This window comes from Homo sapiens, chromosome 4 (assembly GCF_000001405.40).
Source record: "Homo sapiens chromosome 4, GRCh38.p14 Primary Assembly".
NCBI classification, from domain to species: Eukaryota; Metazoa; Chordata; class Mammalia; order Primates; family Hominidae; genus Homo; species Homo sapiens.
The window spans coordinates 152,119,551-152,613,111 of record NC_000004.12 but is presented as its reverse complement, the minus strand read 5'-3'; the positions used below and the strand labels follow the sequence as shown (position 1 = coordinate 152,613,111).

General features: G+C 39.1%; 1 protein-coding gene, 6 long non-coding RNA genes, 2 other non-coding genes and 2 pseudogenes across 25 annotated transcripts, besides 14 other annotated features; 7 read left to right on the top strand and 4 right to left on the bottom strand.

The window, feature by feature from the left end:
* Positions 5,682-6,182: an enhancer, noted in NCBI's record as "H3K27ac hESC enhancer chr4:153528082-153528582 (GRCh37/hg19 assembly coordinates)". NCBI's record gives its function as "activates a minimal SCP1, AML or CMV promoter by ChIP-STARR-seq in primed H9 embryonic stem cells {active_cell/tissue: H9 hESC(primed)}" and the evidence as "EXISTENCE:reporter gene assay evidence [ECO:0000049][PMID:30033119]".
* Positions 58,318-58,467: an enhancer, noted in NCBI's record as "active region_22035". NCBI's record gives its function as "activates an Ori minimal core promoter by ATAC-STARR-seq in GM12878 lymphoblastoid cells {active_cell/tissue: GM12878}" and the evidence as "EXISTENCE:reporter gene assay evidence [ECO:0000049][PMID:35858748]".
* Positions 60,702-60,911: an enhancer, noted in NCBI's record as "active region_22034". NCBI's record gives its function as "activates an Ori minimal core promoter by ATAC-STARR-seq in GM12878 lymphoblastoid cells {active_cell/tissue: GM12878}" and the evidence as "EXISTENCE:reporter gene assay evidence [ECO:0000049][PMID:35858748]".
* RPS3AP18 (RPS3A pseudogene 18) lies at positions 60,729-61,878 on the top strand (annotated as a pseudogene).
* On the bottom strand, positions 73,849-76,848 carry MIR4453HG (MIR4453 host gene). Its single transcript, NR_033797.2, has one exon. It is a non-coding gene; the product is annotated as an MIR4453 host gene (long non-coding RNA).
* MIR4453 (microRNA 4453) lies at positions 76,596-76,684 on the bottom strand. Its single transcript, NR_039658.1, has one exon. It is a non-coding gene; the product is annotated as a microRNA 4453 (primary transcript).
* Positions 76,725-77,084: an enhancer, noted in NCBI's record as "active region_22033". NCBI's record gives its function as "activates an Ori minimal core promoter by ATAC-STARR-seq in GM12878 lymphoblastoid cells {active_cell/tissue: GM12878}" and the evidence as "EXISTENCE:reporter gene assay evidence [ECO:0000049][PMID:35858748]".
* Positions 76,725-77,984: a biological region, named in NCBI's record as "H3K27ac hESC enhancer GRCh37_chr4:153456939-153457474".
* Positions 76,790-77,325: an enhancer, noted in NCBI's record as "H3K27ac hESC enhancer chr4:153456939-153457474 (GRCh37/hg19 assembly coordinates)". NCBI's record gives its function as "activates a minimal SCP1, AML or CMV promoter by ChIP-STARR-seq in primed H9 embryonic stem cells {active_cell/tissue: H9 hESC(primed)}" and the evidence as "EXISTENCE:reporter gene assay evidence [ECO:0000049][PMID:30033119]".
* On the top strand, positions 77,020-292,568 carry FBXW7 (F-box and WD repeat domain containing 7). 17 transcript variants are annotated; one of them, XM_047415897.1, is made up of 17 exons: positions 77,020-77,985; positions 78,079-78,171; positions 82,262-123,283; positions 130,439-130,742; positions 143,124-143,171; positions 200,583-200,632; positions 201,240-201,809; positions 262,988-263,070; positions 266,041-266,182; positions 275,176-275,310; positions 280,393-280,516; positions 282,244-282,380; positions 283,327-283,440; positions 284,723-284,904; positions 286,881-287,106; positions 288,718-288,928; positions 289,963-292,568. In XM_047415897.1, the coding sequence occupies exons 7-17, from the start codon at positions 201,309-201,311 to the stop codon at positions 290,229-290,231; spliced, it is 2,124 nt and encodes a 707-aa protein (XP_047271853.1). In that variant the 5' UTR covers positions 77,020-77,985; positions 78,079-78,171; positions 82,262-123,283; positions 130,439-130,742; positions 143,124-143,171; positions 200,583-200,632; positions 201,240-201,308; the 3' UTR covers positions 290,232-292,568. The 17 variants fall into 17 exon arrangements, with proteins under 17 accessions (XP_047271853.1, XP_011530388.1, XP_024309891.1 ...); XM_011532086.3 differs by lacking the exons at positions 82,262-123,283; positions 130,439-130,742; positions 143,124-143,171 and adding an exon at positions 230,746-230,923; XM_024454123.2 differs by lacking the exons at positions 82,262-123,283; positions 130,439-130,742.
* Positions 77,195-77,984: a silencer, noted in NCBI's record as "silent region_15751". NCBI's record gives its function as "represses an Ori minimal core promoter by ATAC-STARR-seq in GM12878 lymphoblastoid cells {active_cell/tissue: GM12878}" and the evidence as "EXISTENCE:reporter gene assay evidence [ECO:0000049][PMID:35858748]".
* Positions 78,575-78,674: an enhancer, noted in NCBI's record as "active region_22032". NCBI's record gives its function as "activates an Ori minimal core promoter by ATAC-STARR-seq in GM12878 lymphoblastoid cells {active_cell/tissue: GM12878}" and the evidence as "EXISTENCE:reporter gene assay evidence [ECO:0000049][PMID:35858748]".
* Positions 96,957-97,175: a silencer, noted in NCBI's record as "fragment chr4:153437089-153437307 (GRCh37/hg19 assembly coordinates)". NCBI's record gives its function as "represses an EF-1alpha promoter that drives an FKBP-Casp9 reporter gene in an ReSE screen in HepG2 liver carcinoma cells {active_cell/tissue: HepG2}" and the evidence as "EXISTENCE:reporter gene assay evidence [ECO:0000049][PMID:32094911]".
* Positions 123,696-123,785, top strand: MIR3140 (microRNA 3140). The gene has a single exon (NR_036092.1). It is a non-coding gene; the product is annotated as a microRNA 3140 (primary transcript).
* Positions 126,867-127,136: an enhancer, noted in NCBI's record as "active region_22031". NCBI's record gives its function as "activates an Ori minimal core promoter by ATAC-STARR-seq in GM12878 lymphoblastoid cells {active_cell/tissue: GM12878}" and the evidence as "EXISTENCE:reporter gene assay evidence [ECO:0000049][PMID:35858748]".
* Positions 150,770-150,819: an enhancer, noted in NCBI's record as "active region_22030". NCBI's record gives its function as "activates an Ori minimal core promoter by ATAC-STARR-seq in GM12878 lymphoblastoid cells {active_cell/tissue: GM12878}" and the evidence as "EXISTENCE:reporter gene assay evidence [ECO:0000049][PMID:35858748]".
* Positions 243,747-246,609: an enhancer, noted in NCBI's record as "VISTA enhancer hs1361". NCBI's record gives its function as "enhancer in: neural tube[8/9] | hindbrain (rhombencephalon)[8/9] | midbrain (mesencephalon)[8/9] | forebrain[8/9]" and the evidence as "EXISTENCE:transgenic organism evidence [ECO:0001131][PMID:17130149]".
* On the bottom strand, positions 275,016-275,438 carry FBXW7-AS1 (FBXW7 antisense RNA 1). The gene is made up of 2 exons (NR_104273.2): positions 275,375-275,438; positions 275,016-275,302 (listed from the first exon to the last, which is right to left on the bottom strand). It is a non-coding gene; the product is annotated as an FBXW7 antisense RNA 1 (long non-coding RNA).
* On the top strand, positions 302,347-329,545 carry LOC105377492 (uncharacterized). The gene is made up of 4 exons (XR_939354.3): positions 302,347-303,241; positions 315,288-315,416; positions 317,850-318,064; positions 327,560-329,545. It is a non-coding gene; the product is annotated as an uncharacterized LOC105377492 (long non-coding RNA).
* Positions 308,905-308,974: an enhancer, noted in NCBI's record as "active region_22029". NCBI's record gives its function as "activates an Ori minimal core promoter by ATAC-STARR-seq in GM12878 lymphoblastoid cells {active_cell/tissue: GM12878}" and the evidence as "EXISTENCE:reporter gene assay evidence [ECO:0000049][PMID:35858748]".
* Positions 348,667-348,962, top strand: RN7SL446P (RNA, 7SL, cytoplasmic 446, pseudogene; annotated as a pseudogene).
* Positions 369,063-369,249: a silencer, noted in NCBI's record as "fragment chr4:153165015-153165201 (GRCh37/hg19 assembly coordinates)". NCBI's record gives its function as "represses an EF-1alpha promoter that drives an FKBP-Casp9 reporter gene in an ReSE screen in phorbol 12-myristate 13-acetate-treated (for megakaryocytic differentiation) K562 erythroleukemia cells {active_cell/tissue: K562(+PMA)}" and the evidence as "EXISTENCE:reporter gene assay evidence [ECO:0000049][PMID:32094911]".
* On the top strand, positions 387,240-406,125 carry LOC105377490 (uncharacterized). Its single transcript, NR_188450.1, has 3 exons — positions 387,240-387,281; positions 387,662-387,868; positions 405,444-406,125. It is a non-coding gene; the product is annotated as an uncharacterized LOC105377490 (long non-coding RNA).
* Positions 406,126-430,751: 24,626 nt separating this feature from the next.
* Positions 430,752-433,622, top strand: LOC105377489 (uncharacterized). Its single transcript, XR_939351.1, has 2 exons — positions 430,752-430,793; positions 432,778-433,622. It is a non-coding gene; the product is annotated as an uncharacterized LOC105377489 (long non-coding RNA).
* Positions 433,623-460,676: 27,054 nt separating this feature from the next.
* Positions 460,677-463,080, bottom strand: LOC124900800 (uncharacterized). Its single transcript, XR_007058333.1, has 2 exons — positions 462,748-463,080; positions 460,677-461,077 (listed from the first exon to the last, which is right to left on the bottom strand). It is a non-coding gene; the product is annotated as an uncharacterized LOC124900800 (long non-coding RNA).
* Positions 463,081-493,561: the final 30,481 nt, after the last annotated feature.

Genomic DNA, 493,561 nt, shown 5'->3' with positions numbered 1-493,561 from the left:
ACAGGTAAAGTGGCGTTGCCATTTACAGCAACAGGGAACACAGGGGAAACAGTTTCCCAGGGGTGATTATGAATCCGGCACTGTACATATTCACTTGGAGGTGCCAGCAGGTTATCAATTTGTCCAGCAGGCCATAACAAATTTACCACCACAGTTTAAGGGAAATATTACAGCCAGAAAAATAAAGAATGAAGAGTTTGAAGATGTATCCATAAGAATTAGTTTGCCTTCATGTAGAAAAAAAAATCCAAAAGGATAAAGACCTAATATCTAAGGGTTTATTTTTCTCCCACATGAAAGCAGTTTGGGGCTGAGCTCAGCGGCTCATGCCTGTAATCTCAACACCCTGGGAGGCTGACGAGTGAGGATCACTTGATCCCAGGAGTTCAAGACTACCCTGGGCAACATAGTAAAATCCTCACCCCCACTCCTCCTCTCTATAGTTTTTTTTTTTAATTAGCTGGGCATGGTCACATGTGCCTGTAGTCCCAGCTACTCTGGAGGCTGAGGTGGGAGGATTGCTTGAGCTCAAGAAGCAAGTCTGCAGTGAGCCCTGATTATGCCACTAAACTCCAGCCTGGGCAACACAGTGAGACCCTATCTCAGAAACAAAACAAAAGAAAACCAGCAGTTCAAAGACAGAAAGTCCAGGGCGGGTAGGCCACCTCCGCGGTCATCTGAGAATCATGCTCCCTCTCTCTGTGCCGCCGTTGTTAGCATGTGGGTTCCATCTTCAAATTCTCCTTTGGTAGTCATCAAAACTTCCTTCCTGGCAGCAGGAAGGAAGAAGGGGGAAGGTGAAATGAACTCTCCGAAAACTCTGATCCACTTACAACTCACTGGCCAAAATTTAGAAAAGGGTGCATTTACTTCCAGGAAAGCTGGAAAATGTGGCCTTTTAGGAGGTACATTGCTACCTTAAAGTCAGGGATTCTGTTACTAAAGAATAATGGACCGGGCGCCGTGGCTCTCCCCTATAATCCCAGCACTTTGGGAGGCCGAGATGGGCAGATCACTTGAGGCCAGGAGTTTGAGACCAGCCTGGCTAACATGGTGAAACCCCATTTCTACTAACAAATGCAAAAACTAGCTGGGCATGGTGGCGCGGGTCTGTAGTCCCAGCTACCTGGGAGGCTGAGGCAGGAGAAAATGCTTGAACCTGGGAGGCGGAGGTTGCAGTGAGCTGAGATCACGCCATTGCACTCTGGCCTGGCTGATAGAGCAAGACTCCGTCTCAAAAAAAAAAAAAAAATAGAGAGAGAGAAGGAGAACTACTGGGTGGGCAATGGCTTATTTTACTACTACAGGAGACAGCCAAGGTCTAGAGAGAATGTGCTCCTGACTGAGAGGAATGACAGTAGCCAGTAATAGACATACAGAATTTTAGAGGAGCAAGGAATCTCAGCAATCGCCTAGTCCAGTCCCCGCCTTGGCCAAGACCACACAGCACATGTGTGGCAGAGCTGGGGCCAGAATTAGCTCCCCCTGAGGAAGTAAGTGATGGAAGAGACCATGGGGGAGTTTGCAGAAGCTCCACCTGAGCGTGCCTGAGTTAAGGGCTGACTTTAGGCGACACTACAGCAACTCAGAGGAGAGTCTGGGATGGAGGAGAGTCTGGGATGGAGCAGGCTTGGGGTTGAATCGCAGCTCTGTAACTTTGGGTGAGTTACCCAGCTTCCCTGAGCCTCGGTCCTCATCTGTGTAATGGGGTAATGGCATAAAATAGGCACGCTATAAATGACAGTCATTCTTATCACTATTTTTAGAAAGCAACAAATATTTTTGGAATAATTGAATCTGAACAAATGAAACACTAATGAATGAAATTAGAACAGAAAGCTATTTATCTTAGATGGTTTGGTGATTTGCTCAATGACAGATATAAAGCTGGATAGGTGGTTTCTTATATACCCCAGCTTTAAATTTCATTACTCTAGCTTCCTGTATTTGCCCTACAAGCATTGATGTTTCCTTGGACTTCCTGTGGCCTTCCTGCCAAACCATGCCACTCTCCTCTGTGACACTTGATCCCCTTCTAAATACACCAGTCCCATAAAGGAGAGTTAGACACAGGCTTCCTCCACTTCTTGATTTAATTTTCCTTTTCTCACCCTCACATATCCTCATATACCCCCTTTCTCACTATTCCATCTTTATCAGCTTCTTCTCCTGTTCATGCAACACATTTTGAGTGTTTACAGAAGACCGAACTTAGTGTTGAGGGACAGCCTAAAGAAGACAGAAGCCATAGAATCTGGCCTCGAGCTACTTGCAATATGAAGAAAAATGCATGGCCTCAGTGCCTCTTTATCAGACATCATGAGTTTGGGGTCAGATATACAGATATCCGCTCTGTAGCTGTACGTTTCCCATCTTCCCCCTTTACCTCTGCCATTTTCCCATCTCTCTATCATTTGCTGCTTTACCTAGTTTTGTGTTATAATTAGTAACTATTTTGAAGTTTAAAAGGCTAGGAAACAGTTATATTTATGGTCTTTTCTTTATTGTCTTAAAAGCCACTTCATCAACTTAATATCAACACTCAAGGTAAAATAGTATTAAATTACCAAATGAAACATGCAAAAATCTGTAAACACTATAAGTGAGATTCTCATTAAAATTAATTTATTTTCATTGGGCATAAACTAGGTTCTAATTTTATTTGGAAATGCAGGATTTATGTCTGTTGTAAAATATGGCAATAAGTCCCACATTGCTGTAGCCAGGACTATATGCCAGCTGGAGAGGAAATGGAACTCAATATTTGCTTGTCTGTGAAGGTTTCACATCCAGAAAGCCTTAAGCCCTCTCTGCAATAAGAACATTCCTGCATTTCCTCTCCTATGGGCTTTTGCATTTCCTCTCCTATGGGCTTTTGCTTCTGCCACTAACTAGCTGGGTGGCTTTGGGAAAGCAGTTTCATTTCTCTGGGCCTCAGTTTCCCCATTGGCAAAATAAGCTAAATTACTTCCACATCAACAGTTCTCATGCTAAAGTGTGCATAAAAAGCATCTATGAAACTTCTTAAAAATGCGGAGTCCCAGTGCACCCCCTGCCCCAGAGTCTAATTCAGTAGCCCAGGGTTTGGCCCAGGAATCAGCAGTTTTAATGAACACTCCAGATAATTCTCAAGCAGGGAGTCTGACGACCACACTTCGAGAAAAGTCACTTTAAGCTCTTATCCAGCCTCAATATTCTGAGTTTTTCTCTGAAACATATGGCAAATAAATTCTAGAAGAAAGAGGAGGAGGAGAAGAAAATAAGAGAAAACCTTATTATCCCTGAGAAAGAGGTCTGAAGGGCAAATGTTGAGATTAGCGGGGCTGAGCTGTTTGCACTGACCTCTCTCTCTCCTGAGCACCTGAGCACCCCGCTCTCAACCACACATTGGGGAAGCTTGATCAGAGGCTGCCTTCTGTATTATCTGACTGCTCCCTATGAATGAATGTCTTATCTCCTTTAAAGTGTGAGTCTTCCAGCCGCAGGACCTGCTTTGACCTATCGGGCATTTTTAGCAGTCCCTCAACAGTGCCAGCTGAGCCCCCAAAGGCCTGATGAGATAACAACACAAGTGGGGTGATGGCCAACTTTGAGTCCTGGAAGAGGAGCACTTTTCAATTTCCCACCAGAGGGAAAACATCCCTCAAGCATTTCTCCCCTAGTATCCAAGGACAATTACTTTATTTATTTACTTATTTTTAATTTTTAATTTTAATTTAATTTAACTTTTTTTTTTTTGAGATAGAGTCTCGTTCTGTTGCCCAGGCTGGAGTGCAGTGGCACGATCTCGGCTCACTGCAACCTCCACTTCCCGAGTTCAAGAGATTCTCCTGTCTCAGTCTCCTGAGCAGCTGGGACTACAGGCACGCACCATCATGCCCAGCTAATTTTTGTTTTTGTTTTTGTTTTTGTTTTTTTGAGACGAAGTCTCACTCTATCGCCCAGGCTGGAGTGCAGTGGCACCATCTCGGTTCACTGCAACCTCCACCTCCTGGGTTCAAGCAATTCTCTGCCTCAGTCTCCTGAGTAGCTGGGATTACAGGCACCCACCACCATGCTGGGCTAATTTTTTTGTATTTTTAGTAGAGACGGGGTTTCACCATCTTGGCCAGGCTGGTCTTGAACTCCTGACCTCAGGTGATTCGCCCACCTCTGCATCCCAAAGTGGTGGGATTACAGGCACAAGCCTGGCCAAGGACAATTACTTTAAAAGTCCAGCTCTCTTCATTATGGATCTGAGAGGGTGAGACAGGGATGCTTAATTTTCCGTGATGGGGGTCTTCTTACTGCTGGTGAAGTTTAGGGTGATAAGTACAAGTGGGCATTTCTTGGTGTTTAAATCAGGAACTGCCTGATAGGGGAAGCTGAGATAATAACAGTAGGTAAAACTTTGTGCCATTTGTCTTAGTCAGCCTGGGCTGCTATAACAAAATACCATAGACCAGGTGGCTTGTAAATGACAGAAATTTATTTCTCACAGTTCTGGTGGCTGGGAAGTCCAAGATCAAAGTGCCTGCAGATTTCGTATTTGGTGAGGGCCTGTTTCCTTGGCCACAGATGATACCTTCTTGCTGTGTCCTTATATGGTGGAAGGGGCTAGCTAGCCCTCTGGAGTCTTTTTATTTTTATTTTTAGAGATAGGGTCTTGCTGTGTTGCCCAGGGTAGTGTAGAGGTGCAATTATGGCTCACTGCAACCTGAACCTCCCAGCTTCAAGCATTCTTCCCACCTCAGCCTCTGGAGTAGCTGGAACTACAGGCATATGCCACCACACCCAGCTAACTTTTTTTTTTTTTTTGAGACAGAGTGTCACTCTGTTGCCCAGGCTGGAGTACAGTGGCACCATCTCAGCTTACTGCAATCTCCACCTCCAGGGTTCAAGCAATTCTCCTGCCTCAGCCTCCTGTGTAGCTGGGATTACAGGCATGCACCACCATGTCTGGCTAATTTTTGCATTTTTAATAGAGATGGGATTTCACCATGTTGGCCAGGCTGGTCTAGGACTCCTGACCTCAAGTGATCCACCCACCTCAGCCTCCCAAAGCGCAGGGATTACAGGCATGAACCACCTCGCCTGGCCTAACTTTTTTATTTTTTGTAGAGACTGGGTCTCACTATGTTACCTAGGCTAGGCAAACTCCTGGACTCAAGCAATCCTCTGGCCTCAGCCTCTCAAAGTACTGGGATTACAGGCGTGAGTCACTGTGCCCAGCCTGGGGTCTTCTTTCAAAGGGCACTAATCCCATTCATGATGGCCCTGTCCTTATGACCTAATCACCTCCCAAAGATCCCAGCTTCAAATACCATCATCTTGGTGATTAGATTTCAACATATGAATTTTGGGGAAACACAAACATTCAGACCATAACACCAGGTAACGTTCTAAGTAATTTACCTGCATTAACTCATTTAAACCTCACAACAAGCCTATGAGAGAAATACTATTATTATATTCATCTCCCAGAAACCGGGGCACAAAGAGGTTAAGCAACTTGCTGAGGGTCACACATCTAGTCAGCAGAGACCCAGGATTCCAGGCAAGGCAGTTTGCCTCCGCAGCTGAAGTTCTTAACCACTTTGCTCGACTGCCTCTCATCTGTTTGAGGAGTCTCAGCTCTCCTGCAGCTGTGGCCTGTGAGCCCAAAGAGCTCCTTAACCATCCCTTTTCCGGTGTTCCCATTGGCATCTGTGTTCCACAGGACGACTATGCGGAGGGAGAGCCAAGCAGAGAGGAAGGAATGTTCTGGGGGATAACCAGGGGCAGACCCAGTGCCCTCCTGCTGAAGTGCTGGTAAACACTGACACTCTGGGAAAGCGAATAGCCTGGTGGGCAGACAAAACACAGAAACTGCTTAACAGTGTCGATCAGACCCTTCAGGGCTCTGCTGTAAACATAGGGGCAGCTGCAAGAAAAGCTGGAGCAATTGACAGCCTCTCTCCATCCTGCCCCAGTGACTTTGAAGACAAAGGTCTGATGCATTTTTCTTTGAGGGTTGTACCTCAAATGAGAGTATGCTCCTCTCGTTCTTCAGTTGATTAGATGAAAGAGATAAAACGCCTTGTGCATATTAAGTTCCCCTGCAGGAGGTGAGCAGGCAGATCTTCACTGTAACCATGCGTCACTGCCTGGATTTGAAACAAACACACCTACGAAGACACACTGGGCGTAGACTCAGTAAATAACCAGCTGACTGGCACCCAATTTCTGCCACTGAGTTGTTTTCCTCATCTTTTTTTCTCCTCATTTTTCACTGCTTTGGAGCTGTCCTGGGTGGCAGCCTCCTCCCCATTAGCATGCAGCGCCATCGTTCCTCTTCCACCTTCAGAGTCCTGGGACCCAGACTTAGTACGGAGGGGAGAAATGAGGGCAGGGCTAAAGAGGAATGCATAAAAAATAAATGAGCCATTCATAAAACTGAATATTATTACCAAAAGGAACCGTCTGCCAGCATCTCCATGTATATATTAACTCAGCTGCTATCTCTGTAACAACAAGGAATTAAGCCAATGCCTCATCTTTATAGTGGCTGCTCAGTTGATTTAGTATTAACTTTAAACAACCAATTGTGAAATGAGCACTTCACTTTGCCATAATGATGATGAGGTTTCGCCTGTACCATTTTTTATAACGTAAGCCTGAAAATTGGTAAAATAAATTCAGCTGTGCTTAGAACGTTCTTCCAGCTCTCCCAAGGAGCCAGAAATTCAGGTGGGGGGGAATTGCTTAATTTAACCAGCTTCATGAAGTCATTTCCACAAATTCTAAAAACTGGCTTTATTTTTCTTTAACTTGGCATATCTTTCCCTGAAAATCTGAAATGCCAAGATGTTGGACTTTTTGCTGTCTACATGAGTAACCACAGATTGCTTCTTTTTTTTTTATCCCTTCACACTGAAAGGCACACATCTTGGATGCCTCTCTTTTCCTCTGAGGCCTGCAAGTCTGTCTATGAAAAAAGCCTGCAAAGAGCCCTCATGTTGACAGCCCTGTCCCAGAGACCGTCTGAGCACCTGTTTCTGATTTCTTGCCTGGCGTTCTGCTGGGTCGCATGCATCTTTTCATTCTTTGCCTCTCCCAGTTGATGTTGTGTTCTGCCCCCTCATGAAAACTGTGACTATACAGAAAAGGCGACTGACTTCCACATGTGGCTCATGGAGTCAGTGTCATCACTTTGCAGTCACCCCTTGTAAATCTCTACAGGCTATAAGCCTGTGTCTGTCCCCTGCGGTTCCGAGAACAATCCGCAGCAAACACTGACAGGAAGGGCCATTATGGTCACTGATGTTCTCACCATCTGGAATGGTTACAGTTGTCAGGCTCTGAGATGACTCACTGTGCTGAGGAATCATTTCTCTAATGGCAGCACTAATCAGGAGGGATGAAGCCGTTGCTAAGTGCTGCTGCGTGAAGAAAATACCCTGCCAGATGAAAAGGAAGGGCCGTTGCTTTGCTTTTGCCCATTTGAAAATGGAGTGGCTCCGAATGTCATCTTTGCATCCATCTAGTGATGGGCCATCCTTCATGTTGGAAGCTGGCACCTATGTTTTCATGGACAGAGGACCTGCGCCGGGCTCTCTGTCCTTCCTCTCTGTGGCCAGCTAGGTAATTCTCTTATAGAGGCTTAAAGTTTGGCGTGGAAAGGGCAGCAGAAACAGATGGGGATGCAGTTTTTTATGCAATCCCCTCCCTCAAGCGTCTGCCCCAGAGCTGGTCTGTGCAAACCCTAATCTCACCACAGGAGCCCTCCACCCTACTGTTGGAGTTGGCTCCTGTGGAAATTCTCATTGGCACCTGGAGAAAAGGGCTCCACAGGTGCGCCCTGAACCTGAACTGTGTGCTGGGTGCCTGGAGAGCCCTGGAGACAGGGCAGAGCATAGGGCAGGGTTCCTGCCATCAAGGTGCTTACCAAACTGCATTGCAGGGGCCCTCCCCTCAGGAATGCAGGCTTCCCAGCCTTCTCTGACTACAGGAGAAACCATTTCATAGGTGTTTCTAGGAAGCCCACTGAAAGGCAGTTTGGGGGAGAGATGGGTGTTTGCTTAGAGCAGAAATAATGACTGCAGCCCAGATCTAGAAGGGCAAGCTGCTCCCTTTCCTTGATAGGAAACCTGTCGTGTTAAGAGGCCTATCTGCGCCGGAACTTTCCATTAGTAGAGTCTTCTGCAAATAGTAGGGAGCAGCCAGAAACAAGCCAGAATCGCTAGGCAGCAGCTTCTCCCATGGGCTGTTTGCCTGGCAGGAGTTAGAAAGGAATGTCTATATCCCGAGCGCTTTCCCACTCAGGATTCCCGGAGTGTAACAGGAGTGGATTCAAATAAACCAACCCTCCCCGTGGAATGAAAACTTTCTGTATTTCACAATAGAGTGACCTTAAACCCAGACTCTAAAGCAGCAGTCCATGGCCTTTTTGGTATCAGGGACTGGTTTCATGGAAGGCAATTTTTCCACGAGGCAGAGGGGCACGGATAGTTTTGGGATGAAATTGTTCCACTTCAGATCATCAGGCATTAGATTCTCATAAGGAGTGCTCAACCTAGATCTCTTGCATGTGCAATTCACAGTAGGGGTCATGCTCTTATGAGACTCTATTGCAGCTCTGATCTGGCAGGAGGCAGAGCTCAGGTGGTAATGCTCACTCCCCCACCGCTCCTACTGTGAGGCCCAGTTCCCTGCAGGCCACAGACTGGTACCTGGCGAGGGTTTGGGACCCCTGCTCTAAAGGATATCTGGTGTGGCAACTCCCAAAGGAACTGATGAAAACCCTTAGTTATCAGGGGAGTCTGGTTCTCATCTGTGCTTTTCATGTGACATACAAGGTCTGCTGGGCCCCTACTCTGTCAGTTTCCTAGGGCTGCCATCACAAATTACCCACCAACTGGGCACCATTAAAAAAATACATATATCCTCTCACAGTTCTGGAGGCTGAAGTCCAAAATCCACACATCGGTAGGGGTTCCCTCTCTGTTCCAGGCCTCCCTCCCAGCCTCTAGCAGCTGCAGGCAATCTTGGCATTCCTTGGCTTGTGCCTGCATCACTCCAGTCTCCACATCCATCTCCACAGGGTCTTCTCTCTGTATCTCTGTGTCTTCTCCTCTTCTTACAAAGACATTTGCCTTTGGATTTAGGGTCCACCTGGTTAATGAGGTAAGAATAATCTCACCTCAAGATCCTTAATTGAATTATATCTGCAAAGACCATTTTTCCAAATAAGGTCATATGTACAGGTACCACGGCTGAGCACTTGGACGTATTTGTAGGGGGCCATAGTTCAACCCACTACACTTATTATCTGGGTGTTCTTTTTCCAAGCCAGGCTTTGCTGGGATGCCTCATGGACCTTGAAATTATGTAAACTGTATTACTTGAAAGAGATGCTTCCTGTGACATGTTGGGGAAATTGCCTGCTGCTAGTTGTTCTCACTCTAGGAACAGAGTCTCCATTTCTACAGGCTTGACCCTCCAACCTTGGCACTCTTGCTCAACCCCTCTGGGCTTCTTTTTGTGGCAAAGGAGAAGAGTTATCCTCTGCTCTGTTTAGTGGGAATACTGCAGTCCAAGCTGAAAGCCCATCCTGCCCTTTTCCCCACTGGGCAGAAACAAGGATGCCATGACATTTCCCCCAGAGGTGGCCCCTTAGGGTGTCCTTTTTATTTATGTTTGTTTGTTTGTTTGTTTGTTTGTTTGTTTATTTTTGAGACAGAGTCTCACTCTGTTGCCAGGCTGGAGTACAGTGGTGCAATCTTGGCTCACCGCAACCTCTGCCTCCCAGGTTCAAGCGTGATTCTCCTGCCTTAGCCTCCCAAGTAGCTGGGACTACAGTCACGCGCCACCATGCCCAGCTAATTTTTTTGTATTTTTAGTAGAGATGGGGTTTCACCATGTTGGCCAGGATGGTCTTGATCTTCTGACCTCATGATCCACCTGCCTCGGCTTCCCAAAGTGCTGGGATTACAGGCGTGAGCCACCGTGCCCTGCCAGTGTGTCCTTTTTAACCTTTTCCCACCCATTGCCATGGGCAGCCACATCTTCCTTTTCTCTGATCTTCTTCCCACCCTTCCTCTTCTTTGGCTTTGCTTTCACAGCTGCTCACCCTTCACCAGTGTTCCTGCGAATCCTATTGTAAGGAAATCACCAGCATTCTTCATCTTAAAATACAAGCCAACACTACACAGCAGTATAGGTTACCAAATAAACTCCTTTAATTCTCACAATCGACCTGTTACTTATTATGCCACTTTCACAGACAATAAAATGGAGGCCCAGAGAGGCTGTGTGACCTGCCCAAGGTCAGCAAGTAGTAGGTAAGGGGAAAGAGACATAAATCTACACAGTCTGGCTCAAGTGTCCCATGCCCACCTGCTCTGCAAACTGTCTCAAGGTTATCAACAGAGGGAAAAGCCAGATGCCTCCCCTCTGCTCCCTGACGTTCACCATCCCTTGAGACGGTCCCACTTGAGACTGAAGCTCACCCTCGTAACACACTGAACCTGGTGAAGACACACAACTCTACCTTTCATTCTTCACAGCACAACCGTAACTGAGCTGAAATCCTTAAAGCAAGACTGAATAGAAACTCAGAGTAACAACAGGTCACCACCTCCTCTGGCTCTCAGAGAGAGGTTCCCTGACATCTTGCTCCTGGGCTACCTCTGCAATGGAGTCTGTCTTATTCCCTTCCCCAGAGGGATGGGGTCAAAAAAATTACTTCTAAATCCTGGCCTGAAGAGTAAGGGAAGGGTATGAGAAGAAGGGCTGCTGGTGCTGTTCGCCTGCCTGCCCTCGAATTTCTGGTCCTCTACTGAAGGCCAGCCTTTTCCCTGGGATGATCCCCCCAATACACAAACACACACACACACACACACACACACACACCCCATTGAGAAAATTCCTCTCTCTGACCTCAAGAGTGTAGTCTCACCACATGCTCTCAACAGGAGCCCACATCGTGATCCAACACAATAAACCTGGCATCACCCCTGAGACCCTCAGGCCCATCCTTCCTATCTACCATGGAGGAAGCAGTCTCTTACCATCTCATCAGCAAGGTGGTGCTCATCACCTTTCATCCTGTTTTTTGTTTGTTTGTTTGTTTTTTGAGACAGAGTCTTGCTCTGTCACCCAGGCTGGAATGCAGTGGCATGATCTCGGCTCACTATAACCTCCACCTCCTGGGTTCAAGCCATTCTCCTGCCTCAGCCTCCTGAGTAGCTGGGATTACAGGCATGCTAATTACGCGCCTGGCTAATTTTTGTATTTTTAGTAGAGACAAGGTTTCAACATGTTGTCCAGGCTGGTCTCAAACTCCTGACCTCTAGTGATCTGCCAACCTCAGCTTCCCAAAGTGCTGGGATTTACCAGGTTCAGTGTGTTAAGAGGCACGAGCCGCTGTGCCTGGCCCCATTCATCCTCTTGTAGGGATTTGTCAGCGTAGGTTTGTTCATATCTCAATGAGCCATTTCCTCACTGCTATAATGAAAAAGATGTTTCTTTAAAAAGGTGACTAGAGAACAAAAGGAACTAAAATTATTGAGGAGTATTAGGAATGTCCAATTCTTTTTTCATGTATTCATTGCGGTGTGAAGACATAAGGCGTCAGTGGGCTCACGGTGCTATCCAATTAGCCCAAAACACTCAGAAAGTGAACTTGACAATGACACTGGCAGGAAAAAGCTAACACCTGGCTTCCAGGAAGCTGTCCTGAGCATACATGCTTTATTTTATCTTGTCTTCACAGCCAAAAATGTTAGGGCTTGGCGGCACTGCCTTCTAGTTCCTGCCAGTGCCAGTGGCTCCAACAGTTAATGCTAGGGTGTGGCGTGTCAAAATTATTTCAAATTTAGTTACATATCAGTGCTGGTCAAAGGCTGCACAAGCTGCAGAAGTGAAAGTATGTTTTTGTATTTGGGACAACCTGCAATTCACCTTCTTAAACCAGTGCCTATGAGCAACAGAAGTTTTCTGGGGTTTTTTATCCCCCCAGTAGAAACGTATTTCTAATTTTTATTTTCTTTATTTTTAATTTTAATTTTTATTTTTTTGGGGGGTCAGTCTTGCTCTGTTGCCCAGGCTGGAGCACAGTGATGCAATCTCAGCTGACTGCAGCCTCTGCCCCCAGGGTTCAAGTGATTCTCTTGCCTCAGCCTCCCAAGTTGCTGGGGCTACAGGCACACGCCACCACACCTGGCTAATTTTTAAATTTTTAGTAGAGATGGAGTTTCACTATCTTGGCCAGGCTGTTCTCCAACTCCTGACTTCAAGTAATCCACCTGACTTAGCCTCCCAAAGTGCTGGGATTACAGGTGTGAGCCACCTTGCTGGCCCTATTTCTGATTTTTAAAGTAAACACAAGTTATGTGCTGAAAATAATTTTTTTTTTTTTTGAGACAGGGTCTTGTTCTGTCACTCAGGCTGGAGTGCGGTGGCACAAAAATGGCTCACTGCAGCCTCCACCTCCTGGGCTCAAGTGATCCTCCTGCCTCAGCCTCTCCAGTAGCTGGGACCACAGGAATACACCACCATATCTGGCTAATTTTTAAAACAATTTTTTGTAGAGATGTGGTCTCACCATGCTGTCCAGGCTGGCCTCAAACTCCTGGGCTCAAGCCATCCTCCCACCTTGGCCTCCAAAAAGTGCTGGGATTACAGATGTGAGCCACTGCACCTGGCACATTTATCTCTCTTAACCACTTCTGGTTAAAAACAGCAACTTGCTATAGTGATTATGATAGTGTTTTAGGAGCGAGTTCTTCAAATGATAAATATGATATTCCCAAATATGATTACATTTAAATATTACATTAAAAACTCAATTTACCAACAGTTCATGGTCTGAGTTTTTATGAGAGCAATTTTGTTAACTGTAAGGCAGCCTCTTGCAGACTCAAAAAAGATGCTTAGAAAATGAAAGTTATTGATCTTTTAAGTTAAGAAGCAGCAAGGAAACTTAGTGATTCTGGGCCATGCACTGGTGGCTCACACCTGTAATCCCAGCACTTTGGGAAACTGAGACAGGAGAAGCACTTGAGCCCAGGAGTTTGAGACCAGCCTGGGCAACATAATGAGACCCCCCCCCACCACCACAACTCCATCTCATTTAAAAAAAAAAAAGGGAAAAGAAACTTAGTAATTCAACTTCTTATATTATAAATGAGAGGACAAAAGAGGTTTGTTAAGTTTGGAACGATTCATCAAGCTGCAGAAGGGACACTTTTTAGCCCTGTGAATAATTCACATCTGGCCTTGGAGCAACTCAGATTGCATCTAGAGCCATGGCTTATTTCTAGTGGCTGTCCTGAACTGAATGAATGCCACAGTGAATCAGACAAGGGCCTCTTGGCCATTTTTAACACCTCCCATCCAGTTCACTTAAGGTTAGAGATATTTAACATTTTTTGCTTTTTCTTTTTTTTTTTTTTCTTTTGGAGGCAGGGTCTCTTACCCTGTCACCCTGTCCAGGATGCAGTGGCATGATCTCAGCTCAGTGCAACCTCTGCCTCCCGGGTTCAAGTGATTCTCGTGCCTCAGCCTCCCTAGTAGCTGGGACTACAGGCATGTACCACCATGCCCGGTTAATTTTTGTATTTTTTGTGGAGACAGAGTTTTGTCATGTTGCCCAGGCTGGTCTTGAACTCCTGAACTCAGGCAATCTGTCCACCTCGGTCTCCCAAAGTGCTGGGATTACAGGCATGAGCCACTGCACCTGATCTGCAATATTTTTTAAAAACCTCAGGACTCAGTGGTTGCATTAACCATGGCAACCACACTCCTGCTCTGTCTAGCCAGTGATGCGGCAAGGCCAGTATTTACAGCATCAGTTCTTGTTTACTTGCTTCCTCTCCCTTTTTGCTGTTGATGTATTTTATTGCCAATTAAATTCCCCTTAACCTTCTGACTGGCTTTGTTTTGGCCTACGTACTATGCTAGGAACCAGGAGGCTTCGATTTGAGCTTAATCCTGCTGTAATATCACTTTTTGAACTTGGAGTCGGCATTTAAACGCCTTTGCACCTCATTTCCTCATTTGCAATATAGAAATCATGAACCAAGAATTTTTAATTTGATAAGATCTTGGATGCTTTTTTGTACAGCAAAATATTTTCTGTCTGTCTCTCTTTTTTGAAGATGAAGAAATTGAAGATCAGTGAAGTTAAATGAATTACTCAAATCTACCACCTCCCAGGGTTGATAATGAAAATGAAGTAATAAGCAAACAATTATGTAATACTCTGAATTAAGTTGCCTTTGGCAAAATATTGAGGTAAAGTCTGTTTTTTTATATCGCCTTTCAGCTCCCCACTCATCTCTGAATACTATTCAAATTTGCAGCCAGTTTGCCAGAAAGGAATGGAAATGCTATCTAGTGTGGCTTTTGACATTCTACTTCAGGACAGCTGTATTTGTACACCTTGGGAGATATGCACAAGAAGTATTGTTAGTTAAGCAACCTTTAGAAGTATGTAGGTTGCATGCTGGTATCTCCTCAGACTTAGCACTTTACTGCTACCATAGAATCATAATCATAAAAAATCTGGTACACAGTAAGACGGTGCCTAGAGAACAATGGACAAGATTTTGGCAGCTTAGAAGACAATCTCCAGGTATGAAAGTAATTCTTTGTTCTTCCTAACAGCTTGATCATTTTGAAGACAACCCCATATGAAACAAAGTGAATTTAGAATGTGCATGTGAATAAAGTGTGATTAATTTTCAAATACTTTCACCTTGACTATTTTAGTTCAGAAATGCTGGCCTAAATTCTTCTTTTATATTTTAATTAATTAATTAATTAATTTTGTATTTTTAGTAGAGATGAAGTTCCACCATGTTGGCCATCTTGAACTCCTGACCTCAAGTGATCTGCTTGCCTCGGCCTCCCAAAGTGCTGGGATTACAGGCGTGAGCCACTGCAGCCGGGCATTTTCATTTTTTAATTTTAGATTCAGGAGGCACATGTGCAGGTTTGTTACATGGGGATGCTGAAGTTTGGGCTTCTAATGATCCCATTGCTCAAGCAGTGAACGTGGTAACCGATAGGTGGTTTTTTAACTCTTATCCCTCTCACTCCCTCCTGGCTTTTGGAATCTCCAGTGTTTATTGTTTCCATCTTCGTGTCCATGTTTAGCTCCCACTTATAAGCAAAAACATGGGGTATTCGGTTTTCTGTTTCTGCATTAATTCACTTAGGATAATTGGCCTAAGTTCTTAAAATAGACCTAGAACTACGTCTCAGGTCAGGGCTGCAACAAGAGTTGAAATGGCAGGGACTCATGTTAGAACTTCCCAGCATTAGAATCGCTGAGAAACATCTTTATAATGAAAATTTTCCAGGTCGTAGCACTAGATATTTTGAATCAATGGCAGTGGAAAGAGGCCTGAGCATTGGTATTATTTTGAAGTTCCAGATGTTTGTCAGGATCTACTGATGGGATGCATTGGCCATATACTCAGGTACATCTTGAGAGGTCTAAAGTGAAGACAGTTTACAGCAAAATTTCTGTGAAAGTCAGAATCCTGGCAGAGAATAGATGGCATACTCAAACTGGGTAATTTGAAGAAATTAATAGAGAAGACGTACAAAGTCATGGATAGGGTGTAGAGAAACCCACAAGGGATGATGCCATCTTCCAGGATAAGAAACAGTAGGGGGCCACCACCGCTTTAGGCCCAAAGGGCCAAGGAAAAGGAGCAGTTATTGGAACAAACACAGGGTAGCTGAATGGACAGGGCCACCTGGCAGGATTTCTGGCCTCGTAAAAGGATGCAGGCATTGTACATCAACATTTATAGCAGCATCATTCACAATAGCCAAAAGGTGGAAACAACCCAAATCCATCAATAGATGAATGGAGAAACAAAATGTGGCATATATACATACAATAATATATTATTCGGCCTTAAAAAGGAAGGAAATCCTCCTGTATATGACAACATGGTTAAACCTTGAAAACATTATGCTAAATGAAATAAGCCAGACGTAAAAGGACAAATGTTATATGATTCCCCACTTATATGAGGTACGCAGAAAAGTCAAATTCATAGACACAGAAAATAGAATAAAGGTTACCGGGAGCTGGGAGGAGGGTGGATAATGGGCAGTTATTGTTTAGTGGGTATGGATTTCTATTGGGGATGATGAAAGGTTTGGGAAATGGGTAGTAGTGATGGTTGCTTGACATTGTGATTTGTACATCTAAAAACGGTTAAGATGTTAAATATTATGTATATTTCATGACACCAAAAAAATGCAGATAAGAAAAGAAAAAGATGCAGACAACCCACAACAATTCTTCAGGGAGCACCTGAGGAATAAAGTCCCTTTTTCTTCATCCTCCCACCCTCCAATCCACAGCCAGAGTCTCCCGTTGGTTGAAACTGACTGAGCTGCATCAGCAAAGGGAGCCCGTTAATGTATTTCACAAAGATCAGCATCCAGGGCACAGAACAGGGTAGAGATGTGAGGAAGAAGATCAGAAGGAACAAGAGGAAGCTGGACAGCATGGGTCCCTTCATCCCATCGTCTCCCCACTAGAGAAAGCATCAAACCAGCTACCTTAGTGTTAAGAAGAGTTGGTATGAGGAAAGCTGATGGCAGTGTTTTTTCTTACCCAGAAACAGCGGTATACAACCAGTAAGCCCAGCAGTGTGTTTTCCAATGAACCCAGAAAATCTTTGTTTAAATGCTACACTGTTTATTTATTTATTTACGTCTTTTGATCTAGAAATCCTACCTCCTGAAATCTGCCTTAAAGAAATAATCAGAGATATAGACTAAACATTGCATAGAAGAATATTCACTGGAACATTATTTATAATCACAAAAAGGAGCAACTAAATGTCCAGCATGTACAAGATAATTTTACATAAGAAAGCAGAAGGGCAAACTGATTTCATGTTATAATGCCAATAGTGTAAAAAAAAATGGTACAAAGTACACTACAATGTTAGAATGGTTATCTGAATGACTGAATTAAGAATGATTTTTTTCAAGATTTCTTATTTTTCAACATTTCTTTCTTGAACATGATTTACTTCAATAATCAAGAAAAACCAACACATATGTTTTAAAACCTTATGGCTGCCTCACATGATAAATATTCCTAACATAGAGATCTCCAGAATCTACTCTGCCATCCTGTGTAAAATGCATTGATTTACCTGCTGGCTGCCTATTAATTAGAAGGGAAGCAGCCAGGGGAAGGGCAGCCAACTCCCCTGAAATAGACAGCGTGTGTGGCTGAGGGTGCAGCTTCCTTTGATGGAATATTGCTAAACGACGAAATTCTATCTCCCACAAGAAATTATTTCTGCTGGCTGTGCAAACGTCAGGCTGCAGCCTGCCCTTGGAGAGGCGGCTGCATTACTATGTATTTGTAAAATCAGCAAAGCCTATGCATGAACGGTCACGGTGGCTGACTTTACAAGCTACTCACGACAGGCATCTGCACATAGAAAACCACAGCTCAGAGTATATTCAACCTATTGTGATTCCTTCTTATTTCATGTTTTTCCATTTTGAAAGGGTGTTGATTTACATAAGGGAGAATGATCTTTTTGTGTAAAATGGCTTTGTGGACATATGAAAATATCTGTTAACCTAAGCTTGGTACAGTCTTGCGTAGCTTTTGTGCCTTGTTTAACCATTTCTCACCCTTGCACAGCTCACACTCTAGGACAGTAACCTATCTCATCAGCAATGCTGGGTGTGTATGGAAATGTGCCTCCAGAAGGAATTGAGCACTGGTTGGGAATGACAGCTCTGGAAGGCCCTCTCCACTGATACTCAGTCCAATTCTTCCCAAGGCTTGGAGGTCCCACCCAGGAAAGGGAACATCTGCATGGCTCAGAGGCCATGCTGGGTCTCAGTGCTGGGCCACTATGCTTAAAACTGCCTGTTAATGACAATGGCCAAGTCAATACATGGTGGCACAGAGGCACCTGTCTGCTGCTGGCTTGACACCAAGTCATTTCATCAAGTCAGCAGATGGTAAGAGGTTTTAACCGCACACACTGTACTTCTTTCAAATTGAAACTTGGCGAAGTCCCCAAACTTTCTATCTTTTTCCCCAAGGATCATTTGCTGTCAATTTTACCCTTCAAATTATCTTCTGGAGTTATTATTATTATTATTTTTTGAGACAGAGTCTCGATTTTTTGCCCAGGCTGGAGTGCAATGGCGGGATCTCGGCTCACTGCAACCTCTGCCTCCCAGGTTCAAGCGATTCTCCCACCTCAGCCTCCCAAGTAGCTAGGACTACAGGCGCACACCACCATGCCCAGCTAATTTTTGTATTTTTAGTACAGACAGGGTTTCACCATGTTGGCCAGGATGGTCTTGATCTCTTGATGTCGTTATCCACCCGCCTTGGCTTCCCAAAGTGCTGGGATTACAGGCATGAGCCACCGTGCCTAGCCTGAAGTTGTGATGTTTTAACCAGGAAAATTAATTTTGGCATCAGTGGAATCAAGAAAACATTACAAAAAGTTACAAAAATGCTTTAGGGTTTTTTTTTTTTTTTAAACTAGGATATCAAAGAATGAACCATTGAGAGCAGTTGTTCTTAGCCAATTAGGCTAGGCACAGCAGAAATCCTTTACACACACTGCTTGGTACACATCCCAATAGATTCTGACCTAGGTGGTCTTGGGTGGAGACTGAACATCTGTGTATTGAAAGTATTCCATTTATGGCAATTATATTAGAAAACTGCTGGAAGAAATGAGGCAATTCTAATAGCATTTATGGTCCATAGACTAAATTTTAAGGGACAGTATATATTTTCTTTTATACTTGGCTGCATCTACTTAAGAAGGCGTTTACTTGCTGCTCATTCCTGCCCCAGACTATGACATCAAGATTTGAGTGAGATCCAAGAAAATAGCCATCTGAACATAAAGCAGAATTCTCTTCCTTTGTTAATAATGTCTTTCATAAATGAGCAGCTCACTTTCCCCACAATAATGCCATACCTGTGAATTCTCTCTCGAGAATTCCTATTTCTTAATGACTGGAATGGCATTATTTCTAGAGAGAAATTAAGTGTGAGCATAAATAACTTGGCCAAGTTTACAAAAGACAAAGGCAGACATATCTGATGATGGCCAGAGATGTGAACATAATACTGTGGTTGCCATTTGACTGTCAATATAATGCATCTATTCACGCAGAGGAAGGGAGGATTTTTAAAAAATCAGTAATGGGCAAAAAATGTGATTATTTCCTTTTTTTCCTTCTATCCTGCATAAATGTATCACACTATCAAAGTTATCAAAACACCATCAGACAAGGTCAGAAAGGGAGGCAAGTCTATGTCAATTTTCTCTTCTTTTTTTTTTTTTTTTTTTTTTGACGTGGAGTCTCACTCTGTCGCCCAGGCTGGAGTTCAGTGGCACAATCTCAGCTCACTGCAAGCTCCGCCTCCCGAGTTCTCGCCATTATCCTGCCTCAGCCTCCGGAGTAGCTGGGACTACAGGCGCCCACCACCACACTCAGCTAATTTTTTGTATTTTTAGTAGAGACGGGGTTTCACCGTGTTAGCCAGGATGGCCTCCATCTCCTGACCTCGTGATCCGCCCGCCTCGGCCTCTCAAAGTGCTGGGATTACAGGCGTGAGCCACCGCAACCGGCCAATGTCGATTTGTTTATGCATGTGACTGAAGTTATAAAAAAGTTATTAAATGAGTAATATCTTCCTAGGATATTAGGAGATATTACTCCTAATATCACAGTGGGTGTACACCTTGTAATATTATTCATAATATCCTAGGGAGATATTACCCCTACTATCACAGTGGGTGTACACTCTGTGTTATTATTCATAGTATCCCAGGGAGATGATATTACTCCTAATATCACAGTGAATGTACACCCTGTGATATTATTCGTAATATCCTAGGGAGATGATATTACTACTACTATCACAGTGGGTATATACCATATGATATTATTCATAGTATCCTAGGGAGATATTACTCCTCATATCACAGTGGGTGTATACCCTGTGATATTATACGTAATATCCTAGGGAGATATTATTCATAATATCCTAGGAAGATACTACTCCTAATAGCACAGTGGGTGTATACCTTGTGATATCATTCGTAATATACTAGGAATATATTACTCCTAATATCACAGTGGGTGTACACTCTGTGTTATTATTCATAATATTCTAGGGAGATATTCCTCCTAATATCACAGTGGCTGTACACCCCGTGACACAAGGAGTAATATCCTAGGGAGATATTACTCGTAATATCATAGAGAGTGTACATCCTGTGATATTATTTATACTGTCCTAGGGAGGTATTACTCCTAATATCACAGTGGGTGTACACCCTGTGATATTATTCTTACTATCCTAGGGAGATATTACTGCTAATATCACAGTTGGTGTACACCTCATGATATTATTTGTAATATCCTAGGGAGATATTACTTCTAATATCACAGTGGGTGTACACCATGTGTGTGTCACAGGTGTACACCCACTGTGATATTATCTATAATATTGTAGGGAGATATTATTCCTAATATCACAGTGGGTGTACACCATGTGTGTACACCCTGTGATATAATTCATAAAACTTTAGGAAGATATAACTCCTAATATCACAGTGGCTGTACACCCTGTGATACTATTTGTAATATCCTAGGGAGGTAGTACCCCTAATATCACAGTGGGTGTACACCCTGTGATATTATTTGTAATATCCTAAGGAGATATTACTTCTAATATCACAGTGAGTGTATGATATCATAATATACTAGGGAGATATTACTCCTAATATTACAGTGGATGTACAGCCTGTGGTATTATTCATAATATCTTAGGGAGATATTACTCCTAATATCACCGTGGGTGTACGCCATGTGTAAGAGTTCAGTTAACACAAAGGAAAGTGTTGCAGTTGAAGAATTATTTATTTATTAACTTAAAAATACAGAGCAGTAATTGTAAGTTAGTATTACTTCATGGCCGCTTACTCCATCTGTCTGGTTTGAGCCCTCAGAAAAGGTCTTGGTAGCGCCTGCTGCGAGGGAAAGGACACAGATTTATTTTCAAGAGGCAATGCTTTCAAAAACAATGACGCTTTGTGGGCTCTCTGCAAATACAAAGTGATCCATACAGAAGAAGTTGGAGATTTATACTCCAGAAAAAAAGAGATATTACCAACTTGCATGAGCCCTTCCAAATTTCTCAGGTGGTATAAGTGTCCTATCCCCTGTCTTACTAGGCATTGATTAGAAGGACAGGCTTCCAAACAATATCCAGGGATGAAATAATAGTGATAGCGAAAACTCCCTTGAAGATGAGACTAACTGAGATTAATCGGAACTGCTGCAGCTCTGATTTTGAGGGCTTCCCAGTAAACCCACCTCTGCTCTCTGGAAGTCGATGTTTAAAGCTCTGCGGTGTCTGCCCTAGATCTTTCCAGAGAAGGGATTGCTAAGCAGGAGCAGAAAGATCACATCATTCGCACTTGAACTCAATGCGATGAGCACATTTGTTTGTCCTCATTAAGTGCGGTGTTGCAGGCGCTAACTGACGTGCAGAGGCAGCACGCTGGGGCGGGGCCAGGGAGCCAGAATCTGGTGGAGCGTCAGGGGAGCTGGGCTTTGCCGGCAGCTCTGCCCCTGCTGAGCTCTGCAGCCTTGGGAACTCCTCGGGTAACTCATCAATAAGAAGAGACATTCAGGTGGAGGTTTCCCAGTTGTGATTTCCAGAAGCCTCTGGTGTCCGAGGAAATGCCCAAGGCCACCGCAGGGGTTCAGCAGGAAGGCCATACAGGCGCAATGCCTGCAGGTCCTTACCCCCATTTCAAACAAGACATCTCTGATCGGATCCTTTATATATACTGAGTTCCAAGTAAGACTGATTAAAGATGTGAACGCCACAGGACCATCTAACTTTCACATCTTCACTTAGTAAAAGGCAAAGTAAAATGTCTGACCATCTTTCTTCATTGTGGAGCACGTAGAGTGGTTACAAGCATGGACTCTGGAGCCAGATTGCCTGGGTTCAACCCTCATCTCGTCTTCCTGGAGCTGTGTGACCCTGGGCAAGTTTCTTAACTTCTCTGTGCCTCAGTTTCCTTATCTGTAACGTGGGATAATAACAGTACTGATCTCAAAGGATTGTCATGAGGATGAAATGAGTTAATATATATGAAACCCTTAGAACAGTACCTGGCACATAAACAAGTGTTTCTTATTATTATTGGCCCAAGCTAGCAGTGAGCTTCTGGGCCAGCAGGGTTTAATAAAGCCACAAAAGGCAAGGCAGAAGAGCTCACTCATTCTGTGTAAAGGTGCTTGGGGGCATAATTGGATTTGCTGAAAGTGCCTTTTTAAACAGTGCTGTTGGTTTCTGATTCACATTTGGGAAGAAAAGCAGAACAGAAGGTGATAAATTCCTTTATGGGAGAGCTTGGCAGGAAAGGCAGATGCAACTGTAAAGTTAATTGGTGAATGGGAGGTGGAACTCCTGGGCAAAGGCAGACTGACGGCATGAGCATGTTCTCCTGCTCCCGAGCTGGTTTATGATGATTAATTCATTAGGGATTCTTTAAGGCCATTCCTGGGTGGCTGCTGGTCCTGTCTATACCCAGACAGGGATGATGTCAGAATATGGTTTATGGAGTTCTGCAGTCCTCTGGAGGATTCCAGGAGCTTATAGAGCTGTTTCCAGGCTGTTTGCCAGCACTCTGAAAACTGAATCCCACTTGAATCTTGTGTAACCCAACTTGTTTTTCTCTGGCATGATTTTTTTGTTGTTGTCTTCTGTACAAGCACCAGGGCATGAGAAGTAACCTCAAAAGTTTCTAAAGCAAAGCTCCCTTTTTCAGCTCCCCTTACTTGAGTCAGAATTCTGCTTCATTTCACAACGCTTCTCTGATGCATGAAGAGCATAGACTGAGATAACACACCAGGGATATACTGAGTTTAAGATACAGAATGAAAGATCGTAAAATATATCATTATTTTTTGTATCACTAAGAAAGGGAACAGATACCTGCTAATTAAACTCTAACATAAGCTTTTTTTCTTTATAATCAGTTTGAAAATGCTCCTTCAGACTTTAAACAGATTATTTTTAGATTGCATATCACTCTTGTGCATATGTTAACAGGAAAATATAAGGCCAGGGTATTCCTGAAATTCCTACACTTTGACATTGTGTAGAAAGTCAATGTCAAATCGTAGTATACACTTTCTGAAGACATTGCCAGCGGCCTAGGAGCTCACATGGGTGGTAACAACCAGGCACACATCTCAATTAAAATGCCCTATGAAGAGCTACAATAGGCTCGTGCTCCTGTGAGCAATGGCAGCTCCTTGACTATCACCAGGCCAGCAGCAACTGCAAGATGCATCCCAATTTGAGGAACATTTATGTGTGAAAAACTGTGCATCTTAGAATGCATGAAATTGGTGATAAAGATTTATAGTTGTTTCTTAAAGAGGATGGGTTTACCTCTCAGGAAACTTTTCAAGAGTTATTTTTTTAAAAAACTCACCCTCATCCTATTAGCGAGAAGGTACATAGTGAACTTTGGCCTTTTCCAAGAGCTTGACAATTTCTCCAAGCAGGTTATGCTGGAGGATTGGGAGGAGCAGAAGATGCCAGAAGCAAGAGTCAGCCTTAGGAGGGAACAACTGGTCCCATGATGTATTTCACATTTGCCCAAAGTGTCTTCCTATTAAATAAGAATCATTTATTTGTGCGATGTTGTAGTTATTCTCTGATAAATACAAATATCCTTTAAAAGGTCATTCAGTGTTCCTCCTGCCTGATTAATGATTTCTCCCTTCTGGGAAGGATTTTGCCAGAGGTTTATTTAAAGGAGCCAACCTTTCAAAAAGAAAAATTTCTGAATGTTTCAATAGCTTAAAACTTAGACCATAAATGACCACATCTTGTATGATTCTATTTATATGTCCAGTATAGGCAAGTCTATAGAGACAGAAAGTAGATGAGTGGTTGTCAGGAGCTGGGTGATAGGTGGAAATGGAGAGTGACTACTAATGGGTACGGGGTTTCTTTTTGGAGAGACAAAGAGATTCTAAAATTGGATTGTGGTAATGGTTGCGCAACCCTGTGAATATACTGAAAACATTGAATTGTACACTTTACGTAGTGAATTCTTTGGTACGTAAATTATATCTCAGTAAAGGCATTTAAAAAACACTTAGAATATGTCATGTGTGTATTCAATAACCTAACAGAAATTTTCTACACATATCCCAATGATATTTATTTAATAAAAACTTAGTGAGAATTATTTTGTTCAAAGCAATTATTTTGTCCAACAGATTCAACAAAGCAAAATGCTAGGGGCTGTGGCAAAGGAGATTTGACCCCTCCTTTGAGGAATCCATAATCAAGCAGGAGCAGGAGAAAGAGACATTGACATAAATCACCCTGGAGGACAGAGGAAAGATTCTGAGAGACTCTGGGGATGTTTCTTGGGGAAATCAGGATTTGACTTGGCCTGGAAGGCATTGGAATGATAGATAAGTAAGGGGGATTGGGAGAAGGGATGGAAGTAGAGAAATGTCTTAGATCCTTTGCAAGCTGACAGAGGCTTTCTTGGAAAGAGGCCCCAGCCCAGGTGAGCTTATGGGTCCCGCCCATGGAGAGCTTCTCCAGGCAGAGTTAAATAGAGTGGGAGTAGGCAGAGCCAAGCTAGAGAGGGCCCTGGGACTGATGAGGGGAGAATGCTGTCAGCAGAACTAGACTATGAAATGACATGGAAAAAAATCAGAAGACTTGAATAGGGTCATTCCAGCTAGTTGCTAGTACAGATCATGAACTCATATCTGTTTTTCTAAATCTCAGCTCACTCATCACTGCCTTGGAGTGAAGGTGATAACGCATTGCACACCATCCCCAGCAAGGGCTGCCAGTGGTCTTGGTAGATCGCAGCCTGGCTTTTAGGGACACATACAGGTGTTCCTTGATTTATGTACAATGGGGTTATATCCTGATAAACCCATCCTAAATTGAAAATATCTTGTCTGTTGACAGGATATGCATTGTTATGCATGTAATACACCTAACCTACTGAACAACATAGCTTAGTCTAACCTACCTTAAATGCACTCAGAACACTTACATTAGTCTGCAGTTGGGCAAAATAATCTAACAAAAAGTCTGTATCTTTCTTACCAGTGTAAACTAAAAAAAAAAAAAAAAGTACGGTTTCTACTAAACACAGTTCCCTTTCACACCATCATAAAGCCAGAATATCGTACATCAAACCACTGTAAATTGAGGACCATCTATACTTTGAAAAGGTGAAAGACAAAAGTCAAAAAGATGATGTGTTAGTGCATTTTGCATTGCCATAAAGGAATACCTGAGGCTGGGCAATTGATAAAGAAAAAAGTATTTGGCTTACAGTTCTGCAGGCTGTAAAAGCATGGAGCCAGTATTGCTTGTGGCAAGAGCCTCATGGCAGAAGGCAAAGGGGGAGCAGGTGCATCACATGGCAAAAAGGAGCAACAGGAAGTAGAGTCTCTCTGGGAGGCTCTGCCCCTATGGCAGGCTTCTGCTTGGGCACTCAGGCTTTCCCATATATGCTCTGAAATCTAGGTAGAAACTGCCGAGCCTCCTTCACTGTTACATTCTGTGCACCTGCTGGCTTAACACTGCATGGAAGTTGCCAAGTCTTACAGTGACTTGCACTCTTCAAAGTAACAGCCCAAGCTGTGCCTGGGATCGTTTGAGCCCCAGTGGGGATGGGGGGAGCAGTGTCCCAAGGTTGCACAGGGCAAGGGACCATGGACCTGGCCCCTGGAGCCATTCTTTCCTCCTAGGCCTCCAGGTCTGTGATGGGAGGGACTACCTCAGAGATTTCCGAAATGCCTTCTAGGCCTCTTGGCTATAAGCACTTGACTCCCTTTTAATCATGCAAATCTCTCTAGCAAGTGGTTGCTCCTTACCCTACTTGTATTTCTGTCCTGAAATGCTTTTTCCTTCTCCACTATATGGCCAGGTTGTGATTTTTCCAAACATTATGCTCTGCTTCCCTTTTAAACATAAATTCCAACTTTAAGTCATTTCTTTGCTCCCATATCTGATGGTAGGTTGTTAGAAGCAGCCACTCAGCATGTTCAATGTTTTGCTGCTGAGAAATTTCCTGCACCAGATACCCTAGGTCATCACTCTCAAGTTCAACCTTCCACAGAGCCCTAGAACATAGGCACAATGCAGCCAAGTTCTTTGCTAGGGTGTAACAAGGGTGACCTTTGCTCCGTTTCCCAATAACTTCCTCATTTCCATCTGAGACCTGCTCAGCCTGGCTTTCATTGTCCGTGTTTCTATCAGTATTTTGGTCACAATCATTTAACTAGTCTCTAAGAAGTTCCAAACTTTCCTGTCTTCTTCTGAGCCCTCAGAAGTTTTCCAGCCTCTGCCCATTACCCAGTTTCAAAGCTGCTTCCACATCTTCATATGTCTTTACAGCAACACCCCATTCCTCAGTACGAATGTTCTGTTAGTCCATTTTGCATTGCTGTAAACGTATACCTGAGGCTGGGTAATTTGTAAAGAAAAGAGTTTTATTTGGCTCTGGTTCAGCAGTCTGTACAAGCATGGTACCAGCATTGCTTCTGGTGAGGGCCTCAGGAAGCTTCCACTCATGGTGGAAGGTGAAGGGGGAGCAGGTGTGTCACATGGCAAAAGAAGGTAAGAAGTAGGAGGGACCCCAGACTCTTTAACAACATCACATGGCAAAAGGAGGCAAAAAGTAGGAGGGACCCTAGACTCTTTAACAATATCACATGGCAAAAGGAGGCAATAAGTAGGAGGGACCCTAGACTCTTTAACAATCAGATCTTGCAGGAACTCACTTATTACTGTGAGGAGGACACCAAGACATTCATGAGGGATCCTCCCCCATGCTCCAAAAACTTCCCTCTAGGCCCACCTTCAGCACTGGGGATCACATTTCAACTTGAGATCCAGAGCGGACAAACATCCAAACTATGGCAGATGGTAAAGTAAGAACCTTCTATTAGTCCTTTTCCTTATTTCTTCAACCTCTCACTGTACAATCAGAAGCTGTCACGTTCATTAACCTCAATTCTTATAAGCATGAAGTAAAACAAGTATGAGCAGGCAGGAATAAACCTCCTCACATCCCTGTTCCTGAAGAGGTGCTGCTTACCTGGTTTTACCACTCTCTAGGGTGGTCTGTCCACTCTGGAGTCTGGATTGCAGTTGGCAGTGGGGTTCATGAAGGACAGCTTTCTTTCTTTAACAAAGCCTCCAAATTTTTTTTAACTCAGAGCTTTATATACAGCTCAAAAATAAGTTCAGACTGATTGAATCCATACTCTGACAACTAACAATATAGAGTTAACCAAATAGTTAACCCAATCAAAATGTATATCTACTAAAAATATAAAAAATGTATAGAGCAGTTCCGGTGTTAACCTTTAATCTCTCCTCACTGAGGATTTAATTTGATTCTTAGCCAGATTTCACAGGGGTCACTGTGTCTGTGCTGGGCTCTCAGGGTCTACTTTCCCTAGACATTTTTCATTCAGAATCCTCTTCTAGGCTCCATGCTGTTCTTCATCCATGCCTGTCACCACCAAAATGGTCATTTCCTTGCATGAAGGCTCTTCGTTAATTTTCTTTCCCCATCTGCAGTTGCCCAAAGCACTCCCTTTAAGAACAGAAACTTTGTCAACTGTGTTTCTGTCGTAAGCCAGATATGTATGAGTGTGGAGCAGAAGGCAAGTGTTCCCTCTGTCAATACACACGCAGCAAGTGCCTGCAGCGGCCGCCTGTTACCCAGGAAATTCTTTCTTTCTCTCTCAGTTGATCCTTTGCTCTGTGTTGAGCTGTCCCCACAAGCTCTCATAGAAGTAGAGAGGATGTTTATAACATCTAGTTTTAGTACAATCTTAAAAAAAATCTCCTATCTTGCCCGGAAGTCATGGCTGATATAAACACCCTGGTTTTGCTATTCAACCCTTCTCAGTGTCGGCTCTCCTCAGTTTCTGTTTCTAATACGGGCATATTTGCTCCCTTGGGTTGGTAACTTTGCATCTTAACAAGTCCCTGTCTCCCCACCACCCCACACACTCAGGCAAAAATGCCACTTCTGATGTGGGGATTATTCCATTTAAAAGAAAAACTGAGGGCCTCTGGGAGGGCCTGCCTGGTCACTCAGCCCAGATCTCCTTAGACCTGATTATATATTTGAGCTATTTCCTTTTTGATCAATTGAAACATGCTGATACAATGTGTGATGGTTAATACTAAGTGTCACCTTGATCGGATTGAGGATGCAAAGTATTGTTCCTGGTTATGTCTGTGAGGATGTTGCCAAAGGAGATTAACATTTGAGTCAGTAGACTGGGAGAGGCAGACCCACCCTCAATGTGGGTGGGCACCATCCAATTAGCTGCCAGCACTGCTAGAATAAAGCAGGCAGAAGAAGGTGGGAGAGGTTGACTTACTGAGTCTTCCGGCTTTCATCTTTCTTCTGTACTGGGTGCTTCCTGCCCTTGAACATCAGACTCCAAGTTCTTCAGCTTTTGGACTCTTGGACTTAGACCAGTGGTTTGCCGGGGCTCTCGGGCCTTCGGCCACAGACTGAAGGTTGCACTGTTGGTATCCCTACAGTGAGGTTTTGGGATTCAGACTGGCTTCCTTACTCCTCAGCTTGCAGATGGTCTATTGTGGGACTTCACCTTGTGATCGTGTGAGTCAATACTCCTTAATAAACTCCCCTTCATATATACATCTATTCTATTAATTCTGTCCCTCTAGAGAACCCTTATACATAATGCTGCAGCCAAAGATACACATGTAATTACTTAAATCAATACATACTTCTAGGCCAGGCACAGTGGCTCACGCCTGTAATCCCAGCACTTTGGGAGGCCCAGGTGGGTGGATCACCTGAGGCCAGGAGTTCAAGACCAGCCTGGCCAACATGGTGGAATCCCATCTCTACTACAAATACAAAAATTAGCTGGGCATGGTGGCACACACCTGTAATCCCAGCTACTCAGGAGGCTGAGGCAGGAGAATTGCTGGAACCTGAGAGGTGGAAGTTGCAGTGAGCTGAGATTGTGCCACTGAACTTAAGCCTGGGCGACAGAGTGAGATTTTGGCTCAAAAAAAAAAAAAATGTCTGTTCATCTTTGCCATTATGGTAGATAATAAAGAATTTGCATACGTTTTGTATAGTTAAATAAAGTAATAAACATCTAAAGGAATATTATAAAATTATCTTGCTTTCTAGTTCTATAATGTCACTTACTGCACACTCCTTCCCTTCTGAAACATTTGAATAGACTGGCTAATTCACACTATTTGATATTTTGAACTGCCTACCAAATTAACAAAATGGAAGGAATTCAAGCCAGGTATTTTCTAAAAATGCATTTTTCATAAACCAGGAAGGGATATCCAACTCTGAGAGAATCCCAGATGTTTGAACATTTTATCAGAACCCGTTTCATGATGATATACCCCTTTTGTCACTCATTTTGTCAGATCAAATGACTTCTTTATTTTTGCTGATAATTCAACAAGAGCAGCCTTGTTTAACAGTTATTGACATTATCTCTTCCCATAAACACTGGCAGAGGAAAGTTCTGAATTCTTAAAGATGGCCTTTCTCTATGATGCTTCTGTGATTATTTCCACCAGCATCTTCCACCTTCAGTAAAACAAGGGAAATGGCAGGTAGGCAGTTTGATAAGTAGGGGTAGTGTGAATATGTGGGGTATATGAGCCTAGAGAGGAGGGTGGGGAAGTAATTAAAATGAGGAGAATAGATGAACTGCCCTAGGGAGAGGATATTGTGAGAGAATAAATGAGGGCCCTGGATTGGAGCCTGGAAAATCCCAACATTTAAAGACCATGTTGTGGAGGAGAAGCCGGAAAAGAGCCTGAGAAGGAATGGCTGAAGAAGCAGGAAGGGCGCCAGGGGAACGTGAGGTCGGGAAAGCAGGCAGGAGAGTGTCTGGAGAAGGTGGAGAGGGATCGTCTCTCATCGCAAGAGGAGAAACTGTAATGGAGTGGTCAAAGCTGATGCCATATGAAAGCCAGGGAGAAAGTGAAAGGCACTGTGGTTTTATTTATTATGTTTGTTTGTTCTTTCCAACTTTTGTTTACATTCGGGGTACATATACAGGTTTGTTATATAGGTAACTTTGGTGTCACAGGGGTTTGGTGTACAGATTTTTTCATCTCCCAAGTCATAAGCATAGCACCCAACAGGTAGTTGTTCGATCCTCACCCTCCTCTCACCCTCCATCCTCAAGTAGATTCCAGTGTCTATTGTTCCTTTCTTTGTGTCCATGTGCACTCAGTGTTTAACTTCCACTGGCAGGTGAGAACATGTAGTATTTGGTTTTCTCTTCCTGCATTGATTCACTTAGGTTAATGATCTCCAGCTCCATCCATGTTGCTGCAAAGGATATGATCTTGTTCTCTTTTCTGGCTGCGTAGTATTCCATGGTGTATATGTACCAAATTTTCTTTATCTACTCCACCCTTGATGGGCATTTAGCTTGATTCCATATCTTTGCTATTGTGAATTCACTGTGGTTGTAAATGCTCTGTTTGGTTCAATTGTGTATAAAGTTTAGTTTACAAGTAAAATCTCCCTGACAGCACAAGTCTGAAAGTTAAGCAAAATGTCTAATATCCTGTAGGAGCCTTCATTCCTGGAAAGAATAAGAATAAATGAACTTATGGAGAATTTGTAAATTAAAGGATCTGGCAATGTATATAGTAAATTTTAATAAACAGAAGTACAGATTTTTGTTCAAGTGGGTGGATTTATTTACTGTTAAATATTTCTGCACAAAATGTATGTACACTACAAATAAAACTATATTTGAACCATGCATGTGGGAGGTAACAAGCAAAAATGAAGAAATTTTGTTAGTTACACTATTTACATGTTTTTTTTAAAAAATCATGATGTTTATATTGCCACTGTATTATCTTTTTTGAAAAAGAATGCAAAGAAAAATTTATTTTACATGACATGGAAAAAAAGGAACTCGGGTTTTTGTAGTTTCTGCTTAACATATGTATATATCTTTTTTTGCCTATGTGAAATCACCAGACCAGATAGATAAGAAATGACCCCGGGTCAGAGTGAGTCAGTGTGGGAAGACCAGTAACAGGTCTCCCTCATTATGTTGTATAATCCTTTTCCCACCATTCCTTAGCATTGCAAAATAATAAATTCCAGTAGCCCTAAAATCTATTTCTCACCCCGTTTCCTAACTGCTTCTTCATAGAAGATCAGAGTTGGCCACCAAAGGATCAATCACTATCTGCATAATTTCCCTCTTTGACTTTTACACCTAAACATGATTCCATGGGTTTGCTCCTCCTGGTGGCTGGACCACCATGGCATCCTCAAAAGCTGTCCAAGCCCTAGTTGTGCTAGCTGGGAGAGGAAATTAAGGGGACCATTGCTTTAATGCTATCAGCTAATTCTTCATTAGTTATTGGCACCTTTCCATTGTGAACAAGCAGATAGAATGTCAGTGTAGTTCCTAAGGTCAGAGGTGGGGTTGGACAAGGGAAGAGAAGGAGTGGAAGGAAAGTGGGAGAACCAACAGCCGACCTTCACTGATATCTAGGTATTGGCAAAGGCAGCTTTAGCCTGGTCCTTAAAGGTCTGTCTCAATATCCGATCTTTTTTTTTTTTTTTTTTAGATGGAGCCTCACTCTGTCACCCAGGCTGGAGTGCAGTGGTATGATCTCAGCTCACTGCAGCCTCAACCTCCCAGGTACCAGTGATTCTCCTGCCTCAGCCTCACGAGTGCTGGGACTACAGGCATGCGTCACCACACCTGGCTAATTTTTGCATTTTTAGTAGAGACAGGGTTTCACCATGTTGGCCAGGCTGGTCTCAAACTCCTGACCTCAAGTGATCCACCCGCCTTGGCCTCCCAAAGTGCTGGGATTAGAGGCGTGAGCCACTGCGCCCGGCCAGAATAACTTGATTTTGAAGTCATTCCTCTCCATGCCATTTCTTAATGCTCCCTTTGCACAAAAGATTCTCAGAAGAATAGGGAGAAATTTTTTTTTTTTTTTTTTTTTTTTAGGGATAACAAGATATTTCAAAAAGGGCAGTATAAAGTCAAAATGGCATTGCCTTAAGAGATAGAGATTAAACCTTTCTGGGCCTCAATTTCCTCTTCTGCGAAATGGAGGATAATAATAGGACCCACTTCCTGGAGTTATTGTGAGGTTTGCAATAGATGGCAGCTATCATAATTAGAAAGTGACAATTGAAGCTTGGGTCCAATTGGGATTCTAAAGATAACCCAAACTTGCAGGCCCTTACGTGCATTTTTAGATACAATGTCAAATCCACATTCATTATTCTAGCTTATGAGGCATGAAAGTTTAAAGCCTTTGTGGGGAAAAAAAATAGCTTACAGATGTCTTCTTAAAGGGAATTCTTTATTCATTCCACAAATAATTATTGAAAACTACTGTGTACCAAGCAGTGTGCTAGTTGATGGGGAGTGAATGAAATAATCTCTGTTCTCATTGAACTCCTCTAGCAGAGGACACTGTGACTAATCAAATACCACAAGTAAATAACACAATCTATAATAAAAGCTATGAAGACAAATTCTGACTTGGTTTTAATCTCAGATAATAGAATAGACATTGAAAAATATTATACTAGGGAAGTGTAATTTTGCCATTTCTCAATCTCAATCTTTTTCATAATTGATATGGTGTTAGTACTTGGGTCCCCTTGTTGTGTGTGGTGTTATTGGTTAAGATAAACTGTGCCAAATACATCTTGAATGTTCAAAATTGGATTAAAACATGGACTCATTAAAATGGCAAACTGTTGAGTCTCTGAAGCTACAATTTCATATCACAGCACACATACATTTCCACAGGGCAAGAAAGCCTGGGGTAAAGCCGGGGAGCAGAGGCCTAAGGACGGCAAGGATAAGGTCGGAAAGCCACCATCCAGCCCCCTCTGTCACAGAACGCTTTGTCAAGTCATGGTCCTGACAAAAGGAGTGAGATAAGACCAGAGGACCAGGTCATGGCATGCAGGAAAGCGAGCTCACTTTAATAAAGCAGCTCACTTTAATAAGTTTTCATTTGTACAAATAATTTATCCCGTTCTTCTACATTTTCCCCATGGAGCAGTAATTTTCAAGCTGTAGGTCATGGCCCATCCACAGATCATGACATAAATTTAGTGAGTACCCACATGCATTTAAAAAGTAAAATAAAATAGAAAAAAAATAAACTAGAAAATGTCAGTGTGGCCAGGCACGGTGGCTCACACCTGTAATCCCGGCACTTTGGGAGGCTCAGGCAGGCAGATCACCTGAGATCAGGAGTCTGAGACCAGCCTGGCCAACATGGTGAAAATTCGTCTCTACTAAAAATATAAAAATTAGCCTGGTGTGGTGGCACATGCCTGTAATCTCAGCTACTTACGAGGCTGAGGAAGGAAAATCGTTTGAGCCTGGGAGGCAGAGGTTGCAGTGACAGATTGCACCACCACACTCCAGCCTGGGCGACAGAGACAGACTCTGTCTCCAAAAAGAAAAGAAAAGAAAATGTCAGTGTGCAGTATGTAATAGGGGTGAGGGCATCTGCGCTTTGGCGTGTATATGTATACTAAGTGACCCTCTGGGCCCTGTTCAGTGCTGGGAATTCCCTAAAGAACATCCTGTCCCTACTTTTATCTGGATAGGATCCTTCTAAAGTTAAAACTCTCTCCCAAGCAGATTGCACAAGGACAGGGGCCAAAGAGCGGAGTATCTGCACAGGCTGAAGCTCAGGGGTCAATCTGAGCTAAGATGATGTCTGGATGTGGGGGTTGGCACTGCAAACGGACAATCCACATGCAGACATGCAGTGTGCAGTGTGAATGAGGCAAAGCGACGGAGGCGGAGACCTAGTAAAATACAAAAGTGCACATCCCACCTCCTATCATGGGGAGGAAAGGTACAGATTGGTGTTCCTGATATTCGGCTGTTTTTGAGCTATAAAAATGTCAATCCATATATTGGGTTGGGGGGGGGCCTTGAAGAGGCTGGATGCAGCCTCCTTCAGGGCTTCACCTATGAGTGAGAAAGGAGCTGATAAGAGATAATTGATAGTGAGATTAAGCCAAGGGTTTGCATCCATATTTTCTTTGCTGGGCTCTTTGCCCTTGAGCAACTGCTCTCAGCACCTGTCAGCTGTCTGTAACTGAAACCATTGTGTTTTAAAGAAGGTATGCTTACAGGTAGCTTCTTTCTCACCTTAGCATCCTGATGATTACGACTGCTTTCCAAATACCAGAGATGTTTTCACTTTTATTTCCTCACTTGATAAGATACTTCTTTTGGTCTAGCTATTTAAACAAACAAACAAACAGACAGACAACAACAACAACAAACACTTAGTGTATGTAAAAACTTCTTTTCTTGCAAGGATCGGAGGGTCAGTCATTTTATTTTCAGAAATAATTTCTAACTTCAGATCTCCCACATTGTTTTGGGATGACACAGAGAGTTATCAAAGAAAAGGAAGGAATAGCTGGTTTTCCTCTGAGTTCTTAAGAGCATCCTAAAGGGGACTCCTTGATGATAAAAGGGGAGGGAAGATTGGGTGTGATGTTTTACCTTGACAAATAGCGTGGTCACTATCTGTTGAAAGTTAACAGTTGGTGGAGAGGGCAGTGAGAGGGCAGGCTCCTAGCTAGGTATACGAACAGATAAGTTGTCGGGGAGGAAAAAGCCACTGCAGGAAGGAAAGAAGCCAGCTTTTGCCCTGGCAGGAGTGGTGATCTGCAGAGGCGAGGAAGAGCCTCAATCCAGAGACCCTGGGAGCTGGCATCAGCTGTTAAGATGAGATGACAGATATCTAGGGCAGCCACTTATTTCTTTGAAATGACCCGCCCTGTAGTTACTTCTCCAGCCTAAGTCTCTGACTGACTCTTCAAGAATTTGAGTTCCTCCAAAAGCTTTTCTTGGTCAAGTCCAAAGGGCTCTTTATTTCCTATGTAGAGAGAGAGAGGGATGTTTCTTTAAAACTCTTATTTAAAACTTTTATGTTGTAGAAAAAGCATGTGCTTAGAAAAGAGACAGACCTCCGTAGCGTTTTTTTAAATGCTCACCACAGTCTAGCTGTGAGCCCTTCAGTAATAGCAAGTTAGGAAACTCAAAGAACTGCAGTTTCTTAACCTGCAAATAGGGGAACTAATACATCTGTAGGGTTGTTGTGAGGATTACATAAGGTAAAGTTTATGAAGTGCAAGGCTATTGCTGGGCACTCAAGAAACAAAATTAGTATGTGTATTATTACCTTTCCTATAAGTGCCACCATTCCAATAAGCAGCTAAAGGGCAACCACAATGGACTTTACAACTCTTTTAGAACACCAGTGATGATCATAATATAAACATTTGGGACATATTTACAGAATTTATAATTCAAGATGGGGATTTTTTAAAGGCTTTTATGAAAGTGTTCCATGAAGTTGCTTAGACAATTGCGTGAAAATCCTATGTAAGGAAAAAGGTATTCAGTTTTAATTCTTTTTTCTTTTTTTTTTTTTTTTGAGATGGAATATTGCTCTGTCGCCCAGTCCAGAGTGCAGTGGTGCGATCTTGGCTCACTGGAACCTCCGCCTCCCGGGCTCAAGCGATTCTCCCACCTCAGCCTCCTGAGTAGCTGGGACTACAGGCACACGCCACCATGCCTGGCTAATTTTTGTATTTTTAGTAGAGACCGTATTTCACTATGTTGCCCAGGTTGGGCTCAAACTCCTGACCTCAGGTGACCTGCCCAACTCGGCCTCCCAAAGTGCTGGGATTACAGGTGTGAGCTGCCATGCCTGGCCCAGTTTTAATTCTTGAGTGATTTTCAAGTCTAAGAATTTTCCAAGCACTTGGCTTTTCTTTCTTTCTACTTCTACTGTTTAACATTCATCTGTTTTATTTAATTATGGCTTCTCTAGTGAGATTAATTGAGTAAAGTTTGGAAGAAAGGCGTTAAAAATTATAGACACTTTAGACTTAAAGCTAAAATATGCTTTAGGGATTAGCTTGTCTAATGTCTCCCAAATATCACTCATTAGAAAATAATGTGTCACTTTTTGTCACCCTTATATCACTTATTTAAAATTTTCCCTTAAAAACTAAATATCCACTTTACTACTAAACAATAATATTCAGAAATGTCGGGCCGGGCACAGTGGTGCATGCCTGTAATCCCAGCACTTTGGGAGGCCGAGACAGGTGGGTCACCTGAGGTTGGGAGTTCGATACCAGCCTGGCCAACATGGTGAAACCCCGTGTCTACTAAAAATACAAAATTAGCTGGGCATGGTGACGTATGCCTGTAATCCCAGCTACTCAGGAGGCTGAGGCAGGAGAATTGCTTGAACCTGGGAGGAGGAGGTTGTGGTGAGTAGAGATCACGCCATTTCATTCCAGCCTGGGCAACAAGAGCAAAACTCCGTCTCAAAAAAAAAAAAAAAAAAAAAAAAAAAAAATATATATATATATATATATATATATGTATACACAAAAATTAGCCGGTGGGCTCCTGTAATCCTAGCTACTTGGGAGGCTGAGGCTGGAGAATCACTCGGAAGGTGGAGGTTGCAGTGAGCTGAGATTGGGCCACTGCACTCCAGTCTGGGAGACAGAGCAAGATTCTGGCTCAAAAAACCAAACAAAACAAACTGGAAATGTCACAGGTTTAATAGTAGTAAAATAAATACATAACTTAAAGCAATTGTCCATTATCACCTACAGTCACCTTCTATACTACCAGTGGCATGGGTGACAGACTGGGATAGCACTGATCATATATACCCCTCATCGTGTAAGTGAGGACACTGAGACCCAGGCAAGTGAAGTAATTAGCCCTGGTGGAGTCTATGTTTGCAACTCCAGTAAAAGGCTTGATGTATTGAAGAATTTGATAATTAAAAACCATCTAGGTATTTCAGTTGTACTAATCCTTCCTTTTCATATTAGCCATATACTCCCTAAGATCCAAGGGAGTAATCAAAATAAGGACTGGCCTTAGAGAAAGAGAAGAAAGCACTGCTTATTATATACATAGGCCCCTAAAAAAAAAACAAAAAAATAAATAAAAAAACAAAAAAGCATTGAGATGGGTCAAAGGACAAAGAACTAGATTTGATAATTTGTTCTCTCTTAAAATAATTTTTATAATCATATGAACACATCTAAAAGCTAAAGCACATTTACTTGTTTGCTTATCCAGTTTCTTGAGTTTGTTCATGCTGACCTGACTAAGGTCAGCAGTATTGGCCGTCTCCTGACCCTGAGTGCCTTGTGCATTGAAACCTGAGTGTTAGTTCCTGTTTGCACCATTGTACCTTGTTAGAGAAGGTATTTCTATTCTCCAGAGAGTGAACAATAAGCTACTGTATGTTTGGTCTCTAGAGTTCATTTCTTCATGTTTTCATTAGTTTTATTCATAAGATTCTATTAGAGTCAATTGTTAAATTGCTGGAAATGTCCCCAACAAAGGACAAAAAGGTTCTTCTATAAAACAACAGCCCATCCCCTGCCCAGACTTGAAGGACCATAAATTAGTGTAATAAATTGCAGAATATAAGTGAGTAATTTTTCTTCCTACTCTCCTAGGGACCTGGAGTTTGCAAGTCCATGTCTGAAAGTAGGTCAGAAACATAGTAAAAAAAAAAATCCTACTAAATACAAGTTGGAGTTCACTGCTTTGAAAAATTATAGTCTCATCTAGTTAATTCAGAGCCCAATTCATTCCTTTTAATAGATTCAAGTTACCATGCATAACCCGGGATAATTGAAATAATTGTTAAAATTGCTAATAACATCTCATTTGAGATATTCCTCTTTTAAAAGAATTCTTCCAATTCTGGAGTTTATGGTAAGAAGAACATTCCTCAGTTGGTCCTGGAGATTTCATTAGACACAATTCCATTACAGAGTCACATTTCCCTAGTGCTTTCAAGATCCTGGAATTCCTTTCTCTCTACTTTGAATTGAAGAAAGCATTTGACAATAAATCTATTTTGCTTCATTATTACAAAAAGTGCATTAGCCATAATGTTACAAAATTTCAGAGTATGGCCAGTCATGCAGTTTCTAGCCAAGGACATGAAAGCAAATACATAACTTAGTATTTATTAAGAGCTAAGTACCCAGAGGGGGCTAGTCACTAACAAAGACAGAAGCACAGACAATTCTGCATCAAATGAGAAATTTGACCATATTTATTAGAGTAATTCCTAATCTGTTATGAACTGTACAATTTTAAATAGAGCAACATGGAGGGACTTGCAATACAGTGAAGAAAAAAGCAATTTTTTAGAATTATAATGCATTGAAAACACATGCCAAATACTTCCCTCAATACTAACAAATGGGATAAAACCATAATCTATCTGAGTTTCACATCGTTTTTCAATACTACACTCTAATAAATTCTGAAAACACCAATGTAAGGAGGTCGGAATGAAAATGCTGCAAAAAATGTTTGTTTGTTTGTTTGTTTACAGCACAATGAATGTTTATCTTATTTTAAATTAAATGTTCCTTAACAGACAGCTGCTTAATAGCCCTCATACATTTCTCCTCCCCCTCTTCTCTAATGTTCGCCCACAGCTATTCCCCTGAAACTGCTAGGGTGGCTTTTGCTCTTCTTTTAATTCTTTAAAATAAATGGCCAACCATCTCTAACACACTGGAATAGTGTTCCCAGAACAGTCATAAACCTCTCTATTACACAGTAATGCCTCGTTCATTCCATAAATGTCAAGACAATTTCCCGACTACTTATTTGCTCTTAGTACTTTTTCCTGCAAACTCAGAAACCAGCTGCCATTCCTTCTGTACCCTTAAAATTAGGTTGGGGTGTGTAAAACAATGAATGATATAAGGAAGGACTTCTTCATTGCCCATTATAACTGTGGAAATACTCAAATTTTAAGGGCCGTGTGACCCTCCAGAGGACATTGCAGTCCCAGACAATGGTACATGACGAGTTCTGTCTTGCTGTGGACAAAAACATGCCTGCCAGACTATGTCAGCCCTCTTCATTTGCATTTAAAAACAAGACAGAGGGATGAGACTTTGAACCAAGAGTCAGGCTCTTGGTGAATTGTCAATTACACAATTTTAATAAAGCAACATGGAGACATTACAATAGAGTGAAGAAAAAGGTCAATTTTTTGGCACTGTAATGTATTGAAAACACTGTCAATTACTTCCCACAATATATGGGATCAAATCTTTTTGGCTATCTGTCTGGTCCATTGGCTGGACCAGGTTTATTTACCCTTTTGACCCCCCATTTGGACACCTGGACTCCATGCCTACTTTTGCCTCCTTGCCCAGTCAGGACCCTTAGTTTCAGTAGCTAGTTATCCTGCTCAGAGGCCATACTTTGTCATTTCCTCTAGGTTAGTTGGATGCCTCCCATCTTTTCAACTGGCTGTCATCTCACTTCCTATCTGCCTTCACGTGGCCTCTTTCAGGGTCTCCAACCCATGTCATCCTGGACAGCGTTGACCTGGGAAATCCTTGGACTTGCTTCTCTCTACTCTTCCTCCCACTTCCTGTGATCTTGTACTGTCTCCTGTCCAATTCCCAAATTCATGAGCTAGGGAATCCCAGGGTAGATTAAAATTCTGGACCTGACTGAAAAAGAGCCATGTACTTTTGTGAAAAAAACGTAAAGTACTTAGGTGATCAATATTCTTGAAAGTTATCATTTACTCAGAGAAATTAATAGCTCATGCTGATGAGTATTTCTTAGTATTGTACTCTGAAGGGGACGTTTTCAGATCCTCAGTCTGAGGGGAGAAATTAGAAAGAGGATGGCAAAGACCAGAAAAGTGCTTACAAGGATTGAAAAATGGGACCAATAAGAAAATGAGAGGGTGTGGGTTATTTATTTGTGAGAAGAAATTAATCTGTGACTTATAATTCCCTTAAAGTGTGATGCTACTACATGAGCATTGGATTGGATTGCCCTCTCATTTCCTCTGTTCAACAAACATTACTGAGGGAACCAAAAAAAAAAAAAAAATTGAAGAACGCATATTCATTCTAGTACTTACTGAGACTGGAAGAGGCAGTGATTTAAAAGGTGAATCATGGAGATAAGGAAGAGTTTTCTGAGTTGCCAGACCAGTATTTCCTAACTTCCTTATTTCCTCTCATGTCATCAACACAGCCCGGCTGGCAAAGGGAGTAAGTCATGAAACTGTTCCAATTCTGAGACCCTGTAATTCCACCTCGATGAATGTACTCCAAGGACAAAGAAAAAAAGTAGCTTTTGCAAATTCGTTTATAGTAACATAATTCAAAATATAGAGACATCTTTTAGGGGTCAGCCCAGCCCATTAGCCATCCTGTCTTCCCTAGAACTCCTCCCACTCCCATTCGAGAGGGTGAATCCGTAGCAGCCATGTTTGTCTTGGGTAATCCCATCTCCTGATCTACAATTCAACCAGAAATCAGTCTAACACGAGCTGGAATGTGGAACTAGAACAGAGAATTGCAGGTTAGTCTTTGCATGTGGTCAGAGTGGTAAAATAATCTCAGGCTATGAGGTAACCCTACTGCCCTACAACGAGGTAATTAGGGTAAAGGAAAGAAGAACAAAACAGATTTACCAAGAGAAACAAGTAAGAAACAAAGAAAAGGCCGACACCTTTCTGTCTCCTTCCAGATGCCCAACTGCTTTCCTATTCTTTGACCCCATGGCATACCCTTCTACCTTTACAATAAATCACCTTTTTCAAGTTAAAATAACTTAAATCACATGTTGTTGCTTATAACTGAGTCTTAACTAAGATATAATAATTAAAAATTGGAAGCAACTCAAATACCCCCAAATAATTAAATTATTGTATGTTGAATATTTTTACTGTATATTGAGTACTCTTTAAAGCAATATTTTAAATTGTCTACATGGAAAAATGCAGACCATTAGACTGCGTGAACATATTGCTTGCAACTGCTAAATTGCAGATTTAGTTAACAAAGACTGCAAGAGTAGACAAAGTAATATAAACAGTTACAAAGTATGTGGGATTTTTGGAAACAGTATTTGTACAATATATTTACAATAAAATTAAGCCACCAGGATTTTGAAATAGGGATTTAATATTCCACTTCACATCTATCCCAGAAGAGTCATTATTCTGATAATGATATGCTCCATCTGTCTTCCCCCAAAAACTTGAAAGTTGTCCTCAAGTTTTTCTATTCTTTCATTTCCCCACATCTAACCCAATAGCAAGTTCATTGGCCATGACATGAATACATATTTCAAATCAGCCCATTTCACTCTAATTCCTTTGACAATAACTCAGTCCAGATTGCCATTGTCTCTCACTGGGGGTAACACACATTGCCTCCTAACCAGTTTCTCCAATTCCACTCAGCTCTCTTTTATCCCATTCTTCACATAAAAGCAAGGATTATTTTAAAATAACATCCGGAATTGTGACTTCTAAATACAATTTTCCAATAAAAGAAATTAGGGCAACTTGGAGAATAAGCTGACTACAGGTCTGGGGCAAGAAATGTGAAAGACTAGCCTGGAATATCTTGTCATACCAGTTAGCAGTGAAGCAATTCAAGGCTACTGAGGTCATGTCAAAAGGACTCAGGAGGCCACTTAAAGAGAATCTCACTGGCCCAAGAAAGGGTAATTTAAGTATTGATAAAAACAATAATTATAAGAGATTGAACCAGATCAAAATGTTCAAATTCATGAGTTAATAATGATGTACTAAAAAAAAACTTTGAAGGATATTAAATGACTGTCTGTGTAGAAAACCCCAAAGAATCATTAAAAAAGAAACTCATTAGTGATTACTGCAAAGTTGGACTTTGTTAGTGATTATAGCAAGGTTGCACGATAAGCAAAACTAAAAAACTCTGATAACAGATATCAAGGATACAACTAAATGGTGAGATAGAGATATTCAATATTCATAGATAGGAATATGCAATATTGTCAAGATGTCAGCTTTTCCCAACTTGATCTATAGATTCTGTAAAATTCCAATCAAAATCCCACCCAGTTATTTTATGGATATTGACAAACTCATTATAAAGTTTATATGGAAATGATCCTTAGGAACCCATTCATTTATTTTGAGAACTGATAAGTAAAGGAAAAGAGTAAAACAAAACTAAAAGTAAATTATATATATTGTTTTTCAGTTTAAAGCTTTTCCATTGCTTCAAATTGCACTTTAAATAAAAGCCAACCTCCTTACCAGGACCTATAAGGCCATGCTTGATCTGGCATCTTCCAACTACACTCATCTTTTTTCATGCCACTTAGCTCCTTGCTTATGATACTCCAGCTATATGAGCCTTCAAATAAGCTGTGGTTTTTCCTGCCCCAGGCTGTCCCTCCTCATGCTTCAGATCTCAGCTTACCTTTTCAGAGGACCTTCCCTAATCATCCTCACAGGCAATCCTATTTGTTTCCTTCCTACAACTTGCCAAAATTTGTATTTATTTTGTTTGTTCACTTGGTTTTGCTTCATTCTTCTAGTAAACTACAGGCTCTAAGAAAAGAGGCATCCCTTGTTAATGGCTAGAACCTATGATACATAGGCACTCAGTAACTGTTTATAGAAAAAGTAAATGATGTTATCCATCAAGGTGAGACTAGGTAGTTGAAAAACATGTGAAACTCAAATAAACCAGAGAGGGTGATTTTGGGATCTCTGAGAGGCTCAAGGTCCATGTGTATGACAGGGTTAGAAGAGGGCCTGGAAAGAGAGAAATGTGATTTCCAGGAAGTAGAAGATAACTATGGAGTTGAAGAAACAGATGTGAGCACCTTAGGCTGGGAAAACTTTTATGGAGTGTCTTAGTTCATTCTTGATGCTATAACAAAGTAGCACAGACTGGGTAATGTATAAATAGTAGAAATTTATTTCTCACAGTTCTGGAGGCTAAGTCCCAGAACAAGGCGCTGACAGATTCAGTGTCTGGTAAGCACTTGCTTTCCACCTCCAAGATGGCGCCTTGTTGCTGTGTCCTCAGGAGCAGATGAATGCTGTGTCTTCACATGGCAGAAGAATGAGTAGAGATGAATTTACTCCCACAAGACCTTTTATATGGGCATGAATTCCATCCATGATGGTAGAGCCCTCATGGCCTAATCACTTTTCAAAGAACTCACCGCTTAATACTGCTACATTGGGGATTCAGATTCAACATAAATTTTTGAGACACACAAACCTTCAAACCATAGCATGGAGTGTTAAATTTAAAAAGTGAATACCACTGAAATTATAAAAATTGCAAAACATATAGACCCTAGGCCTTTTATGCTCAATTAACTACTGGGCTGCAGACTCTGTTCATCATGCACTTGGCTGTGGCATTGGGCCAGATAATTCTTTTTTTTTTTTTTTTTTTTTTTTTTTTTTAAGACAGAGTCTCGCTCTATCGCTCAGGCTGGAGTGCAGCGGCCTGATCTCGGCTCACTGTAAACTCCGCCTCCCGGGTTCACGCCATTCTCCTGCCTCAGCCTCCCGAGTAGCTGGGACTACAGGCCCCCGCCACCACGCCTGGCTAATTTTTTTTTCTGTGTTTTTAGTAGAGACGGGGTTTCACCGTGTTAGCCAGGATGGTTTCGATCTCCTGACCTCAAGATCCGCCCGCCTCGGCCTCCCAAAGTGCTGGGATTACAGGCGTGAGCCACCGCGCCCGGCCTGGGCCAGATAATTCTAAGAACTTTTATTGTTGTAGCTGATCTTTGATAGGTCTTGATGTGCGCTGATGTTTATGTATAGAAGCCCACCACAGTTACATTTTGTGCTTCGGGAGCTTTAACAAATGATCCAATGCAAATGTTATCCTTAGTGATTAGGAGCACTCTAATGAACCACCATACCAATGTTCCTTTTCAGTTCTTTTTTGCTTTATTCTGTTTTTCCCCCCTTCTTTTTTAACCAAGAGATTTTTGTGAGGGGGTTGTTGGCAAAACCTGTTGCTACAGTTTCTGAAAATTAAGACTGAAATTCTTTACTAAAATGCCAGGAAGTTTAGTGGATTCTGAAAAGCATATGATTTTTTTCTATCTGTGTTTTAATTAATCACCAAGCAGTATAAACACATCACAGGAAATTTGGATAATAAAAAAAAGATGAAGGGAATTAAGACACAATCCATCTGCATCACCCCAATGTTATAAATATATGTATTTTCTTTTAATCTTTTCTCAAATGCTTATTGTTCCCTTGCTATATTCTTCGTGTACATAGGAGTTTTTATCCTAAATGTTTCCTTCATTCTAAAACAGAAGGCAGATAATAAACAAGCAAATAAGTAAGATAATTTATGATAGAAATAAGTAAGGGGAAATAAATAAAGGAGGGTAATGTGGAGTGAGTAGTCAGGGAAGGCCTCACAGAAAGGTCATTTGAGATGAGACCTGCTGGACAAGAAAGAATCTGTTGCGTGCAGTGGCTCACACCTGTAATCCCAGCACTTCGGGAGGCTGAGGCAGGAGGATCACCTGAGGTCAGGAGTTCAAGACCAGCCTGGCCCCAAATGGCAAAACCCCATCTCTATAAAAATATAAAAATTAGCTGGGTGTAGTGGCGGGCGCCTGTAGTCCCAGCTACTCAGGAGGCTGAGGCACAAGAATCGCTTGAACCTGGGAGGTGGAGGTTGCAGTGAGCCAAGGTCACGTCACTGCACTCCAGCCTGGGTGAAAGAGTGATACTTCATCTAAAAAAAAAAGTAAGCCAGGTGTGGTGGCACACACCTGTAGTCCCAGCTACTCAGGAGGCTGAGGCAGGAGAATTACTGTACTCTAGCCTAGGCGACAGAGCAAGACTCCATTTCCACAAAAAAAAAAAAGAAAGAATCAGACTTATGAAGGTTTGGGCCAGCATTTTTCACACTTGGGACAGCAAGTGCAGAGACCCAGGATAGGAATAAACTTTGTTTGAGGAACAGAAAGCTGGCCAATATAGACAGAGCAAATGAGCCAGAGGAGCGTGGAAGGAAAAGAGGGAGGGAGAGGGCTGTGTATGTGGGGGTGTGTGTGTGTGTGTGCATGTGAGAGAGAGACAGTGAGAGAGAGAGAGAGGGGGACATCACTGGACACATTAAGGAGATTATCTCTTGGTCTAAGAGCAATGTGAAGCTATTGTAAGATTTTTAAACATGGCAATGACATGTCTGATCTAAATTTTTACGTGTACTCTGGTCTCCAAAAATAGTGTACAGAAATTGTTTCTGCATGATTGTGTACACAAATATTAAAGACTGAATTCTAACTCATATCTGCTTAAACATGTCAAACCATGTGTCAGAAATGCTCATGTAAGTGGGAAATATACAGGCTTTAGGTAGGGCTATATCCAGAAGTCCAGAGAATGTCCTCAGATCTGTCTTTTTTCTTCATTAATTCTGCCTCTTTTTCTATGTTGCCTCCATCCTCTCCTCCAGCACTTCTGAACCTAACAAGCAGGGGGTACAGCCACCAATAGCCCGAGGTCATCCAAAAGGAAAAGAGAGCTTCTGTCTACCTTAGTTTGGAGAATTCTGGGAAAAGACTCAAATTGGTCAGTCACAGACAATGTATCCCTCCTTTGGCCAATTACCATGTACAGGGCAGCACTGTATTGTCACTAGTCAACCTGGGCCATAAGCTCACCTGTTGGGAGAGATGAGGGTAGGCCACAGTGACCTACATCCCCACCAGGATTACACAAAATTGGAAATAAATTCTCCAACACAAGGGATGCTGTTATCAGAAGGAGATTGGTAAGCATGCTGTGCAGTGGAGGAACTCCCCGACTTACCAAACAATAGCTACACTGTTTGGTCATTCAACGTACATACTAAATTCTTTTTCATGGAATAATATTCTATGATATGTCGGTTTCAATCATTCATTCTTTTGTCGTTGTTGTTCCAAATGACCATTTGTCTAGTTCTATGCTTTACTGAATTAATTCTCAATTGTTACGTAATTTTTTTTTCTTTTTAGAAGGAGTCTCACTCTATTGCCCAGACTGGAGTGCAGTGACACAATCTCGGTTCACTGCAACCTCTGCCTCCTGGGTTCAAGTGATTCTCCTTCCTCAGCCTCCCAAGTGGCTAGGATTACGCACGAACCACCACACCCAGCTCATAATTTGATTGTTTCATAGTCATAAATAATATTCAATGACCGTCTTAGAGCATGTGGCTTTTTACATACCTTTTATTTTCTTCATTTCCAGAAAAAGAACCCCTGGATTGAAGGTATACCATTTATTTTTCTTTACTGACATATTTTGTCAAATTTATTGCTTTCTAAAATGTTGTTTACCTGTGAAATGCCACTAGAAACGCATAATATATCAATTTCTCCATACCTGCTATATTATTATCATCACTTTTTAATTCTGTCAATTTAATAGGTAAAAATGATGCATCTTTGTTTTATTTGTTGCTTTTTAAAATCACAGCTTCAGGTAATTTTTTTTTAAACTAGGGCACACGCCCTTTGCTCACTCATCTGTTAGAGTCTTAATCATTTTTTATCTATTTATCTGATTCATTTAGATTTCTTAGTCCCTTCCCATAAGTGACTGTATTTTCTAGTTTACTGTTTGCCTTTTAATTTTATTTATTTTTGTTGTTGTTGTTATTTATTTATTTATTTTTAAAATTTTTTTAGAGGCAGGGTTTCGCTTTGTTGCCCAGGCTGGTCTCAAACTCCTGGCCTTAAGCGATCCTCCTGCCTGGGCTTCCCAAAGGGCTGGGATCACAGGCGTTGCCTTTTCACTTTACCTTTGAAAATTATGTTGCTCTTACGTTGTCAAGTTTTTATATCTTCTATTGTTTCCAAACTTGGAAATTCATACTTTTCCAGAGGCTTGAAAAATATTTAATTATATTTTCTTTCAGTTCATCTAAAGCTTTTTTTTTCTTTTTCGTCTCTTTAAATATTCTAAAATTTAGTTTCTATTTATGGTGTGAAGTGAAGATATGAGTTGATTTTTTTTCCAATTGTTGGCTATTCAGCTCATTACAATTTATGGGATGATCTTTTCTTTCCAATTGATTTGTGATACAACTTTTAACTGTATTTTATACATACTAGAATTCATGTATAGGTTATTATGTTTCATTGAGAGCTTTGTCAACTCAATTCATATACCAGTGCCACCAAGTTTTAATTAGTATTGCTTTATATACAGGGGTGTCCAATCTTTTGACTTCCCTGGGCCACATTGGAAGAAGAATTGTCTTGGGCCACACATAAAATATACTAACAATAGCTGATGAGCTAAAAGAAAAAAATGGCAAGAAAAACCTCATAATGTTTTAAGAAAGTTTACAAATTTGTGCTGGGCTGCATTCAAAGCCATCCTGAGCCACATGCGGCCCGCAGGCCATGGGTTAGACAAGCTTGCTTTATAATATGTTTTAGTGCCTGGTAGAGCTAGCTCCCTACTTTATTTCGCTCTTGAATGTTCGTGTTATTTTAATGTGTTTACTCTTCCAGATAAAGATTGGGTTAACTTTCAAGTTAAAAAAAAAATCTCTTTGAGTTGTTGATTGGAACTGCATGTACTTTAGGAGCGAAAACTTCTGGAAAATGTCCAAATTTGTCTAGGCTCAAAGTTGCCCGCCCTCAAGTAGATGAGGCTCTGGTATCACAGTCTCCTCTTTTTGAGGGCAAAATTCATTTGCATGAGGAAGAAACTTTGTGTTATTTTCTTAGAACATTATTTAAAAATTGCATTTTAGGAGACACTTTCTGTTGTGGCTGATATCAGAATTGGAGGTAGGACTTAATATATTTTTAGCACTTTCTTTGTAGTAAAATAAGATTGGATACCTTTCCAAATAAGTGGGATTTTTTTTTAGCTAAAATTCCTCCACTTTTTGTTGTCTTTTTAGTTTTAGTATTTGTATATATCTTTTATCACTTTAAAAAAAGGCTCAGTTGGCTGGGTGCGGTGGCTCATGCCTGTAATCCCAGCACTTTGGGAGACCGAGGCGGGTGGATCACCTGAGGTCAGGAGTTTGAAACCAGCCTGACCAACATGGTGAAACCTTGTCTCCACTAAAAATACAAAAATTAGCTGGGCATGGTGGTGGGCGCCTGTAATCCTAGCTACTCGGGAGGCTGAGGCACAAGAATTGCTTGAACCCGGGAGGCAGGGGTTGCAGTGAGCTGAGATGGCACCACTGCACTCTAGCCTGGGTGACAGAGTGAGATTTTGTCTCAAATAAATAAATAAATAAATAAATAATAATAAGGGCTTAGTTTAATCTCCAGAATAGAGATCCTTTTTGTTCACTGAATTTTCTATACGTCTCAAGTTTATTTGAAAATATGAGGGCCATGTGCCAATTGTTTGGATAGCTAGCTATCTGGTTTGCTTAACCACTTATGCGTTTATTACAGAAAGCGGGATCTGAAATCTTCACCTACTAAACCTTAGTTTTCAGCTATGGGTCCTGAATTACATGAATGGTGTCCCCTGGAGCTGTGCAGTGCATAACCAGCATGTCGAAATGCTGCAGCTTTGGTGATAACAATCTGCTGAAATTGAAAGCAAACCTACATATTTCCAGTTTTTCAAGGTTTCACCAAGGGTTGAATTATACCCTAAAAATATGTAGGCACTTTCCTGGGTATCTCTTGGGGAATGTATTTTTCCAGGGAGAGAAGGAATAATGATCACAGTGATGATGATGATGATGATAGATACTTTTGCTTTATTTATCTCATTTTATCTTTGTTATAACTGTCTGTTGTAAAGCATAAGTGTTATTAAAACCCTTATATTAGAGATGACGACAATGAGATTCAGACACTCTGTGTGACTTTCCTGGCTGGTAAGTAGCAGAACTGAGCCTTCAACTATAAAGCATTAACTCTATATTACTTCCTCATTAGGGATATTCAAAAAATGCCCCGAATCTATTATAATTCAACTCTTTAAGAAGGTTTTCCCAATGCTTGGAATCTTGGGGATTGTGTGTGGGTTGTTGGTTTTTGTGGGTTTTTTGTTATTGTTGTTGTTGTTTTGTTTTGTTTTAATCTATCTTGAGGGCTGGGTGTGTTGGTTCACACCTATAGTACCAGCACTTTGGGAGGTCAAGGTAGGAGGATCACCTGAGACCAGGTGTTTGGGACCAGCCTGGCCAACACAGCAAGACCTCTTTTCTAAAAAAAAAAAAATTTTTTTAATTGGCTGGGCATGGTGGCTCGCACCTGTAATCCCAACACTTTGGGAGGCTGAGGCAGGTGGATCACTTGAGGCCAGGAGTTCGAGACTAGCCTGGCCAACATGGCTAAACCCTATCTCTACTAAAAATACAAAAAATTAGCCAGGCATGGTGGTGCACATCTGTAGTCTCAGCTACTCAGAGGCTGAGGTGGGAGGATTGCTTGAACCCGGGAGGTGGAGATCGCAGTGAGCCGAGATCACGCCACTGGACTCCAGCCTGCGTGACAGAGCGAGACGCTGTCAAAAACAAAAACAAAAACAAAACACCTCAGTTCAAGTTTGGCCTGTCCTTGTGTGGGGTGGGATTTAGGGAAATTGTATTGTTTTCATTTTGTCACCTTCTTTACCACTTGATGTATTGCAATTGGTGTAGAGATAAAACCAGCTTACGTTATACACCCAGCCAGATTTGAAGAATAAAGGAAGTTACAAAAGGTCAGCCAAAGGAGTGGGTGTGGAACTAGGAAGAAGCAGAACTACCTGTGCCTTTTACATGATGAGAAAGATGTCTTAATTGTATACACCTGTGTTTTGCTTTGTTTCATTTTAAACACCAGATGGGACATCTCCTTTTCCCATGCCAGTTTCCTCTGGTGGCTGCGTTGAACTGTCTATAACTTAGAGATCCTTAAAAACAATACAGTTTGTGTGTGTTTGTGTGTGCACACGTGTATGCATGCATGTATGTGTGCATGTGTATGTTGGAGGTGGGCCCAAGGCAAGCAGGCAAAGGGGTTGATTTTGTTCCATCCTTTGTCCAATTCCAGGTGATTATAGTGTGTCACAGATGACTTACAAAATCATACATACATAAACTTTCTGACTGTTTTAAGAGATCCTAATTCTGATATTCATTTATATGCACCTTCAGTTTTATTGAGATGCTTTCCCTGTCTTCTTACATTTAATCTTGAGCCTTTGTTTTTGACCCAATCACTTTTACTTAAATTCATACTAGTCATACTCCCTAAAGTGTTTATTTCTTCTTTGGCAGTAAATATTTTCCATCTTGAAGAATCTTGTGGTCAAGAGAATAAAACAGCTCTTTTATTTGTTTGAGAAAACAAATAAATAAATCTGAGAACAATTAGAAGTTCTCAGATAAGGAGCAGTTTATTTTCTTTCTATACCACACATTGACTAGCAGTCCTGTAGTTGGCACTCAATAGTTACTTACTCAAAAGAAAATAGATGCTAACGAGGGCCAGGCGTGGTGGCTCACGCCTGTAATCCCAGCACTTTGGGAAGCCGAGGCGGGCAGATCACGAGGTCAGGAGATCGAGACCATCCTGGATAATATGGTGAAATCCCGTTTCTACTAAAAACACAAAAAATTAGCTGGCGTGGCACGCGCCTGTAATCCCAGCTACTCGGGAGGCTGAGGCAGGAGAATCGCTTGAACCCAAGAGGCGGAGGTTGCAGTGAGCCAAGATCACAAGACTGCACTCCAGCCTGGGTGACAGAGCGAGATTCCATCTCAAAACAAAACACAACAAAAAACAAAATAGATGCTAATGAATATTACCTTGGATATTACATTCATTTGTTCACCCAGTTTCTGATAGCTCCTTTTATATCATCCTAGAATGAAAGTCAGGGGCACAAGGCCAGGCGCGGTGGCTCACGCCTGTAATCCCAGCACTTTGGGAGGCCAAGGTGGGCAGATCTTGAGGTCAGGAGCTCGAGACCATCCTGGCTAACATGGTGAAACCCCGTCTCTATTAAAAATACAAAAAAAAAATTAGCCAGGCGTGGTTATTTGCTAGGAAGGAAGATCTCATTATTCTTTAGGTTAAAAAACAAAAACAAAACACAACATAACTAGAGACCACCTTTTTGGGGGCAGTTGGCTGTAGTCCCAGCTACTCGGGAGGCTGAGGCAGGAGAATGGCGTGAACCCAGGAGGCGGAGCTTGCAGTGAGCCGAAATCACACCACTGCACTCCAGCCTGGACGACAGAGCGAGACTACATCTCAGAAAAAAAATAAAAAAAGTCAGGGACACAATAAAGCTTCATAGACTTTTTAAAAAAAATTAATAGACTTTACTTTTTAGAACAGTTTTAGGTTTACAGAAAAATGAACAGGAAAGTACGGGGAGTTCCCATATACCTTCTTCCCCTACCACAGCTGCCCTCATTATTAATATCTTGCATTCGTGCGGTACATATGTTATTTATAACTGATGAGCCAATATTGATACATTATTATTAACTAAAGTCCATAGTTTAGGACTCAAATTTGAACCTCATTAGGGTTCAATTTTGGTATTGTACATTTTATGGATTTTGACATATATATAATGACATGTATCTAATATTACAGATTATACAGAATTGTTTCATTGCCCTAAAAATCCCCTGCCCTGCTCTCCATCGATTTATCCTTCTTTCCCTCCCTGTGAGCCCCTGGCAATCATTGATCTCTGTAGTTTTGCCTTTTCCAGAATGTATGTAGTTAGAATCATATGTATCTATTGCAAACTGGCTTCTTTCACTCAGTTATATGCTGTTGTTTCCTCCACATATCTTCATGATTATAGACTTTAAACACTTCGTCATCTCTATTAAACACCTACTATGTGCCATACATGGTGATGGGTGCTGAGTAGACAAGACAAACAAGATTACTGTTCTTGATCTAAGCTTTGAAATTGTTCAATATTCAGTGTCCAGCAACAATGAATTTTCCAAGGCAACAAGCACTGTTCCCGGTATGCTGAAGCTCTTCTCTTCATTCCCTGAGGAAATCACTTGCTTACATCATCATCTATGAGGAGATCAATGTTACCCATAATCCCATAACTGATTTACCATTTTCCAGACTAACCAGTACCAGCTCCTTCATGTAACAGGAATGAGCCCTCCTGATTTAGTTTACAATGCAGATCCTCTTCTAATTTTTTTTTTTTTTTAAGAGACAGTGCCTTGCTCTGTCACCCAGGCTGGACTATAGTGGTATAATCATGACTCCCTGCAGCCTTGAACTCCTGGGCTCAAACCATCCTCCCACCTCAGCCTCCCAAGTAGCTGGGAGCACAGCTGCATGCCACCATGCCCAGCTAATTTTATTTATTTATTTATTTATTCTTTTGTGGAGACAGGGCCTTGCTATGTTGCCCAGGCTGGTCTTGAACTCCTGGCCTCAAGTGACCCTCCTGCCTCAGACTCCCAAAGCGTTGGGATTCGACACTGAGTCACGGCACCTGGCCCTATTCTAATTCTTGACTACAAAACTTGATGAAGGAAGAGAAAGGCAACTGCCCCCAAAAAGGTGGTCTCTAGCTGTGTTGTTGTTTTGTTTTTGTTCTTTAACCTAAAGAATAATTAGATCTTCCTTCCTAGCAAATAACTAACATACATCAATTCATTTCTGCCTATTGTCAGCAATAAAATCTAAAATTATAATTAAACTTTCAAAAGACAATTTATGAATCACCAATAATCTTGATGAAAAAATACATAAGGCATCCTCCAAGTCTTTGGCTGGTTTTTCCCCCCAAGATAGGCAAGATACTCTTATATATGGTAGGTTTCATTGGATTAACAAATGGAGGAATCTAGTCCTAGGTTCTAATCAGTTTTGTTTCATTTAAAAACATTTCATGTTTCATGCTTCTTATCCTTGTTCATTATTGTTCACTCTTAAGATGGAACTAAATTGATGGATCTCCATGATAGTTAATGGCAGTTTTAAGTTTTCAGTGAATGTGGGGCATAGTTTACCGTAATTTAAGGAGCAAGAATTTATCCTTTTACACAGAGAGTACTTAAGCCATTTGAATTCTGCTGTGTTTATCTCCTGATAAGACTAGATAATGTTAAAAATTGAATATATTACCAAACAAAGCAGTCTAATTGTACATATAATATTAGAAACAATAGTTCTAAGAACATGAAAATATACAGCAGACCAGTAAGTTATTTTAGTTTTGTTTCCCCTTTAAGCACTGAGGTTTTCTGTACTACCCGTGTATTACAGAGTCATGAGAACCAAACCGGTTTTAGCCAGATTAGAAAATAGACTACATAGGATGATATCATGATGCTCGAAGAGATGAATTAAATAATTAAATCTCTGATTAATACAGGAACACAATGGTGATACTGAGATACCCTATTTGTCATTGAATCTTTTCCTAGATTTTATTTTAAAGTCTTAGGCCTACAAAAGAGGACTGTCAAAATGGTTATTAAATCACAAAGAATGTGAACGCCCACAAACAGACAATTCTTTTCATCCCTGCTGCAAGAAAGAAATCTATAACTGAAAGATAAGAAAATCTGGAAATGGGGCTATATGTAATATATTAAATTTTATATCAAGAATTGTGCATCTGTTTATGACCAAAAAAAAATTTCTATACCAAAGATAAGAAGGGGATGTGATGATTTCAGTTATTCAGGATGATTACTATTGGTAATAAAAAAGAGCATTTTAAAATGAAAAATATTTAGAATAATAGCTTTTTTCCCCTTGTGGTCTATCTTCACTTGTAGGATGTAGCTGAAATTCTTTGCCTTAGAGATAATTCTTATTTTCTTTGAATACAAGCCTGTTACATATTTTTTCCTTCATGAATCTGTCCTTAGATGACTTAATCACTGCTGCTGTTTTATTTGCTTCTTTTAATGAGGGAAGTAATACATGGAAGGAGCAGAAAATTGTTGTCAGACGAATGGGTGCCTGTGACTTGCCAGGCCCTAGGACAGGTGTGGCAGGGCATACAAGATGAGTGAGTCCTTGTATCCCTGCAGTTTGTAAAGGAGCCAGTGCTGGCTGGAGCCATGTTGGAGCCCAAGGCTCAGGAAGAATCAGTAATACTGATCCTGTCTTTATTTTAAATTCTGATATTTTGTTCAACATCAATTTCTTGCATTATTTTGATTTGCTAAAACATTTATTTAAAATACTATATTATACACAATTAGAAAATGGAGTTATTCAATATGTACTGAATATGGTACATTCTGCAAGATACATTTTATAACGGTGGGGGAATGTTCTAGATGAAAAGGGTCTAAAGAGACATAACTAAATGTAATGAGTGAAACTTGATTAGATACTGATTTGAAAATACTGGGTTACTGAGTTATTTGGCATCCCCTTAAAATTTGCAACTCAAGTAACTGCCTCACTTTGCCTCCCCCTGGTCCCAGCCCTGGAAAGAACACCAGGGGCAGGATGAACCGTGGGTGGAGGTGCCTGTGGGAATGAACACACATCTGGTTAGGGTGAGAGTAATCAGCAAAGCTTCCAGAAGAAGCTTTACAGGATGAGTAGGATTTCTGCCTGTCAGAGATAGCTGAAGGGAGAAGGAGGCCCATGTGGAAAGAGGGCCTCTCAAGCAGAAAGAACATGGACAAAGGCATCAGCAGCACAGGCTTCAGTCAATCTGGGATGGGATGTACATAAGGTAGTGATGGGATGTACATAAGGTAGTGATGGGAGAAAAGGCAGAAAAGAAAGTTTAGACCCTTCTGTGAGCTCCCTCTTTAATTCACTGGGCAATTAATGAGCAGCCACTGAATTTTTTTTCTTTTGATTTTAAATGAAAGTGCATTTTAAAATGTTTTCTGAAATTGTTTTCAGGCACTTTCATAAAATGTAGTTTAAAACTTAAAGTGTATTGTTGCTATTGTTTAAGATAGATGCCTCTTCAAATCCCTTGTAAAGTGCTGTAAGTGGAAGTAGGATATCAGAAATTTAGAAGCAAGTACATTCTGTCCCCTCCAGCTTTTTAGAGTATTGAATTATAATTGATATACAGTAAATTGCACGTATTAAAAATGTACAACTTAGTAGTTTTGATGTATGTACAGAACTGTGGACCATCATCACAATCAAATAACGTACGTATCACCCCAAAAATTTCCTCAGAGCAATCCACTTTTCCTTCCTTTCCCCACTCTACCTCTTCCCCAGATAACCATTGATCTGCTTTCTGTCACTATAGATTAATTTGCATTTTCCAAAGTGTTATATATATGGAATTATGCAATATGTACTGTCTATGCTACAGTCTAGAAGATGCTTATTTTTTCAAAAGGTGGAGGAATGTTCCAGATTAAAAGACTAAAGAAATAAAAGAAAAAAAATGCAGTGAGTGCAACTTGATTGAATGCTGGTTTGAAAACACTGTAGATACCACTAGGGAAAATTTGAATAGGATTGAATACAAAATGACAATAAAGAATCACTGTTAATTTCCTTGGGTGTAAAAATTGTATTACTTTTTATGTAGAAGCCTAGCCTAATGTTGCATTTTGAAGCATTTAGGGGTAAAGTGTCACAGTTGCTATAATTTATGTTTAAATGGTTCTGGAAAATATCTAAATAAAGCAATATGGAAACACTTTAACAACTGTTGAATCTATATAGTAGGAATATGGGTTTCCTACATAGTAGGACTATTTCAACTTCTCTGTATGTTTGAACTATTTAATAATAAAAGTTGGGAGGAAAATAGGACAGAAAATTAAAAATTGGGACTGTCCTGGAAAATGTAGGCTGTAATCAATCACCAAGTCCTTTTCCTATCAGTGTCTAACTTCTCACTGGTATCTTCTCTATATTCAATCTCAGCACTTCACACCTGATTTAGAGTAAGCATATACCCTAAACAAAAGTAATAAACTTTGACTTTCACCTCACATCATATGCAAAAAGTAACTTAAATTTGATCATAGGGCCTACATGCAAAAGCTAAAAATACAAAAAATTAGCTGGGCCTGGTGGCTCATGCCTGTAATCCCAGCTACTCATGAGGCTGAGCCAGGAGAATCCCTTGAACTTCAGAGGCAGAGGTTGCAGTGAGCTGACATCGTACCACTGCACTCCAGCGTGGGCGACAGAGCAAGACTGTGTCTCAAAACAAACACACAAACAAAAAAACCTATAAAATTTCTAGAAGAAAACAGAGGGAAAAATCTCAGTGACTGGGGGTTTGACAAAGATTTCTTAAATATAACACAAAAAGCTTGGACTATAAAAGAAAGAAAATCAATCAATTGGGCTTCATAAAATTAAAATACAAATTAAAACCACAGGGAGATACCATCACACGCCTGATAGAATGGATAATAGTAAAAAGACTGACCAAACTAAGCATTGATGAGAATGTGGAATTCTCATGTACTGCTGGTGGGCATGTAAAATGACACTCTGAAGAATGGTTGAACCATTTCTTTACAAATTACATACATACCTGCCAAATGTAAATGTATATGAATACTTATGCAGCCATTCAACCCTTAGGTTTTTCTCTCAAGAAAAACGAAAGCGAAAGTCGAAACAAACATGAGTCCACAAATGTTCCTAGTAGCTTTATTTGTAATAGCCCCAAACTGGAAACAACTCAAATATCCATCAACAGGTGAACAGAAAAACAAATTGTGATAGACCCACACAATGGAACTCAGCAATTAAAAAAAAAACAATCGTTGATACAGGAGGGAAAGAAACCAACTCAAAATAATTACGCTAAGTGAAAAAATCCAGACCAAAAAGATTTGTCTAATTATTTCCTTGTGATGGTGTTTAACTTACACCTCTATGTTTTGGAAGTTAGGCCTAAAGGCTTGATTTATTTTTGGCAAGAATACTTCCTAGATCATGCTGGGTCCTTCGTATTGTATCACATGAGGAGGTAAATAGGCTGTTTCACTGGGTGATGCTAAATTTGACTGTGTGTTTAAGGTGGTGATTGCTAGATCTCTTTCCTATGAAGGTATATTTTTTCCTTAGCAATTAGCAAGCAATCTGTGTGCTGTGCTTTAACCACAAGTGAATATCTTGTTTGGCATTTACTTTTTCCTAACAGTTTTAGTGTCCATTGGTAATCCTTGCCTAAATTGATTATTCCATTGTTTGTTTGTTTGTTTGTTTGTTTTAAAAAAGGATTGATTTTAAACATTCTGTTATTTCTTCTCGATGCATTAGCTGTTTTCTTCTTAGGCAATTGAAACCGAAAAGTTTTTGAATGGAACAACTTTTTCATGTTTGATTCCCTTGACAAATTCATATTTGCTTCTTATGGCTCCACTCAATTAACCTCTCTTCTCAAATTCTAATAATTTCCTTCTCCTTCCTAACTTCCTAGTCACAGAGGCTGTTTTCAAACTATATTGCAAATATCACTTTTTTTCATTCACTCATTCGTTCTAAATTTTTTTTGTGTCCATACTATGTCTTAGGCACTGTTCTGGGTATAAGGATGTATTATAGTGGCAAATAAATCAGATGAAGTCCCTGGCCTATATTCTAGTGGAAGTGGAGAGACAGATAAGAAAATAAATATAAATATTGGCTAGGCGCGGTGGCTCACGCCTATAATCCCAGCTCTTTGGGAGGCCAAGGCAAGTGGATTACTTGAGGTCAGGAGTTTGAGACCAGCCTGGGCAACATGGTGAAACCTTGTCTCTACCACAAATACAAAAAATTAGCCAGGCATGGTGGTGCGCACCTGTGGTTCCAGCTACTCAGGAGGCTGAGGTGGGAGGATTGCTTGAGCTCAGGAAGCAGATGTTGCAGTGAGCCAAGATCACACCACTGCACTGCGCTCCAGCCTGGGCAACAGCGCCAGACCCTGTCTCAGAAAAAAAAAAAAAAAAAAAGAGAGAAAGAAAGACAAAGAAAAGAAATAGAAATATAATAGAATGACAGGTAGAAGTAAAAGAAAGCAGCTGAAGAGGACGGGCAATGATGAGGAAAGGTGATGAAGCTATTTTAGACAGGAAGTCATTGGAACATGTATAGCTGACAGCCATCAGTGCCCTGCCCACATCCCCCAGGTCCTTTGGGATGATCTAGTATAAGCCAGTGTTACTGGAAGCATCTGTGACTCTCTGCCTGTGGCCCAAGGGCTTCTTTCTGTCTCTGTGGCAGGTCCATGCTGGGGGAACAGCTCTTACCCAAGGGCAAATGGGAGTTGAAAGACAAACACCCCAGCTTTCCTGCCCCCCGCTGGGTGGGAAAATTTTGATGTGTATTCCACATCTCCCAGAGGTTTTTGGTGGGACTGAGCCCCAATTGTTCTCAGTGGGTAACTTGGCGATTAAATATTCTGCTGGCCTCTTTCCTTTGCTGGCTCAAGTCTTCACTACTCTACTAGTTCTTCCTGGTACATTTTACACTTCAAACATACCACTTGTACTCAAATCCTTAGTTTTGGAGGAACCTAGCCTAAGTCAGGAAGTCTTAGGAATGGCCCAAGGCAGAAGACCCTCAGAATGAGATTCTAGCATTGGGTCACTTGCTGGCCAACAAAGAGCAGGTCAACAAAAACCCCATCACTGTTAGTAAGTGGGGCAGTGATGATCTCTGGAGTGCTATAGCATCACTATTACTAAGAGTCTTGCCTGTGATTAACTGCGGTAGTGTGTAGGTGGCGGGGAAATGCACTGGCTGATAGAGTAGCTCTTGAACTGAAAGATACAGGGACAATGATAATTATGAGAACTGTGGAGCTGGTTGCTTGTTGTTAACTGCTAGAGAAGCCACAAAGGAAGGAAATAGCAGGCTCAGGTGAGGTAATCATTGACTTAGAGCATGGGTTAAAAGCCAGAAATCTTTCATGGCATCATTTAAAGGGAGTCTCATCTGTAGACAGAGGGTAGAATGAGCTGAAGAATAAGACCCCAAGTTTGATCTTAAATACAACAGAGCTAAAAAGGAGACTGAGTTCACAGCCCACCAGCTTTCTTTCTTTCTCTTTCTTTTCTTCTTTCTTTCCTTCTTTCTTTCTTTTTCTTTCTTTCTCTTTCTTTCTTTCTTTCTCTCTCTCTCTCTCGCTCTCTTTCTTTCTCTTTCTTTCTTTCTTTCTTTCTTTCTTTCTTTCTTTCTTTCTTTCTTTCTTTTTTTTCAGGGTCTCACTTTGCCACCTAGGCTGGAGAGCAGTGGTGCGAACATGCCTCACTGCAGCCTCAACCTCCTGGGCTCAAGTGATCTATCTACTCTCACCTCAGGCCTCCAAGTAGCTGGGACTATAGGCATGCACCACCATGCTCAGCTGATTTTTTTTTTTTTTCATAGAGACGAGGTTTCACCATGTTTCCCAAGCTAGTCTCCAACTCCTGGCTCAAGCAGTCCACCCACCTCAGCCTCCTAAAGTGTTTGGATTACAGGTATGAGCCACTGTGCCCAGCCCCCAAATTTCTAATGCTAAAGCAAGGGACCTGAAAAAGGAGAGGGGCCCTGAGAGTTCCGATGGAGATATTTGGGTAGATGGGCTCAAGGACCTTAAAACCCCAGATTCCTCTTAAAACTGAGAGTGAGAATACTCTGGAGCCTTTCTCCTTGCTAGGAGAAATCAGACTTCTGGTGCTCGGAGACTATGCCAAGGCCTCACGTAGCAAGGGCAAATGCCTTGCAGGATGATGCTTGTCTCTAAGATCCATCCCTACCTCTCTTCATTTCTTCTAGACCAATAATGAGAAATCTTATTATGAGCCAAGCGAGGAAATACTGTTATGTGAAGAAAGGGGTTATTCACCAAAAGCACTGCAAAACCTGGCAAATAGGTACTAGCAGGAAGTGGGAGAACTCTCCTGGAAATGAATCTTAAAGGTGCCAAATCAGGGAGGGCAGAATATAAGACTGAATAGTGGACAGTTTGTTAATACAGGTGTATTATTCAGTGACACGGGACTCACTATCCTGGTAGAATGCCCAGAACTGTACCTAATACATTGCAGAAACAGCTCCTTGAAACTTGAAAATAATGATCAGATGGAGATGCTGGAACTTCTTAGAAGAGAGATGAAGAAGAGGTCAGCAAGTTCAAAGAGATTAGAAGTAAGAATGCATTTTTTTTTTTTGAGACACGGTTTCACTCTGTCACCCAGGCTGGAGTGCAGTGGCACAATCTCAGCTCACTGCAGTCTTGACTTGCTGGGCTCAAGCGATCCTCCCACCTCAGCCCTCTGAGCAGTTGGGACTACAGGCATGCACTACCGTGCCCAGCTAAGTTTTGTATTTTTTGTAGAAATGGGGTTTTGCCATGTTGCTCAGACTGGTCTTGAACTTCTGGGCTCAAGCAATCTACCCACCTCAGCCTCCCAAATCCCAATCCCTCAGCTGGGATTACTGGTGTGAACCACGGCACCTGGCCAAGAATGCATTTACTATGTAACACCAGAGAACCCACCAGCCAACAATGTTCCCTGGGAGGTCCTAGAGGACACTCCCTTATTAAAGTGATAAGCAATATGCTAGTATATTCTGAGAAGCTCAGAACTGCTTGTCCTCTAGATCAAGATTGATGGTAAGAAATGCCCCAGAGTAAATGGGAATAACAGAATTCTAGCGGCCAGGTTGGTGGTACTAGACCATCAGAGGCCCTGGCAATATAATTATGGTTACGTGTATCAGCCTGAATAAGTTAGGAACCTAATATTGAGTAGGAAACAAGTGAATCCCAGCAGAACACATGAGTCATTCAGATTTTGAAAATATGCAAAATGCCTTTTGGCTCTCTGAGCAGCAAGAACAAGTGCCTCACGAAAGGCAGCAAAAGGGGAACCAAGAAGAAAGTGGTTGATCTATTTTCTTTTTTTTTATTTTTGAGACGCAGTCTTGCTCTGTCACCAGGCTGGAGTACAGTGGCGTGATCTTGGCACACTGCAACCTCTGCCCTCCGGGTTCAAGCGATTCTCCTGCCTCAGCCTCCCGAGTAGCTGAGACTACAGGTGAGCGCCACCATGCCCAGCTAATTTTTGTATTTTTAGTAGAGACGGGGTTTCACCACGTTGGCCTAGATGGTCTCGATCTCTTGACCTCGTGATCCACCCACCTTGGCCTCCCAAAGTGCTGGGATTACAGGCATGAGCCACCATGCCCGGCCTAGTTGATCTAGTTTCTAAGAAAGACTGGTATGATGTGAAAGCACCTGCTATGTTCAACATAAGAAATATTGGAAAGACACTAGTCACCAGCACTGAAGGAACCAAAATTGCATCAGATGGCCTCAAGGGTCGTGTGTTTGAAATGAGTCTTGCTGATCTGCAAAATTATGAAGTTGCATTTAGAAAATTCAAGCTGATTACTTAAGGTGTCCAGGAAAAACTGCCTAACTTCCATAGCATGGATCTTACCTGTGGCAGAATGTGTTCCATGGTCAAAAAATGGCAGACATGATTGAAGCTCATGTTGATGTCAAGACTACTGACGGTTACTTGCTTTGTCTATTCTGTACTGCTTTTACTAAAAAACATAACAATCAGATATGGAAGACCTCTTATGCTCAGCACAAACAGGTCTGCCAAATCTGGAAGAAGATGATGGAAATCATGACCCGAGAGGTACAGAGAAATGACTTGAAAGAAGTGGTCAATAAATTGATTCCAGACAGCATTGGAAAAGACATAGATAAGGCTTACCAATCTATTTATTCTCTCAATGATGTCTTCATTAGAAAAGTAAAAATGCTGAAGAAGACCAAGTTTGAATTGGGAAATCTCATGGAGCTTCATGGCGAAGGTAGCAGTTCTGGAAAAGCTACTGGAGAAGAGACAGGTTCTAAAGTTGAATGAGCTGATGGATATGAACCACCAGTCCAAGAGTGTGTTTAACACTCAGACATTTAAAATGGCAAATAAAAAGTCCTATTTGTGAAAAAAAACATGGAAAATGAAAATTTGTGTGTGTGTGTGTGTGTGTGTGTGTATCACAGGTGGGTGAGCACAAAACTAGAATAATGGTTACTTCTGGGAAAAAAGGGAAGAAAATGGGGCTAGAGAGATGTATGCAGGGACTGCTAAGGTACTGGCAATATTCTCTTTCTCAAGCCAGCTGGTGAGTACACAGGTGTTCAGTTTATTATTATTCTCCATACACATGAATAATGGTTTTTTGAACATACTTAATATTTAACAAAAAATAATGTAAGAAGTAGAGCCTAACCATAGTTCTCTATGTTTTTGACTCACAGTAGAGAGTAGTAAAAGGAACATGAGTTCCTTTGGCATTAAGTAGATCCAAATTCAAGCCACAAAGCTGTATAACTTCCGGGATGTTACAGTCTCTTAGTAATAGGTTTCTCACCAGTAAAATGGTTTTGGTAATAGTTACCCAGCAGGGTCATAGTAAGGATTAAATGAGACAATTTACATAAGTTTTATAGTCAGTGCCTGGCACCTATCAGGCGCTTAAAAATAATAGTTGCTATTCTATAACTTTGTCCATGCTTCCCATTTTTTCCCCCTTTTAGAAAGCTTTCATTTTCGTCATTTAACTTCATTCAATTTAATGATTTCCTGCAAGCAAAGCATTATGTGGGTGGGCTATACTTTAATGTGTGGGTTTTTTTTTTTTTTTTGGTATTTTAAGTCAGTTTTCAAAATGTCATTATCTCATCTGATTCTCAATTTCAATCCTCAGTGCCTAGCACAGGTTGGAACATGGAAGGAGACCAATAAATCTAAGCGAATTAGTGAATGTAATAGGTAGGTGTTAGGGGCTGAATTGAATTCTCCTAAAATTAATATGTTGAAGTGCTAACCCCCAGTTGTTCAAAATGTAACTGTATATAGTGATAAGGTCTGTAAAGAGGTGATTAAGTTAAAATGAGGCCGTGGGGTGGGGCTAATCCAAGATGACTGATATCTTTATAAAGGGAAGAAACAGGAATGCACACACATATACACTAAGGGCCATTTCAAGACAGGGAGAAGGTGGACATCTGCAAGCCAAGGAGAGAGACCTCAGAGAAACCAAACCTTCCAGCACCTTGATCTTGGACTTCCAGCCTCCAGAACTGTAAGACAATAAATTTCTGTTGTTTTAAACCACTTAGCCCATGGTATTTTGTTACAACAGCCCTGGGAAGCTAATACAGTAGGGCAAGTATAATTATCCCCAATTTACAAATGTCTAAACTGAATCTCAAGGGTTGTTGTACAGTTACATGAACAGTAAATGGGCAGAATTGGTATTTGAATCTAGGTGCCAAATTCTCGTTGTTTCCACTACAGTCTCCTTCTTGTCAAACTGTGCTATATCAAGATGCATCAATCTGTATGAACTTGATTTTTTAAATTAAATTATTTTAATCAAAGTAATACAGGGGAAAATAAGACTTTCTTACAGTAAAGAAAACCAAGTATCACCTGTCTTTCCCTTCATTTGCCATGGCTTCCTTAGAGCAACCATTTTCCACTCTTTTAGGTGTTTTTTCCTTTAGTATTTGCATCTAACTAACATGCATATACATATGTGTCATAATTTTTGAAATCAAGACATCACCTATTAATTTCCTAAAATTAAAGATGAGTCTTTAATGATCTTAAAACTCATGCATACCCCCATTGTCCCCCTCCCTTCATTTTAATATACTTTTATCACAATATTGATAACTTTTACTTCCATTTTGTCTTAGTTTTCTCCAGGTTAATTTTCTTTTTAACTTTTACGTTAGACTTTCCTCAAACATGTGGTGATCCTTAGTTGCTCATTCATGCTTAAGAGAAAGCCTGCTTTCTGCTTTACCCTGTGTCTTGAGAGGCAATTAGTGACTTCAATTTCTGTCATTTTTCTGGGGTTCTGCATCAAGGATCAGCCTGTTAGTGCTGGACACTGGTGCAGGAACATAGGTTTTAGCTTTTTTTTCTCTAAGTCAGTCATTCCTTGTTCAAGTACTTTCTATCTTCTAGAATTTCCTGACAATTCTTTTCTGCTGCCATCATGTCTTCTGTTCTCTTTGTATTTTTTTGTACCATTTTCATTCCTTTACTGTTATCTTAGGGGGTTTTAGGAAGAAGTGGAAATACAGGTTTATAGCCAAGAGTTTACATTTAAAATTTTGACTTCTCTTTTTATTATTAGTCAATAAATATTGGTTAGTATCAACTCAATTTAAATGAATAAAAATATCATTGGATAACTATTTTTCCAGTTGCCTCTGCCAAACTTTCTTTTACACTGAAAACCTCAGTTTGTATTGTTAGTAATGAGTAATATAATAGTTCAAACTTAAGTGTGACTTAAATAAAATTTTTGTGCTTAAAGCGAGGTAAGGAGGGTGTCCATGGCATCACTTTAGTGATGTTCCTGCTAAATACAAACACACTGATATTGAGGGATATCCCACTGGGGAAGGATCTGGGTGGTGTGAGTTCCATAGCAGGACAAGGAGGGCTTATGAGTGGAGGACAGACTGCTATATGGTGGCAGAGCCTGAGCAGGGGAGTAGAGATCCATGCAGTAGGGTGACCTGACCCAGGGTACCAGATCTCAAGCAAGGTAAAGAGGGCATCCACACTGTGGGGTGTCCTGGGTGAGCTACCAGAGCACAAGTCGAGTGAAGGGAGTGTCTACATGTGGGGATGGCCTGGCACAAGGGTCAGGGCACAGACTGAGGAGGACAGCGACACTGGGGAGGGAGCAGTGGCAGTAATGCGAGTTTGGTTAATGTACCAGGGGATGGATCAAACAAATAAATATATTAAGGCTCATGGGAGTCCAGTTTCTCACTTTGAAAGGAGTCATAAATATGGAAAGGGAGAAAGTTGGAATAATCCCTGAGGTATTGAATTAGAATTAGAATATCGGTGTGAACTCATAGAATGCAATGTTTCTGTATCCATATTACATCAACGTCAATGTTGTCATGTATAGAGGTAAATGTGTATGTGAGTGTGTGTGTGTTCCCTAGTGCTGTCCACTGAGAGAGCCTGAGAGCTGTCCACTGAGAGAGCCTGAGAGTCCACTGAGAGAGCCTGAGAAACAAAAGTGGAATCAACAGACCTGCTCTGGTTGTGGTTTTTTTTTTTTTTTTTTTTTTTTTTTTTTTTTTGAGATAGAGTCTCACTCCCATCACCTAGGCTGGAGTGCAGTGGCACAATCATGGCTCACTGCAGCCTCCATCTTCCGGGCTTAGGTGTTCTACCAACCTCAGCCTTCTGAGTAGCTGGGAATACAGGCACATGCCACCATGCCCAGCTGATCGCTGTATTTTTTTGTAGAGATGGGGGTTTTGCCATGTTGTTCAGGCTGGTCTTGAACTCCTGGGCTCAAGCAATCCATCTGCCTTGGCCTCCCAAAGTGTTGGGATTACAGGCATGAGCCATCACTCCTGGCCAGATTGTGGCATCCAAATACCATTTACCACTTAAAGGAATCAGGGCTCCTTGGTAGGGTGCCAGATTTGGCAAATGAAAATACAGTAAATATTTAGCAAAGAAGATATTATTGCATGGGACATACATGCAATATATATTTGCCTGAAATTCAAATTTAACTGACTACGCTGTATTTTATTTAGCAACTTTACCCCTTGGAGAAATAACTGATTCCAATACTGGGTCAGGAAAGGTATAAGATGAGCCAGAACACTTTTTTGTGCAAGAAAAAAAGTAAATAATCAAGGAATGATGGGACAAAATGACACAGACACCAATTTAAAGGGACTCCCATTAGCCAAATATGGGAACAATTTAAGCATCAAAATAAATAAATAATAATAGTAACAGGTTATAATCCATTTAACAAAATAGGAAGCCATGAGCCTAATAGAAATAAAACAATAAAATGGAAGTTTGATGAGGAATTGAATATTTATCTAGATCTTATCTCCACACAAAATATTTATTAATTCTATATGGACAAAATAGTAACTTCATTGTGGAGAAGCCTGGCAGATACCATTTTAATCAAGTGATTAAAGTGAATGTCATGAGTAACAGAAGGAATTAAAATTGAGCGTCATCTGATGAGACGCAGTAAGAACATAAAGTGATGAATATCATCAATTTAGTGATGCTCCTGCTAAAAGCAAACATGTTGAAACTGAGTGATATTCCACAATAATTAGCTGTAATCTTCAAAAGTACTGAGGTCATGGAAATAAAAGAAAAGCTGAGGAAACGTTTCAGAGAAAGGACACCAAAGACATGTGACAATTAAATGCAACACATATTCTAAACTGGATCCATTATTTTTGCTATAAGGAATGTTACCGGGATAATTGATCAAATGATGGGATTTCAGGATTAGACATTATTAATTATCAAGGTCAACTGATAATTAAAAATGGATTAAAATTTAAATCAATTTAAATGGATTACAAAATCAATTTTTACTTTTTTTTTTTTTTTTTTGAGACAGACTGTAGCTCTGTCTCCCAGGCTACAGTGCAGTGGCGTGATCTCAGCTCACTGCAACCTCTGCCTCCCAGGCTACAGTGCAGTGGCATGATCTCAGCTCACTGCAACCTCTGCCTCCCAGGTTCAAGCGATTCTCCTGCCTCAGCCTCCTGAGTAGCTGGGATTATAGGCGTTTACCACCATGCCTGGCTAATTTTTGTATTTTTAGTAGGGATGGGGTTTTGCATATTGGCAAGGCTGGTCTTGAACTCCTCGCATCAAATGGTCCTCCACCTTTGTCTCCCAAAGTGCTGGGATTGCAGGCTTGAGCCACCATTCCCGGCCTAAAAAATCAATTTTAATTGTTGTACTGTGTTTCTGTTGGAGAATGTCCCACATATAGGGCATCAGGTTAGCAACTGACGCCCAAATGGCTCAATATAAAAGAGTGATTTGTAGTGGACTTGCAACTTTTCTGTAGGTTTCAGATTGTTTTAAAATAAATAAACATAATGTTTAGTTTTGGTTTTAAAAGGAAATGATAATCATTCTTAAATATGGGCCTAAAAAAAAGAGTTGAAAATACCACTAATAAAATGTGTTTTGGCCAGGCGCAGTGGCTCATGCCTGTAATCCCAGCACTTTGGGAGGCCGAGGCAGGCGGATCACCCATCAGGAATTCGACGCTAGCCTGGCCAACATGGTGAAACCCCATCTTTACTAAAAATACAAAAATTAGACAGGCGTGGTGGCACGTGCCTGTAGTCCCAGCTACTTGGGAGGCTGAGGCAGGAGAATCGCTTGAACTCGGGAGGTGAAGGTTGCAGTGAGCTGAGGTCGCGCCACTGTACTCCAGCCTGGGTGACAGAGTGAGACTCCATCACACACACACACACACACACACACACACACACACACACACACGCACGCACAACAAAATGTGTTTTGCAATTATGATGTACAGGACACAAAGCCAACTATCTGGAGACCACAAACTCATACATTAAAGAATGCTCCTGAAATTAAATTGCTAGAATTTTTAAACTATAAGAAGCCAAAAAGGAGACTCAACATATTGCTGATACTTGTATGCAAAGCATTGGGGGGGAAATTGCCATTTAAAAGAAAAACCAATGGCAGTTACCTCTGGGGTTTAGAAAGTGGCATTTCATCTCTGGGATAGATGGTCCCTTTGTTTAATAAAAACATCTTTAAGAGTGTGTCAGACACTGGTAATTTTCTACCCTATAACTATTCTTTCTGCTTTCCTTATTAACAGACCTTAAACCTCACTTTGGGCAACAATGCTCGGGGCCTTCTCAGCCTTCTTTAGAGCTGGGTATGGCCTTAAGACACCACTCTATCAAGGAGAGCTAAACAGAATTGTGCTGGGAATATTGGGAAAATAATCAGTGTGGATGTGATTCCGGAGGATCTGCAGCTTATTTGTGAGTCATCAGGGAATGGGTTTTATGATAAAAGTCAACATGACATAGATGGCAATAAAGATGGCAAAGGAAGAGAAATAGCCTGGGCATATGATGGTATTATGAGCATTATGTTGTATTATATATTGTAATGTTCAATGTTTCTGTATTTTTTTTTTTTTTTGAGACAGGATCTCATTCTGTTGCCCAGGCTGGAGTGCAGTGGCATGATCACAGCTCACTGCAGCCTCAACCTCCCTGGGTCAGGTAATCCTCCTACCTCAGCCTCTTGAGTGGCTGGGACTACAGGTGTATGCCACCACACCCAGCTAATTTTTGTATTTTTTGTAGAGATGGGGTTTCACCAATTTGCCCAGGCTGGTCTCGAATTCCTGGGCTCAATCAATCCACCTGCCTTGGCCTCCCAAAGTGCTGGGATTACAGGCGTGAGTCGCCATGCCAGGCCATGTTTCTGTATTTTTAAAAACGGCCATAATGAAAATTTGAAAAATGACAAATAGGATTGAAGGTTTCTAGAATACCATTTGTTTATCCTGAGAATGCAAGCAGTGACTCATTTATTTGTAGACCACATCCTCAGGAAATATAGATCAAATAATTTTATTTTAATTTTTTTGAGATGGAGTTTCGCTCTTGTTGCCCAGGCTAGAGTGCAATGGCGTGATCTTGGCTCATTGCAACTTCCGCCTTCTGGGTTCAAGTGATTCTCCTCCATCAGCCTCCCGAGTAGCTGGGATTACAGGCATGCGCCACCACACCCAGCTAATTTTTGTATTTTTAGTAGAGAGGGGGTTTCGCTATGTTGGCCAGGCTGGTCTCGAACTCCTGAGGTCAAGTGATCCACCTGCCTTGCCTCCCAAAGTGCTGGGATTACAGGCGTGAGTCACCGTGGCCAGCCTAGATAAAATAATTTTAGATGGTAGTGGCTGGGGTCAAGCACTGAGTCTGGCACATTCTAGGTATCAGACTGTATGCTCCATGAAGGGAGGGACAAGGTCTTTTTTTTCCTCTTCTCATCACTGTATGTTCAGCACGTTGCTCTAGTGCTAGAAAATAGTAAGTGACAGTAAAATTTTATTGACTCAATACTGCCTTTTGGAAGTTAAAACAAAAAATATACTAATAATATTTATAAAGCTGGTCCCTTTGGGAACTCCCTAGTGTTAATTCAATAATTTAACTTTGAATTTCAAGCCAGAACATTTTAAAGGCTTTGCTCTACAAGTTTAGTTACATTTAAGCCTACCTTAATATTTTTATAAAGTTATTTTTAATCCTGTTTTACTCAATTTTTAATTTTAAAAATAGCTGGATTTTATTGATAAAATATTTCATGACTATTTATGACAAAACCAACTGGCTTGTATCCTGAAGGATTCCTCTAAAGCTAAAGGTTACATTTTCAATGATTATAAATGATTCATAGTTATTTTATTTTCTATTAAAACCAGTAGTCATCTATCATTAATCTTCAGAATTAATCTTTTTGTAAACCCAGATGATCAGAAAGGTAACGCAGGGGAAATCTCATCATTAGTCTGTAAGTTTTCCAGGTTGATTTGTATTTTAATTATTTTATTTTATTTATTTTATTATTTTATGACAAAGTCTCACTCTGTCGCCCAGGCTGGAGTGCCCTGGCACCATCTTGGCTCACTGCAAACTCTGCCTCCTGGGTTCAAGCAATTCTCATACCTTAGCCTCCCGAGTAGCTGGGATTACAGGCGCAAGCCACCACACCCACCTAATTTTTGTATTTTTAGTAGAGACAGGGTTTCACAATTTTGGCCAGGCTAGTTTCAAACTCCTGACCTCAAGTGATCTGCCTGCCTCGGCCTCCCAAAGTGCTGGGATTACAGGCATAAGCCACTGTGCCTGGCCTGTTCTTGTATTTTAAAATATCATTAAATTCTGAGCGCCTCCAACATTTTTACAGTACTATGAAATTATTAAGAAACTCATTACCAAATCCAATGGCATTCCTGCAACATTTGACACTTTTATTTGGTAAAACTCTTTTCTCAGTTATTAAGGAAGTATGGCGATTCTTTGAAGAAGCAATAGGGACCAGTGACAGATTGGCCATAAGGGATGAAGGGGAGAGTGGAGAAACTTTATTTTTTTTAAAGCAAGTTTTCTTCCATTTAATCCATTTTTAGTGCTACTATTTATATTAATCTTTATTTTACTTATTTATTTTTTTTGAGACAGAGTTTCACTCTTGTTGCCCAGGCTGCAGTACAATGGCACGATCTCGGCTCACCGTAACCTCTGCCTTCCGGGTTCAAGCGATTCTCTTGCCTCAGCCTCTCGAGTAGCTAGGATTACAGGCATGCGCCACCATGCCCGGCAAATTTTGTACTTTTAGTAGAGAGATGGTTTCTCCATTTTGGTCAGGCTGGTCTCGAACTCCTGACCTCAGGTGATCTACCTGCTTCGGCCTCCCAAAGTGCTGGGATTACAGACTTGAGCCACTGCGTCCAGCCTAATCTTTAATTTTTTAAAAAATTATTTCTATTAGTATCAATATTAATCTGATCCTAAAGCTGTTAGGCTTAAAATAAACCTTATTCAATTGTAGAATAAGAGGTCTGCCATGTGGAAATGAACAATATTCTACAGACCTTGGGAATTAATTTACCTTATTGTTCCAGAAGACAGAGTCAGTGTGATATAATGGCAAGCATACTGTTATTTGAAGACTTGGGGTGGAGTCCGGGCTTCACATTTACTTGCCCTCCTGACTCTGGCTAAGTCAATTTCTCTGGGTCTCACCTTCCTCCAGTTTTAAAATATCACTGATTCTAAACAAAGAACTGAGAGATAAGAAATTAATGAAAATAATAAAATGTAGTATGTTGGGAAAATATGCCAGGCAGTGACACCAATGTTGTGTATTTGATGTAAATGAGTGAAATTAAAAAAAAAATCCATAAATTGTAGCAGGAATGTTAGGAGGAAAGAAAAAGCCACTGTGACTTTTAAAAAATCAATGAACCTGGGAAATGAAAAAAATATGTGCAGGGAAAACAACTTTTTACACGATTGTCTTGAGAAAAATACAAAGCAACAAAAACCAAGTTTAGTTACACAGATTCAAGAGAATTAAAATTGCCTTTATATTCTCAGAGGAAACTAAAATACAACAAAAATAAAAACCACCATGAGGGATTGCTGGCAATAGCCCAATAGTTGAAAAATTGCATGATTTTGGATAGTAAAGAAAAAAAAAGCCCTATAGGCCTACTTTTAAGAAGTTTATTAGCTGGGTGTGGTGGTGCATCCCTGTGGCCTCAGGAAGCTGAGGCAGGAGAATCCATTGAGCCCAGGTTGAGGCTGCAGTGGGCTGTGTTCACATCAATGCACTCCACCCTGGGTGATAGAGTGAGACTTTGTCTCAAAAAAAAAAAAAAAAAAAGAAAAAGAAAAAAGTAAAGAAAAAAAAGTTTATAGGGTGGGCATGGTGGCTCACACCTGAGGCTGAGGCTGGAGGATTGCTTGAGTCCTGGCGTTTGAGACCAGCCTGGGCAACACAGTGAGACCCCGTCTCTATAAACAATAAAAAAATTCGCTGGGTGGTGGCAAGTGCCTATAGTCCTAGCTGCTTGAGAAGCGGAGGCAGGAGGAACGCTTGAGTCCAGGAGTTCACGACTTCAATGAGCTATGATTTAACCGCTGTACTCCAGCCTTTGTGACACAGTGAAACCCTGTCTAAAAAAAAAGTTTATAATCAAATTAATAAAAAAAAAACTAGGTAACCTATAATTATTCTTATTTTGGAAGGAACTTGTCCCAAATATAACTCAAGTGGTGGCATTACTGATGGCAGTGGCAGGCTGTCCGGAGCAGCCACTGCCATCATGCTGGCTGCAGCGTGGATGTGTGAGCGGTGGTGGCAGGAGTGGCTGTGGGAGTGGCAGTGGCAGTTGTGGGACCTTTGTGCCCCGCGTTCCCGAGGTGGACAACTGTGCTGCCCCCCGTACCCATCCTCATATGGCCAGGCAGGACCCGTTCCCAGTACTGGAGCCTCCACTGCTCCAGACCTTGACCCTGAATCACTGCGATCACCCACTGCCACTGTGGGGAGCACGTGGGGAGGAGGCGGACAGTCCCCAGAGCCCACTGCCCTGGGGGCTGCTGTGATGGGGCAGCGCTGAGCTGCTTGCCAGCAGGGGAGCAGCATGGTCGGGCACGGAGAGGTGGGCAGAGGAGGGCCCAGCAAGGACCTGGAGTCCCCGCGCTGGGTTGCAAACAGGCGCAGCTGGGGCTGCCTGCACACTCCATGCAGCAGGCGGCAGCCCTACCCTCCCAGGTGCAGGACCAGGGCATCTCCGCACTCTGCACCCTCTGGGGGACGGGAAGGCCCCCTTGCCCTTGCAGGCCCTGGGTGTCTGTTCCCACTGCTTGGCCTCTCCCTGCTCCTAGCACCTGCTCTGATCTCAGAATGGGGTTGGGGTCAAGCCTGGGCACTGTCACAGCCCGGCTGGGTATGTGCAGGCTTGCGGCAGTACTGACATGCTAGCCCACTGCTGCTTCCGCCCCCTCTAGATGTTGGGCGCTGACAAGCATGGGAGGGAGGCAAGGGTTGGCAGGGCTGAGGGTAGCCCTGTGCTGGCCCCACAGGCGCCCCTCTGCAGAAATAGCCTGGGTGCCATGAAAAGTGGTAGGAGGCAGACAGGCTCCAGTGTGGAAAGGAGCGGGTTCCCAGTGAAGTCCCACCTTTAGGCTGGGGAAGGCCTGAAGCCTGGGGATTGGACTGCCCATCCTGCACACTAGAGGGGGAACTTATGGTGCTTTTTCCTAGGCCTGCCCAAGGACCAATCAGCATGCACTTCCTCCCCTGAGGCCCGGGGCTCAGTCAGAACTGAGCAGGCGATGGATGACCAGCTGCAGAGAGGAGCTACCTTCTTTGCCGCTAGCTGAATACTTGTTAGGATGACCAGGTGCAGAGAGTAGCTATCCTCCCTGCTGAGAACTGAACACTTGTTGGGACAACCTTCCTGCATAGAGGAGCTCTCCTCTCTGCTGAGAGCTGAAAACTCATCAGGACAACCTGCCTAGCAGAAAGGAGCTGCCCTCCCTGCTAGCAGCTGAACACTCACTGGGACACCCTGGCTGCAGAAAGGAGCTATCCACTGTGGGTCTCCTCTCAGCTGTTCCATTACTCAATAACATCTTGCTCACCCTCCACTTGTCTGTGTACCTCATTCTTCCTGGTCACGGGACAAGAACTTGGGACCTGCCAGATGGCGAGGCTAAACGAGATATAACACAAATGGGGCTGAGACATCCCCATTGCTTGCCACGTTGCGGGTGAAGAGGAGGGAAGGGCTGTGGCCTTTTGGGGAGCCCAGACCTGGGAGCTCCCCAAGCCAACACTGTGACTCCCTCTTTGGGTCCCTGCAGTTCCTGGCGTCTCCAAGCTTCCGGGTGCCAATGTGTTCCCTGGTGCCAGCTGTGGAAGCTGCTTGCAGTATGCCTGGTCCAGCCACAGCCTTGCAGAGAGCTGGTGCATCTGGAGCTGCCCGCCCCACTGCAGCAGCTGGTGTGTCTGACTGCGCAGTAGCCAGACCTCACGCTCGCTCACACATGCCTTGCCACTCCACGCCGTACTTGCCCTTGGCAGGTGTGGGATCCAGGCCGGTAGCATAAGCTGAGCACAGCCTGCCAGGCCAAGTAGGTGGAATGAGCCCAGTGGGCCTGAGCAAGACTTGTGCAAAGGCGCCACAGGCTACAGAGGTTTCTGGCCAGAAAAGCGACACCCTAAACATCCCATAACATTACTTTACCTGTTCAAATGTGGACTATGAAAGGATATTGAAAAGTTGGGCATCTCAGAGACTTAGACATTGAAAAGATACTAACGCGCCACAAAAATGTAAATCCAAATAGCTAGTTGTATACAAGAAGGTCCTCAACAGCATCAGTAATCAGAGAAATGACAGTTAAAACCACAATGATATATTACCATACACCCACCAGACTGGCAAAACCAAAAAGACCAATAATGTCAAGTGTTGTGAAGGTGTGGAGCAATGGGACTCATATATACCTAGTGTGACTGTGTAACCCTCTAGAAAAGAACTTGGCATTATTTATTCAAGTTTATGATACATATTACACTCCCAGGTATATGTTATACAGAAACTGACGTAGATGTGATGGAATACATATATGAAGAATGTTCACATTAGCATTTATAACAATCCTAAACTGGAAACAACCCAGATGTCCATCAGCAATAGAATGGCTAAACATATTGTCACATATTGTTATAATGGGACACTGTAATATGCAGCAATGAAAATGCACAAATTACAGCTATAGGAACAACCTGAACAACATATGAATTAAAAACAATGTTGAGCAAAAGCAGCAAGAACAACAGATTACATATTATATTGTTCCAGTTACATAAAGTTCAAAAGAAAGAGTGAGACTAAACAATATATTGTTTAGGGATGCATGCTTGCGACAAAGCGACAAAGAAAAGCAGGGAAATGATTATCACAAATGTTAGAATAATGACTACACTTAGGAGGGAGGGAAAGAGTTGTGTTCGGGAAGGTCATGGCAGGGAGGGGAACTTCTGAGTTGCTGGAAATATTCCATTTCTTGACCTGGTTGATTGGTTACATGGTGGTTTCCTTTATAATCACTTATACTATATAATTGCTTTATGTATTTAAACTATATTTCACAATAAAAATGTTAAAATTAATATAGATAGTATTTCTGGAAAGCAAAATTTTGCCAGATAATTTAGCTTACACAATCTTTGACAGTAAAAGCCACTGATATGGAATAACGAAACACTGATTAGTTTCTTGTAAGAGCTCACTTTCAAGTGTAGAGGTCAAAAACCTTATAAGAGTCTCCGTTTTTCTATATTTTAACACAGTATTTAGATCCTTATCTTAAATTGATGAACCAGGGAAGTAACTATTAGCTAAAACTTCAGATTTTTTGGAATTTTTAATTAACTAGCTGTTTTCTCCTCTGGATTAATAAGCAATACAAGGAACTAAAGAGATGCAGACCAAGTTGGAAATGTATGAACTTCCTTCTCTCCAGTCTCCAGTTCCAGCTGTTTCCTCCTGTTATCAAGCTGGGTGCTGAGGTGGGTATCTAGCCCAGTAAGCTTAGTGTGCTGTTATTAAATACTTTCTAAGTAAGTGGCTCAGGCTCTCCTGAGTGCCCTTCTGTTCCTCAGCACTGAGGTTGTAAGGTGGAGCCACTGACAATGAAAACAGAAGATCACGCTGCTGAAAAACCCTATGTGGTACACACTTAACTGGAGGTGTTCTCTGCTGGGCTGCAGAACTCTGATGTTTGCACTCTTTTCCTTCAAAGCCTACAAAGGTTAAACTCTCTGAGGTGTTTAGCTTCACAAAATCCCCTAAATCTGTGTGTTTTACTCCTTTAATTTCCACCATTCCCCTGTTGTAAGATAGGAAGAGGGGGAAAAACAAAAAATATTTATTTTGTAGCCATGTGAGACCATCACTTGTTGGTCTGATTACCTGTGAGTCTTATTTGGAAGGCTGTAGCAGGGGATTGGTCACGTAAAGACAGAAAAATCCAGGGTAATTTAAGCAGGATATTTAACCTGGCTCTTGGAACTTCAGGTCAAGGGCAGTAGGGTCAGGTGCTAGTCTGTGAGTCTCTCCTTGGTTTTGCCACATCCTCCTTTGCCCCTCTCACCACCTTTCCCGCAGCATTTTAATGAACACGAGCCCTTGGATTTACCCAGTTAAAAGTTTCCTTAGTTTACTGTTTGCAGATGGTAGTGGCAGTAGTGGGAGAAACCCAGAGCTTCCCACATTTGTCTATAATACACTTGCTCCTACCTTACCCCCTCCTCCAGGTGGAAAGACTTGTAAAATCCATTACTACTGCTTCCCAAGGAGGTAGAGTGTACTAGGGTCCAGGGACAGAATTGTGGAATCTGCTTTCATCATTGCTGCTGCTTTAATCTTTTTCTCATACTATTCACTGAAGACAGATTTCTGAGGATTCTGGTCCTTTTATCTTAAATTTGTTTTCCTAGAGAACTACACTTTAAACTTCATGAGTTTCTACTTAACTTTCCTTTCCAGGATAACATCTGTAGGAAAAGCTGCATAATAGTAATAACACTTATTTTAGAAAGAAAATAACCTTTGAGTCAGACCTGAAACAGGCCAACATTTCTTGATGACAACGTACACTGATGAACCAAGACCAGAAGCTCTCGAAAGCTCCAAACCGTAAGAAAGAACCATTCGTAAAAGTGAGGGACTATTAAATTCTTCCCCTGACAGTCAAAAATCCTTCAGCAATCTCCCAGAGGATGGCTCCCTTCCAATCCTCCCTTCCCGCCGCCCTAACAATCTGCGCGAGGATGGGTCCCTTCCCTTGCTCGGCATTTCGTCTCCTTTTCCACTAAAGACTCAGGTTGTGACTCTGTACTCAAGCCGCACCCCTGTTTCCTTTCATGGCTAGGGGGAGGGGAGGAATGTATTACAACTCATTTTTACAATGCACTGCAGTTTACAAAGCGCTTGCACTTCCACCATATCCTCTGAGCTTCACGAGTGCCACGTGAGAGAGGCATTCATTCATTCATTCATTCATCAAACATTTGCTCGGCCCGACCACACGTTATCCAACGCTGGGTCTCACCCCACGCCACGGGAAGGGTGGGGCGCTCTCTCCCTGGAGCAGGTGCAGATCAGGCTGTAGGGTAACTCCTCGATCAGTCCGGCTTTTCGAGGGTCTGTTTGGGGCCAAATGCCTCACCTTCGGGTGGTGCGCGCAGCTGCCTGAAGACGCGGCCTGGGCCTCCTCCTTCCTCCCAAAGGAGCAGTCCCCACCTGCCCCGAAGGAAACCGCTACAGACCAAGCTCTCCAGGCCGCCCTCGGGTCAGGGGTAAGATCGGGCGGCAGCTTAGGCTCGACTCGGCTCCTCCCCTTCCTCTCTTCAGTTCTGACGCGGCCGTAGAGGCGGCAGCGGCGGTGGCGGCTGCGAGTCCCGCGGCCCGAGGCGCACCCACCCGCTCGCCGATCCCCACTTCCTCTTCCCTTGGAGCGTCATCAGAGCGCGCCAGAGGCGCCCAGGGCGGGGTGGCTGGAAGGGGGAAAAAGGCCAGCGGAGGAAGCCTCAGAGCGGAAAGAAGAGGGAGGGGGAAGAGAGCGGTTGCTAGGTGACTTGCGTCATCGGCAGGCGCCGCTCTCCTCCCGCCCCTCTCTCTGGAGTGAGGCGAGAGCCCCGCACAGAGCGAGGGAGACAGCGAGCTGAGCTCCGGGCGCTGCCGCTGCCGCTGCCGCCGCCGCCGCCGCTGAGACTGAGAGCGAAGGAGCATCCGAGAGATCCAGTCCCCCTGCACTGGCCGCCGCCGAGACCTTCGCTCTCACCTGGGCCAGCGGGAGCCGCGGCCGCACTCCTTTCCCCCCCTCACCTTCCCGGCCGGCAGCGGCGGCTGCACACGCCGGAGCCGGAGCCAGAGCCGGAGCCCGAGCCTGAGCCGGAGCCGGCGGCTTGGGGGGCAGGGAGGCGGCTACCACGGGCCGGGAGTGGGTAGCTGCTCCGCGGTGAGAGAACGCTGAGGAGGCGCCAGAGCTTCTGCCTCGTCCCGTGGGGCGTGGGGCGAGACCCCCAAGGTGTAGGGAGGGGGGTCCCAGCCGCAGCGACACATGCGGGAGCCGGGAGCGGGGGCGGCGCCGAGCGGAGCCGGCCGGGTCCCTCGCCTTGCCGCCGACTCGGCCACCCGCCCGGGGCCGTAGCATCTTGCCCCGGAGTGTATGAACCGGGGCCCCAACCAAGCTCGGCAACCACCCCCCGGCCGGGGGGGCGGGGACCCCGATGTGAAGCGGCGGCTGGGGCGGCGGAGAGAACAGGACCGACGCCGCCGTCCTTTCCTCACCTTCCCCCTCCCCTCAGCCCCCTCCGGGGGTCTTCTCCCTTGGCCAGTCGCCGGCCCCCCGGCTCCTTGGCTGGACTCCGGGAGGAGTTCCTAGAGCCCCCCTCCCCCGCCCCAGTCCCGAGGGCGGCGGGGCCGGGGGGGACCCGGGGGGCCGGCCGCAGCCTCCACCCAGAGGAAACTTTACAAAAACAAAATCCGGAGTCTCCCAAACCTGACTGTCCCGGGAGAAGTGGCCCTGGACGGGCAGAAGCCGCAGCCTGAAAAGACCCAGGAAGAGGAAAAGAGGAGGTAAGCGGGGCCGCCGCCTCCCCTCCCCTGGCAGCGCGGAAGAGACCCGGGTTGCCGCCTGGTTTAGCGACACGAGCACCGCTTCTTCCTCAGTACCGCGCCGGAGCCTTCCGCAGCTGCCGCTTCAGTCCGAAGGAGGAAGGGAACCAACCCACTTTCTCGGCGCCGCGGCTCTTTTCTAAAAGTGTGAGTGGCCCCGGGAGAGGGAATTGAGGGGGAGAAAGTGGGAGGATGCCGGCGCTTCCTCCTGGAGTTTTGCTGATGTTCTCCAGTAGTGTTGGGAGTCTATCAATGAGGGAGTCTAGCTTTATTCACGGAGGGGGGAAGGTGTTAGGGAGGCCTGTATTTTGTAACTTTTTAGCTCTTTGTACGAGTAATGCAAGTATGCAGGTTTCTGTCGGAGGAGTCTTTTCTCCAAAGTGAATACTCGCACCTTTCTGGCCAGCAGTTGGCAAAGGGAAATTGAGGAAGCCAGAGCATATGTGCGCACAGAGGCCATCTGTATCTGTAACCTTTTCCTGGTACTGTGGGTGTGTGCGGTGTACTTTTTGTTTCGGGGGTACTCTCATATAGGTTCCCGAATGAGAACTACTTAACCTGTGGACCCCTGAAAGTAAAATTCCTTTTTTAAAAAACAACAACAAACCTGTTTTGAGAGAGGTTCATTTCAGTACCTATTGGTACAGGAGTTAACCTTCTCAGTTACTGGGTCCAATTTCATGTGTGTCAGGAGGACACTGTAACAGATGTCAGTTACTCAGGAACTTGAGTTGTTAGGAATCACAACTTACTTGGGGAAGAGCATTTATCACATTAATCATTTTATAAAAGTTGTGATTTTTTCCCTTTCACCCCCCCCTTTTTTTTTTTAGAGTAACAAATTACAGCACTTTTTTATTTGGTTTGAGGCTTTGCTTTTTTGAATTATCTTTATTTCTGTATCAATTTAGGATACATCTTTGATATTTAAGTCAGGAATGATTTTTTCCTTCCATTATTTTAAAGCTGAAGTTTATAAAACCTTTGACTTGTATTTTAGGTATCTTGTCAGAGTACCAAATTAAAGGTTTATGAAAGTAATTAATATTTCATATACAGACCTTAAGGGTTAAACATAGAGCAGAATTTTATGTAAGAAGACATAGACAGTAGTATACTGAGAATTGTGGTCCGTCTAGACAACTGTGGGCTCGTTCTGTCTGAAGCCACTGCTGAGAGATACTTTGTGGGAATGAATGTAAGCCTGGGGTTATCTCTCTTTTCGAAGTTCTCCATTCAGGATCTTGATTAGATTAATTTAAAACTTTCTCAAACTTAACAATGTTTGGTCCTTTTTTTTAAAGTAATGAGTTCTGCAAGTTTATTAGCCTGTGTATTATGTGACAGTTCATTTACATATTCCATACCTGTGTCCCTAAACTTTCAGGACACAGTCAGAGTTTGTGTTTCAAGAATTATCAGGACAAGCCTCAGTTCATCTTTTCTTAATTTTATGGACTTTCATTATTTCTACCATCAGTTTCTCCAACTGTTGTCTTAGAATAATGTCTTTCATTTGACCACTTTTCCCTCCTCTGGAACTTCTCCCACTGAATTGTTTTTCTTTAGTTGCCTTGTTATGCTTTGGTAAGGAACTTTAAATTCTGTCCTTTAAATGTGTACTGACATGAAAATACTGAATAGTGGATGTAATGTTAGAATCAGAGTCACGTATTCTGTTTTTCACTAAGATATTGCAAAGAGAAATGTAGTCATTTTCTAAAATACTGTACCCAAAATACAGTAGAAGCTGTATTTTGGGAAGGAGGGGAGGACAAACTAAGAAACAAACTATAGTTTGAATGTAGGTTGCACTCTGTCAAAGTTGCTTACTAACTTTAGGACCTACTTTTATTGCTTATGGATTGGTTAAAAATTACGGTATTTTTTTTTTTTTTGAGACAGAGTCTTGCTCTGTCACCCAGGCTGGAGTGCAATGGAGCGATCTTGGCTCACTGCAACCTCCGCCTCCCAGGTTCAAGCGATTCTCATGCCTCAGCCTCCCAAATAGCTGGGACTACAGGCATGTGCTACCACGCCTGGCTAATTTTTTTTGTATTTTTAGTAGAGATGGGGTTTCACCATGTGGGTCAGGCTGGTCTAGAACTCCTGACCTCAAATGATCTGCCCACCTCGGCCTCCCAAAGTGCTGGGATTACAGGCGTTGAGACACCGCGTCCTGCCAAAAAATTATGGTAATGTTTTATTGCACGTTTGGGTAGAAATGACAAAGTTTTTGGGGTCCCTGCCTTTGAGATGCTTTTACTTGTAGGTGGTGGAGACAATCAAACACAAATTGCACAAAGCTATAGGAGAGGGGGGATAGACCAATATTTATCTAAGACCGCACTGGATGTTAGATATTGTCAACTTATAGATGTGAATATATTTTTACATTTTTCACTAGGGAAATGTTGCTTTTGGACGTGTACATATAGAACTAATTGAAGTATTGAAGCCAAATCTGGGAAGGTTTCTTTTAGGAAGAAAAGAGCAAGTGGAGACACAATATTTAAGACTTTTGGAATTGAAAGGCATAAGGGACAGATAAAATTACGAAGCTGGTTTGAAGGGAATACAGATAGAGGTTGTTGAGTAGTGTTAGGGTCAGTTGTGTTTGTGTAGACACATGATTACAGTTCAAAGAAGCAACTGAGAAGAGTGTTCCTGAGAGTAATTTCAGATGACTGGGGAGAAATTACATTTTAGGTAAAAGCTGTATGCCTGGATTAGGATTTTGTTTTTCTAGGGAACCAACATTTTTATTATATCGTGGCTATCCAGGGCTATACAGAAGGAGGAGTGAAAAAGAAGATGCTTAGTGTGTTGAAAGTGGCTTCTTACAAAAAAGAGTTTAGAAATGGGACAGTAGACTTTGCTTTGGATGTGAAATTTTAGGGCAACAATTGGATACTGGTGCAGTTTCAAAACAGCAAAATAGTTTAGCAGGTAATATACTGAAAATGTAAAGTTGGAATTATTTTCAAAGTATTTAGGTTTCCCAGAGTACTGATGGAAAGTGAAGAGCTGAAAAGTGGGTATTTTTAGTTAGGGGGAAAATCTGAATGAATGAGACACTACCTAAAATAGATGTTTTAGAAGTGGATAAGAGTTGAAGTTAAAAAGGAATGAGCAGGCTTTAAACATGGCCACCAGTTTAGTCCCAGGGTATATTATTCTGTATTTTTGAAACAAGCTAAAATTTTTTTTTTTTTTTAAATAGGGTATATAGGTCCCTTGAGATTAAGTTCAGAAGAGTATACTTAATAATAATTTCATTGTTAAGGAATTTATAAATAGAAGGACAGATTTGTTTCCTCAAATTCATGTTTTAAAGTTCACTGTGCATTATTATCCTACGTTTGGTCTTGATATGACGAAGTGAGGCCAAAAATAGCTGACAGAGAAGGCTGCTTCCCTTGTTCACAGTTGGTGTGTGTCTTTGTGTCCCATACAATGGAGGGGATATCCCTGTGTAGGCACAGTAGTGCTGAACATGCTTTTTTTTTTTTTTTCCTTTTAAACTTTTTATTAAAAAAAAGCAACTTGGCATTTAAAAAAATGTAGACATTTTTGCGGCTTGCATTTAGTATTGACTTTAACAGGATTAAGGATTGTGAGGAAGGAAATATATATTCACACTTTTTTGTGTTCCTTAGTTGGAATTCTGCACCTTCCTAGTAGCTTCTCTGACTTCTTAACAGTGATTATTCAAATGGCAGAAACTCTGGGGAAGAGATGTTTCAACAAGGAGATAGGTCTAAGGTGATTCTAGGGTGAAAATATAGGGATTGGATTATATGCCATATGGAGGCCTTCTCTTGTCATCCTCCACTTTCCACAACATTTTTTGTGCAGTCGAAGCCATGTTCAGATGAATTTTAGAAGGCAGCCACTTATAGTTAATGTTATTTACTAGTGAGGACAGTGGGAAGAGTGGTAACTTCATGTACTTTGCCTTGGCAACTTTTGGATTGATAGGGAATTAGAGAGCCTTGAGGGTATATGTTTGTGTGTGTGTGTGTGTTTTAGCACCCACCAGATGACCCCAAAGGCCATGCATAGGCTCATTTCATTGTACTTTGGAGATGGTTCTTGGAGAAGTCTTCTGGTGCTTCTGACATCTCATTGTGTAGAGAAAGAGTTGGCAAACTATTTTTGTAAAGGGCCAGTTAGTAAATATTTTAGGTTTTACAGGCCACATGATCTGTCACAACTTTCAATTCTGTTCTTATAGTGTGAAAGCAGCTGTAGACAACAAGGAAGTGAATGAATGTTGCCGTGCTCCAATTGGCCCATAGGCCGAAGTTTTTGGACTCCTGGTATAGACAACTGCCAAATCCACCAACAAACAGTATGAGCTTTATTACACTACAAAGCCAGGACTGGCTATTTTTGGTGGTCTTTGTTTTCTAGATGAGATGTTTTTCTCTGAGTTCATTTAAAATGATTCTGCATAAAGCACATACTCTACTGTACAAAATACTTTTGCCTTCATGGTGATGAAAACTATGGATTGAGGGTCGGGGTGATACCATCTTTAAAGGGATGCAGCTAAAAAGTAGGGACTACCTGCATTTCTTATCTAAAGATAACCACAGTTGGCATTTAGTGATATACTGGCTTTGTATCATGGCCAAAAGTATCTGTAAAGAAGCTTGTGGGCATACTTTTGAAACCTTCTGAAAATAAATGTAAAGCATTTACTTCGTGTGTAAAATTAGAAGTGTCTATGGTTGGTTTGAATAATATGAGTCAAATTATAAGAGCATTAAAGTTTGATACTGCTATCTATTAAAGTCTTAATCTCTTGCAGTGGCTAATTCAGTGTGTAGAATTACACATCGCAATTTTTGTTTTGTTAATTTCAAGTACTAGTGTATATTAACAAATCACTTAAATCATTTAAATGTGTACTTTAAAAAGCTTTGATGTATATACATATATATACGTATATATATATATGTACACGTATATATATACACGTGTGTGTGTGTGTGTGTGTGTGTGTGTGTGTATTTTTTTTTTTTTTGTGACGGGGTCTCATTCTGTCACCCAGGCTGGAGTGCTGTGGTGTGATCTCAGCTCACTGCAACCTCCACCTCCTGGGCTCAAGTCATCCTCCTACCTCAGCCTCTCGAGTGGCTGGGATCACAGGCATGCGCCACCATGCCCGACTAATTTTTTTGTATTTTTGATAGAGATGGGTAACAACTTTTGGATTGATAGGGAATTAGAGAGCCTCGAGGGTATATGTGTGTGTGTTTTAGCACCCACCAGGTAACCCCAAAGGCCATGCATCATGTTGCCCAGGCTGGTCTCTTAACTCCTGAGCTCAGGTAATCCATCTACCTCGACCTCCCTCAGTGCTGGGATTGCAGGCGTGAGCCACCACACCTGGCCAGCATTGCTATATTTTTAAGAGTGAATCTTTCTCACATGTGTTGTTCAGAAAGTGTAATTCACTTTGTGCAATTTTACATTACAGTTAATATTAAAATATTTGTTTCATATGTCAGCAGATACCAACATTGGATGATGGTATATTTAGTTTCATAAATCCTATTTATTTTAGGATTCCCTTGTTTATGGCAGGGGTGGAGATTACTCTTGCAATAATGATCACTTTTTAGTTAGTTTGAAACCTGCTTTTAGTTTATATGTAGTATTTCTACATATTGTTACTTAAATTGAACTAACAATTTACTTTTTAATTTTTCTTCTTCCTTTTAAAAAAAGAGTATATAATCTGACAATGTTAGTACATCTTTTAGAAGGTCACTATAAAGTTGCTTTCCCTATTTATTTGGAAAGGATTATTTCCTTATTATTTTAAAAAATCTTTTAATTTTTGTCTTTTCAAGTAATTTTATCATTGTCCCAAGCCTAAGGATGAGTGGCAATTTAAAAGACACAAGGTGTGCATCTTCTATCTGCAAATACTCCAAACAGAAATTATTCCAGTTTGTTGATACTTTGAGTGGACCAGGGAAAAATGTGTATGTTTTTAGTGTAACTGAATTGTCATTACAAAAAGATGAGTAAAGTTGCTGTTAAATAATGAATTCTTGCTGTTAATTTGTCCTGTTCTTAGACTTTCCCCCATTAAGTATAATGGGGGAAAATGTACACACACACACACACACACAAAGTATGTATGTGTAGATATACCTAGCGTATTGTGCTAGATGTTCATTTCTGCATGACTGCTCTGGAATTTAGGCAATATTAAAAGACCTTACAAAATATTTTTAATATCACTTAATATCCTGTTTTATGTCTTAATGTACTTTTATGTTTTTGCTGCTTTCTGATGATACCTCCTTGGTACTTCCTCATGATACCTTTCACAGTATGTTTAAATGGAATGTATTTTCTCAAAGTACGTGACATTTTCTGAACACTATGGGATATATATCTTCTAGTAATTATATTTTTACATGCAAGTATCTTTAAAAATTTCTTCCTATTACAACTTAAGAATTGTGAAACATTTGAGGGAGCATCTGCAGTTTGAGCACTTGATCTGGATATTGGAATGACAAACTTAACATTTAACTAAATTTTTCTGAGGTGTTCTTTTACAATTTTTGAGTTAACACTTGATTTCTGTAAAGCAGAAGGCTTATAAGAAGAAAATATGAGAGCCAGTGTTCGTCTTGTATTATCCTGCCATGCACGTAGTTGAAAATCAGAAACAAACAGAAATGCACAAGAGACCTTATTGCTTGAGTATCTTCTGCTCTTCCCCCATCAGACCTAAGGGACAGCTAGTGGATCAGTCAGATACTGTGCAGTTTCTGTTGCTATGCTGTGTCACCTTTGCCCTTTCTTTCTATCTGGAAGATAGCTACTGGAAATCTGGCTGTAAGAAAGAGATAGCATGTTTTTTTCCTCTCTCTCTCTGTGTGTTTCTGTCTGTCTGTGTACCTGTACCTAGTGTATTGTGTTAGATGTTCATTTCTGCATGACTGCTCTGGAATTTAGGAAATATTAAAAGACTACAAAATATTTTTAATATTATTTAGCCTTTTCTCTGAGAGGATCACATCCTCTGGCTTTGGCGTTTTCATCTCACAGCATCTTAAACGAACCCGTCAATGTTTATTATCAGTTCCAAATGTGAAGTCTCAAGGCAAATTGTTGGTTTGTTTTTGGAAGAATGTATGTGTGTGTGTATATATATGTGTGTGTGTGTGTGTGTGTGTGTGTGTGTGTGTGTATATAATTTTTAAATTTTTAACAAAAATTCCTGATCTAGTCAATGCTTATGAGAGTGTGTGTGGTTTGTATAAAATTATTTTTTTTAGAGACAGGGTTGCTTGTTGTCACCAGGCTGGAGGGCAGTGGTGTGATCCTTGCTCACTGCAGCCGTGACCCCCTGGGCTCAAGTGATCTTCCCACCTTAGCCTCCTGAGTAGCTGAGTAGCTGGGACTATAGGTGTGTACTGCCACACCCTGCAAATTTAAAAAAAAAATTCTGTAAAGACAGGGTCTCACTATATTGCCCAGGCTGGTTCTCAAACTCCAGGACTCAAGCAGTCCTCCTGAAATGGCCTCCCAAAGTGTTGAGATTACAGGCTGGGGCCACAGTGCCCGGTCAGAGTGTGTGTATTTTTTAACAGCCTTTTAGGATTGCATGCTTTTTAGGGGGGTGAATGAGGGGTAATATACCTTTGCATGACATTCTCTAGGTCTGAGAAGGAGTTGCTTCACTAAAAGTGTAATTTATAATTACCAAATGGTTGAAAACAGGTCTACCTGGAGTCAGCAACAGGCAGCTAGTTTACTTCTCATTTACGTAATAAAATACATTCATAATATGCATTCAGTAATTCATAATTCAATAATTTCTTGGCTTCATGGCCTTGGACAAGCTATTTATTATCCTTTTAATTTTGGTGGCATCACCTGTTGATGGAGGAAAACGTGTCCTTTACATGGTGGTTGTTAGGATTAAATGAGATAATATAAAGCATGCAAAGCTCTTAATCCAGTGCCTGGCATATAGCATTTGACCCATCAGTGTTAATTTATTAAGTTAAAGTTGTTTTAAAGTGTGTTGTAGATAGAAGATTTAAATCAGGCCTTATATTAAGCCCAACATTTAAATTCAACACTTGAGTTTGACAAATAATACTGAAGTAATTCTGTGTTTTCAGAAACATCTAAAACTTCATTAACATTTTATTAAAAACTGAAGAAATGACAGAACTGTTGGGCTTTTTTTTAATAGAAAAGAAAGACTGATTTGAACATAACTGGAATTTGAATTTAGTTTCAAAGATCTCAGTAGTGCATGGACCAGAAAAGAATCCGTTTTTGAATAGTTAGTGATTATGATAGTGACTGTGGTTTAAATTGCCCATTTAGAAATAGCAGGATCTAATTCAGTTATCAGCCTTTTTAGTTGCCCATCTCTTTAACCCCTGGAAATAAAAAGCTTTAAAAAATCATTAAGAAGTTGAACGGAAATTTTATCTGTGTCATTTACATCTCAAATTAAGATCGAAATAATTTTGTTTACATGATTCTATTTTAACTACTTAATTTTAGTTTTTGTTTTTTCCTGAAATTATTAGTATGTGGGTTTTAAAAATTCCTTTTTTTGTGTGCTTAATATTTGTTAAATACAAGATTGGTTTTCAGAAATACCTTTTCTTCGAGTAGGGCATAATCAGTGTTTTATTGGCCAATACAATAAATAAATGCTTCTTGATTGTTTTTGTATTTGGAAAGAAATTCTATGTTGAGAACAGTTTTGGTATGCTTTCCTTCATTGGCTGTTTATTGAATAGAACTGTATATTTAAGGTATATGAAAAAAATCTAAGCTAGAAAAAAAGACTGAGATACATTCTTGGAAGAAAATACTTGCAAACTATGCATCTGACAAAGGTCTATTGTCCAACGTCTATAAGAACTTAAATTTACAAGAGAAAAACGACCCCATTAAAAAGTGGACAAAGGACGTGAATAGACACTTCTCAGAAGAAGACTTACATGTGGCCAACAAGCAAAGAAAGCTCAATATTACTCATTAGAGAAACGCAAATCAAAACCACAATGAGATACCATCTCAGACTATTCAGAGTGGCTACTATAAAAAGTCAAAAAATAACAGATGCTAGTGAAGTTGTGGAGAAAAGGGAACACTTATATACTGTTGGTGGGAGTGTAAATTAGTTCAACCATTGTGGAAATCAGTATCGCGATTCCTTAAAGAGCTAACAGCAGAACTACCATTCCACCCAGCAATCCCATTACTAATGGGTATATACCCAGAAGAATATAATTCATTCTACCATAAAGACACATGCACACGCGTGTTCCTTACAGCACTAATCACAATAGCAAAGATGTGGAATCAATCTAAATGCCCATCAGTGACAGATTGGATAAAGAAAATGTGGTACATACACACCATGGGATACTGTGCAGCCATAAAAAAGAAGGAGATCATGTCTTTTGTGGGAGTATGGATGAAGCTGGAGGCTATTATCCGTAGCACACTAATGCAGGAACAGAAAACCAAGTACCGCGTGTTCTCACTTATAAGTGGGAGCTAAATGGTAAGAACTTATGAACAAAATGAATAGACACTGGGGTCTACTTGAGGGGGAGGGTTGGAGGAGGGAGAAGAGCAGAAAAGATAACTATTGGGTACTGGGTTTAATACCTGGTTGTTGAAATAATAAGTACAGCACACCCTCGTGACATGTGTTTACCTATGAAACCTTTACATGTACCCCGAAACCTAAAATAAAAGTTTAAAAAATATATTCTTTAGCACTGATTATCTTGCTAGCTGTGACTTCTCCTTTTAAGGAAAGTTTGCTTTAGATTTTGGTGTAAATGTAGAAATTAGATGGGTTTATCTGCTAGTGGCTCTCTAGTTAGATGATTAATGAATATTCTAGTTTAAAAAATTTCAGCATTTTAAATACTTTTCTTTATTGGTAACGATTTGGATTATGCTTCTAGGGATCTTTACATTTCATAGTTTTTCAAAAAAGACTTTATAATGAGTTCCTGGATGGGAAGAAGAGCATGTTCTCTCTAGTTTATTTGATTTCTTCCTGATTATTATGTATGTAATACTGGAAGGTTGTGTAAATAAATATTTGGGTTGTAAGTTTTCTTTTGCATGATTGGTGGTCTCTTAATTGACTGCTGTGTGAATTTGATAGTATAAACTAGAATGCTTATACAGTGAGTGGGGAAGCCTTTTTCTACTGAGTGTTATGCAGGTGGATTTTTCCCCCCTGCGGATAAATACTAAACTTTTATATTACCAGATTTAGACATTTAGACAGGAAACAAAATTTCCTTTTTTTTAAAATAAATGAGCGGGAGAAGAGAGTGGGGTTGTACAGAGGTGGGGAGAGAGGCAGTAAAGGAGGGAGGAAAGAAGAGGCAGATATCAGGGAGAGTGGCTCCGGAAGTTTTGAGTTCAGTCTTAGTCAGAGGTCACACCCTGTTATTTCTTTGGGTTGTGGACATGAGGTGTTACCACTTGTTATCTGTCACCCTTTGAAATGATGATTAGATTATTGGTTTTTATTCATAGCTTTTCAACATTTGGGTTCTTTAAACCATTGAAGGTTTAGTTTGTATGGGATAATCAGTGTTATTTTAGGGTGGGAAAATTTCCACCATACCTGCTAGGAGAAGGGGATGGCCAAAGAGTTTTTGACTTACAGAGGAGTTTTTTTGTTCTGTTGTTTTTTCCTCATTGACTCTATTTCGCTAGCTTTGTCTGAGAGGGGTGCTTATAATTCTATATGTGACATAGTAGCTGAGAGGCAAGCTTTGGAGTTGATAGACCCAGGTTCCAGCTCTGCTGCTTTGTGATTTCAGGCAAGTTATTTATTCCATGTGTGTTTCTTTTAAAACTGGGATGATAATAATAGTACCTGTTTCCCTTATAGAGTAATTAAGAGGATTGAGTGAGATAATGCATGTAAGCCTTTAGCACAGTGTCTGCCTAAGTTAGCATCCAGTAAATGTTAGCTGCTGCAATAATAAGAAATATTATAGTATTAAGTTATTGTTATTTCTGTGAGGGTGCTGGTTTTCTGAATGCTGAGACATTGGTGATCTTTGCTCCTGAACGTGTTACTATTTGGAATACTGCCTTTATTCAGCAGCAGATTCAGTTCAGATTTACTGAACACCTACTATGCCAGGAATTGATCTAAATAAGCAAAACAAAAATCCTGCTCTCTTGAAACTTACTTTCTGGTTAGGAGAGACAAAATACACAAAACAAAATAGATGATGTGTCACTCAGGAAATTTGGTTGTTGGACTTTGTCTAAGCTTTCATTAACCAACCCTAGCAGTCTTAACCTTTACATACTTTTTGATTGTTCCTGTTGCTGTGCTTGAGAGTGTTTGGAGGTAGGGGCACCCTAAAAGCGTATCATAGACTAGCTTTATTGTCTCCAGCTTCAGCTTGATCCTAATTTTAAGGCAGCCTTAAATGATAGTTTTCATCATTTCCTTGACTTACTACTTAAATTGGCTATCTCAAAACTTTCAGTCCCCAAAACTTGTATTTCACATCATTCAGAGAGATGTTGCTCCTCCCCAGCTGCTCCTCTTTTGCTCTTCTATGCCATTTTCTTAAGAGGAGGGGATACTAGAAGCATCTTTTTAGATTTATTTTCTGACTAGTCTAACTGTATACTTTTCTTTCTCATATTTTGTGTTTTCTACCCTTTATTTATTGTTAACTGATACATTTAATTTGCTTATTTTCTTTAAAATATGTGTTTTTTTTGGTCTCTCCAATTAAATTGTGAAAGTTTTTAGGTCAGGGACCACTTTTCTATTTTGACCTTGAGCTTACTCTCTTGAAAAAAAGATAATACCACCCAGGGATGTTGTGAGACCTCAAAGAGATAATGTGTGAAAGGGGTCCTGGAGCCAGATCCTTAATAAATGTTAGTTTCTTCTTTGAACCACTCTAGTTGCTGAAACTGCTGTGCATATAATCAGTGCTTAAAAAATGCTTGTTAATTTATCTTGAATTGAGTTTGTGAACTTTCAATTGTCACTTGGTGGTAGTTTTAGTTTTTAGTGCTAGATAAGATTCAAAATACTACTTTTCAAGTGTCAGATGATAAATGCTGGGTCATTAGTGGTAGAGCTCAACAGTGATTAGGAGCAGGAACTTGAGCCATCATTGTTTGGGTTCAAGTACAGGCTACCACACTTACTGGTTGTATGACCTTTGGCAAGTTGTTTAACCTCCCTCGGTTTCTTTATCTGTAAGGAGGGGAAAATGATATCTACCCACCTCATGGTTACTTCTTTGTTAGTATTAAACGAAGTAAATGAGAAGCTCGAAACAGTGCTTAGTATATAACAATCTATAACAGGGTCCCCAGGGGACATTTGGCACTATTTGGTGATGTTTCTGATGGTCATTTGGGGGAGTGGGGAGAGGGAAGGGTGCTACTGGTATCTCGTGGGTAGAGGTTAGGTATAAACAAGGTATAGGACAGCATCCACAACAAAAAAATTACCTGGTCCAGAATGCCAGCCCTGCCAAGCAACATTGGGAAACCCAGCTTAGTTCCTTTGTATAAGGTACTTTGCCAGTTAGATTCTGTATACATGCTGATTATTGATAAAGATGAGTCACAGACATGGATAGGCTTCATTTAACATTCATTTTAAAAGACAGACATGTAAGAAGGTTAGTAGGTTTCATTTCTTTTTAAGGTTACAGGGAAAGTACTCCAAAATTAATCTAAAAGTCCTTACACTTTTTTCAGAAACTGAGAAAAGGTTCCAGATGAATTTTACTAATTTAATTTTTTTATGACGAGCTATTCATGTAAAAGTGTATTATGAATAGAGGGCTTATGAGATATGAGTGCCGTAGTGTGTATTCATAAAGTCAAACGTACACTTAAAAAACAAGTATCAAGGTAAATGGAATGATCTATTGGGGGAAACCTTGGAGCTCTCTCTCTTTCCATATGTTTTATTACTCACCAAGTCAAGGGCTCTTTAACTTAGGATCTTGTTTTTCTGTGTACACTTTTCCTGTTTACTGTTTAAAATTGGACCCTTACTAAAAATACAGAAAATTAGCTGGGCATGGTGGCGTGCACCTGTAATTTCAGCTACTGGGGAGGCTGAGGTAGGGAGAATCGCTTGAACCAGGGAGACGGAGGTTGCAGTGAGCTGAGATCGCGCCATTGCACTCCAGCCTGGGTGACAGGGCGAGACTCAGTCTCAAAAAAAAAAAAAAAAAAAAAAAAAAATTGGACCCTTACCATTCCTTGTCCATTTCAGGAGCCTCTTAATTGCCTTGCTTCTGTTCTTTCTCTGTATTCCCACTTGAATTGACTCTTCTTTGCTGGGATCCCTTTGGGATCCCTTCTAGTCCAGATCCAATCTACCCTTCAGAGCTCCTTCCACCGTCCCCTTATTTCTGGGAGAGAATTCAGCCTTAATACCCTAAGGATGGAATTTGAATGTACTGACTTTTCTGCTATTTACAGGGTTGTGTATTATCTTTGGAAGAATTGGGAAGTCATATCATTTTCTGTATGTTGTGGTTCAGGTGACTTGTTTCACTTGTATCCAAACACTGGTTGTGTGTCCATGTATATACAGCATGTATGTACTTTAATGTCTATTTGTATGTGTGTGTACATGTATATTCTTTCATGTATATTTGTCTCTACACCTTGCTGTTTCCTCTGCTTGGAATATTCTTTTCTTTTCATCTGGGAAACATTTGTCTCTTCAGACCCTACTTAAATATTGATCTCCTAGGAAGTGTGTCCTGATTAATATAACTAGAATTAGTTATTTTTTTCCACTGGTTACCCACAGTATCTCTGTGGCTTTTATAGCACTTAACATCCTTATTTGTATTTTTCTTTTCTACTGATCTCTCAGTTCTTTGAGGGCAAGAGTCTTGTCTTAGTCAACACCTGCTCCCCCAAGTACCTAACATTCCTGCCACATTGTAGACATATAGTATGTTAACAAATGAATGGGAGAGACAAAAAACTGGAAAGCTTTTAAATAAGTTCTATGGGGGTTGGCAGGAGGGGAGACCACACATTATCTTGTCACCTTTGTTTCCAAGTGCTTAGTGTTGTGCTTGCCCATAGGTGTTCAGCAAATATTTGTTGAATGAATTAGAAGCAAATCCCAGGAGCTGATAAAATTTTCATGTGAACTTTTTTCTTCTGCATTTCTAGAAAGCATATCCTAGAAGTAAAGTAGCTTAGATATTTTGGAACATCTTATTCTTAAAGTCGACCTTCCTATTTTTGACTCAGTAGTGAAACTTTGATCCAATGGATACTTCCTGAATAGTGCTTTTGGCTGATTCCTTTTTCACAACATAGGTCCGTTCTGGTGTTGAGTTTGTTGGAAAGATGAATATGTAGTATCATTTTTACATCATGGAGGAGCCATCATTAAGTAACAGTGTTAAATAAGGACTGGTCCCCTTTGCACATTTGGGCCCAAATTAAGTGAGTATGTACTCTTAAGTATGGGTAATGATTGAGGCTATTGAGGTGTAGGAAAGAAAGAGGACAACTGGAGGTGAAGAAGTGACCTACTAGATCTCTTTTGCTTTTGGTAATGATTGATTTTTTTTTTTTTTTTTTTTGAGACGGAGTCTCGCTCTGTCGCCCAGGCCGGACTGCGGACTGCAGTGGCGCAATCTCGGCTCACTGCAAGCTCCGCTTCCCGGGTTCACGCCATTCTCCTGCCTCAGCCTCCCCAGTAGCTGGGACTACAGGCGCCCGCCACCGCGCCCGGCTAATTTTTTGTATTTTTAGTAGAGACGGGGTTTCACCTTGTTAGCCAGGATGGTCTCGATCTCCTGACCTCATGATCCACCCGCCTCGGCCTCCCAAAGTGCTGGGATTACAGGCGTGAGCCACCGCGCCCGGCCGGTAATGATTGATTTTTTACCCCCAGTTATTTTTAAAGAATTGGCAAGGAAGGAGAGGGGTATGAATCTAGAAGATAAGAATGTAGATTTTGTAATTCATGATCATTATTATTACCATGTATTGAATGTTTACTGTATGTCAGGAACTGTCCTAAGGATTTTTACAACCGTTATTTAACTTAGTCCTCACAGCAGTTCATATGAAATAGCTACTGATGTTTTATGGCAAAGGAAACAAATTCAGAGAAATTTCCAAGAACACATCGGAATTTTGACTTGCAGAACTGGGATTCAAATCTAGATCTGTCATACTCCATGGTCTATGCTTTTAATCATGCATGCTGTCTCTTAAGTTTTTATTGAAAATGGAAAGTTGTACTGACATAGGAGGGGAAAATGATAGAAAATCATCCTATTGGAAGGCAGATTAACAGACTCGTGAAGAAGCAATTCCCAGTTTTATGTCATTATACAAAATAATTGTGAAATTGAAGTCCGTCATTTGAATTGATTTGCATTAACCCTCATTTTTTAGTCTTGCTCTTGGAATCATCATCAGGACAGGTGTCCCAGATATGTTAGCAGTAGAATAAATTTATCTAGGCAAAATCTGTCTAAGATTATGGAGAAAACTGATTTTATATGTGAAATGTGTTGTTGAGTGAGAGTTAAATCTTTTGAAGGAGATTATTTCAGGATGAGCCTCAAATACATTATTTAGGATTTGAAAACCTATGGTTTAGCAGAAAATCTGAGAATCAACATTTGTTAGTCTCTTGGGTATAAATTGCTTAAGTCAGTGGGTATCTGATTATTCTTTCTTTCTTTCTTTATTTATTTATTTATTTATTTTTGAGACAGAGTCTCACTCTGTAGCCCAGGCTGGAGTGCAGTGGTGTGATCTTGGCTCACTGCAAGCTCTGCCTCCCGGATTCACGCCATTCTCCTCCCTCAGCCTCCTGAGTAGCTGGGACTACAGGCGCCCACCGCTACGCCCTGCTAATTTTTTGTATTTTTAGTAGAGACGGGGTTTCACCGTGTTAGCCAGGATGGTCTCGATCTCCTGACCTCGTGATCCACCCACCTTCACCTCTCAAAATGCTGGGATTACAGGCATGAGCCACCACGCCTGGCTTCCCTTATGTAATTTCTTAAACTATTTTTGTTTGCTGATTTGGTGTTTGTAATTTAAAAAAAATTTATTTTTTCTTCTTTTACATACTTTGTAGAACTATTCCCTACCCAGTGAGTTTATTTATAGATATTTCATATTTAATTAATACTGTGAGAACATAGTTTTTATATCTGTATTTTTGTTTTTTCATTAGGATATTTAAAATAATTTTTGTAATTCTGTTACCTTAAAAAGAGCTAAACTTAGATGTTGGCCTTTAAAAATGTTTTGTGAAAGATTTTCTCTTGGTTCCATTTAAAATACTGTATTTGTAACTATAGTTAAATACATTTGAACTTTGCCCTTTTCAGAAATTTTAATTATATGCCTTTATAAAATTTTATCAAAAGTTACATGCAAATACTAAGTATAGAGTGCTGAAGCTGAGCGTGATGGCTTATGCCTATAATCCCAGTTACTCGAGAGGCTGAGGCAAAAGGATTGCTTTAGGCCGGGAGTTGGAGACCAGCCTGGGCATCATGGCAAAACCTTGTCTCTACAAAAATAAAATAAATTAGCTGGGTGTGGTGGTGTGCACCTGTAGTCCTAGTTACTTGGGAGGCTGAGGTGGGAGGATGGTTTTGAGCGTAGTAGTTCAAGACTGTAGTGAGCCAAGATCCTGCCACTATACTTTAGCCTGGGTGAGAGAGCAAGACCCTGTTTCAAATATATAAATAAATAAAATAGTAGGCTGGGTGCAGTGGCTCATGGCTGTAATCCCAGCACATTGGGAGTCCAAGGCGGGTGGATCACTTGAGGCCAGGAGTTCCAGACCAGCCTGGCTGGCATGGTGAAACCCTGTCTCTACTAAAAATAGAAAAATTAGCTGGGTGTGGTGGTGCGTGCCTGTAATCCCAGCTACTCTGGAGGCTGAGGCAGGAGAATTGCTTGAACCCGGGTGGTGGAGGTTGCATTGAGCTGAGATTGCACCATTGCACTCCAGCCTGGGCGACACAGCGAGACTTTGTCTTGAAGAAAAAAAGAAAAAAATAAGTATTGAGTGCTGAATGATGTTCTATAAAAGATTAAAAATGCCTAAGTGGAACTAAATTCTGGTAAATAGAATTTAGGGGTTGGGGTAGAAAGAATCAGATAAGTACTTCAAGATTTTCAGACTTTAAGTCTAAGGCTCATTAGTATCCTCTGACATAATCTACTACAGGTTTCCTTTCTTAGAAGTGAATGTTAATATGGCACCACTATACAAATAATATCGATATCGGTATTTGAGTGTTTATTATGTGACAGGCACTGTTCTGTGTCCTTCATGTGTATTACCTCATCCAGTCCTCACGATAGCTCTATGAGGTAAGTGTTGTTAATATCCCTATTTTATAGCTGAAAATTTGGCATAGAGAAGTTAAACATGGTCAAGGTCCCACCTTTAGTTAATAGTGGAGCTGGGATTGTTTCCAGGCAGTCTGGCTCTAGAGCCTGGGACCTTAATCTTTATTCTATACTGTCTGTGTCATCTGTAAATTTATTTCTTATATATTATTTATAGAACAGTGCCTGGCACACAATAAGAGCCATAGAAGTACTGGCTATTTTCATTGGCATTTAATTATATATGAGGTTGGCAGAGCATGCATTATTATTCCATTTGTTTATTTATACTATTAATTAGATAGTAGACTTTATTCAGATTTCTGTGTTTCCTTTTTTTAAATAGTCGAGTTTACCGAAGTTCTTAGAAACTGGATGATTGCCTCCAATAATGTGGCCATGCTAGATCTCAAAATTAACTTTTTTAAAAAAACCACCCCTCCAACTTTATTTACACTTCCTTAGAAATGGATAAAGACCAAGATTGGGCTTCTGTTTTGATATGTCATTGGTTTAGAAAGGCAGAAACAGCCTGGCACGGTAGCTCATGCGTATAATCCTAGCACTTTGGGAGGCTGAGGCGAGTGGATCGCTTGAGCTCAGGAGTTCGAGACCAGCTGGACAACATGGCGAAACCATCTCTACTGAACATACAAAAATTAGCTGGGTGTAGTGGCACTTGCCTGTAGTCCCAGCTACTTGGGAGGCTGAGGCAGGAGGATTGCTTGAACCCAGGAGGTCGAGGCTGCAGTGAGCCAAGATGGTGCTACTGCAGTCCAGCCTGGGTGACAAAATAAGACCCTGTCTCAAAAACAAACAAAAAAAGCGGAAACAACCATACTAAGTTTACAGTATTGTTTGTGTGCCTACTTGGTGGAAGAAATAAATTCTTAGAAGTTACACTTTCTTTAAAAAATTAAAAATTAAAAACTGTGCAGTGTTGAGATTAGTATTACCGCTTATCTTGCTGACTTGTGAAATTGAATTACATCACTTATAATAATGTGAAGTTTTAGAAATTGTTTTGATGATAAAGAGTAGCAGCCTTTAAGAGAAATAATATAAACCATGTTTCCTCAAATCTAAATGGTCATCTGTATGGTATTAGTTTTCCATCGCTCTACAGAAGCAGTCCCCAGCCTTTTTGGCACCAGGGACCATTTTTGTGGAAGACAGTTTTTCCGTGGATGCGGGGAAGGAGAGGCAGTGGGGAATGGTTTGGGATGAATCATCAGGCATTAGGTTCTCTTAAGGAGCACCTAACCTAGATGCCTTGCATGCACAGTTCACAATAGTGTTTGTGCTCCTATGAGACTCTAATGCCACAGCTGATCTGACAGGAGGCGGAGCTCAGGCGATAATACTCCACCTGCAGCTCACCTCCTGCTGTGCGGCCGGGTTTCTAACAGGCCACGGACCAGTACCAGTTGTGGACCCCTGCTCTACAGCAAATTAACACAAATTTAGCAGCTTATCTTACAGTTTCTATTGGTCAGGAATTTGGGTATGGTTTAGCTGGGTCTTTCCTCAGGTTCTCACTAGGCTGAAATTAAGGAATCAGCCGGGGCTCCTATCTCTTCTGAGGCTCTGGGTTCTCCTCCAGGCTCACCGGTTGTGGGAAGAGTTCAATTCCTTGTTCTTGTAGATCTGATGTCCCTGTTTGCTTGCTGGCTGTCAGCCAGGGACCACTTTGAGCTCCTTAGAGGCCCACCCCCGCCACCATGTTCTTGCCATGTGGCCAAGTTATTATGTTGTGTATGACTAAGGAAGAAAAATGCTGGATTAAAATATAAGACAAATTCTTACTTTATGTATGACTAAGGAAGAAAAAATGTTGAATTAAAACATGATACAACACATTATTGCTTGGACAGTGCCTTGCAAAAAAAAAAAAAAAAGAGAGTTGTGGTTATTCTTCCAGCCACAATATCTGCTTCAGAAATGTCAAATTTATTTTCTACTGTTGTGTTTGTGTTCTTTTTTGTAAACAACTTTTTTGTTTCAATGCTGAATCATAGTATTTTACAGGACATTTAAAATTAAGAAGTAAGCGTGACTTCTTATTGTACTACTAAATGTACAGAATTTAGTAATAATTATGGTGATATAAACTGCCATTACCCAATTTGCAAGTGTACAGGGAATGACAGCTATGTTGTGACTGCCATGGGCAAATGGTGATTTGTAAAGCATTGTTGCTTTTTTCCCCCCATTTTAAGTTGATTTTATTGAGATATAATTTATATACAGTAAACTACAAGACATTTCTGTCACCCTCAAAAGATTCCTCATGCCCCTTCACAGTTAAATCCTTCCCTGCACCCTCGCTTCAGGCAATCAATGATCTGCTTTTTTATTACTACAAATTAGTTTGCATTTTTTAGTATTTTAAACAGTGAGGAAAAAAGAGGAGATGGAGACAGGCTATTTTTAATTTTTATATTTTCTTCTTTGTTCTTAGAGAAATCCTAGTTTCTTTATTAGGCATTAGGTTTATTCCTTCAGTGTGGGGGTAAAGTGATTCTTCTTGAAGCTTTCTAAGTATGTTTCCTAGATGTTCTTGACCTCTGTTTTGCCTAAGATAACTTTTCTCCAGCATACCCAGAGTTGGCTCTCTTAAACCATACGTGCTTGTGTAGCTCCCTCATCCATATTTCTACTTATTGTCTTTTCAGGACCGTAAACAGAGGTATTTTTGACTTGACATTCTCAGCTCCTAAATAATCTTATAGTGTTACTGAGGCTTTTCACCTGTCACATACCCCCGTCCTAGTCTCTTTTTGTGTTGCTGTAAATACCCGAGGCTGGGTAATTTATGAAGAGAAGAGGTTTATTTGGTTCATGGTTCCTGCAGGTTGTATAAGAAGCATGATGTCAGAACATCTGCTTTCTGGTGAGGGCTTCAGGAAGCTTCCACTCATGGCAGAGAGTGAAGGGGAGCAGGTATCACATGGTGAGGCAGGAAAGGAGAGAAAGAGGAGAGGGGGTGCCAAGCTCTTTTTATCAGTTCTCATGAGAACTTACAGAGGGGAAACTCATTCATTACCTTGAGGATAGCACAAGCTGTTTATGTGGAATCTGCTCCTATGACCCAGGCACCTCCCACTGTGCCCCACCCTCAACATTGGGGATCAGATTTCAACCTGAGATTTGGAGGTGTCAAATATTCAAATTATATCATCCCCTAGAGAACATACCTCCCCACCCCTGAGAATCTCAGAATTTCTTGTTGAGAATTCATATTACAGTATGAGTTGTAGGAAACATGAAGGAAAGATTTCCCTTCTAGTCAGTTCTTATATTTATCACTTGTTTCATGCTCCTTGGTGTGTATAGTGTTTTCAGGTGCAGGAAATGCTCTGGGAAGAATGTTGCTTCTTAGAACGTAAGAGAAAGGGAACCCCAAGGGAAGACTCAAATGAAGTCCTTAAAAAGCCCACTTAGCTTCTTCTGAGACAGCATTGTCCAATGGAATGCAAGCGAGATAGTTAAATTTAAATTTTCTGGTAGCTATGTTAATAAAGCAAAAAAAGAACCAGCCAACATTAATTTTAATAATATATTTTATTTAACACAATATATCCCAAATGTTATTTTAACATGTAATCAATATGAAAACCATGAAGACTTTGATATTTAAAATTCTTATTTTAATACTAAATCTTTGAAATCAGTGTATATTTTATACTTACAAGACATCTGAATTTGGACTTAGTCACATTTCAAGTAAGTGCTCATTAGTTAGTGACTACCTTAGTGGACAGTGTAGATGTAGATTATGAACTTTTTAGGAAAAGACAATAGCATGTGGACTCCACAAGAAATTGTCTTTAACAACTGTTTGACTCTCATAGGTTAGGGCTTTAGTGTTTCAGAATGGTTTCTATGGTTGAGATGTAAAGTTTTTTATTTTTATAAAGGTAAGTACATTTTTATACATTTTCATTATACAAGTAATGTCATTGTTGAAGAGTTGGAAAAGTCTGGGTAAAAGACAACAAATTGTCCTCACTTCCTCAGTCCAGAGATAACCAATGGTAAACTTTATTGAATTTCCTCTTTGGGAATGTTGCTTTTTAAAATCAAAGAGAAAATAGATTTCTTTTTTGTCATAATTCCTTCCTGTTCACATTCAGACATACATTATTATTGACAATTCTTTTACCTCTTTGTTTAAATTTATGTATTCTTTTTCTCGGGCTGTATCCTCCAATAGGGTCTCTGTGAGTGGAGTACTCTGGAGCACAGTAACCTGAATGGTGCTTCCCTGGATTAGGGTTAACAATAGAAACTTCAATGGCTTTTATGTACTCATTGCTAAACCAGTGTAGTTGCTTTCTATTTTAACTATCTGCGATCTCTTTGCATATCCTGCAGCTTTTTTAGTTATTGAGGTATAATTTGCATACCAGAAAATTCACTCTATTAAATACTCAATTCAGGCCGGCATAATTTGCATACCAGAAAATTCACGCTATTAAATACTCAGTTCAGGCCAGGCGCAATGGCTCATGCCTGTAATCCCAGTTTGGGAGGCTGAGGTGAGCGGATCACCTGAGGTCAAGGGTTCGAGACCAGCCTGGCCAATATGGTGAAACCCCGTCTCTACTAAAAATACAAAAATTAGCCGAGCATGGTGGTGTGCGCCTGTAGTCCCAGCTATTTGGGAGGCCGAGGCAGGAGAATCGCTGGAACCTGGGAGGTGGAGGTTGCGGTGAGCCGAGATGGTGCCATTTGCACTCCAGCCTGGGCAACAGGAGCAAAACTCCGTCTCAAATAAATAAATAAATAAATATTCGGTCGTTTTCATTGTATTCACACAGTTGTGCAGTAATTATCACTATTAATCCAGAACATTTTCATTACCTCAAAAGAACCCTGATGCTCATTAAGGAGTCACTTCCCATTTCCTCTTTGCGCAGTCTCCTGGCAACCACTAATCTACTTCCTATCTCTATGGATTTGCCTATTTTAGACATTTCTTATAAATGGAGTCATACAGTACATGGCCTTTTGTGTTTGGCTTCTTTCACGTAACACGATGTTTTCAGTGTTCTTCTGTGTTGTAGCATGCATGAGAACTTCATTCTTTTTAGGACTGAATAGTATTCAGTTGTATGGAGGGTACCACATTTTATTCATCAGTTGATGGACTTTGGGGTTGTTTCTGCTTTTTGAGATCACATTCATTCTTCAAGAACATTAATTTCTTAATATCGTCCTCCATTCTTATCAAAGCTTTCAGTGGTTTCCTGTTGTCTATAAACATAATAGAAAAATATTTAGTTTGCATTCAGTCTTACAAAGTGTAACTTCAAGTTACTTTCTTTTCCACTCTTATTTTCCATCTTGTTGTTGTTTACTGTGTCTAAAATATGTGCTATATATGAATTATAAAATTATGTAGACAATATAGATAACCTTGTCATCTGATCTAATTTTTAAAAAGTGAATTTGAATACTGCCAAACTAAGGAGTATGTGTAGTATGGAGAATTTGAGAAAGACAAGTATCAGTAAAGAAGAAACAGTATAGTAAAACAAAATTTTTTTCTGCCTTGGTCCATTGAAAGAAATATTTAGTTTCATATAATGTGAACAAAAACCTTAATTTTGAATGAACATTTGATACATAGGAACTCATTCAAATCATTGATTTTCTGGTTAACTTTGTTAGTAGTTTGTTTTTTTCTGAGTCTTTTGTTTTAATCCAGATAGTCAGTCTTTTTCTCCTTTTTACATGCTTGAAATGGTAAAAATGAAATATTTTTACTTATTCTTAAAAATATTTCCAGAATGTCTTACACACACATACACTTAGAAACAAATACAAATATATAGTGATATTCTCTCACATTTTACAGAGAAAAGCGTAGTATACATACTTTGTTTTTTAATTTCACAGTAGATCTTAGAGGTCTTTTAATATTAGCATACTGAGAACTTTCTCATTTTTTTCATAATAGTATTGTTTATTCCATTGTGATGAATATGCTATTGTTTTTGAAACTAGTCCCATATTGGTGGACATTTAGGTTGTTTCCAGGTCCACTATTACAGATAATACTACAGTGAATAAGTTTGTACATGTATCATTTCATATGTATGCCAATATTTCTGCAGGATAATTTCCCAAAAGTGAAATTGCTGAATCAAAAGATATATCCACCTGAAATTTGATTACCCATATTTTTAAGCATAAAGGAAGAGATAAAGGGAAATAAATAGAAAAAAAAGAAACTATAGATTTTCAAAAACTTTGTTTATAGATGAAAAAATGGAGGATTAGAACTTTTAAGTAATTGTCCATGGTCATGCACTCCACAGAGGACTGGGCATGGTGGGATTCGGTGGGGGGGGCGGGGGGCTGTGTCAGGATGCTAACCCAGGTGTTCCTGATTTTAAATAAGCTGCTATCCTTCCTGTTATATTCATACTGCATGTTATGAGCAAAAGGGGAGAGAAGTCGCCAACTTTTTGGAGAAAAAGAATAAAATCCCAGACTTTATTTTTGGGATCATCTGAGGTGGGAAGATGGCTTGGGCCCAGGAGTTTGAGACCAGCCTGGGCAACATGAAGAGACCCCCTGTCTCTACAAAAAAAAAAAAAAAAAATTAACCGTGGTGTTTGAGGCTTCAGTGAGCTGTGATCACTGCACTCTAGCCTGGGTGACAGAATGAGATCCTAGTATATGTAGGTATTTAATGTATATCGAAGGCAGCATTTCAGATTGGTGGGGGAGAAGATGGATTATTTGGTAATTTATATTGCAGCAACTTTCTATTCATTTGGGGAAAAAGCCCTGTCCCTTGCTCTTACTCTTTACATAAAAAATAATTTAAAAATGAAAGCAAAAGGTAATATCGAAGGATGTCGTGAGGTTAGCCTTATTCAATAGACTGACCTCAGTGAGTACTGAACTCATGAAAGTTTCATTTTTTTCCCAGTCACTGTCTTTTGCATTTTCCTTAATTGATTTTTAACATCACCTTGGATTAATCTCATAGCTTTCCCAATATGTTTTTAGTTATGAAAAGTCTATTTCTCCTCTTGCCCCGTATTAGGCTTGACCTGTGGCTGGAGAGATCTGTGGTACTGTTTCATATGTACCGCCCTCCTCTTTCTCTCCTCCCTTTTTTACTTGTTCTGAAAACAATGAGTAAGGTTAAAAAATTATTTTTCACAAACATGAAAAAGGTTGATAATACGTAAGTTTTGAATATGGGGGAAAGTTACTCTCATACTGTTGTTGGGAGTATACATTTTTGTGGCCTTTTTGGAGAGCAGTTTGACAGTATTTATCAAAATAAAGTACACAGGCATCTTGAATCAGCAGTTGTTCTTCCAAAATTTAGTAGTACAGATATACTGACATAACTTTACTTGAAAGAAGAATCCTTTTTATAACTTAGTGTTTATTGACAAGAGAATTAGCATTTAGAGTCATTTATTATTCTAACTCTTCTACCAAAATGGTGAGATGTGTTGTAATTTACTGGACGTTTAGGTTGTTCCCAATTTTTTTGTAAGTATGAAAAATGCTGCAGTGAACATCTTTGTCTGTGTGCTACCCAGTCATCACTGTTGAGAATGTTTCTTAATGGCTATATTTAGGTAAGTGTTATTTCCCTTTATTTCCCCTCTTATACTTTAAGGAGCACAGGAGATCTCAGTTTTAATCGCAGCTCAATTGCCTAAATGGATGTGTGACTTAAAACAAGCTCTTTAACCTTACTGAGCAGGAGGTTCTGCAGATATGGGCCTCTCAGACTATTTTATAGCAGTAATAAATGGACTACCTATTGTCACATTCTTCATGATCCTGTAGGGAGTATGTGTCAGTAGGACAACCCATTGAGTGACAGTCCTAACTTTCTTGGTTCCTCTCCCTCATTGTGAGGTCATTGTTTCACAATTGTATATACTTACTGATTCAAAAAACAACTCCAACACTTATTGAGGGGTAGTACTGTTCCCAGTTGAGAATTACTGTTGTAAAAATTTTGGCAGGAATTATATAAGATTATTCATGATTGTTATCGACTTATCTTTATTCCTTCATTTTTTTTTAAAGCAGGAAGCAATAATAGTTTACGTTCGTTAACCTCAATATCTACTCTAAAACATGTTGTTTTTCTTGTTATTACCATGAAAGTCTGGGTTAACAGGAGACGAGACTAGCTTCTTCACAGATACATACATTAATTTGACATTATAGAAAAATGAGACTGTATCCTGACTTGCCAGTTTGGTTTTGATTGGTGGTTTCACCTTTTTTTTTAGACTCAGGAAAACGGTGGCAAAAATAGTATAAAGGGTAAATTCTCATATGCCCTTCATTCAAGTTCCCAAAATTTAACATCTTATGCAGTGACAGAAAAATTATCAAAATCAGGAGATTAACATTCATGTAATACTGATAGTCTACAGACTTTATTCAGATTTCACCCATTTTCTCACCAATGGCCTTTCTCTGGTCCAGGATCACAATATGAAATTATTCACGTGTTGTATTTTAGTTATCATGTTTTCTTAGTTTTCTTTAACCTGAAACAATTCCAGTCTTTCTTTGCCTTTTGTGACTGTTATACTTTGGAAGAGTACTGGTCAGTAATTTTGTGGAATATTGCACAATTTGTGTTTGTATGTTTTCCTATGATTCAATTAATTTTAAGCATTTTTGATTAAGAATACTGCAAAAATGATTTTATGAATCTTATTTAGAGGCACATGATGCTGATTTGTCCAGTTATCAGTGATACTAATTTTCAGTTCCTTTCGTTAAGGTGGTATCAGGTTTGTCCACTCTAGTTGCTTTTTTTCCTTTGTGATTCATAAGTAGTGTTGATTCAGATTCTAGGTTAAGAAAAGGAAAAAAAAAAGTATCCTATGGGAAGGTACTTAAAAATAAGTACTTTGGGACCAGGTAATTAACATTTCTCACCATACTCTACCAATTTTTAACTTCCTTGCTGTTTTTTTTTTCTTTTTTTTTTTTGCAGTGGCACGATCATGAGTCACTGCAAGCCTCAATCTCCTGGGCTCAGGTGATCCTCCTACCTCAGCCTGTTAAGTAGCTGGGACTGCAGGTGCACACCACCATGCCTGGCTAATTTTTCATATTGTTTGTAGAGGCGAGGTTTCATCATGTTGTCCAGGCTAGTCTCGAACTCCTGGACTCAAGCCATCCTGTGTTGGCCTCCCAAGGTGTTGGGATTACAAGCGTGAGCCACTGCCTGGCCCCAGACTTTAACTTTTATTGATGATTTTGTCATGGTGATTTTCTGTTTCCATCATTTCTTCTGTATTTACATTAGTGGTTTTTGGTAAGGAAGAACTTTCCCTTGTTATGTATTTATTTAATGTTTTATGTATATCAGAATGGACTCGCGGATTTTTTTTCCCCTCTTATATCAGATGGACTTACAGATTCTTCTATGGATTTCATCTATTATCATCATTATTTATTTTGGTGCTCTAATTATCCCAGGTTTGGCCCCATGAAGCCTCTTCAAGGAGGTTCCTGGTCCTTTTGACATGTCTCCATCATTTTGTGAGGGCTTAACTTTTTTTTTTTCTTTTTGAGTCAGGGTCCTGCTGTGTCACTCAGGCTGGAGTGCGCAGTGGTATGATCATAGCTCACTGCAACCTGGATTTCCTGGGCTCAAGTGATCCCCCTGCCTTAGCCTCCGGAGTAGCTAGGACTACAGGCCAGGTATGTGCCACCACACCCAGCTAGTTTTCGCCTTTTTTTTTTTTCTCCAATAGAGACAGAGTCTTGCTGTGTTGCCCAAGCTAGTCTTAAACTCCTGGCCTCAAGCAGTCCTCCCACCTTGGTCTCCCAAAGTGCTGGGATTATAGGCATGGACCACCACACCTGGTCAGAAGGCTTAACTTTCTAGTAGCGCAAAATGTTCTAGTCTCTTCTTGTGCTTTTCTCTGCCCCAGCCATGAAATCAGCCATTTCACCAAGGAATATTGATTCCTTTTACTGGAAATCGGAATTCTTCCATTCCCCCTGCCCCCAGTACTTGTATCTTACCATCTTTTTAAAAGTCTTTGTGTCTTAGAACCGTGTTAGATGATCTGGACACATTACCCTGATGTACAGAAATTAGTTTATACACGGTAATTCTTTTTGTAGCAGACTGTTTAATTTGTAGCAGATTCATTTTGCACTGATTAATCCTGGAGGATTTCTTCACAAGTTACATTGTGTCAAATATGTTATTTCATGGGAACACAATTGAATTTTTTCCTTAATTTTGTTCGGTATTTGATAATAACAATTTAAAAAACTTTTCTAAGAGCTTCCTTCTAATATTATATGATATAGGAATGTTTACATTTCTCATTTATTTATTTGGTGTAGTGATCTCAGAAGTTTTTTTAAAAGAAAAATCTTGACTTTGTCTCAGGTACTCTCAGTTCACTTCCATGTGGGAGGGTCATTTGCCATCCATCCAGATTACCTTTTTGATTAGGCTTTTCAGTGTCTATAAATATTTCGGTCTTTTCTGATCATTTAATTTCTAATACATGCATATGCTCCTATGTATAATAAATAGACAACTTCAAATTTGCAGTTTCTAGATGGTTGGAAAAGGGAAACATTGTGGTGTGTAATTTATCAGCCATCAGATCCTAGATATTTGAGATTTTAACTAAGCAAGGTATTAGATAGACCATGTTGTTTTGGCTTCACAGAATTCATTCATATTGTGCATTACACAATCAGTGTGCATATTGCACATTGATTTTATCTGTAAGTTGTCTTTATCAGTGGTTCTCAAAGTGTGGTCCCCTGCTAGTATAGTATCAGCCTCACATTGGAACTGGTTAGAAATGCAGACTTCTCAGGATCCACCTAATTGCAGTAGTTAATTTTAACAAGCCCTTCGGTGATCCTGAAACATGTTACAGTTTGAGAAACACTGCTATAATACGTTTCATTTAAATTGTTTCAGGTTGTGGGGGTAGGGAATAAGACTACCAATTTATTCATCTTCTGTGCAATATTACCTGTTTACCTAACTCTTAGAGATATTAAGATATTTTGAAGAATGTGTCCCATGAGATTATAATGGAACTGACAAATTCCTATTGCTTAGTGATATCATAGCTGTCATGAAGTCTTAGTGCTGTACCTTACTCATGTGTTTGTGGTGGTGATGGTGTACACAAATCTTCTGCACTGCCAGTCGTCTGAAAGTATAGCACATGGCCGGGCGCGGTGGCTCACGCCTATAATCCCAACACTTTGGGAGGCTGAGGCGGGCAGATCACAAGGTCAGGAGATTGAGACCATCCTGGCTAACACGGTGAAACCCCGTCTCTACTAAAAATACAAAAAATTAGCTGGGTGTGGTGGCGGGCACCTGTAGTCCCAGCTACTCAGGAGGCTGAGGCAGGAGAATGACGGGAACCTGGGAGGCAGAGCTTGCAGTGAGCTGAGATCGTGCCACCGCACTCCCGCCTGGGTGACAGAGCAAGACTCCGTCTCAAAAAAAAAGTATAGCACATACAATTATGTACAGTACCTAATACTTGATAATAAAGGACTGTGTTACTGGTTGATATATTTACAATACTGCACTTTCTGTTGTTACTTTAGAATGCACTGTTTGAACTTTAAAAAAATAAATTCACTTTGGGAGGCCGAGGCGGACGAATTGCTTGAGGCCAGGAATTCGAGACTAGCCTGGCCAACATCGCAAAACCCTGTCTCTACTAAAAATACAAAAATTAGCTGGGTGTGGTGGTGCACGTCTGTAATCCTGGCTACTTGGAGGCTGAGGCACGAGAATTGCTTGAACCTGGGAGGCAGAGGTAGCAGTGAGCCAGTATAGCGCCACCACACTCCAGTCTTGGTGACAGAGTGAGACTCTACCTCAAAAAAAAAAAAAAAATTGCAAAACAGCCTCAAGAAGGCCCTTCAGGAGGTGTTCCAGAAGGCAGCACTGTTGTTGTAGGAGATTACAGTTCCATGTGTGTGATTGCCTCTGAAGACCTTCCAGTGGGACATTATGTGGAGATGGAAGACAGTGATATTGATGATCCTAATCCTGTGTAGGCTTGGGTTATTGTGTATATTTGTGTCTTAAAACAGTTTTGAAAGTTAAAAAAATTTTTTTTAAAACAGGAAAAAGGCTTATAAAATAAGGATATAAGGAAAGAAAATATTTTTATATAGCTTTACTATGTGTTTTAAGCTAAGTGTTATTACAAAACAGGCAAAAAATTAAAACGTTCATAAAGTAAAAACGTTATAGTAAGCTGAGGTTATTACGGAAGAAAGAAAAAATTTTAAAATAAACTTAGTACAGCCTAAGTGCACACTGTTTATAAAGTGTATGGTAGTATACAATAATGTCCTAGGCCTTCATATGCATCCACCCCAACTGACTCATCTAGAGCACCTTCCAGTCCTGCTAGCTTAATTTATGATACAGATGCACCGTTTTACATTTTATATACCTTATTTTTAATATACCTTTTATATATTTAGATGTGTTAATATCATTGTGCTACAGTTGCATACAGTATTCAGTACAGTAACATGCTGTACAGGTTTGTAACCTGGGAGCAATAGTTTATACCATGGAGATTTGTGTAAAAGCACTGTGTAATATTCACACAAAGAAGAAATTGCCTGACACATTTCTCTGAATGTATCTTTGTCATGAGGCGATGCGTGACTGTATAATTTGAGCCACACATGTTATTTTAAAAATTGCAATACCCTTATTAATGTAAAAAGCAGTTGAATTAATTTTAAGATATTTAGCCTGATGGAGCCATGATATTACCATTTCAACATAATTTATAAAAAAAATTGTTATTTTAGATTCTCTTTGTACCAAGTTTTTGAAATCTGGTAGATATTTTATATCTCAATTTCAACACTAACTTTTTACCGGAAGTAATTGATCTTCCTTTAGATTTCATAAAGTTTATGGTTGGAAAAGTAGATTCACATATCTAAATCGTTTCAGACACACTTAAGTATTTCGCTACCTGAATTAAGTACCAAAAAATAATTTTTCTGTAATATTTGCATCTAAATTGGTAAAACTGGTTCATGTTTTTTAGTAGAATGTAGTAGACTTTGAAGCAAAACTGTATCCATTTCAAAATTGAGCTACTGAAGTTAAGCAAATTCATGAACTCTTGTGTCAACTCCGTATTACTGACATTATATTCAAAAGGAGATTGGATGTTAGGCAAATCTATATTAAATAAAGTGTTTTTCAATGATTTTTTTGTAATTTTTGCAGCCACTTTGCAAAACACTGTCAATTAAAATTTATATATGTTGATTTATGTTAGAACAAAGTGTAAAATCTTTTTTATTGGTTTGTGTTATGAAAACTTTAAATTTCAATGTAAATTTATAAGAAAGTTCTTATAAAATTTCTGGCATACCTTCTTCCAGTTTCTTTTTATTTTACTTTTTCTTGTGTTAGCCTGGTCATAAATAAACTCTACCTTTCTTTGGTGCTTCAAGTTAAGCTTGTTCATAGGCATTGAGATGTAAGTGAGGAAACAAAAGAATACTGCCATTTTTGTCTTTTATTACTTAATAGTGAAAAGCATCTCTTTCTAAAATCAGAGTTGACATTAGAGTAGATCTTTGTGAAGTTATTCCACTATACCCAGTGAGCAAAGAACACAGATGTTTTAAATGTATTGTTTTTTATTTTTTTAACATTTCCATGAACTGGCTAGGATTCATATTTTTGGCATGTACATACTGAACAATTCAACTCTTTACATAGGGCTTTTCATAGTCTGTTTCAGAAAGCTGAACACAGATATTTTCAATGTGTATCATACAGTGGAATAAAGGAATAGGAGAAACATCAATTTTTGCTTTTAAAATTCCTAACATAGCTGGAGCTGTCTGTTGTGATAGAAACTAATTGTTTAATACCTAGCTGAAATTCTTTGACAGAGGTAAAGGATTAAAAAATATCTATGCCACTCTTGATTTTTTTTTTTTTTTTACAGCTACATAGTGACAACTTTTTCTTAAGTTTAGAAGTTCTTTCAAATAAATTTCACCTAAAAGATTTAATTGGGGCCGGGCACGGTGGCTCATGCCTGTAATTCCAGCACTTTGGGAGGCCAAGGCAAGTGGATCTCTTGAGGCCAGGAGATCGAGACCAGCCTGGCCAACATGACAAAACCCCATCTCTACTAAAAAATGCAAAAAATTAGCCGGGCGTGGTGGTGTGCATCTGTAATGCCAGCTACTTGGAGGCTGAGGCAGGAGAATCACTTGAACCTGGGAGGTGGAGGTTGCAGTGAGCCGAGATTGCGCCACTGCACTCCAGCCAGGGCAACAGAGCGAGACTGTCTCAAAAAAAAAAATTTAATAAGGTAGTGTCTCTTATATCACATGGCTCATCTAAAGCTAAAGGGAAATAGTAATTTTTCACATTTTGAATCTGTTGATTTTTCGTATTATTAGAAAGGTCTTCCATATGATGGATGGTGTCTTAATTGAATATCTTCCACGTGTTGTAAAGTATCTATTTTAGTATTCCTCATAATTTTCTAACAAAATTTCTATAATTGAAATAATTTCTTTACCATCTCTTTATGTAAATGTGATTTTCTTTCTTTTGGCGCAAGAATTTAAGCCAGTTTATAGCTGACCAGAGTTACAAGCCCAGATTTGTTAAAAAGCTTTTAAACACGTTTGTTGTACATTTACTTCTGACATTGTTTGGCTAATTTTGTTGCTTTTCTTCTGATTGTAGAGCAGAAAGTTCTTATAAAATTCACTGTGTATTTGTTGAAAATGTCTCCTAATATTGTCTACTTTACTTGTAAAACTTTAAAACCCAAGAAATAGCTTTTAATTTTGCTCTGTCACAGCTAATTGTAATTGTCATTCATTAGAAAATTTCTAGCATACCTTCTTCCAGTTTCTTTTTACTTTACTGTTCTGGTGGTAGCATTAGCTTCTGTATCTCTACTTGATTGTGTATTGCTGTAATGCCTTCTTTTTACTTTTAAAAATGTGTCCTCCTCTTGTCCATTCATTTTTAAAGTAAGAAAATTAATTATATTCAAAATATTAAAATTAAAAAAAATAAAAAGTATTGCGATTGAGTTACCAGTTGTGATTTACATAGGCATCACTGCAACTTGTGTTATTTGTGAAAAACGTATTTAAGTAAACGCAGTACGGTGTTAGATTGATGAGTAGAAAAATACTCATTCTAACTGTAAATTAGTTAATTTTTACTGACTAGATCAGTATTTTTATGTGTAATACTAGAAATGACTCACTGTATCCTGAGATGTGGAGTATAATATGCAGTACAGTGGTCACAGTGAAATGTAGTACTGCCAAAAGAATAAAACTTTCTTTAGTAGAAGGACATTTTACACAGCTTCAGCTTTTAAATTTAAATTAAGTACAACTAAATAAAGCTAAAAACTCAATTCCCTGGTAACACTAGCCACATTTCAAGTGCTTAGTAGTCACATGTGGCTAATAGCTAATATATTAGAAATTAAACCTTTTGAGAGTTGGTTATGTATGTGATTAAAGTATTTTGGTTACTTGGGACTAGAGATTACAGTCATTTTTGATCAGGCTGATGTCATAGGAACAGTACCAAGGGGACTTCTGAATCAAGCACCCTAGAAAGAGCTACTTAGAACTACTTGCATTTTCTTTGTGGCATCTCTTATAGGCATGAAAAAATTTCAAACATTTTTCATGGATAAAAGGATTTAATCAGAAAAGCATTTGGATATACATATTTGAAATCATAGCTTGCCTGTATGTTACTAGAGTAGTTGGAGAGTGGAAAAGTATCTATATTCTAAAGACTGTTTCATCATTTGGGTGAAAAACCAAAAAAAGAGAGTAATTTTGTTTAATAGCTCTTTCACAAATAAAAAAAAGAATGTTCATCTGTAGAGACCTATCGAGATCTCATCAGGTTTACAACAAACTTTAGATTAGCAAGCTCAATTTCAGTTGACATGGATTGTGGAAAGATTTTCAGTGGAGCTCAGATATTTAATATCCTGAATTTGGATGAATATACAATTTCTAAAATTAAGTACTTCAACTCCTCTGTGGTTTTAAAACCAGTAGTGGCCATATCTTGACTAGTTATTAAAGCACCAACCTTTTTTTCTTTATTACTTTGCTTTTATCCTTTGAGCAAGTTAGGCAATAAGTTCTCCATGTTTTTGATTTCTACAGAAGTAAATGAATGTTATTGCTGATGTTTATTTCATTCTGTCTTGATCTCATGATATGAGAATATAAGGAGATGTCTGAAAACTTGTTTTAAAAATCCTATGAAGCATAAGTTCATGAATAAAGAAGGAAGTGGAACTTGTCTTGAGAGAATTTGCCTATTTAGATGGTTTCCAAAGTGCATTCTGCTAGTCACTAGAGATGGTCCTTGAAAGAGTTCTGTAATTAAGTTTGAAGAAACACTGTGTACCATAATAATGGCCTATTGAATATTTTACCATGCACATTAATATATCAAAGGCTTTGAGATATCTTACAAGAAAGAAACTTGCTAAAGCTTGTCTTCCTGCATGTCTTAAGCTTCTTCCACAGTGACTTTAAGTCGGACTTGTCTATCCTGTGAGAAATGCTGCCCTCTAGAGGCACAAATTCAATTGCTCTTAAATTTGAGTACCATAATGCTGCCTGATCTTAGTGTGAAGTTGTGATAATTAATATTAATCAAATGCATGGTAACAAAACCAAATAGAAGAAATCTTATGTTGCTTAATTTTAAGAAAATATGAGGAAACAGAATTGCAATTTATAAATACCCACTTTTTAAATTGTACATGTGATATTTTTGGCTGCTAATAATCTTTTGAATACATTTCTGTATATGGGGAATTGCGGACACATAGTACTTCAAGTCTCCAAACTCTGAGTCTCTCCTGCTAGCAGAAGCCATCCTTCCCTGTGTTAACAACCTTGCTTAAGACAGTTACCATCCATGGGGAAGCTAGTTTCCTCATACCCCTTCCCACGATACTCATGTTTCCATACCTGTAACTGGAGTCAGACTATATCATGCTGCACCTTTGCAGTCACAATGGGAAGAAAAGGATTATATGTAATTTTTTTAAAGTTTTTTTTTTTTTTTTTTTTTTTTGCTGACAAAGCAGCAAAACCTTCAGGAATATGTACAGAAATGGGTGATGATGATGATGTGAGAGAGAAAGAAACATGCTTTTGCATTTGGCTGAATGTATTGGTATGGTGCAGTTATCAGAGATTCTGAATTCATTGTTCTCGTTCAAGTAGCCAGGAGTGGTTCTAATTGTTTGCTCCTTTGGTCTCAGCATTGACTTATACTAAATGAAGTTGAATGCCTAAAAACTCATAGCATAATATAGAGGAAGAAGTCAAAAGATTAAAGGAAATAGAACTGATGGAGTGGATTTATCACTGTGACCATTCACTTACCTCCCCTATTCCCTCTCCAGTATTCTCTACTAAGAGGTCTGGAAGACACTTCATTCACCAACCTAATGAGAAATACTTTGAGGGCAGTGCCAGCATATATGAAAAGTAATTCAATTGCTTTTGTCTGTAGGCTGGAGGAGATACTTTCATTGAAATTGTCTTTTTTACTTCAGGGGGTGTGGCCAGATTCTAGGTAAGGTCCAGGCATCATTTTCATAAGGTAGCTTGACAGGCATGATGATCAGAGATGCACTGACTTGAATTCTTTTTGGCTGTGACTAAATGATCATGGATCCCTACGTCTAAAATAGAGAGGAAGCCTATTAAGATCCTACTTTATCTGTATGAGCAAAAAATTTTAGGTCTCATAGGAGAAGGCCTTACTTGAACTACCATAAGAGTGAGTTGGCCAGCCTGGGCAACATGGTGAAACCCTGTCTCTACAAAAAACACAAAAGTTAACTTTTGTGTTTTGGGCATGGCTGCGTGAGCCTGTGGTCCTGGCTGCTCAGGAGGCTGCCCCCTTTTTGCAGTTTACTTCATGGGTTATATGAGAAAACAGGAAGGAGGGGGATATCACCGAGAGATTCTGATATTGGAGCTGTGTGCAATAACTGATAAGTCTCTGGTTCTTACCTCCATATGAGGAACAGAGAGAGTCTTGTTTGTACAAGGCTTAGTTATAATCTGTCAGGTTTGAGGATCTTGATTGGAAGCATAGACTTGATCTGTATTTGTGGTTTCTCATTTCAAATAGCCTCTCAATGTTGGATAAATTTGCATGTTCATGTTTTATAGAGTCAGAACTCAATTTCCTAGTATTCCTTGCAGCTAGGGCACAAGCATATGACCTAGGCTTTATTGATCAGATGCATCTGTGTAAGACATGAATTCAGGGTCAGAGAAATGCAGGGTAACAGCTCTTGCCTGGAATTGCTTTCTAATGTGCATGTTGAGTGACAAGATATTGAGCTGTTTAGAGGTAGCAGTGACAGAGATACTAGTGAGCCTTGTTGTCCTAGGCTCAGCTTTCATGGTACTAGGGCTGAAGGATGGGAACAATTTGGTGGGGAGACTTAGGTATTTTTCCTGGCATCATATCTCCAAGTGGATTCTTCAGTTCTCTGATAATTCTTGGAATCCCCTAATATATTAATAAATTTATTTTCTCTTGAAACCACCTCAAATAGATTCTGTTTATAGCTTAGAGCCCTGATTGATCGTCTAACTTTAAAGATTTTATTTATCGTCAAAATATTTTATTTTTCTAATTGAGATCTAAAAATTGTCAAGCACTTATACTCTATTTTTTCCCTTCCTAGAGCTCTGCAATCCTTTGCTGTCATTTTTTCTTACCAGGAATGCCAATTTTTGTACCTTTTGAATTGCTTTTTCTTCTTTGCTACTTGGCTTGAGCTCCACTATTGTTATGAAACCTTTCTTATACCATCCCAGCAGCCTGATGGATTTTTTTCTTCCTCTGAATTCCAGTAGCACTTGTTTAGACATTAAGTGCAAGGTGTTTTTTTGTTTTGTTTTGTTTTTCTGTATGCATCTTAGCTTCCGCACTAAATGATAAGCTCCCTGAAAACTAGTACTATGCCTCTTTATATCGCTTGCATTGTCCAACAGAATGTCTTGCACCTATTAGATTCAAGGTTCAGCACAGTCACCCTCATAATATATAGTGATGAGAGTTGCTGAGAATCACAGTGATGCCAGGCTGAATGAGCTGAGATAATAAACTAGTTAGATGCATAGTCTGGCCATGAGGCCCAATTTCCATCTTCCTCAAGGAGTCTGAGACTTGCCTCTCAGTAGTTTTCGTTAGTAGGTGATCATATCTTCTGAATTACTGTCTTCTTAATGTTTTATGAGTTTTTTTTTGCCTTGACAAAAGCCTTCTATTTCTCTCATGCTTCCTAGTTCCTTCCATTGTGCCCTCTGCAATTTCTTTTCACTAAGCTTACTATTTGCAGTCTCTTAAAATTTGTGTAAATTATGAAATCAAAGATACAAAGAAAGGACAGAAAGTAGTATAACAAACACCTGTGTATCTAACCTCAGGGTCAAGCAGATATTAACCTTTTGCCTCGTTTGATTTCCTTTTAAAGTTCTTCCCTCCCCATACTTTTCTCCCTTCTTTGGAGGTACTCATTATCCTAAAGTCCTTACGATTATTTCCCTGCTGTTTTTGTACACATAAAACATTTACACAAAAGATGACCTGTGTTTTTTTCTAGATGTGTTCATATTGACATGTGTAGATTTAGTTCATTCATTGTAACTACTGTTTAGTTTTCCAGGTTGAATAATGCTAAGTTTTATAGAGATAATGCAGTTCTACCTTTTGGCAAATAATATTGTAATGCTCGTACATAGGTACTTACTGTAATTTTATCTAGGATAGATACCTGAAAGTAGAATTGCTGAATCACAGGGTTCAGGTGCCACTTTATCAAGTATTGCCGAGTCCAGTCCAAAGTGGAGCTACCATTTTATACCCATTAACATGTTTCCACACTTTTTTTTATCAACATTTAATTTTATCTAGCTATGATTTTTTTGCCTATTTGAAAGATGAGAAATGGAGTTTGATGATTTTCATTTTCATTACTTTGATTTATAGTAAAGTTGAATGTCTTTGCATAGTTTTTGATCATTCTAGTTTCCTATTCTGTGAATCTTTTATGTTCTTTGCTGATTTTTTTCCTATTGGGTATTGAACCTTAAATTGATTTGTGGTGATTCTTTTTATAATCTGGATATTAATGGTTTTGGTAATATGCATTGCAAGTATCTCATAGTGTGTGTGTGTGTGTGTGTGTGTGTGTGTGTGGTTTTTTTTTTTTTTTTTTTTTGAGATGGAGTCTCACTCTGTCTCCCAGGCTGGAGTGCAGTGGTGCGATCTTGGCTCACACAAATTCTGCCTCCCGGGTTCAAGTGATTCTCCTGTCTCAGCCTCCTGAGTAGCTGGGATTATAGGTGCCCGCCACCACACCTGGCTAATTTTTGTATTTTTAGTAGAGATGGGATTTCACTGTGTTGTCCAGGCTGGTCTCCAACTCCTGACCTCGGGTGATCTGCCCGCCTTGGCCTCCCAGAGTGTTGGGATGACAGGCGTGAGCCATTGTGCCCGGCCTTCGTGTCGGTTTTTAACATTGTTTAAAAGTTTCAGATTTACTACATGAGTTCATTTGTAGAATCTCTCTTCTGTATCATAGCTTCTTTGGTCTGCTTTCATGTCTTTACAATATTGTGTTAATTTTAATAGTTTTGATATAAATCTTGTTATCTGATAAGGTGAATCTTCTCTCAATGAAAATTTTGGGTCAGCTAATCATATTTCACCCTGACCCTAATGAAAATTTAACAGAAAACAAACCCTGTTGGAAATGTGATTGGAATCTCATTGAATTTACAGGTTACAGTGGGGATAGTTGTCACCTTTACATTGGTTGACTGTCATTGATATTTCTGTTCAATACAGTTCTATTTTTTTCTTTTTTCTTTTTCTTTTTTTTTTGAGATGGAGTCTTGCTTTTGTTGTGATCTCGGCTCACTGCAACCTCCGCCTCCCTGTTTCGAGTGATTTTGCTGCGTCAGCCTCCCCAGTAGCTGGGATTACAGGCGCCTGCCACCATGCCTGGCTGATTTTTGTATTTTTAGTAGAGACAGGGTTTCGCCATGTTGGCCATCCTGACCTTAGGTGATCTACCCACCTCAGCTTCTCGAAGTGCTGGGATTATAGGCGTGAGCCACTGCGCCTGGCCCAGTTCCATTTTTTTCTTGATAGAAGTCTTCATTAGATTTTTTTTTTTTAGGTTTTTATGATTTTTGTTACCATCGTGAATGGCAAATTTTTATAAAAATACTTTTTGTTACTGGTAGCTACAAACCAATTAGTATAAGAGACAAATTGCTAAGAAGCAAGTTGCTGTTTGTATCTTGATTTTGTATCTCTCAATCTTGCTGAATTCTTAGTTGTTTTTGTTTGTTTGTTTGAGGTGGTGTGTCTTACTCTGACACCTAGGCTGGAGTGCAGTGGTGTGGTCACTGCTCACCACAGCCTTGACTGCCTGGGTTCAAGCAATTCTCCCACCTCAGCTTCCCAAGTAGCTGGGACCACAGGTGCATGTCACCACACCCAACCAATTTTAAAATTATTTGTAGAGATGAGGTCTTGCTATGTTGCCCAGGCTGCTCTCGAACTCCTGGGATTAAGCGATCCTCTTGCCTTGGCTTCCCAGAGTGCTGAGATTACAGGCATGAGCCATTGCACCTGGCCTAAACTCTTACTTCTAATGATAGATTCTCTTGGATACCTCATGCAGATAATCATATAAGTAGTGAATAAAGATGGTTTTTGTTGCTTTCTAAGCCTATGTCTTTATATTTTTCTTCTGTTATTGACCTATGTAGGACCACTTTACTAAAATTGCAGCTTTTCCTGGGCCTTGGCTTTATGTGTGTGTTAATGTATGGAGTAGAAAGGGGTATCTCAGAACTGAAGTCTCCCACTAAGGGCCAAAAGTCTCATTTCTAGTCCCTACATATGAGTCAAAGGATAAATATAGGTTAAGACTAGCAACCCATTGTAGGGAAGAAACATTGCCAACTTGTAGCCTAATATATATATTTTTAATATGTTACTGTTTTTTCCATGTTACTGGCACACACTTAAAGATTTCTGTTTCATGGTGGCTAAAGGATTAATTTAAAATAATTTTTTTTTTCCTTTTTGAGTTGAGTTTCACTCTGTTGCCCAGGCTGAAGTGGAGTGGGGTGATCTCAGCTCACTGCAACCTCTGTCTCCCGGTTTCAAGCGATTCTTCTGCCTCAGCCTCCTGAGTAGTTGGGACTACAGGTGTGTGCCACCATACCCAGCTAATTTGTTTTTTTTTAAATTTTTAGTAGAGACGGGGTTTCACCATGTAGGACAGGGTGATCTCGAACTCCTGACCTCAGGTGATCTGCCTGTCTTGGCCTCCCAAAGTGCTAGGATTACAGACGTGAGTCACCACACCCAGCCTAAAAGAATTATTTTGATATATCCTTTCTGCATGAAATTTCTGTGGGAAGGCTTTTCAGGTGATCTGATCTGATACAGTGTTAGGACTGGAAGTATAGCTTATACTATATAAATTTCCTTAATTGAAATTTCACATTATTTAGGAACTCTGTACCCTGAAGCTGTCTCACTCTGGTATTTAATGTCCTACAATTAGTTTAAGAGAGCAAGCTTGGGTAAGTTTCTTAAAACTTCCTTATATTTGTTTCTTCATCAATATTAGTAGTATAGTATCATCTCCTATCTTATAGATTATTATAAGAAATAAGTTAATAATGTAAAGCATTTAGAACAGTATTAGTTATTGGTCTCAACCTCCTTTTAGCTGTTATCTACAGCCTTTCTGGTAGATTTTACTTATTCTGGGAAGATAGTGGTGTATTCCTCATAATCTCCTTGTACATTCCAGGTCCTACAATAATTCTCAAACATTTTAGCATCCTTACATAGACTCTCCAATATCCTGGTCTTATTTCCCTGATCTCCTCAAATCTACTGATTTTTCTCTTCCTCAGACAAGTGATTTTTCACTTATTTGGTAAAATCCTAATTCTGGATTAACTCGGTTATCAGATTCTTTCATTCCTATACCACCTGAATGCTGCAGTAAAAAGTTACCTCAAAGGACATTTAAAAAAAATTATAAATTCATGATTGTTGATCACAGACCCTAATACTGCATGGGAATCCACTGCATTATCCTTGTCAGCTAGTTTCCTCATCTTTACCATGACTGTTTCAATCATCTGTTCTCCTCAGACCTCCAACATGCCCTTTCTCTTTCTACAGAAAACTTTTCCTGTTACTTTCCAGTGAAAACCGGAGTACTTGGTGCAACCCTTAGTTGCCCACTATCTTTTCTATATTTTCTTTCTTCTTAATGTTAAAATAGAGGTAGTCTTGCTTTCTATCTAAGGCTTTCTCCCTTTCTCTGCAGTACCTTATGCTGTTGATGATTTCCCTTTTTTTTGTATGTTTAACTTTTCTTTACACTTGATTCTTCTCGTCAGTATTTAAACACGCTTAATTCCTGCTATTAAAAAAATAAAAACAATAAGCATTAATGGGTACCACATTACTGACCTTTCTGTTCTCTTTCCTAGCCAAATGCTAGAAATTATTGTTTCCATTTCTCACCTTTGACTCACCTGTTTAGTTTATTCATTCCACTGTAATAGTATTTGCTTATGATACCAACAACCTCTCTGTTAGTAAATTAAGTGAATATTTTTAAACTTGGTCTTATTTGATCTCTCACTTGGTGTGCTAGGGCTTCTATAAAATACCACAGACTGGGTGGCTTAAACAACAGAAATTAATTTTCTCACTATGTGGAGGCTGGATGTCAAAGATCAAGGTGTTGGCAGGTTTGTTTTCTTCTGAGGCCTCTCTCCTTGGCTTGCAGAGGGTGCCTTCTTGCTGTGTCCTCACTTGGTTTTTCCTCTGTTTGCATGCATTTCTGGTGTCTGTGTCCAGATTGGATTAGGGCCTGGAAGATGAATTTACTCACCTCTCTAAAGGCCCTATATCCAAATACAGTCGTGTTCTGACGTACTGGGGGTTAGGGCTTCAACACGTGAATTTTGGGGGAGACAGTTTGGCACATAATCTCCTAGCAGGTTTAAACAGTTTTGAAAAACTATCCTTGGCTGGACGCATTGGCTTACACCTGTAATCCCAACACTTTGGGAGGCCGAGGCGGGTGGATCACCTGAGGTCAGGAGTTCGAGACCAGCCTGACCAACATGGTGAAACCCTGTCTCTGCTAAAGATACAAAAATAAGCCAGGTTTGGTGGCACATGTCTGTAATCGCAGCTACTCGGGAGGCTGAGGCACGAGAATCGCTTGAACCTGGGAGGCAGAGTTTGCAGTGAGCCAAGATTGCGCCACTGCACTCCAGCCTGGGCAACAAAGCGAGAGTCTGTCTCTGGAAAAAAAAACAAAAAACAAAAAAACTATCCTTTAAACTCTTTGGTTTTCATTTTGCCTCTCTGATCTATTGCTCTTCAGCCTTTTTTTAACAGGCTTCTCTTCTGCTTGGTTATTAAAAGTAGAAATTTCTTGAGTCTTGGTCCTTTGGTATTTTCTGCTTCTCTTACTTCTGTTATTTCTCCCCAGGCAGTCTTACCACTTTGATTTCCATTTATGAAGGAACTGCATACCTGTTGTTCCAGCACTTAATTTGCCTGAGTTTCAGACCTATTTAATAATGCCATTTAGCTTATCCTAGAGGTACCTTAAAAAAACGAGTTCAAATCTGAACTCATAATAATCCCCATCCATGTGATTTGACCCTAATCTACCTCCTTAGCCTTACTATTCTTTGTTACTCTTTGCCATAGCTGCACTATAGCAAAGCACGGCCTCTTGGTCCAGGCGTAATATACCTTTTCCTCCAGAGTCTTTGCTCTTATTTCCTATGTTAATATGCTCCTCATTTTTCATTTACAACATTACCCAGTTTTCAATACATACAAAAGATAAAAACATTAGTTATTAGGGAAATGCAGACTTAAACCATAAAATAATCACTAAAACCAACTAGAAGGGGTAAAATTAAAAAGACTGTCAACTACAAATATTCTAGGAAGCCATCCAGAACACTCGTAAATTGCTGGTGTGAGTATAAAATGGGAGAGCCACTTTGGAATACCACTGGCAATTTCTTATAAATTTAAGCATACACCTTTGGATCCAGCAATTCTACTTCTAGGTGTTTTCGGAAAAGGAATGAAAACATGTCCACAAAAAACTTTTAAAAATTATATTTACAGTCGATTTACTCCTTACAGCTGACAACTAGAAGCAGCCCAAATGTCAATAGGATTAATGACTAAAAATTTTTTGGTATATTCATACAATGGAATGCCACTCAGTAATAAAAGAACTACAGAATGGCAAATGTACACAACATGACATGGATGAATCTGACATACTTGGCAAAGGAAGCTGGACATGATACTGTATTATTCCATTTATATTAAGTTCTAGAAGAGGCAAAGCTACTCTGGAGTGAAAAAATAAAAACAGAACAAAGGTTGCCTTTTGCTTCTGGAAAATGGTGATATTCAACTGGGAGGGTGCATAAGGGGCCTTCTTGAAGTGATGAAAATGTTCCATATCTCATAGAGGTGTGTGTTACATGGGCTTATCTATTAAAGTTGTACAGCTAAGAAGTATGTATTTCAATGGCATACATGTATCTTAGATAAAATAAACAAGTTTTATCTAAAAATTATAGAAATAATTGAGTTAGGTGACAGGGAGTGGGAGGTGTAGATGAAAGAAGAATTGCAGAACGTTGGTGGTTGCTGAAGTTGAGTAATGGATGTGGGGAAGTTTAGTATACTATTTTGTTTGTTTTTTGTGTGTTCAAAGTTTTCCATATAAAGATCTTTTTAAATCAAAGTTACGAAGACACTTAAACAGCACCTGTGGTCTGACTGCCAGCTTAATAAAGAATGCTTACTAATGTAATTTTCTTCTCTGTGAATCGTACCCTGATTCAGCACTCCTTTCTCCCCACCAGCCACTATCCTGAATTCCTCTTGACTTTTTAAGACATCTTCCAAATATCATTCTAAACGTCACGTCCATGGGGGAAAGCCTTTTCTGATTCAGAACACTCACTAGTTTTAAGTGCCCCTGTTAAGTCCTTTCATAGCTTTTATCTTAATTATGATTTATTTGCTTAACTATTATCAACCTCTACACTAGACTAAGCCTAAGTTTTTGGAGGGAAAGATATATCTATTCTTGCTGTTTTAATGTCTAGAATAATAATACATTTATTGAATGATTATGTTGGTGTAGTTTTTTAAAAAAATTGAAGGATACCCAAATTGAAGAGCTATTCTATTACTGCTTATGTTGTAAGGTCAGTATGTTATAAAATGTATGAATGTGAGAGAATGACTGAGAAATGATAATGGTTTCTTTCTGATTTTATTGGCATCTGATAAAAACAAGGGGCAATAAAACTGTGTTATTAGATCTGGAACTATATCCGGAAAGTCCTGTCAGTTGGTTCTCAAATGCCCTTGAGCTTTATTATGCTTCTTCCTTATTAATGTATTAAGCCGTGTGAGTGAAAGACCCCTTTCCTCTTTACAAAGAATATTCTAAATCACCTCTTTTTTCTCTCTTCTCTAATGTGCTTCTTCCTTTGACTATTAGTTTTGGTATTTATCAGGGACAGCGATCTTTAAGAGCTTGTTGTTTTGTTATTTTTTGTACTGCTTGCTGTATGTTTTAAATTTTGATATATCTTACTGCCAAATGAAGGTGTGAGCTCATAAGTAATAAAGATAGAAAAAATCTGCTTTGCTTATAATTATACCATTAAACATGTTGTCCTTAATGCAGATACACACTATTGGTATTGTAGGTGCAGGATTATGTTTTGATTTTTGCCAGTTCATATTTCCATGGAGTATTTAGGCAATTTTAACAACATAGATTTCTGTAATGAATGTTTTTTTAACTTATGCTGCTGCTTGAGAGACAGAGTCAGACTGCCAGGGTTTGAGTCCTATGCCCAATATTTCCTAGCTCTGTGACTTTTGAGTTATCTGCTTTTTGCCTGTTTCTTCCTCATTAAAACAGAGATACTAAGTGTACCTTATAGTGTTGTTGGGAGGGCTATTTGAGGTAGTATATGTAATGCCTGGTACTTATTAAATGTTAGATCTTTTTTACTTTCTTGGGTTCTAGGGAGTCCAATAAGTAACAAATTTTTCCTCTAAGGTTTTTTTCTTTATTGGTGGCAAAATATACATAGTATAAAATTTACATTTCAACCATTTTTAAATATACAATTCAGTGGCATCAAGTACATTCACAATATTTTGCAACCATCCATCTCTGTCCATTTCCAGAAGTTTTTCATCATCGCAAATAAAAACTTGATACCCATTAAACAATAACTCCCATCTTTCCTCCCCTGATTTCCTGGTAACGTATGTTATACTCTGTCTTTATGATTATGACTATTCTAGGTACCTCATAAATAGAATCATACAGTGTTTGTCTTATTGTCCTCTCATTTCATTTGGCATAATATTTTCAAAGTTAATTCATGTTGTAGCGACTTCTAGTTCCATTTTTTGTGGTTGAAGAAAGTACTTCCCTAATAGAAATGAAAACATGTTTGCAAGGCTTTTTTTAAAGAATGCTTATGGATTTAGTCATAATAGGTAACAACTGAAAACATTGGTATGGCTGGGTCAAGTTGGACTAATTCACTGTAGCCCAGGGTCATGTAAGAACATGGAGTTTTCAAGGTAGGCATGGGGGTGGTATTGAGGGGAGGGTAGTAAGCATAAAAGACAGTGCTCAGAAGAAGATAAGGGTGCCAGGTTTCAGTTCCAGGGATGTTCACAGTAAGGATTACAGTGGGCTAAATTTTAAGATTAATTTTATAAATTCTAAACACATCCTGTTGACTTTAACTGCAACTCTTAAAATGTATCAATAACATGACTTTATAATTCCTGGAAACTGATATTTTCCCAATACTTTGAAGAGGTTTAAAAATAGTTGACTAATATTAGAACCAATATTTCATGTATTGATTTTTCTCTTTAAGTGACAGTTAGTTTAGAAAATGCTAAACTTAAGTTAGCAGTATAGAGTAGGTATATAGTTATACTGAGTATGAATGTCTTGGTAGGCTTGGAAGCCTACCATTTATGTCCTCTTGAGGTACCTGAATTACCAAAAGCTTTATGTATTCTGAAGTTATTGAAAATAAGAGCTTTTGGGAATTCAGGTAGTTCAGGAGTGACTTTTCTAAAAAACAGAACTGAGCACCATACACTACTTCTTATAGCCTTTTAATTACTGCCAATTGCCTAGAATAAAGTTCAAATTCGAGGGCAACACAAACATGGCCCTTTGTGAACTGACAGACATTTCCTAATAATTCCTTACATACATGATACCCTTGAGCCTTACAGAATTAAGAATTTCTGAATTTACCTTGGTGTTTGATGCATCTGTGTTTCTATACGTGCTGTTTATTTACCTAAAATAGACTATTCTCTATTTAGCCTCAAAAGTCTCATGGAAGGTTTTAAAAAATCCTGTCTAAGCTCTGTTAATTATATTCTTTATACTATTATATTTAGTAGTTAATATTATAAACTACCTTACAGTAATTTTTACAGATACCTGGCTTACTCCCTAAATTGAGTTGCTTGAGGGCAGGAATTGTGTATTAATCTTTGCTGTATTTTCTTTGCCTTGCTTACTGTAGTTGATTGGTGCTAATTGAATAAATGAACATTTATGCTTTTCTTTTTGAGAATATTATATGGGTAGTTCCTTTAGTTGTTTAATAGAAGATAGCACAGACTTCTATACAGATTGGTTTTTATGGGAAAACACAAGAGAATAATTAATTAAAACATAATTTCATCTAGAAATTTCTGCAGTTGGAGCGAATATTTTTTAAGTTATTAACTTACCTAGAGTGGAAGATTGAATTTTTGAATGATAGTGTTTTAGTTATTAAAGTAAATGGCATGTAAGAGAACTTTTAAGTTCATGTGGCAAAACAGGGAAAAATTGCAAAGTTAGAGTCTGTAAGGTTTCTGATGTTTCATAGACTAACAAAAGGTTGCTTTATTAGCAGCATTAATGAACGAATCGCTTTATTGGCCTAGGCATACTGGTAGCATTGTCGTTCCAAAGAGCTGAGAGTTCTTATTTCAATTCATGATTATGTTAGACAAGTGAAGTGAAAGCCGTTGACCTTCTCTTAAGGAGAAAATAGAAAGTTTTTACAAATAGATTATAGATTAAAGCCTTTTAAGGAACATGATGAAGAACTAAATTACTGCTAAATCACTTGAAAAATTTATATTTTTTTATGCACCAGTCTTATAACAGTAGGTTTTTTATAGACCTATTAATTGATATTTAAAATAATAACTTTAATAGGATGATTTTGTAGAGTTAGTCAAAGTGATTGACAAAAGCAAATTATTAAAATAGTCAAACTTTCAATTCTCCAAAGAATGTTCAGTTTTAAAAGCAATATGAGATACAGGAAGTATTAAACTGGAGATGTAATGCCACTTGGATGGCATACTTTTAACATTATTTTTTATTTGTTTAAATGGAATGCATTTTGCTTATTAGAATCATTTTGGAAGTGCCAATTTGCTTCTGTTAATTTACATTAAAGATTAAAATAGGAACCACTGGTGACCTTCTAAATCAAAGTTCTTCAAAACGGTTGTTTTAAACAGCAAGAATTACAGAACTAAGTATTGTATAGCTATTAAAACTGAAAATTATGTAGCAGCAGTCCATTTTAAATTTAACAATTTTAAATGATACTTCAAAATATAAAAAATACAAGGAAGAATATAAGATGCTTATGTATCTGTACTGCCAAAATTTAACAAATGTTAACTTTTTGCTATCACTGTTTCAGAACTTTTTAAAATAAATTAAAAATATAATTGAAGATTACTAATCTCATTCTTTTGCCTCTCTTCTCAGAGGTAATTACTTTTCTAAAGGTATCCTGTAAGTTTTCAATACTTTTTACCACATATTTGTATAAAAAGATAAACAGTACTGATTTCCTTTTAAAATGTGAATAATAATATACTGTTGGCATAACTTTTTAACTTGCTTTTTTCACTCAGTGTTTATTTACATCAAGATTTATTCATGTTGATATTTGTATGTACTTAAAGTTTGTTTATTTTATCCTCTGAATTATTAGTTTGGTCCATTATTTATGATGTTTAGTTTGATTACTTGGTTAAGGTGGTGTGACCTGATTTCTCTATTGTAAAAGTATCCTTTTCCCCTTGATAATTAATCATTAATCTGTGGGGTAATGCCTTGAGACTGAGTAAACATTGTTTCTCAACAGCCTTTCACCCAGTGTTTTTAACATCCATTATTGATTTATGCCTGAATTATTGGTTACATTGATGCTTGCAAAATGATTTTCTACATCTATTATTCTTTCCACATTTATTAGCTGGCATTCTTCTTTCTGTAAAGGAGTTTCTGTCCTTTCACTAAGGGCTCATGGTTTCTTCATTAATTCGGTGAACTAAAATCCATTATTGTTATGTAGTCATGCACTGCATATACGACATTGATCCCATGAGATTATAATGGAGCTGAAAAATTTCTATCGCATAGTGACGTTGTAGCTGTTATAACATGTTAGGACTAACGTCACAACCAACATATTACATGTTTGTAGTGATGTTAGTGTAAGTCAAATCTACTGTGCTGCCAGTCTAAAAGTATAGCACATATAATTGTGTACAGTACATAATACTTGATAATAATAATAAACAGCTATGTTAACGGTTTATGTATTTACTATGCTATACTTTTTGTTGTTATTTTGAATGTACTTCTACTTATTAAAAAAAAAAGTTAACTGCAAAACAGCCTCAGGCAGTTCCTTCAGGACGTACTCCAGAGACATTGTTATTATAGGAGATGACAGCTCTGTGCATGTTATTGTCCCTGAAGACCTTCCAGTGAGACAGTATGTGGAGGTGGAAGACAGTGATACTGATGATCCTGACCCTGTGTAGGGCTAGTCTAATGTGTTTGTTTGTGTCTTAGGTTTTAGCAAAACAGTTTTAAAAGTAAAACAGGAATTTTTTAAAATAGAAAAGGCTTGTAAAATAAAGATAAAAGGAAAGAAAATATTTTTGTGCAGCTGTACAATATGTTAGTTTTACGCTAAATGTTATTACAAAAGTCAGAAAAGTTTAAAAACTAAAAAGTTTATATGAGCTAAGGTTTATTATTGAAGAAAGAAAATGTTTAAAAATAGATGTAGTGTGGTTTGAGTGTATATTTACAAAGCCTACAGCCGTGTGCAGTAACGACCTAGGCCTTCACATTCACTCTTCACTCAATCATTAACTCACCCAGAGCAGCTTCCAGTCCTGTAAGCTCCATTCATAGTAAGTGCCCTATATAGGCATATGATTTTAAAAAATCTTTTATACTGTATTTTTACTGTACCTTTTCTATGTCTAGATATTCTCAGACGCACCATGTTACAGTTACCAGGCAGTATTCAGTACAGTAATATGGTATACAGGTTTGTAGCCTAGGAGCAATGGGCTATACCGTGTAGGCTTGTGTAAATACACTCTGTGATGTTAGCACAGTGAGGGAATAGCCTAACAAACACATTTCTCAGAAGATATCCCTGTGGTTATGTGACGCATGACTGTGTATCCTTTGGTGACTCAAATTGTTAAAATTTAGCCAGCGAGAACTCAATCAGTCTGGTTTCTGTTTCTTTGACATGCCCCCTCATTTTTATAGCACCAGTTTGCTTTGTGGCACAACAAAACATTCTCTCCTTACCTTATGGTTTTCTTACCCCAGACCTGGACTTGGCTATTTTACCAAAAGTTCTTGTTTCTCTTAGTGGGGAATGGTATTTGGAAGCCAACATCATGGATGCATTACTGGGTGTCATTGCTTCTATTGGTTCTTTTCATTAGACAGAATAAGAAAATATACTTTTAAAAACTAGTGATATTTGAATTCCTAGTGACACCAAGGTTCTTTTCTTTCCTTGTTTCATATTCCTCTTCCATAATGAAGATCCAGTTTACCAATAACATCAATATATGTTTATTCATTTGCTCTGTCTTATACATGATATAACATTGGAATTACTATAGCAATACCACTACTAATAATAATCTCAATAAAGTTTAAGATTTCTATGCAGTTTTTTATTTATAGCGTATAGCCCAGTGAAGGTATATAGTCAGATCGCTATGCTTATAGTTATTTTAATTATATTTTTCACATAGGCAATTTGAAACTTTTTCTAATAGGAAGGTTAAGCCTATTTACTTATCTTGACATAACTAGTATGTTTAATCTAACTGATATGTTGTATTTACTGTTGTTTTATGTTATATATGTTTTTCTTTTACTCTTTTTTAAAAAGTTATTTTTACTAATACAAAAATCTTCCTTTCTCTAGATATTTAGAATGTTGGTCTTAGCTCTTATAGTTTCCCAGTCTTTTTGGTATTTTTGTTGTCATTACTATGTTTAATTTTGTTAACTAGAATTCATGTTTTCTTTTCTTCATCCATTTAATTGGGCTTTATACTTTTTTTTTTTTTTTTTGAGACAGAGTCTCGCTCTGTCACCCACACTAGAGTGCAGTGGCGCGATCTCAGCTCACTGCAGCTTCTGTCTCCCAGGTTCAAGTGATTCTCCTGCCTCAGCTTCCCAAGTAGCTGGGATTACAGGTGCTTGCCACCATGGCTGGTTAATTTTTGTATTTTTAGTAGAGACAGGGTTTCGCCATGTTGGCCAGGCTGGTCTCGAACTCCTGACCTCAGGTGATCCACCCACCTTGGCCTCCCAAAGTGCTGGGATTACAGGCATGAGCTACCGTACCCATTCTATATATTCCTTTGCATAAATGTTGTGTTCTGAGGAAAATTTGTGTCTGAGCATTTAATAATTTAAAAAATTACCATGTGAGTGGATTTATTTTATATGAATAATGTGCCACATGTAAGTTGTTCTGCAGTTGATTTTCCCTTTTTGTGGAGCTTTTACAATATTGTTAGTATGTTTACTTGTCCCTTTTTCCCCTTGTATGTGTAGCCAAGTAATTATAAAAAATGGTGCACTTTGCCATATCTGAGCTTCTCTTTTTCCCCTCAAGTAGATACTGTGCATTTGAACTGCAAAAAGGGTCATATTCTTGCTTTATCTATAATCTCTTTTAAAGGCAAAGGCTGATGGTTACTTTTTCTTTAATAAGAATCTTGATTTTTCATTTTGTATATTTGATATTTATCATTTTAAGAAAAAAAAATCCTCTATACATAGTTGTTAGAAATTTATGTAGAATGGATGTTGGAACCCAATCATAAGGCTGTAAAACCATAAAATAAGTAGTAATAAATTTTAAAAAATGAATAGGATTTGTATGAAGAAAATAACAACACTTCATTCTAGGATCAAACAAATGAAGAGAGAGCTATTTTTCAGAATGAAAAACCAAATAGTGTTGCATGTAGACTCTATTCAAAGTTCTAGTCTGTAAAATTAATAGCAATTCTAGTCAAAATAGCTGTTTTATCTTTTGAGAAGTTCGGGAAGTTTGACAATCTGATTGTCAAATATATGTTGTAGAGTATGTTAATGAAACTATCCAGTGTAAAATTTAAAAATAAAGACCAGTATTGTTATATTGTACTGTATTGCTTGCTATACTGTAGTGGTGTAGTAATTAAAACACCATTCTAGTGATACAGGAATAGGGTCCAAATAAATAAAAACTGAGAAGGAAATTGTATACACATGCAAGTGTGTGTGTGCACACACACACACAACACAGAAAGGGTTTTTTTTTGTTTTTTGTTTTTGTTTTTTGGAGACAGGGTCTCACTTTGTTGCCCAGGCTGGAGTGCAGTGGCATGATCATGGCTCATTGCAGCCTTGACCTCCCAGGCTCAAGCAATCTTCCCACCTTAGCCTTGTGAGTAGCTGGGACTATGTGTGCCACTGTTTCCAACTAATTTTTGTACTTTTTGTAGAGACTGGGTTTTTCATGTTCCCTAGGCTGGTCTTGGACTCCTGGGCTCAAGTGATCCTTCACCTCAGCCTCCCAAAGAGCTGGGATTACAGGTGTTAGCCACCACGCCCAGCCTCAAAAAGCTTTTTTTTTTTTTCCCTATAAAGAGCCATATATCTAAAAAGGGAAACAGATTTGACTCTATTACAATGGAATTCTGTGAGAGAAAACATTTTAACAAGATCAGACTATCTAGTAGAAAAATATTTGTAACATATAGCAAAGTTTTAACAAACATAATAAAGACCTTCTAAAAATTAATAAAATTGAAAAAATGGGTTATGAATAAGTACAAATAATTCAAAGAGTGTACACAAATTAGTTTTCATAGAAATATGCATAAAGATATATGTACAAGTATGTTAATTTTAGCATTATTTATAATACCAAATAATAATATTCCAACAAAATAGTTGGAATAATCTGAATGTTCACCAGTAGGGAAATGGTACATCTGTATTTTAGAATATTAGCAAGCTGATTAAAAAGAATAAGATCTTTGTGACCAGGTATGGCAAAATATCCCACATTATTCATGAAACTATAGAATGATCTGTGTAGTATGATCTCATTTACTTAGCTCAGTAGGTCTATTGTTTGTGGTAAACTTAAAATTATTTTATTTATCTTATAGGATAGGGACTTTTAAGTTAACCTATTAATATTATTAGGAACTAAAATATATCACTGTAAGAGAATAAAGACAAATATAGAATAAAAGGAACTAAGAAAAATATTTTACATCAGATTAATTGGAAATATTGGTATGAATCCATGAGTAAATAAAGAAATATCTCTCCCCCCACCCTGTTCTGTCTACCAGAAAATATAAGAAGCATGGACAATCTCAGTAGCAATGGTTACATGCATCTTGGTTGCTAAATATGGCTCCCCATTGAAAGAATTCAAGATGTCTTAGAAAAATAGATGATCCCAGTTCTTAGGAAAACACACAGCAAGCCAGAAAACAAGGAAGTGGTGAAAAACTGAGGAATTATGTAAAAAAGAACCAACTCAAAGGAGTTCTAGTGGCCACCTCCGAAATAATGATTGCAATCACAGGCATATCTTGGAGATGTTGTGGATTCGGTTCCAGACCATCACAATAAAACAAATATTACAATAAAGTGAGTCACACACATTTTTGTTTTCCTAGTGCATATAAGTTATGTTTATACAATATTGTAGTCTGTTAAGTGTGTAATAACATGTTTAAAAAATGTACATGCCTTAGTTTAGAAATACTTTATTGCTAAAAATTGCTAATAATGATCAACTGAGTTTTTAGTGAGTTGTTCTAATCTTTTTCCTGCTGGAGGGTCTTGACTCGATGTTGATGACTGCTCGCCAGTCAGGGTGATAGTTGCTGAAGGTTGGGGTGGCTGTGACAATTTTTAAAAATAAGACAGCAATGAAGTTTGTTACATCAATTATTCTTTGATGAAATATTTCTCTGTAGAATGTGATGTTGTTTAATAGTGTTTTACCCACAGTAGAAATTCTTCAAAATTGGAGGGCAGTTCTCTCAAACCCTGCTGCTGCTTTGTCAACTAAGTATGTAATATTGTAAATCCTTTGTTATTATTTCAATGATGTTCACAGCATCTTCACCAAAAGTGGATTCCATCTAAAGAAATCACTTTCTTTGCTCTTTTTTATAAGAAGCAACACCTCAGCCATTAAAATTTTATTTTGAGATTTCAGCAATTCAATCATGTTATCAGGCTCTGCTTCTAGTTCTCTTGCTATTTCTATCACATCTGCAGTGATTTCCTCCACTGAAGTCTTGAGCTCCTCACATCCATGAGGGTTGGGATCAACTTCTTCCAGAGTTCTGTTAATGCTGGTGTTTTGATCTCCACTCATGAATAATGAATGTTTTTGAAGGCGTCCAGATTGATGAATCCTTCCCAGAAGGCTTTCAATTTACTTTGCCCACATCTATCAGAGGAATTCCTATCTATGACAGCTATACCTTTATGAAATATATTTCTTAAATAATAAGATTTGAAAGTCAAAAGGGCTTCTCAATCCATGGCCTGCTGAATGGATGTGGTGGTAGCAGGCATGAAAACAACATGAGTCTTCTGGTATATCTCCATCAGAGCTCTTGGGTGACCAGGTGCAATGAGCAATGTCAGTGAGCAATGAGTAGTATTTTGAACGGAATCTTTTATTCTGAGCTACAGTCTCAACAGTGGACTTAAAATATTCGGCAAACCATGTTGTTAAATAGATGTGCTTTCATCAAGGCTCTGTTCTGTTTGTACTGCACAAGCCAGAGTAGATTTAGCTTATTTCTTAAGGGCCCTACAATTTTTGGAATGATAAGTGATCATTGTTCCACTTGGAAGTCACCAGTAGCATTGGCTCCTAACATGCTGAGTCAGCCTATCCTTTGAAGTTTGGAAGCCAGGTATTGACTTATCGTTTCTAGCTAGGAAAGTACTACATGGCTTCTTCTTCCAGTAGAGAGTTATTTCATCTCAATTGAAAATCTGTTGTTTAGTGTAGCCACCTTCATCAGTGATCTTAGTTAGATCTTCTAGATAACTTGCTGTAACTTCTCCATCAGCACTTGCTGCTTCATCTTGTACTTTTATGGAGACAGCTTCTTTCCTTAAACCTCATGAAATAACCTCTGCTAGCTTCAAACTTTTCTTCTGAAGCTTCTTCACCTCTCTCAGCCTTCATAGAATTGAAGAGAGGACTTTGCACTGAATTAGGCTTTGGCTTAAGGGAATATTGTGGCTGGTTTGATCTTCTGTGCAGAACACCAAACCTTTGTCCATATTAGCAGTAAGGCTCTTTCTTGTTCCTATTATTCATGTGTTCACTGGAGTAGCACATTTAATTTCCTTCAAGAACTTTTCTTTTCCTTTTTTAACTTGGTTAACTGGCACAAGAATCCTAGCTTTTGGCCTATCTTGGCCTTCATCATTCCTTCCTCACTAAGCTTAATTATTTCCAACTTTTGATTTAAAGTGAGTAATGTGTGACTCTTCTTTTCACTCCAACACTTAGAGGCCATTGTGGGGTTATTAATTGGACAAATTTCAATGTTGTTTTGTCTTAGGGAATAGGGAGGTCTGAGGAGAGGGAGAGAGATAGGGATTGGCTGGTGGTTGGAGCAGTCAGAACACATGCAACATTTATCAGTTAAGCTTGCCATCTTCTGTGTTTGTGATTTGTGGTGGCCCAAAGCAGTTAAAATAGTAACATCAAAGATCACAGATCACCATAACAGATACAATAATAATGATAAAGTTTGAAATATTGTGAGAATTACTAAAATGTGATACTGAGACACAAAGTGAGCACATGCTATTTGAAAAATTGCACCAAATAGACTTGCCCAATGCAGGGTTGCACAAACCATTATTTTGTAAAATCCACAATATGTTTGAAGTCCAATAAAATGAAATGCAGTACAAGGAGGTATACCTATAATTGTAAAACCTTTGATTGAAAAAAATAATCCATGAGTCCAGAGAGATAAGAAGAAAAGGAAGGCCCTCCTTTAGAGAATTGTAGTAGCAGTGTTAGAACTGGAAAACTGTACTGTAAACTCCAAAGAAACAATCTGTGCCAACAGCATCAATGGATGCCAAAACCTTTAGGTGTAAGAGTGCTGTGAACATGATACGTATGCAGTGGTGCCCAATTATTCTGTAAATCTTGTACGACTACAAAGGGAAAATGTGCCTTTGCAATAGATCTATAGATTGCCACTTGAACTAAGTGGTCACACTTATAATGGGACAGCCTGATACCATGTTCCTTTTGTTATGATATAATGCGGAATGATGTAACCTTGGGTGTATTCTTGCCTAATGTTTATCTACAATCCAGTCAGGTTTCTAGACTTGATCTTGTTTCCAAGAAATACAGGAAGTTGTGGAGTAAGTCAGAATACATTCTGGGAAGCAGTCAGACAAATCTAGGATGTGGGACATTCTGTAAGAAAACTGGCCATGAGTCCTGACACATCATTGTCTTAAGAAAAAGATATGTGTGTGTGCGAGAGACTATTCTAGGACAGGCGAGACCAAAGAGATTTAACAGGCAAATGTTATACATAAATTTTCATTTGCCCTTGGATTGCTCTCTCAACCCTGAAGGCTTAAAAATAGATATCTTTGAGACACTTGAGAAAACATCAAGATACTAGCTTACCTTATTTTTACTTTTTTTTGACTAGATGTCTTAATGGTTTTATTACTTTGTAAGACTTGTTTTAAAAGATATGTTTCACTACTCAGTATAGTCTATGATAAAATCAGTAAATATAAAATATTTGTCATTTGCATCTCTTAGGAGGTTCGTCTCCATTGATGAAAGCTCAGCTTATGTGTAACTGTCTTCCAAAGTAGCTTGCTTGGAAGGACATTCACTATCATCATATTCTGCTTTATTTCATAGCTGTGTAATCACATCTACTACATCCTTGTTTATCGTTTATTAGATTACTGCTTTTAAGCCTATTTTAGTTCTTTAATCTGAGAATAACAGTTGACTCAGTTAATTTCATTAAAGCAAGATTGCCTGTAATTTTTTTATAACCTTAGAAAAGTACTATGCCCAACAGCAAAACAAAAACCTAATTCAAAAATGGGTAAAGGACTTGAACAGATATTTCTCCAAAGAAGATATAAAATGGCCAATAAACACATATGAAGAGTCTCAACACCAGTAGTCATTAGAGAAATGCAAATCAAAACCACATTTAGATACAATTTGGCTATTAGCAAAGACACAGAAAATAGCAAGGATTGGGAAGGATGTGGAGAAAATTGGAACCATGCCTGCACTACTGGTGGGAACGTAAAATGGTACAGCTGCTATGAAAGACAGTTTACCAGTTCTTCAAAAAGTTTGATGTAGAATGATTGTATCATCCAACAATTTCACTGTTAGGCTTATCTCCAAAAGAATTGAAAGAAGGGACACAAACTGGATAACTTATACAGCAGTGTTCATAGCAGCATTACTCATACTAAATAAAAGATGAAAAAGGCCAAATGTCTGTGAACAGATGAATGGACAAATGTGTTTATACATATAGTAGAATATTATTCAGCCATAAATACAAATGAAATTTTGGTACATGGTACAACATAGATAAACCTTGAAAACATTGTGCTAAGTGAAATAAGCTAGACAGAAAATATTGTATGATTCTACTTAGATGAGATACCCCAAGCTGGCAAATATATAAAGCTGGCAAGTATAATAGAAGTTACTAAGGCCTAGGGTGAGGGAGGAATGAGAAGTTTGCTTAATGAGTATAGAGTTTCTATTTGGAATGATGAAAAGTTCTGGAAATGAATAGTGGTGATAATTGTACAACATTCTGAATGTACTCAATGCTACTGAATTGTCCATTTAAAAATGGCTAAAATAGTACATTTTATGTATATTTTATGATACAAAAATATTTTTAAAGTAAAAGTTTGTATTTTGATGTTACTTGTGAAAAATATTTTCACTAATAAAATTTTGTTGTTTCATTGCTGCCTCTTTGAAAATGTATTAAAAATTATATGCATTTTGAAATATTACAGCTATATAAATGAAAAAGAGTATCAGTAAAGAATTTTAGCTCAATACTCTCATATCATGTTATTTATTGTCCTTTCTGTTTCACATTAAGATATACAGAGTCAACAATTTAAATTTGCAGATTAAAAAACACTTTCTGCTTTTGGCCCTATAGAAATAAACCAAACTGGAAAAGGTGTCATGTTTCCTAGATTGTGGACACAGAAAAAGAAGAGCTCAAAAGGACAAGTAACTCAGCACAGTAGATGGTTATTGACCTGATCATATTTAAGAATATCCTAAAAATGCAAAAATGTTAAGAAGCAAAACTGGGAAATACTGGGATGATATATGAAAAATTCAAATGACAAATATGCAGTGGTTGAGTATTTATGGGTTTTTTTGGGGTTTACTATTTTTTCCCCCAAATTTAATGTCTCCTCTTTTAAATACTTCTACCGGATTCTCTTTAGATGATGCTGCAATTGGATTGAGACATTTTCATTGTTTGGCTTTGTAAGATTTCCAAATGCGTATAGTTGTTAAAATACGTATTCAATGAGGGTGGAAGGAAACACACAAAAATAGAAGTATGTCACTCTGGTAAGAGATGATAGGTCCGATGACTGCTAATACTTTTCCAAATGGCCTTATTTGGATCCTTCTTAGAACTTTTATATTTTTCTAATATTGACCTACCCCTTTGGAACTAGAGTCCCATTGTCAAGAACTGTGAAGAATCTTGACATTTTACCCTACTTGCAAGCTAGCAGTTACTCAGTTGTAGTTTTATGGATGGTGGTTAAAGATATGAGACTCCTGAGTTGGAGTTGAAGGACAGTTTATTAGTGCAGCAAGCAGTAGCAGTGACCAGAGTATTAGCTTCCTTTTTTTTTTTTTGCCGCTTTTCCAAGCCCTGGTTCCCATATAGTAGTGTGAAGAGGAGGGCTACATGATGCTTGTACACACTGTGGATTGCATAACAGATGCGGAATCCTCAGCTTCTTACAGAATCTGAATAGTAGTGTATAATAGGAAGTAAGAATGCCTTTCTTTGCTTTGGAGCAAGATACTGTCTTTGTCTCCCAACACTATTGCTGTAAAAGTATCCTCAAAAGGATAGTGCAGACCAAAAGGGTAGTTGAGTGTCTTGCTCCTAAGAGGTGCAGAAACATGAGAGTCTCATAGAAAATTGTCTCCCAATAATATTTTCTGCTCATTTCTATACTATTTTGTCTTAAGGCAAATTTTTTTCATGAGTATACCACTCTGATTTATCTGACAGAAGATAGTGAAGTATCTGTTCAAATAGTTAGCTGGCTTTTAAAATCAGGTTATTTGCTTTCTTATTGTTGAGTTTGAGAGTTCTTTCTTGATTCTGGGTACAGTCCTTTGTCAGATGTGTGATTTGCAAGTATTTTCTCTGAGTCTGTGACCTGTCTTTTCATATTCTTCAATCTCTTTTACAGAACAGAAGTTTCTAATTTTGATTACTATCAGGTTTTTCTCTTATGAATTGTCTTAGGAACTTTTTGCCTAGTTGAAAATCACAGAGTTTTTTTCTTTGTTTTGTCCAGATGTTTTATTATTTTGTGTCTTACATTTAGATCTGTGATCTGTCTTGCATTACCTTTTGTTTGCATAAGTTATGAGGTAGAGTTCAGGTTCATTGTTTTTGCGTATGGATATTTACTTGTTCTAGCACTATTTGTTGAAGAGACTATCTTTTCCTTCGGTGAACTGCCTTTTTACCTTTGTCAAAAATCAATTGCCCTTATTTGTAAGTATATTTTGCTGGATTTATTATTCTGTTTTGTTGATTTCTGTGTGTGTCCTCTTGCTAATACATCATTGCCTTAAATAGTAACAGTTTTATGGTAGTTATTGAAATTAGTGTTCTCAAATTTTGTTCTTTTGCTGAATTGTTTTGGATATTATAGTACCTTTGCATTTTCTTTATAAATTAGGAATCAGCTTGTTGATAGCTACAAAGATACTTTGAGATTTTGATTGGTGTTATGTTTAATGTACATGTCAGTCTGAGGAGACTGACATTTTGCCAATATTGAGCCTTCCAATCCATGAATATAGTTATTTTTCCATTTTTTAGGTCTTTGATTATTTTCATCAGTGCTTTATAGTTTTCAGCATGCAGATCCTGCACATATTTTGTGGAAGTGTATCTTTTCCAGATGCTATTGTGAGTGCTACTGCTTTAAAAATTTTTGATGTACTAACTTATTGCTGATATATAAAAATATGGTCGATTTTTACATATTGATTTTATATTCCACAACTTGTTAAAATCATAATCATAAAACCCTTTGGATTTTCTATATAGACAACATGCTTTTGAATAAAGGCTGTTTTACAAAATTTCATTTTAAATTTGTATACCTTTTATTTCATTTCCTTTCTTAATTGCACTTGCTAGAGCTTTCCAGGACAATGCTGAATAGAGGTGGTAAAAACACATCTTTGCTTTGTTCCTGGTGTTTTATTACTCTTTTATTATTAGTGTTATGTTTAGAGATGGGGTCTTGCTCAGTTGCGAAGGCTGGAGTGCACCGGTATGATCAAAGCTCACTGCAGCTTCAAACTGTTGGGCCCAAGTGGTCTTCCTGCCCCGCCTTCCTGAGTAGCTGGGATTACAGGCATGTGCCATCATGCCTGGCTAAGTTTTTTATTTTTTGTGGAGATGAGGTCTTGCTGTGTTCACAGGCTGGTCTTGAACTCCAGTCTCAAGTGATCCTCCCACTTGTACTGGGATTACAGGCATTAGCCACCACACTTGGCCTCTTATTATCATTATTATTATTAATATATATAAATAAATATACATATATTTATTTATTGAGACAGAGTCTTGCTCTGTCAGCCAGGATGGAGTGCAGTGCCACAATCTCTGCTCACTCAACCTCTGCTTCCTGGGTTCAAGTGATTCTCCCACTTCAGCCTCCTGAGTAGCTGGGATTACTGGCGTTTGCTACCATGCCGGGCGTGGTGGCTCACGCCTGTAATACCAGCACTTTGGGAGGCCAAGACGGGCGGATCATGAGGTCGGGAGATCGAGACCATCCTGGCTAACATGGTGAAACCCCGTCTCTACTGAAAATACAAAAATTAGCTGGGAGTGGTGGCGTGCGCCTGTAGTCCCAGCTACTTGAGAGGCTGAGGCAGGAGAATCACTTGAACCTGGGAGGTGGAGGTTGCAGTGAGCCAAGATTATACTATTGCACTCCAGCCTGGCAACAGTGAGACTCCATCTTAAAAAAATGTTATGGGATGAAATTTTAAAAAGACCTTTGAAAGATACAAGATAATAGGATTCAATTCTGTATAAGGTAGAGATAAACTGTTGATTTGTACTAGTTTGATTTGTGAAATATTACAATTAGGCTAAATCAAATAGGTGATGGGTAATTTGAGAATTGATTTCTAATGCTTTGTCCTAGATCATTCAAAATCTGATGTTCACATAACTACTTAGAACTCTTGACTAGTTGTCTGTGCTTTTTAAAAACCTTTACCTGGCTGGCTACAACTTTTCTACCGCCATAATTAAAATTGAAAACAAAATAATTAGTCTCTTAGGAAAATAATTTACGAACACTATCTAAACATGCTAGATTTAAAACTACCAGTATTTACATGGTTAGAATTCATGAGCAGTCTTCATTAGACTTACTGCTGAATGACCAGCATACAGTCGCTGAATTCATTGTGCATCTTTTAAGGGAAGATTGTTTTGCTTGTATCTTTGCAGTCTTCTCTGAGATCTTTAATGTTACTAGAAGTTATAAAGTTTGGTTAATTTTCCTAATAAGCCTTTATCTGATTCTGTGGGCTATTTAGGTTTGGGATGGGATCTGTTGTCTTAATTTGGTCACCATTGGCTCTTGGCTTCAAAGTGGACCCTAAACTATATTCCTAGTCTGTCTAGTATTTGTCTTTTTTTTGCTGAGATATGTGACCCCTGGGGAGGTTTCCCTTATTTTCAATAAGTTAATCTTTCTCTTTTAGGAAGAAAAGACAAATTTCTCATAAGGGAGGGATTTTTTCCTTTTTTGTTCTAGAGTGCCTTTCAAATTAACAATTTTGTTCATATCAAAAGTTGCCCATAATGATCACTGTAAGTCTCAAGTTATTCTTGGTGAAAATATGCCATTTAGAAAGATAAGTATCTGAATTGGAAGAAGCATGTTTCATGCTTGGAGAGGTTGTGGAGTTAGACTGACTTAAAAAGTCAGTTTTGTGCAGCCTGGGCAACATAACAAGACCCAGTTTCTATGGAAAATAAAAAAAAAATTAGGCAGGCGTGGTGGTGCACACCTGTAGTCCTAGCTACTCCAGAAGCTGAGGTGGATTGCTTGAGCCCAGGAGTTTGAGGCTGTGGTGAGCTATGGTAATGCCACTGCACTTCAGCCTGGGCAAAAGAGTAAGACCTCATCTTTTAAAATATATATACAGGTTTTTCTTCAAAAGATTCCAAAGGTACTGCTTTAAAAAATGTAAGATTTTCTAAGCAACAGGGCCGAGTACTTTGCTTTAAAGTTTTTATGAATGCCTGGCTTGGCTATCTGGTTGCTTTTGAAATCAACATCTTACTAAACTATTAATGCTTTTAAAATGTGTGCAGAATTACATATTTGTAAATTTAACTTGAGTCTGTCTAGGAAAGCATTAGCAAGACTTTTGTTTTTGTTTTTGTTTTTGGAGACAGTCTTGCTCTGTCGCCCAGCCTGGAGTGCAGTGCAGGTCACTGCTCACTGTAGCCTTCACCTCCTGGGCTCATGCTATCTTCCCACCTCAGCCTCCTGAGTAGCTGGGACTACAGGTGTACATCACCACACCCAGCTAAGTAAAAAGATGTATTTTTCATAGAGACGGGGTCTCCCTATGTTGCCAGGCTGGGCATTAGCAAGATTTTACGGGAAATTTTTTTTATCATTAGTAGAAAATAATAAGGAATCCCTTGCTGGTAAAATTTATATTGAAACTACTCTTAAACATATTTATATAAAATGACCAGAGATATTTAATTTACCTTTATATAATAAATAGAAATAAATTGAAATACATTATTAGGAGATTCAGATTTTTTAATTAGTAAATTAGTGTGATGGCTTAAAGTTATTGAGAGGTAATTTTTCATCTTTGATTAGAAAAACTTAAAAATTGTATAATTTACATACACAAAGTATATATGAGCTTTTTATATTGATGAACTTTACAAAATGAACACACTTTTGTAACCACAACCCAGATCAAGATATCAGCTTCTCAGGAGCTTCCCTGTATCTGTCATATTCCTTTACATGAAAGGTAATTAATATTCTGACTTTGTAATTAGAGATTAGCTTGGCTTTTTTTTGAATTTTTATAAATCATAAAGTATATAAGACTATATGATTTATAAGTTTTTTCAAACTGGCTTCTTTCCCACAGCAGTATGTTTTTGAGATGGATATTTGGCTTACAGCATTTTTCATTTTCACTGAGGCTTAGGGTTTCATTGTGTGAATATCCTTAGTTTATTTCTCCCTTCTGCTGATGGACATTCAAATTATATCAATTTTGGGTTCTTACAAATAGTGCTGCTGTGATAATTCTCGTACATATTTTTTTGTGCATATATGTACACATTTCCATTGAGTGTATGCTCAGGGGTAGTATCACTTAGTCTTTGGGTTTATCTTCAGCTTAGTAGACACTTCCGAACAGTTTCCCATACTGTTTGTATTATATTATTATACATTTTTACCTGCAGTATTTTAGAATGTCAGTTGCTACAGATTTTTGCTTACACTTGGTATTGTCTTTTTTTAGATAAAAGTTAGTCATTTTGGAGGGTAGTAGTATGTCTTTGTGAAGTTTTGTTTGGTCTTTAGCCTATCTTAAAAATCGGTTTGTTTTTTTTGTTGAGTTGAAGTATTTTTAAAGAATATATTTTGGGTATGAGTCTTTAGTGGAACATGTGCATTGCTGATATTTTCTCCTACACTGTAGCTTGCATTTTCATTTTTAATTTATTTAAATTTTATTTTATTTTTTAAGAGACAGGGTCTCACTCTGTCACCCAGGCTGGAGTGCAGTGGCCTTATCATAGCTTATTGCGGCCTTGAACTCTTGGGCTCAAGCAGTCCTCCTGCTTCAGCCTTCTGAGTAGCTGGGACTGCAGGTATGTGCCACCACACCTGGGTAATTTTTAAATTTTTTTGTAGAGACAGAATCTCACTATGTTGCCCACACTAATCTCGGACTCCTGGCCTCAAGCAGTCCTCCTGCCTGGGTCTCCCAAAATGCTGGGATTACAGGTGTGAGCCACTGCGCCAGTCATTTCCTTCTTTCCTTCTTTCTCTCTTTCCCTCTTTCCCTCTCTCTTTCTCTCTTCCTTTCTCTCTCCTTCCTTCCTTCCATCCTTCCCTCCCTCCCTCCCTCCCCATTCCCTTCCCCTTCCCTCCCCCTTTCCCTCCCTGCTTCCCTCCTTCCTTCCCTCCTTCCTTCTCTCTTTCCTTCCCTCCTTCCTTCCCTTTTTCCTTCCTTCCTTCCCTCCTTCCCTCCTTCCTTCTCTCCTTCCTTCCCTCCTTCCTTCCCTCCCTGTAATTGTAATGAAATTGTTTGTTTGTAATGAAATTCAGTTTTTTTATGTGCTGTGTATTAAATCTATGCCTAAATATCGTGACAGTATTTATCTTGTCACTATATAAGCTTTATTATTTAAAATTTTATATATATAGGTCTCTAATATATCTTATTTTTTTTCCCACCTTTTCTGTGGCTTGTGGATAGATGTTATTCATTTTACTGATTTTGATTTTAACAGTAGTAGTCATAGAAAATCTATTGATGTGGCTTACTCATGAGAAAGCATTTTTATTTTTATATGTGATATTATAATTTCTAGTATGGCAACATTTTCTGCTAGTTATGATATGTGATTTTTACTCTGCAGATTCTTTAAGAGGAATTTAAAAACAGCTTTATTCCTGACTTTAGAGAAGGCAGTCAGTTTTACTTAATATGTCATTTTATGTCTTATTTGTTATGTTTTGTTTTTGAGGAGTCATACTGGTAGTTTAAAAATACTGAGTTTTATCATCAAATGCAGCTACAATGTTTAAGCAGATGACTTAATCTCCGTGAGGCATGAGGTGATTAAAAAATGTATGTATATGCTTTTTCAAATACAGAGTAAATTGCCTGGCAGACAAGAAGAGCTTCATAAATATTATTTAGTGCTTTTTATTCTAGATTTTTGAAATAAATTGGACTCGACTTGATGCAAAGGATTTGTACTATAAGTTTATTATAAAATTATTAACCGCTAGCTTTTGTAAATAGTAAAATTGATTTGCCCATTATACATTTCTTTTTGTTATGCATAAAATATTTTAATTTTTAAGTACCAACATAGGATGGATTTTTAAATGCTTCCTCATGTTAATTTTTTAATAAACATAGAATGAATACTGTGTGAAATATTTTCCCACTTTATTGGCTCTGTTTTAACTCAGTAGACTCTATAGTTAGATTGTCTAGGTGCCACTTAAAAGATGGTAACTAGATACCAGAATGTGTTACATTATATGTTGATTGTCAGGAAGAACTGAATGCATGAATGCTTCCCTAAGACATTGTTAGCATGCCGTGGTCTTGATCTATAATTTTTTGTCTAAGTTGTGATAGAGCTCATTCTTTACATGGTCTAGTAAATTCAGCCAATGTCTTTATAATTCATTAGCATCTCTATATATTACCTATAAAATTTAAATTATAAGGCTATGAAAAAATTGTTTCATATGTATAATATACCAAAGTTTTAGCATATGGTTTGGATTTTAAACTGTTTTACTGAAACAAATTACCGTCATTAAATGGAATTCTTAGGTAGACATTACAGAGTAGGTGTAACTCTGAAGTTGAAAATGGTTTCATCTTCTTTTTTAAAAAATTTTATTATATAGGGAATCTCAACCACCAGCAGGATTTTAAAAAGGCTATCTAAATATTTGGTAAGTAAATATTCTCCATGTTAAATATTTTGCGTGTTACTTAAGTTTACACATATGCTACATGAATGACATTTACAATAGTGAGTGTAAATTATAGTTATAATTAATATTTTAAATTTTACTTGGTTACTAGAATTTTTGTCTCCTTAAACCTATTCCAATCCTTTTCTCTCTTGTTCTTTATGTTGTGTCCAGAGATTCTTTCAGTGTACAGCCTTATTATTAAGAGTTCAAGGAAAGAAATGGTTTTAGTGAGCAGGAATGCTAATACTTTATGAATAAAACAGGATTTCCCCTACTTGAGATTTTGTAGTATTTCTTTTTTGTGAAAACACTAATACAGATTTGTTCTTTAGCCATCCATTGCTTGACTCCTCCTTGTATTTAGGTCCTGTTTGCTGCAACATGCCAACATGAACCAAATACTGTGGTCAGGGTCTATGCATTTCCTGTTTAGATTATTCTTTGTTCCAAGCTTAAAATATGAAAAATTTTGTAGGTGTCTGTAGTTAAGAATTTCATAAACTTATGATTTCATAGATAAAGCTTTTACTTTTTTATTTTTGAGTAAAGGTAGGTGAGTCAATCTCAGAATGTATTTTACTTCAACTACATAGTATTTTATACCTGTGTACTATGGTGATTATATAGATATAAAATGATTTGGTTAATCATAATAGATTTTAAAGTTATTAAATATGCTTCAGAATGGGAAAGAAGTGCTGAGACATTGCATAATGAGGTGTCATAGTATAGGCTTTTGGTTGTTTTTAATATAGTCAATAGCAGATTATTAAGGAGGAAATATTTAGTGATAAGCATTGGCTTCTTTTATTATACTTTTTAATGTGTTTGAAACAGCAAATATTTGACCAAATTATTTTTCTTAAATTTTATAGTAACTACAGTAGGTGCCTAAATGTTCAACAGTTATACTGTTCTGTTTACTGTAAATTTGTAATAAATATAAATACTTTTAGGAGCAAATGATGCCACAGAGATCTCTTAAACAGATTTTTACTACTTTAGAAGGTGGTAACTGATTTCTGGAGTTGTATTAAGTACAAAAGAGTAACTTATTGTCATTTTTTTCCCTATTGATGCGTATATTTGAGTTAGAGGGAAGCAGTCGTCTTTGTGTTATATGCTTATCATGTATATTTCATCTTAGCAAATTTATTAATTTTAGTGACAGTTTTATTGAGATGAAATTTATATACCAGGAGATTTCATCTCTAAGTGTACAATTCAGTGATATTTTAATATATTCACCAAGTTATGCAACTACCAGTACTTTGTAATCTTAGGTTACTTTCATCATCCTTCTTCTGGACGCCCTCTATCACCCAGCCCTAGGCAACCACTAATACACTTTCTGTTTGTATAGGTTTGCCTATTCTGGGCATTTTATAAAAACAGAATCATAAAATATTTGTCCTTTTGTGTCTGGCTTCTTTAATTTAGCATGATATTTAAAGCTTCACTCATGTTGTAGCATGTATCAGTGTTTCATTCATTTTTGTGGCTGAATATTTCTTTGTATATCATTTGTGTATTCATCAGTTAATGAGTTGTATCCACTTCTTTTTTTGGCTATTAGGAGCGCTTTTCTGTGAACATTCTTATATAAGTTTTGTGTAGATACGTTTTTGAGTATATATGGATGGGGTGGGATTGCTCGATAATATAGTACCTGTGTGTAACTCTTTGAGGAACTCTCAAAATGGCTGTACCATTTTACAATACCACCAACAATGTATGAGGATTGTAATTTCTCCACGACCTCATAAACACTTATTGTCAGTCTTTTGTATTTCAGCCATTCTAGTAGGTATGAAGTTGTATCCCATTGTGATTTTGATTTGGATAATGACTAATGATAAGCATCATTTCACATGCTTATTGACCATATATCTTCTTTGGAGAAATATCTGTTCAACTCCTTTGCCCATTAAAAAAAAAAAGATTATCTTTTTAATGTTGAATATTGTAAACATTCTTTATATATTCTGGAAACTAGTCCCTTATCACATACATGATTTGCAAATATTTTCTCCTATGGATTATCTCTTTACTTTTATGATGGTGTCCTTTGAAGCAGAAAAGTTTTAATTTTGAAGTTCAGCTGATCTGTTTTTTGTTGCTTGTTCTTTTGGTGTTATATTGCAGATTTGTTTTTAAATAAATACTCACTGATAGCCTGGGTCTATGACAAAGTTTTAATCGTCATAGGACTACGAAAAAGCATTGGCATTTCTTGTGTTTGACAGTCAAAGCCCAAAGGAGGCAATTATCCTTGTATTTGTGCTTCAGTTCCTCAGCTAATTGTTTTAAGCAAAACCTTACGTTTTGATCCCATGTGTTACTGTGAAAATATTAGCTGTGTGTGATATGTTTATTGATATTAGTCTTGTGAATTTATGTTTAGTTTTTTTTGGATTGAAGAAGGGAGGGGCCATCCTTAATAGATGTTATTAGTCCGTTCTCACGCTGCTGATAAAGACATATACCCAAGACTGGGTAGTTTATAAAGGAAAGAGGCTTAATTGACTCACAGTTCCTCAGGGCTGGAGAGGCCTCAGGAATCTTACAGTTGTGGCAGAAGAGGAACCAAACACATGGTGACAGCAAGGAGAAGTGCAGAGTGAATCGGGGGAAAAGCCCCTTATAAAACCATCAGATCTTGTGGGAACTCAGTCACTATTATGAGAACAGCATGGAGGTCATCATCCCCATGATTCGATTACCTTGCACTGGGTCCCACCACAACACTTGGGGATTGTGAGAACTGCAATTCAAGATGAGATTTGGGTTTGGACACAGCCAAACCATATCAATAGTTTATTATGACAATTACTGCATATTTTATTTCATAGTTTAAGAAACCATTGCTTTTTAGACTAAGGATTATCAGGTTCTTATCTTTCTTGTGAAGAAGGAATAGATTTTGATAATCTCACTGATTTTAATCTTGTACAGATTATTATTATTATTATTTTGAGACGGAATCTCGCTCTTTCGCTCAGGCCAGAGTGCAGTGGCGCGATCTCAGCTCACTGCCAGCTCTGCCTCCTGGGTTCACGCCATTCTCCTGCCTCAGCCTCCCGAGTAGCTGGGACTACAGGTGCCCGCCACCGCGCCTGGCTAATTTTTTGTATTTTTAGTAGAGATGGCATGTCACCATGTTAGCCAGGATGGTCTCGATCTCCTGACCTCGTGATCCGCCCACCTCGGCCTCCCAAAGTGCTGGGATTACAGGTGTGAGCCACCACGCCCAACCCAGATTATTTTTAAGCAATGATATTTTGGTGTTTTTGTAAACTTATGTATGGAATATGTAAGTTTTTCCTCTATTAAGTAAATGTCTTTAATTTTTTTTTTTTTTTGAAATGGAGTCTCGCTCTGTTGCCCAGGCTGGAGGGCAGTGGCACAATCTTGGCTCACTGCAACCTCTGCCTCCCGGGTTCAAGTGATTCTCATGCCTGAGCCTCCCGAGTAGCTGCGATTACAGGCATGTGCCACCAAACCTGACTAATTTTTGTATTTTTAGAAGAGACGGGGTTTCACCATGTTGGTCAGGCTGGTCTCAAACTCCTGACCTCAGGTGACCACCTGCCTCTGCCTCCCAAAGTGCTGGGATTACAGGCTTGAGCCACTGCGCCCAGCCAGTGTCTTTAATTTTTAAGGTACCAATTTAGTTCCTTATTTTTTATCGTTATGTGACGTTATGTGATCAGTTGAAGGTGTATTTCATGTATTTTGACCTATAATGTTGTCTAGTTTAGTTTCTGGAGAAATGGTGTGTAACAGTGGAATGTCACTTGTCTTCAAAGCATTAGCTTTCTGTGTAAGGTTGAGGTTGTAATATAAATGCGCTAGATGTGTTTTTATTAGGGGAATTGACTATTCTTACCTTTCATGTTATTTGACAGTATTCTTTGTCAACTTCAAATAACGGCCTATTTTGATGAGATTTTATAGTGCTAGGATCACTGATATTCTTGTTAGTTGATTTAAAATCATGGTGTTCATTGGCTAACAGTCACTTGAGTGGCTATTAGATGGGTAATATTGTTCTCTTTTTTTTTTTTTTTTTTGAGAAAGAGTCTCACTCTGTCGCCCAGGCTGGAGTGCAGTGGCATGATCTTGGCTCACTGCAACCTCTGCCTCCTGGGTTCAAGCGATTCTCCTGTGTCAGCCTCCTGAGTAGCTGGGATTATAGGCGCATGCCATCATGCCCGGCTAATTTTTGTATTTTTAGTAGAGATGGGGTCTCACCATGTTGGACAGGCTGGTCTCTAACTCCTGACCTCAGGTATCCACCCACTTTGGCCTCCCAAAGTGCTGGGATTGCAGGCATGAGCCACCGCGCCTGGCCAGATGGGTAATATTGTTCTATACATTGATATTCTTATGGTTTATGTTATAGTATTCATGGAAATTTAGCAATGGAAAAGGAAATGAAAAACTTATTAATGATGTTGTTAAATTTTCAATTGTGATGACAGTAAGGAAAAGACATAATTGAGAGCTACCTCCAATTGTTTATATCAAATGTGGTAATTAAGAGGATTTTGGTGACCTATTTATGGCTGAATTAAGGCAAAATAGCTTTTATATCCGATTCTTTCCTCTTCCCTTCTCTTGTTCTGTGTGCTTACTATCATAATAATTGAGTATACATTAATTTTCTTTAAGTATTTATATTTTAAATAAGGTTTTGATGTCAGTAGAGACTTTTTTTTTTCCTTGAAGGTAAGTACCCTTTAAACCACTAATTTGTCACTAGAGTCTATAGTCGCTTCCATATATAATAGGTAGCACAGCTTCTCAGGTCATGTCCTGCTTTGCTGCTCTGCTGACCAATAATACACCTTGGAGATACTGGTTCTGGTTATATGAATAGAACAATTAAATTGTTCTTCATTAGATGGATCTTTGATTACTAATCTTACTCAGAAAGGCTCAACTGGACTTGGATTATTCTAATTGCCAATACTGTTTTTGCACAAATGTCTGCAAATCATTGAACAGTAATACTGACCCCTTTTTCTTCCAATAAAGTTATTGCAGTAATCACATCATTGCAGAGAATATTTCTTAAAAGCTTTTTTCAATATTTACTTCTTTAATGAAAAACTTAATCCAGATTAAGCCACATACATAGACGTCTTGACTTTATTATTTTGAATACCTGAGATTTCCAAAATCTCTTTAACTGTCTTCACACAATTTCTAGTCTGTCATTTTAATTAATTACAACTGTTCATTTCTTCTGCTTTTGTTTCCTCTTCATGTGCTGCCTAGCGTTGCTAGAGTTTCATCAGTTTCCTGCCTTGAGAGGTTTCTAGTACAAATTAACATTTTCCCTTCCTAGTTTATGCAGGTTCCTTCCTGGTAATTTTTATCTTTTTGATCTGTTTCATTCTGCATGTTAGTTATTTGGAACCATTCTACTGTGCTCAAATGAACAGTCCTATCCCTAGTTCTCTTATTCCTTTTTCATTTCATATTTTATACCCTTTTTCCTCAGTCTGTCTTAAAGAATAAAGTGTTTTCATTTCAAAAGCTTATTATCTCTGTTTTTAATCTTAGCCCTTCTTTCCTCTACTATTTTTCTTCCTCTTAATGCTCCATGCTGGGTTCTCTGCCTTATCAGACTTAATCTTGAAAAGTACGTTACTTCCTTCCCATTATCTCCAAGGTTGTTATAGTCCATTCTAGGTGTCTCCAATTTCTCAACTCTTACTCAATTACTTTCTGAAGTTTGACTATTATTTCTACTAGTGTTCAGCTTTCTTAAGTGTAAGTAAACACATTTCTTACTTAACTAGGTAGATAAACATTAGCTGGACGGATCTGGCCGTAAACATGCTATTATTTCCAAGATAAAACTGAGTTCCAAATGGCTAAATCTTTGTCTTTTCACTTTTCATCCATTCCTGTCTTTTTTAGCATTTGTTTTTTTGCTGCTTAACATTCACTTCTCCTTTGTCTTCTGTAATAAACCTTAATGGTTTTTCTCCTCTCTCTGGCTAAATGTTTGTTTTCTTTGTTACTGCTTTCTTCTTTTATATACCACTTATATATAAATTGGGTTGAAGCTTTGCTCTTAGCTCTTTTTCATTACACATCATTTTGAGGAGATGGTCTCGTGTTCATTATGTAGATTATCACAAATTTGATGACTCAGAAATACCACATTTTTCTTAGTGACCTGTTTTACCACTTTCTCAGTCGCCAGGTCCTTAGCACCCCAAAATTGTTATTTCCCAGTGGAAAGTTTGTCTTGTACAATGCTTGCTATATGGTTGGAACTAAGTAAATGCTTTTTGAATCATGAACTAACTCCTTATCTGTCTTTTTTTTTCTTAAGATAATGGTTTTAACTGTCCACCTATTCTCATGTCACAAGCCCTGTAATATCTCTGACCACTTCTTGTCTACACTTGTTAATATTAGTTGTCATATTTTGGTCCTAAGTTTGACTAATGAGGAAGATGACATTTTTGTCTGCAGATGGTGGAAATAAAAATCACAGAGATTGTGATTTCCTTATGGTTTTGTGGGTAATGGTGGAGTTTAAACTTACAACGAAGTTTCTGGTGACATGTTTCCTAGTTTTCACAGAAAACATTCTTTTTTTTTTTGAGACAGAAAGTCTCACTGTGTCGCCCAGGCTGGAGTGCAGTGGTGTGATGTGTCGGCTCACTGCAACCTCTGCCTCCTGGATTCAAGTGATTCTCATGCGTCAGCCTCCAAGTAGCTGGGATTACAGGCGCCCACCACCACGCCCAGCTAATTTTTGTATTTTTAGTATAGATGGAGTTTCACCATGTTGACCAGGCTGGTCTTGAACTCCTGGCCTCAAGTGACCCACCTGTCTCAGCCTCCCAAAGTGCTGGGATTACAGGCATAAGCCACCACACCCAGCCAAAAACATTCTTTATAATGATACAAGTAATATACCAGACAAGAAATTACTCAGTGTACTATGTGAGATTAAAAAAAAAAAAAAAAAAAGACTGGAAGTGGAAGTGGGAGTACTTCAAATTCTTGTCTGATGAGGTAAAGATTTTAACTTGGTGGAAGGAATAGAAATCAAGGATGTGAGAAATTTTTCATTAATTAGAATTTCGAGATTCTTCTTTTAAGAATGCAGTGATGCTAGTGAAGTGGTTGAGTGAACCATCTTTCAGCTAACAATTATAAGATCTGGACAAAATATTGAAAGAAAAACTTTAACTGTTTTAAAAGCCATGGAAAGTAACCAAAAAAGCAAAGCCAGATGAGAGCCTCCAACTGCAATGTGTAATTGTATGTTTGTGGCTTTCTTGCCTTATGGTGCATTTTCGCCTCCTGTCTTTCAGTGGCATAGGAAAGAAGTTACGGGTAGCCTGGCAGTTGGAAATTTACTCAGGGGAATCATGGAAGCAATAAGTAAGATCCAAAATCTGAGTGTAAACTCTGTCCAAATCATGGCTAATCACGAAACTATACATGCATAGGGGAGACCCCAGGGGACCCAGTGTAAAAACAGGCAGAAACAAGAGCGGAATCTGCTCCTGAAAGAATTGAACCCTGTGAGATTTGTGATTGCTTCTTTTTTTGACAGTACATTTCTCAACTTGCATGCAATTTGCGTGGCCAACAGCTGGCTTGAGGTATCAGAGCACAGAACATATTGTTGACAGAAGAGTTAAAATTTAGGGAACAAACACTGAAAGCAAGATAACATCAGAGGATGTAGGCCACACATCTCAGTATAATCTCTGCCCATTTCCTTCACTGACCACCAGACTACCCAGGTGCAGAGGGGATGCCCTGGGCATCAGGTTAGAAGAAGGAAGCAGCTGGAAGGTGAAAGAACTAAGCAAAATCATTGTTGCTTACTATAAGGGAGACACACAGTAAGTCCTCACTTAACATTATTGATAGGTTCTTGGAATCTGACTTTAACTGAAACAACGTATAACAGAACATTTTTTTCTCATCAGTTGTATAACAAAGCAGTGTTAAAGGAAACGACAGTATTCAAGGACCTTGCTGTTTGTGTTTTGCTTCAAGTTGCTGTTTCCAAGACCTATCGATGGTATTAAGTGAGGACTTACTGAAGTTTGCAGTTTGAGTCCATACGAGCCCATTAGAATCATACAACATGAAAACCAAATGGTCCTTTGAAAGATTGCGACAAAATCTGGTTGCTATAACTTGCTATTTACAATGTGTATTTTCAACTAAAAATTATTAGATATGCAAATAAAGTGGAAATATGACTCATTTTCAGGTAAAGAAAATCATTCAATAGAAATTAACCCCAAGTATAGCCAGATATTGGATTTAGCAAGCAAGGACTTTAAAATAGCCCTAAATATAATCAGAAGAATTTAAGGAGTCCTATGTTCAAAGGATTAAAGAAAAATACAGTCACCCCTCTGTTTCCATGTTTCTGCATTTGCAGATTCAACCAACCGTGGATCAAAAATAGTTGGGAAAAAACATAATAAAATTTACAGTACAGCAATAAAAAATAATGCCAATAAAAAACAATAAAGTCTTGTTCAGTGAATAGATAGGAGATCAAAACAGAGAAACAGATACTGTAAAGAAGAAGCAAAAGAGAATTTTAGGGTTGAGATCAGTAACTGGAATGAAATTTTTATATTATATTTTATTTTATTTTATTTTGTGGTGGAGTCTTGCTCCGTCGCCCAGGCTGGAGTGCAGTGGTGCGATCTCGGCTCACCACAACCTCCGCCTCCTGAGTAGCTGGGATTACAGACATGCACCAACATGTCTGGCTAATTTTTGTATTTTTAGTAGAGACAGGGTCTCACCATGTTGGCCAGGCTGGTCTTGAACTCCCTCCCGACCTCAGGTGATCTGCCTACCTTGGCCTCCCAAAGTACTTTGATTACAGGCGTGAGCCACTGTGCTCGGCCAAGCAAAACAGTTGTTTGGAGATGGCAAAAGAATCAGTTAAAGATAGATTAATAAAAGTCATCTATTTGAAAGAGAAAGAATGGAGAAAAATAAGCAGAGTTTGAGAGACCTTTGGGGTAATACAATGTTTGAACATGCATCTAAATGGAGTCTCAGATGGGGAATAAATAATGGCTGAAAACCCCCACAACTTTGGTGGAAAGTATCAATTTACATATCCAGGAAGCTCAGCAAACTTCAAGCAGGATAAACACACACAAAAAAACAGATGTTAGCACATAAGTGGTCAAATTGCTCAATACCAGAGAATTTCTTGAAAGTAGCCAGAAATATCTTACCAGAAACAATGGCGACCTCTAGCCATGGATATGGTATATTCAGCTGAAAGGCAAAAAGCTATCAAATAAGAATTCTGTGTTCAGCTAGAAGTGAAGGTAAAATAAATACATGTTCAGATAAACCAAAACTGGGAAATTTTCACCAGCCAGCCACCATTGCAAGCATTTCTAAAGGAATCAATTTCAAGGGAAATGGCACCAGATGGCAAGTACCATCTACAGGAGGAAATCAACATCAAAACTAGTAAATACATAATTTACTCTAATTTTTATAAACTATATTTTTCCTTATTTTAAAAACAAGTACCTGTGACTTGAAGCAAAAATTATGATGCTGTATTGTTGGGTTTATAATGGAGTTTGGGAATTTACATATTGTACAATTTTTAATATGTAATGACATACAAATTAACGTGTTAATAGTCTTCTAACTTATGAACATGGTATATCTCATTAAGGTTATTGTTTAATTTTAGTAATGTATAATAGGTTTCTAAAAAACTTAAAAATGTGGTAAAATATGTACAAAATAAAATTTGCCATTTTAGCTGTACAATTTGGTGGCACAGTTGCATTCACAGTGTTGTTCGTTCATTACTACTTTTTCCAGAACTTTTCTATCATTCCAAACAGAAACTCTGTACCTACTAAGCAGTAATTTCCCATTTCCCTTCCCCGAGTCTCTGGCAGTGTCTAATCTACTTTCTGTCTTTATGAATTTGGCTATTCTGTATTTCATATATAGTAGTCCCCCTTATCCACAGTTTTGCTTTCCACAATTTTGGTTATCTGTGGTCATCCATGGTCTGAAAATAGGTGATTATAGCACAATAAGATGTTTTGAGAGACCACATTCATATAACTTTATTACAGTATAATTGTTCTTTTTTATTATTGTTGTTGTTAATCTTTTACTTTGCCCAATTTACAGATTAAACTAATAAGTATATATGTATAGGAAAAGACATAGTATATATAGAGTTTGGTTCTATCTGTGGTTTCAAGCATCCACTGGGGGGTCTGGAACATATGCTCTGTGGATAAGTGGGGGACTAGTGTACTTCCTGCCCTACCCCTTGGTTTGGAGTCGCTGCTGTATGAATATAAGGGCAGTCTGCCTGTGATGTGACTCTCCATTGATCACCTGGGTGTATGAATTAATTGCTGTCTATAAAGAGTCTTGGAATGACTATTGAGTTTGCTCTGTGTATGTATACATACAACAGTATGGCTACTGTTGTAGCTGATTTGGCTATGATACTGTAGTATCTTATTTGCTCCAAAGAGATGGAGTAGTGATGAAATCTGGTTTACTAGGTGGAAGCTAGTGTAAAAATGGGTACTCTGTTTTATTGAATTAGCTTGATTGGAAAAAGTGAAGTGCTGATGGTTTTGAAAATATGATGATAATGATGTCATCCTTCTGGTTTAAATATTTTGTAGCACTTGTGGTAGATTGAATGCTGGTGTCGGTAGTAAAGTCATGCTGCAGTTATAGTCTGAACCAGCTGTACTGTTTTGGGTAGTAACTTAGACAGTAGAGAACACCACTTTTCTAGGCAGGGCTCCTCACCTCTCCTAGGGGGCCATTTCACTGCATCTTGGAGTGAATATACAGAGAGGAAGTAGCTAGATCCTAATTTCTACAAGTTATATCAGTTGGGGAACAGTTGTGGTTGTCAACCTGTGTTAGGGCTGTATTGGTTTTGCTTTCAGTTGTGCTATAAAGTGGAAAAAATTGAATTGTTTATTTATCTCTTATTGTGAAACTTTCCTGTGGCCCATAGAAGTGGCATAGCAAGCTGAACATAGCTGGGTTTGTTCTTCATTGCAAGATCCTACCCCCACCTCCCTTTCTTTCCTGCCTGGTTTCTTGTGTCCATACTGCAAGCTCTTTTTCCCAGTTAGAAGTAAGTTAGTTCACTCTTAATAGAGCTGATTTACAAAGGAATTTTATGTGTGTCATACTGTTTGATTCTCTGAAAGGTAGATATGGGACTGTGGTAACAATCCAGCATGATGTTAACTGTGCTCTCATTTTTAAATGTGCAAATGGATGTATGTGAAATGGTGGTTTGTCTGATACAATATTGGCTGCTAAGACATGTCTGACCTAGAGCCTAGATGTGTTGGCTTCTTAATAATGCTGGATGATGTATATCTGGATCATTCTTTTTAATTGACTGAGATGATGCGTATCTTCTACCTCTTGAGAGTTAGGAATGTAAAGGGCAAGTGAAAAATTTGTTAGATGCTCTTAAAAGATGAAAATAGATGTGCTCCATCACTAGTATAGTTTCTTTTTGACCACTATGTCAACCTGTTTAGAAAGTATATTTTAGGCCGGGCGCGGTGGCTCACGCCTGTAATCCCAGCACTTTGGGGAGGCTGAGGCGGGCGGATCACGAGGTCGGGAGTTCAAGACCAGCCTGGCCAACATGGTGAAACCCCATCTCTACTAAAAATACAAAAATTAGCTGCGCGTGGTGGTGCGTGCCTGTAATCCCAGCTACTTGGGAGGCTGAGGCAGGAGAATCTCTTGAACCCGGGAGGCAGAGGTTGCAGTGAGCTGAGACTGCACCAGTGCACTGGCATGGCAACAGAGACTGCCAACAGAGCGAGACTCCATCTCAAAAACAAAACAAAACAAAACAAAAAACAAAGAAAGTATATTGTAAACATCAAATTAAAAGAATTTCCTGAAGTAACTTTTTTTTTTTTTAGTAGGGGTGGGGAAGATATGAGTAGAAGAGAAATGAATTGGAAACTGAGTACCACTACCCTTTTTCTTACCTTCTATCCAGAAATCTTTCTTAAATTCCACAGTATCAGTGTAACATCTTTTATCTTTTGAGCTGTCTTTGAGATTCTTTACTTTGTCTCCAGACTGTTTGTTAGGATTCTACTAGAGAAGTTGTTTTCAGATTTTAATTTCTCTGCTCCATTTTAATCTTCTAATTTTTTAATGAAAAAAAATCCAGTTTTATTGAGTTCTTTTTTTTTTTTTTTTTTTTTTGAGACAGAGTCTTGCTCTGTCACCCAGGCTGGAGTGCAGTGGCACGATCTCAGCTCACTGCAAGCTCCGCCTCCTGGGTTCACGCCATTCTCCTGCCTCAGCCTCCCAAGTAGCTGGGACTACAGGCGCCTGCCACCACGCCCAGCTAATTTTTTTTGTATTTTTAGCAGAGATGGGGTTTCACCGTGTTAGCCAGGATGGTCTCGCTCTCCTGACCTCGTGATCCGCCTGCCTCGGCCTCCCAGAGTGCTGGGATTACAGGCGTGAGCCACTGCACCCGGCCTATTGAGTTCTAATTAATGCATAATTTGTTGAGTTTTGACGTATATGTGCACTCATGAAACCATCACCACAATGTATATATCCAGTGAATATATACATCACCCTTAAAAGCCTCTTTGTAATCTCTTCACTCCCCACTTCGCAGGCAACCACTGATTTGCTTTCTGTTACTGTAGGTCAGTTTGTATATTCTTGAATGTTATGTAGGTAGAATCATATAATGTGTCTCCTCTTTTGTCTGACTTCTTTCAACCCTAGCTCAATATATTTGAGATTTGTCTATATTGTTGGATGAATGATCAAAACTTTGTTTTTGTTTTTTTAACTGGGGAATAGTATTTCATTTTTAGTATATAGTACAATTTATTTTTTGCCCATTTCCATTTAGCTGTTATTGCTGGATTGGGTTATTAACAGTTATTGACTATTATGAATAAAGTGGTCACAAATGTTGGTGCATGGTTTTTTATGTGGACTTGTGCTCTTATTTCTGCTATGAGTGGAATGGCTGATTCATATAGTAGGTGTATGTTTACCTGTATAAGACACTGCCAAACTTTTCCGGTTTGTATCAGTTTATATTACCACTTGCAGTGTATGAGCATTCCAGTTGCTTCACATCCTCAGAATTCTTGGTATGGACAGTATTTTAATTTGATTTGTTTTAGTAGCTGTATAATAATGTCTTATTGTGGCATTCATTAATCATTAGGAAAATGCGAATTATGTTGAACATCTTTACCTATGCTTGTTTGCCATTCACATCTTTTTCTGTTGAAGTATTTTCTCGAATCTTTGCTTATTGATTTATTGATTTATTTATTTTGAGTAAGAGTCTTGCTCTGTCTCCTAGGCTGGAGTGCAGTGGTGTGATCATAGCTCACTGCAGCCTTGAACTCCTGAGTTCAAGTGATCCCCCTGCCTCAGCCTCCTGAGTAGCTGGGACTACAGATGTGTACTACAACACTTGGCTGTTTTTTTTTTTTTTTTTTTTTTTTTTTAAGGATTTTTTTAAAGAGATAGGGCCTGACTGTTGCCCAGGCTGGTCTCAAACTTCTGGCCTCAAGCCATCCTTCCACTTCAGCCTCCAGAAGTGCAGGGATTACAGGCTTGAGCCACAGTGCCTAAATTTTTTCATTGTATTGTTTGTCTTATTATTGAATTATAAGAGTTCTTTCTATGTGCTAAATACTAGTCCTTTGGATAATTACTTGCAGATTTTTTTCAGTTTGTGGTTTGCCTTTTTTTCTTTACCCATGTCTTCTCAAGTTCAAGTCTTTTATTTTGATGAATACACATTTATAGTTTTTCTTTTATATTTCATGCTTTTTGTGTTGTATTTTGGCAGGCCAAATAATGACCCCTGAAAGATGTCCATATCCTAATTTCCAAAAGCTGTATATATGTTACCTGATATGGCTCCACAAACTTTGCATATGTGATTAAGTTAAAGATTTTGAAATGAGGAGATTAGCCAGGATTGTCCAGGTGAGCCCAGTGTAATCAGAGAGTCCTTGTAAGAAGGAGGCAAAACCAATCAGGGCAGAAGAGATGAATGACTGCAGCAGAGGTTGGAATGATGTGCTTTGAAGATGAAGGGAAGGGGCCATGAGCTAAGGCCATGAGATAATAAATTTGTGTTGCTTTACACCAAGTTTATAGTAATTTCTTACCACAGCCCATATAGATTTTGCCTGTAAGTGGAATGCCGCTGTAACAAATACCTAAAAAGGTGAAAGTGGCTTTGAAATTGGGGTATTGGCAGAAGCTGGTAGAATTTTGAGGAACATAATGGAGAAAACCTAGATTATCTTGAATGTACAGATGGTAGAAATACAGATGTTAAAGGCTCTGCTGGTGATGCCCCAGAAGGAAGTGAGGAGCACAGTAGAGAAAATGTGTATCGTCTTAGAGAATACCTAAATCATCATAAAGAGACTGTTGGTGGAAATGTGAACATTAAAGGTGCTGCTGCTTGTGAGTGCTTTGAAGGAAATGAGGAAGATGTTATTGGAAACTGAAGTGAAGGAGATCCTTGTTTAGATTGTAACAGAAAGTTTACCTGAATTCCGTCCTGTAGTTATGTGACTAACTCTCCTGTGTTGCCTGGGTATAGCAGCAATCATTTATACATACATTTGCAGTTCTGTTCTGTACTTGTTATAAAGTAGTTTTAATTAAAGTGACAGATTTATGTTTTTATAAATTAAATTTATATTTAAAAAATCAGTATTTAGAACAAATATCTTAGTGGACTATATTCTTGAGATATTATTATTAAAGTCTTTTTACAGCTTCCTTTCAAATAAATGGATATGTAATTTAAACCTTTAATTTCTGGATTTCCTGATGACTTTTCTTTAAAAAGAATAATTTTTAAAAACACATTTTAATTTATAACTAAAATGGTTATTTAAGGAAACACATATATTAGTTTTATTTAGATATATGCTTTTTTATTATTAATTTGGAAAGTGGAGGTGCATTGTTTGGTAGAATAATTTTAAATGGTAGCTCTTGTTAATGGCTAATATTTATTAGTGGATACAACTTACAAATATCTGTACATTCAGTCTTTATCCTTATCTTCCATATCTTTTTCTTCTGCATTCTAGGTTTTTTTGTTTGTTTTTTGGAAGGAGGATATATAAAGTAATTATTACTACATTTTTAGCTGTTGCCAAGTTGAAAGTCAGTGTTTAGTTTTTTTTAAAAAGGGCTATTTAGTGTGGAATTCCTAAATATTATAGTTCCCTCTTCTGTCCTTTCAGAGCTATTGCACCCTGTTAAATTTTTTTTGCATTCAGTTCAACCAGTGTTTGAAAATTACCAATAGACTTAAAGTACTTCTCTGAAGTTAGAAGAGCTCCTATGTCTGATGCTATATTGCTAGTATTTCTATTCAGGTTGGAATTTGGAATAGTCATTATCAAAAGTTATTTGTAGGCAAAAGAAAACAAAAAGAAAAAAGTTATCTGTAGGAAATATTGGAGACTGGGGTACAAGGTAAGTGACACAGTGAAGAAGCACAGACAATTTCAGAATATGAGACACCTAACATGGTTTCTGCAAGGTATTGGCGTGGAAAAAAAAAAAAAAGGGGGGGGGGGCTTAGAGAGTTACTCTCCAGTAAAAGAGATATAAGAAGCAGTACTATAGTTATATACAAAGGGTAGTTCTTTGGATTCTGTTTAGATCAAATTAACTAGAAAATACATTTTTAAAATAAGATGGGGAATTTGAATATTGACTGGTATTACTTAATATCGTGGAAATATACTTATTTTGAATGTGTATAGTGACTTTGTGAGTATGAAAGGCAGTGGCCAAATTATTTAGTGATACATAATGATGTATATGGATGAGGGAAGTAATGACGTGATGTCTGGAATTTACTTTAAAATACCTTGGAAAAAATGAATAAAAGATAGATAAAGCAATATTGCTAATATTTCAGTACCTGTTAAATATAGGTGACAGTATATATATAGAGGTTCATTATACTCCTTTCTCCACGTTTTGAAAAATTTCATTTAAAAATTCAAAAAAATTCTAAAAAATATTTTTTCTTTTAGAAACTAACACATGCTGAAAAAATTCAAATTTTGTTCACTGACCACGTTTTTGCTGCCACCACTCTTTCAACATTTAAAAAATGTTCTTAAATCTTTAAAAATTCGATTTACATTTTCATTAAGAAAATGAGGCATTTGCTGGCCATTTCATCCTTCCTCTTGTATTTTTTCTCCTTACCTGCTGCCACCGTTTACTAGAAAAATATTTCTCTTGTTTTTTCTGTACCTTCTCCTTGAAATATAAAAGTTCAGTGAAGGCAGGAGAGATTTTAGCCCGTTTTTGTATGGCTGCATCTTCCTTATCCATACCTGCATAGCATGTGGTAGGTGCTGAGTAAATATTTGAATGACTGAATGGGTGACTGAATAGACTGAATGAACCAGAGTTGTAGAAGACATGGGGTGACGTGGGGTTTGGCTAAGGACAGAACCAAGGAGAACCCCTTTGAAAATTCACTCTGTGGGATTTACAGGGGAAAATGTGGGCTACTACATAAGAAATTAAGATAAGAAATCATCTTTCCTGTTTGACTGTAAAGCCTTAATATTTCAAGCATTTAACATATTCTCAGCATAAATAATTAAGTTTTTTTCTTCTTTTTTCTGAAACAGTCTCACTCTGTTGCCCAGGCTGGAGTGCAATGGTGCGATCTTGGCTCACTGCAACCTCCGCCTCCCAGGTTCAAGTGATTCTCCTGCCTCAGCCTCCCGAGTAGCTGGGATTACAGGCATGTGCCACCACGCCTGGCTAATTTTTTGTATTTTTAGTTGAGACGGGGGTTTCACCATGTTGGCCAGGCTGGTCTCAAACTCCTGACCTCAGGAACCCACCTGCCTCAGCCTCCCAGAGTGGTGGGATTACAGGCGTGAGCCACTGCGCCTGGCCAGTAATTAAGTTTTTATACTGTAAGTTCTCTAATTGTCTTTAATGTATTCTTGAAAGTGTTTTCCTCCTAATTTATTTATTACTGCAAGGCAATCCGTTCTTGAGGTTCTATTTAAAGTTTATGTATTTCTTCTCAGGAAAAAAAATTACTTAAAACTAGTGGTTTGTACAGTCAAGATGAGTTTTAGAAGCTGTTCTTATAATTTCTTTTTATGTTAAACATATATAATGTCACATTTCCCTTTTCCTAACAACTGATCTTCTTTCTTTTTCAACGTGTATTTATAAGCTAGATTTTTAAATTTTGCTCCAGGGACTGCTGTAGTTGTTCTACTACTTAAAAAAAGAAAGATGTTAGTATTGAACACTATTCTGAGACACAGCTGATAACAATTGTGCTCAACAATGAAGATGGCTAAAAATTGGGTTTTAAAAATAACAGTGAAAATTCAGAAGCATTTTATACTTGCTATTCTAAAGTGAGTATTTTTCTAATCTCTGCTTTAAAATTACTGAAGTCCTTTTAATGACCAACGCTGTATTTTAAGGAAAAAATGTGAGCAAAGATTTTTAGTGATTCTAAATTTGTTTTGCTCTCTGGATCTCTTTAAACTTTTAAAAATTATTGAAGACCCCAAAAAGCTTTGACTTATGTGGGTTATCTCTCTTGATATTTACCCTGTTAGAAAATAAAGCTGAGAAGTTTAAATAGTTTTCATTTATTAAATTTATTTAAAAATAACAGCTAATTACATGTTTACACAATTAACAAAGTCTGGCTTACAGGAAGACAGTTGGATGCTCATATCTGCTTTTGCATTCAGTTTGTTAGGATATTACATGCTCTATACTCTGACAAAAACTTTACTTTGTGTATACTCAAGAGACAGAGTAAAAAACATAAGTAACATCTTAGTATTATAGAAATAATTTTGATCTTAGAAACTCCATGTAAGTGTCTCAGGAACTCCCAGGGTTCATATTTTGAAAATTGCTGGAGTCATCTCTCAGAGGCTATGTGTGACAAATGGTGTTTTTAAATGAAACAATAATTTTTAAAATATAGTGTCAATTGGCTAAGTTTTTATTTGATACTTTTTTTTTCTTTTTTTTTTTTGAGACAGGGTCTTGCTCTGTCGTCCAAGCTGGAGTGCGGTCACAGCTCACTGCAGCCTCCACCTCCTGGGCTCAAGTGATCTTCCCACTTTAGCTTCCCAAGTAGGAAGTAGGTGGGACTACAGGCAAGTGCCACCATGCCTCAGTAATTTTTGTATGTTTTGTGGAGACAGGGTTTACCATGTTGCCCAGGCTGCTCTCATACTCCTGGGCTCAAGCAGTCTACTTGCACCCAACTCAGCATCCCAGAGTTCTGGGAGCCGGATTCTTATTTGATACATTTTTACCTTTAGGGGAACTATAAAAATTAGCTTATGCTTATTTATGCAAATAAATTTGAGCATTGAGGAAGGATGTCTCTTGTTCAGGGTTGTGTTTGTAGATTTCACATCTTTTAGACTACCATTTAAGAGAAGTGATCACCTTGTATCTTAAGGAAATGAAAATCATTTGATAGAAATGGATTGTTAAATATTTTTAAAACAAGTTTTGACAGTTACTTGCAATTAAAGGGGAAAGCAACTTTAAAATGCATTAGTTAATTGAAGAAATACTCAAGATCCTTAATTGTTGTTAGTGAGCAAGTATTAATGTTCTTTCCTCTTTGAAAACGTATCTGTACCTAGACAAAGTTAATTATAAACTTTTTCATAAACAATATTATGCTTCTTTTTCTTCTAATTTTTAAACCTTATCTTTGTTGGTTTGCCTTCCAGCTCCATCTATCTGCAACCTAAGAATCAACAATACTATACATCAAATTAGCTGATGTGGAAGGAAAATGATAAATAATGAAAATACGTCATATTGCTTATACTCTAAGTTATAATTAATATAAGATCCAAGGGATATTGGTGTGGGGGACGAGGAGGAAGGAACATTGCAAGTCAAGCTATTTCACAAGTATTCTATACCTTTGAATCTTTTATTTCATAGTTTTCTTTAGAAACAATAGTGATGCAGACTGAATAGCTAGTAAGATAACTTTCATTAATAGCAGTATGGCAGGGATTTTTAATTGATGCTTGTTGGTAATATTAGACACATGATTTATTTATAGGCTTTTAATTAGAAAACTAATACAAATATCAAATTGTTATGGACAGGTTATACATTTTTTGGCAACACAAATCCTACCAGGTTTTAATGCCTGGTACTTGTTTTTACATTAGTATGTGGTATTAATTTTTTCATTACTACTCTTAGCTTCCCTAGCTTACCCATTTGCTAGGAGTACATAGCAGCACTAGGACATTTTTCGCTAACGTGGCTGGCATGCATCTGAAAGTGTGACAGAGCAGGGGTATAGCTAGATTTTAGAAGTTCTTTTGCTCATTTAAGAAACTTAAACTTCAGATTTGATAGTACTTCAGATTCTACATAATGTGCTCTTTCGATGAATAGCTGTGTAGCAGCAGCACAGGAAAAGCAGAGTTCTTGGCAATACCCAGTTCAATTGCATCTGCAGATGAGGATTTAAAATTCTGTGCAGCAGACAGTACCTCCAGCAGGCGAGTAAAAGGTTACTGCATTATTTTTCTTGTTTGTTACCATAGCCTTTATCTACCAAAGGATTTTTAAAAAATTGAATGTGAAGTGCATGCCTGTTTTTAGATATTCTGGAAATTGATTTAAGTATAACATGAATATCAAAAGGGCAGTGCAAGGTGAAGGCAGAGGCAGTGCTGGATCTTTTTAGCTTTAAACCAGGGAAGAAATTGAGCATGTTACATACACAAAGAAGAAACCTTTCAGTGTCACAGACAATGGGAAGTTTTAAAATACGTATTTTAATTCAAGGTGTTTATTATTTAGTTTTAGACTATCTTCCCCAAAAAGGGTGCTCTTACATTAGCAATCATTGGTCTATGAATGTTCATTTAAGTTACAGTAATTTGAAGTATGATTATTTGTGAAGACTATAAAGTATTTGTATTAATGCGACCCTCCCTTGTCCTGGAAATTGTAATGTGGATTAATTACATTGTATAAACAAATACCTTTGTGCATTATTGGCAAAGGTAGAATGCTTAAGTATAAAAGGTATAGTATAGCTAGCATACTTAATATTGTTGCTTATGTTTTCAGGGTGGTTTGTGGTTTTTAAAATAATCTTTTAAATAAAATGCAGACAAGTAAGTGGGAGAAAATTCAGTATCAAAACAATGAGGTTTTTGATGGCTTTTTACTTGTGGTCAGTACCTACCTATATAGCCATATGTCCTTTTTTCTCATTAAAACTCTTCTAACATTTATGATAGCAGGAGCCTCCTTGGATTATCCAGCTTGTTTATTACATCATTATCTGCACCAGTATTTTTGCTATAGATTTTTATTGTTCATTACTTCTCAAGTCTACATAAAGTATCCAGAGGGAATTTTTGCTTGTATATTTTATTCAGTTACCCTCCTACCCTCTTCCATCAGTCCTCAAAGATTTGTATTAGCTACTGTCTACATTTTGTTTATTTAAAAAATACTTAGGCCTATATTTTTGTATTGTAGATTGAATAATAAGATTGAAAACAATTCTGTAAATTAATCTATAGTATAGAAGTAAAATTTGTTGATTATTCTTACTGTGAGTATTTGGCAGGCTTCTTGAATTGTAGAGTCATAAAAGGTCAGCAGTTCTGATTGGTAAGTTAAAGAATCCATCCAGTAATTTGCTCCCTGTTGTTTCTCAAAGCAATGCAGCAGCAGTTCTTTTCCAGATATTAAACGGTTCTTGAACAGTGTGTGTGGAGACGGGGAGGGGTGGAGCTCATTCCTGTTGGTTGTTGAAATCGTGTGCATTTACAGAGGGAACAGGTTGGATAGGCTGAGCTGAAGGAGTAGGCAAACAGATCTAAACTGATGGAAGACAGAAAGTGGTTAGTATAATTTTGGGGTGTCTTGAGTTTGCTCCTTTGTTAAGTACTTGGGCTTTAATATAAAACAATTTAAAATATTAAAGCACCTTACCTTCTTTCTAAAGAGTAGCTGGGAGACTTCTGTTTTAATATCCAGTTTTTCTTGGCGATGAGTTTGTGGCTGGCATCTTCTGTAGCAAAGCTGTTGTTTTATTCTTTTTTAGTAGTGTTTCTTTCAGCCAGAGAGCTGCAGAATGAGGCAGTTTGACAATTTTGAGTATATATGTGACATCACCAGTTCTGATTTTTTAAGTCAAATTCTCATCTAATGAGCAAGTCAATGTGTGGCTGTGGCTGCAGCATTATTTCTTCTTTAATGAAGAGGTTGAGCCGTTCGACCTGCTGCTCCGATTTGTTCTCTTGTAGCCATACATCAGACCAGTTGCAGAGATTATCCATCGAATGTCCCAGGCAACCAAAGGTAACTACATAGATTTATTTCAAATAAAAATATGCAATGAAAATGGATGCATTATGACTAAGACCAAATGATTAAAAATAAAAGACCAATTAAAGATGTTCTTAGCAGTTTTCTTGACCTTGCAGTAGATATCCAATATCATTTTGTCATCATCAGATTGTGTAGCAATGGAAATGCACTGCAGTAATTGATTTTGTAATAGGATCAGGTGATTTACTAGCTGCACTGACAACCACTTGCTTGCTTGCTCTGAGCTGTGGAGCACTCTAATGGATGTTGTGATTTCAGCCTGGAGTTTATGTGAGACTGCCGGCCACTTAAAGCAGCAGCACTTATTTTAAAGATTAGATTAGTTTTTCTTTCTTGTTTTCTTCGTTTCAAGTTTTGTGAGTAGCCTCAGTAACTTTATGGTTAAGTTGTATGCCTTCATGAAATTTTAGAGATTATATATTATTTCATTCATCAATTCATAGTCTTTCTGCTCCATATTCCTAGCTAAATATCAACATATTCTGGTATTGACCATGAGAGCATATCTCTAAAATATGAGAGTTATTGGTAACTATGCTGTGTTATCTAAATGAAGTGGAATATTCCTCACATTCGTAGATTTCATTAGCTTCAGACTCTAGCTGTAATTAGAATGATGGTAAGGTTCTTGATCTCTTGAGTTGTACTGCAGTTGTTTTGCATCCTTTTTTGGTCTTTTACTTTCTTAGTGGTTTCATGGGTAAGGCACCATTTAGGAAATATGAGTTGTATTACTTCTAAGGGATACTGATGAGGATATATAAAGCTATTTTAAAGTAGTGTTTAAGGATATAGCAAATTAAAAATCTAATATCAAGTATTATAAATTTCAAAGTGATTATTTTAAAATAATTTTTGTTTTCCTTTTCTATGCCTTTTAAACAAATAATTGGTTCAAATATAGAAGTGTAGGAATATTGCTAACTGTAAAATAGAACTACTGTCATAGAAACTCAGATGCTGTCAAAGACTTTGATTACTTAAAAGTTTTGCTGATGGTGTTAGATTAGAAAAGAAACTCTCTTCCACTCCCTTCCTCACCAATACCTCTACCTCATGTAAAGTGTTTTATACAGACTCCACCACATAAAAATACTGAATTCTTTATCATTCCCTGTTTCTGTTCTTGCCATGATAGAGACACCATTTCTCTCAACCACATCTAAAAACATTTACAAAAATTAAATAAGATTAACAATTTACTGTAGTAGAAACGGGGCATAAAATTGTCATCACATGTGGTATTCAAATCACCATGTTAAGAGAACTTTCCTTTTTGATGTACTCAAATAGTCACTTGTAGTGTTTGAAGCCTTAGTGTTTCTAGAAAGTTGAAAATATTATCTGTGCTAGTCTGCACATTTCCTTTAATTCAGATACTTTAAACATTAATTATGGAAAATTGAAAATAATTTAAACACTAGTATTTGTAATCTTTTATTATTCAACAGGTAAAAAGTTTATAGACTCTCTTGACTTCCAAGAAAAAAACCCTTCTGTGAACACTGATGAACATAAGCATGTTAATATCATTTAGGATTCGGTCAAGGATGTGTCTGAATTTCATATATATTGAAAATGTTTAATGATGGGCCACCAGCAAATTAATCATGGATATGTTTTACTGGAGTGCCGTCTATGACAGCTTCTTTTCATGATGGGTTCAGCAAATAGGAAACGAGGAAGTAAACACCAGAGTGTTGACTACTTTTTATAAAAGTTAGAAAGATAACTATGATTGGTCTGTGATTAGACAGTATTTTATGTAAAATAAATGGGCAGCGTGAAGTTCTAGCCTCAGTGGAGCTGCCTTTTCTAAAGAGCCCTGGATCGAGCATTAAAAGAGTTGGATTTAATTTGGCTCTGCCATTAATCTATTTGATAACCTTGATCAAATTATGTATGAACATTTTAAAGTCCCTTAAACATGCTCTTAAAATGTCCATTAAAAAGATTTCAATTTACCCTTACCAGTGGGAAGTATTAGAATACTTGACCTTGAAGCTATAGAAGTTAGAGTTAGGAAGAAGGATGAAGTTTCTTAAAGAATCAAGTTGTAGGTGATGTTAAAACCTCTCCTTTCACTTTTTATGTCTTTTTTTGGGGGGGTGGGTGGGTAACATGTTTTTGCTAAGAATACTGTTTTATCTCTTTGATATCCAATATTTCCTAAGTAGGATAGTAATTCTGGAAATTATCCTAGTGGTTAATAGAATAGACCTGGGATTAAAATCTGGTGCTGCCAATTTTTTCTAGACTTTCTAACAAAGATAATGTCATTAGGGAGTTTATTCAGTACCTAGGATATTTTTTAGTAAACACGTTTTAAGAAGGTTGGCCATTATGTTATTGGTGCTTTCTTCCTGTATGGCCTATTAGATAAGCGCTGTGCAGTCATCTTTGTTGCCTAGGCAAAATGGTTTGTAGGTTCATTGATTGAACTCTTACTTTGGACCAAGTGCTGTACTAAGCACTTTGGTTTTTTTTTTTTTTTTTTTTTTTTTTTTTTTTAAAGACAGAGTCTTGCTGTGTCACCCAGGTTGGAGTACAGTGGCGCGATCTTGGCTCACTGCAACCTCTGCCTCCTAGGTTCAAGTGATTATCCTGCCTCAGCCTCCCAAGTAGCTGGGATTACAGGCACCTGCCACCACACCCAGCTAATTTTTTTGTATGTTTAATAGAGATGGGGTTCTGCCATGTTGCCCAGGCTGATCTCTAACTCCTGGCCTCAAGTGATCTGCCCCGCTTGGCCTCCCAAGGTGTTGGGATTACAGGTGTGAGCCACTGTGCCTGGCCTGTACTAAGCACTTCTATGTTAATTATGTCATTTATGAGAAAGACTCTAATGATTATTTTTAAAGATGAGAGAACTGAAGCTCAGAGAGGTTCTACAACTCCTAAAAATCACACAACTGGGAAATAGCAGAACCAATGTCAAAACTTTAGGCATCAGCCTGCTGCTCAAAGGAAGTGCTCATTGAAGCGCTTCGGATTTTGAAATTTCTGATAAGTATAATGCAAATATTTTTTAAAAATCCCAAATCTGAAACATTTCTGGTTCCAAGCATTTCAGATAAGAGATACTCAGTTTGTATTTGTACTTTCAATTAAGCTGTGAGTGTAGAGATGAAGCCAAATTTCATCTGAAGATGTAATATAAATGATTACCTAATTTTTTTAGTCTTGAATAAGAAATGATTTGTTCACCTCTTACTCAGCAATAATTCGTAGGAAAAATTATTCATATAAAGCATATTTGTACTATTTGGAGTAATGTTTTCCAAAGTGTGGTTCAGGGCTGGGCACGGTGGCTCACATTGGTAATCCTAGCGCTTTGGGAGGTAGAGGCAGATGGGTCGCTTGAGTCGAGAAGTTTGAGACCAGCCTGGGACACGTGGCAAAACCTCATCTCTACAAAAAATACAAGAAAATTAGCCAGGTGTGGTGGCATGTGCCTGTAGTCACAGCCATGTAGGAGGATCATCTGAGTCTGGCAGGTCGAGACTGCAGTGAGCTGAGCTATTATTGTGCCACTGCAGTCCAGCCTGGACAGCAGAGTGAGACCCTGTCTCAAACAAAGAAAGTATGGTTCAGGAATCACTTGTATCTATCACTTTGGATGGTGGTTAAAAGTACCAGTTTACATCAGGGCACATTGAAAGAATCACCGGAATGGGATCCAGAGATCTTTGTTTTTAAATAAGCCTCTCACATGATTCTTGGTTATACCAAATTGTTACAACCAATGATATTGAGAATGTTTTCCTGTTTTACCTTGTTTCTATGCCTTGCAGCTTTTCCTTTAAGAATTTGTTTACAAACCATAGATGGTTTGTAAAATTATCCTTCTGACTTATGGTGAAATGTAAATTGGTTCTTTTGTGGTACTCATTTTAGGAACTTGTTTAGGATTAAAAGTATTCATAAACTTTGACTCAGAAAACCTACTTCTAGGAATTATAGAGATAATTCCTAAGGAGATACTCAGATTCGCAGGAAGACTTAGGCACAAGGATGTTCGTACCATTATCATCTATAATGGTGAAAAACTGGAAACAACTCAATTTCAAACATCAGATAAATGGTTTGTTTTTTATATCCATTTGTTTGGACTAACCATCCAGCCATAAAATGTTATATGGGGAAGATTTTGTAAGACATAGGAAAGTGCTCATGATTTAATGTAAAGTCTCGAAGAATATAAAATTATGGTCATACATATATGTACATATAGTGCATATGGTCTTAGGTTAAATCATATGAAATTACCGTTTTTGTAGGTCAAGAGTAGTAGAATATCAGCATTTTCATGTAGTGTAACCTAACATGGCACCCATTTTTAAAGCACATGTTTGTAGAGAAGCACATGTTTGTAGAGAAGCACATGTTTGTAGAGAACGCTTTGTAGAGAAGGAGCTGGAAGGAAATACAGCAAATTTATAAAGTGATTATCTCTGGATGATGATATTATGGATAATTTGAAATATTTCATCTTTACATGTCTTATGTTTTCAAATTTTCTACTATACCTTAGACTCAACCTTTGAAATAGGACAAAGTAAATTAATAAAACAGGGAACAGTTGCAAACTTTCTCTGAAAAACATTAAAATTTTTTAGAAGATTGTAAATCCTTTAAGCTAGTATAAGGACCCCTTTATACTAATATTCTTAACTCTTGTATTAATTATTGAGTGTGTTTATGCAAATGGATCATATATGCCTTTACCTACCCACCCAGCAAATTTTGATTGGATTTTAATCTGCAGTAGAAAGTGTCTTTCAAAAGAAGAGAAAAAAATCAATTTTCAAAGTTTTTAAAAAGAATTGGGTTCTTAAAAGACCGCCAACTATATGCAGGAGTCAGTTGGGTAGCCACGTTAAGCACAAAGCCCTGTTTTAGGCTGTGTGGTTTTGATTTTTAATTGTAATTTAACTGATCGATAAAACTCTGTAGATTAAAATTAGTAATTTGTGTATTTATTTTAAAATATTACTGTATTTTTTTGAAAGGAAAATGTTTCTCCCACTTTCATACACTTTAATCGTTTAATTTTAAAGAAATAGCTTAATTAAAGTAACAGCTACCATATTCTGGTTATCTGCCATACACCAGGTTTTGGGTGCTTTAATATGTTTTTTGTTTTGTTTTGTTTTTTTGAGAAGGAGTTTCACTCTTGTTGCCCAGGCTGGAGTGCAATGGTGCGATTTCGGCTCACCACAACCTCCGCCTCCCGGGTTCAAGTGATACTCCGGCCTCTGCCTCCCGAGTAGCTGGGATTACAGGCATGCACCACCACGCCCGGCTAATTTTGTATTTTTAGTAGAGACAGGGCTTCTCCGTGTTGGTCAAGCTGGTCTTGAACTCCCAACCTCAGGTTATCCGCCTGCCTCGGCCTCCCAAAGTGGTGGGATTACAGGCATGAGCCACCGCGCCTGGCCTTGGGTGCTTTAATATGTTACTTCTTTCAATCTTCACCTAGAATGTATTAATTAGATATGAGCTTTGTTTTAGCGTTGAGGAGGCACTGAAACTATTATAAGCTTTCCTGAGATCATATTAAGTGGTGGATCTAGGTTTTTACCTCAGTAATGTCTAACTTAAAGACCCATGTTCTTATCCCTGATACTGTCCTTGTTGGTCTGTCTGAAACTTTTAAGTGTTCATAACTTGGGAAACAAAACTGTTGTATAAGCCTTCCTAATTCAGACTGTCAAAGTGTAGAGCAAAGTATATAATGAGTCATTATTGCTGATTTTTATTCAACTATTTGTTACCTGTCCTTTAATCTGGTCAGTACATGTGTACTGGCATTTAACGATCGCCTGCTAATAGCTAACCTCTTGTGTAAACCACTGGAAATACTAAAACAGAGAAGCCAAAAATTACTTCCTTGGAGTTTACAGTCCTAATGAGAGAGACAGACAACAAAATAGTTACAAGGTATTTCAGAACATAGGTATGGAATAGAACCTGTTGGAACAGAAAGTTTTTAAACTAATAATGTTTGGGAGTAGTGGTGAAGAGTTACTTGGGAAGCCATCTTGGAAGAGGTGAATTTAGAAGGAGCCATAGATTTCGTTTTTGCTACCAGCCTAGGAATTTACATTTTAATACAAGAACCCCTGCCTCCAGAGTGATCTGTAATTCTACTGAAGTTTGAGAACCACCACTGTAGATTGTAGTTGATGCTACGAGAAAGCATATAATACCCTGAGGAAGCTGTGTGGAGTGGGAAATGAGAAGTTGGAAACCTCAGAGCAACAACATTGCTTTGATAAGTAGGGGAAGTTATATGATAGTTACGATTAATATATTATAAGCAATATCTTTTAGTGCCTAGAAGTAAGATTGGAAATGTCTTGAATTTTGTATAAGATCACAAAACTTACAGGAAGAATATCAAAATTCCGATTGAGGTTACTTTTTTCTGGGAGGGATGGTGAAATGTTATTCTTTACCCTACAATGTGTGATTAAGAGTGAATAAAAATCGTGTTAACCTTTTAAAGATAATGTTTAAGAAACAGGTTTAATTTTTAAAAGAAAAGTGAGCATAGGAGCAAAGTTTTGTAACATATTCTGCTTCTATATAGGAAATTAATTCCTAAATTTTGGAAATGACTAGTTGAAAGTAATAGCAGTCTATCCTCCAAAGAGAGCTTTTTAAAATTTATTTTTTAGAATCAGACCTGGGTTAACTTTTAGATATAATTTGGCATAACCAGCAAGTCATTGGTTATTCAAAAATAAAGATTGGAAATAATTGCCATATAGTCTTGGCTCTTTGCGTATTTTGTGATACTGATTGTTGCTTCCTCCTTTACTTCCATTTTATTATTAGAGCTTCATTAAGAGTGAATTGAAAAGAAAACTGAATTTTATTATTTTAAAAATCTGAATAGTTGGATTGGGGCAACTTTCTTCCTATTTATGAGACTTCACTCATTTATGTTGGTCTTATATTGACATTAAAGAATCAGTGTCATATACTGGTGAATATTAACAAAGAGACAAGATTAAGATTAAAGAAATTGAACCTTTAAGCAGGAGGCGTGTGACTAATGGAGCAAATTTCTGAAAGGCTTAGGGGTAGAGAAAATCAAAGCTACTGATGGTATTAATAGTCTTAGAAATGATGGAGATTACATTTTTCCTCTCAGAGACAGGCGACAAAGAAGGGAGGAGTAAAGAAACAAAACCTTTGAGATTGAGATATCACAAGTTGATAGGTACACAGCTCTCTGAAAGCTTCAGTCATCTCAATAAGGAGAGGAACATACTTAGCCATATAAGTTCGAGTTGCTGAATATACATTCTATGTAGGTAGGTCTGTGTAATTTTGATACGTATTTTCTGTTTATCACAGTGGAAATTGTTCTTGATCAATGTTTTTATTTCAATAAGAAAGATATATTGCCGCTTCCATCTTAAAATTTCTACATAGAAGAGACATGACGCTTAGTGAACGTTATTGAAAAAAAAAAACCGTATAAACTTAAGCAATGAAGAAAGAGAAACAGTGTTTCAGAATGTTACAGTATTGAACCTGAATTGGTAGAGAGAATAGAAAGTGGTGTGAACAGTCAGGGTCCAAATGACATTCTATATAAAGCATATAGGACATGATTTGGAGCAGGGAGTGGGATGGGGAATGCTTAGATTACATCTCTTTACTAGATGGGTGTACTTGTTCTGTGCAAGGTACCATTTTCTCCCCTTTTTTGTTAGCTCATATATCCCTTCCCAGTTTTGAAGAGTGCTCCACTGGTATTTATAACTTTAGTGATTTGACATTTCAGGATATACCTGTTTCAGAAAATCATAAGAAGTTTTAAAAATGCCTTGATGTAAAACAAAATTTCAGGTAAACTTAAATATTTTAAGTTTTTAATAATTTGTGTTACCAAAATTAAATTTTGGTTAGAGTTTGACATTCCTAAGTGATAGAATCATCTTAAACACATGTTGTCAACAGAAATTTGAATGCTGAAGTCAATTTTTGTTATTGTTATTGTTCTGCTTAGTGAAGAAATGTATCCTCTCTAACCAGGGACAGTATGTACTGCTTTCTCCTTAATACTTTGAGATTTTCATAAAGAAAATAATTTCAAAGGTGTTGTGCTGCAAGCTAAAGAGATTATTTCTAAAGGAAGAATTTGTCATTCTAATGGTTGTCATCTTCCTTGTGGCATTATTATAAAATTAAGAAACTGAAAAAAAATTTTTTTAGAAGACATAGTATATACCAGAATTTAAATTTAGTTTGGCATAAGAGGCCACATATTCTACCTATGCTATTACAGTCTGTATTTGTTATTGCCTAATTTTGACTCATTTTGAATATCTCACTCCAGTCCTTTTTATTAGTATTTCTTAAAACAAAAATGGGCAATATGTTGGATTGACTGAAAATAATTTTTAAGTGTTTAGTAGCAATAAAATTTAATCTTTTAGTGCAGATTGGTTTACCCCATAACAGCACATATGGAAGAAGTAAAGCCAGGTCTGTATGAAGCAGGAGGTGACATTGGACTTTTTTTTTTTTTTTTTTTTTGTGACGGAGTCTTGCTCTGTCACCCAGGCTGGAGTGCAGTGGCACGATCTTGGCTCACTGCAAGCTCCACCTCCTGGGTTCACACCATTCTCCTGCCTCAGCCTCCTGAGTAGCTGGGACTACAGGTGCCTGCCACCACACCTGGCTAATTTTTTTGTATTTTTTAGTAGAGACGGGGTTTCACTGGGTTAGCCAGGATGTCTCAATCTCCTGACCTCGTGATCGGCCCGCCTCAGCCTCCCGAAGTGCTGGGATTACAGGCCTGAGCCACCGTGGACTTCTTTAAATAACCATAGTACAGGCAGTTACTTTTGTTATATAACAGTATAGTTGTCTCTGAAGAAAACCTGAAGCTCTGCAAAATCGGGCCCTGAAAATCGGTTTCTGAGTGGCTTGTTCCTGTGTAAACTTGTAATCTCTGTAGTAACGAAACCAGTACCCATTCTAATAAAAATATTATATAGCTAAATATTTACCCCAGTTAGTTCTAAGTTCTAGGATTTATGCTTTCTCCTTTGAAATGTAGGTCCTCGAGAACATTCATTTCTACTTATGATGAAATTGTGAAAACTAGTAAATCTGATCCAGGGTGTAGTTTTTATCAGTTGCCTCTCACCCCTTAAAAAAAAAAATTAACGTGGGAAAAATATTGTCATGGATTTTCTATCTGTACTCACAGCTTGACCAGATGGTTTTAACATTGTGGAATGCCTAGCAGTTTAAAGCCATTAACTAGCCTCTGGTTACCCTCTTCTGGATTTCTAGTTTTTTTCTTAAGGTCATCATGTATTGCTTAAGCTCTGTCTTTGTGAGAAAGCTTGTCCCTGCTGGCTTTAAAACTTTACTATGCTGGGGAAAATTTTGGACTAAAGTGACATTCACATTATACTGACCTCATCGCCCAAATGATGAATGAATGAACTAATGTACACTACAAGAACATGTCTTAATAGGAAAGTAGACTGTTGTCTGTAGTTGTCCCATTGTTTTATCATTGCTGCTACTATATTGACATGAAGTAGCAGTGGGTGTGCATGTTTGTATATTTTTTCTGTGCTGTTAAATAAGTCCACGCACATCTCCCATGTGGGTAGGGTAGTACTGGGTGATGGAGTAGGTTTACCAGTACCATTTGTCCCTTACTTTACTTGTATAGCTTTATGTTTTAAAATAGAGTGTTTTTGTTTTTTTGAGACAGAGTCTCAGTCTGTCACCCAGGCTCGAGTGCAGTGATGTAATCTCGGCTCACTGCAACTTTTGCCTCTGGGGTTCAAGTGATTCTCGTTCCTCAGCCTCCTGAGTAGCTGAGATTACAGGTGTGTGCCACTCCTGGCTAATTTTTATGTTTTTAGTAGAGACAGTGTTTCACCATGTTGGCCAAGTTGGTCTCGAACTCCTGACCTCAAGTGATCCACCTGGCTTGGCCTCCCAAAGTGCTGAGATTACAGGCATGAGCCACCGTGCCTGGCCACTTTTTGTTAGAATTAATACTTTGAAGATACCATGGATTTGGTTCTAGACCACTACAATTAAGCAAATATCATAATAAAGTTAGTCACAAGAATTTATTGTTTCCCCAGTGCATATAAAGTTATATTTACATGGCATTGTAGCCTATTAAGTATGCAATAGCATTCTGTCTAAAAAGTGTGCATACCTTAACTAAAAAATACTTTACTATTTATTTATTTATTGAGACAGTCTTGCTCTGTTGCCCAGGCTGGAGTGCAGTGGTATGGTATTGGCTCGCTGTAACCTCCGCCTCTCAGGTTCAAGCGATTCTCTTGCCTCTGCCTTCCAAGTAGCTGGGATTACAGGCACCCGCCACCACACCCGGCTAATTTTATATTTTTAGTAGAGACCGGGTTTCACCATGTTGGCCAGGCTGGTCTTGAACTCCTGACCTCAAGTGATCTGCCCACCTCTGCCTCCCAAAGTGCTGAGATTACAAGCGTGAGCCATCGCGCCTGGCTAAAAAATACTTGATTGCTAAAAAATGCTAACAATCACCTGAGCCTTCAGGGAGTCACGATCATTTTACTGCTGTAGTCTTGCCTCAGTGTTGATGGCTGCTGACTGATAGAGTGATGTTGCTGAGGGTTGGAATGGCTGTGTCAGTTTCTTAAAATAACAATGAAGTTTGCTGCATTGATTGACTCTTCCTGTCATGAACGATTTCTCTGTAGCGTGTGATGCTGTTTGATAGCATTTTATGCAGAGTAGAACTTCTTTCAAAACTGGAGGCAATCCTTTCAAATCCTGCCGCTGGTTTATCAATTAAGTGTATGCAGTATTCTAAATTGTTTAACTTTGTCTCAGGAAACTACTTTCCTTGCTCATTCAGAAGAAACAACACCTTATCCATTCAAGTTTTATTATGAGATTGCAACAGTTTAGTCACATTGTCAAACTCCAGTTCTAATTCTAGTTCTCTTGCTATTTCTACGCGCCTGCAGTGACTTCCGCCACTGAATTTTTTTTTTTTTTGAGATGGAGTCTGGCTCTGTCTCCCAGGCTGGAGTGCAGTGGCACGATCTCAGTCAGCTCACTGCAACTTGCGCCTGCCGGGTTCAAGTGATTCTTCTGCCTCAGCCTCCTGAGTAGCCCTCCACTGAAGTCTTGAACCCCTCAAAGTCATCCACGAGGGTTGGAATCAACTTCTTCCAAACTCCTGTTGATGTTGATATTTTGACCTCCTTCTGTGAAACACAGATATTCTTAATGGTATCTGGAGTGCAGTTATCCTTCTCAAAAGGTTTTCAATTTACTTTGCCCAGATCCATCAGAGGATTCACTATGTATATATATAAAACAGCTAATGTATTTCTAAAACAAGACTGGAAAGTAGAAATGACCCTTGATTAATGGGCTGCAGAATGGGTATTGTATTATTAGGCATGAAAACAACATGAATCTCCATGTACATCTCCATCAGAGCTCTTGGGTGACCAGGTTCGTTGTCATTGAGCAATGAGTAATATTTGAAAGGAATCTTTCATTCTGAGCAGTAGGTCTCAACAGTGGGCTTAAAATGTCTAGTAAAGTCTTGCAATAAATGGATGTGCTGCCATCTAGGCTCTGTTATTCCATTTGTAGAGCACAGGGAGAGTATATTTAGCCTAATTCTTAAGAGCTCTACAGTTTTTGGAATGGTAAATGAGCACTGTTCTACCTAAAGTCAACAGCAGCATCAGCCCCTAACAAGAGAGTCAGCCTGTCCTTTAGTTTGGAAGGCAGGTATTGACTTCACCTGTCCAGCTAGAAGAGTCATGGATGGCATCTTCCAGCAGGGGGCTGTTTCATCTACAGTGAAAATCTGTTGTTTAGTGTAGCCACCTTCGTCAGTGATCTTAGTTAGCTAGACCTTTTAGGTAACTTGCTGCAGCTTCTGCATCAGCATTTGCTGCTTTACCTTGTACTTATATGTTATCAAGACAGCTTCTTTTTTTAAGCCCGTGAACCAACCTCTGCTAGCTTCCAGCTTTTCTTCTGAAGCTTTCTCACCTCTCTCAGCCTTCATAGAATTGAAGTGAGTTAGGGCCTTGCTCTGGATAAAGCTTTGGTCTAAGGAAATGTTATGGTTGATTTGACCTTTTATTCAGATCACTCAAAACTTTTTCCATATCAACAATAAGGCTATTTCACTTTCTTATCATTTATGTGTTCACTGGAGTAGCACTTTTAATTTCCTTCAAGAACTTTTCTTTTGCATTTCTAGCTTTTGATTTAAAGTGAGACTCTTCCTTTTTGCCTGAATGCTTAGAGGCCATTTTAGGATTATTAATTGGCCTAATTTTAATATTGTTTTGTCTTAGGGGATAGGGAGGCCTAAGGAGAGGGACAAAGATGGGGGAATGGCTGGTTGGTGTAGTAGTCAGAATACACAACATTTTTGCCGTCTTCCATGGGTGCGGTTTGTGGCACCCCAAAACAATTACAGTAGTAACATGAAAGATCACTGATCATTGATCATCATAATAGATACAATAATAATGAAAAAGTTTGAAATACTGCAAGAATTACCAAAATGTGATACAGAGACATGAAGTTACCACATGCTTTTGAAAAAATTGTGCTGATAGACTTGCTCAACATAGGATTGCCACAAACTTCCAATTTTTAAAAAAATATACTATTTGTGAAGTGCAGTAAACTGCAGTCCAGTAAAATGAGGTATGCCTGTAAAACAAACCCGCAGAAAAAAAATCGTCTACTCAGAAGAGCACTGACAAGTATCATTGAATTATTATATCTACAACTTGCTAATCAAGCTAATGTAGTGTGAGTTGTAGATACAACCATTTTAATGCAGGGGTTCCTGAGATCTGAAAATTATTTTAAGTGTGCCTCCAGTGTAGAAAGATTGAGAAAGGTTGAAAGTGAAGATCAATAATGGGATGAACTGGAAATATGCCTACCTGATAATACAAAGCAATGAGAGAAACATAGTATCACTTCCGTCATATTCCTGCCTGCGATGCATAATGTGAATCCAAAATTAGACAAACCAAAATTAAGGGCCGTTATACAAAATGAATGGCTTATAATCTTTCAAAGTTGTTAAAGGAATGAAAATAAAGAAAGGATCAAGGAAGTATTTCAGATACAAAACTCAAATGGGTTCTGAGGAATAGACAGTCTGATATGTCAGTGCCATTTTCCTTACTTTAACATTTATATTGTGATTATGAAGAAGTATGTCCTTTTTATAAGAAATGCATACTTACGTGTTTGGTAGGGGATGGTGCATCATGTTGGAAACCCCTCCCCTCCCCTCCCCTCCCCTCCCCTCCCCTCCCCAGGCCTCTCGTTAGTAGTTTCCAAACCTTTTGCATGCTGAACCCATTGCTCAAATGAAGGCAGAATATTAAACATGTAAAGGAAGAGCTTGTGTGTGGGGGGGGGGGAGCGGGGGGAAAGGAGGTTGGGGGAACAGAGAATTAGGAACCCCTGAGTGACTACAGAACTTCTGAAAACCACTGTTCTGTAGGATAAAATCTAAACTCTGAAGCACATTATACAAACCTCTATCTATACACATCAGTTTGTCTGAAATTGTATATTTCTCAACAATATTGATCTATTTGTATTTCAATATGTTGTATGCTCTCATATGTCTGTATCTTTGCAAATGATATTTTCTTCTCTTTAACGATTTTTGTCTTACCCTGCTGGTAAGGAAGTCACCTTCCCTCTCCCTTCTGTATATCCTTGTCAAGGAACTATGGAAATTGAATGGCATAGGTCTTGATACAAGAACCTCTCTTTTCTCTTTATAAAAAAGTCAGTAAATAGTGGTGGAACATTCAGGAGAAAGTTGGGGACATAGAGACTAAGAAGGCAATGCAGTATTATTAGGACAGGGGGTAAACTAAGGCATAGAGGACAGATTTGATGAACATATTATCTTTTTTATATACATTATAAGAAGTAGAAGGCTAGAAAAGTGAACATGCTTGCTATTGCACGTCTCACTTTCCAATTTCATGAAGAAAGCAAAAACTACTTCTACTTTATTACTTCTTTTTGATGTTAATTGGTACCACATAGCAAGTTTGCATTATAGTACTGAGCTTTAAAATGCAAGGATATACTCATGTATATACACAGACAATAAATAATAGGTTCTTTTCCACATTCAGGAAGTGAAACTCAGCTGTCCGTACGACACTTACTGTCCATATATAGGCATCCCTCAGTATCTGCAGGGGATTGGTTCCAGGACCCTCACACCAAAATCTAGGTATACTAGTCCTGCAGAACCAACATATATGCAAAGTTGGTCCTCTGTATACTTGGGTTTCTATATCCCATTAATGTGGAGAATACTTTTGATATGTGGATATGGAGAGCTGACTGTATTTATTGAAAAAAAATCCACGTATAAGTGCACCTGTGCTGTTCAAACTCATGTTGTTTGAGGGACAACTGTATTCTGTTACTTCCTATAGTTTCTAAAAGCATTAACCAACAAATACATGTAAGATGCGTGGAATAATTTTTCCATTTCCTAGAAAATAGTCAATCATTTTTTTTTCAGATTGTGAACTAGAAAGCATAGTGAATATAGATTTTTAAACATGAAAATGTAAGTGTCCATTTTAAATTGTTATGGATATTTCTGTTTGCTGAAGTTCAAGACTGAAGACTACTGGAAAAAATCCTGTGACTGAGAGCACATAGATTCCTTCTTTTTAGGTAGAGCGCAACAGTCACCATGACTTCAGTGTTTGCATATGGAAGCTAAAATCTGTCTGAGAAAGGGCAAACAATCACAGGAGTCATTGATTTATTTATTTGTTCATTTTTAATGCAAATTTTAATTGAGTGAAAAAGTGGTGGAAAAAACAGTTGACTAAAGAAGATATGAGAAGGGTTAATACATGAAGAAGTCCTCAATAATATTAGCCACCATGGAGATGCAGATTAAAACCACAATGCCATACTACTTTCCATCCACAAGAATAGCTAAAATTAAAAGAAGTCAGTCACCACTGAATGTTGGTGAAAATAGGAAGCAGCTGAAACTCTCTTACATGGCTGGTGGAAGTGTAAAATGGTACCATTCCTGTGGAAAACTAATTGACAGTTTCTTAGAAAAAACACTCACCCTATGAGCAAGCACTCCTAGTTATTTACCCAGGAGAAATGTCCACAAATAGGCTGGCACAAGAATGCTTATAGCAGCTTTATTCAGAATGACCAAAAACTGAAAACAACTCCCCAACATTCATCAAGAGAAGTGATAAATAAATTGAGGTATATTCATACAATAGAAAGTACACAGGGACAGAAAAGAATGGATTTCTGATACATGCGACAACACGAATATCAAAAACAGTATGCTGAATTAAGGAAAAAGACAACAAAAGTAATGCAGCATGAGTCATATAAACATCATATAAAAATGATGTTTCAAAATCCACAAAACTAATCTGCACTGATGGAACAGTAGTTATCTAAATGTGCTAAGGAGTGATTAGAATGGGAATGGGACATGAGAAAAGAGGGAACTTTATGGAGTGATGAAAATATTCAATACCTTTTTCTTTTTGAGACAGTGTCTCGCTCTGTTTCCCAGGCTGGAGTGCAGTGTCGCGATCTCGTCTCACTGCAACCTGTGCCTCCCAGGTTCAAGTGATTCTCCTGCCTCAGCCTCTTTAGTAGCTGGGACTGCAGGCTTGTGCCGCCATACCCGGCTAATTTTTTTTTTGTGTTTTTAGTAGAGATGGGGGTTCACTATGTTGGTCAGGCTGGTCTTGAACTCCTGACCTCAAATGATCCACCTGCCTTGGCCCCCCAAAGTGCTGGGATTGCAGGCATGAGCCACCGCACCTGGCTGAAATATTCTGTGTCTTGATTAAGGTGTTGTATATATAGATATATATGTTTTTCAAAACTCACTGCGCTTTCTACTTTATATAAAAAGTACCTCAATTAAATTACATATTAATTGAAGGCAAATTAAAAACATCTCTGTCTGTAACTCTCCTACTGTGAGTCTGTTCCATGTTGAAGAATGCTCTTGTCTTCTTTTCTTTGCTCTTCTTGGTTGGGACTTCCCTGTTCTAATATCAGGTATGCTCACGTTAGAAAGCTAGGACAGAGGCCTAGAATACTGATTTTTTTCCATTTCAACAGGCAAGGTGACAGTTTTCCTAGAGTTCACAACTCTTGGTATTCCAAGTCAGCACATAGTTCACGGTGAAACATTCTCTAGGAGGTAGAGAGAATTGTGACCGAAGAATATGATAGGACCAAATAAGTAGCTATACTAGAAGGAAGCACATTTGAGACCACTACCCTAAACAGCCAATGACTACAGAACCAGAGAAAACCAGAATCTGCCAAATTTCAGAAATAACTCAGCATCTTTACAGGGAGCCTCTACACAATCACAATGAGACTCTGAAGAGTAGCAAGTACTGATTCAAATCCTTTTAGCTGTGGACTCCACTCTGCCTCACAATCATTTTAGAAGAGGGTTTTGAGCTTTAGAATAAGCCCACCACTGTATAAAACTAGTGAGTCTGTTTTTTAAGGTAGGATTCCCATCTTAGTAATCATAATTTTGGCATGGCAATTATTAAATATGAACCACAAGGAGAAAAAAATGTCCTCTTGTTATTACTTTTTAAATTAGGCATTTTAATTTCATTTACTACTGCTTGATACTCTCTTCTCTGGGTTCCTGGGAGGTTTCATTTGGTAAGTATTGTTCAGTAAAAATTATGGGACACCATTGTTTTGGACTGTGCTCCTGCCCTAGGCCCCAGTGGACCAGATCAAACTAAAATGTAGTCATTCATGTTAACTGCCACATAATCAAATAGAAACTTCCAGGAAGCAGACAGATCCCAAAGCAGACCATTTTTTTCCCTGAGAACAGGAGATTCCAGTCTAGCTGAATCCCCTGTGCTTTAAACCCTTAGAAAAAGTAAACTGAAGTAACCTGATATTAACAAATCAGCTTTTTTTTCCTGTTCTGTTTCCTTGTTCCCACCTTACAAAACCCACTGTTGTGCTGTTGCTCAGTAGGACCTCTCATTCTACCTTGCAGAATGGGGGCTGCCCTGATTCATGAAATGCAAATAAATGCCAGTTAGATCTGTAACTAAACTGTTGTAATTTTGTCTTTTGACAGAATGCAGTTAAAACTCAGGTATATCCACACTGCTTTTATTTCGTCTCCTTCCCATTTCAGAAACTCCTGTCTAGATTTCTTTTCTTGCTCTCTAAGGCAAACAATTACCACAGTTAGATGAATATGCCTGGCAATCGCTATTGACAGATAGACTCTCAGAAACACTCGTTCCATTTTCCTTTTCAAATTCTTGGCAGGAAGACTGGGTGGATATATTGAAGGAGGTACTGTTTGATTGTACTGCACACAGTGTGGTTTCAAAAATGTGTATTTGAATTGGAAAAGAGAAATATATGTCAGGCACTGGGGATACAATACTGACCAAAGGTATATACCCTGAATCCAAAAATAAATATAATGTAGTTGCTGTAAACATATTAATTTTAAAGATTGTCAGAAGAATATCCATCTTAGTTAGACCTTTGCAAGATATATAGATAAGAAAATTTCTGAAAGTTACATAACTAAAATAGAAACCAGTCAAAATGAACTTCATTCTACCCTGGTTTCTTCCCTCTAATGTTCTTATCTGTCAATACTGTGACTGAAAAAGCCAAACCTACCACCACCACCACCACTGACAAAATCCAAAAAACTACAGATATCTACAACATTAATTCTAACACCAAGTAACATTATAACCCACTTAAAACTGTTCTTTTTTCTTTCTTTTTTTAGTACAGACAGAACTTTTTTTTTTTTAATGGTAAGAAATATCATGATTTTCTTATAAAGACCTTCTGTATGTACAAATAAAGCTATACTATCATAGTGGATAAATCAGTAAACAATATCTTATGTAATCTGTAATTTTTCACACAAGAAATTTAAAAAGTTTTTCAGGTTATAGAACAGTATTTCTGGACACACCTAACAAGGCAGTAGCTGACATTCTCAAACTTCAAAACACCCTCACTTTCAATACAAATAATGCTGTGTTGTACATTTAACCTAAAACTAAGAGAAAGCATTGTTGGTTGGCCACAACTTGAATTTCTTATTACAATGAGGACTGCTTCAGGATTTTACCACTAAACTCAGCCGTTCAGAGAACTAGGAAGATAGTAACCATGGTCACTGTTCTTCAAAAGCACTGATTTCAGATTTGTTGAAGGGATATTTCTTAGATCTTCAAGTTTCTGAAAAGGTTTCCTTCATTCTGGTTTTCTGGATTTCCTTGTCATTCTGAAGTTATTCCTCTTGCACAGGCAAAATTAGAGTACTCATTCAATAACAACAACAACAACAACAACAAAGCCATAAAATATGCCTTCTTTTTTCTACAACACCAATTTAGCTACTCAAGATACAGAACTAAAATATTAGCAGAAAATCTTGTAGGTATGAAGCCAGTTATGTATTCACATTAGTAAAGATGATTCCACTGCATTCATTTAATCAGCAAACATTTACAGAATGCCTACTACATACCAACAATATATTAGTGACTGCATATTCATTTAATCCCGAACTCTGAAATCATTATTCCTGGTTTACAAAATAGGAAACAGGCTTGGATTAAGGTTGCTTGCCCAAAGATTTATAGTTAGTAAGATTCACTACCAAGTTTGAAACTCAGATATGTCTGAGCCAAAATTTCTGCTCCTTCCACTAAGCCAAGCTGTCTTCCAGCATGGCTTCCAGCATACTTAGTATCTTGCTGTATCAAGAGAAAACAAGGTACAGGTGACAGTGACGTGATGCCATTATGACTATCTCTTTTTATATAAAAAGACCCTTGTTGAGATAACTACAACTCTCTCTTTCTCAGACCTCCTACACATTGCTTTTCCTTCAATCATCAGGGTCATGAGCCTTCTCCCCTCTCCTCCCCCGCCGCCCCCCACCACCCAACTTCCCCCTAACAAAGTAAAAGAAATCAAATGAGATTTGATTAAAGTGTTTTGTCTAGACTGCTTCAGGACTAAAGGGTCTTGGTAATTTGTACCAGCACCTCACTTCTTCCCCACGCCCAAAAACTCACGTACACAGTTTGATTGTTCTTGCTTTCTAAAGTGTTCTCTTTTTTTTGAGATGGAGTTTCGCTCTTGTTGCCCATGCTGGAGTGCAATGACCCGATCTCGGCTCAACACAACCTCCGCCTCCCAGGTTCAAGTGATTCTCCTGCCTCGGCCTCCCAAGTAGCTGGGATTATAGGCATGTGTCACCATGCCCAGCTAATTTTTGTATTTTTAGTAGAGACGGAGTTTCTCCATGTTGGTTAGGCTGGTCTCAAACTCCCTACCTCAGGTGATCCACCCGCCTTGGCCTCCCAAAGTGCTGGGATTACAGGCATGAGCCCGGCCAAAGTGTTCTGAAAGCTATGTGTGAATCTGTTAAGTACAATCTATACTTACATTTGATTATAAATATTTTGACGATCTGAATTGGTAAGATTTTAGGCAAAACAACAAAATCAAATCCCGTGGACTCTGACCCAAAGAATATATTCAGCTTTGTTTGAATATATTTCATCTTGCTTCCTTACCAATTCTCAACACAACTCCAGAATAACTGTTATTAACTCTTATTGAATCTTATTTTGTACTAAGCCTTGTTAAATGTTTTACCTATGAATTGTGATTTCATTGTTACAGCAAACCTATGATATAGATGCTATATAACAGATGAAGAAATGAGGTTCAGAACCTGTGCTACGCTGCCTCGCAGGCACAATCCATCTGATAAAAGTAGTCCCTTGAATCTCTCTTTCTGAATTCCAGTCCCAGGACAGTGGAAATACACAGTATTGTGGTCAAAGATAAACCATTCTTGGCTCCAGGTGAGCTAATGGTTTTAGATAAGAATAAAGAATATTTATTAGAAATAAAAAATTTTGTAAGTATAAAATTAGACTAGGAAAAAGCTCCCGGTTGAATTTTATATTTATAAAATCCTTTACTGAAGTTGAAATCTTCTCCTTGAAATTTCTGCTTGGTATGGCCTCTCTGTTTGCCTCACAAGTGAAATTTAATCCTAATGTTACCTTATTTTCCAAGCATAACCACACCAGTAGGCTGCTTTGTCATGAGTTTAGTATGGTGTCAGTAGAAACGAGACCAGCAGTCATTAGGGTTACCTAATTCAAATCTTGACTCATTTTGGGTACTTCCTACAAGATTAGAATAATTATCTTCCAAACCAAAAACATACCCAAGGTTCCATGGGAAAGGGTGTAGCTTCAACTCTTTTTAGGTGGCAAGAAAATCATTCTCTAACCTCTCAAAGGTCAGGAATAGGGTCGATGGTCCTTAAAATTTGGTCTGGGGACCACTGGTTGCTGAACCTTTTGCAGGAGGTCTGAAAGGTCAGACCTGTTTTCACAATACATGTTAAGAAGTTAATGGCTTTTTTGTTGTCATTCTTTTCCAAGTGTATTTGATTATACAACTTGGGATGATGTTCCTCTGATAGTTAATGCAATTATACTTATGTTTTAAAAGTTTGTTAGTTTTGATTTCTAATACAGTAAGTCTCAACAGATAGAACTCACATAACAAAACACTTTTGGGAGTCCTTCATAATTTTTAAGAGTGTAAAGGAGGTTCTAAGACCAAAAGGTGTGGAAACTGCTCTTCTAGGTTTCAGAATTATGAAGCATACAAAGACTCTTCATCTGGAAGGGTTTAGAGGTAATTTTATCTAATCCCCTTATTTTACAGGTTTAGAAACTGATTCTAGACATTTAAGTTCCCAGACTAATGTCACAGAAGCTAATGAATTGCAGAGGTTAATTGGAAGCCTGGTCTTAACACTCCCAGGTTATCTTAATGAGTTCATGAGGATGGCATATGGATAATGCACTTCAAAGGGTGTTGTAAGTATTAACTAAGTTAATACAGGTCAAATGCATATATTAGCACTCAATGCACGGCCATTGATCAATAAATGCTAGTGGTTCTGATCAGTGAGAATCTAACCTCTGCTTAAATACCTTTAGTCATCAGCAGCTTCCACTCCCTGAGTAACATGTTGCATTTCTTGATCAATTATATTTTTACAGAATTCTTCCTTTACTGAAGTTGAAATCGTCTCCTTGAAATTTCTACTTGGTATGGCCTCTCTGTTTGCTACACAAATAAATTTAATCCTAATTTTATCTAGCTTATTTTCCAAGCATAACCACACCAATTTCATTAAATGATTCCTCATGTGGCATGACTTTAAACTCCGTCACCATCCTATTTGTTTTTCTCAAAGAGCTCCAGTTGACTGCTCCTGTGAAATTGTCCATCTATTAATGTAAATGTTTTTTCTAATTTTACAGAGCTCCCCGTTGTATTGTGTACAGTGTTAAAATAGTTTTCTGAGATTTCTTGACTCTGTTTTCCCAAGTTTCTTGTGGCCCTTCTCTTTCCTTCGTCTCTATTCTGTGCGGTTTTTATTTCACTCCCACAGTTTCTCATTGCTGTGAGGCCCTGTTATGGAATGAGAGCCCTGGTTTTGAAAGTTCACAGAGGCTAGACTTCTCTTGTCCCTGTAGTCCTGGCTGAGGGCCCACTACACTTGTCTGTTATCCGAGTGGGCAAACGACCTACCCGTTTTCATCTGCTGGGCGGCCGGTTATTTGGGGGGATCCCCCTGTTACAGGTCTGATCTCTGTTGCTTCCTTTGGGAGGCCGAGGCGGGCGGATCACCAGGTCAGGAGTTTGAGACCAGCCTGACCAATATGGTGACACTCCTGTCTCTACTAAAAATGCAAAAACTAGCTGGGCATGGTGACGTGCGCCTGTAGTCCCAGCTACTCTGGAGGCTGAGGCAGAAGAATCGCTTGAACCCGGGAGGCGGAGGCTACAGTGAGTCGAGATTGTGCCACTGCACTCCAGCCTGGGCAACAGAGCGAGACTGTTTAAAAAAAAAAAAAAAAAGTTTGTAGCCATTATCTCTGGAAATATTTACTCTTCCTCATTCTTCTGCTTATCTCTTTCTGGAACTCCAACTAGATATATACTAGACCTTTGATTCTATTTTTCCACACCTCTTAACCTGTCTAGCTTATTTAGTCATACATCTCTCAAGCTGCATTCTTCCTTGGAGCTTTATCTGTAGGAATTCTTTGAGCCTTGATTGAGTTTATATTGCTTCAGAGAAAACTAAGGTTTGCTTCAGCTAGTTGCCCAGGAACATTACCACCTGGTTACCACTTTTAATTAAGGTCACTGCTTGAGGATTTCAGAGCGACACAGAGCCCTGTATGAGGGCCTGTTTATGGTTATAAATTCTTGGGGTGTAGGCAGGGGTGGGGATCCTGCTTCTTTACCTGGAGCTAAAACTGAGACAGAAAAATCCCTGACTGTCCATTTTTGTGTGGTGGGTTTATTTTCTGTTCACCCTGAACAATGATAGGTGTTCACCTTGTAGAGCTCCCCGCTTTATGTGGGGGTTTCCTATTAGAGAACTATCATATGTGGCCTGTTGGCTTATTTTCTTGCCTTCAGCACCTGTGCCAGTACATAAGTTAGAAACCCAAGGTTTCCAGGTTTCGAAAAACTCTCAGGGCAAAAGTTCGTTTTAGCCTATGCTTAGCTCCCAGGGTCCTTTGTACTTGGCCATATGGATTTCTTTTTTTTTTTTTCTTCATGTCAACACTGTGGTTATATTTATCTGTCTAACCTACTCTTTTAATTTTTGTTTTATCTGGTATTTTAATTGTTTCATTTGAGAAAGTTTTTCATAGTATCTGTTTGGTAGTTGGCCATTCTACTAGGAGTTTAGGAGTTATACTTAACTCCTTCCAGGGAGATGTTGGAAGATTTTTACTAAAAATACAATATTTAAGGTGGGTATTGAAGTACTATCAGAGGGGACCTGGGGTGGAGTATGAAAACAAAACAAAACCTTACAAACGGGAATAATTAAGAGTTAGGATATGTGAGATGTTTGGTTTTGCTGGGCTTAAAATAGAATTGTGGGGTATGGAATTGCTGCAAATGAGGAAGATGGACTCAGAGATGAGGCTCAAGAGAGGCCACATGCAACTTTTGAGAGTCTTTGTGTGTCACAGTAAGGAAGATGAACTTGTGAAATCACCAAAGGGTGGAATATATAAGGAGGAAGCTGACACTGTCATATCTATGCCTTAGGATGTTTATTTTGGCAGCAGTGAAAACAAATCAGGTAGACAAGAGTGGAGCATTGCTCTTCAAAATTTAGTCATTGACTGGCAGTAATGGCATCATCTGGGAGCTTGTTAGAAATGCAGAATCTCGGGTCCTATTTCAGATTTACCAACTCAGAATCTGCATTTTAACAAGACTCCTAAGTGTTTCATATGCATAGTCAGTTGATGTCTCAACCAGTGACCTGCAGAGCCAGTGATCTGCAAAGCAAGTGAACGTTAGCTTTATTTTAAATTTCAAGAAAGAAGTCTTAATTTGCCTAGAGTACATATCATTTGATGTTCACAGTGTCACTTTATTTGCCTAATAACTAGCTGACTCTAGATCCTTAGCAGCATTAGATTTAGTATTTGAGGTTTTGACCCTATGTACCTTTGATAAGTAGTGATTTGTAACTTATGAATTAAATTTGAATTCCTTAACATGTTGCTAGTTACAAAACTCTAGTGTCTCTAGCAGACTATTAAGAAATTGAGCAGGTTTCGTTCTCCATTCACTGTTAACACATGCGGTAACTCACCAGGCGCTTAAAACAAGTGGGCTGTGGTGCAGGGTACTTCTTGTTTAGTGACAGAAATGAAAAGATCTAAGAATATGATGGTTTTAAATAAATATGATAAGAGATGAAGAGAGTTTTAAGTAATAGAACTATTCTAAGTTTTGGATGTTTGGTTTAGTGTCTCTAGCTATATTTCTGTTTAATGTCAAGGCATAATATATTCGAACCATTTTATTTATTAAATTTAATAAACATTGATTGTCCTATTAGTCAAAGTTTCAGAAAAATGCAAAAAGTCTTGTTCTCAAAGGAATGCTCCCTGGACCATGCACATCAAAGTCGTGGGTGGCTGCTTGTGGGGGTAGAAAATATTAAAAATGCAGAAACTGGGCCCTACTGCCGAATCCCAATGTACATTTTAAAATAAGCAGCTTCCTGGCCAGGTACGGTGGCTTTCACCTGTAATCCCAGTATTTTGGGAGGCTGAGGCAGGAGGATCACTTGAACTCAGGAGTTCAAGCCTGGGCAACATAGTGGGACCCCCATCTCTGCAAAAAATGGAAAAAAAGTAAAAGCATCTCCCAAGGAATTCTGCCAGCAGGAAAGTTGTGTTTTCCCCCCTCAAATCTGGAAACCATAATTGTTCACTTTTTGACCTTTTACTGGAATACAGCATACTCTGAGAAAAGTAACAACACTCAAATAAAAAAATAGAACATTCTATTCCAGAACCTCCTCTAGTGACTCCTTCTAGAAAGCAGTCTAGCACCCCACCCCTCCAAACACAAACATAACCACCATAGTGACTTTTAACACCATAGATTAGTTTTTCCTTTTTTGAACTCTTTAAAGTGGAATAATACAATTTATACTCTGTCTGTTTTGTGTTGTTTTTGCTTAGCATTATGTCTGTAAAATTTGTCTATATTGTTAGCTGCAGTTTGTCATTCTCATTCTCATTGCTGTGTGGTTCTCTGTTGTTTAAAAGTACCAGTGGTAAAATTATCATTTATGTGGTTTATCTCTGATGGACATTAGAGGTATGGTGGTACCACTGATAGGCACCAAAATCAAGTTTAATAACCACTGTTGTATATTATTTGGGAAAATGTGTACTCTTGACATGTTTGGCAAATTTTTATTTCTCCAATCTAAAATTTAGAAAATTATAATTTTAAAATTATCAATAAAAATTTACAAAGTTTTTACTGTCAAATATTATCTAATAGCTCAACTAGCTCATGCTAGAGTAATACAGCCATGTAATACAGCATTACCAACTTTTCTAAGTGGTCTATAGCACTGAGGAATTAAATAGCAAATAAGGGAAGCATTTCTTCATGAAATCATTTCTTTTAATAAATTAAAAAGAAATGAGAGTATTAGAATACCACCATTTTGCCACCTTCAGTGTATTAATGGATGGAGGCAATGAATATCAACAGCTGCTAAAATCATAAGAAGGAAACCAGATGCTAGATGACACATAATGAAGTAACACATTATTAGACAAAGGAACAAACCAAGTTCAATAAAGCCTCTGGATCCAGCTTCCAATTTGCCACAAATAAAGAGACCAGATGAATATGCTGAATTGCATTATGTGTAAATAATCAGTCAAATCTACACTACGAAAAGTCAGATCAAACATAAATTTTAAGAAAAAGAAAAGAATGGAAAATAAACCTGTAGATTAAAAGAGACTGAATAGAAGTAGCAACTCTTCTTAAAAATGGTCAAGATTAAATAATAGTTATCTAGGGAGGCTTACTTAGCTGATAAAGTGATAAATACAGGATGTAATTAAGAATAATTTAAAAGAAGTGAGTTACTTAGAGGAAGGGAAGGGGCTATGACTGAATCAGCACTTGGAGGAGCTTCTGGGCTCGCTGGCAAATTGCTGTGTGGTGGTCACAAGAATGTATTCTCTTAATATGCTAAGGTATAAAGTTTTTGTATAGTTTTCTGTATCTGTATTTTATTTTACTCTAAAGGAAGTAGTTTTTTAAAAAAGATTATAGATTTGCTAATCTAATATAAACTCCCCTAGAGCTTCATCAGTAATAGTCTAGTGTCATCTGGATTATCTTCAGCAATCATTTTCATTCTAAATTGTCATAGTGTCATCTCAAAGCAGAAAGAGACAGAGAGTTTGACAAAGTGTCTTAAAATGCCTGATGTCTGTCTTAATGATTCTAATAGAAACTCTTCAGTACAATACTCAGACTTACTGCGCTTACAACTACATAATGGCTTATAAATTTGGGAAACTCAACAGATTTGGGAATACAACACATATCTTGAAGCCAGTTAATTTACTTTTTACATACCTCTTCACTATTCCACTACCAGTGTGCAACTGGTAATTCAGTTGAATTCATAAAGAATTCACTGAGTTTTTCTGAATTTCTTCTGATTTCAAGAGGCTAGAAGAACTCAGATTATAAAGCATCAGGTTATCACTTTTACTATATAGGCACACCATGGTTTATTGCACTTTGCTTCTGATTTTTTTTTTAAACAAATTGAAGGGTTGGAGCAATCCTGTGTTGAGCAAGTCTCTTGGTGCCATTTTCCAGCAGCTCACTGTGTGTCTCTGTGTCCCATTTTGGTAATTCTGGCAATATTTCAATCTTTTTCATTATTATTATACCTATTATGGTTATCTATGATCAGCGATCTCTTTTATGTTACTATCATAATTGTTTGGGGATGCCATGAACCACACCCATAGAAGAATAAAAGATGGCAAACTTAATAAATGTTGTATGTATTCTGACCACTCCACCAACCAGCTGTTCCCATCTCTCTTTTCTCAGGCCTTTTTATTCCCTGAGACACAACATTGAAATTTTGCCAATTAATAACCCTACAGTGGCTTCTAAGTGTTCAAGTGAAAAGAAGAGTTGCATGTCTCTCATTTTAAATCAAAAGCTAGAAATGATTAGTGAAGAAGGCATGTTGAAAGCAGAGACAGGGCAAAAGCTAGGCCTTTTGTGCCAAACATCCAAGTTGTGAGTACAGAGGAAAAGTTCCTTTCTTTTTTTCACTTTTTCGTATGTTTAAAAAGTAGAGACAGGGTCTCGCTATGTTGATCAGGCTGTTCTTGAACTCCTGACCTCAAGCAGTCCTCCCACCTCGGCTTCCTCAAGTGCTGGGATTATAAGCATGAGCCACTACACCCAGCTGAAAAGTTCTTGAAGGAAATTAAAAGTGCTACTCTGGTGAACACATGAATTATAAGCAAAACAGCCTTATTGCTGATATGGAGAAAGTTTTAGTGTCTGGATAGAAGATCAAATCAACCATAACATTCCCTTAAACAAAAGCCTAATCCAGAGCAAGGCCCGAACTTACTTCAATTCTATGAAGGGTAAGAGGGGAGGAAGCTTCAGAAGAAAAGTTGGAAGCTAGCAGTTTGGTTCCTGAGGTTTAAGGAAATAAGCTGTCTCGATAACATGTAAGTACAAGGTAAAGTAGCAAGTGCTGATGGAGAAGCTGCTGCAGCATGTTATCTAGAATGTCTAGCTAAGATCACTGATGAAGGTGGCTACCCTAAAAGATTTTCAATGTAGATGAAACAGCACTCTATTGGAAGATGCCATCTAAGACTTTTCTAGCTGGATAGGGGAAGTCAGTACCTGGCTTCAAAACATCAAAGGACAGGCTGACTCTCTTGTTAGGGGCTAATGCTGCTGGTGACCTCAAGTGGAAGCCAGTGCTCATTGGTCATTCCGAAAATCACAGGGTCCTAAGAATTATGCTAAATCTACTCTGCCCATGCTCTGTAAATGGAACAGAGCCTGGATGACAGCACAGTTTGCTAGATATGTTAAGCCCACTCTTGAGTCCTACTGCTCTCAGTGAAAGATTCCTTTCAAAATATTACTGCTCACTGACAATGCACCTGGTAACCCAAGAACTCTGATGGAGATGTACAAGGAGATTCCTATTTTTTCATGCTTGATAAACATAATAACATCTATTGTGTAGCCCGTGGATCAAGGAGTCATTTCTACTTTCAAGTTTTATTATTTAAAAAATATATTTCTTAAGGCTGTAGCTGCCGCAGTGATTCCTGTGATGAATCTGGGCAAAGTAAACCAAAAACCTTCTGGGAAGGATTCACCATTCTAAGTACCATTGAGAACATTCGTGATTTATGGGAGGGGGTCAAAATATCAGCATTAATAAGAGTTGGGAAGAAATTGATTCTACCCCCATGGGCAACTTTGAAGGGCTCAAGACTACAGTGGAGGAAGTCACTGCAGTTGTGGTAGAAATAGCAAGAGAAGTAGAAGTAGAACTTGACACAGCGTGACAATTGCTGAAATCTCAAGATAAAATTTGAATGGCTGAGGTGTTGCTTTTTATTGATGAGCAAAGAAAGCTGTTTCTTGAGATGGAACCTACTCCTAGTGAAGAGGCTTTGAAAATTGTTGAAATATCAACAAAGGACTTAGAATATTACATAAAATTAGTTGACAAATTGATAAAGCAGCGGTGGTTTGGGAGGATTGCCTCCAATCTTGAAAGAAGATCTACAGTTAGGTAAAATGCTGTCACATAGCCTAGTGTCTTTCATGAAAGGAAGAGTCAATTGATGTGGCTAACTTTATTGTTGTCTTATTTTAAGAAATTGCCACAGCCATACTGATTAGTCAGCAGCCATCAATATCAAGATAAGACCCCCCACCGGCAAAAAAATTGGACTCACTGAAGTCTCAGTTGATCATTAGCATTTTTTTAAGCAGTATAGTCCTTTTAAATTAAGGTATGTACATTTTTTTTACACATAATGCTATTACACACTTAATAGTAGTGTAAATATAACTTTTATTGCACTGGGAAACCAAAACATTTTTTGTGACCTGCTGTATTGCAATATTACCTTTATTGCAGTGGTCTGGAATTGAACCTGCAGTTTTCTGAGGTGTAAGTATTGGTGAAATCATTAACCTCCTCCTCTGTGTGTGTGGTTTCTTCAACTCACAAAGGATAGCAGCCCCAGTGAAAGTCGTTACAGAAGGCAGATAAACTCCATTTTTTTTAAGACTTTGCCACTCTGTGTGTGTGTGTGTGTGTGTGTGTGTGTGTGTGTGTGTGTGTTTACCTTATCCTAGTGGGCCTTACCACACATTTCTATTATGTGAGATCCAAAAGTGATGTGGTATACACAAGAGTAATTTTCACCCCATTCTTAAAACTGAAAATGATGTTTAAATCACTTTTTCTTGGGGGAAAATTCAACCCCGTGGTAATTAAGCTTCACTTTTCCTGAAATTAATCTTTTTATAAATTTTATAAACTTATAAGAAATGTAATACATTTTGCTTAAGTAACTAGCATAAGCCAAAATGGCACTTCATTTTTCTTAGGCTCAGCAGATTTAATTTAATAAAGATTATAAATTGATTTTAATTAATGATGTTTACGAAATGAAAATTAATTGACAGTGTTGAATAGTAAAGCTGCTAAAACCATAAGCCAAAGCAATATGAATAAAAGTATAATTTAGACACAATTTTAAACCAGATTTTGAAAAACTTTACTCGGTGATATGGTCAGGCTCAATTGTATGCCTGCTAGTTAGATTACTTCTTGTATAGGCTGATATATGCATAAAATTATTATTTTTGAATTTTAAATAAAATTATATTTATCTCTTTAATGTGAATTTACCTCTTTAATGTAAAAATTATATTTGTTTTTTGTCCTTGTTTCTTACTGCACATATCAATTCCAGGTCAAGCATGAGATAAGCAAATCATGTTAATTTCATTTTCAACTGAAATAAGACTATTTCTGAGCTTATTCTTGTTTGCTGAATAAAAAAAGATTGTTCATATGTGCGAGAAATTGCTGCAGCATAATGTTCACTGTTTTTCTGTGAGTAGCAGGATAATCTTTTCTTCATAGAAATCTACATCTTGTCTGGGAAAGATTAGTAAAACTCATCTTTAATGTATGATAAAACTGCAGATCTTTTTCCTTTTTTCTCAAGTCAAATTTTCACAGTCAGAACATTCAGAAACAGGATCCCTTTTCCAGTTCTACACTTGTGTTCAAGTGAAGGAAAATCTGTTCAGTTTTTTTTCTGCAGCTCCTCCAGGTGATTTCCAGTAAGACTTGAGACTTGCTGATATCCTTCCTCACTCTCAAGCCCAAACAGCAATAGAAACATTTCAAGATTTTCTTTTGTAACATGTTTTTCAAAAGCTCATTTTCCTTTTACATCCAAGAATGTTGTCCTTTGAAATAAAGAAAACCCAACCATTTTCTTCACACCTTACAGAGACTGAAAAATAAGTACTACGTAGGCTAGTTTCTACAGCCATTAATGTTTAAGTATTCAACAGACTGTAGCCTACTGTTTTCTTTAAAGGACCCATTTCAGTTCAAATACCCTATTGAGAAGTTTTCCACTGCTAAGTGGATTTTGTGTGTGTGTGTGTGTGTGTGTGTGTGTGTGTGTGGTAAGAGCTGTTCTTTAAATGAGTGAAATGACCTTTGTTTAATGAAGTTAACCATTTTATAACATCTTTCAGATGTTAAAACATTTTGCCCCAAGAGCTTTTGATATCAGTACTCTTAACACAGATGTTTTTTGTGTTAGTTTGGGTCTTCTGAGACACAGATGTCAAGACAAGATTTGATGCGCAGGGAATCTCCCACCCCACCCTACTACCCTCCTATTGTCCTTTGGAGCAATCCCCATTCTAGTACTTCTGCCCTGCTTGGTAGCTTGCTGGGAGAAGCCCAGAGGCAGCAAGGCCAGGGGTGGTTGCCATGGATTCCAAGGTGCGATAGATGGAGGCTGTCAAGCAGTTCTGTTCCTCATAGCAGGTTAGGTTGAGGGGATATCTGAGTAGGGTACCACTGTGGCCACTGCACCCTCCTCTTCAGCCTTTGACATCTTTCCCTCATGTGGACACTCTTTACTGTGTTACGCACCCACAGGGATGTTGTCACTGTGTTCTGCCTTTGACCTACGGGGGCTTCTTTACTATATGGATTATTCCTCATGCTTCTTAGAGTCAAGCTTTGCCACCTTGCCCCCTTGTTGGTCTGCCTCTGTTCCTCCCCGCCGCCATCCCTCACTACAGAAAGGCTCTTTTCATTCTGCTTTGACTCCCAAATTTTGGACTACCTGCCTGCCACATACATACCTAACTTGCTTGGCTCCATCTAATAGCTTTTTGACTAAATTTTTGAGGAAAAGAAGGAAGAAGAGCCATCTGGGTTTCTTACATCTGCAACTAGCTAGAATATGATTCCATTCACTGAAATAGAGAAAATAATAGGAGGCTCTAAGAACAAATTTGGGCCTTACGTATGTGTGCATGTTGTGGGGAAATAGAAGTTTGGATGTTAAAATAATGAATTTGGTGTGACTTTGGGACACCTTCTTGAAATTAATAGGCTCAGTAGAGGAGTCTGACTGGAGATAATAGTATGGGGAGTCATTAGCTTCTGTGTGATAGTTGGAACCCTGACTTTCAACGAAACAACAAAGGAGGGAGGAGCTAGCGATGGAGCACAGTAACAGTGCTGCCTGAGGGATGCACTGAGGAATGTACCAAGGAAAATTAAGGGACAGGAGAGAGTTGTAAAGAGAGCTAGTGACCAACAGAATATAAAGATACAAAAATGGCAAAAGAGTCTTTGAGATTTAACAACCAGTTTAAAATTTAGTTATTATGGAGTAAGCCCATATCACACAGGTGGTGGCGTATCACACAGGGATTAAATTTAGCCAAAACAAAATATGTATTATAATTCAAATAACAAAAAATATATATTGTCATGTGGACTGAGGAATAGTCTTTTGCATCCTTTCCAGTAAAGATATATATGATTGACTAGTGAAGTCTATTTAAATTATTCAGTGTACATCCATAAAACTTTATCAATTACTTTCTGTGTATATGATGACACTTGCCAGTATTGCCCATTTTGTGCTGATTTTGTTAGTGTACATTACTAAGGAGCTTTTCATCAAATTTTGCAGTCCCTGAAAGATTTTCATCTTTAAAGTTACAAATGTGATTTCTCAGCTGCAGTATAGAATATATGGAACCAGAAATACTCAAAAAATAATTGTTTTCGAAGTATTAATCTTTTTAGTCACAGTTGTTTTTTTACATCCTGTGCTGAAAATAACAAGAAATTTGATACAGAGGGAAAAATGATTTATTATGACTTAGTAGACAATTTACAAATGTGTGTTAAGATATTAGGATATATGTCCTACCAGTTTCAAAAGTACTACAAGTGACTTGTTCAATACAGAGTACAACTTTAAAAAATGTATTTAAAGTAATTGACGTTGTGTTTGTGACCTGGCTCGAAGTTCTTTTTTGGTGAAGAGCATGCTTAGTACATGATTGTCTTTAAAAAGATCTGATAATTATTTACTCAGTAAATGTTTTGAGTGCCTTATGAGTCAGGCATTTTTGTGGGTGCTGGAGATAATAGTGATGAAAAACAAAAGTCCCTTTTCCTTATAGAACTTAAATTCTAGTGTGGGAAGGCAGATAGTACAGAAATAAATTGATGGATGGATAGATGGATAGGTAGGTATTTGCTATATAGCAGGTACTATTTTTGCTTTTATATAGTGCTGTGGAAATGAGTAAAGTCAGGACAAAGGAAAAGAGAAGGTGATGCTGGGGGGTATTATTTTAAGTTGGATGGTTAGGGAAAGTATCATTGAATAGGGGACATTTGAACAGAGTCCTCTATGAAGGAAGTAAAAGAAATAAAAAGAGGAATAGCTAGCACAAAGACTCTGAGGTTGCAGCACACTTTACCCCTCAAGAAAGAACGGTGACAGAAAGGGTGGAACAAAGTGAGAGAGTAGTAAAATATGAGTTCACAGTGGTGGGGATGTATGTAGATGATAGAAGGACCCAACAGGCAACCATAAAAGACATTGGCTTTTACTCTGAGTGAAATGGGAAGCTCTTAGTGGGTGTTGAGCAGTGGAGTAATAAGATAAAACTTATTTCATCATGCATTTCAGGTACTTACTCCTAATCATAGTAATTAATAAATTATTAATTTGGGGTATAGAAAGTTCATATATGAAGTGGAGGGTGTTGGCTCTTTTAAGAATTCAGTGAAAATCCTAAACTTCTTGCAGAAAGTGATTCCAAGCTTTGAGTTATTCTTCCTGATGATCAGTACAGTTGGTTTACTTTCTTGTTATCTTTGTCCTAAAGCTTCTTAAATCACTTTGTAGCTCAAGCCTAATGGATTATACCTGCCCATGTAAATTCTGAAAATGTTAATGTTGCCTAGTGATTCAGAGGCTTTAGTAATTTACTTAAACTACTTCTTGTTTTATTGGTATAAACTGTATTCCTCAGTGTCTACTATGATTTCAAAGTTAGTATTTGCCTTGGAATTTTTCTTTGAAGCTGGCAACTCTAGTTCAATATAAGACAGGCTCTCAGAGCTCCACTTATTTAACAACTGTATCTATGCCCACTTTTATTCCTCTAAGCATTCCTAGAATAAGCATTTCAAATGGTTTTGAATTATCAAAGGTCTTTTTGAAAAACAAGGTTATTGAGAAAATGTTTAAAAAGTTCATGAGAAAGTTGTCTAAAATACACCCCCCTCCCCCAAGGTAGGCCTGAAATGCCACTAAATCAACAAAGGATAGTCACTAAAAGTTACCCTGTATTTTCTAGGACTTGGGGAAAGTCATGGAGTAGCTGTGCTTTCTCTAAGTAACCTATTTTAAATTTTTTTGAAGAGCAAAATTATTATACCTCTTTTTCATCCAGAATGGAGCTGACTGTAGGCATCTTTTTAAAGTACCCATAGGTCAGGACCTCTCTGGACTTTCCACTACCTTGAAAGACACTGCCAGAAGAATGTTGTTCCCCACACTTAAAAAAGGAAAAGTAATGTTCTTTTCTCCAGCCATTATTTTATGCAAAGTCCAACTTTATTTTATCTGAGCTATCTGAACTTTCAATTTATTTGAAACATTTATTGATTAATATCTATAATGGAGCTTTTAATTTCTCTGATCATTTATCCTTTGTTAGGTTAGCAGAACTGTAACAACACAGTCACTTTCACAGCCACGAATGATACTTTTATAGTCATTTGTGGACATATACTGTGCAGAGTATCACAAAGTTTGAGCCACCTGACAAACTTATTTCCAGTTGAGATCTGCAGGGTGATGCTCTGCCTTCTTGTTGCAGCTCTCATACCATGAACAAGTGTCATTTTCATGGTCCATGAGGAAAAAGCATTTTCCTCATTTTGGTGCTTTTTGTTAGTGATTGTGCAGTTTAGAATGGCCCCCAAACATAGCCTGAAGTTCTGTTTAATGTTCCGAAGTGCAGGAAGGCTGTAATTTGCCTTAAAGATAAACTAATGTGTGTTAAAGAAACTTAATTCAGGCATTAGTTATAATGCTGTTGACCATGAGTTCGATGCTAATGAATCAATGTATATTAAAGATATATTTAGGCAGAAACACGCATAAAAAAGGTTATGCATTGATCAGTTGGCAACAGTGTTGTGACCAGAGGCTTGTGAGAACTGTATTTCCCCTAGGAGCAATGGCTCAGTATTTGTTAATTCAGTGGTTGCAGCAATTTTATAGAACACAATTACTGTGAATGGGAATCAACTGTATTTGATTAACGGTGGTGATTTATAGGGACTTTAGATACCAGAAATGTTTCATAATTCCCTTTCTCTGAAATCACTGTTTTAATATGTTTAAATGCATGCATGCAGAGTTGTGATGTTAAACATAATTTTACTGTGGGTTCTGGTCAAAAAAGATGAAATGTCATTGGTTAACTTGAAAGAGACATTATTCTAAACATTATCCTCCAGAAAATTGACATGTACAGGAAGCATATTGAATGCTCAGCAAATAATTTGTTTTAGAGTAATAATCTTTGAGTATTGTAGTGATTCGAGTTTTGGAAAAGAAGGCAGTATCAGTGTTAGAGAATAATATTCTTTCAGGATTTTATGTAGTTACTTTAAGGTGCATGAAAGGAGACTCAGTTGGGTGTTAAATTCTTGTCCCTGCTTTACTTGAAACTAGTAATCTTGAGAAATTTACTAAATCATTTTGAGCCTTGATTACCTTGCCTGCAAAGTGAGGAACATTTTCAATTTAAAATTCTATTTCTTTTATTAGTATTCTTCCTGACCTTGAATCATTTCTATTCCCATCATGTCCAGTTGCCAAGAAAACCATGCAACTTAATGTTGTTTGTTAGCCATCAGATTTTATTTTACTGAACTCAAGTTCAGTCACATCAGTTACCGATAAAATAATAAGTTCTATATTAATATTTGATATATCTTGACATTTTGTATTATGGTAGGAAGAAATAAAAGACCTTCCTCAAATTTTAGGATATGGGCTTCTGTTTGTTGATGTTTGTGTTTTATGATACACTGTTGTAAATCATACTAAAGGTTTTCTCTGAAAAAGACTAGAATTGACAATACTTCATTTGTTAGCAGTTTCAAGTTTTAGATCACGGGTGCATAATTTCTTGTGTGTGCACAACATGTTGGCATTTTATCTGACTTCAAAGATGTCCATATAGATACCAGCAAAGGATAAAATGTAAGAATGAATATCATGAAAAGATGCTGTATCAGATAAAATTCTAGAGCCTAGGTTAAAAAACATAAAGGCAAACATGCTTGATATATAAAAATTGAGAAATATGATAAAAAGAAGTAAGTTTAAAGCATCAGTAATACCACTGCCTAAGATGCAGTTTATTTTGAAATGTTGTCTTCTAGTCTTCATACAGTTTAAAAATCATACTATAATCACAATTTCCAGCATTTTCCCCTTAGCATAATATATTATAACATCCATGTTTTTAAAAATATTTTATGAACGTCATGTTTAGGGATTACACCATATATATCCCATCTCATAGATTCCTTTATATTGAACATTTGGATTTTTATTTACATTTTTATTTACATTTATTTTTATCTTTATTTTTTGCTTTCGTGGATAAACTGCAGTGAGCATCCTCTGTATAAATTTTTTTTTTCTGTTTTAGGATTACTTCCTTAGGATAGATTGCCAGAAGTGGAGTTACTGGGTCAGAGGGTATGAACTTATGAACTTTTTTTTTAAATAAATTTTTTGTTCATTTTCTGTCCAGTCATTTGTAAAAAAATTAAAATAATAATGATTATAATTGTTACCTGCTAGAAAACTGTGTCTGAAGGCAAGATTCTGTGATCAGAAAAGTTTGGGAAATACCCAGGGTAAAAAGCCTTTTAATCTGATTTACCTCAGCATTTCCCAAATTAACTGAACACTGAAAATTTTTTTTGATACACTTCTTAAAATTTTGTGGAAGTTTTATATAGGATATAGTCTATGAACTACTGATGTAAAATTAAAATTGTTTTATTTGCTTGAAATATTATGTTTTATTGGTCAAAGGAATTAAACTATAAATCTTCATGCTAAAAATTATTAAAAGGGATTAGTGTTGTTTACTATGGTTTTTGTGCATGTCTTTATAAAGTCTTATAACTTTTAAAATTGAAATGTTCTATATTGTTTACTAAAGAACATTTTAATGCCTTGGTGGCATCAATACTTTTTTGCAATCATTAATGATATTTAGAAAGTAGACATATAACATGAAAGTAGAACATAATATAGATTGTACAAATCTTGTTTTTTACCCTATTTTCCCCTGCAGAATGTGAAAACCTTTGCATCTTCTGATAGTCTAGCCAAGGTCCAAGAAGTAGCAAGCTGGCTTTTGGAAATGAATCAGGAACTGCTCTCTGTGGGCAGCAAAAGACGACGAACTGGAGGCTCTCTGAGAGGTAACCCTTCCTCAAGCCAGGTAGATGAAGAACAGATGAATCGTGTGGTAGAGGAGGAACAGCAACAGCAACTCAGACAACAAGAGGAGGAGCACACTGCAAGGAATGGTGAAGTTGTTGGAGTAGAACCTAGACCTGGAGGCCAAAATGATTCCCAGCAAGGACAGTTGGAAGAAAACAATAATAGATTTATTTCGGTAGATGAGGACTCCTCAGGAAACCAAGAAGAACAAGAGGAAGATGAAGAACATGCTGGTGAACAAGATGAGGAGGATGAGGAGGAGGAGGAGATGGACCAGGAGAGTGACGATTTTGATCAGTCTGATGATAGTAGCAGAGAAGATGAACATACACATACTAACAGTGTCACGAACTCCAGTAGTATTGTGGACCTGCCCGTTCACCAACTCTCCTCCCCATTCTATACAAAAACAACAAAAGTGAGTATATTCAATATATTGTTAACCTGAGAAACTTTACATATCTATTTTAATTGTAATGAAACTTTCCTCACAGTCTTTGTATTACTAAAAATTAATCTTAAGATGTGTAATAATAAAATGAACTAGTTTTTTGTCTTACAGAAGGTAATGGAAAGTATTACAAGTAGAAATACTGATAATGGGACAATCTGAGTACAAATGGAGGGAAAGTAATTGAGCCTATTACTATGAAAAATTATTAACATCAAATTTTCGTCTAAACCTTGCGTCCCGGGCAGGGATTAGTAGCTTGTGTGGGGTGTAGAGGTTTCGGGTGAAACATGATTTGTGTAAATCAAGTAATGAAGAAACTTTTTATTTACAAAATGCAGCTGCTAGAGTGGGCTATTCACAAGTGTCACTCTAAGGCATAAATTACTCAGAAGTTGCCTCAAATTAGTTCTAGTTATTTATCATTTGAGAATTAGAAATAATGAATATTCATGTAGAGTAGACTTACAAGTTAAACTATGTTTTGGAAAGGAACATTTTAACTTGAATATACTTGTTTTATAGACATTAACATAATGTCTGTGGTAGTTCATCCTCTTACTCCTACTTGCTTATTTCTTACATTTTACAGTGATTTTAGGCCATAAACAATATACAAACTGATTTAACATCGTATCGTTTAACCTAACTTGACTTGGAATGAAGTATCTTACACACTTGGATTAATAATAATTGAAATGCTAAATCATGTTTTACATCTGCTTGTAAAACCTTACTTTCTAAAATGTGTTTGGCCCTAATTTACCTAGCCTATCTGCAAGTCAGATTTTATTTAGCTGGCATGATCTAAGAAGGACGTGACATCAAGTAGTGATTTTTCATCCATTGTACCATCCCTGTCTCAAGATGTTGAAGCAGTAGCTTTGGATCTCAGCCAGATGGCTCTACCACTAACAACTATAGCACCACTTTGTTAAGGCTCAGACCTTTTATAGTGTCATTCCTCCCTTTTGCCCCCCTAGTCTTGATCATCTTCTTCAAGGTTGCTATATCAAAAGGGAGTTTTAACATCTCTTTTTTTCCTGAGGGTTCAGTTAGAGGAATAGGGGTTTAATACTTAAGGTCCAATTGCACTAACTTATTTCAGAAAGAGGTTCAATCAAAACTAAGCCTTGCGGAACAATGCAGAGTTATTGCTGATTTCTGCTACACTTTAAATTAAAAGCAAAAAAAGCTAGTTAGACAAAACATTATCTTTTTCCAAAAGGAAAAGTCATCCTTATATTCTGTAGGAAACCTTCCAGTTCACAAGTTTGACAGGTGCTTTATCTTTTCTTTACCTTCAAGATGTAAAATTTTGTGTATGATGATTACCTTTTTAAAAACGAAGTATACTGAATTTGTTAGTTTTTTTCTAGTGATTCTGAATCATGAATAACAATTATTGTCCTGTACATATAACAAGAATGGACTGGGCTCTAACCATAGAAGGAATACATGTGTGTATGCATTTATGTATATACACATGTACAGTATAGATGTGTGTATGCATTTATGTATATACACATGTACAGTATAGATGTGTGTATGCATTTATTATATAAGTGTGTATGTATAGTTTTTGATATATTGTTGATCATGAGATGATCTGCCTTCGTAAGTATGGCATGAAGAATACAAAGCTATTTGATTGCCAGGACAGTGATACCCTTCTACAAGTAAGATTTCAGTCTGAAATTTTTCTAAATGTTTTCCTTTTTGTCCATTCCTGAAACCCTTCTGCCAGAGTATTCCCAGAGCACTTTCAACAGCATTAAAAAAAGTCACTGAGTACTGCTTCACCTAAAAAGAAAATGTCAGTATTCTCCGTGTATACATGTTTTAATACAATAAATAGAAGCTCTCACTAGTTGAAGTACTTTATTTTGGAAGAGCTTTAAATTCTTGATCATTATAAAGTTAAGACACTTCTACAGATGTTACCCTAGACCATAGTTTCATTCAAGTCTTCTTTGACTTTTGAGAGTAGAGGCATAAGAAATGAAATCCCATTTTAAATGTTAACATAGGATTAGCTTTCTACAAATTTTACTCAGGATACCTTTCAAGTTTTATTTTTTGGCATTCTCATAAACAAACCCTGTGGACAGCTAGACTGAATTTTACCCATCATCCCTAAATATGCTGCATAAGCAAATATATTAATGAGAAAAAAAGATTTTTAATTCTTCCTTGCATTGCTTTATTCTTTGAAAGCATTCTGAAAACTGTCAACACTCTGAGGACAGTTTTTCCCCCCTTGTCACTAAAGGTTTGTTCTTTTGGGAGCCTTATGGCAAGCAATATATGTTAAAAATTCCATGTTGTCTTAATGTTAAAAGTCAAGGGAAGTGGTAGTCAAGAATTGCTATTTATTAAGCTCACACTGTTTGAAAGATCCTACTACAGATACATAAACAAAAGTTACAGAGAGGCCGAATGATCCACCCCAGATTACACTACGTGATGAGAGATTTTAATCCTGATTTGCCTAATAGCAAAAAACCCCTTTCTCTTTCCACATGCTATGCTGCCCCCTATGGTTGAATTTGACAAACATCACTGAACAAGATTTCCAACATAGTCAGAGACTCTGCCATGTGATGATTTTCTGATACTATGTCCCATTTGAAGTGATAAGAGCTACCCTATAGAAAGGACAGAGGGCTCAGTTAACTACTTTTCTTTGTGGCACTTAACAAAACATTATTGAAGATTTTACAGCTCAAGGCTAAAGTAATCAGGAACAAATGACGCTGTTAAAAAATTTTATAGAGGTCATACTCTCTTGAATCCATAAAACATGCTTTTAAAGCAGAGGTTGTGTGCTGGCTATTCCTCTAAATCTTGCTTCTCCAGATACAAATGTCTGTCTCTTCAGTTTTAACTCTCATTCTCAACATCCTTATCATATTTTTTTAAAAAAAGTTGTTTTCTGAAGATATGCCCAGCTCATATTGAAGAATCTTTGACATATTTTATGCAGAATATCAACTAATTTTCTACTAACATGAAAAACAAATGAGATGATTATTAGGCCAGATCTGGTATCCTGATCTTTTGATGAAGAGAAGTGTGTTTGAGCATTAATTTCTGATGCTTCCATATCTATCTTAGTGGCTTCCACCTGTTCTCTTCTCACATAACTTCCTTACCTCAAATTAGTCTATTTTTTTCCCATCTTGATTGTTAGATTCTTCCTAGTAATTAAATCGTTTTTATCCATTTGCCTCAAATAAGAAATAAATGTTTATCAAAAAATAAATATATATAAAAGATAGCCAGGTGTGGTGGCTCACACCTGTGATCCCAGCACTTTGAGAGGCTGAGGTGGGCAGATTGCTTGAGACCAGCCTGGGCAACATGGCAAAACCCTGTCTCTACAAAAAATACAAAAATTAGCTGAGTGTGATGGCATGCGCCTGTGGTTCCAGCTACTTTGGGGGCTGAGGTTGGAGGATCATTTGGGCCCAGGAGGTTGAGGCTGCAGTGATCTGGGCCACAGAGCAAGACCCTGTTTCAGAATAAATAAATAGAGGGTGGGGGGAGGTGTGGAGAAGCATCTAGTGTATTGGAGTTTAGAGGCGTAAGACCCTTTCTTGTCTATAAATTCTGAACAATAGAGGAATCAGGTAATAGGATCATTAACCAATCAGGGTATCTGGTCCGCCATTCTCCAACCACCTCCTAGGACCAGAGCTGCTGAGCAGCTTTGTAGGATAATGTGGCTAACATTGGAAATATAACAGGGCTCTAAGTTACACTCTGTTGTAGAGTTCTAGAGAATGATAGCTTCTTCAGAAAGTCCCTGGCCTAGTCTACCTGCAAGACAAGCAACTTAAGTTCAAAGTCTGTTTGGTATATACATGTCCAGAGAGCAAAAAATGCTATTTAAGGCAGTCATCTTGAATAACATCCACTAGTAAACATGGCCCAATGAATAGCCATGTCCCCTACCTTTGTGAAGGAGGAAAAATGAAACATTGACTCAGCCTAATTTAGCCCAATTTTAAACATGTGGGGAGGATAATGGAAATGGGAGAAATGGGGACAATGGGTGAGATGGGTTTTCCCCTAACATATTAGAGTGATAAGAACTTTTCACATCTGAGTTTGAATTCTGATTATACCACTTACTGTATAACCATGAGTATATAATCTCAGTGAACCTATTACTTTATCTGTAAAATAAAGACTCATGCCTACCTCTCAAGGTTTTTGTAAGGATTAAGTGAAATAATTTATGTAAAACAAGTAGCATAGTGCCTGGGACACTCAGATATTTTGCAGATATCGGCCTTGTGACCTCATTTTTTCCGTCTCCTGTGCCTTACCCCAAATCCCACAAAATAAACTTCATTCCCCGCAGCGGTTGTCAATCTCTATATATATGTTTTACAACCTTCAGCATTCAGTCATCATATCACCCTCTAGTGTAAAAAGTAGAGAAATAAATTCTTTTAAAAAGGTACATAGGAGGATTAGAAGAGTACTGTAATAAGCTAGGCCCATCTTCAATAAAAATAGACATAAATTTTGAAGTCGATGCTACCCACAGATCTCCCTAGTTGATAAAATATGTACCCTTTCCTTTCATTAGAATTTAAGTCAATTTCTCTAGACTTTCTTCTAATCTTTAACTAAAGCTTCTGTATATTTAAATGCTTTAATGAATCTTCCATATGGATGCCAAAATGAATTTTAGCTCATGGTTAATTTCTAATTAATGCCTGTTAATATAGTTTTAAATGTATTTGTTAATATTATTTTAAACAATAATAGCTCTAAATGTTGGTGATAAACTGTATCTCATTCACTGCAGGTAATGACAGTTACTATTATTAATTATTTAAGAGACGGGGCCTTGCTGTGTTTCCCAGGCTGTCCTTGAACCCCTGGGCATAAGAGATCCTCCTGTGTAGCTGGGACTACAGGCGTGGACCACCGTGCCCAGCTCAAAAAGTATTTTAATTATGAGGTTTCATTGTAGACTAAAGAATAATCTTCACACCAAATGGACCATTTTAAAATTGTTTTATAGCATTCCATTGATTAGTTCTTTATACAGATGATAAACTTCACTGAAGTATACACAAATATCACAAATAGTTATCTTCAAAATGCTTCCAAAGAAAATTGTTTCATATGTGTATTATAATGATCTGATCCATTTTTAATGTTGTTTTTGTTGGTGGTAGGGAAGACAGTATGAAGAAAAAGGACATAGGAATAGATCATGATGAATATTGTTTTCACTTTGGTAGTTAACTCCAAAATTATTTCTCAAGCTCCGATCATTCACCTTAGCCATAGTTTTGCATTTCTAGCTGTCTGTTGGGCATCATCATCTGAGTGGTCCACTGAAAACTAAAAGTACTGTTTCTTTCTCCAAACCAAGTTTTTATTTGCCTCCCCAGGTTATCTTTTCCCTCTCAATAGGTCCCATCTTCTGGTCAGTGGATAGAAAAGTGGCTTGACTTTTTCTTATCATCTGAGTCTGGGCCTGCTGAATAATTTAACAGACTTGATCACTTAGTCTCTCTTTTTCTTACCCGCCAGGCAATTGTAAGATAAAAATTGGAGGGTCAGTGTTTAAAAACGTTAAGAGCATTTTTGCTTGGGCTTCTGTTTGCATCAGGCTATAACGCCACGTCCTTGACAATGAGTTGGCAGTATGAATAATTGGATGAGTTTTTTAAAATGAATTTTTAGCTCTGTATAGATAATAACCTCAATACAGATATCTGGTGCCCCATTTCCCACTGATAAAGCCAAACCTAAATGAGAATGTTTGAAGTCTTCCAATATCTTACCATAGTTTTTACCTGGTTTCATCTCCTCTCCTCTCTACTTGTTTTGAATCATACTCCTTCCCACCAGCCATATCCTTCAAATCGAAGTCCAAATCCCCTATCTTAATACCTTCCTAGATTTAGAAAATCGAATTCCTTTCAACCTGTTCTTGCTTCTCTTCATGGTGCAGTTCATTTGGTATTACCTGGTGACATTTTTGGTAAGCTTTGTCTTAAGTTGACATATAATTCTTCACTTTTTTGAGCAGTAGAAATTTGGTAAATTTGTTTTCAGTCCTAATTCAGTTTGAGAATTGAAGACTGGCAAACTGTAATGTGAACAGTTGTCATTTCACCTCTTTTTTTTTTTTTTTTTTTTTTTAAGACAAGGTCTTGCTTTGTTGCCCAGGCTGGATGGAGTGCAGTGGCATAATCATGGCTCACTGCAGCCTCCACCTCCCAGGCTTAAGCAATTCTCCCACCTCAGCCTCCCGAGTAACTGGGACCACTCGTGGCACCACCACGCTTGGCTAATTTTTGAATTATCTGTAAAGACAAGGTCTTACTATGTTGCCCACCCTGGTCTCAAACTCCTGAGCTCTGGTGATCTTCCTGCCTGGGCCTCCCAAAGTGCTGGGATTACAGGTATGAGCCACCATGCCCCAGCCTCATTTCACCTCTTAAGATGTACCTAAGCTAGACTAGAAATTGTAAATGGGCACGTCATTAAAATTGAGTTTAAGACTCAGGTATTCAGTATATGTACAGATCGTTAAATTGAGACTGCCCTGAGGAGAAGTTAAAAATCCCACTTTAGGAATCATTTTGCTAACATGCAGAAATCAGTTGAAGGCAATTCATACAGCCATTAAACATCACATTTGAAAGAATATTTAATAACAGGAAATGCTTAAAAATATTTTATTTAAAATATAGGATTCAAAACTCTATACAGTGTGATCTTAATTATGAAGCAAACATACATTTTTATATATGTGTGTGTGTATGTATCTACATATATACATATGCAAAGAAAAAGATCAGAAGAAGTTGTACCAAATGTTAGGAATTATCTCTGAATGTGGTTGAATAAAAGGTTATTTTTTCTTAAATACATTTTATAATTTCTCCATTTTGTTATAACAAGCATATATGCCTCTTTATTTGAAAAATAACTCTCTGCTGGAAACCAATTATTATTCTATGTGGTCTTTTTTGATGACTTTACATGGTGTATAATGCTCCTAATGGAGGATTGGATAAAAAGATGTTCCTCACAGGAAATGTCATTATATCATGATCTCTGCATGAGAATGCAGCTGAATATAGTGGAAACCTTCCCCTATTCCCAACCCCCCATTTCATAGTGGAAAGAGCACAGAACTCTTTAAGTCCTAGTGTAACTGATTCTTCACATCTCTAGGGCTCAGGTGTTACCCTGGCAATTTTCTAAGATCAACTTAACACGTTATTAGAAGAGTAATAGCATAGTAGTATCCGTTCTTGTTTTGAAGATATTTATTGTTTTCTTTGAAGAGTTCTTTAGCCTTGATAGCACTTTTGGCTCTCTCTAAACATGAATATTTTTCATATAAAAACCGTTCTCCGAGCAATTTCAGAGTCTGTTTTTGAAAATGGGTGTCCCCAACCCCCAGGCCATGGACCAGTCTGTGGCCTGTTAGGAACTGGGCCTCACAGCAGGAGGCGGGCGGTAGGTGAGTGAGCATTACCGCCTGTGCTCCGCCTCCTGTCAGATCAGCTGTGGCATTAGATTCTAATAGGAGCACGAACCCTATTGTGAACTGTGCTTGCGAGAGATCTAGGTTGTATGCTCCTTCCGAGAGTCTAATGCGTGGTGAGCTGAGGTGGAACAGTTTCATCCCAAACCATCCCCCCACTTCCCCTGTCCATGGAAAAATTGTCTTTCATGAAACCTGTCTCTGGTGCCAAAAAGGTTGGTGACTACCGTTTTAAAACACAATTCTTTTTTTTTTTTTTTTGAGATGAAGTCTGGCTCTGTTGCCCAGGCTGGAGTGCAGTGGTGCAATCTCAGCTCACTGCAGCCTCCACCTCCCAGGTTCAAGCGATTATCCTGCCTCAGCCTCCTGAGTAGCTGGGATTACAGGTGTTTGCCACCACGTCCAGCTAATTTTTGTATTTTTAGTAGAGACAGGGTTTCACCATGTTGGCCAGGCTGGCCTCGAACTCCTGACCTCAAGTGATCCACCTGCCTTGGCCTCTCAAAGTGCTGGGATTACAGGCATGAGCCATCGTGCCCAGCCTTAAAACATAATTCTAAAGTGGCCACTGCTTTATGAGGAAATCATCAGTGCTTTCCCTTCCCTCCCTTCCCGTATTCCCAACTCCCCATTTCATCAAACTAATGATATATTTAACATGTTAAGGGTTTTTAGTCCTGATTTTAAGTCTCCTAAGACAGACCCCAAATTGGAGTGGACCTTTGAGATCACCAAGGCCAAACCTGTGCCCAGTGGCTTTACCAACAGACTTGAACTTACAAATGAGGTCATTACAAAGGAATACTGCAATGTGAAGTATCTTCATAGTTTTAGACGTTATTTATGTTAGGGTTCTTTATTTTGTGTTGACATCTCTGACTTTGCTTTGGTCCTTGTTCTTCTACCTAGAGCAGTGACAGCTCTTTTCATAGGAGAAGATTGCTGCCATATTCATCTGTGATCTTCTCCAGACTGAATGCCTTCAATGTGTTCCCAGAATGTGTATATATACTTATATTTTTTCTCATTTATCTTAACAGTCCTAATATGTCATTTCTAATCTTTAACCCCATAATGGAGATGAGAAATATGTGAAGAGAGGTTAAGTAATTAATCTTGTATCAGTCAGCTGGTAAATAGTGGAGTTGGGATTGGAACTCAGATCTTATGCTGGGTCCCGGTTGTACTTTTGTTAACGTTTGGAAATTCAGTTAAACAATATTAGTAATTTTGGGATGAGTGGGCTGTGATGAAATAACCTATAAAGCTACCGCCCTAACATTTATTTTCATGTCCCCAAATGTTGCCTCAACTAAATCTCTGTTACTGTGGTATATTTATTGTGACTCATCGTATTAAGTTTGTTTTTCTCCCTCTCTCTTAAGCCCTTTGATTTCTTATTTTATTGCCTAATAATATTTATTGTGTTATCAGGTACCCTGATAACCTAATTATTAGTCAACAAAGAATTAGTGTATAAATTTTTACATAATACTTGTCAGTCATTGACCACATGGATATGTATTTTGTGTAGCTGGAGTCAGTGTGTATACTTCTTTTATATTCCTGATTCTTTCAGTTATTATGATAATAATAGTCTTATTATTATTTGGTAACCTGTTTGAACAGTTGACTTGTTCAGCCCCTCAAAGGGAATTTCCCCCACTCCCCTCTGCTTCACTGAAACATGACCCATTAACATGAATTATTTCTACATTCCTTCACCTAGTATTTCATATGTATCTTTTTTCTTCTATCCCTCCAATCTGGTAAGAAGAAATACACTTGTCCTTTACAAGGAAACCTTGTCTTTGAATTATTGATCCTTGAGGTCTGCGAAATGTTTTTTGGAGACTTCCTGCATTAGCCATTCTGTCTTTTTAAATTAACAAGCTTTAATTTTTAGATTAGTTTTAGATTCACAGCAAAGTTGAATGAGAGGCCTAGAGAGTTCCCATATGCCCCCTGGTGCACACATGTACAGCTTCACCCTTACCAGAGTAGTACATTTGTTATAGTCAGTGAATCTACCTTTGTCATATCATTATCCAGAATCCATAGTTTCCACCAAGGTCTCACTCTTGGTGTTGTGCACTCTGTGGGTGTGGGCAAATGTGTATTGACACGCATCTACCAATGTAGTACCATAGAGAATGGTTTCACTACCTTAAAAGTCCTGTGTTCTGCCTATTCATCCCTTTCTTCCCCAGCCTCTCATCGCCACTGATCCTTTCACCGTCTCCATAGTTTTGCTTTTTCCAGAATGTCATATAGTTGGAATTATACAGTATGTAGCCTTTCAGATTGGCTTCTTTCACTTACGTAATATGCATTGACTTTTCCTTCATGTATATTTATAGCTTGATAGCTCATTTCCTTCTAGCACTGAATAATATTCCATTGTTTGGATATACCACAGTTTATCCACTTCCCTAGTGAAAGACATCTTGGTTGCTTCCACATAATTGGCAATTATGAATATAGCTGCTTGTGAAAATCTGTGTGCAGGATTTTGCATGGACTAAGTTTTTAACTCCTTTGCGTAAATGCCAAGGAGTGTGATTCCAGGATTGCAAGTTAACAGTATGATTAATTTTGTAAGAAACTGCCAAATGGCTTCCAAAGTGTCTATATACTTTTGCATTCCCACCAACAGTGAATGAGAGTTCCTGTGGCTCCACATCTTCAGTGGCATATAGTGTTGTCAGTGTTCTGGATTTTGACCATTCTGATAGGTGTGTATGGTATCTCTTTGTTACCATTTGAAGTTCCCTAGTGATATATGATGTTGACCATCTTTTCCTGTGCTTACTTCCCATCTGTAAATCTCCTTTGGTGAGGTGTCTGTCCAGATCTTTTGTCCATGTTTTAGTCAGGTTGTTCTGTTACTGTTGTATATTTTGGATAACAATCGTTTATCCCATGTGCATTTTGCAAATACTTTCTTCCAGTCTGTGGCTTATGTTCTTATTTTCCTGACAGTGTCTTTCAGAGAGCTGACATTCCTATTTTAGTAGAGTCCAGCTTATGAATTATTTCTTTCATGTATCATGCTGTTAGTATTGTATTGTTGTATCTAAAATGTCATTTCCGGCTGGGTGCCATGGCTCACACCTATAATCCCAGCACTTTGGCAGGCTGAGGTGGGAGGATCGCTTGAGCCCAGGAGTTTGAGACCAGCCTGGGCAACATACTGAGACCTCCTCCTTAAAAAAAAAAAATGCACAAAATTAGCCAGGCATGGTGGTGCGTTCCTGTGATCTTAGCAACCCGAGAGGCTGAGGTTGGAGGATTGCTTGAGCCTGGGACATCAAGGATGTGGTGAGCCAAGATCATACCACTCTACCCCAGCAAAAAGTCATGTCTATACCCAAGGCCATTTAGGTTTTCTCTTATGTTATCTTCTAAGAGTTTTATAGTTCTGCACTTTACATTTATGTCTATGATCCATTTTGAGTTAATTTTGTGAAGGTTGTAAGGCCTTTGTTTAGATTCATTTATTTGCATGTGGATGTTCGGTGGTTCAGCACCATTTGCGGAAAAGACTAGCTTTTCTACATTGTACTGCCTTTGTTCCATTGTCAAAGATCACTGTACCATATTCTGGTCTCTCTATTCTGTTCCATTCATCTACTTTTAATTCTTTCACCAATACCACACTGTCTTGGTTACTGTAGCTTTATAGTAAGCCTTGAAGTTGGAGAGTGTCTATCTCCCAGCTTCATTCCTCTCCTTCAGTATCGTTTTGGCTATTCTGGGTCTTTTGCCTCTCCATATAAGTTTTAGAATCAGTTCGTTGATATCTGTTACTTGCTGGGATTTTGATTGGTATTGCTTTGAAACTATAGATGAGATTGGCAAGGACTGACATCTTGACAGTATTGAGTCTTCCTGTGCAAGAACATGGAATATATCTCCATTTATTTAGTTCTTCTTTGATTTTTTATCAGAGTTTTATAGTTTTCATTATGTAGATCTTATACATATTTTATTAGATTCATCCCTAAATATTTTATTTCAGGGGGCTGCTAATGTAAATGATACTGTATTTGTCATTTCAGATTTCACTTTTTCATTGCTGGTGTGTAGGAAAATAATTGACTTATTATATATTAATCTTATATCTTGCAACCTTGCTATAATTGCTTTTTTTTGGTCAATTTTTTAGGATTTTCTATGTAGAGGGTCATGTCATGTGCCAAAAAAGACAGTGTTATTTCCTCTTTCTTAATCTCTTTATCTTTTACTTCCTTTTCTTGTCTTTGTGCTTTAACTAGGACTTCCCCTATGATGTTGAAAAGCAGTGGTTAAAGAGGACATTCTTGCCTTGTGTCTGATCTTAGTAGGACAGCTTTGAGTTTCCATCCTTAAGTGTGATGTTAGCTGTAGGCTTTTTATAGGTAGTCTTTATCAAGTTGAGAAAGTTCCTCCCCTCTATTCCTAGTTTGCTAAGAGTCCTTCTATCCTATTTCTTAATGGTTTAGTAGATGACTCTGTGGTACTTTGAAGGTTGTTTGCAGAATTTCCATGCCATAGGCAATTTACCTTTCCTTGACATTTGAAGGATTGATGTTGGTGCCAAGTATAGAATCTTCACAGAGTCCTCCTGTAGCTTCTAAAGGTTTAGCTTGAAAATGTTAATTGCTTAACGCTAGTAAGTGAGTGAAAAAGCTGGGGATAAATTTTGTATCTTGCTTATATTTCAGTTCCCACCTCTGTCCTGACAAAACCCCAATATATAAACAGTAAATGTAAGATATATATATTTTAAACATAATAACAAATGTAAGTTCCTTTTGAAATTATTATTTCACCAACTTTAAACAGTATTATCAATTTTTCAAACATTTGGCCAGTGGTTACAATTTTATCAATCTTATTAGTGAGATTCTTTTCTGCTTGTGGGTCTACTTTTACTTTGACTCTTGTCCTGAAATCTCAATTCTATCTTTGGCCTCTCTTCTGAGAGACATAATTTTGTGTATTTAATTAATCTCTATTTTCTATAAATTAATATGATAAAAAGAATCAAGTTGGATGGATCAGAAGTAGAATACAGAGAAAAGAAAATATGGTTAGGGAATTGTGATTAGGTATGTTTAAATACTTAGTTCGTAGACACGACCCCATTCTTTTGTTTTTTCTTTGAAATTTGCCTTAGATTCAGTATTGTCTAGTTCTTAAAATGCTATTTTTTTTCATTTAGCATTACAATTATTTGTGGGAAAAATTTTAAGAACATTTCAGAATTCTTTCACTGGATATTCTAATATGGATAGTAATTCAAAAGAAAGCACAAAGATGTAAAATCACAAAAGATATAAAATATTTAGGTTTTTGTAAAAATCATATATTAGTATGTTTAGCATACATAGAAAATTTTATAAAGTATTATTTTTTTTTTTACTGTGAAACATCATATCAAAAGCACACAATTCCTTAAGAATTTATCTGTTTCTTCACTGAACACTAGAGGGCCATATAGCACCTTATAGATAGAGCGGCTTTCCATATATTTAAATATATTTAATATGTGCTTGTCTTTCTCTCCTACTTTGTGTTTTAGTATAGTATGTCTTGCTCAGAATTTGGAGTATACACTCAACAGTAATTATGTGCACTGTCAGATAATATGTGGGATACCTAGGGTTTTTGTTTTTGCTTTTTTTTTAACAAGCAGCTAGCATTTTGCTACTTAGTAACAACAAAAAGAGATAAAGAGTGTATCTTGGGATAAATGTATGTGCAGACTTACTATGCTTTGGAAGTATAAGTATGCTTTTAGAAAATTTCTCAAGTATCTGAACATATACGTGTAAAAAGAATAGGCCTCTCATTGTTATTTGCTCTGGTACTTCTTGGCATGTATGTGAGAAAAGAATTATCTCTCCAAAGAAGCTACTTCCCTTGTCTAAATGTCATCTTGTATTAGCACAGACAGTAATATTGTGGGGTATAACCACCTAATCATCGTGGAGTAAAGAATATTTAAACAACTGATTTAATCTTCCTCAATTTTTTTTTTTTTTTTTTTTTTTTTTTTGGCTTCTTAGGGTAAAGAAATGAGAAATACAACTTACAGGAACTTAAATAGGTAATGTCAATGTGTGAAGAGAGTCATGAACAGCCAGTAAGACTGTTCAGGCTCTTATGAACTACGTAAGATATGCCTTCCCCAAAAGGTGTTAATGTTCAGTTAAAAGAATAAAAATATGAGGCAAGAGGATGGTTTGAGCCCAGGAGTTTGAGGCTGCAGTGATAGTACTACAGTACTCTAGCCTCGGTGACAGAGTGAGACTCTGTCTTTAGAAATATCAAGAAAAGAAAAAGAAAAACATTGTGCTGGCTCCAAAAAACTGACTTTGAGCTACATATGACCTATGGGCTGTATACTGTTGGATCTTTAATAGCTTCTAGAGAAGAAGTTCAAGATCTAAGTAGGGCCTTGGCTAAATTTTAATTTCTTCCTTAGATATACTTTAGACAGCACTTTTCATTATTAATTTCTGTGTTATGTTTCAGGGGGCAGAAATAAGGACATTTCTCGTTAACTACTGTTTACACTGTCTTTTGGTGAAGGAAGATTAGTATGATGAACTTAGAGGAAACACACTGTTTACACCTAGAGGAGAAAATAAAAGAGGGTCATGTGAAAGAGAAAGAAGGAACAATAATTCACTCTTAAAGACTTAAAAGAATCTCATCTTTTAAGTCTCTCCTCCTTTGATTTGCCAATTTTAATACCTTAAATTATTTCTTCAAATTAGTTACTATAATGGAGTGACAAAACTTTGATCTTTAGTTCTAAATTTTACCGAGATGTTAGTCCTCTTGAATATTGATGAACTTACAATTATTTTAAAGTCACTGCTATGATAAACAGTATTCTCTAACTGATAATATTTTTTATGCCTTAGTGGTGTGTTTGCTAGTTTTCTGTATCACTGCCATTTTCTGAAAACCACATTTATTGGCAGATTGACATGAGCTTAGGTAATTGAAGGCTGAGCTTGAATTCTGATCCTTTTGCACAGGTAATGAAATGAGTTATTGTTAGCATAATATAGCTGGTGCATGTTGAACTCTTAAATGGTCAAGAAGGTAAATCAAATAAAAAGATCAGTATTTGGATATGTTGAAAAACACATGGACTCCTTCTTTGAGTGGCAGAGATAATAGATGCTATTGATGGATTGAAGACATCCATTATTGTGTCTTTAACACGTGTCTGGAGAAAACACTGGCTTGCTAGTTAAAACTTGATTCATTTAACAGTATTGCTGAGCACTCAAAGAATTGCCATTATTTTTCTAAGATATGCCACAATTTAATAGTAGCTCTTGTAGGGAGGGGTTGGGGAAGGACGATGTTGGGAGTAGATTACTATGCTAAATGCATATATTCATTGTTAGTTGCATTACATTTTAAAAGGGTTAATGGGAGGGGGCAAGTGCAGAATTGAGGATATGTATTATTTTATAAAGGGTAAGAGATCACTTTTATCCACCCAGAAGTCAGAGGTTTGGAAAAAGCAGGTTAGTATGAATATGAATACTAGAGATGTTTCTAGAATATCATACACCTGTATTGTAACTAATTTCCATCAATGATTTATTTACTAACCTGGAATGATTTTCAAGCAGAAAACCCTCTGGACCATAGGGTCCAGAAAGTTAATTGATATGAATGAAATGGACTAAATATAAGAGCCAGGGAGCTAAAACTTCTCTAAAAAGAGGGTCTTGATATTGCCATGTTTTTGAATTTTTCAAAATTCATTGGAATTTCAGATTTTCAGATGATATTTCTTAATCTTTAAAATATATTGGTGTCCAGATTTTGCAAAAGCACTTCCGTGGGTTGGTTTGACCCATAGACCACCTATTTTTCACTAGACATCATGTAGGGAAGAAGAATGGACTATTATTCTTGAACTGAATAACTGAAACTGAAATAAATGCAAGGGAAGATGTTCTTTGGCACTTCTGTAGAAATGTTTATCACCCATTGCAAAATTACGATAGTTTGCCTCCAGTGCTGATCCATTAATGGGAATTGGGTTGTTTGGAGTGGAAGTGCGGCATATGCATAGCACTTTAAGTGCTTTAGCCAGTGACCTACGGACTTTTCCTTATGAGTTTGGTGTACTGATTTTAGTTATTAAACTGCCAAATGAATTGACCTCATTTTAAAGAAATGAGTATCCAACTTCCACAAGGAATTTGAGATTTGAAGTGGTCTATATGTAGGAAAAATACATATAATAAAGTGACAAAGTGTACATGAAAATCAGAACCAGGGACAATACTGGAGTAGAATATGAGGGCAAGGTCATGAGAAGAGGTAAGGATTGAGTTATGATGAGTTGGAGAAAGCTAGTAATAGGATATAGGTTGTCCACTCTTAAGTGTCTGCACCAGTATTTTTCAAAGTGTTACCTTGGACCAGCTGCATCAGAAGCATCTGGAGTGCTTTTTAAAAATAACAGATTTCTGGGTTACTCTCAAGAGCTACTTAACTAAACTCCAGGGTCGGGATGTGCATTTTTAATAAGTTCTCAACTGATTTTCATGTAAACTGAAGTTTGCAAAACACTGGTGTGTAGTTTGTTGTCTCTGCTGCCCTGTGATAAAATTGACGATGTACTGAGTCCTCAGGGGAAGAGAAAATATGTCACACACACACACTTATGCACACCCATGCATCTTTCCTAATATTACATAAAAGGAATTTCCCACATAGGACTTCCTGAGTGACTCAGTAGATCATGTCCTCAACAGTATAGCTATAACAAATGCATTAATTCTCATGAATAGTGGTACAGTGTGATCTCTAAGGTCAAACTACGGGGGGATTTTCAAATGCTAGCTCTGTCACTTCATGGCAGTTTGACCTTGCACAAACCGTTAACCTTGTAGAGTTTCTTAGGGACGGTAGTAGCATCTACCACATAGTGTTATTGAGAGGATTCAGTGAGGTAATGTATGCAAAGTACTCAGGACAATGACTGGCATATAGCAAATCCTTAATGAGCATTTGCTATGGTATATTATAAGGTTAATTATTGTAATGTTACAAGTCTATGCTATAACTAACTCACTAGTTCAGGCTGGGAGGAATGCTATGCGAAATATTTTTAGTTCCAAAGATGCTCTTTTGGGTAGGTTGAAACAATTCCATTGACTTTTGCCTACATTATTAATGGCTTTTAGCATATAGTTCAGCTGTTTGATATTGCACATTTTGTTACTGCTAACTATGAAGCACTCTTGATCCCCGACAGATATTTTTTCCCTAATTGGTTGTTAATGCTGAACTTAGAAGGAATTTGTAAAAGAACCTACAAGTCAATTTTGGTAATCTTAGAGCTTTGAGTACTCATATGAAAATGTTCAGAAGAGAGGAAAAGGCAAGTTTTATTCTTTAATGATACTTGGGTGTTCTTGAACTGAATAGCTGAAACTGGAATAAATGCAAGGGAAGATGTTCTTTGGCACTTCTGTAGAAATTCTAGAATTACTGCTTGATACTACAGAAAATATCTAAGTTTTTCACAGTGAAGAGATGATTATAAACAAATGAAGCAATCACTATGAATGGAACAATAGTTTTGGGTAGGTTAAAATTATCTTTAGGATACATTTTAGAGAACACTTCGTAAATTATTAGGGTAACTTCTAGCTGTATCTGACATAGGATATTAACTTCATTCCTTGTAATAAGTATTGTCAGGGTAGCATCTTGCATATAAACTTTAACCTCTAATTATATGAAATGCAGGAAGAATGATGATTGTTTTCATAGATCAGGTTTAAAAATGATGTTTAAAATTTTTTTGTATCTTTCCCCCTCCCCAGAAAAGGGTCTGTTTTATTCAAACGTACCTTGTCCTTCTGTCAGTTGGTTTTTGCTGATGCAAAAGGTAGTTTCTCTGCTTTAGAAATAGCAGTTGCTTTTAGGAGATGCATTACTTGGTTGGTTTCCATGGCAGTTTTTGGTTATTGAAATCAGATGCAAATGAGGAATGGAAGTATGAAGAAGGTACTGGTGAATTTGAGGAGTAAGTGCCAACAGTTATTCATTTGCTTAGCTACAGATGTTGGTTCTATTAATATAAGACTACATTATAAGTTTAATTTTCTAGAATGAATTGTTTGTACTTTACCGATATGCTGCCATCTGTCTTAGGGTTTAATGAGTGAAAAACTTAAATATACTGAGGTACCTCTGTAGTGTTTATCACGTGTTTCAGTTTTGGGGTTTATTCATCATTATCATTTTACTCTGTTACTTGGTATAGAAAAGAAAATTAAAACTTTAAGACAGAATCATTATTCTCTATCAGTTAGATTATCACTAATCTTACATTTTATTTTAATTATATTTTTGTGCTTCTTTACTCAGAAGGGAACAGAATAGAGATTACAAAATGGTGCCTTGTAGGTATTTAAATCTTTTTCTTTTCATCATGACAGCTTACCATTGAATGTATTTTTAAAACACATTTAAATTTGTTGCCAACATTGGAAAATCTTGAGAGTTCACATAAAAATATTGATTTTTTTCACCTTCTTTTGAAAATATGGAACAAATGGCTTTGCTGGGCACATGTACTTACATGGCAACATCAACTGCACCTTCTAAAAGGGCTTTTCAGATCTTAAACCTAATTTGTTTTTCTCCTTTATTATACTTGCCTTATTTGTCATCTGAATTTGCTTGGAATATAGACAAAAGCATGATTTTAGGAAATCCAAAAGTGAGTTTGATTTTTCCTTTCTTGGTCATAACATCAAATGACTTTAGATGTAAATTCAAGCCAAAGTAACTCTTTAAAAAGTTTTATTATGAAAATAGAAACTTGCTAAGGCCTCATTTCCATTGAGTGTCAAGGTGGGAAATTGTCACCCAAAATTTTGCCATCCTCAAGATGATCACTTAACGTTTTCATTTTGAATCACCTGTTGTCCTTTCCATTCCTGTTACATTGTAAAATTAACACTCCACTAGGATGACTATAAACCAACTTAGAGCTCCTTGTTTTATAAGATGTCTCGGTTATCCATTGTCACCTGACCAATCACCGTCAAAGCTTTGTGGATTATAACAAACGAGAATTTTATTATTTCTCATTGTTCTTATAGGTTTGTAATTTGAGGAGGGCTGATCTGGCCATTGTTAACTCTGGGTGGCAGTCAGATCATGGCTGGAGGTGCAAAAGTGGGGGTCTAGAACAGCTGAGGGCTGACCCAGAAATTCTTTTTCCGTATCATCTCCTAACATCTCTATATAATACGGTCTTTTTACCTGGGCTAGTTTGGGCTTCTTCAGAGCATGGTGGCCTGAAGGTACTACTTAGCCAGCACATCAGGACTACCAAGTGAGTGTTCCAGCAAGCAAGGTGGAAGCTGAATCTCCTTTTTATGACTCAGCCTGTGAAGTCACATGATACCATTTTTACTATCTCTAATGGTCCAAACAGTCACAAAGGTCTGGCCTGTTATTAAGGCAAGAGGACATGGCCTCTCCCTCTTAGTGAAAGGAGTCTCAGAGTCACCTTGCAAGAAGAGCATGCAAGATGGGGGACAGCGTTGTGACTACCTTTGAGAATACAATTTGCTATAAGAGTTCATAATATCTTTGATGTTATTCCTGTTTCTTTTTTTAAATTTGGGCTTCATAAAAATCAGGCACATTAAAACATTCCATATTTAATATGTAAATGTCTTATACAATACTTTATTTCAGTTATCTAGAACTCATTTATATCTGACAAACTTACATATCTGAAACACTGACAAAGAAGTGTCTCCGAACAACTAATTTAGGAAGTAACACAACTAAGTTAGGATGTAACATTCTGTGGAATTGGATAGATGTTCTGTTACAAAGCACAGGTTTAGGAATTAGACATACCAGGGTTAAAATCTCAACTCTACTACCTGGCAGCTGTGTTACCTTGGGCAAATTTGTAAGCCTTTCTGAGCCTTAGTTTTGTCTGTAACAAGTAGACAAGGATAATGATACCTCAGGGTTTCGGCGTGGTGATTAAGTGATACAAAGCATGATCTAGTAGAAACTCTTGTCAGTGTTTAATCTCTTCCCCTTATCATTGTTCCAGTCTGAAACAATGCGTACGTATTTTCTAAGCCCTATAGCTGCAGACTTCCTTTATATCTCTTACTGATCTCTGATAGTCTCCTTAGACTTATTTATCTTTCTATCCCAAGATCTTTGTATTACAGGCATACTAAAGAATAGTAGGAATTGAATTTTATTTCTTTGTTTCTAATTTTTCTTGATAGCCAGTTAGTGTTTTACTTACTGTAAAGAATGAAAACTTAGGCTCTCAGCTTAATTTAAACCTCAGCTACAAAAAATAACATTGATATTTTTCAGAAAAATTATTTTTTTGAGTATGTAATATTGACAGCGTAAAAGGCCAGTGGTATCAACTGTCAGCCCGTCCAAGAATTAAGTTCTAAATATGTATTTTCTATTGCTTAATCTTATACTTGTTTTCTGTACTTTAATTCTATACTTAAATTCTGTGCTGAAGTACTTTCAGTTAATATTAATAAATCTCACATACTTGCATAGCACATTACTGAAAATTATATAAATGAAGTATGGTACTATGTTTATCTTTCTCAAAATATATTGATTTTTATTTATAATTGCATCAGAAACTCAACAGTATAGGAAATAATGTCCCCCTCCTATTTTACCTATTTAAAGCACCAGCACTCCTTCAGATTTTTTATGTTTCCATAAGTGTAGCTTTTTATTTTTCATAAGATAAATTTTTATAATTTGTCAAACTGTCAATTTGGTTGAGCCTTCTGCATTATAGCTTAATTTTTTAAAGCTGTGTAGCAAAAAAACACACAATTACTTACTGTATTTTAAAAGAATATTAGTATTATTTCCTTAGTCCTAATTATTAGTATAATTAGTATTATGACTCCCTGGCCTGCAATACTCTTAAGAATTTTTATAAGAGAAAGATATTATTGGTAAGTAATGTTTAATTTATTTTAACTGAAAGTTTAAACTGTTATGTTTAAACTGTTTATGGACTTAAGTACTGACATTAAAGAAGTTATTGTCTTTCTTAGACTTAAATTTTATTTTGAGAATTATGGAAAATTAGGTTACTTTAAATCACTTACTCTGTCATTACATGAGGCTTTTTGCATGACTGAAATACCTGTAATTACTGTGTCATTTTTGTCATAGTTGACTTAAAGGTGTAACTATAATAATCACGAACTAAATTCTTGGTGAGCAGCTGTGTAAGGCCATTTTAACAGCTGGGGTAACCCAGCTCAGCCTGTAAGAGTTAAGCTTAATCATGAGACAGGTTATGTTAAGTCATTGAAGACTTCATACTGGGCATTTCTGAAATACTTAGAAAATTCAGTGGGATAGTTGGATTTTTGTTTTATCTTAAGTACTTTTTAAAATGCTTAATGAAAGGATGAGGAAAAGTATTTTAACAACTAAAGTTCTTAGGCACAAATAATAGAAATAAAATCCAAAGTTTACTCATTAAAAAAAAAAAGTCAAATATACTCTATATGCTAGTGTTTAGACCACTACAGTAGGTAGGAGAGGAAAAAAATATATAAACACACACACATATTATTATAGTATAATATGGAATCAGAAAAATCCTGAGGTTATTTTTCTTGAATTTCATCTTTTAAAAATTTTTTTAAAAATCATTATGCCTGTAGCTTCTTTCCAATAAAAATGTTTTCTTATTACTATACAAAAACATTTAGAGCACAGGCATACATGCCTTTTGTAAAAGAAGGCAGACACAAAAGAATTGAAACAATGCATTTTATTTGGATATATTTTATAAACTAGCTATATTGTTCACTAAACTATAATAAAGGAAAGCTCACCAAATTGAACCTTCTTACAAGAAGGCCATATATGTAATATTATTAGAGCTGTAATATGCTTTTTTTTGGTATAAATTTAAGGGGTACTCTAGTTTTTTTTACATGGATATATTACATAGTGGTGAAATTTGGGCCTTTAGTGTACCTGTCACCCAAATAGTATACATTGTACCCGTTAAGTGATTTCTCATCTCTCAGCATCCTCCCTGCATGTCACCCTTCTGAGTCTCTTAATATCTATTACTACACACTCCATGTTCATGTGTACACTTTACTTAGCTTTCACTTGTAAGTGAAACGTGGTATTTGACTTTCTGTTTCTGTGTTGTTTCACTGAAGAATCACCTCCAATTCCATCCATGTTGCTGCAAAAGACATTTCATTCTTTTTTATAGCTGAATAGTATTCCATTTGTGTGTGTGTGTAAACATATATATATGTGGGTTAGTTATCATAGTTGACTTAAAGTTATAACTATTATAATCACCAACTAAATTCTTGGGCATCTTTAAAATAATGATTTCTTTTCTTTTGGGTAGATGCCCAGTAGTGGGATTGCTGGATCAAATGATAGTTCTATTATTAGTTCTCTGAGAAATCTCCATAATGTTTTCCATAGAGATTGTACTAATTTGCATTCCCACCAACACCGTATAAGCATTTCTTTTTCTCCACATCCTCGCCAACATCTATTATTTTTTGTCTTTTTAATAATAGCCATTCTGAATGGTGTGAGATGAGATCTCATTGTGGTTTTACTTTGCATTTCTTTGATAATGATGTTGAACATTTTTTCATGCTTGTAGGCATGAAAAAATATGTATGTCTTCTTTTGAGAAGTATTTATTCATGTTCTTTTCCCACTTTTTAATGAAGTTAATTTGGTTTTTGTTGTTGAGTTGCCTGTCAATTCTGCATATCAGCCCCCTGTTAGAAGCATAGTTTGCAAATATTTTCTCCCATTCTGTAGGTTGTCTTTTCATTCTGTTGATTTAGAGATGTAATGTACTCTTAAACCTGCAAGGGACTTAATCTCAATCATCTGAAGAGAAGTCAGATAGTCTATATCTATTAAATATTTAGCCTCCTCTTTGTAGAAATCTGAAGTATAAACTCCAGGTAATTGTACTGCAAGACATTAAATAGTTAAGGTTCCTGAATCTTGGAGTTTCTGGTGTACCATGGGATGGTTTTGTCATCTGTCAACTTATAATTTATTAGCACTTGTTTTGGTTGGTTTTCTGTGTTTTACTTTTTAATTTATAATGTATTTTCAGCAAAATTTTTGGAAATAACTGGAATATAAAACAGCTTAAATGTCTAACATTGAGATGTTGATTCCATAAATCAGAGCAGTTACAATACCTTATATAATCTAGTATTCTGGCATTTTTATTTTGAGAATGCTACCTATCTGTGCATATAGGCATGTACATGCAATGCTTTTATTTTGCAAATGTCCAATTATCAGGTCACATTTTTATAACACTTGTGTATGTTGTATGTGCTGCTTCAGAACCCAAGCATATTTCTCTTAGTTAGGGGCCGCCCTTGTTGCCCAAATGAAGAAAATTAGCAGGGAAGTGCAGTATGTTGTCCATTGAATGTTTACATACATGTAATGTCTCAAATACATTATAATTGGAAGTTGTAATCTGAGTGAGCACTTTGAGCATGTAAATAAATATCTTTTAGAACATTTTTAGTAATCATTTTAAATGTGATTTTAATCTTATAAAAACATTTTAATTTATTTGACATACCTTTTGTGAATACTAAAGCTTAAAAAAAAAATACTAAAACTTTAAAAGATATCCTGACCAGGCGCTGTGGCTCACGCCTGTAATCCCAGCACTTTGGGAGGCCGAGGTGGGCGGATCACAAGGTCAGGAGTTCGAGACCAGCCTGGCCAACATAGTAAAACCCTGTCTCTACTAAAAATAACAAAAATTAGCTGGGCGTGGTGGTGGGCACCTGTAATCCCAGCTGCTCAGGAGACTGAGGCAGGAGAATTGCTTGAACCTGGGAGGCGGAGGTTGCAGTGAGCCGACATTACACCACTGCACTCCAGCCTAGGCAACAGAGCAAGACTCAGTCTCAAAAAAAAAAAAAAAAAAGGTATGCCATGTTTTTTTTCTTTGATGCCCAATCTAATTGTATTTATGTTTCTGCATTTAAAGTAATATGTTGCTTGCTGGATGTTTTTTTTTTTTTTTTTACAGTTTTTGCTAATACAAGCTTGATAATTTATCATTAAGCAGAGGGTTTAATTTATTGATTTATGATTGTTTTCCTCTGTGTTTAAATTGTTCCGTCTTCAACCATGAATTGCGTTCATTTGTGAATTGCTTGGTAGGGAAATACTTTAATACTCTGATATCTATGATGTTAGGAAGACTAAAAACTGATTTGGTAGATAAAATAATCTGCTTTACTCTGTATCTGTGAAATAAGTGAGTATGCTTGATAATACCATATTATCTGATCAGAAGGATTTTGATTCTGATTTATTGCACTTCAGTAATGGTATACTTTTTAGCATGTGGGACTTTCTGTTTCTACAACAGAGTAAGTCACTTGTTGCCTGAATTCACAGAAGCAGTGAATAATACTGAATTCAAATAACATACGTTGATATTATTCCTGTGAAAGTTTTTGAGGTAAGACTTTGAAAACTCTTGGTATAAAGTCAATTTGAATTTGCAGGGAGATTTACATCTTCTGAGTGATTTGTTTTAGCTGATTCAGGAATAATTTATGAAAAATGGAAAATCTTTGTGCTGCTCATATGCTGTGGCTTTGGTCAGGAGCAGTTAAATTTCTAGCCTTTTGTATAATACTGAATGAAAGAAAAGATGGAAATCCAGAGTAAATTGCTGTGATGGTATTTTTATTGTTGTTACAAGAGAATTGGAGTGCTTGGACTTGTAATGCATTTTACAGATACCGTATTGGTGATATTTTATTACATGTCACATTTATATATAATTGTTTTTACGGATGCAAATTTTTAGAAGAAAGAAAATCAGGGAGTGATAAGTGGGCAAAATAAGTTACCTTATATAAAGACCTTTTCTTTACTACAAGTTCCCTAATGTTTAGCCCATCTTGGATGATCAGTGGTATCTGGAATCTTAAAATGCCAAGACACTATGGCTAAGATACTACAGCTTCATATTTTGGCAAAAATTTTGACAGAATTATAGAAGTCTTTCTGAAACTTACAAATAATATGTTTTAAAATATTCTTTTCCAAAGTTATTATAGATGGATTTTAGAATCTGCTTTATTTCCTGGTGATTTTAAAATTGGAAATGTAATCTACAAAGCTCTATGTGATTTTTGATTCCATTAATAGTAGTAGTAATCATAATGACAGTTTAATTAACACTATCGAACACTTACTAGATGTGAGGCGTTACTCTGTATACTTATATCAACTAATTTTTAATCCTCACAACAGTCCTATGAGTACTGCCTAGGTGAACTTGAGACACGAATTAAATTAAGGTCATACCTGGTAAAGCCAGGATTTGGACTAAGTTAGTTTGGTTCTGGAGTCCATGTTCCTACCTATCATATTGCACTGCCTTATTATTTGTGGTATCATCTTTAAAAGAGCTTGTCTGTTTTTAAGAGTCTCAATTTGGGTAGTAATTAAAGAGTATCTTTAATGTTTTTAAGAGTAGAATTGAGACTCAGACTTTATCTTTTCTTGAACACATGGAATTAGCTACATTTTGAAGTATTAACAGTTGGGGTTCTTATATACCTTGTCTATGATTTCCCTCATTTATTAGGGTTTTTGTCTATATTTGAAGGTTTGTTTTTTTAGTGTTTCGTGTTGATTGGGAATATCGCATTAGAAATACTGTTACTTGAATCCTCCCAAAAAAATGAAACTTGTAGTATATATATTTGGAAATTAGTACTCACTTTGCCCAATCATTGATAATGTCTTCTTTTTCCAAAAATATATTATGACAAACACAGGATTCTGTTACAGCGTTTGGTTTGCCACAGTTGCAATGCCCTGTATTATCCAGTTGAGGGCAGCTATTTACTGATTTAAAAAAATAATAATTGAATTAGAATGTTACCCCCTTGTGCTTACCAAAACTTGGTATCCACTAAAAAACTCCACATTTGAGGTACAAACAGCCTTAATTGTGTTCACTTATGTTTTGTTTCTGTTGTCATTGTAAATTATTTCATGAAAATGAAAAGCCTAGCTTTACTTCATAGTAACTTTTGGTCTCTTAGAAACTAGAAACTGTTGATTTTAGTTTTAATTTTCCCAATCCAAGTTCTTTTCAATTCTAAATCTTTTTTCCCCCCGTTAGGATCAGACTCATTGAGATCAGGGATTTTCTTATCTTTAAAATGTCTGCATGTAAATACATGTGACTTTAGAGTTCTTTGAGGGCTTTTAAATGTAAAAGTGAAAATTTATAATATTGAATACATTATCTTTATTAACCAGTGGAATAACCACTGATGGCTAACTAGGTCTTTGATTCATTTTTCTAAATGCCAAATGAACATGTTAAACTCGTAGAATATATTACCCTCTTCTAATTTTTCTGCATTGGAGTATCACATTGTTAAAATTGTATCTTCTATGTAGTTCAGGAAAAGAAATTCAGGGGGGTTAATTATCCAATTGATTTCAAAGGTATCACTGAGACAGAATTTTTTTGAAAATAATCTCAGACTGCAGAAAACTGTTGTAATATTAACAGGTAGTGTTAGTAACTGAGATAAGGATATTCCATGGGACCTACTTTAGCAAAAGGGATTGTCTAATGAGAGAAGGACAAAATATGACATATGTTTCACAAACAAAACAATTAGTCTTATGTTGGAAAATAAAGTGAACATCTGAGGAGATGCTAAGACTAGCATGAACCTAGTATTCATTCTGCAGGATAGTAAGTTGTCTCATAGGGCTGTAGACATGGTATCTTGGATATCATTCTCACTTTTTTTCTACTACCAGTTTATAGGTTTCCAACACTCTCATATTATCTCTTCTCTCTCCTAACCTTAGATCTCTCGAGGTTTTTTTGGTGATGATTATTCCATTTTCAATCATTTACTTTTTTGTTTAAAAACATTTAAAATTTATGGTTAAATATCCATAACATGAAATTTAATATTTTAACCATGTTTAAGTATACAATTCAGTGGCACTAAATATATTTACATTGTTATACAACCATTACCACTATCCATCTTCAGAATATTTTCATTTTCTCCTACTGAAACTCTGTGCCAACTAAACACTAACTCTCATTTCCCCCTCTCCCTGTCTCAGACAACCATGATTCTGTTTTCTATCTATGCAAATTTAAGTATTCCAAGTACCTTATATAAGTGGATCATACACTATCCTTTTTTGACTGACTTATTTTACTTAGTATAGTATCTTCAAGGTTCATGCATGTTGTAGCATATGTCAGAATTTCCTTCTTTTTCAGAGCTGAATAATGTTCCCTTGTTTGTATATGTCACATTTTGTTTATTCATTCATTCATTGAGACTTGAGTTGCTTCTACCTTTTGGCTATTGTTAATAAGGCTGCTATAAGCATGTGTATACAGGTATCTGTTCAAGTCTCTGCTTTTAATTATTTAAGGTATATACTCAGAAGTGGAAATGCTGGATCATGTGCTGATTTTATGTTTAAATTGTTGAGGAACTGCCATACTATTTTCTACAGCAGCTACATTCATTCATTTCACATTGCCGCCAAGGATGCACAAGGGTTCTGATTTCCCCACATCCTAGCCCATGCTTGTTGTTTACTGTTTTGTTTTGTTTTAAAACCATCCTAATGGATGTGAAGTGGTAGCGCATTGTGGCTTTGATTTGCATTTCCCTAATTAGTGATGTTGAGCATCTTTTCATGTGCCTATTGACCATTTACATATCTTTGGAGAAATCTGTTTTTGTGTAGCATTGCTGCCAGTGATTTTGCATTTTTAACTACATTTTAAATTGTGGTATAAGAGAAAGGTCTACTAATAGGAATGGGACTATTTCTTGTGCATAGATTGCCTTCCCAGCAGCCCACTTTAATATTTAGCAATGCTAATCTTTCCAAAGTCAAAAAGAAATCACCCATTTCTAACTTTCTCCTTTCAAATCCTTTCTTGTCTCCGTCAAAATTCCTGCTATAAAACTCCATAAAAGCTTGGAAGTTAAAAGTTGGAAGGAGAGATAAGTGGAGCTGACTGGCTGTTGGAAGAAGAAAATAGAATGGAAAGAGAGAATAGTTGATTGAGCACTGTGAATGGATAGTTCACAATCATTATCTACTATCTGTTAGGAATATGGATTATAGTATAAAGATTAATTAACACTTGCACAAATGGTTAATTTAGGGAAATATTTGAGATAATGCTGGAAAGTTTAGTTTGGGGCCACTTTGAAGAGAGTCTTCATCTCCAGACTTTATCTTAGGCCGTGGAGAACCATTGAAGGTTCTTGAGGAGTAAACGGCACACTGCATTCCCTCTCTGTGTTTTAGGAAGATTTATCTGACCATACTGTGAAGGAGAAATTAGGCACTAGGGATTTGCAATGGACTGGCTAGTTACTCTCCCATTTTACTATAATTACTTCCCATCATAGATTACTTTATAAATAAATACACTTTTTACATGTCTTTAATCAGTTGGGTGACTGTTATGCTTTCAAGTATAATCAATAAGTTTTTCAGAATTAAAGATTGACAATTGAAAACTCTGGTACAAAGATTAATCTGAAGTGTGTATTAATAGCTATTAGAGAACCAGAGTATACAGTATTTAATGTCTAGTGAGTATGAGATAAAGAATGGTGTGTATGGAAAAGGGAAAGAGAGCACACACTTGAAAATAGTGCTCATTATAATATATCTAAGGTAGAACAAACATACATATGTGTGTGTGTTTTTTTTAAACCATACGTAAACACAGTTCAAAAAATTCAAAACAAAATTTGTAACAGAATTCAAAACATTCCTAAAATATTAATGCTGACATTTGGATAAGGAAGACTTAATAGATACTCAAGATACAATGTTTGTTTTTTTTATTTTATTTTTGTAAGTAAAAATTTACTTTCACTTTCTAGGAAACACTCTTAGATTAGTTAGTTGGAGAAATATTAAAAGGGACCTTACAGCACAGCCCTGCTTTGGTTGTGTTCACATTACTGACTTTGTATGAGAGGTTCACCAGCTGTTTGACTGGCAGGAGCAGGAGCTTTCACTTCAGTAGTTTATAATTCCTGGCTATTCTAGGATAGTTTGCACTTCACCAAGCCTCAGACAGGTCAGGACATTTGGTAGGGGAAGGTTGAAAGACAAAAGCAGCAGGCCTTGGGTTCTCAGCCTTTTAAAAACTATTATTAAATATATATTTTTAAAATTTAGTGGTTAGAGCTTTTAGTAATGTGCCTGTATTACATGTAGAGAGTATTCGTCAACCAAGAGGAGTTTTAAAATGTCAAAACCGGGAAAACCTACTCTAAACCATGGCTTGGTTCCTGTTGATCTTAAAAGTGCAAAAGAGCCTCTACCACATCAAACTGTGATGAAGATATTTAGCATTAGCATCATTGCCCAAGGCCTCCCTTTTTGTCGAAGACGGGTAAGTCTCACACATTTGAAAAATATGAATGTTTATTTAAGTGAAGTACCTTGGCCTCTTTTAGTGAAAAGATGCCTCAAATTTCAGTTTTTATTTAAAATTAAAACTATCAATGCATTGTGTAGCCAGTAAACACTTATATAAGTGATAGTTTTATAATATGATATAGAGCCTAGAAGATAGGGTTACCCAGTTCACCTTTTTCTCTCATTTATTTTTCATGAAATTAGAATCCTGCAGATTTATCTAAAATTAGTAAATGTAAAAAGGTATGTTTTGAAATACGTTGACAAATATTAGCACTGTAAATTTGTAGTTTTTGCATGAAAGGCAAAAAGTTGATGGTATTCTCCTTATACATGGGAAATACAGCATTTCATTCGTTAAAAAGTGTTCCAAATCCTTAGGCTTCTTTGGCCTCTTAAGCTGTATTATTTTTTTAAATTGCTATTCCTTACATTCAAACTTAATAGGAACACTACTTTTTGCTGTTATATAAAATAAAAATAGCATGCTATTGTGTGGCAGTTACGATATGGTTTATATATAGACAATCCTGAACTAACAAACATTTTGTAGAACTTGTATGATCTATTGGATGTTTCTCAGGATTACGTACTCCTCTCCCTGGTCAACAAGTTTTAACCCTGTTAACATGAGCAATTTTTTGTATTTCCTGAGTTAATTTAAATTGCCAGTTTCAAATTATTTATTAGAGTGATATATTTTTAGATCTAACATAGGTTTATGAGCCTGAAACAAACAAACAAACCACTGCTTGGGATTAAATGAGTGTATTTGTGTATATCAACACTGTTAGGGTTCTATCTTTTTGTGCGTTTCTTAAAGTTTTATTTTGTTTTTAATTGACACATAATTGTATTGTACTTTTTCTTTTAGCTAAAGGGGAAATATTCTATTAAATAGAATAATCCATAACACTGGAAGAATATTTTTCCTCCTTAATAAAGAGAATCTTCTATTTGCTGGAACTTAACCTTCATAAAAACATATTTTCTAGTTAGCTTAGTTCTTTTTGAGTAGTTTCCACTTCTACGCCAAACAAGTGGCAGCCATGTTGGAAAACTTTTACATGAGGTTAAAATGTAATACAGTTTAAACATCGAAAACAGAATACAAATATCCCCAGCACCCTCTTGTTACTTTTGTACTTTACTGTTTTAAGAAAGTGTTTGTTTTATTTTGTCTGCTTTCACCTTGTCATTTTAGTAGCTTCTTCTGAATGAGGTCACTGCTCTGATTTGAGTATTTTATAGAGGCCTCTAATAGCTTTAAAGTCACTAATAAACTAATTTATTATCTTATACCCCTGTAAAAGAAAATACCAATACAAATAAAATTAAAAATTGAGAAAAAGAAGTGTAGGGCTTTTTAAAATTAAAGGGTTAAGATGTTAATAATCAAGTTAATTTTTTTATTGAATATTTTTAATAAACAAGTACATATGGGAGATTGCCTCATTATGTTACAGTATATATTTCCTGTCTTTGTCTTCTAACATGGACATTAAGTTTAAAAGACATAGGAGAAGATTCTGTAAGATAAATTAATAGAGAACTGTAAGGCTTTCCTGAGGGCTTTCTGGGGTCACTATTTAATTTGACTTTTCTAGGTTACTGTGTTATGTTAAATTATAGCCTTGCAGTTGTAATAGCAGAATAAAACTAAATATTAAAAATGAAATTCATATTAAAATTTTTAGAAGATATTTAAAAAACAAAATGAACACATTCAATTTTAGCCTGCCGGCCAATAATTTACTATTGCATAACTCATTGACTCTGACTACTAGAAATATTAGAGGGATTGTGAAATTATATCCTTTCTTTCCTTTTGCAAATGGTTAGTTGATTTACATTTTCTGTGTTATTTATTAACTTTCCCATTTTTCTTTATTAGAAATTTTAAAGATATTTTTAATATGTTATAATTAATAATATTTTGTACCTGACGTATTGTATGGCTTTTACATCGGGTATTTTTACTTTCTTTCAAGCAGATTGCTATACACCTTGACAACAAAGCACACAAAGCAAACATTCTTCTGTATTTTACAGACCACTTTTTTCCTTCTAAGTCATGAGCTGAATGTAATGTATAGTTATTGCTTATGAGACTATATGCAGTCTTGATCTATTAAAATTTGAAAGCATGGTATTTTCCTTCCAGTCATCATAGATACTGAGTCAAGTTAATGTTTGCACAGTTAATATTTTGGACAGAATAAAAAAAGTTTGAAAATAGTGGAAAAAATTTTAAGGTAGCAGTAATAACTATAACTTCAATTTATATCTCTTCAAATATTTTCAGGAAATTAATTTACCTTACTATTAAGTGTAATATTAGTACTGGTAGTTAATGTATTATATAAATTATTCTAGCTGCTCATCTGAGATAATTTATAAGCATTGGATTTAATACTAACAACAGTAAATAAATAGCAACCTAGCTATTAATCATTTACCTTCAAATGAAAATGTTTTTAGGCCAGGCATGGTGGGTCACGCCTGTAATCCCAACACTTTGGGGGCCAAGGTAGGAGGATTTCTTGAACCCAGGAGTTAGAGGTTGCAGTGAGCTGTGATGGCACCACTGCACTCCAGCTTGGGTGACAGAGTGAGACCTTGCCTCTGAAAAAAAACTAAAATTAGAAGAGAGAAAGAAAAAAATGTTTTTAGTCTTGCAGTCCTCATAATTTGTTTGTGTTTTCTCAGATTTTCCTGGTCATAAATATCAGCTGGAATACTTACTAAAAATAAGTTCTGCAGGTATTTCTTAGTATCAGAAAAATTTGGGAATACAATTTTTAACTAAAAAAAGCCTTGGTTGTCTTTTAAGGGAAGATAAATTTTACAGGAAAAAATTATTTAACCTATAAAATAATTAGGTAAAGATATTTAAAATAACCAGTTATTTTGTAGGTTATAGAAAAATAACTATTTTTTATTTGAAATTGGAATGCCTAATTATGGTAATGTTATATTTCTTAAATCCTAAGATGCATTATTTTTTCACATTATAAGCATATATGAAATAAGGATACATCTTGATGGCACTAGATAGCTTACCTAGCAACATTTTTTTCTTTCTAGTAATAAGAGAAATTATATTAAGATGCAGCTTACAACTAATAATTGCATGGTTTTTTGTTTTGCTTTTTTTGGGACAGTGTCTCACTCTGTCTCCCAGGCTGGAGTGTAGTGGCGCCATCTTGGCTTACTGCAGCCTTCATCTCCTGGGTGCAAGAGATCCTCCCACCTCAGCCTCCCAAGTAGCTGGGACTACAGGTGCATGCCACCGCATCTGGCTAATTTTTGTATTTTTGTAGAGATGGGGTTTCACCATGTTGCCCAGGCTGGTCTTGAACTCCTGGACTCAAATGTTTTATCTGCTCGCCTCAGCCTCCAAAAGTGCTGGGACTACAGGCATGAACCACCATGCCCGGCATAATAAGTGTATGTTGAAAGAAAATGGACTTTTAATGCATAAATTTCATCTCTTGACTCATTTTGTTTTTGTTTGGAGCACTTTTAAGCATTTAGAATATTCTCTTAAAATTATTCTTCAGTGTTACTATTTTAGTAGAAATTTCCAAATGACATGCAATTGTTGGTTTATTTGGGACTTAAATATATCTGGTTTGACTGCTGGTTTATAGACAAATATTGTATTTAGAGTGCCTCCTATATTCTTGAGTTTGTGTAGCATAGGCATCAGCAACACAGGAGAGAATGGAGTAGAGCTTTGGTGGAAAGGATGGAGCACAGATAAGGGACAAGGATTTATGCATCTGAGACCCAGGAACTCAGGAAATAGTGAAATATACAACTGACGTTTCCAGTAGTTGAAAATAATTTCATAGTGATTATATTCTATATCAAATTCTATTCCAAATACTGTACTTAAAATTATTTTTCTTTAAAATAAAAATAGAAATAAAAGTAGAATATTTGTGTGTCATTTGAAAAGGTGTTACTGTCACATCTTATGTATCGTCATCTTAAATCAGGAGTCCACATGCTTTTTCTGCAAAGGGCCAGTAAATATTTTAGGCTTTGTGGACCGTGTAGTTGGCCTCTGTTGCACTCAGCTCTCTCTGCCTTTCTATCATGAAAGCAGCCACAGACAGTACTTAAACAAATAGGCATGACTGTGTTTTAATAAAATGTTATTTATAAAAACAGTGAAAAACAGGTTTTTACTGTTACAACAGTACTGTAGTAAATTTTCTTTTGCATATAGCTTTTTGCTTGTGTAAGTTTCATTTTATGGTGAGTTTTTAGAATGGGGTTCTGGAGCTTTAAGCCATTACTTTCCTTTATAAGACTCATTTTCTCTAGTTCCTTTGTGTTTGTGGGAGGAAGAATTTTATTTTTGCGTATCTAATCACTCTGATTTTTTTTTTTTTTTTTTGAGACAGACTCTTCCTCTGTCACCTAGGCTGGTGCGATCTTAGCTTACTGCAACCTTCTCCTTCCAGGTTCAAGCGATTATCCTGCCGCAGCCTCCTGAGTAGCTGGGACTATAGGTGCCCACCACCATGCCCAGCTAACTTTTTTTTTTTTTTTTGATATTTTTAGTAGAGACAGGGCTCCACCATGTTGGCCAGGCTGGTCTCGAACTCCTGACCGCAGTTGATCCACCTGCCTCGGTCTCCCAGAGGGCTGGGATTACAGGCAGAGCCACCGTGCCTGGCCTAATCACTAGAATTTTAACATACTGCTTTTTATTATTTATCTTCTAAATGTATAATAATGGTATTGATGATTTCTATCATTTTAAAAGAGCCAACTATGTATTCTAGGTACTCCTCAGCTACTTTTTATATTTTAATCCATTTAATCCTTAAATAGTTTAAATGTTAATGAAACAATGTAAGTTTTATCTCCATTCAGTAGATGAGAAAACTGAGGCTCAGACAAGTGAATAACTCTCCCAGTTTTCCAGGTAGTTCGGAACGCTGGTATTTAATCTCAGGACTCTCTAATGCTGCAGGTACTGGCTGTTCTTTTACTATGCTTTGTAACATATACATTTTTTTTCTTGTGAACTTAACACGTTTCAACTATTAGTATTTTGTAGGGTTAGTCTGGGGGCCTATTGCTGTTGACATTGTTTCTATGAGACAATACAAAGTTTCAAACAGTTGACTTACAAATAATTTTTGTAGCACCGTCCCTTTATAAATTTAAAATTTTTTGTGTAATCCCTTTTAAGTTTTTTTTTTCCTTTTTAGTTATAGAGTTATCTCACAGATTATGTAACAATTTTAGTCATGAAAAAACTGGAAATATTCAGACCGTATGCATGTTTGTCCTGTGTCTTTTTGTAAACTGAGGGATGATACTTCAGGGTCTGGGGTCAGGCAACTGAGAACAGGGTGCCTAACAGGTGACTATCCTCAAAAGACAATGCAGTACCATTCTCATCAGTTAATCAATTAGTACTTTTGACAATTATGACCAAAAAAAAACACAGCACCTCTCATAGGACCTCTTAGCAATACTGTGTTAGGTTCAGGTTTTTCTTCATTGTTCAGTTATTCATGATAATAGACAAGCCTATATTCAAAATTTTAATCTTCTCATTCTCATAACAAATTAGTCCATAACCTAATTTGTTGTTTTTGTATGTATAAACTTCAGTTAGTTCAAGGGGTGTATAATTTTAATCTATTATACTCCTGTAGTAGACTGTTGGGTTTGTTAGAACTTTTCAGCAAGGTCTGCTAGGCTTATTAAACAGTCGTATTGCTTTTGTTTCAGAAAATAACATCTCTAATTATTTATTCTACAATAAAATTTTCATTAATATGAAGATTTTATACATACCCAAAACACCGACCATCATAAGCTCTGTTGGTAAAGCAAATTTGGGAATTATTACCCTCCCAAATTTAGTAATTTAATATCCTCCAAAGTCTGAGTTCAATGGCTATATAATGAATTTTTATTTCCCTCCAATATTTAATATCTTTTACTTCTCTTTATAAAACTATTAGACATGTTAAATATGTAATGTAGAAAAGGCACTTGTCTTTACAGTGTCCTAAATTATTAGTAATCTCACGGGTCAGAAATAACCACAATAAGGATTTTAAGCATATAATTTTTTAAACAAAACTGCCACTTTAATTCATTTTTAATATACTGCTAGTATTTTCCCATGGCTGTAGGTATTCAAAAGTATATAATCTGCCATATAAATATATCGTAATTTCTCACTATTGTTGATTTAGATTGTGACCTGCTTTGAACATCGTTATGCATAAATTTAACCACATCACTGTACACAGATTTCTACAAGTAGTTTTATTGGGTCAAGGAGTGTGAACTTCTTTAGATTCTTGATAAATATTATTAAATTTTTTCAGAAAAAATTGTATCAGTTCAAAAACAGCATGGGGTTTCTAATGTTACAAGACATTATATTTTAAAGCACATTTATTCTTATGGCAAAGCTTTGTGGACTTTACTTAGCTGATACTGTATCATTGTACTTCCATGTTTATTATTCTAGGTTTTCTGTGAACTGAATTTTCATTTTGAGAAAATAACGATATATGTTTTTACTTAAGGCCTCATAAGGAAAATATATCAATTGATTAAAAAATTATTTGTCGCTCATAGTGATTTTATTTTTTATTCTTATAGGAGATAATATTTGCCATAGACTTGTCACCTATATTATTTTCAACTGTAATTTTCTTCTATTCTTTTCATCGTTTTAAAACTGTGATCTGTGTTTTTATCTAAATAGATGACCCACATGTATGATTTGATAATTTATTATTGATTCAACATATTTTTTATATGGAGAGTCTTATGGTTGTCTCATTTTTTGTCACATTAGATTATACTTTTACATTTCTGAATTTTAGCATGGTATCTTTACAGTATAAGTGACAACCTCTCCCAAAGTATATAGCTATTAATAATCTCTACTGTAAGAGTACTTCTCATGCTAGCAGGAGCAGCTGCCAGAAATACTTGCCTGTTTCCTATAGCACTGTTACTTAGCATTACATTTCTGTCATAGCTTTGTCATTTAGCCCCAATCCTGGTTTGCCTTAAAAAAAAAAATTCTAGTCTAGCTATGATTAATTCTCATTTAAAGTAGTTGTAGCAAGTCTCCTCTTCTAAAATGTCTTGATGACTAAAAGGGATTTCACGAAACTCAACATCACTTTCATAGAACTCTTAGCCAAGTAAAAATATATTGATACCTCCTTAACATACGGAAATATAAAACGTTTTAAAAGCCAGCATCATCCCCCCCCCTCCTGTAACTAGTCTATTTGGTATCCACTGGTTACATTTGTGCCTGTTTTTCTACATCCTTTCCATGACCTCATGGTCCAGCTTACCTCTCTCTTGAAACCTCCCTTCTGGCACTGGTTTCATCCACTGTTGTCCTCAATTATTGCTGTTATCTTTGGTCCTTAGGCATACTATATGGGCTGCTCAATGATGTTATATGACAACTTTGTATAGATATCTCCTTGGTTAGGTTATAAACTCTTACAATTCAGAGGTTATTTTTAATACCTTTTTATGCTTCCAGAGATATGCAGGAGAAAGTTAGTATAAATATTTCTATGGCTGATTCATTGAAGTGTCTGTTAAACTTGGAAAAATCCTTAAGGAATTTTTGTGCTGTAAGAATGTGGCTTGTTTTTGTTTACTAAATGTTTTTAAGTGACTGTGCAGCTGTGATTTTGAATATTTCATTTTCTAAATTTAACGAAACTCAGATACAGTTTGACACTTAATTTTAAAAGTAATTACTATGTACTAATTTTGAAAATGAAAAAGAAACACACATGGTATAGTCATTTAGGTGGTACTTTTGGGAGTCTAGAGTAGCTCCTAAATATCAGAAAATGCTGAAATAGAGAAAAAAAATACAGTACTTTGAAGAGAAGAAAGAATAGGGTGGTGGTATGAGCAAATTTAGAGAGGGAATTTAATAGGGTACCTGTTTTGTGGTGGGGTTTTTTTGGTTTGTTTTGTTTTTGTTTGTTTGTTTTTGAGTGAGGAAACTAAAATGTGGCTTTCTAAGCTTCTCTTACTTGCATATATCTTCCATTGGTACTTGGAAAATATAAACATTTCCAGATCCTTTGGTGTTTTTTATGGTCACTACTTACTTTATCAATAAAGGCATTAATTACTGTCAGTTATCACATATCAGACCATTCTATTTTAGATCCTTTGGTCTTTTTCTCTTTAAGAATGTTTCACACATCATGCATCAACATGAGTAAGCAATGTAATTGTCGGTTTTCTTTGCATTCTCTGTGCTGTGCAAGCCACCGGCTATAAATAAGATGATGATCCCCCATGCCCATGCACAAATGAAAAGTCACAGTGATAAAACTACAAACAAACCATTATAGTACAAAATAATAACTGCTTAAATGGACCTACGTACAAAGTACTGTCAGAGTATGAGGAGGCACTCAGAGCTCAATATGAGTGGTTCAGGAAGGGCTTCACAGTAACCCTGAATTAAAACATGAAGATGTTTGCTAAGTAGGTGATCAGAGGAGTGATAGAGGGAACTTGTATCATTGCTTGGGATCGTGTCTTGTCTTATGTTTTTTCATATTAAGTATACTGCTGCAAATTACATCTTGCCGTCAATTTATTAATGTTGAAAAAATACGTATTGAGCACCTAGAGTAGAGAACTTTCCTAGAAACTGTAGATATAACAGTGAACTTGATAGACAAAGGCCATGCCCTCATGGAGCTTAGATTGTAGTTTGGGGAGACAGAAAATAAATACTACTGTTAATATTTTGATGACAGTAAAATAGGGTAATAGAATAAGGTATGATTTGGGATGTAGAAGAGGCACTACTCTAGTTACTTTCTATACATAAACTCATTTAATCCTTAAAATCACCTTGTGAAGTACGTTGTATTGTATTTTACCTGTTTTACACGTGAGGAATCTCAGGCATAGGAAGGTTCTTGCCCCTTAGCTAGTAAGTAATGTAGCTAGGACACTAACTCAAGCAGTCTTATTCCAGCATCACAGCCACTGCAGGAAACGGATCTGGAGTAGGCATTTGTTGAACAGACCCTTAGTGTCCAAATGTTTTAAGGGTTAACTTTTGCCATATAATCTTGGAATTTTAAATGTGTAATTCTCACCTTTCCCAACAATTTATGATGGTCTCAATATCTAATTACTGATAATACTGCCTTCTGTATGTTTTTGTCATCAGATGATGTTTTAGTATTGGGTTGTGCCCTAGTTGTCAGATAGGAGTACAAAGCGACTTAGCACATGATTTATAAATCTGTAACTACACTATGGAAACAACTTGTATGATTTTGTCTTTTATGTAACAAATTTTTAATTAGGTAACAATTTGTATAATTTTGACATCAAAGGGCAAGGCTATTTAAATTTGTAAATATAAACTAAGTTAGGTTTTACAGAAACTAACTTAATGTTGAGGCTTGTAATATAGAAGACAGATGAAAAATATGCTAAAAATAAACTTGGAACTAAGCTCCTGGCAAGGTAAACAAGTGTGAAATAAGTCCACAGTCCCTTGTCTGCAAAGCAGAAATCCATCATGCTCTGAAAACTGAAAATTTAAAAATAAAGGTAGCAAAACCTAACCCAAACTAACATAAAACAGTCATCTTTATTATTTATCTGAATATTCATATATTTTGCTGGAGAAACACTAATGTGTGATATACTGGAAGTGCTCTGTAATAAATAGTATATGCACTCTGTTACCTTTCTACAATTCAAAATATTCTGAATTTAGGAACACAGCTGTCTCCAAGAGCATGGAACTAAATCCAGAGACCTTAGAGTTTTACAACTGTCACCCACTCATAAAAAACTGAACACACTTTGAAATGTCAGAGTAGTCTAAGCTTTATCTTAAGTCTCTGAGTACATGCATATTAAATACTTTAAAACATACATATATAGATGAGTACCTAAAGTTTATTAACCTAATTATAGGCTATTATAACCATATAATACAATGATAGTTTGGAGCTTTTATATTACTTTTCTTCAGTGATTAAAATACAGCTCATGCTAATAGACTTATTCTTTAAATGAGTGTAGAGAACCTCAACCACATTTTTTTTAATTGTCCCAGTATTTCCATGGGAAATTAACACCACAAAATTAATTTTAATCTGCTGATATATAGTATGCATACTCTCTGTGTGTGTTGCTACTGTTACAAAGATGAATAAGACAGCACACCTTTCCCTTAAGGAATCCACAAATGCCTTCATGTCTCTGAGAGACTTGTCTCATCATCCACATTTCATGGTCACATATCAAAATTAGATGAACATGGCTTAATTAATTTATTCAACAAATAAGCATCTGCTAATAGCCAGGCCCAGTTCTAGGCACTTGGGATACATTAGTGAACAAAACAGGAAAAAAAGTCCTTTCAACATTTTAGCGGTCCTGAGAAGTCCTCCAAGGCAAGAGGCAGTTTGTGCCAACATACAGTGTGTCATCAGACTCCTTTATTAAATTATACACTTTTCATTTCTAAATCATTTGGTGATAATTTGTATTATAGTTTTTTCATATGTATACATAACTACATACATGTACATACAATTTACCTGATTTGATAGAATTAAGTTAGTGGCCTTATTGAAATGTATAATCTGCCGGTTTTCAAATACTGTTAGATAGTATCTATTACAAGCAAAATATTATTTTGATGCTCTGAAATGATAAATAGGATTCCATTTAACTCCCTTTTTAAATATTTTTGTGAAACAACTTTCTTTTGGTGTTTTTAATAATTCTATCAGGCACAGCTTAGTGATTTCTTTCTGAATTATTCCTGGATCAGAATTAGACTTCTTGTCTTTTTCCATGCCACTATGGAAGGTTGCAGAAACTAGCATGTATCTCACATATAAATTAGTTATATAATGGTAGATAAAATTTATGGTAGATATATTTGTGTTATATTTTGGTATAAATAACAGTAGATATAATTTAAGATTTTTAAAGATGATATTAATTTTACTATAGAAATAATAGTGGAAAGGCCCAGCATTTTTGGTAAAGTTGATGACATTCTAAATGTTAGCAGTTTCAATTCAGTTATTTCCTTTCACAAGTACCTGCTGATGCAGCACGTCTCTTTATTTGTATATATAGTGTTTTACTCCTAAAATATGAAGGGTAAAATTATTAAAGTAGGGTTTTTTTAAGTCAATATCTTAGATTAATAAAGTTTTCTTTTGTGACTTTGATAGTGTCTTGTGTTTATATATTTATAAACTTCATTGCAATTTAGGAATGGGGGAAGCAGTGAGTCTTTCTCAAATATTAATACTGTTTTTGTAATTCTGTTTTTCTATACTGAATATTTTTCAGAGCTATCGAACCATAAAATAGCAGGCTTTTCTTCTTAGGAGAGCCATCATTTCTCAAACGTACATCTTACTACATTGGCATTATTTGCATATTTGTTTTTCTTTGAGAGAGAGAATAGTTGAAAGTGGCCATTGAAAGTAGCACCTCCAAGTGTAGATAATGCTAAAAACATTGCAGTGATCCACTATACATGTAATATTTTGATATAATTAACTTGAAACATTAATTTTATAGTGGAATTCCATGTTTGCATTCATTAGGAATTTACTCACAACTAAATCAAGACTTTTAATTTGAACTTTCTTCCTCAAGTAAAGGTAGCACTCCCCACCCCATACATAAAAGAGACAGAAAAGGTTAAATATTTATCCCAAAAGCACATGGCTAATTAGCCATTTGTTTATGATTATTTTGTGGTATCCTCATATAATGATGGGAAAATCTGTTTTGAGGATTTGAGAAAATTTATGGTAATGTTGAATGGGATTTTCTTAAATTTCTTCTCCTTTGCTAGTCTTGAACATGAAAATTGAAACTTATGAGCTATTTAATTACATTTTTATGTGTGGGTGATTTCATATAGTTCACTTGGGAACAATTTCAGCTTAAACAGCTTTTCAATAATCCATAGAAATCTCTGCGTTATCACTTTAGATTTTAAAATGTCACTGTTGCTACTAATATGAACATGTAGGGGCAGTATAGTACTGTTTTTGTAAATCTTGTCTGAATTTGTGAGTTTTAAAAATCTGTGTTACTGTTAGAAGTTTGTTCTTCTCTAAGATAACATAACTATATCTTGCTTTTTTAAAGGATGGTTGGTACTGCTTCATTAAGTTGGAACTATTCTTTCAGTTCATGTTCTTACATGTGTTATACAAAATCTCTTATATTATGAAAGCTCTTGGCCCTGATTTATATTTGAAGTCAAGGAATATGTTTAGTTAAAAGGAAAAATGCATTTTTATTGTCTGACAATAAAAATGAGAATAAATGGATTCATAAAAACCGGAAAATACCAAGATCAGTGCAGTTTTGCCCTTACTCTGTGTCATCCTTTCAAAATGAATGTTTATGATAATTTTTACAGTCTTAATTTTTCAATATGACAAGTGAACAAAACTGAGATTACCGAACAGTCTTATTTTTAAGATTCTTTAATTGGTACATCTTTTTTTCGTGTCAAAATGGTTAAGGTTATTACAAACTTTATTACAAAATATAGTAACTTTTCCCCCGACTTAATATTTAAAAGAAGACAACTGAGCAGTTATCTCTTCCATCTATGTATTCACTTTATTCAACACCTCCTATGAGCCACGGACTGCTTTAGGCATTTAGAGTACAACAGTGAACAAAACATCCCAGCCATCACCCTCGTGGAGTTCATATCAGAAAAGCAGAGTGCCTAAGAGCGCGGATTATAGGGTCAGTTGGACCTGGGTTTAAGTTCTTTGCTGTACCACTTACTAAGCCTTATCTGTGAAGAGCTAATAGTAGTACCTTTTACAGAGGGTTGTTGTAAGGATAAAATGAAATAACCCATGGAAAGCATGGTTATGTACAAGAGTTCTGTAACTATTATGAAGCCCTCATAAGACATTTTTAGATGTGTTGGTAAAATTTATAATTAATTCTCCTGATGTAATAGTACTTATGATAGAGATTTTGAGTATTTTTTTCATTTTTAGTTTCTTCAAGTGGTAAAAGAAGATGCACAGCATAAATTTTGAATAATTTTTCTTAAACAGTTTCCTGAGTGACTTTTAATCTTCTCTGAGTGGAAAGATACCATGCATAAAAAGTTAATGTGATTTGGTTCTACTTACATTATGTAGATTCATTCAGTGCGACTATCATATATGTAAAAATTAACCCCATTATGTCTCCCTACATGAAGAAAAGCATATGTGACATCTTGGTAGTTTGTTTGGAGATTCTCAGATGTTCAGAATAAATGTGTTGGTTTCAAATGTCATTAAATTGGAATTTTTAAAATCGCTATATAAGAATTAAAAATACATGTTATTGATTTACATATTATGTTAGCTGCTAAAATGTCTAGTATATAGTTTCCATTATAATTTTAAGTTCTGACACCATTTTCCTACTGAAGCCCCCAAAATTTGGTAATTAAGAAATGTAACATACTTTTTAACAAATTTGAAAACTGTCTTGTCAAAATGGTACCTGATATATCATTACTACATAAGAATTGAGACTTAAAACATTTAAAGAACTGATTCACAAATTTTAACAAAAGTACTTAGAAAATTAGACCTTTCTTTAGTACCCTGTGCTTCTCTTGGTTCTTGTTATTTCTGTGTTATACAGAAATTCCATATTTAACACACACACATGCATGCATCCGCACACACGGGCATCCCACACACATAGAAGTAAAATTCTAACCACCCCCTACCTCTATTTAATAGCTTATCAGCTATGTTCATGCTACAACTGCTTCATTGAAGGGAAGTCCTATTCTGCTGTTTTCATATTAGCTTTGTTATAATGCAGTATTTTTCAGCTGCTCATGCTCATTACCATACAGCTGGTATGTAGAGAAGAGAAGGAAACAGGCAGAAGTTGTACTGTCTACAAGAATAAGAAGCTCTCTTGCAGATGGGGTGCTGGCAGATGGGGCATGTGTTTGAACAGGTTTTACTAATAACAGAGTGCGTTAAAAATCATTCTGAGAAAGTCCTAAGGTCAGTGCCATGGATTCAGAGCTTGAGAGGTTGTTCAGCTTTTTCGTAGACCTTTTTAGAATATTAATCGACTCTTACAAAAAAAAAGTAATAAATGGCAAACCATACCTCCTCCAAAAAAAACTTACCAGTTTTTTTCTTCTTTATATTAGTATGTTTTTTCTTTAGTATAATTTTAAAAGCATTAATACTGTCACCTAGTATCATCAACTTGTGTTGTCGTAGTCTTAAATATATTTACTTAAAATGTCTACATCTATATACAAAAATGTAGATGCTTTGTGAAAATGGTAATAACATTCTTCAGTTTCTGTATATTAGAATATTTATTAGAAAGTGAAAACTAAAGATTTAGATATCAGTGTGTATAGTGTTGACTACGTTGAAGATTAAGTCGAGGAATGTTTTATCTGCATACAAAGTTAGAAGTGAATGGTATGCCCAGAAATGTATCTATTGTTAAAAATATTTCTTGCATATTTTGCATATTCACAAAACCAAAGTGAATGAAGTATAATTAAAATAACCATCATTTTTATTAGAGTATTTTAGTGGGATCTTAGTCTTTTTGGCCCTTTTTTATTAACTAGTATTTCTTGATATATCCTCTCTCAATGGGAGATGCTGATGAAAAGCAACTGAAGCAAAATAAAGCTAGGCAATTTTGTGTAACATATGTAGTATTCAATTTAATTTTAAAGGAAATAGAACTTGTTCTTTTCATAGAGATTAAAATATGTGAATATATATAATATATATGAAATGTATACAAGTATAGCTAGTTTTTTTTTATACTTTAAGTTCTAGGGTACATGTGCACAACGTGCAGGTTTGTTACATATGTATACATGTGCCATGTTGGTTTGCTGTACCCATTAACTTGTCATTTACATTAGATATTTCTCCTAATGCTATCCTTGCCCCATCCCTCAACCCCACGACAGGCCCCAGTGTGTGATGTTCCCAGCCCTGTGTCCAAATGTTCTCATTGTTCAATTCCCACCTATGAGTGAGAACATGCGGTGTTTGGTTTTCTGTCCTTGTGATAGTTTGCTCAGAGTGATGGTTTCCATCTTCATCCATGTCCCTACAAAGGACATGAACTCATCCTTTTTTATGGCTGCATAGTATTCCATGATGTATATTTGCCACATTTTCTTAATCCAGTCTATCATTGATGGACATTTGGGTTGGTTGCAAGTCTTTGCTATTGTGAATAGTGCCACAATAAACATACGTGTGCATGTGTCTTTATTGTAGCATGATTTATAATCCTTTGGGTATATACCCAGTAATGGGATTGCTGGGTCAAATAGTATCTAGATCCTTGAAGAATCGCCACACTGTCTTCCACAATGGTTGAACTAGTTTATAGTCCCACCAACAGTGTAAAAGAGTTCCTATTTCTTCTCCACATCGTCTCCAGCACCTGTTGTTTCCTGACTTTTTAATGATCGCCATTCTAACTGGTGTGAGATGGTATCTCATTGTGGTTTTGATTTACATTTAGTTTTTAAAGCTAGTATAAGTTACAACACTTTTGGCAACTCAGAAACTCATGCTTCAGATTTCTTGTCAGTAAAATGGAGGTACAAAATACTGTCTGTGAAGTTAATAACTATGAATAAATAAAATGATTTAAATGAGACCTGTGAGAAGTGGTGTACTTTAACAAGCATTGCTAAAACTGTGTATTCCTTTTAATAGTGAAAGTTTAGATTCTGTTGGGCATTTTAAAGGTACAGAAGTCCTAAACTGTGAAGTTGCATTTTTATTGCTCATCAAACTTATTTTCTTCCAATTTAATTTGTATTTGGACTGTATGACTGATAAATATGTAGAAATGCTTTTATGACTTTTCCCTGAGGGGGAAATATATTAAGTATTATAAACAATAGACAGTATAATTATAAAATGATAAACCTGTAAAATGTATTTTTCACCTACATCATCATTTCTTATTTAGAAAATTATGAGTTTTTAAAATTGTGTTCAAAATTAATGGTTTTCTGTTGTTATTTCTGTAGCTCTACCATTGTTGATTAGGGTATGTCTTGTGTGGCTAATTATCTCATATAAATATTTTTTATTGGTACCCTACTATATGCAGGAACTATGTGAGGAGCTGAGATACAACAAGAATCAAAACAGAATAAAAATACTGCCCTCATGGAACTTACAGTCTATTGGAGAAGACAGACAAATATTTAATGTGCTCACACTGTAACAAGGTGTTGGCTTCAAGCACTGGGAAATCAGAGATAGCCTGTATACAGATAATTCACATATTTTCATCTCCAACCCAGACCTTTCTTCTGGGCCAGAACCAGTTGGAGCATGAGATTTGGATACCCAGTTATCTCCAAGATATCTCAAGATCCTCCTCACCCCTGGCCCCCAGAAAACAAAAAACAACCAACTAACCCAGTCCTTGTTATCCAATTGCACAAGTGAGAAAACAGGTGTTATCTTTGATACCTTCCTCTTTTTTACTTGCCATGCATGACCCATCTGTTACTATCCTATCAGTTTGATGTCCTAAATGTCTCTTAACTGCCCACTCCTATGCATCTCTGTTTCTACCTAGCTAATCGAAGCCATCATTATCTCTTGCCTGGTCTAGTGGAATAACTTCCTCACACAGTCTCTCCACATCTACTCTCAATCACTGCCATTCTATTTTCAGCATTACACTTTGAATGATTTTTTTCAAGAAATAACATCTGATTATATCTTTTTCTTAACTACTATGCAGCATTAGCTTTTCATTACTCTTATGGTAAAACCCAAAATCCTTTGAGGTCTTGGGTAATGTATCCCTTGTCTACTTCTTCAGCCTCATCTTACACCTGCCATCCTACCTCTGTTCAGTGTCCTCTAGCTATAGGTGGTTATCCCTCCCTGCTCCGAACCTAGCTCAGTCATTCATTCAGCGAGAAGATGCCTTCTGTGAACCCACAGACTAGGTGGAAACCTCACCATTCTTAACACTCTTCGAACACTGCAGCATTTACCACAGTTGCAGTTTTGCTTTGTTTTGTCTCATTATCTTGCCCACTATGCTGTGAACTCCAGCCATGAAACAGACACAAGACTTAGTTTAGCTTATGTTAGGCAACTAAGTAACTATTATATTGAATGAATGGGAGTATCTGTGGCAGACTGAAATAACCATGTAAATCTGCATGTGTTGTAATTATGTATATTAGGTAGAATATAATTATGGAGATACTTGAGACAAAGTGTAGGGTAGAATCACAGAGATACATATGTTTCAATACAGATGTTCACTGTTAGGAATGATAACCATACATGGATCAAATGGACAATTAATGAAGATGGATTGGCTCTTTAAAAAAGGCCTTATGTAATGAAGTTAAGAAACAGGGCCCAAATGATAGCCACATATTGAAAAGCATGTGCTCTATGTATTCAGATGGAAAATCCTGTGTATTTGTTACTACTTGGTTAGTAAGTCAAGTATTTTTAGGCTGTGTACTAAAAAAATTTTCAATGAAGAAGTCATAGTCCCTTATTAAGTGTATTTGGGTTTGAGTAATCAACAAAGAACATTTGAAGCAGTTTCTTTCATAAATATTATGATTCATAACTTTTGCCAGTTTTCCATAGGGTTCAAATCATTTTGGTAAGGAGGAAAAAACCTAGTAGCTTCGTTGAAAGGACACTGCAATGGAGATCCTTTGATGTTTGTGTTTTCAGCTCTCTTTTATTTCATATTTTAGGGAAATAAAGCAGGACATGAAGGAAGGAGAGTAAGACATAGAAGTCCTGAGAGGGTTTGGGAAAAGGAAGCAAAACCCATTTGTTGTTGTGTTTCTTCCAGTATGCCCACTGATGACTGCCTGGCCTCAATATAATGTCACAGATTATAAGAGCAGTTCTTAACCAAGCGGAGCCACTGGCAGTAGTGTATTAACTTGTTGTCAAGCTGCTCCTGGTGAATTCCCAGAAATAAAGTGTATCACAGTACACAATTAGCTGCATAGTCCGTCTCTTCTTTCTGCAAGTCTGCAGTGGCTCTAGTGTGGATTTCATATTCACATCACACATTTGCATACTGAAATAACTAAGAAAACATCTTAGAGATATTTAAACTGCCAATATTTCTTGCTTTGTATATAGAGAACCCTATTTTTATTTTTTTGTAAACTGAAGACCAGGACTTCCTTAGGTTCAAATCCCATCTACCTTAAGTGACCTTGGGGTCGCTTAAAACTCTCTGTGCCTCTTTCCTCATCTGTAAAATAGAGATAATAATAGTACTTTCTGCAGAAAGTTGTTAAACCGTTTCATTGAATTAATATAAGAAAAACACCTAGGAAGAGTGCCTGACATATAGTGAGTTTCCTTCCCTGTATACATTGTATTCTTAAGAAAACATCTTTTTGAAAAGGAGTTGCTTATTCAAACTGGAATAAAGTTTGCAGCATCTTTGATAGTGGGCACTGAAAGAGCATTCAGGTCAGTTTAAAATCTAGTGTTTATTTTTCTTGTATACATTTGGTTTAAAATATTGCCATGTGCATTTCTTGAAAATATTATCTCTTCCTCTTTCTAGTTGTATATATTGTCATACAAATTAAGCAGTTTCACTTATTAGTCAAATGGATTTGTCATTTTTTATTGACTTGCCTGTCCTTCCCTCCTGAGTTGGGAGTGCTTCCAGGATAGATATTACATCTTGCTCAATTTTGCATCTTTTTTGCTTAGTGCTTGGCTTTTAGTAACCCTGGACAAATATTTCTAAAATGTGGTAGATCTAGATCTAAAAATATAACATTTGAATCACTGCTTAATTTTTTCTCCCTCTTGTTTTATTGTTTAGAAAATGGAGAATCATTATATGACTCAGGATTCATTTGGATGAGACTGATAATATTATAATGGAATTTGGAGTTAGAGGCTCACATGAATTGCTCTCAGTCACTAGCTTTTTCTGTGCTACCTATAAATGATAAACAAATATTGTGAATCTCACAAAGTTAAAGTCTTTGAAATAAATGGATTGGTAGGGGGTAAATTACATCTTAGTCTAACAAAATCTGTTTATTGCAATGGTTTAATAAAAGTCAGGTGACTAAAAATATCTTGGAAAATACCACTTAATTTTAATCTTTGCTGTTTATGTTGTGATCATGATGATTAACATATCTTCATTTATCTTCTCTTGAAAACTATTCCAAGTTCTTGTTGTTTTTTTTTTTTTTTTTTTTTGAGAGAGAGAGTTTCACTCTGTTGCCCAGGCTGCAGTACAGTGGTGCAATCTTGGCTCACTGCATCCTCTGCCTCCCGGGTTTGAGCAATTCTCTGCCTCAGCCTCCCAAGTAGCTGAGATTACAGGTGCCCACCACCATGCCTGGCTAATTTGTTTTATATTTTCAGTGGAGACGGGGTTTCACCATCTTGGCCAGGTGATGGCCTGGTGAACTTGATCTTGAACTCGTGACCTTATGATCCACCTGCCTCAGCCTCCCAAAGTGCTGGGATTACAGGCATGAGCCACTGCGCCCGGCCCTAAGTTCTTTTTTAATATGCTAAGTTGTCTGTTGTTGGAATGACTTTAAAGGAAAGGTTTAAAATGAAGAAAGGAATATGTGTGTGTCTTCTTTATCATCTCATGAACTAAAAAATACTGGAATTTTAAGATTACACTAAAGTTCAGCATCCTTTTGCTAGCTTTGAATTGATATTCTTTTGGGTAGATTTAGACTATTCCTCATAGGATTTTTTCATATTGTATAATTATGAACATACATTGACTCATAAACTTAGATTTTAAGAAATCTAAGATTTAGCTTTAAAAAGTGGTCTCAATTTACCATGTAGCAGTTCGTAACAGACCACAGCTATATGCACTTGTTCATATCAGGAGCAGTTCTTAATTTTAGTTATAATTCATATTTGTTTAATAGTCATCATTCCATCATTACATACCATGCCTTCATGCAACTGGTGGGAAACTTATGATATTCATTCCACATAAAGGAGTTTTTAGAATCATGTATTAAATGTGATAAGCTTTCTTTTTTCTTTTCTTTTTTCTGTTCTGTTCTGTTCTTTTTTTTTTTTTTTTTTTTGAGATGGAGTCTAGCTCTGTCTCCCAGGCTGGAGTGCAGTGTTGCAATCTCGGCTCACTGCACCCTCCACCTCCCGAGTTCAAGCAATTCTCCTGCCTTAGCCTCCCAAGTAGCTGGGATTACAGGTGCACACCACCATACCCGGCTAATTTTTGTATTTTTAGTAGAGTCGGGGTTTCACTCTTGGCCAGGCTGGTCTCCACCTCAAGTGATCCACCAGCCTTGGTCTCCCAAAATGCTGGGATTACAGGTGTGAGCCACCATGCCTGTCAAAAGTTAGTTTTCAAACATTTGGAGGTCTCAAGTGTTTATAGGTAAATATTTTTTAAATCATGTGCTAAAATAAATTTTAAGAAAGTGAATCTGTAAATAAAATATTTCTATGAGAATGTTGAGAAGATAGCAAAGTGCTTCTAACTATCAGTCTTACAGTTCACTGCACATAAAAGACAAATATACATTCAGATACCTTTTCAAGTTAAGTTGTCTTGAAAATATTTATTGACCTTCAGAGTCTTTTGGAATCTCCTAAACAGGTAGGGAATCATGTAAGTATTTGCTAGTCATAGAATTCTTGATTTTTTTTTAAAGCAAATAATGTAATTTGTTAAAGTATATATATGTATATAGGAAGTACTTTAAAATTTAAATTAATGTTTTAAAAATGAATAGAATCCTCTTTTTAAAATGTAGTGGGGGCCTGATTACTATGTTCTTCCCTACTCACTTGACAGCTATGTCAAACACTTGAATACTTAAAGAACAAGCAAGCTACATAAAAACAAAGAATTGATTAAAGATCACCATGAGGCACACTTTCTAGAGCAAGAATCCAGTGTTATTTTTGTTTCTCACTGGCCTAGCACCAAAACAAAATAGGTACTCAATAAATATTTTTGAATTAGTGAAATCAGTTTGAATTCACAGACTTTGATTCATAACTAGAGTTTTAAAAGATTGGTTCAAGTTATGCCTTGTCATTTTGAATTCTTCTGGAAAATTAGTAAGATGCTTGATGAGAAGAGATGCCTATATTTTAAAAAGTGCAGTAAGTATGAATCTGGACTTTCTGTATCTGCCAGCCAAATGTTGGCTGGCATTTTACTATATTTTATATATATATATATATTTAATATATTTTAATATATTTTTCTAGGCTTTTCTCTATGCATACACAGTGCGCACACACATAAAATATATGCTTGTTTTTTCAAAAGGACCGTACCTTATATTGTGTTATCGAATCTCACATACCTTCTAGTTTTACAGTCACCCTTCCATAGTCACCTAGCTCTGTACCTGATGAACGGTTTCTGAGACTTCAAAATGCTCTATAGTGAAGTCTGTTCTTTAGAAAAGAGGCTTTGAGTCTGGGGGCCAGACAGTAGAGGTGTGGGGAGAAAGGGCTGGGGTAGAACAAGATGAAAATTTTCTTAGTGAGCTATACCTTTTTGAATAGGACAGGTTCTTTCAGTCACATGTTGGCAAGAATCGGTGAATTGTGTACTCACCTGTTGCCCCGAGTAACTTTTCGGATTGTTTTTTCATTAACTTTTTCTGGGAATATACAATTTCAATGAATGTTTTATACACCATTTCCCTGCGCTGTGTATTCAGGAGTACAACTTGCTTGTATGTATGATTTCTAGTGTGAATGCCTGTTCAAACAGAAAGTCCCCTTGTTTGTCAGTGTTTGTAACTAAAATAAAAAGTCAACAGTCTTCACACCCACACAGTAAAGTTCTCCTAGTACAGAAAGACACATAATGCCCTAAGATGGAATGATGAGTCATGACAGGAGGTATTTTGAAGAAATTTAACAATATGTTAAATAACATTTTAACTCTAGTATTAAATGTTTCAGTTAGGAGAAATAATTGTTATCACATGGGTTATCCCCTAATGAACCTTGTAAGACCAGTGATTAGAAGTCTAATAGATGCTGTTAATCCTGCAAGTTAATAATAGTCGTATTTCCATTTACATCTCAGGTCCACAGGTGGTAATTTCCTTCTTCCCTCTCAACACTTATCAAACTTCTGTTTTTTAAACACAGAAGCAAGACCATGTCATTTATGAACTCCCAGACTATTAAAATAACTTCTCCATTTTCTGACTCACTCCACCCAATTTGGCAATTGATATATAGTCCAGTATTGCTTTCTATTTGTTTCTTGTCTTTGTGGGTTTTTTTTGTTTTTTGAGACTGAGTTTTGCTCTTTTTGCCCAGGCTGGAGTGCAACGGCACGATCTCAGCTCACTGCAACCTCTGCCTTCCGGGTTCAAGTGATTCTCTTGCCTCACCTGTCTTCGTGGTTTTTGTTGTTGTTTTGTTTTGTTTTGTTTTGTTTTTGGTAGTTTTTGTTTGTTTGTTTTTGAGACAGAGTCTTGCCTTATCACCCAGGCTGGAGTAGAGTGCTGTGATCATAGCTAACTGCAACCTCAAACGATCCTCCTGCCCCAGCCTCTCAAGTAGCTAGGGCTACAGGTGCACACTACCATGCCCAGGTAATTTTTTTTCATTATTTATAGAAATGGGGTCTTGCTATATTGCCCAGGCTGGTCTTGAACTCGTAGCCTCAAATGATCCTCCTGCCTCGGCCTCCCAAAGCTCTGGGATTATGGGTGTGAGCCACCACACCCAGCCTCATTTCTTATCTTGTCACCTGGATTTTAAGTATCTTGTGGGAGGAAGGTAATTGCAATGTTTTTGTTTGCCCTTGGTAGCATTTCGCAGATATTGGGACATAGGAGGTGACTTATTTCTCAATTGATTGTTTTTTTAACCTAAAATTTTCTCAGTTTCTGTCACCTTTCCCCCATCACCAGGCCTTTGCCTCAGATTTCCCAGATGTAGTAGAAGCATAGTTAATATGGACCTAAAATAACGATTCAATAAACTGAATAATCAAGATTTACTTGTAATTTACATACATACTTTTTGCAAAATATAACACTTTTTTCTTCTTTAACAATGTCTCGTGTTTTAGCTTAACTTGAGCTACCACATATCTAATGGAAATCAGTAAGAATTATTGATCTTGGGACCAGAGACCAAGGTTCTAAATATAGCTAGCTATTTAAGCATGGGCAAGACACTTAATTCTGTACCTACTTTTCCCACCTGTTAAATACAGCTACCATTTCTAGGGTATCTGTTATGTGCTAGGCATTTTCTGTTTCCTCACAGTGACTCTGTAGTTTAGGTGGTAAGGTAGGTGTATATCATTACTGTTTTATAAAAAGAGAAAACAAACTCGTAAAGGTCAAGTAACCACCTAACATTACACTCTGGTAATGGCAAAACTTGCGCTTAAATCCAGGTTTTTCTGGTTCCATTGCTTGTGTTCATTCCACAAACAAAGAGGAATTAGATGACATCCAAAATCACTCTATGGCTTCCTGCTGTTAATATTTTTTGCTGATTTAGTAGCTATACCTTTTTTTTTTTTTTAGTCTTTAGCTCTCTTCTCAAAACTTTTTTATCATGACTAATCACTAATTTAGGAAATTAATCCCAGAATTTTAAACAGTTCTTGAAATGAATACAAGATTAATATATCACACCTATGGGAAATTCTTCTCAAGTCAGGCAAATATATTTGAAAATCACAAACAGCAGCAATAAATATGGATTTGTGTAAAGAAAGCAGAAGAGTGAATAGGGTTTAGGCCTTATATTGAGGGAAATTTGATTTCATTCTTTCTCCATGTTAAATTCTTTCCTGGGTCATATTTGTGGTTTCATTTTTCTTGAAGTCAAACTTACATTTTATACTTTTTTTCCATGATATCTGTCTTACTTTACTGAAGGTATTACTATAAGAAATTCACAATAAAATTTTGAGAGGAAACTTATGAATTCCAAATGCTTATTGGTAGTTTATTTTGGATTTTAAGCATGAAAGATTCATTGCTTTCTGGATAAATCAGTAAACTCCAGGGTGACTTGCTAACTTTGTTGTCAAATTATTGCACTGATGCCGGCTGTCTGTGAAAAAGTAGAGGATGTTGACTTAGTATTAGTCTGACAGCTCTGTAACAATATAAATTTTAGAGGAGCGAATAAAACCCCCATATTATTTTATTCTGTGGCTGGCATAAATAGAACTCTTAACTTGCACTATTGGGTATGAATTATGTATGTGTGTATATTTATATATTTGTAGATAAATACATTTGTGCATGTGTCCATCAGATGACTAATTTGGCCCAATCTGAAGGAATGAAAAAACTTACACTGTTGGAACTAATACTGCAGTTGATTAGTGTGTCACACTAATCAGAGGCTGTGTCTTTGTAAGGAGAGTTTTAAATAGCTTAAACTTCAAGAATTAAAACTTCTGGCCAGGCACGGTGGCTTACCCCTGTAATCCCAGCACCTTGGGAGGCTGAGGCGGGCGGATTACTTGAGGCCAGGAGTTCGAGACTAGCCTGGCCAACATGGTGAAACCCCATCTCTACTAAAAATAGAAAAATTAGTGGGGTGTGGTGGCACACGACTGTAATCCCAGCTACTTGGGAGGCTGAGTCATGAGAACCTCTTGAACCCAGGAAGTGGAGGTTGCAATGAGCCGAGATTGCGCCACTGCACTCTAGCATGGGCAACAGAGTATGACTATGTCTTTAAAAAAAAAAAAGAAAAAACTACTACTTCTGTAATTATATTAAAATTTATTTAAAAGCAGTCAGCTATAACATTTTGATTTGCAGCTTGATTTACAAAGGTTTGGATTATATATATTATAAACATCCCCTTCCCCCCAAAAAATAAGTTTAAGTAAAGTAAGATTATCTATTACAGTGTTTAGTGTTTGGGATTTTTTTCTAAGGCACTAGTGTCACAGTATTTGTTTACTTAGATGGTAGTTTTGAACTAAAGCTGGCTCATCTTGTTTTATTTTACATGTTCTCAAAAATTTTTTAGAACTAATTTCAGTATGAGTTCTAACAGTCAGATGTTTGTGTATATTACGTTACACTATGCTCTTGTGTTAATTGACTGTATTTCCAATGGAGAAAGAACAAAGTTTCAATTGATGTATATAATATTCTGTGCCCAACACAAAGTAGGTGCTAAACAAATGCTTACTGAATGAATAAATATGGAAAATTGCTTATTGGCCAATACTGCCACCTATTTGTGTTAGTGAAAATGTAAATGCTGGGCATATATACTATTCCAGTTGATATCTGTAATAGAACAGGTTTATTAGTTTGCCAGTTTTAATAAGCAAACCTTTTAATAAGCACTCACATCCCAGAAAGTTAATGACAGTGAGTTAGTGAAATTTCAAAAAGTATTTCAGTCTCAACATGCTTGGCATTCCTTTCATTGATGTTGAAATTTTGAACTGTCTGTAATTTTGAACTGTCTGTAATCTAAATTCTGTGCTCAGGGCAAGACAGCTAACTGTGGTGGTTTCCTAGTCCTTTCTAGAGTACAAAGTGTTGTCATGATAATAATAAAATCACTGACATAGGAATATAAACACATTCTCCTACTATTATAAAATGGAAGTGTATTTTTAAATGTTAGCAAGGTAAAGAAAAGAACTAATAGTATTCATAGTATTTTCCACTAATTATAAACTTTTTAGTTGAGTTAAACTTTTTAGTACTGATTGTAATATATGTTTAAGCTTTAGAAAAATAATGCTGTGGTTTCTGATATTTGCTTGTATGGCCAATTCAAAAATATTAATTATTTGTTTTGTATCATTTTCTGGATGCCCTAGAAATAAATTTGAGTAAGATGTGAATCTTTAGGGAGGAGATAGGGGAGAAAGATGTATAAAAATAATGACAATGAACTATGATAACTGCAGTAATAGAACTATATATAAGACGGAAATAATGAACTCTTGAGAGTCAAGGTGAGGTAAAGTACTCTATTAACTACATCCTTTATGTTGACATTATATGTAAAGATAAGTATTTCTCTGAAGATACATGATTCGCTTAAGACCATTTGTGTATATTTTTCTCACTGTATATACACTATTTTTTCTTTCTGCTCACAACCACAACTTGCCCTTCTAAAAACTTAAGTCGTCCCAATTATTTGTTCAGAGCTCTGGTAGGAGCTCACGGGTTAATGATTCTATGGCATCATTCCCCAGAGGCAAACATATCATCATATATTTGTGTTGTTTTTTTTTCCTCGTTACTTCTAACTTCTATGCTAGCACACTAGTTCCACTTCTACACCTAGCACAGTGGAGTTGTGATGAGATGAGCATTGGGTCTGAGTTAGCAGATGGATTTTATTCCAGGACCTTATTGTTGGTCATTCCCTTTGCTAATGGAATTTCAATAATGCTTCTAGGTTGTCAGTCAACACAAGAATTAATTTTTTATAGAATGGGAGAAATGAGTGCCTAGCTGAAATTCCATGAAAATTATTGTAATGAAAATATATTTAATATAGTGAAATAGTAATTCTAAAAATATAGATGACAAACATTTTCTTAGCTGTTTGGTTGACTAACTTAGCTATTTGGTTTCTTAGCTATTTGGTTGACCTTCTTTCCTGTGAACTTACTACTTAATATTTTAGTGTAAGGCATAAAATACTTTAAAAAAACTTATTTAACATAGATAATAGACTGATCTAAAGTTTAAAATGTTTCTTGTCACAGAGATAAGATAGATAAATACAGACACAAACCCATAAAAATTTTTAAATATTATATTACCAAAAACTTAAATCTGAATAAAGTTTCAAACTATATTTTAGCCGAGTGGTATAAATAGAAATGCAAGTGATTTTATTTGCTTTGTTCATATTAAGATTATGATGACAGTAATATAATAGATCACAGTTTTCATTGATAGTACGTCAGAGAATGTTGAAAATCATTTTTATTCTGTTAATTTGAAATTCAGTTAGAAGCTTAGTTGACTAGTTTTGCTTGACAGATTCTTCACAGTTCAAATTAACATCATAAGATATTAGGGAGAATTGTTTAAATACTTGGGAAGACAAGGTCTTCATTAGTACTTATAAACATTCGCATTTCTCACTTAAAGGATAAACAATAAAAATCATTCCCAAATGGGAACCATGGTAGATGGAGGATATGTGGTAGTAGAAAGACTTCTCAGTGTAGAATTTTTTGTATATCATTTTGATGTTTGAAGCATACAAACCTGGTAATAAAACATGGATCTACAGGACAGTACCCACATACAAACAATATTTGTAGGGAACAGGTTTTCCTGTAACTCACAGCCCTAAGTAGGAGCCATATAACCATGGGAGCAGTCCTTTGAATATACAAAGTTAAGAGATATTTTCTTTAGGTTTTGAGACAGTATCCCCTACTTCATTAAAGTTGGTCTCTTCTTAACTGAGTAGATTTAATTTGAAAAGGTTAGTTCAACTAGAAATAGGACATGATTTCAGTTGAAGCCAAAGTATATACTATTATAGCACTAGTATTACACGTGTCTTATGGAAAACTTGTTACCACTGACAAATTCTGGATGAAATTTCAGGTGTTCTCATAGCCCAGAACATTGAGGAAAATCACCTTTTTTCCCCCTTTCCTAAATCTTGAGTCCTCAGAACTTCTGACAAAAGAGTTTATGGGTCCATTCCTAACAATTAGATTTTTTTGTTTTTTTGCTTCCCTTCGAAGTGAGATTATTTAGATAACTAACTTCTGCTGAGTACATATACATATTGTTCCTGAGGGTAAGAATTAATTTAAGAGCCAGGTAGGAGATTTTTTTTAAAGATAAGTAGACAGTAGAATATAATTTCTAGAAGACTCAAGATGTACATCTTCATAAAATTTTACGTTATCTTAATTTCATTTATGTTTTAAAGTAAAAGATGTTGCATTGACATAATGTCTTAGTTATAAAGGTAAACATTTTTATTTTTAAAATTATGATACTACTTTATGCAGTATTTAGAACCATTTTACTAAAGAAAGCCATTTACCACCATAGCAGAGAGTATTAAAATGTTAGTAAGTCCAAATGGTTGTTTTGTTTTGTTTTTCTGGAGAAACTTACTTCGAATAGTGGTAACTATAGGCACACAATTTACTTGTAATAAAGAACACTAATGGGGAGGGTAGGAGTAAATTAACTAGAACCTTAATAATGGGCTTTTCTAGCTCAAGGAATCTTATAATTGTCCCTGAAGGTAGTTGTGAAGGAAGTTGCAAGATGAAATATCTAGATTTGTGTAGTAGTCATTCCAGGAAAAATGTTGCCTTCTGGCAAACTTTGGCATCTTTATTATGTAAAATGCCTTTTTAATGATAAGCAATATAGATTGTCAAAATAATTTTGGAGATAGAAGTCTAGTGCCTCCTGTTTACTCCAGATTAAATTAGCAAATAAAAGTAAGCCTCTCCAGCCAGCACAGTGTTTGCTCTTTTGGGGATAAAATAGCCTTTTGGCCAAACTTTACACACTTAGGTAGTACTAGTTTGTTAATCTTACAAAGATATTCTTATGATTAGTAAGAATTGATGAAGTGTATGGCAATTTCCCTGAAAATTACTATGTTTTAAAGGATTGAAATGGAAAAGCATAGGCAATGTTTTTATTAAATCAATACCAAAATACGCAGTTTGAAATATAACTTAGATTACATAATTTCTGCAAATGCTGTCGGCTCCAAACCAGTTTACTTTATTGTCAGTCAACCCCAGAGTATATTAATTTCTCTTTTCGGGATTGCCTGTTTTGTACCATCCAAGCTACTTGAAAAATCTGATTAGTCTGTGCCAGGACTACGGTAGGATGACAGTGAAAATAGCATGCTTTGCCTCAGTTCAGGGGGACCGTATGAAAATATATCCTATTTTCAAAATGTTTCTGAAAAGACTTATTTGTGGAAATGTTCCTTGCTATTTAAAACTCTTCAAAAATGCAGGTTTTACAAAATACAAAAATAACCTCTTGAAAGTTTGAAAGGGGAGAGGGGGCTGTCGTGTGGGGGCGGTCTCTGCTGCCCACATCCTCCCTCTGTTCAGTGCGTTGTGTTCTTACGGGTTCCCTGGAGCGGATCACCATATAATTGATGTGCAGTCTGCATTGCTGAATCCTGGACTGCACCATTCTGTGTTCAAGGGAAGATGTAATCTGATCCCTCTGCTGCTGAGGGAGGAATCTGTTCAGTCAAGGCTTTGACAGGGCATAGTCTCCTCCAATAATCTTCTCCGTTCTCTCTCATTATTCCCTCGAGTTCTTCTCAGTCAAGCTGCATGTATGTATGTGTGTCCCGAGAAGCGGTTTGATACTGAGCTGCATTTGCCTTTACTGTGGAGTTTTGTTGCCGGTTCTGCTCCCTAATCTTCCTTTTCTGACGTGCCTGAGCATGTCCACATTAGAATCTGTGACATACCTACCTGAAAAAGGTTTATATTGTCAGAGACTGCCAAGCAGCCGGACACACGGGGGCACAGAATCACTGAAGGGGAAAAATACAGAAAATATGGGTTTCTACGGCACATTAAAAATGATTTTTTACAAAGTAAGTAAGCTGTTTTCTTCCTATGCTATGTGATTGTGTGTGTATGCCTGCCTGAGAAGGAAAATCTGTATCATCAGAGATGGCTGCAGTATCCTCTAATTTTGGTGGGTGGCTGGATGTCTGGTATTCTGTTTTATATCATGAATGTAAGCAAATAACGGAAAGACTGTGAGCTGGAAAAAGCTTTAAATTTAAGATAAAATGTATATTTTAATCTGAGAATTTTTCACTAAAAATACATTGAGACTTTAGAAATGTGGCTCTGTTAAATGCTGACCTGGAAATACTCTATCCTTAGTTGGCTTTTAGTGAACCTTTTGCCTTCAATTTTTCTATACCTTGTATACAGTTTTTCTTTTTTCATTAGTTGACTCTTTAAAAGTATAGAATCATGAGACTATTTGGGATTTATATTTAAAGAGATCATGTTTACTTTCTGTACCCCTCAAAAATTGCAGAATTAATTTTTGGTTCTGAAGTCAGTATTTTCAGTAAACAGTACAGTATTTAAAAGACTTCTATAGTCATACAGAAGGTGCTTTCCTTTATAAAATATTTTTAAAATAAAATCCTTTCTCAGTGGTTTCCTTGATACACATTTTGGGGCATGTTTATTCATTGAAGGATTTCTAAGATGGAAATAAAGTTTGCTTTTAGTGGCAAATGGTATTTGCACCAATGTTTTTTACAAGGTATCCTGGGAAGTTCTGAAAGCCAGTATTACAAACTTAATTAGAATAAATATCAAAGTTTCTCCTAATTATGAAGATAAGAATTTGTGGAAGTTATCAAAAAACTAGATTTTAACATAGTCTGTACTGACTGACCTTCCTGATGGATTCATTTGCATGTATGTTTATATATATATGTGTGTATCTATAAATTATATACACGGAAACACGTGGCTACCTATATACTTCAGCTTTTATATTTATATTTGCTTTTTAATAAAATTATTTGGAGAAAGAAAATAATGGTTTCTGAGAGGAATCACTTTAAAACAATGTAATGAGTATATAAACTTCTAAAGGGAAGAAACCAGCCAGATCAATTCCATTTCTTTCCAGTAGGTATGGCATGAACTAAGGTATAAATTGTAGGTGAGCTTGTTGTACCCTCACCTCTAGCCCCTAATGTCGTAAGATCATCCTAGTATTTTAGAAAACTCTTCGTGATGACAAAAACATGGTCTTTATTATTCAGTGTGGCTCTAAAACATTTTAAGTCTCTTTAGTATTTATATTGTATCATGCTATGTTATGATGTTCCCATGTAAGGCAAGAGGTAGGAAAATAAGGCTGCTGCAAAGCAAGGATTTTTACCTACTTATAAACATGAGGATAGCTCTCTATCACTTTGGAGTGTTTTTCCTCCTATAACTTGCAGTAATACAGTGATTAATTAGTGGACACAAATCTTAAAAAGGGGTTGTTGAAATGGAAAAAGTCAAATCTTACCAGATTTTATTTTCTAGTTTTAAAATATACATATAGTCAAATGAGAATATTTCAATATTGATGTTGACAAGAAACAATTCTGAATATATTTATAGTATAACATGGCATAATGAAACACCTTAAAATGTAGATTTTGGATACACCTTATAGAAGAGGCATAACTGATTCTTTTAAAACCTTTCTGTTGTTGCTTTTCAAATTAGAATATTTTGTCCTGAGTATCTGTCAATAGAGCTATATTCTGTATATATATCAATTGACAACTTTCCCCTCAGCGTTATTATACTATCTCCAGATTTCTCTTATTATTGATTTACTTTTTAAAACTGTCCTTATTGCCCATATTAATTGCTTTATGCCTTATCACTATTCAAGATTATTTATACTGCTCTTTACCCTCTTATAATGGTATGAGTGTTTAAAATTGAGTTTGTTACTTTCATAATTATTTCTGATTTTACAATTTTGAATTTTATCTTTATTAAAAACATGTTTTTAAAGAAAAATGATTCACGAGGAAGGCACGTTAAATATGATTATTTTCTGTGTGGATTAACTTGAGATTTTTCCCTATGTTGGTTATTAAATTGGAAAACATGAAAGATATATTATCTCAAGGAATATATATATATAATGAATATCAGTTTTCAAATCATCACACACTGTTCTTCTGGATAAAATATTAGGGGGGAAAATTCACCTTTCCATTCCATTCAGAGTAAAACAAAGTAGAACAAATAGAAGAAACTATGAAACATTTATTTTATATATTTAATTAACATTGTAGGCATATGAAAATTTAAGAATTTAAAATATTAACCATGCTGACTCAAGATTTGATAGTTAGACGATTTTTAAAAAACATATCTTGTTTGTTTTACCTTATAGATGAAAAGAAAGTTGGACCATGGTTCTGAGGTCCGCTCTTTTTCTTTGGGAAAGAAACCATGCAAAGTCTCAGAATATACAAGGTAATATTAAATATAATGATTATCTCATGATTCTCAGTTTTTTAGAGTTGATTCTGAAAGTGTTTTAGTTTATTCTTGTAGAATAATAATGTTACTAGTACGGTTGACTGTTTAACACATTTTGAGATTACCGGAAATTGAGAACTATATCATTTTAAATAAGAGGAATGCCACCTTAGTTTATGTTTTGTTACTAATACATTTTGAAGTAGGACACAAGCAGAAATTATCTTGTGAACAAAAATTTAAAATTACAATTTTTAAGGAATTCTAAAAAGTAAACCATAAAATATGAATATGAGCCCCTGTGTCTTGTTACTATAGGAACAGCTGTTCTAGGGTAGACATTTATGTATGGAAATTTGAAGATACATTTATTAGCAGTGAAGTAAAACAATTACTAACTCAATCTTATTTCATGAAATTAATGTGTTAGAAATTTTCTTTTATGGGCTTGGTAGGTCTTAAGTTTTTAACACATACATTTCTTTTCTATACCAGTAGAATAGTTTCCATAACAATGAAACATAATTGTAATCTTTTTCTACTTCAGTCCCCATTATTTTTGGATTTTACATCAGTATAAAACTTTTCCCACTCTCACAGTTATTAGGCTAACTTAAGCACAATGTCTATTGCCCAGCCAATTAAAAGTGGCTTTGAATGTCACTTGGAATGTCGTATTTTAAAATTTAAATGACAGAAGTATCTTAGAGCTTTTTTTTTTGGTCTTTAAAACAGAATTTTTTGTATAATTGCCAGTTTTTAAAATAAGTGATTGAAAGTTAACAGTAGAAACCATAAGAACTTCATGGTTATGACATTTCTTCCTTTCTCTCAAAATATTTCAATTTAGTTATTTTTATTCTATAAGATGCACTAAAATTAACATTGCTCAGATATAATTTTTTTATTGAACATTGTTGCAGATTGTGCCTCTTACAGAGAAATAGCTTGTTTTTATTTCAGTTGTAAAAAATATTTCTTTCAAATGCTGCTTTATGAAATTTGAAAATCATCATAATTGGAATAGTCTTACATTCAAAAAGTGAAGAGATAACACAGAAAAGAAAAATAAAGCTATCTCTTATTCAGGAGCTGCTTTTCGGTGTGATTTTTCTTATGTTAACTGTCCCCCTTCCTGTTACTCTTTGCCTTTTGACAGTTTTACTGTGTTTTGGCACTTCCACCAGAGGGTGTGGAGGGATAGAGAGACAAGTGAAACTATTCACTTCATTTTGCTTTTCCCTTCTAGTCATGATAAAGTATTTCTTGGATGAGAAATTTGCATTTAATGTTAAACTAACTGTTAATGCTATTTTTTAAATGTATCAGTCTTCTATTAATATGGCTGATACCAGGACAAAGGTATTACATTGTTCACTTGTTTTTAAGGCAGCTTAGAATAAATGAGTGCTGAATTTTTATTACAGAACACATTTTAGTAAAATTTGTCTTTAGTTGCTCACTTTTTATATTGACAAAGCAACTGAAAAGGCAGAAGTTTTATTTTTAGCCTGTTAATATATAATTTTATTAAAGCAAAATTAGACCAAACAGCATATTTATTTCCATGTTTTTCTGGAGACTCTCGGTTAGGAAGGTATATATTTGGTATTTTGTGATATTTTTGACAGATTTGCTAATAAGATAAAACTATGATTTTTCCATCAAAAATTTGTTATAAACATATCCTATTTTATTTTGGAGGAAAAGAAAATAGAACTTACCTTTGAATTTGAAAGAAGAAAAGATAGATTTAATTGCTGAATGTTAAAGATTGTCTTCGATTTATACTATTAGAGGATTTAAAGGGAGTAGATAAGAAGACTTTTCTGTAAAATCTGGTGACTGAGATACATTTTTTAACAAAATAATGCTGGATAGAAAAAAACAGCTGGAGGAGTTGTTTCATTAGTAATTTATCAGAGTTTGATTGTTAACTATTACGATGCAATTTGTAAGTGTTCTTTGAATTTAAAATAATTAATCAACATAGCTCAATGAATTGAGTGAGAATTTCTTTTCAAATATAATTTTGTTAAACCAGACCTTCCTGCTGCTTTTTTTCCAAGGTCTTTAAAATGGATACCCAATATTTACCTTGAGTTTAGTTTAATTACATGCAGAAATTAGAAAGGAAAGTTTAATACGTTAGTAATATAGTTATATATTCTTTCTGCTATTAATTGGTCATTTTTAGGGTAGTTAGTTTTAGAGAGATCATCTAGTCGTCCTCATTTTACTAGTGGCAGAATTGAATTTCAAGTTTGTTTGAGACAGTTAAATCTCAAAATTTAAATTATTGTATAAAAATGTTTAGATGATCTTATTTAGTTTTGCATATAAGTTCTTAATACTTACCTGTTTTGAATAAATGTATTTCTAATCAAGACTGAGTCCTGTCAACTATTCAGACCAAACTTTATAAATAGCAGTAAAAAATTAGAAATATTATAGACAATTTTGAAGGCATCTGAGGCAAACTTAAGGAATAATGTGATTCTTGAAATTCAAAACATTTGAACATAGTATTTCTATGTCTGAGTTTTTTAAAGCTTTAATAAAGTATCACAACCCTTTTTATAAAGAAAATTTAAACTTTACTTATGTCACCAAAGACCAGTCATAGGAGAAGTGGGACTTGTATGTTCTAAGGAAATATTTTAACTTTATTTGTATATATTAACAACTTGCAGTTTTGTCATGGAGATTCTGTTATTTGGTTGCAATTAGCATTTCTGGGATAATAACAGGCGTTATATAGGAGGGAGGAAACTTACTGTAAGAATAGCAAATAGGTTTTGTGTACCTGTGATCTCTGGGAAGAAAGGTAATTAATTGATGTTTGAAATATGCCAGATCATCATTCTTTGTACTAGAATCTATTATTAATAAGTATCTATCTTTGCTTTCACTTTTGTTTTTTTCCTTTTATCCTTTCTCTCTCTCTTTTTTTTTTTTTTGTAGTACCACTGGGCTTGTACCATGTTCAGCAACACCAACAACTTTTGGGGACCTCAGAGCAGCCAATGGCCAAGGGCAACAACGACGCCGAATTACATCTGTCCAGCCACCTACAGGCCTCCAGGAATGGCTAAAAATGTTTCAGGTGACATATCTAAACATAGTACTTGAAATGCCTCACTTAATTGCTGCAAAATAAGGGATTATTCATCCGTAAAAAAAGAAGGAAACACTGTTACATAGTATACTGTGGATGAATTTTGAAATCATTCTGCCAAGTGAAAGAAGCCAGACACAAAAGGCCACATGTTGATTCTCTTTATATGAAATGTCCAGAATAGGCAAATCCATAGAGACAGAAAGTAGATTAATGGTTGCCTGACAATGAGGGGAGGAGAAGGACTAACTGCCAGTAGGTACAGATTGTCCTTTTGGGGTGATGGAAGTGTTCTGGAATTGGATAGTAGCGATGGTTGCACAGCAAGGTGAATATACTGGGAAGCACTGAAGTATATACTTGAAAATGGTGAATGTTATGTGCTGTTTATTTCAATTTAAAAATGCTATTAAAAACAAGGGAACTCAATTTTTGAATGTCATAATTGAGAAAGTCCAATACTTATTTGTGTAACTGTGCACTGACATTTTTTTTATTGCTTTTTAAATAATAAGACCTTCCTTCATCTTCTCCTTTGTTTGAATTTCTGGGTTGTCTAGTTTTCTAAACTGCATTGCTTGTAAGTTAGGCATTTAAGAGTAATTTAAGAACCATTCTAGCTAGAGTTAATACAGCTTCTTTTCTTCAGTGCCATGCTTGTATATGGCTTACCATGCTTGAATCCTGATTACTATATTTTAATAGTATTTATATTCTTTGGATGTGTACAGGGAAGATTGGTTACAACCAAACCCTGAATATTATGAACTTTATAACCTAAGATAGTGATATTACATTGATTTATCTCTTCTTCCAGTAAGATAATGCATATACATCAAGTGTTTAGCAAAATACATGGCAAGGATTAAGTACTTACTCAATTATTTGTTGCAAATAATAAATAATATAAATTATGTAAAGTAAAAAATATCTGATATTAGCCTCCATAGTAATGTAAAAAGAATATACTACCCTACCTCTGGCTGCTTGAATGGTTAGGTATTTAATCAATGCATAAGGCAATAATCGTTGGTAAAGATGATACTTTACTTGACTTTTAGTGTTTCAGATTTTTAAGGTGTTCACTTTGTAAACCCTAATATTTTAAATACCTAGATGAATATGAGATAAATGTGTCTATTTTTTTCTTCTGTAGGTAGAAAACTAACTTGGAGCAGTATTGCTTTTAAATGGTTTTTTAAAATTGTTTTCTACCCTTCAGGTGATTTCTGCAAAACTAGGATAACCTTTTTTTGGTTGGTAACTGAAAGATTTAAGCCTTGCTCTCAACAGGGATTAGTTTTTCCCCGCGTTGAGACAAAAGTGTCTCAAGACATTTTTCATTTTTATAACTGAGGGGATGGGGCGCAGGACACTGCTGGCATCTAGTAAGTAGAGGCAATACAAAGGACGATCTCCATGCCAAAGAATTATCCAGCCCAAAATGTCAATGGTACTAAAGAATCTGGGTTAGAGGAATGAAAGTTAGATTTTATTGTTATTAAAATGTTATAAGCCACTGTAATTACAAAGAATTTTTTTTAAGTTTTCATTTTCATAGTCATTTGTTGATTAAACTTACCTTTTCCCCAGGGATTATTCCTACCCTTCCTCCTGAGTTATTTTGCCTCTGGTTCATGATGGTTTGTAAAATGTTAATTAATTTTTATTTTTTCCTATGCACACCCTCAGAATTCTAAATTTTTAATTTTGTCCCATCCTTTTAAAAGGAAATTTATCCGTCAATAAGAGGCGAAAATAAAACTCGGACACTTGTATAGCCTTAAAAAAATAATTTAAAGATTTTTATCATCTCTGATTAAGCCAAAGAGGTAGGAATATGGTTGTATGTTGCCATGCTAACACATGCATGTAGTGTGAACAGCATATATCATTCTGATTTCATATCACATGATTTCACTGATTTCATATCATTTTTATAAGAAAATACCAACATGATTGAAAATTACACTATTAGCAATAGTTTTATCATCATTGTAGATAACCTCCAAAATGCTTATTTTATATGAAAAGGCTTATTTCTTTTCAGAAGGTAGTTCAGAGTAAGATTTACTTTTTCTGTGGTAGGGCTCATTTTTTCCAACGTTTTGGAATACCTGAATATTCTTTGCTTGCTATCTAGGATATTTCTCAATTTTAAAGGGACTCTGTAGTATTGATCTATAGGAAGAGGCATTTCAGCTTTATTTTAGTCAGGATATTTTAGAGAGTTCATTGTACACCGTTTGCTTGTTTAGCTAGCTTATGCTTTTTAAATAAAATGTCCAAATGTTACCGCATGCTGTATTTCATCAAATCTGAGACACCATAGTTTTTTTAGATGCATTCCAATTTCGGAAATGTTAATGTGAAAAAAAAAAAAACTGTATTCAATAAGCTAAAGAATGTTAGAATAGCTTTTGGTCCTGTAAAAGGAGTAGGTGCAGTGAAGAAAACATGTTCTTAGTTAACAGGAATAGCATGTGGAATTACCCCTGCAGGTATAGTATTATATACATTTTTTTCAGATAAATATTCTGTAGCAAAGAAATCTGTAGCAACAAAAGGTCAACTGGACAGGTAGATCAGGACCTTCATCTTTTGAGTACCATGTCTGTCTCTGACACACCCAAGGCCTCATTGTTGTACACTGCCCTTTATTTTCAGGGCTGGTCCCAGAGTAACTAGAAATGATTCACTTGCCTAAAGGCTTACTGTGCTTTAATGTCTAACTTGTAGAGATATAATTTCATAATAAAGTGGGGAGTCATGAGTTGACCTATGTGAGAGAGTTGAGGGATAATTAAACTGGCATGTTTTCTACAAATATACTGTGGGGGCATTTCATGATGACTTTTCTGTTGCATAATAAGCAGTATGGGAGAGCTTGTCCCCTTACTGTTCTGCTATTGCTCCTAAGGCAGTGATACAGCATTGCTTTGGTCCAGTTCCATCTATTCTGACAAAGTACTCTGTATTCTGTTTATAAATTGAGTATGAACAAATGATATTCCATTTTGCATAAAAGAGGACTGAAACAGAATGCCACTAGAAAATAGAAGTGCAAATTAAAGACAAAAACCAAAAAAAAAAATAGAAAGTTTATACCATTTGAATTTTCAGTAGCCATTGATCCACTTTGTATGGCAGTCAGATTGATGCTTCAGTTAATTTAGGGAAGCGAGTTGGTCATTTTTTTGGCTTGTTTATATCATTCAGGTGCTAATAAATGGTTTTTCACTTAAACTTTTCAGACTGGGTAAAGACATTAATTACATGAACATTATCTTATATTGAAATTTGTATTCAGAAGCATCTTGAGAATAGCACAAATGACATAGAAGGACAAGTTCTTAGTTCAAATTTTGACATTGTCTCTTAAAAACAATAATTTCATTAATATATAACCATTCTTGCCTTTATTTTCACGCTCTATAAAACACATAACATTAAAAAGTTGTCAAAGGGGAAAAAACATGTACATCTGCTTAAAGTTATACTTGGAAATATATTGGAGACTCAATAAATGTTAGTTTCTTCCCTTGGTCAAGAAATAATCTTAGTGGACCTCAGAAATTTTCTCAGATCTAAAAAGGGACCGTTAACACTAGCTTCACAGTATTGCTATGAGGATCAAAGATAAAGTGATATGGAAGAACTTTAACCTTACACAGATGCCATTAGCTTTACATTATTTTAATTAAAGCATATTGGAATTAAGCTATTTATGTACTTTGAAAAGATGTTATACTAAAAATATTTTTAAATGATAAGTATAAAATACATGTGTTTTGATATTAAAAATGGAGAAAAAACTTCTCCATTGGAAGATTTAATTAGGTTTCATGGGAACACTTAGAAATTGTACATGTTCTCAAATCTACTTTATTTACATCTTATTTGCTAATCAACAAAAGATTAAAACCTACAGGATAGTGCCAAAATTGAATTTATTATTACTTTGAAATTGTATTTGGGACACAGTGATTTAAAAACCTTGTTTTGTGTGAAAGACTTGAAGAAAGTCATGTATTTAGCTAGAGAAGACCAGGAGAAAATGTGATGTCTGTTTTTAACATTTTAACGACTTTTGTATAAAAGTAGGAAAAGATTCATTCTTGGTTTCTTCAGAAAGTAAAACCTGAATTATGTTCTTTGAGTCAGATTTTGGCATTAAGTTAAACTTAGCAATTAGAACTGGTCCACAGTAGAATGGGAGATAATAAGTTACTCGAATCCTGGAACTGTTCAAACAGACTGGATAACCATGTGCTAGAGGTGCTAGAGAAGTGAGTTCTTTACCACATGAAATTCAGGTGCAGTACTACCCAAGGTCATAAAACAGTCTATCTAATTGAGACACTAAAGATCATCCAGACCAGTGGTTCCCAAATGCTGCTTTGTGAGTCATCTACATCAACACTGGATGAGTTGCTTGTTTAAAAAATAAAATGTCTTCAGCCACTGAATCAGACTATCTGCTGGCGGGTTTTAGAACTCAGTAATTCTTGCTGTCCTTGATCGGCATTTGGGAACCACTGGCCTGGACCAAGCCTCTCACTGTGTAGGTGGGTTCTCTGAGACTCAGACTCATTAAGAGACTTCCATGTTGTTCTACAGTGAGTTTCCTGGTGAAGCCCAGGCTCTTGATTGCAGTTTAGTGCTCCTTCTACTCTTCTCTACTACCTCTGTGCCCTAATTTACCTGAAATAAAACACCACTTCCATGGGGAATTTTCAAATTTGCATTTGCAATTTTGTCCTTAAATTAAAATTTGCTTCTGAACCTGGAATGTTTTTCCTCTCCCTTTCAATGTGTTCCAACATGGCTACCATGAAAGGCCAAAGGAAGTACTTTTTTTTTTTCTCTTTTCTGAGACAACCACTTTTCAAGTAGCAGTAAAATAATAATTAAAAGAATTATCCAACACTCTGCTTTTGCAGATAAACTAAGGCCTGAAGAGGTTAAATTGTAACCTAATTACAACGACAGTATCTCCTAAAATTATTTCCTGATCCCCAATTCAGTTATCTCTCAACTATTCTTCGTTAATTGTTGTTGTAGGTTGTTATTTCATGTACACATGCATGCGCGCGCACACACACACATACACACGTAGATAGTCATTAGCTGCAAGGTTTTCATGTTAATGTATATGTCCCTTGCTGCTAAATTGTATATATACAAAATTTGAAACCACTCTTGGAGCCAGAATAAGCAAGCAAGTCCTAGTGATACCATCAAATATAAAGAATAGAAACACTCTCTAGAGATAGAGTTGAGATGATAGCATTAATCTAGAGAGAGTATTTCCTGATTCTTTTGGGATTCATTTATTTATTCAGTAAACATTTATTAAGCACCTTTTCTGTGCTAGGCCCTACTTGGGTGTGGTATGCAATAGTGAATAAAACAGACAAAAAACACTTTTTCCTGAAACCTACATTCTAGTCAGAAGGGGATGAGGTGGATGAGTTTGGAACTGGTTGCAATTTTAGAGAGGTTGCTCAGGGAAGGAAGTAAGGAAGCAAGGCATGTGGGTATCTAGGGAAACAATATTCCAAGGAACAGCAAGGAAAGATGCTGTGAAGCTGAGTGTGCCTGGAGTGTTTACAGCACAGAAAGAGTGTGTATGGCAGAGCAGAGTAAATAAAAGGGAAAGTAATGGGAAAGTAGTGTGTTGTAGGCCAACCTAAGGACTGATTTCTACTTTGGGTGAAATGGAAAGCCATTAGAAGGTTTTAAGAAGGTTTAAGACTTTCTGACAGTAGCACTGAGTACAGTGTGGAGAATAGAACGAAGAGCCGAAGGTAGAAAGCTGGAAGACCACTTAGGGAGTTACAGGAATAATCTAGGTGACGCATACTGGTAGCTCAATCCAGTGTAGTAATAGTCAGATTGTGGATATATTTTAAAGTTTAAGGCTGTGAGTTCATTTGGATCAAAAGCATCTGATGGTGAAAGAGAGGGAGGGGTCAGGAATGACCAAAGACTTCTTGGCCTGAGTAACTAGTAAAATAGAGTTTATTTTACTGAAATGAGGAAGACTGTGGAAATACAGATTTGGAGAGAAAGATCATAGACATGTTAAGTTTCAATTACATATCCAAAAATAGATGTTGAAAAAGCAACAACATAATACAGGTCTGGAGTTCAGGAAGGACTCCAGGCTGGAGAGAGGAAAGCTGTTTTTATGGTCCAGATCTTTGTTTAGAATCACCAAAGAGATGTGATTTTAAACGATAGGACAGTTGAATATGTGTAGTCAGTGGAAACAGTCTCATTTTCTATTGCTACTCGTCTTTATCAGTGGTATCCTTTTTTTTTTTTTTTTTTTTTTTTGAGATGGAGTTTCGCTCTGTCGCCCAAGCTGGAGTGCAGTGGTACAATCTCGGCTCACTGCAAGCTCCTCCCGGGTTCACGCCATTCTCCTACATCAGCCTCCCAAGTCGCCGGGACTACAGGCGCCCGCCACGATGCCCAGCTAATTGTTTTTATATTTTTAGTAGAGATGGGGTTTCACCATGTTAGCCAGGATGGTCTCGATCTCCTGACCTCATGATCTGCCTGCCTTGGCCTCCCAGAGTGGTGGGATTACAGGCATGAGCCACTGCACCGGGCCTATCAGTGGTATACTTTTTAATAAGATAACACGAAGTAACATCTGCTGAGTATATAGATAATTTAAATTGAGACGTTTTAAATTGTCTCTGGTTCTTATTAAAGATTCTTTAAAACAAAATAAAAATACATTGTTTCAAATATTGTTTAAAGTCTTAGATATGTTTTGTTATACAGGCATAATTTTTTTCCATGTACTTTTTCTTAAATATATGGAAATTTCTAACACAGTTTCAAATATTTAGCTTAGGTCTGAATTAGTTGTTTATCATCTGTTCATCTGTTCTGTCTTCTTTAATTTCTACACCCTATCCTCCAAAAGCCTTGATAAAAGATATGTCTCATATATTAGCTTTTTTTTTTTTTTTTTTTTTGAGACAAAGCCTCGCTCTGTCACCTAGGCTGGAGTGCAGTGGCATGATCATAGCTCGTTGCAGACTTGACCTCCTGCCACAGCCCCCTGAGTAGCTGGGACTACAGGCGCATTCCACCATGCCTGGCTGATTTCTAATTTTTTTGTAGAGATGGGGTCTCGTTATGTTGCCAGGCTGATCTCAAATTCCTGAGCTCCAGTGATCCTCTTGCCTCTGCCTCCCAAAACTACTGAGATTACAGGCATGAGCCAACACACCTGGCCTAAGCTACATTTTAATCAAGTCAGCATAGTTATCCATCACTCCAAATGAGCATGTCCTTGTATTAGTGTCCATGCATTGTCTATGATGTAGATGGAGAGGTATAGCATATTATCAAAACCCACCTCAAATCCTGTGAGGGATGTGAATCAATAAATTAATGAGTTTGTTCTATTGATACCAAATGGAGAGAGATGAGTGGAGATTGATCACTATCAGTTATGTCAAAGAGGTAAGTTTTAAACCAGTGTTTGAAGTTATGTGAGAGAAACCAAACCAAACAAGGTAATTAAACTTCAAATTAACTGCTTTTAATTGGTCACGTGTGTACATATACATGTTTATGAGTATTTTACATTTCTTTGTATAATAAATCCCCTGACCAAAAAAGATACAATGTAAGACTCAAGGTGAATGTTCTGGATACATGTATTTGTAGAAGCAAAAGGAAGGGACACAACTGGTTGGAACCTGTATATCTTTAACATTAGGTGGTAAAATGGAATATACTATGGAAATAAATACCATTGAAATGTTTTATGGTATTGCCAATTTAATACATATTTTATGATAAGAAAGAAGAGAAGAAGTTCATTGTAGATTCCACATGGGTAAATACTTTAAAAAGTATTCCAAATACAGCTCCTCATATCCTTAATATATCTGTTGTCAATTATTATATATTTCATGTCTTGGATCAAGTTTTCTTGTTTGGACAAGAAATGGAATGGCAAAATCCAGATCTTTTTAGCTGAAAACCTCACCTATTCTCTATTCACCCACTTCTAAAGTGGACACAATAATTCTTAAAATGGTACTTAAATCAGTATAGATTTGCAGAAACAAAGGCCTGCTTAAGAATGTTCTTTCATTTAAGTATTATGAGGTTAATTAAATGTGTGAAATTGTAACATTTTGAATTATTCACATGGCATTTTAGTTTTTCCTTTTAAGAACCATGGCTTTTCTGTGCAGGTGTTCTTCACTGGGATAATGTTTTAAGATAATCCCCTGATGTCATTTAAAGGAACTCTTATTTCTGAAGCATGATTGTGTGTTTTTGTGTTTTTATAGTGTATCTCTTTCTTATCCTCTTTTGGCCTTTGTTTATATTCTCATTTTACCACTATCAGCTACTATTTTCTATTGTTGATTGTTTTTATTGTTTATTCTATTTTCTATTGTGTATTTGTTTTCACATAACAAATCAAAGCCTGTTTAATTTGTGGAAGACAGTTGTCAAATGTGTAATATATCCAGTTACTAATTTTTCTCTGATTGATGCTGCTCGTCTCCTTTCAGATGAGTGCCTTATTAAAACCATCTAATTTTATGGTGCTTACTAGAAAGAATGTAGAGAAATTGTCAAAATTTTCTATTATTTACTCAGTAACCCAAAATGATGTTTCTGGAATAAAATTTTGGCTTCTCAGTTAGTGACTTGGTGGTAGATGAACATATAACTATTATAATAATGTAATGAAAAAATATTTTTCTGTCAAACATGTTTTTTTTTAACCTTTTACGAAATAAAAGTTGTTGGTAAGTGATGAAATTAAATGCCTTCTTCAATGCCTTGTGGAAAAAATGTCACTATAAGGAGCCACTTTTTATACAGTTCTACCCTGATCAACTATGGTTGTGTGTAGATGTGAGTTTTCCTTTATAAGCCTGTAATTTGGGACATCTGTTAAAACAATAAAAATTTCTAATTCTCTTTGATAGAGCTGGAGTGGACCAGAGAAATTGCTTGCTTTAGATGAACTCATTGATAGTTGTGAACCAACACAAGTAAAACATATGATGCAAGTGATAGAACCCCAGTTTCAACGAGACTTCATTTCATTGCTCCCTAAAGAGGTAAAGATTATCAATTACATTCTTCATTGGGTGTTATTTGAATATATAACTCAACAGCTACCACCTTTAAACATTGTCATGCTAATTATGGTATTCGGTATTGTCAGTTTGACACTCTTAATTAGTGGTAAAGAGGGCTGTAAATTGATAAATTGCCATGACTTAATAATGTAATTGTCAGATTAAAGAATGCATGTGAACTAAGTAACTCCTTTCCACTATTTGAATAAGTCATATATGTGAGAGTAACTATTGAGTTTCACTAATTTGATTATTTATTTACCAAGATTTTTTTGTCAAGTTATTTGAAGCCCAACCTTTAGTTATCTTGGTATATTCATGATAGTAGATTTTTTAAAATTCTGACCATATTAAAATAGCAATATTTTTTCTCTTATTTTATTATATATCTTAAGTCCCTTCAAGACCAATAGGTTTATGATTCTATTGAATTCTAGTTCTCTGGTACTTAACATTGTGTAATTATTTTAAATACAAATATTATAATTTCACATGTGTATATTTTTCTAATCATTCTCCTCCCCATCTCCATTACACAAATACAGATTTCCCATACTAATTACATGCTAACAGCACTTCTTTGGGAATTATTTGTGCCTATTTCTTTTTATATTTTTATGTAAGCTGAAACTATCATAGACTGATTATATGGGCATTCATAACTATAAGGCATAGTTTAGATATAGTTCCTTTATTGATATTATAGACCTAGTAATTTTGTCAGTGAACAGAAATAATATAACATTAAATAATCAGCATCACCATGATTTATATTTTCATAAGTAATATGTATATGCCCCTAGTTATATGTCAGCTAAGAAGACAATATAAAATACTAACATACCATTTCAAATGATCCTGAAACTTCAAATTTGAACAGAAAAAAGTCATTTTTTTAAGATTATCATTCTAAATATCCTAATGGTGTTAAAGATAGTCCCAATTAGAATTGCACGTTGGATACGAATAAAATAGTTGTATCATATTTAATGCATGGAACTAAGCATAACTCCAGAGAAAAGCAAAGTGGAGAAAATCTTTTCTTCCTAAAATGTGTTTTCTACTGAGTGCTTTTTAAAAATGACTTTGGCCCAGAAGAAAATTTTTATTTTTGCTGGCTCATTCTAAAACTGAATCCTTTGAATAGATTTGGCTTATGAAAGTGACGTCAGCTCTCTTTGCTTCCAGAAGGGCATTAATAATGGGAAACACTTACATAAGTATTTGACTGAAAGTGATTTTATTCACCTTTGATATATTCTCTGTAGTTTACTTAGTGATATCCTCCGTATTTTAGAGGTTATCATTTTTGTTAAAATGCAGGCTTTCTCATAGTCTCATTTTTTCTCTTATTTCTAATAATGGTGAGGTTTTTGGTTTGTTTTGCTTTATTTGAATTTCCATAACTTCTTAACAGACAAAATGTTGTGTAAGATCAGAATATGAAAGTATTTTGAAAAATCTAAGAATTAAAAACAAATAATCAATAACCAGGGTAAATCCAGTAAAGATTCTCTCAGTTTAAGTGTTCTTTTAAAGACTGCCTGGGGAAAAATAAGTGAAATTAGTTATATAGGAGACTAAGGGAGAGCCTTGGTTTAGCATATCATCTGTGTTTCCCTCTTGTTTTCAACTACCAGAAAAAAAAATTCCTATTTTGAAAAATGCTTTATTGTCTAAGTGGATAAATAATGATATAGAAAACATTATCTTCTCAGAAACAAAGTATTATTATTTAAAACATTATTACCTTCTTGTCAGGAAATGGACTTATTTTTCTTATAATTCCTTTGGCCATATCTCAAAACTATTTACAAACATTTACTTTATTAATCTCAAAAAGCTTGACAGAAGTCTCACTAATTTCACACTAGAGGCTTGTGATGAATAGCATTGTCTTTATAAGTGAATACCAAGAAAATCATAATCATACAATAGATGATCTAGAGCAAAACCTGAAATTCTTAATAGAGGATTAGCCAACATTTAAAAATAATTTTTTTTCCTTGACTAGTTTAATCCACTGAAATACAGCAAGTCTGGGAAAATATTGGCTACCTTTTAAGTACAATGTGGTTGTCTTTTATATAGGTTATAGAGAAAAATAAAAGCAATTCTTACAGAGTTGGACAAGGAAAAGGTAATTATCTGAAATACGTTTCAATTCAAGAGCTTTTCTCTGGCAGAAGTGATCTTTAGGAAGAAATACTAATCTGGGTTTTACCTTTAAAACAAATGAATAGAAAACTGCATTAACTGGACCATTTGACTTGGCTGTAAGAAACCCATAACTCCCTACCATAGCGGTTGGACAGACAAGAGTCTCACTCTGTTGCCCAGGCTGGGATGCAGTGGAATGATCATAGCTCACTGCAGCCTCAAACTCCTAGGCTCAAATGATTCTCCTATGTTAGCCTCTTGAGTAGCTAGGACTACAGGCATGTGCCACCACACTTGGGTAATTTTTTTGCGGGGTGGGGGTGGTGGTAGGGGGGGATGTCCCTTTTATGAGAGTACTAATTCCATTCATGAGGACTCCAACCTCATGACCTAATTATTTTCCAAACACCTCACTTCCTAATACCATCACATTGAGGGTTAGGATTTCAACATGAATTTGAGGGAATATGGACATTCAGTTCATTTTAGAGCCCTACATGACAAAACCTTGCTTCCTTTGAGGGAACTGGTATACTTCCTCCTCATAATACGTAGTAAGAATCATGCAACTAATTGCTATTCTCTTTTTGGCTTGGCAGTTTAATTCAAAACCTTGTAAGACATAACCTTGTTGACAGCGTATTTGTGCTCTACTTTTTCTCTAGTTTAAACCTTCTTTTCTGATTTTTTAATTCATATTTTTTTGTTTTGCTTTGTGTATTTTCTGTATTGCTTAGATGTTTTGATGGAACTGGCTAGATGTAAATAGGCAAACATTTAATAAGTCGAAGTTCTTGGTTGAGTTAGTATCTTCACTACTTTTAAGGAAAGTGTGCCAGTAACCTGTAGAGTTAGCACTTCAACTTTCTTTAGCGCCTTAGTATTTCTTTATATTTCTCTTTAATGCACTGGACTAGATGATCTCATAATCACTATTAATGCTGGAAATTTTACCTGGTGATTTGGGGATGTACTTTTGAAATCTAAGCTGCTCTGGATTTGCTGTTTCCTAGTCTTTAAGATACATTGACTATTTCTGTAAATTACCTGATTTGTACTTCAGTTAGATAACGAAAGCAAAGAAAAGAATAGACTTTTTCTGTTTTTAGATAAATATTTTGGTCATTAATTAGCATCTCTTTTGCACAAATATTTTTATGCCTGATAGCTTCTATGTTAAATTACAATTCCACATAGATTAGTAATGGTAACACCACATTACTGCTATACTGACACAAAGCGAACTTGCCTAGGCTTTGATTGATTGGTAATTCCCAAATTAAGTAGCTTTTGGAGTATCTGTTAAGTACAATATTGAGACTATATATGTGTGAGTATTGTTGAATATAGTTACACCTTTTTATTTTAAATGACTCAGCTTCTCTACATAATACTGGTCTTCTCTGATATACCAAAAGTAATTATTTCACAAAAAGTTTTTCACTATCATTCATCAGTAGTAGTATTAAACTGAATATTGGCTGGTTGGAGTATTTTGTATATTGAATATACTCAATACATATGTAATTAATGATGAGTTGTTGTTGTTGTTGTTGTTGTTGTTGTTGAGACAGAATCTTGGTCTGTCGCCCGGGCTGGAGTGCAACGACGTGATCTTGGCTCACTGCAACCTCCACCTGCTGGGTTCAAGTGTTTCTTATGCCTCAGCCTCCTGAGTAGCTGGGATTATAAGCATGCACCACCACACCTGGCTAATTTTTGTATTTTTAGTAGAGATGGGGTTTCACCATGTTGACCAAGCTGATGTCGAACTCCTGGCCTCAAGTGATCCACCCACCTCGGCCTCCCAAAGTGCTGGTATTACAGGAGTGAGCCACCACACCCAGCCCATGATGAATTCCTTATATATGCAAAGTCATTGGGAAAGCATAATTTATATTATATACTTTACATTTAGCATCAAAAAATAATTAAAATTGTGCTTTTACTCCCTGTGTGACCCTTGACCCTTTAACGGATAATTTATGTTAGTTCTTGTCATTTATTTCATATGAAAACTGAACTTAATTGCTCTATTTAAATTGTTTTCCCTAGTATCATAATTTAAAATTTTATGTGATATGTGAGGCTACTTGAATAATCAGTCAGAGGCTATAATTCCCCTTCTTTCTTTTTTTTTCTCTTTATTTTTCCTTTTTATTTATTTGAACTGACACACTGAAAAAAAATCAATAGTTTATAAGTATTATAAACAAAGTTTTTAAATCAGTGGTATACCAAAGATTTAGCTCAAATATACAACTCTTATGTGGCCCATCAAGAAGATCCTTATAAGTAATATAAGGTAATCAGAACTCAATTACTTTTATATGTCTATGGAATGGTTTAATAATTGTCCCCCTTTGTCATTTACAGTCAAGGATGTAAGTGTTTCAGAAGTTCATTACAATAATAAACACTTTGATTTGAAGACTGTTAATTATGATATATATCTATCAAAAATGATCTGGAGTCATACCACACAGAATATATACAAATCTCATTTCTTATCTGTCAGGGAAGCATTTAGGTCCTATCTTCAGTGAATTTACATTGTAGTAGGATAGAGAAAAAAGTTAAACAACTAATAACATTTTTTTTAAAAAATTGAGTTGAGGCTCACAGAGTAAAGGCAAGAGCAGAGACAGAGAGGTTTAATAAGTAGTCCTTGAAGAGGGTAAAGAGTTAGTAGAGTGAAGTTCATAAAAACCATAAGGTGTGTGTGTGTTTTTTATCTGGTATATATTTGTTAGGACTGAAGTTACTGCCTTTCATAATTTTAGAAATCAGAGTGCAGAATTATATTTATCAAGTATCTCATCCTGTGGAGAATAATTAACTTATTATATAATATATATATTTATTTAAATATGGGTATTATACTATGCATTTTTTTCTTAGTTGGCACTCTATGTGCTTTCATTCCTGGAACCCAAAGACCTGCTACAAGCAGCTCAGACATGTCGCTACTGGAGAATTTTGGCTGAAGACAACCTTCTCTGGAGAGAGAAATGCAAAGAAGAGGGTAAGGTTCAAAATTGCATAGAGAATATGTTTATACTTTGAAAAGCAGAGTGATTCTGAAAACAAGTAGAAAAAATAAAAATAATATTCAGCTACTTATGATAAAATCCACAGATTATTCTACACATTCAGATGAGCCGAATCTTAACAGCTAACCCCTTTAACAAGCAATATAACTAATAGCAAATATATCTGATTTGCTTCCTATCACTAGTAGAATTAATAAACAATGAAAAAGTCAAGATGAGGATGACTTAAAGGAAACCCCGAAATTATATTTCCAATTAAATATCCAAATATTTAGTATTAATTCATTCTTTTCATAAATGTTTATTGAACACCTCCTATGAGCCAGACATTTCTTCAAGGTGGGGGATACAGCAGTGAACTGAAGTTCTCTTTTGTCATGGAGCTTATGTTCTTGAAACCTGTTTTTTTCCTTAGTAGAGGAGTAGTTATCCTGTGTATTGGGAGAACTGTTTTTTTTGTTTTTGTTTTTTTTCCCAGCAGACATCCAGAAAAATATTTTTGAAAAAATATAAAAATACTATGTGCCTCAGAAGCAAAATATTTTAGAAAGAATCATAGAGCATGATGTAGGTACTCTATAGGTGATTATTCCCTTCATGGTAGTTATAGTCAAGTAGGAAGCATTGATGGTTAGTCCAGTTAATAAAGGTTTGAGGTAAAGATCCAGGGTGCTTGGTTTGTCATCCTGCTTTTGACCTCTGTAGGGCTTGGATTAATCAGTGAAATCTTCATTCTTAAGTATTTGCATACATAAAGTGGAATTAATCTGTGCCTTCCCTTCTTCCATATAATCATTTTTTAAATGATCTTTTAAAAATTGTGATAACATGTATGTAATTTATCAGTTTAACCATTTTTATATGTACAGTTCAGTGGCATTAAGTACATTCACATTGTTTTGCAACTACCATCTGTGTTCAGATTCACTACCATCTGTGTTCAGAACTTCATCATCTTCACATGAAACTCCATGCCCCCTGTTCTAACTCCCCATTATTCCTCTCCACAGCCTCTGGCAACCACCCTTTTACTTTCTGTCTCTATGAGTTTGACTACTCTAGGTACCTCATATAAGTGAAATCATACAATATTTTTCCTTTTGTAATCAGCTTATTTCACTTAGCATAATGTCTTCAAGGTTCATCCATGTCATAGCATGTGTCAGAATTTCCTTTATTCCATTGTGTATATGTATCTAATGCTACATTTTGTTTATCCATCTTTCGATGGACCCTTGGATTGCTTGCACGTTTTAGTTACTGTGAATAATCCTGCTATGAGCATGGGTGTACAGATGACTGTTTGAGACTCTGCTTTTAATTGTTTTGGTTATGTATCCAGAAGTGGAATTGCTAGATCATATGTTAATTCTGTGTTTGTTTTGGGGAACCACCAGACTATTTTCCACAGCAGCTGCACCATTTGCACAAGCATTCCAATTTCCTCACATCTTCACCAACATATTTTAGAATCATTTTGAGAAATGAAATAGTGAATACAAAAATATGCCATATAGAATGTAAACTTTACATTATTGCTACATACTGTGATAACAGTATTGGAAATTTGACAATGTCTTGCATTTCAGTGGTTTTGAGCAGAGAGATGGAATACTCTTTATAAAGATGGAATACTTTATAAAATGTATAACTGTTATTATTGGTGAAGGCAATTTACTCTTGAACTGTAACACTTTAGGGATTGATGAACCATTGCACATCAAGAGAAGAAAAGTAATAAAACCAGGTTTCATACACAGTCCATGGAAAAGTGCATACATCAGACAGCACAGAATTGATACTAACTGGAGGCGAGGAGAACTCAAATCTCCTAAGGTAACTGAACTCTGCACAATGTAACAGAAACCGTTAATCAGTGTTAGTACCTAGTGTACTATTTCACTTGGCAAACTGTATAATATGACACTCCTCTTCTGTAGAAAGAAAACCGTATATTTTAAAATAACTGAAAGTATTAACTGACAATATTCTTTTATTGCTAATTTCTCTAATCTGACAACTAATTGTGCTTGAATAAAAGATAAGTTAAATTGAGTATCTTTTTATCTTACGTAAATGAAAATCTCTCAATATCCTATTGAATTTTACTGTGTCATACACATTCTACCTAAGAATTTGCTGCCTCCTCTGATCACATACTCCAAACATGATTTTTTGAGGAGTGTCTGTGTTTTGGATTTGGTGACTTTTGTGTGTCTTATTTTTACAAATTGAAGCATAATTCTGGTTTTCTGTCTAATAACATTTCAAATACATAAAGAATGGTAAAAACACTTGAAATTATTGGGCGTATTTTTACAACTGGAAAAAACCAATTTGGGGAGACATTGTTATACTAATATGTATATATTATGATTTTTTTTGTTTTAAGAATGCTAATAATTGTTACTCTTTGTGGTTAATAGATGCTTATTTTGTTCTTGTGTGTCAAAGTTGTAAAAATTAGAGGCATATTCTTCTGGTTTGAACAGATGGAATAGATTATTGTCAAATACATTGGTGTTTGAACCATCTTTATGAGGTCTTGATGCAGTAAAACTTTAATAGTTGATGTTTTGAGTATAAATAATAGACTATGGAAACAATAAAATGTTTAATTCTGGATTCGTCAGCCAGGAAAAATAATGCTTTATATAAATTTAAATTCTAGAGATAGACTACAAATTACTGTTCCTGTTTATGCCTTCATTTTTCTCTTCACCAGTATTTTAAAGAACATAATTTAATTAACATATTTCTAATCTGCACATCTTTCTTATAGGTGCTGAAAGGACATGATGATCATGTGATCACATGCTTACAGTTTTGTGGTAACCGAATAGTTAGTGGTTCTGATGACAACACTTTAAAAGTTTGGTCAGCAGTCACAGGCAAAGTAAGTTTACTCTTCCTACACTTCACAAAGTCATAATTTTGTGTATATCATTGCAAGTAGCAACTGGAAAAAAGAAAACAATAATTCATTTTTGATTCTTAGTTATTTGGATAGCAAATATCAGAGCTCATAACTTAGCTTTTTTCCCCATATTTATGAAAGCCAATGGCATGAGGATAGTGATGCTTCTCATGATAGAGGTTTCATTAATTTTTTTTCATTTACATAGTTTGTCTATCTTTGTGACAGATACTTTAACATTTTCAAGGGTGCTTTATGTTTTTCTTGGCTCAATTTTTCCCCACTTTTATTTACTATCTAAGTTATACCTCATTACTTTGTAATGTTTTTCAAAAGTATGGTTGAGGGATATTTATTTTTCCTTATAAACTGCTTTGTTGATAACCTACCTGTAGTTTAGAACTTAATAAATCATGTTAATTTATACTTATCTCAAACCCTTGTGAGATGAGAGTGGACAAGGCATTTAAATGTTAAGTTTGAAGAAAAAGCCCAAGCAATCAGCTTGACTGTGTACCATATCATACCTTAATGATTCTCTAGTGAATATTTATTTTTATCTGTCCAGTAGAGAATATTTTCATGAATTAAGTAATTGCCACCTAAAAAATAACAGAAGAGAGTATGAAAACAAAAAAAAATCCATGTCTTTTAAAATGTCTTTTACCATGTTGCTTCTTGGCAAGTATCTTATAAATATTCCAAGTCAGATGTTAAAATTTTTTAAAGCAGCTTTATATTTCCATAGTGTAATATTAGTTTGGGATTTATTACAGGGCTTTAATGTCTGTCTTTACTTGTCTAGAAGTAGCTTCACTGGCTCCTAACTACTGCCCTGGGGCAGATTCAGATGAAATGTGGTATGTAGCCACACCCAATACTGTTGGCATACTTTCATTGAATCTATTCCCATGGAAGAAACCCAGTTGCAATTTCAGTATTATTTCATCAAAGAGGCCAGGCCAGAGCTATCATAACTGCTTTCATGTCGTGTTTCCTTTTTATTATATCATGTTTTATATCATATGTTTGCTTTCTACATACTACATACACAATTGCTTGTGCTTATATAAATTTATAATGCTTTTGAATAAACAAAACAATAAATAGTGATGGGATCATTTTATACGGATGTAATATTTTCTGAAGAGCCAAACAAATTAAATAAGTAACTTTACTCCAAATTTTAATGAGCTATTAAATTTTATTTAAATCACTTTTCCTTTCTACCCAAAAGTAATCATCTTAAGTGTTTTTCCAGTGTCTGAGAACATTAGTGGGACATACAGGTGGAGTATGGTCATCACAAATGAGAGACAACATCATCATTAGTGGATCTACAGATCGGACACTCAAAGTGTGGAATGCAGAGACTGGAGAATGTATACACACCTTATATGGGCATACTTCCACTGTGCGTTGTATGCATCTTCATGAAAAAAGGTAAGGGAAAATCTTGTCATGGTTGGGACTTCTTCCTCTATTATTGGTGAATTTGGGCCCTTTCTGTGTAGAGTTACTGAAATAGTGACAGTGTGCTCTTAAATTAGATTTAATTATTACACTTCAGATGTTTCTATTCTAGGAAAGCCATAGCGTTTTGTCTTAAAATTGGTGATTGTCTGTAAATTTCCTTTCTCATTTGCTAGTGTTGTCAGCTTCCTGTTTGAAACTCTCTACTCTCTAATCTCTAATCCTTTTTGTTGTTCTGTATCTTTGATGACTCATCATATTCAAGCAGAAATCATGTTTTCTCTCTCTTTTTTTGATATTCTTATTTCCGCAAGTGGGACAAATTCAGGCTTCAAGCGTCTGAGCCTTTTTAAATTACCTACCCACCTTACACCCACCCTATCTCTAAGTCTAGGCAAAAGCTGAGGCCTGTGGGTAATTTGTTCTCTCATTCTGAACTATTGTCACAGCTTTCTAACTTGGTTATCTTATGTTTTATACAGCTGACATATAGTCCTTTTATAATTATGATAGTGTCACTGCCCAGTTCTTAAGTCTTTTTGAGCCTACTGTTGACTAACGAATTAAGGAAGAAATCCTCGATCCAGTTTTCAAAATGGTTTCTGCCAAACTGGACTTTTTGACTTTCTCTTCTCAGTGCCTTTGCTGTTGCTTTTATCTCCTCCTGTAAAGCCCTCCTATTAAAATCCTATCTTTCTATTATCGTCATCATACCCCTGTTAAACAAGTGTGATTTCTACCTCATTTGTCAAAAAAGGTCTCTCTGAAAGGTCCTTACAGTGAATCCATGGCAGTCTTTACCTTTAATTCTGTCTATCGCATCTTCTTTATTAAGAACAATTACATTAAGCAGATTTCACACCAGATTTGTAATATGTGAAAAGGAGTACCTTTTCAATTGTCATTTACCTCTACTTTGAACAGTGTGCTATACTGTTAAAATTTGGGGGATGAGTATCAAGAGACCTTGTATTCCAGTTTCCATTATGTTCTCTCAACATTAGGTTCTCAATTAAAGGGTTCTCTCAACCCTTTAATTATCTACTTTTTTAAAATATGGAAACTGTGGTATTTCTTTATCTCTTCAGAATGACATAAGGATACCTGAGTTTTCAGCTTTGTTTTGTAATCCAAAAGTGATTACAGTATTTGTATATTGCTCTGGTTTTCAGAAGAGTATAGCGCTGATGTTGAACCAAATGTTTAAGGGATAGCCATTGTTTTTAAAGATGTACATATCTTTTAAAATCTTTATCTCTTAATATTTTTATAGCCTATTGCATATTTATAAATCTAATCATTAAAAGCATAAGCAGCCTGTGTTTGAGGACATGTCTAAAACTGGTTAATTTTTACTGGAATGTATAGTGTAAACACAAATCTGCAGCTGTTTAAATTCCAAATTCTGACTTGTTTTGTTGTATAAACTTTATTGAATTTTTTACCTAATCACAAGGGAATATATGCATTCATAATTGAAATTTTGGAAAATGGCAAAGAACATAAAGAAAATTTAAATTCTTTAAACCACTACCACCTAGAGTTCTCCCATTAACATTTTATACATATGCCCACATTAACATTTTATTTCTAAAATCAAAATCTTATTGTATATATTTAGAGGCAGCTTCTGCTGCTTTTTAAAAAATACAGTACAGTGGTTTTCAAACTCAGTCCCACAGAACCTTAAGGTGCTGAACCTAAGGTCCCCAGGTCAGGGAACCAAGCATGCAGCATTCTAGGCTTCCCAACTTCCCATTCCCTTATTATGTTTATATACCAAGGTTTTACATAGGATTTCTTTTGAAAATGGTTGTTGCTGTGTAAAAAAAAAAAAAAAAAAGCTAAAAAACCTTGACTAAATCTACCATGTTTTCTCATATTATTAAAAATTCTAAACGTGGGTTTTTTTGTTTTGTTTTGTTTTTCTGTTTCTCCCTCTGCAGAGTTGTTAGCGGTTCTCGAGATGCCACTCTTAGGGTTTGGGATATTGAGACAGGCCAGTGTTTACATGTTTTGATGGGTCATGTTGCAGCAGTCCGCTGTGTTCAATATGATGGCAGGAGGGTTGTTAGTGGAGCATATGATTTTATGGTAAAGGTGTGGGATCCAGAGACTGAAACCTGTCTACACACGTTGCAGGGGCATACTAATAGAGTCTATTCATTACAGGTAAGATCTCTTATCTCTCCCTTAAATGCTCTCCTGATGAATCATAAGGTTGTTTTACTCAGATAATCACTGTCAAATTGCTGATCCAGTACAGTCCAAAAAAGATTAATCAGATTATTCTGCTGTTTTTATATACGTTAAAATTGGCATGAAGAAAGTGTAAATTTCAAAATTATTTAAATGCTTTCAATTTTCTGTGATCTATTTCTCCTCTAAATACAAATATTTGTTTTGCAACCTGACACTTTGGGGCTCTAAGTTTTGCTATGTTAATTAATGGTTAAATAGTCTCATAGGAGAGTAACCTGGATTTTAAGAAACTCCTTTGCAGAAGATTAATATGGCCAAAAGCTGCCCCTTTGCTTTGATAGCTGAAAGTTGATGGACCATGTAATTGTGATTCCATCCCCATTCAAAGTGGAAATAGATCCTTTCTGCATAAAGCACTCTACTGTCCCAGGCCCACTGATTTGTAGTCATAAAGAAGTAAAGTTGACTAAACCGATTTCTTTTTTTTGGTTTATATTTCAAGCCCATATCCTTGAAAACATTGCCATATTTTGAGATCATTAACTAGATGAATAGGAAGTTTAGAATATGAATCTTGTTTTATTTCCAGAAAGGCAACATTTTTAATGTAAAAATATTTCCTATAGCTTATATAGTTTATTTACCAGTTATTACCCATTAATGTTCAGCAAATTAGTACATAATCTTAGTACTGTCAATTCTGTTCTTAGGATATTTGTTTCTTTGTCAAAGGGATATTGTCCATGTCATGAAATATTGACAATATGATAAAAATGTTTGCTAAATTAGAAAAGGTGATGAATTTGGAGGAAGGGGAATTGGCTGCACCTGTTTCTGATATGTTCAGAAGCTTAATGAATATAATATTCTAATTTAAATAAACTGTTTGATTGAGAAAAGAGGTAGCCACATTATTGTTTAGAAATGATAGACTGTTATTGACTTTTGGTGTAGCTGGGAAGCTGGAGAAGAGGTAGTATGTAGTTTGCTTTTGATTTCAAAATGCCACCTCTTCTGATTCCAGATACAATTATCTTTTGGCACATTTCCTAATTAGCATTAGGTTCTTATAAATGAAATTTTATTTTACACACAGTTTTTAATGGAACTTACTTTTGAACATCACGAAAGTTATCTCTAGCCCTTTTCATGCCTTAGGTGCTGATAAGCATTCCGTTTATCATAAGCTATGTCATTAGTCTCAGCTTCCTAGTGGGAAGTAAAACTCATAGCAATTCTCTCAGTCATCCATGATATATAGCTAGGTGGGGCCAGATGATTTGAAAATTAACATATTGTTCATTTTAGGTGCTTTGTTTTCATTTTAAGTTGTTTCTGCATCTAGTTTGAAGCTGCTTGGCATAAAGATGAGCCTTTCTGATAGAAGTGTGTGAGAACATACATTGTAGAGTTGCTTGATGGCATGCACTTTATCCTCATTGCCACTTTATCTTAGTACCTCATTTTGTTCCTGGCATTACCTGTTTCCCATCCTCTTCCCCCTTTCCTACTAGGATTAAGGTCAGTAATTGATAGGAAGAGTATCCATACTTCTATTCTAATAAACTGTGTCTTTTGTAGTTTGATGGTATCCATGTGGTGAGTGGATCTCTTGATACATCAATCCGTGTTTGGGATGTGGAGACAGGGAATTGCATTCACACGTTAACAGGGCACCAGTCGTTAACAAGTGGAATGGAACTCAAAGACAATATTCTTGTCTCTGGGAATGCAGATTCTACAGTTAAAATCTGGGATATCAAAACAGGACAGTGTTTACAAACATTGCAAGGTAAGTCTTACTCACCTTTCGTTTTGTTCATTAAAAATGAGATCATTATTCAAGAGAAATATGGAGCCTTAGCATCACAAAAAGAGTCAACCTCATACAGAATGGTTACTTCAGAAAAGTTTATGAATATTTTCACCCTGACTTACAGAACTAGTCTACTCTTGAGGAAATGTTTTAAACTGTGTTTTTAATATGTAATATAAAATTGTTTAATCACTTCCTGCATGTTCAATTGACTCTACTTAACCTTTAAGAACAGTGAGAAGAAAGATCTTGGCTATATCATAGAAGCAACGTACTCATTATATTTTTTGATTGACCATTGCATTTTGAATTTGTAGTCCAATTTTAAAGGGCTACCTTATTGAAAAAAACAACAGCATCCTTGATAGAAAATTTATTTGGCCTCCACTTAGTCACGTGCTTAACTGGAATGGAGAGGAATAATAGTGCCTACTAAAGTAGAGAAAGAAACAAGTGAAAATCACTAATATTAGATGAGGTACAGCAGTGCCTCATGATTAACTTTTTCTATTTGTTATAGCCCTTAGAAAGTGTTTTTTTCAGTGGGGCCATCTGATAGGCAACATTGCAGCTTTTTACTCATTGGTTTTGTCTCTCCTCAGAGTTTTGGAATAGTGACTGTTCAGCTTTGAGTGGTTCATGGTGGTGGGGTAATAGATCTCTTAGTGCTCATTTGTCCATCAGCAGAAGGTATGAAGTTGCACTATCTACATCCTCACCAAGGAATGCTGTCGTTCACACAGCCAGAAAATAAGATGTTTGTCTGGTAGCTAACCAAGCTTCTTGGAAGACAGACCTCTTGAAAGTTAATGTTTCAGTTACAAATCACTACCAGATTTTCTTACATCCATGCTGATCCTAAAATACTGAGGACATGGGTTTCTAAATATGTATCATTTCAAATGTTGCATTTATTGTATGTTCTAAAGTAGAAGTCTACAAATTATAATGTAACTAACTCATAGCCATTATTTCTAACCAGTAATTAAATTCTTTTGGTTTTTGTCTAGGTCCCAACAAGCATCAGAGTGCTGTGACCTGTTTACAGTTCAACAAGAACTTTGTAATTACCAGCTCAGATGATGGAACTGTAAAACTATGGGACTTGAAAACGGGTGAATTTATTCGAAACCTAGTCACATTGGAGAGTGGGGGGAGTGGGGGAGTTGTGTGGCGGATCAGAGCCTCAAACACAAAGCTGGTGTGTGCAGTTGGGAGTCGGAATGGGACTGAAGAAACCAAGCTGCTGGTGCTGGACTTTGATGTGGACATGAAGTGAAGAGCAGAAAAGATGAATTTGTCCAATTGTGTAGACGATATACTCCCTGCCCTTCCCCCTGCAAAAAGAAAAAAAGAAAAGAAAAAGAAAAAAATCCCTTGTTCTCAGTGGTGCAGGATGTTGGCTTGGGGCAACAGATTGAAAAGACCTACAGACTAAGAAGGAAAAGAAGAAGAGATGACAAACCATAACTGACAAGAGAGGCGTCTGCTGTCTCATCACATAAAAGGCTTCACTTTTGACTGAGGGCAGCTTTGCAAAATGAGACTTTCTAAATCAAACCAGGTGCAATTATTTCTTTATTTTCTTCTCCAGTGGTCATTGGGCAGTGTTAATGCTGAAACATCATTACAGATTCTGCTAGCCTGTTCTTTTACCACTGACAGCTAGACACCTAGAAAGGAACTGCAATAATATCAAAACAAGTACTGGTTGACTTTCTAATTAGAGAGCATCTGCAACAAAAAGTCATTTTTCTGGAGTGGAAAAGCTTAAAAAAATTACTGTGAATTGTTTTTGTACAGTTATCATGAAAAGCTTTTTTTTTTTTTTTTTTGCCAACCATTGCCAATGTCAATCAATCACAGTATTAGCCTCTGTTAATCTATTTACTGTTGCTTCCATATACATTCTTCAATGCATATGTTGCTCAAAGGTGGCAAGTTGTCCTGGGTTCTGTGAGTCCTGAGATGGATTTAATTCTTGATGCTGGTGCTAGAAGTAGGTCTTCAAATATGGGATTGTTGTCCCAACCCTGTACTGTACTCCCAGTGGCCAAACTTATTTATGCTGCTAAATGAAAGAAAGAAAAAAGCAAATTATTTTTTTTTATTTTTTTTCTGCTGTGACGTTTTAGTCCCAGACTGAATTCCAAATTTGCTCTAGTTTGGTTATGGAAAAAAGACTTTTTGCCACTGAAACTTGAGCCATCTGTGCCTCTAAGAGGCTGAGAATGGAAGAGTTTCAGATAATAAAGAGTGAAGTTTGCCTGCAAGTAAAGAATTGAGAGTGTGTGCAAAGCTTATTTTCTTTTATCTGGGCAAAAATTAAAACACATTCCTTGGAACAGAGCTATTACTTGCCTGTTCTGTGGAGAAACTTTTCTTTTTGAGGGCTGTGGTGAATGGATGAACGTACATCGTAAAACTGACAAAATATTTTAAAAATATATAAAACACAAAATTAAAATAAAGTTGCTGGTCAGTCTTAGTGTTTTACAGTATTTGGGAAAACAACTGTTACAGTTTTATTGCTCTGAGTAACTGACAAAGCAGAAACTATTCAGTTTTTGTAGTAAAGGCGTCACATGCAAACAAACAAAATGAATGAAACAGTCAAATGGTTTGCCTCATTCTCCAAGAGCCACAACTCAAGCTGAACTGTGAAAGTGGTTTAACACTGTATCCTAGGCGATCTTTTTTCCTCCTTCTGTTTATTTTTTTGTTTGTTTTATTTATAGTCTGATTTAAAACAATCAGATTCAAGTTGGTTAATTTTAGTTATGTAACAACCTGACATGATGGAGGAAAACAACCTTTAAAGGGATTGTGTCTATGGTTTGATTCACTTAGAAATTTTATTTTCTTATAACTTAAGTGCAATAAAATGTGTTTTTTCATGTTAGTATGCCTGTTTCTTCCACTGAAGTAATAATCCTTCATTATAAGTATTTAGGATTTGTCTATAATATTTAAATAAGCAAAATCTTGGTTTCTTTGCATCCTGCTGTGTGACATAGAAATCAATACTTCAAGCCTGTTTTATACCGCGAAAGTAAGGATAATGTGCTGCAACTGCAAATTTTATTTCTCTCCTAGACTATGAAGGAGGACACTCCACTGTGCTCATCTCTGTAGATTGCATTGGGGTGTATAAATATGAAATCTGGTTCCCTCAAAGAATCCACAAAACTTTTGTGATAATTACAACTAGAAGCCTTATAAATAACAAATTCATTTTGAAATTTTGACCACATATTAAGTGCTTACCCTCGATACTTTCTGTTCATTCTCTCTTAAGCTCCCACTATCCCTGAGAAGTAGGCACTATTATCTCCCATCTTAAAGACGAGCAAAAATCTGCAGCTGAGACTGGTTAGGCAATTTGTCAAATCATAGAACTAGCGGAATGCCAGAACTCAAACCCATATTTCCAAAGACTAAATACATGCTGCTCTTTAAGAAAGTTTGACAGACTAAAGCAAGGTTTGAGAGGGAAATAAGCCATTTTTCTGGTACTTTCTGACTGTTCTGTAGCCGTTTTGTTCAACAAATCTAAATTTTATAAAATCTAAATTTTATGATGTAAGGGGAAAAAATAAAGTTGTTTTTGAAACTAGTTCTAAATATATTTAGTATCTCAAATAGCAGGAGATATATATATATATATATATATATACACACACATATATATATACACACATCCAGTAATCTCAACTAACCAGGCCGTAGATGAAAATATAAAAGCTACTGAAAATGGACTCCCCTTTTTCTCATAGTCATAAAGTATGTGTTCTTTACTCATAGGGCAAATCCTGGGCCTCATTCTCCCAAAGCTACTAAATCAGAACACCTGGGAGTGTGACCCAAGAACCTGCATTTAAACTAGCTCACCAGGTGAGTTGTGGATACTAAAGTTTCAGAACCATTGCTTTAGATACCATTCCTGTACATTTGGTTATTTGGTTTATTAGTCCACAGCAAATTACAGACACAAAAATAGCAAGGAAAAGTGACAGGGTAAAGGAAAAAAACAAAAAACTACCTGGTTGAATGCAAGGCAAAAATCCTACTAGGCCGTGAAGTGCAGGGTCTTTAGAGTAAACCACGTTACTGCCCAAACCGTGACTACTGTTCACATTGATGACTGTGAATTGTCAAGAAAAAGTTGTAATTCTATTTGATAGTTCTTGAAACTGCTTGATTTTTCATAAGAGCATATAAATGAGGCTTAACTAGAATATAATTGAAGAGAAACATCCATTTTTAGAACTTTAGAGAATAGAATGAGTTCACAGGCTTTGCAGACAAATAGCCCTGAATTCATCTCAGTTCTAGTATGGTCTAGTTACTGGGACCTTTATCATGTTTCTTGACCTCGTGTTTCCTCATTTAAGATGTAGAGGATACCCATCTCCTAAGGTTATTATAAAGATTAGGTGAAACGTAAAGCACATTGCATACCGATGGCATTTAGAGCTCAGTAAATGGTAGCTTCTATTAAAAATTTTAAGTAAATAGACCCAGATAACTTTCTATATTAGAGAATTGAATGTATTTGTTACTCAGATTATGTAATAAAAATAGCATACACATACACACGTGTGCACACACACACACAGCAGTCCATTCTTTTACGTGGAGCCATCTAGATTCTCATTTGAGTTTTACAGAAACCTTGTGAGACAGACTGATATTGAGCACCTAACAGTGGTTTTGTATATACAGTCATCCTTCAGTATTTGGGCGGGATTGGTTTTAGGATCTCCCCAACCTCACCCCCATGGATATCAAAATTCATGGATGCTCAAGTCACTGATATAAAATGGCATAGTATTTGCATGTAACATATACAAGCCCTCCCGTATGCTTTAAATCATACCTAGATTACTTATAATACCTAAGACAATGTAAATGCTATGTAAATAGTTATTATACTGTATTGTTTAGGGAATCATGACAAGGGAAAAAGTCTGTACATGTTCGATACAGACATAGCCACCCTTTTCAAATATTTTTGATTCTCGTTTGGTTAGATCTGTGGATGCAGAACCCACAAATAATGGAGGGATGACTGTGTTTAGGTGTTCATTAAACATCATTTTATGAATAAATGAATAATCTTTATTACAATAAATCTTTGCTTGAAGGGAAAATGTTAGCATCCTTCTACAGGAATCAAAGTATAATTGTTGTAAAAAGGTCACTAAGAAAACTCCATTTTGTGGCCTTTTTAATGAAAAACTTTACCACCTCATGTAACTGTACATTTTAAAATCTTCATAACAGATATAGGCACACTTCATATTTAGATGTTACAAGTTCCCAAATATCAAACATTGCCTGAAACTAAGGCTGAAATTAGGACACAAAAGTAACCCATAAAAGCCAGTAGCAGGTACTTAGTATACTTGTTGAACTGAGCAGAGTTGATTATCTCATTATTTTATATTAGAATTGTTTATAATTTTGACACTTTGAAACCCCCTTATTGAGATTCAATTACCACAGCTATTTCATTAGGTTGCAAAAGCTAATGCCTACCAAATGGTAAGTAAATGTTTCAACCAGCCTTGTTTCATTTCAGAAAAGTAATTGACATTTAGTTATTTGTATTAACTGCTTTAAGCCATTTTCTCTACCAGCTTTGAGCTAGTCTGTTGTAAACTCTTCCATTTCCCTGAATTGATTAGAGGCTACAAAAGACCTCTTTGCTTTTCTCTTCCCTAAAGTGAAATGGGGATCAAGGGCAGCTTCCCCAGACCCAGCTGAGCCCTGGTTTTCTGTACACTTCTCCCTGAGATACACGTTGCACACTGTGAAACAAAGGTACGGAGGTGAAGGAGAGAAGACATCTCAGAGGCGCCTACTCACCACTGTCCTTGCCCCTGTAACTCCCTCTATTCCATGTTGAAACCAGAAACATGAAGCTCCGTTGCTTTGCATAGCAGAAATAGATTCACATTACATTTTTTTCTGATTGGTTCCCTCCAGGAGAAGGAAAGTTTTTGAAATATTTCTCCCCAATGAATACCGCCCTCAGACACAAATTTGTTTTCATTCTTTTAGTCATCTCCGGCCCCAATAAAAGTCAGAATTGTAACCTATACTCCTTCAGGTTCATCAGCCAATAAAGGATCCTGCCTTGTCCCTTATAGCAATTGGAAGAGAACCTCCTATTTTGCAGTGCCATTTGTAATTCTAATAGTAGCAGTGGCTTAGGTTTGCTGATGAATGAATTTGAATAAATGCTTCTGACACAGATTGTTTTAATGTTCTCTGCCTTACTGCATTTTCAAGATGGCTTTTATGTGTGTTTGTGTATGTGTTTACACATAGTTACACATACATACACAAGAATATTTTGGAAACTGAGAATAAGCCTCTTGTTCTTATTGAGTCATACCATCATTCCCTTAGGCCTCTTTTTTCATCTATCAAAAATAAGGAATGGGTCATAAAGGGAAGGGGTTGGTGGCCAAGAGGAGACTTCCTAATATTCCTCTCCATGATAGATTAGTGGTCTCTATGTCTGAAGAGAATGTGTGTGCATAATGTTCCTGGAGCCCTGCATCAAGCAACCATATGGTAATTTGAAAAGTTGATGCATAATTTTTGATTTGGGCATTTTCTGCTGCCCAGGAGATGGATATGAAGTTAGATCCAAAGTAGCTGCACCCAGCTCCTTTTTGGGGGAGTGCCTAGTCATTGCTTTGAATTGCAGACAACATAGCAAGATCTGTCATTGTTGACTAACCAACATGTCCTATCCATTCAGTTAATACTAGTGATGCCCAAATGAGTGAGGTTCTTGCCAACTTTGTACCCTGCCACCTTCTCTTTCTAGGTTGAATGAGACAAAAAATTTCAAGGGTTCTTCAGGGAAAGGAAAAGCATCAGAAGCTGAAAGGATTCAGAATGCACCTTTCACCAGAGCGTGAAGTATAAACAAATTCTAGATCCAGTTCCTAGGAAGACTCATTGCTGAGACAAAAAGCCTGGCAACTTCCCAATTTGCAATTGGGTATAAAAATAGCAGAGTTTCTATTTCAGATGATCTGTTTCTCCCCAGGATTCTTAAGGACAAGGAGCCACTGAATGGACATTTTGATGTTTCATTCTTTCCTTTGGAATATCTGTGATGGCAAAACCTGTGAAGGCTGTTTGGATTCTGTTTTGCTTCAGCGGCCGTGCTCTGCAAGTAAAATTATTTTGAAGCCACTTGCAAATCAAAGATTCAAATGTAATAGACCACAAAAGTATATTGCCAATTTACCCTTTTCCAGGAGGTTAATCAATTATAAAAGAGACATTAAACCCTGCTACTCACCTAGAGGGGAAGGTTATTTGCAGGGCTTTTTAAACTTAGTTACAGCCACTAAGGATTCATCAGACCCTTACTCCTTACTAAATGTAGTTGGAAAAACTAAGTCTTTCAATTTGAGTATGCTCTCCACTCCTTTAAAGGGAGTTTGAATAGCTTAAATACATCCAGCAAGAACACAGTATGGTATAAAGAGTAAAACTGCATACATCTCTGGTCAGGGTTGGATCTGGGTTTCGGGAGCCTAAAGCTTACAAACTTAAGGACTCTCTTAAAAAAAAATACAATTAGATCCAAAAATAAACATTTAGAATGAGAAAGATGATAAATTACTGAAGCCTAGAAGCCTAGGAAATGCAGATCCTTCTGAGATTTTTTTTTTTTTTTTTTTTTTTTTTTTGAGACAGAGTCTCGCTCTGTGGCCCAGGCTGGAGTGTAGTGATGCAATCTTGAATCTCGGCTAACTGCAACCTCCACCTCCTGGGTTCAAGCAATTCTCCTGCATCAGCCTCCCGAGTAGCTGGAATTACAGGCGTGTACCACTAAGTCCGGCTAATTTTTTGTATTTTAGTAGAGACAAGGCTTCACTATGTTGCCCCCATGGTGATCTCAAAGTGAGCTCAGGCTCAGGTAATCCACCCGCCTTGGTCTTCCAAAGTGTTAGGATTACAGGCGTGAGCCACCAAATAAGATCTCTTTAGGCAATTATCAGAAATGCTTCAGATTGCAGCCTGGCTTCTCTTGCCCACCTGAAATACTACAACTCCCAGCAACCCCTAGCTCTCCCAGGGATCTGTTAAATGAGGGCCTCAAGATTAGCTTCATCAGTTTCAACATGAATCCATGTCTGCCTGTCTCAACTTCTGTGTTTTACCCCATCTATAAATGAGGAAACATTATGAGGACTACGTAAGACCATGTATGGCATAGTGCCTGGCACATAGTATTTGTTAAAGAGTTGTTTGTTGTTATTACCTGTAATAAACTATCGTAGCTAACTGCCATTGTGCACTTAACACTTAGCATGGCTCTAAATATTTTTAAATTATTAATATTCTCAACTATCCCATGGCTTACTATTATTATTAATACAAAGTCTCATTTTACAGATAAGAAAACTGAGACACAAAGATACCAAGTAACTTGCTCAAGGACACAAGAGGAAAAAAAGGGGGGCTGGCATGTGCAGTGGCTCACACCTGTAATCCCAGCACTTTGGGAAGCCAAGGCAGGAGGACCATCCAGGAGTTCAAGACCAGCCTGAGCAATATGGTGAAACCCCATCTCTACAAAAAATAGAAAAATTAGCCTGGTATGGTGGCACGCATCTGTAGTCCCAGCCACTTGGGAGGCTGAGGTGGGAGAATATCTTGAGCATGGGAGGTTGAGGCTGCAGTGAGCTGTCGTTGTGCCACTGCACTACAGCCTGGGTGACAGGGCAAGACCGTGTGTCAACAAAACAAAACGAAACTTGGAGAAACTGGGATTTAAACCCGGGCATTGAGGTTCCAGAACCCAACCTCTTAACCACTATGTTATATATTGATTCACAACTGCCTTGAAAATACAGGAACACGTAGTATCTCATAGGTCATGCCAGAAAATGATGTAGTCCTCAGCCTTGACCTGTCAAACTAGAAGCTGACATAAAGCTATTCAAGCAAGTGCCTGGTTTTCAACAGGGGAGGCCTGAAGAAAAAATGTGTAGTAGATTCCTGGTATGGTTTGGCTGTGTGAATCCCCTCCTGCTTTTTTTCAACTGCAGAAACAAAAGAGAGTGAGTTGCCTAAGAAGAAAGAACCTACTCTAAGCCATCTCCTTAGTAATGAAATTTTAGGAAAAGTAGGTAAAATTGCATATTATTAAAAGAAAGACTACTACCAGATAATTCAGGAGGAAAGAAATGCTGTTTCTACAGAAGATGGATACTTTCGTTACATAAAAAACGTTAAAAATAAATAAATTCACCATTGATGTACTTGTGTTCTAAAGACAACTAGGCAAGTGAAGGAGCAAGCTTGTATGCTGTATTGTCAGGAAAGTCAGGACCATGTAGAACTTACACTGATACCTAGCAAATTCTCAATAAATGTTGCAGCTATTATTATTATTTTATTATGAATCAGGAATGAGGAAGACAGTTGAGTTCAAATTCCATCTCAGCCGCTCATGCAACTCCGAAAGGATTTTAAAATCTTTCTGAACCTCTTTCATCATCTGTAAAAAAGAAACTGTTGTGAATGTTACATGAAATAACATAAAGCATCTGGTACAGTACTGACCTAATTATGTGTTTAATGAATACTAGCCATCTTTGTTATTATTACTACCACTAACAAGATATCGGTAACTATGTTTCAGGTTACTATTTCAAAGTTTATCTGGAAGAGGAAATCTGTAAAATTTCCAGGACGCAATGCTTGAACTGCCTCCCAAAATGTGCCGGGAACCTAAGACAGTAGTCTCCCCTGTTAGAAGGCAATATGCAATCCCAGCTGGGTGCAGTGGCTCATGCCTGTAATCCAGCACTTTGGGAGGCCAAGGCAGGTAGAACACCTGAGGTCAGGAGTTCAAGACCAGCCTGGCCAATGTGGTGAAACCCCATTAATACTAAAAATACAAAAATTAGCAGGGCATGGTGGTAGGTGCCTGTAATCCCAGCTACTCGGGAGGCTGAGCCAGGAGAATCGCTTGACCTCGGGAGGTGGAGGTTGCAGTGAGCCGAGATCACATCACTGCCTGGACAACAAGAGAGAAACTCTGTCTCAAAAAAAAAAAAAATGCAATCCAGTCTAAAATGACAAATTATTTCTTTCTCTCCAAAGAACCTATTTCAATTGAGAAATCTAAAAATCAGTACCCCAGAAAGGAAGCAGGAGAAGAGAATCGAGTAGACAAAAGATTTCATCAACTTTGGATGTAGGAAGACAGATGTAGGAGTGGATTACTCTAGTTGAGTAGAGTATAAAAGCTACAATCTAATGTGCCCAGAAAGGGGGATACAAATGAGAAGCAAGCTAATTCCTTTTCTGTGAAAGGCAAAGGTAAGACAGGAGCTGAAAACTGGGGGACTAGCTGAAAAGGAGAACACATGGAATGATTGGAGCCCTACATCCTTTTCTCAGCCAGGGGACCACCTCTGTGTTACCCCCTATCCCACTACCCACTTCACCCCACCTTGCACTGAGCACACAGGCACAGAAGAGGCTCAGAAACAAAAATGGAGATTACATTCTCCCTAACCCTCTCCCAGAATGCCAACAGTCTGAAATATACCAGAGGATTCTTTCCCAGAGAAGTGAACAACCTGAGAGAAAAAGTCTCTAGATACTGGCATTTTATTGGAGGACTCCTTCAGTGAAACTGCTGGCTCCCTACCCAATCAGAGGAGAAATTTCTCATTCTAAGAGCCCCAACCATACAGAGCTTCCTATTCACTTTTTAGCATCTGTCTCTAAAATATGAACAGATAGTCAAGAATCAAAGAACGTTTGAGAAAAGACTCTGATTTAAAAGACTAAGTAAGCCAAAAACTCATGAAATAAACTTTGAGAAAGAAAGTTTTATACCCTCAAAAAGATACTGCATCTTATAATATGGGAACAGAATACATTTTTTTTTTTTAAGACACAGTCTCACTCTCTCCCCCAGGCTGGAGTGCAGTGGCAAAATCTCAGCTCACTGCAGCCTCGACCTCCCCAGGCTCAGGTGTTCTTCCCACCTCAGCCTCCTGAGTAACTAGGACTACTCATGCCACCACACCTGGCTAATTTTTAATTTTTTTCTAGAGACAGGGTTTCACCATGTTGCCCAGGCTGGTCTCAAACTTGGCTCAAATGATCCATCCACCTTGGCCTCCCAAAGTGCTGGGATTATGGGTGTGAACCACTTTGCCCTGCCTAGGATACAATTTTTAAAAGAGCTCATGAAAACTAAAATATAATGGAAATTTCATAAGAAAACCTTAAACTGAAAATAAAAATTGAGGAAATCAAACAAAAGTTAAAGGAAGAGATGGAAATTAGTAGAAAAAATATTAAAAACTTAGAGGATCAGTCTGGGACATCTGACATTCAAATAACAGGGTGTCCAAAACAGAAAATAGAAAACAAAGAATAGAATGTTTTTAACTGCAAGAAAAATGAACAGAATTGGATGACAGAAAACCCCTAGATGACAAGGACCCACTGGGTGCCCTTTGAATAAATGAATGAAAAAAAACTGCCCATCCATGTTCATCATTATGAAATTTTGAAGCACCTAGGCTAAAAAGACCTTCCTAAAAACTTGTGGAGAGAAAAGTCGGGGTTAAATAAAATAAGAATTGGAATTTTGGACTTCTCAATAGCAACATTGGATGCTATAATAGAAGACAAAGTCTTCGAAATTGTACAGGCAAAGTATTTTCAATTTAGAATTTACACCAGCCAAATAATCAAGTGGGAGGGAGAATAAAGACATTTTCAGCATGGAAGGACACAAAGCACTCCCTCTCAGAAACCTTTTCTTTCTGAAATGAATATGTGGTCCAACAAACCACAATCAAGAAAAACGTGGCAGAAAATAGGGATTTTAACACAGGAGATGGGTGAAGGGAGTTCTAGGATGGTAGGTGGGCATTTGAATTCAAGAACTAGCAGTTGAGGTGTAAGCAGGGAAAGTAATGGAAGAAACATCCCAAGCGTACAAAAGGAAATGATAATCATCTTATTATCATGCCAGAGCTTTTAGAGAAAAAAAGTCTCAGCGTTCCGAACAGCTGATGGTACACTTAGAAATTTTTTACGGTTCAACATATAAAAAGCTATGCAACAGATAAAAATAAGGCAATTATTAATTTTTAAAAGTATGTTTAAAAACATAGTATACTAGTTAGCCCTAGAAACTATACTAAACTATATTTATGTAGCCATAAAAATGTAAATACTATGATTATGATTGCTAAAACATCAGTGGGGGGGAGAGGATAGTAGAGGGAGAGTTAAATCCTCATCTACCATAATTAGAAGTTATTAATGTCTAAAATGAAAAAATAAGGTGCACATATTATATAAAGATGGGACATATATATATGTATATATCAGAAGAGTTAGCTAAAAGTTAAAAATATTTGCCTCTATGGTTGGGGGGAAAGTGGAGGGTTATAGCATTTTTATATACTTTGAGTATTTGCATTACTTTGCTAGAAATATATTTTTTAAAGCAAGTTCCCCCAACACCCTCTGCAAAAAAAAGTCAGTATGGCAGATTTCAGAAATAGTGACCTTTCTTTACCCATGCCAGTAGAATCCATCAACAAGAATGATCTATCTAGTCAGTCTCATGTCACAAAGAGGGCCTTAGGGGTGCTCTTCCTGGAGGAGTTGTATAGCTAGATAGAGGCTAGGATGGAATCCATGTGTGGGCAAATTACCTCAGTTCTCTGGTCTCTTGTTTCATCTGTAAAACAGGCACAATAATAGTCCTAACCTCATCAGGCTGCTGAAGACTGAACAGATGATGTAGGTAATGTGCTTAGCATAGTCTCTGGCTCATGAGTTCTTAATAAAAAGTACTTGATAATATCACTGTTAGCAGCATTCATCAGTCTCAAGGTGGAAACCATCATATATTAAGATCTGGAACTAGCAGAATCCAGAGCTTTTGACTTCAGGTTCTGATTTGAGCATGTGCAGATGGATAAACTGAGCTGTAACCCCATGCATCTTATATCAAGAGGACCAGCCACTTGGGGATCCTCAAGGATATAAGTGCCCTCTCCCCTCTCCAACCTGTTTTCCCATCACCTCCTCCTAACTTTCATTGGGGTTTATTTCCAGATTCTCCCACCAGGTATCTTAAGTGTTTTCTCCACATGGAAATGCTTTTCAGTAAAATGAAAATGACTGAACTTTTTATAAAGTGAAGTTCAGAGTATCCCTTCTGGGACTCTATTTTTTCCCTTGAAATTCTAGATCAAAATTTCAAAAAGGCCAGAGTGGGGTCCATAGAAGAGCAGAAGCAATGAGTTGGAAGGACTTCTGTGCACCTCTATTAGTCCCACTGCATGGAATCCTTAGGGTGAGTTCATAATTCCCATGATGACCAAAGGTCTTTCATACCTGGAAGTGTGCAGTGTGAATTGGTCTGGGTGTACATTGGTCCGCAGCCCAGCTGTGACAGGGTGTGCCATCACTGTGAGTTACTCCTGACTTTCCAAATCTGCCCAAGACAGTCAGAGACATTGCCCATGAAATCATCTGCCCTGGCTGCTCTCTCTAAAGGCCTAGAGCCAGTGAGAGCCTCAGAGGCCCACCCACAGGCATGGCAGTCAGCCTGGGGGGCTCCCTGTGTCAGCTCAGCTCTCCAGGCTAAGTCCTAAGGTCTAAATGACAGACTGCTGCCACCTGATCCTTCTGAACACATCCTGTTTTGCCAGAAGGCCCCCAAACCACAGACATTCCATGTCTCTGCACTTGGTGGTTTGTGGTGTTTGAATCCCATAGCCACGGGCTATTCATTTGTATATGTTTCACTGTGGCTTTCCGCTTGGTGACCTAGACTCTTACCCAGCAAGATTCCTTAAGGTTTCAAAGCAGCTAGAGAGACCACTAGCAAGTTTCTCTTTGTTAAGGGCTTTTTAACCATTCCTTCTTAACTGAAGTTGCCTGTTGGTTGAAGTGGGCAGCTTCTTAATTTTCTGAATTCGTCAGTGATGATTGCTCAGATGTCTCTGCAAATATTTTTAGGTATGTGTGAATAAATCAGGCCTAGTATCACTACCCTCAGTGAATTTTTTTTTTAAATTAAAGCAGCCCTTAGAGGCTTAAGGTCTAATTTAATTGAATAACTAGGTGTCATAATGAGGGACTCCAATGAAAGAATGAAAGAATCTCTGAAGTGTTGATTGGCTGTTTCTGGAACTTGGCCCAAGTTCCTACTACAGATGTACCATGTCCACTTTTCTCAGAATTCAAGTTTCCTGGTTGGTGAGTACAATTCTTTAAAATTCATGGGAGAGGGATCTCGGTACTATATTCCTCAAAGCCTCCCCACCCCAGACTAATACACACACACACACATGTTCTCCACCTGCAGGACCTGAGTCTACACAACCCCCCAGTGTTTCTGTTTATTTCCGCTCAGCTAAGGAGTCATTGCAATGGGGAAAATAAATTAGAACCAAATTAGACTGAGATTCAGAGTCCAGGAAGCATGGCTGCCTATGAAACATTACTGGTTGTTTTATGTATTCACTGCCTGGGGGGTGAGGTTGGGGGAAAGCCAGATATGTGGCTAATCACTGCACAGAATGGAAATCTGGAAAGAGGTCCAAATCTGATAACATATATAGTATCTTCCCTCCAGTTGTGTCCACCTCGAAGAAAAAAAAATTACAGAATATTCTCAATCTGTTAAAAATATCTTACTTCACTCTTTTCCCTTGCTTACCCTGGAGAAATCCAAATTAGAAAACTTCCTATTTAAGATAATCAACAGAGGAGAACAACAGATCAACTTGGGCTAATATCAGTAGCAGGGAAGACCAATTAACAAATTCATGAATTGTGCTGTTTACACTTCTATTCCTAAGGTTAATTATGCGATCAAGTAATAGCTTTTGCCTTGATTAGAGGGCCCTTAGGAAATAAAAGTGTGTTTCCTCTTTACAAGTATGTTTGCATTTCAGTCCTGCAATGATAGCACAGGAACTGGGCTCAGCAAACATCGCCTGTGCACACAGCTGTAGTCAAAGCAGAAGGTCTTAATTTAAATAGCCTCAAGACTCAACGTGTAAACAGAAGCATCATCCATAAAAGTGCTAACAGTCACGTATACATTTTTCTCTCTCTCTGCTTTGGACTACTTATAGTGTCAATTCTTTGCAGAAGTTTATTTTCCCATTATTCCCTATTGTAAAGAATCAGTAAAATTAGCTCCTGGGGCTATAGGTATAGAAGAAAGAAACATCGCCCACATTTCAGGGAGCACTCTCCGCAAGGCTGTTCCAGCTTCCTGTTAATAATGGCAGCTCACGTTTTTGAGGTGCTATCCCATGGCAAGGGACCTCACATGTATAAATTCTGTAATCCTCACAGTAAGCCTATGAGGGGAATATTGTTATCATCCTCTCCTTTTCAGGCGAGAAAACAGAGGCACAGAAAGGTTATGTAAATCACCCAAGTCCATAGCAGCTAGCTAAGCCAGGGTTTGAACCCAGACATTCTGGCTCCAGTGTGGACACATTTAACCACCATGTGCTGTTGCTCCTCTCTTTAGGGCCCTGACTTAAATGTGCAGTGTTAGAAAAAAGTGAATTATTTCACCCAAATGAAGAAGCAACACATTGTGCCATTTGAAATTCTCAAGTGAAGTGCAAAAGTTTCCTTGTCCGTTTACAATCCACTTCTGAGTAATCTGACCCAACGTCATCAGAGAGAAAATGGCTTCCTTGGGGAGTGCTGAAAGCATTAGAGAGATGTGACCAGAGATCTCCGTCACACTGATTCCTCCCTTACCTTGCCAGGAGCACTGGGCCAGCCTACATTGGCTACTCAGCGCTTGTCGAGGTTGGGTTCTCCTATGGCAACACAGTGATGCCCAGCTGGACACAAACCTTGATTGACAATGGTGGTAAATTAAGAGATGGCTTATTGGCTTTAACAAGGACTACCCACAGAATATTCTGGATTAAGAGCAATGAACCAATTCATTTCATGTCTTCCTTTTCACAAGAGCACCTACTGAAAAATGCAGGAGCAATGTGCAGGGGTTGTATTCTCAGGCTTTGGAATCAAATGGAACGGAATCAATTTCAGACTCTGCCGTTTACAGCTCGTTGACCTCAGGTACATTACTTCCTGTTTTTGCACATCGGTGGCCTCATCTGTAAGAGTACTACCTCAGACGCCATAATGAAGAAGAACTCAGACTATCCAGGTACAGAGCTTCGTTCTTACTACTCAGAGTGTCCTGCGGCAGCAGCACCCTCACCAGAGAGCTGCTTGGAAATGCAGGCTCTTGGGTCCTGTTCCAGACCTGCTGAACCAGAATCTGTACATTCACCCTCCGGTGCTGATCTGAATGGTCCTTCATCTCAAATACTGAAATTTGAGAAGTCATGGCAAGTGAAGCACATAATGGCCATTAATTGTAATGATATATATTGAAATTATCTGCCATCAAAGTAAGCTCAGCATCACCATTCCAGGAGTGAAGTGTTAAAGGAAAGAGACCTTGGAAATGAGAGGCAAGGTCCAGGTTGGAAACCCCCTCCCTGCTTCTCCAGCTCCTCAGTTTCTAAATTCTCAGAGATAAAGGGAAAACACCTGCAGAAAGTAACTAAGCCTTTTTGGAGAAACTCTTGGGAAGACCAAAGTCAGGGAAACAAACAGCTATACAATTCATGGTTTTTGCATCAGGCAATGATAGAAACCAGCAATTCATGCCTTGTACCTGAACTAGGAAAGCCTTTTCTTTTCTTTTTTTAAAGCACAACCCAAGTCTCCTGCCAGATCATGGCTTTTAATTTAAGTGTACAGTTACTGCTCAAAAGTGATTCACAAGCCTTTAAAGAGCCACTCTCCTTTAGAAGTCTGTTTAGAATGCAGAGGGTTTGAAGATTAGTGTTGGGAGTGAGAGCATTTGACTGCCTAAGTGTTCAATCTCCCAGGTACTTAGATATTTCTCAGCAAGAACTGATGTTCATTAAACTGTAAGCAAATTAAGAGTTCAAGCCAAAGAAATAAAGGAAGACATAATTAGTGTACGGGAGTCATCCACCATCGTAAGCCTTCTCTTAGGTGAGAAGTCTTCAGAATTAGTTCCCTGCACAAAAGAAAATTATACAGCTGCTTTATGCAGGCTGCCGATGCTATGTTTTATTGCACGCAATTTACAATGAAATGAAGCAGAAGTCTGCAAGACTGCATTAAAGCTTTAATTTTCCTTTTGGGTTTTACCTCCATTTTATCTTTAGAAGAACCCAGAATGGTTTGATAAATAGAGTATTTTGCCAGTCAATAAATTAAAAAGCTATTTTTACCAAGTGGACGCTGAATTGCTACTGCACATGACAGAAGCTTCCTGGGATTTCAGAGGGTGGGAGGGCACACCATCCTTCAGCAGAATTGATTTGTGGAAAAAATATTACTCCCTGTTCCCCAAATCCAACTACTCTGAAGAAATGTGGTTCTCAGTGACTTCTGACACACTCTGGTGGCTGTCTTATTACAGGGTCTGGGTTTCAGGCAAAACTTTTGGGAATCAGATAAAGGAACTGGACTCCCATAAGACAATAAATCTCATCAGACATATTGTAGACTGACCCTCCAGCCCCAACAGGAGCTTTGTAAGGAATGAAATACCAATGCTCCCCCATCCCACCCTGTAAACGATTATTTTCAACTGAGCTAGAAAACCTGAGAGAGCTGGTTTGAGTCTGTGGAACTGTCACGTGCCACATTCTGTGCCACCTCCAACTATCCATCCCCAGGCTTTGCCAGTTAAAAGGCAGGATGGCTGGCGGCGGTGGCTCACACCTGTTATCTCAGCACCTTGGGAGGCTGAGGCAGGTGGATAACTTAAGTCCAGGAGTTCGAGACCAGCCTGGGCAACAAGATGAAACCCTGTCTGTACAAAAAATACAAAAAATTAGCCGGGCGTGGTGGCTTGCACCTGTAGTCCCAGCTACTCAAGGGGCCGAGATGGGAGGATCACTGAGCCCAGGAAGTGGAGGTTGCAGTGAGTCGTGATTGCCCCACTGCATTCCAGCCTGGGTGATAGAACGAGACCCTGTCTCAAAAAAATAAACAAAAAGAAAGGTGGGAGTGAACTTGGAAAGAGGTTGGGAAAGCCCTTCCTTGAATCTGGATCTGGAAGGTGGTTGTAGAGCTCCGCCTGGCATTTGCCCTAGGACCCCACTTCTCTCACTCTGCAGAGCAGGGGAAGGCCCTAGGGTCTGGTCTGAAGGGGGAGGTTTTGGAAGCCATCATTGGCTGAACAGACCCCTGAGAGAGTAGCTGCAGTATGGAGGCTCCTGGAGGGTCCAAGAGAGGAACCTGCAAGCTGGCTGGGAGTTGGGGCTCGGCAGGCTGACCACATTTAGGTTGCCCTCGACCTGCAGCCTTGAGGTCCAACTTTATGGGAAAGGTGCTAGGCAGCTGACCTGGCTGGAAACACCGTTTTGAAACTAAAATGGTGTTCCATTTGCACCATCAGTAGTAATAATGGCCACCTCTCAGCAAGCCAGTTTTTGATACTACAGCAAGCCTGAGAAATGGGTGAGTTTTATCTCTAATTTACCAATGAGCAAAAGAGGCTGAATGTGTGTCTGTCATTTGACTCGTCAAACAGATGGTGGTGGAGATTGGAGATTGGCCTCTACCCAGGAAACTAAAGCTGGCCCTCCTCTTTGTCCAGTTCCAGGAAGTTCTGGAAGTTGGGGAATATGTAAGATACAAGAAGAAACTTGTGACATGATTTCTGAGGAAGGGAGTAGAATGTTCAGAGAAATGGGAGGAAATAGGGATTCAGGAAAGCAGGGGAAATTTTTAAAAGAAGGATCCCAAGAAGGAGGGTTAGGAATGGAAGGAAGCTCACGGTCATCTCGAGTTCTGGGCAGTGAGGAGTGAGGCCCTCTGTGTGCACTCCCACCTTATTTGAGTCAAGAACCTCAAAAACATTCCTGGAGCCTCATGTGTGGGAACTGTAGCCGAGAAGGAATCTGAAAGGACATAGCACAAACCACTCCAGAGTCACCTGCAGATGTGGAAATTCTTCCATCACATAACATGGTGCAGTGAGGTGACCACTGGCCTGGTGACAAAACTCCAGCTGCAGCCTGAGACCCACCCAATTCCCCTGCCCGGAGGATAGGTGGGGATGCTCCCAGGGGCCTCTCTCCCAAAGAAGGAGGGAGCAGTCCCGCTGCCAGGCTCGGTCTACATGACTCCATGTTCCAAGGGGGATCTGGTGGTGCCCCCTGGTCTTTGGAATAGGGAGGAGATGGGGTACCCAAGTGGGAAGATGTGATGTAGGGCCCGGTCACACAACGTAGTTCTGTTGATTTTGCAACTATCATCCACCCAGTGGCCTTCTTTCTAAAAGCACCAGTAGGTGTATTTTGTTTGTTCCTTTGTTTTGTAAGACATACATTTTAGTTAAAACTTAATTTTCTCACTCTCTAAGACACCTGGCACCAAGACTTTGGAATTACTTGTTGAAAAATTGATTGGGGGGCAGGGAACAGAGTAAAATAGAGAAAGAGAGAAAACTAAAAGAAAAATCATTTCTCCCAGCACTACAAATGAATCACTAAAAAAACCCCCTAACTCCCAAAGCAGCAGTATGTCTACTGTTTTGCCTGGGAACAGAATCACCTGGCACGCACGAGCTGTTTCCTGAGCTTGGTCTGTCAATGCATGGCCTCATCATTAATTAACATTTCCGAAAGGCCCTTCTTGCACGGCAGATGAGGGAGCTCAATTTGCTGTCCTGAGGACGGGCAGGGAGCTGACTCATAACATTTTGTAAAAGAAACTGGTCTTGCTGCCCTGGTGCAGGGACAGAGGCTATGGGAGTAAATGAAGCAGAATCAGAAGAATCAAGAGAAGCTGCAAACAGAGGCAAGGCCCTGCCAGGCCCGGACCCCTCCCTGTGGACCACGAGGAGGTGCTGAGGGGGAGCTGCAACCCAAGGGTTCCTCAAGAGGACTGTCAGGCTCTGTGGCAATGGAAACAGGCCAAGAGGGGCCTTGCATACAGAGACACCAAACGTTCTCAGATTTCCAGGACTGACCTGACTGCCTTCTATTCTTTTCAAGAAAAATGTATTGGCATTTCTGCTCTAACATCACATATACATTGCTAAAAACTCTGAGTTCTACAAAATGGCATGCTAAAAAATAATAGGGCTTATGGGAAAAATAGAGTTGGGGCAGTCCATAAAAACCAATGGAACTTGGTAACCAAAGCACTCGCAAACAACAATCACAACCTTAATAAAATATGAGCCTGGTTACATTTCTCCTGACATTTCCACTGGGCATCATCAGCAGTGAATTCCTGGCAGCCTTAAAGCCTCTTGCTTCTTCCTGAACATAGGGTCTGGAGGGCATTCACTTCCACGAGAGAGAAGTTTCTTCAAAGTACAAAGTCTCAAAGTCTCATTCAGGGTGTAGGCTTCCTCATTAACGTTTTTAACTTTGGGGGATATATAATCAAGCTCCTGGATCTAATTCTAGTTTATAAGAAATATGGGAGATAGATGAACATCTTAAATCACACCATGAAGATACAATTAGCCAAATCCAGTGTAAACCTGATTTCACCACCTCAACTATAAAAATGCCTTTTTTAACAGTCAGCCAAGATTAAGCAATGACTTATCATAGGTGATATTTAGGAATTAGCGTTTATTTTGTGAGATGTGATAGTGACATTGCAGTTTTTATAGTTACATGTTTTAAAAATCTTTGTTAGAGATAAAAATAAAAACAGATGATGTGAATATACCAAAAAAATTTTAGCAGTTGTTAGACCTAAGGGACTGGAATGTGAGATTTCTTTATACTATTTTCTTTACTTTTATGTAAAATTGAAATGTTTATGTAAAATTGTAATATTTTTAAAAAGGCTCTTATCTTGTACTGCCAGAAAGTAAGGAAGGTCTAAAAATAAATAAAAATGTTTAAAAAGCTAAACAAACACCCTCTCCCCACCAGTTGTGGGGTATGTCAACTGGAAGAGCTCCCAATGGCCAAAGCTGGAACAATTTGAGCAAAATAATAATAATAATAAAATAAGATAGAATTATATTATAACTGAAAGTATAAAATAAATATCCTTAAGTTCATACTGACATAGACAAATGAGCGGAATGGGACAGAAGAGACAAATCTCCCAAACAGAAGAATTCCAAATAATTGATGTAGATACTCCATCTTGTAAGGTGGAGCCTGTCTCTCCACTCCTTAAGTGTGGGCTGCATACAGGGACTTCTGTCCAAAGGCTGGAGCATGGAAAAGATGGGGAAAATGAGTAACTCTGTAAGTGAAGAAGCCAGACAAACACTACCTCAGCCCAGTGATCAAAGTCAGCATCAACAGTGATAATTCATATTGATAATATGTGCCCCGGATATGTGATTAAAATGTCATTTTACCTCTGTGATCTTCGTCTGAAAATCCTTTAAGCCCAGTCTAATTATGAGAAAAGCATCAGACAAATCCCAACAGAGGGTTTCTACAAAATGCCTGACCAGTGCTCCCCAAAGCTGCCAAGGACATCAGAAACAAGGAAAGTCTGGGAAACTGGCACAGCCAAGAGGAGCCCAAGAAAATGTAATAACAGAATGTAATGTGGGGTCCTAGGACAGAAAAGAGATACTGATTTTTTTTTAAGCCTAAGGAAATCTGCATAAAGTATAAACTTTAGATAACAATAATGTATCAAGCCTGGGCAATATAGTGAGACCCCGTCTCTACAAAAAAAACATTTAAACATTAGCTGAGCATGGTGATGCATGTCTGTAATCCCAGCTACTTGGGAGGCTGAGGTAGGAGGATGGTTTGAGCCCAGGAGGTGGAGGTTCCAGTGAGCCGAGATCATGCCACTGCACTCCAGCCTGAGCAACAGAGCGAGACTCTGTCTCGAATAATAATAATAATGTATCAATATTGGGTCATTAATTGTGTCTAATGTACTATACAAATGTCAGTTGTTACTAATAGCAGAAACTAGGTACAGGGTATGTGGGAACTATCTTCACAAATTTTCTGTAAATCTAAATTTACAGAAAAATTTTCTCAAAATCTAAAACTGTTCTAAACCATACTTTAACAAAAAAATAGGAGCAGATGGATTAGCAAGATATAATCGTCCCCGGACCCAATTATCTTTTGATTTTTAAAAATGTCCTGGAACACTATGGCAGTTAAAGGAATCCAGTCTGGTAGACCAGTGGAGCAGGCTGTGGCCAGCTGAGGCAGGATGGGGCTCAGGGACCCCCTGCCCTACCACCTCATTCATTTTTATTAACTCCCAGCCCTTCCCACTTTTCTAACCTCTGCCCTTCTAGAAATGCCCTCAGTTTACTTTCACATGCTTTTGCACCTGACTTCCTTGTTTGGTACTGTGTTTAATAACAGCTTTATTGAGATATAATTTATGTACCCAAAAGTTTACCCTTTCAAATGTACAATTCAGTTGTTTTTAGTATATTTATAGACTTGCGCAACCATCACCACTGTCTAACTTTAGAACATTTTCGTTACCCAAAAAAGGAATCTCAAACTCGTTAGCAATCACTAACCCATGCCCGCAGCAACTACTAATATGTTTTCTGCCTCTATCACTTCGATGGTTTTGGACATTTCATATACATGGACTCATACAATGTGTGATCTTTTGTGACTGGCCTCTTTCACTTAATACAGTTTTCAAGGTCCATTCATGTCGTTGCTTGTATCAGTATTCCATTCTTTTTTAAATTTTTAAAAAATATTTCTTTAAATTTTTTTTTTTTTGAGACAGGGTCTCACTCTCACCGAGGCTGAAGCGCAGTGGCACAATCACAGGTAACTGCAGCCTCAACCTCCTTGGCTCAAGTGATCCTCCCACCTCAGGTGCCCTCCCCTCCACCGCAGTAGCTGGGACTACAGGCCCACCCTACCACACCCAGCTATTTTTGTTTGTTTGTTTTTGGTAGAGACATTCACTATGTTGCCCAGGCTAGTCTCAAGCTCCTGGACTCAAAACAATCCTCCTGCCTTGACCTCCCAAAGTGCTGAGATTATAGGCAGGAGCCACCAGGCTGGGCCCATTCCTTTTTTTTTTTTAATTGTTGAATACTTACATTGTATGTTTATGCCACATTTTATTTATTCATTCAATCGCTGATGGATATTTGGGTTGTTTTCACCTTTAGGCTACTATAAATAATGCTGCTATGAATATTCATGTATGAGTTTTGTGTAGACATATGTTTTCATTTCTCTTGGGTATATACCTAGGAGTGGAATTGCTGGGTCATATGATAACATTATATTTAACCTTTTGAGGAGCTGCTAAACTGTTCTTCAAAGGGGCTGCACAATTTTATAGTCCCATGAGGAATGTAGGAGGGTTCCAGTTTCTTCATATCCTCACCAACATATATTATTGTCTTCTTTTATTTTAGTACATCCTAGTGGATGTGAAGTCAGGTATCTCACTGTGATTTTGATTTGCATTTCCTCAGTGACTACTGATGTTGAGCACCTTTTCATATGCTTATTGGCTATTTGTCTATCTTCTTTATAGAAATATATATTCAAATCTTCTGCCTATTTTTAAATTATCTTTTTTATTGTTGAGCTGCAAGAGTTCTTTACATGTTACGTGGGAGAAATTCAAATATTTTCTCCCATACTCTGGGTGGCCTTTTCCCTTGTTTAATGGTGTCCTTTGAAGCACAAAAGTTTTTAAATTAGATAAGGTCCAATTTATCTTTGTTGTTGTTGTTGTTTTCTCTTGTTCCTTTTTGTTGTTGTATCTAAGAAACCCATGACCCTAGTTCTATGAAGATTTATACTTATGTTTTATTCTAAAAGAGTTCTATAGTTTTAGCTCTTACATTTAGGTGTGTGATTCACTTTGAGTTAATAATGGTATGAAGGTCCAACTTCATTCTTTTGCTTGTGGATATCCAGTGGTCCCGGCATCATCTGTTGAAGAGGATGATTTTTTTCCCTTGTTGAATTACCTTGTCACCCTTGTTGACAATTAACTGATCATAAATGTAAGGGATTACTTCTACTTTCTTATTTTCTAATAGCTATTTTTTTCTTATTACCAAAGAAATATTTGTTCATTGCGGAACTTTTGGAAAATATGACAAAGAACAAAGGAGAATATATTAAAACATGCTATAATCTCATCATCTGGAACAAACCAGGTTTTTGAAGCTATCATTTTGAAATATGTTTCCTGGTAAATAAAAAAGCTGGGGCAGAGAGTGGAGGTGTTTTGATGGTCTGTATATCCTAACAGTGGCAAATGTGGTTCTGATGGGCAGCCAGAGTTGAGAACCACACTGAGAAAGGCTGTGGTGAGCCATGCAGGTGTGCTCAGGGGAGCTCCAGGGATGAAGATTGTGCAAGCATCCTAGAGAGTGAGTTGACCCAGGACAGCATCTCAGCAGCCTAACAGTCGGGAGAGTCAGGGTGCCTGGGGTTGGCTGATTTCCTTGGGCTCCCCTGCCGTACCCTATGGCTCCTGCTCTGGGACCCACCACACCCAGGATTCAGCCTTCCTCCGTCTATGCCACTACTGCTTGTGCTTCTCTGTTTCGGTTTTTTCCTAATGTTTCTCTTTTTCTTACTCTCAAATTCACAGCCCTCCGAGAGTAGGTCTGATTGGGTCAGTGATTCACAATCTCCAACATGGAGCAACTTGGAGTCCTCAATACAGGTCACTGGAAGTGACCATATAATTTATCATTCAAATTGGGGCCCTTCTGAGAGTGAATGTAGGGGCTAATGGTGATGAAACTGGAGCAGCAGGGATAAAGTAGGACTGTCCCAGGCAGATTGGGATAAATGGCCACCCTATCTACAGGTCACCGATCTTCCTGAGGTTCATTCCAGCATTCTTCAGTGTGCTCTGTGTGAAATCCTACATATTCAGCCCCGCTCTTCCTAACTCTTTCTTGATCATGCATATTGTAAAAGTATAATAGGTATACATTAACATATTGAAGGCTCTGAGAAAGAAATAAGTGACTGTTTAACCTTTTTCATACTTATGTGACTATTGTGTCTTTTCTTTTTGTAATATGTGTTTCCTTTGCCCTGTGGATTCCTCCTCCCACCTCTCATAACCTCCAGGGCTAGCCAATTAGTGCATCCCCTGCCAATTAAGTGATTGGTTCAGGGATGGTCACATGATAGAATTTGGACAAATGAAGGCATTACTCCCAGAACTTGCGTAAAAGCTACCAAACCTTTTTTCTTTCCTTCTCTGGAAGATGTGAGGTAAAGATGGAATTACTACAGCCATTATGTGAAAATGAGCCTAAATATGCCATCAACTCCCAGGAGGGCAGAAGAGAAATCCTCTGCATCCTGCCTGATCCTAAGGGAATAAGTAAATGAGGGACAACTCCAGTGGCTTTCTAGCAGAGATTTAAAAACCCCTGTCAATGACCAACTCAGATATCATTCGTAAAGAAAGACAGGGGAGACAAATAACTTCCCAAAAGAAACCAGGTCCGTGGTGACATTGTGGAACTATTGGATGGTTTCCCAGCTGAATCCAGCCCTGCCTTTGGGTTATTAGCCAATTTAATACTGTTTGTTCCTAAGCCTGTTTGGTTTGGATTTTCTTTCACTTGCAATTAAAAAAAAAAAGCTACTTTGGGGAAAGCTGATTTTGTTCTATACTTCTTGAGCACAGACCAAGGTATTGGGGGAAGAGGCAGGTGTCACATGTCACAAAAGCAAGTGGCTATTGATGAATACTGAGGAGAGAGCTGTGGTCACAGCAGGCTGGGTGTACTCTTCAGTATTTTATTTGACAGTAAAGCACAAATACTTCGAACATCATCAAATCTACTTCTGCTACATGATTTATAATTACTGCATAGTATTCTATTGTATGTATTTATTATTCACTTAATCAACTGCCCTATTTTCTCTTTAGAAGAACAAAATATAAATTTAATATTATTTAATATAAATGATGCTTTGATGAGCATCTTGTGCATAACTAATTGTTCATGGACATCTCTGATTACTTCCTTATGACTGGTTAATCAAAGTGGAATTGCTAGGTCAACTGGTGTGACATGGTCTTAAAGCTCTATGTACCCATTGTTAAATTGCCCTCCAGGAATGTTGCATCAGTTTACACTCACAAGACAGGGCCAGGAGAGAATATATGCCAGGGGCTCCATGTGGGATTATTCCAACACCTTTGCCAATTGATAGAAAATGAGATCTCCTTGTTTTAATGTGCTCTCTTATTATTATTAATTGGCCATCTTGGGTTTTTATAGGTTTTTTTCTCATCCAAGAATCTAAGAAGAGTCCATAAAGAAGGCTGACAACAAATGAATGGAGAAAACACAAGCCCCAAAGCCTGCAGCACAGCCAGGGACCCTCTGTGAGCTGAGTCTGTGAGTTAGGTAAGAGCATCTCCCAGAGATCTTGAGATAGGCCTGGGACTCAGAAGAGAAAAGGGCAGGCACAAAGGAAGGTGAGACTTTACAAGATCCATCAGCATCACATGTAGTAACTCCATACAGAGTCATGCAGAAGAAAGAAGAAGAGAGAGAGAGAGAGAGAGAAAGAAAGAAAAGAAAAAGAAACTCAGATCATTTTCAGAGGAGAAGATGCCAGCCAGGGCTTTTTGCAGCAAAGTCATTAAAACTCTTTGCTCCATTTCAAAGGTGTTCCTGGGGGAAGGTGAGGGCCTCACAGACTGGGGACAGGGGAGCACTGGGGGACAGAGGGTCCTTGCCTCTTGGGAGGCCACAAAGGGGCCACCTCTGATCCACAACACCCCGCCTTTGCTAAACTTAAAACTTGGTGCCTTCCTCTATTTCTCTCTTGGGTTAAAGGCCATTTCTTATTTCTGAAGTAAAAGTAGAACTTTTGTCATTTTTTCTCAGAGCAACACATCCCCCAGGAACCAGCCAACACCCATTTTTCCTGGATTTCTCTGCCCTGGCACGCAGAACCTCTCCTTCTATTTGAACCTCTTGTTGTCATCACTGTTTGCCTGTGGGTTTGGTCTCCTGCGCACATACCATATCCCCAAGGCAATGGGACTGAAGACTGATTTTTAAAACACATGTTTTGTTTTTTGTTTTTTGTTTCTGACTACAAAAGATATACAAGAGCAAAGAATAAATGAAGATTGTACATAATCCTACCGTCAGAGATAACTACTATTAACATGACCTCTACATATCTGATAGTTTTACTTGACATAGATAAATATGTAATCTTTTCAAAATGTAATTTCTAAAGGAATCTTCTTCCTGGGGCCTCCCCCTCCCTATCCTTGACCCATTTGCTCCAAATAAGATTCGTGTCACAGACTAATGAGCTTATTGGAAAAAGAGAAAGCAACATGACTGCTTTAGAAATTCTCTGTGATACACATGAAGGAAATTACTACCTTAACATGCATTTCAAAGGTTTTCTTTTGTACAAATATGACCTGTCAGATGGCCCCTGCTTCCTAAGCTTCCAGGAGGTTATTGTGGAAGAGATTCTTTTCTCTTTTTAACAATCATAAATGGGAAATAATATTCAAGCTGGGTGGTCTCAGAGGCCAAGCAATTGGTGGGATAATGAGATACAAACAGGAACAGATAATAAGGCAGGGGAGGTACAAGTTCTCTCCTTGTGGGAAGCCAGCAGGGAGGTTTCCTGGGAGACTCAGGGTCCACCAACCTCCAGGACCCCAGAGCAAGTGTCTCTTGAAGACCCAGAACAAGCTTGCAGACCAGATGCAGCACTTGTTCTGGCACCTTCTTTGACACCAGCTGCCCCTGGCACTTGGGTGAGGGAGGTGCCTTCAAGATAGATGGGGCATCCCAAGTATAGAGGCTGATAAAGAACTGCTGTAGCCCAGGGCTGCCAACTTCCTGGCCCCATTTGTCTCAAAGCATCCTACTAACAGGCATTTCCTCCTTAGTAAGATGAGCTCTGCCATCTAACTCTGTCATTTGAGGCCCGAGAATCTTTTGGGTGAATCCTGGAACTACAGACTGGCTCATCTAATTTGATGAGATTTCTTTTAAAAATAATTAAAAAGTTACCCAGGCATGGTGGCTCACACCTGTGGTCCCAACTACTGGGGAGGCTGAGGCAGGAGGAGCACTTGAGGCTGGAAGTTCCAGGCTGCAGTGAGCTATGACTGTGCCACCTCACTCCAGCCTGGCCAACAGATCGAGACTCTGTCTCAAAAAAACAAAACAAAACAAAAGCATAAAGGTAGTTTTTACTTAAATACTTAACCCATCCTTTAGCCTTCTTTGGGAATACTTTAGACCAGCGATTCTCAAAGTATGGTCTCTGATTATCAGCAGCAACCTGTCAGAAATGCAAACTATGCCTTAACCCCAGACCTACTGAATCCAAAAATCAGAAAATGCTGGGTAGGCCCAGCAGTCTGAAATTCTGACTCACCTAAAATTTGAGAACCATTGTTTAGGGAAGGAAAAAGAAAAGAAAAGAAATATGTGTGTGTGTGTGTGTGTGTGTGTGAGTCTATGCACACATTTATATACTGTATACACACACTCGTAGATGTGACTTAGGTGGCTGTGCAAACACAAGGCATTCTATTATAACAGAAATTCCTTTTGGGAAGACTTAGAGAAAGACTTTGCCAACACCTCTGTCCCCAAGGTCCCAAGTGCACAATCCGAACACCATGACAAGGGCAAGTGGCAGTTTCCATAGGTTTGTCTTTGGAAAATGAACTCCTTCTGCTGGCCCTTGCTTCTATTCCCCTTTCCCGGTTCCCCACCCTGCACTCTCCCCTTTCCATTTTCTTTTCTTGCCCCTGAATATTCCCTTCATGACTGAAAAATGCCTCCTTTCAGGGACCAGCTCTCTTCTCCATGAAGCCTGCCCTGATTCTCCCCAGAGGGAAGGCTGGCCCCCTTTTCCAAACTCCCACTACATTTTGTCCAAACGATGTTGGAAGCCACTGGGACTCCCCAAGAACAATATCCAAGTTGAAGACACCTTTTGCCACCCCCGCCAGTGGACATGGAAGGAGTGCCGCACACACCCGCCCTGAATGCAGAAGCAGCAGGTAAGGATGCACAGCAAAGCAGATAGGGGAGGGCTTGAGGGAGGAGAAGGAAAAGTCACGGAAATGAATCAGCATCTAAATGGTGACGTGATGGACCAAGACAAATTGGCCCCTAGTTTCCAGTTTAAAGATGGATTATCACATTAATGTTAAATTCTATTTAAATGAGACTATTTCTTCACAGTGGGCATTCAATGAAATACCCCTGTGGAACAGAATATTAGGAGAAAAGAACAAAGGCTCAATAAAGATGGGAATAGCTAAAGGTAAAACCAACTATATCCATAAAAAAATACATCTTTTAAGCTTTATTTCCCTGGTCTCAAAGACATCTCTATTTTTCTTTTTGCAACCAGTACCAATTGCTCCTTTGTGTGATTAACAATGAGCTCTTTAATTTTCTACCACTTGACCATGCTCCATTCAGCAAGGTTCATCCTTATTTCCCCAGCCTTCTCTGACAATTTCACCTTTCATGCCAGGAATGTAATTGCTGAAAGGCAACCTCTGAATCCTGGGAATTTGGAACAGCCTTCATTATTCTAGCCTCCGCCTCACCTCCCTGTTTTGTATCAATCCACTGAACTTGGTTCAATGCCAGAACATCCAAAGCATCTTACACAGACTGTTGGTGGGAGGTGAGACGTCAGACAACCAATTCCCTCCTCATTCTACAGACGTCAGAACTATCTCAGCCTCTTGCAGCTACCATTGATCCCTAGGTCTGTGAAAACAGCACATTCAAATTTTAGTGGTTGCCTCCACCGGAGCAAGTAGAGATTAGAATCAGCTGTGGTTCTAGATGCCCAGGCATCTAGATGGGAACACAGACCTGCGGTCCATGAGAGCAGAAGTGGGAAGCCAGACTGACTTGGGTGGGTTCCCCACCCTAGCATTTGAGGCATTGACTTGTAGCATCACCTCCCCAAGGCTCAGTGTCCCTCGCCTATAAAATGAGGGACTAAACGAGAAATCAAAAGACTACTTGGCAGAGTGTCTAGAATAGAGTAAGTGCTCAATAAAAGATATTAACTAATAATTATAATAGTAGTAGACTTCCATGTGGTGACTAGCCAGCCAAGCTGACATTCGGCCTGGGGTCCCTGGGACCTGTTGTTGTTGTTGCTGTTCTTTGTTTGATTTTTACCAGTCACTTCTCTCTAACCTGCTCCGATCAGGCAGAGCTGAAGCTGTGCATGAACACAGCTAGCCAGCTGAGGGGCCATCCCATCATCTCCTCCCAGTCCGTTTCAGGAGGCTGGACTCTTCTGCTGTATCAGCTGTACATCACCTTATGTAGATCGCCCTGAGGGCCTGACTCCCTTGCTTGTAACAACTTGAGAACAGGACCGGTTTCATTTAGTCCTAAATCCTCCTTCTCAATAAATCTTTGCTGAATGAATGAATGAGTGAGCAAAAACTACCTCTGCTCCAGCGCCAGTTGTATCTCTATATCCAGTCTAATTCTTTGCTTGATCAACACTTGGTCTGACTTGTCACTGGTCCCCTTGGGCTGCTAGTTCCTCCTGGGACAGGGGCTCCTCAGCTTTCCACCTGGACCCTTGTCAGGAACAGTGGAAGCCTAGGCAGAGAGGGCTGGGTCTTAGTAAGAGCAGAGGATCAATAAACTTCCTCTGCTAAGGAAAAAGTTCCCATAATGGGATAAGGCTGCACCATTTAGGACAGTAACCCAGGGCCTCTCTTTTTCAAATCTAGCTTCGCACAGAAGCAATAACTTTTATTTGAACATCCTTTGATTTTAAACATTATCAATCAATATACATTTAAGAGCACCAGATATGTGTTTAGCATTTTACTACATGCTGAGGGTAAGAAAGAAGGGCTGTATTGTTCTGAATATAAAGTAGGTTTTCTTTAATATTATACAGTAAAACATGCATTTCTGCTATTTGCTTTACTGGTGATCCCAGCTTTTTTATGCATGAAGTCTGCATGCATAAGAAAGCTGGGATCACCAGTAAGGCAAATAGCAGCATGCAGACTTCATCTCCAGGAAGGGAGGAGGAGGGTCAAAGGATATTGGGGTGGGAGGATGTAATAACAGCACTTATTATTTCACTCATTGTTAGTAACATTTTCATAGCAATTCAAGTCAATAAACATACAATAGCGCTTTGGTAAGAAATAAACTTATAGGTACAAATTAAATATAAAAAAAACTAAACTTAAACTGTCATCAATTAATGTTTAACTCTGGTGTCTTTTTCATTTTAAGAAAAATGTTTTCCTCTTTCCATGTTGATTGGGCCAAGATCCAGAACTTTCAACTTCCCACTGTGTTAGTTGATGCATGGAACAGAGAGGCTGGGAGGCTACTCACAGGATGGTTGGGAAGGTTGCAGATGGGAATTAAAAAACAAAAACAAAACAAGACTTCCCAAGCACAGTCATATAGCTGGGTCTTGCAGAGATTAGAATGGAGTCCCGGAAATGAAAGGATCCAGCACAGCTCTTGGGACTGGGCTCTCATTGCCCCCATTAGCAGGAGTTTGTTGATTCTCTGCCATTACTGAGACAGGCCTCATTCTGCCTCGGCCTCTGTTGTTCCTGCCTTTCCATTAGCCCCTCATCCTCTAGTCAAAGTATTGTTCCCACACCTCGTGGATTTTGTCTTCTGTTTACACAAAATTCATCTTCTCTCATGTGAGTTTTCTCTGCTTCTAGTTCTATTAGCCAACTCATGAATTTTCTCCACCCACCCTTCAGTTCAATCCTTAGAAAGAGAGAATACAATTTCAGCAGCTGGTCACCATTGTCTCTGTTGGAGATGAGTTTTGCTCCTTGCCTACTCAGAGGTCACAGGCAGACATATGGATCAGCTGTCCTCAGGCCAGTGCCCACTCAGCCACTAGGATGCAGGCAGAAGACAATACATCCACCTCATGCATCTCCCTAAGCAGGGCACCGTGATCCCCATGTTACCTATATTTGACCTTCTAGCAAAATTATATCAATCCACTGAAGTTAGTTCAGTGCAGCCTTTGTCCTGCTGCTGGGGACTGTGTGCTCCATCAGGGCAAGGCATGAGTCTTTTTTTAAATCACATCTGTAACCTCAGTACATAACACAAAGGTAGTTTTTTCTCAAAGTTATTGGAATATTTTTCTGAATGTTGAATGCCACTGGAATGTTTTCTCCCTGCACTTCTTTGCCTGGCTAAGTCCTACTCAGTCAAGGCTTGTTTCAAGAGATTAATTTCCGTGATGTCTCCATCATTCTAGATTATTTAATCATTCTCTGTAATCCTAAAGCATCCCATGTGTACGTCAGTCACATCATTTGTGCTTTCTACTGTAGTTGTTTATTTAATCACTGTAGAGGACAATGGTCATTTCTAGCAGCCCTAAATCTCTTAAACAGCGTCTCCATATTCTTATAGTTTCCCATGGTTTACATCTCAAATTCCTATCACACCACACCTGCAGTTCCCAGCCTCTTGTGCTAGGATGCAGATATTGATTTATATTCTGCAAGTCAGATATGTTCATGCAGGACTTGGATTCATATCTAAGTTTCATGGGAAAAGAGGCAGGATACGGGCCTTCATTCTGCTGGCTTGGATGATGGCAGATGTGATGTGGTTATGAAGCCAACAGTAGTGGTGGTAGCTTCCTGATTCAGAGGTTCCTGTCTGTGGGAAAGACAACTTATCTTTTGGGCAAGCTATTTTAGTGGAGTCCTGGAAGCTCAGCATAGAGTCTGTTTCTTCCCAATGGTTTTTTGAGATATTTATAAACCTTAATTAATCCCTTTCAGTTTAAACTAGCTAGAGTGGATTATGTTGTCCACCATCCAGAACCTTGACCAATACTGGCTTCTTTCCTATCAGTCTGAACATGAAGGCAGGAATCGTGCCCTATTTGTCTTTGTATCTCTAGTACTTAGAACCATGTGTGGCACGTAGTAGGTTCTCAATAAATGTTTATAGGTGGTATAGATCATAGTCATGTGCCAAGTGACAAAGTTTTGGTAAACAATGGACTGGATATATGAAGGTAGCCCCATAAGATTATAATGGACCTGAAAAATTCCTATTGCCTAGTGACATTGTAGCTGTTGTAACATCCTAGTGCAATGCAGTACCTTTTCAATGTTTGGATATATTTAAATACACAAATACCACTGTGTTACAATTGCCTACAGTATTCAGTACAGTGACATGCTGTACAAATTTATAGCCATGGAGGCTATCCCATATAGCCTAGGTGTGTAGTAGGCTCTACCATCTAGGTTTGCGTAAGTACGTTCTGTGATGTCCACACAATGATGACATTACCTATTGACACATTTCTCAGAGCTCATCCCCATCATTAAGTGATGCCTGGCTGTAGTGTGTTAGTCATGCATGTTTGCTGAACTATGTATAACTCCTAACTAGCTAGTAGTTTTGTTGAATACAAACTGTTCTTGTGAGAAATCTAAAATATGTTTCCTACACAATTATTATCCATTTTAGCAACTGTGCTGGGCACGGTGCACATCAAGTTTAATAAGATACAATCCTCATTCCTCCCTCAAACCAATGGGGGTGATGAATCATTTTACTATTTAAATATGATTTGTAACTCATCTTTGGAGTGGGAAAGAAAGCAAGATGGTATTTGGCCATCCTAAGACAAGGTTGACTGAATCCTAAAAACACTGTGGTATTTCAAAACTACTCCCCATTTAACCAGAGTCAACTCTTGATTATTGGTACTGATGGCGAAGAAAACAGCTTTGACCATCTTAAAGAAGCTAATCAGCCAGATAACATTTCTATGGAATTTTGGAACATTTTTTCTGAATGTGGCAGAATCTTATGTTCTGGGAATTTATTTCAAACAACATGATGAAGCAGAACTGGAAAGACTTGACTCGGGTGAATCTGGGAATCCATCCAGTTTCCCAAGCCTGCCCCTCTGTTCAAATCTTTCCGTTAACAGTCTCAATGCTGGGAATAGACTCTTCATCCATCGGATTAATGTAAAGCATCACCCAGAGCAGAGCTGCCCTTACTGAAATCTTTCTTAAAGTTGGAAATATCATTAAGTATTTCATTTCCACAGGGCTTCCCTGTTGGGACACAGGATTTATATAAAATCAGAGCAATATGCAGTTGAGGTCACAATGAAGGAAAGAGAAAAATAGCAAATTGAAAGCAGAAAAGATATAGCCTAATCTGCTGACAAACCTTGGACAGTTTTTATCTATTTTCTCTGTGCCTTGTAAAAAAAAAATACTTTTCTTTAGCTCTCCTGGAATCCCAAGTTTCTTCAAATCATAGCCTTTCTTGGCATTCACTTCTTGCCAGGCACTGTGCTAAAAGCTTTCCCTGTGTTTCTCGTTTAATCCTCACTCTAACCCTCTCTGGTGTGTATTGTAATCCCAGTGTTACAGATGAGAAAACCGCTCAGAGGCGTAAGGAAGAAAATGAGCATAAGGCCATGTAGGCAAGGATTCAAACTCCAGTTTGAACTGTGTTCTCACTACTGTTACACAGCTGTCCACATTACCAAGAAACATACAAGTAACTTCCAGAAACTTCATCTTGTTCTTTTCAGTACTTTGAGGTACTCAAAATTTTTTGCACCCTTTCTCTACTTCAAAATTAAGTTCCTTCTGGCCAAGCATGGTGGCACACGCCTAACTCCAAGCACGTTAGAGGCTAAGGTGAGTGGATCATTTGAGCCCAGGAGTTAGAGACCAGCCTGGGCAACATGGTGAGACTCTGTCTCTACCAAAAAAAAAAAAAAAAGTAGGTTCCTTCTGATCGTTTTCAATGGCTAAGTCCCAAAGTGTAAAAGTCTACCCATTATATTTTTACTCCAATATCACTTTCCTAAGCTCATTCCTTAATAGAAAATCACATTCTGCCTCCCTATGGCTGGTCTTGTGCTGTCTGTGTGGCTTCTAGAACATGACCTGAGGAATCTGCAATAGTGGTATCTCGTGTGTATGTGCCTTTTTGTTTGCAAAAGGATCATGAATCTATTACCTATTACCTATTTGAAGTCTTTACCACAAAGCTATGAAATAGGTATTAGTATTGTATTTTACACATAAGTAAATAATGTGTATTTTACACATTAGTTTTGTATTTTGCACGTAAGAAAATCATGGTAAGCCATGCACGGTGATGACACAGCTGTCAGTGGCAGAGCTTTGGGCCCTGTACATGGATGCCACTGCTGCCGTGGCTCCAGCAGCTCCATTCAAGAGAAGAGCCCTGCTGAAGTGATAGACTGTTGAAACAGGGCTCAGAAGGCTCAACCGTAATTTCCCACAAAAGCATACATCTTCAAAACAGGCCACAATTAAGTTTCCAGTGGCAGAAGTGTTCCTTACAGTGGGTTTCAAAGTCACAATAGCAGCCAAATGGTAGCTCTTTTGAGCGCATGGAAGAACAAAGCATAATTTCACAATTTAGACCTCACTTTTTACATTTTTCAAGCAGCTTCCTGGGAGGATCTGGGCATTTTGGGGTGACCGGTACTAACACATTCTGGCCCTTTATGGCCTCCTTGAGCTGGGGGGACAGTCTTCACAGGCTGGGGGACACTTCTTCTCCCTCCTTGGCTAATTGCTCCATAACTTCCCACTCTCTGTAAATGGCAGATGACAAAACTCTCAAGGAAGCTTCTCATGGCTATATTTGTCTGTTATCAAGGGAAATTAAAATACCCGCATTTACATACTCTGGAGTTTGAGGCTTCATTTTCATATTTTATTGATCCCACACTCACATAGTTTTCTGTTCAATGGGGAAAATGCATCATTCTGTCGGCACTTACCTGCATAACCATGTGAACACTCAGGCCGGCTGGAAACCCCTGGGAGGAAAAATAACATTGCAAAACTCTGAGAATATTGTTCATTTTATAGCTTTCTCTACAGCCTTCATAGTTACTAGATTCAAAATTTGCCCAGTAAAATAAGTCTTACAATCATAAACATTCAGCAATGAAGAGTCCCTCTGCACAATTTTTTTTTTTTTTTTTTTTCAGATCTGAAAATTCTCTCACAAGCGTGGGAAACCTATCCCAAGGCAAGGGCAAGGAAGAGAAAGTTTATTCTATTTTCTTGGGCTTATTGCCTGACTTTAATTTTAAGGTAGACAGTTACTGAATAGGGCTTAAGTGGCTAGGGAGAAAAAATATATATGCATGCACACACAGACCTCCCCCCACATACATATGTGTGTATGCCTCTCTATGTACTTATTTTCACTTAAACTGTTGGGAAGAGGAGAACTACCACTTTCCTTTGCTTACCCTGTCTAGAATTGGGAATTCCCTTCTTGAGTAAGTCAGGACTTGAAGACTCTTAGGAATAAGTGAGAGGAAACCCAATTCCGACTAGTTTAAGCAGGAATTTTTTAAAAAATGAGAATTCTTTAGTTCACTTAGCTGGAAAGTCCAAAAGGAGTGAAGCATCAGGCATGGCTGGATCCAGGGGATCATGCAATGTTATCAAGGTGTGGTCTTCTTCCTCCATTTCTTAGTGTTGATTGCATTTTTCAGCCAGACTTTCTTTATCTGCTGGTCTCCAGCATTCAAGGTTGTAATTTACCAGTTTGGCAGCACCAGTGGAAAGAGAGCATCTTTATCAATCGCTTCAGTGAAATGTCTTGGGTTGGTTCTTATGGGACCAGCTTAGTTCATGTGTCCATCTCTGAACCAGTGACTGTGGCCAGGAAGATGGAATGTGTTGCAAGGCCAAGTGTGAGCCAGGGGAGGTGCCCACCCTTAAAGCTCAGAATGTGGTCAACCCCACTTGCACACACGTCCTGAAAATGGGAGAGGGATGCTTTCCCAAAACAAAATACAAGTTCTGCCCCCAGAAGGGGGAGTTATGCTGGGTAGGCCAAACCTACAAATGTTCACTACATTTACAACTCCTCAAGATAGATTTAAAGACATTTTTGTTTTTTCTGATCTAGTCCCATCGGTCTCCATGAACTCATTTTTCAAAGACAGGGATCTTAGTGAGAGGAGAGATATCAGTCTTACTTCCCCAGTTAAATAGTCCTAGTCCTTTACTTGGACTAGGTGGAGTAGATTGGATTATTATTAAAAAATATTTGCTGTGTGATAAAATTGCATAGAACTAAATGCACACATACACACAAAGGAGTGTATGTAAAACCTGACGTCTGAATTGGGTTGCTGGAATTTCCTGGTTGCGATATTGTTCTATCATCATGCAAGATGTTACCATTGGGGAAAACTGAGTGAAGGGTATATAGGATCTCTTTGTATTATTTTTTACAGTGCAGGCAGTCTATAACTAACTCAAAAATAAAAGCCAAAAAGAAATGTGTTACTTTTTCCTGGGGAAAATTCATATTTCTCAACTTCATTAATCCATTTATGGAGACTTAGCCGTGTGACTTGCTTTAGCCAATAAAATGTGAGTCACAACCCTGCTAAGCAGAAGCCTTAGAGCGAGGTTGTGGTTCACTGTGCTCTGATTTCCCTCTGCCTTGATGATTGGCATCATTCCAGACAAGGTAGCTCAGTGGGTCAGCCTGGGTCATGAAGAAGAGCACAATTAGCCCTCGATGAACATGAGGTGTCAGCAAGAAAGCAATCTTTTTCACTATGAGCCTAGAGATGAGGGTTATTTTTTTCTGCAGCATAACCTAGCCCCGTGCTTCTCAGATTCTGTAGCTTGCTTAGAATCGTCTGGAAAGCGTGTTAAGGCACAGATTTCTGAGCCCTGCACCAGAGATTCTGATTCAGCACCTTTGAGGTAGGACCTGAGAATCTGCATTTCAAACAAGCTTCCGAGTTATACTGATTTGCCCATCTGAGGACCACAGTTTGAGTATCACTGACCTCCTTGACTGTTACACCTTTGATTCTCCAGTGAACCTTCCCTTGAACTTTCCAAGTTGTTCATGTCCCTGCTATCACAGAGTCCAGAACTGAGCCTAGAACAGTGCTTAGCACATGACACTCAGTGAATTTGTTTAATAAATGGCCCAGTGCTCTTGACAGAACCTGATCTGCCAGTTCAAATGAAGCAATTATCTTTCTAGCCTTAAAATCCCAGTGAAATGATTGTGCTCTTTAAAAAGTATGTTTATTGTTTTCCTGATTAGAAAATACATAAATGTTTGTTATAGAAAATTTTATTTTCAAACACAAAGATAAAAACCAATCCATAATCCAACTACCCAAAGAAGGATACTATTAAAATTTTGGCCATATTTTTCATGTTTTTGGTATTTATAGTTATCATATGATACATAATTTTTGAGTTGCTTTATTAACAGCATGTTGTGCATATGTTCCCATGTCATAAAATAGCATTCTGCAGCTTCCTTTTTCATGGCTGCACAGTGTCAAGCTAAGAGGTAATGCATGTTGCCCAGAGTTTTGTGAGCTGCATACATCAGTAGCCCATGTTCAGTCCATGGTTCATTCAGATCTCTTGCTTCCCTTAACTCGTAACTGCTCTTATCCAATCATTTCCTATCTGTGTTTGTAGAGTTCACCCCAAGGATTTCACCAAGCACTAGTGTTCCTTGTTTTGCTTGTTTTTGATGCCTAAAGAGCCAACAAGTGACTAACAGACTGTTGTTCATGGATTGTCTAAAGTCAGCCTTCTAATAGCACCCGAAGGGCTCCTCATGCTGGTGCAACCCCGCTGCCACTGCTCCTGAGCCTATGTTCCCTTCTCTCCACCATGCACCTTCTGACATCATGACTCACTGGAGAACCAGGCCAGGATCCCAACCACCCCGTGTCTCAGTGGGCCTGGGCGGGAGCCCTGTGCTGCCAGGAGGAGCAGAGATAACATTGATTGTCCAGAAGCTCTACGATGGAGACAGGTTGTCATTGGAAGTCCAACAAGAGACAGAGGCAAGTGAGCTTTATGGAGCACCTACTGTGTGCCAGGCCCCATGCAACGGGCTTCTGTGGAGGCCTGCCCCTGCCATCTTCACAACCCTCAGGTGAGCCAGCTTTAGCTTTACATTTTATAGATGAAAAAAGCTGAGAGTTGATGAGACTAAGATACTATTTGTGAGACCAAAAGAAAGAGGAAAATCTCATTTAATCTCCAGGATTTGTTAAATTAGGCAAAGACAAGAAGGAACTTTTATGTGAGGACAGACTGAAGTCCTGGCATTTTCCAGCTCAGAAAGTCTGAGAAAGGATATGCTCAAGAACTATCACATGAAGGAAGAGCTCCTGCTTGACCGTGAGCTGGGCCGTCAAATCCCACATCCTCATGGGGACTCGATGCAGCCTGGATAGCAGGGTGGTAAGACTCTCTGCTTCCTGAGCACAGGGTCTACCCTCCTCTTGTGAACTCTGTGTCCTTCACCAAGTCATTGAACCTCCATCTGCTTCCTCACCTGTTTAAGAAAGGATGATCGTAATAGGACCCACATCATAGGGTTTTGTTAAGGGCTAAAAGAAAAATATGTAAAGCGCCTTGCCGAGTGCCTGGTACTACAGTAAGGATTTGATAAATATTAGCTGTTACAGTAATTAGGAGTCATATTTTATACCCTACAAGAGGCATTTGTAGATCAAAAGAAATCTCACATTACAGGGTGGGAAGTAAACTCACTAAACATAGCCCCAAGGGTGGCACAAACGGAAAATATAAATAGAATAAAAAAGGGTTAGATCACGAATGGGTAACCTTTTCTCTACCATAAGCCAGTGACACACAGGGGCAAAAAGAAAATCCATTTCTGGCCCCATGTAAGTCAAAGAAGCCATTATAGGCTGTGAAGGGAATTCAATTAGTCACTGGTTGCCATGCCAATGCAAACATCACCCTTCCACCTACTCTACCATCAACACATTTGAATAAGTAACAATGATAATAGCATGCACTAAAAATGCTATTTTTAAAAAAGTTACATGTGCTTCTTTCAAAAGTCTGGTTTTCAGAAATAATTGCTATAGTCCAGATGAGAATTCACATGGAATCCCTAAAATGGGTTGAGTATCATCAGAGAAGAGACATCTGTAGATTATTAAGGGACTCTTAGGGTTTGGAGTTGATTTTCTTGTGGGGGAGGGGAAATTTTTTCAACATTCCAAGCTTGATCAAGCAACCCTTCATGGTGTCAGAAATTGAGCTCAGACAGTCCCTTGCTCAGCACTGCTCTCCTCACACCCTGAAGCCTGACCTGGATCCCTGGTTTCATTATGCCTTCTTCAAGCTTTGCTTGAGTATCTACAATTTGGCAATGTGTACCTAAAACTTAAAAAAATACTTTGATCTAAGAATTTACTTAAAAAAATACTTTGACCTCAGAATCAATCCTAAGAAAACCAATACTGATATACAGAATTTATAGGAGCAAAAATAAAAGTAAAGAACAGAAATAACCAAAATGTCCAAATTAAATTGTTATACATCCATATGCTAGAATATGATGAGCTATTAAAAATGAGGCTGTCATAAAAATGAATGAGATCATGTCCTTTGCAGGCACATGGATGGACCTGGAAGCCATTATCTTCAGCAAACTAATGCAGGAACAGAAAACCAAACACGGCATCTTCTCACTTACAAGTGGGAGCTGAACAATGAGAATACATGGACACAGGGAGAGGAAAAACACACACTGGGGCCTGCAGGTGCAGGGGGAGGGAGAGCATCCGGAAAATTAGCTAATGCATGCTGGCTTAATACCTAAGTGATGGGTTAATAGGTACAGCAAACCACCATAGCACACGTCTACCTATGTAACAAACTTGCATATCCTACACATGTGTCATGGAACTTAAAATTAAATTAAAAAATAAGAGATGGAAAAAAATGAGGCTGTCAAAGAACATTTCATGATGTGGGAAAATATTGTATATTCTGTTAAGTGAAGCATGCAGATTACAGAAGAGAGGATTTGGTAAAATCCAAATTTGATGTATGCAATTTTATGCAAATATATGCATAGGAAAAACTAGTAGTGTGTTACTCTAAAATGTTAATAATGGTTATTTCTGGATGGTAGGATTACAGGTGGCTTTTGTTTTTCTTTTGTGCCTTTCCGTATCTTCAAAAAACACTTCTTATGATGATTGTATATCTATTCTAGTAATAAGAAAAAAAGTCGATAAATGTGATTGAGAGAGAACGGAGGCCTCTGTGTCTGACCCGCCAGAGGGAAGGGCTTTGCGGAGGGCTGCACTTGGGCCTTCTGTGGCCAGGCCCGCTCTTTGCCCTGAGCACCAGCAGCTATGTCTGGGGGGTCAGCCAGGATGACTACATTCAAGTCTGAGGTGACCTGGGCTCTCAGAGGACTTGTGTGCTCCTGGAAGAAGCATTTCACACTCCCTGAGCTTGGCGCCGCCCACCCCACTATTAATAGTGTTTCAGTGTCTCCAATGGGTCTGCACATTCTGGTCCTAGAGGTGACCTCAGATGCTGCCCAAATAGCCCGCTGGTTTTCTAATGGAGGCTTGAGGGGGAGGTCATTATTGGGCTTGTGGATGTTCTAGATAAGCTTTTCTGACCAAATGAACTCCCATCATCACCTTGCCTTTCCTCCCACAACTCCCATCTCATCTTCCATCCCCAGGAACATCACAAGAAAGGGAATTAGAGAAGTTGTACCCCAAGGGGCACAATGCTGATCGTTGTGTAGGAGATGACTGTGTCAATGAAGAGAGTCCACCTCAGAGAAGGACATTTCCCCTTCTGCAGTATTTCTCCAAGTTCAGCCTTTCAACTATTTGCCCCAGACTTCCCGGCATGAAAATGCAGATCCCTGGGCCCCGCCCTAGGCCTAACAAAAGCGAAATCTCTGGGAGTGGACTCTAAAACTGGAGAGCCACTTCCCCACGAACTGGGAAAGGCAAAGAAAGACTGTCCATGTGTTTGGACTATGCAGCATGCAGAGGGTCACCTCTGAACTGAACCGCTCCACTTTAGTGCCCTCGAATCTAAACCAAACTCTGCCATTTGTTGAGTGTCTCCTGTGTGCTAGACACACCCCAATTGCTTTATAGTCTTTATCACAAATCAGCCTCATGATCATCACCCTCCCAGGAAGTTTTTAGCTACTTCAGGAAACTGAGAGTAAGACGTTTCCTTAGAACTCACGTAAGAGTCCTTTCAGATAAACTTGGTGACTGTCAATTATCTCCTGTTCCCTTTCTCCTCTGGCTTTCTCTCTTCTCTCCCTCCCACACCTAAATTTAATTGACTTCCCTTGACCCCGACAGATAAAAGGGGTCTCTGAGGAGAGACTCCCGAGGTGCCCCACGCTGCTGGCCCTGCAGGTCCTGTCTCCTAGGTGCCTTCGCTAAGTGTTTCTCTCAGAGCTCTCACAAGTCAGAGGTCCCATAGTGCATGGCACAGCATGGATTCAGCACAGGGTGGGCTTGCCCTCTACCTGGGCCCTGCGGGAGGGGAGCCCCCAGGCTGCCAAGGCTCTATCTTGCTGCCCGCTTTCAGAACTTACTGCCTCTTACCACCACAACTAACTAGGCTGCCTATGTCAGAGATGGCTGGTGCCCCCTCCCCAGTTGACTGCCTAGCAAAGATGATATATTCTGAGCTCCCTTGAAGCTAGGCTTAGTCCTGTGGGTAAATTCTGGCCACAGGAATGGAAATGATGCATGCGATTTCAGGGCCATGCCTTTCTTCTATTCTGCTCCTGTGGAGTGGATGTGGTGGTGAGCCCTGTGGACCATGGGGGCAAAGTCCTCATCCTAAGAATGACAGAACAACAAGATGGAAGGAGCCTAGAGCCCTGGCGACTTTGCAGAGGAGGGCTGCAGGCAGTGTAGACTTTGGCAGGAGAGAAACAAACATGGATCTGGTTGAAGCCAACTGTGGATTTGGGGTCTCCTTGTTGGAATAAATCACACTGATACCTGAACAAGTGCACTGAGCCTATTAAAACTCTCTCCCAGGAACCTGGAATTACTACTCTGGAGCTCACTGTGGGGGACCAAAAGTTGTTACCACAGTCAGAGACCTGGCCAGCCCAGATAGAAACCTGAGGAAGCAGGGGAAGCTCTTGGTGGAAAGATGAGTGTGAAGTGTGTGGTGAGAAAGATGCAGAGAAGGGACAGCAGGCAGAGGGTGGCTGTCACCATTTTCAATGCCATTCCGGCCCCAGCATGGTTCCTGTAGGGCCTAGATGTGTATCTTGCTGTTGCATGTCATAAATTGCCCTCTGTTCTTTATATTTGAGTTACTGTGACTGAGTTTTTCTTTCTGGCAACCAGGTAAGTTGCAATTAAAATAAAGTGCCCTTTATGACTATATTATATATTATATTACTATGTATTATTGTTATGTCACTATAAACTATATTATTATAGTTCTTTGGGTTTCAGATGTGTATTTTTCTCTACATTTTAATATTTCTGAAAATGGGATGATGCACTTTTTTTTTTTTTGAAGACAGAGTCTCACTCTGTCACCCATGTGTGGTAGCATGATCACAGCTCACTGCAGCCTCCACCTCTTAGGGTCAAGCAATCCTCCTGTCTCAGCCTCCCAAGTAGCTGGGACTACAGGCACAAGTCAGCAATGCTCAGCTAAATTTTTAATTTTTTGTAGAGACAGGTTCTCATTACGTTGCCCACAGTGATCTTGAACTCCTGGCCTCAAGGGATCCTCCTACCTCGGCCTACCAAAGTGCTGGGATTACAGTTTGTGAGCCACCACACCCAGCTGGATGCACTTTTTATCTCACTTGTTACCTTTTATGTTTAGTGTGGTAAATTTTTCCCCCGTCTCTCTCACAACTGTTAGTGAATTCAGGTTCTGTCTTAAGATCAGCTTCCCCCATGGATATGGAAGCTCCCTGAGGGAAGGGTCACAACAGTGCCAGGCACGTAGCAGATGCCCAGTAAATACATAGTAGGATGAATGACCATCAGCCACAGGCATCATGGAATTAGGAAATTATCCACACATGGTGGGGACCACCCCCTCACCATCGCCTATCCCACCTGCTCTGGGCATGGTGATGACGGTGGTGCTGGCCAAGGCAGCCCTGCCTGGCAGTGCATTGCTCCGGGCTCCGTGACTCCAGTGAGAACAAGGCACCAAACCCTTTGGAACTGTGGACACTTGACTCATTTCAGAGTTTATGGTCAAGGGCAGTTGCCTCATATTAGGTGCTGAACACAGGCCAGCCAATGTGCTGAGCTTTTTACAGGCTCCTTCTTCAACATATGTGGATATGAAATAAATCAGATCCAGTAAAAGCTGACACGTCTGAGTGAGGGATGCGGGCTGAGATGGAGACAAGTACCCATGCTAAAGACTGTTCTGGCAGGGGCTGAGCCTAGGGCTGGGGCTGCTCCCCTGGTCCTGTGTGTCCTTCCCCAGCTTGGCTGCAGTTGGAGGCGATGCCCCAGGGGACACTCTCAAGGTCTGGGTGCAGTGGTGAGCATGGGCCTGGGGGGCTGTGTCCTCAGGGAGCTCCCAGCTGTGAAGAAAAGCACCTGTCCTCAGCCTGTGCTCTCAGGCCTGAGAGCTCCAGGTCACCTAACCCTGCAAGTGAACTTCTAGTGACGCCAGATTTGGGCTGGCCTTAGGTGACCTGGGGAGGGGAAGGGGGACTGAACTGTTTTCCCGCCATATGCAGGATAATCAGAAGCCAGTGCAGGGCCCGCCCATACCCTCCGAAGAGACCCACCCTCCTGCCCAGGGCGTATCGGATGTGGGGGAGAAGAGGCCTTCTCAGGCTCACCCCCACGCTGGAGCTAAGGTGGCACTGACAGGGCCAGGGAAGGGCAGTCAGACGGAAGGGAGGAGGCCCTGGGTGGGCAGCACAGAAGAAGCCTCAGGCATCAGCTGCTCTGGCTTTTGCCTGGAAGTGGAGGATGAGTGGAGACACTGGGATTTAGTCATCAGGAGGCCATGGGTGACCGTCAGGAAGGCATTTTTGGGGAGTGGCAAGGGGAGCCCAGATGCGGGGCTGGGAACTTTCCCTGGCAGGAGAAACATTTCCTCAAGAATTGGAAAGAGCTTTGGCCTGAGGAATTCTGGGACAAGCTGGTGTCACCCGAGTGGTGTCACCTGGAGACCCTCCCAAGCCCTGTCATGGGGAGGTTTGCAGCCTGCAGCAGGATTGGGGTGTTGGGGTTTCCCAAGCTGCCCTTAGAGCTGGCCAGGCAGGTTTGCAGAATAATTACAAGGGCCCGATGTGGAGAGTGTTTGCATATGATTTGCACATGAATAGCCTGAGCTTTCTGTTCCCAGGCAATTTTCAAGTTAAATATTAATTGTTGCTGCCCTTAGGGTTTTCATTTCTTGATTCTGCCTTCTCTGTTTCTTCTCACCCACTTGCTGTCAGTGACTCAGATCTCTGCATGGCGGGGGAAGGGAGGGAGATGCCAGGGTGGGAGGCAGGGGCTGGGTGTACAAGGAAGGGAAAGAACGCAGAGGCGGAGCTGGCAGGTGTTGGGGAGATCAGATACCTACTCCATACAAAAGCAATAAGCATGCAAAGCAACAGACCAGCCAGCGCTGCTACAGAAACTTCCCGGAACTCTCCCAGCCCCAGGCAAGGTCCTATCTTTCTTAGTGATGTGGAGAGCTGTGGTCTCTTGGCCCTACCCTAGGCCAGAAGGACAGTGCCATCTACTTCCTGTCAGCCTGCTTTCCAGGCTCACATGGTTCCATCTCCCCTGTCACCAGAGGTCCTGGCCACAGGCAGCATGTAGGTAGGGCAAGGACAAACTGTCCTGGCTAGAGCTGTGCAGTGCAGCAGTTAGCTCACAGGCTCTATGGCCAGCTGTGCCTGGATTTGGATCTTGGCTGTGTGATCTAACTGTGAAGCTTTGGCAACTGACTTACCATCCAAGGGCCTCAGTTTCCTCTTCTGTAAAACAGAGCTACCAGTAGTGCTTGCCTCATGTTGGTGTTGTAGGGTTGAAGCCAGCTAGTGTGTGTGAAGTACTTAGCCTTGGGCCTTCCTGGCATGTAGACTGTGCTCAATGCAACGGAGCTGTAGATAGTCCTAACCCACGAGTGGGCTGCCTGGTCTCAGCTTTGCACAGTGCCAGGCGCCCCTCACCAGCATTTGATCATCCAGCTTCAGCTTGAACATTTCCTGAGGCAAAGGTTCTCTAGCTCTGTTCTCCTGAGGGTTGTTTGTGACACACACATTATAATTATGGTAAAGGGCCTTTGAGAAGGGAACTCAGAGCCTTTCCAGACAGCAACTTCTGTTCTTCACCAACTCTCATTAGGAGGAAGGACTTCCTTGGGCCGCCTCTGAGCTCCACCCTTGCCAATGGACTCAAATCTGTCCTCTGGGGTAGGAAAGCCTGAAACCCCCTCTTCTCTCTGAGAGCTCATCAAAGATTTCAGGATGGCGCTCCTTTCCTGGGTCTCTTCTTCCCAAGCTGTTTAGACCAAACAACTCGCCCTATCCCCAAAACGTGATGGGTTCCTCAGAGTGGTCTTTGCTGAGCCACTGATAGGGAAGAGGATTCCCCCTTGAGGTTCTCTACCTTGGCCCTGGCTGGGTCCAGAGTCCTCCTGAGGGCGTGAATAACAGCTTAATGTTGATGACAGCTACCTCTTGTTGCGTGTGCTGGGCACTGTGCTAAGTGCTGAAATGCAGACTCTCTTTCCATCTTCACACTCTGAGAGGAAGGGTTATGACCATTACCCCCATTTGCTAGCTGTGGGAACTGAGGCTTAGAGGGGCTAAGGAATTTTCCCCAGATAGCTCAACTGTTATGCTGGGAGACAAAGTGTGATCCAGACCACCGGCAGCTGCCTGCTGTGGGGCCACCTCTCTATGAGGATTTCCCCCCCAACCAGGTTGTCTTTTATTTTTCTTCTGTAGGAAGTGAATGGGCTTGACATATGAATCCTAGAATCTGCCTGTCTCGGTATCTGCACTGTGAGCACTATTTGGGTGTGTGCTTAATAATGCAGCCAGTAATGGTCTTTATTTCTTTTGGCTTTCCTTGTCAATATGATGCCTTGAATTTTTCCTGGGTCTCCTGCATCCGTAGGGATGCCCACGCCAATCTCTCTTTTCTACTGCAGTTACCTCACCCCACCACCCGCACCCCAGCCCCACTCCCAGGTGTCTCAGTGCCTCTGAGACAAAAGCACCATTTTCTCCTCACCCACAAGCTCCAAAACACATTTCTCCTCATTCCATATTATCCTCATGCAACCTGCCCACACCTGCTCTCCCTTAGGCCTGCCCTGGGCTGAGTACTTTCAGCAGCCCAGAGGCTGGGTCCCTGACTTCCCAGAGAAATGCAATTTCTGGATGGGCTCTCTGAGTTAGATGGTCTATGAGTTTCCCCATGACAAAGAACCAAGGCCCCACGAGAGATGATAGACAGCCAGTTCTAACGGCCATGACCTTATCCAAATGTATTCAGCAGAAAAGTCCAGAAATCTCTCTGCAAAACTCAGCCTTGCACCAATATGCCTAGGGAGGGGAAATATGATTAGGAAATTGGTTAACAAAGTTGTGATTTTTTTTCATATTCCCAAGGAAACAGCTCTAGAGGAGGGTTCTTGCACAGAACTTCAGGAGCCTGTGAAGCATTAAAAGACCTGGCCAATTCTCACTGTATTGGGAATAGCAAATTAATGGCAGAGTATTGGAAATACCATGTGAATGACTGGATCTTTATTTTGTGAATCCAAGAGAGAGCACCTGGAAAGAGGAGAGGAGATCACTTCTATGTTTTCTTGTTTGCCTGGACAGGGCGTAGCTACTGGATAGCATGGTTGTCACTGGAGAGGTTAGAATCTCAAAAAAACACCCGTTCAAGTGCTGGCATTCCATCAAGAAGAATCCAGGAGCTGCCTGGGAATGGTGGCGACCTGTTCCAGTTCCATCTATCTCTTCTCCCGACCTTAACTTCCTCCCTGTGGTCATCAGTCTTTGAAAAACAAAGATGACGACCTACATCTCTAGTTTTCAAACTTTTTAAAAAGTATGGACCCTTCTCTTCAAATGAAATATTTTATGAAAGTCTAAAGTATAAAACAAATCAAAGGGAAGCTGCTTTGGTGAAGACAATGTGTTCTCTGCCAGTGATTCTCTTAGAGCCCTAGGAAATCCGATGGGCAAGTTCAGGATCCACTTCTGACCTGATCTCTAGATGCCCATCCGCTCCAGGGGAACCAGAGGAGACTCTGGTCCTTGGAACTTGGACTCGGTAAGACCATTCGAGGCCCTGGAATGGTGGCTGCTGGGCTTTGTTGGTAGAATTCTTGAGCACCGCACTTGGTGGTCTCTTTTCCTTGCTTTTTTTTCTTACCTTTTCTCCTCTTTCCTGTTCTTTCTTTTCCTTCTCCTCCTGTCATTTGGAGACAGAGCACTGCCCCACCGGTGGTTTTCATTGTGGATCCTAAAAGCTGCTGCTGAGTCCCAATCTAGAAAGCTCCCCCAGGCCTATTGAGAGGACACAGAGAATTCTCCAGTGACACCCCCAGCCAGTGGCCCTTGCTAACTGAAGAAAGGTCATGATCGGGTCCACTGTTGGGAGCAAGTGGGGAGGGGTTGCCAAAATAGGCCATTATTTCGTGGATTTATAACCTCCTGCACCTGAGGTACAGTGTCAATGTTGCTGGGAGAGACGTCTTTTAATGTCCTGGGTCATTAAAACCCAATAATCTCTTTGAAATGGCTTAACTGCTTCCTGCAAGAGATAAAGTAAATAAAACTGCCATCTCTGTGTCCGCTGTCACTGTATTGATGCAGCATTTCTTTTCTTTTTTTAATAACTGCATTCATTTTATTTGAGGCCAATGCATTTATGCCATACTGGTGGTTTATAAATTTGGTAATTAAATCCTGTTATCTTGACACTAAGCACAGAATAAGAAGCAGTTGTGATGCTTCCGAGAGGAAAAACACTGTGAGGGGAGAAAAGAAGATTTGTTTTGCATTTTTAAAAAAATAATTTTCATGGAATCTTGTTTTAGTATTAGAATGTTGACAGATGCCTGACTAACAGAGAGATGCTTCTGTGGGGAAGGATCTAAGGAAATCTGTGAAATCACTCTTCATGTTGTTGTACATCGTAGCAGAATAGAAAGTTTGTGGGATGACATTTGTCATCCCACAAGAGATAGATGGAACTGGACATTTGTCATCCCACAAACATTGAATTTTATCTATGCTCTATGGCTTACTAGCTGTGTGACCTCAGGCAAGTCCCTTACCTCCTCTATCTGTCAGGGTGCTTTGGGCTGCAAATAAGAAAAATCTCCTAGGCCGGGCAGTATGGTTCATGCCTGTAATCCCACCACTTTGGGTGGCTGAGGCAGGCAGATTGTTGAGCCCAGGAGTTTGAGATCAGCCTGGACAACATGGTGAAACCCCGTCTCTACAAAAAATACAAACACTAGCTGGGTGTGGTGACATGTGCCTGTAGTTTCAGCTGCTTAGGAGCCTGAGGCAAGAGGATCGCTTGAGCCCGAGAGGTGGAGGCTGCAGTGAACCATGATTGCAGCATTGCACTTCGGCCTGGATGACAGAGCAAGAGCCTGACTCAAAAAAAAAAAAAAAAAAGAAGTAAAGAAAAATAAAAATTTCAACTCAGAGTGATCAAATAATTAAAGACAATGTTTTATATGCTGTATTAAGAAGTTCTGATTTAAGGTAACTCCAGGGATGTTGCAGCATGAGTGAGAATGATGGAGGATGTGCAATGCTAATTCTATCTGCAGTGGCTGCTTCTTCCCTAGTTTACCTAAGAGGTAAACACATCTCACCTAGGCAAGGTCTAACTTGTCTTGGAGATGACACAGTCTTAACTTGGATGAAGGAACAGTATTGCCCCTATTAGGAAAGCTTTGTTCTTGCCCTTTTCCTAACATTAGCCCCTGACATTATTGTGCTAAGAAGCATTTGGCTTTTCCTTGAATCTCCTATTGTGTTACATTACAAGAGTCACACATTGACAATCAAATGGCTCTCTCAATGGTACCCAGGAGGGATGGCACCCACTTGGATTATATTCTTTTGGATTCTCCTGATGAAAAAAGAAGGGGGAGACTTCCAGCTTATTCATAACATGTGCTTTGCTTTTGGTTTGTGAGTGAATTATTCCATGAAAGGTATAAGGGTGAACAAGGGCCTGCTTACCACATTATGGAACACCAGAACTCATGGGTAACACATGAGGTTTCACTGAGGTGCACTTAGGATAAATGGAAGGAAATGCCACATCATTCAGCAAAAAATAAACTTTTCAAATTCTTGCCCCAAGGGGCAGAAAAAATTAAAATTATAAATCACCTTCAAAAAGATTATGTTTGTATATAGTTATGATTTTTTTTAACCTGGAAAACCCAAAGGAATTAACTAAAAAGCAATTAGAATTAATAAAGTCATTTCATACAAAATCCAGGTAAAATAAAGCATTACAAAAGTCAATAGTATCCCTGTGTACTTGGATTATTCAGTTAGGAAAAATATAAGAGACAAACAAGCAAAAGTGTCAGGCCTGGCACTGCCTTTGTTCTCCTACCTATTACTCAGATGAAACTGGAGACACTGTGTCCTCAGAAAGGGCTTCCACCCACAGACTTCTTGGACTGCTGAGGGCCCCTCAGGGTATGTTTTCCAGAGAAGCCCATACTTAACTTGTTCGTTGGAATGACCAATTACTGCTTAAGTTTGTATCTTCCCTATTAACCTGAAGGCAAAGACAGAAGGCATATTTCTCATGACTACTAAATTCCTTGTTGAATGAATTAAATAATTAACAGAGCATTATCTAGAAAAACCTCTCTCTAGAGAAATGTGTGTGCCCTATATGAAGAAAAAGTACAGACTTTTTTTTTTTTTTTTTTTTTTGAGACGGAGTCTTGCTCTGTCGCCCAGGCTGGAGTGCAGTGGCGCGATCTCGGCTCACTGCAAGCTCCGCCTCCCGGGTTCACGCCATTCTCCTGCGTCAGCCTCCGGAGTAATTGGGACTACAGGCGCCCACCACCACGCCCGGCTGATTTTTTATATTTTTAGTAGAGACGGGGTTTCACTGTTTTAGCCAGGATGGTCTCGATCTCCTGACCTCGTGATCCGCCCGCCTCAGCCTCCCAAAGTGCTGGGATTACAGGCGTGAGCCACCGTGCTGGGCCAAAAATTACAGACTTTATAAAAGGGAAAAGAAAACCTGAGGAGTAGTGGCCAGGCACCTTGCCCTTAGATCAGACAACTGGGTGTTGAAAAGTTGTTCATTCTGCCCAGATTGATGTATAGACTTGATGCCACGGCAACTAAACTCCTTACAGAAATATTGGGGAAGATATTATAAAATGATTCTGGAAGGAAAAGACCATAAAAGAAAATTCTGGGAAACTAAACTGTGAGTTTCCTATGGGTAGGGCATCTTTTTTCCCTTTAGCTCTAAGTAGGCTCTCACACACAGCTCTGTGTAGCATAGAAACCCCTGCCCATGCCTGCTGTCGCCAAGGGGCAGGCCCTCAAGGGTGGTAGAAAAAAACCAGCAGGAAGTCCCAGGGCAAACCAATCTCTGTTCTTACATTCCAGAAAGGAGTGAGAGCTCAGTGTAGACAGGACCAGGTAAGTTCACGAATGCTGTTTTGGAGTTTGGCTCTCACATGGCTGCTGGGAAGAAACATACAGAGTCTGGGACCTGGACAGGAGGCAACTGGAGCCTGCAGAGTTCTGTGCAGGCCACTCTGTGCTCTCCCATGCCCTTCCCCTAAAGGGGGAAGCTGGAGACACTGTGTCCTTAGAAAGGGCTTCCACCCACAGACTCCCTGGACTGCTGAGGGCCCCTCAGCACTTCTCTGACAGGGTCTTGGTTCCACTATTGTCTTGCCCCTGCTTATTATTATTTATTTATTTAGAGATGGAGTCTCACTCTGTTGCCAGGCTGGAGTGCAGTGGCGTGATCTCGGCTCAGTGCAACCTCAGCCTCCCAGGTTCAAGCAATTCTCCTGCCTCAGCCTCCCGTGTAGCTGGGATTACAGGTGCACACCACCATGCCCGGCTAATTTTTGTATGTTTTTAAGTAGAGTCGGGGTTTCACCATGTAGCCAGGCTGGTCTCAAACTCCTGACCTTGTGATCCGCCCACTTCGGCCTCCCAAAGTACTAGGATTACAGGTATGAGCCACTGCACCCAGCCCCCTGCGTATTATTTCCCTGATCATCGTCTCATTACAGAACATGCAGGGGCAACCTCTCCGGTAGGGGTGTTTCTGTGCCTCGGTTCTCTGGGATCTCTCCAGGAGGGGCTTGCTGACATCTGCAGCTCTTCCAGGCTTCTTGCCCAGCAGCATCTGTAAATCAAGCCCACTTCACTGTGACTGGGGACTCCCCATCTCCCTTCAGTGCGTCTCACTCCTTTGGTTTAGCGGTGGTTTTCAGTACAACGAGTCAAGAAGAACAAAATCATAGGAAGCATTATCAAATCAAGCATTTACATATCTCATACTTGAACCAAAACTCAAGCAATGACATTGTGCTCCTTCCCCTCAAACTTCATTAAATCAAATTCAACCTAACTGCCTATAAAAATACATCCATCATGTCACTTTACTTTGTCCCTGAAGTTGGGGCATGCATTGTAAGCTGCAATATTCCACTCTGTCCTTTCAAACATTTAAGCCTGCTAGAACTCTTTTAGTTATTAACTCCCTTAGTTACTCTAAAGCCCATCAGATAATTCCAGAGAATTTCCCACTGGACATGGAACCATAGATATTCCCACTGACTGCAGTTCTAGGTTTGATATTTTGGGTCAGGCCAGGAAAATAATTCACTCTTTCCCATTTTGGCATTCCAGTTTGAAATGGTTGATGACAACAGGAGACTGAGGTCAGGAGTTGCAGCAGAGCAAGAACCAGGTGGGGAATCTATGGCTCAGGAAGGAGAAGAGGGGAGTCCAGTGGCTTCTGAGGCAAAGGGGCCTAAGGCAGCCACTGAAACCAGGAGTGTGGATTCAGGAGGACAATGCAGGGAGCAATGGGTGAGATACACCTGGGGAGTGGTCAGGAGCGGTTAGCCAGAGCTGGCATGTTGTCTGCTGCTACTTCGCATGCCCAACACAGGTAGGTTGCAGTGGGTCTGAAAAAGAAATAAACAAGAGCCTGGGGCTGAATTCCATGGAGCGTGGTTTTTCCTCCATCTGCACGTGGGAAATTGAGCCTATGTGAGCTCCAGCCCTTGGGCTGAGAAGCCCATCCTCTCACCTTGTTCCTGAATCCTCCTTTCCCCAAGCTCTGGGGACTTCTGATACCCTTTGTGCTTAGCTTGAATGGACACCCCCAACTGCTGCTTGCAGAGGACCATAGTCCCATTGTTCATGGAGAACCATCAGCATCTAGAAGTATTCACAGTGGGTTCTATATTGACTACCTTGGACATTGTGGGATCCTGAATTGTACTCCATGTAGGAGACTGCTGGTGTCTTCCTAAGAAAAAGTGATTTACCATCTGCCCGGGTTGGTTTCCGCCAGCCATTGCCCCGTGCCAGCCTCATCCTTGAGACCAGCTTGCCTCCTTTTCACCAGCGGAAGCTCTCGGACACTGCATGGCTGGGCTGTGCATTAGTCAATGACCAGTACTACTGAGAACAGGAGTTGGAGTCCTGGACTTGAGTTCCAGTGAAGCCATCTACTATCTGGGTGACTCTGAGCAAGGCATGTAGCCTCTCTGAGCTTGAGCTCTCCCATCTACAAAGATGGAACTTGTAATAACCTACCTCCCAGGGTTGCTGTGTGAGGATTAAATGAGGATTAAACAGAAGCCCATGTGAGAGCTCACTCAAATACCCGTGTGGAACAGACCTAGCATGAATACACCTAGCACTCGATCAATAAATCTTTAATCACATTCACAAATCTTATACTACAGATCAGTGTATCATTTCCTTCAGGAAAGTCATCCCAGTTTAACCCTGTGGGTAGTGAGTATATCCTCCTCTCTTCCTCATTTTCCGTGAGTAGGTGAGCTACTTGCAAGCCAGAATTGACTGAAACTCACAAAGTCAATCTCAGAGTCCCTAGTTCAAGGCCAGATATTTCACAGGAGCCCAGCAACAGAAGCCCATGTGAGAGCTCACTCAAATACCCGTGTGGAACAGACCTGGGGACATAGATCGGATTCTGCCTTCACACGCAGAGTCACGCTGTTCCCAGGCTCACCCTTGAGAGAGGAAACGACTGCATAACCATGCTGTATACACACCCACACACGGATTAAAAATATAGGCCAATATCTACTTGCCAAGGAAAGGATGAAGCTATTTTCATAAAAGAATATATTTAGACCTGACAGCATACCCCAGTATTCATTGAGCTGAACGGGCCTGGGTCTGACATCATAGCTTTCCCACCTTGGAAGGGCTTTGTGCTCAGCAGAGTTATGGTTTTGACAGGTGAGGGGAGGCAGCCTCCAGAAAGCCTTGTTAATTTCAGAGGTGAAATGGCAGGATTGACACTTGCGGTGATTCCCCACAATAAGGCCATTGAAATAGTGTTTGTGCAGGGGGTGAATGGAAATGGGTTCTGATGTCTTCTGCACATGGTGACAACAGCTCACATTAAATAACCATTTTGTGTCTGTCTCTCTGGGCTCATTTAGTAGCTTATTCTTCTCTAGTTATCAGGGCATGGCTCCTATTAATCTCAGGGAGAGAGAAAGGGAACTCGGCTTCCAAAGGGGAACTTTCCCCCTGGCATGAGCTTTATTTACATGGACTCCGTGTTGGCCATAGAGTTTCCTAGGAATAAAAATTACTGGGAAGATGTTTGGGACATATTTTATTCCACATCCCTTGACCGTTTTTTTTTTTTTTTTTTTTTTTTTTTTAAGAGACAAGGTCTTGCTTTGTCACTCAGACTAGAGTGCAGTGACTCAATCTCCACTGCTTGGTTCAAATGATCCTCCCACCTCAGCCTCCCAAATAGCTGGAACTATAGGCATGTGTTGCCACACCTGGCTAATTTTGAAATTTTTAGTAGGGACGGGGTCTCGCTATGTTTCCCAGACTGGTCTCAAACTCCTGGCTTCAAATGATCCTCCTTCCTTGCCCTCCCGAATCGCTGAGATTACTGGCATGAGCCACCATTCCTGGTCCTTCCCCCTGACTCTTAGTCCAACTGTGTCTAACACAGAATATTTGGAAGTGGACTTTATAAAAGGAGGATGGGAAAGCAGGAGTAGCCAAGAACCCATATCAAGCCTTTTTACAAGAAGAGGCAAACTTAACTGGATGTTTCTTGCAATGTGTTTTTTGTTTCTTCTATTTCTGGAAGGTGGTAAGTTTTCTACTTGATTTTAACCCTCTTGGCACTGATGGTTGGGCTGGATTAAGGACCACATTCAGAATTGAGCTTATTATCAGTTACTTGGCTTCTTTTCTTGTGAGTCAAGACTTGTCAGGAAGCTCAGAGATGTTGGACCAAGCCTATGGACTGTTGGGTCCACCCCCATTTTTCCATCATCTTTATTTACCTTTTAGGACCTCCAGTAGTAGCTTCATTCCCACCCATAGCACCTTCTCACTGCAGGGCCTTTAAGGAAAAATAGCATGCCGAGCTCAGGCTGTGGATAAAGAAGGGCAGAGCCCCCATCTTCAAAGTCATCATTCTCCAAACCTTTCTTGCAAAGCTCTGGGACCCACCCTCTAGAAGGATCTTGGATCTGCTCTCTTTTTCTTGCAGGAATTGAGGCAACGTTCTTGTAGGGGACATATCCTGAGACTTATCCGGGGCTTAGATTTGGTTGGAAGTGGGTGACCTGAAGCCACCGTTATGTTTTGGTGAGTGTGACTCAAATCTCTGTGCATATGGGTGTATGTCTTTATTTCCCTTAACTGAAAGCATTCACAAGCCATCCTGCTTTTTTTCTCCCTAGCTGCAAGCAATAAAAGTGAGGCACCCTTGCTTTTTAAAAACCTTTAAAGCCCTGCTCTGTCTACTGGATACTGCTAATTCCTGGGTCTCTGGATGAGTCTCACCTCTTTGTGGATCACTCAGAACTTTGGTGCTTTGGGCTATAATCAGTCTTACTTTTCATCTTTCATCTCTTTTCTGCCGGTGACACATGGTGTTCCCTGCCAGTTTCCACTTCCTCTATCATCCATCTATCTCTATGTACCGGCCTATCTATATATATCTACCTGTCTGTCTATATATATCTCCATCTCTATGCTCACAGTTGACAAATGCTAGCGAGGCCCATAAGAAAGAGCCCCTCCAAGTTTAATCTATAGTAAATATGCTTCAGTGTCTACCTGAAATGACACATTATATTCTCCACCAGACCTCCTAAGGAGATTTTTATTAGATTTTCTAGCCTTCTGGGAAGAGATCAGGGAGAGGAGACAATGCCAGTTTCTGCAGAGCTTCTTCAGAGATGGTGGGTCCCTTTCTTTAAAAGTCTAAAACCTTCTTCAGTTTATTGTTTATTGAACACTTTCTGGATGCTGGGCATCACACTGGGCACCAAAGGTGAAAAGCTCATAGCTCCTGACCTCCAGGGCAGCTAGTGGGTGAGGAATGAAACTGAAGACTTTGCAGGTTCCTGAACTTTGACTGTCTGTTGCAAAATGGCCTAGGGAAAGAAGTCAGTAGAAGGCAGGCCACTTGGCATGAGTAATGCAATTGGGAGAAAAGAAAAAGTCTAGATGGGGATAGGGAAGGAAAAACAGACAAAATAGTGCTGGAAAATAGTAGCCATTTCTGGGCCATTCACTGTGTTCAGGGAATTTGTCTTTCTTGCTTACTGTTGTATTCCTAGGGTCTAGAACAGTGCCTGGAACATGTCTAGTGCCCAAATAATTATTTGTTGAATAAAATGATGAATCTCAGTGACTCACTTCCCTTTCCTTTCTGGCTAGGCCATTTGCTGAAAGGAATCCCCTCATTCCCCCGCTCTGAGATAGGACAATGCCATTAGGCAGGTATATCTTGGGAATTTGCACCATCTGTTTGGGGCCCCATGGAAAGGGTATACCAGATGAACCCCAGGTCTATTTTGGTCTTTACTTTGCATGTTTCTTGTTTTTTTGCATCCCATGCAGATGGATACTGTCAGGTTATTTATAGCAGAAGTTTGCACACAATAATAGAACAGTTGCTCTAATTCCAACGCCAATTGAATAACTTTGGTTTTGCATTCTTCAGAGGACCTGTAGCAAACCCAGTATTAAATAGCCGTGGTACCAAGGCTGTTCCCATATAGCATCAGCTGCTGCTGATTCTGATTGCCTTTCCCAAGACAATTCTCTCTCTTGTTTTGTTTGTTTGTTTGTTTTAGACCAAGTCTCACTCGGTCACCCAGGCTGGAGTGTGCAGTGGTGCGATCTCAGTTCACTGCAGCCTCTGCCTCCTGGGTTCAACTGATTCTCCTGCCTCAGTCCCCTGAGTAGCTGGGATTACAGGTGCCCACCACTGCACCTGGCTAATTTTTGTATTGTTAGTAGAGGCGGTGTTTCACCATGTTGGCCAGGCTTGTCTTGAACTCCTGGCCTCAAGTGATCCACCCACCTCGGCCTCCCAAAGTGCTGGGATTACAGGTGTGAACCACCACACCTGGCCCTCTCTTTAACATGGGACACAGTGATTTTTGCTTGCATGCATTTCTTACAGGTTTTAGAAAAAGCCCACTAATAGATGAAAAAATTATAAATAAAATATAGTGCTGACAAATTTAATTCAATGGTATATTAAATAATTGATACACGTAGCCAAGAATGCAAAGATGGTTCTTATGTACAAGGATGTGCATGATCTTAGGATTTATAATAGTAAATATTGAAAACAATCTATATGTTCAACAATAGGGGGCTGGTTTAGAAAATTATGGTACATTCATAGAATGTAATACCATATAGCTATCAAAAAGTCTATTTCAGGGTAATATGTTGTAATATGAGAGAAAATGGTTATGATATACTAAATGAACACCTGCAGGTCATATTATACACAAACACACACACACGATATATGTATATATCATATATATATATATATATATATATGATCTAATCTTATGAAACTATGAATTCCCAGGAAAAAAGAATGAGAGGGTATGGTGAGTAATTTCTCAATGGGCAGATCATGGGTGACTTTTATTTTCTCTTCCTACTTTTCTGTTTTTAACAGTATTTCTGCAATGAACAGTTATTACTTTTGTAGCCTGGAAAAAAAAATTCCATAAGTGCTATTTTGAAGAATAGTGCCACTGGTTTCTTCCAGGGTTGGGGCTTTATATCTGAAGTTTGTATTAAAGACTAGCTCAGGACATTCACTATTAGGGACAACCAAAGGGAAAATATAAAGTGTGCAGTCATGGTCTTTAAAGCAGGCATTTAAAAGGTTGCTTTTTATCTAATCTCAAGAGGAAGAGATAGGTAGTGTCTTCTCTGCAGAGATTTGTTAATGCTGGTTTGTACATTATCCAGGCATCTCAGACTTGCCCTAAAGACCATCTATAAAGAACCAGCGTGTGTAGATAGTACATGCATTTTCCATATCCATAAATTGTGCACGTTGTTTGAAGCCAGTCATCAATCAATTTCCCCTGGAAACAAAGACCAACATGTGGAATAAACAGCAGAAAAGCTTTGGAGAGAGGAGGCTCTTGAGGAAGAGAACTTGTGCAACCTACTTTTGCTTGTATCTCGTGCTTTCCAGTGCCCTGTCTTGGAACTTAGTCCTGGATGAGGCATTCGTAGCAACCTCGTCACGCACAACCTCACGTGTAAATCTATCTTGGTTAAATATACGAGTTTTCTAAAGCCGGAGGGAGAAACAGTCTGACTCATCGCCACTGTTTTAACTTGAACAAACTATAATAGCTACACAGCGGGTTCCAATGATTAGCAGCAGTATTTATCTTTCCTAGTTTGCATCGACAGTGACACACTCACAGTTATCTGCCCAGATACAGCTTCTATAAAGCCAGCTGCGTCATGCACGTTATTTTTAACCGTAAGAAGAAGAGCCATAGCTAATGTAATCTATGATAGCTTTGTAATTAAAATGTCTTACATAATGAAGAAATCTAATAAATAAAGTACAGCAAGTATTATGTTGCAAAACAAACACATGCTTGGATAAAGGTTTTTGCCTTAAAATCTAGCTACTACTATATATCCTCAAAACTTGTCGCTGCCATTGAGAGATGAGTGACAGCCTTTGATATCCAGAAAATAAAATTAGGGAGATCCTTTCCAACATGGGACTTAGACAACTGATGGTGAGAAATACAGAACGTGATTTACTTGACAAGTAACTAGTAACCTGGGACAACCCCAAAAGATAAAAGGAAATGGACTAAAGAGTGAGCCTATGGTGATTCTGTCGTAGAGGTTGATAAATTTTTTTAAAATAATGACACATCAACAGGAAAAGCAAATATGCTCTGCTTAGCTCTTTAGAAGCAACCTCATCACCATTGCTAATTGTATCCTATCATTCTGTCACTGCAAATCTGAGGAAACTTTGGTGGCTGTTGTCCTTACATGTCCATTTGAAATTTGCTCCAGGGAAACCGAAGATGTTTTGTTTCCTCTTGTGTCTCTTATGCTATCATTGAAATAGCTGCTAGATGTGAAGACATATATATATCCTTTTAGTCCTATGAGACTTTCCACTTTCCAATGAAGAGAAAACCTTTCCCATCAAAAGAGAGAATGGGCCAGGCATGGTGGTGGCCCCTGTAGTCCCAGCTACTCATGAGGCTGAGGCAGGAAAATCGCGGGAGTCCAGGAGGTCTGGGCTGTAGTGCGTTATGCAGATCAAGTGTCCACATTGAGTCAAGCATCAAACATGGTGACTTCCTGGGAGCAGGGCACCAGCATGTTGCCTAAGGAGGGGTGAACCAGTTAAGGTAAGAAACAGAGCAGGTGAAAACTCCTGTGGTGATGAGTGGTGGGATTGCGGCTATGAATAGCTACTACACTTCTGCCTGGGCAATATAGTAAGATTCCTCTCCGAGAGAGAGAGAGAGAGAGTATTTGAGGTGGAAAGTCAAGTAGATAAGAAAATATCCAGGAATGCTGTGTATCACATTTTGGGTTGAAGAATTCCTATATCTGTTGTCCCTTTGAGCATGAGACTATTGTCAATGCCTTTGACTATTGGCAATGGGAAATGTATAGCCTGTGATGTCTCCATTGCAAGAGAATCTATGAGCTGCCCTGGACAGCTCTTGTAAATCAACAATTGGAAAATGGACTAGGTTAGCTCAGGATTTCCATTTTGGAGCTATTAGCGACTACTACAGCCTCCAACCATATGACTTCCACAATGCCAGATTAAACATTTATTGAATGAATATGTAAATCAATGAACTGTGTAATTGGAAAAATGAAGGAAAGCTTCGATGAGACCTGAGGCTACAAAATCCCTCTAAGTACCACTATCCACATTCTGTAAGTTTTGACATGTAATATTATCATTAAAGTTCATAATGATTTCATTACAGTTGCATTATTATTTTATGTTAACATATGAATAACCTAGAGATATGCTTTTAATTTTAAGATAAATGTTTTTTTTTTTTTTTTTTTTTTTTGAGACGGAGTCTCGCTCTGTCGCCCAGGCCGGACTGCGGACTGCAGTGGCGCAATCTCGGCTCATTGCAAGCTCCGCTTCCCGGGTTCACGCCATTCTCCTGCCTCAGCCTCCCGAGTAGCTGGGACTACAGGCGCCCGCCACCGCGCCCGGCTAATTTTTTGTATTAAGATAAATGTTTTTAAAAGTTTATCTTTCTATCATTTATTTTTCAGCTAATTGCATTTAGTTATAGAATATGGTCTGTGTATATACAGATTCTTTGAAATATGTTGAGACTTGTTTCTTGCCCTCTATTATGAGGTCAGTTTTACTCATATTTGCATGTTTCACTTATGTTCTACAATGAATTTCATACATATGGTTTTTGATCCTTCTTTTGGTTTTAGGGCTCTGTATGTGTCCATTAATCAAGCCGTGCTGTTAATTGTGTTGTCAAATCTTCTATATCTGTATTGATTTTTTGTCTGCTTGCTATATCAGTTTCACAGAGAAACTCCCACTATGTTTGTGGATTGGTCAGTTATTCCTTGTAATTCTACCAAATTTGATTTGTATATTTGATGCTATGTTACTAGTTTGGGCAAGATTCAAGTGATCTCTTCCTAGTGAATTTAATATTTTTATCATTATTTAGTGACTTACTAATATTTAAAAAGCTTAAAGTTGATTTTATCTATATTAATATAAATATATATTATTTGGGGGGTTAATATTTCCATAATATGCTTTTTAAATAGGTGACTTTCAATCTTTCCACTTCTTATATTTTAGATGTCTCTTATAAATAGCATATAGCTGGATGTTAGAATTTGACAATCTGTAACTGTTAACTTTAGTCCATTTACATTTATTGTGATTGTTCATGTATTTTAACTTATTTATACCATCTTGTGCTATTTACTTGACTTTTTAATACTTTTTTCTTTGTTTCTTGTCTTTTTGAGATTGAAATTTTTTTATATAATTATAGGGAAAAGTAATTTTCCCCATTACTTTTTGGAAAAGATAAACTCGATTTTCTTTTTTTTATTGGTTACCCTTTAAAGTTTAATTGTACTTAACAAAGCCTAAAGTTACTTAGTATCTCTACTCTTTTCATAAACTTTTAGCACATTTAAGTCTGACTACCCCTCCCATCTTATATGTTATTTTTGACTGCTTTAAAAAAAATCTCTAAAATTATGCATTGTTATTGTAACTTCCTACAAGTATTCATTTAGATTTAGCTGCATATTTGCCTATTCTTAGCTTACATTTCTTCTTATTTTTTACTCCTCAGCTTTATTAAGGTATAATTGACAAATACAAATTGTATATATTTAAGGTATGCAATGTGATGTTTTGATATATGTATAAATTGTGAAATGATTACCACAATCAAGCTAATTAACATTTTCCTCACCTCACATAGTTGCCTTTGTGTATGTGTGTGTGGGGAATACTTAAGATGAGTCTTAGCAAATTTCAAGTATATAATACATCCTTTTTAACTATGGTCACCATACAGTACATTAGGGCTCCAGGACTTTTTCGAGCTTTCTTGCAACTGCAGGTTTATCCTTTTGGTCACATCTCCCCATTTCCCCCACCCTGCGGCCCCTGGTAACCATCCTTCTACTCTTTGTTTCTGTGATGTTGACTTTTTTAGATACCAAATATATGTGAGATTATACGACATTTATCTTTCTGTGTCTGGCTTAGCATTATGTCCTCCAGGTTCATCCGTGTTGTCACAAATAGCAAGATTCTTTTCTTTTTTAAGGCTGAATAACATTCCTCCTCTGTGTGTGTGTATCAATCACATCTTCTTTATCCATTTAGCTGGTGACAGACACATAGGTTTTTTTCCCATATTTTGGCTATTTTGAGTAATATTGCCATAGACATGGGAGTGTAGCTATCCCAAGCAAAGCTGCTGAACTATATGGTAGTTATATATTTAATTTTTTGAGGAAGCTACATACTGTTTTCTGTAATGGCTGTACCAATATACATTATTACCAATGGCGTGGAAGGGTTTCTCCATATTGTCACAACAGCTGTTATCTTTTGATGTTTTAAAAGACATCCTAACAGGTGTGAGCTGATATCTTATGGTGGTATTTATTTGCATTTCCCTGATGATTAGTGATGTTAAGCTTCTTTTTATATATACCTGTTGGCCATTTGTATGTCTTCTTTAGAAAAGTGTCAATTCAGATCCTTTGTTCACTGTTATCCCAGTTATTTGTGTGTGTGTGTGTGTGTGTCTGTGTGTTTGGGGTTTTTTTCTTTTCACTATTGAGTTGTATAGCTTCCTTATATATTTTGTATATTAACTTCTTTAATACATGGTTTACAAATATTTTCTTCTATTCCATAGATTGTGTTTTCAATTTGTCAATTGTTTTCTTTGTCGTGCAAAAACTTTTTAGTTTGATGTAGTTAACTTCATTTATTTTTGCTTTTGTTGCCTATGCTTTTTTTGGTCATATCCAAAAATATCATTGCCAAGACAAATGCCATAAACATTTTTCCCTATATTTCATCCTGGGAGTTTTACAGTTTCAGATCTTACGTTTAAGTCTTAGTCAATTTGGACTTTATTTGTATGTATGATGTAAGATAAGGATCAAACTATGGGTTTTTTTTTGTTTTTGTTTTTGTTTTTTTTGCTATGTAGAAAGTTGGTTTTCCCAATACCACTTATTGAAGAGACCATCCTTTACCCATTGTGCATTATTGGTGCCTTTGTTGAAGATTAGTTGACTGTATATGGATGGGTTTATTTCTGGGCTTTCTGTTCTATTCCATTGGTCTATGTATCTGTTTTTATGCCAGTACCATACTGTTTTGATTACTATAACTTTGTAACATAATTTGGAATCAGGAAGTGTGATGCTTCCAGCTTTGTTCTTCTTGCTCAAGATTTTAACTATGTAGGGTTTTCTGTGATTCCGTACAAATTTTAGGATTGTTTTTTCTATTTCTGTGAAAAATGTCACTGGAATTTTAATAGGAACTGAATTGAATCTATAGATCAATTTGGGTAATATGGGCAATTTAATTTAACAATATTAATTTTTTCAATCCATGAACATGGATATTATTCCATTTACCATGTCTTCAATTTCTTTCATCAGTGTTTTATCATTTTCAGTGTACATGTCTTTAGCCTTCTTGGTTAAATTTATTTCTAAGTATTTTATTCTTTTTGATGCTTTGGCTTATTTTTCATCTTGCATCTTAGTTTTTCCCTCTGAGATAATTTTCCTTCTTCCAAAAGAATATTTTTAAAAATTCTCTTTATCATAGTTTGTTGGTGATAAACTCTTTGAGTTTTTGTATATCTGATGGAATTTGATATATCTTGGAGTGGAGTTGGCAGGATTTTCTGATGACTGGAACAGAGGAGGATAATGAGGGAAAGAGGGCAGCCAAGAGGGTGTATAACAGAGAACTAACCCACAACAGGCATATAAGAGACATGGATAACTCAATTATGAGTAATGAGAGGTAACGTGGCTAAGTATTACTCACCTACAGTCAGTGCCTGCCAACAGATGTGCAGGCTCAAGGATCAAATCCTGAGTCCTGAAGACCTTTATAAAAAATTCCAGGCATGTTCATTCATGCAGTAACTCATACTTTGAACTTACTAAATGTACTATTCATTCATTTGTTTTTTTATTTAATTTTTTTTATTTAAACATTTTAAAGCATTGATTATGTGCTAGGTATGTTAGGTGATGAGGATATGAGATTGAGCAAATCCTTATGTGGACTCTGCCCTTGGGGATCATACAGCCTGTGGGAGGGATAAATAGTAATCAAGTACTCAAACACACAAATGTAAATTTGTGACTATGATAAGTGTGAAGAAAGACGTCTGGTGCTCTGAGAACCTAGAAGGAAAGGTTTGACTGTTGGGGAGGTCCAGGTCCAGGTAGGCTTCTCTGAGGAAGAAAATTTTGAGCTGAGAGCTGAGGGATGAAGAAGAGTAAGACTAGGCAAAAAGTGGGGGAAAGAGCTTTCCAGGATGAGGATATGGCAGGTGCAAAGGCCCTGTGGCAGGGGGAGGGGCATGGGGAAGAGAGAAAAGGGCATCACTGTGGCTAGAGTAGACAGAGGAAGGAGAGGGGTGCAGGTGGAGTCTGGAATGATAAGATTGGGGCTGACTCAGCTCCTAATGGTCCATGGCAGGGGGATTTCCTTATCCGGGGAACAATGGGAATAACTGACAGGTTTTAGATGAAGGGTGGATCCAGGTCAGCTTTGCTGTGTTTTGGAGAGAAACAATACAAGCTTCCTAGCTTTTTCTCCTGCACTTGGCTGACTCAGAGGACTGTAGAGTGACTGACTTTTTCCAAACAGCAACTCTCCGCCTTTGTGGGAGTGAAGTCCGGGCATGTCCACTCAAGGAGCCCTGCTGGAGGTGCTCACAAAACCTTCAACACAGATGAAAACGAATGGTGGGAGGCCTTCTGGGACAGGCACTGGAACTGTGGGTTTCCTCCTCTGTGCTTTAAGCCAAACTCTCAGAAATGTGTTCTAAGTGCCTCCAGGAAGCAAAGGTATAATTAATTAAGAACAGCCGAAAAGGCCTCATAAACCTTTTGATCTCATGCTGCTGGAGCCTCATCCTCCCAGGCAGGAATGAGAAGCTGCAGCAGGAGAGGGTGGGGCCAGGGCTGCTCAGCGCCTCTGCCTTCTGTGACCTTCTCTCCTGATGGGGCGTCCCCTCCACTCTATCCCCTCTGCCTCAGAGTCCTTGGAACCCTCAAGGGGGCCCAGGAGCCCCAGATGGGGCAAAGGAAGAGCAGTCAGTGAAATGCAGGAACAGGAAGGAAGGGCAGGCGGGGGGCGGGCGGGGGGCACCCTGTTGGGGGAGGGTCTGAGGAGATTTCCCGGGCTGGTTCTGGGCTTCACTCTGCATCTAACCAGCTGTGTGACCTCGGGCAGATGGCCTACCCTCTCTGCTGGCCTGTGTGTCCTCATCTGAAAATCAGAGATTTCCCAAGGGTGCCTACAGACCTGGGGATGTGGTTAGAGGTTGGGTGGCTGTGGGTAAAGATGGATTCAACTTCCTGGGGAGGATCAATCTTACTAGAAGATTTTTAGGAAACACTTATTTTTATATTAAAACAAATACTGACATTTTGACTCAGAATGCAAATTTTGCACTTAAAGAATATAATAAGCAATTTCAAAAAAATGGGTTAATGTTCTTTCCCCGACTGCTCAGGACACTTAAGTGGGAAGGTGGAACGCCACGGACGAGATGCACTCAAAGATGCCCTCCAGCTCCTTAGCATTGTGATTCTTTGGTTCTATAATGAAGATCAAGGAGAAGTAGGATTATGGAATTTGTGGACAATAAAAGGATTTAGGCAGCCCTTTTAGGTTTTAGGAAAGGATATTAATGTGGGTGGTGAGAAAATGGGGTTGGTGGGCATTCAGCTGTGCCCAGCATTCTCCCATGCTCTGCCTGTGAAACCTCCTGTTCCTCTCCCAGGAAAGCCCTTGTCTTTCCTGCCTACCTAGCTTGGCTTCTCCTTTGTGTCCCCTCCTAGGCAATGCTTTGTCACTTCCTTCTTCCTTCCTGCCCCAGCCCGCTAGAATGTTGACTTAGGCACTGCCTGCCCTCCATCTTTCCATAGAATCCCGTGCATAGCTCAAATTTTGCACTCACTGATCTGTATTGTATTACTGTTTTCTTGCCTCATCGTGTTAATCTGCTTAATCCTTCATATTGTTCAGAGAATGTGAGCAATGTATTAGCATGGTGAACAAGCCCTTCATGACATTCCCTTGCCCACCTCCCCCACTTGGTGTCTCTGAACGCTGATGCTTGGTGTGGATTTTTGGCATGCCTGCTGACTCGCAGTTCCTCAAAAGTGGCATGCTGTCTCTAGTCTCTGTTCCTGTTTCCCAGAATGCTGTTTTCTGGAATACTGTTTTATCTTTGCTCACATGAAGAATTTCGCTTTATCTTTCAAGGCTCAGCTCAGTTGCCACCCCTGGGAGAAGTGTTTCCTGGCCTCTCATGCTTTCCTCATGTAGACTTCATGCTCCTCAGGAACACCTCGACATCAGCACCTGCCTCCCTTCTAAGGTCATATGTCTGCATGTCTTCCGAGGAGCTCATGGAAAACCATGAGTATGGGCCCTGTACATAGCACAGTGTAAGCCCACACCTGTGAATAGCAGCTGCATGAATAAATGCATAGATGAGAGAAAAGAAGAGGGGGCATTAAAATCACACTACACTTCCACAAATGCCCCCTCCCCCTCCACACTAGCACAAGCACAGAGGTGTCATTCTGGGTTCTCAAGGAGGTAAATAAAGCCCCACGTAGGCATGCACTAATTCATTTCATCATTCAGTCATCTTTTACTCACTGAATGGAACACCTACTACCCATTTATTAACTTATTCAAAACTACTTGCGCTGTTGTAGCTGCTGAGAATTCAGCCTGAGAAAAACAGGCAAAGCCCCTGTCTTTAAGAACCTTATATTCTAGTGGGAAGAAACAGACAATAAAGGAAATATTTACTGCGTCAAATTTTGATCTATGTTTTGTGAAGGAAGAAAGAGCAAGGCCAGTGGTCAGATCGTGTAGGGCATTTTAGGTCATTGTAATGTGTTACTCTGCATGAGCAGAGGGGTGACTGACTTGATCTCATTTATAGTTTAAAAGGCTCACTGTGTCTGCTGTGTTGAGCGCAGCTTCTGAGCGGGAAGCGGTGGAAGCAGGAGACCCGCAGGGAGGCGGCTTCCTCCGGAGGACAGGGGATGGCATCTCACATCGGGGTGCTGGCAGTGAAGCCAGTGGAAAGTGGTAAGATTCTCAATATATTTGGAGGAACAGCCAACAGTCTTTGCTAATGGAGAGGATATAGGGTATATGAGAGAAAAAAAGACAAAGACGACTCCAAGGATTTTGTCCTGGATAACAGGGAGGATGCAGTGTCCATTCACTGACAGGGGCAGGACTCTGGGAGGGGCAGATCAGTGGGGAAGACCAGGAGTTGAGCTTGGACTATTCAGTTTGAGGTGCTCATTAGCCATGTACGTGATAGTATGGAATAGGCAGTTGGAGATATAAGTATGGAGGTTAGTGGAAGAGGTCCAAGCTGGGGATGAGAGTCTGGTGTCACTTACATGCTGGTGTGTGAGAAGGCCTTGAGACTGCTGGAAGCCACCTAGGGAGTGGTGACACAGAAGAGAAGCCACGTCCTGAGCCTTATGGCACTCCAATGGCAGGATGATGGGGAAGTAAGGAGGAACCAGCAAAGAAGACTGAGAAGCAGCAGCCAGTGATGTCGCAGAAGAAGAGAGGTCATAAGCAGGGACTGGAAAGAAGAGAAATGCCAGGATGAAGTAGGAGGGGCCCTGACAGGTATCAATAAATAAAAAGCAAAAGTAAAAGGTAAAATCACGGGGACTTGAAGTTTATGACAACTTTCTAGGAAGCTTTTCTATTTGTTTTAGGCCTATTTAGTACAATTAGCAGAGACAGCTGAGATTTTTAAAAATTTATTTTTACTCATAGAGGAAAAGAGGAAGAGAGGAATATAAAATTTATTTTTACTACTATTTATTTTACTATTTGACCATTTTTACTGCTATTTTCACTCACTCAAATATGGTTCCCCAAATAAAGTCTTTGCAGCAAAAAGAAAACTCACTTCAAAAGTATCATTCCAGGAATGTCAAATTGCCCAGAAAACCATCAGTTTGTGTATGCTGGCCAGAGGAGATCAAAGACGATCTAACAGAAGCTCCAGGGATGGTAAACAACTACCTTCAAGATTTTTTAAATGACTAAACACTGTCCAGATTTGTTATAGAAAGTGTTTGAGGTTGTGCTAGGGCCTAGCTCTCCAGAGTTCACCTCTTCTCTCTGAAGCTTCCCCCTGCTCTGGGTGGGTGAGACTTCCTGCTGGGAGTTGCCTGGGTTCTGGCCACAGACCAAAGCCTTTCTCTAAGACTGAGTCAAGTGGCACTTCCTGTCAATACTCAATCTGTCTGCAAGCTGCACGGAATGTCAACGCTCAATTCGAGCTCATCTAGACCAACACTGTCCAATACATATCATGTTGTGTATCCTGTCCAAATATACAGCTAGTGGCAAATGCAAGCCACATATGTAATTTAAAATTTCCAGTAGCCACATTTTAAAAAGTAAAAGATGATACAGGGTACAGGAGGGAGAAATTAGAATTATTTTTATTATTATTGCTTCTCGGCCTTTTGGCTAAGATCAATTGTAGAATTATTTTTATTAGAAGGTACTCACACCACCTGTGAAGTGATATAGTGCTATTTGAAAATGGATTTGGATTAGTTGTAAATGTATATTGCAAATTCTAGGCAACCATTAAAAAAAGTAAAAAATAAAAAGGTAAAAAGGAAAAAGTAAAAAGAACCACTAAAAAAGGAGAGAAAATGGAATCATATAAAATGTTCAACTTAAATGAAAAAAAGGCAGAAAAGATTGGAAGGCAAAAATAGGAAAAAAAAAACTAAGGGCAACAAATAGAAAACAGTAACAAATATGGAACATATTAACCCAACTATATCAATAATCACTTTGAATGTCAACCATCTAAATAAACCAATTAAAGGACAGAGATGGTCAGAGTCAATCAAAAAACAAGACCCAACAATATATTGTCTACAAAAAACCCACTTTAAATATAAAGACAAATCAGTTAAAAATAAATGGATGGAGAAAAATATATCATGTTACCACTAATCAAAAGAGCATAAATAGCTATGCTCATTTCAGACAGAGCACACTTCAAAGTAAGAAAAGTTATCAGGGATAAAGAAGGGCAATGATAAAGAGGCCAATTCTCCAGGAAGATACAATAATCTTTAATGTATATGTAACAGAGTGTCAAGCTACCTGAAGCAAAAACAGAGAGTGACAAGGAGGTATTGCTGACTCCACTACCATAATTGGAGACTTCAATATCCCTCTATCGGAAATGGACAGATCGATATAGTTTAACTCAGCAACACCATCAATCAATTGAATATAATTGGCATGTATCTATCTCATCAAACAGTAGCAGAATGCACATTCTTCTCAAGTTCACATGGAACATTCACCACGATAAACCACATTCTGGGCTGTAAAACACACCTTAACAAATCAATAGAGAATAGAAATCACGTAATATCTGCTCACAGACCACAATGAAATTAAACTAGAAATTAGAAAGATAGCTGAAAAATCCCAAAATATATGAAGATTAATCAACACACTTCTAAAGAATATGAGTTAAATCTCAAGAGAAATTGTAAAATATTTTGAACTAAATGAAAATAAAAACACAACTTATCAAAATTTGTGGGATACAGCAAAAGCAATGCTTAGAGGGAAATGTGTAACATTGAATGCATATATTAGAAAATAAGAAAGATCTAAAATCAATCATCTACGTTTCCACTTTCAGAAACCAGAAAAAGGAGAGAAAATTAAACTTGAAGTAAGCAGAAAAAAAAACAAACAAACAAGAATTAGACCAGAAATCAATGAAATTTAAATCAACAGAGAAAAATCAACAAAACCAGTTGCTGATTTTTGAAAAGATGAATAAAATCAGTAAACCTCTAGCCAGGCTAACTGAGAAAAAAAGAGAAAGGACACAAATTGCTAGTATCAGAAATGAAAGAGGGGACACTTAAAGGATAATAAAGAAATATATGAACAACTCTATGCACATGATTTGATAATCTAGATGAAATGTACCAATTCCTTGAAAGGAACAAACTGCCAAAACTCACATAAGAAGAAATTGCCAATCTGAATAGGCCTATATCTATTAAAAAGATTGAATTAATAATTAATAATAGAATAGAAAGCACCAGGCCCAGATGGGTTAACTGGTGAATTCTACCAAACATTTAAGAACTTAATGCTAAACGACGAGTTAATGGGTGCAGCACACCAACATGGCACATGTATACATATGTAACAAACCTGCACGTTGTGCACATGTACCCTAAAACTTAAAGTATAATAATAATAAAATTAAAAAAGAAAGAAAAAAAGAAAAAAAAAAAGAAAGACATTATACCAATTCTTCACAATATCTTTCAGAAAATAGAAGTAGAGGGAATACTTTCTAATTGATTCTATGAGGCCAGAATCACCCTAACACTGAGAAAGACATGACACAGAAAGAAAATTACAGATCAATATCTCTCACGAACATAGATGCAAAAATCCCCACAAAATATTAGCATATCAAATCCAATAATGTATAAAAAGAACTATACATCACAACCAAGTGGGATTCGTCCCAGGAATGCAAGGCTGGCCCAACACTGGAAAATCAATCACTATAATCCATCACATCAACAGGTTGAAAAATAGAAAGCACATAATCATCTTAGCAGCAGAAAAAGCATATGACAAAATCCAACACCGATTCATGATGAAAATTCTCAGTAAACGGGGAATAGAGAGTGACTTCCTCTACTTGATAAATAGTAGATTTAAAAGATAGTCTTTTTCACAAATGATGTTGGAACAACAGGACATTCACATTTAAAAAACTGAATCCAAGCACACACCTAAAACCCTTCACAAAAATTAATACAAAATGGATCATAGGTCTAAATGTAAAGTACAAAATTATAAAACTCCTAGAAGAAGATAAAATAGGAGAAAACCTAGATGACCTTGTGCATGGCAATTACTTTTTGATACAATATAACACTAAAAGTAAGATGCATGAAATAAATAATTCATAAGCTGGACTGTATTAAAATGAAAAACCTCTGTGAAAAACTTCATTGTGAAACACAATACCAAGAGAATGAGAAGACAAGCTACATACTGGGGGAAAACATTTGCAAAAAATATTATCTGATAAAGGACTGTTGCCCAAAATATACAAAGTATATTAAAACTTAACAACAAGAAAACAAACAATGCTGTTAAACCATTGACTAAAGACTTTAACAGACACCTCACCAAAGAAGATATACAGATGGCAAATAAGCTTATAAAAAGATGATCCACACCATGTGTCGTCAGGGAATTGCAAATTAAAGCAACAGTGAGGTAGCACTACACACCTATTAGAATGGCCAAAATCCAGAACACTGACAACACCAAAGGTCCGTGAGAATATGGAGCAACAGGAACTCTCATTCCTTGCTGATGGGAATGCAAAATGGTACAGCCTCTTTGGAAGATAGTTTGGCAGTTTCTTATAAAACTAAACATGCTCTCATAATACCATTCAGCAATCATGTTCCTTGGGATTACCTAAAAAAGTTGAATACTTATGTTCACACAAAAACCTGCACACAGATGTTTGTAGCAGCTTTATTTATTGCCCAAACATGGAAGGAACCAAGATATGCTTTGATAGGGAATGGATAAATAAACTGTAGTACATCCATAAATGGAACATTATTCAGCACTAATAAGAAACGAGTTATCAAGGAGCCAGCATGGTGGTTTGCACCTGTAATCCTAGTTACTTGGGAGGCTGAGGCAGGTGGATCGCTGGAGCCCAGGAGTCTGAGGATGCAGTGAGCTGTGATCATGCCATTGCACTCCAGGCTGGGTGACAGAGCAAGACCCCGTCTCTAAAACAAAAAAGAAGTTATCAAGCCATCAAAAGGCATGGAGGAACCTTAGATGATGCATATTACTCGGTGAAAGAAGTCAATCTGAAAAGTCAACATACTGAATGAGTCCAACTATATGGTATTCTGAAAAAGGCAAAAAACTGTGAAGACAGTAAAAAGATCAGTGGTAGCCAGGGGTTGAGAGAGGGAGAGGGATGGATAAGCAGAGCACAGAGGATTTTTAGGGTGAGGAAATTACTCTGAATGATAATGGTGGATGAATGACATTATTAGTTTGTCCAAACTCATGAACAAGTTTCACAAGAGTGAACCCTAGGTAAAATACAGACCCTGGGTGATTATGCTGTGGGAATGTAAGTTCATTAATTGTATCAAATATACATCATGATGGGGGACTTTGTTAATGTAGGAGCCTATGCACGTGTAGGGCAGTGGGCATATGGGAATCTCTATACCTCCCTCCTAGTTTTGCTGGGAACTGAAAACTGCTCTAAAAATAATCTAAAAAAGTAAAAGCAGTTAAAATTAATTTTGATTTAATTTAAATGTATTTAATGCAATATAGCCAAAATATTCTAATTTGAACATATAATCAAAATTTTAAAAATTGGGGCTTTTTTTTTGTCTTTGTTTTTGTTTTTAGAGACACTTGCTCAGTCTCCCAGGCTGGAGTGCAGTGGTGTGATCATAGCTCGCTACAGCCTCAAACTCCTGGGCTCAAGCAATCCTCCTGCCTTGGCCTCCCAAAGCACTGGTATTATAGGTGTGACCCATCATACTATCTTTCAAACCCGGGGTATATTTCACACTTGCAGCTCATCTAAATTCAGATAGCCAGATTTTAAGTGCTCAATATTTACATGTGGGTAGTGGCTACTACACTGGATAGTGCAGAAACACATCTGAGTACTAGAGGGGAATACATGAATTGGCCAAGATCATTTAGCTTGTCAGTACTGGAACCACATCTCTTGGCTCCCAGTCCAAAGAATTTCTCACACGTTCTGCTGTTTAAAAGCAATCCCCATTTAGCTGTTTCTTGGCATCTTAATTTTCATACCTTGGTCATAAAAAGCCCCTTCTAATCACAATTTTTTAATACCTTTTCTTACATTTTGCTTAGTGATTCTGTGTGCATCAGAATCCCTAGGGGGACATATTAATAAAGCAAATTCTCTGATCCCTACCTTCCACCCCTGCAGAAATTCTCATTCAATATGCCTGTGGTAGGACTATACAACCTGTCTTTTTTAACAGTTGTTCTTGGTACAGTACCATTAGTTCATGGGCCCATTTGGAGAAACAGCCTTCTAGCTTCTTAGTTGTTATACAGTCCTGTGGTTTTTATAAGGGAGATCTTACAAAGATTGCCACAGGGCATTCGGGAAGTTTTTTTTTGACGGAGTCTTGCTCTGTTGCCCAGGCTGGAGTGCAGTGGTAAAATCTTGGCTCACTGCAATCTCCGCCTCCTAGGTTCACACCATTCTCCTGCCTCAGCCTCCCTAGTAGCTGGGACTACAGGACCACACCCAGCTAATTTTTTTGTATTTTTAGTAGAGACAGGGTTTCACCGTGTTGGCCAGGATGGTCTCAATGTCCTGACCTCATGATCTACCCGCCTTGGCCTCCCAAAGTGCTGGGATTACAGGTGTGAGCCACTGCGCCTGGCCGGGAAGTCTTATTTCAAAAGCAGCTTCATCTTTCTTTCTTATATTTCTTGAGGGTGTAGAATCCTCCCAGCTCTGGCTACTCTTCCAAGTTGGAATATTTTCTTTATTGTATTTTCTGGAGCGTAAGATCCTTGAGGGAAGGATGGGAATCGCTAGTTTCCCATTTTTCACTTGGGCCTAGTACAGAGTGCTAGGAGTAAATGCTTGTTGAATGAATGAGTAATGAATGATGAATGAACAAATGCTGTAGGAGCTCTTTTATCAAAGGTGTAAAGCAACAAAGGCAAAATTCTTAGATTCTCCTAGCTTTGTTTATCCCTTTCCCTTTTGAATTTAATTGCTTTGGGTCTTAGTGACTTAATATCAGGGGGGTCAGAATAAGGAGCAGAAATGACAAGATTGTTAGGAGAGTGTTTTTAACAATAAGGGTATAGTAAACGTGTCGATAAGTTAGAAGTTGCTTTTCTGGGCCAGGTGCAGTGGCTCATGCCTGTAATCCCAGCACTTTGGGAGGCCGAGGAGGGTGGATCACGAGGCTGTAGGTCGAGACCATCCTGGTCAACATGGTGAAATCCCGTCTCTACTGAAAATACAAAAATTATCTGGGCATGGTGGTGTGCTCCTGTAGTCCCAGCTACTCAGGAGGCTGAGGCAGGAGAATTGCTTGAACCTGGGAGGCGGAGGTTGCAGTGAGCCAAGATCGCGCCACTGCACTCCAGTCTGGGAGACAGAGCGACACTCCATCTCAAAAAAAAAAAAAAAAAAAGAAGACGTTGCTTTTCTGGGTGATGCCTTGAAGGAGGGGCCGATCTCCTCTGTGTGGAGCAAAATGGGTCTTAGTCTAAATCCTAAAATAACTCTGGCACCTGGAGATGATAGAAAATAATTTATCTTTATGATCTGATCTTTATGGGATTGGTTTTCTTCATAGAGAGAAAAATGTGGAAAGACTGAGGCTAAACTGGTGGAATTTAACCTTTTATTGAATGCTTAAAACTATCTATAGGATATTGTTTTAAAAGATTAAAGTATCCAATTATTGTAATTGATTTATCTTACTAACTTCCATTACACCATCACCACCATCACCCCCTTACCACTACCATTCATCACTGTCTCTATAACCATCTTCCTCTTCCTCCTCTTCACTCTTTGTTAGTGTCTTTTTCTGGCCCAAGCCAGAATAGGGATAGGGTAGATCCTCCAAGACCTGTCTGTAAGCTCTGTGTAGCTAGGTGGGGTGGGCTGGAGTCAAAAGAGGCAAGTATACCTAGGAAAGCTGAATATAATAGGCTGTACATACTTAAGACTTTATTTTATTTTTGTTAATAAAAGAAAGTGATGGTTAATGGTTGTTTTACATCGACTCTTCAAATATCTATAAAATCAGTTGATGTTCCTTATGGTTAACAGCACAGACTGCCCCATAAAAATACCTGATTATATCAGAAGATAATACTGAATTATTAAGTCCTTTCCTTTTCCTCTTTATAAGATCTTACACACCTCCACTTTTCTCACAATACTGCTTTAAGTTACCCTCTTTGTACAGGCTCTAGCTTGGAGGGAATTCTTTGTCTCCAGCCATGTTGGGTCTCGGAGGACTTGACAAAGCCCACGGAGGAGCCTGAACTGGGCAGGTTTCCTCCAGCCGAAGGGGCGTGGGGTCGGTTCCATGGCTCTCCCTGAGCCTCCGGCCTGGAACAGGTCACTCTTCCTTCTACTTATGACCATCATGGCCTTTGTAGGCGACACTGAACATCTACACGGGATTCCAGCTGCACTTTCTCCTCTGGAGAATGGAGGAAGGCAGTTGCTACTGGAGCCCCAATCTCAAAGCATCCCAGAGGTGCCCACCATAGGCCCTGGCCTCTGCAATCCCATGCGGGGCTGGGGGCAATCAGAACAGGATCTGGCACACAATAAGGTTCAATAAATACTGTTGACTAAATGAATGGATCTGTCAAACTGACCACTTGCCAACCGCCTTCACCTGCACTGATTGATTTGTATATGTAAATTCATACATTATGTTTATATGTTGTTCTGTATTTAAATTTGGTTTCTTTTTTCTTCTTTTGGTTTCTTTCGACCTTCACTTCTTTATTCTCCTTCCCCTGAAAGCGCTGGTCCTGATGCCTGGTCACAGCTCTCTGTGATGTGAGCTGTGCGGGGTGAGGGCCCAGGTGCTGGCACATGAGGGGTCCGGAAGGCCCTCTCTTAGAAGCCTCCCCAGCATACCTGGGGCGGGGGGAGTCGAAGTGACCTCTTCTCCTCCGCATTAGCTCGGGAGCACCCCGGACACATTCAGGGGGGTCACTGCCAACGGGAACTCCACTTTTGGAGGATGTGGGGTGACATGGCCCCCTTGGCTTGCTCTTCCACATTCAGACGGAAAGGGAGAATTGGGCCTCCAGAAGCTGGGGCGGCAGCTGGAGGTCAGGCCAAGGCATTGGCCACCCCTCTCTGGCGGAGGGAGCTGGATTCCAGACTGCGTCTGCTGCGGCCCCAGGGAGATCAGGTGCTGCCTCTGCAGAGAGGCTCTGGCTCCGGGAATGCGGGCGGGAGAGAGGCTGCCAGGCTGAGTAATTTCTACTGACAAGCTCGCTGGCTGGGTCCCGGGGCCGCTGCATCCTGGCTGGCAGATGAATGACTTGTTCCTGTGTCCTGAGCTTGGGAGGCGCTGTCTTTGCTGAAGGTTATATTTGGGAGAAGGGCTGCTTGATGAACCAAAGAGGAGGCTGTAAAGAGGACACATCTGTGGCCGCCTCCCTGAGGCTCTGACGTTCAGAGGAGGAGGGCCAGCTTTTCCCACCCCCATAGCCTGCAGGAAGCTGGCCTGGCTGCACTGGTGGCCTCGGCCCGGGGACCCTGAGAGCTAGAGGCCTGTTTGGGTCCTGGTGACACACACTACATTGCCCAGTTCTATCCTGTGTGGGGTGCCGAGTCCCTTTGAGGAAGGCTGTGCGTCTGGTGAGACCCCAACTAGTTACATCAGTGGGAATGCAGCAGAACCCAGAGGAAACATGATTTTTGTTTTTGTTTTTTTAATTAGTTAATTATTATTTGTTGGGTAGAGATGGGGTCTCACTATGTTGCCCACACAGGCTAGTATTGAACTCTTGGCCTCAAGTGATCGTCCCACCTCAGCCTCCTGAAGTGCTGGGATTACAGGTGTGAGCCACCATGCCCAGCCAAAGCAAGCTTCTTGATGAGCATGTGTGGTGGGCACATGGAGGACAAATTGAAAGAAGCCACATTTCTTCCTTCCTTCCACACTCCGTAGTTCTTATCTCGTTCACAAGATCAGAGAAGCTCCGCATCGTCAGCAGTGCGCAGTGAGCTGACCCGGCAGGGGGGAAAACAAAGAGGTGAGGGTACAATGGCAAGTTGCTCCTGAATGCTGTGCTCTTCACATTCTGTACCCAGCTGTCCCCTCCGGCTGGGAGGCACCTTCCACCTGCTCAGTGCAGAACCTTCTTGTAGTCCCAGGAAACTTTGCCAAGCTTCGAGCAGTTGTGAGCACCCAGCCGTGCTTTCAGCAAGGCACTTCCTGCGGGTGCCGCTTCTGGTGTGCACCCCTTCTTTCTCTGGGTATCTTTAACTGCCTTCCACCTCCGGAAAAGGATCGAACACCATCTTTCAGAGATGATTGCATCTTACAGATGAAAGACAGGAATGTACCTGGTTTGTCTCTCCCTGATGGTATGTCCTCTTTCTGTAATAGTGTAGGCAATGAAAGACCTTTGTTCCTTCCAGACTTGTCAGGATGTTTTTCTCAGTCTCCATCCCATTGTCATCAGGACAATGATGTGGGGTTGCTTTCAACTGTGAAGCACCTCCATCTATGAAATTATTTCATGGCAGAGTGTTGGTATCCGCAGATTTAATGTTCTCACTTTCACAGTTATGTTTTTCCCTACCCCCAATCCTAAGTCCACTGCATGTAGAGTTTGCAGAGGTACAAAATTGAACTTCACTCAGGCGCTGATGTGGATGAACGTCCCTCTGGCTAGTGAGGGAGCCAGCCTTGCTGCCCAGCATCCACATCTTAAGTCTGCATTGTTGTTGCCTACTGGCCATTGGGTTTTCGAGGGAGATTATGAATTTAGGGGTTCCTAAGAGTCTTACAATATACAAGTTTACTATATGATCTTTTAGCTTCTGCAAAAAGCATGGAAAGGTGAAATAAGCAACCAACAAGGATAGCCTTCTACTGACAACCATTTGAGACACTGAATTCTCAAATATAAAAATGCTTGGAGTCTTGGGACTCTTGTCATGGGCTTGTATCATGGGTGTGAATGTCCTAATGAGATTTTTCTGGTCCTTCTTGTGATGATTTTGGATGAAGTCCCAGATCCAAATTCTATTAAGTATACATCATAGCAAATTAGGCTGTGGGGAGGATCTGGTGGGTTGACTTGCAAATCTGTGCAAAGTGATAGGCATTTTAGGCAGGAGGCAAAGGGAGGGGTGAAGTCCCAAGAATGAGCAGTAAGATGATCCTACGTGATCAGCTCAGACTTTGGCTCCAGAAAGTATTTCTTTCCTTCTCTCCCACTGCTCTGTTTCTGACACATAAATACAATCTTGGAGAGTCTTAATAGACAAATACCTTTAGGCAAAGTTTGCTTTATTGACATTATTTGGATGTTCTTAGTGAATAGCTGAGTATTGATCTGATGAGCTGCCAGTTACAGAAGTTGAGGCTCACCCTTTTTTTATTTTCTGGGTAACGAAAACCATTTGTGATATCTACAAACTACATTAACCTTGCCTAGATGAGACAGGTTTTCTTTTTGGGTTTTGCCTTTAAGTAAGTTCAAGCTCAACCCAAAAACAATTTAAGCCATTCATTCATTAAAAAATAGTTTATCAAGTAGGTTAGGCACTATGGAAATAAAAAGATATGAAGGTATAAAACCATGATTAAAGTCCACTAGGGTTCTGTTGAAAAGATCGTGTGTCCAAGGATCTATGATGGAAAACAGAAGTATTTAGGTAATTTAATGAAAAGCCATTCAAAATGGACATTTGCTAGTATGCAGAAAAATTAAACTTTTCTCCTTTTCTGTCAGCTCCTTGGTCTCACCCATGAGCACTTAAGATGAGGTGAGGCAAGATGAAATTGCACTTCAGTTTCTCTGTGAAGGACTGGTTTGAAGTTAAGGATTTTTTGTTTTTACTGCTGCTCCTGGTATAAACCATTCATGGGCTGCATTTCACCTGCCCCTTTCTACTTACTTGCCCCTCACAATCCTCTTCATGTTTTTCATTGAGAGGGAGAGGGTAAAGGAGGGGAGAAGAAGAAAGAGGAGAGGGAACGTCAGCTGCAACCAGGACTGAGCCTGGGGCTGGCATCAGATCCGGTGCCAGAGCATCAGACTGGATCAGGGCAGCCTGCAGCTGGAACTGCTGGGCAAGGAGCTGACAGGGCATGGTATGGGCAGAGAGGAGCAGGGTTGGGTGAGTTCTGAAGGGTGTGGAGTCAAGATTTGAAAGGAGTGAGAGGAGAAAGAGAAAGATAGACAAGGCAAGGAAATGGAGGGGCCTCTGTTTCTGTCCCTTGCTGCTGGTCCTTATACAACCTGCCTTCTCTACCTGGGCCCCTTCTCCCTTTGTATTGCTAGAGCCGACTGCTTCTTTTTCCAAGACTCCTTTTTGACACCCAAGTACCCCTCTTATGGCCCCAGACATCAATGCTTCCCCTCCTTGTGGTCCTCGCCACACAATATGCAGTCATCTCTTTCTTGTGGGTACCATGCCCAGGCCTGCAAGCTGCCCGAGGGAAGGGGCCTTGTCCATCGCATTTGCCATGCAATTGCAAATACAATGTTCAGCTCAGGCTATGTGTTCATGAATATCTGATGGGAGAATGTCAAATAAATGTCAGGCCCTGATGTATGTTGCTGGAAAAGGAAATGCATCAGCCCTTTCCCAGAGAAAATAAATTCCTATGATAAGACTTCTGCCCCATAATCCTTCATATATCACCAAGGCGAGCCAGCCACTTCCCATCCACTCCTATTTCTTCACTGACCTGGTACTGTACTGGGCAACTGCACACGGCCTTTCTAAGTGCACTTAGTGGATTGCTCCTTCCCAGTTTGCCATCTGGAGCCTTCATATTGTTAACAGAACATTCTTCAGACACTCATCAAACTCCCGGCATCAAGCACCTCTGTTCCAGCACGTGACTTCCTGTAACGGGTCCTGCCAACTTCTCACTAGTCTATTAAAAATAAAAGCACACCCAGAATGGCTCCCACGTCCCCTCTCCAGTGACCTCAACCCCATGACTAGGGAAACTGTGACTCAACCTCAGGAAAAAACACGGCTAGTGTCACTAGCAGAAACTAAGGATCCTCCTGGGCTGGCGCTGGGGATATTAATAAATCCAGTAGATTGGATCATTTGCCCCACCCGCTCTCTTTTCTTTAGGGAATTTGAATGTTCGAGTGCTTTAAAGTGGAGATAAAACGACCCATGATTCATGTTTCTGTCTTTCTGAAGAGTTTCCTTGTATAAGCTCCGACAACCTCTGCAGTTACTTGAAGGTTAATACTATTCTTTCCCAAAAAGGAGGAAACCATTTCCCTTTTCTATTCATTGCTTTCCTCCTTCTACACCTGAAAGGAGAGGTGAATTCTTTCCCCCTTTTCATTCTTAACAAGAGAATCTCTTTCGTACTCTCACTTGTCTGGAGATTTGAGCATTAAAAAAAAAATTGGTATAATTCTTCAGCTAATCCTTCAAGAAGACACTGCATGTATTTTTCCCCCTCTCTTTTGGTTTTTTTTTATTGGCTATTAGGCTAGCAAATTTTGGATTTGAGCAGTTCAGATCCTAGGCTAGCAACTTCCTGAGCTGATTGTGCAAAGCTCATTCACGAGAAAATGCCCTGAACTGCCTGGTCTCAGCACAGTTTTTTAAAAAACTCTGGTTCTGTTTTCTTAACTAGCCTCCAGCAGCTCTGAAATGGCAAGCACTAGCCAGCATTCATTCCCCTTGGAATTAAGGCAAAATCACTCACAACCTTGAGTACTTCCAGGACACCTGAGGGAGACTCAAGTTCTGGTACCCAGGAGTCAGGTAAAGTCCAGGAAGTGTGGTGTTCTTATTCACAGCAGACTTTCAGAGCACTGAAGGGCTTGGGGGCTTCAGGGTATTTTGTCTGTGACTTCCCAGCAGGACCCAGGACAAATGGCCATGCTCTGTAAACTACTGGCTCTGTGCTGCTGGTGGAGATACGGGATCCAGGACCCCAAATGTCTTATGAAGCCCAAGGCAAACTGAAGAGAAATTCCAGCTCCCAGAACTATCTATAGGAAAAGGTCTTGAGTTTTCAATTAAAATCTTTCTTTGAAGATTTTTGACTTGCATTAATTTCCAGAAAAAGTTCACTCGCTTTCCAAAGCAGTTTCCCTCCAAATGGTGGTTTGCTCTCTGAAGGGGAGTTTTAATACTGATGTCTGTCATTTATCTCTTACATCTTTCCTGAGAAGACATACTGTAAAAAAGCCATTAGGAAGCATGTCATATAATAGTTCCATCACCCTTAAAACATCTCCTGAGAGGCAGGGAAGGGGGCCTCTGAGAATGTATTCTCCTCCACCACTTCCCCTGTTTTAGAAACAGAGTAATAGAAACCCACATGTGTCCAGCGACGATGTGTGATGTCCAGTGTCAGGGCTGCCTCCTCCATTTGACAGTCTTTCTTCTCAAGATGATGCTTCTCTGCTCCCAAGAACCTAACTTGTGATTTTTCTTTGGTTTAAATGATTCTCACAGACCTCATTTCTATTTATATCACAAAGAGTCCCCCCACCCCCAACCCATACGTCTGGTTTTTGATTTAAAAATGTAATATAGTAACTTGGTTAAAAAAAAAAAGCCTAATACTATGAATTAACTTACAGTAAAAAAATTTCTAATTCCAAAGCCCCCGACCCCCTTGTTTCTCAGAGACCACCACACTTTCTTTAGTGTCCTTCCAGAAATATACTGTTTATAAGCATGCAAATGCATGTGTATGTACACACACACATACACACACATGAGTTTAAATTTCAAAGATTATTTTTCTAATAGAGAAATATAAAAAACCTTCAGAATTATATTAAATAAATTCTATAATTTCTAATGCTGGTCTGGCATGGGCAATGATAACAAATTCTATTACCAGTTCTCCATAGGAAAAGCGTTCTTTGTATTTTCATATATTCTATATATGAATATGTTCTATATTCATATGTATACATATACATCTATATCCTTTTGCTTTTATATAAATGTTAGTATATTATACACTTTCCTTGCTTTTCTAAAACTTTGTTTTATTTCTAGGAGATTGTTATTTCTCAATACATACAAATAAGCCTATCTTATTCTTTTATTAATTGTTACATGGCATTCTTTATTTTCTAATTGTTGGACAATTTAGGTTTTTCCATTCTCTTGCTATTGTAATACTACAATAAATATCCCCATGTAAATTGTCCAACATGTGTAAATATAGCCATGGAATAAATTTATAGAAGTGGACTTGTTGGGTCAAAGTGTATGTTTATTTAAAAATTTGATATACACTGACAAATTTTACTCCCCAGAGAAGTTGTTGCACATGAAACTTCACCAGTTATATGAGTGTTTTCTTACTAACATGGTATATTATCTAACTTTTTTGATTTTTATCAACTTGATAGGTTAAAAGTTGTAGCTCATTATTGTTTTAACTTGGTTATTTAATTTTAAATGAGATTGAGTATCTTATCTGTGTTGGAAAGTCATTTGCATTTCTTTCTTTGTCAGTTACCTTTTCATGATCTTTGCCCATTTTTCTATGAATTGTTGGCTTTTTTTCTTATCGATTCATAAGAGCTCTTTATATATTAAGGAAATAGACCAGTGATTCATGCTAGCTAAAGCTCCATTTTTCTTTACTTCTAATAACCACTCACTGCTCTCATATGTCCTTTTCCTTATTCTGTCTCCCACCCTGTCTCTCCTATGACTTCCTTGTATAATTAATTTGTCTCATATATAGGGAAAGGAAAGAAAGATGAGAGTCAGTCTTGCAAGGAAGGACACTTTTGAATGGCCAGTAAGTTTACATTTTACAAGATGCATATTAAGAAAATCTGAAGCCATTATCTGCCAACTATAGGAGTATCAAAAGACTGTTCTTCCTCTTGGTTGGTTCATGGCCACTTGGCAGCCTTGTATCTTGCTCATTAACTATAAATAACACTCACATTGAACACATTTTATAAACTTATATTTATGCCCCCTTCATTTTTTTTTCTCTTCTCTCACTCCTACTTCCAATTTTCTCTCAAATCGTGGTCATCACTTGTCCGGTGCAAGTAATATCTCTAGACTCTTAACTCATCATCTATCGAAGCAGGGTGATCCACATGCCGAGATTCTGATGGAGAGAAAGCCTCAGCTCTTGCTTGGGACTAGTCCTAGCCTTTTGTAGTAAAGTCCTTAGGCCACTCTTTCCTCTGACTGATTCAAGGATGTGGGGACCCCAGGGAAGTGTAGCTCCTCTCTCTATGGGTTCCTGTTGAGAACTCATCTTTCCAAATCATGGAAAAACCAATTCGACTTCAGCTAACATGGTAATGATTTGTGGGGAGCAGCAGAAATTCCCCTGTAATTATGTGTGAATTGATGTGTGATTTCCTAATGAGCTTAAGTGAAGAAATCATCATTTTGTGATAAATGCTTTATATCTTAAAATGCCAGCAACACATATCTAATAAATTCAATCAAACCACTCTCATTTATATAACATTTGCAATTATTATTTAACATGCTGGCTTTCTTTGCTGCTTTACTGCTTTGGGTAATTGCAGAGTCTGAAAGTTCCCTTTTTGTAAATAAAGCCACAGAAACTCATTATGTTGGAGTTTTTCTTAAAGCAATCATAAATGAGTTCATTTTGAAATGCATTTGCATGCTGTGCAGGCCAAGACCCCCTTATCAGAATATGTAGCCATTGAATGAGTTTGCTAAATCAGGGACATTTGTTCCCAGAATGAGTCGGGTCACTCTGAGACTGCAGCTTGGGCACTTAACCATGTCCAAACAAGTTGGGAAAAATATTTCAATGATTAAAAGATGGGCCCTTTTTACTGAAGATATGATGAGGGCCAGTGGAGTTAAGTGACATGACCAGAGGTCGCAAGGCAGCAGTGATAGAATCCAGCACAGAGGACAACATAACATATTGATTAAGGAATCAGTTCAAGATTCAGATTCTAGATGTGCTACTTCATAGCTGTGTGACCTCAGACAAATTACTCAGCCTCTCTAAGCCTCAGTTTACTCATCTGTCAAGTAGAGAGAGACCTATTGTTGGGAGGATTAAATGTGGCGGCCTATGTAAGAGCTCTAGGAACACTGCCTATCATATCACAAATGTTTGGCAAACAATTGCTAGTCATATAATTATTGATAGCTTCAACACTGATAAATATCAGCAGTAACAAAACTTACCCCTTCACCCTAAGCATTTTCCCTAGTGGCCAAGATGGTAATCGGTTCTGTTTGTGTCTTCTAAGGAGCTGAGAGGGTGGCAGAAGTTGAAAATAGTTTTATTCCTGGGGCCTAAGGTTATTTCCTGGTAAGTTGCACTGAGTAGGCTGCCAAATCCTAAATCTCCTTCACTTGAGATGAGTTAGAATTTGGGGTTTGGTAAATGGAGGCCCAAACTGGTTTTGAGACTCCTATAAAAATTAGTAGCAGTCAGCTCAAAGCTGGCAGGATATATTAGAAATCTACACAGTACTAGACTTCTTGGGGCCCCTTCTAAGAGACTCTGCCCCATCCACAGGCCCTGCTCAAGGGGCAGTTACAGGCAGCCATGTTTTGTGCTATGTGACTCAGCTCACCTCCTCCCTAGGCCACAGCTGATAGGACATGCATAGGCCTTTGACCAGGGGCAGTCCTTAGGCTTTGCAATGACATGGAAGACAGGCTGGACCAATTGTATTTCTTCACTCAGTAACTGAAACTAAACACCACCATGGTGGAACTGCAAAGGGATGAGATAGAACTGGATCTGAAGGGGCTCTCATGATCCTTGTGCAAGTTAAGACTGGACAGAAGCCAAGGGAAAGAAGAGGAAGGTCAGGGGAGTGAAGAAGAGAGCCTCCATGTGGAGAAAACAGGGTCAGTTGGAGAGAAACCAAGGATCTTGTTAATTCTGGGTGCAGTTCTGGTTCAGATGGTTTTCCAACTCCACACACAGTCTTTCCATACTTTGACAGACCCCGTGCCTTGAGGCAGCTTGACTTGAGTATGGGCTCTTCCTGTGTCCTCATAAGGGACCACTTCAAGCCTCAAGCCCAGCATGGGCTGCTGGAAGACAGCAGGAGTAGAATAAATACATAGGTAAGATAAAGGTCAAGACTCTTCTGTGGCAGCAGCAATATGGAGCATTGTTAATTATTCTGCAAGGAATTTGTTTATCCATTATTTTCCAGGTAACAGTGCAGACCTTGTAAACTGTAATAGAATGTTTGGTTTCTGATCATAAATGAATTTTAAAAATGTAAATTCTCAAGGTATTTAATTCTAATAGAATTCAAAGAACTTAAACTTCCATTCAAATAGAGAAATCTATTGTCCTTTTAGACAACTGGCTTTTTCATAGGTCCATCCAAGGACATTAAAGAAAACATATCTGAATGTTTCTTTGTTGGAGCCTGCCTCGATTTCACAGTGGCTCGTATTTTTTCCTAATAAACATCCCCTCTTTTCCATTTTTCCCCTGCCACCACAATACTACATTCTCTTCCACCTGAACTATTTTTAAAAAATAAATTTTATTATGCATATTTAAGGTATTCAACATGATATCATGGGATACATATAGAGAGTAAAATGGTTACTATAGTGAAGCAAGTTACCATATTTATCATCTCGCATAGTTACTCATTGTGTGTGTGTGTGTGTGTGTGTGTGTGTGTATTTGTGGCAAGAGCAGCTAAAATCTACTCATTTGGCAAAAATCACAAATACAATACAATATTATTACCTTTAGTGCTCATGTTGAACATCAGATCTCTGGGCTTGTTCATCCTATGTCTCTGCTACTTTGTGTCCTTTGACCTATTGAAGTATGCAGGTGGTCTCCCTAAGCTATGTATGTGGTAGGTGCTCATTAAGTGCTTGTTGCATGCTTCTGCTGTAGGCAAACAACCAAAACTCCTCAAAGCCATTTCTTCACAAAAGGAAACAAAACTTGAAAAAAAGTGTCTTATCATGGAAAATTTCCAACATATACAAAAGTAGAGAAAGTGGAACAATGAATTCACACATATCCATAACAGATCCAAGCATGATCAACTCAGGACCACTCTTGTTTCACATTATTTCTCTTGCCTCCTCTTCTTTCATGTGGATTTGGAAGCTAATCTAAGATATCACAATATAACACAAATATTGTTGTGTGTATTTCTAAAATAAAAGAATTATTTTAAAATATAACCGAAGTACTATCTTTACAATGAAATGAAATTAACAACAATTCCTTAATATTACTAACTATCCGGTGTTCCCAATTTCCCCAATTGTCTTATCAATATTTTTCTTTTTTTGAGACAAGGTCTTGTTCTGTTGCCCAGGCTGAAGGGCAGTGCTGTGATCATAGCTTGCTGCAGCCTTAACCTTCCGGAAACAAGTGATCCTCCTACCTCAGTCTCACAAGTAGCTGCGACCACAGGCACACACCACCATGCCTGGCTAATTTTTTTATTTTTTGTAGAAACAGGGTCTCACTATGTTGCCCCCGCTAGCCTCAAACTCTGGAACTCAAGAGATCCCCACACCTTGGCTGCCCGAAGTATTGGGATTACAGGTATGAGCCACTGCACCCGGCCCAGTGATTTTTATAGTTCATTTTTTGGAAGCCTATTTCAAATAAGCCCAACACCTTATAAAGGCTGATATGTTGCTTAACTGTTTCAATTTTTAAGAATGTCTCGGTCAGGCGCGGTGGCTCGCGCCTGTAATCCCAGCACTTTTGGGAGGCCAAGGCGGGCGGATCACGAGGTCAGGAGATCGAGACCAGCCTGGCTAACATGGTGAAACCCCGTCTGTACTAAAAATACAAAAAATTAGCCGGGTGTGGTGGCGGGGTAGTCCCAGCTACTCAGGAGGCTGAGGCAGGAGAATGGTGTGAACCCGGGAGGCGGAGCTTGCAGTGAGCCGAGATCGCGTCACTGCATTCCAGTCTGGGTGACAGAGCGAGACTATCTCAAAAAAAAAAAAAAAAAAAAAAAAAGACTGTCTCCTTCTTTTCTTCCTCCTCCTCTTTCATTCTCTCCCTCTTTTCCTTGCAGTTTAGTCTTTGATCTAAACTTTATTTCATCTTCAAAGTATTCCACAGTCAAGATTTTGCTGACTACATCTTTATGATGTACTTAAAATGTAATTTTATCCATTGTATTTTTTTTAAAATTGGTTTTTCGATCTAGAATGAAGTCTCAATAAGATTCAGGTTCAACATTTTGGCAACACTTTAAAGATGACATTGTGCACCTCCCACAAGAGGCACATAATGACTTTTTGTCTCCCTTTTTGCAATGTCAGCAGCCACTGATGATCATTCCTAATTCTATTATTCCCTCTTCATTTATTAACACATATTTTCTAAATTCGAACATTTTATCAGTGGTCTAGTTATCCTGAAATGTTGAGATGTAATTCATGCAGGAAAGGCAAGATAAATGCTTGGTTCAAAGTTGTTTGCTGGTTCCCTAGTTGTTTGTTGATCCATTAAATGTGATCAATGAGTTTCTTTCTCAAGTATTATTCTGGATTCAGGGATTTAAACATATTTGGTGTGTTTCAATCCACTGCAGTTTTTTTTTCCATACTGATGGCCATATTATTCCACTTTTGTCTCTGGGGAGCCTCTGCAAGTTGGCTCCTGGGTTCTTTTGACCTGGCTCCAGTGGTCTTTGATGTCTTGCGTGCTGTCTGATATAACAAGATGTCCCAGGCTCATCTTGTACAGTTCCTACCCTAGACCTGGAATTAGCTTTTTCTCTTGGAGAAATCAGTTATTCCCCCTGGTTCCTTTTAGTGGAAATGGCATTTAAAGACCACAATCTGGACGCTAGGAATATTCAGTGGTACAGGGTTGGTTTTTATTTCTGGGCTTTTTCAGAGTAAATATGCATTTTTTCAATCTATTTTTTAATTTTTAAAAAGAGGTTTTTTTTTTTAAAGAGCAGTTTTATGTTCTCAGAAAAATTGAGCAGAAGGGACAGAGATTGGTAAGAGTATGTTTAGCTTTGTTAGAAACTGCCAAACTGTCTTCCAAAGTGGCTGTACCATTTTGCATTCCCACCAGCAGGGAATGCGAAGATCCTGTTGAGAATTTCTGTTGCACCACATTTTTACCAGCCTTTGGTATTGTCAGTGTTAGGATTTTGGCCATTCTAATGAGTGCGTAGTAGTATCTCATTGTTGCTTTAATTTTCAGTTCCCTGATGACGTATGATGGGGAACATCTTTCCATATGCTTATTTGCCATCTGTGTATCTTCTTTAGTGAGGTGTCTGTTAAGGTCTTTGGTCCGTCGTTTAATGGGGTTGTTTGTTATCATCGAGTTTTAAGAGTTCTTTGTATATTTTAAATAATAGTCCTTTATCAAATATGTTTTTTGCACATATTTTCCCCAGTCTGTAGCTTATATTTTAAAGATAAAATATACTTTGAGTTCTTGCTGATACTTCTAATTCAAATTCAGGACTACAGAGTATTTAGTTAATCAATCCTACATTTTAAATTCATTGCAAATTTTTTTTTAGTTTGTCACTCATTTTCTTTCTTTTTTACTTTGCTTACGTGGCTTCTCACCATACAAAAGTGTTTTGTTATTTTAAGTTGATAAGTAATGATTTATTCATCTGTTCCTTATTTCATCTGAATTTTGAGTCATAGTTAGGATGGGTTTTCCCATTCCCATGTTATAAGAGAATTCATCCATATTTTATTTTAATATGTATATGGTTTCATTTTTATTTACCTTTAAATTTTTGACCCATTTGAAATTTATCTTACTGTGACTGGGTGAAGAAAAAATTCAACTTTATATTTTCTATATGGCCTTTCAGTTAACCCAACATCACTTACTAAAAAGTCCAACTCCTCCTTCTTGATATGCGATAGCACCTTATCATATATATATACAGTTCCACATGTAACTGGGCCTATTTCTGTCCATTGTGCCTTCTGTCCAGTCATGTGCCAATACCACAGTGTTTGAATTATGGATGCTTCAAACTATGCTCTTCTTTTTTCAGAGTTTTCCAGGTTATTCTTGCTAAAACAAAACTTTTGAGTGAGGACTGGTCTTCATCTCCTACTGGGGAGAGGCCCTATGCCTACCTTCTGAGATGGACCCTCGCTGAGTTGTCACTGGGGTTGAGAGGAGACATGAATGGTCTTTCTTCCCCTCAAGACAGAAGTTGGCAAATGATGGCCCATGGCCTCATCTATTTGTAAATAAAGTTTTATTGAAACATAGCTATGCCTTGGCATTTACATAATGTCCATGGCTGTTTCTGCGCTCTGATGGGGGAGTTAAGTAGTCAAGATAAAGACTGTATGACTAGGAAAACCTACAATGTTGAAATACTCTCTCTGGCCCTTTACAGAAAAAGTTTACCGACTCCTGCCTTAAGAGAGCACACTGGTATCCTAATGGGTCTTCTAGAGATAATGCTAACCCCAAAACGGGACCAGTGACATAATTTGTTGGGCATGGCACACAATTCAAAAATCAGGAAAGAAGTGCTGTTAAAGGTGCTAAAATATAAAGCTTTTTCCTACCTTCTGCGGTTTCTCTCTTCATTTGTCATGTTGTTTTTTATTTGCTTTTTAATGTCATTCTAAGTAAAGAAAAATTAAAATTCAAATTATTAGCATGAGTTTTACCTTTCATCTTTACATTGTATAATACCTCTTTTAAATGAAAATATGAGCATTTGACTTGTATGCAGAATCACTGGATTTACTCGATTCATAGTTCTTGGCTTGTCCCTGGAGGTGCCTCCAGCTAGCTAGAACAAACAAACACAAGCCGGAGTCTGCAAGGTTGGAAGGAGGAAGAGAGGCTCCCCGAGTGGTGGAGTGGGCCTGGACCAACACTCGCCCAGGCACAGGGTTACTTGCAGGGAGAGTGCACACCCTCAAGGAAGGCCCGGGCTCTCCCCCACCATTCAGGGCACATGGGGCTTAATGTCTGTCCCATTCCTTCTTCCCACCAGCTGCTGCATCAACCAGCCATTTCCAGGTCAAGGGCAGGAAAGTCCCTCAGAGTCAGCCTCACAAGCACAAATGACCTCCAAGAATATTGCAACCTCTGTACCAGGACAGCTATGTGCCTGGATCAGGGGTAGGCCAGAGACTTGCCCCCACTGAGGCACCCCTGGCAAAGTGTAGAGCTGCCAGCCTGCTGGGGGCCAAGGGCAGCCCTGGGTCTTTGGGCTATGGAAGGAGATGGGTACTGAGAACTATCCCAGGGTGTCAGCAGGAGGCTGGACCATGTGTCAGCCAAAGACCCCAATGTATGCTCCATTGTCCCATTGGATTTCACTTACAAAATACGAATTCACAAATAAAGTGATTAAGAATTTCAAGATGGTGACCACAACCACAGAGCCCTAATCCCAAATGTGGGGCCACGTGCAACTGCACTGCTTGTGCCCCCTTAAAGCTGGTCCTGACCTCAAGCAATAGAGTGATGCTGGGAATGTCTGTCAACACAACTGAAAAGGAAATACGTGGGGTGTATAGGTATTTTGGGGAGCCTGTATATGTGTGGTGCTTCTCAGTGACACCTTAGAGGGGCTGTCCATTTGTTTAAATCCTATTTTTTTTTTTTTTTTTTTTTTTGGAGACGTAATCTCACTCTGTTGCCCAGGCTGGAGTGCAATGGCATGATCTCGACTCACTGCAACCTCTGCCTCCTGGGTTCAAGCGATTCTACTGCCTCAGCCTCCCAAGTAGCTGGGATTACAAGCGCACACCACCACAGCGGCTAACTTTTGTATTTTTTAGTAGAGATGGAGTTTCACCATGTTGGCCAGGCTGGTCTTGAACTCCTGACCTCAAGTGATCCACCAGCCTTGGCCTCCCAAAGTGCTGGGATTACAGATGTGAGCCACCAAGCCTGGCCAAAATCCTACAATTTTAATTGTCTTTTTAACCAATTTTTAAAAATTATAAAATAAAAGTAACATAGACTTTATCATGGTGACCATTTTGAACAGTTCAGCAGCATTAAGTACATCTACATTAGGGTGCAACCATTACCTCTGTCCCTCCCCAGAACCCTTTCATCTTGCAAAACTGTACCCGTTAAACAGTAACTCATCATTTCCTCCTCTCTCCAGCCCTGATGATCACTGCATTTTCTGTCTCAATGAATTTGACTACTCTAGGTACCTCATTTAAGTGAAATTGCCCAGTATTTGTCCTTTGCAATCAGTTTATTTCACTTCACATACTGTCCCCAAGGTTCATTCATGTTGTAGCCTGTGCCACAGTTTATTTCCTTTTTAGGGACGAATAACAGTGCATTGTATATGTACATTACATTCTGTTTATCCATTTATTCATTGATGCGTACTTGGGTTGCTTCCATGTTTTGGCTAGTGTGAATAATGCTGCTATGATCACAGATGTACAATTTATTGTCTTTTAAAACTTAGCTTCTGTCACTGAGTGTTACAATGATGCTGCAGCTACTCTGTGGGGACCTGGAACCTCAGAGACATGCCCAGATTTCATACTCAATGCTCCACTGAGGATTTGGGTTCCAGCCTGCATAGATTGGCAGCAGAAGGAAAATGTTTCCGAAAGAGACACCACTGAGCATTATTTTTCTTTGTTTCTGCAAAACAACTTTGGTTTATTTTCTCCCATTTGAGTCTTTGTTTTTACCTATGCAAATGTGATTCATCTTTCAGCACTGGAGAAGGGCCCTAAATAACATAATTACTTCACCAATCATCTACTTGGCTACTGGAAATCATCTTTTTAGTGAGGTCGACTGTCGTTGCTTGAGCTCTATACAGACTTCAAATGATGAGCACGCTTCTTTTCTTAACATGCTAATTTGCCTCTGAAGCCAGTGTTATTTTAAAAGGGGGGTTTAATTGGATATTAAATCTGCAATTGAAAGATTAAATTATGAAATAAACAAACATATCAATCTAATAGGTCTTTGGGAAAAAATCAGGAATTCCACTCTAGTTTTTAAATGCAAATGCATTCCAATATATATATTTAATTCTCTGCCCATTTTGCTGTGCTTTGTAGCTCTCAGCCTGAATTCTTTCCTGGGTTGCTTCCAAAGGAAATCATCTCAGGAGGCTGAGTAGGCTCAGGATTCTGTGAGCACTGGCCCCAAAATAACCTTTTGCTTAAAGACTTTACCTGTATAAATGAAATTCAAGAAATGTTGAGAAACCATTTTGAAATGAATAATACTGAAGCAATTCCAAGGGGTATAATTTGGGATGCATCAAAGGTGGTGGTAAGAGAATACATTTACCTCACTGTAAGTTTAAAGGAAATCAAAGATCAAAACAGATACATGCTCGAGAAGGAAATTAAGAAATGAGAAGTACATCATAGCTATAAAAAAATCCCAAATGATTCTTCAGAAAATTATTTCAAGGCAAAGTAATACCTTTTCTAATAGAAAAGTACATGAAACCCCCTCTCCTCAAGTTTATAAAGCAGGCTTCCTGGGAATAGGAAATAAAGATGAGTAGCTTTTCAACTCTACATTTTAAAAAGGTACAAGAAAACAAAGATTTTTTTTTAACCCCTAAAATAAGTACCTATCTGGGAGAATGGGAATACCACCATGATATGAGGGTCTCTTTAGATACAAGTGCTCTGGGCTGACAGAAATGAAAGCAATATTCATTAGCACCAACCACAACTCTGCAATCAGCCATGCTAGGCTGAATTAGGCACATCCACAGTGACAGAGTGCTCCTGGGGTAACCAAGATGGGGGCAAGGAGGAAAGCAGGTGATGGCACGTACTTGCCGCCATCTCTACCTCTTAGGAAAGCCTTGAAAATGTAATATTATGGCTGGGTGCAGTGGCTCATGCCTGTAATCCCAGCACATTGGGAGGCCAAGGTGGGCAGATCACTTGAGGTCAGGAGTTCAAGACCAGCCTGGCCAACATGGTGAAACCCCATCCCGACCAAAAATACAAAATATAATAGCTGGGTGTGGTGGCATGCGCCTGCAATCCCAGCTACTTGGGAGGCTGAGGCAGGAGAATTGCTTGAACCTGGGAGGTGGAGTTTGCAGTGAGCCAAGATGGCACCATTGCACTCCAGCCTGGGTGACAGAGCAAGACTCCAGCTCAAAAAAAAAGAAATAGTTTCTGATAAAGTGATAGAATGTTTTTGATTTGTCTCAAAAATAACATAGAACATGGCCAAGTGGGTAGGGACTCGGGTGAAACAAGACTGTCCAGGCGTTGATAACTGTTGAAGCCGGTAATGGGTACAGAGGAGCTCATATACCAGTGTCTATTTTGTATATGATTGAAATTTTCCATAACAAAAAGTTTATTTTAAAAGAAAAAAGCTGTCTTTACTTAGGAATCCTCTACCCATTTCCACAGGCAGAAGAATCTCACACTTTCTTTCCCAGAACAGGACCCATGCTAGTTCTATGTGGAGCCATAGCCCTTCTGGATTCCCAGTTCTGGCCACACCAACACTGACTGGGGACAATCACCCACTGACACAGCAGCCTGCTCCAGGAGATCAGGAGGCAGTACAGGAACCAGGTTTGCTGCAGGGGGAAGGAGACAGGGTAGGGTCCTTGTGATGGGACTTGAAGAATCTCAAAGAGCCCACACTGGATTCCATTCAGCAATCATCTGGCTTAGAGGCCAACATTCTTTTTGTTGAGTTTGACTTACAGCAAGTCTCTTTCCCCTTTCTTTTTCTTCTTTTTTTTCCCTTTGTATCAGGATGCAAATGTATCCTCTTCACTCCCTATAAATGGCTAGTCCTTTAAGGCAGGTGTCCCTAACCTTTTTTGCACCAGTGTCTGGTTTTGTGGAAGACAATTTTTCCACGAACCAGAGGTGGAGAGGTTGGTTTTGAGATGAAACTGTTCCACCTCAGATCATGAGGCATTAGATTCTCAAAAGGAGCACGCAACCTAGATCCCTCGCATGCACAGTTCACAATAGGGTTGGTGCTCCTATGGGAATCTGATGCCACTGCTGATCTGACAGGAGGCGGAGCTCAGGCGGTAATGCTCACTTGCCTGTGGCTCACCTCCTGCTGTGTGGCCCAGTTCCTGCTTTAAGGAAGAAGGGAAAAGGAAAAGAAAACCATTGACTAAATGCTTATTGACTAAGCGTTAAACAAAGAGCCAGGCATTTTACATATGATAGTTCATGTAATCCTGTCAGATGAGGCAATTTTTAAAAATCCCATTTTAAAAAAGAGGCAACTGAGATGGTGACATTAATTATTAAATTGAAATTCAAATTATTAGCATGAATTTTTTCATCTTTACATTGTGTAATACCTCTTTTAAATACAAATATGAGCATTTGATTTGTATGCAGAATCACTGGATTTACTCAATTCGTATTTTGTGGCTTGTCCCTGGAGGTGCTTGCAGTTAGCTAGAAGAAACAAACATAAGCCAGAGTCAGCAAGGTTGGAAGGAGGAAGAGTACCTTTGGTTGCAGACTAAAATAGCAGACCAAACTCAAACCGTTTCAAACAACAGGAGAAACTTTTTGGCTAAGGTAACTCCCACAGTGCTGCAGGTGGCAGCGACAGTTTTTCCAGGGCTGTGGTTCCTGTGTCCCTGTGAGTCTCCAGACTGCCTTCCTCCACGCACTGGCTTCATCCACAGGCTGGCTTCCCTCAGAGCAAAAAGGCCACCGCAGCCTCAGCCTACCCCCATCGAGGCAAGAAAGAGCTTCTTCTCTTGATTCAGCACAACAAGCCAAGTCCTGCAGTTCATTTGGATTAGACTAATCAATTATTATGGACAGGGAGAGCCATGTGATAAGCAGCTCAGTCCCATCTCTTGACCACAGCAAAGAAAGAGGATGAGATTATATTGCATGGTTATGCCAATTAAGGCCCACCCTTGGGGCTGGGACTTTGGTTAATTTGCCCGAAACCACAAGACTGCTGCAAAGTGAAATAATTTCTATAAAGCAGAGAACTACATTCATCAGAGTTCCACAGAAAAATAGTTGGAGAGAATTAGCTTTCCCAGGGGTCTTTGTGCTTGTCCATTCACAAGAAAGGAGCTCTCGGAGAAACAAAGCTGCCCCTCGTCCACCTATCCTGGTGTGACCCAGCTTAGCGTCTGAGCAGAGGAAAAGTGTTGGTGGCCATTTCTGGTATGGGGAAAAAGCAAAAGGGAAGATGGTGCTGAAACAGCCGAGCGGATAACTTTTGCCTTCAATATACAAGAGATATTGAGAGAGGATGTGATAGGGAGAGAAGCTTTTTTTTTTTTTTTTTTAAGACAGAGTCTTAATCTGTCACCCAGGCTGGAGTGCAGTGGCACAATCTCAGCTTATTGCAACTTCCACCTCCTGGGTTCAAGCGATTCTCCCACCTTAGCCTCCCAAGTAGCTGGGATTACAGGCACCCACCATCATGCCCGCCATACAGGCACCCGCCATCATGCACCCATACAGGCATACATGCCTGCCATGCATGCACCCATACATGCACCCATACACCCATACATGCACCCATGCATACATGCACCCATACATACATGCAGCAGGCATACATGCACCCATACACCCATACATGCCCACCATACAGGCACCCACCATCATGCCCAGCTAATTTTTGTATTTTTTAGTAGAGATGGGGTTTCACCATGTTGGCCAGGCTGGTCTTGAACTCCTGACCTCAGGTGATCCACCCACCTTGGCCTTCCAAAATGCTGGGATTACAGGCATGAGTCACTGCACCTGGCTGCTTTATTTTGTTTTCAATGGTGTTTGCTGTGCATTGATCATTGTCTCTTTCTTTTAATGTTTGCTAGAGAAATGGAGTAAAGAAGTGAAGAATTAGTAATTAATTTAAATTGTTGGATTGTGTTTCTCCGAACATGCTACTGGGCTGAGAATGGACCATGTAGGGCTCTGGGATTTATTCAGGTTACCTAGCAAATTGAAGCAAGATATCATCAAGAACCAAAAAAGAATAATATGGACAAAGTGTGTTCTGGCTGTGTAGAAGCTGAGGGCTGCTGGAAGCGGGAAAGTCCTGGTGGAGGAAGTGGAATCTGATATCCAGCAGTGCAGAAGGTTTGGCTGGTGAAACTGAGGGGAAGGTGTGAAATTGGCAAAGAAAAAGTTGGGAATCTGCAGAGAGAGAGTAATAGCACACAGTGGGGAGGAAGCACAGCCTGGAGGCAGGAAGGACAGGGTCCAAGCATTGGGCAGCCAGGGAGAAAGGGAAGGCCATCAGGAGGGGAGCTGGGGAGATTGCCAAAATTCACCCTTTATTAGGAGAGCTTAGATGTAAAATATGGCCCTCGACACTATTGAATATATCATAGCAGTTAGATGGACTCAACTCAATGTGCATATCGTACATGGATAGAACTCAAACACATGGTGGTGAGCAAAACAAGAAAGAACCAGAAAAAAGTCTGTAGCACACTATCATTGATGTAATTTAGAAACCTCTACACCCATCAAGCTAAACTTTACAAGGACACAGACAACCAAGGACACCGTGTGCATCAAACTCATTAGAGAGGGCACCTGCAGGGAGGAGCAGGTGCACACAGGGGCTAGAATGGAAGAGGAGAAAAACAAGGACCTCCCCCAAACAAGAGAGGGAACTGGCATGGAGAGGTGATGGTGAAGTGGCAGGAATTAGGGGATAAGGTTACCTTAACTTCCTAAATCTACATTCAAAAAGGAAAACGTGCAAAAGACAGTCTTAGTTGACCACACAAGGCCAAGAGGAGAAGGGCTGTGGGCGCCAGTGGCAGCTCCTCCCATCTCCCCTGCTTTTGATGCTGCGAAAGGGAATAGCAGGTAACTCCACATCCAGGAGCTGCCACAGCAGGACACGGGATCAGGGATGGCCCGTGGGGTAGCAGAAAGAGCACAGGAGTTCCCTGGCCTGCCACCATCTGGCTGGTGACCGGTCAACTCCCTTCCCTGTTCTGGGTCCAAACTGCTTATCTATAAAATAGAGGGTTTGCACTGCAGGTCCTCTATAGACCCTTCCAAATCTAAAATCCCTACCCTTCCTCCTGACCTAGGAGAAAATACCAGCAACCTAAGGAAAGTTCAGCTCCAGTCACCTCCCGATTCTGGGCCATCCCAGAGGGTAGAGTCAGGCTCCACGATTTGATTTCATGGCCGGTGAATATAAAGCAAATCCATCAATGACCCCTCAATACACTGATATGAGAATTACAAATCAATCTTCATAGAGGTTATATTGTCTTTATAGTGTGCTTTGCATACGTTTGTATGACTCATGAAACCCTAAACATTTGTTTTTCTCTAAAAGAAGGAGTTATATTCAGTGACCGAAATGAACCATGCCAGTGTGTGTGTGTGTGTGTGTGTGTGTGTGTGTGTGTGTTTGGTGTTGGAAATGGGTGTAAATGCTGTTATTTTCCTTTCAGTAATGAACTGATTTCCTCATCTAGGCAGGAGCACTCAAGGAATCAATGCTATTGACCACTGCCACAATTGTCATGTTTTAAGCCATTTCTCGTTTTATTCATGCTCTCGTGTATCTCCTGTGTTTGACAAGCTCTTTCTCTGGGTAATAAAGGACCATTTCTAGTTCCCTAGAACTGTTTATTTTGTCCCCTATTGTTTATTACAATGCAGGTGTGGACTATTTGTGAATTTGCCTAAGTAACAGAATTGAAGGTAGAGTAGTTGTAGACTCAAAATTTATTTATGAAGCATTAATATGGAACCTGAGCCTGGAAAGGTGGCGGGTGAGGGATTTCTGTGGGAGCCGGGAATGTTCTGCCTCTGGATTAGGGTGTTGGTTACACAGGGTATGTTCAGTTTGGGAAGACCCATCAAGCAGTACATTTATGTGTTTTTCTGCATATATATTATATTTCAATTATATATATATTTAATAAAAGTATTGAAGTCACCAGTAGCTCATATTCTTGTGGGGATGTGTAGGGATTAACAATCATTAATAGACTTGGTTACTAGTAGTCAAATTTCATCTCAGGCTCATAGAAGTTTAAACATGGAAGGGATCTTAGAAATAATTCAGTTTAATTTTTAATTTGCAGCTGAGGAAACACAGGCCCAGATGGAAAGTGGCTTGCCCAATCCCACACAGCAAGGCAGAGATGGATCCATCCAGCTCTCTCCTCCCAGCCAGGGCTTAGCGACAACACAGCTACAGGTGAGATGGTGCAACCAAAGAGAGCTGAGCTGTTGGAGACAAACATTGTGTTTATTCAGATATTCTCTGGTGGTTTCAGTCTAAACTGAGGAATTATTTGTGTTGAAGGTCACCTACCATCCTATAGTAATCTGTGGCAAAATTACTGGAATCTACATCTGAAAGTCCTTCTGCGGGTTCTTACTTCTAAGTCAAAGATTATCTGAATTAAGGCTGGATATGTGTTTGTGAAGGGAGAAGGAAATAATTTACCAGCGATTGATGGGTGCTGTTTACATATAGAAGCATTTTTTTTTTTTTAGTTTGGAGCTAAGGTAATTTGCTTTTAGATATGCAGAATAAGGCAAGGCCATTTCTGTTTCCTGCCTTTCTCCTCCCAGGGGCATGAGAGGCTCAGAGGCCTGGTCCTCTGGCTGGTGGAGCCTTGGAGGCAGTAGTGAAGATCCCTGGAAGAGGGAGGCCATGAAGAGGGATGCAGATACCTGGCAAGCCCACCTCCCTTCTATGCCACCTGCCAGCCTTCTCTGACATTCCCAAACCAGGGACCAACACCGCCAATCAGGGAAGATTTACACGCATTTAATTATGTAAGTCTCATTAGTTGACGCAGAGGGAACTCGTACGATGAACACACTCTGGCAAGTCAGTTATTTAGCACCTCTCCCTACCTGCTCCACCTGGAAGAGGCCCATGAAATAAATGCCCTGAGTCGTTTGGGCAGTAAACTAGAAACTCAGAATCCATAACTCAGGTTTCCTACACTGTCAGTGTAGGAAATGCTGTATTGGCAATTTCAAACAAATAAACTGGTTTTGGGGGAGGGAGTGGGGTGCTGAGAAGGGAAGGGGAGGGAGGGACAGACACAGGGAAGGGGAAACAGAAAGAGGATGAGAAAGCATGCCCTAAACAAGGAGGCTGCCACTGAAGTTTGTGCTTCAGGCCAGAACAAAAGGCAGAGGCCTTTAGCAAGGCAAGTGCTGAAGTCCACAGGCAAGGAAAAGAAAAGACTTTAAGCAATGATTAAAAGAGGCAGAGAAACTCATAACCTGTGTTTGTTGTACCAGAAAGAAAAGCTTATACATATAGTTTATTAGTTTCCACCATTGTCATCGCCTCTGGCAGCATGTACAGTAGGAAATACCAGAAGGGAGGAAAAAAAGCAAAACAAAACTTAAACTTGATTCCCCTCCTGCTAACCCTGTCCTGTCAAGCAAGGCGAGATAAGGGGAACAGTTCACCTTGTCCTCCTGAAGATCAGGCCATCAGGATAGGGTGGCCTAGGGATCACCACGAAAAGCAAATGAGTTGTTGTTGCTGTTACAACTCAAAACCCCTTTTAGAAGCTGGGGCCCCAGCCAGGCTTTAGAAGTCCACAATGGGCATTGTTTCAGGAATCCCCCACCCTGCAGAAAAGGGACTTTATTTTTGTTCCATCGCAGCAGAGCTCTAGCTAACGTCCAGCCTCAGGCCCTTTCCCGCACAGCTACCCCTGGCAGGACGCTCGCCGGTTTAGCCCAGCCTGTCTGCCCCTCCACCTTTTGCCTTCTCTAATTCTCCCCAGCTCTCTCTCTCCTCTTTTTTTTTTAATAGTAAAAAAAAAAAGCTGGAGAAGCTACTTGAAGTCTGGGGTTTGGACAGGAGGTGAGATCACTCTCCCAGAGGCACCATGGGGCAGAAGTGGAGAGCCAGGCACTGTCCCCAGCTGGCCTATCCTGGCCACTTCCTTCCCAGGCCCATGTGGGTCACTGGGCTCCTCAGAGTTGGTGTGACCCTGGGTTCCATGGGAAAGGTCTGCTCCTCACTCCAGCCCAGGCCTCTTTCTGATCCGTAGGCAACGGCTGTGGTCTGGGCAGGCTGCTTTCTCCTAACCTGCCTTAGGGTTTCTTTCAGCTTAAAACAAAAACAGGGTGCTCCATGCACACTGTTTCTAGATTCCATTATATTTAGCAAGCACGAGGCCCTGAGTCTGCTGAGAAGGGCTGAGTGACTTTTATTAGTGATTCATGAACTGGGCAGCATCCAGTCTACAAAACAGACTGGAGCTCCACTGGGTGAGGCAGAAGAGTGGGTTTCTGTAAGGCAACTTGAGCAGGAACGGGGAGATAGCCTACTGCAAAAAGCAGATTGGTTAACATCAGGTCACTTCAGGTTACTCTCCTTGTGTGGGTTAAAGCAGACGGGGCTCCCTTATCACAAGCTCAGTTGACTGGGCCCCTTTTGATGGGTTGCTGTGAATCTCTTGTTTCTTGGTAAACGTTCCTATTTGGGTGTTAGGCTACTGTCTCTCCTGATTTCTCAGAAGGCCAGATCTTAAAGGTAAACAGCTTAGGTTTCAGTTTGGTGATATGGGCCTTAGCATGAGTGACTTCACTTTAGATTGGTTTGTCAGGGTTTAGTGCAGGAGCTCAGTCTAAATCAATGGTCTTCCATAAATTTTATCTCACTGAGAGTGTTTGTGACGTATGTGTTATGTATGAGCACACTCCAAAGCCAAACACAGGTTGGGTCATTCATTCAATAAATGTTTACTAAGCTTCTATTTTGTGCCAGGCACTGCTCTGAAACTTACAGACCAGCAGTGAACAAAACAGATAATTTCTGACTCCATGGAGCTTACATCCTAGTTGGAGAGACAGAAAAAATACTAAATAATTCTTTAAACATTAAGGTAATCCTTCTACTAAGGCAAATAAAGCTGGGAGACAGGTCCAGAGTACGTGGTGGGAGGAATACAATATTAAACAGAGTGGTCAGGAAAGGCCTCACTGACTGCAAAATTGCTTGGGGATAGGCTGCTGTTTTGAAATCTTTCTACCTCTGCTTCTTCTTTGCCTAGTGTACAAATGATGAGGATAAAGTCAGTAGCCCAAAGCCTTGCCGTCAGCAATCTGTATCTCCAATATAAGATAACAATTCCTCTTAAATACCCAAATCACAAAAGTCCAGGCCCCACCTGTCAAATCAGCAGGAAGTTTAGACTTCTCTTGGGTTTTTCTCCCAAAAGATTCCTGAGAATCATGGAATGAGTTAGACTTGTCCATTAATCAGTCCCCTTTTTTGCTACCATCCAGAGAACCAGTTCAAGTCTCTGGAGGCTGGATGTCCGGCCTTCACCCTGGCACAGTGGGCTGTGGGCTCTGCGGTCCAGTTGCTAGTCAGGAGACGTCCTGGTGGCCCCTGATTCGTGTTCACGTTCACATCACTGTTCCTGCGGTTCTCTACACATTCACCTTGGTATTAGCTCTCTTTGCCCCTGGTCCAGCATACCTCTTCAGCTTCCAAGTATGGGTCACCTTCCTTATGTAAATTTCCTCTTGGGACTGTATTTTCTTTTAAATAAAAATTGGCCTTGTCCGAGAACTTACTTCATCAGATATAGTCATGTATCTTTGAATGTCTCCTCCTAACTCTGTAAATTTGTGAATGACGTGGGGGGCACAGCCCAGCTCTGTCTGGTGGCACTGGGGATCCAAACGCAGATGAAGCAGCTCAGGAAGTGGCGATACCTTGCTGCTCCGCCAGCGGGGCCAACACAAAGTGCTGTCAGCTACACGGACACCAGTTTGTTTGTGTTGTGACTCTGAAAGGAAGCCATGGCATTGCTTTCCACAAATTATTACTAAAAAACTGTTCTGTTAATATTTGAAATATTTAAACACAAAAGTACCTACCATTCAGATTTAACAAATTGTTAGCATTTTACCATTTTGCTTAAGACCTTATATTTTTAAAGCAACAGAAACTTGGTATCCTGTGCACTTTGATTCTATGCAGTTAGTGAGCTTGGATAGTGACGGTTCAGACAGGAAGCTTAGAGAGCAATGCACACCATTTTATCAGAATCTGCGTAGGTCTTCAGTTTCAGGTCGTAAGATTTCAGAGAGTGAGGAGATACCATTTCCTCCAAACAATTCTCTTTCAAAAAAAATCACTGGCCTCTATTCAGTTCCTAAGTAGAGAAAAGAGTTCAAATAGTAATAATTATAGGTGTTATAGATATAGTTGGGGCCTTTTGTGTGTTCCTCTCAATTTCATTCTCTGCTCCCTCTCCCGTGGCTGCCATTGTCCTGAAGCTGGTAGGTATCATTTCCGTCCATGTTTCCCACTTTACTATATGTGGATATTTTAATAAACAATACATAGTCTTTTGGTAGGGGTTTAAATATTACTTTAACAGTATTATACTATATGCATCATTCTGCAGTATGTTACTTTGTACTTTAGGTTTGCCTGCTGTTGCATGGATACAGTTTTCTTTTTTAAATTCCTATTTCTTCTTGTAGAATTAAATCTTTTATTTGTTTTAATTTAATTTTATTTTTTTGAGACAGAGTCTCGCTCTGTCGCCAGACTGGAGTGCAGTGGCATGATCTTGGCTCACTGCAACCTCCACCTCCCGGTTTCAAGTGATTCTTCTGCCTCAGCCTCCCGTGTAGCTGGGACTACAGGCGTGTACCGCCACACCCAGCTAATTTTTATATTTTTAGTAGTAACAGCGTTTCACCATGTTGACCAGGATGGTCTCGATCTCTTGACCTTGTGATCCACCCGCCTCGGCCTCCCAAAGTGCTGGGATTACAGGCATGAGCCACCGTGCCCAGCCAGAATTAAATCTTTTATTGAGGGAACATAAAGGTAGCTCTCTGAGTTTTTGCATCTCTTAAAATGTCTCTATTATGCTTTCACTCAAATGATGAAGTAGATGAGTACAGAATTGTAGATTGACAGTTTGTTTCTTTCAACACTGAAAATATTGCTTTCCTGCCATCATGCATTTCTTGATGTTGATGAGAAGCCTGCTGCCATTTCAATTGTCATTACTCTGTAAGTGACCTGCCTTTTTTGTCTGTTAGCTTTTAAGCTTTGCAGCTTCACAACAATGTGACTAGGTGTGAATTTATTTTTAATGATTTTGCTTGACATATAAAGTGTGCATTTTCATGCCGAGAACCCATGTCTTTCTCAATTCTGGAAAATTCTTGAATATTCTTGAATATAATTTTTCTGCCATTTTTTTTTATTTTCTTCTGGACTTCCTGTTAATTGTTAATCAGAACTTCTCAGTCTATTCTTGGTAGGCTCTGATTATCTAGTGCTGTACCACAAACCACACCAAAATGTGACTTAAAACAATAATTTATTGTTATTTCTCATGGTTCCATGGGGTGATTGGACTTGGCTGAGTTGTTCTCACTTGGGACCTCTTGTGCAGTTGAGGCCAGATGCCAGCTGGAGCAAAGTCATCCAGAAACTTGACTGGGTTAGACATCCAAGATGACTCACTGGCCCCATGGCTCATGGGCCCAAAATGTCTGACAGTTGATGATCCCATGGGTGGGAGCTCACCTGGGACTGTCCATTGGCACACCTACCTGTTGGCTTTCCATGGGTCTTAGTCAGCTCCCCATGTGGCTCAGACTTCTCGCAGTATGATTACTGGCTTCTGAGAGGGAGTGTTTCAAGCACCCCGGGCAGAATCTGTCAAGAATTTTTAAGACCTAACCACAGAAGCCCTAAATAGCACCCCTACCACATTCTCTTGGTCAAAAACATCATAAGGCCAGCCCAGATTCCAGAGGAGGGGAGACACTGCCTCTTGGCAGGAGAGTAGCCTGTGTGTATGGGGAGAGATGGAATTAATGGTGGCCATCTTTGCAGGAAAGTTACCACACCGTGCCTCTGAAGTCTCCTCTTACTCAGTATTTCTTTGTTGCTGTGTTGTGTTCTGCATGAATTCTTCAGTGCTATCTTTCAACTTACTAATTATCATCGTGACTGCATCCAAGCTAGGTTTTATTGCATCTACTGATTTTGTATATTTTATGATACTTCTTGTTTCTGATGTTTCTAACTAGTTCTTTTTCCTATCCACCTTTTCTTGTTATAGAGTCACCTGTTTTGCTTAATTATGCCTTATTCATTTTTCTATATTTTATTTTTTAATTTATGTTTTTGAACATGCTAACCATAACTATTTCAAACTAATTAATATTCACCAATTTGAGAGGTATTTGTGTGCTAAGATTAGTAAGATTTGCTGATGTTTGGATATGTTGAGAGAGTAGGAGTGTGAAGAATAAAACTCCAAGTTATATGCCTTATTTGGATGAAGTTAGAGACTATGGAAGAAGACCAAGCTTGCAGGAGAAGGTTATAAGTTCCTTCTGAAGCCCTATTAAGGCAGTTGGACAGACCATGATCATGAATGTTAATTTTGACTATGGACTAGGAGAAATATAAATACTCTACAAAGATAGGCTCCAGTTATTGATCCGAGGATAATTCAATAGCTATAATCTCAAGATCTACCTTCATTTATTTATGAACTTATTTAATTCTTCCATATGCAAGTGCATCAATATGCTGTTAGCAACTTTGATAGTCCTTTCTTTAAAGTTGCCATTATTTACTTCTAAACATTTTCCTATTACATCCACTATCATGGACCCAAATCTCTGCTTCAGAAGTATTCTCAGAAATGAAAGTGAGGGAAATGACAGAGAAAGTGAGGGCAGAGATGAACATCAGATCCAAAATTCATCTCTGCCAATTGCTCTATATGTTAGGAGGAAACAACTTCTAGTGCCTTGTTACTTCTTTCTTTCTTTTTTTGGAGTGCTTCCATTTATACCTCTGTGTTTCTCTACCCCTTCATTTTGTCATTTACCTGCCTTGCTTGTTCTGGCCCAGACTGGGAGTCAGAAGAGTTGACTCTGAGCACAGTGAGGTCCAACTTCTTGTGGGATGACAGAGGGTAGGGGAATCCTGCACGTGGGGGGGTAAGCCATGCTCCCCTGGATGACTGACACAGCCAGAAGGCAGTTCTCCCCAAGATGTACTGCCAGGGGAACATGTTTGAGAATGATTGCAAGAGGTATTAACATACTTCCTCCCAGACTTATAGGCTAATGATTTTATAATTGAGACCCAGAAGTCTCATCTTAAGTTAATGAAGTGATAGGATGCCTCTTCAAAAGCACTTGGTAAATATTCATTGATGAATGAATGAAGAAACAGACCTAGATAAATTAAGTAATGACAGCACAACAATAGCAGCAAACCCAAAGAGTGGTGACTCTGTGTGCTCTCAGCGCCCGCTGACTAAGGTGTTTTATGCATTTGGAATTCATTACTCCTCACAGTAATTTTATAAAGTGGGTACTTTCTTAACTCCATTTTCAGATGGAAACCTGAGACATGAGCGGTTTCACAGCCAGCAAGTGGCAGAGCTAGGACTCGACCCCCTACAGTCTGGCTCAAGCATTTGGCACTACTATACAACCCTCTCTGCCTAAGTAACCTGTCCAGGTTCCTGCATGGAGATTACTTACAACCAGGTTTGTCTGACTGATATCAGACTATGTGCTTTCAGCCACCATTCTCTATTTCCCTGAAGGATCATTGCCTATCAAGGAAGTTTCTTGTGAGGGCACCCTCCAGCTTCAGGCTGCTTTATTTAGCTAGTCGATGAATCTTACAAAAGAAAATACAGAGTTAAGAAATCTTAAAACTAACTGCTGGTTGTCATGCAGGGCAAAAAAAAAAAGGAGAGATATATTTGTTTGACTAAATTTTCTACTCATCCATCTTTCTGGGAAACCAACTAAAGTTATTCTCCAAAAGTCACAACACAAATCTTTAGCAAAATGAGGACTTGCAAAGAGGCAGACCTCAGTATTTATTGTCAAAACAGATGATGGAGGCCACCTACTCCCACCTGCTCATTTCACAGGCGAGAAAGCCAGGCACAGAGAGATTCAGTGTGTCTTATTCTAAGTTATGCACGTGATGAGTGGCGGAGCCAAGACTAGAAGCAGATCTCTTGACTCTTTGCTTAACAAACTGTGCATTATTCCTGTTCAGCCTCAGGTTTCTCTCTGTGCCCTGAGCAGTTAGCATTTCATCCATTCATTATTCAGTCACTTATTCATTCACCCCCCACCCCTCATATATTTACTGAGTGCTTTCTCTGTGCCAAGCTCTATTCTCTGTGCTGGTCTTTGAGTGGGATATAGGAAAGATATAATTTCTGCATCCATGGTGTTTACAATTGACTGAGGGAGACAGGCCCCAGATAAACAAATTAAGTAATAAAAAGAAAATGTCTGGGAGTGAAAACGGCCATGATGAAAGCAGGTGTGAAAGAAAGGGGCCTACTGGAGCCCAGGGGTCACGAAAGGTCTTGTGGGAGTTGCATTTAAGCCACTTATTGAGTGGTGACAGCGAGGAAGAGCATCCCAGGGCCAAGGCTGGTGGAGGAGCACATGCTAGGAGTGTCTGAAAAGCAGGAAAAAAGGACCATGTGAAGGAGGGAGAGGGGACTGGGATGCTGAATTTTATGAGTGGACTTGACACAGAGTGCCCAGATTAAACACTATTTCTAGGCATATTTTTGAGGTTGTTTCAAGATGAAATTAGCATTTGAATCTGTGGATTCCGTAAAGTAGATCTAGCTCGGTGTGGGTGAGCATCAGCCAATTCCTTGAGGGCCTGAACAGAACAAAAGGCAGAGGGAGGAGAAATTTGCCCCTTTGCTTCCTGCTGTGTACTTGAGCTGGGACATCAGTCTTCTCCTGCCCTTGGACTGGGATTTACACCCTCAGCCTCTGGTTCTCAGGCCTTCAGACTTGGACTGGAATTATACTCTTGGTCTCCTCTCCAGTTTGCAGACAGCAGATCATGGGACTTGATCTGCTCAGCCTCAATAATCACGTGAGCCAATTCCTCATAATAAATGTGTGTGCGTGTGTGTGTGTGTGTGTATTTATATACACATACCTCCTATTGGTTCTGTTTCTCTGGAGAACCCTAATACAGAGGTGACCTATTTTGTAGAGCGTGACAGTCCGATCAAAAAGACTTGTCAAGCCATTAAGAAAGATGATTACAATGCTATATAGCAAGCTGGAAATTGATCACAGTATAATGTGGGAGAAAAAAGCAGGATATAATTATATGGAAGCCATGACTACAACTCTATGAAAATATTGAAAGGAAAATGATTCGGATGGTCACATAGAGTTGGAGGATTATGGATAATGTGGTTTCTTTTTTCCCCATTTCTTTAGTGTTTCCAATTTTTCTCTGTGCTTCATTGCTTAAATTAAGAACTGAAATGGATAAAAATAAACTGTAGCTGATGCTTTAAAAAAAAGAACTAGGCTCCAGAGTGTTCTAGATTAGTCTTGAGATACATTTTTCTTAACTTAAATATTTTAAAGTAATATATACATATAGATTTTAAAAAGCAAATAGTAGACCCTACCCCTTCCCAACTCCAAGTTACATTCTCCTGAAGCAACCACTTTCAAGTCTTTTGGCTGTTTTTTTTTTCTTCTTACAGTAATTCTTTTTTTTTTTTTTTTGAGACAGAATCTCACTCTGTTCCAGGCTGGAGTGCAGTGGCACAATCTCGACTCACTGCAAGCTCCGCCTCCCGGGTTCACGCCATTCTCCTGCCCCAGCCTCCTGAGTAGCTGGGACTACAGGCACACGCCACCATGCTCAGCTAATTTTTTATATTTTTAGTAGAGATGGGATTTCACCGTGTTAGCCAGGATGGTCTCGATCTCCTGACCTCGTGATCTGCCTGCCTCAGCCTTCCAAAGTACTGGGATACAGGTGTGAGCCACTGCACCCGGCCTTCGTATAGTAATTCTTAAATTTTTAAATAACATGCCTCTATTTCTACTGCTTGATTTCCCAACATCCTAGGAATTCTTTTTATTTCTCTACAACTTTAGACTGTACTTTTTCTTAGTTCCCATCTTGGTTTACTTTATTGACTTATTGTTTTACTGGGACATAACTTTTTTAGGAAGAATGCATGCAAAATAAACTCGCATGTTTGAATAAGCCTTCATTCTATTCTCATATTTGATTGAGAATTTGACTAGGTGTATAACTATAGGTGAGAAATACTTTTTTGTTTAGTTTTTTGAAAGCATCACTCCACTGTCTGTGAGGTTTTACTGTGGCTGTTGAAAATTTAATAACATTCTCATTTCTAATTTTTTATATATGACCTATTCCCCCTACTCCCTACACCATGTGTTTTAAGTTCTTCTCTTTATCCCTGCTATATTGGAATTTCACTCAATGTGACTTGTTGTGGATCTTTTTATTATTCATTTTACTTGACACTCAAGGGTCCTTTTCCAACTGAAAACATGTACCCTTAAATATGGGGAATTTGTGTTTAATAATTTTGCTTGGTTTTCTGTTTTCTCCTTTTGGAGTCCCTATTACTTGTATGTTGGACCTCTTGATAGATGTCATATTTTCTTTTCTCTGTAATTTTCTATCTTTTAAATTCTATTTCCTGAAAGAGTTCTACTTTTATCATCCAGTTCCTTCTATTGAATTTTTAGATGTCTGCTATGATGTTTCTAATTTTAAAAAACTTTCTCTTTCTCCGGATGTTCCATTTTATAACATTTAATTCTTGCTTCATAGATGCAATGTTATCCCTTATCTTTCAATATTAATTATAGTTTGTTACCATTGTAGTTTTCCTCAGTACTTGCCTTGATTCTATTCCCTCCTACTTTCTTCCCCGCCTCCCCCAACAAATTGTTTGTTTTGATGTATGGCCTTCATATTGGGAGCTTTCATCAAATGTCTGTTAACATATGGCCATCTCTTTGCATTTCAGACTGGGACACAAAAGAGATGACCAGAAACTGGGTAGGAGAGGGATAAGGCTTATGGAGAGGAGACTTTCTTCACAATAGGACAAATAGTGGGGACTTGCTGGTTGCATTAGGGAACCCCCAGAAATAAGGGTTCTTAGATTTGGGGGAATGGGGTCAGTCATCAGTCTTTTTCTCCAGAGACAAAATTTCTAATCTGCTTTCTTGGAATTAGGGTTGGAGTGGTAATAATAATAATAAATATGTGTGGGAATGGGAGAGAGGCTGTCACCAAATCCAGTGTGCTTTCAGTTATGTTTGGTGTTAAGGTTAGACCTCTTTCAACTCAATTTCTCCTGAGACAAAACTTACAGTCTTTGGAATAGAGGAGGACCAGCCGTCTTGCTTAGTATATAGAGGGAAAGAATCCAGGCTCAATTACTCCTTATACAGACTTTTAACCAGTCTTCTAGTTTTCAACCCCACCCCTCATCCCAGTCTTCTGGTGTATGTGGTGCTTCCAACCTCTAAGGCTTTCCAGGGTCTTAGAAAGAGATAATAGAGAAAATTGAGGAAATATAAATGTTATTGGACTAGTGAAAACTATCAATCTACTGATCTGGGAAACAACCCATCTTAGATGAAATTCAGACATTTAAAGAAATTCAGACATTATAGCAGACATTTAAAACCTTAGTAGAAGGGATTGGAGATAAACATTGAAGAACTCTTTCAGGAAACAGAATTAAAAAGACAAAAAGTTGCAGAGAAAAGATAAGAAAATGTGATATCAATCAAGAAGTCCAATACACAAATAATAGGGGTTCTGAAAGGAGAAAACAGAAAACAGGGAGGGGCAAAATCATTAACCTCTAAGATTACACTCTCATAGACTAACTTGTTGTTGGATCTTTTTATAGGAGCTTAGCAAAGTTCATAAAGCTGAAGCCTAACTCAGCACTTATGCCAATACTTTAATTTGTTACAGTATGTAATTTTTAAGACATTAAAAAGAGTACACCTGCTGTATCTACATGTTAAAAGCCTAATGATAAAATGAATACTAATGAATACACCTTCAAATAAAGAAAAGTAGCACGTTACTAATATTAGTGAATTTCATCTAAGATAGATTATTTCCTGGATCAGTAGATGGATACTTTTCATTTGTTCAAGAACATTTACACCTCTTCCATTTTCTTCATTATCTCTATGTAAGGCTCTATCACACCTTCTCACTTTGGCTTCCAGTTTTCTTAACCTCTCCCTCATATTTCCCACCTTGTCTCTTTATATTTGCTGAATGTATTTTAACAAGGATCTCAGTATATCTGGGCAATAGAGCTTGCCACAAAGTCTAATCTGTCATACTCCTGGAAATGAAAGTTCCAGGTCTCATCCAGCTTGTCATGTTTAATTGGCATCAGTAGCCTACTCTCATCTCCTTTTCTTTTTCTTTTTTTTAATGTATGTGATTGTAAACGTCTTCAATTCCTTTTCTATCATTTCAGAGGGGTTCCGGGAGAAATATGTGATAAACACTATATGGTTTGGCTGTGCTTCCACCCAAATCTCATCTTGAATTGTAACTCCCATAATCCCCATGTGTTGTGGGAGGGACCTGGTGGGAAGTAATTGAATCATGGGGGTGGTTTTTCCTGTGCTGTTCTCGTGATAGTGAATAAGTTTCATGAGATCTGATAGTTTCATAAAGGGCAGTTCTCCTGCTCATGCTGTCTTGCCTGCTGCCATGTAAGACATGTCTTTGCCCCTCCTTTGCCTTCTGCCATGATTGTGAGGCCTCCCCAGCCATGTGAAACTATGAGTCCAGTAAACCTCTTTTTGTTTATAAATTAGCCAGTCTCATGTATATCTTTATTAGCAGCATGAGAACAGACTAATACAAACACTGTTGTTCAATCTGAAATGTATAAGTGGAAGTTGGTTAGGTGTCTTTTAAAATTGTGCAGCATTGCACTGGGGGGTCTAATATCTCCAAACAAGTAAACTTGTATAGAAGTCTACTGAAATAATCATTTGATATATTTTTGCCTAAGTGAAATTATTGGGACAAATCCCTAAGTGGCATTGCAAGTGTTTCCCTTTGGCATCCTAGGTAGGGAACCATCTCGTGGATACAAGGATTCTTTCTGAGACTTATCCAGATGGAAATCTTCACTTCAAAAATAAATCTTTGTATCTCATAACAAAACCTTTAGAAAAAATACATTAGTCATCTTTATCAAAAAACTGAAGAACTTAACTTGATTTAGAGACAAGGAAAGACCAAAATGCTCATGTTAAACCCATTCCTTTCCTTGTCCATGAAGAAAGATTAAGTCTTCAAATGGCCACTTCTTAGTCTGAGTGACTAGAAAATCACTCTACCAGTGAGGGCATAATGATGGCTGGGTAATCACTGGTTAATGAAAAACTTATTGATTTCACAACTTCTTTGAACTGAACGTCTCTCTGTAAGCCTAAATCTTGGATATGTGAAGGATGAAAGTATTTCATGACAGGATATTAGTATGGACCAGCTTTATATTTAGACCCAAGCCCCGAACTGCCCCGACACCCCCTGTTTCCTTTGTGAGCTGAGAATCTTCCCACAGAGGCCAGTCTGGGTCATCTCTTTCCTGTGATCAGGTAGGGTCCTTCCTGACAAGGCCCTGCCCCCTCCTGGCCTTGACTACCCCTGGGCAGTGGCCCCTGGGGTGGACCTGCTCTCCTGCTCTGACAAGCAGTCATCTGTCTTAGAGCACAGGCTCTAATTACCCCTGCCATTAGCCTGCTTGGCAGGACTGCAGATGTTATTAATGGCGGTGAAATTATCCAATGCCTTTCAAAACTCCCCAGCCACTCGATGTTTGTCCCTGTGACCTCTCACAGCACTTCATTTCTTTATTCACTTTGCTGCTGTATTGAATCTTAACCTTGAGTGTGAGATAAAAAACAAGGAGGAGAATGTCACTCTCTCCAACGTTCCTTTATTCCCTTCCTCAGCCCCTCACCCCCTACTTATTTGGGGATGTAACCCAGCACCATCCTCACTGCCATGCTGTTTGTCAGCAGGGAGCTCTTGACGGTGTGGATGTGCCATTCTTTCCCGCCTCTACCCATCTCATAGATCTTTTCTCACAAATTATAAAATAACTTGTTGCTCTTTATTAGAAAATCAATATATTTTCATGTCTGGGAAAATTAGAAAAATGTAGATAAGCAGAAAGAAGAAAAATAAATCCATACTCTCACCTTCCAGAGATAAAAAATGTTAAAATTTTATAGTATATCTTTACAGACATTTCTCTATAGGAAGATATGAGATGATACTGTTATAATAATAATCACCATAACTAACATCTATTGGTGCTGTTCAGATTGCTTTGGCGTGTATTAATTGATTCACTAAATTGTCTCAAAAACCCTATGAAGTGGGTTTAATTCCTTCCTTCCTTCCTTGCCTCCCTCCCTCCCTCCCTCCTTTCCTTCCTCCCTCCCTCCTTTCCTTCCTTCCTCTCTCCCTCCTTTCCTTCCTTCCTTCCTTCTTTCTTTCTCTTTCTTTCTTTCTCTTTCTTTCTTTCTTTCTTTCTTTCTTTCTTTCTTTCTTTCTTTCTTTCTTTCCTTCGTCTGTCTTTCTCTCTCTCTCTCTCTCTTTCTCTCTTTCTCTCTTTCTTTCTTTCTCTTTCTTTCTGACGGAGTTTTGCTCTTGTTGCCCAGGCTGGAGTGCAATGGCACAATTTTGGTTCACTGCAACCTCCACCTCCTGGGCTCAAGCGATTCTCCTGCCTCAGCCTCCTGAGGGATTACAGGCACCCGCCACCACGCCCAGCTAAATTTTTGTTATTTTTAGTAGAGATGGGGTTTTGCCATGTTGGCCAGGCTGCTCTCAAACTCCTGACCTCAGATGATCCACCTGTCTCAGCCTCCAAAAGTGCTGGGATTACAGGCGTGAGCCGCTGCACTTGGCCGAAGTAGGTTTAATTTCTATTGCCATTTTGCAGGTGAGGAAACTGAAGCAGGGAGAGATTACAAATATTGCCGAAAGCCTCGTAGCTATTGAAGTGGAAGAAGTGGGAGCTGAACCCAAGTTGTCTGCCTCTAGGCTCTGTATTCTTCAATAATATATTATCATCTAACCTGCTTTTTCAATTTCACAAAGTCTAAATATCTTTCTTTGTTACTCTTAATCCACCACATGATTTCAAATAATTATGAAGACTTAGTAGAATATCAAAATATGAATATGTTGAAATTTCTTCAACCAAACTTTAGGACAGTTTTCTTTTTCTTGTCTTTACTCTTATTTTATTTTTTGCTATGATAAACAACACCTAAATTTTTTTTTAATGAGATAATTCCTTCAGGAATTTGGCTATAGGGAAAGCAAAAATAAATAGACAATGTGAACAATGTTCAGTTTATTTCACACTTGCAAATGAAAGCTTCATGTACTCCTTTGTTCAATTCATTATTTCTAAGAGATATTTGTCTACTTTTAAAAATGTTAATAATTATTGAATATTTTCTATGTGTCAGCCACACCTTATTTGTGCTGGTTAATTGCTGATATTTACTCACAAGTAATTCAGGCTCAAAATGAGATTCTGGTAAAGTCAGAGAGGAGGAAAGGAGAAGACTTTCTGGATGTCTCTGCCCCTGTAACATCCTGCCTTTTTCCTAGGTATTCCCAACTGAGCATCGTTTTTTTCATTTCCTTTTCCTTCCCTCCCTCCCTCCTTCCCTCCTTCCTCCCTCTCTCTTTCTTTCTTTCCTGAGCCTGAATATTCTGTCTTTTCCCTTAGCTGGAAACAGCTCAACTGTTGACTATCCAGAAACCCTAATGTAGCTTTAATCTAATTCCTGTTCTGGAAGGACATTTTTGGCATACCATTTTGTCTCATCTGAGTGATAGACTAGGTCTGTATTTGGCCAGTTAATCCACCACAGCAGAGTCTCTTTGGAATTTTTAGCTGATTGTCAGCCGGTCTATGTAAAATGTATTTGAATTGACCTCTGGCTGATAGGATCGACTAAATATCTTCATAACTTCATAATAGGTCCATTCTTCCATGATTCAGAGTACAAAGCCAGGGCCCAGGCAAGTCACTGACTGAATAATATGTAGACAGAGACCTTGTTTATTAACTCATTTTTCTACTCCGTGTAATGATGCCTAGCACACAGGGAGCATTAGACATGTATTTGTAAAGTTGAAGAGGAACTCCCAGGAGATCTGGGTTCTAGTTTCAGTTCCACTACAGATTAGTAAAACTAGTTAGTAGATGTTGGGGTTAGGCTTATTATTAACCACTTTGCCCCTCAATTGCTGCATACAAATTACCCGCTTAGGAACTCTTGGCAATCCAATGAAATAACTCCTGAAGCTCTGTGATTTCCACAGAAGAATTGTGTTCTAGGTTCTTAAGGTATTAACTTTCAAGAAAGAATAAAAAAATATTGACACTCTTTCTTATTTTGAAAGCTACGGAATTTAATTCCAGGATATTGTGCACGGCAAACAGGTGACCTCTTAGATGTTTCAGCTTCCCCCGCCCCATTTTGACATAGACTGCAGATGAAATTTTCATGTAGGATCCCTTCCCATGAGCGACCTTATATGGGAATTACGGGCTATGACAAGGATGAGAGAGGCTGTGGGATTCTGTACCATTCCTAGTCCACTAATATAACCCTACCCTTCTCTCTCACTTAAGAAAACACATTAGTTAAGACATATTTCAAAACTACCACAATAAAACTGTGGGGTAGTGGTGCAGGAATAGACAAACTAACCAAAAAATGGAATATGCACCTGGACACCCAATCATGTATCCATGGGAAACTGGTATATAATAGAGCCATTTCCCAAATCCGTGGGAGGAAGCTGGATCACTTAGTGAATAGTGTTGGGATAAATGACTCACTATGGAAAAAACCAAAGCTGGATGCCTACCTCTCCATATAGACAAAAATAAATTTCAAATGGACTAAGGACCCAAGTATGAAGGGAAAAGACACAATTCTTACAGAAGAGTCTATAGGCATCTATCTTTGTGGCTTTGTAGTTTTCTGCACATTTCTTAATCAATACCCAAACAACATAAACCATAAGGGGAAAATTGATGGGTCTGACTATCTAAAAAATTAAAGATTTCGGTTCAAAACAGTTAACCTGCCTCCAATGGCATGGAGAAAGATGTTCACAGTGTCTAAAATCGATAAGGAATTGATGACCCAAGGAACTCCTGCAGATTGGCAAAAAAAGGATTGGAAACTCACATAAGAGCTACACAGGCAAAGGATATGGGCAGTTTGTAGAAGGAGAAACCCAAATTGCTATTAAGCATGTGAAGAGATACCCACTTCACTGGTAATCAGAGAAATGCAAAGTTAAATTATAACACGATCCACTTTAAAATAATTAGATTGACAGAAATTGGAAACCTTATTAATATCAAGTGCTGAAAGGGATGTGGGGAAAAGAGAGCCCTCTGACACTGCTGGTGGGAGTGTAATATCCTATGCTTCGGCAATCCCACTCCTAGTGCAGCCCCCAGAGACAGACGTGCACAGATCTGTGAGGGGACATCTCCGTGGGTGGTCCTTGCAGCACGATCTATGCGTGTGTGTGTATATGTGTGTGTGTGTGTGTGTGGTAGAGTCAACCAAGGTGTTCATCCCTAGGGCAATGGAGGAAGCAACTGTGCTGGATGCAAGGCAGTCAGCAATAATGATTAGATTTCAATATAACAGCAAGGAGATATTCCAAAAAACAGAGCTGGATGAAAAAAGTAACAGAGAGAATGAGATTTATAGCCCATTGCCTTTTGTAAATTAGATATTAAACATGCACACACAAAGTAATATTATATATTATTCAAGGATGTCCGTATATCTACATAAAGATAGGAGTAAGGGTATCTGGAGGAGGGGGAATGAGAGTGGGATGAGCGAGTTGGAGGGAAAACAACAACGGCACTTTTGAAGGGCATTTGATGAATCCATGAGTGTACCATGCACTAAAGAGTAGAATTAATTCAACTCTGTGGATCTGTGGTCCAAAAGACAGGAAAAAGAAAGTAAAATTAAATTGGAATGTGGGTGAATGAGAGGTATCCTCATGGTAATAACCCTGAAATATTGCTTATAGTCTGTGTAATAAATCATTGATAAATTTCAATTATCCATTATTTGTAATAGTTTACTTGCAACACTTCCCAGCTGTCAGGACCCCTGGGGCTGAGAGCCCTAATGGGAGCTGTTTGTGTTCATAGTTCTTTGCCTGACATAATGCTACAGAGGTGAACTTAGCCACAGAAACTAAAAGAGGCAGCCTCAATATTCAAGGAGCAATTGGGAGAAAGACTTGGAAAGGGTTTGCAATTACTGTTCCATAAAGACCTAGTCTGAATACCTCTTTATCCATATTTTATTTCCTCCATCTAATATTTAAAGTCTTCCCCTTATATTTGTTGAATGAAAAGCAGAAATCTAAATAGCTCTAACATTATTTCCCTAATTCCCACAGCCTGCACTGCTCAGATGTCAGTCTCTAAATTCCTAACACAAATGAACAGAAGACAAAATCATTTGCAGGATTCTGAAATGAAGTTTTTCAGCGGAACACAGAGAAACAGTTAAATTTTGCAAAGCTGTGAAACTGGAGAGGGGGCTGTCCTCCAAATCTACCAACCAGAGACCTGGAAGGAATTACTTGCATGAGATTCATTTCTCTCTGTCTTTCTCTTTCTCCCCTCTCCCCACCTATCTGCACCAAACTCACCTGCCAATTTCATCAGCGATACTTGAATGGATTTTCTAACCTGTTCCACTCCAAATTGATCAGTTAATTAAGTTGATCTCTACAAGACTGTTAAAGAACCAGGTCTTTTTCCTTTCATGTTATGCAGTTCCAAGTAAACTCCCTTTACTCTGGTATCCTTATCAGAGGCAGACATCACAGGAAGTGGAGCATTCCTTATGAATATCTTAATCTACACACAAATAGATTTTTTTCAATGTGAATTTGGATTTCTAAAAGCACGCTTACTGCAAGTACATTTTGCAGCCTCTTGTTTCCAGATCAGAATTGAGTGATTTTCTATTATTTATTTATTTATTATTTGTCACTTTAAAATATGCAATTCTTGGGATCATGCAGAATTGCTGTATATTTGCTTTGAAGATTAGAATAAAACTGGTAGATAATGTGGATGTCTCTTGTGATCAATGGCTGTGAGGCAATGTGTGTGGCTTTGGCCGCCGAGTCTCCAAGTGAGGTCACTCCTCGGATCTGAATGTGTGTGCGCATTGTTGATAACTGGAATTAGTTTAGGAGGAAGTGAGACCGGCGTCCTGGGTATTAACACCCTCTGAGGGGTTTCCAACCACTTGCAGGCCATTATCTCATTAGTTCTCAAAATACCCCATTGAGGAGGAAAGGAAGGAAGACCCTAATGGAGTAATGAAATGGTAGAAAGCACTTTGCTAATGTAGCCATCACTTCCTCCTCCCCTGCCCCTAATCCCTAAGCCCGGATGCAGAAACTGAGGCAGAGGGAGCTGAAATTGCTGACCCGAGACCCCTGGAGAGTCAGCAGCAAAAGGAAGACCGGGATGCTGCTCCTCAGCATGCTGATGGAACTTTTTTTTTTTTTTAAAGAAATGCTTAAATAAGGGCTAAATCGCTCACTTAAGATAACAGCAACCTTTTATTTCTAAACCAACACGGGGTGTGGATAGCTGGGAAGTCAAAAATGTGCTAAGAAGAGGGGTAGGCACTGGGCCAAGATAAAGCTGTCGACAGGCTCTCAGAAGTGGCCACTTTGGGGTGCAGCTGGGCTCTTCTGCCGATTCAGTACTTTGCTGATAAGTACAGTTCAATTTGGTTCACATCTTTATAGACACACACATGACACATATTAAACTGACCTCGTCTGCTCTAATTCCTCAGGTGTTTCACCAAGGCCTTTGAGGCTATTTTCTTTAAGAAAATAGCCTTGATAAAGACTTTCGTTTTCAAAGAAGATGGTTTGGTTTAAGTTTCTTCCCTGCTTTAAAATGATGAGCCTACATCTCCTTGGAAAGTGCTTTGAGAGTCATCTAACAGAACACTTCTATTTGTTTTCTTTTTTTATTCAAGGGCTTTATTTTACGGCTCGCAGTCACCATCAGTACACCGTGCGGGCCCTGGGCTCCTCTCCGAGGTCCCCTGGGTTCCTCTGCTCTGTTTTCATGGTCTTTAAGCTTCCTCCTCTAGGATCTAGGAAATCTTTTTTCTTTGGGGAAGTGGGGACTAAGGTAGAAATGGCTGGTAAGACATAGGTCAAAGGAATAAATCTTTCATTGTGGAATTGCAGGCATGTGGGATAATTTGTGAGAAGAGGGAGTTTTATGACACTCCACCAGGCAGCCTACTTGGAAAGGTCAACCCCACCAGGAAAAAGATAGCATCATTCTTGAAAAACCCAGATGCTATTGTTTCCCCTGAGAGTCAGCCTACTCAACACTTCTTAAAAGTCGAGAATGTGAATGAATACATGGGATTCATTCATTCGTTCATTCATTTATTCAACAGACACCAAAAATGAATAAGTAATAGCCCCTTATATCAGGGAACTCACAGACATATAAACAAATTATTGAAGGGCAGTGTAGTCATAAGAAGGATAATAGAGGGAGATTTAGAAAGCCAGGATTTCTGGCATAAAAGTGGAAGTATTCAATGAATTTACAGACAATCAAAATTCAAGAAGACATTTATAGGCCCTAGGTCCTAGGTGAAACTGGCAGGGAAATATTTAATGGAGATAAATATATGATCCAGCAAAGGTATAAAAAGACCAATGGATAATACTTAATGGAGATAAATACAGGATCCAGCATAGGTGTAAAAATACCCATGGGATAATAACAAGATTGGAGATACCGCCATATGATGTGGTTGGCAAGGACATAGACTAGTGGGTCAAGTCCAATCATGGCCCCACCATTACTTCTTCCATGACTGTGGAAAATTTTCTTCACCTCTCTGTGCTTCAGTGTCCTCATCTATAAAATGGAAGCAATAATAGGTCCTACCCAAAAGCATTGTTGGAGGGATTAAGTGAAATGATACCTTTCAAGTTCTTAGAAAATTGCCTGGCAAAAACATCAGCACTCAGTAAGATCTAACAAGGATTATTATTACTCACAAAGGGTTCTTTTAGAAAAGAAAAAAGAAAGATCCCAGACTTTTAATTTATAGCTTGCCCAGCTGCAGTCAGCAGTTCTCTGATAAGCTCATTGGGTTGTACGCTGGTCTCCCAAAAGGGCAGGAGGCAGCATGCAACTCACTACTTTATACACCGTATTCTGTCCAAAAGAAAAAGGTGTCATCCTGGGGTTTTCTATAGGCAAGAAGAGAAAATCTGGATACGGTTGGACACCTACTTAAGCCATTAGGGAGGCAAATATCAATAGGGCCAGAGACAAAACAGGCCCACTGTGCACTTCTGTGGTATGTGACCCTACAAGAGAGAAACTTTCTTGATAGTGAAAAGCTCTCAGAAATGAACTCAGTCTCTGCAACCACGACAGTCTCCGAGAAGGGAGGAAATTTGGAAGTATTTAAAGAAGCCAAAGTAGCTGTGATGGACTTAATGAGCTCAGGTTTCACAAAGACTTTTGCAGAGAAAAAACACACAACCAAGAATGATTACAAGAGGTATATCGGGAAGGTGAAAGTCTAAAATGAGCTGAGGCATGCAAAAAACTTCTAAAGACAACAAAAAGGACTTAATGAGGTTCCAGACAAGAAGCTCAGGGAAGACAGCGGCAGATCTAGAGCTTGGAATTGATGGTGAAACTGTAGCTGGGCAGTCTGGAGAGGGCAGAACTCTGCAAGACTTCCTTTTGTCTGTTTTCTCCAACAGGGAGAATGGTAGAACAGAATGCAAAGAAAGAATGAGCTCTGGCCAGTGACATGGAAGCCAGTGAGCTTTGTTCTTTTTGAGACAGAGTCTCACCCAGGCTGGAGTGCAGTGGTGCGATCTTGGCTCACTGCAACCTCTGCCTCCTGGATTCAAGCAATTCTCCTGCCTCAGCCCGCCAAGTGGCTGCGATTACATGCACATGCCACCATGCCTGGCTAGTTTTTGTATTTTTAGTAGAAGATAGGGTTTCGCCATGTTGGCCATGCTGGTCTCAAACTCCTGACCTTGTGATCCGCCCACCTCACCCTCCCAAAGTGCTGGGATTACAGGCATGAGCCACCGTGCCCAGCCCGCCAGTGAGCTTTTAAGAAGCATGTGGCTGCTCTTAATGAGTTCAGATCTCTGGAATAAATTAATGATGTTGCAAGGTACTGAGGCAATTCGCAAATCAGATTCTCAGTCATTGCTTCTTGAAATTTAAAGAATCTTAGGGAAATGAAGATGTGCTGGGAAAAAAAATGCCCATGAGCACATCTCACCATTTTTCGAGATGGAAAACCAGTTCATTTTACAGACTACAGATAGTTAAGCATGTTGTCCAGCTTGCACAGGAATTGATCTTGGAAGGGTTAATTGTTGAGCACTTTGTGGAGAATGTGGGGACCATGAGCACATGGCACAGGCTGACAAGGAACAGGTCGCACCAGGCTGATCTCAATTCTTCTCTTCTTCCTCTTTCTTTTTCGTTGGTGCTCTTGGGACCAGAGTCCTGAGAGGTCAACTGAATTGTGTGTTTGGATTCCTTCCTTCCCTTCCTTCCTTCCTTCCTTCTCCTTTGTTTTTCTTTCTTTTCTTCTTTTTTATTTATTTCTTTTCTTTCTTTCTTGACAGGGTCTTGCTCTGTTGCCCAGGCTGGGGTTCAGTGGCATGATTACAGCTCACCGTGCCTTAAACTTCTGGGCCCAAGCAATCCTCCAAACTCAGCCTCCCAAGAAGCTGATATTACAGGTATACGCCACCATGCTTGGCTAATTTTTTTCTACTTGTAGAGACAGGGTCTCCTTATGTTGCCCAGGCCGGTCTTGAACTCTTGGGCTCAAGTGATCCTCCTGACTCAGCCTCCCAGGGGTTACAGGCATGAGCCATCGCGCCCAGCCTTGTGTTTGGATTTCAACAAAGCATTTGATAGTTCTCTCAGGATGTTGTTGAAGGTAAGAAAAATAAAAATAGGATGGTTCCCAAGTAATTAAAAAACTTGGGAACTGCTTGAGTGGCTGTACTTAATGGTTGTGATCATGGAAACTCTCAGCCCACAGGGGTGTTTCTAGTGGTGAAAAAAGCTTTTTTTCCCCCTGGTCCAGTCACATATTTTGCTGTTGTTGCTGTTCATGATTACTACTTATTACATGCCCACTACGTGTCAGACAAGATGTGATATATACGTATATAATATCATTTAATTGAATTTTTATAAAACTGTGGGATAGATATTATGTTATAGAAAGGTTAAATAACTTTCCTGAAGGTACACTGAGATGAAGGCAGAGACTGGGGATTTGAGCCCTAGAACCCAAAGTCATTGCTCTTTCCTTTATACCAAAGGCTCAAAAGCTGAATTGGCGGGAGGAGTGGTGAACAAGGGAAATGAGATCATCAGGACCCAAAATGATATCATCAGGGGCATACACTGAATCCAAACAAGAAGCAATTTAACTGGGAAATTTTAACTTCGTGCCCCACAGTGTTCCCGTGTAAGTACAGGATGGAATAGACATGGTTTATTATGTGAACAAGACTTAGTTGACAGGAATCTGAATCTAGGACAATAGTGTTCTGTGGCAGCCAAAAAACAAAACAAAACAAAAACTCCAACTAATTAGATTTTAGTCCACCTTGAGAGCATAGCACAGCTACAATGAGATTTGGACAAAGAAAACAGAAAAAGGTCTATGTCTGCTGTTTGGGGCCATTAGTGTAATGTTGATGGATTAAAGAGAGAAGGCAGAATTCCTCACCCCAATTTTTTGTCTGTCTTTATTTTCAGAAAAACACTAGGACTACAAAATGTACACCAACTGCTGGTGAGAGAGAAATGTGGGGTTAGAGAATGCTGTTAGCTGCTATTTCCCAGAACTACTCTTCGATAGGGCTGTAGAGAGAGTTCCAGGGGAAAGCAACCAACAACCACATCATATGCAAACAAGGGAAGGAGCCAGGGGTTTTGGGCTGGGAGGAGAAGGCTTTAGAGACCATCTCAACTGGTCTTCTCACACTGAAAGGTCCATCAAAAGTACAAGTCTGCTAATTCTCCAGAACACTGGCTTTCAAAGCTGCTTGGCTGTTACCTACAGTAAGAATTATATGTCATATCTCAATGCAGAATATGTGTAAACACCCATATGTAACTGAAATAAGCATTCCAGAAAATATTATTGACCCTACTGTGTTCAGTTTACTTTGATATTTTCTGTTCTGTTCTATTCTATTCTATTCTATTCTATTCTATTCTATTCTATTCTCTTTCTTTTTTTTTTGAGACGGAGTCTCACTCTGTCCCCCAGGCTGGAGTGCCATGGCCTGATCTTGACTCACTGTAAGCCTGCCTCCTGGGTTCACGCCATTCTCCCGCCTCAGCCTCCCGAGTAGCTGGGACTACAGGCACCTGCCACCACGCCCAGCTAATTTTTTTGTATTTTTAGTAGAGATGGGGTTTCTCTGTGTTAGCCAGGATGGTCTCAATCTCCTGACCTTGTGATCCACCCGCCTTGGCCTCCCAAAGTGCTGGGATTACAGGCGTGAGCCACCGTGCCTGGTCCTCTATTCTATTCTTTCTATCCTATTCTATTCTTTTTCATTGAAAAAAAAATGCCCATCAAGACCCATTCAATTCATTTTCTGACTTATTAATGGGTTGCAACTCATAGTTTAAAGATCGTTGCCCTAAGGCCTAGAGCTAGGACCCACGGATGGAAGCTATGAGGTGCCAGCTATTGCTTCAGGTTCACAAAGAACTTCTATCAAGCAGAGGGGGAAAAAGATGGGATAGTTTTCCTCAGGAAGCAGTGAGTTATTGCTTCTTGCAGTATTCCAGCGTAGGCAGAATGAAGGCATGATGAGAGCAGTGCAGGAAGGAGTCACATGTCAAATGGGGACTGAATTAAATAATCCACATGGTCCTTTTCATTCCTGAGACATGATGGTTGTATTAGTGGGATTGGCTGCTAAGAGGTTTCTGCCCTTTTAGGCTATGCTGTCAAAAGCACAGTGTACACCTCTTCAGAGGTGAAGGCGGAGTTTGTTTATTTATTTATTTATTTATTTATTTATTTATTTATTTATTTAATTATTTATTTTAGAGACAGTGTCTTGCTATGTTGCATAGGCTGGACTTGAAATTCTGGGCTCAAGCAATCCTCCTGCCTCAGCCTAGAGGGACTGCAGGCATGCGCCACTGTACCTGGCTGGAGACATATTTTTGAAGTCATTCATTTATTTGTTTATCCAACAAACGTTCATGGCATATCTAGCACAAGCCAAACACCAGGCTAGGCTGTGGGGACATAATATTGACACAGCCCATGTCTACAGAAGCTTACTGTTTGGTGAGGAAAAGACAATAATTCAACACATACTTTTTGGTGCCAACTATCTGCCGGCCACTGCTTTCGAAGCTGGGCTTCTATCAGGGCATCCATGCAAAATCCACAAAATCCCTGCTCTCATGGAGTCTGCAGATTATATACAACAAGCACACAAATAATCAGTTCTGATTGTGGTAAGGACAGAGCACCTGGAGAGGGTAGAGCCTAGTGCAAGAGTCAGGGAAGTGTTCCTGAGGAAGTGGCATTGAGACAGCCGCCTGAAAGGTGAGCACTTCGGGGAGAGTGGGGTGGAAAGCAGGAAGGAACCTTTTCAGGCAGAGGGAAAAGCCAGCATCTGAGGACTGGAAGGAAAGTGAGGCTGGCTGGGGTTAGAAGGGGAGGGAAGGAATGGACCCCACAGGATCAGGAAGTGGGATTTGATCCTCAGAGCAAGGGGAAACCATTAGAGGAATACACAGAGATAGAGAGAGATCTATGGATACAGAGAGGATAGATTTAAGAGATATGCGGGAGGCAGCATCAGCATGACCTGGTGAAGGAGATGAGCTGGGGGAGGAGATAAGGATGTCCCCCTCTCTGTGTGTTCTGCCTTGAGCAGCTGATGGTAATGGTGATGGGGGCTGAGGAGAGAGAAGCAGTCCAGTTCAAGGAGATGCGGAGCAGAGGGGAAGGAGTGATGGGGTGGGGGGATGGGGGGAAGATGAGGTCAGTCTGGGACATCTTTGCTCATGCAGCTTCCTTAAAATGCAGTCTCCTTAAAATATCACCATCCCACTTGTCTGCTGGGAAAACACCTGTCTGTCCTCTAACACTCCAACAGGCACGAAGCCTTTCTCAGCCCCACTCCTTACCAGACAGAAGCGGTCATGTCCCAGTTTTTATCCCTATTCTCTCCTTACCAGGTTCTGTTGCTGCCTCCACAGCACATCATTGTATTTATTTGTTTGCCTGTAACAGTAACGATGCCCATTGAGCATTTACTGCGGCCAGGCACGGTTCCACGCCCTTTACACATATCGCCTCATTTAATCCTTCCAACAGCCCTCTAAGGTCCATACTATGACTATCCCCATTTCACAGATAAGCGAAACTGAGGCATAGGCAGTTTAGATAACTTGCCTAGTGAACATGGCACTGCTAGTAAGGGTGGAGCTGGGATTCAAGTCCAGGTTGTCTGACTCCAGGGTGTGGGATCTTTACCACTGTGTGCATCCTTTGTTTTCTACCAGATCGTAGACCCTTGAAGTTAGAAACCACTAAATATTGTTAATACTACCTTTTTTTTTAACATCCCCAGTCCCCTGCATGACACTTGGACCTTAATAGGCCCTTAAAAAGTTGTTAGGATGGGTAAATGACATAACATTATTAACACATTTGAAGAGGGATTAGGATTGCCTATAGAACTCTAAAATTAGGGGTTGTTCTGTAAATGGACAGATAGTAAATATTTTAGGCTATGCAGGCCATATGGTCTCCGTTACAACTACTCAACCCTGCTGCTGTAATGCAAAAATAGACAGACAATATGAGAAGAAATAGATGTGGCCATGTTTCAATAAAACTTTATAGATACTAAAATCTGAATTTTTTTTTAAGACAGGCTCTTGCTCTGTTGCCCAGGCTGGAGTGCAGTGGTGCCATCTCAGCTCACTGCAGCCTCTGCCTCCTGGGTTCAGGCAATTCTCCTGCCTCAGCCTCCTGAGTTCCTGGGATCACAAGCCTGTGCCACCATGACTAGCTAATTTTTATATTTTTAGTAGAGATGAGGTTGTGCCATGTTGGCCAGGCTGGTCTCGAACTCTTAGCCTCAAATGATCCACCCGCCTCAGCCTCCCAAAATACTGGGATTACAGGCATGAGCCACCGAGCCTGGCTGAAATTTGAATTTTATATAGTTTTCATGACATGAAATATTCTTTTTAAAATGTAAAATGTTTTCACATTATAAAAATGTAAAACTATTCTAGAATATAAAAACCATTCTTAGTTTATAGACTGTATAAAAACAGCCTTCAGAGTGGATTTGGTCCATGGGACGTCGTTTGCAGACCCCTGCTCTAGATAGCAGGCCTGAAGCCTGTGAGTGGAAGTGGCTTTTGGTTGCCAGAAGCATCAGCTGGAGACAGAGGCCCATCAGTAGGAAGGGCTGCCGGGTGCCCTGGGAAGCTGCTTTCACCAGAGATTTCAAAGCCAGGGGGCCTGGGAAATATCTGGGGTGATGCAGAGGGGATTCCTGCTGGAGGGGTGGGGACAGGGGTGAGATACAAGGTGACCTTGAGGTAAAGTCTTTTCCTCTACTTTATAAGATTCCATGTGGCAGCTTCCTGGGCTTTAGAATAAAACCATAAGAGCTGAACTGATTGGAGGGAAGTTATAAAACGGTTTATAAGAAATGATGCTTCATTGCATTCAAGGACATTCAGCAATCAAACGAACACTTAACAAAGGGCTGTCAATAACCCATTTGAATTGCACTTTGTATTTTTCAAAGTGCTTTCCAGTACATTATCTCCATTGATCCACCCAGGCACCCTAGGAGACAGGCAACCCCATTTACAGGTGAGGTCAGGATGTACCCCGCCTGGGACAGCTCAGAACCAGGTCTGTGCTGCTCCCTGCAGCCCCCATCGACCTGCTGAGGGCTAGATAAAAATGAACTTTATATTTTATATCAAGGGGATGTTACAGAGCTTAAAGAATCTCATTTATATTTGTATGAAGAATAAACATTCCTGACTGAAGCTTATTTTTAATCCCTGAGAATCTGCTAGAAACATGGCCACATACCCAGATTAGCATGTTGAATTTGAGAAACCATATTAATTTAAATAGAGCAAGAGTTCACTGAAAACTGACAAGCTAGAATACTGGTTTTCACCCTGCTCCCTCCCAGCAGGATGGAAAAGGAGTTTCTGCTGTGTTACTTCACATGGGCAGGGGAATTTGGCATAAAGGTAAATGCCAGTCCTTCCCAAGTCTGAAGGATCAGAAATACATTTTGAATTAGAAAGGTTTCTCAGAGTCTAAAACTCATCCTGGTAAATTTGTAGTTTAGAGAAATCAGAGAGAGAGACTCTGACACAGGAGGAAATCGAATCCAATTGCCTTGAGGTGGTTTCCTTCCTCCGAATTGGAGAAAGTGTGACTTGGGGAAACATGAGACACAGCCAGCCAGTGTGCCCTGGTGATGTGGGGGAGAAACCTCCCCCTCCCCAACTTGGGACTCAGCATTTCCCTGCCAAATTGGGCTTTGGCACTGCTATGGACGCCTTGGCAAACTTTTTCGTTTCCCAAGAGCAACTTCCTGGTTCTTAATTAGGCCTTTTATTCCTAGATGTCTATATTTAACTGTGCTCCGTAAATGCTAACCCCTTTTGGATACTGCCAAGAACTGTAGGGAGGAGGCAGTGGAGTCTAGACGGGGCAATTATTCAGATAACTAAGCCCCCAAATCTTATTCTTAAAGACCCTACAAGGAAATCTTCAGTTATGGAGTGATGCCTTCCTGAATTAATTAAGTAACTACTCCACACCTTCTCTCATTTTGCCCAGGGAGACAGAGAGCAAACACTTAACCCATGGGAGGATATGGGCCAGCGCTGTAAGGGTTTCCCCCACGAACTTGGCGGGAAAGAGGATGGAGGGGAAACAATGGACTGAAAAAGAGGCCTAGAGAAAGGCCCTCGACTGTACACAAGGCAACTGCAAGACTGTTCATTCTGCCCGTTTGTAAAAAAGAACTGAAAACAACCGAAATGCTCTCACAGGAGAAATGGATCAATAAATTGTGGTACATTCCTACAGTGGAATACAATTTAGCAGTGAGAAAGTGAACGAGTTACTTACATCGATGAGGATAAATCTTAAAAACATATTGCTGAGCTTAAGGAAGCAAGTTTCACAGGATACCTGTAATATGAAAACATTCGTAAAAATATAGCGTAAGGATTTAAAAATTCATGGCAATTAAAAAAACTCAACATATCATCTTTTTCTTTTTAAAGGAAAGAAAGAAAATGCATGCTCAGGCCATACCCTAAGTTCAGGGGAATGGTTACCTCTTAGGAGGGACGCAAGGGAGTGAATCTGAGGAGGCCTGACTGTGTTGGGCTAACTGTAATGTTTAATTTTTTAACTGTAATGTTTAATTTTTACTCATGCTATTGTCAGAGATCCTTTTAGTATACCTGAAATAGTTCATTAAAAAGTGAAAGGGGGCTAGAGGAGAGCTGGGCTGCTGTTTTTTCCATGGGATCAGTTGACCCTTTCAGGGAAGCAAGAATGTTTATGGGACAACACTGATGGAGAGTTCAAAAAACAAGACTCCAGAACCAGTTCTGCATCTCTCAGGATCCAAGTGATCATCAGTGAGCCATTCCCTTTCCTGGGTCTCAGGTCCCTGGTCTGTAATGGCAGGGCTTCCCGGCTCTCTCCTGGAGTCCAGCTGCCTTTGTTTCTGGAAGTCGTCCTAGGAAGGCAGCCTTGCTGGGGAGTTGGCCCCTGCTGTTGGCAGCACCGTGGTGATGGTGACTTAGCCAAGCAGCAGACCCTACTGCTCACGGGGCAGCATGGGGGAGGGGGACTTATAATTACTGAGCTGGGTTAAAAATTTGCTTATGTGACCCTTGGAGCCTTGCAAAATGAGCTGGGAAATAATTACATGGATCAAGAGAGCTTCTTACCTTAAAACTTTCATTATGGAGAACTTTGAACATACATAAAATTAGATACTATTACTCCTATTTTAAAAAATATCCTTCATCCAGCTCCAACAGCCATTAACCCATGGTCAGTTGTGCCCCATCTATTTGCCAATTCACTCCCCCGATTTCTCTTATTTTGAAGCAAGTGTCAGACAAAAGACCATATTTTAGTCAAGGGTTCTCTGGAGAAACAGAACTCTCTCTCTCTCTCTCTCTCTCTCTCTCTCTCTATCTGGATTTATTTTGAGGAATTGGATTATGCCAGTTGTAGAGGCCAGTAACTTGGGTAAGAGTTTTCATTGCTGTCTTGAGTCTGAATTCCGCAGGTTGGAAACTGGGGTGGAGTTTCTATGTTGCAGTCTTAAGGCAGAATTGCTTCTTCTAGAAACCACAGCCTTTGGTCTTAAGGCCTTCAACTGATTGGATGAGGCCTGTCTACATTATGAAGGGTATATACTTTAGTCAAAGTCTACTTAGTTAAATGTTCATCTGTATTAGTCTGTTTTCATGCTGCCGATAAGGCTGTAGCTGAGACTGGGAATATAAAGAGGTTTAATTGGACTTACAGTTCTGCATGGCTGGGGAGGCCTCAGAGTTATGGCAGGAGGGGAAAGGCATTTCTAACACGGCGGTGGCAAGAGAAAATAAGAAAGAAGCAAAAGTGGAAGCCCCTGATAAGCCCATGAGATCTCATGAGACTTATTTACTACCACAAAGACAGTATGGGGGAAACTGCCCCCATGATTTAAATTATCTTCCACCAGGTCCCTCCAACAACACATGGGAATTATGGGAATACAATTCAAAATGAGATTTAAGTGGGGCCACAGAGCCAAACCACATCATAATCACATCTAAAAAAATACCTTCACAGCAACATGTAGACTGGTGTTTGACTAAACAACTGGGCACCACGGCCTTGCCAAGTTGACACATAAAATTAACCATCACAGACCATGTTATTAGTAAATATTTCAGTATGTGTATCTAAATAGGACTCTTTTTGAAAAACAACTATAATATTATCACACTTACAAAATTAACAATTATACTTAATATCACCAGATGTCAAATTAAACTAATGCTGAACTCCAATTTGTCTCATAAATGTCATAACTTTCATTTAATAATTTGTTTAATGTTATTTAGGTTCCAACTAAGGTCCATAGCTTGTGATTAAATTTGTGTTCTATACCTCTTAATCTGCAGGTTCTCCTAACATTTCTCTTGCTTGAAATTGATTTTTAAAAATATTATTTGTCCTATAGAAGAACTCACAGTCTAGGTTTTGCATGGGAAAAACTCAGAAAAAAATGGGGAAAAAATGCTTGTTGCATTCCCTTAGTGTCATTTATCAAGTTCCTCTGTCCTCTGTGTTTTCTGTAAACTGATAGTTAAATTTAGAGGCTCACCCAGGCATTTAAGAGATACTTATTTGCATGATTTTAAAGGCCCACTGAAGGATTCCTTATTATCCCATCCTGCAAACAAACAAACAAAACAAAAGCAATATGCCTCCCTTACTAGATTGCTGAGGACTAAAATTGCTCTGCTAGAATAATTTTGTTTTAATCCCCAGTTCACATGCAAATAGTCCTAGAAAAGGAAAAATTTATTAGATATTCTTGAATATAAATGTTTTGTAGGGGAGCAGAAATCATATCTTTTCCTCAACAATTGCAAATCTCATGGCTGACACCCCTATAATAATAGGCAGAGTAACAAGAGAAAAGCATAACAAGTTTATTTAACTAAAGTTTTACATGACAGGAAGCCTTTGGAAATGAAGACTCAAAGACCCAGGGAAAACTGTGTATTTTTTATGCTAAGTCTGTGGAAAGAAGTAGATAGTTGTGGGGAAATAGTTGATTGGACAAAAAGGGTGTGATCTGACAGTAATGAGCAGCAGGTAGAGCTCAGTAGGGCCTGTTTGTTGTGATTCTTTTTTGTGTCTCTGTAAGACATCCGTTTTCCTGGGAACAGGACAGAACACCTATTGTGTGAGGGTCTTATGACCTACATTCAGGAGGGGTAGGACAGAGAATTCTTCTATGGACAGCTGTCCCACAGAAAGGCAGGAGAAGGTCAGAGAGTGACCTCCAAGGTGCTATATATTGGGGTAGCAGGTCCTGCACCCTGTCGGCCTCTATGAAATTCCTTTCTGAGTCCCTCTCTGAAAGTGGTGGAAGAGAGATAAATGGTGGCGAGGGAGAAGAGTGCATGGGCAGTGGGTGGCTGCTTCGTGGGAAGGGAGAGATAGGGTCACTACAGAAAGAACAGAGTCAGTTGAGATGGAACTCATCCTGAAAGCCCCGGTAGCCACGGAGCATCTGCTAGGCTCTGGACACTGTATTCGGTGATTTCAAGCAATTATTTCATTGCAATCTTATAACAACCCTGGGAAGTGAGTATAATTTGCAGCCATTTTAAAGATTAAAACACTGAGGTTCAACCAGGCCTGGTAACTGGTTAACGGACATGTGGTTGGTAAGTGGCATCTCCAAGGTTCCCCCCCACATCTCTCGCTCCTGTGTTCCTTCTCTTTCCATTAACCCATGGCTACTATGCTAATCCACCTCCCTCTATTACTCCCAGCTTTGGTGGGGCTTGACCCGAAGACTCTACCACATGGGTGGTTTCCAGACTCCAGGCTAGCCTGTTCCTGATCACATTCTGGGCTTATACCCAGAATCAGACCATCTCAGGGATTTGCCCAGTGGCCTCTGAGTAATGTCTTTTTTGTTTTCTTTTTAAATTTTTCCTTGCCCTTTTCTGGGGAAGAAGATGGTAATACTATGTCTGGAAATTCAGTCTGCTGATTAGACAGCAAAAATGCTTCTGACTTCTTTGGTGCTACCATGAGTCAGTAGCATTTTAAAAAGAAATTTTATTCATTTATTGCACAGATGAAAATGGAAGACTAACAGAAATTTTAAAAAACAAAGAACTAAAGAAGAACGAGCCATCTCCCAGAAATTCCACCATCCCAACAAAATCGGCTGTTTCCATTATTTGGTGTCCTCATCAGCCTCTTGCTGGACGCCTATGCAATCGCTCCGGTTCCATTCGGTTCGTCTCGGTGCCTACGGAACAGTCCGAGGAAGCTGGGAGAGACGCAGATCTTTCTCTGTCCTCCTCGGATTCACAGCCATTTTGAAGTTGCTCAATTGGAAGCATTAACCTGCAAGACTGCATCCTGGGAGCCAAGGAGAGGGGCCAGCAGAGCCTTATTAACTTATACTTTCATCATTTTCTTCTGCTGGTCTTTTTGAGAGCACAGCCATGAACCTTGGTAGGGTAGGTCTTTCTTTTAACACCAGAAGGGGAGGATCAAAACTAGCAAAGGTAATTGAGAAAGAAGAAGGAGAAAGAAACCAACTGTAACGTATAAGCAGTTCTGATCTTTCTTAGTATTGAGATCATACGCAGCTGCAATCCTTTCTCCTTCCTACCCCTGGGTGACTCAAACCTCATTATTTAGAAAAATGTATTTTGTAGGCAATTTCAACAGCTAGGACAAGTTCTAAGACAAAGGAAGTATGTGAAACTAGTTGAACCGTGGACGATTGTGCCCTGTTTATTCGTATCTGTTCAATGCATGCCTGAGTTGGGCCACTGCTTACCTTAAGCAGTCTTGTCAGTGTTTAGAGAGTTAAGTTATATGAAGCATAATCGCTTGCTTTTGCCTGCTAAGAGGAAGGTGAAGTGCATTTACTATCGTTATCTGTTTGCAATAAAACCTTTGAGACATTCTTAAAGAAAAATGCAACATGAGAAAAAGTTAAGTTCTTTAGAAAGAAGTCATTTGTCTTTAGCCAAATTCATCTGGGTACGATATGGGTTGCTGCAGACATAAAACTGTCTGGAGTCTGGCTTCAGGGCTTAGAATTATAAAATATTCATGGTATATAATTTTGCATAATTTGTTTAGCTACCAAGACATAATTTAGTTATTTGGTGCATGAATCCTTCAGAAGGTCTAAAGAAGAGAAAAACGGACTTTAAGAAGCTAAATCCAGTTTGATGCAAGATGAACAAATCCTATAGGGCCCTGTGTACTCAAAACACACAAACACATGGTGGTAAACACAGACATCTATCTGCATATAACTAATTCTTCCTACTCATCCTCTGCACTGTTTTACCGGGGCACTTTATGTATATTAGTTACCTAGTTTTGCTTTGCATGTGATTACATATAAGCCCAAAGGAAAAAGCTAGAGAAAGAGCCTTCGATTTCAGCAAGATGCATTTAGATTATAAAACTCCTTGATGGTAAGTTCGTTGAGATAACAAACATGATAATTTATTTATTCAAAGCACAGCAATAGCTTATTTCCGTGTCCAGTACTGTGCCCAGGACTAATGGGTATATGTTAAAAGTGGTTCCTGGCCGGGCATGGTGGCTCACGCCTGTAATTGCAAAGTCCGAGGCGGGTGGATCACTTGAGGTCAGGAGTTCGCGACCAGCCTGGCCAACACAGTGAAACCCTGTCTCTACTAAAAATACAAAAATTAGCTGGGTGTGGTGATGCGTGCCTATAATCCCATCTACTCAGGAGGCTGAGGCACGAGAATCACTTGAACCTGGGAGGCAGAGGTTGCAGTGAGCCGAGATTGCGCCACTGCACTCCAGCCTGGGCGACAGAGCAAGACTCCGTCTTAAAAAATAAATAAATAAATAAATGAAAGTGGTTCTTATCCTGGGGGAGCTTACAGTCCAGTTGAGACAGGATGAATAAACAGAAACAGCTAAATAACAAGCTTGAAGGCATTATTTAAGCAAGTACAAGCCAGCATGGCAGAGCCCTCAAACCAAAACACAGAGGAAATGCAAATAAGGGAAGGTGATTACTCTCCCCACCCTCACTGCCACTGCGCAGGTCAAGGTCCTGTCCTCCGTCTCTGCATCACAGCGACACTCGACGACCTGTCTCCACAGTTGCGGTCTTGTCCCTCCTAACCCATTCTCCATATTAAAACAGTAAAGGATCTCTCTCAAAGCATATCTCACTATAGCGTTTACTTCTTAAAATCCTTAAAATTCAATGGCTTCCCATTGGCCTTAAGAAAAAGCCCAACCCCTTAGCCTGGTATTAATGCAAAGTCCACCCCTGAGTGCCAGGCAGCTTGACGGTTTCCCCTGCAAGCGCCCTTGCTTCTCTCAACCTCACCATTGATCTCTCCACCTGAAACGTTCTCACCTCCTTGTTCGCTTACCTCCAGTTCTTCAGTATCACCTTCGGCTTCCTCCCTTCTGGGAAGTTCTCTAACTCTCCGAGACTAGGCTGGTATTCCCCATGTGGGCCTCATTGCTCCAGAACTTTTCTTAGCCAGTACTCAGAGAGCATTCTCAGTGTCTATAATTGGGAATCAACACAGTGAAGCTCTGAGTCAGACCTTCTGGATCTAAACCCAAGACCCACCACTGACTGGTTTTGTGACCTTCCGGTAAATTACTTACCATCCTTGTCACCATTTTCTCATCCATTAAATGGGAATAATGATGGAACCTACAGCACAGGACTGTTGTGAGGAATGCATGAGGTTTTATATTAGAAGTACTTAGACTACAGCATGGCACATACTCGGCCGTCAGTAATGTTAGCTGCCATTAGGATAAAGTTTGCTGGTTAAAATAATCAGAAAAAATTATTTTAATCAGAACATTAAACCCATAGACATATAAATGCAACGTGTGTGTGTGTGTATATATATATACACACACACACACACACACATAATAAAGTATGTGGTATAATAATGCTAACTATCACTGTGATAATTACTGGTTAGTATCCTCCCAATGCTAAGAACTGCTAGCTCCCCAGCCTTCCCCAGGTCATGGCTCCACAGCACATGTTGAGATTTGACAACACACTGGGGATAAACTGAGCGAGCTGCTGCAGCCAGTCCCCAGGGCTGGTGGGTCACTCCCCAGCTTTGCCTGTCACCCTCCACAGCACACTGGCTGGGAGATCTGTTCTCAACTGGAGAAGGGCAGTGGCTGGGCCTAGCTTAGGGTTGTGTCTCCAGCCCCGGCAAGCACAGCACTTGGTGTGGAGACAATGCTCTGGAACTATTTTGAGAATGAATAAATGAATGAGTGAACAACTGACATGTGTCAGCTTTCTAACAGGAATAGAATTTTAGACAGAGGATAGGAGGAAATGCAGGCTTGCCTTTGCCAGGGGTGAGTGGGGAAGCCAGTCCTGCCTGAGGGAACAGCAGGAAGGGGCCAGGGGCCCAGTGAGCACAGGGGCAGGGACAGGCACCTGCTTCTCTCGTTGTGCACCTTTTGTGTGGTTTGGATTGTTTCCTGTGTGTGCATGTCACTCAAACCCTGCACACAGAATGCCTGGCTGGAGGGGACAGCTGGCCATCAGAGCATTAAAAGCAGGGCAGTAAAAATAGAGACGGGGAAAAGCATAAAGGAAGAACAGTAAAAACAAGAATTCCACATGTAAGCAAAATAGATTTGATTGCAAAATGACTTCCATAAAACCATAGTTTCATATGAATTTTAAAACTAACCTTTTACCGATTATAACAGTAATACATATTCATTGCAGAGAATTTAAGATATGCAGAAAAGCAGACAAAAAATAAAAATCACCCATAATCCCACCACCCAAAATAACCACACTGATGTAGTTTTGCGTCTAGTTTTTTGCTTGTGCACATGTACATTATCGAATATACAATTTTACATCTTTATCCTTTGATTGTCAGGGATAGCCTAGTCCCAGCCCTTGTCTTATATTTAGTTTTATGGCCTGGGGGCCTGGAATTCCAGACAGGTCATTAAAACAGGGACCAGAGATGGGGGAGAGGAAGGGAACTGTCCACTCCTTGCTATATGCCTTTAAAGGCGGGAGACTTGCATCTCCGTTCTGGGGCTATCTGAGGGCTGACTATAAGCCAGAAGCCGCTGATCACTGTGAGCCTCAGAACTATTTCTAGGCAGCCACTTGCTGGCTGCCTGCTGCTGATCCCAGGATGACATGACTTCTACTGCCTGGGCTCACTGGACTCAGCTTGCTTTGGCTGCGTCCCTCAGGTCTGGCTTTCTGGCCACTGGGCTCAACAGTTCAACTTGAATTCAGTACAAGTACAGTATGGGTGGGCTTATGGACCCTTCTCAAGACTCTGGTGAACCAGGGCCTGAACTGGACCACTTGCGAGGTGCATTTGGTGTGTGTGTGGGGTGTGTGTGTGTGTGTGTGTGTGAAAGAGAGAGAGTGTGTTTATGACTGTGTGTGTGTACAAGTGCACATGGAGACTCAGTTTTAGTTCTTGACTGTCTCTGGCCTACAGCCTGGGGTGAATGGAAAGTATCTGCCCTCCCCTGTTCCTGCACAGGCTTCCTGTACAGAAGATCTGATAGAAATGAGACTAGGATTCCAAGCCCAAGACCAGGGTTCACAAAGGTGACTTGATTTCAGAAACGAGAGCACCCAGGTGTCACAACTGGGCCCTAAAGTCTATCTTGGCTCAGCAGCTCTGCTGCTTAACTTCTCATCCCAGAGTGTTGAGTTCCAGCTCCCCAAATCCCACTTGTCTGAGGTCATCATTAGTCCTAGAGCCTGGGCCAGGACTCAGCTCAGGGTGGGAGCCTCAGCGAGAGTCAAGTGATTGCAGGATGATTGAAAGGACAAAGGGTTCTGGGACAGAGAGGAAGGCTGTTCTTAGCAAGAAGAGGTTTTTAGAAATTATAATCCATTTTCCCTCTCAGTGCAAGAATCCCTTCTGTAAATCTCCTGGCAGAAGATCATGTAGTATATACTTGGAGACCCAGTGACAAGGGGCACATGCACTCATTCACCATTGGAGCTATCGGAATGATAGGAAAGTCTTCCATATTTAGCTGAAATGCACTTCTTGGGAGCATCATCCTGGCAGTAGCCCAGAGCAGACCCATGCTGGTGCCCTATGGACAGCTGTGCAGATAGTGCAACGAGCTGCCATCTTCTTTTAGTCCAAGAGCAAGTTTTCCATCTGCTGCTGAGTGGCTCCCTGGCAGAGAGATGGAAGCAGAGTAGTGAGGCCACGATAGATCTGACTCACAGTCTCCTCTTGCTGGGAGCCCAGGGATGGTGTGTTGCCAACTCTGGCCACAGTGGAGTTGAGGGGTTTGCTTTATGGAAAGCAGAGGCAGATGTGGGATAAAGCCTTGACTTAGGAGCCAGGCAGGCCCAGAGAGACCGAACACATTCACCCTTCTGGGCTCTCTGCAGCTCTAATGATTAGGCTCCTGCAAGAACCAGGAGTGACTTCCTTCTCTGAGTCAGGTCTAGTAGTTGGTTTTTTTTCTAATAAGCCATAATTAAGGAATTTCAGGACCTGGAGGTCTGTACGGACCAGGCTTTCTGCCTCTTTATTCTCTAAAGGGGCAGATATCTAAATGGTGAAATTATCTGGAGATTCTTGCTTCTGCCTTCTGCTTATGAGTTAATCTTTTTTTTTAGAAGTCTCAGCAAATTTTAACTACTCTCTCTTTTAGGGGAAGGTAAACGCACAGGTTTTGGTCATAGTGGGACATCAGCTTCAAGGCATCTGAACCCCATTTCACCTTTAAGGCAAAAGTAACTGTGAGATGTGGCATTCAGTTAAAACCCATTACCTCAATTAAAGGTTTTCTGGGCCGATCGCTTTCTGTGGTTTTGTACCAACATTAAACAGCAAACAATTTAGAACTGCAATTTCTCATATCAACTTCAAAAGCACTATATACGCCATTTATTGTAATAACATAAAATTTAGCCTTCAGCGATAGGTGCCTACAAATTTTCATGTGACTTCCGAACAATCGTTAAAAGTTTCAGTTGGTTATTTCCATCACCTTCCATCATCTCCCAAGAAAGAATTAAAACATGCAGTGTCAAGGGAGTTTCAGGACCACACAGAGTAATCTCACTAAAGACCTCCTGGAACTCTACCAAAATCTGACTGTGGATGGGATCATGTTAGAAACCATCATGCCAGCATAAGAAAAGATAATTCTCAGCTAAGAGAAGAAAGAGGCAATGATATTAAAGCTTGGGTGGGCTCATTTTAATGAGAAGAGCCATCAGGAAGACTTGTAGGCCTTTAATAAAAATGCAAAATGCCCAACTTGGCAGTTAAGGAAGATCTACTTGAAGAACTATGGGGGGTTAGAGGCAGAAAGATCATTTGGGAGTTGTACTAGTTAAGGTACAGGTGAAGCAGTTATAACAAAGGAATCCCAACAGACAATGGCTTAGGTAACATAGATGCAGTGTTTTATATCTTGTTTGGTGTGATGGTTGTAAAACTGTAAGGTGTATACCTGTCAAAGCGCAGTGAAGGGGACATCAAGCTCTGCGCAGTTTTTGAGTGTTAATTATGCCTCAATTAAAAAAACCGCACACACGGGCATTTCTTTCTTTCTCACATACTAGTTCAAAGATGGTGGGTAGGTAGCAGTTCTGTCTTGTGACTGGTCAGCTCTGCTGTCCTTAACATGTAACTCCATTGCTGCTGCTTAATAAAGGGGTGAAGGAGGAGGAAGTCCAGGGCAAGTGGCTTGTCTTTAGGTTGAGGCTAACTTGGAATTGGACGTGTCCTTCCATTCATGTACCACAGGCCCAGAGTGAATCACAAAGCCACAGAGAAGATTGAGAAATACAGACTCAAGCTGAGAAGCCACGTGGCCAGCCGACACTCCAGAGGGCCTGGGTGTCCTGGGGAGGGACTCATAGAAGAATGAGGCTGGAGAGGGTAGGGAGGCCTCCACCCTCTGGGGTGATCCTAGCAGCCCACCATCCATGACAGCCACGGAAGAGAGAGGCCAACCCGCAGAGTTATTCAGGGACAGAATGGACACAGTCGTGTTACTGTTTGCACCTAGGGACAGAGTTAAAGTGAATTACAAGGTTGGAGCATGGTGGCTTGGGAAATGGTGAGATCATGAAGGAAAGGGGGAAATCAGGAGGGACAGCTGGTGTGCTGGGGTGGGGCAGAGGGAAGAGATGGCCAAGGAAGACTCAGAGGTTCTATCCTACGAGATGTTTAATAATAGAGGAGGCAGCTGTCCCTGCTGTTGAGGGTGTGGCTTTGTCTGAAACCAGGGAGCTAAAAGGAACAGTTTGTCTTAAACAGAAGATTGAATGTTTTGAAGGTAAAACGAAGCAGGAGTTGGTGTCTGAGAGGCAATGGCTGGAATCTCTCTTACCATCCACATTTCAGACAAGATTCTCCCATCTCCACTCTCTCCACTGGCCAGTGACATCTGCAGTGCCCACCGTGGGCTATCGCCACCTCCTCTTTACCACAACCCACACTTTCCCCATTTCTAGATCTGAGCTGCTCAACCTTTTACTGCTTTTTATCCTGTATTTGAAAACAAGGTTCCATGCAGAATGAAAGATCAGGAACATGGGTTCAACTCTTAGGCACTGCAGTGAGTTGAGGGAGTTTGGGGTGGGGAGAGCTGAGGGGTCCCAGTGTTTGCCAAAGTCATCAGAGGAAAACACACATCAAATGCGTGTTGCTTTCTGTGCATAGGCAACAATCCCTCTGTGGTTTCAACTGGGGGAAGTAAGCTGCTTCCTTGTGGAGATTAGAAGCTCCTTAAAGGTAGTGGCCACGCCTCCTACTTCCATGCTTCCCCAGCTGTTCCTAATGGTGCTGGAGAGGTAGGTATTTGTTAAATTAATAACCACCTGGACCTAATGCAGTGTCAAGGGGTTACATATGGATTCCTCCAGCAAAGGGTGACTTTCTTTAACCAACTCCTTAAACCTCCCCATATATACCCACTGCTAGATGCAGGACTTCTTTCTCTAAGTCAAGAATCCATAAGGTTTCTGCCAAGTATAGGAAAGTATGATGCAGCAAGGTATGGGACCTTGTACAAGTCTTTTAATTTTTCTGGCCTCAGTTTTCTCATCTGAAAATGACAGTAGGGGCTGGATTAGGTGATATCTAACAACATTTTGCAGCACTGGTATTCTAGATTCTCTCTTAGATCAAGCTGCTTGTTTTCCAGGTATTTTTGAGACATTTGAGTTTGCAACTTCCCTCCTCCACCTTTTTTCTTTTTCTTTTTTTGGAAGTAGAGTGTCTTAGTCCATTCAGGCTGCTATAACAAAATACCATAAAGGGGGTGGCTTATAAACAACAGAAATTTCTCAGTTCTAGAGACTGGGAAGTTCAAGATCAAGGCACCAGCAGATTTGGTGTTTGGCAAAAGCCTGATTTCTGGTTCATAGACGGTTCCCTCTTGCTGTGTCCTCGCATGGTAAAAGTGGCCAACAAGCTCCCTTGGGCCTCTTTATAAGGATACTAATCTCATTCCTGGGGACTGCCCTCATGACCTAATCACCTTCCCAAACCCTTCCTCCTAATACCGTCACCTTGGGGGTTAGGATTCCAACACAGGAATTTGGGAGGGACACAAACATTCATATACAACATAGAATATTCTCTACAGCGTGTTTTCTGGTCTTAGGTGAAAGCCATTCACATGATTCTGGTTGTGTGGGGATATGAGTACAGGTATGAAAGCAAATGATCAAATAGATAGCTATTGTATTGTATGCAGTATTCAACTGCTGCATAATAAATTGCCACAAAGATAGTGTCTTGCAACAACACAAATTTATTGTCTCCCAGTTGTTGTGGGTTAGGAGTCCAGGACAGACTAGCTGGGCCCTCTGCTCAGGGTCTCACCAGACTGAAGTCCAGATGTTGGCTGGAGCTGTGATCTCATTTGCTATGTCCTGAATGTTTGTGGCCCCCCAGTTTCGTACATTGAAACTTAATGTGGTCATATTAAGAGGTGGGGCCTTTGGGAGGTACTTAGATCAGGAGGGCTCTGCCCTCATGAATGGGATTAGTGCCCTTATACAAGGCCCAAAGGAACTTTTTGGCCCCTTCCACCCTGTAAGGATGCATAGAAGGCGCCTTCTTTGAAGTGGAGAGTGAGCCCTAACCAGACGCTGAATCTGCTGGTGACTTGGTCTTGGACTTCACAGCTTCCACAGCTGTAAGCAATAAATTTCTGTTGTTTACAGATTACCCAGTCTAAGATGTTAAAATTTGTGGGAGGCTATTGTTTCAGACTGAACTCCTGCACTAGGACCCAGTGGACCAGACAAAAGCAGAATGGAGGCACTCATGTTAAGTGCCACATAGTCAAACTTAAACTTCAAAAAATAGGGGAAATCCCCAAGCAGGCAAGTTAAAAAAAAGAAAGAAAAAAGGGATTCACAGCAACCAATCAAAAGGGACTGAGTCAAGCTGAGCCAGCATGATAAGGAAGTTCTGTCTACTTCAACCTACACAAGAAAGGTAACTTTGAAATGACCAATGTGCTCTTTGTCCTTTCTTTTTGCTTTCCTCAGCATTTTGCTGCCTGTAAAGCCCACCCCCTCTGCTCAGCTCAGCGGAGCTCCTTTTATTTCATAGACAGGATGTTGCCCAATTCATGAATCACTAATAAAAGCCAATTAGATCTTTAAAACTCAATTTGCTGAAATTTTGTTCTTTGACAATGGCATTTTGTTACAGCAGCAGGAATGGACTGAGACATCTTCGGAAGCTTGGCTCCTCCTCTAAATTCATTCAGGTGGTTGGCGGGATTCAGTTCCCTGTGATTAGAAGACTGTGGGCCAGGCCCGGTGGCTCACACCTGTAATCCCAGCACTTTGGGAGGCCGAGGCGGGCAGATCACGAGGTTAGGAGATCGAGACCATCCTGGCTATCATGGTGAAACCCCATCTCTACTAAAACTACAAAAGGAAATTAGCTGAGCATGGTGGCAGGTGCCTATAGTCCCAGCTACTAGGGAGGCTGAGGCAGGAGAATGGCGTGAACCCAGGAGGCAGAGTTTGCAGTGAGTCGAGATCACACCACTGCACTCCAGCCTGAGTGACAGACAAACTCCATCTCAAAAAAAAAAAAAAAAAAGAAGACTGTGGTCTCCATTTACTTGCTGGATCTCTGCTGGGATCACACTCCTGGGGTTTGGCCTCAGGTCCTAGCCTTTGTCCCTTTCATAGCACGGCAGGTCACTTCTTCAAGGCCAGCAGGAGAGCATCTGCAGCTGCTTCTGGTCTCCTTTAAGGGCTTACCTGCTTAGGTCAGGCTCACCTGGAATCATCTTCCTTTTAATAACCTCAAAGTCAGCTGATTACAGACCTTGATTACATCTTCAGAATCCCTTTGCCCTATATCAGAGAGGGATATTCCATTGTGTTCATGGGTCACAGCTACACTCAAGGGAAGGAGATTCTACATGGTGTGTATACCAGGTAGAGGGGATTTGGGGAACCAGGGCTTCCCAAAGGCAGCCAGAGCTGCCTTCCTGATCCACTAACAGGGGAGGCCTAGATGATTCCAAGATGTCCTGGCCAAGGTCCTTTGCTGACACAGAAGGAAATTCACCAAAACTAGTTCGAGGAAAGAGATAAATTAAATGGAGGGACAGAGGTGATTTCATAGTCTCTGCCCACCACAGCTATGAAAGCAGGGGCCATAGTCTCAATGTCTACAAAGATAGACAGGCATGATGACTCAATAAAGACCCCAGAGTTGGCCAGGCACAGTGGCTCATGCCTGTAGTCCCAGCACTTTGGGAGGCCGAGCTGGGTGGATCATGAAGTCAAGAGTTTGAGACCAGCCTGGCCAACATGGTGAAAACCCATCTCTACTAAAAATACAAAAAATTAGCCGGGCATGTTGGCGGGTGCCTGTAATTCCAGCTGCTCAGGAGGCTGAGGCGGAGAATTGTTTGAGCCCAGGAAGTGGAGGTTGCAGTGAATTGAGATGGCGCCACTGCACTCCAGGCTGGGCAATAGGGCAAGACTCTGTCTTAAAAAACAAACAGGCTCCAGAGTCTAGTCAGTAGGGAGTAATGAGGTCTGTGGTGAATTGGGTAGGACCTGACTTCCCTAGCAGGGACAACCTAGACTTAGTGCCATAGTGTGGCCAAGCTTCGGAATTGCCAAGACAATCCAGAAGTCCCTATTTTCATGTGAAAACTCCTGAGTTTTAAAGTTGGACAACCATTTAAAAAATGATTTTAAATTTTCAAAATAAAATTGAGAACAGAGGATTTGGGAGGCATTAAAACCGCTCTGAATGATACTCTGATAGTTAGATATATGTCACTAGACATGTGTCCAAACCCATGGAATGTATAGCACGAAGAGTGAACCCAGTGTAAACTATGGACTTTGGGTGATAATGATGTGTCAATTTAGGTTCATCCGTTGTAACAAATGTGCCACTCCAGTGGGGGTAGTAGAGGCTGGGGGGGTGGGGGAGGTGCTGATAAGGGGGGAGGCTTTGCATGTGTGGGGGCAGGGGGTATATGGGGACTCTCTGCACCTTTACTAGGTCTTGCTGTGAAACTAAAACTGTTATAAAAATAGTCTGTTATAGTTAGAATTTAAATTTTTTTAAATCATTTAAAACCCCACAGTTGTGGGTCAGAGATGACCTATTGACCACCGGTGCGTGATTTCTGTGTTAGAGAAAGCCATATCCAGTTGAAGGAAGCAACACACTTGACCTAGCCAGGGAGAAATCCAACTCTAAGGACAAAATAGCTTCAGGAAGAATGTGATCTCATGTCAGCCAGGGCCCTGTATGTGGCAACACATCTTGGGCACCAGAAGCTGGATTTGTAAGTCAGATCCCTGAGGTGAAGTGAGGCCGACTGAGGGAGAGAAGGCGGGAGGCGTGAGTCCCACTGGGATCACTGGGCTAAAACAGTGTTTACTACGAAAAAAGGCTCTCGGCCTTGTAATGTGGTTTCATGAACAGAGTGGCACATCACCTCACATTTGGAATGCAACACCTTCAATGGTTTGCTAGAAAATTGCTCCCCAAATTATACTTCTGCAAAGAGTCCATGATAATAATGCACCACAAGGGCAGAGAAAAATGGATTGCAATTGGATACATTGAATAATGTAATGTTTCAACAATACCAGAAAGAACGTCCTATTATTAAAATACCACAGCAGTTTTTAAAAGCAGCATTAAAATCACCATGAGCAGGCATTAAGATCTGAGAATAACAAATATTGAGTTTTTCTCTGACCTATGGTAGGGCAAAAATCCCTCAATCTGCTTAAACTTTCAGAGAATATCCAGGCATTTACAGGAAAGGATAACTAGGGTGAAAAAGAAATTGCTCTGACTCTCATTCAATATGGGAGTGGCAAAATTATGGAGGTTTTAACATCTCTTTAAGCAAACCACACAGGTATAGTGAGGCGGGGAGCTGTGCAATTATCCAGGGAATGTGATTAACACTGAAAGCCCAGTCTAGAGAATTCAGGCTCTAAAATGCCTACCTTTTCTGGAATTGTCAGGCTGTGAGGGAAAACTGAAGGTGCTTTCAGTTCCCTTAATGATGGTCATTTCCTCTTGTAGCCCCAACTGGTATCCAGGTGTGTTATGAATTACAGAAAGTTTAACTTGAGTGCTGTCTCTGAACCTCACGTGGTCTCTTCCTCCCATGGACCCCCTCACTCCAGATCCCTTCTCTCTGGCTTCCAATTTCTCCCTGGGCCTTAGGCTACCTTACTTTCTTGTAAGTCTACCTGTATCTTATGCTTATTTAAGGTGTCAGCTAATCAATTTGCTGTCTTCTTGATCCACTAACAGGGGAGGCCTAGATGATTCCAAGATGTCCTGGCCAAGGTCCTTTGCTGACAGAGAAGGAAACTCACCAAAACTAGTTTGAGGAAAGAGAGAAATTAAATGGCGGGGCAGAGGTGATTTCATAGTCTCTGTGAGCAAAAGCATAGGCAGGCCTCATGGGACCCTGGAAAAAGAACAGAAATACCTGCAAATGAAGTTCCACTCTCATTCTCTTACCGGGGGCCATTCCTGCATTGCACCCGCAGATGTTGCTGCTACTCTGCAAGAAATTTGTGGGGTTCTAACCTCTGCCTCACCATGTGTCTGCTTCAGTTTCTTCTTTCTGCCAAGGTGGAAAGTGGCCATCCCAACTGTACCTTTGCAGGACCCAACGCTGACCATTGAGAGACTCTGGGTCAACTCCAAGCTGGAATGAGAAAGAGTTGAGTCGACCTATCCTCAAGCCCAACCAGAATCCCTCCATTCCCGTTTTCCTTCCCTGTTAATCTCTCTCTTCTTCATTAATCTTTTCATTGCTTCAGTATGGTAACCCAAACTGGTGGAAAGGGGACAGAAAATGGCACAATCAGAAACTGAAGCCACAAAGACCTAACATCCTATGGATGAGATTATCCATCTGCTGGAGAGATGACTTGAAGTGTACAGCAGATAAGCTTAGAGGGCCTCTCCAGACCCGTCGCAAAGATGCAATCTGAATGTAATTTAAGATAAATAGTAATCATGGAAACACTATCATATTAATCACAGAAATAAATGCAGTCCATGGGCTCTACGTTTGTGGATTCAACCAACTGAGAATTGAAAATATCCAGAAAAGAAAAATGGATGGTTCTGTCTGGACCAAACATGTACAGACTTTTTTTTTTCTTGTCATGATTCCCTAAACAGTACAGTATAACAACTATTTACATAGCATTTACATTGTATTAGGTATTATATATAAGTAGCCTAGAGATGATTTAACATATATGGGAGGATGTGCGTAGGTTATATGCAAATACTACCCTACTTTATATCAGGACTTGAGCATCCATGGATTTTGGTATCTGCAGAGGGTCCTGGAACCAATCCCCAATCGATGCTGAGTGATGACGGTAGTTGCTCTGCTTGGGATATTAAAAATAAAAATAACAAATGAATTGAAGAGTTACCATTTCTCTCTGGCCCTGTCCAGTGGAGCTGGGTACCTTGCCCAGCTCCAGGGGTCTGCTGGCTCATTTGGTAGGTGCCACTTTATTAGAGCAGAGGATTGTTATAGCTTGATGACACCAACCATTAAAAATCTTCCCACGCCCTGCTCAATGACCTTGCCTTGAATTAGTAATTCAGTTTTTCAAAAATACTTTTCATTTTAGAAAAAAATTTGCTCAGCAGCTGCCAGCGAGTCTCATGAGTTTGATTAGCCTGAACCAATCATCCAGAACTTCAATGAATTCACAGAATTGAGCTCCTGAACCCTCAGATCTGAAGATCTTGGTGACCTTGTCAAGGTGCCAGCCAACCAGCTCCTTCCTGACTTGAATTATGCCAAAGAAAAGTCCTTCTAGTGTAGCCTAAGAGAAGCACAATAAGAAGTCCTATAACAAGGAAGAGGGTCACTCATCCTGGGGCCTTTCTTTCTCCACAGCTGTCAGCAAGTTCAATGGAGAGAATTCCGAGCCGGGTGGGGAGTGGGGGCAAGACAGCAGAGACACAGGGAGCAGGTGGGCCTCTCAGAGCTCTGTAAGTCACCCCATAAAGGCAGCCGCTTCCTCTGCCTGTAACAGTGGCAGGTCTTGCCCGAAGGTGTATTTCAGGAAGACGGGGGATGAGCTGAACTATGCCTTCTCCAGAGCAGGCTAGACATGTGGGTGAGTGCTGACTACTGGGTTTCCTCTACTTCTACTGCTTCTGTCTTAGTCTGCTGGGGCTGCCATACCAAAATACCATAGACTGAGTGACTTCAACAACAGAAATTCATTTCCTCACAGTTCTGTGGGCTGGGAAGTCTAAGTTCAAGGTGCCAGCAGATTCAATTCCTGGTGAGGACCCTCTTCTGGGCTTGTAGACAGCTTTCTTCTCAGTGTGTCTTCACAGTGGAGGGAGAGTGTGCTAGCTCTATGGTGTCTCTTTTCATAACGGCACTGATCCCCTCAGACCAGGGTCCTGTCCTCATGACCTAAGGACCTCCCAAACCCATTTCCAAACACCATCACACTGGGGGCTAGGGCTTCAATATCTGACTTCAGGGGTGTCCCAGGGTGGGGCACACAAACATTCAGTCAACACGTTCCCTTCCTCCTCCTCCTTATTACTGGCTCCTACCCAGGGACAAGAGTCCATTGCTGAGGCCCCAGGAGCTGGGGAGGAGCAGAGCTGGGGGAATTGCCAAGTGAAGGCCCCAAGTCCTTTTAGAGAAGATGCACTGGGAAAGAAGGGTGGTTCATGTGGCTTGACTGGGGGGAGTTGGTCCCTGTTTTCTTATGAACATGCCTAAAATGAAGGTGCTACAGCTCAGACCAGTCTAAGATGGTGCAAAGGGGTGTGTGGAGAAGTGGCTTCAGCTGATTTGACCATGCACAATCTTAGGTCCCTGTTGGTAGATGATAATGGATCTGAGGTCCCTGTTGGTAGATGATAATGGATCTGAGGTCCCTGTTGGTAGATGATAATGGATCTGAGGTCCCTGTTGGTAGATGATAATGGATCTGAGGGGGTGGGGTTCACAGTATGCACAGCCTCACTGCATTTATCACCAACTGGGTGTAAAACAGACCATACAACTTTTTTTCTGAGAACTAAATGACATTTGAAGAATTGTCCCCTTAAGTGCTTCAACCTACACTATACCTTTGATGATAATTCATTTGAATGGATGTGACAATCACCTGGAAGCAGGATGCTATCATTTCCATCACTGGCTCAGACAACCCCTCAATGGCAGTCATGGGCTATTTAGGTACCCCGCCTTGGGTGTCACCTCCAGGATTACGGCCACAGATCTCACTGGATTTTTATACCCTTTTCACACAAGGGCGAGGAATGACTCTCAAATATTTTGACCAATCAGCATGCTTCTCTGGCTTTGGCACTCAGGCCTTTCTCTCTGATTGGATTTAACATTCAGCCTTGGGTTTTACATAGTTGCTGCCACATTTGAGAGTCTCTTACTGCCCAGCCCAGTTCCTTAACATTCAAACTAGCCCAGCCAATTGTGCCAATTTTCCCTACCCTGAAGTGAGGTGAAGAGATGCCTTGGGCAGGGCACAGTGGCTCATGCCTGTCATCCCAGTGCTTTGAGAGGCAAGGCGAGATGATCGCTTGAGGTCAGGGGTTAGAGGCCAGCCTGGGCAACATAGCAAGACCCCATCTTTACCGAAAAACAAATTAGCTGGGTGTGGTGGTGCAAACCTGTACTCCAAGCTACTCAGGAGGCTGAGGTGGGAGGATGGCTTGGGCCCAGAAGTTTGAGCCTGCAGTGAGTCATAATTGCATCACTGTGCTCCAGCCTAGGTGACAGAGAGAGAGCAAGACCCTGTCTCTAAAGGCTAAAAAAAGAAAAAGGAAAGAAGGAAAGAAAAAGAAAGAAAGAAAGAAAAAAGAAAAGAAAGAAAAAAAAAGAAAAGAAAGGCAGGCATTGGATCATGATCAAACAGATGTAAGAGGCAAGAGTAACATGAACATGATTTTGAATGTGGGACTTGAATCCTGATAGACCTGTGCTCAAATTCCAGCTCCACACTACTTGCTATGTGACTTAGGACAAGGCACTTTTCTGAGCCTGTTTTCTCAATTCTCCAATTGTATGAAGATGAACAGTAATTTTGCAAAATTCTGACACAGAAATAAACACTGACTATTATTATTGTTGTACTCAATAGGTGAGCAAAATGTAGTGGTGGGGACCCCATGACGGGGCAGGCACACAGTCATTTTTAGGGAAACTGGTCATCTGGAAGCCAGATCTCAGCTCTTGGACTAAGTTCAGATGGGATGTCAGTCTCAGAAAGAGGGGTGTGCAGAGCCAGAGCAGAAGACCCTATTTTGTGATGAAAAATGATAAACTGGGCAGGCAGCTAGTAAGAATCTAAGAAATATTAGACACAGGCAGAAATCCATTTAAAAACTGGGACTCCAGGGCTCTGGGTCTCAGCACAGCAGAAGCCCAGTGACTTACATGGAAGGCACTGCCAGGCCCTGCTGGTAGCAAAGGTGAACCTGAACCCTGCAGTGTGCATTTACCCTTTATGATCAGGATTGATCCTGGGGAGCAAGAATGTGGAGGAGCTTGAGATGAACCAGATTTTCTTAGTATGAAAAGCCTGAAGGGTGGGGTGGGTTGTGTCTGAGTTGAATTTCCCTTGGCCAAATGCTGAGCAAACACCCTTGGCTCTGTCCCTGAGAAAAAATTCTAACTAAAATCCAAATTGCTTGTTTATTAGCAAATGTGAATAATGTACAAATTAAACCACCTGCTCCTAGTGAATTAATTTAGGTTATACTGCAGCTGGGATGGAGTGGCTGATGGTTAGTTAACACAATCATGCAAATTAACACACGCCTGACTTCTAGGCAGATCCCCACCATCCACAGTAGGGGCCCTAAGGGAAATCAGGCAACAGACCTTAAAGAAAGCAATAATCTCCGCTTTATCTGTTCTGACAGTTTTCAGCTACTTTCTACAAGAGTCTTTTGGGGAGAATATTCAGTATCTTTTTTCTTAGCCCAATGATGCAGGAAGCAGTATATAAAATGTGGAGACTGGGTGTGGTGGCTCACGCCTGTAATCCCAGTACTTTGGGAGGCCAAGGTGGGCAGCTCACCTGAGGTCAGGAGTTTGAGACCAGCCTGATCAACATGGTGAAACCCCATCTCTACTAAAAATACAAAATTAGCCAGGTGTGGTGGCACATGCCTGTAATTCCAGCTACTCAGGAGGCTGAGGCAGGAGAATCGTTTGAACCCCGGAGGCAGAAGTTGCAGTGAGCTGAGATCGTGCCATTGCACTCCAGCCTGGGCAACAAGAGCGAAAACTCTATCTCAAAAAAAAAAAAAAAAAAAAAAAGTGGAAAGAATGGTTTAACAGTGGGTTTCTGGGACCTGGGTCCCTCATGTGAGCTGGTGATGTTATTCTTGTGTGTCTCACTTTTCTCTTCGGGCTCCTGGGACTTTCCTCTAAGTGACTGGAATCATACTCGATCCATTGGGTTATTTAAGATTGCTAAGGAAAGACTGACCCAGACCTACAAGAGTCTTTTGGGGAGAATATTCAGTACTTTTTTCTTAGCCCAGTGATGCAGGAAGCAGAATATAAAATGTGGAAAGGGCTGGGCATGTAATTACAAGTGTAATTTATATTACAATTATATTACACTTGTAATCCCAGCACTTTGGGAGGCTGAGGCAGGTGGATCACCTGAGGTCAGGAGTTTGAGACCAGCCTGGCCAACACGGCTAAACCCCCGTCTCTACTAAAAATACAAAAAAATTTAGCCGGGCATGGTGGCAGGCACCCGTAATCCCAGCTAGTCGGGAGACTGAGGCAGGGAGAATTGCTTAAGCCCGGGTGGCGGAGGTTGCAGTGAGCTGAGAGCACACCACTGCCCTCCAGCCTGGGTGACAGAGTTAGACTCTGTCTCAAAATAAATAAATAAAATAAAATAAAATGTGGAAAGAATAGTTTAACTGTGGGTTTCTGGGACCCAGGTCCCTCATGTGAGCTGGTGATGTTATTCTTGTGTGTGTCACTTTTCTCTTTGGGCTCCTGGGACTTCCCTCTAAGTGAGAATCATACTTGATCTGTTGGGCTATTTAAGATTGCTAAGGGAAGACTGACCCAGACCTCCTTTGGTGATGGGCCTTACTTCTAGGACACAAGGGAAAGGGGCAGCATTAGGACATCTTTCTTCATTAGCCACAGACACTCTGGGTCTCGGCACAGTCAGGACTGGTGAATGGAGAACCCGAGTCATTTGCCTGAGCCCATACGCATGTTCACATGTGCCAGGCGAGACATCTGATGGGGTCAGCTTGTCACTCTGCAATATAGAGCACCTCTATTGGGGTGAGTTGGTGCCAAGCCACCTCAGAGGTGGTTGGTCACTCTGGTGAGCAGCTTGCATTGGTTGGGGCACTAGTCCTGGGTATCATCAGTTGTGGCCCAGGTGGCATGAATGGTCCACTAAATAAAAGTATTAATACAAAGCTGGAGACAGAATGCTGTGCTTTAGGAAAGTGTTCCTCTAAAGGGGGTTGAGGGTGTGGCAGGTCCTTACCACACCATGGATTCTGCTCTAGAATACTCCTGTGTAGGGTAGGTGAGCTTTGGGCAAGACACATAATTGGAAACTCCAGATGGCCTAGGCGGGTGGAAAGGATGGCAGGGGATGCAGAGAAGGAAGTTCATCTCAGCTGTTACCACCTTTGCCTTTTTGTTCCTACCTCTGGGTTCTGGAGGCCCCCTCCTCACTCTAAATCCCTGAGCCCTGGCCCCACCTCATTCATAAGGAGGTTGGTGACCAGATGAAGCAGGAGCACACTTGGAGACCATTTTCATAGTGGGCAAGCCCTGGACTCTGCAGGTTGCCATTGCAGTCTCACCCTGTGTGTCCTGGTAGGAATATCCATCCACCTTTGCAGGCTTGTCTCAGGCAGGAGAAGCACCACTATCAACAGCACCAATGAAGGGAAGGCCAGGAGGGCAACTTTACAGAGAAGCACCTTTTTAACATTCTTTTGTGAGAAGTTGGCTATAGCTTGTGATAAATCCTGGTGGAAGGAGTAGAGCATCTGGAGACATTGGGAAAGACTGCTGGAAGCCCAGGTTTAAATTTTTGCTTGGCTCTCTCTTGACTGGCTGTGAAAGTATTGGAAAATCACTTTACTCTTTTCTCTTTTTCTTCTCTTCTCTTTTTTGTTTCTTTTCTTTCTTTTTTTTTTTTTTTTTTTTTTGAGACAATGTCTTACTGTGTCGCCCAGGCTGGAATGCAGTGGCACTATCTCGGTTCACTGCAACCTCCACCTCCCAGGTTCAAGTGATCCTCCTGCCTCAGCATCCCAAGTAGTTGGAATTAGAGACACACACCACCACGCCTGGCTAATTTTTGTATTTTTAGTAGAGACAGGGTTTTACCATGTTGGCCAGGCTGGTCCCGAACTCTTGACCTCAAGTGATCCACCCGCCTCAGCCTCCCAAAGTGCTAGGATTATCAGAGTGAGCTACTGTGCCCGGCCCACTTTACCTTTCTGATACTTAGTTTCCCCATCTTTAAAACAGGAATAATAACCTAATCTTTAAAAAATGTGGTAAACATGAAATGAAAATTTGTCAGGAAAGCATTTTGTAATCCTAAAATGCCATCCTCATGTTTTGTTTCCATTTGTTACTTTAATCATGTTGCTTTTGCTCAATATGGCAGAAAGGTTTTTTTTTTAAATGCAATATTGCAATGCCTCCAGGAAAAATAGGAAAAAAGATAAAGGCTAGAATATCTATTACAGATACAAGCTAACATATCAAGATAACTATCTGGATAATATTAATCCCTTCTCTTAACTAGATATTTGAATCTCCATTTGGTAGTTAATTCCCCCAGGAATCCCATCAAACAGAAAATAATCGAATTAGAACTTCATTTTGTTTTAAAGTTTTCATCACATTCTCTGTGGGTTGTTGCATGTTACAGTGAACATATGGGAGGTTGCATGTAGCATTAGTTAATTTTTGTTAAACACCTTGAAGAGAAGCAACTATGTGAACAGTTGCTAAATCCATATATCATACATGTGTATGACTCTACTCAATGTGTATAAATAAACAAACCGATCTAATTTAGAGTTGACATATAAAAATTGGTAAGGGATGTCACAGGCTAACATCAGTGGAGGCAACATGATTTTTTAAACACTCTTTTAAAACGTTCTGCCCTTTCTCATGGGTAATTTGTCTGTCACGTCCTGATGTTCCAGTTGTCCCATTGGCTCTGTAAGCGGCATCAAAGGCTGAATTTCCCTGCAGGCGAAGGCACGGAACAATAATCCTCTGTGCAAACAGCTGCTTTGTTATGCTTGAGGTAAAAATTGTGATGATGGCAATGTAAACTCAAAAAATCTCCAGCTTGATTTGAAAAATCTTGACAGGCTGTGTTGCAGAGGTCTCTGGTTTGCTGTATGGAGAATCTGCATGCTGGGTCTCTCAGTTTGTTGGGGCTGCCATAATAAAGTGCCACAAGCTGGGTGGTTTGAACCACAGAATTTTTTTTCTCACAGTTCTGGCAAATAGCTGTCCAAAGTCTGAGTGTCAGCAAGGTTGGTTTCTTCTAAGGCCTCTCCTTGGCTTATAGAAGGCTGTTGTATTAGTCAATTCTCATGCTGCTAATAAAGACATACCCAAGACTGGGTAATTTATAAAGGAAAGAGGTTTAATGGACTTACAGTTCCACATGGCTGGGGAGGCCTTACAATCATGGCGGGAGGCAAATGAGAAGCAAAGTCACATCTTACATGGCAGCAGGCAGAAGAGCTTGTGCAGGCGAGCTCCTATTTATAAAGCCATCAGATCTCATGAGATTTATTCACTACAACGAGAACGGTATGGGGGAAACTGCCCCCATGATTCAATTATCTCCATCTGGCCTGCCCTTGCCATGTGGGGATTATTACAATTCAAAGTGAGATCTGGGTGAGGACACAGCCAAATCATATCAGCTATCATGTCCCTGTGTCTTCACATGGTTTTTTCTCTGTGTATATCTGCATCCTAATCTTCTCTTCTTATAAAGGTACTAGTCATGTTAGATTAGGGGCCACCATAATGGCCCCAATTTACTTTAATTACCTCTTTACAGATCCTGTCTCCAAATACAGTCCCATTTTGAGGTACTGGAGGGTAGGTCTTCAATATGTGTATTTGGGGTGAGGGATACACAATTCCACCCATCGCAGTGGGGGAATTTGTTCTTGGTCCAGGGTATCTATTCAGCCTGATAAAAACTTTTTTTTCCCCCAGTTTCCCAAATACTTGCTTTGTCCTATAGCTTATATTTTTAAATTTCCAAAACCACTTCCAAATTTTTTCTGGGGCTGGTTCTGATAGGATGGAAGAGGGTTTCTCTGTCATCTAAAGACTGTAAAGAAGTTATGTTTGGCCTCAGTGCAAGCTGGCGAAAGAAGATCTGAAAAACGAGGACACTTGGGAGTTGATGGGAAATGACTTCAGCCTGAACCGAACTCTCAGGCCCCTGTAATCACTACCAAGTCCCTACAGCTGAGTGGCTACTTGAATGGCTACCCAGCAACATCCAACAGAACATTGTGCAACAGTGGGAATGTTCTATATCCGTGCTGTCCAATACAGTAGCCACTCACCACATGTGACTACTAAGCACTGCAAATGTGATTAGTGCACCTGAAGAACTGAATTTTAAATTTTACCTGATTTTAAGTAATCTAAATCTAAATGGCTACATGTGGATAGTTGCTGCCATATTGGACAGCATAGTCCTAGACCACAGATAAATAAGAGAAGCTCTGATATTTGTGAGATGCAGTAGGATTGGTGCACCATACCACTCTCCCACCTACCACACACACTCCACATGCTCTGCTATCAATTTGAACTGGCCTTCGGAGAAGGAAGCTATCGCCAAGGTTGGCTTGGGGATTCACTCCCTGATGCTAGCTTCAAGTTGGGGTCCCCATAAAAGTGAGCCTGGTTTATTGCTTTGCATACAAAAGTATCCAAGAGACCAGATGAGCACAGATAGGAATGTTCCTTAGCCACAGTGGAACAGTTTCTTACTAAGAAATATAACTCTCTGGAAATATTATACTGGCAGATCAATTGAAAGCAATTTGTGTCCACTGTGACTTCCTTTGCAAATGCTGCTCTGAGAACTCAAGCTAAGGGGCTCAGTCAGAATAGGGCTTTGGTCAAAATAGGAAGTATCCATAATGCCTGCTATTTTATAGCATGGGCTAGTCATATCCCATACTGTAAGCAGTTCAAATGTTTGGAAAATTAAGTTGCTTTTGCTCACTCTTATCATGCCTCTGACTCTGCAGAGCGTAGGTAAGTACCAATTTGGAGCCCTACCATTTTTATTTGTTATTTCACCGAGGTAAGCAAGGTGGGAGCTGCCCAAGACAATGAAGGTAGTCATTACCCTTCATTGGGCTAAGTATATAATTTCCCCAGTGATGCGCTGGGTAATAACAAAAACTTATGTGAGGTACATGTAGTGTTATATTCCCTGGGGCTTAATATGGCTCTCAGTAAAATTGATTTTCTGAAATCTTGCAATATACCTCATCAAACTAAATGAAACCTGCACTGGTTTTATAAGAAGTGATTGGATTCCATGTGATAAATTAACCCTCACCGTCAGAGAGGTGCTGGGTAATAGGCTGGTTCATTTCAGCCCCTACAGCTGCCATCCAGGATTTAAATTTCTCCCCAGATCCTTATCTAATCCCCTCTGGGACCCGGAGGAGCTTCCACCCAACTGAGAGCCTTGGAGGGCTTAGCTGGTCTGGCTGAAAATCATTTCTCCCAAGATGGAGATTTATCCCTGTCTCCACGGGAAGGGAGATTGCTGGTGATAGTGGGAGGGCCTTGGAGGTCAGAGAGCAAAGGCGAAGGCACACGGGAGTGCCGGAGCTCTGGGACAATGAGTTTTGTGAATGGTCAGAATGGGGCTGTGTCTGAGAGGAAGACCACCTCTGCTCCTCTGCGATTCTCCCTTTAGCAGCATCAGTGGGTTATGTTAGGAGGTGTGAGGGCCCCTCCTGACCTGCATTTTTACCTTTACATCTTGTGTGTATGTTTATAACACTCAGGTGGCTGAAATTAGCTTTGCCTCTCCAAGAGAAAACAGAGCCTTCCCCCGTAAATAAACATGTGAATCAGGCCTCAGCAACCTAAAGGGGGCATCTTCCTTTGGAAGGGAAAGTAGGTATGACTGGGCTTTGATTCAGCTCATCCCTGGGAGACCGGTTCCTAAGGTAATAATAGCTTGAGGGAAATTACTCCCCACAAATCCTAGGGGAGAAAGTTGGTTTCCTCTGTGAGAGTAACCAACATCCATTAAGCAGGGATACCTACACAAGCATTTCCAAAAGACACAGAGTTTCACAACGATATTGAAATCCAGCTAACAGTATGCACCAAGTGCCTGGGGGAATCAATGGCAAGATTGCTTACCTTGCAGAAAGATACCCTAGATGCGAGCATTGTATTGCTAGAAATCCAACTCTGTTTAGCATGATTAACTTGGCAAGAGTAGGCAGAGCCCCTGAGAGGTGAAAATAGCAGGAGTTTAAACGAACAAGTGCTAGGTCCCCTTTCTACCCATCACAGCTCAGAGTAGATTAATTCTTGGCCCCACTCCCTTCTTCCTTTTCCTAAGGTCCTGCCCAAATTAATAAGTCTTGGGAAAAGCAAAGAACTGACAAGTTCCCCCCAAGTGGCCTGTGCAGTGTCTTGTTTCGCTGGAGGGTAATCTTTTCAGGGAGGAAAACCAAAGTCCAAGAGAGAGCTTTGGGGTTTGTGAACCATTTGCAGGGAGGGGATAAGAAAAATGGGAGAGTTGTTTTCTGTTTAGGAGTATGATGAAGACCAATGTTCCCCAGCCCGAAAGCATAAACTATTTCAGAGCATCTAGGTGTCACAGAGGACAATTTTTCAACGGCAAAAAAAAATGGGTCACATTTTACTTTCAATAATTAACATCACCACACGATATGAGGTTTTTTTTTTTGTTTGTTTGTTTTTTGAGTCAGAGTCTTGCTCTGTTGCCCAGGCTGGAGTGCAATGGCACAATCTCAGCTCACTGCAACTTCCGCCTCCCAGGTTCCAGCATTTCTCCTGCCTCAGCCTCCCAAGTAGCTGGGATTACAGGTATGTGCTACCACTCCTGGATAATTTTTGTATTTTTAGTAGAGACAGGGTTTCACCATGTTGGCCAGGCTGGTCTCGAACTCCTGACCTCAGGTGATCTGCCTGCCTCAGCCTCCCAAAGTGCTGGGATTACAGGCGTGAGCCACCATGCCCGGCCATGATATGAGTTTTGTTTGTAAAAAATGTTTTTAGTTTTGCTATTCAAGTTTATGTTTTCTGTATTAAAAAAATAAAAAGATAGTGGCATGCCGTTGCTCCTGTCTGACTCCTTTCCTATGTAGCTGCGTTCTGATTTATTGCTGTAACCTGGGTGCTGTGCAGATGTCCTGGTGTATAATAAAAGCTCTGTGACTGTTGGTTGAAAGAATATGATGCCAGGATTGCAGAGCTCTTCACTGTGATGTTGTCCAAGAAGCAAATGGTAACCCTGGGCAGGTTCAGGTGGAAGTCTATACTCAGCCAGTGGGGGAAGACCCTGGACCAGGTTGCTGGACTGCTGTTAGTGCCTCTTCCTCCCTTTAGTGTCTCCAAATGAGCAATGCTACTGTGCAATGACTACTTGCTGTTTGGCTTTGTCTCACCCTGTCAAGACGTAGAACGTGACCTTTGGCACCTGGATGCCTTGTTAGGTTTGATGCAGGTTTTAGACTTACTTGAACTTCTCCATCTTTCATTTCACTTTAAAAATGGAGACAATTCACGTAAGAATCTGGGGTTAGCTAGGACCTGCTATCCCTTTATCTTTCTCTTTGACGTCAGTATTCTAAATATACTGAGGTATATGGTTGAGTGTGTGTGAGTGTGTGTGTCTATGCGAGAGAGACAGAGAGAGACAGAGAAAATCAGGAAAAGAATACATAATCTCTCCATGCTGTAACCTCTTTCTGTTTGCAAAGGACACCTTCAAAAGGAGCCCTAGCCCTTTGATAGCATGCTAAAATGTTCATTTTTAATTAGTTTCTACTTCCTTCATTTGCAGCAATTAATCCTGGTTCCTAACTTTCATTTCTATAAATAAAGGTATTTAACAGAATTGTGAGGTATTTATATACTCTGTACCTTATGTTCTATCTTGCAAAAGCACATTATTCTAGGAGATGTGTGTGCTCTGACCTTAATCCAGAAGGTGCAAAAAGAAGCAAGTTTTCTACTACTTATGGCTTCTTGAGAGTTGAATCTCTAGCTTCAAGACACTGGTAGGCCCAGAATTGGACAGAAGCGTTGTTTGTCTGGTTCTTATGCCTAGACTGAGCTTCTTTCAAAGGCCATGATGATCTCAGAGACACACTAAGGTGGTGCAGAGCCAGCCCAGCCATGGGAGAACCAAGGAGAGCTTGTAAGTTTTATTGTGGCTGTAGGGCTCGGACAAGGGTACTCAGCCACCTGTTTTCCCAAGTCTGCAATTGCCATCTTCAGGTCTAAGGCCGCTGGGGAGACTTACCCAAGGAAGTAGTGAAGAAACACTGAGTTTTACTGGTCCCATTCCTCAACGTGTATTTATTGAGTGGTAAAAAGTAGACATTGGTGGAAAAAGCACTGCTTCTTATATGGTAATTAAGCCCTATTTTGGTTTCTAATTTGAACAATATGGTCCACACTCCTCTGCTCATAGATGTGATGTGGCTAAAATGTTAGGGAGTGGGCAAAGAAAGGGGGCTGGGAGCAGGGGCTAAGCCCGCACGTGGGCTACTGTCCTTGGTCCTGAACACAAACGTCATCGCATGTTACGACATAGTCACATCTCATAACCCAGAGACACTAATGTCTCCTGTTCAGCCTCTTGGAGAAATCCTGAGTGAGGTAAAGGAAAAGGCAGTGGTAGCAGAGAATGCAGGAGGGTGTCAAAGAGATACAGCTACCGATGGGAAAGAGTATTTTTATTTATAAGGATTAAAAGAGATTTTATTTGGGCAAAAGTGCTCATAGTTTCTCTTTTTAAAAATTATCTTTAAGGGGACAAAATGCAGTTTCTGTCCTGCTATTGAAGAAATGTGGCTGTACCTTATGCTCTACGAAGTGGTTTATGTTGTAGAACGTCTGGCTGGCTTCTTGTAAATTTGACAGTTACAAATAGTTTCTCTTCTGGGGTGTGTGTGTGAGGGTGCCACATGCCCCTGTGCCCCACCACTCCCCGCCCTGTTCCCCCAGGATTCATCAGCCTGACACAGTCACAATAGAGTAACTCCCTTGCTGGGGTGTGCTCTGCCATGATCACTGTTCATTGCCCACCATCGATTCTTAGTTTATATTAAGGATTCATGTAAAAGCCCAGCCGTGCTGTCGGCCTCCTCTCAGATATGTGTTCTCTGCTCTCCTGTACACTTTTCTCCTAAGCTCTCAGAAGAATCTTTCATCTTACCACAATTCATCCCACAATTTCTTGGCCTTGGAAAGGGTTCAGCACAGAGAAGAGAAACCAAGAATAGCTTTTGGAAGTCTCATGCCATGGCTGACAACGTGAGTAGGTTTCTAAGGACTGTGTCTTTTCAGATGGAAACCAAACTCAAGATGTTTTCAATTCCTTGGCAGTCAATCTTCCACCTTGACTTCCACATGTAAGGAGGTGTTTAAAAGTCTATTTACAACTCTTGTATAATGTAAGGGCAAATTATTTTGTTGCTATGTTCGTTCCTGGTTAATTGAGAAAATCATTCTGTTTAGCCAAGAGTAAAACCTCTGAGATTTTTCTTCTCATTTCTCTGCATGTCTGGGGAAACAGGCAGCAGTAAACAATCATGCCCTATTTTATTCCTAGTTAAGTGAATTATCATAATACTAATTACTAGTAAAAACATCTGGTTTTGGCACAGCTCGACACAGGGATTTCTCAGTGCAAGATTTGATATTTGCCCTGAAATCTTAACCTTTGCTGGGCTTCCCAGCTCCTTAGGCTGACCCCTCTAATATTTGAGCTCAAGACCTTCCAAAGCTGATAGTACTTTCAAATTTAGATGAGCTATCCCATAAGAGACTTTTTCTGGTTACTGATATGCACAATACCTTTTTGTATGTCTTTATTGCTTGTTTAATTTTCCATGGAAACCATTCGCATGAAAACAAAGTTTGGTTCCTTACGTCAGTTCCTGTTGCTTCTCCCAGTGTGACCACCTGAGATGATTATCCAGTCACTGTGGAATTTAGCAGGATGCCACTGTGAGAATAAGACACCATCTGCAGGATAATGCTCTGAATCTGGGGGCTGGTGGTGGTGGTGGCTAAAACTCTTGTCAGACTGAAAGCTTGTTTAAAAGCATGCAGTTCCTGAAGTCTGAGCCAACTTTAGTTCTTCCATGGGAAGGTTTTAATGACAAAGAAAAATTAAAGCCATGTATCTCAAAGTGTGGTCTGGGGATCATTTCGTCATAGCCCCATTATTAAATCATTATTTAAATACAGATTTATTTAAATAAATAAATATTTATTATTTGGATCATTATTAAAATACAGATTCCTGGGTTATGCCCTACACCTACTGAATCAGAATTTCTGGCATTTGTATTTTTATCAAATCCCCCCAGTAATCATAAAGGGGATACTAAAGTTGAGGAACCACTGGATCTGAATACATGGATATTTTATCCAGGCAAATAACCCCAAGGTTGTTGGTCCAATATCTGGAAATATGCCTAAGAATTCTGGGCATTGAAGAGATCTGCTTCATGTACTGATGCTGGTGTGTCTCAGCACACAAGCCTGCTCCTGGTGGTGAAAGCTGCAGAACTGGTTAGGCATTAAAGCTGTTCTGGGACCCAACTTGTCACACAAAACAAAGTCCATATGACCAACAGTGTGATGCAGGCAAAGTGTGTGGACCACAAATCAGGAGATTTGGGCTCCAGACCTGGATATGCCATTATAAAATGCTCAACCTTGGCCATGACGATGGTTCCCATTTGGGCCTTGATTTCCAAATCTGTAAAATGAAAGAATTGAAATACGTTTGTGGTTTTGTTCTGTTTTTTGTTTTGTTTTTGTTTTTGTTTTTTCACAGCCCTAAGGTCTCAGGAAATTCAAGGGGGCAATGAGGAGGCTGAATGGGCAGTTCATGCCTACTTCAAGCAGAGAAGATCAAATCCTCTTCTATATCAAACTTCCACAAAAAATTAATTTTGAAAACAGAGATCTGTTGCTAAAAAAGGAAAAAAGAAAAGAGAGAAAGAAATAAAAAGAAAGGGAAGGAAGGAAGAGAAGGAAAGAAGAAAGAAAGAAAGAAAAAGAAAGAAAGAAAGAAAACTACTAAATGATTCATTAGAGGTCTTCTAGCATTATGATTTTGAGATAATTTTTTAGTGGGTTCTAGTTGGTTTACCTGGGAAAATACATTATTCCTCTCTTTAAAACACAGGATTATGAAATACTACACCAACTATTTTGCATGCCATCTTACAAAATGTTAATTTAACATTTCAATTTAAAAATAAGTCAAGGATATAAAATTTCCCTTTCTCCCCTAAGAATACATATACACTTTAGAACATTTCTACCAAAGAGAAGTTGGGGCTTTCCCAACTGCATGATATTTTATGGATAGTTAAAGGTAATAGATAAATTCATAACACTGCTAGGCTTTTCCTCAAAGGAAAACAGCAGGGGTTGATGAAGTCTGAAGTGTTTGAGCAGGTTGACATTAATGGCTAATACTGGGGTTTGGAATGTATGTGGATTTTAATTTTCTATGCAGGCTCTGTTCCACATTAATAATGGATAATCAAGAGTTGATTGTTCTTTGAAAATATGTGCTTAATACTGGTTTTCCCACCTTATCAGTCAGGCTGGAGAACAGAGCTGTGGTGAGCAGAGAAGGGAGAGGGTCGGGCTAAATCCCATCCATCCAGGGCTGAGCTAAGAGATGCCGGCAAAGTTCGCCAATCTTTTCCTGCTTCATTTTTATCCACTTGAAAAGTAAAGAAAAGATCTGTAGCCAAGTAGATTTTCCATGTTAGAAACTATTCTGAAAGTTCATGGGTGGCTGGGCGCAGTGGCTCATGCCTGTAATCCCAGCATTTTGGGAAGCTGAAGTGGGCAGATCACCTGAGGTCAGGAGTTTGAGACCAGCCTGACAAACATGGTAAAACCTGATTCTACTAAAAATACAAAAAATTAGCTGGGGATGGTGGTGTGCACCTGTAGTCCCAGCTACTCTGGAGGCTGAGGCAGGAAGACAGAATTGTTTGAGGCCGGGAGGAGGAGGTTGCAGTGAGCCAAGATCGTGCCACTGCACTCTAGCCTGGGAGACAGAGTGAGACTCCGTCTCATAAAAAAAAAAAAAAAAAAAAGTTCATGGGCATATTAGTTTGTTAGTGTTGCCATAGCAAAATGCCACTCAGTCATAGGTAACACTGAGTAGCTTACACAACAGCTCACAATTTTAGAGTCAAGAACAAGATTAAGGCATAGACATGGTTGCTTCCTTTTAAGACCTTTCTCCTGGGCTTGCAGATGGCTGTCTTCTGATGATCTGGTGTCTTCACATAGTGCCTCTGTGTGTGTGCCCGTCTGGTCTCTTCCTCTCCCTCTCCTCCCCGCCCCTTCTCTCTTTCCCTCCCCTTTCCCCTTTCTCCTCTTCCTTATCCTCTATTCCCTCTCCCTCTCCCTCTATCCTTATAAATGACATCAGTCAGATTGCATTAGGGTACACCCTAACAGCCTCATTTTAACTTAATTACCTCTTTGAAGACCCTATCTCCAAATGCAGCCACATTCTGAGGAACTGGCCGTTAGGGTTTTCACATATGAATTTGGTAGTGGGGGATGGGGAACAATTTAGCTCTTAACAACGGATTAATATGAACAGGGAATTTTGAGCTGTACTGAATAATTACTAAGTATTATTACTGTTATTACTAAGTTGACATTACTTAGGATGCATTTTGCCCCAAATGATTAATTTTGAATCAGCTCATCTGGAATGCTGGTCTCTAAGTTACTGCACAGAACAGGCCAATTCTGGCCACAGCCTGGTATGGAGAGTGGCTCAGTGCCTCCCTTCTAAAGAGCATCTAGATAACGGGGATGTGGCTGACCTGGCCTTTTAAGTTGCTGTTTTTATAAGTTGTCCACATATTGATGTCATTTACTTTTGTCCATCCAGCATAAGGTATTTAATGATGAGATTATTTAATTTTGAGATGAGGGTTCAAGCCATAAAATTTTTTTGAAAGATACCAAACAAATAAATAATAATGGTTTTGCCAGAATAAGGATTTTAACAGTGGGACAGTAAGTCATACTCTGATTCATACGGGAAGGATAAAAATAGCCTGACAACAATGGGGAATTATGAAAAGTGCCTATTGAGCAGTCACTGAAAGCCCAGTAGGGCTGTAAAGGGAAATGAATGCATATCTAGCGGGTACCTTCCATACTCATTTGCAAGTGCATCTCTTTCTTGGACAGGCATCTACTTGTGCTCAATAAATACTGGGTGATTGATTAACAGAAAAAAAGATAAGCTGAATATGGGGCTGCAATCTCAGACTTCTGCTTTTAATACTTAAAGAAGTCTGAATTTAAGCCTTCTTGTGTCATAATAGCTTAACTTTGGAGCACAGAAGAGAAGCTGTCTGCTGCTACTCAGAGATGCCTGTGGTTTCAGTGTAAATGACAATCAAGGCTGGTCTGTGTGTCCAGTTCTAGGAGGACTTAGGCATGTGTCCAGGACAATTAAATGCTCGCTAGCACCCTTTGGACTCTAATTTTGAAATTATTTTCTTGGGCATGTATACTGGAGAATGAATGCTGGCTATATCATCTAATGGCTGCTTTTCTAGGGCCCAGGTTGTCATGGAGGGGGTGGGGATTCACAAGCCTTTTCACTGTCATGACACACATAGAAAATGATGTTTTTACGGCACACTGAGATGACTAGATACATCAATCAGAGTCCAGTTCAGGACATCAGAAACCACTCTAGATACAGTAACAGACCGAGCTGAATATGGGGAATTGGTTGAACAAGCATTAGGACTGAGAAAGTAGAGAAGACAGAAGTAATCCAAATGGAGGAATTGCAGCTGCCTCCTCTAGGCTGGGGAAAAGAGGCTAGAAGTTTGGATTATCAGACCTTGGAGCTTGGAAGAGGGACCTAGGGAGCTAGGACCAGTTCTCTGAGCAGGGGTGGCTGCTCGGGGACCGCTGGTACCTTAGGAGCTTGGAGGATGGAGCCCAGGGACCCGGGAACCTGCTTCTGGGGAGGGGCACTGCCTGGATGCTGCTAGTACCTCTGAGGGGCATAATAAGGCTGGTTCTGGGAGGGTAGGGAAAAGCTGGAAACTGGAACCCACTGCTGCTGTGGGGCTAAAGAGCCAATGCCAGGTCACCACTGCCAGGAACAGCCAGCATGTGGGAAGGAGCAAGTCTTCTCTGCTGCCTCCTGCCTCCCAGTCTCCCTTCAATGCCTCACTTGAGGACCATCTGGGGAGTTATCTGTAAAAGGAGAAATGTATTTGCAGCCCCCCAGCCCCAGCGTCACAGACCCAAGTACAGAGGGTAGGTTTGGAGCTGGGAGGCAGTAGCTTAATGGTTGGCACCCAGGACTACCAGCCCAAGATGTGGCCATCCCAGGTCCTACACTCCTGCCCCTCGGATTGGTAGGGGAGCGTCAAATCTCAGCCTACCAGTAGCCTATTAGGTAAGTGCTGGTTTAGAGACCTAACTGTCAGCAAAAACAGATGGGATCGCGTTGTGGGGAGAGGACGCTGCATGGGTATGTAGTGAAAGTAACAAGATGGGGGGAACCTCAATGGGCCTGATGCAGGGATGGAAAGAGCCAATGGCTAAGCATGGGCTCTGGAGACTGAATGCAGAGCGCAACACCGGTTCTATCCCTGACCTGGGGCAAGCTGCTTAACCTTCTTGAGCTTCATGGAGCTGCTGTGAGGATTAAATGAGATAATCCAGGTAAAGTGCTTAGCCCGGCACTTGTCACAGGGGGAGCATTCAGCAAGCGTTAGTCCCTATTACCGAAAAATTTGTGGAACTTGTTCACCCACTTCTCTGTGACGGTGATTACTGTGCATGCACACGGTGACTCATTTTCTCATCCTGACAGGTCTGTGCTACCCGAGTCCTGCATGGAACGCAATGTGATCTGTACTGGCCAATTAGATCATCCATCTTCCATTGCAAATCTGCTAGGGAGAATGGGTCTATATTGTGTCATTTCACACCAAGACGGTAATTTCTTACCCTCATTAGCAGAGTCTGCTCCCATGTGATCTGGAATCTTAATTTCTCTATCCTTCGAGTTAGTACCATAGCCCCTTAGTTACGAATGCTGACATTAGAGCAGGCCTTACTCTTAGTTCCTTATTACTGTTCTTGGCGACTGTGAGCATTTAACCAAATGCATGATTATTTACAAGGCTGGCTTTCTGGTATGCTTTGGGAAGTACCAGTCTGTAAGGCCATGTGGTGTCTTTAAGACACCCCCATGCCAGAGAGGCCACTTATGGGACTGGTGCAATAAAACCCACTTCAGTCTGAGCTTATCTCAAGCTCTTGTCCCATGCTTGTTCCTGTCCCCTAATGCCTAGCAGCTGTCCTTGGGCTTCAGGTTTTAGCCTTGGCCTGAATAGTCAGCACCTCTCTGATGTTACTTTTGGTTGGCATGCAGATATGCTCTTATCCCTGATCTGGGCCTTTCCTGGATTCTACATCTATCCAGTGGCCCTGCCCGGGTCAATTAAGGGGGTTGGGAGAGGAGGGGACACCCAGATGGGGATGATACTCCTGTTTTTTTGAAGGTACCTAAAATCTCATTGTTAAAGATACATTGCTTTAGGCTTTAGGCTGAGGTGCAGAATTTGGGATGTTAATAGTTTTTACTTGGAGATGGGAAAGCGTTTTGTGATGGAAGCATTTGAGAAACAAGGGGTTAAACAAAGTTGAAAAGGCTTTTTTAACCCAAGTCTTATCCCAGCTGTTAAAGTGTTAATGTTAATTGGTGAACCTCTAAGAAAGACAGTATGCGGCAGTTTTCCAAAATTTATGCAATGCTCAACTCATGTTTTGAAGGAGTAGTGCTTGGGACTGGAAAGTATTGCTTTTAGGCTAGGCATTGACTTTCTCTTATGATCTTTTTCTCTTTCTTAGTGTCTTCCTTCTAAATAAAAGTACTTCTGGCAGGAAATATCTATGAAGTCGCTATCACTTTAGCGAGAATTAGCCTGACTAGTTTCCAGGCACTTTGGATTCTTCCTTTACAGAGACTCTCACATTAGCTCTTCCTTTCCATCTCATCCCCACTGTCTGCTCAGGCTTGGCCTGGCAGGTTGTGTAAAAGAGGTGGATTGGAAGGGACTGATGTGGGACACTTGACTCTTCATTTTGTTTTGGATGCAAGGATGAGTTCCTTGGACTTCCACCTGATCTCCTGTTCCTTATCCCTTTCCTTCTCAGGTCAGTTTAGTGTCTTGGATTTAAACCATCTAAAGCACTTGCTTGGCTTAGGTTAAGATGACAAACTGTTAGTGCTGAGGGACTCTTCAGTAGAAAGGATGGAAGGTTAAATGCCAGCGGCTCCTGCCTCCCAAGCCAGGTCTCCTCTGCCCTGCACTGAGCTGCCCCATGGTGCTTCCATGTCCTTGATCCCACAGAACCGCCTGTACTTTCGAAGGATACAGAGGTCTCCTGGGTTTGGCAGATGAAGGTCCTGAGGAAGGCTCTGGTGGAGGCTGACAGTTTCCATCTTTGGAGATGGGCTCCTGAGGTGGCCTTCAGCACTCTCAAGCCCGAGGGACCTCTCTTTCTTGGGTCCAACACGGACAAAGCCCAAATACCTTTCCCTGTTCCCCATCACACAACCCAGACACATGGAATTTTCAAAGGGAAATCAAAGGGAAATGCACCATGAAAACAAAAGCAAAACCACAACATACATGTATACACGAACAACAACAAAAGCAGTGAAAAAAAAAGAAGAAGAACAGAGAAAAAGGAGAAACCGAAGAACAGTTGACTTCAAAGCTCTGGGCTGCAGCCACCCTGGCCAAGCTCCAGTGAGCTTCTTTGAGTCTGTGAGAGATGAACTGTTTCTTGGTGACAGTAAAACCTCCCCTTCCACAAGGACCTCATGCTCCAGCCCTCCTCCTCTGCATTATTGATTTAAAAAAACACACACCAAAAACCCCAGCCTCATTATGGGGTCCATTTGGCAGTAACTTCTTCTTTGGACTGAGTTCAAGACAAGCCAATGCTGCACTCAAATATTTCTCTGGAATAAATCTATTTCCATCCAGTGTGCATCCTGACTTAGTTCTCTGTGGTCCCCAGACCCCAGAGTCCTTCAGGCTTCATCTGCCTGCAGCTGCTCCCCCTGTTCCCAGCTCCCTGCAAACAACAAATAAACAAAAAAAAGCTGCACCTTTAATTTATGGAGGACTTAGGGTGGCGCCAGGCACCACATTCAAATCTTCACAGCAGCTTTCAGAGAATGATTCCATCATTATAATCTGAATTTTAAGAAGTGAGGAAGCCGAGGCTCAGAAAAACTAAGATGAATGACATAAGACAGCTAATAAGCCAAGGGGGCTGGGGCACACCCCTGTCATTCTGACTCTGTAGTCAGAGCTCACAACTACCCCCTCGCGCCTTGGGGTGGAGATAGATGGGCTTGCTTCTTGCTGAACTCACTAGACTTCTGCCTGCGGTCACTTGGGAGGTCACACAACAGAGCACGAGGACTGAGCTGAGAATGGAGCCCAGCCATAGATCTCTTGTAGCTGTCTATGCACTGTGGCATTTCACCCCTGGCTTCACTGAATTGAGATCTTTCTCATTCACATATGACACACTGCAGTTCAAAGTTCATATTTATAAGATCAAGCCTATAAAATTGGCACATCGTGAAGACACTAATTAAAGCCAAGCATGTCAACATTGCTTAATAAAATACCTCTTCAAACCCAGGGGTTGGTAGAGTTAGGCCCCTGTGGGAGACATACACCCCACTCCCCAGTCACTGTCAGAACAATAGGAGGCCTGTGTTTCTGGCCTCTTGGCAGAGAGCCCTCCTGGGCACCCCAGAAAGAACAACAGATCATGAATCTTGAAGGCACCCCTCAGAGATGAGTAGCACCCCAGCATCCACATCAGGCATCCTGAACTGATCAGAGCCTAAATCACAGTCCTTTCAGCAACATGTGGCTCCCAGGAGCCATTTGCGCATGGCTGTGAAGTGTGCGTGTGGGCAGGAGGTGGCAGAATTGATGCAAAGGGTTAGGATGAAAATAATGGCAGTTCTACTGAGAAAGGCAAAGGGCTGGGACAAACCCAAAGAGCTTAATTTTTGGCCTTCTCTGGTGGGCTGCCCTATGACCAAAGACTTTTAAGTGGCTACAAGGGCAAAAGCTCTAAAACTCAGTTACTATTTAAAGCGCCTATGTACCACATTGCAGGCAAGAGGGAAGGGTTGGGGAAAGCAGGAGAAACCCTAATCCATGCCCCATCGGGCTTAGTCAAGCCTCTTTCCCCAGCCATTCAAACAACAGAAGGTGGACTTCTCTGATGGTGAAGGGCAGAGTTTCCTTCCCGGGACCTGAGGCTGAAGGAGAGGGCACTGCCTGGCATCCTCCTGGCAGCCATTCACCCAGGCTACTGAGGCAGATCCTGCCTTTGGACTCTAAAGGAGCTGCAGGATGCTTCTGCAGAAGTTTCCATGGACCGTGTGCCCTTTACTTTCACTCAGGGCTTTATTCCGAGTGCACTCTCTTTCCCTGAGGGGCGGGGCAATGCTTTGGGTTTTGGTGATGAAGCACTGCTCAGCAACAGGACAGAAGGACAGACACCAGGTTTGTGTGGAGGAGGGGGAGGAGCGCCGCCCCTGGAGGCCTCTGGCTCTTGACAGGCAAAGCTGGAATGCTGTCATGTCTGGCTGGTGTGTGGGCAGCTTCTGTCGACACAGACACAGTTCTTATGTCTACACTACCCTGAAGTATGGAGCAAACATGGATCAAAGGAATATTTTATCTGCATCTGTGATTTTCAGAGGCAGAGAGGTCAGTGAGGACTTTGGAGGCATAAAGTAAGGCTGAAAAAGGTCGGATTCCTGGAGATGGTTAAAAGACAGCACAGAGGGCCGGGCATGGTGGCCCAAGCCTGTAATCCCAGCACTTTGGGAGGCTAAAGCAGCTGATCACTTGGGGTCAGGAGTTCGAGACCAGCCTGGTCAATATTGTGAAACCCCCGTCTCTACTAAAAATACAAAAATTAGCCAGGCATGGTGGCGGGTGCCTGTGGTTCAAGGCAGGAGAATCACTTGAACCCGGGAGGCAGAGGTTGCAGTGAGCCAAGATCACGCCACTGCACTCCAGCCTGGGTGACAGAGCAAGACTCCATCTCAGAAAAAAAAAAAAAAAAAGACAGCACAGGGAACAGCCTGAAGAGGGCTGCTGTTTGCGGGAGGGAGAGGGAGTGGAGCCAGGCAGTGAGTTGATGACTGTGACCACAGACGTTGCCACCTGCCTGAACTGAAGAATCACTGGGGTGGGGAGGGATGCCCCTACTTTCAAAAATTTGTTAGAACCCAGTAGGACTAGTTCCTTCAGAATAGACAATACTTAAACAACCCATTCCTTTATTCAGCATTTTTGTTTCACAGTGATCCACCAGGAAAAGAGACGAAAACAATCTGGTTTTTGTCTTAGGTGAGAGCCATGCTGTGGGAGGCATCTTTCTGAGGTGTTGGAGTTGTTCTGTAATTCTGCATTGTCCAATAGTGTAGCCGCTGACCACATGTGGTTACTGAGTACTGGATTACTGGATTTGTGGCTAGTGTGACTAAGGAACTAAATCTTAAATTATATATATTATAATAAAATGAAAATTAATTACAATTTAAACAGCCACACGTGATGAGTGGCTGTTGTATTGCACGACATGGGTTGAGAGGATTTACCAATCAGGATGCTTTTGGCTGTAAGTTGCGGAAGACACAACTCAAAATGGACAAGAAGCCCAGGGATGGTGTGGTCTCTGGGTTAGTTCAATGACATCATCAGTGATCCAGGTCCTTTCCATCTTTGGGTTCTGCCTTCCTTAGTGTGTGGCTTTTGTCCACAAGATGGTTGCAGCACCTCTGAGTGTTCGTGTTCCCACATAGCAACATCTGTATATGTACACTCTTCCCTTTTGTCTTTTGCTAGGAGTAAACACTTCTTAGAAGTCCCCTTGCCTCTGCCCCAGCACACTTCCTCTCCTGCCTCATTGATGAGGCCATGTCACATGCTGTGAAGCACTGGACGTGTGACTGAATCACCATGGCTGGAGAGAGCAAGTGGGCTCACATGCCTGGGAGAGGAAGGACCCAGCCCCCCAACGCACCTGACTGCCAATACTCAGCCAAGTTGTGTTGTGCTGCCAAGGAAGAAGGGTTGTGAGAGATGCTGGGTAGACAATGGCTGGGACTGGCCCAGTGGAGATTTCAACATGTATGCAATCCTAACACACACAAAATTGAAGGGCTGTAAATGAGATATGAACAAAGAGCTATGGTAGCACAGAGGAGAGAGTGAAGTCTTCCTGGGAGAGTTAGAGAAAGTGTTGCAGAAAAGATAACTTTGAATTGGGCCTTCAAGAAGAGGATTAGAAGCAGTCACTTGACAGAAGTCTGGAAGCTAAGCTTTGCCCTAGGTGAGCACATTTTCCCACTTCTCTAATAGATGTGAAATTCTTCAGGTTAACTTGTCTTTTGAGAGATGACTGTACCATCTGCTTGCACAGTCCTTCTTCTCTCTCTCCCTTTCTCTCTCTCTTTTCTAAAGGTATGGAGAGATCTGTTGAGCCAGCAATGAAACACATCCCTGTTTTTTTGCTATATTCAACCACCATCTATTCATCCACCTACATACACACTCAACCCTTCTCTGACTCGACTTCCTTTTCTTAGAAGGGCAGATGGAGGAATATCTGCAAGTGAGAGGCAGAGTACAGAATAAGCATGAGAGCAGAGACACATGGGCACACACCATTCAAGACTAAGAAAATACTGTCACGCTTTCATACTGCCATAGGCCTACAGGATTCCTGCCCATGCTGCCTTCTAGGGGACATCCTTTCCTATTGACACCTTCAGGAGGTCCCTGGAAAATGACATCTCATTTTCTGCTAGTGGGTATGATTAGGCCTAGGGCTCAATTAAGCTGATGACTGAGTGAATCCTTCAAAAGTCAGGCAGGTGGTAATAAATGAAAACCTTTAGCAATAACAACAAAGATGGCTATCTGCCCCAAGATGCTTTCATCATTTTCTTCCTGAGCATCCCCCGTTCCTGTCTTGAAAGTGGCTCAGTTTCATCACCAGCCAGGGACTGAGCTGTCTCTGCTGGCCAGGTCTGGGGCTCAGCCTCCAGTTCTGTGAGCATCTACATCCTCTTCAGGGAAACCAGCCAGGGAAACAGCCGTGTTCTTGCCTCAGCTGTGGCATCTCATGAGCCCCATCATAGCCCTGGCTGGCAGCAAGGGATTTTCCTTTGATTTAGTGAGACATTTGAGAGCAAAAGGGATCCAGAAAGGTCATCTACATAATTTAAGACATTTTCCCATGTAAGTACATGCACGTGCACACATTTACTCACGTCACGCAGGCACACACAGAACTTGAGTGCTATGGGCTGTCGAAGGATTAATTCTTTCAGCTATTGCTTTTTCTCCCCCCATTCACTAAATTTTGCTGTGAAAATGTGGATGACTGAACAAGAAGAGTTAAGTGGTCTGATGTTGGGAAATAGAGTGTGAGGGAAGCTATTATGCCAACAAAATGTTGAGAGTCTTCTAAGTTTTAGCCAATTGTTTAAAAGACGACAGACGGTAATGTTTATGAGATGTATAATTCAAGGCAAATCTGTCCAGATAGAGAGGAGAAAGCATCTTTAACTTGGCTAACAAATGTTGAGCTGCATTCAGATAAATAAAACCAACAAAACCCAAGGCACATAACTCCAACACTGCAGAGATGGAAAACAATTTTTCTTAAGGAGAAGAAAAAGAACTATAAGAACTATATGTACTTGAATAAGAAGTTTTGATTCTTCCATCCTTCCATGCTAATCAGTTATATTTTTGGTCTCAGGTGAAGACAGGATAGACCTCAAATCTTGAATAGTTGAGATTTTTCGACAAGGTCATGCTGCATGCCAGTTTTTCAGTTTCCCCCAATTTTTGTTTTGAGCCAAATAACATGATCTTTGTTCCATTAATATTTAAGAGTAAGTTAGATTGTGCCAGATGATCTTAAAGCTCATTTAAATCAGCTTGAAGATAATATTAAGCTTCCTCCCAGCATAATCTACTACCATAAGTGATAGCGTCATCTGCATATAAATGATGGACTGGATATGATAATGAATAGCCAAGATAATCGATATAGAATGACAACTGCATTTGATTTCAGATAAATCTTTCAAGGATCCATTATTGTGTTTTCAGAGTTAAAGATGCATTGTTTTTGTCCAAATCTTCTAAAGAAACACAAAATGTTTTTATGAAATGAATCCTTTATTGTGTTAGAAAGAGAGGGGGAAAGTTCACAAATTATACACATATTGTTTTGCAAATACAATAATTAGAGTTTGCACAGATCATTACTTTATTGGATTGAACAACTGTCTCTTGGCAATTGCTGCTTCTCCTTTTTTTCTCCTTTTCCTCTTCCTTTTCTTTTAGATAGTAATGAACAATCTAAAATATCCTTCATTTGAGACTGGCTTGAACACATTTAAATTGCCATAGGCCTGTGGAATTCCTCCCCATCATATCTTCTAGGTTACATCTTTTCATACTCTGAAAACATTTGATTTTAATAAATCACATCTTTCCTTTTCAGTAACCTAAAACTTACTGATATCTCTCATTTGAATAAAGTAAAGCCTCTGGATAACTATGCATTAGATAAGATTTGTAAGAGTTAAATTAAGGACATCCCTTTCTCTCCTAAAAGAAGAGACTATTTTTAAAGTCAAAAGGAAAAAAATGAAAAGAAACTGACAAAAAGAAGAGTCAATGCCAATAAACACATATTGATCTGTGTGTGGTTGATGGTACAAGCCTCTGGCTGCAGATATAGCCATTTTTATTTTCTTAGCAGATGCTGGGCAGCTATGCAGGATAGTGGTCATTCTTCCTTTTCTCCTGTCTCTCCCTTTCTCTTTTTATCTCTAGTGCTCCATCCTGCCTCTTCCAAACACAGTGGAATCTGTATACCACCTTCAGGAGTTTTTGGAGGTGGTCTTGAAGTCTTAAAGCTGGCAAAGAGGGTGAAAGGTGCTGTTGGGCAGGAAAAAGATGTTTTTCCACTTTTCTAATTCAGCAGAGTCAGTCACTGCTCTGGGTCCAGGCAACTGAATCCTTGGGGAAACACACCATGAAACACACCAGTAAGGACCATGCAGGCAACTGCATGTTTGGTTTCTCTGTGTATCTCCTCGTACAGCTGCTGGGATATAAGAGATACCCAATGTTTGTTAATTGAATGAGGAAATGGGAATATCATGAACTTAGAGGAATTCTGGTGTAGGAGATAAGGACTTACTGCTCATCTATACACCATGGGATATGTTCAGGCAAGCAAACATCCTTCCTCTTCTGGGACCCCTTAGCTTTGCACACACTTGAGGAATCTCTCTCTCTCTCTTTTTTTTTTTTTTTTTTGATGGAGTCTCACTCTTGTTGCCCAGGCTGGAGTGCAATGGCACAATCTCAGCTCACTGCGGCACCTCTGCCTTTCGGGTTCAAGCAATTCTCCTGCCTCAGCCTCCCAAGTAGCTGGGATTATAGGCACCCACTACCATGCTGGGCTAATTTTTGTATTTTTAGTAGAGATAGGATTTTGCCATGTTAGTCAGACTAGTCTCAAACTCCTGACCTCAGGTGATCTGCCCACCTCAGCCTCCCAAAGTGCTGGGATTACAGGTGTGAGCCACCGCTCCCAGCCGAGGAATCTCTTCTTTGACTTTTCAGTCCTTTGAGACAAAGGAGAGCCTAGGGGCAGAGTTACCTAAAAGGTTGTGAGGCAAGAGGAACTAAGGGGCCTCCAGGTATGGTGGGGAGATCTAGTGTAGAAGTCAAACCAAATTGCTGTGCAAAAATCACCCAACCTCACATCTCCATGCCTTGGCCCAGCCAGTAGCTTTTGCCTAGAATATTCTTGTCTGTATAGGGAATTCCTACTCTTTTTCCTTAAAGATTCTGCCCCAGATTTCACCCTCCTTTGGAAGTTTTCTGATCCTTCTTGGCAACATTACATCTTCCTTCTCTGCTGATATAGTATTCTGTGTATGACTTTTTTTTAACACTGGATATTTATTTTCAGGTATCTGTTTTCTGCACTAGACTGTGTCTTCTGGAGGATATATTTTATTTATCTTGATTTGTTCTATGCTTAGCATAGTGCCTGAAACATGGTAGACATTTTAAAGAGGTTTGCTGAGTGGGAATCACATTACAAAGCACTGAGAATGCACAACGGAGAGAGCGCCGGCAGGGCTGCCCTGGACAATTGTGTAAGTTGTGAACTGCACATCTGGATGCAGTGGTTCTCATCTCTGGATCCCCAACATCTGGGTGGAGAGATGAGGAGCTTTGGGCTCAAAAAGAGGTCATCTTAGGGCCCTTCTGTCCCTTTCCACCTAGTCCCCAGGGCTCTGAAATGGTTTAAATTCTTGAGGAGACCATGCCTTCCAGGACCAAATGAAGTCCCTGCTTTCCCCCAAATCCCCCCCTCTGTACCTAGTGCCTCAGGTTTTCCCAAGAGATTGCAGTCTTGATCTTTCATTTCTTCAGTAAACAAATAGCTTGGAGAATTTTGGTGTGTTTTAGTTAAAGAATAATATTGAGACCAGATTTTTTTCCTGTTAGGATTACTTGAAGAGACTAGAAAGTAGAAAATCACTGTGCCCAGTTGGGTGGAAAGTGGGAGTGGGGTGGAGGGGAAAAGGTTGTAGAGAGACTATGTTAAAGACCAAGAAGACATCCCTCAATGCCAGGGGCCTGCCCTGTTAGCTCTTTCTGGGTAGGAAATAAGCAAATGTGCACACGTGAACTTGAAAAACAGCTAGGTTTTAACCACAATGGAAGGGAGGCTGGGGTTGGGAGAGGTGGGCTTACAGGGCAAGGCTGTTAAGGGAGCTGGCTCCTTTCTTTACCGGTTGAACATCTGTGTCCCCTCAACATTCACATGTTGAAACCTTACTGCCCGAGGTGATGGTATTGGGAGATGGGGCCTGTGGGAGGTAACTGGAATTGGATGAGGTCATAAAGGGAGCCCTCATGAATGGGATGAGTGCCCTTTAGGAGCCAGGAGATTTGCTCCCTCTCTCTGCCCTCCACCACATGAAGAGACAACCAGAAGCTGGCAGCTACCAGAACCTGACCCTGCTGGCACCCTGATCCTGGACACCCACACTCTAGAATTGTGAAAAATAAATTCCTGTTGTTTATAAGTCATCCAGTCTGTGGTACTTTGTTATAGCAGCCAGAACCAAGACACCTGGTTTCTCTTGTCTGGCCTCAGCGTGCATTGCCAGTCTCTCTCAGGGTTGTTCTGCAGCTGGGGGTGGGCATGGGCACAAGGAGTGCTTTGGAGCCTGGGGGAGGAGGAAGTGAGAAGAGGCCATCAGCGTGGTCTGGACCCACAGTCAGCCCTTCCCCGCTGTGAAACACCACCTCTTTTGAGTGTATTTTCTATGAAGCTAAAGAAATATTTGTCCTATTGCCAGACTTGAATGACATTAAACAGGGTCCAGCTTTGAGTCTTGGAAACTGGAGTTATAGAAGGAGGAAAGGATCTTGTCTACCACATTTGAAACTTGGATTTTAGATGAATCGCGTATAATTAGCACAAGCTAGGACAGAGGGTTCGAAAGTGTATTCTGAGGAACCTAAGATCCCTGTGGATATTTTTGAGATCGTTTGAGTATTTTGCAAACACTTGATTTGAAATTTTATTTTATTTTATTTTGAGACAGAGTCTCACTTTGTTGCCCAGGCTGGAGGGCAGTGGCACAATCTCCACTCACTACAACCTCCGACTCCTGGGTTCAGCCCTCCTCAGCCTCCCAAAGTGCTGGGATTACAGGCGTGAGCTACTGCACCCAGCTGAAATTTTAAAATACCATATATTTTAATGTAAACAAACAATATATTATATATCAACCTTTAACAATCAGCACATTAACTTGTGCCTGCCAACCTAATTTTGCGTGTATAAGCCCAGATATCGGAATAAAGCTTTTCCTGATATCACTGTTAAGTGAAGAGTGTCTTGAGTTTGCAAAGCAAATTAAAAAAAAAAACAAAAAACGAAACTGGTACTCCTTTTGCAGCTACTCATCTGTGGAAATTAGACTTCCCTCACTATTACACACTCAAAACAAAATGCTAAAATAAATTGGATGCTAAGACTGATATGACTTCAATTTATATCCATAACTCTCCATTTTAAGTTTTGTGTCTCAGCAATTCTTCATTATCTTCTTATAATAAAAGTTACAAATTAAAGCCTATAAAATAAATATTTAATAATAATTTGTCAATTTTAATCTGTTTTATACATTAGTGTATAAGAATTATTGCTGTTGCAAAGTACAGACACCCAACTAAAAATGGCTTAAGCAAAAAGAGGATTTATTATCTCACTTAAAAAGAAATTCCAGGGTTGGTTAATTTGATGGCTCAGAAACATCCTCAAGGACCTGGGTTCCTCCCGTTTTCTGTTTAGCCTTCCTCAGGGTGTGATCTTTGTGCTAACCCTTATCAAGGTGGCAGGAGGGCTGCCATAGTTCCAAGCACCCTGCACAGACATGGAAATATCCAATGGGGGAAAAGGGCAAAATGTCTCTGCCTAGGAAAGATTAATTTCTTCAAGAAGCTCCTGTGCAGGCCTCCTCTGCCATGTCCCAACCCTGTCTAAACCAGTTGTGGCAAGAAGGCCTTCCATAATTGGCCTTTCCTGAACCATGAATGGAAGATGTAGACCCTGAACAGGATCTGGGCTCAGCCAGCAAGAACAGAGAGGAGGAATGCTGCTGGTACTCTACTAACAGTGTCTGTGAGAATTTGGCTTCCTTATATGAATCATTTGATTAAACAATGTGGCTAGTTTAAAAATTGGTTGAAAAATCTTCTGGGAGTATTATGAACTTTTCCTGGGCTGGGCTGTGGGGCTGTTTTCACTGCTGGTCAGATTTTCTGGGACGGGAGAATTCCCACCTGTGTTAGCCTTGGCACCATCCGCCTGCTCTTCAGTGCATTTCCTTTCTTGTTAGCACTGGCTGCCATCTGTGTGGAAACTGACAGTTTACAAAATATTGTTATGTATATTCACCTATTTAATTCTCAAACTAGGAAGTAATCTCCAGGCTGGATGACCATTGAATCACCTGGGAGCATCTTGAAAAGAAGAGATTCATGGGCCTCCCGCTGGATCCACCGAACCAGAACCTCCTGAGGTAGAGCCTGGGAATTTATTTTTCAAAAAAGTACTCTAGGTATTTCTGCAATTATAGGAAACTGCAAGAGGTTTGGCATGGCTGGGGAATTGATGTCGCTGAGGATGAGGCTGCAGATGTGAGCAGGGGTCAGGTCTTACAGGGACTCCAAGTTTAGGACTTGGACTTTGTCCTGCAAGGCGGGATCAGATGAGCACCTTTGCAATGGCTCTCTGGTGGAACACAGTGGATTGACAGGTGATGGGCATTAAACCAAAGCAGTGGGAGTAGAAGAGAGGAAAGGGCAAAAGAGAGGCTAAGGAAATGCAATCAACAGGTCTTAGTTTCTAATTAAATTGAGAGGAAAGAAGACTGAAGTGGCTCCCAGTTGTCTAGCTTGGGTGATTCCCTCTCAACAGCTGGCTCTTCTGTCACTGGTTTCCTGGCTGAGGAAGACAGTGCTGTAGACAGAAAGATTCTCAACTCTTTCACCTCAGTCTTTTCTTAACTTCCCTCCCTATTCTTTCACTCCCTACTTGTTCGTCCTAATCCTGAACTTACCAGCATTGACTGCTGTAGTGATTTCCTAATTCTCCCTTCCTCTCTTACAACTCAACCTGACCATTCACCTTTCATCACAAAAGAACAGTCATAAATAACCAGGCTTCCATTGAAGATCTGCCTACTGACATTTTTTGTCTGCAGAAAAAAGGAATAAAGCAAGTCCATGTCAGCTGGAGAGAAAATATTCCTATACAACCAAAGCTAGGAGAGGAACAGTGTGGAGCTGATTTTGATTTAAAGAAAATGTTCATGGTTAAATGAAGAAAACAGTGAAAAGTACGTACTATGATGTCTACACTAGACCAGAAGATATTTGAATTCTCAAATTATACTATTGTTTACTGTATTCATTCTATTGCATTGTCTTCTAAGAAAAACAAATTCTAATGTTTTGCAGAAAGACTAATGGAAACTGCAAGAGGCTGGAAGGTGTTAATACCTATCCTTACCCATCATTATGGTCACGGCCAATGCTCCCATAACAAAAGACAGGTTAATAAAGGAAAAGTATAACCAATTTATTTTAATCAAGGTTTTCTCTGACATGGGAGGCTTCAGAAGTGAAGATCCAAAGACCCAGGGAAATCTGTCCATTTTTAGGCTTAAATTTAATGAAAAATGGATAGGAAAGAAGACTGGACAAAAAGGGTAGCAATATGGATTGGCTGTGTCCCCACCCAAATCTCAACTTGAAGTGTATCTCCCAGAATTCCCATGTGTTGTAGGAGGGACCCAGGGGGAGGTAATTGAATCATGGGGGCTGGTATTTCCTGTGCTATTCTCGTGATAGTGAATAAGTCTCATAAGACCTGATGGGTTTATCAGGGGTTTCTGCTTTTGCTTCCTCCTCATTTTTCTCTTGCTGCCATCATGTAAGAAGTGGCTTTCACCTCCCACCATGATTCTGAAGCTTCCCCAGTCATGTGGAACCATAAGTTCAATTAAACCTCTTTTTGTTCTCAGTTTCAGGTATGTCTTTATCAGCAGTGTGAAAACAAACTAATACAATACATTGGTACCAGGAGTGGGGTGTTGCTGAAAAGATACCTGAAAATGTGGAAATGACTTTGGAGCACAGGTTGGAACAGTTTGGAAGGCTCAGAAGAAGACAAGAACATTTGGGAAAGTTTGGAACCTCCTAGGGACTCGTTGAATGGCTTTGACAAAAATGCTAATAGTGATATGAATAATAAAGTCCAGGTGGAGATGGCCTCAGATGGAGATGAGAAACTTGTTGGGAACTGGAGCAAAGGTGACTCTTGTTACATTTTAGCAAAAAGACTGGTCGCATTTTGCCCCTAACCTAGAGATTTGTGGAACTTTGAACTTGAGAGAGATGATTTAGGGTATCTGGCAAAAGAAATTTCTAAGCAGCAAAGCATTCAAAAGATTACTTGGGTGCTGTTAATAGCATTCTGTTTTAAAAGGGAAAGAGAGCATAGAAGTTCAGAAAATTTGCAGCCTGATGATGCAGTAGAAAAGAAAAACCCAGTTTTTTGAGGAAAAATTCAAGCTGGCTGCAGAAATTTGCATAAGTAGCAAAAAGCCTAATGTTAATCCCGAAGGCCATGGGGAAAATGTCTTCAGGGCATGTCAGAGATCTTTATGGCAGCACCTCCCATCACAGGCCTGGAGGCCCAGGAGGAAAAAGTGGTTTCATGGGCCAGGCCCAGGCTCCTCATGCTGTGTGCAACCTAGGGACTTAGTGCCCCATGTCCCAGCTGCTCCAGCTGTGGCTGAAAGGAGTCAATATAGAGCTTGGGCTGTGGTTTCAGAGGGTGGAGGCCCCAAGCCTTGGCAGCTTCCACATGGTGTCAAGCCTGTGGGTGCAGAGAAGTCAAGACTTGAGGTTTGGGAATCTCCATCTAGATTTCAAAAGATGTCTGGAAATACCTGGATGCCCAGGCAGAAGTTTGCTGCAGGGGCGGGGCCCTCATGGAGAACCTCTGCTAGGGCAGTGCAGAAGGAAAATGTGGGTTTGGAGCCCCACACAGAGTCCCTACTGTGGCACTGCCCAGTGGAGCTGTGAGAAGAGGGCTACCTTCCTCCAGACCCCAGAATGGTAGATCCACTGACAGCTTGCACCGTGCACCTGGAAAAGCTACAGACACTCAACACCAGCCTGTGAAAGGAGCCAGGAGGGAGGCTGTACCCTGCAAAGCCACAGGGGTGGAGCTGTCCAAGACCATGGGAACCCACCTCTTGCATCAGCATGACCTGGATGTGAAAGCTGGAGTCAAAGGAGGTCATTTTGGAGCTTTAAAATTTCACTACCCCACTGGATTTTGGACTTCCATGAGCCCTATAATCCCTTTGTTTTGGTCAATTTCTCCCATTTGGAATGGCTGTATTTACCCAATACCTGTATGCCCATTGTGACTAGGAAGTAACTAGCTTGCTTTTGATTTTACAGGCTCATAGGCGGAAGGGACTTGCCTTGTCTCAGATGAGAATTTAGACTGTGGACTTTTGGGTTAATGCTGAAATGAGTTAAGACTTTGGGGGACTTTTGGGAAGGCATGATTGGTTTTGAAATATGAGAACATGAGATTTGGAGGAGTCAGGGGTGGAATGATATGGTTTGGCTGTCTACCCACCCAAATCTCAACTTCAATTGTATCTTCCAGAATTCCCACATGTTGTGGGAGGGACCTAGCAGGAGGTAATTGAATCATGGGGGCCAACCTTTTCTGTGCTATTCTCATGATAGTGAATAAGTCTCATGAGATCTGATGGGTTTATCAGGTATTTTTGCTTTCACTTCCTCCTCATTTTTCTCTTGCCACTGCCATGTAAGAAGTGTCATTCACCTGCTGCCATGATTCTGAAGCCTCCCCAGCCATGAGGAACTGTAAGTCAAATTAAACCTCTTTTTATTCCCAGTTTGGGTAGGTGTTTATCAGCAGCATGAAAACAAATTAATACAGGTAGGATTTAATGGTAAGAGAGTTTGGGGGGAAACCTAGCAAGGCCTATCCAGATTCTTCTTGGCCTCTCTGTGTAGCACTTTTCCTTCCCTGGTATAGGGCAGGACCCCTTAGGAATGAGAGTCTTATGGCCAACTGTCAGTCAAAGTAGGTCAGAGAACTTCTTTAAGGACAGCTCCTACACAGAAAGGCAGGAGAAGGTTAGGGTGACTTTGCTTCTGAGGTTGCTTCGGCAGCCTTCCAACCTCCTTCAGTTCAAAGTACTCAGCATGCCAAAGTGCCATACTTTGGAGCGTGATTTTTCAGAACTGCAACAAAACTATTACTGAATAGTGGGAGGATAAAATTAAAATCCTTGAATTTCATGAATAGTGAATTTTAAGAAATATTTTTTGAAAGCCACACATGAAAAACTCTCAGAAATTTAACTTTTTTTTCAGAAAATGTTTGATTAGCATCATCTCCATCTGACCACTTCTGCCATTTCCAAGATTTCTAGGCTGACATATGCTCCATTCCTTTTCTCTACATAAACTCCCTATGTGTCCCCACTCCTTGCTCCACTCACTGGAAACCTGACTTGTGGTTCAGCTGCTGACAAATTCTGGATGAATACAAGAAGCTCACTTCTTTGCCACTAAAATAAAACACATGAAACACATGAAAGGGAATCATTTCATGTGTAAAAGACTAAAGGACTTTCTCTTTTTTTTTGAGACAGGGTCTCACTGTCATCCAGGCTGGAGTACAGCAGTGCAGTCATAGCTCATTGCAGCCTCGAAGTCCTGGGCTCACATAGTCCTCCTGCTTTAGCCTCCCAAGTAGCTTGGAACTACAGGTCTGAGCGACTGCTGTGGGCTGAGGAACTCTTTTTTTTTTTTTTATACTTTAAGTTCTAGGGTACATGTGCACAATGTGCAGGTTTGATACATAGGCATACATGTGCCATGTTGGTTTGCTGCAGCCATCAACTTGTCATTTACATTAGGTATTTCTCCTAATGCTATCCCTCCCCCAGCCCCTCACCCCCTGACAGGCCCCAGTGAGTGATGTTCCCTGCCCTGTGTCCAAGTGATCTCATTGTTCAATTCCCACCTATGGGTGAGAACATGCAGTGTTTGGTTTTCTGTCCTTGTGATAGTTTGCCGGGAATGATGGTTTCCAGCTTCATTTATGTCCCTGCAAAGGACATGAACTCATCCTTTCTTATGACTGCATAGTATTCCATGGTATATATGTGCCACATTTTCTTAATCCAGTCTATCATTGATGGACTTTTGGGTTGGTTCCAAGTCTTTGCTATTGTGAATAGTGCTGCAATAAATATACGTGTGCATGTGTCTTTACAGTAGCATGATTTATAATCCTTTGGGTATATACCCAGTAATGGGATGGCTGGGTCAAGTGGTATTTCTAGTTCTAGATCCTTGAGGGATCGCCACACTGTCTTCCACAATGGTTGAACTAGTTTACAGTCCCACCAACAGTGTAAAAGTGTTCCTATTTCTCCACATCCTCTCCAGCATCTATTGTTTCCTGACTTTTTAAAGATTGCCATTCTAACTGGTGTGAGATGGTATCTCATTGTGGTTTTGATTTGCATTTCTCTGGTGGCCAGTGATGATGAGCATTTTTTCATGTGTCTGTTGGCTGCATAATTGTCTTCTTTTGAGAAGTGTCCGTTCATATCCTTTGCCTGCTTTTTGATGGGGTTGTTTGTTTTTTTCTTCTAAACTTGTTTGAGTTATTTATAGATTCTGGATATTAGCCCTTTGTCAGGTGGGTAGATTGCAAAAATTTTCTCCCATTCTGTAGGTTGCCTGTTCACTCTGATGGTAGTTTCTTTTGCTGTGCGGAAGCTCTTTAGTTTAATTAGACCCCATTTGTCTATTTTGGCTTTTCTTGCCATTGCTTTTAGTGTTTTAGTCATGAAGTCCTTGCCCATGCCTATGTCCTGAATGGTATTGCCTAGGTTTTCTTCTAGTGTTTTTATGGTTTTAGGTCTAACATTTGAGTCTTTAATCCATCTTGAATTAATTTTTGTATAAGGTGTAAGGAAGGGATCCAGTTTCAACTTTCTACATATGGTTAGCCGGTTTTCCCAGCACCATTAATTAAATAGGGAATCCTTTCCCCATTTCTTGTTTTTGTCAGGTTTGTCAAAGATCAGATGGTTTTAGATGTGTGGTATTATTTCTGAGGCCTCTGTTCTGTTCCATCGGTCTATATATCTGTTTTGGTATCAGTACCATGATGTTTTGGTTACTGTCGCCTTGTAGTAGAGTTTGAAGTCAGGTAGTGTGATACCTCCAGATTTGTTCCTTTTGCTTAGGATTGACTTGGCAATGCGGGCTCTTTTTTGGTTCCATATGAACTTTAAAGTAGTTTTTTCCATTTCTGTGAAGAAAGTCATTGGTAGCTTGTTGGGGATGGTGTTGAATCTATAAATTACCTTGGGCAGTATGGCCATTTTCTTGATATTGATTCTTCCTATCCATGAGCAGGGAATGTTCTTCCATTCGTTTGTGTCCTCTTTCATTTCGTGGAGCAGTGGTTTGTAGTTCTCCTTGAAGAGGTCCTTCACATCACTTGTAAGTTGGATTTCTAGGTACTTTATTTTCTTTGTAGCAATTGTGAATGGGAGTTCACTTATGATTTGGCTCTCTGTTTGTCTGTTATTGGTGTATAGGAATGCTTGTGATTTTTGCACACTGATTTTGTATACTGAGACTTTGCTGAAGTTGCTTATCAGCTTAATGAGATTTGGGGCTGAGGTGATGGGGTTTTCTAAATATACAACCATGTCATCTGCAAACAGGGACAATTTGACTTCCTCTTTTCCTAAGTGAATGCCCTTTATTTCTTTCTCTTGCCTGATTGCCCTGGCCAGAACTTCCAACACTATGTTGAATAGGATTGGTGAGAGAGATAATCCTTGTCTTGTGCCAGTTTTCAAAGGGAATGCTTCCAGTTTTTGCCCATTTAGTATGATATTGGCTGTTGGTTTATCATAAATAGCTCTTATTATTTTGAGATATGTTCCATCAATACCGAGTTTATTGAGAGTTTTTAGCATGAAGGGCTGTTGAATTTTGTTAAAGGCCTTTTCTGCATCTATTGAGATAATCATGTGATTTTTGTCATTGGTTCTGTTTATGCGATGGATTCTGTTTATTGATTTGCATATGTTGAACCAGCCTTGCATCCCAGGGATGAAGCTGACATGATCGTGGTGGATAAGCTTTTTGATGTGTTGCTGGATTAGATTTGCCAGTATTTTATTGAGAATTTTTGCATTGATGTTCATCAGGGATATTGGTCTAAAATTCTCTCTTTTTGTTGTGTCTCTGCCAGGCTTTGGTATCAGCATGATGCCGGCCTCATAAAATGAGTTAGGGAGGATTCCCTCTTTTTCTATTGATTGGAATAGTTTTGGAAGGAATGATACCAGCTTGAGGAACTCTTAAAGACCAAGTGTCTACCATCTCATTCCCAAAAAGTGGGTGGGAACAATATTTAGAAAGAAACAGACATTTGGAATTTTTTTTAATGTGTTATAACTGTCCCGTAAGTTTTACTCAACAACAACAATGTATGACAAAAATACACAATTGTATTGATGTGTGAAAATACATGGGTGAATTTCAAAAGAATTTTGTTGAGTAAAAGAAGCCAGACCTCCCAAATGAGACTATATAGTATATAATTCCATTTTAATAAAATTTCATAAACTAAAAACTAACCTATAATGGCAAAAACAAAACAAAACAAAACAAAACATCGGTGGTTGCCTAGGGCTGATGGGAAGGAAGGACAAATTACAAGGGAGTATGAGGAAATATTAGCAAGGATGGAGACATTCATAATCCTGATTGCAGTGAAAGTTTCACCAGTGTCTACCTATGTCAAGTCTCGTCAAATTTACACTTTAAATATGTGCAATTTATCATGCCTCCATTCTATGCAAATAAAGCTGTAACAAAAATAAACGAGGAAGAACAGACATTGATTCCTTCTCAGCTGAAATCTTCAACATGGGAATACGAATCATCTTTCTCCAGAGTAATTTTTCTTGATCACTTTACAGCTATTTTTTTTTAATTATACTTTAAGTTTTAGGGTACATGAGCACATTGTGCAGGTTAGTTACATATGTATACATGTGCCATGCTGGTGCACTGCACCCACTAACTCGTCATCTAGCATTAAGTATATCTCCCAATGCTATCCCTCTCCCCTCCCCCAACTCACAACAGTCCCCAGTGTGATATTCCCCTTTCTGTGTCCATGTGATCTCATTGTTCTATTCCCACCTATGAGTGAGAATATGCGGTGTTTGGTTTTTTGTTCTTGCGATAGTTTACTGAGAATGATGTTTTCCAATTTCATCCATGTCCCTACAAAGGACATGAACTCATCATTTTTTATGGCTGCATAGTATGCCATCGTGTATATGTGTCACATTTTCTTAATCCAGTCCATCATTGTTGGACATTTGGGTTGGTTCCAAGTCTTTGCTATTGTGAATAATGCCGCAATAAACATACGTGTACATGTGTCTTTATAGCAGTATGATTTATAGTCCTTTGGGTATATACCCAGTAATGGGATGGCTGGGTCAAATGGTATTTCCAGTTCTAGATCCCTGAGGAATCACCACACTGACTTCCACAATGGTTGAACTAGTTTACAGTCCCACCAACAGTGTAAAAGTGTTCCTATTTCTCCACATCCTCTCCAGCACCTGTTGTTTCCTGACTTTTGAATGATTGCCATTCTAACTGGTGTGAGATGGTATCTCATTGTGGTTTTGATTTGCATTTCTCTGATGGCCAGTGATGATGAGCATTTTTTCATGTGTTTTTTGGCTGCATAAATGTCTTCTTTTGAGAAGTGTCTGTTCATGTCCTTCGACCACTTTTTGATGGGGTTGTTTGTTTTTTTCTTGTAAATTTGTTTGAGTTCATTGTAGATTCTGGATATTAGCCCTTTGTCAGATGAGTAGGTTGTGAAAATTTTCTCCCATTGTGTAGGTTGCCTGTTCACTCTGATGGTAGTTTCTTTTGCTGTGCAGAAGCTCTTTAGTTTAATTAGATCCCATTTGTCAACTTTGTCTTTTGTTGCCATTGCTTTTGGTGTTTTAGACATGAAGTCCTTGCCCATGCCTATGTCCTGAATGGTAATGCCTAGGTTTTCTTCTAGGGTTTTTATGGTTTTAGGTCTAGCGTTTAAGTCTTTAATCCATCTTGAATTGATTTTTGTATAAGGTGTAAGGAAGGGACACAGTTTCAGCTTTCTACATATGGCTACTTTGCAGCTATTTTTGCAGGTTTCCATTTCCCCACTAGCTCTGCAAGTCATGTCAGTAGGTCCTTTCTATTTACCAGACACTTGGACATAATGAGACTTCCAGAGGCACAGGCTGACCAAGATGTAAAATGTGACTTTTCTGGTTTTCTGGGTCCCACTCGAGTTCTTGGTTATTTCCATTCCAGCCCGTGAGCCAGCGTGGGTGGCAGGGGCCTGTCTCTGTGCCTGTGCTGTGCTACCTCTAGCTGCCCTTTCTCCTGTGTGCGCTGGGAGTATTGTCAATGAGTGGCAATTGGCATGTGGAGATGAGCAAGAGTTCAGGTGGCTGGAGGAAAACTGGCTCCCTTGGGGAGAATGCAGCACAGGAAGAACAAATCCCCCTGTGGAAGAGAAGCATAAAAGGGAAATCAGAGCAGGGAGGGGCCATTTCTATGGACAACTTGCAGGGGCAGGGGTTGTCCCTGCCTGTGTTGGCCCCAGAGCTGGAGGGCTGCTGGAGGTGAGGTCCCAAAGTCCCTCTTTCCTCCTTCAAGTCTTTGCCTGTCTGCATCTTGCATGAACAGATGGCACTGTGGCATTTGTGGTCATGATGCAGCCGATCCTCCTGAAGCATCCTGCTTCATCATGCTCTCCGGAGTTGATCTGCTTAGAGGTTAGGGCTAAGGCTTACAAACTGATACAGAGTGCAGTTGCATTTCCTTGCCCTTTCCAAATCTCCCTTTGCTATCCTGGTAGATATTGCCGATCTCCAAGCTCTTACAGCTAAAATCACTCAATTTTACATAAATGAAGCTGTTAAAAAGAAGAAGAAGAAGGAGAAGAAGAAGAAGAAGGAGAAGAAGGAGAAGAAGAAAATGAGCAGGAGAAGGAAAAGAAGGAGAAGGAGAAACAAGTAGAAAAGAGACTGACCCTTCTCAATGGAGATTCAACTATGACTATTTGGCTATGATTCCAACAGTATTATATGTATTGAAAATACTTGCTGTACTTGATTGAGGGGCTATTTCATAGTCAGGCACTTCACTAAGCACTTTATATACCTTATCTATTTGAATACACACCATACCCCTGGAAGTTGTTGCGATCCATATTCTACAGATGAGAAAATTGAAGCTCTAGGAAACAGAGTGACTTCCCTAAGACTACATAGAGCTGCTGAGATTTGAACTCAGGTATGTCTAGCTGTAAACCCAGTTCTCTTTTTTACATAGCAGACCACCTACCCATTCCTCAGGCAGCATTGAGTTAGACACAGTTGGCTTGCCTCACATCTCTTTGTTCAGAGTCCCATTCTGGGTTTTGTATGCTCTGGGCCAAGTCTCTCCATCCCCAGCCTCATAACAGGTTGTCAAAAACTATGTTGGCTGGTAAAGAATTTAGGTATAGCACTTCCATTTTCAGAACAGAAACTAAAGACCAAAAAGCAGTCTGAGCATCAATGAATGAATCTGGAGGACTCTAGTGGGGTCAACAATGCACAGTGCAGTTGCATTTTCTTGCCTTTTCCAAATCTCCCTTTCCTGTCCTAGTAGATATCGCTGACCTCCGAGCTCTTTCTCAAATCAGTCCCAAGCAATCTCATAGTCAAGGAGACAATTTTGAGGTGGGAGGGACGTGGGTGAGCCCCTGAGCAGGGCGTCTCAAGGGTTACTAGGTGGATGCCCATGCCAAGTCCCCTCTGTTCATGGAGCCAGACATGCCCATCCCTGAGGGGGCTGTGGCATTAATTTGTTTTCCTTCCTGGGTCTGCCAGGGCCTCAATGTCCTCTCATAAAAAGCAATGGGGAGGGAGTGCAGAAAGAGAAACAAGAGGAAATGAAAGCTCTTTTGGGAAAGGCAACTGTGACAAATTGAAAGGGTGGAGGAAATATGAGCACAAACAAGAGAAGGGAGAACAGCCTGGAAGAGAGGGAGCAAAAGAGGCCTGTATCTGCAGCCTCTGGACCACAGAGCACCGATTTGTTTTCTATAAAAAGAGATGTGTTATTTTCCCCCTCTCTTGGCAAATAATGACAAAGAAGAATGGTTACGGAGTTTGCTGAAATAGAATAGTCTGCGGGGGTATTCTGAGTGAATGAAATGTGCTCTCAGATATCTTATCATGTTCCCCACCAACTTGTTTTTATTTCAAATTGCCTACAACAGGTGCCAGAGTCTGGGCAAACTATAATATCATACCTTGCAACAGCTGTGCGTGGAACACACATAGAAACAGTAAAGAAAGGTTACACAACGTTACTGGTCTCATATGGCTCAGAGCAGCTCTAGAATTTAAAACATTTCCCCATCCTTGAGTTAAATTGGGCCCCCATGATATGTGTTCTGTAACTTAATATGAAAGGTTGCTGGTGGATGGGTTGATACCATGGCCACCAAAGTTGGTGGTGGGCACCTGCAAGGAACACGTGTGTCCTGAGTGGGCAGTACCGCAAATACAGCCCTTCCTGAAATGGTCACTTCTCATAGTACAGTGTTTGCTCATGTGTGCAAGCAGGCTCTCCCCTGCATATTGGAAAGATGAAACAGTTTAATGCAGATGTCAGCCATACCTAAGACACTTCTCAAGATGCAGCCCAAACAGAATAAAGTGTAGTCTGTGAAAACAGTTTTAGCACCATCATTCCACTTGTTTTTTCTTGTTCAAGAAAACAAATATGAATGCAAGTGAGTGACAGTGGTGGCATTGAATTGGTTCTAATTTGATGGAAAACTAAAATCCCTACATTTCCATTTTTGATTTGTAACAGACTTACAGATGCACCACCTAGAGTTAGTGATGATATGTCCATGTGAGAACCAGGACTGCATCTGAGAACCACTGGCTAAAAGGACTTTTTAAATTTGATAAAGTATGTTACAGTAATATAGAACATTATTTGTTTTCTCCAGGCATTTTCCTGTATGGGATTTGAAATGGAACAGAATGTTCTTAGCGGGTAGAAGGTTAACCATGTGTATCAGTCAGGATTCTGAGGTGCAAGCAACAGAAACAGATTCTGGCTGCTTTAAGCACAAAAAGGATATATTAAGAGGATAACATTTGGCTCACAGAGTTGCTGAGGCTATGGAGGACCTGCACATTCAGAACAATATCCAAAATCAGCTGCAGAGCTTGCCTGGTAAGGGTCTGGACTCTGCTGGGCTGCCTCTGAGCCCTAATGCTATGACCAACCCTATCTATACCAGCAGCACCAGCTCTGCTGGCTCAAAGGCTCCATGTTTCTGTAAACCCTGCTACTACCAGAGGGTGTGCCTCATGGCCCCTGCTCCTATGAGGCAGCCCCAGACAACTGGCCAAGTGGAGGGCATGAGTTGGAATCCTAGAAAGTGCTTGGTAGTAGATGTATTATGAGGGAAATCAGTGGGTAATCTTAATTCTGACATTTTGCTAGACTGTGGACTGGGCCACCATGTTTCTTATTCACATCTCTATCCCCAGGCCCTAGCATAATACCTGGCACTTAGAAAGGGCTCAATAAGCATTTGTTGAAATGAATTAAAATTGAATTTTAAATTTGGAAGCACCCTTTCCAAGGGCTGGCTGCCAGTCACTATTGCAAATTAGTTCTAGTAAATCAAAGTAAATTAGAAATGCAATAAAAAATAGAGTCTCTAAGTCCAGTGGTTACATGCACTTACCTACCACAGCATTTGCCCTTAGATCTGTGGCTTAGTGGTTTGTTTGTTTTTAAGCTCAATGACAGCTTTACCTTTTCTAATAATAATGATGTGTGCATGTGCCTGTGTCTCTGTGTGTCTGTGCATTTCCATCCATGTAAACATGTTGACAACAGGTTATTTTTTAATCACGAAATGAAACTCACATTAGCCTTCATCTGGAGGCCAGAGAATTCCAGAGTATTTGCTCTTGTTTTGTGAGTGTTCTTTGATGGGGGAGAGGGAAAGGAAGGATGATCCTTTCCCCTGTGCAATCTCTCTCTCTCTCTCTCTCTCTCTCTCTCTCTCTCTCTCTCTTTAAAGACCCACTTGCAGTGGGTGGGCTACTATATTAATCAAATATGCACATATCGTTCTCACTTAGAAGTGTAAGCTAAACACATGGTACACATGGACATAAAGATGAAGAAAATAGACTCTGAGGATTCTAAACCTGGGAGGAAAAGAGGAAGGTGAGGGTTGAAAAATTACCTACTGAGTACAATGTCTAATATTTGGGTGATGGGTACCCTAGAAGCCAACCCCCACCATTGTGCATGTAATACCTATGTAACAAACAAGCACATGCATACCCTGAATCTAAAATAAAATTTGAGAAATGAAATATACACATCATATTCTTATTGAATTACTGCAGATGTTTTGCCCTGTTCATTTCTTCCTTGTCACTTGCAGAATTCCAGAGTTCAACACTGGAGAGTAGAGAGCATTGCAGAAGATCATTCCTTCAGCAGATTCAGCAAGATGGTTATTCTTAACACAAATTAGTGTTGGAGTTTTGCTGTACGATTGAAGTATGGATTACTTGCCGCAGCATACATGCCAAAAAAGTTTTACTTGAATCTACATAAGCCATACGTTTTTATGTCTTTGATTCAGAAAAATCCTTTTAAAGGTCCAAAATTTCAAAGTCATCATATCTGGAGAAGAACACTTTTCATGAGCTGGGATATCCTTCTTCTTCTTCTGTCCTCCAACATCGGAGCTCCAGGTTCTCAGGGCTTCAGACTCTGGGACTTACACCAGAAGCCCCTCATCCCCCACTCCCATTTTGGTTCTCAGATCTTCAGACTCAGTCTGATTCAAACCACTGGCTTCCCTGGTTCTCCAGCTTCCAAAGGGCATATTGTGGGACTTCTTAGCCTCCATAATTGTGTGAACCAATTCCCATAATAAATTCCCTCATATATAAGCTATACATATGTTATTGATTATGTTCCTCTGGAGAATCCTGACTAATATAGATTTTGTTGCTTAAAAATCATCATGACCTGGCCGGGAGCAGTGGCTCACACCTGTAATCCCAGCACTTTGGGAGGCCAAGGCAGGCAGATCACGAAGTCAGGAGATCGAGACCATCCTGGCTAACACGGTAAAATACCATCTCTACTAAAAATGCAAAAAAAAAAAAAAATTAGCCAGGTGTAGTGGCAGGCACCTGTAGTCCCAGCTACTCAGGAGGCTGAGGCAGGAGAATGGCATGAACCTGGGAGGCGGAGCTTGCCGTGAGCGGAGATCACGCGCCACTGCACTCCAGCCTGGGTGACTGAGTGAGACTCTGTCTCAAAAAAAAAAAAAAAAAAAAATCATGACCTAAGTTCCATTTGTTTTAACTTCAATTGGATTAAACTCTGAACGTGCCCATTTTCTACCCTAAAGAGTTATTTTCTCAGGATAGGAGGGTTGTTTTATGGTGTGTGTGTGTGTGTGTGTGTCTAGTTTCCCTAAGTGCATTCTTTCCCTCATCACTGCAGAAATTATTTTTAAAAATGTTTTGCATTCTTTCATTTTGAAAAATGTAGCATCTTGATTCTCACTATGGTTAAAATAAGTATATGTGAACTGGAAAAAAACTAGTAAGATATTAAAAATATCTATGAGTAGAATAATGATCAATTATTGCATTATTTTCTTGTACTTTTCTGTAGTTTCCAGTTTTTCAATAATGAGCATGTATTACTTTCATGATCAGAAGAAAAACACATATTACAGGCATTTTTTGCAATATTATCATTCTTGCATTCTTAAAAACTCCCATTCTGAAAAGTTATGCACCAAAAATAACAGAGCTTATGGGGAAAATAGGATTGGGACAAATCACTGAAACCTATGGAAGTTTGAAAGCAGGATATTAATAAAGATCACTAGTAATCCTAGTCAAAGTACTGACATAGGTATATTCAGGAATATGAAGCCTATGGCTAATACTTCTTTTGAAATATGTTTTAGAGGGCATTCGCTTTTGACTGAGAACATTTTCATCAATATTAAAATTTGGATCTAGGTTATAGCCTTCTTCATTAACTTCTTGTTTTGACTCAGGGCATAATATTTTATCTGCACTCTCACTCTGCCCAGACAGTTTAAGAAAGTGCAAACATAGAGTTCTGGAAGCCACTGCTTGAACCAGAAACTACTTGAACTAAAGAAAGGCAAGACTGCAGATTTTCAGGGTTTTTTTCCCTGAAGTTTTAGCATATACTTTAGTTTTGAAAAAGTTTACTTCAAATTGCTTCAAAATATTAACATGCTGGGGAAAGTTGCCTCAGAACCAACACAACTTCTGCATAATACTGACTCATCCCCTGCTTGATTACTTGTAAGCTCATTTGTATTAAAAAAATGCATTGCCACAGTACAGACTTTATTAAAACTCTATGCCCAGCAAAGATGGTGCCTAGAATGTAGGCAGCTGGAAAGAGCAACAAGGAGAAACATATGAGCAGGGCAGCCAAGTAGTCTGAAATCTAAGGAAAAACAGGCCCCTCCTAGAAAAGATGGGCATTAACATTGGCTCCCCTATGGAGGAGCACAGGAGGAAGAGACATCATGTGCCATACTCATGGATATGAAGAGTTAAGCTAACATTTTAATAAATAGTAAAAAACGAGTCTGGCTACTGAGACAGTATAGAACCCACGGACATAAGAGACATTGTATCTACCCCAAGGCTCTTATCCAGGGACCTTCTCCAGGTGCTCACAGGTAAGACTGGGGCAATGGTGGGAGACCTGAGAAAGCAGATCTGGAGGAAGAAGCAGCTGCCAATGCAGGAAAGGCAAAAGCCTTCACTTCCATTGAGCAAAAGCCTTGAGCTCCTGAAGGTGGGCAATAAATCTTGACACCTGCAGGATACAGGGAAACGGTAAAGAGAAAAACACTGTTACCTCTGGGCAAAGGGCCGGAGGCACTCCTGGGCCAAGGATCCTACACCAATGCTGTGAGAGGTCTTCTACTGCTGGAGGAGGGCAGGATGATTCACCAAAGACACAGGACACAGTTTGCCTGCCATAGGGAGGAGGGGTAGAATCCTTGAAAAAGCCCCAAGAATGATACCCAGGACACAGAGCCTGCCTGAGACTGTGGGTGAGCTGGGAAATAAAGAGCAGCCCCCTCCCACTTTCCACTACCAGCAAATCCAAGTAACAAGCAACAGCTGTCTACTGTTATATACAGGCAAGAGTATTAAAAGAGACTCTCTTTGAGGTACAGGCACATAGTAAAGGCTGAAACATGATGGTAGACAAGAATCTTTGAGAATAAATCTCTGGAATCTTATTCCCTCTACCCTAAGTATAATTCAAAGTTAGACCAGGATTTCTCAAGCTTGTCTTATTAACATTGTTGGCCATGTCATTATTTGCTGTGGGAGGCTGTGCTGTGTGTTGTAGTGTGTTTAGCAGCATCCCTGGCTTCTACCCACTATACTGCAGTATCATCTCTTTTTCCCAGTTGCGACAACTAAAAAAAATGTCTCCAGACATTGCCAAATATTCGCTGGGGGTTGGAAGTCACCCCTGGTTTAAAACCACTGCATTAGAGGAATTGGAAGCTACTACTGAACAAAAGGTGGCCACAAACCCAAACCCAAGTCCACCTCAACTCCTAACTAGATTGACTCAACACTAAAGCCCAGACAGAAGAAAAGACATGCTCATTTCTAGACAGAAATAATACTTATCTCAGTCTCTATTATTTTACACATGATTCCAGCACGCAACAAAATATCATGAGACAGAGGAAAATGCAGGAAAAAATCAACTCGAGACAAAGTTATCAACAGAATCAAACTCAAGGATGACCTGGATGTTGGTACTGGCAGACAGGAAATTACTATAATTAATATTTAAAAGCTCTAGTGGGCTAGTGAAGAACATGAATAAACAGATGAAAAATTTGAGCAGAGAGATGAAAACTATAAGAAAGAGTCAAATGAAAATGCCAAAAATAAAAAGAGATGAAGAATGCCTTTGAGGGCTCACAAGCAGAACTGACACAGTGGAGGATCAGTGAACTTGAAAACAGGTCAACAGAAATTACCCAAACTGAAACACTAAAAGAAATAAAAAGTAAGAAAAACAGAATAGAACTGTAAGACAATATCAAATTGTTCAATGTACCCGTAATTGAAATCCCAAAAGATAAGAAAGGGACAAAGCAGAAGAAATATTTGAAGAGACAATGGCATAGAATTTTCCAAAAATAAAGAAAAACATTACTGGACAGATCTAAGAAGTTCAGACATCCCCAAGCATGAGAAATTAAAAAAAAAAAGGACGAGAAGGAGGAAGGGGAGGAGGAGGAAGAAGAGAAACAATATGCCTGACACATCTTATGCATGCACATTCCTGTAAACAATATTTAAAGAAAAATAGACACAAGGAAAAAGATGAGAATTGCAACTGATTTCTATTGTGAAGCTATACAATCCAGAAGACAACACAGTGAAAAATGTAAAGTACTGAAAGGAAATATATAAACAAACAAACTGTAGACCCAGAATTCTGTATCTAGCCAGAGTATTTTTCAAAATGAAAGTGAAATAAATACTGTTTTAGGCAAACAAAGGCTGAGAGTATTCACTACCTGCAACTCTGCACCTTTAGAAATATTAAAAGAAACTCTTCTAGACAGATATGACATCCAACAGACACTTAGATTTACAAACAAAAAATAAAGATCTAAGGAAATGGTTAAAATAAAGGTAAAAATATTTTTTGTTATGTTTAATCATTCTCTAGAATGAAAGATAACTGACTCTCTAAAACAAAAATAGTAGGAGGGAGGAATGGGAAGGAAGAATGAGAAGTTTACTGTTGTAAAGTCCTTACATTATACATGAAGTCCTATATTATTTGAAGGTAGATTGTAATTAATTATGACATATATTATAAAACATAGGACATCCATTAAAAAATTTTAAAGGCATAAATAATAAGTCAATACTAGAGACAAAATTGAATAAAACGTATTCAATCCAAAAGCAGGCAAAGGAGAACAACAACAACAAAAAACAAATAACACATTGAACGAATAAAAAACAAATAGCAATATGGCAGGTAAGTCCAACCATGTCAATAATTACATTAAATATAAATGACTAAACACATCAAATTAAAAGACAGACATTGTCAGTTTGGTTAAAAAAGCAAGATAGATGCTGTCTATAAGAAACCTACTTTAAATACAAAAATATAGAGAGGTTGAAAGTTAAAGGATGAAAAAGATATATCAAGTATACCAAGTAAATGCTAATCAAAAAAGTAAGCATGACTTCATTAATATCAAAGTAGACTTTAGAATAAGAAATATTACTAGGGTTACAAAATTATGTAAGATAATAATAATAAGGGGATCAATTCATCAAGAAGACATAACAATCCTAAAGAAATATGGACTGAACAATAGAACTTCAAAATACATAAAGCGGCCGGGCACGGTGGCTCACGCCTGTAATCCCAGCACTTTGGGAGGCAGAGGCGGGCGGATCATGAGGTCAGGAGATTGAGACCATCCTGGCTAACACAGTGAAACCCCGCCTCTACTAAAAATACAAAAAATTAGCCGGGCGTGGTGGCGGGTGCCTGTAGTCCCAGCTACTCGGGAGGCTGAGGCAGGAGAATGGCGTGAACCCGGGAGGTGGAGCTTGCAGTGAGCCAAGATCGCGCCACTGCACTCCAGCCTGGGCGACAGAGCGAGACTCCGTCTCAAAAAAAAAAAAAAAAAAATACATAAAGCAAAAACTGAAAGAACTGAAAAGAGAAATAGATAAATTCAAAATTGTGACTAGAGTTCAACAATTCTCTCTCAGCAATAGATGGAACAGGCAGACAGAAAATCAGTAAGGAGATAGGTGACTGAACAACACTATCAACCAACTTGAGCTAACTGACATTCATAGAGCACTCTACCCAACAATAGCACAATATACATTCCCTTTTCACATGCACATGAAACATTCACAAGATATAACATATTCTGAGCCATAAAATAAATCTTAGCAAATTTAAATGAACTGAAGTAATGCAAAGTATGTTCTCCTGCCAGAGTTCTGGTTTAATAGAATTAAGCTAGAAATCAACGACAGAAAGATATCTGGAAAACCCACAATATTTACAAATTAAATAATATACTTGTACATAACCTGTCATCAAAGTGGAAGTCACAAGGGAATTAGAAAAAAATTTTGAGAGGTCTCGTCTTCACTGCTCTGTGTCCTCTGTTCCTAGAAGCCCAGCCTCTGTGGCCCTGCGACCTGCAGGTATTGGGAGATCCACAGCTAAGACACCAGGACCCCCTGGAAGCTTTGAAATGAAATTTTCTGATTATGGAATTGCTACAATCATGGCGGATGGGAGGCAGGACTAGATTGCAGCTCCAACTCAGATGGACAGAGCAGTGTGTGGAGGCTCGCATCATGAATTTTTTGTTCCAGAAGGACTGCAGGAATAAATCAAGAAACCTGAGAGGACCCACAGACCCCTCCAAAGGAAGTGGATTGCTCCTGCAGAACTCAAGAGACGCCCCTAATACTGTGCTGGTACCCATGGCTGAGAGACCCATAGACAGTTCACATCACAGGACTCTGCAGAAAACAGCCAGTATTAGCCTGGAGTCTGGTAGACTTGCTGGGTGGCTAGATCCAGAAGAGAGATAACAATCACTACAGCTCAGCTCTTAGGAAGCCACATCCATAGGAAAAGGTGGAGAGTACTACAGCAAGGAAACACCCTGTGGGACAAAAGAATCTGAACAACGGCCTTCAGTCCTAGACCTTACCTCTGACAGAGCCTACCCAAATGATAAGGAACCAGAAAACCAACTCTGGTAGTATGACAAAACAAGGTTCTTTAACATTCCCAAAATATCACACCAGCTCACCAGCAATGGACCCAAACCAAGAAGAATTCTCTGATTTACCTGAAAAAGAATTTAGGAGGTTAGTTATTAAGCTAATCAGGGAGGCACCAGAGAAAGGTGAAGCCCAATGCAAGGAAATCCAAAAAATGATACAAGAAGTGAAGGGAAAAATATTCAAGGAAATAGATAGCATGAAGAAAAACCAATCAAAACTTCAGGAAACAATGGGTACACTTATAGAAATGCAAAATATTCTGGAAAGTCTCAGGAATAAAATTGAAAAAGTAGAAGAAAGAAATTCAGAGCTCAAATACAAGGTCTTCAAATTAACCCAGTCCAACAAAGACAAAGAAAAAAGAAAAGAATAAGAAAATATGAACAAAACCTCCAAGAAGTCTGTGCTTATGTTAAACAACCAAACCTAAGAATAATTGGTGTTCCTGAGGAAGAAGAGAAATCTAAAAGTTTGGAAAACATATTTGGGAGAATAATCGAGGAAAACTTCTCCAGCCTTGCTAGAGACCTAGACATCCAAACACAAGAAGCACAAAGAACATCTGAGAAATTCATTGCAAAAAGATCATCACCTAGCCACATTGTCATCAGGTTGTCTAAAGTTAAGAGGAAGGAAAGAATCTTAAGAGCTGTGAGACAGAAGCACCAGATGACCTATAAAGAAAAACCTATCAGATTAACAGTGGATTTCTCAGCAGAAACCCTACAAGCTAGAAGGGATTGAGGCCCTATCTTCAGCCTCCTCAAACAAAACAACGATCAGTCAAGATTTTTGTATCCAGTGAAACTAAGCTTCATATATGATGAAAAGATACAGTCTTTTCCAGACAAACAAACACTGAGAGAATTTGTCACTACCAAGCCACCACTACAAGAACTGCTAGAAGGAGCTCTAAATATTGAAACAAATTCTGGAAACACATCAAAACAGAACCTCTTTAAAGCATAAATCTCACAGGATCTATAAAACAAAAAAATAGAATTTAAAGAACAAAAACCAAAACCAAGGTATACAGGCAAGAAGTAGCACAATGAATGGAATGGTACCTCACATTTCAATACTAATACTGAGTGTAAATGGCCTAAATACTCCACCTAAAAGATACAGAACTGCAGAATGGATAAGAATTCACCAACCAACTATCTGCTGCCTTCAAGAGACTCACCTAACACATAAGGACTCTCACAAACTTAAGGTAAAGGGGTGGAAAAAGACATTTCATGTAAATGGACACCAAAAGTGAGCAGGAATAGCTATTCTTATATCAGACAAAACAAACTTTAAAGCAACAGCAGTTAAAAAGACAAAAAGGGACACTATATAATGATAAAAAGCCTTGTCCAACAGGAAAATATCACAATCCTAAATATATATGCAACTAACACTGGAGTTCCCAAATTTATAAAACAATTACTAATACACCTAAGAAATGAGACAGACAGTGACACAATAACAGTGGGGGACTTCAATACTCCACTGACAGCACTGGACAGGTCATCAAGACAGAAAGTCAACAAAGAAGCAATGGATCTAAACTATACCCTGGAACAAATGGACGTAACAGATATATTCAGAACATTCCATCCAACAACTACAGAATATACATTCCATTCAACAGTGCATGGAACTTTCTCCAAGATAGACCACATGATAAGCCACAAAACGAGCCTCAATAAATTTAAGAAAACTGAAATTATATCAAGCACTCTCTCAGACCACAGTGGAATAAAACTGGAAATCAATCTCCAAGAGGAACCTTCAAAGCCATGCAAATACATGGAAATTAAATAACCTGCTCTGGAATGATCATTGGGTCAGAAATGAAATCAAGATGGAAATTTAAAAATTCTTTGAACTGAACGAGAATAGTAACACAACCTATCAAAACCTCTGGCACACAGCAAATGTGATGCTAAGAGGAAAGTTCATAGCCCTTAAACACATACATCAAAAAGTCTGAAAGAGCACAGATAATGTAGGTCACACCTCGAGGAACTAGAGAAACAAGAACAAACTAAGCCCAAACCCAGCAGAAGAAAGGAAGTTACCAAGATCAGAGAAGAACTCAATGAAATTAAAACAAACAAACAATACACAAGATAAATGAAACAAAAACCTGGTTCTTTGAAAAGATAAATAAAACTGATAGACCATTAGCAAGATTAACCAAGAAAAGAAGAAAGAAAATTCAAATAACCTCAATAAGAAATGAAATGGAAGCTATTACAACTGACACCACAGAAATACAAAAGATCATTCAAGGCTACTATGAACATCTTTATGTACCTAAATTAGAAAACCTAGAAGAGATGGATAAATTCCTGGAAAGATACAATCCTCCTAGTTTAAATCAGGAAGAATTAGATACCCTGAACAGACCAATAACGAGCAGCGAGATTGACATGGTAATTAAAAAATTATGAACAAAAAAGGTCCAGGACCAGATGGATTCACAGAAGAATTCTACCAGACAGCAGTATTCTACCAGACATTCAACGAAGAATTGGTACCCACCCTTTTGACAGTATTCCACAAGATAGAGAAAGAGGGAACCCTCCCTCATTCATTCTATGAACCCAGTATCACCCTGATACCAAAACCAGGAAAGGACATAACCAAAAAAGAAAAATACAGACCAATATCCTTGATGAACATAGATACTAAAATCCTTAAAAAAACACTAGCTAACCAAATCCAACAACATATCAAAAAGATAATTCACCATGATCAAGTGGGTTTCATACCAGGGATGCAGGGATGGTTTAACAAATGCAATTCAACAAATGTGATACACCATACAAACAGAATTAAAAACAAAAATCTCATGGTCATGTCAATAGATGCAGAAAAAGCATTCGACAAAATCCAGCATCCCTTTGTGATTAAAACTCTCAGCAAAATTGGCATACAAGGGACATACCTCAATATAATAAAAGCCATCTATGACAAACCTGCAGCCAACATAATACTGAATGGGGAAAAGTTGAAAGCATTCTTTCTGAGAACTGGAACAAGACAAGGGTGCCCACTCCTCTTCAACAGAGTACTGGAAGTCCTAGCCAGAGCAATCAGACAAGAGAAAGAAATAAGGGTGTCCAAATTGGTAAAGAGGAAGTCAGACTGTCACTGTTTGCTAATGATATGGTCATTTATTTAGAAAACCCTAAAGACTCCTCCAGAAAGCTCCTAGAACTGATAAAAGAATTCAGAAAAGTTTCCACATACAAAATTAATGTCCAAAAATCAGTAGCTCTTCTATACACCAACAGCAACAAAGCTGAGAATCAAATCAAGAACTCAACTCCTTTTACAATAGCTGTAAACAAACAAACCAAAAAAAATGAAAACAAAACAAAACAAAAAAACAAAACTTAGGAATATACCCAACCGAGGAGGAGAAAGACTTCTACAAGGAAAACTAAAAACCACTGCTGAAAGAAATCACAGATGACATAAACAAATGGAAACACATCCCATGCTCAAGGATAGGGTAGAATCAATATTGTGAAAATGACCATACTGCCAAAAGCAATCTACAAATTCAATGCAATTCCCATCAAAATACCACCATCATTCTTCACAGAATTAGAAAAAAACAATTCTAAAATTCATATGGAACCCAAAAAGAGCCCACATAGCCAAAGCAAGACTAAGCAAAGAGAACAAATCTGGAGGCATCACATTACCTGATTTCAAACTATACTATTTGGCCACAGACACCAAAACAGCGTGGTACTGGCAGAAATAAACCCAAATACTTACAGCCAACTGATCTTCAACAAAGCAAACAAAAACATAAAGTGGGGAGAGGACACCCTTTTCAACAAATGGTGCTGGGATAACTGGCTAGCCACATATAAGAAAATGAAACTGGATCCTCATCCTTCACCTTATACAAAAATGAACTCGAGATGGATTAAGGACTTAAATCTAAAACCTGAAACTGTAAAAATTTTAGAAGATAACATTGAAAAAACCCTTCTAGACATTGGCTTAGGCAAAGATTTCATGACCAAGAACCCAAAAGCAAATGCAATAAAAACAAAGATAAATTGCTGGGACTTAGTTAAACTAAAGAGTTTTTGTATGGCAAAAGGAACAGTCAGCAGAGTAAACAGAAAACCCACAGAGTGGGAAAAAAATCTTTACAATATCAATCTATACATCTGACAAAGGACTAATATCCAGAGTATACAATGAATTCAAACAAATAAACAAGAAAAAAATAAACAATCCCATAAAAAAATTGGCGAAGGACGTGAATAGACAGTTCTCAAAAGAAGATATACAAATGGCCAACAAATACATGAAAAAATGTTCAACATCACTAATGATCAGGGAAATGCAAATCAAAACCACAATGTGATACCACATTACTCCTGCAAGAATGGCCATAATCAAAAAATCAAAAAATAATAGATGTTGGTGTGGATGTGGTCAACAGGGAACACTTCTACACTGCTGGTGGGAATGCAAACTAGTACAGCCACTATTGCAAAACAGTGTGGAGATTCCTTAAAGAACTAAAAGTAGAACTACCATTTGATCGAGCAATTCCACTCCTGGGTATCTACACAGAGGAAAAGAAGTCATTATATGAAGAAGATACTTGCACATACATGTTTATAGCAGCATAATTTGGAATTGCAAAAACGTGGAACCAACTCAAATGCCCATCAATCAACGAATGGATAAAGATACTGTGGTACATGTATCTCAGCCATAAAAAGGAATGAATTAATGGCATTTGCAGTGACCTGGATGAGACTGGAGACTATTATTCTAAGTGAAGTAACTCAAGAATGGAAAAACCAAATATCGTATGTTCTCACTCAAAAGTGGGAGCTAAGCTATGAGGATGCAAAGACATAAGAATGACACAGTGGACTTTGGAGACTCAGGGGGAAAGGGTGGGGGATAGAAGACTACAAATAGGGTGCAGTGCATACTGCTCAAGTGATGGGTGCACCAAAATCTCACAAATCACCACTAAGGAACTTACTCATGTAACCAAACACCACCTGTTCCCTAATAACCTACGGAAATAAAAAAATTTTTTTAAGGAAAAAAGTTTTAATGGAATGCAAACAGTATATGAAAAGTTGTGAGGTGTAATGAAAACAGTGCTTAGAAGGAAATGTATAGCAATATACACCTAATTAGAAACAAGAAAGATCTCAAATCGATAATCTCAGCTTTTATCTTAAGAAAGTATAACAAAGAACAAACTAAACCTAACATAAGCAGACAGCAGAAAATAAAAATAGGAGCAGAAAGCAATAACGCTGAAAACAGAAAAACAATACAGATAGGCAACAAAACAAAGAGCAGTTTCCTTAAAAATAAATAAATGTGATAAGCCTTTATCCAGATCAAGAAAAAAAAGAAGAGTGAAGACTCAAATACCAGCATAAGGAATGAAAAAGGGAACATTGCTATAAATCATACAGACTTTAAAAGGTTAAGAGAGAATATTATGAACAACTTTATGTCCATAAATTCAACCAGTTGGGTTATAAGACTAGTTTCTTAAAAGGTATATTCAAGAAGCCATAGATAATCTTAATCGTTTATATCTTATTTAAAAAATTTAATTTTTAGGTAAAAACCTTTCTATAAGGAAAATTCAAGGCCAAGATGGCATCACTGAGAAGATTTAGGAAAAAATAATACCAATTCTACAGCAACTTTTTCAGAATATGGAAAAAGAACAAATGCTTCCCAACTCATTTTATACCAGCATTATGCTGATACCAAAACCAGAGATATTGCATGACAAGAAAATTACAAACCAATATTCCTCATGAACATAAATGCAAAATTCATCAACTGAATATTTAAAAAAATGAACCCAGCAATACATAAAAAGGACAATACATTAGGATCTTATCCTGGGAATGCAAGACCAGTTTAACATTTTAAAAATCAGTCAGTGTAATTTACCATATATACAGACTACAGAAGAAAAATGAGGGCATCTCATCTGTTTAAATTTAAAGTCCATTCATAATAAAACAAAAACAAACAAAACTCTCAGCAAGCTAGAAATAGAAAGGACCACTCTCAATCTGATAAAGGGAATCCACAAAAACCCTACATCTAACATCATATTTAGCAGTGGGTGACTGAATAATTTCCCCTAAAACGGAAAGCAAGGTAAGGATATCTATTCTCACCACTTGCATTCAAAATTGTCTTTGAAGTCCTAGACAGTGAAATAAGACAAGAAAAAGAAATAAAAGGTATACAGTTTAGAAAGAAAAAAAACTGTCTCCATTTTGCAGACATCATAATAATCTATACAGGAAATTCTAAAGAATCTATTTTTAAAAGCGACTAGAATTAGTAAATGAGGTTAGCAAGGATACAGGATATAAAAATCAGTATATCAAAGCAATTATATTTCTATATACTAGCAACAAACGTTTTTCAGTTAAAAAATGTCATTTCAAGGGAGGTATCATTTACAATAGCATCTAAAAATATTAAATACTTAGGTTGAAATATTTTTTAAATGTGCAAGATCTGTATTCTGAACACTACAAAACTTGGATGGAAGAAATCAAAGATCTGAATAAATGGAGATATATACTATGTTTATGGAAGCTTATATTTTTAAGATGTCAATTATCCCCAAACCAATCTATTGATTCAATCGACCCAAAAATTTTCAGCAAGATTTTTTGTAGAAATCAATAAGGCAATTCTAAAATATATATAGAAACTAGCATAGCCAAAGTTAAAAACAAATAAATTTGGGAGACCCATGTTACCTTACTTCAAGGTTTATTATAAAGCACAATAATCAAGATAATCTTATAATGGTGAAAAGATAAACATCTAAATCAACTGATCAGAGTAGAGAGTCCACAAATATAACCACACATATACCATTCATTGATTTTGGACATAAGTTCAAAGGCAATTCAATGGAGAAAGGATAGACTTTCAAAGAATGATGCTGGAAGAATTGGATATCGATATGCCAAAAACAAAGAAACAAGAACATGAATTCATACTTCTATAAAACATGTAAGAGAAAAATTTTGTTACCCTGAGTTAAGCAATGAGTTCTTAGATATAAAACCAAAAACCACAATCTAATTGACCACTTGGGCTTCACCAAAATTAAAAACTTCTGCTCTTTAGAAGACAGCGTTAAGAAAATTAAAAAAAAAAACACAGACTGGGAGAAAATATTTGCAAAGTCCATCTCTGACAATAATAAATGGCTTATATGCAGAATACAGTTAACCCTTGAACAATATGGGTTTGAATTGTGCGAATCCACCTATACGCAGATTTTTTTTCAATCAAATGCTGAAAATACAGTATTCACAGTATTCATGGGATACAAAAACTATGAATATGGAGGGCAAACTTTTCCTTCAGGCAAGTTCCCCAGGGCAGACTGCAGGACCTGAGTATACTCTCATTTGGTTATAAACGGGGGCTCTGGAACCACTCCCCTGTAGATACTGAGACTGTATACAGAACTCTCGAAACTCAGAATTAAGAAAACAACTACATAAAAAATGGCCAAAAATTTTAACAAATATATCATCAAAGAAGCTATATGAATGGCAAATAAGCAAGTGAAAAGGTGTTCAATATCTTTCATCATATGGAAATGCAAACTAAAGCAACGATAAAATACAACTACACACCTAGTAGAATAGTTAAAAGAAAAGAAAATCTCACAATACCAAGTGGATGTGGAACAACTGGAATTATAATACACCGCTGCTAGGAATAAGATGTACAGCTATTTTGGAAAACAGTTTGGCAGTTTCTTACAACATTAAACATACACTTACTAGACAACCAAACAATCTCACTCTTGGGTATCTGCCAAAGAGAAATGAAAACCTATGGTCACACAAAAATCTGTCTCTTAGTTTCTTTTCTGTTGCTGTACTGGAATAACTGGGACTGGGTAATTTACTAAAAAAGAAAATTTATTTCTTACAGTTCTAGAGGCTAAGTTGAGGGGCCAACTTGTGGTCCAAGACTGAGGGGCCACATCTGGTGAGGGCCTTCTTGCCGGTGGGGACTCTCCGTAGAGTCCCGAGGTGACACAGGGCATCACATGGCCAGGGGGCTTAACGTGGTAGTTCAGGTCACTTTCTCTCTTCTTATAAAGCCACCAGTCTCACTCCCATGATAACCCTTTAATCCATTAATAAATGAATGGACTAATCCATTCCAGAGGGCAGAGCCCTCATGACTTAATCACCTCTCACAGTCTCCACCTCCCAATCCTGCCACACTGGGAATTAAATTTCAACATGAGTTTCGGAGGGGATGAAAATTCAGATCATAGCAACATGTGTTTGAATGTTTACAGCAACTTTATTCATAATCACAAAAATGCAAATGTCCCAAATGTCCTTCAACTAGTTAATGATAAATAAAGTATGGTACATTCATACGTTGTAATACCATTCGGCAATAAAAAAGGAACATGCTATGGCTATGCGCAACATGTATATATCCACAATGAATCATGCTAAGTGAAAGAAGCCATATTTGAAAGGCTACATACTGTATTATTCTATTTATATAACATTCTAGAAAAGGCAAAATTATAGAGACAGAAATCAGATCAGTGGCTGCCAGGGAATGGGGCTGAGGGGGTCAAACTTGATGATGAAGAGGCACGAGGGAACTTTTTGGAAAGATGGAAATGTTTTACATCTTGATTGTAGGGAGAGTTACATGAACATCTATATTTGTTTAAACTGAGAGAAACGGTGAATTTCACTGTATATAAATCATATCCCAATAAAATGTCAATCTGAGCAAAAATCTAAAATGTTTATAGTAAAAACTGAAAATAAATTAGTCCCCCAGTTCCC

Excerpts from the sequence above, each read along its gene's own strand:
- FBXW7 (XM_011532085.3), top strand. The coding sequence starts at position 201,309 with ATGAATCAGGAACTGCTCTCTGTGGGCAGCAAAAGACGACGAACTGGA. Across the intron at positions 282,381-283,326 it reads GAGAACTCAAATCTCCTAAG|GTGCTGAAAGGACATGATGA; the intron begins GTAACTGAACTC and ends TCTTTCTTATAG. Across the intron at positions 287,107-288,717 it reads ATAGAGTCTATTCATTACAG|TTTGATGGTATCCATGTGGT; the intron begins GTAAGATCTCTT and ends TGTCTTTTGTAG.